This window comes from Rhipicephalus microplus, chromosome X, assembly GCF_043290135.1.
Source record: "Rhipicephalus microplus isolate Deutch F79 chromosome X, USDA_Rmic, whole genome shotgun sequence".
Classification (NCBI taxonomy): domain Eukaryota; kingdom Metazoa; phylum Arthropoda; class Arachnida; order Ixodida; family Ixodidae; genus Rhipicephalus; species Rhipicephalus microplus.
The window spans coordinates 325,697,941-326,274,656 of record NC_134710.1 but is presented as its reverse complement, the minus strand read 5'-3'; the positions used below and the strand labels follow the sequence as shown (position 1 = coordinate 326,274,656).

Genomic DNA, 576,716 nt, shown 5'->3' with positions numbered 1-576,716 from the left:
CCTACGCTAGCCGCCTTCTGTCGAAAGCGGAAAACAATTATTCCATTACTGAGCGGGAATGCTTAGCCCTCGTTTGGGTCATTGCGAAATTCTGTTCATACTTATAAGGACGTCCATTCGCAGTCATCACGGACCATCAAGCGCTTTGCTGGCTGTCGACGCCTAAGGACCCTCGGCCTTAAGAAGACTCGGCCGATGAGCACTTTGATTACAAGAGTACACGTTCTCGGTTGTGTACAAATCTATAAAGCTGCACAGCGATGCTGGCTGCTTATCCCGGAATCCCGTTGATCCACCTAACTCCACTGATTTGGAATCCTATGCCTACGTTTTAGCCATCACTAACTTTCTGAACGTGGCCGACGAACAGCGCTGAGATCCATCGCGGCTCATCATCAATGACCGCCTTCAATAGCGTCGTACTGACTCTTCTCTTAGCAGACTCCTGCTTCAAGACAACGTTTTGTTAAGCCGCAACTTACCCCGACGGTGCGGAACCTTTACTTGTCATACCACATCACCTGCGAAAGGATGTTCTGTGGCAATTCCACGACGCTCCATCTTCAGGACATCTAGGAGTCTCCAGAGCTTACGACCGTGTTCCACGACGAGTATTCTGTAAGGGTCTCTGCCGCTCCGTTCATCGTTACGTCGCATCTTGCGACCTGTGATGGCGCCGAAAGAAGCCTACGACTCCCAATGTCAGTCTTCTTCAACCTATTGAAGTACCAGCCGAGCCGTTTTATCGAGTGGGGTTGGACTTGCTAGGCCCTTTCCTACTTCTACAACTGAAAATAAATGAATTTGCAGTGGCCACAGATTCACTCGGTATGCAATCACTCGAGCGCTACCAACCAGCTGCGCAACAGACGTTGCCGAATTCCTGTTCTGCGGCATTATTCTGCAGCATGGCGCTCCGTCTCACCTGCTCGCAGACCGTCGTCGCTACTTTCTATGTCGTGTGGTTGACGATCTACTCCGATCTTGTGCTACCCTTCACAACTTCACCACATCTTACCTCTCTCAGACTAACGGCCATACAGAGCACCTAAACCGCACATTGACAGACATGCTTTCCATGTACGTATCTACCGATCACACTGATTGGGACATAGCTAAGCCATTCGTCACCTTCACCTATAACTCGTCACGTCATGAAACAGCAGGCTACTCCCCATTTTATTTACTCTTTAGATGTCATCCCTTACTGCCCTTCGACACACTGTTTTCGTCATACCAACTATTCTCCGCTTCGTACGGTCAGGATGCAGTCACCCGTGCCCTCACGGCGCGCGCGGTAGCCCGCGCTTCGTTATCGTCGTCGCAGACAGCACAAAAGTCCCTTTACGACCATCGATATAGGGATGCCGTTTTTCCTGCGGGATCTCTTGTTCTACTGTGGCTCCCATCTCGACGTGTCGGCCTCTGCGAGAAACAGCTATCGCGATACGCTAGGCCCTACCGAGTCCTTCATCGGGTCACACGTGTGACCTATGAGGTGGCCGCTACCACAAATTCATCGGCTGCTGCACCCAGAATGGAAATAGTCCACGTTTTCCGTCTCAAGCCCTACAACGCGGACTCGCTCATTTAACAGGCACTGATACGGTGCCTTACCGGCCGGGGTAATGGTACGTGTATGGAACTGTCGCTTCGGCACAGCTAAAATGGCACCCGAAAGGAGGAAGACGACACCGTGGTTGTTTTGGGTTGGTCTTTCGAACTTCCCCCGTTGGCCTGCATGACTGTGTGCTCTTTAAGCCGTTAGTAAGACCTGCTGTCGGTGAATAAATCTTCCCCTATTAATATGTTTATGAAAACTTTTTCATCATCTTAATTAAGAAATATAGCTTCAGAAATTGTGACTACAAGGTATTCTATCGTGCCTTGCCCCTGGTGTTTATTGAGTCTTACTTGAAAGACAGATTTCAGCGCGTAGGCTGCAGCACAGTAGTTGCATTTCTTGAAGAAGCTCTGAGGTTCCTTGAGAAAGCCATTTGGGTCCTTCATTGGTTATCCTGTGTTAAAGTATCATTAACACATTCGGTAATGTTGTGATCGCGTTCACCACCACGTTCAAAATGCTCTGTGTGTAAGTTTTGAGTAAACGATTGCCAATTATCTACAGTAAGAAATGTAACATGAGAATTATGAAAGATCCTGTACGTCTTATAATAGGTACGAGGAGAAGATGACTTCTATGAAAAACGCGGCAATTCACACCGGTCGCTGCTGTGGTGGCTAGCCAACCCTGGGTAAGGAGAATAAAAGTTTGTAAAAAGGAGCGAATTTTCGAATTCATCATTTCACTGATCTAAGACGTAACGCAACTCGCAACTAGACAATAATCCTCCTGAGAATCAACAAGAAAAAATGTCCAATATATGACGACGACCCTGGCTACCAGTTAGCGAAAATTGTCGAAGTCCTTTTTGTTTCACTCGTTTCGAGGAGTTTAGAGATGGCACGGTTGAGAACAAGCGACTTTAGGTGCAGCCACCTAAAAAGGAGGTCAATTTTATACAAATTCTTGCATATGTCAATGGGTAAAAAGCATTAGTGTACTTTGGTAATAACTCGAAGAACAGGAAAACATTCATAGTTCCATGGCCTGTAATTCTGGGTTCCCAGAAAAGCGTTCCCAGAATCTCCATGTTCAATATATCAGAGAGGGTGCGGAAGCCAAGTCAAATTAGATGCAGAAAAACAATAGACGTGGCACTTTCTCACGTTGGCACTTAAAACAAACACTTCTACAACATTAACGGATTTTCATGACGTTAACTTCACTGTTAGTCTCTGGAGGATAATAGAAAGTTTTCGAATAGGGGCCCCAAAGCTCTCTGTGTTTAGACGCTTTGAGTCAAGCAGGAACGATGAGTTTTCGAATATGGTTTGTGGTGCTTTGGACACTCCCCTTATTTTATGTCACTCTAGAGCCGTCGCTTTGGTGGGTGCTGAACCGTATGTATGACCCAAAGCTTTTGGATCAGGCCTTGGGGCTCCCGATAATATTGATCAATAGCGTCCCCAACGGTATACCCAAACGCGGTTTGGGTTTCGCGCATGCGCCATGGCCTTGATGCTATTTCTTTGGGGCATAAAAATTTTGGGGACCCTATTCGAAAACTCCCTAATACCTGTGGTTTTGCGTCACAAAACCGCCATATCATAAAGTGCGACGCCGTAGCAGAGGGCTGAGAAAATTTCGACAATCTGGTGCTGTTTAACGTGCACTGAAGCTTGTTACAATACAGGCACAACACTAGCGATTGCTTCGTTTCTTTGTTACCTTTTCTGGTTTGCGCAGAAATGTTCACATTAGTGGTTCTCATGGTTTGTTCCGTAATTTCGGCTTCTGTATTACGAGCTTTCTCAGATTTACATATGAACAACGGCTCATTGTTACGAAGCAGGTTGCCTGACTTGTCGGCTACATTGTGATATAGTGGTATAACTCCCCAAACACCAAATTTATGAGATACTAAAATAAATATTTGCAACATCTATCTTTTGAATAAAAGCTTTCACTCAGGCAATAATTAAAGATATAATTCCAACCCATCGTAACGGTTTCTCTAAAGAAAACAAGAACTCAAGTAATTCCAGCTGTGCGGTTTGCCCAGCCCTTTCACATATTAGAAATAACTTTATGAATTCGAACTAGCCGCAGCTATTATGCGCCTATAAAAAAGAAAAAATGTACCGCTGTAGCCTAGTAACCATATCTTGCGTGTTTGGCAACGGCCGTAGAAACTGTCAAATTAAATTGTGGTGCTTTACTCTTTATTCCAAGCACAGAATGTGCTTGTAAGCTTCAGTTGTATGGCTTTTACTGCATGTGTACTTTAGCTTTCGTCGAACGCATCCTTTTGCTTTTTGCCCAAACTTCACTTCGTCTATGCATTATGCGAGTAAACTTGTTCGTATCTCGAGCAGCGTCTATTTTAACGAAGTGGACTTGAGCAATCAACAGAAATTTTGACCAGCAGGCCGGAAAGAATGATAGAGGGATGTTAAGGAAGAATAAGGTGAGTGGTGCAAATCTTGGAGAAAGGAAAGGCTGAATGGAAAAGAGACTGAGAGGAATATGGCAAACGTGCGCTTGCGGGCTGACCGCACCATGCACTTCAAAGCGCTCACATAGACTTGTGGTCTTCGAAAAGAACAGATGCACTTTTCTTGCCTTCAGGCCCGATGGCCACTACAAACATTCATGTCTTTTCGCTCGGTGCTGGATGAACTGGTGACCTGTGACAACTGGTTTCTCATTGTCTTTGCGTGTGCAATCGGACAGCATACAGTGGCCCTCCGGGCCGTCTATGGTCTCACCTAAGCCGCAGATATCATAAGCAAGGCTGTGCGGCTGCCGGAATTAGAGCGGAACAATATCTCGCTAAAGCGGCTCTTAACTACAAACGACGCAGGAGATATCAACCGAAAGGAAAGGACAGGTGGCCGCTCGATCCAGCCGAACGAGAAGTAGATGATGCGATGAGGCGTGGTCTTTCGAGCAGCTGCCATCGCCTTGAGTACCACCTCCTGCATATTTACCATGCACGTGCACACGACACATTCTTGATTGCCAATGTCTCGTGATGAATATTTTGGAGAAAAATTGTCAGATACCACGTATAGAGGGAATCGTTGACATGCGACGCACGAATGAGGAAGGTTGATATGTCACTTTAAAAACAGCACACCGTTACGAGGCGAACATAAATTATACCGCGCATGCTTCCATAGCATAATTATTATGTTTGGTTGTGCCTTTTACCTTCGTCGTCGTCTTTATAGTATATGTGGCGCTAGTAAAGCAGGTGCGAATACGCTGTGAGCGTGGAATGCAGTCTTGTTTTACAAAACACGCATGTCATCATTATCATGTTTGAACGTGTCGTTCATCTTCGTCGTCTGTTCACGTCACGTAACACCAATTTACTATATATGATACGAGCGAAACATACGCGAGCGTATCATAAGCGTAGCGTATAGTCATGACTTACATGACATGCATACATGACTTCCATGTTAGGGTTTGTCACTTATGATCGCCGTTCTCTCATGTCATACATTGCCAGTTTTGCAATGTGTCAGGTGAACGAAACTACCCCAAGAGCAGAAATAACACGAAATCTAAATTATTAAACTCATGACCTACACGTCACAATGCATGATTTTCATGTTATACTAATCAATTATGCTGGTCATACATTCATGTTATCCCATGCAAATTTTGGTATCGATACTAATATCTAAACGACCAGGAAGGTTCAAGTGTAAATGGATAGACCGAATGATAGATAGATAGATAGATAGATAGATAGACAAATAGATAGATAGATAGTTAGATAGATAGATAGATAGATAGATAGATAGATAGATAGATAGATAGATAGATAGATAGATAGATAGATACGCTAAATGTCACCGAAGTTTGCCAAGAAATGCTTCGCATTTTTAACAACATTTGTTAGAGAGGTGTAGCTATTTCAAGCGAAATGGGATATGTGACATTACACATATCCCATTACACATATCCCAGATGAAGAGGATACTTCATCTCCAGGGGCCTTTTTTATACGTAACGTTTTTGAGCAATCCAAATCCCTATTGAAAGTTTCTATCTATCTATCAATCTATCTATCTATCTATCTATCTATCTATCTATCTATCTATCTATCTATCTATCTATCTATCTATCTATCTATCTATCTATATATATATATATATATATATATATCATTCTATCTTCCTGCGCACGGCTATCAGACTCCTGATTCGGGAGAGCACGAAGGTCGCTTCGCTTGCTGCCATGGCCGCATTTACGAAATGAGCACGCTGCGCGCACACGAAGAACTAAAAATGACGACAGTTGTTCGCGCTTGTCCTGTGTATATTTGTGCATACGTTTTGAGAGTCTTGCTTTCTGCTTGCGCAGTGCGCTTTGGCTGTCAAACTGTGACAATTGTCAGCCCTCGCATGTCCTGTTAATGCCCATTGCGTGAGTGCTTTCTGCTTGAAGTACGAGTTGCGAGTTTTGAATGGGTTGTTGTTCTTCGCGAGACTGTTTTAGTACTTGCCGTATTTATTATTTTGCTATTGTGGGTAAACAGTGCAAAATAAACGCTCAACTACCTCTGTGAAGACAAGATTCACTTTTATGTTACACCTATTCGTAAAAGGAGGAATCAGCCACGTTTTTGTTGTAAGGCTGGACTTGAATATTGTCGCGTGACGCTCCCTACTAGTTTTTTTTCTTGTTACAATGTTGAGCACGATTCTCGCCGATAGCACCTTGGTGTGCATTGTACGAGACATAAATATTCCTCGCCTTCTGAACACAACTTCTTAATACAAAGGCTACGTTTCACAACACTAGTTTATGAGGACAATAGAGGGCTCATTTGATTCAAACTATGTGAACTGCGTAAAGACAGCTGTATAAGAAAGTTAGGATACTTGTGCACATTGAACACGCGAGTTCTCTTGTGGTGGATGCCATTACGATGAGGCGCCCTGATGAGAAATTGGAGCTGAGGGAGGAATTACATTAAAAATATTGCTTTCATCTAATAAGGAAGGTACTGAATCGGGTGTGTTCTGATTTTCATTTTGCTTGCGTTTCAGACCCTAGTCTTTTATCACGAAAGTGAAATCTGCCAGGCTCCAGCACGGCTCCGCTGACATACTTCCGTCATGATAGTGACGTTGAAAAATATATACTCAGCAATTGCCAAGAAAAAAATATAGAAGGAGATCATCAGTCACGCGTAATTGAACCACCAGCTTGCCAATTCTCAGCGCCCAGCGCTTTTCCCTATGCACAGAGCGTACGTTGGCTCGAATGGTTTTGGCAAGTCATTTATATACACCATACACTATTTGACCATTCTCAGAGCTTATAAACATTAGCATGTTTTCGTAATCAGTGGCGAGATGGTGCGACAGGCTCGCGTTGACTGTGCTTCAAAGTTTGTCGATTCCACGAAGCGCTGCCTCCACGGAGCATGGTGTCTCTTGCGCGCGCCCTTATTAGACTCGTCATGCACTCTAAACAAAAATAAGCCCATAAGGGCGTTTTAAACAAGTTATGTGCACATGCAAGAGAAGGCGAAGGCTGCTTCGCACGCGGCCACGATTGCGCTTAGGAAGGGAGCGAACTGCTGAAACACGAAACATGAAGAATTGTGAGAGATTTTCGTGCTTGTCCTGTGTATACTTGTGCGCTCGTTTCGTGCGTCTTTCTTTCTGTTGATTGATATGTCCCAAAACCATCATTTGATTATGAGAGACGCCGTAGTGTAGGGTTCCGGAAATTTCGAGCACTTGGAGTTCTTTAACGTGCACCCAAATATGAGCACACGGGCCTACAACATTTCTGCCTCCATCGGAGATGCAGTCGCCACAGTCGGGATAGTCTTTCTTTCTGTTTGGAAAGCGCGCTTTAGGTGTCGAACTATGACAGTTGTTAGTCGGCACTCGTCCCATGTATGCTAATTTCGCGCGTTCTTTCTGCTGGAGGTATGCGCTGCAAGTTTGGAGCTGCTTGCCTTTTCTAACGTGACTTTGAAATGTGCTGCTGCTGCTAAAAAAATGAACAATAAACGCTCAATTACCTGTTTTATCTCCCGTTTCACTTGCGTGTTATACCGATTCTATATAGGGCGATCAGCTACGTTTATTGAACGCAATAGCGTTAAAGAGCTCAATTCACAGAAACTCCGGCGTTGGCGTTGGCGTCAGAGTCTTTGGTTAAGAGCGAAAAAATCATCTTATGCATACGCAAAAAGTTCAAAACAATGAAAATAAAGTAAATTATGAAAAAATTCTCGTCAAGAGCGGGAACCGAACCAGGGTCGTTCGGCTGCGAATGGGGATAAAACCTGCGTTGTTAGCGCGCCACGTGGATTTCCTACCACACGGGCACGTCTCTGCTTGTATATACAGTGAAAAGAACTTCATCTGCATGGAAATGCAGTGCAAGTATATTTCATGGTTTCCAGACACACGCCTCCAGTGTACATCCTTAACAATGCAACACAAAATATCGCAGTATTAATGCATGGTACAAGCGCTTATTCGGAACGGCCATCACAGCATGTGATTATCCTTATGGCTTGGTGTTTTAAACCCGTCAGCCACCACTAAAGAGATACACGCTTTTGCGTCCATTCCCTCAAGATCACGTAGTTGGTGCATAGCAAGTTCGCACCGGTTTCATCGACTACAAGTAGACGCTAAGAATAAAACAATGCTGGTCCCGAGTGAAGATAGAAGCCAGGCCGCACGCGTATCACGCAAATTTTCTACTACTCGCCCACATTTCTGCTTGAAAACCCAAATAAAATACCTTCCTCGGCTCGCAAAATTCATCTTTTATGCGTGCAACCTAATACAGAAAACGCAGGCACAAGCGCATTTAGGAACGTGACATCGCTATCGCGTTCAACTCTTCATCTTTTCAGACGCCACCCAATAAGAACTGTACGTAAATGTGTCAAATCACTACTGCGTTACTTCAAGGCACTCAATAATCTAGTGCAACGAGAATGAGATAATTCTTGAATTTATTAGTCTTATAGCAACTAATCCTAATTAAGTAGTACTTAAATATCTCTTCACCCTGAATTCAGAGAAGCTCACTTTTGACATAAATAGAATAAAATCTCAGCCTAGGAATATAGTGCAAATATAATTTCGGTGAAGTGCATGTTCAGCAAAGAAAAATTCTTCTTTTCACACTGCTGGCAGGGAGCAGCACTTCGCACCACTCGTCGAACGTGATAGTGCCTTCAGAAAAGTGACCATATGTATCAGTGCACCGCAAAATGAGGTTAAATGAAGACAACTGTATTATGTAGGAGGTTCAAATGTTCTAAAGTACGATATACCTTCCTCTTCAAAGCCTCTACTTGATGCAAATAGCAAAAAGGCTGATGTACACAATTGTGTACTTAGCTTCACAAAGGGTTCAAGGCCAAGCTTACGTCCCCCAATTTTTTTATGGCCAATACATTGGTCATGGCGTCGGCAAGAGATTTGTCATTCAGAGGAACCTGCACAATTGATAAGGTGTGCCTAAATTACTACCACGGGTACTATATTGAATGATTTCGCAAGAAGGCAGCGGTATTCTGCTGGCGGGCACAAAATGCTACGGACCTTAGAGCTAGTCAATACAATTGTTTGAATCATGTCACGTCCGTCTAAATCTTCCATGGCCGAAAAAACATTTTACTGTCATAGACGGTTGTTTACACCATCGTCAATAATCGAGCAGCTGCGGGTATCCAGCGATGAAAGCGTGAAACGCTTCCGCCTTGTAGCGCACTAAATCAGATTTCGCTGTTGGCGCTATTTATTAAAGTAGGCATGAAAATGAAACTACGTTAAAATACAGGTCGCGTTTCGTATATAGCTTTCGCGTTCTGATGAACACAGAGAATGAAGGGAAGGCAACAGAACGCAGTGACGCTTATAAGTTACACGTGGGACATAATCCTTACGAACAGTATAAAGGCGCACTGGGTGTGGTGTTGCTCGAACACGGAATTCAATACCCCTCTTTTCTTGCCTCCCCTTCCCCGCACACAAAAGAAGCGTGTCATTCGTTCTTCGTGACTTTCCCCTTGTCGCGGGGTGTCGCAAGAGCTGAAGCATCAATCAAGGAATTTCGCCGCCGATTTCAGCTCTTCGTTTGAAGCGCGACACGCCGGGCGGCGTACAATAAACCCCAAAGATAAGAGAGTTACATTTCACAGTAGAACAGAGCCGCCCGGTCTATAGGGTGGTTCTTTCATTCCTGGAATGCGATCCGGTGATAAATGTGATCTGCCGCCAAAAAAAGCTCTCCCAGTGGCTGTTCATTTCCCTGAAGGAAAGGAGACACACGGCTTTATAGTAGTTTGAAAAGTGTTACCGATAACGAAAGAGAGAGAGATAGAAAATAAGTGCAGTAAGATGACATGAAGAAAAGGACGAATGAGCAGTGAAGCACAAAGCGTGAACGACGAACTCTGGGGATTTGCCGGACCTATGGTGCTGAGCGAGAAAATTGTCTGATATAACAGCTTGCACCCTGCACCCATCACGTGTCTGACCTGACTTCGGGCAGTGACAGGAAAGGAAAGATGTGGAAGAGGCCGTACGGCTAAGACTATGTGTGCATGCGCATGCCGGGCGAGTGAGGAAAGAGCGTGGCCCTGTAAGGCCGCCGCGATAACTCGGGGTCACTGCTAATCCGGGCTAGTGGATACACGTACTAGTGCACAGCAAAATATAACAGCAATAGAATGGTCAATGACGGAGCAGAGAAGCGGTAGAGAAGCGAGGCAGCACAGATATAGGGACGAATAAGGCTCTCCTACCAATCGTGTCGCTTCGGGCACTCAAGAGAGCACAATCTCAGGAGGGACTCGAAAAAGAATAAAACAATAAGAAACGAAAGAAGGATTAACGCCAGTGACGTCGAGATTAGGATTAGGCGTGGAGTGCTTACGGCGTAGAGAATGGCTTCCGGTCATTGCGTAAAGCGTGACTGTCTAATGATGGCACGCTTTGTGTATTGCCCTCAAGTGCTATGTGGCCTATAGCGCTGCACGTAAGACGCGTCGTTAACTCCTCGGTGACTTCATCTGCGTCATATCTTTTGTGATAAAGTTCCAGTTTCTCAATTTCACTTAGTGCGATGATGATACCATTCTAACGAGTAAAATTTCTTGTTTATGCATGACGGCAGGTGCCAGGCTTTTAAACACCTTTTAGATTCCAACCATTTAGATGTAAACCAGCTAAGCGGTGGAGGGTGGGCGAGTTCTCAAAGCGCGATAGAGAACATGGGGACCCATGTTAATAATTCACGGAGTTTCCTATTCCAACACCAATAAATGAGTATGATATACGCCATCGTGAACGGCTCTGGAAATTTCGACCACCTGGGGTTCTTTAACTTCCTTTTATTTCTAAGCACACGGCCCTGCAGCGATTACATCTCTATTGAAAATGCACCACTATGACCGGTATTTGATCCCACATCATACGGGTTAGCAGTCGAACACCATAACCACCAGACAACAACAGCGCGGTTAGAGGAAGTATGTTAACGATTGACCTATAAACCCTCGAAAGATAGAGTCATAAAGTAATTCAAATATCTGCCAGTATTCGCCGTCAGCTGAACTAAATATGCATGGCACACTCCGGACGTATGTCATTAAAAAACGAACGTTGTTTTAAAGTGCACTTCGCCAATATCGGCCGCAAATCGTATTATATCGTTTTTCCTGCTATGCTATCACCACGACCTAATTCGTTCTTTCGCGTTCACAGCGCTGTACCAGTCAACGGCCCGCAAGTGCTTTACATGTGGGAACTGTGGGCAATCAGTTGCGTTACGGTGATTGCATCGCACAACACACGCAGTTGCCGTCATCTGACGCACGCACCGACGCACGTATCCTAAAACGCAACGACCACACGAATTACCTACAACATCGCAGTGAACAGTTGGTAAAGTGTGGTGGAGTGCGTGGGCGTCGGCCACCTTGTTTACGTGGGTCGTCGCGAGTTAGAACTTTGTTGTGGAACGTTTTTTGTTGATTGATTGAATAATATGAGGGATTGAACGTCCCAAAACCACCATATGATTATGAGAGACGCCGTAGTGGAGGGCTCCGGAAATTTTGACCACCCGGGGTTCGTTAACGTGCACCCAAATCTGAGCACCGTTTTTTGTTGATTACTTTGATATATACAAATATATTGCCTTACCGTAGCCAAAACATCAGTTTACGCAGTACGTAGACTCATTTGGACCCGCAGTACGACGTGCAAAAAACAAACTTTGAGTTCATTTGTGCTGATGCAAAGAACACATAACACGTAGGCCTAATTGTTTATAAAAAGCCACGCACGCTTAAGGCATCGTGATGTTTTGATCGAATACAGAACTGCAGACCCCCCCCCCCCCCTTACGCTCTTTTTTTTTTAGTCTGTGGAAGGAAGGAAGTGTTCTGCACAGATCTGGCAAGCTGGTTCCTGTAAAGTAGAGAGCTTTATTTCACACCTGCTATTCTTCATACATTTTCCGTTTAGTGGGGCGGCTAAGGCCAGCTGGCTGTCTTTCAAGAAATCAGTGGACGTACACGTTACAAACCGGAGAATGTGTCAGGAATCGCAGTAATCTCCAGAAAATGAGGAGGGTCGTTTCACAGCCGTTGTCAGGAGTGGTCATCAAAACTGAACGGCAATATTTACGATTAAATCTTAGAAGCTACGATTGTTACAGTTATTAAAACCAACAATTTAGAGCGAGTGACTGTCTGTAGTACTGAAGACTGTTGCCTGTGTTGTCAGCAGTGAGGAATTTATTTTCCTGTGCGGCCCCTGGCACGTTTTAGCAGGAATTGGATAAGGGCTAGAAAACCGCGATCGCCAGGATGAAAGCATTCACTATAAAGAAGCGCATTGCGAGCTTTCCGCTAGGAAAGCGAGCATGCACTGCCGCACCGAGAAGGGGCAGATTGGACCCACCAATGTCTATGTCTCAGTTTTTTATGACGTCAATATGATCCTAATGGCGTTACGAGCAGTTGTGAATACATTTTGCCATGACTAGCACGCACATTGTTAGTACTGAAAAATAAGATGCAAGGAAAGAGCGTCGGCATGAAACACAACATGTGACCGGGCGCTATAACAACACCGACTAAATTTCAAGGCCGCCGGGTTGCCACAGTAACGTCAGAGAGTAGGGGCCCAGTTACGCCGCGAATACGGCGGACAGCCAGTGTTTCGTTCACGTTTTTCGTCGTTCAAGTTACTGCGTGAGAGGTGCTGGTTGAAATTTCTTCCCTGAAACTGGTCGCCTCTCCGCCCGCGGCAACCCAGCGACAGGAATGGGTTGCATGGCCGCTCAACGTCGCTCAACGTCGGATCTAGTCCCTGAAGATGACTCATCTGATTTGGATGGCTGTGATGCTGGACACACGAAGGAGATTGCCCTTAAGTTTATTTACAACATTTAAAACTGCGCTAGAGCCATAAATCTATAAATGACGATTTCCGAGATGTCCCTTGTCACTGTATTTTCGACCACTGAGTTACCCCACACCGGCCTTTTCTGTATTAGTTGCTGCGCCATCCAGTATACCAAGGGTTGGTCATCTAGTTCTCCTAACATATTGGGCGCGAGGCCCACCACTGGAGGAGCGAGCGCAGCATTTGCTGTGACGTGCAGGGTTGTATCACGTGATCTTGCCTCGCTCTGGCGAAGGGAAGCTACAATACACGCATTGTTTTTGCCGTGACTTTGTGGTATTTTCATTTTCGAACAGCGTTGTTTTGCTCTGGCTTCTTCAGACAACACAATCCGGAAAGTTGAGCAAAAGTTACCCGCGACGTGCCACAGTCCGCTGCGTACGTGAGGGCCCTCTCACAGCCGCTGGCTGTGCTACTGTTCCCTCTCTATTCTTGTGTTGTGGTTGTTATTTCGAGCCTATAAGCTTAAAATTAAAACTGACCATGAATACGCACATAAAAGCCAAGTGTTTCAGTTTTCGCACTGGAGCCGCGTTCCTAACAAAAAAGAATGGGAAAACATTGAATTGTGAAATACTATATTTTAAAATAGTATGTAGGTGTGTACATTTGGGAGGAGTTGCTGTTATTACATTCAAGAACGTGTGTCGTTGACTCAGTTGTCAGAGAGTGTAGATACATGGCCCGGAAGTCCAATACTTTTCCGCTTATTTTCGTTAACTTTACCCTAATCCGGCCTATTTTGTGGCCAGTTGCTTCTGCGTGTGCGGCCAGCACGTTGGACGAAACCTTCATTCTTACATCATACATGTGCTGCTCCAGAAGGCTAAAACTACTTCTCTCGCCAAGGTAACCTAACCTCAGTCAGCGCCAATCCCACCTTCCTCACCGGCTCTCCTTTCCCTTGTGTGTATCCAACCACACAGGTTTCCATCCACCAGTAGCGAAGCTTGGGGGTGGCACACAAAGCTCGTGCCCTCCCTTCTCCACCAATTTTTTTCCTATGGTATATAGCGTAGAAATGTCTATCACATCTGCTTGCCCGGGCCCCACTCTGATCAAGGTGATGCCCCTTCGGAAAAACATTTCTGCCAATGCCCCTGCCATCTGCATGCGGCTTCAGCTCACAGGGTTCTTAGCTTATACACAGCCACTGTCACTTCCTCTCAATGCTGTTTTGATCTACAGGCAAAAACATGGTCAGATTCGAAAACTGATTCATCTTGTAAGAACTGCCGCGAATTGTCACACAGCTTGTGAATGAAGCTTTTAAAAAGACTGGACGTGGGCTATTGCACCGTTTTTATTTATTGAAGTTGCGTTGTCCCGGCCACGATCGTGGCGATAGACATCCAGTACCGTCACCAGGACAACGGGTGCGTGCCATTGCTGCTTTACCTGCCCGAACGCGCCTTGTAGTGGAGAGACGAACCAGTACCTAATACCTCGGTTACAGAAAAAAAACAAGATGGGAAGTCAGGGGGGGGGGGGGGGGGCGGGAGGGGGGAAGGTGTAGTGGTTAGAAAGTTTCTTAGCTTGGGATTCCAACCCTTGCAGAGAATTCTGCGTAGGCCACTTTCGTCATATCACACTACTGTTTTGCAAAAAAGCATGCTTACATTTTGAAGGGGCTGTTATTGCTAGTCACGGGACAATGCACATTTCATTTTATTATCTTAAAGACCCCACTAGGGGGCGTTACATAAGAGGTGGATGTAGAGAAATTATACAAAAAAGAAAATGCTGACCGTGTATGTTAATTGCGAGACAGACAATGTGTTACATTTTGTAAAAATAAACTCGGGCAGGTAATGGCGGCAGTGCTGTGGGAAAGGTCGTTCCATTCAGATGATGCCCGTGGATTTCATTCAGTTACTTATGCGTTTGTTCGCCACCTAATTCTCAGTACCAGTATAATCACTGATGTCTAAATATGCTACTCGCAATAATTTGAAGCAGTGTATAACATTTATGCTTCCCTAAAAAGTTTATTGTGCGCCAGTTTTTTTTTTCAGCTCCCGTACTCTTCGGTTTCAGGAATCTCCCAAATTTTATGGTCGCATATCCATATTTAAAGTCGCAGAGCCTGTCAATGATTTGCCAAGTGCCACAAATGCTAATATGGACTTTCACATTGTTGGCTCAGTGGTGTGGTTAAAAATACCACTTTCATTAAAATAGCAGTGCTCACGTTTACACTGCACGATCGAGATAATGTGGAATGGTTAATACATATTTTTGTTTTTACATATAAGCCTTTTTTACACTGCTCCAAATTTGGCATCTAGTGAAAAAAATGCACAATTTTTTCTATGTAAACTGCTAAAAGTTTACATTTTATGCTTCAAAAGTAGTATTATCCTGCTCTAAAAATTGCTTCAAATTGTATTTTGGCTGCTGCGCCCCTGATCTTGTTAAACAGTAGCTTATATTGACGCTCTGGCTGATGAGCAAACAAGTTTGATTGTCGCAAATTCTTTTTGAATTTCTTCTGGTGCCCCCGCAATCAAACATTTATGCATGACAGAGGAATCTTGTACACTACTCCTGTAACACAAGGAATGGAGGAGTTTTAGTGTTTCTGACCACATTCACCTTTTTTTTTGTTTTGCCTTTGGCCCTAAGCTTAACAGTGTGCAAATGCTGCCCAGCTTTTCAAAAGCCGTACACACTACTGTGGCATCATACCTGGATGTGACACTCTTAATTGTGCGCCATGTTGTGAACATGGGGCAGGAGGCTGAAGCTTTTTTTTATTTTCTTTCTCACAGACTTCGCAATCGCTGAAATTTTTTATGAATCTCACCACCTTCTCGCAGGATCTAGTGATTACATAATCTGGAAACCCTGCTGTTTGCAACCTCTGGATCTGAGCATGACCACTGCTTTGTACCGTGCGCACACATGACTTGTGCACAGCCTCCTGTACCGAAGATGAAGCCAATACATCTTTGATCACTTTGTAATAAGCTGATGTGTAAGGCAAAAGACGCTTTAGCTACCTAGGCCTGCACTGCCAACACACATTCTTTTAGCGAAATGTTTCAGCATGAAATCTATCATTAAAACTTCGAGCTTCATTTTTATCCGCTAATAATGAACTTATGACAGTGAAACTTGCAGCATTAGAGGTCTCAGACTACAGTTTGTCAATATAAATCAAGTTATTGTTTCTCTCTATTGTCCCAAGTATATCTACCTGTGGCCGGTATAGACGTGCCCGCTCGCTTCCTTTACAGCTTGCGTACAGGAGGCTATATTTCTACCTATCGCCGCGATCTCGCTCCAAGCCAACCCTCCACCGTCCCTTGCAAAGGAAGGCTAGCGTGCTCAAATATTGTTCATGTTAATTTCTGCTGTTGCACTTCCTGGCGGTACCTATGCAATAAAAACATGGTAGGAAGCATATATGACAACTCTTTCTGTAACTTCAAGAAACGAGTAAATTGATAAATGTTCCATTCTGCACGCATGTACCATCGTGTTTTGCGTTCAGAAGGTTCGGCCAAATGATTTATCACCAACTGGCAGAAGAAATGACAGAAAACGTAATCTCTCGCTCTCTTTTTGAGAAAAATAGATTTGGAAGCGTTTGCTTCGAATTCATATGCCAACATCCACTTCTCTTAAAAATAATAAATTTTTCAAATTTTTTTTCATAGTATCACAATTCCGTCTTATTGAAATAATTATTTCAAAAAGGTGAAAGTCAAAACCTAATAGGGATGGCTACTATTTTTCACAAGTTGGTGCGATGAGCAATCGCAATAGCAGGAGTAGTTACAATAGTCGTAAGAATGTCAATAAATATAATCTTTGTTCGAAATGAAAGCACAAAAGATAAATACATGAAACAGCATGTACTTACACTGTTTCAGAAAGTTGTTATAGGGCAGAAAAAAAAAACACCAAGCCAAACCACATCACGCTGAGTCCTTGCATTGGAAACATACAAAGTCCGAAATCCACAAACCCAGATGCAATCTTCAGTGCAGATGAAAATATGTGAAACATTTTCTAAAAAATTAAGGCACGCCAGAGACGCAGGGGAACAATAAAATTTTGGAAATTTGGAAAATCACAAAACGTTCTCATTAGTACTGATACATTTTCATTGCACCCCAAGAAAACAAAAACATTGTTGACAAAACTCTTTTGTGATACTTTCAGCTGAAGTAGCCACATTTTTCTCAACCAGAAATGCTTTCATGTCGGCTTGTGCACAAAGCCAGACGGTATGTTATTATCTCCGTTAACATATTTATGTAATTATCTAGAAGAATCTGCAGAGTTTTTTAATAAGTAATATGCACCGACCCTAGTGCGGAACTTTTGTCCACACCTTCCGGACAGTCCAGTGGCAGTGAATCTTCAATGTATGGCTCAAGAATCATTTGCGAATTGTCAAGAATTTTCGTTCGAGAAAGTTATTTCACTGATATGTTTATGAAGGACGCCATAGTGAAATGCTTAGGGAATTTTACCCATGTGCAGTTCTTTATCGAGCATGTAAAGAATAAATATAAATACACGAGCTTCAAGCATTTTATGATTCAGCGAGTATAATGTGTTCGAGCCATAAAATAGATTTTTGTACAGCTTCGCGTGCATATGCGTTACCCAATGCATGAGTGCCGAGAAATCCAGGCTGCGCCCACACGCACCTCTACTACACTCACCACTTTCTTCAAGTGGAAAAAGTAATTAGAACGAGAAAGTGGCCAGGGACAGCTGATTTACCATGCAAATCGTATGCGGGCAAAGGCGCTTTGAAGAGTTGGCTCTCGACGCCTTCACGAGGTGTGTGCTGACACTGTATAGAAAGAGCTATACTGTACTCGCGGCGGCTGCTTTGGCCATAAAAGGAGGAAGTTAGTGAGCGCGTCTAGACCGGCCTTGTACACCATTCATTCGTTTATATTGCTCTCTTCACAACTGATCAGGTAATCGTGTATGTAGTACCGAAATACATACTGCCAAACTACCTAATATAACTGTTCTTATTCATCTTGTTGGCATAAATTTGAGGAGTACTGAGACGAATTTTAAGTATTTAGAGATTGTTGCTCTTAACAAGATAATTGGTTTCGAGAAGAGAGTGCTGTGTTGCCTGAAAAAGCATCGCATATATTTTTATTACCACTACCTTTAAAAGACATTTGGTTTTGATATCAAGTGGGTGGCTTCTCCGTGACATGACAAAGCAGTGTGACATTGCGAAAACTCGGCAACTCACTACTTACTAATGACAAATATGTGATACGCTTCTGGTACATATAAGCGATGAGTAGATTGTCCGTATTGACCATAACAGTTATTTGTGTAATTTATGCTGCATGGTAGACTCCATGTGCAAACTCGGAGGAACCTTGTCGACTTGTTGCGATAATGTCCACTTCATTGCTTGCCAATACTCTGCAACAAAAACTTTAAAATGAAAGTAACTATCTCATGCATGCTGACTAATTATTGTTTGGTAAGTGGTAATAGTACTTGCATACTGAGGAAACGAAAAATGTCCTCTTTCGATGTCTCGAAATCGTCTCGGTACACCTTTAAAATACACTAAAGCGGAAAACAATTTTCACGTATTAGTAAAGCAGAATTTCGAAACCCCGGAAATATTACTTGTACCGCGACACGACCCTTGGTAACTGAAAAAACGTGCGAAAAGGAAATGTAGGGGGAGATGCCGTCTTGAGCTTCTCGCACGAAATCGCGCGACATCCTAAAATTTAAACGCGTGCACTGGGTCTTATGAAGTTAATAATTCATAAAAGTTAAGTACACTGTCATCTGTCAGTGTGGTGCACCTAAGATTAGAAGTTTAAAAAATATTCATCAAGCCAATGTTACCAAAATACAATACATTTTCAAATATTGAAGATCACAAAGTTTGAAACTAAACTTCTACCCTAATTTTCACGTCTAATAATGAACTTGTGGCATGAGAGGTATTCGTGTGCAGCGTGTCAGTCTAAACTGAGACATTAGTTCTCTTAAGTGTACCTTTCAGAAATTATTGCCAACTGCTCGTGCAACACGAGAGTCACTGCAAACACTGCTTTGAAGCAATATTTGATTGTAAACGCGTACAAAGATTCATTTCAAATAAAACATCACAGGTTCTATGAATACGTTCACTGACATTTTAGTCGTAACACTTCAATGAACTTGGCCTCGTCATTGATCTGTGTTATACACCACTTGACAGCGGCCATCAGCTCTTTATAGGGTATGGCGTAGCGTTATTCGGATCCGTTTCTTATGCCCAATTCAGAGGATATTGTGATATTTTTGCTGCAGAATGATCCAAAGACATGCCATGGATTTAGCTTAGATGTCGAAGACCTCTATCACACTAAACTGGGGTTACTTTGTGATTGATTTTGCCCGTTTTCTTCCCTTGCTAGAAAATTATCAACGTAAAGACAAATAAATAATGGCACAACGTCTAAAAACTTCCCTCACATGACGGAGTGTTCTGCTAATCCGCATTTTCAATACAAATGGCTTTATTGAGGAATAAAGCTGTCACAACATGGCCCCATCGTGTGGAGCAGCTTTGTGGCAACGTTGTTTTTTGCTGAATATGATTGGCAAAAAAAGGCTAGCACAAAGCTACACCATCAAAAGTTCATTTGAGTTGTCTACAACTGGTTTCTGCTCTAGCAACGTCATAATTGTGTAAAAAATTATTCATACGTGTACCTCCTCAATAAAAACGTTTTACCTCAGAGATACCCTGTTTGTATACTGGCCTATAGACTCTTTTCATATATGCGCCATCTGATGGTGAGCTTTTCGTCAGTTTCGCCTGACAAAGGAGCACGGGATGGCTAGCGTCATCATGAGGGCAGGGAAAGCGAGCGATCAAATGGGTGAGTGATGTGATGTTTGTGTTGGTAGCTAGTCCTCGGTATCATTCACGACAATCGCACTGCTTTCTAGCTTGAACGAGCTCCTAGTACTCTTCGATAGGCTTTCTGACCTGCTTCCGCTGCGCAATCAGCAATATTTCGTACCCTTCAACGGGTTGGACGAGCATTAGCTTGTTATGACGGGCAATGCATGAATCCTGCCTGCAAGAGACTCTCATTGGTGTGCCCTACCAACGCGGTCCGCGTCCTGCAGAAACGCAAGATGTGTCTGTGTGCGCTGCAAGAAATGCGCATCAGCATCATTGGGACACAGAGCCTGCGTAGTCTGCTGCGGTGCTTTCATAATGGCGGCAGACCGTAGTTCTCGTCCGTTCTGCTAGAGGCGCCCTTTTTAAAAAGGGGTCTATAGTGAATTCAATTGAGTGCAGAATCACTTCTTTTGAGTACAAGATTGCGTCTTCGCAGTCCGGCAATCTCGTTTCTTTTTGGGGCGGGGGGTCCTCCCAATAGTGCTGACGATGTGCCTGTCAGGTTTGACTGCTGTCACTCTTAGCGCGTAAAGTGGTCGTTAAACGTTTACTACGCCGAAGTTAACTTTCTCGGAGGTTTTTCCTCCGGAACCCGCACTATGAAATCCGAAACGTTGCTGGTATAGAGAACCAACATTATAGTTTCCACGGCCACCCTCGCGGTAAGATCACGCACTTCTCAGCTGCTCCCGCAGGCGAGAGTGGCAGCTGGTAGAGGCGGTGCGTGCGCGCATTGCCATGACACAACCAAAGGGTGCTGGCGATACTGCTGCGTACTCGACTTGAACAATATATACAACGAGGAGGCCGTATACAAGAAAGGGAGTACGTAGAAAGAGGAAAGGGCATTGCATCCAAGCGGTCAGACAAGCAAAATTTTGCTCTCGATCTTCTGTTTAGTCCTGTCGGGCTTGTTTCTAAACCGGATTGCACGTGTCTGCTATATTTCGTCGATAGTGAAGATAGCCACCAGTGGCAAGCAGGACCAAACAGTTGAGTTTAAACAGTGTTTTGCCGGAAATAAAACGAATATATTATGCGACATACGGCATAAGTAAACTTGGTTTTGTCTGGCCCGCTGAGCACTAAGGTGTGCACTTCCGGACTAACAAAGTTTCCATGCGTCCACCCATTACACCTCCACCCCTAAGCTCCATCTGATGCCACTGCGTGAAGTGAACGATACGATTGGCAGGTAGTCTTTCTTTTGGTTAACAGTGGCGTGTAAAAGAAAGCTGCCTTGTCCACGAGAGTTGTGCGGGGCCACGTTCTTACGTCTCTGAGCTGTTATAAAAGATACTCTCACGGTGAAGACTCCACGCCGAGGTACCTCTGTTTAACTCGATTTGTAAAAACGACAGGGTTCTTGTTACGAACAAAGCGGTGGTCTACTCGAACCTTAGCTTTATGGAGCCAGCCCATGCGGTAAGCATTTTTCTCACTGGCTGCCGTGGCAAGTAGCATTAGAATATATGCGTTGCTAGAGAAGGCTTGCTGTACTATGGGTATCATTGTTAATTGTGACTGCATGGAGCTCTTCAATGTGCTCATATATCTTCTTTCACTGGTGTTCTTTGTATTTCACACACATCTCAATGCAGCCACCGTGGTCGGAGATTGATCCCGCAGTATGAAGCATAGTAGCGCGACACCAAACATGATATGCTGTCCCGGTGGTTTCCTTGATCAACTTCCACGTACATACATACCGCAGACAGGGCGTACATATTGTGCCAGAAAAAAAGTGATGCCGCTGCTACTACTTCCTCTGTTGTTGTTTTCTTTACTACGGAAGTGTGCAGTGTGGTATCATCGCCACACGGGCATATCGGCCGGTACTACCTTAGCACAAAATTTAGCACGCAACCAGAAATGATGGCGAGGGAGTCGCCATCACAACACAGCACTGTCCCTTTGATACTATATGCATAGACGCAGTCAGTTTTGCAGAGCTTCTCTCTGTTTATGAGTGCCATTATTGTGAAATTAGCCTTTGCACAATGTTTCTTAAACGACAATGCAGTATTACTGGCGCCATGGTTTTTAGAGCTGTTCAATCCAAAATGAAGCACGGCAGCGGCACACGTGCGTGCTCTCCCTGTGGCTGGTCGTCTGGGCGCGAGCAGCTGAGTTTTGTCGCGACTCTCAGCCAGGTGCTATTTTTCAGTGAGACATGTATCCAGTCGTGGTCATCTATGAAACCAAGTCTTGCAGGTCCCAAAAAGCGCGTGAAATATCGCAGGTTTATTTAATGCTCGAAGAACAACATAGGAAACCACATAAGCACATCTTTCATAACATTTGGAGATACCATGTTAAAAGCTAAAGAGGAGCCTTGCAATAATCTACAAATGTCGGTGGTGAAATTGGATTTGCATAGATTCTTTCATCGTGCGTTGCATATCTGGTGATCAGTGATCCGCTTGTGTAGTATTAGTTGACGTGTGCGCAAGGTTAATCCACAGATGAAAGTTCGTGCGCTCGTCTGTCTTGTTGTCTTTTTATAAATTTTACAGCCATTGCCCATAGCTGCGGAGTAGTTCACCAGCTTACAAGCCTGTAAGTTATGTTTGGAAATCATGAAAGACCTTGTGTTTATATGTAAATTATTCGAGCAAGTCTCTTTTATTTACCGTTCCTTGAAAGCTATTCCCAAAAATTTTGTTCTGTGTCAGATTTTCTTTGCGCAATGACTGTTTAAGTATTTCATAATTTACTATCATAATGACCATATAAGATTTGATCTCAATAATACAACATAATGTCTGCAGTCATTGCTTTTCATTGTTTTAGTTTGCATATATGTTATACTGCAGTGCTTAAACTTACTTTGTGGTGTTTATTTATATTCACATATGCAGGTGCCTGAAAAAGCTGAGCATTTCATCAAGGCGTGGCTGTTGAACTTACTTACCCTCAATGGAGGTGAGAAAAGACACTTCAAAGATGTGTTCATAGTTTTGCAGCCCGATTGCTGCGGCTCCTTAGAGCAGGGATCTGCGGCAGCCTGTGATAACTATCTTGCTGCCCAATTACTGCTTTCAGGACCCTGGGCAGCCCACCAATATTGCCTCAACTCCTGCTGCAGCCTCTGAATCATCACCCCAGCCCTGCTGCCCTGGCTAGCCCTATGCCCATAGAGCCTTGCTGAGTTCGCGTCCTAGTTTGGGCTGTATTACTGAACAGCAGTAACGTGAAAAACTGAACTGAAAAATAGATGGTTTGACTTGGTATATTAAAAAATAAACTCAAAAAATTGTGTTCTAGTAGTCTAAGATTTTTTGTGTGCAGGATATTTGCTCCAAGCAGCTATTTTGTGTTAATATTTTTTAGCTGATACTTGATGGAACAGCCTAGGTTACCATTTCTCGCAACACTGAGAAGGAATGTGTGGAGAAAAATAAATAGTATCTAGACTTGTGCAGTCTTATGCCCTACATGTGGGGAGGGTAATAGGCAACGCAAGAAAAAAGGCATAAATGGGCGATTTAGTAGAATTGTGCAGTGTTTCGACACAAAGTCATCCAGTGGTCAGTCGCCTTGAAGTATACTACACCGCGAAGCTCATTCGGGGCTGCAATAAGTTGCTAGGCGAAGTTCTGAGGGCGTATTGTAAAGTGTACCCGCTAAGGAATGCCAGAAGTAAAAAACTCATATCAATAACAGTGGAATATTGGCAAGCCAGTGGTAGCCGATATTCGTCCTAAAGCGAATGTCGTCAAAATAATGGTATTTTAATGGCAACAACGTGGCCCCAGAATGGTCCTATGCTAGATGCATGTCGGCAACTACGTCGGTGAAAGGATGGGCCTTCATTAAAATGTGTAGAATGGGCCAGCGGCGGCTGAATATTGAAAAATGCAACGCCAGAAAGTTAAGCCCAGGTTGAATTAAACATTAGTCTGACATCGGAAGAAATTGCTCTTGAGCGAAAATTCGACCTCGGGCCGATATCGGAGCCGACGTTAGCCGACATGGGTTCAAGATTGGGCCAACGCCGGTGTGCCACCTGTGATGAAGCTGAAAGTGAGCTTCGTTCGTGTTGACATTTTTCAGTGAACACCTCTTAATGGTCAAATCTCTCATGCCTAGAACTTCCAACGTAAACTTGTTCCACTCACCTTCGAGAGCCTTTGGAAGTGGCACGTCCCAATTTATTCCTTGCTTCCAAATATCTTGAAACAAGATCGTGGCTCTGATGGTGAATGGAGGCGAAAATCCCAATGGGTCAAAATTTCTGGATGTCGCTTGAAGCACAGTCTGCTTTGTGGATTTTCCGTTCTTGAGAATCTTCAGATGTGGCTCAATGCTCACGCGAAGTGTGTCTTCTTTTTTATGCCAGTATGGGCCAAAAACCTTCGTTGGTGTATCAGAATCAGAAATGCTTTTATTTTCCAACGAAATTGTTGGGGGTCCTTCAGGCGAAAATCTGTACATTACAGCTTGAATGTGCCTGAAGGCCCTCACATGGCAGCAGTAACACTAAAACCAGCACTATGCTGTGCCGTTGCTCCCTCTTTGTCTTGCAGTGTTTTTCGCAGCTGGTCCTCGGTGGTCTACCACTTCTGCTTGTTCATTCTTGCTAATTTAATGATGTCAGTTGTTTGAACATACAAGTGGCCAATCTCTTCGGGTGTTGGAGCGCCGATTACCGAACTATACACAAAGAAGCTTTCCTTGAGCTGAACAGCTGTTTCTCAAAATTTGGAACCAATGTGGTGGAAGTGGCACCGAAGTATTTTCGAATCCGCTTCTTCTGCTGCCCCAGTGAGGTAGGGCCTCGTCAAGAGGTTTGGGTCCTCCTTGTGCCTTACCCTGCGGGCGAACCGTGTATACGTGTTACATTGAAAAAAACGTGGTCAATGAAAAGCGTAGTCGATAAGACAAACGGACTCGACGTTGTCCCGAAAGGCACACGAGTCATCCTAATCTCCTCGAGTCATAGAAGCGGGTAGTTCTCAGTTGGTGTTTCCTCAAACCACAAGAAGCAGAGCACATCTTCGTCTTCTTCCCGGATGGATATCTGCAGGAACGCCTTCTGAACACCCGCTGTAAGTCCAAATGCATGCAAACTAAACCTGATTAGCATCTTTAGAGTTAGGGTTTGGTTCTTTTTCAAGCGTCTCATTTAGACTGTATGACACTGTTCCGTGTGACGACGCGTCGAAAACAACGCGCAGCCATGTAATAGAGGACGTCTCGCTAATCACTTCATGATGGGGCATGTAATAAATATTTTCTAGCGATGTTTGTAGTTACTGGACCTGCTCTTCATGTCCATTCTTCTCATAGTACCTAATAGCTTTGTCACAGTTTTTCAAAGCTTCATCATTTGAGTAAAGTCTTCCAACCAAGGAGTATAGTCGTGAGAGCACAACTTTGCGATTGTATATACCTGGTCTATCTGGTTTCCATGCTAATGACACTTCATAGTGGTCGCCTTGAAATTTTATCATTTCATGAAACTTCGCGAGAATCACTTCTTGCTTGGATGATGGTGTATCCACAATTCCAAGGGCTTCCGTTTCCTAGAATCTTTCTAATGGGAAGGAAAGTGCTGGCTTGTCGTATGTGCCTACTCTCAAAACTGATATATGACTGCTTGTCTTCCGATCAAATTTCTCTGACAACACGAGTGGTCCTTGAAGACTCCATCCAACGTGTGTTGATCACTACCAGAGATCGGTTTTTGGTGTCCCATTTCACCTCACTTGCATTCGGCATAAATTTCCATATCTGGTTGGAACCGATCAGCAGGCTTACTTCAGGTTCACATGTGATCCCAAGGAAGATCACTGCGTTTGCTAGTGGCTTGCCTTCTGCAACGATGCAACAAAACTAGTGGTTGTCTTGGGTCACTTTGATCATATTTTTGCAGATGAATGGCACGACAATCGCTTCTATCTGCACTGAGAAACTCTCGTGCCGGCTTTGAAGTGCAAAGCTCACTATCTTAGCATAATGAGCATACTGTGGTCGAGGGTGTCCTAACGAGCTAACCACAAGATGTATATCTCACATGTGAGATAAATTAAGCTTCTTGCAAACATCTTACCGCAAAAATGTTCTTTGACTGTCAATATACAAGACACCGCAGACGTAATAGATATGAGTAGGAGGCGTCAGCCAGGCACAGAACGTCAGGAAGAAAACCTCCGTGGCGAGTCGATGTTGAGTACTGTTCGTTTGCTACGCGCATGGCGACATTCGGGGTCTTTCTCGGTCTTGCATCAGCTGATCTCTTGATACTGTCAGCGTTGCACATGGTGGAAGCATAGCGACACTTGCAGGCTGTAAACTGGGTCCTGCGACGGCAGTTTCGAATAGGATGTCCCTTCAAAGTACACCTAAGGCGGCGACTATTCCGCCTGAGCATACTGCACTCGTGTGAATTCGGCGTTGAAGAGACAATAAAGTGAAAAAAATTTTACGTCAGAGTGAAAGCTCAATGTAGGACAACATATAAAACGACAACATTATCAACAACAGTGCCCTACTTACTGAGAAATCAAAGTAAATTCACAAGAACACAAGCGCCACGGAAAGACATTTTCAAAATGATCCCGATGACATCATACAGACCACTTACAATTATTCACTAGTTATCGATATAACTGCACTAAATAAAGCACGTTCCGTGCATTGGGGGACGCAATGAAATGCTGCTTGTTCGTTTCTGCTTGATTCATGGAAAAAGACTCGCCGGACGTGACTATGGGGAATGGCGCGAGTGGTTCGAAAATTCAATTTTTGCGTGGTTACACGGGACAGGTGGTGTCACTTAGTGGGGCGCAGTTCAAACATAAGCATCTGAAATCTCGAAATCAATGGCGCAAAATTGATCAATGACCGTTGTTGCTGCTGTGGCTCTCGCTGCTTACAGTCTGCTACTACTAGCGCAGTCAAGCCGGGTAGCGTTGTGCATGGCAACAGCGACGGGAAACGGCCCGGTCGGTCCGCTTCTTGAGGCGAGTAGCTTCAAGTGCGCTAACCAAATACGGAGCACTAAAACGTGATTTTATTTCAAAAAGGGCCCTTCCTTGGCACAAAAGTAACACTACGAGTTTTATGGACCCTCACTCCGACAATCAACGTCGACTTGATAGTTGACTTTAGTGTCCCTTTAAGTACGTTCAATTCCGACTTCGACTCCTTTAGCCGGCTTTGCAAGACACGAAGCGCGGAAAGCTCAAACTGTCCGGACTGAAAGACCTCGCTTACTTCGTTAACGATCTTCGTGGTTTGCTCTCAGCGAGCAGCCCGCTTGTTCTTGATTCATTCCTTGATGGCTTGATGTAGAGGTCTCTCCCAAAACAAGCCGGAAGATGGAAAAGCACTTGCTGGCTTCCCGGGTCGTTTGGCACCAAAACGATATCGGTAAAAGATGCTTCTGCTGGATTTATTGGCGCAGAGCGCTAAGCCATTTCAAACGTAGCAATCGAATCATTCACAAGCAAACCGTCAGCTGTCCTGCAGGTTAACTTCTTCCTTCGTCGTCATCTACCATCCACCGTGTGAACACAATTTTTATCACACCCCTTTACGCTCTTCTCCTAAGCTCCTCTTTCTTTCATCGAGGGATCCCTCCCTGGGAAGTTTACACCTCCATTGCGCATACGCGCCCCCATTTCTTCTCCTCGGCTACACTACCAGCTCTCTCGCCTAGCAATGCAGACGAAGGCATCATCTGGTGTGCACTCACTCGACCTCTCCATCCACTAGTCATCCCTCGCCACGGCATTTACACACCCATTAGTAATCCGCGCCCACTTCCTCTTCTCCTACGCTGCCCCCCCCCCCTTTCGCCTCGCAACGCCGACGAAGGCAGCGTCTGCTACCGAGTTTTTTATTGAAAAAAACTAACTGCTTGCCCTGCACAACCATTCACTGGCCATCCAGTAAGTATAGACACTAGATATTGACCTCCAACGTAGTGTCGGTAGGAATTTTCTCCTGAGCGTCATTAAACAACAACAAAAAAAGTCACAGCGTGCGCGTGAACTAAAAGCAGACTTCAGGTCTCTGTGTTCAGTAGAAGTCTTCTGTTTTTCATTGCCGATTAGGAGCGATTGCTATGTTCTAGTAAGAAACACCGGCTTATCACTGCGTGCTTTGCGCCTGTTTCTCTCCTGTGCAATGCCGCAATGATCACCAGCGTAAACGCCGCCACCAGCGTAAGCATTAGCGCCCATTCCTTCGCATCAATACATAGTTTCCTTTAGCCGGAGTTAGTGTAGTTTTCTCTCGGGTTTTTCTCTTTTTTCTGCCTTCTCTTTTATTTTCTTTCTTCCTTTTCGTTTTCTTTTATTATTTTTCAATTTGTTTCTTACTATCTTTTTTATTTATTTATTTCTCTTTCTTGCTGCTTCTATTCCTGTTCCAACTTTTTTCTCTCTCTTTCTATTCTATTTCAAACCTCCCACTGTTTTTCCTGTTTTTCTAATATGCAGTTTCGCCTGCATTACGTCCCACACGCTAGTCGTTTCTTGCTAATGATAACATGTTATCATTATCAAGGTGCTCAAAGAACAGGACGAAGAAAGCTGCTCGGCACGAGCGCTTGCTCTATATTCTACTTATAAAATGCTATGGCAAGCGCTGATGGCAACATACTATAGAATACTACAGCACACGACAGCCCGGCCACCTAATGGGCTCCACCCTTAAAATGCAGCTGATTTCGCGTCATGGCCTGCTACGTGCAAAATGCAGGTGTGCCAAGGTAACGCGTCTTCTGTTTGTTTATATACCAGTGCAAATGCACGCTTCTCAACGGGAGCCGTCGCTCCGCTTTAGTCAGGAAGTGGTCATGGTGAGACGCTACATGGTGGGTAACGCTTCTTAATTCACACGTGCGTCCGAGCACTTTCCCCCGGAGTTACGATAGACGTGTTTCCCGTTGCAATATCAAACATCCGTCAAATTCGTTCCTTCGTTCTCCAACTTCATTGTTTGAAGCAAAGCCGCCACCACATCACCCCACTCCTGAAGTCAGCTCATGATGTAGCGATACAGTGACACTTCCTTATTGGCAGTCCACATAGCGCCACGTGCAGTGACATGCCTTCTCAAAGCACCGTATCTCCAACAAAGCCAGCGCGGCTACCAACATTGTGAACCCGAGTAATGCAAGGCGCCGTCCCGCGTATCTGCACACAACTGAACATAAAAGTTTTTTATATGATTTCCGTCATGAGGCACTACTGGACGGGTTTTCTCCCCCAGGACTGCAAAGCACACGCAAAACCTAGGGGATGCACGAGAGCAGGAAAAGACTAGCGGAGAGGGTGGTGAACGGCTAGATCGGCACATCTCGCTGGCATTAAAAAATCGAGGCAGCGCTCATCAAGAAGAAAGAGGTAGTCCGCCATTCAATTAGCTTGCATGTGTGCGTGTGGCTCATAAGGACAAGACACAGCAAAGTATCAATAAAAAATAACTTTGTTGCTCAGTACTTCCCGGATGCGCAAGAACAGGCTCGGCAGTAAAAGCTGTTATTTGCGTGATACACACCCTTAAGAAATGTTGCTTGATCCCTCAGTCGTGCGAATCAGGAAAACACGTAAGTGAAACTTGTGCTTACAGTTTAATGTTTACTGTACAATGATTTAAGAAAGCTTGCGCAATGCCTATTACTGTTTGACAGATATAGCACCACTTAACGTGTATACATCCCCGTTGAAGCTTAATCGTGCATTTCTATTCCATGGACTAACACCCATCATTAATAATTGGACAAATCCTTGTGGTCACAGATGTTTGTGGTAGCTGTAGTAGGTAACGGTGGGAGTTAGGTCAGAGAAAGTGATGTGACAGCCAGGAAAGCGTGACTGACTGGACGTCGAACATGCGCTAAAGTCGCCTACTCGCGGCTTGTTGGAGTTATTAAAGACCACTACCCTACCAGAGGGAAACGCAACATGCGTCAATTCTCTTTGGCCGACGGCGATTATTCGTGGGACGAGCGTAAGTGGAGTATGCGAAGTCAAAGCATGGCGAAACCCAGAGCTACTTTTAGTATGTCTGGTCTTCGCAATTTTCTGAAAGCGTAGAAAGAAATTGCACTTCTATTAGTACAGGCTGAATGTGATGAACATTTAGACACGACGGGCAGAAAGAATCAATCACAGATGCCACGGTCATGATGAAATACTGCGCTTTACCGAAATTGCTCTGAAAGGCCAGTGGTAGACATAAAAGGCGATTGTTTTTAAGTAAGCACAGCATGTGGCGTGGTGCAATGAATTGCGTGTCCGATATCTGTTTTCGCGAACCGAGAGGTCATGAGTTCGTCTCCAGCTGACCGAACTTCTTTCTATTTGCTGAACATGCGCACTTTGTCAACGCCCTTTCCGTGACCGAATACGCCACTGAAGTCTTCGTCTACCATGGCATGAGGCACGTTTGTGCGGTTTGACGTCTGTAATCCACCATATGACTATGACATACGCCGTTCTGCAGAGCTCCGGAATCACGTATGTGTTGAAAAAAGGTTTCAGTACTTACTAAGCTTGGTTTACTAGCTACTTCTGACATGATACTACCTTGTTAGTAAGGGCGGTTAGTAATAGACAGGTAAGTAACTCTCGCAAATGAATATAGTAACAGGTACTGGTCTTTTCATTGGTAACTAGTAAGATAGACACAATAATTCATACTAACAAAAAAAGTGTTGTAACCATTGTCGGCACACGAATCACCTGCCTTTTTAACGACCATATCCGCGAGCATCAATATTATCATATAACATGGCGTGTTGATGTAGGCAACATCATAAATGAGAACAGCACACGTACACAAGGACAATAATTCGCGACCCGCGCAGTTCATAAGTAGTTCCAGGAGTATTAAAAGACTTACTATGAGGAATGCAGCTGGTGCCAGTGACTGGCTACGCTTAAGGATAAATAGGTTTAGTTATGCGCATCTATTTATATAGCGTTCAGTTTTATTAGGCACACTTGGTCATGTTGCGTAGGAGTTAAGTGAGGCATAAGACAAACAACATCTAATGTCTATTTTGCATAATGCCGCCTCATCATGGCATATACAAGGCCCAAGATAGGGTACTAGGCTCATTTATATCACCTCAACGAACTTGAATGAATCCCTGTGCTAGGTGACAGACAGACAGACAGACAGACAGACAGACAGACAGACAGACAGACAGACAGACAGACAGGCAGGCAGGCAGGCAGGCAGGCAGGCAGGCAGGCAGGCAGGCAGGCTGGCAGGCAGACAGAGAACTTTATTGAGGTCCTGAGGAACATCACCTCGATAATTGAACTCAACGACAACATTGATGCGCTGGCGAACACGCTTGCCAAGTTTATGGAAGCCTTCAAGACTTACACTGACAAAGCTGACCAGAGGTTCATGAGCCTCGAGGAGAAGGTAGCCAACCGATCTGTGGCGGCTGCTTCTCAGAACCTAAGCGCGGACAAACCAGTGGTTACGGCAAGCGTGCCGAACATCACTTCTAGAGCTAAAGTCCGACCAGTCAAAGCACGCAATCTCGCGGAGGCAACGAGCCGCGACGCACACACGCTACCAAGCGAAAATGGCCACTTACCGTAACAATATTAAGATCTGGCAGTGGAACTCTAGCTCACTTCCGAAACGCAAAGCACCATTACCAAAACTGTTGCTAGCCTATCAGAAAAAATTCACAACTTTGCCGCAAAGGCGAAGCAGTGAACGCAAAAGCAACAAATTGGAAGGTCATGCGCAGAATGGCAAGAAGGTCAAAACGTGCTCCACGTTTCGCATGGCAAAGGACGCACGAAACGTACTCACAGGTACAAATGAACGCTAATAAGTGCCTCAGTTGTTACTTCGCTGTATCTAAATAGCGTGCCCTTTTCGCAAACGGAGGCTGTGGAACGATTGCAGTGACCTTTCTGCGCCCGGTAACTACGACAGAATTGTTCCGGCGAAACTTAAAGGCTAGCCAAGACATACGATTCTTCCCACTGCAAGATAAGCGCACGCGATCGAGCGTACACCCCCTTAATCTCTACGCGGGCTAAAGTACGAGTGAGAGATGAGAGCCGCCCCGCGCTAACTGCGCAATCTTGCTGATAATGCTGAAAACGTGATAACCCCCCCCCCCCCAAGATGCCCGCCAACAGTGGTAAGTGGTAGATAGCAATAGCTTGCCGTTTGAACGTTGAAGGAAGTACCTGTCGGTGGCTGAGTGGTTAACGCGTATCGCATTCACTACGCGGAGGTCCCACGTTCGATTCCGCGACCGAAATCTTTTTCTGGCAGTTTTTCTTTCTCGCGTTTTCACATATATGGATACGTACACATATACAGTGCGTCACATCGTCGCCGACGTCCACGTCGACGCCAACGCCGGCGGCAAAATCTAGCCGAGAGTGTCCATATATTTGCTATTGCAATAAAAGCCGCAAATAATATGCGACAGGAATGTGGAGAAAGCAAAACAGCTGAATGCATTTGCATACAGGTGTACAGGGTAGCCAATCCGACCCTGCACCCCGAGCAGAACAAGACGCGATGAGTGGCTACCTTTATCCGGAAGGACATATTGTTCGCCGAAAGGGACGTCGCCGCATACAAAAAAGGCCTGTAAACAGTCCCGGTGGAAATTATACCTCACAGCGCTGTTAAAAAAGCATCTTTGTGCTCAGCGTTTACAAAGCTCCGTTACATAGGAGCCCTATTGCAAAAAATAGCGACAATAATTACAAACGTCCAGTTCCATGCCTGATTTTGAGTCCATTATCGCGCTGCTATCAGTGCTGGAAGACGCTGGCTGTTCTGCGCAAAATGGCTTTGCAGGGTTAAAGCGGATGGTGCCCATTCACCTTAATAAATAAATATAAAAAGAAAGGAATTGATATTGCGCACGTTAACATATATAAAATACCCAACGTTACGATTTGAGCTAGACACTTTCAAGTTCCGATCCGGGTACGCTACCAACTACGCCACGCCAGAACATGGCGAGGCGTAGTGGGTAGTGTACTCGTAGCGGGGTGTAAAATGACTGATTGTCCTAAGAACACGCCGTTACACTTCATGTTTACAGGTAAAACAGTCAAGATTAACGCAATATTTCTTTCTAAATAACAATTGCGTCTTGATTCGACAGTCACGGACGGCTTCTGGGCACCGAATGGCATGCGGATATTGGTGAGAGCTCAAAGTTGTTTGAAGAATTCACATCTTATCTCTAAAAAATCACGAATTGACTGAACGAGCAGCCAGAGATTGCCGGCTATTATTGCCAAAATTTTGTTCTTTGATAGACGCTTCTCGCACTTGCTACTGGCAAACATGTACAGATGATTTATAATGATTAGTTTGGTACATATGCGCGCACCCAAATTAGTATTGAGTACTTTTTTCGCGCAAGCGACGGTAAAGCAGTATACAGCAGGCGTGGCAGGGTCCAGTTTTGCAGTTATATTGATACCTGAAACTAAGCAACCACCAAAGAAAATACTAATGCGATCCGCTGAAAAAGTATGCCAGTGTATTGGTTCACTAAGGCGTACCGAATTACCGATAGAAAATTGCGTCTTTTTGCATATCAGTCATAGAAGTACCGGCTAAGTGCGGCCGGCATCTTCCGGTGACAGCCTGCGTAGCAGAAAGCGCAACGCATCGATAGCCAGTGCAGCTTGTGTCGACATCGACACAAGGCAAAATAGTTGATTTATGCTCATGGATGTGTAAACTATACTTTAAAGTTATTCTCAGACTTCAAAATTGCGTGTACACAATTCAAGAAGCGCCGGTAACATAAACATCGACACGACCAGCAAGATAAGCTTAATAATCGCTGGGCCGGGCCCTGGGTAAGACCGCTCTCAAAGCGGTGAGTTGGGATGATTGAAGTTTCTGCATTTGAGCTTTGGAACATTTCTAACTGCGGCCTGAAGTACCTAGAAGAATATGCAAGGCCAGACATTAATTTATGGTGTGGCGAAATCGAGTGACAGCTGTTTTTCTCGCCTCCGCTGGGAAGCTTTGCGAAGCGATCGAGAGAGCTCATTTACGTTTCGTCAACTGGGGGATATAAATGATTTCCTGTTTCTGCTAGGAGTGGCGTCAAGCTCCGGGCTTATAATCACTGTAACATGGAATTGTTAGAGTAATATGCACGGCTGATGCGGATATGACCGGCATACGCGGTGGCATGCGAAAAACGCGCATTAATTGCTGTGATACGTACGTGAACCAGGACAATAACGTTTGCTCGGGATCTGTTAGGGTAGCATTTATCCGTGCCGCCGAATCAAACATTTTATATTCAACGACACCAAAACATACCATAGCACACGCTACACAAATATCCACGCCGCGATGGTAGAAACAGTATTCACCGGCGCTTGCCAGTGAAAATTCCAGTGCTTCCAGCGCTTCCCAGTGTGCACCAGCATCTCAGCGGTTAAGCCACCGCTTCTACCAAAGCGACAAAGCTATTTCCTTGTGCGCCCAGCAAAGTACCAGTAAATACGAGCATGTACCAGTGTCTCCAGCTTGTACCAGTGCCAAATAACGTACTGGCATCACGCTGGGGATGATGGATCTTGCTATAGGGAAAACAGACTTCAACAGACTGCTTACCTCCGCGATGAAAATGGCGGGTGACAGTGCGCTCATAGTAGCGAGCGTTTTGAACGGTATGAGTACGGAGTGTGGATAATTAAAAAGTGAAAGCACAGGTACCAATTTACCATAGAATGCAAATGCGCTGGACCTACAGCTTAAAAACAACCTTGCCCTCCCTTCAATAAGAGGTAATTTGGTACAAAGGGACACTATTCCCAACTTAACGTTCACTAAGAACGTCAGAGCTACCTTGGATAACCTCGCCGAGGACATAGGTAGTGACCACTGCATCCAGGAAATTACCATTGAGAACGAGGTCTAAGCACCAATAAAATTGCAAATCACAGAGTGGGACCAGTTCCGTAAAATAAAGGAGCAGAAGAGAAATAGAAAAATATCGCAAAAACCGACCTAAATGGCTTAAAAATGACGGAAAATGAGGCCAACAAAGAAGCCGAGAATAATAATTCTTCCAGGTCATGAACTCTCATATGGCTGCAGAAAAAGCATGACCTAAAAAAAGCGTGGTGTAAAAACAAGCTCCATGGCCGCTTACGCACAAAAATCACTTGCCTTGGCCGAGAGATCAAATCTCACGCAAAAACGCTCTGCGGGCAGAAGTGGAACAACACGTGTGATGAAAGAGATAGCAAAATGCGTAGAGAAGCAAATGGGGCTGCTCAAACACCTTGTGACCGACAGCGCTAACACCACCAGAGGCGGCACCCAGCTGCAAATCAAACGATTGGTGCACAAACATGCCCAAAAAAGTGGTAAATCCCAAGCTCTCCTCAAAACGTCTGGCGAAAAATATCTCTCACTGAAAAGCAGAGCAGTAGCCTGGGAAAACTAAAATCTCTCATATGGAGGTCGAACGCAAGAAAATCAACACGAACTATTTAGTGAAGCTGAAATACGGCCCGCTCTGGAGATACTCAACAGCAGACAAGTACCAGGGCTAGATGGCATCGACAATAAATTTCTACAAAATTTAGACGAAAAGGGAATCGTAATCATTAATAAGAAGAGAAATGAGGCATGGAAAACGTGTACCGTGCCACAATAATGGCGTAGTGCCAAGGTTTCGCTCATACCGAAACCTGGTTCGCCGCTTAGCATCGATGACGTAAGGCCCATATCAATGACATCATGCGTTGGAAGAGTTGTTCAGCATGCAAACCGTATCACGGACTACATTGAAAACAATGGGCTCGTTCGACACAACTTTATTTGATTCCGCAGGGCACTGTCCACAAAGGACGCCATGTTGATGTTAAGAGAGCACATAAGTTACGGACTCCTCCAAACGCCCAAAGCCAAATTAGCCCCATGGACCTTTCCAAGGCTTTTGACACCGTGAAACATTAACACATACTGAGAGAAGTGTCCCAGATTAACTTAGGCAAAAGCTTCTACAACTACATTAAAGCCTCTCTGGAGAATATTACCGCCACCATACGCATATGAGAGCAATGCGGTGAACCCGAATGACTCGGAAATATCGGCACCCCTCAAGGGTCAGTGCTCTCGCCACTGATCTTTAATGTGGCGATGCACAGGTTGTCAGAGAAGCTCACTCAAATCACCAATCGTGCACCACGCCCTATATGCGAATGATAATACCATAAGGGTCCCATGTGGCCACTTATACGTCACCAAGGAATGAATCATTCAACAAGCACTGACTACAACAGAAGAATTTCTTAAGCGAACTGGACTTGCTCTCCCCTACAAAATCTACTCTAATGCTCTTCCACCCTTCACAAAATTTGGACAAAGAGGAGCAGCAAGTATTGCTCAAAGCTGAGAACAACCAAACGATACCGCAAGTATATACGATTAAGGTACTAGGACTAACGTTAAGCGCCGAGGAGGGCAACAACACGGAGCCACTCAAGTGCCGTGAAAAAAGCATGAACAGTTTCGCAAGGGGCATTGCTAGAATCGCCAACAACGGAGCAGGCCTCCTAGAAGACAACATCATGAAGGCGTTGATTGATATCTGGGGTTTAACGTTCCAAATACCACGACATGATTACAGACGTCGTCGTCGAGTGCTCCGGAAAGTTCGATCAACTGGGGTTCTTTAACGTGAACCGAAATCTGAGCATACGGGCCTACAGCATTTCCGGCTCCGTCGGAAATGCAGCCGGCGCAGCCGGGATTCAATCCCGTGACCTGCGGGCCAGCAGCCATGTATCTTAGCCATAGAGCACCACGGAAGGGCAATCAAAAATGCGTATTACACATTTCTCGTAAGTCACGTAGCATACGCTTTACAGTTTCTGAAACTTACGAAGGTTGAAATCAAAAAGGTCGACCCCATGCTCCGCAAAAGAGCAAAAACGGCACTCGGCTTGCCAAATAGCACGAGCGACGAGAAACTCGAGCAACTCGGTCTGCACAACACGACCGAAGAAATTTTTGATGCTTAGAGAGAGGCACAGATCTTACGCCTGTCGTTGACGCAGACAGGTCAACTCACCTTCCTAGACGCGGACACTTGCCGAATTTTTCAGCCAGAGAAAAGAACCAAACATATATCAATGACGTGAGAAAGCACATTATGGCTCAGCCAATGCCCTGCAATGTTCACCCAACGTTCAACAAAGGCCAAAGGAAGAACAGAGCGAGGGCGCTCATAAACAAGGCAAAAACACAACACGCACACACCATTCGTAGATGCCGCCCGCTGCTATGGTAGGGAGGCGTTTGTCATAGCGGTCAATTATATGGACTGAAATCTCATAAACGCGGAAACCGTCCAAAGAAGCCATGTCCACTAAGCAGAGGAAATGGCTATCACGCTAGCCTTGCAGAGCTGCGAAGCGAATTTCGCAATATACACAGACTCCAAGACGGTGGCACAAACGTTCGGGCTGGCCTAGTATAGACAGAAGCACTGTAAAACTCACCGTAAATGCGACAAGAGAGAGAAAACGAGAGCAAAGAAACCCTTATTGAAGAAGAGACAGCGTAAATCCATGTATACTGGTTCCCAGCCCACATGGGACAGATACCAGGACTCGACCACTGCAATCCCGTCAAAGAGGTCAATCGCCAGACACGCGAAACGCTGGCACGTTGATACGGGTAGGCCGAACATCACCGCCACGTCGTGGGCCCTCCGGACAGCCCAGAGTTGATGTATGATGCAGAAAGTTTGTAATAACTGCTATGGTTCATTTAACAAGGTAGTTTACCAGGTGCATGGCTAAAAGTTAGTTGCGGCAGGCAAGACCAGTAACCGTTGCAACTCCTATGTGTCTGCTAACGTAGGCAGCAAAAAAATCACCAAGGAATCACTAACGGTGAAACAAAGGCAGTAAAAACCGCTGCTACTATTTTTTCGTGGTTTCAAGGTTATTCCAAAGTTTTTTTTTCTTCCAGAACGTATTTCACGCACCGTAAGAACAGACACGTGATGGTAGTGAGAACTGCTCTCGGAAAAGTGTCAGCTTCTCAACTTTATTTTTGACAGCACATTCCGATTATTAGTTGAATAGAGTTAGAGGCTGTTCTCCGCGTGCTTGGTTGTTCATTTTCCCAGTTCTCACTATATAAGTAATTGTGGCTGCATCTAATTTCCATACTCTAAGGCAAAATGGTGTTAAAAGGGTGCATGGTTCGTCCTTTTGGGGACTAATGGGGCTGCCACAACCATTCTTCTCTTTAAGGACTAACGGCACCGGGTCTAACGTTAGTCCCCATAGATGAGCTCAAGGCACTACCATTTAGTCCTCACATTTACACCTTAGTGAGTAACAGTTACTCTAACAATTCACCCCGAAGGACTAACATTTAGTCCTCTCAATTACACCTTTGTGAGTAACCGTTATTCTCACAATTCTCCCCAAAGGACTGACATTTACTCCTCACATTTGCACCTTATAGGGCAACCGACAATTCCCACATTCACACCTTACCGGGCAACCGTTAGTCCTTACAGTTGCACCTCGCCGGACGAACGGTTGATCCACTCAAATACTCTGATCAGATGAATTTTTTATCCCCAATTCAAACATTTTTTAATTTTATTTTCTGCCAGGCCTAATACTTTTCTCGCCTGTTTTTCTGCGCAGTGAGCAATAAATAGCGCAGAAAATAACATGAAAAAGTGGTTAGCCACCTATGTGTAAATGCTTTCGCAGTCACGGCAACAACGAAAGACAAAAGTGAGACATCGGAATCTTTTATTTTCCTACATACACATTAACTTTCTCCATTCTTTTAAGCGAATTCACGGTGGAGCGTACAAGTCCAGTCTCATTGTCACATCTTGTTCATTCCTTGTGGAGCTCCTCTGACGGAAGCGATAGATGGCAGCCATTGCAGAAGCCAGCGCACGCAGCCTAGCCTTCTGTCTGTTGTGTTCCCAGGGCTGTACGTACAATGAGATTGTAAAAATAGATAGACACACGTGACAGAAGATGAAGATGCACGCATATGACAAGTACGTGCAAGTTAATATAAAACATGCGTGTAAAATATCACACACAAATAACTTTACCTTCACATCTCGTACAATCCTTCTGAAGCTGCTCTGACGAAATAGATACATGACAGGTATCGCAGACGCCAGCGCACACAGCCTTCACCACGGTGTGTGCGCACGGCTACACAATAAGGGTGTAAAATAGTGAGTCACACGTGACAGAGGATGAATACGAAAGCATATGAGAATACGTGCAAGGTGAAATGATACTTGGGTAAGATATCAAATGCTAAAAGTTTCACCATGATGTCACACATCGTCAAAAACTCATTTCGATACCCGTAGTGCAACAGCTTAGGAGTGGCGGCCGCAGCCACAACTTCGCGAACCACCGCGCCGCCTACAAGTCGGCGCATTCTGAGCGAGCGACGTCGTTCAGCTCGAGCAAGCAACGCGAGATCAAACACGGCACTGGACCGGCAGTGTCTGCCGCCAGCGAACTTCGAACACGAGAGCGAGCGTACGCTTGGCTGCCGCCACGAACAGCGCCGAGCTGGTTTGGAGCTAGCGCTGAAGAAATCGACGGTAATGCGGTCCTTTTCCACAAACTCGAGCGAGTGCAGCGTGAAAACGCGAGTCCACCGCCGTGGCCAATAGACGGTGCCGAGCTGCTTGTGACCGACTGAAGGGGAAGCCAACTGTAATGGCGACCAATTTTCACTGAGTTCCGACGCTAGCGAAAGCCCCACCAGCCCGTGTTGGTGCACTTACAGCGTGTGACATATTACAACCAAGCTTGTTACGAGAACCCGCAACGTGTTTTCGATGACTCCTAACACGGTGACGAGGTCTTAGCCCAATATCATCAGCCCTGAGCTCACCGCAGCGGCGAAGACAGGCCAGCCCTCGTTGAGCGAGCGTATGGGAGGCCAAAGGCAATGGCGGCCGATTTCCAGGCGGTCGCAAAGCACAGGCGAACTGCAGACGGCCAAGCTGACCTTCACGGTGAATTTTGCGCGTGCGATATACTACATGACCGAGCCCGTTGCCGCCAAGCGCAATCCGTATCGCACACGCGACAAGTAGAGTAAAATAAAGAATGATCACCTACTTGCGAAAGAATCCAGCGCTGATTTCTGCCCTGAGTCGGACTGAAGTATATATCCGATAGGCCTGTTGTCTTCTCGGCCGCCATGTTGGCCTTATCAACTGTTTCTTTCGTGTGTTTGTCGTGACTATCTTGAAGAAGAGATATACAGCGTGGCGTGGTGACGTGTCGAGACCTGCTCCAGACTTCATGGGTGCAGTGAAACGTAAAAACAGCAGCGCACGCTCATCCAAGCGTACACAAAAGCACCACGTCGTAATCCTAGATCGTCGAATCCAGGCGTCCTCGGTCGAGCACTCCGAGCGCGACGCAACGCGAACCGTCGTCAGCGAAATATGGTGAAAGACTGAGCCAGGAGAGGAGGAGGATGACTGGTGTTCTTGGCAACACTTGTGGCACTGCCTGCAATTCCCGGGTGGTTCATCCTTTTGGCGCGTGTTTGGAGACTGAGTGGTTTGCACGCGGCACGCTTCCCTCGTGATTGCTCCTCAATGGTCTATTCGTTCATCGCGCGCGCCTATTATGCTCCGTTACTCCTTTTTCGTGTAATGTTGCCTTCGAGTGTACTTTCTGTTTACCACTTTTGACGCTGTTTTTTAATGAAAACGAATCGAGAGTGTTAGTGCTGGGGCCCTGAAACTGTTGGCACCGCAAGCTCTTCAGTTCTTTAGCAGTCCTGCAATAGAGCAACGCAAGAAGAGTACGAAAATTCAAGAACGTGGCGTCCCGACCACCTAAAGACTCCAGCGTCATAAAACACTCCACACTGTTGCTGAAACATTTGGCATGTCGATTTGTATTTCACAAGCACCTGTTCTTGTCGTTATGGTGTGCCTTTATAATAATGTCATCATTACTTTGCTATTACTAAACTTCCTGTTTACTTCGTGGATGCCTTATACAAAAAAGTATTCTTCCTGAGGCTCCTTTTAGCAGCGCGTACTTCAGTACTTCTGCATCATGCATTCAATGCAATAAAAAACTATAGCATATTCACAAATTTATTGACGATGAGTGGGTGAAGCGCAGAGATCAGTTACCCTCTTCGAACCAAATAGATAAAACACTTTAAACGTTTCAACACGCTTGCTCTATATACGTGGTTTAAAGCAGATACGTTACCAAGTTTTGGTGGTTAGAGGTAGCCGTACATAGTGCGTTTGGCGTTAATCAGCTGCTTCCATCGTTTTAGACTCCTTTTAACCTGCTTTAGGGCGTCGACATGCCGCTGCGGCTTTGCGAGTCCTGCAGCCTCCGGGACCGCTTTTCTGCGCTGCTGTGCCGCTGCTGTGCCGCTGAAGCTTCGCGAGCCCTCAAATAAAGGTCAGCTTGCCCGCACGGCCGCAACGCTGGATCCTTCGCGAGCCCACTACTCTGGCTACGCTTGTTTGCGTTGTCGTGCTGCAGCCGGTCTGCGAGCTCTCATCTACCTACGAAAGCAGTTTTGCCACCTTCTCTTTGTTTTCTTCGCTGTCCAAGAGAAAGATCGCACTCTGGTAGCGAGCGACACAACAGCGCCCCTACTGGTCTCCACTCAAACCAACAGAGTGCGGTTATGGCCTCCGAGATGGCGGGCGTGCGGTGTGTTTATTTCTGGCCGTCCAAATCGGCGCGCTCTCAGAAAAACTTAAAAAGAGTACCACCTTGCGCGCCCGACTACCATATTAGGAGGCAATGAATGAGGGTACCGGCGGTGGTGGAGAGCATGACATACCGCAGGACACACGGGATACCAGCATGCGCATGGATTTTTTTTGCCTACGAGCCAGAATCACCACCCGGAACTTCTGGCTGAAGTGAAGGATTTTTTTTATGTTACTGCGTTTATTTTGGTCCAGTTTGCGAAGAAAAGCATGGCACCTGATGCATTTTCCTGATAGGTAAATTTACGAAGGTATCAATTTGACTGTAGCAGTATTATTTTTTTCACTACTGAGCGTTTTGTCTCGGAGCTAAATACGTCGATTTCAAAAGTATAGAAGCATTCTAGCATTTCTCTTTTTTCGAGACTTGTATGGGTGAAAAGGATTCTTTTCGTCGTGAAATCGTACTGCTCTCCTATCCTCACTTGTAATTTTACTACTATATCACATGGTGGTATTTATTTCTGAGGTGGACAATCGAAGTGCGTTTACGCTTTAGATAACTGAGTGCTCTGGTCATGTCATTGAAATAAGGTACGTGAGAAATCATTTCGCCGGAATAACGACTTTGATTAGCTGACCTGCATTCATTCTCCACGTATTTAACAGTGCAAGTGCCTGTATCATCACCATCTTCATTTTCGTCATCTGAATTTTGAGTGCTTTGGCAGCACAACGAAAATGTCAGTGTCATGTTCATTTACTGTACCCTCGACGGCATCAAAGGGTCGCACATGTAGCATAACGGCGTCTTTTAATGAAAACTAAGCATTCCTTGAGGTAGGCTACTAAATAAATAAAAAGTGCAAATTACCACTGCCATGTAATACGAGAGTGTCTTACAGAATGTGAAGGGTCAATTTCTTTGAGAAGAAACACCGAAACGCGTGCCCTGCGCGCTCCGGTGGCTGCTAGCAGCGCATCCAAGTGGAAGCGAGAGCAACCACAGTAGACTGCCTCGATGCGGGCGCTCCCATTCAGAGTGCGGACATTTTTTGAAAGGGTCGACACCGCCTCGCCGCGTGCGTCCGCCATGTTTTGGTCCCCGCCACGCTAGTTTAAACGTGTACTCGGCGCCTGCTGCTTTGCCGGCCATCTCATTCGTCGCAAGTTCCGCAACATGACTGCATGCTGCGTGCCACACAGGGCCGAATTATTTTAAAAATGAATGAAAGGTTTTTACTATCTCAAGCGATTGAAAAATATTGTTTATTGAGAGTGAGATTAAAGATTGACAAGTGGCAGCCGACAAGTGCTTCTTGTGCATGCAGAGTGAATTTCGAAAGCTTTGTTCCTGTTTCCTATCACCTTTGAATTGCTACGTCGGGTACTTGGGGGGACAATTTTCGAAACGGCGTGTGCATTACTAGTAGCACAGTCACAGATTAAACTTTACAAGTTATGAGCATGGTTTAGACTGTGTTTGTGCGCGTACTTGTTGCACCTTGACACAATCGAGTGTTCAGATAGCTGGTAACTCTAATTGTTTTTTGGGATTTGAATTATTCTCATAAATTTGGTGTTCTTTTTGGGGTGTGCTTGGAAATAGTACCTTCACTGTTGTGGACACCTCTTTTTGTTTTGTTTCATCCACAAGGGTGTGACTATGAAATTTTCGTGTCTGTAATAAAATGCAACAATTCTCTCTGGGCTATGTTTTCTTGCTGAGCAAAAACTGAAACTAGAAAATTCGGTATTCATGCTCACATTGCTCTTGATATTACGTTTAGCCTGCGTGTATCAGCCCGCGATAATTCGCATACCGCTTAACTGCTACGTGACGTATACATCTGCTCACTGATATATATATATACACTGACTCAACAATATGCACTAATATACACTGATTACTTTCGCATGATCTGCGTAGAGATACATACAAATTTGTTCAGACATGTGTAGTGTTTGCATATTGTTGTAGTACAAATCAGCGACATTTTTTCTTGGATGCTTTTTTTCAGCTGTATCAAACCTAATTTGCATATGCATAGTTATATCTAAGCTGACCTAAAACGGGTTTGAATGACATTGGACGATGTGCACCTGTAAGCTGATAGTGGAGGTAGCAAGTATAAAACCGGAACCTGCCTGAGCGAGCTTGCAATTAGGAATGGGAAGGAATTGTCATGCTTCAACTATATCATTTTAGTTGATAAAAGTTTCATATATAATCTAACCGTTCAATAAGCGGGCACTGTCTTCACATTTTAAGAGCAAAGCTTTTATGGTCTAAGGCAGTCCCGCATCTTTTCGGTATAGCCAACACAACATATAGACAGACGGACATGTGGACGGACGAAAGCACGCATGTATGGATGGACGCATGGACGGATGTATACACGGACAGACGAACACACGGACGGATGGACGTAAGGCCGGATGAACGGATGCTTCACCCCAATTATCATCTCTCGGTAGATATGCTGTGATATTTTGTGATGTTTTACTAATTTATTAGCTTCACTGGCTGCGTTGTCCACTCATATTAGGACAAACGGGACCTTTATAGTGCACGTCTAAATACTGTGTGCCAAACTTTGAGAATTCAAGCTGTAGTAACGTCAGACGTACATAAATGTGTAAGTTCTGTGCAGTAATGGCAGGTGCATTATTGCACCGCTTTTATTTTCGACAGTCTAGAGAAACACATCTTTTACTGCTTTCTATTACACAGTGTTCCGCAATAAAAACAACTCGTCGTGCCTCGAAAAAAAAAACGCCAACATATCCACCCGCAAAGTATAAAAGTGAATAATGATGTCGGCAGCCCAACCCTAAGCGCAAGCCTGAAGCCGAGTCACCGCACTGCCAGTCAGGATCTATGCGTTCTGCCACGCATTCAGATGCGAAACGTTCGTTTGCTTGTTGAGATTCGTGCCTACGAACTCGTAACTAGTCACATTCGTTAACAACTTTGCGTTTGTGTCAGGCCATTTCCGCACAACCTTCCTTTACTAGAGAGCAAAAGGCTTCGAAGCCCTACGCTTGCAGTGCGTGCGTGCAGGAGTGGGCTAAATAATGCCGACTGCTGTAGCAGACGACGCAATTGTCTCTACTCTGAATGGAGCAGAGGCGAACGAGCGCATCGAGGCACTCTAATCCAGAGCCTCTTTTTGCGGCATCTCGCGGCAAGCAAAGCTACCATTCGTTGCGGATATGGAACCAGCGGCAAAATACCCCCCCCCCTTTCAACACGATTACCGGCCTCTTGCGCTGTTCACCTTGATAGGAAGGAGAGGGTGGTATCTTGCCGCTGGTTCCATATCAGCAAATAATAGTTGCTTTGCTCATTGCGAGAGACACGAAAATAGGCTGTGGATGCGCTTGCTTCCACTTGAACGCGCTTCCAGCAGCCACTGGAGCACGCAGGCCACGTATTCTCGAGTTCCCTTTAAAAAAATTTACACTACATGAAACTCTCACGCGTGTTGCGTACTTCTTCAGCAAGCAAAACATATAGATGTTATTTCTTACATTGCCCAACGTATTCACTGAACAGCGTAAAGTTCACAGTGCGAATGGGTACCCGAATAGACCAAAACATACCTGTAACTAGCCCGGGGTCGTCTCTGAACCGGCGAAGTTCAGCCTGCACATAGTCCACACGAATGGCAAGCTCCTGCACACTCCTCCCTGTATCCTGCTTCTGCGGTTCGACAAAAGTTTCTTGAAGTGGCGTTACAATAAAAATCAGTGCGAGATCTGTGAAAGGAAAGAAAACGCGACCATCTTAATTGATTTTAACCCGTGAGCGTAGAATGCAGCACTGCTGACTTCGCTTGTTATTCGGGCTGTCATTTTTTTTTCTTCGCCAGTCCCTTCTTTATTATGCAGCCTGCAAACTTAGAAGTAAAGTCAGTTTCTAGCACATGCGGACCTCTTGCAGAGGTATCGCAATTTGAAGTGCTCTAATCTGGGCGGCGCAAATCTGCAGAACAAAAGCCCCTTAGAGAATATATACGCCCAAGAACTGACTTTGCATCTCGCACACCTTGGTCCAACAAACGAGTGCGAAGTTATACAAAAAGGCAAAACAAACTTTGCCAACAGAGCGGCAGCCTTTTCGACCATACGAGGGAGTTCCGCGGTGTGAAGAAAAGAGCGCGACACTCCCACCTCACGAAACACGCTCTCTTTATGCGATTAGGACGGCCGAAAAGAAACCCGCCACGCGCACACCATCTGGAGTGGTTCTAAGAGGCAAAAGAAGAAAAAAGTGAGCCCCGTAACTGTCTGCATCAGGGTGCGGCACCTCAACAGTAGCTCACAAGGGATGGGGTTGAGGAGGGATTAAAATGATAGAATTAAAGGTATATATAGAGAGAGTTGCGCTGAGCCAGCGAGCGAGGACATATCGAAGAATAGGGGAAATGGGAAAGATGGAAACTCGGTCACAGGAGTCCGAGGACGGGGCACCACTTGCGAGAGCTCTTGTCGGCGTACGGAGATGGCGTAGGACAAGTCCAGTTGGTCAGAGCTACGCTGTCGTCGGCTGTCGGCGTCAGGAGATGACGTAGAGCCAGCCCAGTCAGCCAGAGCTACGCTGACGCCGGAGATCGCGAGGGCACAACCGGTCGGCACATCTCGAAGGCCATGGTGCGGTGGGAGCGATCAGCTGTCTTCGCTGTCGAAGAGAGAGATCGCGCGCTGGGAGGCAGCACGTGCTGCAGCGCTTGTCACGCCGATGAGAGTACTAAGCTAGACCCTAAGAATCATGGATGGAAGTCATGTGGTGTTTTGCAAAAGCACGTTCAAGAGTTGTGATGTCCGATGCAATGGGCTGTTGCAGTACTGCATAGGTCGGTTCAGTCATCAAATCAGACAGTTTGTTGTTGAGCCAAGCTGATTCTCACCGGATCCCAGCTCGACTATAATAATAATAATAATAATAATAATAATAATAATAATAATAATAATAATAATAATAATAATAATAATAATAATAATATTACAACCCTATTTCCTCACAACAAAACGGGGAAAGTAAATACGAATCTTCCACTCTATCCCACATTACTTAACGAAAAAATGCTGCGGTGGTTGGTCGTTCAGATCAAATTAATGCGTGACAGATGTGTAGCGGGTACCCCGCGTATCCTCAGAAAGACAAATAGTGGCGTAGTGGGTGCTGTAATTCATAAACGTTTAGATCTATGGCGTAGTCGATGCCTTGCAGAAAGCTAAAAATTTGGAGTTGGCATTGTCCCAACACGAAGCTAGGGTCAGAATTCGCATTAGGAAATTTTGTAATAGTCGGTATTTTTTTTAGTTTACGTTTTCTGCTGTTACTGAAGTTGTCGTTTGTTTGTTCGTTCGTTTCAAAGCTATCAGCACTGACAAAGCAAAACACTTAGTTAGGACTAACGCACAAATATCGCGTGTGAGTAGATTACGACATTGTCCACACCGTGAAAAAATCTTCCTGCTGCGCAGCCGAATCATTATTTTGGCTTTGCAGCTCATTCGACAATCTGTACGCGTGATAGCAAATTGGGTGTTACGCCACTTTTATGTTCGTCGAAAACATTTGGGAACCAACATGAGTACTTCTTGCCAATTTTTTCCCGTTAGGTGTGCTCATTTGAGAAACGTTTTGGTCTGTTTTTCACAGAAGTGAGCGTGGCGACTAAGTAATTTAGCCTGCAAAGATTCAGTGTACTATATAGACAAAACCTAGTGCCCCACGTTCCACTCTATCATTAGAAACACTTTACACAGCATGTATAAATATGGAAGTGACTGCAATATTTATCGTGCAACTTTCTCCAACTATTTTAAATGAAACTTCCTGAGAAATATTAAACATTACTAATGTGAACTCATCAGGATAAAGATGTTGTATTTGCCCCGCTGCGGTGGTCTAGTGGCTAAGGTTTTCGGCTACTGACCCGCAGGTCGCGGGATGGTGTTCCGACGGCTGTGGCGGCTGCATTTTCGAAAGAGGTGAAAATGCTATAGGTTCATGTGCCCAGATTTGGGTGCACGTTAGATAACCTCAGATGGTCGAAATTACCGTAGCTCTCCACTACGGTGTCTCTTGTAATCATATGGTGGTTTATAAATAATCGCCAAACGCGTGGCTGCTGCTATTAGAAATCTTTTGCCATCTGGAAGGTGACACATTGCGTCTTGAGGCAGGAAATGTTTGCGTGGCCCAAGTATCATTTATTTCCAGGGAGTAAAGAGGCTGGCACAAAACGGTCGATAAATGGCTCAATGCCTGCTATGGTTTTGATTGTTTCAGAGGAATATTTCTAGCCACCTTCTGGCAGTGATGATCTAATAAATAGTTTATAGGCGACAATTTATAATTGTGGAGAAAGTGTAAGGTTTCTACAAAATCTTGCAAGCATACCATTTACTTTACGTAACAAGTGAACTGTCCGATATTATGGTATAAAAAAAGAAATAAAAACACTGTTACGCCAACGATAATGGAAAGCGTTGTGTGCATCGTTCTCGAAAAATAGGTACAAGGGATTGTCAAGAACCGCGACAAGTATAAAAACACAAAAAAAAAACAAATTGGCATTCGTATTTCTCTATACACATAGCTTTCTCTGTCTTTATCTTGCACATTTAAAGCAACTGTAATATTAACGATTGCACTGTCACGTCTTAAAACAATGATATGAATATTGGAGACGCGTCAGTGGAGGTTCTGGAAATTAAGACCACCTGGAGTTCATCATGACTAGGGTCTGGGGACACATGCTCGCAGTGCCTTCCCACTTCGGCGATAGCGGTGGCCTGCCGTAACTCAATGGGAAATAGAAAAAAGTCATATGTGAAAAAAGATGGATATCAAAAATGACTCTTATTTCTGCACAGCGGATACATAAACATATTTTTTTAATTAGACTGTCACAGTAAAAACTTCATGGCTTCCCAGAGTGTTTAATCCCTTACAACGGGTTGCCATGTGTTTCCAACGGGCGATGTTGAATTATCTTCGGAAGCCATACCTTTTGTAAGGCCATCCTGAAATTTCACCAGAAATTCTCGAGTAGGCCTCTGTTGTAAGGATCGTGGAGTCATTTTTGATAACTACCTCATTTCAAAAATAATTTGTTTCACCTATTTTCATTCATTTAGGGCATGTTACTGTTGCTGCGACCGAGAATGTGGGAAGTACAGATATTCGAATTGTAGGAAGGATACAAAGCGCAAAGTTACATGTGAAAGGTAACAGCTGAGTCGTTTAAAAATATCTTCAACGGCATTTCTCCGATGTGTAAAGTTATGACGGAGAGCGCAACCTTGGAAGAGCTAGTACTTGACAATTTCAAATGGAAAAAGACTGAGGGAAAAATTGCAAAGCGTACTGCGCCGGGCTGAGATAATGTTTCTGCCAACGTCATTAACGAACCGGAACATAACACTAAGGAAGTACTTTTGACAGCCGTGTCTTATGTTTATAAGACAGGCTAATAAGAGAGACTTGGTGAAGAATTTGAAAAACCTAACCTATAAAGGATAGGAATAAAAGAAGAAATTTCGCTGCTGTGGACAACTAATCATTGCATTGATACAATACAGATTGGAGATTCAGGCAGTAGAGTTAATAATAGCAACGAGATAAAAGTATCTAGAGAGAACTTGAGAGTGAAGTTTTAGCCGACAGATGGGAGGACGATAGCCTGTTTGTTCTCACTCAGTGTATAGAAAAATATCTGTAAGAGAAAATGGGCCCTTTTAGGTCGATTTCATAAACATCACTGTGGCGTACGACAATATTAGTCCCGAAATTTCATAGGATAGATTGAAAGGAATGGGCATCGCCGACGACTTAGTACTGCATTTGTGGGAGATAGACCGAGATAACGTGAAGTGCATGCTTTGGTGTTGCATCATTTGGTCACGAGGGGGGCGAACGCGTGCTGAATCACAGCGCTGGAGGTGGAGGGAAGCTTTGGTGGGGCTTCAGGCATAGATTGCCAGTGCTGGTATAGATTTTAGGGGGCAAGTTCTCCCTTTGAACCCCTCTTCTTGACGCCCATGTGTGCATAGAATGAGAAATATTAGGTAGCAAAGAGAACGATGATATTAGCAAGAGACTATCTCCTTTATCCCGGCTGTTCTTCTTGATTTACATGGAGACGATGGAAAAAAACGGTAGAAGGTAGCAAGATTGGTTTCAATCTGTCACACAAAAAAGGTGGCGTGAAAATTGAGCAGAAGATTCTAGATTTATTTTATGCGAACGATATTGTCTTATTTGAGGACAGTCGAGATGATAAACAGTGGTAGGCGGATATAGACGAAAGGGAAGCTCAAGCTTTATTAGACTAAAATTTAGTGTAACAAAATGTGGATTGTTGGCATTAAATAATTCCAATAATCAAGTGTTGTCAAAACAGGGCCAGATGGTGAATAAATACAATTACCTCACTGTCGGAATAAATTAGGGTGATAGTTATTTGGAAGTACAGGAAAAAGCCTCGGCAGCAAAGGGATAGATTCATGCATTCATTGTTGGGGTTAACGTCCCAAAAGTACCACATGAATATGAGAGACGCCGTAGACAAGGCTTCGGAAATTTGCACCACTTGGAGTTCATTACCGTGCACCTATATCTAAGCATACGGGCCTATAGCATTTTCGCCTCAATCAGAAATACGGCGACCGCAGCTGGGATTTGATTCGGCGACTTTCGGGCCAGCAGACGAATGCCTGAGCCACTAGATTACCATGGCGGGTGCAAAGAGAAAGAAGAATGCTGCAATAATGAAGCTCAAAGCGTTGTGGTGGTACAGTAGGTACGAGGTGCTTCGAGGTTTGTGAAAATGTGTTGTTTCCAGGTCATACTTTTGGAAACTCACTTATGTGCATGAGGTTTAAGTTGAAATCACGAATGGCGGGTGCCTCGCATTAGTTGCTCACGATAAGACGAGACAAATGAGGTAGTAAATGGCGATTTAGGGTGGACACGTTATTGGGCGAAGAAAGCTCAAAGTGATACAAGGTTTGAAAAAAGGCTCCACTATTTGTATAGGAAGAACGTTGACAAACAGGGGTGCAAAAAACTAGAAGGCTCACTAGTAATTATACCGCTGGTAGTGTAGGCGACAAAGAGCGTTAAATTAAAAGTCAGAGAGGTGGAGAGGATTTACGGGTTGCCAGCCACTGAGAAAAAAACATCTCTGAGTAATTAGCAAACGGACGCAAATGAAATGACAAAGAAGGCATTTTGTTATTTCCTGGGGAAGCACTTTACTGTATGAAGCACGAGGGAGTATTCAGAACGCGTACTCATAAGGCGAGATTTAGTATAGAAGAACATTGCATATGCTTTCGCCAAGTTAAACAAATGGCGGAGAATTTTCTGATTGACTGTCGAGATGTGCAAATACTGGGAGTGTTAAAGTGCACCTAAATCCAAGGACACGGGCCTAGGCCCATTCGCCTCCACCAAAACGCCGTTAAGACAATTGTGGCAAGAATGATGCGCGAGACGCGAACAATGTACTCGATGTTGAAGCACCATGTTCTCATTGATTCTCTTTAAAGCCTACTTCTTCAGCGACCATTTCTGGATTGAGCGTCGTCCTCATTGGCGTCACGCCGTAAAAAGCTGTCACAAAGAAACGTGAAGAAGAGTGAACAGAGAGCGTGGCAGAGACCGAATGATGGTGATGACCAAAAGAGCGCGAGGAGGAAAGTGCGCCCGTCTCCCCGCAGCAGCTGTCATTGCAGACGTTTCTCGTCGTTTTCTTCAGTGCACGGAGAATCATTCCCCACTTTAAATGCAGTGCATGCACGCTCGCCCGAACTTATCATCCTCGATTTTACTCACTTTGCCGCACGGCAAGAGATAATCTTTCTTTTCCTCGCTAACGCCTCCACTGTTCACCACACATAAACCACGTACTCATTAAAGGGGTCGTGAAACAATCACTCCAAAGCGAATATGCGAACCCACCAGCGTCCAGACGCACCAACTAGGTGACGTCATCATAAGTAATGCTTTGCCTATCGAGGAACGCGGAACTCTTCGGTACTTGCGAGTGCGTGCAACTGGGACACTCATCAGCGTCTTTCTCATACGCAATCGGCGCTAACTTGAACTCTGACGTCATATTAAGCAGCGTGTTGTGGGACGCGCATCACGTATGGCAGACGCCGATGAGCGCCTCTTGCGCGTGCTTCATATCCCATGGAGTTCCACGTTCCTCGCTAAGCAAAGCGTCTATGAAGGTCCACTCGGGCTCATGACCGAGTTAACACATTTGGGTGCTGATGGTGCCACATTGTCGTTGTAAAGTGGCCGTTTCACGACCCCTTTAAGTGCCAGGTGACAACTTTTCTCGCAGTATTACCCTACGCTGCTGTATCAGGCATCACCGCCGGGCTACGTGAGAAAAGGCTTATCTTTTCTGTTTGCAACTAGTACAGTGTAAAACATTTAGGCGCGAGGTTAATAAATCAAACAATGCGTGCGCGGATATATTAGCGCCCCGGTAAATGAAAAGAGCTAGGCGACGCCACAAACACCAACTGTTCCCCACGGGTTTGCACAGCGAACTCTGCGCAAAGATTCACCCTTTTCCCTCTCTCTTTCCCCCTGCGGGAAGTCCCGCGTCGCTTCCGCGTGAAACCCGGGAACCCAGTCGTTGCACGCTCGAAATTTATGACTTTGTGCAGCCCACGTGTGGGTTCAAGGCTATCTGTGTGTGCGCCGTCATTTCGTTTTTCTTAAGCCCGTGTAGTAGAACAAAACAATCGCGATAGTGCGCACCGGACGCTCGCGTGAATCATCTCTCTTTGGCGACAAAAATCTCTGCGCTGCTATGCGCACTCACGACAGAGACATCGAGAGAAGGTGAGGGGGAGTGATACGAGTAACAGAGAGCGGGGGAAAAGAAAAACACGGCTGGGGAAAGAACCACATTCAAGCGTCCTTTTGGGGATGTCGGAAATTCATCGCGCGTGCTGCTTTAAGGGCTGCACGGAGAAAAGAAGCGAGAAATGCGCTGTGCTAGAGAAAAGAAAAAACATAAAAAACAGAATGGAGAATCGGAAAGTAACGTGCGATGATACTTTGCGAGCAGCGCGCGTAGGTCGTACGTCTTATTTCGTTCTCAGTCAGCGCGCTACTCTAGCCTCCAAGCCTCGGGTGTGGTTTTGAACCATGAACGAATGGCCCACTGCTGTATCTTAGCTCAGAGTGTGCGTGTTCTCGTATGTATATATATATATATATATATATATATATATATATATATATATATATATATATATATATATATATATATATATATATCGTGTTTGCATGGAGCGTTTCTGTCATAGTTTCTGTACTTTACTCAAAAGAAGAAGAAAAAGAGAAAAAGGGCAAGTGCCAGTGTAGTCAAACAACGAACGAACAGACGAGCCCATCGATGGTACTCAGGGCCTCTGCCGTTGTATACAGGCGACGCAAAGTTGCGGAACCGTATGCGCGCCGATCCAAGCAGGAAATGGTATTTCAAGAAAGATGACAGCCATGCAAGCAGCGGAACCGAAAGAATCAGTTTTATACTTCGCAGAGTTCTTCTATAGCGTTACAGGCGATAGAAGCGTAAATCCCGTCGATGCAGTACATAAAGGCCATATGGCAACTCCGAAATATTCTTTGTCTTCGGGAAAAGCTCAAGCATGCAGAGCTGGCCTCTCAGCCGTGCTATACGCGCTCAATATGCGACGTGGAGCGGCTTGCACATATTTTCGTTTTTTTTTTTTTTTGAAGGACGAGTACACATTTCATGTCGTAAGGCTCGGTATATATTGCCGAAGACCAGGAAGCGAATCGTAAGTGGTCCGAAAGCGGTCGTCTCGCATGCAGCCTCCTAGAAATGAAGTGCGTCGCCATTGCTTCGTGTCAGAACTGCGCATCTTTTGGGAGAAACTTGAGCGATGTTTAGGTGTTCCTCACGTTTCTGGCCCTGCTGCAGTGCTCACGCCGGAAACGTCAGCTGAAGCTTTGTTATAGATACTTATATGCTGACCAACTAGCTTTGTGAGAAATCGGGGAATCCTTAAGCGTCGCATTTAGGAGTTGAAAGCGATAGCTATATCCAGTACCTATAGTGCGCACTTGAAACATTTGGCGCATACTTTATATTGCACGATGTTACTAGACAACTTTGAATTTTTCAACGCTACAATCAAATTGAGAAAGTTTAACGTGGCTTTGTCAGTGAAGCTTTCACACATGGCTGAATTTTGTGCAATGGGTAGCATGCTTTAAACCACGAGCAATCATGCGCGTGAAATGACTTCGAATTTGCTATACACCCACTACGTGGTATTCAGGAAATGGGTGCACTAACGTGTATGCCTTTTGTAATGGGTGGTTGGCTTTAAACCACGAAGTCGTAATGATAATCCCATCTTCTGATGTCTTACGGCAATTAACGATAAATTACTGCTCTATTACGAGCTGTATTGAGAATACCATACACAGCACGCTTGTGTTTGTAAAACTTGAAAGTTTCTTTCACTGCATTTTCAAGCAGACGCGTAGTTGTGCGGTAGAACACTTGCTTGCCCGACAAACGACCTGCTTCTACTCTCAGTTGGACTCTGAAATTTTTTATTATTTATTTTTCAAGTATTGATACGGGGTAAAGGCGTTTAAGAAATATATTCACTGGAATAAGCAGGCGTGCATACAAGATGGAGCCCAGTCTGCACGAGATCGCACTATAGATCGTCTTCTTTCCAACCATGTTTGTAGAAGCGAAAAGTCGTCGTATCACTCCGCAATTTTCGCGCCTTTCCAACACGGCTGCAACATTTACCTGCGAGGACGCCCGTTTACCGCCAGCCCCTGCTGCTTCCGACAATATTGTGCGCATCGTGCGCCGCGATATCGAGGCAGCATCTCCACTTTCTGACCAAGTCCGGGTCCCCGACGACTCTCGCGAAACTATTTCTTTGATGGAGACTGCTGTGCGCCAGGAACTTGCCAACGCTGGACTTAAGACACTATGCTTCATTAACCAGCCTGACTACTGACTGCCCAGTACACCTGATATGTCCCGCGGACCGGACAACCGTCCACGTTACCGGAACTCGGCGAAATAGCGAACCTCCGATGGCAGGTCGGTCTGCTTGAACTGTGAACGTGTCGACCATATTTCACGTCGTTTCCACACTTCCTGAAATTTGCAGCCATGATTGCAATATTCCAACATCTGACGCCCACCTGCTGGTTCCGGATATCGATAAACGTCATCCAAGACCACCCAATCGAACCGCTTCTCGTCGCTTTCCGGACGCATGACCCACTCAACTAATCCACGTTGCTCTTCCTCACCCTCCTAGCGCCCGTCCTCAAAAAACTGACAGGCACAGCTCCTGAAGGTGAGCGTGCCTTGACGACTTGACCCGAAATTCTACTACACACGATATCCAGCACCTAAACCAAAATGTTACGGGGAAAAGGCGTCTAAAACTTTATGTACTAAGGATGGACAGGCAGGAATACAAGATGGAGCCCAGTGTGCAAGAGATCGTACTAAACATTGTCTTCTTTCCTACCATATTCTTCTCTGGGGTCTTGTTGCAGTATGTTTCTCAATTTTTAGGTTACGGACAAGATGATTTTTTGCTCACAACCAATGACGCCGACGCCGACGATTTATCCATCTCTTTCTTACTCCTCTACTTTTCTATCTCTTTTCTTCCTATTACTCTCTCTTCCCCCCAAATGTAGGGTAGCCAATCAAGCCAAGGTTGGCTACGCCCCTGCCTTTCCTCTATATTTACCTCTCTCTCTCAGCGAAACAAGCTTTTTAACTCTATCACGGTAATAATATTGATTGCAGAAAATTTATATACCAAATACGCAATGTGATCGTGAAAGACGCTGCAGTGAATGGCTCCGGAAATTTCATTCACACATTTAACGTGCACCTAAATATATAAATACAAAGGGCTCTGGCATTTCACCTCATGGCTGTTGCGGCAATCACTCGAGCACGTAACTTTGGGGTCAGCAGTCCGTGTAACTCCAATCGTTCTTGATGGCTTCGAGAGATGTTTGGGCAATCAATTTGTGAGGCAGTGAAGACCAATAATGGGGCCACTCTATGAATACTTTAAAAGGTGGTTCAGGACCCTATCAACAGCCTGGTTTGCACATCTGACACCTATGAAAGCAATAGAGGCACGATGGTCGGGTTCTCAACGATATTGCCATCGTAAAGTTTTCACCCAGCTCAGCGTCAGCCTGCCATTGCTGCATAGTTCTTTCTAGCACGCTAATGTGAAAATACGGGTTGTGGGCATACGTTGACAAAAATTGTGAAGCTAGCTCAGACTCACTCATGAAGTATATGTTCCGCCTTTGACTAACTCGGACTCGCACTTGCCAAAATAAACTCTCCTTAGGCGAACTTATTCGGACTCACACTAACCAAAATAATATCCAACCGGACTCACGCGGTCTCGACCACTGATCTGGGTCTGAGTGAGTCCGAGTGAGTTTACTCATGAGTGAGTTCGCCGACCTATATATGGTTAGTAGGCGACCTCCGTTCCAGAAATAACGCCTGTCGTTTTTTATCTACCAGACCTTTACCGCAACGTTATTAGTATTTGAAAAAGCGTCGCTATTAGCCATGTGTACAGCACCAAAAAATTCGCAAGTGTGGCTTGCGTGGGACAACAGTTGTACAGAAAGTTTGTTAGTGAAAATATATTGCTACCAACGCCCAAGCAGCTATCTTAAAACAGGCTAATACAATGAACTTTAAACGAAAAACGTAGGCTGATGAACGTTCGAAGATAGTCAGTTCAGTTGCCATAGGTGAGTACTACTTAACCGTGCTATTCTTGATGTACCCTTCCAGTGCTCTACCAATTGAAAGACGGTGACTGATTCGAAAGTTGTTGGTTGGTTACCAACCAAGAACCTTTATGCGTTCAGTTTGATTCATTTTCATTACGCTAACATAATTATTGCACAACAACTGAAACTACTGTAATGAGGAAGAAGTGCACTCCGCAGAGTTTTGCAGCCACATCGTCACCGCTACCGGAGTGGTTCTTGCTGGACGTTGTTGCTGTACACGCTCGCTAGGCCTACGATCGTATCCTGTATGGTATTATAATATCTGCAAACGAGAATGTGTCTCAGCTCTTTATTGTAAAGCCAGTATTGTCCCGCATGCTTTCCATGGCTTTATTTCCTATTGGCTTCATTAACTCTTGTACGTGTGCCCTGCTGCGGTGGTTTAATGGCTAAGGTACTCGGCTGCTGACCCGCAGGTCATGGGTTCGCATCCCGGCTGTGGCGGCTGCATTTCCGATGGAGGCGGAAATGTTGTAGGCCCGTGTGCTCAGATTTGGGTGCACGTTAAAAAATCCCAGGTGGTCCAAATTTCCGGAGCCCTCCACTACGGCGTCTCTCATAATCATATGGTGGTTTTACGACGTTAAACCCCACATGTCAACTCTTGTACATGCAATTAGTAAAGACCGTCGACCGAGAATTATTAGGTTACCCCAATTAAAACTGTCATGATGAAATACTTGAGTCAGTGTAAGCTGACAATGACTCGAAGACACATAGAACAAAATATCAAACATTTGGCACAGTTAAAGAAGTAGCTATATAGGCGAATATACATCAGCGTGAATCCAACTGACGCAGAGTGAAGACAAATTATTACGGCGTCCGATTACCGAGTGCCATATCTTTTTCGTAATGTGTCTTTATTGCTTCCTTTTTAAAAATAAGGCAAGATATTCAGCACACAACATCCAGCACAAAAATATCCAGCAAAAGATATTCAGCACAAAAACATTTCACCACTGTGTCATGAACACGGTGGCAAAAGGCTTTCGTTTTTTTTTTGTGGGGGGGACACGTATTAACTGGCGACTTTACTAATTTACTACTAAAACGGTGCAACCATCGCCACCTCGACCACGCACGAATACATCAGAGCATAGTAACCGTTTGAAACACGCGCTGCACAAGGAACTAATATAAATGAAATACACAGTTCACACATAGCTTCGTATGCATTGGGTGCCTGTGTACGAGCCTTCTCTGTCAGTTTTGACACATTCAAGTACAGTGTTCTCGCGTAAGTATCAAGGGTAGAAGGAGAGAAATAAACGGTCATTTCGAAAAAGTGTTCCGAGCGATGCCCGGTATCACCCTAAGGTGGGAGGGTTCCCTACTCCAGGAACCCTCTACCTTCGACTGTGCTCTTGGCCCTGGCGACGAGTTGTCACAAGTCTTCCAGATCCTGATAATAATATGTGGAGTTTAAACACCCCAAAACCACCGTATATTTATGAGATACGCCGTAGTAGAGGGCTGCGGACATTTTGACCACCTGAAATTCTTTAAAATGCAGCCAAATCTGAGCACACGGGCTTACAGCATTTTGCCTCCATCCAAAATGCAGCTGCTGCAGCCGGGATTCGCTCCCGCGGCCGGTGGGTTAGTCACAAGTCACTAGACCTTAGTCACTAGACCACCGCTGCGAGGCTCTTCCAGATATTCGAGGACGAGCTTTGCTTCCCATGTTTGCTTATTGTTTGTCCTTGGTGCTTTGCCCTGCTCCGATTGCATGTCGTGGTTTGCATGATACTGGAATTCCAGGAGCAAGTGTGCCAGGGTGTGTGGAACGCTGCAGAGCGGGCACATGCAGCCATGCGTCGTTGGGTGGAGGTGGTGCATTAGTGTTTTATGTATGTACTTGTTGCTTTGCAGGCGTCTGAAGATCACGCTCTCTTTTTTGGTTTGTTTTGAATGGGGTGAAGGGGGGACCCGTGGCTTCAGTTTGTAATTTTGAAGTAGCGACGAATAGGAGTTGTCTACAACTTCCATCTGTGCAGCCACAGATCAGGTATCTTTTGGTCCCAGGACAGCCAGGCTGACGTGCTCGCGGTCACCGGTATGGGCCACTTCATTTTCCTGTAGACCCTCATGTTGAAGAACATAGATTACATATATAAAAGTGAACACCTTATTATGAAAAAAGGTGCAGCCGTTTCCACCTTGACCACGTATGAATACACTAGAGTATAGTAACCGTCTGAAAAACGCACTGCACAAGGAACTAGTATAAATAATAATAATGTTTTATTTTTCATCATCAGTTCTATGAAAGACAGCTAGGTAAAAGCTGCTCTCCGAAAGAGGCAGCTTGACAAAGGCCCACAGCCACCTTTTAGGACGACAGCAGTGGCAAACAGTCAGCAATGTGAACTCAACAGCAACAACAACAGAAACAATTTAATAAATAAATCAAAATAAATTGAGTATATAAAAAATAAGTCTGAATTCTAAAAATAAAAATAGCAACCTTGATAATACAACAACTGCAAAGAAATCTTAAAAACTAACCATGTGTATATCGCGCAATTGATTCTGTGTACAGTGTAAGAAATCTATGCCAGCTTTCACGTATTTATCAAGTAACGTAGGAACTATGTAGGATAACTTATCTGTGGAGCAGTTTGTTCTCGAAGTTTTTATTTTCCATGTTTCTTTATTTCGTGTTTCAAACAATGTAATATTTGGCTGCAGGTTTGGGAGGTCATACAGAAAATGTCGACTTTCTTTCCATTCACGCCTGATCGGCTTCGGTAGAGACGGTGTACGGGCAGTATTCCAAGCTTTTGAAATATTTCGCTTGTGTGAGCATCATAGGACAAGTTAAAAATGATTCTAATATACTTCTTTTTTTTCAGCTACAGTTTTTGCAAGTTCGTGTAAGTTGTAGTCCCCGATACCGTAGAACAATAGGGAAGATGTAAATAGAAAAGTGATTTCCCAAGTAAAAGTTTTACCTTGTATGGTAGAACAGTTTTCCCACTCTACACCATACCCACTACACGAGATAATTGACCCAGAAGACTATCATTGTGTTCATTGTAAAGCATATTACTCGAAAATGTAACTTCAACAATTTTTATACAATTTACTAGCTCATTATAAGGATCGCCATACTTTAGATGTACGTTTTCATTAAAAGGCTTATTCTTAGGTCAGAATAGTACCGCCTTTGTTTTACTTATGTTTCTTTTCAAATTAATACAGCATGACCAAAGCTTTAGTTTCAACAGAAACTAGTTCTTTTTTTCCTCGAACGCGATACTATTTTAGGCTGAAACAAACATGCTGACATCATCGGCATAAAGGACGTATTTAGCATTTGGACAAATACGAGTTAAATCATTTATGTAGGCTATAAGAAGAAGGGGTCTAAGGATGCTTGCATGAGGTACACCCTTAGTAATAGGCTTCAGCTCTGAGAATTTTTCATCTAGTTCAGCCGCCTGTTTGCGATATTCAAGGTAACTTTGTATTAGGTCTGTGCATGGCCACGAAATCTATAGCATTGTAACTTTTCAAACAACGTGGAATGCTGATTATTGTCGAAGGCTTTACTAAATCAACAATTATACCGAGATCAGTACGTTTGTTATCAAATTCAGACAATATGAACTCCTTTTGATCTAATATTGCCATTTCCGGAGATCGATGTTTCCTGAAACCAAACTGAGTTGGGGAAATGAAATTGTGTTTTTCTAAGAATTGGTACAGTTGACGGTGCATAAGCTTTTCTAACCCTTTCGAAAACACTGGCAGAATAGATATGGGTCTGTAGTTTTGAATATCATTTTTGTCACCTTTTTAAATAAAACAATGAGTTTTTCTATCTGCATTTTTTCGGGAAACGTTGCATTTGAAAAACAGACATTCAATATGTGAGTGATATAAGGAACAAGGATATCTAGCGCATAATTTATGAGTCTAATCTGCATACCATCAGCATCATGAAATGAAGTATTTCTAAGTTCCGAGAAAACGGAATAAACATTTTGGTCCCCTAAAGGCTAAAAAATATGGTTGATTGATTGATTGATTGATTGATATGTGGGGTTTAACGTCCCAAAACCACTATATGATTATGAGAGACGCCGTAGTGGAGGGCTCCGGAAATTTAGACCACCTGCATGGGGTTCTTTAACGTGCACCCAAATCTGAGCACACGGGCCTACAACATTTCCGCCTCCATCGGAAATGCAGCCGCCGCAGCCGGGATTCGAACCCGCGCCCTGCGGGTCAGCAGCTGTGTACCTCAGCCACTAGACCACCACGGCGGGGCAAAAAGATGTGGTGGATGAATTGGGATCCGGTAGAAATTGAACAAAATCACTAGACATTTCAATATGTGTATTATTGACTAAGTGGCCATTTAATACATTTGCAAGTTAAGCAGCTGATACGCTGCGCAAATTTATAGTCAGATTCTCCACACTTGCCCGTGTTGTACCACACGCAGTCTTGTCTGCGCTGATTTCTATGTCGGTATGTATGTAGTGCATTCTGCGCTTGCTAATTTCTTTATTTAATCGATTTCTGTATACTTTATATTGTTTTGAAATGTATCAATTTTTATTTACAAGAAATTTGTGATAAAATGTATTTTTATATTTAGTTTTGTTGGCAAGTCCGGGGTCATCCATGGCTTACGCGTTCTCTTGTTCAAACGAACTTGTTTTTCGGGGAAGTGATGTTTATAAACATCTAAGATTTTGTCTAAGAATGTATTACAGGCTTGTTCTACGTTTTTCATTGAAAGGATCTCAATATGGCTACCACCAAGCAGTTCGTTTCTAAAAGCTTTTAGGCTAGATTCAGAGATATCTTGAATGGTTACCATCCGCTTCTCACGTTCTCGTAAGGTGCTTTTTTTCATAAAAAGGATGAAAGGAAGATGTCGCTAATATCCTCAGATAAAACTCCTGCAATTGTGTTATTATCGTTGGCATTTGTAAAGAACATATCTGGTAAAGTTGCACTGTTTTTTGTAATTCTGGTCGGTCAACTAACAGCATCTTTAAAGCCGTTTGGTGCAATACTTGCGTAGAAGTTGAAGTCCCGTGCCGATACCGAAAAAAATACGCACTATGTAACAAAAAACGTAAAAGCGTCTCATAGAAACAAAAGAAGCCATCAAGGTTTCTGTCTGGTGGCCTATAACACACACAAAAAAGATAATTACGGTATGAAATACTCAATTTACACACACCTTCGTATGCATTGGGCACCTGCGAACGAGTCTTCTTCGCCAGTTTTGACACAATCAAGGACATTCTTCTCGCGCAAGTATCAACGGTGACATTAAAAATTTGTATGAAAGCCCAATTTTGCACTGAGACGCTTGAACACGCACCCAAGAACTGTTTCATCCTCAATCATATCTGTACTTGTATACGTTTTTTATATGTAAGTAACCTGATGTGGTGAAACGCATACTGAAGTGCACAATTTCCCAGCAGTTACATTCCATCAGATGTATATTGCGTGTGAACAAGATGCTTATGGCCCTGAATTGATTGTTTGCGGGAAGAACTGACCTTTGACTGTCTAGCTCTCCACCTGTGCACGTGTCCTGCTATTTGTACCTTAAAGCTGCGACACAGTGTGGTTGGTGGGGCTATACCGCAGTTTTGTTACGCAGCACATTGTTATTGCTTTGATTGACGACTGTTTTCATACGAAATGTGCGTATGCACTTACAACAAGAGTGCGAGAAGGAATCCGCCACTTAGTGGACTTATACGAGATTGCTTGTGAGCTAACAGTCGATGAAATCACACTGCAGTTTATTGTTGAACAAACACGTAAGTCCTTTTTTGACGCGAGGGCAGTCAGCCACATTACATAAAATGGACTGCAGCAATCAAGCTATACATGTTGATCCTTCTCGCCTCAGGGCACGTATACTAATGGTTCCTTGCCTTTATTGTTTTCGTCTTTTTCAACATAGAGATACAACATTAGGGTAAGATTTCTCAGTGTCTTCTAAATCTGAAATCGGGCATTTTGTAAGTATGTGACCGAGGCCAAGCCTAGCGCGAAGGTGACATACATTATGTGTTTCCTCTTCTGTTAGGGTACACTATATATTACGCACCCCTTCCCTTTATGTGGGATAATTTGGCATAAGTAGCCATAAGTCGTAAACGAGGCTTTGGCCAGAAAAAAAGTTGTACCCAATTATGAAGATAAAAAACGAAAAGAGCCTTCCGGCTTTCCAGAGAAGAACACTCATGTTATGTCGAAAACTGGAAGTTGCTATATGGAAAGCCGCCCACTGTTTTTACGCGTTGGTAAGTTAAGTGCCTTTTACTTGCCGTGGACTCCAGCAGAGGACGAATTTATCCACAATCGAAAGTCGTTCGCTAAAAAAGAGGGCTCTTCTCATTTGCATCGCAAAGACTTGGCTAAGGGTCTGCCCTGCTACGAGGTACGAAGGTGAGCGAGCGCGCACATTAGGGACGTATTTCTTGATGCCGAGCTTCTGCTACTTTTCATACCGCAGTGGCCTCTGCCCCATCGAGGCTTCTCTCTGTACAGCCGCTCCTTACTGACCTCAGAAAGCTTGCGTAATTGGGTGGTGGCAGCGAGCTAGAGACGAGAAAGGTGCGCTCGTAAGTGGACGGGCAGCACAATTAGCAGCAGCCGAACTGAGCTGGTGATATACGTCGACGCGTGGCGAACGTACAGCCTTTGCAAAAGGACAGAAATCAAATAAGCTAACGAGCCGGAGGTAGCTCATAATTAGAAAGGTGGACATAACGCGCCCCTTGTGCTACCTTGCAGGGGAGCGCGGTGTCCGGTGGCTCTGTCGTCCCAGTTTGTCCTGTGCACACGCGCATGCGGGGCATACAGTGAAATGGCTCTCGGGCAATGCGCTTAGTTTGTTATGGCATGAAAAAAAGGTAGAGATGACGCATAAAGTTTTGGAGTAGCGTCCCCATTAGCCCGATTAGTGCAATTAGGCAGAAACAATTGGTGTGCGTGTGCGCGGGCTCTACAAAGCCTCGCGTGTTTGATGTATGATATGTGTAGTTTAATGGCGCTAGGGCCATTTCATGACCAAAAAGCGCCAGGACCTGATAATGAAGTTGAAATATGGTTATGTGGTGTGGTTGCATGAAGGCGAAAAGTTTCACGCACTAAAGGCACGTAAAACTTACACGTACTGAAATCATGACAGGTGCGTCGTAGGAATGAATTACATGCGCTCACGGTAATAAAACTTTGGAGTATGAACAGCGAAAATGCTTTGTCAACGCCCCTGTGTCCAAGAGCGGCGACGCTGATGCTTTCTCTAAAGTACCTACCATAGTTGGAACTTCTGATGAGAGGTCATGCTACGGGTTTTTTTGAAATATGATATAAAATCACGTAGGTTCTTTACAAACGGGATAATGAGTGCTGTTTAAAAAGCGGTTCAGTGTATAAAAATATCTCAAGATGCAGTGAAAAGTGTTCTCTGTCAGGCTAATGAGAAGTGCTTTTTTCTAATACCTTGTAATTCATTGCATTGTATGAGAACGTGAAGCACGGTAAGTTGCGCGCCACACTAGTCGCATATAGGTGGTTCACCGGCCAACAGTGCGTGTACTGTATGTGTGACCTATCTTAAGTCTGCAGAGTGAGGCTCCTCTGTGGCATGACATTGGTGCCGGTGGCCAATTACCGAGGTGCGGCTTGAGAACATGTAATTGATTTTGAGATTGCGTTCCCATAGAGCACTGCCAGTAAGCTCTAAGCATTCTCGCCTGAAAGGGCTTGCGGTCCATAACTGGAACTGCCATGTATGTGTTGTCAGCGTCTGCATGAACAGCGTCTGCAGAACAGAACAGAAAGCAGGCCGGTCAGCCAGTACATTGCCTTCTATATCGTGGTGGTCTGGCACCCAGCACACTACGATGCCCTGCCGCGGTGGTCTAGTGGCTAAGGTACTCGGCTGCTGACCCGCACGTCGTGGGATCAAATCCCGGCTGCGGTGGCTGCATTTTCACTGGAGGTGAATATTCTGTAGGCCCGTGTGCTCAGATTTGAGTGCACGACAAAGAAACCCAGGTGTTCAAAATTTCCGGATTCCTCCACTACGGTGTCTACCATTATCATAAGGTGGTTTCTGGATGTTAGACCCCGCATATCAATCAATCAATGAAGCACACCACGACGTTCTGCAGAGATGTGTAAATTTCATACAAGATAGCGTATAGCTTAACAAGCACAAAGTTTCGGCGAATTGCAAATGTTTTTAAAGCGTTAACAACACCTAAATAATCTGTGTATATAACAGTTTTGCATATTCCTGATTCCTTTGTGTGCTTAGCGGCTGACAATATTACATGAGACTCCGCCGTAAATATGCTTTTTCGGGCAAGCTAGCATCTAAAAAAGATGGACCAATCGCTGCGTATAAGACGCGATAATCAGACTTCGATGCATTCGTGCAAAATTTGGAGGATGAACATTTCATCTGTAGTTATAAAAAGCGCATGCGAATGTGTGCAACAGGGGCGTGCTTTGTGACTTCTACGAAAGATAAGTCACAGTCAATGAGCTGCCACCGCCATGGTGAGAGCTGTATAGCAGGGGCCATCAGTACGTTTTCGAGAAGCAGGACGTCAATTTCCGTCGCCAAACATCTCACACGCAATAAGTAAGGCTCTCGCACTGTACGATGTTTTTCACAAAAAATACTGCTGGATAAGTAATTGATGGTACATTATCCGGGGTATTCCTCATTTGCATGCACTTTGAGAAATACACGAAAGATAAGTATGGTCTCTGTAAGTGGAGTGACCACTCGTCTGATCCAGCATAGATGATTTCTACAGCGGTTGTTTTGAAGGCACCTATAGATAAACGAATTCCTAGATTATGAACGGGGTTAAGCATCTTCAGGGCGCTTGGTGTGGCAGACTGATGCACTATGCCCCGTAGTCTAGACGTGTGCGTGTAAGGCTTCTGTATAAATAAATGAAACACTTTTTATCTCTACCCCATGTTCTGTGTGATAGCACCTTTAAATACTTGTTGTTCGTCATGTACTTTTTAGGATATTTAGTTTGTGGCACGTAAGTGACCTTAAAATCTAGGATTCGACCTAGGAATTCGTATTGCGTTTTCACCGGTAGTCGGTGTCTGTGCAGATCGACTACGGGATCAGGGTACAGGGGCCTCTGTTTCTAGAAAATACGATACAGGTGTTCTGTTTGCGGATTGAGGCAGAACCAATTTTCCTCTGCCTACTTGGCCACTTTGTTCAAACTAAGACGTACCTGTCACTCACATATTGCAAGAGGGCATGATTTGAAACCTATCAGTAAGCCATCGACATATGTACAATAAAATGCGCTGCTTGGGAGGCAAGAGCGCAAGGCATTCATTTAACCATAAAAAGCATACAACTAAGGACACCACCCTAAGGCACTCCAGTTTCCTGAAGAAATGATTTTGATAAGACGTTCCCCACCCGGACAAGAAATGTACGATAGGACAAGTAACTTTCTATAATGGTCCACATCCTGCCTCGTACACCCAGGTGCGACAGGTCTCTCAGTATCCCAAGTCGCCATGTGTCGTATGCCTTTTCTATGTCGAGAAATACCGAAAAAAATGTTTAAAGACAAATGCTTCGCGTATTTTCGCCTCGATGCGTAATAAATGGCGTGTTGTGGACCGACCTTTTTGAAACCCACCCGCGTAGGGTTCAAGCAGTCTGTTCGATTCTAACACGAGTGCATTATGCCGCAATTCTTACTTTTATTTCAAATACATTACTAAAGAAACTTGTTGATGCTGTCGGCCTAACACTTGAAACGCACGATGAATCCTTTCCTTGTTTTAGGAAAGGAATTTTAATAGTCCCCTTCTGAACTGGGAGGAGATCTCACCATATGACCATTTAGCGTTGTAAAGTGATAGGAGGGTTTTTTGTGTTTCATCTAGAACGTGTTTCAATGTCTGGTATATTATGCAATTAGAGCTAGGGGCAGATTTATTGCAGCAGTTTAGTGCCACCTGCAGTTCTGCTGAACGGTAAGGTTGGTTTTTTGAACGTTTGCGTTCAAACTTCTATTTTTCTTTCCCGGATTAGTATCTTTGGAAGGTTTCATTATAGTGTAAGGAGCTTGGTATGTATTCAAAATTCGCGCGTAGGTAGTTAGCTTGATCTTCCAAGTATTCACTTTGGGTATATACTAGTGGTAGTGAGCACGTTTTCTGACCTTTCACCTTCTTCAGTCTATTCGAAGTTTTTGCCTCATCTGTGTTCAAGTTTTACTTGATATAAACTTCACCCAACTCTCTCGTCTGGCTTGTCGTCGCGTTCTCCGTGCCTTGGAATCTATGTGCTTGAAGTTTTTGTTTTAAGTTTTCAGCTGTGGGGTGATCCCGAAGCTGTCTACACGTTTTATTGTGTGCCCTGCGCGCACTCCTACATGTATCGTTTCATCAGTGAACCCGTTGCTTACAACTATTGGCGATAGTTTAAGAAATAAATTTTGATGCAGCATCATGTAGGAAAGCTGTAGAATACTTTACGTCATCATCAATAATTAGGGTGGACATATTTCAGCCCCCGTCACGTAAAAAAAGATTTCATTATCGCTCCCAATCAGCTAAGTCTACCTTTCAGTGAGGGGCCTGTGGTGGAAGGTCACTTTGCTTTTCAGTGCTCAGAATTACGTGGAAATGATCGCTTCCTTATGGGTTTTTAAAAAGGTTCCACTTGAAATACTTTCAAAGGGACGGTGACAAAATGCTAAGATCAGACGTGGAGTATGTTTTCTTTGTGAGGCTAAAATATGTGGGTTCTTTCATATTCAATAGAAATAACGTAGACGAAAAAAGAAGCTGTTTGATAAGCCGTTCTCAATCGTCACAGCGAGATTCCCCCTATAGCACATTGCGTGTATTAAAATTACCCAAAATTAAAAACAAAGGGCTCAGGGCACTCATCTAATAAGGAATCGATATCTCATTGGTAGAGCTGATAAAGGGGCAATATATACATATTCAGCATATTGTAATGAGTTTATCTGAAAGTACTGCTCGAATAGCCACTGCTTGAAAGGCTGTTAGGATTGGAAAATGCTGTACTGCTATGTTTTTGTCAATAATAGAGGCTACACGCCCAGATAATGTAGCTTCATCCTCTCGATCTTTGCGGTAAATAATGTGTTGTCTAAGAAAGTTTGTGTGCCTTGGACATGTGTGCATTCTTAAAGGTGTAAGACGTTTGCTTGAAAGTTTTCGAGAAGTTCTTGGACGTCATCGAGGTGGTGCAATAAGCCTCCGATGTTTCATTCAATTATAGTATTCATGTTGAAGTTAACCTTGGCTTTGTGTGTGCGTGCGTCGAAAAACAGGTTCACTCTTTTAGGGAGCCTTTAGACTCTGTATTTAGAGTTTTATCCTTCTGAGAGCAGTCGAGGAGGGCTCGCCGCTCTTTGCGCGCTACCTTCGCTATCTGACTAAGTGTAGCTGTCTCCATAGCTTCACATGAAACAATGGACACTTTGGTGTACGTTGTTTAGCCTTCACCTCAAGAGACGACGGGTTCGACCCCACCGTGACGGGTGTCAACAGGACATCCTTGGTCTCAAGAGAGCTTTGGCTACTACCATAAGGTGCAGACGCATCTGGTGCGGCTGATTTCAGAGAAGGCAGGGCAGCCTCGGCTGCTCCCACTATGGAGGCAGGTGGCGTTTGCCCAAATACGCTACGCATGGTGTGGGCAACTGCAAAACGCCGCTGTGGTGCCACCCCCTCGTGCACCGCTACGGTGAAAGTTGGTGTGTTTCGAGATGAGTATAGGATACGTTGTCGTGCCTCCTCGAATGTTGAATTTTCTACTACATTTACAGTTATCTCTTCCTTTTCCTTCTTCCAGGGTGGGTATCCTTAGAAGTACGCTGGGTGAGGACCATCGCAGTTTGCACAATATACATAATCCCTGCAGTCATCTGCAAGGTGACAAGATTTAGCCGCACCTGGCACACGTTAGCTGCCCTCGGCATCTCTGGGACGCGTGTCCAAACCTTTGACATTCAAAACAGAGTAATGGGTTTGGAACGAACGGTCTGACAGGGACCCTGACAAGAATGAGGGGCTTGGTTGGAATTGCTGCGTTTTCTCGCCTGATTTGTAGCGCTGCACCTAGAACACATCTTGGTCCACATACACGAAGAATTTGCAATTCAGTGAGTGTTTTAGACCATCATTTGAGAGCACGCCTTTAAAAGTGTTCATGATTCAAAGGGCGCTAACCGGGACTGGGCTGTCACCAAATGCCAAGAGGTGCGCATGTTGTCATGTCGATATTTATCTTTAACTCCAAGGAGCAGGTCGTCACTAGACAGCTTTGTTGCTTTATAGTGATGTCCAATGGTTTCTATTAGGCTCTTTGCCGAAAGGAATAGATAGATTGCTGGATCTCTTGTGGTTGGTTGTTCACAGTCGATAAAATGATATTTCGGAAGTGTTTCTCTATTTTTCGGTGAACCAAGAAGGTAGCAATGGTGCGTACACTTTTGAGGGTAAAATCACTTGGGAAAAATTGGTCCCGTATCTGCATGTTAATCAGCAAATTTGGTTGAAAGACGATAGTTTTCCGTGTAGAGAGAGCGAACAAAACTTTTGTTTGATGTTCTGTGCAAAAAAATCTGTGAATGGTGTTTTGGAGACGCTGCGTTAGAGTGCCTCGATCGTGCAGCGGAGGCGATTGAATACATCAATTCACGCCACACGTGAGACATCAGCGCTATTTGGCATTTTTCTTAGAAAACGGAGCGCGTGGCTCTGAAACTGGTGTGCGCGCCCGTCTCAGAGTTGTGCGCGCCCGTCTTGCGTGTAGAACGCAAGGTGACGGGTAGGTGGCACCGCCGTCTCGTCTTAGCAAAGCGTTGGATACGCTCGCCTTTTAGTGCAAGCGTTGCATGGTCAGTGCAGCGTGATAAGCGCTACGGTCATTAAAATTACTTATGTATACCTGTTCTAGTAAAATACGCACATGCAGAATGTATACGTGTTGTTATTGTGCCCCAGACATGCGCAATAATTGCTTTTTAATGGACAATTGATGCCCCGCCACGGTGGTCTAGTGGCTAAGGTACTCGGTTGCTGACCCGCAGGTCGCGGGATCAAATCCCGGCTGTGGCGGCTGCATTTTCGATGGAGGCGGAAATGTTGTAGGCCCGTGTACTCATATTTGGGTGCACGTTAAACAACCCCAGGTGGTCAAAATTTCCGGAGCCCTCCACTGCGGCGTCTCTCATAATCAAATGGTGGTTTTGGGACGTTAAACCCCACAAATCAAATCAATCCTCAATTGACAATTGCACAAGTATAAGCGCTAAATCTTGAGCAACATTGGCTGGCGCTGTGCATAGGGTCAGCCGTTTCTAGTACCCGGTGCCGTTAAAAGGGGACAAACAGACAAACGTACAGACAGAAAGACAAACCAAACTTTTTGCGCCGAAGGACCCCAAGAAAGACTATCGTCTTTAAAAGTTCGACGATCCTATGAAAGAAATGCATTTATGGCAACCCTGCCAACAGCCCACCACGGAGCTCTGCACGGGCAGGATACGAGACGCGAAGGTAACGCATACGCCAGCTGTACTTGTCTACTATAACAAAATATGGTTTAGGCAAGGTTGGGTACCCGTACAATGTAACTCCTGCCGCCTAGAAAGCGGAAGTAAATTGAGGAAAGAAGTAGGCAGCAAAAGACAAAAAGGGGAGAGAAAGGTGAATGTATGGGGACACAGATAAACAGGAAAAGGCGGCTACCGATTTCCCATTGGTAAATTAGCTCATGGGTGCCGTATACGTGAAACCGGGGCCAAAGGATTGTTTTGCCTCTGCCGCGCGGCCTTAAAGATTCGAACATCCGGCCTTGGCTCTACCCGCCCCCCCCCCTCTCCTTCCCGTTCACTTGGGTCCATGGTGTCGCCACACAACAAACGCCTGCTTGCGCAGACGCCCATGCGAGGGCGTGTTGGATGTAGTTCCCAAATTTAGCCCGCTTATGTCCGTATCTATCCTATTTTTATGGTCTTGCAACGACAAATGGGTTCTCGCAAATTGCTCAGAAATAACCAGCGGACTGCTCTCTGAAAAGGCTGCCTTGCACGATGTGTCAACGAACCTAATCTCAAAGCGACAAGAATATGCAAATCAGTGCACTGTATTCAGCACGTAGCTATTGAAAGCAAGAGAGAGAAAGAGAGAGAGTGAGAGAGACCATTTCGCATGTGAATGCGAGAAACAAAGAGATCGTTGTGGCCTGAAGTAGGGTGCTCGTGTTCATGGTGACTTAAATGCCTGCAGCACGTGTTTTAAGGCTGTAGTTCTGTATAGCAAAAGGGTGCGAGGGCGTTGTACGCTTGCTCGTACCCGTGCATCAATTAATAACAAAACGTGTCCTCTGGGTCACTGGTCTAAACCAAGAGTGATGGAAGAAGCAGTAATCGCAAAGCCCTCTGCTTACAGGGGGTGAAGTAATCTCACCACAGCTACGCTGTGTGAATGTTTGCATGTATTTTTTGAATAAATGACCCAGCGCTGATTTTACTCTATTTATGCTACGATGATTTAGAGCAGAGTTCTCGGAACGAACCTTCAGAAAAAATGTTCATACTTCGCAACTCGCAGCGCTCGTTTGGCAATGATGAAGACAACTAGATCAAAGACATTCGTAGCGATCTTCTTTCCTTCTTTATCGTCTAAATAGTGTCGTACATTGCTAAAGATCAATTACCATGAAGTTGCCAACATCTCTGTTCTGGTGCAGCATAAATATGCCTATTGAATGTTTTTATTTGTCGCGATATATTACATATATATTCCGACAGTTGAAACTTCCAATGGGTTCACTCTCATCTGGCTTTTTTGTCATTTTTAAATGGTTTGACACATACGAGACGGCACTTTAAATTAAAACCGACCATCTGAACACGCAGTTTTAAATTGCGAAAACGAGGGTGGGTAATTTATCTTCGCGATATGCTAGCTGCAGGTTTGACAGCATGTGCCATTATTGTTGCAATACTTTCTTTGTCTCAGAAACCAAAACGAGTGTGCAAACAAACGTAGTGAATGATAAGAAGGACTACTATTCTATGATGAGAACAAAGCAGACTCAAAAGAACACTCGTACATCTATTATCACCCATTAAGTTAAAAACGGTTCTACACGTGCAGCGCACATCTGCAAGTACATTTCATTTTCAATACAAGAGTATCGAACTTGATCACAAATAAACGAGACGTTTGTCGAATGCCTTAGGAGATAGAAGCACATAGCAGAAAGGTCGTGTAATCAGAAAGAGTTTCAGGTTAAACCTTATCGACTAGCATTTTAGAATTTATTTTACTATAGCATATTGTGAGCTCTCTAGCCTATAAGCATTAAACATTTAGATTGAACCACTTTTTTTATTATTTACATCGATGTAAGAAGGGGAATATTAAACCTGAACACATTTTTTGCTGGAGTTAATAGATCTGCAACCATGTATCTTGCTTTTTCTTTGTGTCGAAGTTATTTTCAAGTTTGACGTCAGTTTAGACATTCCTTGCTAAGTGCGAGGCAACGTGATGAAAGACTGCTCCAGTCATCACCATGAGGACAGAAATTATCGTTTCTCAAGAAAAATTTCGGTTATATCCTTGTCATTTTCTTGTAAAATACTGGTGCACGTTAGAGCCAAGTGCAGTGAATCTTCTGAAGGTGAAGTCGGCACCAACTAGCTGATAGCATATAGTAAGAAAATACTTCCTGTAAGAGAATCAGTTAGAGCAGTTGATTCTTACGCAACATCTGATGATAATAATGGACAAACTGACAGTATATTTTTATACTTCAGCAATACCTTAGACGGAGGTATTCACGGAAACTTACATTGTGTGTTCGTAACTGTTGAACCTCCTGTTATTTTCATTCTTTGTAATTTTCAATCACAACCACGATGCCCACGCCGAGACTGGCACTGAAACTTCTGCTAAATGAACTTTATAACACCATTGTGTTAAAATTACCTTGTTCGTCTCCAGAAAGTTGGGGAATATGCAAATAAAGTAAATAATAAAATCTTCTGGGTGAGGATGAGTACCGAACCCAGGCCGCTTACGTGGCAAAGAAAGGTTCCACCACACAGCCACACGTCTGCTTGGAAATGCAGTTGAACTAACTTCCTCAGCTTGGAAATGTCGTGAAAAGAACTTCTGCTACACCAACACACATATCCTTTACACTGGCTTCAAAATAAAACTTGCAATTTTGCAGTAATATTGCGTGCTGGAAACTTACATTGCAATCAGATGCCTGAATATGTGATTTGTAATAACGACCTTGTGGCATGAAGGCAGCCACCCATTACAATATGTACGCACGTTAGTGCACGCAAAACACTGGCATATTCGCCCAGAATAACGTACGGAGTGCATATGAAGTTCGAGAGCATTTCACGCGCATAATTGCCCGTGGTTGAAAGCATGCTACCCATTATACAGAATGTAGCCATGCGCGATAGCTTCGCTGACACCAGCCATTCTCAACTTCGTCGATTACTTTGTAGTAACACACAATGTAAACTTCTCGAGTATCATTATAAAATAAGAATTATGCATTAAGTACTAAGTGGTTGAAGTACGCACTAGGAACAGGATGCAGCTATCACGTTTAACTATTAAATGGAAAGCGCAAGGAACCCCAGTTTTTTCAGCACGAGTTAAACTGTCAGACTATTGTGATGATCGCGAAAATACTGTATCTGAAGCCTTTCACATTACAATAGTAGTGAAGCCTGCGTAAGCTTCCCTTTCATATAGGTCCTTCTGAAGGAGGTATTATTCCGATCTGTTTAACGTCACATTGCTTCTATGTGTGCGGATTTTCTATTTTTGTTTCTTCTTCTCGCAAACTTTGTGTTGCTGCCTGAAAAAAATTAACACTTGATTTTTGGGCAACGTCTGTTTTATTTCTTGCTCTCGTACTGTAGTAGTTTTTTGTTTGTATTCAACTGAAATTGCTAAAACAACCCACGTATACACGTTTATTTGGATCGGTATTACTTTAGCTCAAACAGCTCAGTATGAATAATTTACGTTTCTGCATCCTTCTCTCTATTAGTCTTTCAGTGTTGAAAAAAATTCCCGCTAGCGCTAAAATCACCAACTCGTCACAAGACGACACGAAAGCGCGAGAACACATGGCCTCAAACTGCCATAGGCACTGCGATAGGCGCCGTCAACATACTGATGCGCTTGTAGTGACGTCGTGGCGCGTAGGCTCCGCTCAGCCCAAAGCTTCCCACGGCCTTTTATGATCACGTGACAACTGGCACAGCAGCTGCAAAGTTGCCTCCTAGCACAGCGCGTAGGGAAGCTTCCCGCTTGAGCCTGGGAGGCTTCTCGGCTCACGTGGCAGCTTTTGCGGTCTTTAACGTTACTGTACAGGCTACCTTTATTACAATAACTCTACCGACTCTCAGTGGCGAGTGCCGCGGCGTGAAGGAGGAGATGGCCATGCCTATCTTTGATATTACCCTCCCTCCGTGAGACTGGGACGGCCAGAGAGAAGCTGACACGCAAACTCGGATGCCGTGTTGCGGGCTGTATAGTTACCGCGGCCGCCTTGAGAGGCCATCCCGTGGACACGCGCAGGCTTGCTATCACGCTGACAGTAAGCCGCGGATTCGAAGAAAAAAAGGGGCCCCGTATCTGCATGTTTTACTGCAAATGTCGTCGAAAGACTATAGTCTTGCGTGTGTAGAAAGTGAACAAAACGTTTGTTTTATGTACTGTGCGAGAAAATCGGTGAATTGTATTCTGGAGGCGCTGCGTTAGAGAGTCTAGGTCCGTGCAGCGAAGGCATCGAGGCACGTAAGACACGAGCGTCATCTGGCAGTTATCTTCGAAAACGAAGGAAGGTGTGGGCGCCCGCGTGATAAGTGATAAGGAGTAGAACGCAAAGCCACGGACAGGTGCCACCACCGTGTTGTCTTAGCAAAGCAGTGCAAACACGCCTTTTTGAGCATCGCGTTGCACTGTCAGCGCAGCGTGATAAACGCTGCGGTCCTTAGAATTGCTTGTGTGTTGTAGCGTTGTGGGGTACAATGGGTGGAATGACCAAAATGAGGTCGGTGATGAAAACAGGACTCCCATTCAGGAAACTTGAACAAGTGATTTATAACATTTAGAAAAAACGTTTACTGGTCCTCGTTGATCCAGCGCCCGCCATCACGGCTTTCTCGGGCCCCCGGTCCCTCGTCCCCCTTCGTCCTTCTTACCTTGGTCTCCTGTCGTTCCTCCTGTCGTTCCCGCCTTTCTCCTTTTCCCTCGGTACCTCGGTCTATTTCACAAAAGGCAGGGCAGCTCACAGTAAGAGGAGGAATAGAGGGATGTGAACCATCAGCACGGAGCCCGACTCCCCCTCAGCTGCAAGGGCACGATTGCTCGGTACTGTTATGTCGACCCATCCGCTTCCAAAAACAGCATTGACCCTTCGGCTTCCCGAAACAGCCGCCGCAATCCGCGGGGTTTAGTTGTGGCGCCAGCCCACCCGTCTCGCGACACCATGCTCAGCTTCTAGTAACAGTCGCCGCATTTGCGGAACCGAGTTATGGCGACAGCACACCCGTCTCGAACACGTCACTGGCAGCCGGACGCAACAGACTCCTCCGCCGCCGAAAGACTCGAATCGAGGGTGGCCAACTGTCAGGTCACCCGAAGCGTCGAGACGATAGGTGAAAACACTCAGCCTCTCTGGGCCTCGGCACTCGCGTCACCAGTGACCCTGTCCCTGGGATACACAACACGAGCAAACACACTCAGGTCGGCGTACCCGAGCGACATGCCCACCGGACGCTATAGCTCTCCTGATTCTACCCTCAATGTTTTTGTGGGGGTCAGTTCTTGAAAATAAATGTAAGTGCCGTGACCTCAACCGCGATTGGAACACGTTAGTAACAAAAAAACAGCAAAAAGGAGCATGTTAGTCACAAAAAACAGCAACAAGAAAATCAGTGTTCCAATTTTCAGTCCACCATTCAGTTCCCGGCATCTTTATTCCACGATTCAGTTCCACGATTCAGTTCCCGGCGATTTTCCACGATTCAGTTCCACGATTCAGTTCATCCACGATTCAGTTCACCGGCATCTTTATTCTGGTTCCCCTTTTTATACTTGACCTCAATGTTATATTCCTGTAGTATGAGGCTTCATCTCAACCGCCCCCTGTTTTTATTGGACATTTGCTTCAGCCATGAAAGCGGGCAGTGGTCAGTCTCGACCGTCAATTTCGTGCCTTGAATATAGCATCTTAGCTTTTGAATTGCCGACACAATGGACAAGCATTCTTTCTCCGAGGTACTAGCTTCATCTCATGGGGTCAGCTTCCTACTGATGGCGAATTCCACTCGTCGAGTGGGAGCAAGTTTTATTGCTCCAAAGCTGACAATCCGTGTTTCGCTGTTAGATTCCGAGCAAGTTCGCATTTTCCACTGGTAGATTCAGGGCGATCCACTCCGCGACGGAGCGTTCCGCGTGCTCCGTCTTGTAGAGACGGATTTTGCCCGAACTCTGAGAATGCATTGCCGTCACTTCCGGTACAGTCGGGCAGCTGGGTTGCCCTCAGCGTTTTTTTAGGCGGTCTAGTAACCCTCTGCTCTTGTTTGCATTCCTAAAATAAAAAGCGGTAGCCCTGCTTTCCGCGAGACTGCGTGGTCGAAATGCGAGCTTTGAAGTGGCGACACAGTTGTCACTGAAACGTCAAGAGCAGGAAACAAGCAGTTTCTGGTACCAGTTTAGTGGCGTATGCGTAAAGTACTTCCGGGGAGACCTCAGGCGGGGAATTCACGTGCTCCACTCGCAGATCTCGTTCGGCACACGCGGTGTGCTCATTCCAAGATTTCGGCGACCACTCCAGATCTACCAGTGGAATTCGCCATGAGATAGAGCACAGGATGATCTTCACCACGCTCGTTAAGTTGGGCCAGGACGACACCTAGACCTCGGCTGCTGACGTCTCATTAGAGAATGAATTCTCGGCTTAAGTCTAGCGCGACAAGAACAGGCCCAGAAGACAAAGTTTTCTTAAAGTTTTGGAAAGCCTCCTCCCTCTCGATGCCCCAAGTTAACACTTCCAATTAACTAATGCACTTAGCGGTTGAAGGGCGCACTAGGGGCCCTTCAACCGCTAACGCGTTCCTCTAACGCGTTTAGGGTGCACAAGAGCCCTTTAACCACTAACGCATTCAACCGCTAACGGATCTTGCTATCGTGTTCCACTCTTAAGGGCGAGTTCCCCAATTTTTTATTGCGCCTGCCATCCCTCCCTGCTAAGCTTCTAGCGCTTTCGTCGGGATGAGAAAAGAGAGGAATGCAATCCCAGCATGCGACGAATCTTTGTAACTCCTCTCGCACTGGACGGATTTTTAAATTTCTGCGCCATTTAATTCATGAGTCAATAAGTTCTTCCAGAGAGTTCATTGCCTGGACACTTGAAAATGTGTTTCAGGGCCCCTTCAGGTCCCATTCCAATTTTCACGTAGCCGGCAAAATAAACAGCTTCGAGAAGTTCGCAGACTTCATTCGACGACAAAAAAGCACAAGATCACGCAGGATAAAATCTTTCCTGCCTGTTTGTCCATAGTTCCCCGCAAAGCATCCAAAACACCAGGTTTGTCACCGATTTTTCATCTCGTCCACTCACTGGTTGAAAAACAGCTGTTCTGGCAAAGGGACATGGCATTAACGTATCAACGACACACCGTCAACTGAAACTTGTCGTGGATGTAAACGAAGCCGTCCAGAGCATGAGGCCAAGCTCCGGAGAAAAAAAAATGGGCTGTAATCAATTGGGATCTTTTTGAAATTACCATCACAAAAGAAAAAGAACTTGACCGCAGAGGAGAACCAGGCACTTTGAGAACTTCGACATGATCAGAGCATTGTCATCTTGCCCGCCGGTAAGGGCAATTTCAAGGTGGTCTTGGACAGGCGGGACTATGATTGGAACATTTCAGCTCTTTTAGAAGGGGATGCATACACGCAGCTAGAAAGAAACCCAACGAAGCAAACCCAGACACAGCTAAACAAGCTACTCGCGGAAACTTTCATGCATTACCCAGAACAAAGAACACTTTACCTGCGACTAATCTACCGTGACGGATCTGCACTTGGTTTCCGTGGACTACCGAAAATTCACAAATCTGACGTCCCTCTCCGACACATTGTAGATTTCATTTCTTCTCCATGTCAAGCCCTTTCGAATTTTTTACACGGAATCATCGCCCCTCTAACCCGGAAGACACCAACTTGTGTGCGTGATTCCAGCCACTTGGTACCGCTACCTTCAGAGAGGAGCATCGACGATGAGGATTGCGTGGTCTCACACGACGTCGTTTCATTGTTCACCAATGTGCCAGCGCCCTTAGCTTTGTGCTCTGCCCACGCTGTGCTTGAGCCTGACGCAAGCCTACTTGGGTGAAAGAACTGCCTCGGCGATTCATGAGCACTGCCGTCTACTGCAGTTCTGTCTGTCTAGTACATACTTCTCCTACAAACGAAGAATTTTCAGGCAGAACAGTGGAACCGCGACGGGAGCTTCCATATCAGTCACGATGGCAAACTTGACCATGGAGCACATAAAAGAAAAAGCACTCAGCTCCTTCTCGCTGTGACCCAAGCACTTACTTCGTTATATGGACAATTCCTTTTTCTTTATGAAGACGCCTGAAGCTTCTGTGCAGCCAGCCATACAATTCTGTGCACCCAGCCATACAATTCAAGGCCAAGTGTGAAAGCCACCGCAGGCTTTCCTTTCTCCACGTCTATGTGGCAAGCAAGCGCAGCAGCTTGGAGTTCTCTGTTCACAGGATGCCAACGCACACCGGCCGCTACCTTCAATATAATACATCTCATCCCACCTGCCACAAGGACTCGGTTGTCACCATGTTACTCCAGAGAGCTAAGAACATATGCTCTAATGACACGGAGCGAAAGAAAGAAGAGGCCGGCGTAATAGCGACCATCAGGAAAAACAAATACACAACAAACTTCATACGACCGTCACCGACCTGGCGAGCCAGAAGGTCCTGGTCGACCAAGTGCTAGTCGAATTGGACGCCAATGGACTTCTGCGATGAAGAGCACTTTTAGTGTTTGTGAGGAGCCGCTCGCAGCGGACCACCTCCCACATACTCTCTGTAATTAGATATAAAATGTTTTCTCTCTCTATCTGTGACCCGCTGTGCAGAGCAACAGAGAATACGGAAACCACAATCAGCAATAATTGGAAGCCCTCCAAAACGCGTACCGGTGCCATATGTCCAAGAAACCAGAGAGATGTTGGCCCAAGTCTTCCACAAAGAAGGGGTTCGCATCGCACACGTGCCTTCATGTACGCTGGGCTGCCTCCTCCTACGCTCGAAAGACCTGCCAACCGTGAACTGCACCTCCAGTGTGATGTACAATATCCCGTGTGCCGAGTGCCCGTCTTCGTATATCGGCGAGACAAGAAACCTACCCGAACAACTCAAACAACACGCCAACGACGTCCGGAAGCTCTACAAAGAGCGCAGCACTGTCGCCGAGCATTCTGAGACAATTCACCACCGGATAAATTTCGACGCAACGATCATCCTTAAAAGAAAGAGTAATTACAGGAGAAAATTACTACTCGAATCGTGGCATATACAGCGAACGGACCAAAACATCAACCGTCTTCTCGGACCCCTCCTCCCCCTTGTGTATGCACGTGGGCTATGATCTGCCCCGCGGCCAAACGAGATAGAGGGGGGTGGGCTCATTAATCGCCCAGCGCGTGCCTTGAGACGCCATTGTAACGTAGCCTCAGCCCTCCTGAGGAAGGAACCATGCTGGTTCCGAAACGTCAGGTTTATGAAATTTTACTTACTTTTTGGTTCGAGTTAGAATCGTGTCCCAACTTTTATTGTAGTTTCCTACAGCATATTTACGCAAGCCTACCTTTTCAGAATCGAATATTTGAGGAGGAAACAGCCGGAAACAGGCACACAGTTTCCCCGCTGCGATGGTCTTGTGACTAAGGTACTCGGCTGCTGACCCGCACGCCACAGGGTCGAATCCCAGCTGCAGCGGCTGCATTTTTAAGGGAGGCAGAAAATGATGTAGGTCCGTGTGCTCAGATTTGGGTGCACGTTAAAAAACCTCAGGTGGTCGAAATTTCTGGAGCTCTCCGCTACGACGTCTCTCATAATAATATGGTGATTTTGGGACGTTCATCCACACATATCAATCATCAGGTAGAAAAACTGTGCCTGCAGACCGCACAGCATATTGACAATCTGTTGCGACTGAATTGATGTGGCAGTTTAGTTTGACTATTCCTTTCTAGGGGGAAATAAGAAGCACGTGCTACACGCTCTGCATTTTGCATCAATTTATACTCCCTCTCCTCTAATTGCAAAAGGTCTTTTATCACTTCCACTGGTCCAAAAAGGATTCCCGAAAAATTTCTTGAGAACCACTAGCATAAATAATTCGAGACATGAACCACTCCTTTATAATCCACGGCCATTTCTAAATTATTAAAGTCAGCTGGTGCACCCAACTCTGCTAAATGACATTGAAAGCGCTAGCGTTTACTGTGCGAATTACATTTACATTATTCACGTTGTCAAGCTCAGCAAGTGCTTGGCACATAGCTACACTCTCATTCACTATCGAACTTTTGGGCAAGGTGGGTTTCTTCGAGTTTCTTTTTTTTCTCTCTCTCTCTTTTTTTATTGAGTTGCATTCAACGCCGAACGCCCGTTTGAAAGAAAAATAACAGAATTTGACAGCTGTTGAAAAGGAACTTTCGACTCAAAGGAAAGACAGAGTTATGAATTACTAATTTATATAACCAAGGTGTAATCGAGTCGTAAGTTCACTCTATATACGTATGGGCAACTTCGGTGCTATTATTGCTGCTCACTGCAGTCGTTCGACGATAGTAATATTCAGGCGATGGCTGCGACAAAGTAGAAAGTGCCCGCCAAAAGTTCCCTCCCTCCGAGTAGGTCCTATTAGGAGCGGCGGCAGTGCTCGCTCGCGACGTCATCTCAAGTCGTTTTCACTTCGGCGTAGGGCACAAAGCCGCCTGGTAGGGAGTTAATGGGTGTGGAACGTAACTGACGGCTCATTCACGCAACTGCTATCGAGAAACGACTGGAAATGGATCAATGAACACTCTCAGCCTCGAAGTGGTACTCAAGTCTAATGGCGACTGGAACAGAGGGAGACGTGCGGGAGGCATAAGCTGCTTTGCTCTCTTGATTTGTCGTATGATCTTGGGCTTACATTGAATGCTCTTAGCACCTTGGAGTGTACGACATGATGTATAAGAACGTGGGCTGTATTACGTGTACTGTGGGATAAAAAAGTAATGCATGTCAGTGATGTTGGACTTCTGTCGCTTCAGGAGTCGTTTTTTTCTCACGAAACTGGGATCCGAAATGGTCTTAAATATGTCGTCAGGTACACATTTCTAAGTGGCATAATTTTTCTCATAGTTTTAGTGAGTAGCCAAATAGAAGGACGGATGGCCGTTGTCAATGCTGCCATTAGTCATGGAGGCAATCGTCGGGCTAATTCCGAGGGCAGACGTGTCGGCCCCTCAGGAATGCACTATGATAGCACGGACAATTTACAATTTGTCCTTTTTGGCGCGCCAGCGAACGCCAGATGTGGTCTAAAGAACGACGCAGAGCCGAAAGTTGATAACTAAAGAAAAATATATTCTCAAATACCACAGAACATACAAAACACGAATATGCACAATTGACAATAAAATAATAAAATGCGTCACCCATCACAAGATACTCAAAACAACGGGCTACACTGCACAAATAGATACACTCAAAACAACAGACAGAAACGACAACACGCGCTACAATGCACTCTGAGTCATTAACTAACCAAGACACTTATCAAGTAAAATGTTCGTGAAACAAATTCAGTCCAATGTTCTTTGAACAAAGCTTGAATGCTTCACTCCAAGGAAACACTCACTCAAAATCTAGTGCCGGTTGTCGCCCCGCTGCTCCCGAAGTTTCCCTTCCAGGAAACCTCGCACCGTCAAATGCCCGCTCTTCAATAACAAAACTTATTCGACGGTAACACGCCGGACACTCACGTGCTGCGACTGCAGAACACGTCTTCGCCCACGTGTGGTAAACACACACTCAACTCCTGCTTGTAAGGCAAGCTTTTGCACGCTGGTGTAAAAACACTCCCTCTCCTGATGACCAGCTTCCGCTGCTCGCTGATATACGTTCACCCTGGGTTCTGGAAGTTTCGCTGGCGCACAGCACAGCCAAAGCTGGGGAAGGGGTGCGATTTTTCTCAAACTCTCCGCCACCTGTGACACAACGAAGGAGTGACTCACGCCTTCTTTCTCGATGTTTCTGGAGTTCGATCAGTGATAGGTGCGAGAGGGTTGGTCAGCGTAGCGGCGGTGCGATTGAGGGAGAGAGGAGGCGCGCGCGAGTCGTCTTTATGATACTTGTTTCTTCTTTACGCCGATTTCTGTTAAGTCTGCTCGGCGCCTCTATTTACGATTTCATCTAGCGGTTAGAATTTGGAGGTGCGCGCTTTGTTGAGCGCTAGTTTCTAACAGCCGGACGGATTGATGGAACAAAGAACAGGCAGGCAGTCAGGCGGGCGAGCAGGCGAGCAAGCAGGCAGGCAGGTTCCGAGAAGCGCTGCCCTTAGATCCGCAACCTGAATCGCTTCCATGTGTGTACGAATACTTTTGTGTTAACGAGTAGAAAGAAACATACGCTACATTGTAAGATTGTTTTCTCTCTCTTTTTATTTTGGTTAGTTTTACGAACAGAATAATATTTCATTTTGCACAGGCTGAGAGACCGCATAACATACCTATACATCTATCCACAAGCAAGTTATTCACGCTACTTTGATGTATTGTTTTTTCTCTATGACAGCTTGCCTCGAGCATGATCCGTCCATATAAAGTCACTAAGGCTTCGCGGTAACGCGGGCCCTCCATAATGCGACCTTGGTTACCTCCCAAAGTGGGTTTATCAGCGTCTGGGTGGTGCTATCAAATTTCGAAGCTTTAACAAACCTGTTCTGCATTTCGGTTGTATGCAAGGACATTCCATACAAACGGTCGGACACAGCAAACGTTTAGAATATATCTCAATTCACTTCCAAGGTGTAGCTAAATGCTCCTTCTCTCGATGGAAGCTCACCGCTAGCGCTTTCAAAACTGACGCAGAATGGCAGCGAAAGTTTTAATGACTTCACACCAGATTTGTAGTGAGCATGGACGTACACTGGGTTCCCCTTGATGGCGGACGAAGGTTCATCGCAGTGCCTCCCCCTTCCTAATATGTCATTGTATGTGGCTGACTTTGTGACCTCTGTGGCTGACTTTAGTGACCTCTGGAGCTCCGCCACATACGTGCCGGCAAAGCATCACGACTGCTGTCAGTGCGTTTTTGTTTTGCGGGCGCTTGTGTGGCACGTGTGCGCGAGGGCAGACCATACTCAGCACGACATACGTCACAGCCTTGTGTGGGCACCTAACCAAGCCACCTTCACTTTTACGCCAATTCCTAACTCATGCGCCCACAAACCAAACGCGAAAATGTTGCACGTAAAGAATGAGATAATAAATAAATTGGCGAGAATTTTGCTACGTGTATCTTGCTTCCTGGAGCCATAAGAAACGTTTGGAGCAAATAATGCTCAAGGCAGAGTAATGGAGGCACTACCGGACACTTTCATCATTAGCAGAAATGGCTAGTTTGTTAAGCAGTACCTTCTGATTTTATTTCGGCACGCATGATTGACTAAACAGTCGTGCTATATTTTTTTCAGGATGGGTGTTGCTCGGAACACTGTTTGGAAATAAACGTTTGTTTCTCTTTCATACAACTCATGAATATTTTCATGCTTAGAGCACCAGTGAACCGTTATTGAAAACCATTGGTTTAGTGATCCCGAAACTGAGCCATACACTATAGATGCAATAAATTAATTAGTCTCTAGTTAAACAAAAAACGAACACTACATGCGAAATAAAAAGACTACACTAGCACCGATGGAAACAGAACCCGCTCTCTGCGCATCATGCATGCGTTTAAACGCATGAAACTGATTAAACTTAGACCACGATCTCATCTGTAGCTGACGCGAAAAGCTGTTCGAACAATACCATACCGTATTTGAAGCACAGCAGATCCCAAGTTTGCTCATTGTGCATCGTGCTGCATGCAAACCGCGTTCACTGAAACCCTTAGTTTTTCAGGGGGGAAGCACTTTGGGTCTCGACGTGTGGGCGTGTATTGTCCGTTGTTGTGATTGTCCATTTGCTTGGCGAAGGTGGCTCTCGCCTCCGCCTCAGCGCTCGTCGTGCAACGACAAAAAGTGAACATCGCGCTTTGATTGCGGAATCGCTCTCTATGCTGTGAACGCTGAAATAAGAGCTCGCAAGGAACGAGGACGTGTCCTTGCCTGCTAGAAACAACGCCAACGCAGGCAGCGTCTGTTCGCCCGTTTCTTGATTGAAAAACCGATTGCTCGTGCGGCACAATACTTCACCTGCAACCTCGTATACCGGCAAGCTTTAAATATATATATATATATATATATATATATATCGTCACCTTATGCACTTGAAGGCACGTGAGAAGCTATTGTGCAAATGGGTTAGCGGCCAGGAGAACGGAAAGTGAGATGATATCGTGGTCAGCAGCCCAACTAGCTGAAATTTATTAATGAATATTTTACTTGCTGCGGTGAGTTGGCATGTTTCTATTGAAAAAAAAATAATCTAGGCAGTGGTGCTTGTACATGGTTTCAGTTAAAGATTTTTTTCCAGCAAGCCTATGCTCCGAGATATCAGACTCCAAAGTACAATCGTCTTTCGCATAATTACGAATGCCTCGGGTGAGGTTCAGCGCAAAGCTCTTCCCTTAAGTGACGCGTCTGTTGTGGGCGCTGTTTTTTTTTGTGTGTGTGAAGAGGGTGAAAGCGTAGACATATAAGTGATAACCGCTACCCTTGCCCTCTCGGCCGTTGATATAAAATATTGAAGAACCCTTGCCACCATTATCGTAACACGAAACTGCAGAGCTTAAAATAGTGGCATATACCATGCCGAAATAAAGGTGCGAGCGGGAAATCTGGATGCCAATGTGCATGCGTTATAATGACTAGAGAAGCGTCTGGGGTTGTAACCGGGGCTACGCCAATAGCGTGACTGCTGATGTCTGAATACTGTAACTTTTATTGAAATCAAGAGCAACAACTCCACCAATAATAACTGAAACAGTGTTATCCTTACTAATGCATATTTTCTGCTGCTACATAAGCTTATTTAAATCATGCACAAATCTCATCGAAACTCTTAGCCTCTTGAGACGTCAATGCCCTAAAAAGTGTTCGAAATGCCTCCCTCCGGGCATTTGCAGGAACAACAAACCACGAAAGCATAAACAACTATCGCGTCGACTCGATGACTCGCGCACTACTTGCGCAGAAATACTCGCACAGGGAGATGTTATACTGTCTCTCATGTCATTAACATCACTGGCTCTGTTACGCGAACTGAATCTTTAACGTAGCCCCAAAAGAAAAAAAGTCGAGCGGAGAAAGGTAAAGAGATCTATGTGGCCAAAACATCACTACTGCGCGCTCAATCCACTGTTGTGGAAAGCGTCTGTCCAACCAGTTCTCCGCTCTGGAAGAAAAATATGGTGGTGCTCCATCATGCTGAAACCATAATTGGCACAGGTCATTCGAGGAAAGACTATAGACAAGGTCATCAATGACAACACCTAATATTTATTTTGTGTACACCTTTCTGTTCAAGTGTCCTAAAAAAGTGAGGTCCGATGATCCTGTCCCCGAGTATGCCGCACCACACATTCACACTCCAGCTAACTTGATGCTTGTGCTGCCAGAGCCAGTGTCGGTTACCTTGTGCCCAATAGTGGGCGTTGTGAAGAATAAAACTTCCAGTTCGGCAAAACTGAGCTCATTCAGTCCAAATTATTCTGTGCAAAAAGTCATTTACTTGATCAGTTTTAATGAGACCACAATTGCAGAAATCAACTCGCCTTTCAAAGTCCACCTCATTCAGGCCCTAATGAAGGTAAATGTGATAAATATGGAATTTGTGCTTTCATTGAACATTTGTGACTCTTCTGACTCTATGACCGCAGTGATCTGCAATCTGTTAAATGCTGAGCTCTGGCATTGAGGTTACGCATGCGAACACGTCGATTTCAAATTCTTCATCGACGACTGCCTTTGTGGTCCGAATTGAAAGGGTGGAGAGACGCTGTGCTACCAAGGGCACCCTAACGCATTCTCAAGGAGATGTCTCCGTGTGATGAAAAGTCACGAAAAAACGTCGCGAAAAATGGTCTTCTCTTATCGCGTTCATCAGGATCATGCGTAAGGCTAATGGCGCACCGCGCTGTCACATTTTGGTTTCGCCGGCTGAGAGGGCAAGGGTAATTGTTATGCAAGCTTACGCTTCCACCCTCTTCACACACTAAACGCAACAGGGAACAGATGCGTCACTTTAGGGAGGAGCTTTGCGCGGACCCTCACCTTCTTGCATGCGTAATTATGCGGTAGACAATTAAACTTTGCAGCCACATATATCGGAGCACAGGTGTGCTATAATAAATCTTACAACTGATACTCTGTACATATGCCACTGTCTATATTTTTTTCAATATAGACATGTCGACTTATAGCAGCCAGAAAAGTTAATTAAAGGTTTTAGTTATTTGGGCGGCTGACAGTGATAATTATCATCTAAATTTCCGCCTACCCCCCTGGTTGCCTAACTTATTTGAACAAGTGTTTTTGACGTGCCTTCAAGCGCCTAATATTTAAAAAAATTATAAAGCTTATTGGAACCCCCGGTGTATAGGCACTGGATTTTGACCTGCAATGTAGTGCCGGTGGGAGGTTTTCCTAGTACGTAGCTTATCTATGAAGAAACGGAGCGCACGCGTTAACTAGAAGTAGTGGCATCAATCGCCCTTTCTCAGGCTTCACGATAGTGAAGCTGAAATGCCCATCCCTATATGCTTTATCAATTTCCCTTGACCAGTATCGGGCTGCGGAAATGGCGCTTGCCTGCCTATAAATAACTGTTTTCCTTTGTTTTTTTACAATGTCTGGCGGAAAAGAATCGCAGGATTAAAGTATTCTTATTGAATGGGGGAAAAGAAGCAGGATGTCATAGATGCAGAGGAGCACGAAGATCAGTAGCTCAGCGAGTGCGAAACCAAAACTTTTGAGCCCAGGCTATCTTTGCACAGTCTTTTCTGGGGATCTAAGTAAACTTGTTTACATTACTGAAGTCGTCGTTTTCTCTCTTCTCCATGTCGAATAATTTTTTTCTTCCCCATTAAATATACTTCTATTCTGTGGCATTGGTTGAACACCTCCTAGCTGTGGCGTGTTGCTGTCTGGTGTCCAGCTCACACCGGAGTTAAAGGCAACAATAGGGTAGACCGCCTAGATCGAGGTAGAACTCATCGAGCCGTTATACGTACCGCTCAAACGAACGACCTTCAGACACCAGCGGCACACTTCAAGACATACTGAAGACACACATACTGGGAAGGCAAAGCAAAATCCGACTTCATCTGAAGCTAATCGGGTGACAGGCGAAGGACTGGCCCCAAATGCAAACACCTACTTTTAACTCGCAAGATGTTGCCCGAAAAACAAAGTGACACAGTGTCTGGGTAGGATTCGACTTAGACACTCTAATACATGATCTACTAGTGCACGTAGCGTCTGACAGACGCCGTATCGCAGATAATTAAGGGAAGGTTTGTTTTCGCGTTGGGGGCGCGACTTATTAAAGTGCACTAGGGAAGCCCATCGGTGACCCTTGACCACGCATGGTGAGCCTCAACAACAAATGGTGACTTGGACGCCCACAGTAAACAATCTCCCTTATTTTAATGAACTTATTTATTTTTCTCTGGAAATGATAAGAGAATAATACAGAGACCTAGTGTATGCTTAAAATTTTGATGGGTTGAATGCGTAAGATTCTTAGAGGCCTAAACACTCTGCTGCTAACGCTACTCTGCAGCTAACTAAGGTTGTTAAAATGCAATAATTGCAGCAAGCCAGTGAAGGAAAAGAAGAAGATCGTGTTCGATCATGGCGATCACGGCTTCTGGCTTAGTTATTCCACGCCAGTTAACGTTTGGGCGTCCATAAATTTTGGTGCCAAAAGCCCACGTGCGGACAAGCCTTCTCTCTACGCACGGAGCACAGGGCTTCTGCTCTTGCTTCACGTCGCGGGTGGCGAGTACTCGGCTGATGGATGCGAGGATCGGCGTCAGACGAAGTCAGCCAGCAGCAGGGGTCTGAGAATGAATTGACTCAAAGGCAAGCGATTTGCACGACGCGCGCAGAACACAAAGATGATTCAGGAAGCGTGGATCTTGCTTGACATCGCCAGTGTCACTAATTGCGAACCTCACAGCTGTAAAAACAACGACTCTCTACTAGCTAGGACGAGCTGTTGCAGATTAACGAGCAGTTTGATCAGTATATCCCCACATAACGTATAAAAAAGGAGTACACCACTATCGTGGAATACCAAGACGAAGCTGTCAGCATGCTCGCCTAGCTACGTTGCCATATCACGCAGTTGTAACGAGAGCAGAACAGCCTTGCCCAAGCTTGCAGTACTGAAAACACAGAATCAATGGTTTTCGGAAACGAAGCTCCCGCAAGACTCATGGCACCCCGGTTGCCGCAGCTGCAGATTCCAACGTTCACAGGTGACATCTTGTGGAAGCAATTTTAACAGCCCAATCACCCAAATAACAACCTGAAGCCATCCACAAAGTTTTACTACCTCAAAAGTTTTATGTCTGGGGACACAGCAGTAGCAATAGCGGGTTTCCCCATGGCCGCATTTTGCTATGCCAGTGCCATAGGCATGTTGGAAAGATTCGGCAAAAAAACGATTATACACCCCCATCCGACAGCACTGAGAAATCTACAAGGTGTGACAACCACCAATGACATCCGTGGGTTACGAACATTGTACGATGCCACGCAACTGAATGTTCGCTGCCTTGGAACGCTGAACGTGCCGAAACTGACGTATTTAGCTATGTTTGTAAACATCTTGCTACAAGCTCTTCCCAGAGACATCGGTCTTTCTTTCAAGCGAGAAAAATGGCGCCGCGCCTTGACACAGTATTTTGACGCAGGTGCTGCTCCAACCTCCTCTTCAAATGTACCAGTAGATGTGACAGCTCTCGACGCGGAGCTGACCGACCTTTTACTCTTCATGCGGGTGGAGCTCAAAATCAGAGAACAGCATGCAGCCCCAAGTCCAAGTACGGCAAAAGACGATCGCCCTGACGAAGTGAATGGTGATGCCCCTATGGCGTCAGTGATGCCCATCGCATCTATCGCAATATTGCAGGGTTTCTTCTGACGTAATGATCAGCATGGAACGCGCAGCTGCAACGCCACTATTCCGCTTGAGATCAAGAAAGAGCAGCTGAAAAGACAGCCGGTGCTTCCGCTGCACGTCAAAAGGCTATCGAGCAAAGAATTGCAGGGTTAAGCTCACCTGCAATTCGTGCCGCGGAAGCCACGCTTCAAGCGTATGTGATTTCAATTACCGCAGGGTTTTGACTGCAACAACAACCTCAGCAAGTGTCACATTAAACGTTTCTCATAGCTTCTTTCTTTTTGTGATAAATCATTGTGTACTGGCAGACCAGCTAAGAACAACGTCATCTACCTTCAGACATATTGCACCGACGTGATCAAAAAGGCAAAGGCAAGTGCATTCGAGGAATTCTGGATGGAGGTAGCCAAAAGACTTTTATTCAAGAAGTTATAGCTCGCAAGCTCAACTTGAGTGTGGTCCACAAGACACGTCCAGCTCTGAACATTTTTGGAAGCACGTGTTCTTCTTATACAGGAAGCCATGACGCCGTTGAAGTAGGGCTTCGAGACAGATTCAACAAGGCTGAGTTTCGCTTAGAAGCTGTAGTAGTCCCAACCATTTGCCAATATATAACTGTGCCGTCAGCTGAGAACGAATTTATTCAAGCACTGAGAAAACAAGGCAAGTGGCTAGCACACTATCACTCAGCAAAGGACACACCAAACGCTGTGATCGACTTGCTTATTGGATCTGATTATCTGTGACAAGTAATTACCGACGAAGTCATCTGATGCCCGACGTCCCAGGTTTGGTGGCAATCGACACCATATTCGGCTAGACTCTACATGGACCAGTCGGCAAACAGTAATCTTTAGGCTGTTTACCTCATGTTATCAGCGTCCTGAGAGTAGATACCGCACAGGTGGAATCTACAATAGAGATCCCACAGTCTTTCTCAAAGCATCACTTCATGACTACAACTGACTCCAACAAAACTTTCTTAGACCGAAACCTTCGACAGTGTAAGCAGACAAACAAGCAATCTGCCGGTCGACACTCCGTAGTACTACCATGAAAAGACGACCGCAATCGGAGTGATGACCTCATCGAATGGCGAGTGACATGCCTGCGGTTTGCATCAACGACAAGGCTTTCTTTCCCTCAAGGGTTAATGCACCACAATGTCAACAGCGTAAGCACAGAAGATGCAGTAACTGCCCGAAGTTGAAGCAAAGTTTCTCTATCAACGCCTTGCGGCCAAGAGGCAACCCTATGACGCAAGACTTAAAGCGTATAACTCAAGGTCAAACGAGCGCCAGAAGGAACCTCAAGAACAGGAAGACAAGCTCCTCGATGACTCTACGTTTCGTTACGCTACACCGTGCATGCCTACTTGGCGGAAATTCAGTCATGTCTTCTCTGGAACGCCGCTCATATGAAAGGTCAACTTTGCCACAGGCTACCAGGAAGCTGTGCTAACGATAGAGGCTACTGTATCGTCTTCGCGTGAGATGGAAAAGGTAGTATTAAAGTATAGTGACGTCCGCATGGGTATCGTCAAACTTCCAACCGAAGTCGATTGGTAGATTGTGATGTCACCCTGCAACATGACCGAAAAACCCGATGCTTTTCGTCGCTGCCTCACGTAAAGCAGGCATGTACTGTTAATGGTGTACTAGTGTGGTCTCGCTCCACCAAAACAAAAGTCGGCATTGTAGTGAACAGTCCCGTACAAGCTGTATGGACTTGACTTGCTTCGTACTTCTTCTGGGGCGGGGCGGGATGTTTAAAATATAATAAACACAGCCAGCCAATGAAGGCAACGGAGAAGAAGGAGATCGCGTTTGATCATGGTTCCGATGGCTTCTCACTGAGTTATTTTGCGCCTGTTAACGTTTTACTGTCCACAAAGGTTTCCAAGCTTTTGATCGTGGTTCTTCAGTAAGCCAATATGGTTTGAAGAACGCATGCGTCCGTCGCTTGTAGTGGAAATTGATGTTCTTGGTCTACCTAATCGTCTGTCGAATTTCAGCCAATTGGTTTTAAATACCACTTTCCAGTTACCGTTGATTGATATGTGGTGCTTAAAGTGCCGAACCCCCCTGTGTTTATGAGAGACGCCGTAGTGGAGGGCTCCAGAAATTTCGACCACTTGGAGTTCTTTAACGTGCACCCAAGTCTGAGCACAAAGGCGTAAGCATGCTCGCCTCCATCTAAAATGCAGCCGCTGCATCCGGGATACGATCCGGCGACCTGCAGCTCAGCAGACGAGTACCTCAGCCACAAGACCACCATGACGGGGCTTCACTTACCGTTATCTGGGAGCCTAATCTGGATTCTACATTTCGAATATATCTGGGTATATCCAGAATTAATCTCGTAATGAACAACCTACGAGCAAAGTTTTGGTTTGTATACGCCGTGATTTGGCGTACTTGAGACTGGACGTCGCGTCGCATACTAGCAATGCTTGCGTCAGCATGACTAACAGATAAAAAGCGGACATTCTCAGTAATAGGAGGGTAATACGCTCAAGCGCACTAATTGATTGCGGCCACCTGAAAACCATTCTGCAAGCCGTAAAAAGCCTAAACATTATAATTGGCGACTTCGATGAACATAAACTGCTCTGGGGTAGCATTTTAATCATTTATTTGATGATATGGCGATCTTTCTTCAAGACTTTGGCAGTATAGTACATAATAGGTGGACACGACAAAAATTAACAATGGAAAATGAACAGAAAAATTTCTTTACACACGTGCTTTCAAAAAATATATAAAAAGGCCAGCGGCGTCATTTTAACAATTTTCAAATTGAACAAAGAATCCGTTAGCACAAGCCAAAACAAAAAACAAAAGCACATGAAACATCTCAGCTAGACAACAATACTGCTGGCTATTGAAGGAAGACTTGACTTGCGGTAGTGTGGTCTTTGTACCAGTTTTATCGGGCAGTTTGTTCCAATTGACAATCGTTCTAGGAAAGAAAGAGTACTTTAAATAGTTTGCACGTGTAGTGAAGGAGTATCCGTTAATGAGTATGTGTACCTGGTAACGTAACCTGTCGTATATGCAATATGGGACGTGCGTATCTTGTACTGGCATTTCATCAATTAAAAGAATTTAGACGACATACAGGATCTCAGCTACCTATAGCAAGTAGGCCACTTTCAGATACGAGGTTAGTGACTGAAGCGCCACCATACATATTGAAGATGAATCTGACAGATTTTTTTATAAGTTTTCTAATTTTGCTGGGTCGGTTTTAGTGAACGGGTCTCATATAAGGACGGCGTATCCTTAAGCAGGACGGACGAGTGTTTTGTGCCAACAAACGTACTTCTGGTGTGAGCAATTTCAATACACACCTTAAGAAGAACAACTTACGCCTGCAATTTTCTAGCACTTTGTCAAGATGTTTTCACCACGAGAGACCACTTGCTATGTAAATGTCTAAGTATTAATATTGTGTAACTTCTGATAAGAGAAGGTGTTTTGTGCCTTAGCATATAGTAGTGGCTTCTTTTTTATTTTTACCTGCATTTCTACAGTCAGCTCAAAATTGATGCACATTTGCCATTGATTACACCAATCAACTACCTAGTTTAAAATTTTCTTTAGGCTAACCTGGTCTTTCTGAGTTTTTATTTCTTTATATATCACGCAGTCGTAGGCATAAGACTTGACTTTTATGAATGAGTTAGTGATAATATCATTGGCATGCAACAAAAAAGTGGTCCAAAAATGAATCCCCGTAGGACGGCAGACTTTGCAAGAACTGTATCTGACACTGTTTCATCCGCATCTAAAAACTGACGGCGGCCGGTTAGGTAGACTGTAATCCATTCTATCATTTTGTCGTTCTTTAAGACAGCACAGAGCTTATGAACATGTTTAACAAGAGAGACAATATCGAATGCTTTACTAAAATTCTTAAATATGGAATCTGTTTTTTTTAACTTTGTTCATAGAGTAAGCGAAGTCATGTTCGACCTCAACGAGCTGCGGGATTGTAGAATGGCCATTTCTAAAACAATGTGACAAATTTGTTAACACTTGTTGTTCATCGAGAACAATAATAATATATTTGTAAATGATATGCTCCAACATAGTACAGAAAGTTGAAGGTAATGAAATTGGCCTGTAAAGTTTTTTTACAAGTTTTGTCCCTTGACCTATGTCAAGGCTTCACCCTAGCAAGTTTCCAGTATTCCTGTATTGTTCCTTCGTTAACAGATCTTGTAAACAGAACATGAAAGTATTTCGCTCACCATTCTGCGTAACGCATTAAAGTAGTTAGGATATATACTACTAGGCCCTTGGATTTCTTTATATTGAGCTTTAACAGTAAATTTGTAATGCCATGTTCCGAAACAGCAAGGTCAATAAGGGAATGCAGTTTTGTAGGGCAGCATTGTAGACAATCGTCATCACTTATAGATACACATTTGAAATGTAAATTAAATTTAGCACACACTATTTTCTTATCCTGCATGCTTTTAACACTCAGAAGAAAGGAGCCAGAAGATGAAGTCGGCGTCACAACCCTTCAGAACCTTTTGGAAGATGATCCAATAAAATCTAGCAATATTGTGCTTATCTTCGAGAACTTTTTTCGCCTGTCGCAGACAGCTTAATACTTGCTTCTTGCAGCTGCTTATTATTACGTTATACACATATCAAGAGCCACAGTGACTCTCGTCTCAATTGTTAACACTGTGAGGTGCCAGAAACACTGGAGCACACATTTTGTGGCTGCCCAGCATACGCACGTGAGCGGGAAACACTGCTTTTTTTATTGAATGATTCCGCAATAGATCATCAGCAAATGAGACTGTGTTGGGCCCTTGGCCTTACTCCAACAGTGCAACTGTGGTCGTAAGAGCAGTCGTAGCCTTCTTAAGAGCAACTACACTATAAGGAAGACAATTGACGCGATCAATGCCAGGCTTGTAGGAATGCGGCGTTTCACGCTACTTGGAATGCCTCTTCCTGATCGTCTGCAAACACCTTTCAACAAGAGAGACGAACTTCCAGAACAAAACTGTTTATTAAAATTTGAAATCAAAGGAAAAATCTGATCAGGTGCACAAAAATTATTACCCAGCAGTGGCCAATTCTCAGCTTGCGTTCTCTACATTCACACATACACCTCGTTTAAAAACAATCGTGATATAAGGTAGAACCATTCTTCAAATATCTCACCCTATTCCGACCAACGAGTGCATCAGATCGTAATACCGAAAAAAGGAGGCAGGGATATTCCAGTCTAAATTGTAGCCGCCCCCTTTAGAGCCTGCCCTCTACAGTACATCTTCGGAGCAACACTGTGCGACAACCACAGCAGTGTCCTAGAGCCCTTTTGTTTACAACTTTTTTCTGTGTCAGTGTAGTCAGCCTGGCCCGGTGTCATCACTCGTGAGTCCCTCTGCTGGCTAGTATGTTGCCGACCCCGAGCAAGTAAGCTTGCCCTCCGCCCCACGCAAGTCGAAGCGAGGTCTCTCCGCACTGTTCTCCTTCTGAAGCCATAAATACGCGCCAGCGAGGAGTTCTCCATTGTCGGCAGTCAGGCTTCTCTAGCTCTTTAAACGATGCCGCCCGCCACCTCGACTCCTCTCCACCCCCAGCGAAACAAGTATTCTCTTCTCGTTCACCACTTTGCATGAAACTTGGCCGGCGCGCCCACATTCCTCTCAAAACCGCAAATTGCTTCCGAGGGTCACTCCCAGTACGTAGCCAACTTCGCCTTCCGTGCCGCGCCAGCTGTGGCCCACGTCTCTACTTGGCGGATTTCGCAAATGACGAGCATGTTTGTGGAGGCTCTTCCTGCAAAAACGGGCCCCTCCCGATGTACACAAATGGCGACTCGACCATCGTATTTCAAAGGCATGGTTCTTCTGCCGCAACGCAGTGGAACGAATGCAGTGGCGTCGAAACGGGTGCGACGAAACCATTAAACAATTCGAACACGTGTTCTATGCGCTGATCGTTGACCCAATCACGTGAGGGTTTGGCTCGGTGAAGGTAACTAAGGCTGTAACATTTTATTTTGCTTAAAAATGATTCTATACGCTCACCTCTCTATCTAACCATCGTCATCCATTACTTTTATTCATACCCTGTCCCCTCCCCCGGTATAGAACAGCCTGCCATAGCACGATATCGCACAGGCCGACCACTCAGCCTTTCTGTAAATATACATCTGCCTCTTTCACTAGTTTCAGGATTGAGTGCTCATTTCTTGATTTCGTTAGTGTGGTTACTTTAACGTAAGTGCTCCCTTACACGTTTAATAAACAGGTTTGTTAGCTATGAAACAAAACGCACCATGAAACGAAGCTCAGGTGAATCTGTCTCGGATCTTCATGAGATCAGCGCAAAGAAGATTTTGGGGGAACCTGCTTGTGGAGGTTTAAAAAAATAAAGTTGGCAGAACACTATTCCATGAGTGGTTAGTGTGTGACATATGTCAGCACAGGAGCGAAACCCGACGTGAGTGCGTACGCTAAGTTCCGGGTGCCCCATCTTAGAACTGCCTAATACGCTTTACTGGGAAACCTGTGCCTAAAAATAGTGACACTCAAAACACAACGGTGACTACGAGCACGATCATTGGTTGTCGAAATCTGACATAAGAGTGGGACTCGACAACTATTTCTGCATGATTCATTTTATTCATCTTGTTCGCGCATGTCGTAAAATGTATACGTACTACGCTACTATTACACTTTTGCGCACGCGCAAGCTGAAAAGAAAGAAGGTATTTTCGCTACAGAATAGGTTACACCATTCGGAAAAGTTTGGATACGGGCAGGTGCACATTGCACAGACCGATAAGTGCAACAATTGTAAGGCACTGAAATACTGTCACCGAAAGGAACATGTAAGCCATCTGTGCCCGCCAATATCTTCTAAAAACTAAAGAATGCAAGCAAAAAGGGCTGCTATTAATCAGCGTTTTGGCTATCTTCCTATTACCTTCTACGTTTTCATACCTTCGTATTTTTTCTCTATATGTTTGTCCTGGTTCTCCTGCAGCGACGTGCCGTTCATGAATTGGTAACGCGACCGGCGCTTCGGCCATGCATCTGGCTCAAGCGGGACAGGCCCTCTCCGCGCGGCTGCGTATCGCACAGGCTTTCACCCTGGTTCTCTCCCATTAGGCCTAAAGCCCGGAGAACGTGGTCCGCCTTTCTTTGTCCAAGGTGTCTACGTGCGCTCAGCGCCGAGAACCATTAAGGAGCTCTCCGCATGGGCTGGCTCGGAACGAGCCGCGCCCAGGCCACATATCGCGTGGCCGAGCAGCTTGCGTGGAAATACCTGACGAGCCGCACGTGCGGTGACTTGCACTGCGCGTACGCTATCTGCCTAGTGTAGCCTCACGCAGGACCCATGGTGTTCGGAACAGATGTTTAGTTGAACTGGACACAGTCACCTCTCACACTCGCTGTGGCTGCCTTAACTGGAAAGCGTGACTCCATCGTAATGAAGCTATCACAAGGCCGCGGAGCACAATTGAGACAGCATGGCACATCATCATTGAAATCATCATGCACGTGGAAGCACAAACGACGCGTGGAAGCACTGAACACTGGTCGTGCGGATGTCCTTGCACACGAGTTAACCGCTATGTCATACCTAAATAGAACTGTACAACAAAAAAAGATATGAACAACAGTGATAAAGGCACACCCAGCGTCTTCTTTGGTGTGCAGTCGTACTGAAATATTGCAATAACAATTTACCCAAAGTGTCACTCTCGTTATAACATATTTTAAAGAATTAAAGGCTCACTACGATTGAAGCAGCAGAAGAAATAGCTTTGAGGTATGGACACCTTGCGTCAAGTTGCCAAGACCTTGAGAAAAAAATGTGATTGCTGGAGTATGGAAACGTGACCAATCGTATATTGACTAAAAGCGCTTGTTTTATTTGGAGACTCAGTCTACTTTCGAAGTGGTCATACAATAATAATCGTTGGGGTTTAACGCCCCAAAAGCACGATATGATTATGGAAGACACCATAGTGCAAGGCTCCGGAAATTTAAATCACCCAGGATTCTTTAACGTTCGTCTAGATATAAGTATACATGGGCCTCAAGCACTTTTGCCCCCATAGCAAATGCTGCTGCGCTGCCGGGATTCGATTGCGCGACCTGCGGGTCATTAGTCGAGCACGATGGCCACTATAGATGCACCATGGTGGATATACTATTGAAGTGGTGTCTTAGTCAAATGACTGAAGCGCTAGAGTAGTGCAATCACTGCTAGAAGCGGTGAAGTGTTCATTTTTAGCAAGCCTAGTAATACTTTATTTTAGCATTATGTTAAAGAAAGCTCATTAACATAACATGGTTCTTTAGCTGAATAATACTTGAAGCGCCCAAAAATGGTCTGTGATTTCCATTTTGTGATTTCTAGTTCACATGATTGTGTGAGTATTGCCAACAAAATATGTGAATGTGATGTGCAGAGGGAGGAGCACATGCGGCAAAGTACACTGCTCAAATCGACATTATGTTTGCATATTTATTCTTTTTGATAATGGGAAATCAAAAAGCAGAGACGGCCCGGAGTATCAGACTTATGGCTTGCTACGTTGTCGCTACCTTTCAGCGTGGGAGGCCATGAAGAACGGTATCCAAAAACAGAACGTCATGTCGAAGCGACACGTGAATAAAAAAATGCGTGCAACGTCTCATCTTTGATGATGAAGTTGATGCCACTGATGATGATCAATTATGGCTGGGTGCTTTGGAATAGATTGGTCTTTAGACCCCCCATTCGTTGCGCAATTTACAAGGTGACATGCCTGGTGCGATTTTAGAATTCTGCCACACGATGTTACGTGCATTAACGGGACTCCTCGCACCACATGGCACCTGCATAGGTTATCTTTCAATTTTTAAAGCAATTTCTGCGAAGCATTGACGTGGCTCTGCGAAGAACATTTGCCTGCTACACAGAATGTCTATTTTTAGGTAAAATCTGAAAATGATTTTTATTTGCATCTAACTGCATTTCTCGTTCAAAACCAGTGACACCAGCGTTACAATTTTTGGGAAAATAGCTGCTTAACTCTATTTCGGCAATAACACGCTGGCGGTGCTAATTTTGCATTCTGTGATGGTTTGGTCGTTGTAGATAAAAGTAAATATTTCGTAAAGTTTGTAGTGAGATGTATTTGCAACAAAAAGAGCAGTGAGTATGGTAATAAATAAAATTTACTTTTTTTTCATACACGAAAAAGAACCACATAACAAAGCGCACGTGACCCAGTACGTGGATGAAGGAATGAGTAGAGAGTGTGCAATGAATATAGCTTACATTGTCATATTTTAAATAGCCTCACTGGGTGCCAACACGGTTTGACGCGGACTTAGTGATGTCAGGTAAGTGTTATAAGTACATTACCTGCTGGTTCTTTCAATGCTCATGTAGAAAGGCCCAATAAGGTTTCAGTAATGACATTATCTCACCGAATCAGATTAGTCACAAGATTATGCTTTTTTGATGTCATCTGAGCCGTTCGTGACGTAACATGCAAGCTATCAATACAACTGACTAGCAAGGACGAAGTGTTCCTAAACATATAAACCTTACAATGAGTGCTGCTGGGCAACCAAACTTGTGTAGTGAATTGAAAGGAACCAACTGGCCACGTTTGCGTAATAAAAAAATTGACGAACGCCATGAAAGCCTGAAGAGTAATGTTCGGTGCACTGAGCGTAAGTGGATATACCTGGAAGAGTATGTTATCTTGACTTGTCAGAAAAGAAGCACTACGGCTCGATAGAATAACGTATTGGCTTGTTAATAAAAAAACTTTTTCCCGTCCGTTCACTTCTTCCTTTTCTCGTGAATGTGTTTATGTGCGCAGTAGTATACCATTAACTGTGCACGTATCCAATCTTCCTCTACGTCTCGAGTGTTCCTACGCTGGCACAAAATAAATCCTTCGTCTCTTGTGCATCTCCATATAGGATGTTCCTTATTTAGACGTACCTAGGTTTCACGCACAAGACATGTATAGTGTCCGTTTCATTGCTCTATTTTTTTTCTTCCAGCCTCACTCGGATTTTCGTGCTTTCCGTCTCAAGGAGCACGTCCGGTACAGCGTCCTTGATTTGCTATTTCGCCAGTGCTTCGTGCATAACTGCTCGGCAGGTTCTCAGTGATTTGGGCAGATACGTACCTTGGTTTCCTGCTGCGTTTCTTTTTTTTCTTTTTCTTTTCCTGCACTCGTGCCGTGTTCCTCATTGAATTACTGGTAGTAGTTGTAGGCAGCACTGTCTAGGGCGCTCTTCGTTGCTGGCAGACTTTTGTTTTTAGGGTATTGACGAGATGGCAGTGGAATAGGTTGCGCTGTTTTTTTTTTCTCAACTGCATTTTTACGCGCTCGTCATATTTTCTGACATGCCACGTGTCTAGTGAGTTATCGAGCGCGTAACTTTATTTTTTGACACCTTTGCTTTTGCAGTCAAAGCCACCAAGCTCCAGTGATTCCTCTGAATCTGTGGTTCTCTAATTGGTTCTCGCTGCCCCAATACACATTGAGAATATCTGTAAATATTTACGCTCCTGTGGCGGTGAAACAGTGCATCTGTCTGGCAATGTAATAGACACAAGGAAAAAGGTGTGCTTTCGTGCACACGCGGAAGCAACATGAAAGCGATGGCTTCTCTCATTGTGCTGTGTTTGTGCTATAAACGCAGTATCAAGATGCTTTCCGTGCTGACAGCACTCACACTAACACCAACAGCTCAAGAAGTTACGACATGATTGAGCACTAAAGAAATTGTACGTAGGTTTGACTGCACGAATCCTAAGTGGCAAAGTTCGAAGCAGCACTGTTGAAGCTTCTCTGAAAAATCAACGAGTATAGAAACTGCTATGAAAAAATAAACAAAACCAAAGCACGCTGTGATTTGCTTGTTTTGTGCTTTTTATTTGGATGGATGTAAAAAGTAGCCACGAGTGAAAGATACTGCTGTCACTACGTTCAACCAGAACGGATTTTAAGAGGAACCAAATATTAGGGAGTTTTAACTTGTACGTATACTTCTTTACGTTACCGTGTTACCGGATACCAGATAGAATCTGGGCATGCGCGAGTCTTTACGGAACGTTAACCTTTACGTAACGTAAACTACTCACCGGATAGGCTTTACGCTCACGGCCCGGAGCAAGCCACCGAGTCAAGACAAGCCGAATTAGAAGCGCCAACGGCGAACACGTTGTTTACATTCGCTCTGTCATCAGCGGAATCGATGTCTGGGCGCAAGCGATTTACCCTCAGAGATGACATCACTCTAGTAAGGGAGGTAATATATGTAAACCCTTTTCTTGACCCTTCGAGGTGGCTGAAGATAGCCGATCAGCCCTTCGAGGTGTTCGGCAGGCGCTTCAGCATTCGCAGTGTCAGACAAAGGCTTAACTTAATCCTCCTGCGTTTTCTGCGAGATCAGAAGAAGAAAATTAAGAGGTAAGTGCGTCTCGTATTGAACTTTGTTATGTACTGTTCTTTCCCATTGACAAAAATTGTGATTACTGGCTCCGCAATAGCTCCGGTACAGAAGAGGAGCAGTCCGAACTGGAGGACCTCCTGCAGCAAGCGGCTGACATAGCGTGCGAGTGCGGCTACGCGCCACCGCCGTCAACCGCACGACAGCTCGCTGAACGCGACGACATCAAAAAAAGAGCCACAAGAAACTCGGTCGCCCGACCACCAGCGAAACGTCGCGTCGACAACAGGGAAGAAGATGCCCTGGCGGCCTACGCGGAGTTAACAGCGGCGGACGGTGTTGAGCCTGGTAAGAAATGTGCTGATTTCGCAATTCTTACTCGTACTTAACTGATAGTGAGCCGTACACTTGGCCTGCGTTGAATTTACAGGTGGGGTCATTTGATCAATTGCATGATACTACAGTGCTTCACCGGTTGAGTAAGTTAAGAAGAGAGTAACAAGCTTGACAAATATTTGTAAACGTTTGCTTTCTCCATGATCATAGCAGGCACAACCTCTGGAAGTTTTCTGTGTGAAATCTGAAGGCAGCAGCCATGCTTGCAGCACACTTTGCGGCCTGTTGTACGACTTAGTTAGGTGCTACCTGTGTGGCACTGTGGTATATTTACCAGATAGGTGGAGACAGAGATATAGCAATGTTTAATAAGATTCCCGGAAATGTTTGCTTGGTTGCCTAGCTTGCTACTTCCGGTGTCAGTTGAATACCGTGATGTAAAAAAGGATCACATGTGCAAAAAGATATGTCTACTCACAAACACACACACGCTCAGAAAAGAGTCACGCAGAGAACCTTGAACATGAGTTATATCAAGTGGCAAAATTGTCAATGCTATTAACATGGCATGCAGTCTGCTTGCACAACATGGGCGAATTGGAATATCTTCATGCAAGCCTTCATCTTGCAGTAGAAATTAAATTCTTGTGAATATGCAATTGTTTTCTATGTTGCATAATCATTTCACCAGTTACATAACATTTTACTAGGTCAGAGCTTGAACTATTCTGCCAAAGGTTGAGGAATAGCTGTCTCACCAAAGAAGGCTGTGATACGCCATTTAGTGTCTAGCATATTTAGAACAACTTCACTCTTCTGAACCAAACAGTGGGATTCAATGTCGGACAGATTGTTGGGCTGAGGTACTGGCTAGATTTAAGGATCAAGCAACATGTGAATGTGATGAATTTTTTTTCAAGGAATTAGGTGACACTTTTGCCTTCAACAACTTTGCACAAGGCTGAAATAGACTATTTATAGGTGTACCTGAAATAATTGTCTAGCTGGAGTTTGTAGATGTTTTTTAGCATGGTTCTCCATTTTTCTATAATTATTCTTGTTTATGTGTAACCTAATCATTATCTATAAGTACTTGTATTCCCTCTCTTTTGTTTCTTGTTCCTTGGTTTAGAGCCCTTATGTTATAACAAATCAAATTTCTGCTGGCTATATTAAGTAGAGCTCAATAAAAATTTGTTTTCTTCCTGACCAGCAGATGGTGCAAGCACGTCACAGGCTTGCTCAGGCACTTCTTAATTCAATGTATGAGCCGGAGAACATAGAGATTCACATGGATCTGCCTAACTGTGGTGAGTGAAAATACAGTGAGAAACACTAAATTTTTTTCATTACACACGTGGTGAATACACTGTTGCATAAACTAGTGGATGCTGTAGCATGCAAAATTGGGATAGTTGGTGTTAATTCATTTTAAGACTGGAAAATGCACGTACACGAACACACGGAAGAAATGGCAACACCATGGACCCCTTAATATAGTCCTAAATAGTCATTTCCAGTCAGGTGGGCCTCTCAGCATGGCCTGAAATTACTTTTCATTATTTTTCTCTTTTCTCCTACCTGTCATTTTTAGCCTTGCAGTGGGTTTTTGAAGCTACTAAGGCGGCAATAGGGGCTAGTTGATAGCTTGTGCATTACCTTGTGTTCTTTGTCATTTTTTGGGTTCATGTTATACCTGGGAGATCATAGAAAATAAGGTTTTTCAAGTAATTGCACCGGCACTATTGAGCCCTAGCCTCCAGCATGTAAATAAGGCACTAGGAAGAGCCTGTATTTCTCATCAAAAGAGCTGCTGCATGAGAGGAGTTATTGCCGATGTGTATTGGAAATGAAAGCTGGGTTCAAGCTCAAAGCACACAACACAGCTCTTAAGTTGGTTCACTTGTGATGTACAGAACTCGAAGACAACCGGACGGCCTCATGCCCAGCACCTGACCGCATCACAACTGCTGCACCCAGTCGAGCTCAAACTCCAACATCAAGTCCTTCAGATGTTGCTGCTGCAGGTTTGTAATCCCTAGTTTTGTTGGTGCATGCCTACAGACTCAAATGATTTTCGTCATTAGTGCTTTCAACATCAACAAAAGCGACTTTAGGTGCAGCTATTGAGTCTATGAAATCATTCAAGATGGCCTGAAAAATTCTATTTTGTGCTATGAAAGAAATACAGGGTCAGATTTTAGCTGTTGCTAACATTTGCACCAAGTCCTTAATTAAATTAATATGAGCTCAGCGAAGGACATTGTTTTGTTTTTCAGTACAATATTTTAGTCCTATGCAATAATGAATTAATAAGAGAATAAGTACCTAATAAGTGTAAGTAGTTTCAGTGTGTTCAAAAACTAGTTGCATAGTTTCATCATGGATCCACTTCTTTTAGTTGCCCTTGCTGCTTTTCTATCGTTTCTTTGTCTCCCTGAGAATAAGTCTGCTTTATGTGCATTAGACTCAAGTAGCAGCCTCCTTCTGAACTTGTTTACTTGTGACCTCTTGGACTACCAGGCAATGCAACTGTGCATGGGAGCCCCCCTGATTCCCACACTGGTGACACCAGACGGGTGGCCAACACTCGTGTGCCTCTGCAAGGTGTGTAACAAAAAAAAGAAAGCTTGGTATCAGTGTATCTTGTATTTTGCCTAGTAGAAAACAAGAGTATCATTCAAAATGTAGGTACACAATTGTAAATGAAGGTGCTTGCTATTGAAGGTAAGAGTAAAAAAAAACACTTTAATTGTGTAGTAAATCTTTCTTTGAGAAAGCTTATTTCTCTGTCCCCTAAAATCTCCGAGTATATGGCTTTATCGCATCTTTAGTCTTGGCCAGGAAAGGAGACATGAGCAAACTGGTGTCTCGTGTGTCCTTTTATGTTAGGCAAATTTATGACGTGGCATGTGCTTAGGTGTGCCATTGTCTGGGTGCTATTGTGGCCTTCAATAGATCCACACTCTCAGGGACATGTGGCCACTCTCACTGTGAGAAATGTTTGAGCACACGTAATCATCTTCCAGTCGGTTGCAATGATGTGAACTTGCAGTGAAGTCAAGGTGGCAAAAAAAGGCTACTTTTTAGTGCAGTGAAGTGTTGCATATTACGATTGATATGAAGCATTTGCTGCACTAGGAGACTATGGAACTATTCCAGTAAGTATTCCAGAACTAAATTGTTAATAACAATGTCATCACCTTTGCTCCGCTGCCAGAAAATATATAATGTGTGTAGCCAGAGAGCCTTTGCACTAACTTTAAAGAGCCATAGACATAGAGTAGGTCATCTTTGTTTTAAGATTAATTTTTGGAAATTTGTGCATGATTTTTTAGCACAAGTCCATGCAGCTTTCTGAGTAATACAGAACAAGCTCGTTAATTTGACCTCAATGAATTATTAAGAAAATTGGATGACTATTGGATGACTCGGGAGTTTTTCCTGGCTCCGGCCAGTATTTATATAGTTTATTGCCAGCAAACCTGTTGATTCGGTTACATTTGGTTTCAACGTGGGTAATATGAATGATCCGCGAAGCCCACCAAGCATGAGGTGCCGCATCCCACAGCGGATGTGGCCGCAAATTGCCTGAGGGAGAGAGTAGCGAGAGTTGTTATTTTATTACTTGTTTTAGTATATATCAAAATTCCTTATAATGAAAACAATAGTTCAAAAATAGTATGAGGACCGCTTTAGCCAACAGCGTATTTCTGGGAAAGCCACTGGGACCGAGGCTACAAACTTGGTCAAAGCGAAGTGAGGTTAGGAAACGCGCTTGCCAGCAAGTGTACTTTGCGGCGAGTGACACTAAACTTGCTCGTGTGTCAACGCGCAAATGACACTCGCAGCTAAGTGTACTCGCTCAAAGTGCACTTATATTGCCAGGTGTGATAGGGGTATAACAGGCATTTCTTCATTTTCTCGATACTATTGATAATTCAAGATTAAATAACTAAAACATTTTTTGGTCCTGTGTTGTTTGACTTAACGAGCTTTTACTGTATCAGAAATCGGACAGAATCAGCCAGTTAAAAAAAAAGGGGGGGGGGTTGAAATGTATTGCATAAATTCGCATGACTCAGTTACTGATTGCCCTTTCAGAGTTGCCAGCTGATTCACAGCAGCGCAGGGCTCAAAGTAGCCCATGCTCACCGTTGACTGCTGCGACTCGCACTTTAACTCCAGCGCGCCCCCGAGCCACTCCAATCAGAGGTATGCATGTAGGCAGTTGTAATTGCACCAACACCGATTTTCAAAGCTGGGTTTACTCTCTTATACAAATCTCCTGTGTACAGACACGTCTCTGAGCGAATATAAAGGTCCGGAAGTGCTGCAAAGACTTGAATGGTACATGCATGACGTCAGGCTACAGTATCAATTCTGGTGACTTCACACACCCAAATGAACACATGCGATGTCACATACCAAAGCATACGAAATTGCTGCTTACATGTTGCTTTTCCTGTCACTTCTCCTCGCTGTTCGATTGCAGTAGTCCATCATACCTTTCAATCGAGCAAAGTAAAACATGGCTTCTGTCATTGTGTGTGCATTCCAACATCGTCTAAATTGATCACAACGCAAGGAAATAGTTTTATTGTGATTTGTTGTCATGACAGCAACATTTTGCCCTGTATAAACTTTCAGTAGCAAAACAGGCCGCAATAGATACAAGTTCCATAGATTCGTTCACTATTGGGTGCGACAACAAGTGTGCAGCAACTGGATGCCAGCCAGAACAATACTTGGTCCTTCTTTGACCCATAAGTGTATAGAAATATATGATGGAACGCCCGCGTAATGTCACCATATCACCATATCTAGCGTGAGCATGTCGCCAACTCATGTGGCTACAGTGTGTCTTGACGTCAGTGTATGGTGTATGAAACAGAATCAGCTTTTTAAAAACGTGTTGCCTTTGCTTTTTAAAGTGTAGTCAAGTGTATAAGTGAACTTTCTTGGTTTTGAGGGCTTGACCTTTCATTTGATGCATAGAAACAACTTATAAAATTTCTCCTAATACTTTTTTAAGTAATCGGAACATTTTGTTTCAAGCAATTTTGTGTGTACAGAGGCAGCCTGACTATTATTACAGTATTTACCTGCCTGTGTTTACCAAGTCTAGTGTTTTGGAATAGTACTGTACAGTAGACTCTCGTTAAATGGAATGTGAAGAGACTAGAAAATGTTTTCCATTTAACAGTAGCTCCGAGATAAAAAAAAAGTGGAGAATCTAAGTACGAAAGCAACCGTGTTGAATGAAGTTGTTTCATTTAAGCAACCATTCTCTTTGATAGATTTCAGTTTACTGAGAGTCTACTGTGTTAAAAAGAACCATGTGTGCTCAGTATAATATCATGGTGCTTTGTAAACTGTTGCACTTGCTCATCCATTTGAACCTAAGGCAGTTAACTGTTCTTTGTAAATTTGTGCAGGTCCACAGCGGTACGCTGAGGCAACATATGCCCTCATTGAGGCCCGCTGTGATCGGGACACTGCTATCGAGAACCGCCGCCTCCAACTTGAAGAAGACCGGCTCCAGTTCGAGATAAAGCGCCATGGGGAGAAAATGAAGCTGAAAGAAATGGAGCTTCAACAGAGGCAGGCGGAGCAGGAGGCAAAATTCAAGCTAAAGGAGCTTGAGCTAGAGGCGCTAGCGGAGGCGCACAGGCACAACAGGAGCTATCAAGAAGCGCAGCTTGAAATCATAAAGTCATTCATAAATAAGTAGATGTATCCGTTTAAACCTCCATGTAACTAAGTCCGCCATAACTAAGTACTTATTCGGGGCCATGACAAGGTCACCCTCCGTACTGCTGTTCTCAGCTAAATATTGTAGAGCATCTATTGTGCCTGTAAATGTATGAAAAACAGACAATAAAAAATAATATCTAATTGCTAAGTCAGCTATAGAAGTCTCCAGCTATAAACTCCGCCCACTGCCAGCTACCGCTATGTTGCCATGGGGTGTGGGACGTCATGTGTTTCATGCAGGAGATCTGTCTTCTCCCGAACTTCAGCCAGTGCAAATTCTTCAATTTTTCAATTCCAAGGCATACAAAAGTTGAAGTAGCTCCATTTTACCGCAACTGACCATGAAACAGTTGTTGGGCGGAATAGATCCGCTCACAAAGCAAGTGTCTTATTATGTCATGGTTCACATGTACTGTTGTAAGGCTACCGGGCCATATGCGTGTTTATAACGATCCTCATTATAAATTAAGCGTTCAGTCAAATGTGCTGAAATTTCACCAGCTCATTTGTCAACAGCAAAGGACCAACTTTTATAATACAGATTATGAAAATTGCTTGTCATGGCTCCTTGGAATGAACATTAAAGAGATACAATGACTTGGTTTTAGGTTGAAAAAACTGCACTCTGAGAACTCTAACCCCATGTTTCACAGTCGGAAATTAATTATTCGTGGAGAAAATTGAGGGTGAAGTTTCATTTTTATTTAGCACCTGAATGTCCATGCGCTTTATAAAAAAAATCGATAAAGGAAGGCAATACACTAAAACATCTGCTAGTGCCAGTGGTCAAAACATGTAGTTTTAGCGTTTGTCAAGTCATCTTCCGTGCAACAGAGACCAGCCACTACAGTTGAAGGGGAATACATTTTTCTAAATTTTGAAAAGAGTTGAAGTAGAAAAAAATGCAGTGTGGTAATCTAATACAGAATTCATAAAATCACTTGAATAGCACTGCAGAGGGTTTCGCCATAGAAGTACCAACTCTTATGCGAAGAACCTTCAATGCGATGATTTGTATCGGTGATGTTTTGTACTTTGTTACATGGAGGTTTATGCATATTTTATGAACAATTTTATGGTTGTACAAAACTGCAACAGCTGCTCTTGATGATGCTTTGCTGTTCAACAAGCTATGCAGATTGCGCCTCCCGTTTTCCACTTGCTGTTGCCAATACATTGCCCCTCTGTCTCACATAAGGCGAGTAAAAAATGTACAAGGTGTCTGTTAGAAAAGTATCCGACCCCTTTTTTTTGCAAGCACTTCATGAATTTCGAACAAGCGCGCTTGCATTAGCTGATTTTGAACCTTCGTGTGCACGTGTGAATTTTTTCCCGCCTGGCAATTTCGTCAGTCGCTGGGATGCAGTGTTTGAGTGAGGTATGCCCAGTGCTCTCATTGGTTTTTCATAGCAAGGAAAATGAGGAAGTGACTGGAGCAGTGCTAGAATGCTTCCAGCAATGGCAGCACCTCTAAGAGCAGTCTCTAGAGTCCCAAGGGGACTACTTTGAGGGTGTTTAGGTTTACGATGCTCCAATAATGCCCGTTTTTGCTGTTCCACCAAAGTTTGGATACTTTTCTAACCGACCTCATATGATGCTTGCAGGTGCATATATGCTTTCATTGAGTTACAGCCTCCTCTTCACTGTTGAATTTGTTGTTTCCCTAATTTTATTTCAGGCTGAGACATTTTAGCTATGGGACACAAGCTCGAGATTCATATGTTTCCTCTTTCTCTCACTTTATGGTTCAAAGGATACAACTTTCAGAAGGGTTGACAGGCGGGCTAGTTGCTACAAATTCATAATGAAAAAATTGGAAGCGCAAACCAACGGGACAACGGGCTTGTTTGTCTCTTCTCTTTTGTCTCGTTGGTTTGCGCTTCCATTTTTTTCATTATGGATACAACGTTATCGAATGTCTATCAAGGTTTAATGCAATATCGGCTTGGTCTCGCACGGGGAAACGTCAAAGCTTTGCCTCAAAGCCGCCTCGTGAGCTTGCTGGACTGCTCACATTTAGACGCCAAAGTTTGAGATGTGCAGAGCGCCAACCTCAATGATAGGGTCTCCAGAGTAACTGTAAGCATTCTGGCAACATAACTACAACCCTATAACATGTGTTAGAGTGCTGCACGTTCTTTCTGGTACGAATTTTACGTGTCGTCCTGATGGTTGTTCGAATATATCCATCTTAGACGGACTAGATTAGGGAAGTTGTTCATCTAGAGCTACCCCCCAGAAAATGGCATGTCTGCTGTTTTGTTTGGGACTAAGCGGTGGGAAGCTTCTGGCTGGGCTAAAATAGTTTTCATTTTGTGGTCTCATGTGATACATTCTGTGATGCTTGTTGTACCTGAAATTTTACAGAGATGCTTTGAAAAGCTTGAGTGCCCCAGCGGAGTAGTGACTTTAGTAATGAAATATGTGAAACAAAATAAAACCAAATATTTTTTTCACCAGGTTTCTGTCACAATTTCATGCACATTTTACGACTTTGAGTGAGCAATGAGTCTCTACCCTAGGCCATGATTTTTCTACTCCAGACTACTGTATGCCATTTCAAAACATCGACACTGGTTGAAATACTGAACAATCCTTCATTTTCACACAGCTGCAGAAACCTGCATAAAGTATACACATCTTTCAGCGCCAAACAGATATACATCTATGCAACTGCAAACATCCCATCAAATTATACATCATTGTAACCACAAATCCTAAAAATGCATAACCTAAAAGGCACCAAGTATTTTAAGGGCCTTTTTATGTGTGTTGGGTATGCGTGAACAAGATATGCTGAAACAGACACAACAGAAGTCTTCAATGTCGTGTACGAAGTCCCATCAGAAGCACTCAACAAGCATAATTAAGCGTGCCATCGGTGTGGAACTCTGCATGGTGCGTAATTTTGATTGGGTGTCTCATTTTTGGCACTCGCTGCTTTGCAGACTTAGCACAAGCAACCTTTGCAAAATATTTGACCATTATTGCCCAGCTATGTGCATCAAAATGGATATATATATCTGCATATTTTGCAAAATGGGCATAAAAGTTTGCTCTAAATACATTTAAGGTGTGTTGCAAATAAATAAAAATGGGTTTAGAGCACGAGCATTGGCAGAGGGTGCTGCTACAGGTAGTTGCGTTCACTCCTTCCACATATTAAGGTGTCTGGCTCTCATCCCCGTATTTTAATTACATCGTGGTTCATAAAAAAAGTTAGAGATTTTTAGGTGTGGAGCGACCCGATAACACCACCATGATTACCTTGTCATGTGCATACACACAAACACGTAGTTCACCAAACTTAATCGCGGCCTTCAACAGACCATCTTACAATAGACTAATGGGAAAATGCAGACATAAGTAGCTGTTAGGTTCGGTTGGCACAACGAGCAAGTTTTGTTATTTTTGGAATGTCAGAGGCGTCTTCTAAACACTCCTAGAAGAACTGACACCACTAGAGAACAACTGCACTTAAACCAGAACACATAACACCTAAAAAAACAGAAGATAACAGTGTAGAAATAATCACCACTTCATCTGAAGATAAGTCATGAAGAAAGGCATAAGCTACATGCCTAGTGTCAGACAGTTGTGCACTACTTTGTTTTTAACATACTGTTATGTGCAGAGAGAAGGGATGACACAGGAGCTGATCTCATCAAGGTAAATTATGAAGAAGATGCCTAAAGCGAAGCACAGCAGCCAATAAAGGGTACCTTAGCCATTGGTGTCTAGCGGCTCAAGAATTTGTCATATCGGGAAACCTCCCAAAGATCGGGCTATAGGTGCCAGCACCGCACCCGCGCAAGCGTGGATAGGCGGTCGACGGCGCATATACAAATACTCGCCGCCGCGCTTCGTTCAGTGGCTCAGGGGCTGACACTATACTGCATTTAGCACATGTACGCACATGTTCTCGCACCAGTAATAGCATAAAAATCTTTTATAAGAGTTCAGCAGAAAGCTTTCACCGATTGATTACGTGCATGACAGTGCTACAAAAAAAGCCTGATTAATGAGACAAGCATGTTTTTTTTAGAAAAATTATTACTGCCTTCAGTCAGTCACTAACAATGCCACATAAACGCTGAAGACAATGTAACAAAGATGAAATTTTCAGTTAAGTAACACGACATTACATATAAGGCATGCCGTCTGAATTATTTCCAATGTCTGGCTTCTTTAAAGCATTCTTAAATCTAAGCACACGGTTGCACGCGGTAACTCTGTTTTCAGTACAGTTTAAGTACCGACGTGTCACTGTTTATGTGGTAGTAATATTCTTATGTAGCGATACCACGGCCAGATAAACATAACTAAGGCTCCTAGCACGATCAATAAACTACAGTGCTGTAATTGTACACCTACCAACAGCACCCGAGCCTGGTTTTTTTTTTTTGCTACCGAGTCTCTATAGTAACACGCTGCATTTATACACTATTTAATAGTCGTCATGTTTGGGAGGATGCCCAGAGCATTTTGTGATATGCTTGAAAGAGAAAGCGGCACCCACTCTGAAATTATTCTGGTGAATGGAGGGTACAACGACAATAAACGGCACTTTGGAAAGTTGCACTCGCTGATCTTATTACAACGCATAAGCATCCGAAAGATAAAATGCTCTCGTACGTCGTTATAGGCATAGGTAAAACAGTTACAATCGCACTGACATGACTGGACAAACCACACTGAAAATTTCGAAGACGTACGCGCACATAGAAGCATGACGTGGCTAGCAGACGACGCACGGAGCAATCCACCGTCGATATCCAACACGCCGTTCTCGTGAAGGTTCCTCCGCGGCTGCGGCTGTAGCAGATCCATAATCAGTAGATCGTCGATGTACTTCCACGGTAGATTTTGAACCAGGAATGGATCTTGGAGCACACTCTTTGCCATATCGACGACCACTTCTTCGCGAATGCGGCTAGCCGCTGACCGTTCAACCAGAGAGGCTTAGCCAGAGAGGCTTAAAGAATTATGTGGTGGCTCCTTATAGCCTTCTGCACGCAGCCAACTTTAATGGGTTAGGTGATTATATAGCACCAAAACACTTGATAATTTTACATGTTAAAAGTTATTATATTTGAGCCGCAGCGCTGGTTAAGTTTTATTTAAAAGAAAGCAAATATGTGTGCATCCATGATCATCATCATCGGCGAACGTAAACTTTTACGTACGAACGTAAAGGTTCCCGTATGTGTAGCAAAACGCCGCTAAAACTCGGGCGCCAGTAACACGGTAAATGTAAACCGGTAACACGGTAACGTAAAGAAGTATACGTACAAGCTAAAACTCCCTATTGTCAATTTGATCACTCGATGGGTTCACGTAGCTAATTATATGTTACCTGATTGAACTTGTATTTTGTGAATCTGTGGCCTTGCACTGTAGAGTGCTTGCTTCCTGGTTAGCTAAGTTCATAGAGTGACCACCTTAAAAAGGATTTCGTCCCCAGTTTGATGCCCACACTAGGACGATGTTTCTGCAATTAAGAAACTTAATTTGTTAGAAATTCGTACAGGTGTCACTATGGCTTCATGCTACAAGTGCGGCACTGTAATTTCATTTTTTTACTCTTCAGCCACCTTGAGAGATTCAGCAGAACTCATTCACATTACGTAGTTAACATTTTTCAAAAGGACTGAAGTGACAAGGCTAGGAGATTACGTGGAACGCCAATGTACATGTATTTAGTAGGGTGTTAGATATCTAGAGTATGTTCCGCCTCTCTTTTTTTCCCACGTTTACAAGTACACGCTTGCATACATTGGATACTAATATTCAACCAAGTACTCTTTCCAACCTTTAACACGTGGCTCTACTCGGCTTGTACGTCGATGGCTTCGAGTGGCCTTCCCAAATGCTTATTCACCGAGTGTTGCAAAAGCTGGTTGCCTATAATATGACCTCTGATGGCCCAGCGAAATATTCTCACATTTTCTGAGCGATTGCCCCCCTTTTAACTCCGAGAATGGAGCCAACTCCACCTTACTAGGCCAGCTAGAGAATCACGACCTCATAGATTTTAAAATTCACGAGACTTTACCGCGAGCCATTGCGAGGGCGGAGCCGCAATTGCTTTGATATAAACTTGACTGAACGACCCTCTGTGAGTGTTCAATGATAATGTTGGAGTCTAGTTCTAGAAGTGTGCCATTGTCGCGAATTCGTGGTGCCATAAAGACTTCTCCTCTTTCAAACCACTTTTTCCGTTCTCCAGTAAAGGGCCGCCAACCAAATATCTATGACCTATCAGCGTTTCTTTTGCCTCTTTATTTGTCTCTCTCTGCTGCGCTGTCCTAACTTCACTATACATAGAGTTGAATATTACCAGCATAATCAGTATCAGAGAGCCCGAGGGACATGAAAAAAAAACCGAGACCAACGCAAGATATCACCCACGCGCAGTGGAGGGTTCATTCCTTCATTAGCACTGACAAACATCTGGTTTGATATCGCTTCATGTTATTCCGGAACCTCTACAGCAACGATACCTCCTTTCCTGATTGCATAACACATGACACACCGACACATTATGCACCAATTTTTTCATCTCAAAAGTTTCTATCATTTCTGCAGTCAGCCGATCAGGCGTTCTGCATAAAACGCTTGTGTCTGCTAACAAACATTAGCAACTGTAATGGGTGCTGTGCGAGTCTGGATGTCCAGTGATTGGCATAGTTGTACCAATGCTGATATCAATCCGTCGTTGAGACATTTGGCGAATTCGCTCGCACACGTCGCACTGCACGATAAAGCATTTGAAGATAGCTCATTTATTTCTTTTTAGTGCACAGACTTGTTGAGATGTTTCATGGGGCAGCGATTATTATTTGTTTTCTCATTTATTTTCTCTCCCGAACAATCTGGAACACTATTTGAGACAAAAAATCATAGCATATTCACGAAGTGAGACGAAGCTTTGAAGGGTTTTATCGGCAAACTGTGAATCATTCGATGGCCGCGTATGTATGTATGTATGTATGTATGTATGTATGTATGTATGTATGTATGTATGTATGTATGTATGTATGTATGTATGTATGTATGTATGTATGTATGTATGTATGTATGTATGTATGTATGTGTGTGTGTGTGTATGTATGTATGTATGTATGTATTTCAATCCTGTGAACACTCCAAGTGCCGCCATGTGCATCTTTTCATCATATATTAATTTTATGAAAGTTCTGCCATCCAGCAGACATTCCAAGGACTGAAACGAGAGGTGGCTGCTACATACAGGTGACGCATGACCCACGCTTTCAGGAGCCTCGCCCCTAAAAGACCTCCTTAACTTCTGTCCTTTGCCACCCACTTCATCCTGGTAATGTGGGACAAGTGCGCGTGCATTAACAAATCTCCCCCAAAAGAAAGAAAGAAAGAAAGAAAGAAGGAAGGAAAGAAAGAAAGAAAGAAAAAAAAGGAAGAAAGAAAGAAAGAAACGCACGCAGCACTTATCACTTCGCATTTGGCGACAACGTGGACATAACCGTTCGCGGGTATTTAAGTGCAAATGCGCAAATGTTGTTTCGACGATTGTCGCGATTTGCTGCCAAAAAAAGGCAGTATGTCCTTGCTCCTTTTCATTCGAACAAATGCTGACGTGGGCACATGCAATCAGTCGATGTCCAGTCGAGATAACGTGGGCAGGACTAAGATGAGGGCTCTCCTTGAGTGCATTTTCATTACCCTTACGCGTAAGTGTGCTAACGATACGCGGATTGTCTTTATTGTAGTGGTCGCGGCGTGGCATGACGATCCTGCTTGTTATTTGGCACTCGCCTTGCTCTTCAGTACACTTCGTTGGACGACCCGCACAAGTAACCACGCTTCAAAGAATGAACAACGCCACGCGCCACTCCCCTTCCACTCCGCCTTCCACTCCACGCTGAGCGGTAGCAGGCATTCGCTTTCCCATTTCCTGGATTTCTTACTTCCGACCTCCACGTCGCCCCCGAGTCTGGGCGCCGGAGTCAGCCTCGTGCATGGCCGGACTCCTGTCTCTGCCGCGTAGCAGCTCGGGGCGTCGAGTAAATGAGCCTCGCCAGGCTGATGATGGACGCACCGACCTTTCGGTGTGTCATCATCCGATACGCGTTCCTTCTATTTTTAGGGCATCGCCTTTGCCCATACCCCGACCCACAGCTGCAAAAGTAAGATCGTGACTCGCCTCCGAGAAAATCCAAAATTCTGTATGATTCTGTGTGGGTTGGTCATGCATACATGTCTCTAGGTACAGGTGCAAAGAAATGAAGTACCCGCTAGCTACGAGCAAAAACTAGACCTTTACAAATGAATGGTTGGTCGCAGATGGAAAGGTGATTATTTGGGGTGTACGCCTTGTGGAAGCAGACTCCATAGGGGGCGGAAGGGCCAGTGTTTTCGCAGATACAAGACTCCTTCGTGCTAGGTTAGCGGAGCATCTGTGCGTGCTGCTCGAACTTTGGGGAATCTTGATGCACCAACTGCGCAGAACCTAAATACAGAAGTACACACGCATGAGCACTCTGTGTGCTCCTCCACAAGCTCAATGTACATCTATATGGACATGCATCGACACGGGCACTTGATTTATGGGACCTGTCAATGATACTTGAGGATACATGATTAATGGTCCAAGTGCACCCGCCTATAATTAAAATAAAAGCATGAAATACTATCGAGGCCAGTGGTCTGGCGGAGAGCACCAGCCGTTTGTTTGCACCATACGGCGGATGGCACAGCCATGTACTGCAGAGGACTGTAACTGTTTCTGCTTTACGTATTATAACCACTCATTAGGAATACGAACGAACTCGCATTCTCGTTTTAGGCCTTTCAATCATTATCCGCTTTTGCACACGCGAGAAGGCGTGAGCCAAATTCATTCAAGAAGCTTAGAGGCAGCGATCACGCGAATGTACACAGGCTGCTAATGGCATAATCCACATTGAAGCACACCTCGAGGACAGTATTCTTTCCTAGTGCTGCGAAAACAATGAAGGTTCCTGGTGAGCCTTTTTACGTGTCTTGCAAAAATAAAAGGCATGATGTGCTGCCACCAGTGCACAGAATAGAGCTGATGTCTTTTTGTTTAATACTTAACGTACAAGCCAAAGCATGGCGAACCGAAGTCACCCATCCTCAAAAACATCAAGTAAAGAAACGTGCGTAGTACTTATTCTATTCCTATTTTTATTGAAATAAGCAGTCTTCGGCTAATCTACGCGTTTCAGAACGCGTGTGTATACAGATTATTCCTTTTTTTCGAGAACACACGTATTAAAAGTAATTATATGGTAATGACCCACTTCTCGTTTTCGGGCACAAACTCTTCGCCACGGCGAAAGTGCTGTGTCGATCATGCTTTTGACTAACAATTGTCTGGCGAAAGAACAGACCTGTGCAATAAACATACGCTCGTGAAGGCAAAAATAAAAACAAACAAACATTGATGAACAAGGGACTAATATGGGATCCAAAACATTAATGCTTGTTCCATTTTATTATCACCTTTGCGAGTGCATATTTATTTCACAACAACTGCACTGCAACTAAAATGACAATGTGGAAATGATTTTACAAAACTCGTTAGTTAACTTTTTATTCATAGACATGAGGGCAGTTGTTGGCATTATAAAGTTGTCATACATGCCAATGTATGGCATACCAATCTATAAGAACTCACGGAACTTACACGTACTTTAACCCAATAAAAAATACTCGTTGAAACTCATTGAAAAAATATTGAAACTGGCCACGCCCGGAATGGGAAAACGCAGCCTCTCAGCTACTTGAAATTATGTGAGTAATAGAGTGTCGGAAGCGATACATGGCGAAACTTGTAGCACACAAAAAAGACAAAGAATGTGACACCAGGAGGATTCACTCACTTCCAATTGAATGTTTATACAAAAGTGGTAAAGTATATATCTTCACCAATTTCGATTTTTTGTTATGTCAAAAGACGCTGCGCTGATGCAAGAAGCCCCCGCAATCGTAATTTCCCGTGCCTAAATAATTTCACGGGCTGTTTTATTGTTGTTAGTGTCAATGAAGATGCAATTATAAAGTGAATGAGCACAACCACAGCTCCTGCAATATTGACGAAGATGACTGGCTACTGCATTCCCAGAACTGCTACGTTACGAGGACTCGTGGGGTCTGTTATTTGGGCTCCTGTAGGTTTGTACAATATATATATATATATATATATATATATATATATATATATATATATATCCGCAGTGAAGTAGATGCACGTACGAATAAATTTTTTGGCGTTTCGACAACGGGTAAACCCGCGGCCCTAAATATCAATAAAATTACTTTGTACGTGCGTCTACTTCCCCGCGGAAAATTTTATCCGGAGCCAGCATCACTTTTTTCGGTATATATATGTTTCCCGGTAAGGCAGTGAAAAAGAGTAGACGGCATCTTTCTAACACGGAACGAAAAAGCTTTACGTTTCATGGTACATTAAAAATGGATCACCTTACGAAGCTTCAAAATCGGTCCGAAAAAAGCGCCCGTATGTTCACCTTGCTGGCTATATTCTTGAAACCATGTGATAAGTCATGTATGTAGAAGATAACACAGAGACCGCGCTGGCTGATGCTGTTCTCGCTGGTATGGTATGGAAAAACTACTTAGGTTCATTGGGGCCTGAAGTAATACGTAGCGGGCCATTCCAACGTCGGGACAGATAGGCCTATAGACTGTTCACGACGTCGAAGGCGTGTTGGACTGCTCATAGTTGTGTCATGAAATCCGGACTGCGCAGCACAGTGTCTCCCTTGGACAATGTAACGTCTTCGCAAAGACGTAATTCAGAGAACCCTCAGAGCATGTGAACTAAGCTGGCAGAGACTGAGCAAAGCGCGCACGTGTTTGACGCCCAAATTTCTGAATATACCTTTTGCAAGACTGTGGAACTGGAATACACCCCGGCCTATAGATAAAAGGTCTCAGTGAGTCAATCATTGACGCCACTTAAAAGGTTTATGCATGTTCTATTCGATTGTCCTTAAATCTCGCTTTGCTACTTAAGTGATGAGATGCTGTGGGTCAACTGCTTTGATCAAACTATTTGTTTGTGCGAGAAAACTCACTATATGTGCGCGTGAACAGAACTTGCTCAAAGCAATTTTAAAAAAGAATTTGGTGATCTCTTGTTTAACAAGCTTAGATTAACTTGATGAGAAAGCTACTCAAAGCTTACTGCCGTGTGCTTCGTACTGTGCGCAGATGTGTTCGATCGCGAGCGCGAGCCATACATCTCTGTTACGTCATACTTAAACTACACGTGGCAATGAAATGACGAATTCTTTTTTTTATCAAGGGGTGTAGAAGCAGTATGCGGCCATAAAATCAGTGAGCATTATGAAATGCACAGATAGACAGCTTATTTATTGGCGACAACATGTGGTGCTTATATAATTCTTTCTTAAACTATGCGAATAGAGAGAAACAATTTCGCCTGTGTTGAAACAGCTTCGCAGTGGCTGCCACTCTCTTTCGCGCTTCCAAGTGATGCTAAAGATTGAGATTGCGGTTTTCTCTAGCAGACCTCGCAATAGAAAAGCACCAAACACCGCACGCAAAGGAATGGTGATCCGCTTGTGTAGGTTAGATGGCTTGTCGCTTTCCACAAAAGGTAATGGCCACGAAGCACCTTCATTCAAAATGCGTCTCTTACTTGTCACGGGGAGTTGCTGTCTGACGTAATAGAGAGGTCGCGTATTGCGTTTGCCACGTGGGATCAGCTTTCACTTCTTCATGAATAACTCGAATTACGTGCCACGTTCAATATTCCTCGAAATTGAGCAGGGCCCAAACTGGTATGCTCTACAACCTTACAATCTCGTGTCTACACAATAGTTATTATTTTTTTTTAGTTTTTTTTCTCTTGCGCTAGCATGCACGCATAAATGTGCATGTTGGATCTTTCTTCAATAAATTTATCAGTTGAGAGTCAGCGCTCCTCTTGAGTTCATCTTTTACTCTGACTTCGTTTTCTGCGCTGTGCACCTCGACCAGCTACGAATGCAATACATGCCAGCACAGATAAACAGCGACGTATTGCCTTAATTAAAGCGGTGAAGTTAGTCACTCTTTATAGTTTTTTTTTCAAATAAATATATTTAGGAAAATTGGCGCCTCTGAATGGCTCCCGCAGCCCCACTTAGATGATCATTTTCATCGTGAAGTTGTCTATAAACAAATTAATGAACATTCAGGCACCTTATTCCAGTACTACAAAGTTTAGTTGGGAGGTCCATTGCCTTCTACTCATAGGGCTATCACACGAGTAGACAATGGTCGTTCTCGTGCAGGTATGCGTACAACAGTGTGCTGCTCGCTATCAGTCAAGTGCGTCAACGCATTAGCGCTACCTTGGCGCTGCGTCACATTTGTGACATTTTGCACGAGCCGACTATCTTCGGCGAATGACGATATATGGTGGGAAGGGTACGGGCCTCTGACAAGCACGAAAAACGGCGTTACACACACTGCCTATTTGCAACTTTATTATATATAAAGCGGATTGGCCGCTTCACGTAATATATGTATATTGACCCCCTTGTCGATAAGGGGTGCGTTCCGTTGTGATAACCGGCCAGAAAATGTGTCAAGGGGAGCATCCTGTGCCATTGACGCAGGATGCGTGCGTGGAATTCAAGGAATTTAATTACTTGTTGACGTTACCGTAAAAAGGGTGGCGGAGTAGAGAGAGCGCGGGAAGGAGAGGGGTGGGGTGTAGGAAAATACACTTCAGGAGTTTCGGTCACACTATACAGAGCGATGCTTTGTTTACAAGACGACCTTACAAGCCGTGTCTCAGTAAGTAGACAAAAAATGAATGCCTGAAAGCAGGCCGTGCAGAGCCTTTATGCATGTATTTATTTTTTATTTTGCTTTATTTCTGGTACTCTCAAGGCCAGGGGCACTGGCGCTTTGAAGCTATAGTTTAACGCGTGGCAAATGGGAAGTAACGTATGTGCAAGTACCGCAACTTTCTCTTTCCCAATCAGATTACTGCGATGATGAAAGAAATTACAGGAGGTTAATATGCAAAAGGAGGTACCGAAGTCACATGCAATATTAGACCTCTTTTTTTTTTGTCTGCAAACAAAGTTTACGTCAGAGTTATTTAAAAGCACTGAGTTGGACGAGCAATAGCTAGTTTAAAATTTTATTGTATTTGAGGAATAGGAAGTGTTGTAGGAGAGTAAAGTTAAAGATCATAATCAGTGTAAACACCAAGGAATACAAAGCATTGGTTGAAGAGTTTTATTCATGATAACGTTAACTGCATAATTGATGTAATGAACTCAGAATGATTGGATAAATAACAAAACGATCAACACTTGCATGATATGGACACAAAACAAAATCCGTGGTGCTACAAATGAAGCAGAATAAATACGATCAAAATGAATGATAGAGCACCTAAATATATGGTGATTAATATGAACTACACATTATTATTGGGGGGGATGTCACTGTTGTTCTGTGAGGGGGAAGCGATGAATGCGATAACAACTAATTAGCCCAAGAACGGCCAACAGTTTTAAACTTGTCACGCGCTGCTCAAACACGAAGGAAGAAGTACGCAAAGAATGCTGAGGTGTACAAAAGACGAGTGAGCTGAAGACTTTCAAAGCTGTTACTTCTTTGTGTTTGAGCAGGGTGCTGCCAGTACCCACTATATGCGCAGCTGAGTGGACCTTTCTTCGACTCTTCTAGCAAGCAGCTCACTTCTTTGATTAACTTTGGCGTTACAGTGAGCGAAATGAGTACCTTATCACAGTGTACAGACTCAGCACAAAGCTTGCGGTGCAAGCACAAGGCGTACAGCCTTTATCGCTCTTACAAGATAAGCACACGAGCACAGGGCAACCCACGCTATAGGCCAAAGTACACGTAGGAGGCATGCTCATTTCAACTCTGGTGAAACACGAGCTGGGCGATGGCTTGTTAAAGCGCCTAATTCACGCCATCTCGCTGGTGGTAGTTTACGCGCTGAAGTGCCTTCGAGCTCTGCTGCGCATCGCCATCAATAAATCAAGTAGATCCTCCCTGAGCAGTCACAACGTGGCATCGTCGAAGCTTGGGTATTGGGTTCTTGCCTTGTCTCGCTCGCTTCGCGCTGCGCTGATCGTCGCCGGCATCTGCCTGAACGCTGCTCAGTTCTGATCGCGTTTTGTTTGTAGAACCGCCGTCGCAGCACACGTCAATAAACTTCTTTTGAATTGTTTAAGGGTGCATCCATTTCCTGTCACCAGAACCTGGAGCTGCGCAGCTGAACACTACCTCCTAATATGGCCACTAATAGCTATCAACCTGGCCCTTCCACTTCCTCTTATAGCACCCCCAGCGCTTCCAAAGCCCAAGGTCTTTGGCGGTGCTGATGAGACTGACGTCGAAGACCGGTTCCCCCCCTACGAACTGGTGAGCGCTAACAACAACTGGGAAGACGCGGACAAGTTGACTCACGTCATATTTTATCTCACTGACGTTGCCGATAAGTGGTTCTATAAGTGGTTCTAAGAGAGAAAGGAAGAAAAAAGTGAGCCCCGTAACTGTCTGTTTCAGGGAGCGACATCTCAACAGTAGCTCACAAGAGATGGGGGTGAGGAAGGATTAAAAAGTGGGATTAAAGGTATATATAGAGACAAAGATGCGCTAGGCCAGAGAGCGAGGACATATTGAGGAGATAGGAGAGATAGAAAGATGGAAACACGGTCACAGGAGTCCGAGGATGGGGTACCACTTGCGAGAGCTCTTGTCGGCGTCAGGAGATGGCGTAGGGCAAGACCAGTAAGTCAGAGCTGCGCTGTCGTCAAAGATTGGCGTCAGGAGATCACGTAGGGCCAACTCAGTAGGCCAGAGCTACGCTGACGTCGGAGATCGCGAGGGCACAACCGGTCGGCACGGAATCCAGCGAACGAGTCCCGAAATGTGGTACGAGAACCATAAAAACGGCATTCAGACATGGTCCCTCGTTTATTGTTTTCTTAAGACTTTCATGAACTTGTTAATCGATTAATCCACACATCTTTTTATACTCCCGTGAAACTTGAAATAACTAGCTTTTACTGTAGTACACGGTATCTGAGCCCGATAACTTCGGCGGTTGAACGTTGCTGCGCTCTTTAACTATTCATTGCTATGTCCTGTCTATTAACGTGAATAGCCTAAATAGGTCATTAGGCGCCATACTTGACCATCGGAGGCGGCGTCAACACAAGTAATGCAAAATTATATCATCACGGGGTGACGTCCCTATATCATGTATCGCGTGATTATGAAGTCATAGGTCATCGCGTGATGTGACATCAGTTGTGTTACGTCACATAATTATCTCCACATGACATTGCCATCGCATGAGATCATCCAATGGTGAAAGGTGGGCCGATACTGGAGGTAATGAAAAACCAGGTGAAGTGCAAACAGCTTGTCATAGGAACGATGACGGAAACACTGCAAACCCACGTTAGTTGCACAAAGTTTCAGAGCGATGGGCGAGTGAAGGAGGAATACTGCATTGACTTAAATGACAAGGTGGATGAATTTCGCCTTCGAGTCGTTTTAGGCGAATGTTAGTGCTATTCTTTTTCAGTCTGGAACCGTTATGGAGGAATTTGTTATAAACTAGTGAGTCTTGCTAGAATTCCCTCAATGAAAGGTTTGCCGTAGGAGTGACGCCGTTGGCGAGCGAACTGTCAAAATAAATTTGTGGTTACAGGGCCCTAAGAAGCTTCGTATGCGAGAATAACGAGAAACAATCTTCGATTGACCCTGCAGGCATACGATAAAGAGTGCTCTTCAAACTTATTGGTCCAAGCTCAAATAAACAAAAATGATACAATTCTGACAACAAGAAATGGCTTGTAGAAACTCGCGAATGATGTCAGTGTAAGGAAAAAACAGAGCCGAAACAAATGCAGAGAAATAGACCCCCCTGCCTTCCTGTCTAGCTCTCTATAGCTCCATTTTTGAAGCCGGAAAGTTGAGAAAAAAGATGAAACCAAGAAAGAGCGAGAATGAAATGGCAATTGAATAAGAAGACGCTCCGAGAACGAGGAAGAAAGACCGGCGAAGGCTATTTGGCATATTCCAAAGCAAGCTTACGAAGCAAGATACGTCAACCGTTTGTTTGCCGCTCGAACTGGCGCAATTCATTTTAGCAACATATTACAAAGGAACAACGCAAAAAACTTGGCAGGAAAGCGGCGAACACTTCCATCGTTGCACATGTGTGTGTTTGCTTCAGTCGTGTCCTTGGCACTGTTACCAACTCTAAAATGCTTGCCAGTGGCGATAGCTTGGAATTTTATTTTATTGTAGCTCAGCATTGAAAGGGTGATAGTGTATGGTCAAGGAGGTAAGCTCAGCGTGGATTTTCATGTAATTAGTGGTACATTGGTATACAGAGGGTCCCTCGTATCTTTCGCCATGAGTGCGAAAAAATTCGACAGAACCCACATACCTTGTGAATTGGTGTTATGCAAAGCAGGCGGATTTATGGTGACTTTGTTGTAACATTTTCATTGCGCGATACGTTACAAAGTTGCGCTAACATATGTACAAATGCACGCACAGACACACGTTACATAGCCTTCTATACTTTATATAGGAAGTTGTTTACAGTTGCGTGACCATGCCGATAGCAACGTTAATATCAGCAACACCTGTAAGCGGTAAGCTCATATGAAGCGCTTGTACTCCCGAGGATGATAGCCCTAGACACTGCTACATAAATCAACTTCAGCGGATGGCACCAACTACAATTCAAATGAATTAAACGTGCCGTTTTATTATATTTTGGATAGACAGCACTGCCACTACAATGGACGTTTCACTAACATTAGGTGCGTTTGAAAACTAGTTCCGAGACCTGGCATGTTCTGCTGGGGTTTGATTAAACGTAGGGTTCAATTAATACTGGGACTCTCACATTTATTCTTTGCATAACCAAGTCAATGCTACCGATCTCAGCTGTTTTTAACGCTCGTGCATAAAAATTACCCATTTCTGTTTTCGCCGTTCCCGGGTATACTGTCAATCATGCATAGCACATATCGCCCGCTTGCATGTGGCACAAGTCTGGCGCATAGGGTTAGACGTCGTATGCGACGGGACTGACACTTTATACATGTCATGACCAGCGAGTCACAATCTTCGAACTATCTTACCCTCCCATAACAATTTTGGCTTACCCAAATTAAGGGGGTGTTCAGAAGAGCATCAGACGTATAGGCGTGCGGGTGGGCGGGCGGACGGACGGATGGACGGACGGACAGACAGACAGACAGACAGACAGACAGACAGACAGACAGACAGACAGACAGACAGACAGACAGACAGACAGACAGACAGACAGACAGATAGATAGATAGATAGATAGATAGATAGATAGATAGATAGATAGATAGATAGATAGATAGATAGATAGATAGATAGATAGATAGATAGATAGATAGATAGATAGATAGATACTAGAAGTGCCTGCAGTACGCAAATAAATCATTCACATTTAAAATAGTATTCCACAAAAAAGTTGGAGCGCATACTCGCATACCACTGCCCTTGGTATGCTGGTAGGTGCCACACGTCATTCACATGTTTATACAACCCAGGACAGCGATAGGAGATAGTGAATACTTCAAGACACTAGAATTGGAAGTTTGGCTAGTCGGTGGTTCAAGCTTGGAGTGTAAAAACAGCGCGAAAAGAGATAAAAAGACGTAAGAAAACACGACAAAGTACTGAACCAAAACTAATAAAATGAAGCAATATAAAAAAATCTGCACTCAGTCGTTCTTTCTTCAGTCCTCGTCTCTATTTTCGCGCTGCTTTTACATTTCAAATATTCCAAGACACTTTAGCGTGAATTAGAAAAAAGAAAGACATAGTTGTTGTTACGGTAGGGGATTGCACTGTAACGTACAATACTTTCCGTATGTTTTTCACTGACTCCCCACGCTCGAGTTAGGGTGTGCCCATCTCCGCTGGAGTACGCCAAACAACACTGCCTACACTTCATTTAGAGAAAATTGGTGTCTTTGCTGGAACCGAAGTGCCAGTGATGCAGCAGGCAATGAGCTTCACTCCAGACGCCTGTGTTTTCAACGTACCTAGTAAGCCCACGATATGCGCACAGCTACCCGAACTACGAAGACGTCGTCGATCAACCTTGTGTAAGACATAGCTTAAAGCGCTGCATAAACAGCTCTTCGCTGACTACTTCACATGAAATTAATTTGTACAATACATGAGACGTCATAGGCTGTTTCGACTATTCATTGAATTACTTATTTACGTAATTATTTTGCGGAGTGTGAACACTGACTACTTTACGATGAACATGCGCACAGGAAAGTAGTTAAAACAGAGTGAGCAGCCATTTATTCCTTTTTCTTTTAACACAAAGGCGTTTCAAAGCAGGGGTGCAGCAAGAGTGCAGGGATGTATTTACGTCATGAATATTACATTTATAAAGTAAGCGTTAACAGATGAGAAAGCAAGAACTCTCCGAAAAAGTTCCGCCTTCATTAATTGAACTTAGTACCTCTCGATGCGAGCCATGGTATGTGCCCGGTGCTCTACTGACAGCCGAGACTCATACAAGGAACAAGATAAATTTGCTTTATATTTCCCACATATTCTTTTTCGCACGTGGTGCCCTCTGTTGACAGGGCTAAGATGGGCGTGGGAAGTTTGGTAGCGCCATCTGTCATAGGTTAAGTGAACTGGTGCGTCAGGAGACACTTACTAGTGCCCGCAGAAAATGATTCGGCGACTACTCAGTCAAATCGTGGCCTCCGACATTGCAATGTCGGATTTCATGATCAAAGCGGCTCGAAAATATGGAGGAATGCTGGCCGCGCTGACCTCGAGAATTTGCCCTATAGATGCAGTTGCGTTCTTGTTGTCGGAGTAGTGGAGATTCAACATGCACAACATGCCACCAACAGCATTGAGTGCTATAGCGATGACAAAAGACAAATAACACTGCTACAATGAACGCTGCAGAGAGACATTGATATCAACTTGTGAATGTCGTGGCTCGGTGGAGTAAGATAGAGGCCAGTGGGACATGAAACGCCTGCCATCGTTCGCAAAGATTCCCTGCTTCGCATGTTGCTGAAGCGCAGCGAGGTAGTGCACGAATGATTACAGGCGTAGGTTACCCTTATACTCGAGAGCGCATACCGTGCATTCCTCTCCTTAAACGATGGCACCTTGAGGAAGTTCTTATCGAGCACCAGTGTGTATTACGTTCTTGTTGCTGTAATCTTCACGTGGGGTCCACGATACGGTGTGTACTTGAAGGCATTTGTTAACAACTTGAGCTACCACAATTGTTAGATCATCATCATGGACGTTAGTAGCCGTGAATGTGTGACAGCGTGGGTGCACCCACGTCAATTGGTGCTATAGGGCTGTAAACACCAACAAACATTTCACAGACTCTGAAATATATCTACACACTAAACCCTACTTTTGCGAAGACACATTTCACCTTTGTGTTATTAGCGATTCTCTTGACAGTTGGACAAGGCATACTCTATTATTTAAATAATGAATGCCGCACGGACTGCACTGGAGTCTTGATAGTAAGCACATATGTTCTGTTATTGCCTCATCACCGTCATATGTCAAGCTCTTGCCGTTCTTATTTATGTCGTGCTCATGCTCTGTACCACGTAAACGTGGAGATGAGCAAGTGAGAGCGAAAGGCACGTTCCTCTGTGGCACTAGTACCGATTTCTGCCGTAGTCAGTATTTCCGCTGCCGTTCAGCATTTTTACGCCAACGCTCATCAACCGCGAGTGACATCGCAGAACTGAAGTTACCCGACCTAGCAGACTGAGTAATCATCGCCGTCAGGCGACAAGGCGGGACTTTAACGTCGACACCGGACATTTAGGCATGGCATTAATAGATTTGATACTCACCAACGGTAATGTTTTCCTTGATTTATTTACATCCTAATGCAGCGCATCATGTTGTACTCTACGCACGTATACGAGCAGATTTTTCGGGGTCAGTTGATTAAGAATGCTTACGCATTAAATATTCATAGCCGAATACTACTCCACAAAATTGTAGTAGTATTTCGCCTGGAACAAACTTTTACGATGTCGTTTCTTATTTCTTGTGAGTTTGTTCTCTTTGCACATCAGAAGTGGCAGCTTTATTACGTTAAAATTACGTTTCCACGCAGTCCTGTAGCATCGCTTAGATTTTGCACAAAAACACAAAAATATTCATTGCAGTTACCATTATGTATAGCGGTTTTGGGACGTTAAACCCCACATATCAGATTTGGGTGCACGTTAAAGAACCCCAGGTGGTCTAAATTTCCGGAGCCCTCCACTACGGCGTCTCTCATAATCATATAGTGGTTTTGGGACGTTAAACCCCACATATCAATCAAACCCCACATATCAATCAATCAATTATGTAATGCAATATTCGCAAGATTGCACCACAGGTTCATTGTTTATCAATGACCTGGACAGCAATTTGAACGAAGTTCCAGATCAGCATGCTTGTTTTGACAAAGTTAGCATACAAAACCTGAGACCAGAATGAACCTTATCCACTTTAACTTATCATCAGCGTATCACTAACCTTTCAACAAAATCATTGTTATTTGCATTCTAATCAGCCGCTACACTTATCAACGTCAAGCCGACCACCACTGCAGTCACTAAGGCTATATGCTTGATAAAGCATAATCGCACCCCAGCGCGCAACAGCACACAATTTCTGCCGTACACTTATAAAAACTAGAGTTTTCTTGTGAAATCAAGTAGCTCTCATCAGCCATCTGCCATATATTGTAAAGCGCGGCTATTTGAAATTCAGTTGAAAACTTTGGTAACACCTTTTTTTGTAATGCAGTAATCTTATCCCTCATATAACATAGTCTTCAAAGATATAAGTACTGAGGCAACAGCGCAACAACAGGACAGGACGACTATCATACAAACCATAGCACTGTGGTTTGTCTTATCCATCTTTTACACTGCTCGTCCACTGTTTTCTCATCAAGCACGAACCAACCAACTCGAAAACACACGATTTTTCAAGCAACATAATGTGCGGATGCATTGGAGTAAAGAAAAAATCAAAGAGAAACCTGTAGTCATTACTAATTTGGGGTTCGGAACAACCTAGAAGAAACAAAGAAACAAAGATATCAGCGGCTGTTTTGCATCTTGTCCGAAACAACAGGAAAGCGTAGAAGCAAAGGTAATTGGATGCAAATAAACAATAAAAAAAGAATGAAGACTGAAGGCAGATGAAACAAAAGTAATTGAAATGAGACAAAAATTGCGCCTATTGAACAGCGTAAACTATAAAAATAATTGTGAAAATTGGAAGAAAAGCTTTCCAGAAATTCGGCATCGTGTCCAATTTTGAAGAAAACATGTGTTTTGTATTGAAGGAGACAAACGGTCTACCTGGCGGTATGTTTCTAGTTCATTCATCTTATCAAAAACGAGTGCGACATCTGTCCTTTCTTTAGCAGCGGTGAAGCTGTGGACGAGTAAGATAATGTGTTCGTGCGTGCATTGCTGAATTAATATATAATCCTACCAATTCGACAGTGAGAGATTTATTTCATTCAGCTTTGACATTGCTTACATTGGCATGATCTACCACGTCTAGGCATGTTTTGTTGCTTTCGTTTTTCTTTTATCTGTTGGCAATCATCTTTTTTCTTCTTTGTCGCAGTGATTTTTCTTAGTAACTTTCTTGTTTGTGATGTTCAAGTTTTATGTTATTGTGATGTTCGTTCGAGTACCCTTTCAATTTTTGTTTATATTTATTTTAGATGCGAAGCAGCTTCGGGTTGAGCTATATCCGTGTGTGCGGTGTGACCACCCTTACTGTGCATGCGCGTCCGCTCTCCGTCTCACGCCTCAGAATTACCGACGCAGGGAGCGTCTGCTAATCTACGTGCGTCTCCCTCTCCCTTTTTTCAAAGCATACTACTCTCCGCAATGTTTAGTCCTATTGCGCATGCGCGTCCCCCGCACCCCTCTCTCCTCCTGTACTCCTCCCCTCACTGAGACAGGCAGCATCTTGTAGAGAGTTTCTTGATTGAAAAAAATACACCAACTCACGCAGCACAACCGTTCACTGGCCACCCCTTATATATAGGCAATAGATCTCGACCTCGACGGTAGCGTTGGAGAGAGATATCTCCTGTGCGTTGTTGAGCAATCAAAATTCGCAATGTGCATGTCAACTCAAAGAAGACTACGGATCTGTGTCCAATCAGAGTCTTCTGTCTCTCATTGCCCTTCAGCAGTGATGGATATGTCCCAGTAAAGAAACAACGGTCAATCACTGCGTGCGTTGTGCTTCCTCAGGTTTCTCTCCTGTGCAACGCCGCGACGAAAGCCAGCGTCAACGTCACCACCGGTGGAAGCTTTAGCGCCCGCTGCTTCGCATCTTCACTTGGTTCCCTTTAGCGGGAGATTGTGTATTTTTCTACCAGGCTCAGGACATGCGTAGGTCCTATGGCTACCCGGACTGCCCGCCTATTGCTGCCCACTTTGAGCAAAGTACTTCACTTCCTTTGCAACAAAAGTTTGCTCTGATTTTTTTGAATGTGCTTGTTTATTCTGATGAAAGTGGGCTTGATTGATTGATATATGGCGTTAGACGTCGCAAAACCACCATTTGATAATGAGAGACGCCGTATTAGGGACACCGTAGTGGCACCAGAAATTTCGGCCGCCTGGGGCTCTTCAACCTGCACCCGAATCTGCGCACACAGGCCTGCAGCATTTTCCCCTCTATCGAAAATGCACCCGCCGCAGCCGGGATTTGATGCTGTGACTTGCAGGTCAGCAGGCGAGTACCTTAGCCACTACACCAACTTGGTGGGACCTGATGAATCTTCAACCATTGCTCGCACCGATGGAATGAGGATCAGTTATTTCAAGTCCGACAAACGTCAAAAGGTGTAACAGATGACGCAGTAATTCATACGCTTTTAGGTAAACATCATGAATATATTTTGATAAGAGTTTTGATGCATTCGTAAATATTATTACATTCAAATCTTCTATGATTTTTTTTCACTATACAGTTTCTGTCATTAAGTAGTTCGTGGGCCTCGTGGCTGCACCCCTGATCTAGAGATCTGTAAATCGTGTGCAGGTCGTCATAGAGGATGCCATACGAGTGTGTAAATTTTCGAGACTTTCTGATAAAACGACAATATCGTTGACGAAGCCACACTGTGTTGCCTTTTTGCTTGTTGTGGAGGTGACTGAAATACGATATCTTTCGCGATGTGGAGAGTGACCTTTGTCTGGTTGTCGCTGTGGTACTAGTCTAATTGCGAAAATTATTCACGCACTGAGCCACGTTATTGTCAACTGCCTAATGCCATAAAAGCCTGTTATACCAACAACAGACCGTAACAAACCCGACTAAACAACATATTACAGCCGTGGGAAATCATTGCCAGACTTTCTTTCAATCTAGAGACAGTCACTGACAGTACAAGCAGTGATACAGCGCGCAATATGCTAGCATGTAAAGCCCTTTTCACTGATGCCGAGGATCGTTTATTAAGAGAGAACAATACATTTTGCAGTTATGCATAGCCCAGCGAAATCATTCACTAATAATTATTCGACTGTTTCAGTCGCAGTCCTTTGATCTTAACACAAAACGTATACGAAATAGATCAACTGCATCTTTTTGTCAACAAAAGTGGCAACCGATGTCGGCATGATGTAGTGAACATTGCTTTGGATAAAATTAACGCCCAACGGCTGCTGTTTTATGGCTGCAGACTTTTTGGCGCCAAAGACAGGGACAACTACATGCATATTAGCTTTTGTCTAATCTGCCGATCCAAGAGGAAGTTCAACAAAGTGGTTGAAAGCTGCATCGGAACTTGAGTGCAAGCGCAGTGACGCACCGTTTGCAGCATCACTGTCTGCGCAGATTGCGTGTTACTGTAACTGTAATTGCAACTGTTGATAGATATGTGGGGTTTAACGTCCCACAGCCACCATATGATTATGAGAGACGCCGTAGTGGAGGGCTGCGGAAATTACGATCACCTGGGGTTCTTTAACGTGCACCCAAATCTGAGCACACCGGCCTGCAGCATTTTCGCCTTCATAGAAAATGCAGCTGCCACAGCTGGGATTCGATCCCGCGACCTGCGGGTGAACAACCTAGTACCTTAGCCACTAGTCCACCACGGCGGGGCGTAATCACAACTGTAACTGCAACTGTAAGGACTGCGGCAATCACGTCGATATAGATCACAACGATTCTTTTGCAAGTGCTATAGATGATGATTAGTTTGAACTTTATGTCCTAAAAACCACAATACAACTATGAAGGACGACGTTGTCGAGGCCTCCGGAAATTTCGACCATTTGGTGTTAATAACATCTTCTTAAATTTAATGTACACGGGCTTCTAGCACTTCATCCTCACCAAAGTGTGACCGCTATGGCCGGAGTTCATTTCTGCTACCTTCGAGCGCTATATAGACGATGTTACCTAAGACATATGGAAACAGCTACCTGGGCCTGTAAAGTGTGTTTTATTGTTATTGTATGTCAACGGGAAATAATGATGTCTTGAAAAGTCAAATGTTATAAACCCCACCACTTTTATGCGTCTGCGCCTCTTCTGACGCTGTCCGTATAGTTGTTAAAGCTACAAAACGGCAAATTTTTTTAGCCTAACATGACGGCTCCGAAACCCTACCGGAAAAAGTCTGTGAGCAGCATATCACGCTGCTGATTCACTTTCATTTGGCAAAAGCAGCAGCAAAAAGAGCGTGTATTTTATTTGTCGTCTGTTCTGTAGGTTGGGAATTATTTTAAATGCGAAGCATTTCTTAGCGAACTTCGACGACTTTCAAGCGTATCTATCTATCTATCTATCTATCTATCTCTCTATCTATCTATCTATCTATCTATCTATCTATCTATCTATCTATCTATCTATCTATCTATCTATCTATCTATCTATCTATCTATCTACCGCCACCTATTACTTTTAGCACTCCTGGCCATTTCGATAACCATATAAATTCCAGAATTGGTATGGTATAACATGATGGTACAGCTAGCAAAACTTACTAGTCATAACATAAAAATGATGAGTTGTATGTAATGAAAGGCGTGAGTTACAATTTATGGTCTTGTTGCTCTTGTGGTGGTTTTGTTTTCATGATATATTTCAAAACTGCTTTGGTATGACATGACTGCATGGTAAACATAAGTGACAGATCCGACCGTGGAAATCATGGCATGCATGTCATGTAAGAACATGACAACATATCACGCTCATAATGTGCTCGCTAGCTTTACATATAGCGAATTTCGTATCCGGTGACGTCAATGGGCGATGAAGGTAAATGACACTTCCAAACATAATAATCATGATATTCATGTCGTGTAAAACATAACCACACGCTACGCCCATAGCGCGCTCGCGGCCGTTTTGCTTGTTCCACATATACCAACTTCGGTATTACGTGACTTACATGGACGACGAATGGAAATGACCCGTCTGAACATGATAATCTTGATATCCGTGTCATGTAAAACATGACTCATATGCCAAGCTCACAGCGCGCTGGTGGCCATTTTGCTAGCTCAACATATACCAAGTTTTGTATTACGTAACGGAAATAGACAACGAAGCTAATGCCTCTAAACATAATAATCATGACATGCGTTTCATGTGAATCTTGACTACATGCAACACTCATAGCACGTTCACGGCCGTTTCGCTAACTTCACTTATACCAAATTTAGTATCAGGTGACGTGAATATAATACAAAAGTAATTGACACGTCCAGACATAATAATCATGTTATGCAAGTCATGTACAGCATAATTTACCTCCACCTCGTAACGTTGTGCTGATTTTAAATTCACATATCAACCTTCCTCATTCGTGCTTCGCATATCATTGATTTCCATTGTACGTGGGATCTGCCAATTTTTTGGGACGTTTAACACCGAAAACCATAAATAATAATTACTTCCAAAACTCAAAAAAGGTGGAATTTACCAGTGAATAATAAATAAAAACTGCATAAACACAGGACGAAAGTTAGATGAGGATGTAGTCTTCGTGTCACCTGCATTTATCCTGCGTTCTTTGAAGTTTTTTTCACCTTTAAAAGCATGTTTTTTATCAAGAGAGCGAAAGACAAAGTTATCGGAAAAACAACGTAAGCAAGGAAGACCTCCGGTTGGCTACCCTACACTGAGGGAGAGAAAAGTGTTTGCAAAATAATAAAATAGTAGGAGAGAGTCTGTTACGAGACTACAATGTCACTGTCTCGAAGCATTGTACAAGACGATAAGTTTTTTAGTGCGGCAAAGGAACCACGGAAAAGCCTTTACAGCCACTCGCGCTGAAGGCCGGGTAGACTAGTGCTCTATGATTTCGTCTGCAGTGAGAGGTCGATTGTATCGCTAGCCCAATGTGGCTGAAAGGTCTGATATTTAGGTTTCTAAACTTGTGCTTTCTCAAATACGGTTCATGATAGTTTCGCTGCACCCGCAAAGCTCACAAAATCAGCCATTCAAATTTTGAATGAATGTACATCTGATGATGCAACTCCAGGCCGGACACGGATGAGCAAGGTAGAATGACGTCGTGATAGGTTGGACAGTACCTGTAATAACACCTGATTTTAAGTCATGTGGGTGTAGGCTTGTAAATGTCGGGTAATTCGACCGGTTCAACGTTAAATGACGTGCTTGCAAATGAAGGTATTTTGCTGTGTCATATTTTGATAGCGAGATAGCCATAGGCACGCGCAGATTTCCCCTTCAGAGGGGGAGGTGCGAAGGTTCTTTGCCATGCTCCCTCTCCTAATACGCCAATGTGTGGGCCCGCCCTATACGTATATTTTGAGTACATATATTTTGCTTATAGAGGATATATTGCCATAAAGCAGGACATGCTTTCACAGTTAAGCCCCAAGCTGTTCCTTCCTTTCTTTCTCGCTAATGGATTCCAATAGTTCAGTTTGACATAGCGACAAAGCAGTATGATTTAGGCCAATTAATGGAGCCATGAAAAGCCAGCTCTGCGAAATTTATTCGCAGAAACAGTAATATCACCTACAAAAGGTAGCACAATGTTAATTCGCATGTTTACGGCTTGTTTTGTGCTTTACGACGCCCGGGTGGTCTATTTGCTTCCTAAGTGCTACAATTTTTGTCCTAATCAAAGAAAGAAAGAAATAAAAGGTGGATTCGGCAAGACTCCTGCCACGTAAAACTATATTGCAAAGAGATAACGAGAATCATTGCGGGTTCATGATTGCCAAACTAATGCAGCAGTGTATGCGATGTTAGTTGACAGAGTGGTAGTGGTTCTTTGACGTACTGCGTGACACGTCGTTCACCCCTATTCAATTACTTCGGGGGAACCTGGGGCAGTGTCGAACTCAGAAGAACGTATATATGACGCAGTATTGGCGTACTGAGTTCGTTCATTTCCGGATATAGTGGAGCGACGGCTGAGTGCCAGACAAGTCAGAGTCTGCGATCCACGAGGTTTATTTATGCCGAACAGAAGCGGCTGTTCAAGTTGGTGGCAGCGTAAATGAGCAAGTTATAGATCGCCTCAGGGAATTCCCGAATTATGAATACGCTCGCTGTCATCTGATGAATTTTTGCATACACACCCTTTATCATACCTCGCATATCCCCACCTCCCCTGCTCCGTTTAACACGTGTCGCCTATGTGTCGTCGGTGTACACTTGTCCTATTTTATGTAGTGCGTCGTGTAGCGATAAGTAGCCATGCTCACGTCATTTCATCATCCCGTCTGTGTTATGTTCCACCGAAATGCGTTTCTCTGTCCCTCCAACGAATGAAGGGTCGCATGCATACCCGCCGTGCTTGATTAGCGGAAGTGTTGGTGCAGCTGCACCAAAAGGACGAGCATGCTAGAATATACAGTGACCGCATATAGATGGAGGAGTAATGCACGAGCATACGTGGACGTATAGATGCATGTTAGACAGACCCTTAAACGGTTTTGGCAAATTTGTACACAGTGGGCCGATAGGCAATGTTCTAGGGTCATTTACAAACAAATTTGAGCTTTCTGCGTGAACTGCGTAATTGATTGCGACGCTTTGAAGCTGCGAGTCACTGGTCACTGCAGATCGCTGCGACTCAGAGAAACGCGCTTTACACCACCAATTCACAGAATGACAAGCTCTGGTAACGTGACGTCACCAAAGCTGCTGATCTGATTGGCTTTAAGATCGGCTGGTAGGGTGGTGGCACCTGTCGAAGCAAACAACAACCCTTCCGCAAACGTTGTTTCAGTAGCCAGACCACCTGCTAGCTGCCAGGCGCACTGTGTGGTTGCCTCCAAGATTGCACGCAACCTGTCGGCGTGAAGCTCAATTTGCCGAGTGCGCTCGTGAGAGCTCTGCGATCGCTTAGGAAGAAGCGTGTCTCGTGATTTTAGGAGGCCTGGCAGGGGTGAGAAAGATAGTATGATGTAATTGTCCATAGTTGGCTTGGTACACGACGTGTCGCTAAGTTTGCCATGCAAATGATTTGATGATGTTCTAGCCCAAATGGTGACCAAATTTCAAACTGCCAATTTAGGGTCTCTTTGAAAAACCTCAGTCAAAGTTGATTCCGGTTTCACCGCTAGGGCTTAGCTTATAATCGCATCGCGGCTCTTATTCGTTAAACCAAAGAAATTCAATTTCAGAGTTGCAGTAGAAGGTTTCGCACTTTCGTCATTTTCCTGGGACGGCAGAGAAATGATGAGCGCCTATGGTGCGCGTGTGTTACATTAGTCATGTAGTGTTTTCATGTGCGCTGCAAGTATTCTGAAACAGAAATAAAAGACACCTCCGGTATTTAGAAATTCCTGCTCTCTTAGTTTAGGCGACACAATCGAAAGTGTGAAAGTCGGCTAAATCACAGAATTTTCGCTATGAAAACGAAACAAAAAAATGTAGATAAAATGGTGCAACAAAATAGAAACAAATTTAGACGTATACAATAAAAAAACTGCTGCTCCAAACTTTTCAGACGTAAGCGGTAAACAAATTTACAATAACAGCTAAAAAATTGCTTTAGGGGCACGATTACTAGAACTACAAAAATGTTTTGCGTACTATATCTGTAATCTCAATTTAAACAATCAATGAGCATATTTTAGTGCCTAAATTAAGAGCGGCTAGATAATACGGGCGGATGAAACTGGGTGGAAATAATAAACACAGCAAAAACTTGGCTGATCCCCCTATACAGGAATCGATGTAACACGAAAGTGAAACCCCTGTGTCTCTACAGAAGTAGTTGAGCGTTTATTGTGCATTGTTTCAGCAACACCAACAAACTTCAAAATTACGTTAGGAAGGAGACGTAGCTCGAAGCTTGCAGCACACACCTCTAGCAGAAAGCACTCACGAAAGTAGCGCACAAAGGACGAGCGCGGACTAACAATTGTCAAAGCTTCGTGCGTTGTGTGTCAGCAGCGCGCTCCTTTTATAAACGCGGCTGCAACAGCGTGCGAAGCGACCTCCGTCTTATCCCGAAATGCGAGTCTGATCAGCGCGCGCGAAGGAGACACCACGCTCCGTGAACACAGGGCTTCGTGGAAGCGACGAACTTTAGAGCACGCCAAAAGCGAGCCCGTCGCGCCATTTTGCCACTGATATCAAAAACACGCTAATGTATAGACTATCAGTACTGCTGAACGGTGTATGGTGAATATAAATGGCTTTCCACTAGCACTCCGAACAACGTACGCTCTGTGGCGTAGTGGTTAGCGCGGCGTGCTGAGAATTGAGAGGTTGCTGGCTCGATTCCGCAAATTTTTTTCTTTCCAATTTCTTAGTATATGTTTTTCATTGTCCCTTCTGTGACGAAAGTACGTCAGCGGAACCATGGTGGACCCGGGCATAGAACACTTTCGTGTTAAAAAAAGGGAAAGCAGGTAACTACTTGCAACCAGGTAACCCGGCTAAGCAGGTATCGCGGTTTCCTACCCTATGCAGAGAGTAAGTGGGTTCATAGCTAAAAGGAAGAAAAAAGACGAGCTAACACGAAGCGCTGCTTCATATACGAATACGCAAGTTGACAATAGTTCTCAGTGACGTTTGCAGAAATGTCAGTTTTGGATTTTGTGGTGTTGATTTTCAATAACATTCTAACTACTTTGGTTCACGTGCTGCGGATCCAGGAAAAATGTAATAGTTTTTTTAACTAACCTAACGGGGTGCGACGCTATACGAACTGGAACCACATTCCTGCTTAAATAGGAAGCGAGCCAATTTGCATGTAATTTCGGCTTACTTGTTTTCAACAGTGTCCACTATTGAAACACAACTTCTACCTAGTATATTCGCGAGGTAAATGGCAACATTACTGACAAGCCTCCACTGTGTGTTCTTAATCTAGTTCCACATATATCTCACAAGTTAATAAGCAGTGTACGCTTACAAAACTCAGAACACTATAAACGTTAAATGAGGTTGAGTGTATGCCACTTCTGGTAAATATATATACCAATGGCACGGTATCTTGATTTTTGTTTGAAGAGAACAGATATCTATGATGCTATAGAGTCGAATTCTGCCAAGTGTGAATGCTCAACTCTATGCTACTGATTTATTCGTGGTGTTGGAAGGCCTATAGCTGCGATTCGGCCACAGAAGTGATTCCCACAGCAAGCATCTGCCTTGTGGAAAACTAGCTCGAAAAAAAGAAAAAAAAGAACAAGGAGAGGAGAAGAACCGATCCAAAGGCCTCTTTCATGAACCTTCGCTTTGTGTAACCTCTATCTATTGCTTTCCTTTGCTGCTTTCTACGCGGGTTGTATTTATGCGGGAGTGCCAACTCGCCCGAGGAATGAAACGCTGCTGCAGGAGGCTGACGTTTTCTTTCCGCTTATTGATTTTTTTTCGTCTTCAGGATGAATTTTTCAAGCACTCGATGTCTTCCATTCGTTTGTTTTGTGCATTTTCCGTTCACACCACATTTATTTACTCTTCAAGTTGGCGCCGAGTCGGATGCTTACAGCTTGCCGCGCGTGTCGAGCGGGTCCTCCACACGTGAAAGAGCAAACATCTCGAAAAAGCTGAAAAACCCCGTATCTGAAAGAAGGTGGCGCATTTTCTTGGAACATTCCCAAAACAGCATTGCCGACCTCAATGCAAACCATAGTGCCACGCGCGGACCGATTCTCACGGGTAAAAATGACTTAGCCCTGCAGTTATGTAATTATATTTTCTTCCGATCGATGACAAGATAAGCGACCCAGCGGACATGGAAGCGAGCTGGTCTGATGACCCGTCATCGCTTCATCATGTAAGAGGGTGAAAGTATAGTTTAAAAGACGAATGTTGCGTACTGTATATTCAAGCAAATTAATCAGATCCCACCTAAAGTTCTAGATATAGCTAGGAAGCGAGTAATTTTTTACCTGCATATAACAAGGGCTTAAAAGTGTATAACGAATCACTTGAATGGATTTTTCCGACCTCGGATCGTCTATTATATCCCCATCAATAACATAAAAAGAGAGAAAGAGGCACATGATGGGAAAATTAAAACAATAGAAAGATATGGAAGAGCGCTGACTTTCTGGTGTCTTTACAGGTATCCTCTCATTTTATTAATATTTTTGTGCTGTTCACGCCTTGAAGCAATACTACCAAGCTCGAGTTCACAGGCTTTTTTATAGGGCGGAAGCATTAAATATCAATAGACAGATATACTTGGGTGTCATCAGCAGCTCCATGTACGCCGGTTGCCATTGGAAACAGCTGGAAGCCCGCGTCCACACAGCTGACAACCAACTAAAACTTATGTTTCCAGGCCCACAAAACTATGGTAACCACTTGACCGTACAATAACAAAAAAAAATAAAAGATCGAGCAGCCCAGCTGCCGTGTACTACGTCCGCTTCGTCTTTACAGCGTTCGCGTAAGTGAACAAAGAAAAAAGGCCGCCGGCATGTTTCCATGGAGGGGTACTCGAGTAAATGCATCGCAAAGTGGTGAGGGCATCGCGTGAATGTTGCGCAATTGGGTACGGTTTGTGAATGCTTAATTGTTATTTTGTCTTTATTTTTCTCATCCATTGAATGAAATAGAAGCGTTTCCTTGAACGAGTGATGGAACGCTGATGTGCGATTCAGTGCGCATACATATACGGTGTGGCCAGTGAACGGTTTGCAGCTCGAGCAGTCGGTTTTTACTATATAGCAGACGCTGCCTGCGTCGGCCTTGCGCGACAATATAGAGAGTTGGGGGGTAGACAGTTCACACGAGACGCAAGCATACGACACGATACGCACGGCGCGAGCATGCGCAGTGCAGTAGTGGCCATCGCCACCGACGCACGACGCCTGACATCGTGCGACTAAAAAATGCTCTGCATTTGAAAATAATACACGCGAGTGCGCGATACGCACCTCTTTCTTCCTGGCACCGTTCGTGTGAGCAGCAGTGCAGTTATTTTTAAGAAGAGTGAGACGCGTGCTTTACACCTTGTCCTGTGCCATATCGATTGATTTGTTGGGTTTAACATCCCAAAACCATCATATGATTGTGAGAGACGCCGTAGTTGCGGGCTCCGGAAATTTCGACCACCTGGGGTTTTTTAACGTGCACCCAAATCTGAGCACACGGGCCTACAGCATTTTCGCCTTCATCAGAAATGCAGGCGCTGCAGCCGGGATTCAATCCCGCGACCTGCGGGTCAGCAGCCGAGTACCTTAGCCACTAGACCACCACGGTGGCGCTTGTCCTGTGCCAAAAGCCTGCTAAGCATGCACGGGGGATCGGGTGGCTGACTGTTGTCCCTTCCCCGCGATGTCCTCTTTTCAACGACCGCAGGTTGATCAGGGCCCCACCACAGACTTCCTTAAGCGTCTTCTAATCGTTTACTTTTGTCTCAATCTTTACTATTTTCTCTATTTATTTTAAATCCTCCTTATTCGTTCCTTTGTGAGCTACTGATGACTGATGAGGTATCGCATTCTGATGACTGATGACATTTCTTATCATTTTCCTACTTAAAAATCACTACTCTTCCTCTCCCCTGGCTCAGTTTGGCTGCTTCTGCATGCTCGCTAGGCTGCGTGTTCTTGCGCTGCTTTCGATTTTATTAATATCGGCAGTTTTTCATCCCAAACCAGTATATAATTATTAGAGACGCCGGAGTGGAGGGCTCCGGAAATTTCGACCATCTGGTGTTCTTTAACGTGCAGTGACATCGCACACTACACGGGCCTCTACCATTCCTCCTCCCCCGAAGTTCAATCGCCGCGGCCGGGATGAAGCCAGCAACCGCCGGGTCAACAAAATAGCACCGCAGCAACTGATCCGGAGTGGCGGACGGCTTTCGCACATTGAAAACCCATTTCACAGGTGGCTAGACGTCGCAACGTGTGTTCAGAGCATCTCGTATCAGTTAGGGTCAAACCATTTTGGCCTTCACATTATTAGAATGTTATAAGCATCCCTGGTAACATTGAACATTTTTTTCGGGGTTGTTATGCCCATTGCAAAAAAAAAAACAATATCGTGTAATGAAAAACGTTTTACTTTCATTTTTATCTACCATTGCATTATTTTTCGCTTCCGTTATTCATTATGTTTCGCGTGAATAAGAGACGAAAAATTAAAGCCAGCCGCTTACGGAGTTGTGCAATTATTCACTGAACTCATAGAAGCGTTACTTCATTGTAATAAAAAATTTAATTCAAATTTCTCTTTTTTTTGACCTCGCAACATCAGTCAATTTATCCGCTGCATATCTCGCGACAAGTGGAGCTAAGATACACCGTCCAGATTCTAATATACCAATACAGGCCTGCGGTAGAGGACTATTCTAACATAGGATATTACGCGAAACGTTACTTCATGCGTGTACGGTAGCAAGAATACCAACTCGAACGATATATCTCGAGCGAGATTCTTTGTGAAAGAGAGCGTGGGATGAAAATTGATGACGGCTAGATGGCTGGCCAAAGAAAGCACCACAAAGACAAACTCCGGAAGTGAAAACCGCCGTCAGACTGATTTCCTTTTTTCCCCTCGTACTTTCATTCCACTCAAATATATCTATAGAGTTTTTTTTTTCTGGTGCCACTACACGGGTGATATGCGTCGCACATTACCGCTGCATAATGAAATTTACCTCCGCGCTGGCGCCGGTTGGGTTGTAACAAAATTGCCGTCGGCGCGGTTGGCGGCGGAGGAATATTACATGCGTACGCCACTGCTATTCTGCATAGTTATCGATGCGCAGTTCAGCGCCTGGCCACCTCTATAACGTCGAGAGAGCTGTCTGCACTTTTCTGAAAACGGTAAAAAGGAGAACGACGATACCTCACCAGAGACAGCTATGTCGTTGCCCCGACGGAGACAGTATATATCACGGCCCAGCAAAGCCCCAGCTATTCACTATAATCACTATTCTTACGATGCACTTTCCTCCTACGGCGCTGAGGAAAGGGCTGGAGCGTGAGGGAGCTGCTTGTTTTTCAAGCCGCTTAAAAGGTTGTTTCTTGTAGTGAATCGATAGAATGAAGTTATTTACTAGACTCAAGTTAGTCTAGCCTACCCCGCAGTATGCTAGTAAAGTTTCTACGAGTGAACATTACACAAATATAGTAAGAGAGTGTTGTATGCAAGCACGTACTTTCTACTGCAGAGTTGCCATATGTAGCGCTGATAATTGACGAGAGATGCTTGATCGGTTTATAGCATGTTGGTCTGTATACTAATGAAGTGAACACCTATTTCCATGAGAACGTGGTTAAGAAAACAACGTATACGTTACAATAAAAACGTAGTAAGCACACTGTATCAGGATTCAGGTAGTATAAGATTAAAGACGCCATACAAGAGGGGCTCTGGGTAGTTCTCTACTTTCTTCAGCGCATATATCTTGCAGACTCACACGTTCACATTCATTTAGAATGTACGGAGGGACAGTCAGCACTTTATGGATATACATGGACACTTGGACCGACCGACCAACCGGATGGGTATTTAAGCAACAACTCCGACATATAACATAAGGAGTGCTTGTTCCAAGGGTCACCTTACCACCGCAACTCAATTCATAAAATAGAATTAAAGCACATCAGAAACATCCTATCAATGCTCGTCGAAATCAGAGCTTATAAAACTGCCGTTAATGAAATGGTGTGGCCCCGCTACGGTGGTCTAGTGGTTAAGGTACTCGGCTGCTGACCCGCAGGTCACGGGATCGAATCCCGGCTGTTGCGGCTGCATTTCCGTTGAAGGCGGGAATGTTGTCGGCTCGTGTGCTCAGATTTGATCACACATTAATAAACCCCAGGGGGTCGAAATTTCCGGAGCCCTTCACTACGGCGTCTCTCATAATCATATGATGGTTTTGGGACGTTGAACCCCACATATAAAAGGCTTACCGCAAACGGCACCTAGTTACAAAAGGTTTACGATTATTGCAGATTGTTTTGTTAAGAGAAGGGCTACTTTGCGGAAATTACAGATTATTCTAGAACCTACGCGGCCACTAGCGATAACGCTAGAATGCCCTACGCCACGTGTATAATTGCGGAAGCGCTTCATCGCTTGTCCGTTGATTGACGGCCGACGCTCTGCTCGCCGCTACCAGTGCCAGTGTCTTTCTGTAAACTGACTTTCTTTTTACGTGGCCACACTTTCGGCCCAAATAAACATTTCATTATTCAACCTGGTGTCTGCTCCCTTCGTCCACGTCACGACCCCGTGACAATATATGCCAAATTTGGTATTACGTCGCGTGAATAAAGAACGAAGGTATGTGACTGGTACAAACATTAAAATCATGACATGCGTGTAAAGTAAGAACATGACTACATTTCATACTCATGATGCGCTCACCGCCATTTTACTGGCTTTACATATACCAAATTTGGTATTAGGGACGCGAACGGACGGCGAAGGTGTAATACACATCCAGACATCATAATTATAACATGCGTGTAATGTAAAACATGACTACATGCTACGGTCATAGTGCACTCGCGGTCATTTCGCTAGCTTCACATGTACAAAACTTGGCGTTACGTGACGTGAGTGCCTGACGAAGATATGTGACTGATGGAAACATAATAAGTGGGAGCGGCAGCAGTTCTGCAGCCATGTCACCTAAACTAGCATGGATTGTTTTACAGATCCTGCCGCTAACCGTCCCATTCCATGCGTCAACCAGACAAAGCAGCGTGCCCTTCAGAAACTCTTCAGCGTCGCGATTTCTAGCGGATCACGTCACATGGACAAGAGAGTGGGCGTTGTCGGGCGGAGCCACATCACCAGACCTTCCGGACCCTATAAAGCAGCTACCGTGACGTTTCATCTTCAGTGGGAGTGGCAGCAGCTCTGCAGTCAGGTCGCCTGAACTCGCATGGATTGTTTTACAGGTTGTTTATTACTCCCCTGTTTCATTTAAATCCAACTCTATGTGTTTAACTATGCTGCTGCTCCCAAAGAACTGTGCTGATATAAGCCTGCTGTGGTCTTGCTTGACACTCTTAGTTTACTGAGATATTGAGACTAATCCCAGCCGTTCCACAATATAACTGCTACAGCAAATTCTTCAATCACAGAAAGAAATGAATTCTAAGCTTTCGTTACTTGAACAAACACTTGACGAAGTTTCCGTGACGTGTGCGAGATTGGAGGGCCTCAAAACCACAGTACGTAACATGGAAGAGACAAACAGCAAAATAAGAGGATTGTTGAATTAGAGGTCAGGGAGAGGAGAAAGAACGTTATCGTTTATGTAGTGCCGGAAAGTCCCAATGAAAAAAAAAGAAACAATTGAAGACTCAGTAGTGAATGGTATTTTTTTAGATCACCTTAGTGTTAACGTAGCCTCAGTTGAACGAATTCACAAACTGGCACAAAAGTGAAAGGATCGAAGCCCCGCCGCGGTGGTCTACTGGCTAAGGTACTCGGCTGCTGACCGGCAGGTCGCGGGATCCAATCCCGGCTGCGGCGCCTGCATTTCTGATGAAGGCGGAAATATTGTAGGCCAGTGTACTCAGATTTGGGTGCATGTTAAAGAACCCCAGGTGGTCGAAATTTCCGGAGCCCTCTACTACGGCATCTCTCATAATCATATGGTGGTTTCGGGACGTTAAACCCCACATATCAATCAATAAATGAAAGGATCAAACTAGACCACTTATTTCGAAGCTTTATACCTACAAGAAAAAAGAAGTAATTTTTCAGAACTGCAAAAAACTCAAAGGAACCGGCATAAGTATTTCACATGACTATTCATATTAAACGAAAGGTAAAAGAAAAGAACTGTGGCGCTCTGCTCAATCAGATAAACAGGCAGCGCGAAACTCAAGCCTGTTAATGACAGGCTATATATCAATGAAACGGCCTACACATGCGTTGTGCACGCACAAGCACGTGTCCGATTACCTAAAGATTCCGTTTCATTGTCTTGCGGCAGTGCATGCCATAATAAGCTACAGGAAATAAGACTCATGAATGTTAACGCCAGAAGCATTGTTCATAAATAGAACCAACTAAAATACTTATCCTTACTACATGACCCTCATTTAATAGGAATAACAAACTTTGCAGCACGCTGACATTAGCATCGAGAAAGCATTTCCCATAGGCTACAACGTTATTCGCATTGACAGGACGAGCGCAGGTGGTGGTGTTGCCCTGCTGATGAAAAAGCACATTATATTAAAAATTGCTACCGGACATCGATGGACATGGAAGTACTTGGTGTAGGTTATTCCTTAGCGAGGCTACAATACTTCTAGGTGTTGTATACAGAGAAATAACAAGTTCATTGGACTTTTTTGATAAAGTAAATGCCTATTTAAATGTAAACTCGAATTGAAGAAGCAGAATATTAGCTATGGGCGATTTTAATTTACCGGGTGTTGATTGGCGTAATAGAATTCCAGGTTCTTAAAATCACTCGCACATGGAACTAATGTTAGAATCAATGGGTAATTATAACCTTATCCAAGTAATTGATAGTCCAACACGAATACACAACCATTGTCAGTCAACTCTAGACCTAATATTCTTGTCAGATAAAACTTTCAGGCATGACTTCACTGTTGAACTCGGAATATCAGACCACGAACCAGTAGTAGCTGTTCTCAGTGTGATGATTCGATTGATTGATTTGTGTGGTTTAACGTCCCAAAAACACCATATGATTATGAGAGACGCCGTAGTGGAGGGCTCCGGAAATTTTGACGACCTGGGGTTTTTAACGTGCACCCAAATCTGAGCACACGGGCCTACAACATTTCCGCCTCCATCGGAAATGCAGCCGCCACAGCCGGGATTCGAACCCGCAACCTTCGGCTTAGCAGCCGAGTACCTTAGCCACTAGACCACCGCGGCAAGGCGCAGTATGATGAATAAACCGCTAAACAAAGGTCGGACTGCCTCCGTGTATGATTTTAAACGTGCTGATGACACGTCAATTTGGGATGCCCTGGAAGTCGGTTTCGACATGCTTCCACGTGATGAAGACGTAAACATAATGTCGCAGCACTTTAAATCTCTGGTATCAGACTGATTATCGCGCTTCGTTCCTTGAAAAGTAAAAAGAGTTGAGCGGCAGAATGTGTGGGTAACCCGCAATATTATTCATTTAAAGCGCCAACTGCGACGTGCACGCAAAAAGATTTCTCGCATAGCATTAACGATTTCGTTCCTCAGCGCTCAAATACAGAAAGAATTGAAAGATGCACGAACTCATTTCTTTTCAGCTACAGTGTCTAAATACATGGCTCATAATCCTAAAAAGTTTTGGAGCTACTTGTCTTCTTCGAAATCAAAGATAGAACGTGTAATAGTCAACGGGGCAGTTTAGTGAACCAGTGAGAATGGCTGAGGCATTTAACAACTACTATGTCACTGTGTTTTTGTCACAAGCGAGCGCTCAGAAAGGGAGTGCTTCGCCGAGTTCTGGCGGCGGTGACGGTGCCGGGCGCCAGAGGGGCGCCTCAGGGTTGGCGCTAGAAAAGAAAAAAAACAAGCATCCAAAGACTCCCCAGGCGCGCCGTCTCTCTCCGCTCGGAAGCGTAGTTTCGCCAACCAGCCTCCTCACATCGGCCGCCGAGCAAGCCCTGGAAATATGTTGAAGGAACGGGGCGTGGTGATGCAGAGTTGCGTCACGTGTCGCAGACGGCTCTCGAAACGTCTCACCCTTTCCCCAGCCTTGGCTGTGCATCGCGCCAACGAAGCAATTACAATTTTCCGGAATCTAGCGCGGAAAGGTATTCAAGTGAGCAGTGGAGAAGGGAGATCAGGAAAAGAAGAAAGTTTGCGGCAGTGTGCGTAGGCTGTTTCCGCCGTGTCGGCGAAGGTTTTGTCTTCAGTGACAAAGCAGGAGACGAAGACAGTTTACGCCAGCGTGCGTAGGCAGGAGATAAATGAAGTTTTGCGCAAGTATGCGTAGGGTCATTCCGCCATGTCGGCGAAGGCTTTTGTGGTCAATGACAATGCAGGTGATGAAGAGGGTTTCCGCCTGAAGGGTGAAGGCTGGTGCTACCAGCAAAAGAATCGTGTAAGTCTACCGCCAGACAGTGAAGACAGGTCCTGCAATTGCAACGCGTGGCAAGCCGACGTGTTACCGGCGAAGAAGTTTGGTGCTTGGAGAGCGGCCAATTGAAGACGCGAGGTTTCCTGGAAGAGAAACTTCGGGGGCAGCGGATCGACAACAGCGCTGGACTTTGTGTGAGTGATTCTCGGAAGAGTATCATTCAGACTTTGTTTCAAGGACTTTTGACTGAATAAGTTTTCAAACTCTTTAATCTTTAAGCGTCTTGGTTGTTCGATGCATGTGATTGCAGTGTAGCCCGCATTGTTGTTTGTGTCTGTTGTTCGAGTGTGACTGATTGTACTGTGTAGTATATTGTTTGATTGGTGGCATATCGTATTCAACTATTGTCGAGTGCACATATTTGTGTATAGTTTTATCTGCCATACTTAAGAATACAATTTTGTTTTGGTTATTAACTCTCGGCTCTGGCTAGTTCTTTGGGCTACAAACAGCGTCCGCTGGCGCGCCAAGTGGGACCACTTCTAAAGTGTCGGCGCTTTCGTGGTGCAGTTCGGGGGGCCGATACTTTGGCCCTCGGAATCAGCCAGGCGATCGCTTCCTTGATTAACGGGACCTGTGACAGTTTTCCGCCAAGCGTGAATGTCCTGTTGAAAACACTCTAGTAAACGATGAACGTACAGATGATGTAATAATTTATAAAGAAAGTATTGTAGCGCTCCTGGTTATTCTACATGTGAGGAAAAGTTCTGGTCGGGAAAAATACCGAATGCATTTCTAAAATGCTCCTGTGAATGGGTCTCAGGTTTTGTAGTTGAAACATACATCTCTTGAAAGAGGCACCTTACCGGATGCCTGGTTGATAGGCTGCATCGTTCTGATATTTCAAGCTCGAGACAAACTACAAGTAAATAATTACTGTCCTATCTCTATAACGTGCACTGCTTGTAATCTACTTGAACATATCACTAGCAAATGTTTGGTCCACTTCGCAGAAAAAAATGTTTTTTCATTCCAAGCAACATGATTTTTGCAAACGCTTTTCAAAAGTTACACAACTCTTTGAGACAATACAGTATTGCGCAAATGCTATAAACCAGAAATAACAAGTTGATGTTATTGCCTTAGACTGCTCTAATGCGTTTGATAAAGTCTGCCACATGAAACTAATACGGAAACTGAAAACGTATGGTATATGCCCCATTGTCATAAATTGGATAGAGCCGTATTTGTATAATGGGTGCCAATTTGTGGAAATTACTGACGAATACTCGGCTTGCTTGCCTGTCACCTCTGGAGTGCCCCAAGGTTCTGTGACAGGACCCCTGTTATATTTGCTTTATGTCAATGATATATCTGCTAATGTGGATCCACAGATGACTGTTTGCAGACGACTGTTTGTTATTTTGTCGCGTTAAGAGTGCCAATGAACAAGTATTGTTACATGAATTATTAAACAACATTTACGATTGGTGTGTGGCATATGACATGCAAATTAACTTTGAAAAATCAGTCTGCATGAATGTCACAACAAAGCTGTCACCGTCACAATTTACTTACGAAATCGGGAGTACGGAAATGCAGCAAGCGTTGAAGTTGAAGTACTTAGGTGTTACTATGACACGTAACTTAAGTTGGAGTGAGCATGTTGCCAACATTTGTGAATCAGCTCAGTGAAAGCTGGAAATGCTACGACGCAAACTAAAACAGGCATCTCCTCATGCAAAGATGAAGGCTTACACTACGGTTGTTCGACCAACCAAGGAGTACAAGTGTGTAGTATGGGATTCGTACCGCCTAACTCAAATAAATCAGATCACTTGAGTGTAGCGTCTTCTAGCACGCTTTAGTTTTTCAAATACAGAAGGGCTTAATCCGTCACTGCAATGATAAATAGGGCAAACCTTCCAAGTTTAGCTTCACGCAGAAAAATAGCAAGACTAAGATTTTTTTATAAACTGTATCATGGTATGAAAATAACTGTATCATGGTGAAGACAATTGAAGACTCGAATAAACTAAGCCCGGAAATAATTGATGGTGTGATTTCACTCAAGAGTTTTGACGAAAAACTGCAGCCACTGGGTGTATAATATTGAAATTCTAATGTATAACTGCAGTACTGTTGTTTTGTATAAATGTTTTTCGCGTTGTGTACAAATGAGTTTTTAGTTTGCACTGAGCTGTTTGTGCTACGCCGTTTGTACATTCTTACGCTGTTTTTGTTTACTTTTTCTGTATTTTAAACTGTTCCACCCTGTAACAGCCCGATAGGGCGAACAGTATTGAAAAGAAGGAGAAAGAAAATCATTGCATGCGTGTCATGTATGGCATAAATTACGTCCGCCTTGTAACGTTGTGCTCATTTTATTCTCACAATTGAACTTACCAGAATCGTATTTCGCATAACATCCAATCCCACTGTACTTGGGATCTATCAACTTTTTCCCTCCTTGTTTTAAGGCCCAGACAAACGCGACAGTCAAACGCTCACATAGAGGCTGAGGAGCTATGGTGACAGGTTTTTGTATGCTCAGAGAATCTGGCCCAGGCATACATGCTTCATAGATCTAAACTACTATACTAAATAATCACTAAGTTTGAGTTAAAGGCTCGACAAATCTTTATTGAAGGCTTACGTTGTTTTCAATCACAGGAACAATAACTTTTTGGGCTTAACGTTCCAAAACCACCATACAATTATGAGAGACGCCGTAGGGGAGGGCGCCGGAAATTTCAACCACCTGGGGTTCTGTAACGTGCACACTCACACGGGCGTCAAGCATTTTTGCCTCCATCGCAGATGCGGCCACTGCGGCTGGAATTCAATCTTGTGACCTGTGGGTCAGCAGCCGAGTACCTTAGCCACTACTCCACCATGGTGGGTCTTGAGTAGCCTTTTCTATTTATTCTCAATATGCATCATTGGTGGCTAAAGCTCACATGAAAAATTTGGATAAAGTTTTGGCTGCTGCAAGTCTTTATTTACTGTTATTCGGAAGCTTCTGAAGCAAATTATTACATACGTGAACACCAGTGACTAAAGCCTTTTTGTAGACGCCGACCTCTCCTGAAACACATATCAAGTTTAAAATGTGACGATAGCCCGTCTGGACAAGATGATACAAGGTTGAAGGTAAAAAATCTAGAGACGCTGCGCCTACCAAAGTAAAAGTAAAAAAAAACACATACAAAAGAGGTTTCCACTCCCACAAAGGAACCTTGTTCGCAAGTTAAATGAAAACACGTGTAAAGCAGCTCGTCTTATGTAAGTACGTTTCAATATATCACGCAGCCAGCACGCATATTTGTCGAACGACAATAGGCATGTCCACGATTGCACTGTATTGCATCTGGTAAAACTCGTGTGGGAATACCGTATATTCTCTCCATAAGCAAAGCCCTCACTCATGGTATGCGTTTCAAAAACGTACATGTGGCACATCTCCCGGACCAGAAACTGCGAGAATCACTCGTAAATGTGAAGAACAGATTAGCGAAAGGGAAGTTCCCCTGTGGAGTGTACGCTGTTCCGTGCGCGGATTGTGACGATGTCTATATTGGTGAAAGTGGAGGCATTGAACGGTGTTTCAAGCAGCACCGTTAGACGTGAAGAACAAAAATGTTCTCTCCAGTGCCTTGGCTGAGCACTCGTCAGGTGGTCACACAATCGACTGGGGGAAGGCACGTGTTCTCGCTCGAGAAAAAGCACGTTAACGGCGTCTTTATCGCCAGTCGATCGTGATACAAGCCACTCCACGCACTCTAAACGGCAGTGATGGTAAACTGCATCAGTATATGCGCGCTGTCGGGAGGATATATCAAAACGTAGATAAGGTGAACGGCTTTACATAAGTTTGGGATTTCTCTTGTGAACAAGGCTCCCGCGTGGCAGCCGAAACGACTTTTTCCCGTGTGTAATTTTTTACTTTTACTTTGGTCGGCACAGTTTCTCCAGGTTTACTTTCAACCAATAATAATAATAATAATAATAATAATAATAATAATAATAATAATAATAATAATAATAATAATAATAAGTGTTCGCAAGGACAGGCATGAACCACCAAAACAACTAAGGAGAAATATAGTTAACTCAGCCTAGAAATCAAGATTTAGCTGCTAAAACACCGTGATGTTCTCAAGTGCAGCCGTTCTATATTGAACAACATTGGTGAACAACAATATTCACATTTGTTTTGTTCCGTCATTTAAACTACCGCTTTTCGCGACATTTTCAGGTACTGGAAAGAAATAAATACTTCTGGCAGCTTTGTTACTTGAATAATGAGCGCCTAACCCTCTGTCAGCTAAAAAAATGATTAAATAAAGAGGTTTTAGACTGTTCCAAGTGATTTCACTTGACATATCATTTTTGATCGATAACTTTATTGAAACAATGTACAGGGGTGCGCTATCAATTTCTAGAAGTGGAAAAGAGTAACCATTAGGGCACGGATTAATCAGCATAAAAAGTAATTTCTTGAAGTGTCCAGAATGTTCCCCTTGCATTCTGTTCAATATACTGCCATCACACATACTTGGAAGTTTTGATTGTTGATATTGTTGGGCTCCCTTTCTCTCTTTCGTAATCTGTCAACGAGCGTGCTGTTTGAAACATCCACCGAAAAAGTTATTTTTAATCTGAGCTAATTATGCGATCATAACCGCAAAGCGTGTTAGGATCCCCTTCCCATTAATTTTTGTGAGCGTGAGCTAGCAGCGTTAGAGGAGTGCACTGTGTCATTTTTTTGAAATCATTCGACCGTTGGCTGTATGACATAACATCGAGCGCGTCGTGGCTCCACATTGTTCGCCGATCCTTAGAACGCTGTTATTTTGTGTCAGAGAGAAGCAGTCTTTTAATTGTTTTTGTCCCGGTTACAAAAAGTTATTTTGGAGAAAAACACTGACTTTCAAAGGGTGGTCTTGTTAGCGCATGCTACCTACATCTACGAATTAAGTATAGCTAAAACATTTGCTTGCGCGAGTTGGTTCATAATTAGGATGAATTCACTAACGCGAAAAAGACAGAACATTTAGGAAAGACACACACACACCCTGCGCTGAACTCACAACTGATTATTTCGACCGCAAGGCCCTTTCGTAGGCATGCTTTGAAACAACAGAAAGATAACACGAATAAAGGTGAACCAAACCACGTAGAAACTGCTTGCCAAACCGACAATCAACTGAAGGTAAAAGCGTAGCCTAAAATTTCTACGCCAGAAAGTATACGCCCCTGATAAAAAAGTAGTGAAAAATATAATTGATCCAACCAACTCAGGCAAACACGTTAAAGCCAGAGACGCCAAGGCAGCATAATCACAAAACATAGAAATGTCTAAAATGTATAAAACTGAAATGAAATTCAAGAACAGTGTGAATCATGGATTAAAACTATTGAAAACGCATGCGCCGTAGGTAGCTAATTGCCTTGATTGAGAGGGAAACAGAAGCCTGCTTACACATTTTTTCCCTAGCCTCTGAATTTCGGCTGCTCCTAAAATCTAACAATTTATTCTACATGCCTGTTTGAGACAGTGCTACCCTCAAAATGCGGGAGCCGCCAGTCTCGGCAGTGAATCGCGAAATTATTGCAGGTGACCGCTAACAGGTTGTGCTGGTGCTATTTGAGACGAACATTAGGGCACTTTCCCGTTTGCTCAACATATTTGCCTCATGTGATTGACGTTGAGCACACTACTTCTTGCTCGCACTACACAAAAGGATGGCGGTGCTTTGTTTCGCACATCCTCTTGTTCCCAAGGGGAGCATTCACCGCTCGGCACAACCTGAAAAAATTTGAAGGGATGAAAATGCCACCCTGATGTCGCAACGCTGGGCTATTTTTTGCCGGTTGTGTCGACAACCCAGGAGAGCCCAGTGTTGCGACATCAGGCTGGTATTTTCACGCCTGAAAAGCTCTCCAGGTTGCGCAGAGCGGTGAATGCCCCCCTGGAAGGAAGGACATGTGGTAAACAAAGCACAGCCATTCCTTTGTGCCGTACACATATGACGAAAAGGGTGCTGTGTCGTATTTTATATACGACACACCACGCATAAATCACGCTCACAATACATACAGACACACACACACACACACACACACACATATATATATATATACATATATATATATATATATATATATATATATATATATATATATATATATATATATATATATATATATATATATATATATATATATATATATATATATATATATATATATATTACGTGGCCACAAAGCTTAGTGTCTCAATTGCCGGTTGACAATGGCGACGGAAACAGTGTTGTCATTGAGAGCGTTGTCGAAGTGCATGGTAGATGCGCTGTTTAAGGCGTCGGTGTCGCTTTCATCAACTAATTTGGCCACAACTCATCACTTCGCGGTGATTATCAGTGGCTGTCATTCCAAAATTTCAAAATGGCTGTGGAATTCGTAGGAAGTACTTCAATTCGCACATTGGACTTGATCATATATTTCTACTGGTTACAAAGTTATTTGTAATAATTTCTGTTTTACTGCCGTAACTAATGTTTGTACACACCTGAAGATGCCTTCCGTAAATTTGAAGGCAACCCCGCATGTGCCTCCTTTCTGTCTTTTTTTCAAATAACACTAGAGACATTTGTTGAAACACTCTATGAATATATATATATATATATATATATATATATATATATATATATATATATATATATATTTAAGGGAAAGAAGTGTGTACCCAAGGGCTCGTTTTTCCGTGTTTTGACACAATAATAATGACATCTAACGGACAATATTGCCAAGGATTGTATAGAGGAAGTTATTTGAACCAATGTAATGTAAATACGATGAAAGAAAAGTGGCTGAAAAATTAGCTTGCCGTGAACAGGAATCAAACCTACGACCTTCGAATAACGCGTTCGATGCTCTAACCACTGAGCTATCACGGCGGATATCCTCCCACCATTTTATTGGGTTTATATGTGAATTTAAACGTGGGAGTGTCAGTCAGCGCCATCGGTAGCCATAGCTGCGAGTGTGGAACACCCTTTTATGAGCCTGTGTGGCATCACGTAGCACGTGAACTTATTAAGAATGGGCAGTTGACCAATAGTCCCTCGTATACAACCTAACGGCACCAAGTCTGCCAGTACGAACGAGACCCTCGTTAATAAATAAGAGAAAGAGATCTATACCTAAGGGCTCGTTTTTCCGTGTTTTGACACAATATTAATGAGATTAAACAGACAATAATGCCAAGGAATGTAGAGGAAAATTTATTAGAACCAATGTAATTAAATAAGAAGAATAATTAAATAAGAGCAGGCTTGTTGGAGTGCTCCTCCAATTCAACAAGCCTGCTCAACAGCGACCATCTACAAACCTCATAGTAACGCATTCCGCATCAGCACCAAACGTTAACCACATCCTACGAAGGCACCACAACATTCTTATGCAGAGCGACTGCCTCAAAAACATATTTTCAGAATTGCCACTTGTAGTCTATCGCCAGTCGAGAAACTTGCACAATATGCTGACTTTCTCTGTACTAACTCATCCTGCCTATTCAGGTTTCCACCCTTGTGGCAAACCACGTTAACAAGGTTTGCGTACACATGACCACCTCTTTTTCAGCCCACAGTTCGGCGTCAAAGTTCGGCGTCAATGAAAATTAATGGTGACTACGATTGCAATACAAGTAACTGTGTGTACCTACTTGAGTGCTCAGTCTGTAAGCTTCAGTACTTAGGCCAGACAGCGACATCATTCAGACTGCATGCGGTTTAATAACCACAAGGCACATGTCAAAACATTTCCTAACCTACCCCTATCTAAGCACCTGAATGAGACAGGACATTCACTCGATAACCTAACAGCAACCATATTAAAATCTGGTTTTAAATCTCACCACGAACGGGAAGCACGCGAATCATTTCTCATCTACAAATTTAAAGCACTGCTATTCCGCATTACCGAAAGCGCAGGAAGGCTCACGTTCCTGGGCGCACGTTCAGCAACGGGATCACTATGTCACGGACAAGGCTAAATTCTCTATCACATGTCTGCCGCTTTCATCAGTTTTCAGCCTGTTACATACAATTCTGTTATATTTCATTCTCATGAATGCCATGTATCTCACTTTTACCTAATTTTTTTTTTCAAATCACCATTGCCACATAATTCACCTATGTTTTCTTTATATTGCTGTTCTCGTTGTTCTACACCTGTTTTTTGTTAATTCTTTTAGCGCATTGTTGCTGGTTGTTTACCTATGTTTCTTCTTAGTTAATCGAGTTGTTTTCACGCAATATTGTTAAATGCATTCACGACCATAATCACCCTTGTTATGTTGATCCTTTCCGTGACTGTGAAAAACGCCCTTTTTTGCTGCGCAGACTTCACTGTATATTATCATTTCGTAATATAGTCCTGTCATTATCACATCGTGCTGTTTCGCATGTTGATTTGTGTGCCACTGTCATATATGTGACATTTGATGTTAAATAGACACGTGTTGGGGGCCCCCAATGTATATGAGCAGCACGTTGACGTTTGCAATGTATTCCCTGACAAAGGCCGGACTCTGGCAGAAACGAAGGAGTAATAGAAGTTTTCGTACGTTTGTCCGCTCAAGCCGATTTCTATTTATCACTGGATTCACAGAAGACACTCGCTTGATATATATATATATATATATATATATATATATATATATATATATATATATATATATATATATATATATATATATATATATATATATATATATATATATATATATATATATATATATATATATATATATATATATATATGTGTGTGTGTGTGTGTGTGTGTGTGTGTGTGTGTGTGTGTGTGTGTGTGTGGGACGCTACAAAATGGCGGCACGTCGTGGTCCAGATGCCATGCGTTTATTCTAATGCACGCGCACTTCCTCTTCGTCAGGTTCTCCTAGAATCACCTTGTTAATGCGTCACACTTCCCCCTCCCCTCGTGAAAGTCTCAGTTCAGAAGGTACAAAATATCGCCGCAGTTTGCTAACATGCACAACGTCAGAGTTTCTACCTAAGGGTAGCACGGAGCAGTTGATGTCATAGTTCACTGTTGAGACCTTGCGTAGAATCTTGTAAGGTCCTTCCATCACGGAACTCAGTTTGCCGTTGTTGGGATGCCATGGTGTCTCGTAAAGGACAAAATCACCAACTTGGAACTCAATCGGAAGAAATTTTCTATGATAAATGACTTTGTTCTTATTGTGGTAGGCGATAGAATTGGCAACTGCAGTTTTTCGCGCTTCTTTGACAGTTTCTTTTCGTTGTTCCAGTACAGTAGGATATAATGGAATTCCATACATCAGGAAGGAATGTGCGTAGCCGGTCACTTCGTGGGGTGTTCTGTTGTATTCGTCAACTACCTCCCGAAGCAGTTTAGTCCAAGACTTCTGGGGTTCGTCGTTGATCTTACATTTAAGTCTCGTTACGATAATCTGGTTTGTCCGCTCGTTCATGCCGTTGCATTGTGGATGATGAGATGAGGTGAATAGTTGGTGTATACGATTATGGTTTAGAAACTGCTTGAATTTTCCAGCAGTAAATTCTGTTCCACGATCTGAAAGGAGCTTCCGTGGTTTTTCAGAAGAAAAAATTGTTTTAAGCATGAAATGTAGGCGTCGCTGTTCTCACTTTTGTGAGCAAACGCCCATACGTAGCAAGTCGCAAGATCAATAACCAAGTGTACCAACTGTTTTGACGAGCCATATCCAGAAAATCCTCTAATGGTGTCTATTGCAAAGAGGTCGAAGGGCTCTTCAGCTGGAGGCTGTGATTCAAGCGTCCCAAACTTTTTTGTTTTCGTCTTCTTGCATCTCTGTCATGTATCAAAATGCCGAATGTAAGTGGAAACGTTGGTTACCATATGCGGCTAATAATATTGCGGAGACAGGAGTGATAGCGTCTTCTTCACTCCGACATGCCCGAAATGTTGATGTGCATTTTTCAGATTGGTTGGGCGTAGTTTATGGGGCACGTATAGTTCCGTAGTCCTTTTATTTTGACAATGATGATGTTATTTTCCAATGAATGCGTTCCTTTTGATGTTTGATGTTCACATCATATAATGACAGTTTCAAAGACCACCGGAAGAGATGACCTTGAGGATTTTTAACATTCTTCAGCCAATGGAGTGCAGAGTGATCTGTTACAAAAGTGAATGACTTTCCATGAAGGTAGCAATGCCATTTATCAATGGCATCTACAATGGCAAGACATTCTCTTTCTGTAATAGCATAGTTCACCTCGTGCTTAAGTAGTTTGCGGGAATAGTAGGCAACAAGATGTTCTTTGCCTTTGTCATCAGGTTGTTTCAGCACTGCACAGATGCTTTCGCCAGATGCGTCACAGTACACAGTACATGGTCTCGAAGGGTCGTATATGCGAAACACCGGTTCTTCAGTTATCCGCTCCTTCAGTTCACGAAAGGCTTGCTCGCATGCTTCTGCCAACAACCACTTGCTGCCTTTGTGGGATAGTTTTGTGAGTGGAATAGCGATATTGCTGAAGTGGGGAATGTACTGACGGTAGGTGTTTACAGTGCCCAGAAAATGCTGGAGATCTTTTTCTCGTTTTGGTGTCGTCGAAAATTTGAGTATGACAGCCACATTATTTTTCTTAGGTGTCACTATTCCTTGTGAAACTTTGTGGCCCAGGTATTCAAAGCTGCAGCGTGCAAATCGGCACTTTTTTCGTTCGAGTTTTACGTTCTCGGTTTTGAGATCTTTCAATAGCGCCTCAAGGTGTCGTATATGATCAGTAAATGTTTCTGAGTATACGACCACATCGTCAAAGTAATTACTAACGTTGGTGAGCTGATGTTTCGCTATTATTGATTTCATGGCTCTTTCAAATGTAGCTGCAGCGTTCTTCAACCCAAACGGCATTACCAACCACTCAAAATGACCATCAGGCTTGACAAATTCAGTTTTCTGAACATCGTCAGGATGCATTTGGACATGCCAGTATTCCGACGTTACGTCCAACGTAGTGAAAAACTCCGCCTTCCCCAAGTGGTCAAGAATATAATCTATACGTGGAAATTGTTGAAAGTCGGGTATCGTTATGGCATTGAGTTTCCGGTAGTCAATACATAGACGAGTGCGTCCTTCACATTTCTTTTCTGCTAAAATGACAGGTGCGGCGTAGGACGATAATGAAGGCCTCACAATACCTTGCTTGAGGAGAGCGTCAACTTGTTTGTTGATCTCCACTTTGTCTGCCTGTGAACATCGGTATGGTGCTCGACGAATAGAGACAGCATTTGTAAGTGCGATCCTATGTTTCTCAGTAGTGATGCACCCAATATCTGTCTGAGATTTCAAAAATATCTCGTCATACTTTCTTAAAAGAGAGTCAAGCTCCGCAGACTCATGCTCTGATAAGTTTTCTGAAGTCAGGGTTCGCATCAGTGGGGCTTGAATGGTTTTCTTTTCATTGTGATGCGGAAGGTTCATATTCTCACGTGCTTGTGTCACTGACTTGCTTTCCAGATTTACAGAAAGATTGAAGTACGAAGCGCTGTCTTAGCTAATGATTAATTGCGTTCTCATTCCTCGCAGCACATGTGCATAAACTTTCTTTATGACGTTCCTAATTTGTAACTGAATGTTTACGCGACCCAAAGTTCTAATGCTTGATGCAACTTTCTGGACCATGATGCTGGAGTCTCTCATCAACTGAAGTTTTAGCTGCTTGTACACATCCTCGCTGATACAACTAATTGTTGCTCCTGTATCGAGAATTGCATTTACTGGCTTTCCGTTTATGAGAGCACTGAAGTGTATTAATGAAACGCTGGGTCGCCCTCCTCGTTTCCCCGTTCAGTATCAATAGCGGACACATTGCCGTGGCGCGGAAATTCGTTGTGCCAGTGAAACTGTCGTGGGAAACCAGCAGTTGAGCAGTATCTACATTCGTTTTGCGGGGCACGCGGTTGGGGAGTTATTGTTGGCTGCTGCGGTCTGCAGAAGAGACGTGGAGCTCTTGATGCGATACTAGCGTTACGAGTAAAGGAAACTCCTCTCACCCGTTTTAAAGATGTCTTGGCCCGTTGAGCAGCGGTGAGCCACTCTAATGACGAGTTGAAAGTCTGGCGGGCACCAGTTCCACATCAAGAGGAACACCATCAGTCAGTCCAGAAATGATGTGGCACTCTTTCAGGCAGCCAAGGAACCCAGTCGCTTTTTCTCGTCGTAGTAGTCTTTGATGGTCTGCCCTCCTTTCAGTCGGTAGTGAATGAAGAGACGGAAGGCTTCTCCGTCAGTCGTAGCAAAGCGGGCTTGCATGTCGCGCTTTATATCGTTCCAAGTTGCCTCGCCGTTGCCGAAATTCTCCGTCAGGTACCACTTGAACGCTTCCCCTTCAATGTATTCGCTGAAGTGACTGACCCGATCGCGGTGAGTCCATGACGCCTCGGCTGCCTTCATGTCGAAGAGAAGAAGCCACTTCTCGATGGGTACGTCTTCTGGTGTTCCCTTGAACTTCTGTTTGTTGAGCGGAGGCTTTGGCCTAGCCATGGCACGTTGATGAGGTCGATCCTGTCGACTTGTGTGACGCTACAAAATGGAGACACGTCGTGGTCCAGATGCCATGCGTTAATTCTAATGCACGCGCACTTCCTCTTCGTCGGCTTCTCCTAGAATCACCTTGTTAATGCGTCACACACACACACACCTACACACACACACACACACACACACATATATATATATATATATATATATATATATATATATATATATATATATATATATATATATATATATATATATATATATATATATATATATATATATATATATATATATATATATATATATATATATATATAGCGAACTGGTAACTGGTGGCCCTGATTCGACGATTGCACACTACATGTTCCGCCCGTTTCCAGGTTTGACTTTAGTAGAGCTCAAGCACCCTGCCTTACGCGCTTATGTGGCCACAATTGTTTTATTAAGAGAACCACTACTAAATGATGATAAATATATGTGAAACTGTTGCACACCACACGCACGTTGAATAGCCGCAAATATTTTATATAAGCAGTTCTTTACATTTGCCTAATGATGATAACAGTAAATGGGTGTTGCAATAACAGACGAGGTAAGCTGATATGTAGCACTTGTGCTTTCGAAAATGGTAGAGCTGGCTAGGACTACATAGACCAATTTCAGTGCATTTCTCCTAAATACATAAATGATATTAACCCGACGCAACGCTATTATCAAGGAGGTACATATGCAATGTTTATAGGATTAGATAGCCAGCACTGGAACCACAAAGTTACTCCTGCATACGGTACTTTTCTGAAGACGTCTCGATACATGGCGCGGCTCTCTCGTGGATTACGTGGTGGCCACGCAAGAAGCTTGGGTTTGAATCATGCTGTGACTTTGATATTTATTCTTTGATTTTTTTATTAGGCGAAACACAATTTGAGCAAAAGACCCAATTAAGATCACCCTTCTATTGATCCATCTGTGTATTTGTAGACTGAACGCTGCTGATGTGGGTTTTTGTTAATGCTCTCACAATTTACATTACCAATGTCTGTCCTCACCGTTCCTTTGCAGACATAAACTGTAAACCACCTGTGGCTCATACCCATATTCCGTGGCCTGTGGTGTACGGGTATGTGCCCCAAGAGTCCAGAGGAAAGAATTTGACGATGTACGCGGTGGGATGTTCAAGTTATTTCAAGTAAGAATAATTCAACATACTTGTCAAGTCCTTTTACCTTCCTGTACTAATTTTAGTCAGCAGCAGAAGTAGCGGTAGCAGCGGAAGCAGCAGCAAATTGTGGAAAGCTTAAATTTCTTCTTTAGAGTTGTAACGTTCCCTGAAGGTAAATAACTTTTACATTGAGCGACAGAGAGACAGATGTTGTCCGCATTTTATTCTCCCTGTCTCAACCTCATCTTCCTATTCATTACCAGGAGGTGTGAGAAACTAAGTCCGGAAGGACTTAGTTTTTCACACCTCCTGGTGGAATATCTAAAAGTGTTACTAATTGACGTGCATTCTGCCTGCCCAGAGAGTCCCTGGTACCACATAGTCCTCAAGGTGTCATGTTGCTAGGCCGTTTTGACAACTTGAAAGGGTCGGTAAAACTTATCATTGGGATTCCCTACTCCTGTTTGTACTAGAACGTAGTGGCGGGGTTGCATGTCTGGTATGGTATGTCAGTACTACGTTAGCTGTCGAAGTTCTTTACTTTTCTTTGGTAGGCTCCTTGCTGTTTCGCAATATTGTTTTTCTTGAAAAGTACCAGGTTCTCAAAAAAAAGCGCAGTTCGTGGTCTGCTGGTAGATTTAGTACAGTTGCTGAAGCTGCAAACAACGGACTGCATCCGAGACCACTTGTGCAGGAACGCTTGTGGTGTCTTACAGCAGCTTCAAGACAGCATTTCCAACCTCCTAGAAAGTTTGGGTACTTCTTCATGCACTGCTTCATGTCTCGTATAGCACGCTCAGCGAGTTCATGGCAGCTGTATGGTAAAGGGAGCAAAACATGATTTTCATGCCATGATCGTTCACGCATTCTGAAAGCTTGGTGCTTTTTAAAGCCGGACCGTTGTCACACACCAATTTTTTCGTATTTCGGAAACATTCTTCCTTTACTAGACTAATGACGCTGTTAGCGTCTTCCTTTCTAGATCTGGCTGGAACCATTCTCGTGCACTGATCGATAGCGAGCAGGAAAGCTTGTGTCTTCTTGACCCCTTCCCCTATATTTTGAGCTCTGCGAAGTCCAAATGATTATTGTCGAATGTGACACTGGAGTGCTTTGTTATAGTTATGTCCGGGGGCTGCTTGTACTTGGCTTTGTTTGACACTCGCGACATGTGCGGATGTAGTTTCTGATGTCTTGTGTCATACCTGGCCATGTGAATTGTTTAGAAAATTTGCCGTACATGCGCCAAAAAGCATCATGTCCACCTGATTCTGGATAGTCGTGGTGAATATGCAGAATTTATGGAATTACCGTTGCTGGGGCGTGGTCTCTTCTATTGATGAATTTCAGTTCTTCGGTTCTTTTCCAGACTTTCGAGTGATTGATTTATACGGGGACGTCAACTGCATCGGGTTTCAAAAGCCTGGACAGCACGTCTGCATCTGCTAGTAGAAGACTTGGACGATGCGAATTGATTAAATTGAATTGTTGCAGGTAATTTGCTCATCTGGCGATGTGGCTTCTTGGTTGTGACGTGATGATTCAGGTCTATCAGCTTTTGATGAACGACGGCTCCCGTCACATAATGTTACGCATCTGTATTTAGCACGAACGGTAAGAAGAAGTCTGGGATCCATTAGATAGGCTGTGACGATATTATTTTCACAAGCTCAGTGTAAGCCCTTTCACAGTGGCAATCACACTGAAGAAAAAATATACATTTTTTGGTCACGCATGTGAGACATCTCGTTTTAGTTGCATCGTCCCTAAGGAATGACCGAAAGTGTCTAGCCAGTCGCAGGGAAAACACGCAATGAATGAATGTAACAGGTCTTTACTAATTTTCAGATTCTCTTCGCGGATTCCTGTTTTGAGCTTTTTGGGGAACCGTTAAAGACTCTTCCCAGGAACACAACCTTTTCTTATAGGAAAGCACTTTTCTTGAAGTTCACTTTGAGACTTCCAACAGTTAGCGCCTTCAAAACTAGTGACAAGTGTCTCCGACGTTGTTCTTTTGTTTTTCAGTAAACTATTATGTCGTCTATGTAAACATTGCTGAATGTACCCAGATACGGCTTCAGGGTTTCATTCGTGATCTTTTGACATCAGGCTGTAAAATTCTTCCACGCCAACGGTAGGTGGTTGTATTCATGTAGGTCAATTGGCGTTATAAACGCAGTGTACTTCTTTTAGTCTTCTGTCAGTAAACTTCACCAGAAGCCTTTGCAAAGGTCCAATCTTGAAAAGCAACGGTAGCCGCCAGTCTCATCAATAACGTCATAAATTACTGGATTTAAGAATGGTATCAACTCAGTTTGTTGGTTAAGGGCCCTGTATTCTCTGCACAGATGAAAACTGCCATTTTTTTAGGAGCGACAGCTATTGGATATGCAAATGACGACACGGAAGTTTCAATTATGCCAGCATCAAGCATTGGTTATTTTTCTGCTTTTAATCATGTCTTTTTTTTCTGGACATAATTTACCGAGTTCATCGAACAAACGTTTTGTTTGTGAGATCAAAAGGAACCTCATGGGATATATTTGCTGCAGGGTAGTACACTGTGCACTGGGTTTTTGTTGGTATATCTTTTCCGCAGTAAATGTCTGCAGGCGACTCGATTGTTATTCATTCCTGCTACGTGGCCTTCAATTAGAACTTTGTTGTCCCAGTAAATGTTCATCTTTAACCTCTTCATATCAAGACGAGATAGCAGAAACTTGTGAGATCTGGCAGCATCAACAGTTCGGTTGTAATTCTCTGACCTTGATAATTGAGAATTACAAGTGCCCACTCATTGAGTGAACTCATAATTCCATCGTATCCTTGAACACGCACGGTTCTCCCAGCATACAGGCAGCTTACATCCTCGAGCATCTTATTCATTATCGACAGAAATAATCGACTGTCAATGAGAGCTTTCATTTCAACGTCATTTACTATAATTGTAACGTGAAGGGAGAAAGTGGACACGATGTACACATCATACACGCCCGTCATTTGGTAGTTTTCCTCACCCTCAGGTACTCTGGGCGGTAACACTTCAGGAACCGACCATACGTCATGTTAATCATTGCTCTTATTACGACTAGAATATTTGTGTGGGCTTTCCTTTAAACACAAGGCTGAGAAAGGCAACCGACCTATCTGTTCATTAGCCTTCAGTTCATGTGGCGTGCTCAGCTCAGTTGAGTCAGAAAGCTGTTCTGTTTCACAGAGTGATAGTGTTCGTGGTGATTCAACTGTTGGCAAGACAAACTCTAGGCATGGTTGAAGATCTTCAAATGTATTTGGGTTTCTTATCTGAACTTGGCTGCGCACGTCAGCTCGTAGACCTTGCATAATTAAAACTACATCTGCCAATGGTGCAAGTTTAGGCTCAGCTTCGTACAACAGGCGCCGTTTTCCGAAAAAGTATTCTAGGAAGGAGTAAAAGTAGTAGGTAAAGCGCGGAGCAGCACCCCGACATTCAACAGTGTTGCGAAGGAAAATTGACAAAAAAATCATTTTCGCGTCATGCGAACATGCTTGTGGTTCAAGTAGAAGCTGCATGTCGTACCACTTTCTGGCTACAACACGAGATAGCGGCGCATATTCTCAATCTTTGGTCATCAGAGATCTAACCGTTTTTTTTTTTCACGTGCACATTCGTAAAACAAAAGCCAGTAGTTAGGGCCTCTGACGCTTTCCTCGAAAATATCTGGTTCCACCACTTTCGTTTAGTGGTCATGCAGTCTCAGTACGTCTGTCATAAATTCAGTCTGCTGCATAATCTGTCGTTGCTGTCGTTCGATGAGAGTCATGATAAAGCTCACCTCGGCCGAACTTTTCTCTTGAATGGTGCGTCGGCGCGAAGGCTCCAAGACCCAGTCCGCGAGATCTTCCAGCTGCAAATCCAGACTGGCGGATTCTGTCTTGAGAAGTTTCTCATGGCTGTATTTAGGCTCCTTCCAGCACGAATTCGACGAGGTCAGCTGTTTTAATATTATGGGCAAGGTTTTTCGCTGGCTCACATTGCACTTTGTAGCTGGAGAAGCTTATTCCAGTTGACAACGTCCGGTCAACAAAAATTGTCCCCCACATATGTGTTCGCTTGACGACTGCACCACCGCCATTTATAATGTTGATGATGATCCTTCTAATACTGTATCGGCCGAGAACTGGGCGGCAGGATCTTTAAGCTAAACGCTTACGGTTTTATGGTTTTACAAACACAAAGTAACTTTGAACTGAGTATACATATATATATATATATATATATATATATAAATATATATAGATATATATATATATATATATATATATATATATATATATATATATATATATATATATATATGTGTGTGTGTGTGTGTGTGTGTGTGTGTATACAGCATTATATAACTATCAGTACAGCAACATTATATTGAATAATATTGATATCGGTTGCAAAAGACTGTCAGCATGACAATTATAACAGTTACATAAATATACGAATTTGAAATTATCATTGCGTATCAACACGGGGTGTACAGTGAGGACGGCATGCCATGTGAAAACTCTGAAGTTTCAAATATAAATGAATGAATAAAAGACACAGCAAAACAAAACGCCCACACGAATGAATAAATTAATGATAGGAAAAGGCATGCTATTTTATTGCGAGACAGGTGACCTTTCCTACGTTTTCAATGATACCTGAACGAATAGTATTAAACTTGTGGATCAAGAAGTACTCCTTTACTTCCCTGTCATGGTTTGTTTTGAAGGCGGGCTGAAAAATGATGCCCCTATTTTATCTAAACTATGGCCGGGAATACTGACATGCTTGGACACTGGTAGATCGGGGAAGCTTAAGGCATGTGCACGATGATTATTGAAACAAATTCGGAAGCTAGTCTCTGTATGACCAATGTGTTGAGCTTCACAAGTTGTACACTCTTGGAGATAGACGACGTTGGCAGTGTCACATGTGTAGTCAGCAATGATTAATATTGAAAAGGTAGATGAGCTACTTGAAACTGTTTTAAATATGATCATGTACGCGCACACTTTGCAACGTCGTTTTTTACAGGGATGACAACCTTCATGACCTCAACGCGTCGTTTTCGATGAAGTTAGTGAATCGCGGAGGTTCCGCGATCGTCGGTAGACCACGCGTGGTTCTTCCGTGAAGATTTCTTTGAGCGGCTCACTCTGCATTAAAATGTTGAAATGTTTTCTTAAAATATGAGTGACATTCGAAGCCGAGGATGCATGTGTCGAAATTAGGTTTGTACGTGAGATTTCTTCGGATCTTTTGTTAGTACTGTTACGACCGGCCCTAGGGAACCAAGCAAGAGGAGTTTGGGGGAGAACCGGTTCTTGACCGACTGGGTCGTCCACCCCCACCTCCCCATTCAGGCTTCTCCTCTCGCCGGGAGAACTCCGGAATCTGCTGTGCGTTCGCGACCATGTTTGGGCATATTTTAGGGCGCCGTGACCATATATGGACATCGTGTTAGGTTGTTCCACTCCATGTGTTGTGAGGCGTGTTTCCCCTCTCCGAGGTGCCGGAGAGGGGAAACCGAGGTGCGGGAGCCACCGTATTGGCTGACGATGCGGACAGTGCGCCCAGTGTCGACCACGCGGCGCTATAAAATGCCGAAGACGTTTTGTATCTCTCTCTTCTCTCTTTGGATCAGTTGATCACTTCTGCACATGTAAATAAATATCTGTCGTTTGTTCGGGCGCTTCTTTCTCGCTGAATTGTTGGACGATGGATCCTGCGACGGGGCCAGCTACCGAAAACAAGACCGGCAGGACCCGGAGTCCCAACAACTGGATGGCAGTGGCGGGATGCCGATAACCCCGAAAGCGACCACTGGACGGAGTGAGCCCGAAGTCCAACAACGGGACGACAGGAGAAGGATGACACGAGCTCATCGACTTCCAGAGAGAATCGAACGGCACTTCTGAGAGGCACGACGCCGGAGACATGACTGCGAACTGGGTGGGTGCCGGCTTTCTCTGTTAAATTTTACCAGGCATTTACTCTATGTGTTAAGTAAAAGCTGGTAGAGAGGCGCTGTCTTGGTCATTGGGTTAACAGGTAACTTGCGTCAGGCAGAAATTGTGTGATAGCTTGGTTAAGCTCTTTCTGTCAGTGGCGTCAAGGTTAACAGTGACAGGGCAGGATTCCGTGTAAGAGCTTTTGAAGCTTTATTTGTAGACTAAGTTAACAGAAAACTTGAGGCAAGGCAGGTATCTAGAGCTGTCATTGCCGTCAAGGTTAATTAGTTGCAGGACAGGAATGTTTGTGGAACAGAGACAGCGGTACTGGAAGCAGCCATGAATCTGAAATACCTGCGAAAGTCCATGTTGTTGCTACTTGCAAGGGAGTTGAATCTGGAGGTGTCGGACTCTCAAAGAAAGCCAGAGCTGATAGAGGCGATTCTCGCATTGGGGGCGGAGGATGACGAGCTGTCAGAATGTGTCGAGGAGATTCAGGAGAGGCAAGCGGCAGAGGCCGAAAGAAAGGCGGCCGCGGCCGAGGCCGAAGGAAAGGCGGCGGAGGCCGAAAGGAAAGCGGCAGAAGCTGAGGCAGATAAGATGCGAAAGCACGAGCTTGAAATGAAGCGCCTCGAGCTAGAGATTAGCCATAATAGTAGAGCAGGAGGCAGTGAGGTATCCGGTACCGCAGAGCGGGTCAGGTTCAAAATGACGGACCTAATGAGATCGTACAAGCTAGGGGAGGACATTGGGCTGTTCCTCGTCAACTTTGAGAGAACTTGTGAAAGGCAAGGTTTCAGCCAGGATACACGGCCTCAACGCTTGTTGTCCCTACTTCCGGGGGAGGCCTCAGAAGTAATCGCGCGCCTCACGAAAGAGGAGGCTGACGAGTACAGTGAGGTAAAGTCGAGCCTTCTCAAGAAATACAGGTTGTCAGCGGAAGGTTTCAGACAAAAATTTCGCAACGCCGTAAAAGAGAACAATGATTCATACCCGGAGTTTGCTTACAAGTTAATGGCCAACATGAGGGAGTGGCTCAAAGAGGCAAAGGCGTATGGGAATCATGACAAGGTGCTCGAGTGTATCGGTCTGGAACAATTCTATCAAAGGTTACCAGAAAAGGTGAGGTTCTGGGTGCAGGATAGACCGGACGTGAACACCGTAACGAAAGCCGCAGAGCTCGCTGAAGAATTCGTTACGCGCCGCGCCCTCGGGGCAAACAGCGAGCCTAATAGGAAAAAATTCCTACTACCGAATAAGGCGCCGTTTAGAAAACAACCGACAAGTCTCGCACAAAAGGGTGAGGAAAACAAGGCATCTAACCATGGGGCGTCGGCAGAGGCAAGCAAAAGGAAATTTGAGGCGAAAAAACCGGCGGCTTGTTTCAATTGCCACGAAACAGGGCACTTCGCGAAACATTGCCCGAAAGAAAAGGTGGCCTTTCTGTCTATAAATGAAGCCGACGAGAACATGAAGTTGTTAGAGCCCTATATGTACGACCTTACCGTGAACGGCAAGCAGTGTCGGGTTCTTAGAGACTCCGCAGCCACTATGGACGTAGTTCATCCGTCCTTTGTTCAGTCTGGACAGTATTCAGGAGACTGTGCCTGGATTAGACAAGCTGTAGAAGCAAACAGTCAGTGCCTTCCCGTAGCTAAAGTTGTCCTTAAAGGCGCATTTGGTACGTTGGAAACGGAAGCCGCGGTATCGCCATATCTACCCCCTCAGTATCCTTACTTATTTTCAAATAAGTCAGATCAAATGCTGAAGGAGAAAGGTCTAACGTTGGGAGAAGGCATAGTGCAGGCACTGACTAGATCGAAGGCACGTGCGCTGGCTGCGAGAGCAACATTCACTGAGGCAAACAAGCCTCAAATCGACAACGGGCCTGGTTGCGAGTTGGACACCACGGTAACAAATCGACTTGTGCGAGAACAGGCTGCAGAAGCCGTAGTCGCGCAGGCAACCATTCCTAAAGGCGACGATGAACCTCCTCCCGAATTGGAAGGGGTCAATTACGCCTCGTTGACCGAGCAAATAGAAAATGCCGTTGCTCCCAAGCCGATTCCTGGTAGTACAGAGGATAGCACAGAGGGTGACACATTCCAGGTACTAGGAAATACAAAAGAGTTGTGTGTCATGCCAACTTCGGATGATTTCAGTCGGCTGCTGCAGGTGAGCCCCGCTTCATTAATAACCGAACAAAAGGGGGACCCGACGCTTAAGCAATTCCAGGACAGCTCGAAAGAGGGAATCGCCAAACGAAATGTGAGATTCCAAGAGAGGAGCGGCATACTCTATCGAAAATATCTAGATAGGCGAGGAGTAGAGTTTGACCAGGTAGTCGTACCTCAGGCGTATCGTCAGGATTTGCTTAGTTTGGTGCATGGAGGACCATGGTCAGGCCACTTAGGCGTAAAGAAGACGAAAAAGCGTCTTTTAAAGGAATACTACTGGCCTGGATGCTTTAAAGATGTAGAGAGGTTTGTAAAATCTTGCGATGTGTGTCAGCGAGTGGGTAAGCCGGGAGATAAGGCGAAATTTCCAATGAAGCTGGTACCCGTAATCACGGAGCCCTTTCGTCGGTTGGTAATTGACCCAGTAGGTCCTTTGCCCAAGACAACTTCAGGCTACCGTCACATCCTGACCTTAATCTGCCCAGCTACTAAATTTCCAGAGGCGGTCCCGCTAAAAGAGCTAAGTTCCGTGGAAGTAGTGAACGCACTTCTGTCCGTGTTTGCCCGGGTAGGCTTTCCTGCCGAGATACAATCAGACCAGGGCACCATTTTCACGACTGCCTTAACGACAACCTTTCTAGAGTGGTGTGGCGTGAAATTATTGCATAGTTCAGTCTAGCATCCGCAATCGAACTCGATAGAAAAGCTTCACTCCGTGATGAAGCGAGTGTTAAGATCCTTATGTTTTGAACGAAAAACTGACTGGGAAATGTGCTTACCTGCAACGATGTTTGCACTAAGAACTGCACCACATGAGACAACAGGGTTTACGCCAGCGGAGCTTGTTTACGGCCGCAGGCTGCGGTCTCCTCTTCGTATGCTGAGAGAGTCGTGGGAAGGTCAGGGTGATGATCCTGTAGTAGTGGAATATGTCCTCACCTTATTGGATCGTCTAACAAAAGCCCAAGAACTTACCGAGAGGGCGATGACCAAAGCACAGCAGAAGGCTAAGCTTTACTACGATCGGACAGCTAAAGCGCGACACTTTGCTGTAGGAGAGAGGGTCATGTTGTTGAGGCCCTCCCAAAAGAATAAGCTTGAAGTGCAATGGGTCGGCCCGGCCGAGGTTACTCGAAAATTGTCTGACACCAACTATGTGGTAAAATTACCAGGAAGTCGTAAGGTACACCAGGTGTATCATAGCAACTTACTCAAACCCTATAAAGAGAGGGAAGCCATCGTGAACATGACTTTAAATGTTCCGGAAGAGGTTCCGGCAGAAATTCCTGAATTAGCTCCCGAATCGGACGAAGTCCCGATCGAGAAAAGAGTTGAGGATTTAGTATCAAAATCACAGCTGACAATGAAGCAGAAGCAGGAATTGCGTGGTCTTTTGACTGAGTTTCAGGACAGATTTGTAAGCGAGCCAGGCCGGACATCCGTCCTCACTCATGACATAGAGCTTACCTCGTCGGAACCGGTAAGATCTAAGACGTATCGGGTGTCACCTCGCCGGCTGGAGCTAATAAAAGCAGAGGTTAACAGGATGCTGAAATTGGGCGTGATTGAGCCGTGTGAAAGTGATTACACTTCCCCGTTAATTCTTGTGGAGGTACCCGGCAAAGATCCGCGTCCTTGCGTAGACTATCGTAAGTTAAACCTCATCACCAAGGATCAGACATACCCAATTCCCCACATTGAGGAACGCGTCGAGAGGGTAAGCAGCGCGGAATTTATCTCAACGCTAGACTTAGTGAGAGGTTACTGGCAGGTGCCGCTCACCGAGAGGGCGAGCCGGTATGCTGCATTTATTTCACCATTGGGGACATTCCGCCCTAAAGTGTTGAGTTTCGGCCTAAAGAACGCGCCTTACTGTTTTTCAAACTTAATGGACAAGGTTTTGCGGGGTCAAGAGGACTTCGCATTGCCTTACTTGGACGACGTCGCCGTGTTTTCCTCGTCCTGGCCAGAACACTTGGCGCATTTGAGAGCAGTACTGACACGCCTACGCGAAGCAGGTTTAACGGTAAAGGTGCCCAAGTGTCAGCTAGCACAAGCAGAGGTACTCTATCTCGGGCATGTTATCGGTCGAGGGCATCGCCGTCCCTCTGAAATGAAAGTGGCAGCTATCCGAGACTTTCCCCAGCCCCGAACGAAAACCGATATTCGGGCTTTTCTTGGAATAGCTGGTTACTATCGTAAGTACATCCCTAGATATCCCGACATTGCCAGCACTCTTACTGACGCGTTGCGCAAGACTGAGCCCCAAATGGTCGACTGGGATGAGGAGAAAGAAAAGGCTTTCCGCGTTTTGAAAGCGGCCTTGTCGAGCCAACCTTTGCTTAGTTCACCGGACTACTCGAGGCCTTTCATAGTCCAATGCGACGCTAGTGATAGAGGCATGGGGGCAGTTCTTAGTCAAAGGGATGAGGGGGATGAAGAGCATCCCGTCCTCTATGTTAGCCGAAAACTCACCCTTCGCGAGCAGGTTTACAGCGCTAGCGAAAAGGAATGTGCGTGCTTGGTTTGGGCAGTCCAGAAACTGGCTTGTTATATTGCCGGAAGCAAGTTCATTGTGGAAGTGGACCACTATCCTCTCACCTGGCTACAGACCATGTCCTCTAAGAACGGCCGCCTGCTGCGTTGGAGCCTCGTTTTGCAACAAAATACATTTGAAATACGCTACAAAAAGGGTGTACTCCATGGCAACGCTGATGGCTTAAGTCGATGCCCCTGACGCGAGAGGATGTCTCAAAAACTCTGGCATTTTTTTCCTGACCTAGACAAGGGCTAGTGTTTGTTTTTTTTTACTCTTTTAGGTGTACTTGTTTGCAAACGTTGAAGACACAGCTATCCAGGGTTTCGGGTTCGGTGTGCTTCCAGTGTTGTTTTGTGTCACCTTAACGTATGAGTAACATTTTGAATAAATTGTGTATTTCCTTTAATATCAGTTAAAGGGGAAAATTGCCTGGTGGAGTTTGGCGGAATTGTCCGGCGCTCACCGGCTGAGTAGTTGTGTTTTCATGTGCGTATGTGATGTCTGTTCAGCCCACAATGAAGCAGGTGGTGCCCTCTACTTCATCAAAGACGGTCGTCACCAAACCGACTGCCGGCGCTGATCTCTCCGGACAGTGGCTGCAAACCTCAGCCCATCGAGATCTTTACCCCCCCGCGCGAGAGACTGTTAGGACCGGCCCTAGGGAACCAAGCAAGAGGAGTTTGGGGGAGAACCGGTTCTTGACCGACTGGGTCATCCACCCCTACCTCCCCATTCAGGCTCCTCCTCTCGCCGGGAGAACTCCGGAATCTGCTGTGCGTTCGCGGCCATGTTTGGGCATATTTTAGGGCGCCGTGACCATATATGGACATCGTGTTAGGTTGTACCACTCCATGTGTTGTGAGGCGTGTTTCCCCTCTCTCGTGGCCGAGGTGCCGGAGCCACCGTATTGGCTGACGATGCGGACAGTGCGCCCAGTGTCGACCACGCGGCGCTATAAAATGCCGAAGACGTTTTGTATCTCTCTCTTCTCTCTTTGGATCAGTTGATCCCTTCTGCACATGTAAATAAATATCTGTCGTTTGTTCGGGCGCTTCTTTCTCGCTGAATTGTTGGACGATGGATCCTGCGACGGGGCCAGCTACCGAAAACGAGACCGGCAGGACCCGGAGTCCCAACAGTACCCAGAAGATTTGAACGATCAAGCTCTTATGCACGTTTGAAAGCGCCTGTAATTATGCTGGATGGATAACTTTGTTTTTCAAGCGCGCTACGAAGTTGTTCACAGTCACGAGAGAATTCGCGTCTATCAGAAAAAGGTACTGCTTGGGAATACTAGTTTTATTGTGCTTAACGAGACTACTGCTAAAATTAAGATAATGCTGCCGATCTGTGGGTTTCCTGTAAACATTAGATATCAGCTTCCTTTTACGTAGAGTGACCATGACATCAAGGAAGTTTATCTTGACAGGTGAATACGAATACGAAAAAGATATTGTTGGATGAGCATCGTTAAATTCTGCTATAAAAGAAAGAAATCGCGATTCACTAAGATGCCAAATTAGAAACATTTGGTCAATAAATCGCTTGCAGTAAAATGGCTTATATTCGTTGTCCGCAAGAAACTGGTTTTTAAGGAGCCCCATAAATATATTCGCATAGTTTGGTTCAAATATAGTGCCCATGGATGTACCGCTAACTTGAACGTAATGTGTACCATCATTCTCAAAATTATTATCTTCTAAAATGAGCTTAAGCATCACAGCTAACTTGGATGCAGAAACTGGTTTGTCGGCGTCGCAATTGTTGTACGCGCAAAGGATTGCCTCTATGCCATCTGAGTGAGGGATATTAGTATATAGTGACGTAACATCTAGCGTAACGAGAAATGAATTTTGAGGAACCTGTAGGTGAAGAATATCTGCAAAGAAGTGATTCCTATCCTTGATGTAAGACGCGAATGTGGACGGAATGGTGCAGATGAGGCTGTCTACATAGCGGGAAATGTTCTCAGTCACCGTTCCAATTCCATAAATGATTCGCCTGCCGGGATTATCTTTTTTAGGAATTTTGGGAAAGAGGTAAAACCTGCTAGGCGCTGATCTCAACGTTATCATTGATTTCAGTGTGACATAGCAGATTTTTTGTCACTGATGAGGGCAGTCAGAGTTTTCTGGACAATAGTTTTAAACTTGTTTGTTAGGTCATGATCTAGTCGCTTGTAATATGATGCATCACTGAGCTGCCTCTGGCCTTCCCTGACATAGATGCTTCTATCCATGACTACAATGGCACCTCTTTTATCAGCAGGTTTTATTATTATGTCGTTTCGATTAGCCAAAGATTCAATTGATTTTCGCTCTCTGCTAGTGAAGTTGCGATGTAAGGGTGCACGTTCTTCATATGCCTGAAATATATTGCGTTGCACAGCTCTGATATGTAAGTCCAGACATTTGTCTCGTTGGGAGGGAGGTGTTCAATTCCTATAAGATGGCAACAATTAGCATCTAGTATTGCCAGCTGAAGGACGACCATAAAAATATTAACGGAGGCGCATGCTACGCTCAGTATTGTGAAGACCTTTAATTAGCTGATAATCACTATAACCACCAGTAGCAGGGCAAACATTTATTCCACGGGCCAAGACAATAGGTTCTTCACTTGATATGTCGTAACTACACAAATTGGCGCTATTATTCAATTACGGAGATTTTTGCCCGCTCGGGCCGGCAAATTCTAGCTCCAGTGGTAATGCTTCCTCGACTGGAGCATTCCTTTTCCGTTATGTTGTCATGGGCGAGCTTCTTCGATTTTTTAGCAAGGTCAACCAACTTTTGTGACCTGTATGAATTGAGCGTTTGCAATTCATTAGCCGTAAGTTTAGAGGATAACTGTATTTTCTGATTCCGCAGATCGTTTCGATGAATCATAATGGCTTATTATTATGCTGGTTAGTTCAACAGATTCCCAGTTTAAAGTATTATTCCATCTTGGCCGGTTCTCCTTTGACATCTCCGATGTGGCCGGCTGCAGTCTTGGCTGTAAGCCTTTAGGCGCACTCGATGCCGCGACACAGTTTCTAAGCATCAAAATGTTGGATTCACAACGAGTCTGTTTTTCTATTACCTTCCTTGTCCTTAAAATGTTCACAAGATTATCAGACAAAGTAGTCTCACCAGGCTTGCGTTGTGGTAGTCAGTTCGTTTCTCTCGTGGTAGTCGGTTTCGCAGTCCGTACCGTGGTTCAAACGGCGCAAGTGACGTCACGACTGCAGGCAGCTGTAGGCTAGAGGTCTGTTGTGCTGATTGAGACTTGTTGATCAGGGAGCGTGGTGCATTCGACGAGGCGCTCTCTGTTGCGAAAGGCTTGTTCGTCAGGGTGCAGGACGCTGTCGATGCGGTGCTCTTTCTTGAGTTAGGCTGTGCTGTTGGCTGGCTTTTTGATAAAGGCTGCCCAGTTCGACCTGCTTGATGGCGAGCGTCGTCAATTGAGGAATTGCGCCAAGCAGCGGATGTCCCATCCATCGGTCTCCTGAAGCATAGACGCGGATGTGGCTTGCAAGCAACGACACACCCTCGAAGCTCTGAAGTCCGTCTTATACGAGGACGCGTGAGGACGGCAGGCGCTCACACACACACACACACACACACACACACACACACACACACACATATATATATATATATATATATATATATATATATATAGGCAGGCATGGTGGTTGAGTGACCGTAGCGTTGCATATAGTCCAGTAGATCCTCCGTGTGCGGTCACAACGTGGTTTGTTTCGACGTTTCGGCCTAGAGTCTGGCCTTCATCATGATTAAAGATACAGTTTGTTGGTGCTCAGCTTTATACAATCTCAAATCAGAGGGCAAGGAAAGAGGAAAAAAGACAGAAAAAAAATACAAAAAGGAAAAAAGAAAAAGAAGAAAAAAGAGAAGAAGAGAAAAATAATATACGGTGTACTCCCCTCGGGCGCCCCCCTTCCACTCTTCCCTCCACTTCCCCCCTCCACTTCCTCCTTCATCTCTCTCCCCCCTCTTCCCTTCACCTTTCTGATGTCAGCGGTCTGTGTATGTTTCCTTTCGCTAACGCATTCCTCCCGGCCAGACGGCGCTTCCTGGCACTGGCGGTTCGGTGTGGGGCAAAAAAGAGCTTTTTTAGGAAGTGCTAAGCCTTTAACTACTCGGAGTCTCGTAAACAATTCGTCGTAGAAGGACGGGTGCCGCGTATTGTGGCAGAGGCTCGTAAGCGGGCATTTTAGGAAGTTCTAAGCGTTTAACTACTCGGCGCCCTGTCAACATTTCGTCGTAAAAAGAGGGGTGCCCCGTATTGCGGTAGAGGCTGGTAAGCGGGCGCAATGCGAATTCCTTGCCCGCTTCTGGATTACGCGTGTAGTGGGGGCCTCCCGGCTGTGCACAGGGTTGCTGTTGGGCATGTCATGCATGGCACAATTGATTGGATAGTAAAATACAACAGAATATATATATATATATATATATATGTCCATTCTGTCCCTACCTCATCTTCCTCTTCATCTTCGCCCTCATCTAGCCTTTTCGATGCTCTTCATGCAGGGACCACTTCAAGAGTTTAACGCGATAGCGATGTCACGTTCCTAAATGCGCGTGTGCTTGCATTCTGTGAACTGAATTGCACGCATAAAAGGCGGCTTTTGTGAGCAAAGGAGTGATTATCTCTGTGTTTTCCAGTAGAGATGTGGGCGAGTGGTTGATTGATTGATATGTGGGCTTTAACGTCCCAAAACAACCATATGATTATGAGAGCCGCCATAGCGGAGGGCTCCGGAAATTTTGACCACCTGGGTTTCTTTAACGTGCACCCAAATCTGAGCATACAGGCCTACAGCATTTCCGCTTCAATCGGAAATGCAGCCGCCGCAGCCGGGATTCAATCCCGCAACAAGTGTGTCAGCAGCCGAGTACCTTAGCCACTTCACCACCGCGGCGGGGCATGTGGGCGAGGGGTAAAAACATTCACATGCCACGCATTCACCCTGGGTTCTATTCTCGCTCGGACCCAGAATATTTTATTCTTAGTGCGTACTTTTAGTGGCTGAAACTGGTGCTAACTCGTTATGCACCAGCTAAGGCAATAGGCGCAACAGCGTGTGACCCTTTTGTAATGCGTGGCCGGCTTTACTTCCGAAGTCATGAAGATAATCATATTTGGGACGGCCACGGGTAAGGGACGCTTGTACATTGCATTATTACTGCCATATTTCCTGTTGTAATGTTCAGCATGTATACAGGAGGTGTTTGTGTGTAAAAGATGAGATACTTGCTCTGCATTTTCAAGCAGAAGTTTTTTTTTTTTTTACTGTATTCACAAGCAGATACGTAGCCATGTGGTAGAACATTCGCGTTGCACGCGAACAAACAGGGTTCGATTCTTACTCACACCCGAATGACCCCTGTTCGGTTGCCACTCTAACCAACAATATTTTTATCAGTTACTTTTAATTGCATCTTTCTCAATTTTTTGTCATGCATAAGATGATTTATCGCTTACAATCATGACGCCGACGCCGGAATTTCTGCGAAACGAGTTATTTAACGAAATCATGTTAAAACAGTGACAACGTGCCAAACTGCATGTCACAACAATGAGTCTTCTAATAATAACAAGTAGGACATCTTACCACACACTTAACAGAAGCGCCGTCCTTCGCGATTATCCGTGCGACTAAAATGAACTGACGTGTAAAATATAAAAAACGTCATTAACTCGTCCAGCCATCACTCGAGCATGTAATAATACACACTCTTTGTTTGTATTAGGTTCCTACGTACCTCTTTTAAAAAGTTATGCCGCAGTTCGAATACGCATTTCATGAAAACTGCAGACTTTCGCTGAAAAGAAACGATGTGCCTGCAAAGCCATAAGGGAAGTGGCTTTACATTAGTCTATGACACTTTCATTTACATAAAGCATAGCCATCCCCAGAGCGCATAACGTATGTATGCAGCAGCTCCTTTTAAAATGCACTCAGAAAATCAATATGCGCCATCGTGTGCCCACAAAACGACGGCCACTTGCATGGTGCCTGATCAGCTTAATTGCACTTGCAGATCTCGTTTTGCCACGAGGGAAACTTGAATTATCTGGTCCAATTTGAGTCCAGCTACATTCTGGAGGCAATGCTGTCAGCGTTTCTGAATACAGCTCATTGATTGGCCACACCACGTGACCATATACGCCACTTGTTGCGTCAGTGTCTGACAGAATAACTTGACTAAAATACAAAAAGCTTACATTGGTGTGTTTCTGCATATCCTGCTATTGAAACATCTCATACTTCAGCATATAATGTGCCGAAAAAGTCGTAATATGGTGATTAAGGAATGGCAGCTGACGACGTAACTTGCGCAGTGCGTAATGCTTACACGGAGAAATGCATTCTGAGTTCATTTAATGATCTACCATATTGATCCCGAAGACAGGGCGAGGAAGAACTTACTGTAACTGCAAACTCTTTAACAAAGAATCGGCAAATCCCAAGTACAATTGGGAATCGATGATATGTCAAGCACGAGTGAGGAAGGTTGATAAGACACTTTAAGATCACGACAACGTTACAAGGCGCATGAATGTGATACACAGTAAACACAAGTGGAATGGTTATGCGCACACAGGTATCTGGATAAGATGCAAGTATGTTCTCCACAGACACGTAACGACGGCACCACTAACGTTTGCAATACCAGCCCGAAGAAGGGTAGGCATGTATATTATGCCGTACATGACTTCCGCATGATGACGATCATATTTGCACCTGGCATTTGTGTTCGTAGTCAATTGACGTCACGTATACCAAATTTGGTATTTGCGAAGCTAGCGAAATTGCCGTGAGCGCGCTAGGAGCGTAGCGTGTGGTCAGGTCATGTTTTACGTGACACGCATTTCATGATTATCAAGTTTGGATGTTTCGCTTATATTTGTCGTCCATTCACGTCACTTATTACAAAATTTGGTTTACGTGAAGCTAGCGAAATGGCTGCGGGTGCATCATGTGCATGGTATATTTTACACGACACGAATATCATGATTATCATATTTGCTGCTGCAAATTATCATATGATAATTATGACTAGTGTCATGATTATCATATTTGCACCTTTGCCACCCATTCACGTCATGTAACACCACAATTGGTACATGTGAAGCTAGCGAAACAGCCGCGAGCGCATCAAAAGCGTGGCATTTAGTCATGTTCTTACAGTACACGTATTTCATGATTATCGTGTTTGCACCAGTCATAACTTCGTCATCCATTCACGTCGCGTAATGCCAAATTTTGTATATATGAAACTAGCCAAATGACCGCTAGCGCACCATCAGCTTACGGCATGTAGTCATGACCCAAGTGACATACATGTCATGATTTCTACGTTAGAGCCTACCCCTTATGTTCCCCATGCAGTCATGTTATGCCATAGCAGTTTTGAAATATGTCGAGAGAAAGAAACCACCGCAAGAGCAGGAAGCCCATGATATGTAAATCATGACATTCCTGACATACATATCATATTTTTCATGTTATGGCGGGTCACGAACGCCCTTATTAGTCAGTTTATGCCATAAGAATTTTGGTTTAGATCTGATCAACGAAATGGCGAGGACAGATGGACAGACAAACAGACAGACAGACAGACCATTAGACAGGCAGACAGACAGACAGACAGTCAGACAGACAGACACATAGATAGATAGATAGATAGATAGATAGATAGATAGATAGATAGATAGATAGATAGATAGATAGATAGATAGATAGATAGATAGATAGATAGATAGATAGATAGATAGATAGATACGCTCAGTCACCGGAGCTCGCTAAGAAATGCTTCGCATTTTATACATAAGTCGTTTCTGATACATAAGTCGTTTCTGACGAACTGTGAGAGAGGACGTCGAGCAAAAAATTGATCCAAGGATCCTTGCGCTGTTCGGATGGCATGTCAGTGATGCTCAACGATGACGAATCGCAAATGGCAGTTGATAAGCAGGCAAGGTCAGGAGGCAGTGGAGAACGGGATAGTGCATCGGCGTCTGAATGTCTGCGTCCTGAGTGATAAACAACACGGATATCGTAATCCTGAAGGCATAAAGCCCAACGAGCGAGGCGGCAAGTAGGATCTTTCATGGACGCTAACCAGCATAAGGCATGGTGATCTGTGACAACATCAAACTGGCGTCCGTAAAGGTAAGTGCGAAATTTTCCTATAGCCCAAATGATAGCCAAGCACTCCTTTTCCGTGACGGAATAGTTGGACTCTGCCTTCGTGAGGGTACGGCTGGCATAGGCGACAACGTACTCGTCGCAGCCATCCTTGCGTTGAGCGAGAATGGCACCGAGGCCGACACCGCTTGCATCCGTGTGAATTTCAGTGGGTGCATTGGGATCGAAGTGGCCGAAAACTGGCGGAGACGTGAGTAGCCGGTGCAGCGTCATGAATGTGTCATAACAATGGGAATTCTAGCCCGAGAGGTCCACACTACTCGACATAATCTGAGTCAGGGGGGCAATTATAGAGACGAAATTGCGTAAGGCACTGGAGAACTTGTTCCAGACGGGAAAGATGAGTTTCGAAATTTGCCGAGAATACAATACAACTATGTCGTCTAAATAGCAAAGACAGATGTGCCATTTAAGTCCCCTGAGGACACTGTCCATCATTTTTTCAAAAGTCGCAGGCGCATTGCAAAGACCGAAGGGCATTACATTAAATTCATATAAGCCGTTAGGGGTCACAAACGCAGTTTTTGGACGGTCTGGTTCAGCCATTGGCACTTGCCAATATCCAGAGCGCAGATTCAGTGAAGAGAAAAACTCCGCACCTTGAAGGCAATCCAAGGCGTCATCAATACGTGGCACGGGATAAACATCCTTGCGTGTGATGTTGTTTAGTCGACAATAATCCACGCAAAACCTGATGGAGGCATCCTTTTTTCGCACGAGGACCACTCGCGAAGCCCAAAGACTGTGTGAGTGCTGAATAACACCACGTTGCAGCATCTCGTCGACGTGTTGAGTGATGACGTCACGCTCAGCCTGCGAGACGCGGTAGGGGCGCTGACGAAGTGGAGTATGATGACCGGTGTCGATATGGTGAGCGACAACTGACGTGCGTCCCAAGGGAGGTGGTCCGTGGTAGAAGGAGGTGCGGAAACGGTCAAGTAGTTGAATGAGCTGATTGCGCTGGTCTTGCGTGAGGCCGGTGTCTACACTGCGCAACAGAACGTCTTCGTCATGTAGTGAGGGCGCGGTGGCAGCTGTGACAGCATCCACGGACATCGGTGTCGTATCAGAACGGGCATCGAAAGGAAAGATGTCATCATAAGTGTCAAGACTCCCAATACATTCACCATGCAATAAGGTAGCGGGACAAGGGAACGGATTGCACACGTACACGGCACTGGAGCCATCGGCAAGTGTTATGATGGCAAACGGGCCGACAAGGTTCCGGCGACGAGCACATTCTTGTGACGGCATAAAGAGAGAAGTTGAATCGGAAACAGAGTTGCACAAAAGAGATACCGCGGCGACCGAAAAAGTAGAAATGACGACGTCAGCGGCGATGATCACCTTTTTGGGTGAGCGAGGGAGATCTATGAATGTCGTGCTGAATGGAAACAAAACGAGTTGAGCACGAGCGCAGTCGACAACCGCATGGTTAGCGAAAAGAAAGTTTCATCCCAGGATGGTTTCATGAGACGCATGCGGAAGGACGACAAATTCAACGATGTAAAGCACTCCTTGAATCACAACACGAGCAGTGCATGTGGCCAGAAGGTTGGACGTGTTGCGAACTCGCTGTGCGTAAAGAAATTTCAACCAGTGGAGTCGTCACTTTGTTCAGTTTGCGGCATAACACTTCAATGATTATACAAATAGCGGCACCTGTGTCGACAAGAGCAGTTGTGGCGAAACCGTCCACAAACACGGCAATCTCGTTAGGGGGCGAAAGATGAGGCCTTGGAAATTTCGTCGGTGGCGCAGCTCTTGCCTCAGGATCTGCGACTGTTAGTTTTCCTCCTGGGCGTGGTTGGAACGGCGAAGCATGGGGGAAGGAGACCGAAGACGGGGTGAAGGAGATCGACGTCGGCTGAAGTCTGGTCGACGTGAGCGGGGGTCTTGTGAATCAGGTGTCACATGCGATTCTGATTGCCGAGGTATGTTGCCGGAATGCTGAACGTCATTAAAATAGAATCCACGGCGACGACAATAGAGCGCGACATGTCCTGGAATACCACGGTTGTAGCAGACGGGCCAGTTATCCGGAGTACGCCAAGAGTTTACAGGTGCTCGAGGTGGTGGAAAGGGCCGATTTACCGAATAAACTGAAACTGGTGACCTGTAGTAGTTGGTGGCTGGACTGTATGAAGAGAGCGGCAGTTGGGCAGGAGGTCAGCGGACGGCTTCTGCATAAGTCAGCGGTGCAGCCACTGATATTGGGGACGCGGGCGAAGGGCGAGCCTCGGCAACTTGCGTCTGGATAGCATGGCGAAGTCAGTGGTCCAGTGTTGTGGGGGTCTCTTTGATGGTGGTGACAAGAGAGATCTGTCGAGCAACTTTCTTCCGGATGTACTGTTGAATTTGAGGCATTAACACGGTGTAGTCGGGGCCACTGCTTTTGCACTCCAAAGCCGAAATATCAGCTGTTTGCCAATTAGCGCGACGTGTAGAAATTCGTTGCTTGCGCAGCTCATCAAAACTTTTACATAGCTGAATCACGGCCGTGACGGTCTGTGGGTCTTTGGCCACAAGCACATGAAAAGCATCGTCATCAATGCCTTTCAATATATTCTTTATTCTGTCAGCCTCCGTCATCCTCGCATCAACTCGCCTACAGAGGCTGATCACATCCTCAATGTAGCTCCTGAAGCTCTCACCATTTCGCTGAAATCGTCCCCGCAGGCCCAGTTCAGCACGAAGCTTATGCATGGCTGGACGACCCAAAAACGAAGTACCGGCCTCTTTGAAAACCGACCACGTGGGGATGTCGGCTTGGTGGTTGGTGAACCATAGGTGTGCCAAATCCGTCAAGTAGAAGATGACGTGAGTCAGCTTCGCAGGGTCATCCCACTTGTTAATCGCGCTGGCATGCCCGTACTCTGCCAGCCAGTCCTCGACATCTTGATCTTCAGTGCCGTTGTATACTGGTGGGTCACGCAGACGAAGTACACCAGAACACATGACAGGTGGCAGCGTGAAAGAGCCTCGTGGGGGATCGACGCGTTCGGTCATCGCGGACTGAGATGATAGCTTACGGCTGCGGAGCTCCAGGATATTACCCAGCACGTTTCCACCAAATGCAACGAGCATGGTCAGGTTATTATTCGAGAAACGTTCGCCGCAACAAGCTGGTTTAGGCAGGAACCCGGCAAGCACGAGCCACACACGGACGTCAACGTCTTCTTTCACGCTGGCACAGAGCTGGCGCCACTATGCTTCGGTACAATATATATATATATATATATATATATTTACGGTAGAAAAAGAGGTCGACAAACGTGCGAAAAAACACTAGTTTTACTAATATATATATATATATATATATATATATATATATATATATATATATATATATATATATATATATATATATATATATATATATATATATATATATATATATATATATATATATATATATAAGGAGAGAGAGAGGAAGGACGCAACGAATGATTTAGCACAGTTGAGTCTGTCGTTCCGGCCGTGGTGGGACCGGTCTTCGTCTATATATTCAGCCTAATCGAGAACGATTCCCTTCTATTGTGTTTTCCTCATGATTTCCTTAGCGTAGACCTTTCTACATTTTAACTAACAGTGGCGCAGCCAGGGGGTGTCAAATTGGGCTGAGCCCCCCAAGGTGCTTCCCCCCCCCCTTAAAACACTTTCTGGCTACGCGCCTCTGTTCAATAATTATTCTTCGGGTCAAAATGCAGCAAAAAATTATTTGAGCAGGCTGTGCCTGCGCGGCAATGCATGATATATTGAAGCGGAAGAGGATCCGCAGTCAGTCTGTCGTATTTGGTACGGTAGTTAATGCAACATGACGTATAGCGTGCTTTATAAGAAAAGTGACATCAATATTGTGGAGTGGTTCAGCGGTACATTAGTGTGGTTTGTTAGTGAAGCCTTGTAATAGCGATTGAAAATTAACCAACCAATACACCTACATAAATACGTTTTCTATTCATGCCAGTTCCGCATTATTTTATCGCACCCCGTTTGGACTTTTTACCCTTTTTTCATTGCGTCGCGTCATTTATCAAATATCCATATAAATATTAATCTGAAGGAGCCACTTGTTGTTTTTGTGACGAATACGAGTGTAGGGAACGTTTAGCTTGGTTAAGCTGATGAAGAGAGAAGATAAAATCTTCGCTCGTGCGCATGCCCAACTGCTTGTCAGTAATTACGTAATTAGCCCACTATATGCTTTCTCTAGCATTGCGTCTGTGATGGGCGCCTGAGAAAGGTTTAGTGCCCCGCTGTGATGTGTGCGCTAGAAGACGACGAAGGCGCTTGGGCACGTGCGGAAATGTGCAACAGTTCACGTGGTTCACAATTGTGAGGTAGGAGCTTCACGTGACCTCAGACGTCCTCCGCCTCCAGCGCTTCCCTTCAGCATGGCTACAGGTACCTCGTCGAGCCGTACCATGCGTCGCCGACCTATTTGGAGCCACTGCACCTCACTCATCACTTCACATCGCCCCTCGCTTTCAACTCTCTTATGGGTGAGCCTGAATGAGCCAAGATAGACAATCGCAAGGATGCTTCGCTCTTCAGAAACTTTTGTAGTTATAAGCTCTCTTTGTTTATTGTGTGTGCTTTGTTTGTTTTGTACGGATGTGTGCTCGTTCATTCAGTTGGGACTAGTCATCCTCCCAAACCATTCTTACATAAAGAATCACGCGTATAATATCAGAGATCCTAATGTAAAATGCCAACAGGATGTTACAGTGGCCACTTTAGTTCAGATCGATTCATGCACTCAGTGGTTCAAAGGCATATATATTTAGCATTGTAGGAGCTTCGAAAATATACTTCAGTAGCCCATAGGCGTAGCGTTGCGGCTTTTCACTCATTAGTGTCTGCTTCAATAATTAATTCCTAGATATTTGGGGTTTAACATCCAAAAATGACCATATAATTATGAGAGATGCCTTAGTACAGAGCTCCGAAAATTTCGACCACTTGGGGTTCTTTAACGCGCACCAAAACCTGAGCACACGGGCATACAGCATTTTCGCCTCCATTGAAAATGCAGCCGCCGCAGCCGAGATTTGATCACGCGACTGGCATCAGCTTCACTAATATACTGAATGAATCGCACTTCTGGGTGATTCCTGACGGCCACTGACTAGTTATTTTGGCTTTCTACGAGAGTCCATGAAACAAACTAGATATGGACAGAGCAGACTCATTCTGGCGGATTTATATAGTGACCACAGCTTACCCTCTGAACCTGATCGCTAGCGTATACTAGTATGATGCGACAAAGTAACGCCTACTGGGCAAAGTTGCGGCGCATAACTGCCAGCTTTAGTGAACGCTAATGCTTTTCCATGCGGCGTTAGCCCCGAACGTTCCTGTTTTTTGAAATGGGTTCCAAATCGAACAATAATGTTTTAGATTATTAACTCGCAAGAAGCGCTTAGCTTCGTTCAGGTATGAATCTGACTATCGCATATAACTCTCCTATGACTGGGCTGTACTTTGTTCTCATATACTGCATCGCTTATTCGACATCCTCACAAAACTCTTCTAAAGTTTAGCGCTGTGATGACCGAGTGAATGCCCCATCGTACTACACCAAGTTTACTTTTTTTATATTATGGCGATAGCAATTATACAGACCCTCACGACACATTTCAGCCATCCATGCACCAATCACCAACATGTTCCGTGTAAAGTCCAAATAGATATCAGTTGCTGGAGCGAGTAACTCTCGAGTGAAAGAATGTGTGAAGGAACGTGAGCGCTGGTGATGAACGCTGCTAGAAAAGTGATCAAGTGAATTAATAATAATGAGAAAAGTTACAGCTTTGCCGCAAAGGCGAAGCAATAATTGCGATAACAACAAATTAAAAGGTTACGCGAAGAATCGCAAGCTGATTAAAAATGTACCCGCATTTCTAACGCACAAATGACGCATGAAACGTACTCAAAGGTACAGATGAACGTGAATAAGCCTCTTAGTTGTTACTTTGTTGTGTCTGAAAAGTGCCCCTTTTTCCAAACGGAGACTGTGCAGCGAGTGCAGTGACCTTTGTGTGCCCAGTAACTACTACAAAATTGTTAGCTCGAGAATACACAGACTACCGTGCTGCGTAGTTTCCAGCTGACTATTTATCCATCTTTTTCTTACTCCACTTCTTTTCTATCTCTTTCCTACCTATTAATCCCCTTTCCTCCACCCCAAGAGTAGGGTAGCCAACCGAACCAAGCTTGGTTAACCTCCCTGCTTTTCGTCTCTATTTCTCTCAACAGGTGAAAATCTATGGCGCACAATTCTCACCACCACGAGTTGAGCGCGAATACGCATGAGCGTCCACCCCCGCGCCCCCTTCGTGGGGCAAAATACGCATGTAAGATAAAAGCGCATGCCGCCGCGTCACAACGATCTGTCGACGTGCACTCAATACGCTACCTCGCTGGTAATCCTGAAAACACAGTAGTTCCACCGAGATGGCCATCCCAAGCGATAAGTGGTAGATATAAATAACTTACCGTTTCAATATTGAAGGAGATGCTCCTTCGTGGCTCAGTGGCTAATCACAGGAAAGAGGTTGGACGTTCTGATTTCACGCGCCGGAGTTTTTTTATGGGTTATTTTTTTTCGTTTTCGTATATATACATACGTATACACGTACGGTGAATGACGCCGGTGGAAAAACTTCAGCCGAGAGTGTCCGTATATTTGCTATCGCAATGATAATTGTTGTAGTAAACGTCTTAAAACAACCGCATGATTAAGATAGATGCGGTAGTGGAGGGCTCCGAAACTTTCGACCAGCTGGGGCCATTAACGTGCACCTAAATCTAAGCTCACGGGCCTGGAGCATTTTCACCTCCAACGAAATGGCGCTGCCGCAGCCGGAATTCGATCACGTGGATCAAGTTAACTGCCCGTCTGTGTCACGCCGAGGGCGCATACGATAACATCAGGTCACGTACATGGCCTAGCTGGCTTAGAAAGATTCTAAAGCAGGCAGGAAGGCGCCTTGTCCATCTTTTGTGAGCTGCGGGGCGTAGGAGTATGCAGAGACGTTATGGGGGGGGGGGGGGTAGAGTGAAAGCTACGTTTGTTGAGGGGAGATGTCGTGAGTACTAGTGCGTGCGCTATCTCGGCAGACAGCAAACAGCTTATATACATACTGTGCTTTCACCGCTTACGTCGTTTTCAGATGCCAGACAGCACGAAAACCGCATCGGTTCCTGCAACGTACGTATTCCTCTGCACCAGCCTTTCGTGGAGTTACGCAAGTGGTAGAATTTAAGAGTTAGCCTCTATAGCATGAACACCTATATCATTACAACTTGCTCCTATCGAATTCATTGCCTCACTGTTACGGTGAAACTGTATTTATTTGTTTGTTTATATATTCACGACACCTCACTGGGCCCGGTCGGGCAATGAGTATGGGCCAAAATAATTAGGCTAATGTAACAGAAAAGTATATAAACTAATACTGAGAAATTACTGGAGGGATACTTAGTTTTATTATGACTTTTGCGATCCCTTCATTGTTGATGTTAAGTCATCAATGTTTTCTTCTCAGTCTTTGGGGATTAGAAACATCATACCATAAGCTCTTTTCTCAGGCATTCCTTCATAAAAGAAAGTGTACCCATCAGTCAGTAGTACTGCATATGCTTTCCCATTTCTTGTATTCTCGCTGACGCTAGAGAGAGAGGAAAAGGCAAAGAAAATGCAAGAAGGTTAACCAGTTTTTACCCAGTTTCCTACTCATCACTGGAAAACTCGAAAGGGGAGGGAAAAAAAACGTGGAAAAAGAGAAAGCAAAAAGGGAAGGTGTAACGAGTGATACGCGTACCCATATGTCCGCGTTCACCACGCACACTTCGACAGTCACAATTGGGACGTGTTTGAGACCAGTCTTTTTAGAGTTGCCTAAAAGTAGGCTAAGGCTGATTATATCCTAGTAAAAAGCCTTGCCTTATTCCTGAGTATGTCCGCTAGTCTAGCTTCCTTTGTTTGTCTTTGTGTTCTGAAGGTTTTCACGATTGGAGTTCAGCGATGGCCTGTCGTGATGTTATACTGATTAAGCGTCTCCCGCTGCGATACAATTCGGAATGCGACTGCATTTGGGTTTCCGTATTTGGTGGAGACGGAGAGGGGGGAGCGGGGGCGTTAAAATACAAGCGTCATGCTTGGTGATGGTGGCCAAATACTACACCAGTTAAGGAAGTACCTCATCTGGTGAGGAAGTGAGCTGTTCAGGGGTTGTAGAAGTGCCAGTTCTTGGGTGTATGGCATGTCCGAAATTCAGCCTTCGGAGTTACGTTCTGACCACCGTATTGAAGAACCCAGCTTTACAATTATACATGTCTGTTCTGACTGAGTGGCTCACAACTCCATCCATGAAAAAGCTTAAACACTTAAACAAACAGTTAAAATCCGTCTTTTCTCGGCACTAGAGTACAAGTTAAGTGACCATAAATGTAGTATAGCGGCCACCTCAATTTGCACTTATCGCGAGCAAAATGGCCGGCTATCACGACAGCAGTCTCACAATTCACAGATTCGTTTGCTCCCATTGACCTAATGAAAGCTTCACGTACACGTATATGATGTTGTCGTGGCCTTTACACATGTAGGGATTGACAGAACTCAAAAATAGGTTACAATATTCTGTTCGCCTGCAAATAACCGCATTTCTATGCACGCTGTGCTGAACTTGCTTCGGACGAAACTTCTGTTCTACAACGATAACGACAAATTGTAAACCCCTGCGACACTTGCGAAATATTTGTGACAGGTGAGCTGTTTTCTTCCGATTCATGAAATAGTTCTAGTTGAGCGCCCAGAGCAATACCGCGGGTACAGACATTCATTGTAAATGGCGGCCACCTTGAATCTGCACAGCTCTCTGGAAGAAATGCCTATTCGTAGCTTTCGTTCGAAGAACGAATGTTAACGCACACAAAAAGAACTGTGTAACAGCAAATGAATGAAACTCTTGTGTCAGAAATTTCTTGTTGTTTCTTTAACGTAGTAACAGGCCCCTTACAAGAAACTATAGAAAATGCACAAACACTCAAAAAATTATAAGCCATGAGGGAAACGCAGAAATACATAAAAAGAATGCAAGGAGCAAAACGCAAGTTAGGTGATAAACAAACAGTTTGCGAGGCACGCGATATCTCATCACAGTAACAAACACACCTGCAGATGTCATAACTACGCTTCGGGATAACCACAATATAACGGCCGTGATCGAGCGATGATCGCTAGTTGTGGGCAAGCGAAAGTTGATAAAACTACAACTGCGTGCAATACAATTAAATGCGAAGCATTTGATAGTATTGCACAATGTAATCAATCTTCACAGCCCACACGGCAGTGAAAGCCTTTTTATGTTTTTTGAAGACGACAGGTTTCTGTGAAATCCTTTGACTCGTGACAGAGTTCTGCACGCTGCAGTGAGTTTACTGTCTCTCTCTCTCCCTTTTTCTTTCCTTCTCTATCCTCCCCCTTCTTTCTTGTCTCCTTCCCTAATCCCCCAGTGTAGGGTAGCCAACCGACTGTGTTTCTGGTTAACCTCCCTGCTTTCTCACTGTGTTTGCTTCCTTCCATCCTCCGTAGTCAATTCACCCACCTACGTCCCAGTGCTTTCGTGTTCGCCTTCTTAATTAACGTAGTCCAAAACTGATAGAAGGGGTAAGGGGGTTGTATAAGTGTTACTACCAGGTCATGACATGAATACCGTAAAAATCCCGTGGTGTACGTCATCGAAGCCCTTTTTGTAACCAGACAGGTGTAGCAAATACGCGTACACCACGGCTCGTGGTATGCGGGTATGCGCCACTTGTGATTGGCAGCTCATGTCTGCTAATCAATGACGACAACGGAGATTGATAATTTCAAGGCGAGAGCATTAAAGGAAAGCTGAAGAAATTTTAGAATTCAATAAAACTTTTTGCTTAGGAAGGACCGACATTATTGTTGACGATGTCATAATTGTTTTTGCGGTTGTAGCAGCAGGAGCTTTAGAACAGGCGAAATAAAAGCTTATCTCGCTCTGCTCCAGCAAGCTTGCTGAAAGTGTGGGCGTGCAAACATTCGTCATCTTCGTTTCCTCTGCCCCGGAGCAAGTGTTCTTTCTTATCTTCAACCATGGCCTCTGTGACTAACCCATGACGTGCCATTGCCGGAGCTAATTGAAGAGAAGACACTTCAGCAGTGCTGCTGTTGCAGATGACGCGGCATACCGAGAATGGCGTCCCCATAATTGCTCGGCGTCTCAAGAAGCCCGGCAGCCACAGCCACTGCTTTTTTCACAAAAAAAAGGCCATTGGCGTTCACTATAGAAAACTCCCCCATCGCTTTTCTAATTCATCAGGGATCAAACTATCCTTACACGCTCTTAAATCATTTTTTAGAAAAGTGCTTTAGCTTCCCTTTACGAAAAAGCGACATTGATAGCGTTCACCCGGCTAACGTAAAAAGCATAATTCAAAATACGAGCAGGAACCAAACCCATTTATGCGGCGTGAGAGGTATTCAACTAAAGTTTCACGCCTGGCCTTGAAACTACCTTGGAAAGGACCCTATACTGACCTGATGTAAGGGCAATGTCAAATGAGGTTGTGGTGCTGGCTATTTCATGGTATACTGACAAAATAAGCAATAGGAGTTTACATCTAACATACAGGAGACATGCCGGGTAAACGTCGATTGCTAAAAGAGCAGAGTCAACACTAGAACAGCAGTCTAGTGAACATTACATTTGTATTCCTGCAATTCGGCAAGCTTTTTATTGAAGCGTTACTTGATCTCAAACAAATACGCTAACGAAAGTTACCACTGATATTCACATCCTACTGTAAGGGGGAGCCTCGGTTCGATTATTCTGACGCTTGGGCTGTTACGTAAGTACTGACGCGACATCACACAACTTCCTCTCTAAACGCCAGCGTAGTGCACGTTCCTGGTAAGCGCATGATGTGCACACCACCACACTAACGAAAACACGTCGATTCACCCCCTAACGACTGAATAAAATGCAAAAATGCAGTCTATAGACAGCCACTGGCCGGCTGCTTCGCATGAAACCCATCGCCACAAGGCGTGTGATATGCCTATTTTTGTCGCATACTGCCCAGTATACTACTTTTCTAAATGCTATTTATTTATGTCATCTGATGAGCGAAAGTTAGCTATCGTTTTTTCTTTATTTAAAGAAACGAGCATGAAAATTTTTCTAGCCTCGTTTCAAGAAACATTACGCGGCCGTAAAGAGGTGCTTTTCCCAACAAGCCTTAAATGTGACTGAAACTTGGCGTAAGCATATCTCCAACATTAGGTTTTCTCGCCGCGGATATGGTGGTTATAGGATAATGTGTGGCGAGTGTGGTATAAAATAACTGGAGATTCGAACCTGTGATTCAAAGCTGAACTTTCAAACTGGGCAGGGTTAGCTTTGAGACTAAGCCTCGGATACGTTAAAGGACTGCCTCCCGACCACCTGAAAGATTTTGTGGCATTTTTGTTCGCAAAATGTCACTGATGAAGAAGGGTAGAAATGTTTTCCTGCTTGTGTAATCCAGGGGCAAGGTATATGAGCGTATTTCTGCGAAATACGCTGCAGGGTTCTGAAAGGCATTCGCGAAAACCGAGCCAACCAACGAGACCACTGGCAACTCGCTGTTAGGTCAAGTCAAGTTAGGGTCAGCCAGAGGAACACGACTGGCAAAAGTTTCAAGAAACAAAAACAAGTCTATGCAAGGAGATCTACAGTTAGCATAAAAACTGCACGTGGACATAGTGGAGTTCTAAAACAGAGAAAAAAAAACAAATTTCAATGCGTGCAGAGCATAGCACAGGAAGTTGAAGTGATTCATCGAGGCAAAGAGAAGTGCCCACAAGTTAGTGAGTGCGAGGATATGTTTCAACCTAAAAATAATAAAAAAAATTAGGTACTTAAAAAACACAGGTCGACACAGAAGATGAGAGCTTAAAATCTGATGAATTCAGGATTGCTCTTACGAACAAAAACGAAGTTTTAGTACATTATGACGAGAATGACAGAAAAAGATTGAACTAAACGTAACTAGATTGATTTTGATAGCAGCGATGAAATTTGGCGTAAAAGTGCCATGTCAAAAAATGAACAATGACAAAAAATGCACAAACTCCATCATCTTACAAAACATTCAAGATAAAATAAAATGCTAATGGAAGTGACTGCCTCCTCAGAAAAAAAAACAAAATTCACTAGATTGTCCGAGGTGATCAACAAGAAAAACGTCAGCTCCATACGAAACTATTACAGAAAGAGACAGCATTTAAAAAAAAAACACTGTCTATAAGTGGCTAAAACTCTACGTAGAAAGGAGTGAACAGCACGCGGCAAAATATAAGGACAACATTTTTAGCGACTTCAGTGACGTAGTGCAGACGGACGACAACGTCCATTGAAAAACATTGAAGTTCCCAGACAGGTAATTCAATCTGGAAAGAAATCAGTTGAACAGGACCCTAATTTCAGTCAAGGTTGAAGTATTTACTTATACTATTGATGTCGTAAGCAATGCCATACGTGAAATTTTTCAGGGTAAAGTGGCACGGAAAGTCGGCACGTACAGTAGCTGATTTGATAAAAGATTGAGAGGATTTAATATTTAGGAAGATTGCAAAACCATACATTGAGTGCAAAAAACTCCAAATGAACCAGTGAGCTCGAAAAGCACCAATATTACACTAATACGTGGGATGGATTATGTAGAAAACTTGAACAATTATATGCCGATTAGCTTCAGAAGCGCCTTTTTTTTTCAGCACAAATAAAATTCCCTTAAGAAACATAGAAGAAGACCACGTGCGCGGCAATATGTTTTTCTCTCATTCTTAAAATATATATATTTCCTTTACTGTGCTAATCAATGGCGCATGTGATTCGCCAAGAAGGCCTAGAACAGCAGCAAGTCTTACTGATTGTTGTCAATAAGAATTTCATTCTACTTTGTCAAATAGAATAATATATACTCTCGATATGAATCAACCACGGGAGCAAACTAGCCTCAGGAAGGGGGCGTTCATAATTAACTTTAGCCAGATGATTACTCAGTTAAATGAGAGTTCTGAGGAGTGCAAGAAATCAACTCGTGAGGCTTTGATTTATACTCGAAACGCCATTCGACTAAGTACAATACACGAGCAGCCTTGCAGGAATTGAGTCATCAAGGAGTATACTTGAAGGCTACGTGAACACATTGGCGAACGTCTACAAAGACTCGACCGGTGCACTTCTCGACAGGTATTGCTATCGAATTACTATGTAGAAGGAAAATGAAGATGGGAGCCGAGAGATGGACACAACGTAGTGTGATACTCTGGGTGAACAGAGAAAGTGCCTCAAACAGGTTGGCCGACGTTTCAATAGGAGGACCTATAATGTTGCTCAAAGGCACCGTGTTTTCAAACGGTTAGTAATGACGTCATGAGAAAGCAGTCAAAGGAGCAAGGCAAAGAGACATGAACTAGCCAGTGATATATATATATATATATATATATATATATATATATATATATATATATATATATATATATATATATATATATATATTGTGGCGAAACCTTCAAACAGTGGGTCGTCCTCTTGAGCGCCTTCTAGAGGGTTGCCCTTTTTTAGCAAAAAAAGAAGAGCAGCTCGTGCAGAGAGTCGGTACCCGCATTGACTGTCGCTGTCAAGCATCGTCGACAAGTGTCCGCCAATAAACGTCTCAACAATTTGGTGGAGAGTGCTGTGCCCTTCTAACACCTTCGGTTAGCATTCGATGCCCCTGGAGCTTCGATCCCGCACCGTGCCTTCTACCATGCACCAAGACGCCGCACAGCAAACGCTTCCTCCTGCGCTGACGCCATGTTCCGGTGTCCCCCGCATCCGCGACCCTCCTGTCTTCACCGGCGCGGATGGCACCGACGTCGAGGACTGGCTCGCTATGTACGAACGCGTCAGCGTCCCCAATCATTGGGACGAGGCAGGTAAACTCGGCAAGCTGGTTTTCTACCTTGCGGGTGTGGCCGGCATGTGGTACAACCACGACGCATCCGATTTCCCCACTTGGTCCGCTTTCAGAACCGCCGTCGTCGACGTGTTCGGCCGTCCTGCCGTTCGTAAGCTGCAAGACGAACAGCGGTTACGTGAACGAGCACAGCAGACCGGTGAGTCATTCACAAGTTACATAGAGGACATTCTTGACTTGTGCAAGAAAGTGGACGCGAGCATGTCAGAGGCCGACAGAATTACCCATGTTCTAAAAGGCATCGCCGACGATGCCTTCACCATGCTCCTGGCCAAGAACCCTCGCACTGTGGCAGAGATCATTACACTATGCCAATGTTACGAGGAGCTGCGACGGCAGCGCTCGATGACCCGTCGGCCACCTTCACGTGACGCTGATCTCTCGGCCTTGTCAACACTTCCTGACCACACCGCCTTGCTCGCTGAAATCAAGTCATTCGTGCGTGAGGAAGTTGCCCACCTGGTCTCTTTACTGGCCTTTGCTTCCCCGCAACGTGCTGAACAGTCGTCAAGCACACTTCTGCCTCCCCTACGCCGAGCCATTCAGCAGGAAATCGCGGAGGTCGTTCCAGAATAGCACCAGCCGCCTCCAGTATCTACACCACTCAGTTACGCCCAAGTTGTCGCCAGGCCACCCCCACCGATTCCTGTGACTGGCCCCCTTGGTTACACCAAAACCATCGCCAGACCCCAGGCCTTCGGAGAAACTGTGCCACCTACATATACCGACGTCATCCACGTGCCCCGTGTGCCGCCCACTATGCAGTTATATCAGCAGCCGGCTCGCCCATCGCGTTCTTCGACATGGATGTGACCCGCGAACCGATGGCGCACTGCGGACAATCGCCCCATCTGCTTTGCTTGTGGTTGCGTCGGTCACGTAGCACGCTACTGCAATCGTGTGCAGCGACCGCCGGTCGCCTCCAATTATCCCAGCCAATCGAGCCGCTTTTATGACCAATCGCCGCCTACGTCACCGTCGTCCCGCCCCGCTCCATCTACCCGCCGTTCACATTCCCCGCGACGTCGCTCACTGTCGCCGATGCGGCCACGTCCACTAGAGGGTGACCAGGAAAACTAGTCGTCGCAGTCCACGAGGCAAGGGCTGTGACGCTGTCGAACTGCGGAAGCCCTCAGGAAAGCCCATCGAACGTGATAGACGTGCTTGTGGATGGTGTTCGTGCATCTGCCCTTGTAGATACTGGAGCCGCCGTATCCGTAATGGACGCAAAGCTTAGCCGATTACTCCGCAAAGTGACCACGCCACTTTCCGGGCTCTCCCTCCGTACAGCCAGCGCCCAAAGTATTCACCCTACAGCGATGTGTACAGCCCGCCTCATGATTCAGGACGTGATGTATGCCGTCGAATTCATCATAATTCCTTCATGCTCTCACGACGTCATCCTAGGATGGGATTTTCTCTCCCGCCACGACGCCGTCATTCATTGCGCACCAGCAGAAATAGAGCTGACACCATTCTCTTCTTTGACGCCGGCCAACAGTCCATCTGCTGCAAGCCAGTTACTCGTCAGGGACGACACGCAAGTGCCTGCAAACTCGTCCGCGGCGGTGTCGGTCTACTGCGCATGTCTTTCCGACACCGCTGCACTCCTCTCACCAACTCATCATGTTTTCACCAGAAAAGGTTTGCTGGTTCCTTTCGCGACCGTGCAAGCCACTCGCGGCAGCACCACTATTTTTGTTCTGAACTCATCCCCGTACAGTGTTACGTTGGTGCGAGGGGAATGTCTCGGCAGCGTGGAACCGATCGAAGACGCACAAGTGATGGATCGACCTGATGACACGCACTGCCGAAGTTCCAATACGGTTAGTGCTGTTTCTACATCTGTTTCATCATCCGCTGATGTATTCGGTCCTTCCATTGCCGACAACCTTACGCCGGTCCAGCGCTCCCAGCTTCTGGCCCTGTTGGAAGAATTCCGCTCTTCTTTCGATGTCGCTCAACCTTCTCTCGGCCGCACATCTACTGTTACGCATCGCATTAACACAGGCGCACAACCAGCACTACGGCAACGTCCATATCGCGTATCTCCCACAGAACGACGTGTAATCAACGAGCAAGTGGACGACATGCTACGCCGCGATGTTATTCGACCCTCTAACAGCCCCTGGGCGTCTCCTGTCGTTCTTGTCGCGAAGAAGGACGGTTCTGTGCGGTTCTGTGTGGACTACCGACGCCTCAACAAGATCACTCGTAAGGACGTGTACCCACTTTGCGTGTGGATGACGCGATTGACAGCCTGCAAGGAGCCGAATTCTTTTCATCTCTAGATTTGCGCCCAGGGTACTGGCAAGTACCTATGGCTGAGGACGCTCGACCGAAGACCGCTTTCGCCACTCTCGACGGCTTGTACGAATTCAACGTCATGCCGTTTGGGCTGTGCAATGCGCCCGCCACCTTTGAGCGCATGATGGATACCGTTCTGCGTGACCTGAAATGGCACACGTGCCTGTGCTACCTCGATGACGTCGTCGTTTTCGCTCCGGACTTCTCCACGCATCTTCAACGCCTGCGGCATGTTTTAACGCGTCTGAGTGACGCCAGTCTGCAACTGAACCTAAAGAAGTGCCGATTTGCCGCTCGGCAGTTGACAATACTCGGCTACGTCGTGTCGAAGGACGGAATTCTCCCCGATCCAGCCAAGCTTCGGGCAGTGACCGAGTTCCCCAAGCTGACATCCGTCAAGGAACTGCGCAGTTTCATAGGACTGTGTTCCTACTTTCGGCGCATCATCCGAAACTTCGCGTCCATCGTATCGCCGCTGACAAAGCTCCTCTGTAGTAACGGGCCTCTCCATTCGTGGTCATCACAGTGTGACGACGCATTCACAACGCTCCGTCGTTTGTTGACGTCGCCTCCCATGCTCCGCCACTACGACCCTACTGCCCCTACAGAGGTACACACGGACGCCAGTGGTGTCGGTCTCGGCGCTGTCCTTGCGCAGCGCAAACCAGGGTTCCCGGAATATGTCGTGGCGTATGCAAGCCGTACGCTTACAAAAGCCGAGACTAATTACACCGTCACTGAGAAAGAATGTCTGGCAATCGTCTGGCCCCTTACCAAGTTCCGACCTTATTTGTATGGCCGCCCATTTGATGTAGTCACCGACCATCACGCACTATGCTGGTTGTCATCATTGAAAGATCCCTCAGGCCGTCTCGCCCGGTGGGCACTTCGCCTTCAAGACTACGACATCCGCGTGCTGTACCGCAACGGAAGGCAACATGCTGACGCCGACGCCCTGTCACGCTCTCCCTTGCCTAACGACAATGCCCATGACTCAGCGTCTCCCCTTGCCGTTTCTTCCATTAGCATTCATGCCGTTGCTACTGAACAGCGCAAGTATCAATGGATTGCCTCACTGATAGACTTGCTGACTGATCCATCCACTCCATCCACTCGCGCGTTGCGTCGTCAAGCCCACCATTTCGCCGTTCGCGACGACCTTCTCCACCAACGCAATTACAATGGTGACGGCCGCCAGTGGCTACTAGTCATACCCCGCAGTCTGCGCTCTGACATATGCGAATTCTTTCATTCTGATCCGCAAGTGCGCACTCTGGGGTATCGAAGACTTACCAGCGCATTTGCCAACGGTACTTTTGGCGCGGCATGTACCGCTATGTGCAGAAATTCGTTCGCTCCTGCATAGAATGTCAGCGCCGCAAAACTTCAACGCACCCGTCGCCGGTAGGTCTGCAACCTCTACCTTGCCCTGCCAGGCCGTTTGGGCGCGTTGGCATCGATTTGTATGGGCCACTTCCACTAACGTCGGCTGGTAACCGCTGGGCCATTGTTGCTGTGGACCACCTCACGCGATACGCCGAAACTGCCGCTCTCCCCGCGGCTACAGCGAGCGATGTGGCCTCGTTCCTGCTCCAACGATTCATGCTGCGACACGGTCCACCTCAGGAACTGCTCAGTGATCGAGGCCGCGTCTTCCTGTCTGAAGTCGTCGAAGCCATTCTCAAAGAGTGCAACGTTGTTCACCGCAAAACTGCTGCTTACCACCCGCAGACGAATGGTCTCACTGAACGCTTCAACCGTACGCTCGGCGACATGCTCTCCAAGTACGTCGCCGCCGATCACACAAATTGGGATTCCATTCTACCCTTCGTCACCTACGCATATAACACCGCCCCTCAGAGCACTACTGGATTTCACCTTTCTTTTAGGGGCGAAGCTCCTTAGGGCGTGGGCTGTGCGTCCCCTGTATCCTGTATGTAGCCACCTCTAGTTTAGTTCTTGCAGTGTTCACTAGATGGCGGTACCGTCTCCTGTATGTAGCCACCTCTAGTTTAGTTCTTGCAGTGTTCACTAGATGGCGGTACCGTCTCCTGTATGTAGCCACCTCTCGTTTTGTTCTTGCAGTGTTTACTAGATGGTGGTACTTGTAGCTGATGATGAAAAAATGCAAGATGTTATAAACTAGAAAGCGGTACTTGTAGTTGATGAAAGACGCAAGATCTTATAAAATAGAAATGATGTCACATATGGCGCGTGTCATTGGTTGAAGGCAATCGTTCGATTTAGTGCGGCGACGTACGCTAGGGGGAGCGTTGTAATAACATCCGTTCGCTGTTGGCGCGCGCTCGGAGTCGCCGGATGGATAAGGCTGCACAGCGGAGAGAGCGCAAGGCGGCAGCAGCGCGCGCTCGCAGACAGAATCCCGATGTGCGAGCGCGCGAGGCAAGGGACATCGCAAGCCATCCATCGTCTAAGAACAAATAAAAGTTGATTTGTGTATATACACACACAGCGTTTCTCACGTCTTTACATGATGATCGACTGGGCGAATTACACGGAATATTCACAGTTTACCGATGAATCCCTCCGGAGCTTCGCCCATTCATCATCATTCACCCCGTGAATATGCCGTAATTTTTTTATTATATGGAAGGCACCCGTCGCACACCATCGACACTATACTTCCGTACAAGCCAGATCCGTCAGAGTGGGCGCCTATTTCTGCTACAGCCAAGCTTGCTGAAGAGTGTCGAGAGCTTGCAAGGACCTTTACAGCTTATGATCAAGAGCGGCAAAAAGGCATTCGCGCTAACACCAGCACTACTGCGCCCACGTTCCTCCCTGGAGCGCTCGTCTGGCACTCGATCCATACCACTTCAACTGGCCTATCTTCAAAACCATTGCCCAAATACGAAGGCCCCTACCGTGTCGTCGAACGCACTTCCGCTGTTAATTACTTGATCGAACCCGTCGAACCATCTTCGGACATGCGCCGTCGAGGGCGCGACATTGTCAACGTGGAGCGCCTCAAAGCCTACCACGACCCGCTCATAGTCACCAGCTGTTAGGTCGCCAGGCGGCTCCCTCTTCGTACCCGGGGTAGTTGTGGCAAAGCCTTCGAAAAGTGAGTCGTCCTCTTGAGCGCCTTCTAGAGGGTTGCCCTTTTTTAGCAAAAGAAGAAGAGCAGCTCGTGCAGAGAGTCGGTACCCGCATTGACTGTCGCTGTCAAGCATCGTCGACAAGTGTCCGCCAATAAACGTCTCAACAATATATATATATATATATATATATATATACACATATATATATATATATATAAGGGAAAGAGGTGTATACCTAGGCTCGTTTTCCGTGTTTTAGCACAATTTTAATGAGATCTAACAGACAGTAATACCAAAGAATGTACAGGGGAAGTTATTAGAACCAATGGAATTTAAATAAGAAGAAAGAAAAGTGGATGAAAAGATAACCAGCCGTGAGCAGAAATCGAACCTACGACCTTCGAATAACGCGTTCGATGCTCTAACCACTGAGCTACCACAGCGGCCTTCCCTCCATCCACTTTTTTGGGTCTATATGTGAATTTAGAAGTAGGAGTGACAGTCAGCGCCATCTATAAGCCAAACCACGAGTGTGAAAACACTCTTATGCGCATGTTTGGCGTCACGTAGCACGTGAACTTATTATGAGCGGGCAGCTGATTAATTGTCCCTCTTATACAACCTAAACATACCAAGTCTGCCAGTACGAGACCCTCGTTCAATGAAATAAGGCAAAGAAGTGTATACCTAAGGGCTCGTTTTTCCGTGTTTTAACACAATATTAATGAGATCTAACAGACAGTAATGCCAAGGAATGTACAAGGGAAGTTATTAGAACCAATGGATTGTAAATAAGAAGAAAGAAAAGTGGATGAAAAAATAACCAGCCATGAGCAGGAATTGAACCTACGACCTTGGAATAAGGCGTTCGATGCTCTAACCACTGAGCTACCACATCTGCCTTCCCTCCATCCACTTTTTTTGGTTCTATATGTGAATTTAGAAGTAGGAGTGACAGTCAGCGCCATCTATAAGCCAAACCACGAGTGTGAAAACACTCTTATGCGCATGTTTGGCGTCACGTAGCAAGTGAACTTATTATGAGCGGGCAGCTGATTAATTGTCCCTCTTATACAACCTAAACATACCAAGTCTGCCAGTACGAGACCCTCGTTCAATAACATAAGGGAAAGAAGTGTATACCTAAGGGCTCGTTTTTCCGTGCTCTAACACAATATTAATGAGATCTAACAGACAGTAATGCCAAGGAATGTACAAGGGAAGTTATTAGAACCAATGAAATGTAAATAAGAAGAAAGAAAAGTGGATGAAGAAATAACCAGCCGTGAGCAGGAATCGAACCTACGACCTTCGAATAACGCGTTCGATGCTCTAACCGCTGAGCTACAACAGTGGACTTCCCTCCATTCACTTTTTTGGGTCTATATGTGAATTTAGAAGTAGGAGTGACAGTCAGCGCCATCTATAAGCCAAACCACGAGTCTGAAAACACTCTTATGCGCATGTTTGGCGTCACGTAGCACGTGAACTTATTAATAGCGGGCAGCTGATTAATTGTCCCTCTTATACAACCTAAACATACCAAGTCTGCCAGTACGAGACCCTCGTTCAGTGAAATAAGAGAAATAAGACTATACCTAAGGGCTCGTTGTTCCGTGTTTTAACACAATAATAATGAGATCTAACAGACAGTAATGCAAATGGAATGTACAGGGGAAGTTATTAGAACCAATGGAATGTAAATAAGAAGAAAGAAAAGTGGATTAAAAAATAACCAGCCGTGAGCAGGAATTAAATATATATATATACATATATATATATATATATATATATATATATATATATATATATATATATATATATATATGAATGATACCTTGAAACAGGAAAGTATTAAAGTAGGCTCAAAATATATATGCAGAATGCACGCAATGTTCAATAGCCTACGAAATAAAATGAGCAGAAAGTTGAGTATATGTGCCTAGATCGATTACGAACAGGCAAGACTATTCATGAAAAGAATATTTACCGGAGAATCGTGCTGCGTTAGAGCGTGTACAGCAGACATTCCCAAATCATGACGAAATCTAACAGTTGTTTTTCTTAGTTTATAAGCGAAAATTATTTGGCGTCAATGTAGTAACGCTTGATTTTTGATGATCTGAAGTATCATAATCATCTTGTTGCATTAGCACTCAATATGTCCTATGATGTTGTTACGACTATACCATAAGCATTGCACAAATGATACTCGACTTATCACTTCGTCGGCTCAATAGTCGAGATATCGCTGTCTTATGATTGTTTCATGGATGCATCTATAACACAGCGCCATTATTTGTGCGGTTTTTAACTTTTCTTTAGAGGTGACAATACTTACACAATCAGTGTACTTTTATACGCGTTTACGGGAGGGCTAATTCAATTAACTATGCTGCTCTTCAAGAGCCGTCCTGCTGTAGAACGACCTTCCTACGGCTTCTGAGAGTGTACCAAGAAATCTTGAGGCATCTACTCATAACACATTTATTATGACAATGCTTATACCACCCGTTATTTCGCTGTTTTAATTATTGTGTTTTCACTGTTTTTATTATTGTGCAACTTTCTGCTAAATACTTATTCGTAATAGCCAAGTTATCTCGCGTTCATTATGCAAGTACATTTTTAGTATTTTAATATGTTGGGTTCTGTTGTGTAGTAAGCTGTCGGGTTTTGAAGTGCATTTCTCTTGTATCTTTTTGTTGTACATCATCTAACGTAATGCTCTCAACATAATAGTAATGGATGTAATGCTCCCCCATATAGGTGACTTTACTTTAAATATTATTGACATGACGAATATTTTATGTATTTATACGCACTCCTTCTGTTTTCAAGTTATTGTAGATTTCTTGAACATATTCTTGCAATACCCCCTAACGCAATGACTCTTGATAAAGTACTTTTACATTAACAAATGAATAAATATATTGTATCAAAAGCATAATGCGACTACAAAGATGCGTCAGCCACTAACAAAACTAGCCCTAAGTGCGGGCTTAAGGTAAGCGACTGCCCTCTAGTAAGCTTCTTGTCCGTGAGAGGAAACTATTAGAAACGGCCTCATATACCCCGGTCACTTGAGGATGAGACTCATGAACCCAGACTACGAAGGTGTTTTTGTGTGTGACGAGTGCGGCGGGATCGTTGACTCGTGGCACATGCTACGTTGCCATGCAACATACGGCACCTTCGCAAAGATGTAGGATCAATGGGACAAGATGCTCAAGAAAGGATGTGCTCAAAGATCAGGTACGAGCAGTTCAGCAGGCCCGCGAGGTAGCGGACAACTTAGTGCTCAGCTTAGGCACACGTGGCGTGTGCCTTCGACACCTAGCTTCTAGTCGGGTGTCCTTCGGAATCCTTCGCCCCCCCGCCCTTTTTTTTTTTGGTGGGGCGGAGATAAAGCTTCATCACCACGACGCGGAAACACCTTGCCGTAGGAGGAGTAGGTAACGTTCGAGCATGCTGGTGGGCCATGCATTGCGCAAGCTGCTGCCGTTGTTCTATCCAAGCACCATTTATATTAAGTGCAGTATACGGTCTGAAGTTCGGCACCTGCAACACGTGTGTTGCGAACACAAACAACGAAGGTGCCACGTTCTGCGCTTTTTTTTCTTGGGGACAATAATTGTATAGAAGTGGTCTTTCATGGCGATTAAGAGTCCAGTTATACGGCGGGATAGCACGGTGAGGTGAGACTTATGGTGAACAATACGTTCAAACCACCAGGTATATATTTTAAAACAAATGCGTTTATTTGAATGCACGGCCATGGGTATGCAGTTTGATTCGACAAACAGTCGCAAACCGCTGTAAAACATTAGAGTTCCATGGCATTTTTGTTTGCTTGGAAAGGGAAAGATTTGTCCGTTCTATATAGGCGTCAGCATGATGTTGTGTGGTACAGTAAGCGCACCAGGCCAACCGTTAGACGAGAAGTTTCGCTTCGTGCAAGCAAACGTAGAAATTGGCCAATGACCATGAGAAGTATATAACGTGATCTTCCTCTATAGAAAGGGCATCAGTTCCACGCATAGAGAGCGCTGAAATATCAGTTATGGCTATTAAAATAGCGCAGTTCGAAGTTAGCGTGCAGCCAGTGCGACCAGCTGCGTAATAATATAGCGTGCGTTTTCATCATCCGCCATTCGGACATCGATAAGCCGAAGAAATAACGGAGGTCATAAGAAGGCGCACAACCGCTCGGCTCTGGTGCTTAATTACTCAGTGCTATGGATGATCCATATCGCCATCTATAAACAGAATAAGAGACCACGTAATGAACAGAACCACTGAAAGAATATTTTCGCTGACGGACTGAAGAAAATTAAGGGGCCTCTTGAAAGACAATGACACAAGTTTCCATATCTGCTCTTGCAAGGTCATTTCGAGAGACCGCAGTTGTATCATGAGCACACTGGTAAGCTTTGCCAATGTATAGACGTATTACAGTGAGTAATACCACTGACATTATTTATAGCAATCCATTTGCGTCGTTGGCTATTTCGTTCATTGCACGCTTCCTACAGCATAAACACACGTGCTTCGCAAGAGTAATGCGTTCTATTCCAGTTCCGTTAACAACCAGATGAGACGCACTGAAGACGCAGGTAAACTGAACGACCATTACAACCTCACAGGTGGTGACGTACCTACATACTTTAAAGTCAATATCAGGATCTGTATCGTAGGTCTGGCAGCTTTGTATTCCTGCGGTAGGCTAAGCCATGTATCTTTGTCTCAATGAGATGGATTTCATCAAGATGATAAGTGTAAGTAGATTACGCTGATGGTATATGAGCACGGGGCAGTCATGTAGTCGTTTATTCAGAACTACGGGCACTGCAGTCGGCGATGTCAGCCATCCTTAATAACGACCGATTAACTAATGAACAGGTGCACATGAATCTTGAGAGACTGATAGCACTTTCTCTTCTTTTATTTCCTTAATTTTTTTTCCCTTAATCTCTTTTCCTTACTGCAGAGCTCAACGTGGCCTAACAAGTTTTTCGTTGCGGCCAGTTCAGTGAAGTACAGATCACAGTTCAGTCCACTGTGTTGTACGTGTAACGTTCCAGCCTCCCAAAAGATCCCGATTAGTTTCGTATGAATGCAGCAACTTAGAGTCGCGGCACTTTTTCACTACGTGGATAAGTAACAGCAGCGTGTTCCGTGCGGCGAAATCACTTCGCACAGTCTACAGTTTTGAATGAAAACTTGAGTAGCTTTGGTGAAAAAAATGCCAGCTTGGCAGTTTTTACCGTCGGTGTAAATATTTTTCTTTTTTTTTTCATGAATATACCTTGTCAGTTTATCAGCCTAGCCAACATTTACAGCTTCTGAGTGAAGTATACATCTGTTTCTTCTTATTTGTTTTGCAAAACTTCTTTGAATAAGACATTGAGCACCTTGGCTGACATAAAGACTTTCAATACCAAAACATTTGGAAATAACAGGCAATTTCCTCGCGGAACCTATTTATTATTCACGCAGGAAGCAACCTTTTCCCCAAAATTTATAAGGATACGGACAAAGAATATAGGTACCAAAGGTTTTCTATTGTGAAACAGTGATCAACCCGTTCGTGGGTCACGATGAAACACATTTTCACGGCAATATCAAAGTTAACACTAAAAATGATCGTGAAAACGTTTGCCGTTATGCAAAGAAGCACATAAAAAGTAGTGCAAGCTCAGCTGGGCTTGAAATGCTGTTACGGTCTGTTTTTAGTCATAAAATATCTGAAAATTGTTGTCCAAGTATTCTGGGTCCTGTTTTTTTTTGTGTGGCAAACTATGATAATTAGCATCACGTTGGCAGATAGCTCTCACTCCATAATTTTTAATGCGAATGCGTAAACAGTACGTTTTGCATAAATAGCAGTGTCAGCTTCGGTGTCGTTGCTCGCAAGCAAAAAATTGGTGTTGTGCGAGAAAAAAGAATTGAAGTAGATGAAAATAAAGAAGCAATGAAACGCTCGGGTCGAGTGGCTATTGAATACAGGACTTCTAAATGGCATGCAGGCATTCTACCACAGAGCTACGCCAGTGCTTCAAACTACTTCGGGAAAAAGCCCTATGCGAATGTGATGTAGTCCGAGAGGTCTCCTAAACGCATGTATTATTACATTTCAGGAGCGAAGAATACGTGAAAATGTCTAAATTACGCAACAAGCGGGTGCTTTAAAGGCCCGCCATTTTACAAAGCGCAGGAGCATATATAGTTAATCATTACTATCAACAACCGCGTCGACCGAACGTGCTGCTGCACCGGTTCCTTTACGGACTCATGGCGGTAATTTTATTCATGAAATAATTCAAAACGGCCTTGGAGTACGGTGCCCTCCGAAAACAGAAGTGAGGGTAGCGATCTATAGTAGGTGATGTGGATGAGGCCTGATAACGCTATCATGTTCTATTCAAAGGCGAAACTCAAGCGTGCTCCACGTTTTTTTTTTGCTTATCTCTAGGCTTGAAGTTTCTCTTTGCAAAAAGAAGCAATCCCCACTTGATAATGAAGGGCTGCTCAGAAGTATTCTTTAAATTTTGAACTCCAAGTAGACTCTTTCAATATTAATAATTGATGAGGTTTAACGTCCCAAAATGACGATATGATTACGAGAGACGTTGAAGTGAGGGACTCCGGAAATTACGACTACCTGAAATTTTCAAAGTGCACCTAAATGTAAGTGCATGGGCATAAAGCATTGTCACTTCCATCAAAAATGCAGCTGCCTCGACCAGGATTCGATCCCGTGACTTGCGAGTCAGCAGTCGAGCACCATCACCACTACACCTCTATGGCGGGTGTTGCGCTCTTTTTCAAGCCATACAAATGACAACAACAGTTGTCCCTGTCTTCAACATAAATGATACTTGCGTAGTGAAAAAGCATTTTCTTCCAGGGTTTTTCTACTTTCAGGGAAAATTTTTCGAAACGGCAGTAAGCAGAGGATTGCACTCGCATATCGAAAGCGGAATTCCTCCCCCTCCCCGCATGGGCTTATGCGAGACAGGTCATTAGAGAAACAAATATAGGCGTCTTTCTTGGTTGCAGCGAATCCGTTGTGTTTCACAGCTGTCAAGTGGGCACAGTTTATTTTGGTCTGACAAGAGCTTTTTTCAAGGTGTGTCATTACCTATTGCTTTTAGAAGTGCGAAATATGGCTTGTGAAATCGAAACCTACTTCTGTGATCCAGTAAACTTAAAACGTTTACTAAGACAAAGTTTACTAAAAAGTACAGTAAAAGTTTTCTCAGAAAATGTTTGAGCTATATTTACACTCACCCCGATTGGTTCCTACAAACCACAGTTCTCGTTGAAGTTTTAGGTTACGTTACCGAAAACCAGCAGATGTTTTACCAAGATGTATTTTGAATGTCTTTAGCAATGCTGCATAGATGGTGAAAAATTCCATATTACCTGTTAGTGCTGGGTTCAATTTTGTGTATACGAGTAAAGCTGGCGCAGAACATGTTTGCGGCGAATGGGTAATAGCTACCATCACTTGGTCGATTTTGTTATAAAAACCTGCTTTTATATCAGAATTTGAATACCATTTCCACATTTTACTTGATTTAAAGCCGGTGAAAGCGCCGGCTACTGGCCGATGCCGCGGTCGCAGTTACCTTTATGTTGAAGTAAGGGAAGGAGAAGGAAGACGACGTTGGCTGGTCATCTAACAACCGCCATTCACAGCTAACAATGTTTTGTATCAAGAAGCTCGTATACCCACCCTAGCTTGCAGATTTCGTATTTCAACAGTAAACACCTATTTAAAATTTTCTGAATCCACTTTAAGACGGCGACAATTTGTATTCTTTGCCGAGCCTGGTGTCTTTTTCAATGAGCATTGTTCCCGTGTATATAAACCCCAAGTGCTATTTGTTCAAACACTTCTAGATGCTTTAAATGTTAATATATTCGAGATCACACCATCTGTCAAACCAATCGGCCAAGTGCAAATAGAATTTGACGATATCTTCCCCATGAACGCTTAACACTTGCCCTATAAATATTTGATTGGTTTATTAGAACAACACCTGTCTCAATTAGGTACTAATACAGTAATTGCAACGGATGCATCTATGAGTGGCGAGAAGGCAGGTGTGGGTATTTTTTCTCTCTCATTATTCTGGTCATTTTCATTACGCCTCCCAGATTATACACCTGGAACGCGGTTTATTGGCGGTAGTAGTTGTTGCACAGCAGGTCTATTGATGCGGAAACCGGGCGGCAGGAACCGACGCAGGAAACACAACGCTCGGGCAACAGCTCGCGCTCGGCTCCTCTTGCTAAAGGCGTGACCCACTGCGGCACATATTCTTCTTCCTCTCTACAATACCCCGGCGACGAAGACGAGCCATCCTGGCAAGTCAAGGTGATGAGATTAGGAGTGGGTCGTGATATGGCTTGAGACGACTCACGTGGACAGTCTCACGGCCAAGGCATCGCCTGTCTTTAGATGGCGTGACCGGCTCGATCACGTATGTGACAGGAGATCGACGTTCGACGACGCGATAAGGACCGTGAAACTTGGGGGCAAACTTAGCGGACAGACCTGGGGAGTGGAAGGGCAGTCGAAGCCAGACAAGCGAGCCCACGGCAAAAGTCTCGACTTGCTGGTCGCGGTCGTGGCGGTCTTTTTCGAATGCTTGCTTGTCCGAGGTGAATGATTGGGCCAACTGACGACACTCTTCAGCGTGGTGCAAAATTTCAGAAAGAGGGCTGAACTCTGAGACGTCGGGACGATACGGCAAAATGGTGTCAAGGGTGGAGCATGGCTCACGCCCATATAGAAGAAAGAAAGGCGAGAAGCCTGTGGTTGACTGCGTCGCGGTGTTGTACGCATAGGTCACAAATGGGAGAATGACATCCCAGTTTGATTGGTCGGAATCGACATACATGGCGAGCATGTCTCCTAGCGTTCGGTTGAAGCGCTCAGTTAGACCGTTGGTCTGCGGGTGGTAGGCTGTAGAGGTGCGGTGCACCGTGCGGCATGCCTGAAGTAGTTGTTGTACAACTTCGGATAAAAAGACACGCCCTCGATCACTTAGTAGTTCACGTGGTGCCCCGTGACGCAGTACGAAGCGTCGCAAAATGAAATTGGCTACGTCACGTGCACCAGCCGTAGGTAGTGTAGCTGTTTCAGCATACCTCGTCAGATGGTCGACGGCGACAATGATCCATCGATTTCCAGTGGCAGTGTAAGAAAGGGGACCATATAGATCGATACCAACGCGGTCGAAAGGGTGCGCCGGACACGGTAGAGGCTGTAATAATCCGGGTGAATGGGCAGCTGTCTTTCGTCGTTGGCATAATGAACAAGACCGAATGTATTTTCGTACAAAAGTGTACATACCACGCCAGTAGTAACACTGGCAGATCCGCTGATATGTTTTTAACACACCAGCGTGAGCATGTTGTGGGTCAGCATGAAAATACGCACAGACATCAGATCGCATGTGGCGTGGTATAACCAAGAGCCATTTACGACCATCCGCGTGGTAGTTTCTGCGGTATAGTTGCGCGTCCCGTATCGCGAAATGTGTGGCTTGGCGGCGAAGAGCGCGTGCGTACGCAGACGTTGAAGAGTCGGAAAGAATGTTAAGGAGAGATGTTATCCATGGGTCTTTCCACTGTTCAGACGACATGCTTGTGACGGAAATGGGAGCGATGGAGAAGTTGGTGTCCGAATGCAGGTCTGCGGTGGATCTCACTGGTGATCGTGAGAGGGCGTCCGCATCAGAGTGTTTTCGTCCTGAGCGGTAGACGACACGAATGTCGTATTCTTGTAGTCGAAGAGCCCAACGTCCAAGGCGACCTGAAGGATCTTTTAGCGACGCCAACCAACAAAGTGCGTGGTGATCGGTCACAACGTCGAAACTCTGTCCGTACAAGTAAGGACGAAACTTGCTTAACGCCCAAACGATTGCGAGGCATTCTTTTTCAATTACGGAGTAGTTCATCTCCGCTTTCGTGAGTGCGCGGCTTGCGTATGCGACGACGTACTCTGGAATACCGGGCTTTCGTTGCGCGAGTACTGCTCCCAGACCAACGCCACTGGCATCTGTGTGCACTTCAGTGGGGGCACTTGGGTCGTAATGGCGTAGAATCGGTGGGGACGTAAGTAGGCGGCGCAGTGTAAGGAAAGCTTCGTCACATGCCGGGGTCCAGTTAGAAAGATTAGCTGGACCGTTCAATAGTTGCGTAAGTGGGGCTATTATTGTTCCAAAGTTGTGGACGAAACGACGAAAATACGAGCACAAGCCGATGAAGCTCCTAAGTTCTTTGAGTGAAGTCGGCTTCGGAAAGTCTGCTACGGCTCGAAGTTTTTCTGGGTCGGGGCAAATTTCATCCTTTGTCACAACGTGACCAAGTATCGTAAGTTGGCGAGCCCCAAAGCGGCACTTCTTTAGGTTAAGCTGGAGGTTTGCCTTGGTAAGACACTGAAGAATGGTGCGCAGACGGTCGACGTGGGTAGGGAAATCAGGAGAAAATACAATAACATCATCGAGGTAACATAAGCATATCTGCCATTTAAGGCCGCGTAAAATGCTGTCCATCATTCGCTCAAACGTTGCAGGTGCATTGCACAGACCGAATGGCATAACCATGAATTCGTATAGGCCATCCGGCGTAACGAATGCTGTTTTGGGACGGTCACACTCTGCCATCGGAACCTGCCAGTAACCTGAACGTAAGTCCAGCGAAGAAAAGAATTTGGCACCTTGTAGGCAATTGATAGCGTCGTCGATGCGGGGAAGAGGGTATACATCTTTCCGGGTAATTTTGTTCAGTCGCCGGTAGTCGACACAAAATCTAATCGAACCGTCTTTTTTCTTCACTAGCACCACAGGTGAAGACCAGGGGCTAGAAGATGGTTTGATGACACCGCGCTGAAGCATGTTATCCACCTGTTCTGCAATTACACTTCGTTCCTTGGGTGATACGCGGTAGGGGCGTTGCCGCAAAGGAGGGTGCGTTCCAGTGTAGATTGTGTGAGCGACGGTGTTAGTTTGACTCAGTGCCTTTTGAGGAAGGTCAAATGAATCTCGGAATTCATGGAGAAGGGTCATTAGCTGGTCCCGTTGATCCGGAGGAAGCTTGCTGTCGATGGAACGATTGAACATATCCGAGGAGCAGTCATCCCGCGTGAAAAGAGGAGTAACGACGTTCAGTTGAAGTTGCTGGCCAGGGTCGTGGGACTCAATAGGCACAATAACGTTGTCATCAACAGGGTGAACATAGCCCAGTGTTTCGTTAGCTCTTAAGGTGAGACGGCATGAGCTAGGATTGCAAACGACAATTCCGGAAGTATCCTGGTGAGGTGGCAGAACGGCGTATGACAGAGACGTACCATGGCGGCGACTGAAAACGTCAGATGGCGAGAACACAACGCTAGAGCCGGATAATTCAGTGCGATTGACGGGGACAATGATGGCACTAAGAGGAGGAACATCGACGTTGGAAGCAACAAGAAGCTTGCCCAAGTGAGTGTGCTCATTGTCGGTAGATGGCGCATCTGAAAACACAGATAATTCCACCTGCGCGCGAGCGCAGTCAATTACGGCGTGGTGGCGTGACAAAAAATCCCATCCAAGTATCACGTCGTGGGCACAAGTGGTCAACACGAGAAACTCGATGTGGTACAGGATGTCCTGAATGTTTACTCTCGCCGTACATGCTCCGACTGGTCGAAGTGGTTGCGCACTCGCGGTATTCAGCAAAACGTCAAAAGGCGGCGTCGTTACTTTTCGTATCGAACGGCAGAGTTTCTGACTCATCACAGATACGGCGGCACCCGTATCAACAAGCGCAAGAGTTCGTAGACCTTCAACAAACACTTCCAGAACGTTTGTGGGGGACGGGCGAGGACTTGTACAATGCGACGATTTCGCAGCTCGTGCCTCCGGAGCTGCGGCAGTCAGTTTTCCGTCTCTACAGGCTTCGGTCGGCGACGTAGAGGGGACGGAGAACGGTAGCGGCGTGGTGAGGATGAGCGACGGGGGCCGAATGATCGGTAGTCGGCAGCAGGGCGGTGGTCTAGTTCGGTTGGTGACGGGTCGCGTTCCACTGATTCTCGGTCGCATTGACGTGGCAGTTCTCGTTGCGCGTTGTACGGGGCCGGTAAAGAGTAGTCAGGGTACCTCGGAGGTGCAGCCGGACCCGTTGCGAAGCGCCGGCGACAGAAGCGCGTCACGTGACCTTGATATCCGCATGCGTAACAGATCGGGCGATTGTCAACTGTGCGCCAAGGGTTTCCGTTATAGCGCTGTTGTGTTGCTGGAAATGGCGTCGTTGATACTCGTACAGGCTGGGGAGTCGGCCCAAGCGGAGGTCGTGGTGGAGTAGCAGCAACAGCAGCATAAGTCAATGGCGCGGTGACGGGTGCTGTCTGAGAGACGGACGGCAATGCCTCAGAGACCTGCGCCTGTATTACCTGCCTGATGGCGGGCGCGAGACGCTCAGAAGAGGGTTCCGTTGCCGGTAGATACGACAGGCACGAAAGTTGTCGGGCCACCTGCTCGCGCACATATCGTTTGATTTCGGACATTATTGCGCTGTGGTCTCCACCCAGGCTCAATGCCGCGAGAGTTTCATCGGTAGCCGCTGGACGCCGTGTCATGACTCGTTGTTTGCGCAACTCCTCGAAGCTCTGGCAAAGAGTGGCGAGTTCGGACACGGTACGTGGGCCCTTGGCCAGCAGCATCTGGAAGGCGTCGTTGTCTATCCCCTTCAAAATATGTTTGATCTTGTCTGCCTCAATCATTGAAGGCTCAAGGCGCTTGCACAAGTCGAGCACATCCTCGATGTAGCTTGTGAAGCCTTCTCCTTGAAGCTGTGCGCGTCCCCGTAGGCGCTGTTCGGCACGGAGCTTGCGTACCTCGGGGCGACCGAACACATCGGTAATGCGTAGCTTAAAGGCACCCCAAGTGGCAAATTCCGACTGGTGGTTGTTAAACCAGAGACTCGCCACCTCTTTCAGATAGAAGGGTACATATTGCAGCTTCGAAGGGTCGTCCCACTTGTTGCTTGCGCCTACCTTTTCAAATGTCGACAGCCAATCTTTTACGTCTTGCTCATCAGTACCGTCGAAAAAAGGTGGATCGCGCACGCGTAGCGCAGTAGGAACGATGACCATCGGAGGCTGGGTCGTACCTTGCTGGATGGTGTCTTCAGCCATGTCTGAGATGGCAGGTAGTTTCCTGTTGCGGAGTTCCAGGTTGAGTTACCCAGCACCTCCACCACTCTGGAACGGGGTTTATTGGCGGTAGTAGTTGTTGCACAGCAGGTCTATTGATGCGGAAACCGGGCGGCAGGAACCGACGCAGGAAACACAACGCTCGGGCAACAGCTCGCGCTCGGCTCCTCTTGCTAAAGGCGTGACCCACTGCGGCACATATTCTTCTTCCTCTCTACACATCAATATTTGAAGCGGAATTAATGGCCGTTATACTAGCTATTCGTAAACTTCCTGCGACTGATTCGACAGCTGTGATAATGACTGACTCGTATTCCGTGTGTTCATTCTTATCATCGTCATCGACAGCAGTACTAGAGACTTTTAAATCATTAATCCCAGCAAACATTCGTCTAGTGCGAATGATATGGGTGCCAGGCCATCGTAGTATATTAATAAACGAGATGGCTGACAAACTTGCGCGAACATCTCTTGATCTTCCGATTGTGCCAATCATGCCTCCTACAGCCTATGTAACAGCAGCGAGGTTTAGAAAACTTTCCCTTCTTGAAGACTCATCAAAAACCATGATACCGAATCCAGATTTCTCGCACCTGCACTTCACATGGAATAATAAATGGTGTCCCACGCGTAAATTGGAAGTCTTGGTAACAAAATTACGTTGCCGTGTACCACCCCTTAATTTCTACTTAAACAGGTCTGGTCTGGTGCCATTCCCTCTGTGCTCAAGCTGTAACGAACCTGAACATATCGACCATTTTCTTATCACATGTCACCGATTCAAAAATCAAAGAAAAAAACTGCTTTGAAATTTTATTCAGAAAATTAGGAATATCACTTAATACTCCCAATATTTTGTCTTTTTGGGGCCACTTCATTGGGACACAGCGACAGGAACATCTGCGGGGCTCTCTGCGAATTCATATATAACACAAGAAGATTACCTTGCTCAGTCAGCGATCAGCTCTCGAATTTTACTAGTCACACTACCACTTAATATTTAGCTGATACACTGCAATGATTCAACTTTCAGGAGAATTTCATATAACGATTCCACCACAGATATTCAACAATTCTATTATTTCTCCCCCCCCTTGTTTTCTTTTTTTTTCTGACATTGCGCAAAATTAAATTCACAGTCAAAACACAGTAATCATATTCCCCTAATCTAGAAAATCTATAGGTATTTACTTGCATTAACTACCGGCTTCTTGGCCAATCCCCCTTAGTGGGTGAGAGCCACAAAAGAAAGGAACAAGCAAGCAAGCAAACCGCCATATCATTTTCCCTGATGAAATACTTCTCACTTTAAATGCCCGTGAAATATATTCGCAACGATACATGTCATGTTTGTGCTGTCGTATATGCTATAAGGAAACGTCACCAAGGCGCTTATGCTGTTGACAGGCGCGAAGAAGAATGAAATGCGGGGACCAATTTACATCATCCGTGTAATGTTCATAATTAACAATTATATAATAAAATGTGTAGCAGCAGTGTGGGTCGCCTCATGCTCAGAAAACACCATGAAATATTGTAGACTGACGACGTCTAACTACTTGACGAATATTACACCAAATAACAAGCTCCTTTTTTTCTTGGAAGTGACTGAACATCGGGCACGTGTGTAGGCCATAGAATATGAACTTTTATGCCCCCCCCCATCTTTCGATCTAAAAATCGTGTGTGGAACTATCACAGTCACCATAACATACGCCGCGAATCAGAACATACACCAAGACAATAAGACAATGAGAGGACGAGCCACTGGCTCTGTCTTCGTGTTCTGTTTTTGTGTGTTTTGAAATTTGTGGCAATATAATGTCTAACTAAATACGAACTAGGCCATCAAAGAGTCTTGTTAAAGCATAATCTGTAGCGGGTGTTTAATTATTACTTATCGCCTATAATTACTTATAATAGTATTTGCGTTTCAACGTAGCTCGTAATATGTCCTGTATAAAAAGAGTCCCATGCTGACTAATTTCTTGATCTTTGCGATACTCCCCAAGGCAGCCATGTTTTGTGTCATTGAGCATACCGTATCTGTAACTTTCCCTAACTATAGGGGACGCCACCACGATTTCAATATGGATGGCGATCTGTGATCGCTTGCACAGTCGCAATCTTTTTTTAGAGTGAACACGAGAGCACGTGGCCTTTGGAGTTCCCAGCGCTGTTATTCTGCGGCAGCGAGAAGCATCGCTCATGCACAGTGAAACTGTGCTTCAGAAACTCTACCATCGCACGCATCACATCAGGTGAGCTAGCGCGTTTAGTCTGCTGCACGCGCACGGCTGTAGAAAAGACGCGTACTTCAACATGGCAAGATTGTTGAACTTCCAATTATGCTCTACCCGATTGACGAATAAACTTTGAAGTACGTTACGTTTTCAAGATCATAGTTGATTTGTCACTGGGTGCCAAGCTGGGCGCTTTTTCCAACGCAAATTTTGTGTTCCAGCATGACCTGGTGCTGGTGCACACTGCGAAAGTTATTATGAATGAGTATTCATAAAATTGCCAGATCGTGGTACTTTCCTGGCAACCATGAGTATTTGTGAAATTATGGGGAATATACATTAAGAACTATAGACCCTCTCCCCGCAGGGAACCCTGATGGGATGCGAAGCAGCAGCGGTGCGCACGGCGTTGACCCCGTTGAAACAGGCGTCCACGCGGGTGCTGCAGAAACTGTTTGAAGCGAAACTCGATGTAGCCTTTACTCGAGTAAACGTTTGTTTGAAACGCAAAGACACGGCAGGTGGGATGCGTTGAAGACGCTTGCTCTCGGCCTCCTTGGCTCGCGTCTCGTCGGTGTTGCTGTCGCCATTCGCAAACGCGGTTACCTTCGCTAACCATCGCAACGCCGGCGACAGCCGGGAAAGGTATGCGCACACTAGCGGGAAGCATGCCGCGATGGCGTCCCGGCCGTCGGCGTGACTGCGCCGCAAGCAGCGGCGCGCTCTCCACGTTGTCGGTGCCGCGTGATTCTCGAGGCTCACGCTGCGCGCGCACTCGCCGGCTCGCGGATTCTTTAGATAGAGAAAGGTGGCGTGGGTTAGGTGATGGCCACGTGAGAAGTGGGTTCGAGCGTTGAGAGCGGTGGAGAGGTTGAAGCAAGTGAGAGCTGACACGTGGCGAGCACACGGCAGGCGGAGGAGGAAGACGTCACCGCGCACTGCAAGGATGGCGTGAGCTACTTGGCACCGCCCCAACACCTGCGTCGAGGCGAGCGCTGCTGACGGAGGAACAGCGTTACAAAGACTAGTCAAAAAGCTGCTTCGCATCTAAAAGAACGTATGGTGCGACACCCTGCTCACGCGATGGCTGTGGACGAACTCTAGGTTCGCCATGTGTGGCAGATTCTTCGAGGGCGTCATTACTTTGTGCCAGCCCTCTACCGCTCACTCATGGGGATGTGGTTATAAGAGAGAAAAGAAGAGAAAAGTGAGACCCGTAACTGTCTGCATCAGGGTGCGACACCTCAACAGTACCTCAGAAGGGATGGGGGTGAGGAGGGATTAAAAGGATAGGACTAAAGGTGTAGAGAGAGAGAGAGAGGGTTGCGCAAGGACAGCGAGCGACGAAATATGAGGAATAGGAGATATAGGAAAGATAGAAACTTGGTCACAGGAGTCCGAGGACAGGGCACCACTTGCGAGAGCTTTTGTCAGCGTCAGGAGATGACGTATGGCCAGCCTGGTCGGCCAGGACTACGCTGGCGTCGGAGATCGCGGGGGCACAACTGGTCGGCAAGAAATCCGTTTGCTACATTCCATAATGGCAGCAGTGTTCTTGTTGTTCAAAGAAGTACATAAAAAATACCAATGTATCATCAAGCAACACAACTCCACATAACTAATACAAATTCCGTAAAAGTACCAGTCTTTCGCGGAACGTGTACCAGCTAAGAGTTTAGGTATTTCAGCTCATTTGCCTGCTTATTGTACGACGAGAATGCAGAAAAAAGGCCCCGCTGTGGTAGGTCTAGCGGCTAAGGTACTCGGCTGCTAAGCCGCTGGATGCGGGATCAAATCCCAGCTGCGGCGGCTGCATTTTTGATGGAGGAGAAACTGTTGTAGGCCCGTGTGCTGAGATGTCGGTGCACGTTAGGTGGTCGACATTTCCGGATTCTTTCACTACGGCATCTCTCGTTATCATATGGTGGTTTTGGGATGTTAAACCCCACATATCAATGAACGCAGGAAAATGATTTGATTGATTTGTGGGGTTTAACGTCCCAAAACCACTATACGATTATGAGAGACGCCATAGTGGAGGACTCCGAAAATTTTGACCACCTGGGGTTCTTTAACGTGCACCCGAATCTGAGCACACGGGCCTACGACATTTCCGCCTCCATCGGAAATGCAGCCGCCGCAGCCGGGATTTGAACCCGCGACCTGCGGGTCAGCAGCCGAGTACCTTAGCCACTAGACCACCGCGGCGGGGCCACCGCAGGAAAAAAAAGAAAAGGATGAAAACCAAGTGGCATGGCAGGCATAGGAAACACGCCGTGTGAAAATAAAGACACCAAATTTAAGTTTCCATCATGACACAATAACCAAGGATGCCGAAAATAAGCCACCAGATGACACATGAGCACGGCGATGACGTGATGCGTGCTAAGGGAGGCGGTCCTCCTCACACATTTGCGCAAATACTGTGACGTATTGCCTAGCGGTGCGATTATTACCGAAGGCAACACGCTTCCTGTGTTCACTCTCAAAAAGATTGCGACTGTAAACACATAGATATCGCCACCTGCGTTGTTGTCACTGGTTGTTGCCATTCGCCTGCTTGCATCATTTTCGGTAAAAATAAACGTCCTCACCAGGAAGAAGCCTATGCTTGAAGGCATAAAGGCAAACTTAGATGCTACGACGGCATGCTCTGCCACATAGAATGCGAAGAAGTGCTCAATGGTGAGTAGCTTTGATGCTGAGCTCTAAAAGGTATTATAGCGACCTCAAGCTTTATTCAAGGCGCGTGTATTGAGACAGAAAAAACATGTAAGAAGCGATGTCCAGGAAGCACGATTTGAATTTCATGTCTAGGAAACGATAAAGAGAAGTGTGTGTGATTTTCTGTTCACCAGTTCTGTTGGCCATGGCAATAAACTTGGACGCAAAGCACAAGGCAGGCAGTTTTTTGGCGCCGCGCATGCTTATACGTAGCCTGTCTCAAAATTCAGATGTCGCTCGTGCTGTTCCGAGCACGATGCTTTGTCATTTTACACGTGTGTGTTGACCACTGCATTTTCTACTGTTTACTGAAAGACAAAGGTACAACAATGTATGTTCTGGCAGGCAAAAAATTCTTCCAAATACACTTGGCCAATTCGCGAGAAACCACGACAGATAATGGTGATGAAACACAGCTCGCATGTTTTCGCCAAGAAAGTACTCATTCTTACACCATACCTGTTTCTGGCGGTTGTCGTGGGACGGCGTCACTGTAGCGAATTGTTGCGGATAGGCCATGGGCCTGGCTAATGCGTAGCCAAAAGATGATAAGAACGTAAACTCGCATGTTGTCGTATTTGAGAAGTGCAATGTTCTCGGTACCTTTTGGAAACATTGTGGCAGATTTTCACCATGCGTATATCTATACTAAACTGAAATATTGCGGTGAATAAACTTAGCTGGTAAAAATTTCTGGAGCAGTCCACTATAGCATCTATCATAAGAATATGAAGGTTTTGGGACGACAAACACAAGAAATTATTAATAAACTGAAAAATAAACTTTATGCTCTAGAAAATCTCTTCAGTTTACTCAGAAACAAAAGGTGGCAGTTTGGACTAGATGTCACTCCACACTAAGCGACGGGTTCAGGTCATTGTCCCTGTCGGCTGAAGAACTTGTAGGCTATTTTTCCAGCGTGATCTTGACGGTACTTCTGCGGGCCAGAAGCCTGCTCTTTTTGTTACGAGTTGAAGTGAACCCACGCATGAAAAAAGGACAATCGGACAGCTTCACTCTAGTGGTGCTAAGCCTGAGAAAAGTGCGGAGCTGGGCAGCCTCATTTGTTTCTTGTCGGTTTCCCCCGTCTCCCCTTCTCTCTTTTTCTTTTTTTCATTTTTCTGTTTTTTCTCCCTACGTCTATTTTTCTCCACTCTTTATCTTTTCTTTCTTTTGCTCTTTTTATTTTTCTTAATATTTATTTCCTTTCTTTCTCTTTCTATTTATACTTCTCGCTTGCTGAGCAGTGCTGGCCTGTGAGGCCGGGTGGCAAACAGTCCCTACAGGAGGTCAATTCACGCGCGAACTGCAAGATATCTTAAGTCCTCGTGTGTACTTGTGGGTGTGTAGTCCCACTGTATCCTACCCCGTGCTCCCTGTCCTCTACTACTCTTTCATACACTGAAAAGCGCCGTTCTGCTGTCAGAGCTATAGAGAGTATTCACCAGTAGTCAAGTTCCTTTTACTCCCCTCATTTTTAACATATTTCCTCAAATAATGAAGCATTTGCCGCTACTTCTGTGTCTTTGTTTAGGGTGTTCTGTCTGGTTTTTCGCGTATGAGTCTACCCTTCTGTGGAAGCCTTGAAGTGTTCGAAGCTGGAACTGTTAGAAGCTGGACAACTCCTGAATGTTACCGTTGTGCCTTAGCAGGAAGCTAACGACAGTGTTCCCGTTCCCTAAGGCCCATCGATTCCACACTGTATATGGCGGATCCTTGAATTCAGCCAGAAGTTTGCGGCGGACTCCAAAAAGCCAAATACGGAACTTCTTTATGTTGTACACCGGGTTTCAGAGTGGGTTTCCGAAGATGAGACAACAAGGCTGAATTCTGAAGGATTGGACATCCGGCCTCAAAGTAAGCCTCTCTTCAGTGGTCCTACATTGAAGCGTGCTTTGTCCTATTTGCGTGATCATTATCTTGGTGTTCCTCACGCACATATAGGAACGTGGCTTTGCTCGGTGTTTACACGATATACTTTTTGGAAAACGCTGAGAAAGCTGTAGCAGCTGCTTTAGGGGCGAAGCTCCTTAGCGCGTGGATGGGTCCATCTCCCGTCGTTGTCGTACGTAGCCACCGGGATGCGAGATGGGAGATGGCGGTACTTAGAGTGTTCACGAGATGGATCCACGGACGGACACATGGACGGATGGACAGACAGACTAGCAGACGGACGAATGGATGGATGGACGCGCGGAGTGGGTATGTGCCAAGGGGGATGGGAGATGTGAGATGGCCAAACTTAAAGTGTTCACTATATGGACGCACGCATGGACGGATGGATGGACAGACTAGAAGACGAACGAATGGACGCGTGGATGTACGGACGGAATGACGCACGGACAGACGTACAGACGCATGGATGGACGCACGGATGGTTGCGCGGACGGACGGAAGCAAGAACGAATGGACGGACGGAAGTACGGACAGGCTGATGGACGATTCGCCCCACTGATCATCATTCACTCCGTAAATATGCTGGATTTATTTTATGAGAGTAGGGCTGTGCCCTTGCCGAAGGTTAAAGCCCGTTTACTAAAACTTTGTAAGAACATCGGTCTTGAAGCTTTGCAGTAAAGTATTCAAAAATGTTTCTGCAATTCATGAAACGTGTTACTTAGTGCCAAAACACAGAAGGTATTCTTTTCAGGGCCATCATTTCTGAAAGGCGCACGTGGCTAAACCAAGCTGCGTCCTATCTAAATGACGTGCTCAGACGGCTGAATATAAAAAATATTCTTTTTCGCAAGAAATACCAGCAAAAAATTACACTTTATAATGATTCATAAAAAGGTGGCCTGCAAAGCTTTTTCAGTTGATGTGACAGATTTATATTATTCCTCACCGTATGATGGCCTGTTACGATGCGTATGAAAATGCATTGATGAGATGATGCCGGTGTTCTTTTCATGCCTTGTCTTTTTTCTGGAAGTGCTTCAGTTTTACCTTAGTTTCACCCTTCATTGAATACAATAATCATCCTCATTTATAAAAGAAAGCAGTTGCCATTGATCCTGCCTGGCTCCTGTTATAAGGGAAATGCGCAATTTCTTGCAAATTTCGCAAGGCAATCCGCCTGTAACCTACAACAACCTCCTTCTGTGTAATATTACGATGTAGTTGTTTTTTTTTGTCGATAAATAAATGATCATGATCCTACTTCTAATCCTGTTTTAAATTACCTGTCTTTAGGGAAGTTTGATCATGCCTTGTCCCTACGTCTAGCGTCACTATATAAAACCCACATGCAAATATTCAGATATCCGGATAATTTTATTGTGTTCGTAGATGGCCTTTTAGAGATTTTCTAATATTAGGGCAATGACATCGTATTGAATATACGTAATTATTTTACACTGCTTGTTTTAACTGTCGATACGCCTGTTGACAGCACCGTAACGTTTTTCTTTCTTTGCAGGCCTGGGAACCTGTTGGTGTTACACACCCAAAGCTAATAAGGCGCTTTTACCATTTCATTCCTGCCGTTCTAAAGTGAGAAAACCTGATATCACAAAGCAGTGTTTTAATAATACACTCTACAAGACATGTTACCACCTGATGCAAAACAGTTTTAATGAACAAGTACTCTGACTGTTGAATTCCGGTGATTGTACTGATGCGTTAGCATAACTGGCTGAATGTGTGCTGCGGCGCCTAAAAGCTAGTTTTGACGTGCCTAGAGCACCTCATAATTCCTCATTTTGAGAAACGTATTATAACCATAATTCAGTATATCGACTGAACTTTGTGCAACCGGAAGAATATAACGACTCGGGATAACGTACGAGTTGTGTTTTTAACGAAACTGTTAAGTGTATCTAAAAAAAAGTAAAGTAACGGAGATGAATACTGACTGCGATAAGAATCACAAAAGGAAGTTTGTTGTGGGCAAATAAGGCGTTGCCTATTGTATTCTTTTATTCTGCCAGCGTTCTTAAATCGAAAAAAACTGAAGGTGCATGTACGATCATCTGCTCGAGCACCCTTATAAATGTATTAAGATGCCTGCACATAGTTTTCTGGCCAATAATTTCCAATATTGCGCGTGTGGTGTGTTGGTTGACAGAACTGTCATAGTTTGAAATAACAACAGTGAAGTCGCCGGATCGATAACGGAAAGTGAAAAAATTGACCACTGGTGTAGACTTTCCTCACGCTGCCCGACAAAGAAATCAGTTTTTGAGCAAACCATAAAACTTGTTCCACTTCTCCTATTTCGTTGAAGTGTTTTATTTTTGCGCTGATTCGCCCAGTTTTTCACGGCGAAAGCTGTTATGAGATCAAAACTCGGGTCACGCGCTGCCGTAGTTGTCCGCGGCCGCCACCACTTGTCTGTAGCTGTATACATCGCACAAAATTATCTGGCCACCAGCCCAGTATTCTACCAGTGAGCCACGCTGATTGACACTTGTTTGCGAACTTGCCTTATGCAGTCTTGATGTCGGAAAAAAAATCGCGTTATTATGACTTTTAAAGCGTTTTAAAACAGCGAACCACCAGTCTTCACACATTGCTAATGACGGGACGAACAACCAGTCGTCACAGAATGTGAATTGCGTAACGAGTGGCTCGTCCAATGCTCCAACCCATTACAAAAGCTTGTTATTGTTAGCCTCTTAACTATGGCGCATACTCGCTTCAGCCATAACTCCTCATTGTCGTCAGCCACTGCATGAACTATTGGTACAAAATTCCTTGCAAGTGTTTAGCGGACACTACGCTTCTCAGAAGAATGACAAAAAATAGCATAGTGAATGCCGGCCTACCACACCAAAACGTGTATATAAGTGCCATGGAGGCTATCAAGCAACTGTGCTTGCAGCAGTTACCCAATGAGTGTTTAGAAAAGGCTTTGAAAGGCCGCTCTTCTAGCTTTCGCTGTGACTGTGCTGCGCCTTCCACGCAGGTCTGGCGTTTTATTTTCGGTTCTTTGATGTTTCAATATCGCATGATCTTGTGACGTGTATGGGAAACACTTTTGCTTGATGCGATTAAGTATACACACCATTGTTGTGAGTAGTATTCATGCGTCGCAGTGTCTTTTATTTGTGGCCGTCGTCTTCACCAGCGTTAAGACACAGCGTTTTCAAAGGGCCTTAACGGGTCTATATTCGCTATACGCTTGAACACGCCATCTCCGAGCGATGATTGAGCTGTAGCACCATATATGGCAGCTGCCTTCTTTGCTTCGATCGAAAATCACCACCCACTGAAGAGGTCACGAGTTCTAGGCTCGTCCGGACGCTCAAAAATGATGACGAAACATTTCCATTATGTTTCCCTTACTTTATTTACTTTTGTCAATATGCGTGTTAGTAAAAAGTCCTGAATGTCGATATCGAATGCTTCTCCTATTTATTCTTGGTGGCCTAAACACCACGTACCTATACACAAGGTCGTAACAACAAGTACCGTATTTACAATGAATTATTTTCATGTTATTCTACTCTTTCTTCATCCCCACTTGCGATTACGTAAACATAGCATCCTCTCATGCAATAACCTGTGACGGAAGGCACAAGATGCAACAAAACAAATGAAATGCTCTTACATATTACGGCTCTAATACTCCGCCTTACTGGTGTTTGCATTCTGGGTCTGACAAACATAAACGGCAATTGCAGCTGTTAGACACCGGAAAAATTCCGTCGGATCGAAGACATCATGAGAGAATATTCCGTGGGACACAGTCAGTGAGTACCTCCTTATTGCCTCACTTTGAACGTAGTTTTATCATAGGTGCTTCGGCGTCTTTGTGTAATTCGAATAGTTCGCTTATCGTGCGCTCTCCAGGCGAGCTGAGTACACTGCCGTCTAAAGCTCATTGTCCGACGTAACACCGTCATTCACGTTGTAGCACAGATGACACTTTTATGGAAACGAACTTCGAAGCAGCGTTCTTTGGCGTATCCGCGCGGAAACAAGTGATACTATATATAGCTTACTGTGTCATATGTGTGCATATTTAAGCCTCTGTAGGCTATATTATAATTCTAAACCTATAAGAAACAATATTTCTTATAAATTGTGTCATAAAGTTTACAATGTGCGTGCTATGTAAAGAAGACGACCCCAAAACACGAAAGCGCCCAGGCTCTGATAGATAGATAGATAGATAGATAGATAGATAGATAGATAGATAGATAGATAGATAGATAGATAGATAGATAGATAGATAGATAGATAGATAGATAGATAGATAGATAGATAGATAGATAGATAGATAGATAGATAGATAGATAGATAGATAGGCAGGCACGCAGGCAGGCAGGCAGCCACTCGTAGAAAGCAGCCAGGCACTAATGTACTGAGCAGTAGGATACTAGACGAAACCAAGCGCATTTAATCTCGGCTCTCTGAGTAATTTTTTACCAAAGAAAACGCTGGTTCATTAGAAGCGAGGCTTCGGTGTTCTGGCATTCTTCGGAATTTGAAATTCAACAAGGCTCTTTTTCGCTTGCGCAGCTGTGACTTGCACATTGTTATTGGGCAGGTGTTATTGTACATCCGAAGTCGCTCTTGTATTTGATGTCTCGTTCTGTTTCTGAAGTGCAGTCCCTTGAATATAGGTATTTAAGCTCAGTGAAGGGGACGAAAATGCACAATTTTTGGTAGCGCCTGTCCAGTGTCTGCTATTTTCAGTATTCATGAATAGATAACTAGCCCAATATAATGGTATATAAATATATATATATATATATATATATATATATATATATATATATATATATATATATATATATATATATATATAATATTGGGATCTAACAGAAAGTAATGCCAAGGAATGTATAGGGGAAGTTATTAGAACAAATAGAATGTAAATAAGAAAGAAAAGTGGTTGAAAAATAAACAGCCGTGAGCAGAAATCTAACCTACGACCTTCGAGTAACGTGTTCGATTCTCTAACCACTGATCTATCACAGCTGCTTTCCCTCCATCTACTTTTTTGGGTTTATAAGTACATTTAGAAGTAGGAGTGCCAGTGAGCGCCATCTATAAGCCAAGCGGCGAGTGTGAAACATCCTTTTATGCGCATGTGTGGCGTCACGTAGCGCGTGAACTTAATACGAGCGGGCAGCTGACCAATGGTAGCTCGTATACAACCTAATGGCACCAAGTCTGCTAGTACGAGACCCTCGTTAATGAATAAGGGAAAGAAGCTGCCCACTCGTAATAAGTTCACGTGCTACATGACGCCACACATGCGCATAAAAGGATGTTTCACACTCGCCACTTAACTTATAGATGGCACTGACTGACAAACCTACTTCTTAATTTACATATAAACCCAAAAAAGTGGATGGAGGGGTGCCGCTGTGATAGCTCAGTGGTTACAGCATCGACGCTTTATTCGAAGGTCGTAGGTTGAATTCCTGCTCACAGCTGGTTATTTTTTCAATCACTTTTTTCTTATTTACATTCCATTTATTCTAATAGCTTCCCCTATACATTCCTTGGCATTACCGTCTGTTAGATCTCATTAATAAAACTTGTTGTTGGGCTAGTTGGTTATACATCATATACTTAGAAATTTGGCGCAACCTCGACTCACGCAAACACTCACACAAGCACACACACTTACACACAGAGCGCTGCGTGTCGTGTGTGTTGCTCTGGTGTAAGTGTGTGTGCTTGTGTGAGTGTTTGCGTGAGTCGAGGTTGCGCCAAATTTCTAAGTATAGATCTCATTAATATTCAGTCAAAACACGAAAACACAAGCCCTTAGGTATACACCTCTTTCCCTTATATATATATATATATACAAGAAAGTGGAGGACGGGCAAAACGAAAACTTTTTATTTTTCCTACGTTTCAGCCAGTGACCGGCCTTCATCAGGCCGGTCCCTGGCCTAATGAAGGCAGAGATGATAAAGATATATATATATATATATATATATATATATATATATATATATATATTATATATATATATTATATATATATATATTATATATATATATATTTATTTATTTATTTATTTAGGATGAAAGTCACCGTAATGAAAGGCTGCTGAAATTTCGACCACGAGGGGTACTTCAATGGGAACTGACATCGCGTAGTACCCGAACCTCTACCGCTTCGCCTCCTCAGAAATTTGACACCACATCAGGGAGCAAACTGGCGACCTACGGGCCAGCAGTCGAGCACTGTATGCACTAGACCACCGTGGTGGGTTGTCAACTGCTCCAATAAATATACTGTAGGAAGGAGCTTTGGGCACATCTAATTCGGAAATAATTGTTGTGTTCATATTAGCATCTGTCCACGTTCCTAGGGATGGAGTGCTAAAGCATCATACTATTTTGATCGGGGATTATTGCATCACTTTCAAAATTTTGCCTAACAAGTTACCTGCAAATGATTACTCGCAATCAGTTACATTTCATTTAATTTAGTATGTTGAGAAGAGTAGTACACATCAGGAAAGCTTCAATTACTCTATGTAATAGTAATTAGATGTAGGTGGTGAGAATTGCGCAATGTAAATTTTACTAGGTGACGCATATTTGAGCACTAGAGTGGTAAAGGTAGGAGGAAAATGTTGCATTCAAAAATAGTGAATTCTAGCCTGAACACAACTTACTGACAAAAATGTGTTGTTCAACGTTGCGAATGTCATTGCATAATTCTAAGCTACGTAACTTAGAAGTGTGGCAGCTTGGGCTAGTTGGTATGGCATGACGATAGTTATAGCGCGAGAACAAAACGACAATCGTGTCTTTCGTGTCCTTCTTGTCTCTGTGTCGTCGTTTTGTTCTCGCGCTATAACTATCGTCTAAGCTACGCCTCAGTAGGCGACTCTGGAATTTAGTTCTGTCAGCTCTTTTAGCGTGTGCCCATGTTTAGGTGGAAGACCGTTTTTGCCTATCGTTAACATCGAAAAGCGGGTGCAGTGCTTCGAGAGTGCTTGGAACAAGATGACAATGACGGAGTATTATAATGTTAAAATGGAAGTCTTCAGTCATCGAATATCGCACATCAAGAGTGCAATTTCGTGGGCTGGTTTTTCGCTTTATAATTTGTTTGCACATACTGCAGGCTCTGCTTATAGGACCTGAAACACGGCTACAAATTCATGATTAAGGTCATTTTGTTGTCTTGATGAGAAAACAAAAACAAAACGGTGGTATGAGGAATCACCACGGCAGTCCGGCTAAGCTGTTAAGGCGTTCCAGATATATTGTGTTACAATAGAGTGACCGATCGTTCGTAATACTTCTGTTCTCGGAAGGTTAGACTAACAACAGCAATTTTTCACCACAGAAACACGCGTGAAAAGAGACCCCTTTGAAGGGCTTCGCATGGCTATAGGCATTGGTCCTTGCGTGGACAACACACCGTCTTGTTGTCAAAAAAATAAAGTGGCTCGCAATGAAGCTGCGTAGGTTGTCCTGAACCATGTGCATGTTTTGTTTTACGACGACATGTTATTTAGATGGCAATTATATGGACAATCTCAGCTGGATTTTGCCGCCGATGTCACCGTCGACGTCACGCACCGTATGTGTATGCGTATCTATCTATCTATATATATATATATATATATATATATATATATATATATATATATAAGGGAAAGAAGTGTATACCTAAGGGCTCGTTTTTCCGTGTTTTTAACACAATAATAATGAGAATAACAGACAGTAATGCCAAGGAATGTACAGGGGAAGTTATTAACTATAATGGAATGTAAATAAGAAGAAAGAAAAGTGGATGAAAAAATTACCAACTGTAAGCAGTTGCCAACTGCTTACAGTTGGTAATTTTTTCATCCACTTTTCTTTCTTCTTATTTACATTCCATTAATGTTAATAACTTCCCCTGTACATTCCTTGGCATTACTGTCTGTTATTCTCATTATATATATATATATATATATATATATATATATATATGTATATATATATATATATATATATATATATATATATATATATATATATATATATATATATATATATATATATATATATATATATATATATATATATATATATGTATATATATATATATATATATGAAAATGCAAGAACAGACAGACAGACAAAAAACTTTATTGGCTCCTGAGAAACACGGCTCCTTTAGAGCAACGTCGCGGGCCGCTCCCACGTAGGAACGAGGAGGCCTAGGCTCACCGCCGCATCGTGGGCTCTCTGGACAGCCTGCAGTTGTGGTAGCAACTCTGAACTTCATAAGGCTGAGTCCCAGTCTACTTCTGTGAGCCGAGTTGGGCCCCGTAACGAGGGGCACTGCCAGAGCATATGTGCTAAGTCACTAACCTCACCATAATCAAGACAATTAGAGTCAAAAGCCCCTGAGGAGTCTGTGCTAAGGAAAAATAGGCTTGGATAGGACCTTGTCTGGAGCATTCTAAACGTGATGGCCTGAGGTCTAGACAACTTGTTGTGTGGAGGAGCAAATGACCGCCTACTCAACTGGTAGTGTTTAGCTACTTCACTGAATGTAAGTAAAGCGTCCCTGAACACCTCACTGCCAACCTGCAGACCTACGCCCTCCCCAGCGCGGAGGGTTAGTGCGCGCGCCCGGGAGTGTCATTCAGGTTTACTTAAGAGTCTAGTAGGGGTTCGGGATGTGAAGGAAATCAGGTAATTGTATGTAGAGAAAGTGTCCTATTTTCGAGTAGTATAAATACTTCAGAAGAGACGGAACCAGGATCAAAGCCTTGAACGCTGACCTTGAGTCGGTGAAGATTTGCGATCTACTGTCATCCAAAAGGGAAAGGGCTACAGCCAACTGTTCAGCTCTTGAGGGAGTTGAGCCCCTAAGTGACGCAGCATTGATAATAAAGCCCATATGATTGACGGAAATAACAGAAAACCTATGTGAGCGACCGTACTGAGCGGTATCGACAAAATACACTGAATGAGGATCGTTCCTGATGTTCTTCAGAACTGTGATGGCCCTAGCCCGGCGCCTTCCTACGTTGTGCTGAAGATGGACGTTTCGCGGAAACGGAGAGACCTAGATGGCAGTACGCTATTCATCCGGTAGTTGAAGACGGTGATCCTCTACGAGCGCCGGACTGAGGCCTAGGACGGAGAGAATCTTCCTACCAGCCGGCGTAGACGACAGGCGCATTAGCTGTGTAGTCTCGTGGGCTTCAATGATCTCATCTAGGGTGTTATTAACTCTTAGCTACATAAGCCGTTCAGTGCTTGTTCGAATGGGGATGCCCAACACCCTTTTTACGCTTTTTCTGATCAGAGTTTTTAGCTTTAACATCGCTATATGCAAGTTGTCAACACTGCTATCTAACGTGAAGGGCATCAGCCATACGCTTTACGCTGATTATATTACCATCTGGTGTCCTGGAGGTAGCAAAGGGGAAGTCGAGACTGCACTCCTGGAAGCCATCGATCAGAGGAGCTCTTCCTTGCTGGCACAGGGCTGAGGTGCTTCTCGAGTAAATTGGAGCTGCTTTTATACAGGCCCAATAGAAAAGGAGCCAGACCAAAAAACTGGAAGCCATTATCGAAGGTAGACATTGTACTTCACACCGGAAGTGGCGCCCCCATTCCGAAAGTGGACGCTTTCAGAGTGCTGTGCATGATTATAGAGTCGCATGGGTACAACGGACAAACCATCGCTAAGATTTCGACCAAGACCAAGAACATGATCAGGTTGATTAATAGGGTTTCGAACAGAAGGGGGGGGGGGGGCTCAAAGAGGACAATCTGCGGAGGCTCTTTCATGCATTCCTCATGAGTCACATAACGTACTTTGCTGCCATGCACTCTTGTATGGATTCGAAAAGAAGAAGATGAAAATGCAAGAAAGAAAAAAATCACAGCACATCCACGTAATTAATTATGATGAGTGGGGCGAAGCACGGGAGGGTTTCGTCGCTAAACCGTGAACCCTCCGCGAATATCGCCTACTACATCATCACAGATGTGACAAACGCTGTATATATTTATACAAGAAATTTTATTATTCGTAAGTGGTAGCTGTACGTCATTTCCATTCCGTTTTCATTATAACGGCTTTATGGTCGGTGAAGTGGTGGATCGGTAATGAGGAGTAGTGGGCAGTTTGCAAAGGTGGTACTATGAGCGGTCATGTATAAACAAGGAATGAACACAGTGGGACAATCTATGGTTCCTTAACACGCACCTGGATACAAGTACATGACCATATTGCATTTTATATGGGCTACTTCTTGACAGTACTTCTTTATTGTCGTTGAATTGGTGTATCAGTTATTTGGCGTAATGGAACGTTTGCAATGATAAAGTTGTGGGCAGTTGGCAAAGGTGGAACTATAGGCAGTCAGATACATACATACATGCATACATACATACATACATACATACATACATACATACATACATACATACATACATACATACATACATACATACATACATACATACATACATACATACATGCAACAGATGGACAGACCCACTCCTTAAGGAGCTTTGCCCCTAAAAATCCAGACAAAATACTCCAGCATGCGGAATCGAACGTTAGAACTACACGTCGTGAATGCGAGGTGTAACCACTGAAGCACCGAGGGGTACCTCTTTCAACGTTTAAACGGCAAGCTATTTATACCTACCAGATACCGCTGTTGGCGGGCATCTCGGGAGGGGGTAACAAACGTGTTTTCAGCATTATCAGGAAGATGGCGCAATGAGCGCGCGCCAGCTTCCAGCTCTCTCGCGCGTACTTTGGCCCACAGAGAAGAGGGTAGTGAATGATCTCTTGCGCGCCCTTATCTCGCGCGGGGAAGGAGGGGAGAATCGTGCCTCTTGGCTGGCTTGGGCTTTACCTGGAACGATTATGTTGTAGTTACCGGGTGCGCCAAGGTCACTTCAATCATTGCAGTCTCCGTTTGCAAAAAGCGCGCGCTTTTCAGACACAGCGAAGTAACAACTGAGACGCTTATTCGCGTTCATCAGTACCTGTGAGGACATTTTGTGCGTCATTTGTGCGTGAGAAACGCTGGGCAAGTTTTGATCTACTTGCCATTCTGCGCGTGACTTTGCAACTTGTTGCTAACGCGTTCATTGTTCCGCCTTTGCGGCAAAGCTGGGACATTTTTTATTTAGCTGTGCTGTTTTCTTGAGTTCTTGCAAAGGCTCCACACTTTTGTCTCTTGAGTTATAGATACTATGTTTTAGCTGCTTGTGTTTATCTCGTAGTCCTTGCTATAAAGTATTGCACTTTCTGCACGTCTTGGTTGTATAAGGATGGGTATATACGTCCCAAGGCATTTGAACTTTCATTTGATAAACAGCCCTAGATGAAAAGGCGTCGCGCACGTCTTGCCCCTCATCTTTAACTTCATATTTATTGTCATGCATTTGCCCGGGCGTCAAATGAAAGTTATAACTCCACATTTAGTTCAAATAAATCACTCAAAACCTTGAATATGGGTGCCGACGAAGCTTAATAGCTTCCTGCGAATGTAGGCCGACTTCAACAATGCACGCCGGTGACCCACTTATCCACGCTCAAACGATCGAAGTTCACTTTTCGGAAGCTGTTTCGCATAGCCTTGTTCCAGAATATTATATTTATTCACGTATCCACGTGTTTTTGTGAGCGCGGAATCTTACGCTCCTACCCAGCTGACTTCCTGGCACATCACGTGTCGCCTACTTAGATTAAGGTACACGTCTAGGAATCCAGCTTACCGACATTTCCGGAGACCGCCACTGTAGCGTCTCTCATAATCATATCGTAGTTTCGGGAGATTAACTACCAAAAATTGTCACAAATATAATTCGCGATACATCAGCTAATTATGCTCAGCGTCAGTGTACTTCAATTTTTATTTGCTTTTTTTTCTCTCCGGGCACGACGCAAAGATGACGGTGGGTTGGGCAATACGTTATTGCCGAGGAATTGGGACGCGGGCGGTTGAGTTGAAAGGGAATGAAATTCCTTGCCACCCTAACTGTAACTGTCTCGCTATCAGCGGTCTATTATGTTATTCCATGTGAGAAGAGGAAATATCAGCGCTCGACGTATGTGCATCAATGAACTAGGTATCTTTGTTTTAAATGAACAGGGAACACTAGAACGATTTAAATTTACGAAGTACCATTTAAAACGTTCTTGTTTTTTCTTGTACTACACGCCAAGAGGCTCGCTCCTAGAACACCAGGCTAAACGGAAACTGCCCCTTCAGTTTTTTTTTCTTTTGCAATAATCCGGAACTGCCGATTCATCACTGTAAATTCAGTACTGTTCAAAGTATTTGCTGGCATTTGGGCGAGCTGCGACGCAATAAACGTAATTCAAGCTTCCTATATTCAGTCTTCATTTTTTTCTTATTTTATATGCGCGGTGGTTTTTGTAATAACGTCTTCAGCGGACGGTTCTACAATCACGGCAGTTTGAAGCCTGGCCCCAAAACTCGCGTTGTATTCTTTCGTTCAACGACAAATATTTTTAGGAGACTCTTACGTTGATTCTCTTGGAGTGGCACACACATAAAAAAACATTTGGCGGCCACGTGGCAGCTCTTATCGATGATGTAAATTACTTATTTCATTTTGTATCCTTCTGCTTTTTCTGCACAACCATTTATTGGTCGAATAATTTACATGCACTTTATCTGCAGCTTTACTAGTATCTTGAGTTTGCCCCTCCCACTATGGTTTTAAAGTAACTAACTAACTAACCAACTAACACTTTGGATGGAGGCGAAAATGCTGTAGGCCCATGTGCTCACATTTGGGTGCACGTTAATGAACCCCGGGTGGTCGAAATTTCCAGAGTCCTCCACTACGGCTTCTCTCATAATCATATGGTGAATTTGGGACGTTAAATCCCACATATCAATCAACTAGCTAACTTAAAAAAATATATAATTAAATAATTACTGATATATATACAAGAGTATGCGTTTTCGGTAAAGAACCAAAATACTTCCTGCTCAGCACATCCCCTTTCTGCAGACGATTTTGCTGTATAATGGGTCTGTAGGTTTTTGACACACATACTGTGGCTTTCCTTTACAGTTTTTGAGGGGTGAGGGTACAAACACTCTGTTCAATTTGAATGCATACACTCGACAGCTGACTGCCTGGTTGGGTATATCAGCTCGAAAATGATTTTTCCTCCAACAAAATAGGACGTGCAACTGTGTAAACCTCACGTTTCGGAACCGACTGGGTTCCTTCCTCAGAGGGGACTGGGGATACGTTGCAGCAGCGTTTAAGGACCCCCCCCCCCTTCTCCTGTTTTGCCGTGGAGCGTAGCCCGTCTGCATTCACCGGGGGGAGGAGGCCGAGAGAACGGATGGTGTTTTGGGGCGCGTTCGCTGTACATGCCACGATTCGACCTTATCCTCCAGTTCGTCTCGCTTTCAAAGATGGCCATTGCGTCAAAATTTATCCTCCTGTCAACCGTTTCAGAATGCTCGGCGACGGCACTGCATGCGCTCTTTGTAGCACTTCCGGACGTCGCTGGCGCGTTGTTTGCGTCATTCCAGTAGGGTTTTTTTTCTCGCCGATATGCGAAGAAGGGCACTCGGTGCACGGGATTATGTAAACGACACCGGGTGTCCTGTCCATGGTTGACCGGTCTTTCAGGCAGTGAAGAAGGCGGCCTAGCGTACATGAAAGCTCGTGCGTGACACGAACCCCTTCTTTTTTTGAAGAAGGAAGGCAACTTCAAAACAAGTTTAAGCAACCAAGACCTAGACAGAGACAGAAAGAGAAAAGAGGAAGACTAGGATCAAGGTTAACTACAGGCAGTTATACGCTGCACTGGGGTACGTAGGCAAATATGGGTTCCGCTGATATATATAGAAATGATGCTGATAAATGTCTTGCGGGTATAATTGAATTTTAGGATTTATTGCAGTGTCATTATTTGCAAAACCCTTTTGTGTTGCCTAGAGGGTGCTTCGAAATTTTGGCACCCAAGTGAAACTGAGTCGCCCTAAATTGTTTATAAAATATCGTTAGTTTGAACTATTACTACTAAACAATGTTTTCCCTAATCTCAAGGGGTTCGTCTTTCATGACTAAGATAGTTTAGTTATTACTGTTACGATTTTCTTTCTTTTTCGCTGTGGCAAAATTTCATTGAAATATTCCAGATAAGTTCATCTCCTGGCTTACGCGCTTATCCTATCATCATCCTTTTATTCTCATATTTACCCAAAGTAGCGAGAAAAAAACATAAAGACAGGTGGTGTTCATTTTGCGTCATCAATCATGAGAGCTTCCAAAACTTAATGGAACTTAGTAGCAGTGATAACCGTCCAAAATAGTTTCTCCCGAACTTTTTAGCGCTGATTTTGTATCCATCCGCGCGGCTGCTTCTGGTTCTGCAATGATAGTGGAGCTCGTCGATTTAGCACGTGCTGTTACACGTATCAGTCATGTCCTCTTATGCTTTATTTTGTGCTTGTGCCGTGTTTTAAAGACTATGGACGAAGCTGTGAAAAAGCTATACATTGTTGCATGTATACAACTGACGGGCATAGGCGTGCACACGGTAGGGAGTCAGCCGCCCCCTCTATTTGCCTAAGAAGGGCGGGGTGCAAAGTCTGCCCCATAAAATTACCTAATGGGGATGGGGCGCTCCAATAAACTTTTCCCCCGCTTCCTTCCTCCCTGAAGGGAAACCTTGCACACGCTTATGCGTATGGACCCAAACGCAAGTATGTTTCTGGGGAGTGGCTGTTACGCTGACAGATGAATAGGCCTAGTCCCATAAGATCCCCTGCGGAGAAATTCACACCTCGTCGTGTGCATGGACGGATGTCGTACCTGCCTTTCTTCTATACTGGAAAGAGAAACACAGACACCTGATGTGCGATTACTTTATTAGGATTTGTGGATTCTTTATTGAACAAAGAAGTAAACAAAGATCAAAAAACAAAATGAAATTAGTTGCGTTGCATCACGAGTCACATGTGTGACATATTTCAGCATGCGCGTGTTCATCCAATAAAACTTGCTGGTGGGTCAGTTGGTTTGCTGGGAAATTTGGTTGCGCAATTCAAACACATCCTTGTATTCTGTAATGTCCTTGTGTTCAAAGTGCACAACCTGCTACACAGGGCAGCGTAATTCATGCATAATAAATAGTTAAACTTTTCAAACATAAATTAGACTGCCGTTTTCGTTCATGTTCAAACGCTCTGAACGAAACGGCTTTTATTACCCAACTTGACTTCAGTAAACTTACCGTATATAATTTATTGGCCGCTTGATGAAGCTATTTTGAAGTTAGCTTAAGCTGCGTTTGCCACATTAGAAATACGGAGAAGTTACAGATATCTGTCAGGGGCTTTCTCGCGTTACAGCCCCAAAGTTGTGGGGAAAAAAATTTCATAACGGCAATAGTCTAGTTTGCCGTTTATTGCACTGATGTGCATGGGATGAAAACCTGGGTGTGCTTTTCTATAAGTGTAGAAATTCTGATGGCATGATAGTCAAATGTGTGTTTGAGGGAAATTATAGTTCGGCATTTTTTCTCAGTCCTGCGAGAAAGGTTTAGCTTGGCTGTCTCAACGCACGCGTGGGACCTTGTGGTTTATATTTCCTCTGTCTGTTAACCACATCGTTTCCCTTTAAAACCGGCAACTCTTTAGATAATTGAAAAGTTCATTAGCACGCCGCTTACACCTGGTTAATTATAACATGCTCACTCTCTGTCGACATAAGATGTTATCGTGTTTTCGCCTTTTCCACCGTCCCCTATAATAATAATTCATGTAATAAGCTTCTATTTTCTCCTATTTTTTGCAGGTAGTAATTACCAAAGATATTTAGAAGTAAGGGCTAAAACAACTAAATCTTGACCTTTATTGATTGGACTATTCTGTTCTGTTCTAACTGTTTTGCTGTGGAGAGGTTGAGGTCCAAAATGCATCGGCTACTCCATATGATTATGTTCTATAGTAATATATACAGCATAGTTATATTATTATTATTATTATTATTATTATTATTATTATTATTATTATTATTATTATTATTATTATTATTATTATTATTATTATTTCGGGTTTTGTTGTACAGTTGCCACTGCACGCATGATTGAAAATGTGTGTGCAGCGCCGAGTTAAAGCAACGATGAGGTGAAACATGCCCAGTGCACTGGCGCAACTGTGATACATTTTACCAGGGGGCCCGAAAACTTAAGTAACTCTAATTCCTGCAAATGCCTGCAGCGATGGTCTGTTTTAGGCCAGTGCGTTGCTGCGCAATCTTGCATGCGTGACCTCAAGGAAGAGATTACGTTAGTCTGCAGTTAGAGTATTATTTTTGGGTTCCGCGATATATATTAGACAAACGCAGAAAAGGTGCCGTTCCAAAGGAGAGTAGAGCAGAGTAGACCCTTGAAACTGTGGCTCATACCCACACAGGCGAATTCGCCAAGAACCGGTTAGTTTCTAAAGAAAAGTACGAAAGTTTGAACTTTGATTAATTAAGACGGAAGAAGTATCACTGAATGAAAATTAAGAATAGAGTATATTACAGAATACATTTGAAACAGTGAATCCGAGAATCTGAAAAAAAAAACTAGTTTTGAAAAGCCGGCCTTTTAACATTAGTATTTTTGAACCTATAAAAATTACCGTAATGCATCAAGAATCTGCCCGTCACTGCGGCCAAGAGACGAATCCGTGAAAGACAGAATATTTTGTTGATTCAGATATAACCTAAAGAAAGGAAAAATCGCAGCAAAAAACTTTTGCTTAAGTTACGATACCTCTTACAGAAAATGAGACAGTGCTGTGTTGTGTCATGTAATCTGCAAGCAGAACAAATAGGGGAAGCGGCCAGACCAGCTTTTTGTAGGTGAAAATTTAGATGAACATATACATAAAAAGAAAGTCTGACAGCGTATAGTCTTGCTATTGCGACTTCAGTTGCTCGTGACGGACATATATTAGTATTCCACTCTTGGCTCGAATGCTGGAACTCTAATATGGTCGTTAATGATGGTGCGGTAAACTCATCTAACATCAGTTTTCCTTTAAATCCGACAAATATTGGATGCCGGCAAAGCTTCTATCACCCAGCCATTCAAATATTACGTAGCTAGAGCATCTGTAATTTCATTTATAATTTATTCCCTGTGTTCTTGAACCCGAAGTAACTTGATCAAATATATATGCATTGGAACTAATGATTCCGAAGCATTAAAACTGTCCGAATTCTCAATTGCAGTGAAGGATGAACATACTGAGAGCAAATCCGTCAAAATTATTGCTGAGCCTATATGCATTTTTACAGTTTACTCAGAGCTCGACTGGTGCTTAAATACTGCTATAAAGATGGGCACAATGTTTGGAAAGCGAAGAGAAAAACGACTAATACAGAGTAGGAGAGATGATCTCAATTTCCCATTTTTCTGAACCTTTTTAAGCATCCGTCGCTATGACTCTTTGTTGGCGTGCATTGCGCGTAATTGTTAATTAAGTGTTGAAAAGCATTAGTTTTTTATTGTTTGAGAAAATACCACCAAATTCATTTTAATAGAGTTCTTGCTATTACTGATCATACAGAGGTCAATCATTTTAATGTTTAATTTGTTCAGACGGCTTTGTATAACTAAAATTTGAGGCGTATGAAATGTTGGCCAATATGCTCCAAACAGAATCAGGTTGGACCATAAAAACTGTTTCCGAACGCCTGACAGTGGATTTCACAGCCTTAGAAATGACTGCTGCTAACAACTTAAACGGGGTCGCAAGTGAAGGGAGCCTAGCTTCTATATGTGAGACCTTGGTTACCACAAATTGCGGAATATCTAAGCATAATCTCGAACCTTCTCTCTCGAGGACTACAGGAAGGCGAAACTTATAAGCAGGGACTCCAGCGTATAAGATGCACCAAAATTCAAGCACTGGGATAAGATGCATGCCGTGTCACCATCCTATTCACTTTTTCCTCCTCCCAGTCTGTCCTTTGCCTTTCGTGGGGATTACTTACCCTCGCCGAGCTGCATGTTTGCGGTGCGTCATCTCTCCCTCTTTCTCCTTCTGTCCTTGTATATTGTTGTCTCCAATACTACTACTACTACTACTACTACTACTACTACTACTACTAATAATAATAATAATAATAATAATAATAATAATAATAATTCCACCGTGGTGGTCTAGAAGCTAAGGTATTCGTATGCTGATCCGCAGGTTGTGGTATCAAATCCCGGCGGCGGCAGCTGCAATTTTGATAAAGGCGAAAATGCTGTAGGCCCGTGTGCTCACATTTAGGTACATGTTAATGAGCCCCAGGTGGTCTAAATTTCCGGAGCCTTCCACTACGGCGTTTTGAATAATGATATGGTGGTTTTCGGACGTTAAACTCCACATATCAATCAATCAATCAACTGATAAGGCCTTCGATTTCCGTACGCTTGACTAGGCAGGCTTCAAGGAAACGCGACCATGCTGCCGAATTTTTCAAAGATTATGGCCACAGATTATTCTGTTACATCACCCATAGACGACGGTTCACCTGTGTTCAATGAGCGATAGTGCGAATTTTACAGCGAAAGCTGTTATGAGATCAAAACTCGGGTCATGCGCGGTTCCGTAGTTTTCCACCACCACCACCGCTGCCGCCGGTGTCCGTAAGCACTATCCGAAATAACAAAAAAAAACGTAGTACCAAGGACACAGAAGGGCTTGAACACAAGTCCGCTGCGTGCCAACCCAGTATTCCACCACTAAGCAACGCCTGTGTTTGGGACTTGTTCGTAAACTTGCCTTAGGCAGGCTTGAAGTTGGGAAAGGAAGTGTGTTAAATGAGCGATAAAACATTTTAAAACAGCAAAAGAACAACGAGGCGTCACACAATGCGAATAGCGTAACGAATGGTCGTCCAATGCTCCAACCCATTCAAAAGCTTGTTATTGATCACGGATTAAATGTGGCACATACCGACTTCAGGCATAGTTCCTGATCGTAGGGTGCCACTGCACGAACAATTGGCACAAAATTCCTTTCAAGTGTTTAGTGGATACAAGGCTTCTCAGAAAATTGACGAAAAATACCATAGCGAATGCTGGTCTAATACCCCGAAATTATAATTATTGATGCTTTAGTGAGTAGCAAGCAAGTGTGATTGCGGCAGTTACCCAATGAGTGTTTAGAAAAGGCTATGAAACGCCGCTCTTCTAGCATTCCCTGTGACTGTGCTGCGCCTTCCGCGCAGGCCTGGCGTTTTTTATCTAAGTGCATATGTGCACATGTGAACTCTATAGTGGTTCTCACAAAAAGACATCGGTTGAAATCCAACAGATAATGTGTCCATCTTTGTTGACAGCGCACACGAGACGACGAAGAATAATATGAAGTGCAGGACAAAGTGTGACAGGTGTTACAGTGCGCGTTTTGTGCTGAACTGATAACAATATATCATTTATTTCTAATCTGCAGGCGATTTACTACAGCGCAAAAAAACATTTTGACAATGTCTCTACGTGCATTGTATTGGAATAGATTTATCTATGGCTGTCATTTTGTGTTCTGTAGCCTCTATTTTTGGGTTTCCCAATACGAAGATATGCGTGGCTGTCAGGAACCATAATATTGAAACTAATAAATTGGCTAACTATCAGTATTATTATCCTAACACGTCTACAACACTATATACGTATAAAAATAGGTATATTTTGTTATTTTAATAGCTCAACTTTAAAAATAAAATTTCTTATTAGATATATGCAATAGATCAAGCACCATAACTTCCTATGTAACCTGTAATATTTTATTATATAACCTCTATTATTCTGAAACTTCATACTCTTTTACGAAATCATTGAATTCTTGGTCAATATCCCTCGAGTGGGTATGCACTGCAATAAATAGGTAAACAAAAAGAAGCAAAAGGTGCACTAGAGTAAGTAGACTTTGAGATCAGTACGTTTCTTTATCTTTGGTCCTGCTCTCGTGTGCTGCTGTATCAACCAATATGAATGTTTATCAACTCGTTGAAGCTTACAATGTTACGCAAAACAATGCTTCTCAAGCAACATGTTATCCTTGTTAAAGCAGCCGTACAAATGTTGAATAATTCATCAAATGAATAAAACGGCACATCACAAAGCGATCAATCGAGTAATTGCTAAATCAAATGATGAGGAACAATTATTCGGTTGAATCTTTTTACCAGCCTTAGTTAGAACCCGCATTTTGCTAAATATCCATTTCAGTTTTCCTTCGAACTTTTACTCCCGCGCGTTGCGCCCATTATGTTTATACAGCATGTGTTACTGGCCGTGTGGCGGCCGGCTGAGTCATTTTTGAGACAGCGACACACATGGAAAATAATCAAAATTGGAAGAAATCGTGAGGGGAGGGGGGAACCAGCATCGAATATATCTCACTAAAGCTGGCTTCTAGTTATTGCTTCCAAATTACCTCATGTTAAACACAGTCGTGCACATCAGCGCCCAACATCGACGCCTCGTCGAGTGTGAAGAACCGATTACATTCATTGAGATTACAAAATATCTTCACAGAATCTCCTACTAACTTTTCGATACGCGTCGTAAAATATACATTCATCCTATTAGCGGCAATTGTCGACTTAATCATTTAACACCTCCTGCACCGGCACGCAGGTGTAAGGCTTCTTCTACATCCCAAACACTGAGAGATACAGCTGTTGGTGTTCCGGCCCAACCAAAACGAAGAGTGAGAACTCGCGCTTTCGTTTTTTTTTCAGCTATATCAGTGATGCGAACTTTTCTCACTTTGTGTGCACACTGCTTCCCTATGACATGCCAGCCACCGGCCATAGGGTCGGCGTTATTTGGGGGGAAAAAAAGGCGAGCCGATGAAAAGGCGGGGGAGCTCGTTGAACAGAGAGTTTGCGTCGGTGGCTACGTCACGGGCGGCGCGCAGCGTCGATGTGCGGGGCGCGCGCGAACGCTCGGGGCCCCGCAATCGACGTCGCGGGCCGCACACACGCGGTTGTGCCTCCGCCAACTCCGGGCGCTCGCTCCTCCCGCCTCTGGTTTCCCTCCCGCTACTGCCGCTGCTGCTGCCGCGAGCATGGACCACGAGTCCGCCAACGGGACGGTTGCTGGTAACGGCACTCTGGGTTTGGCGCCACCTCTCAATACCACGTCCGACGAGGACGAGCTGTACCAGGTGCCCGTCGAGATTATTGTGCTGCTGTCCTTTTGCTACGGGCTCATCTCACTGGTTGCCGTTGCTGGCAACTCCATGGTGCTCTGGATCGTGGCCACGTCACGGCGCATGCAGACTGTCACCAACTTCTTCATCGCAAACTTGGCCGTGGCCGACATCATCATCGGGCTGTTCTCCATTCCGTTCCAGTTCCAGGCGGCCCTTCTTCAGCGCTGGGTGCTGCCCGAGTTCATGTGCGCCTTCTGCCCCTTCGTACAGGTGCTCTCGGTTAACGTGTCCATATTCACGCTGACTGCCATCGCATTGGACCGCTACCGCGCCGTGACAGCCCCGCTACGCGCCCGCTGCTGCTCAAAGTTCAACGCGAAAGTGCTCATCGGCGTTGTGTGGGCCGTGTCGACGGCGGCTGCTTTGCCGTACGCCCTCGCACTACGCGTCATTCTCGTCTACGACTCGGTGTCCGGCGAAATATCGCGGCCCTTCTGCATCAACGTGGTACTGCCGCCGTTCGCCTGGAAAGTTTACAACCACGTGCTCGTCGGTCTGCAGTACTTTCTGCCACTTTGCGTCATCTGCTACACGTACGGACGCATTGGTGGCGCGGTGCGCAATTCGCGCACGCCGGGCAACGCAGAGACTGTGCGTGACACCAACATCATACGCAACAAGCGAAAGGTGAGCAACCTATTTTTTGGCGCTCCTAAGCTACATTTTTCAATTACCTTGATCCGCACAAGTATCATATTGCCTGTTCTAAAAAATACATTTAGTTAGCTTAGGCCGTACACCAAAAAGTAAAAAAAAACTTTCTTTCAAGTACTTACTATCAAGGTTTAGCAATAGGCCCTTCATGTAGCCAAAGTTGCTTGATTGGTTGCCCATGGCATATAGCCCCATTCATATCGAATATACCCCGTCTTAGCATTCAAGACGATCACTTGCTTTATAAGCGTTGCTGCATTTTTTTGTCAACGTGGCTTTTTGGGCTAGTTCATTATATGCAATAAAAAGTGGCATTGTGCTGATAAACCAGGACGAGTTCTGTCTTCCTCGTCCATGTGTGTTAGCACTATGCCGCTTTTCGAGGCATTTTTTCGGTCTGTTTTATCTGGCGCTGTGTTTTTAGACTGGCTAATTCAATCTGGCAGACTGAATTCAAACCTTCCACTTCAGGGTGCATACTTCAAGTTAACTAAATATATATCTCTACAAAAGGCAGCAAGTTTGCGCAGAGTGCTATGACTACCTTGACGTGCCGGCTTACCACCACGAGAACGGCAAGTTGTATAAGATGTACTAACCGAAAGAAAGTAAAAAAATGGAGGTAACAATATCAACGTTTTGGTTTGAAAAACATGTCACAATTGAAAACAGAAAAAAAGAAAGGAAAAAGATGGGGGTCTTTCAGTACACTCTTATTTTTCGAGAGCCCGAAAGTGGGTTGTGAAAGTGTTCCTGCTTTGCACGAACCCTTCCACGTTTTGACATAGATTCCTTTTTCTCCTTAGACTTACCTTACAAAACTGCATGGCCAAAATAGAGAAACAAAATGTTGCATCATGTTTTATTTGCTACGCACCCTCCCCATTCGCCTTCTCTATGAAGTCTTCACGAAAAAGCAAGTCTACGCAACGAAGACTTCTGAGAAGCTATTTTCGCAACTTCTGTGCGCTAAGTTTTTATTTCGTGGTGTGGGCCGCGCAAACCGGCCGAAGGATGATAACACAAGCCGATTTTGTTCTTCGTCCGGGTCGTGCAGGTCATTTCACAAAAATTTCAATGACCAACTGGCTCAGCTTCCTGTTTCATTTAAATATTCCTAATTTTTAGTTCGAAATCTTCCACGAACAGTTGCTGATCTTGTTTGTCAACATTCTCAAGCTGAACATTCTGTAGATGTGTGTGTTCGTAAGCTTCGACAAATCATCGGCAGTGTGCAAATAAAAAAAAGTCTTGCTTACCTCGCGACACCGTAATGGAACGCACTGAATGTTTCACGCAGAATATTCTCTTTCGGTGGTATAGTCTATACGTAACCTGGAGGAACATGGCGCACAAAACGGATCAAGTCGCAGCTCTGTCACCCGTTTTACGTGCTGAAGACTGCGCCATGCTGGCGGGCGAAACCTATTTGCTGCGTGCGTGTTAGTTTTCGCTCTCGAAAGACCAATGGCATGACAAAGAATAGATGCTGCTTCCTGCCAGCTGAATAGAAGTGATTATGAAGGTTGAAGACGGAGACGGGCGTTGTGGGCACCTAAAAGAAAACTATGAAGTGATTTGGCAAAGAATATAGAAAAGGAGTTTAAGCGTAACATTGCCGTTGAATGATACGAACTTTTTTAATTCTCATCATGATGTTTAGAGGGCCAGTATTACATAAGGATTCCTTTCGCCCTATTCTATTTGTTTCCTGTAGGTAATGTATACTGCACTTCGTACCTAAAGTGCAACGCTATGGGAGCTATCGGGAGTGCTTGCACCAAATGTGTTTGCACCGAACAATTGTAGATTTGTCCCGATGTAGTTTGAATTTTTGTTCGTTCTTATGCTGAGTAATATGTTATTATGCTAAATGAACCCCCTTATCGTTGTCATTGAGTTGTTCTGGATCAATTAGCGTCTCATTGTTTTCGTACAGAAGCCGGGGCCAATTGTTGAAGCCAAATCAATAGTGACGAAGCGCAACCGGACGACGAGCGGACTTACACATTTTGCTAACCGAACTTCTTGCATAGCTTCCACAGCTTTGCACCTGGTTTATGTAGCGGAGTATAGGTGATTACAGACGTTGCCAATAAGAGATATGACCACTCAATCAGTGAGGATGGAACAATAAAAGGAAGAACGCGAACAATAGATACATAATGCGGGCCTGTGGTGGTCTTTTTTTCTCGTATACGTAGAAAACTGAATATCAGCGTATTCTATATAATGATCGGCAAGTGTGAAAACATTTTCCATTGTGTCCTATACCACTTTTCTCCTGTTGGATGCTGATGTAATGCTTAAATTTCCTTTTCGCGTGGCGCTTTATGATCGACCACATGGTGACCCTTGAATCACATTACCTGCTTACCATTATTTTTATCATTTACAGTTCCTGACAACTATTCGCAAGTGATCAATATCAGTGTTTCCCCTTTGTTTTCACACCCTCAACCCCGCTTTGTTCCGTCCTCACTGCTCAACTCGGGTTTTCTCTTTGCCACACGGATCTCTTAGAACGAAAAAAATTACAACTAGGCCACCCTGCATACCTCCGCCAACAGTAACCTTGCCAAGAGAGAAATCCTAGCAGGTTTCTGCCACAGAAATTGGGCTAACTCACTACTCGCCACTCGTAAACAAAAAAAAAAAGGCAGCATATCCACGGAGTGAATGATGGGGAGTGGGGCGAAGCATTCGTCCGTCTATTTGTTCTTGCTTCCATCCGTTCCTGCGTACATCTGTGTAACCGTCTATGCGTCCATCCACCCGTCCGTGCATGCGTCTGTTCGTGCGTCCGTCCCTGCGTTCGTCCATGCATCCACGCCTGCGTCCGTTCATGCGTCCATACATGCATCTGCCTGTGTGTCCATTCGTCCATCCATTCAGCACTCCAAGTACCACCATCTCGCATCTTTTCATCATATATTCTCCATATAGAAGCACCGCCATCCAGCGGACATTTCAAGGACTAAACGGGAGGTGGCACATGCACACTTTCTTACGGCTTGCGCTTCGGGTTTACTTCCCACCTTTAACCACCTCGAGTTCATGGTATATACTAGTTCACTGTATTCATGGCTATGCGGCCCAACGCTCGCTAAACCTTTCTAAAACCAAGGAGGTTACACTCAGCGAGTATAACGTAGCAACCCTTTCTTGTCAGATTGTGCTCAATGTACATGCCAATAGCTGCTAATGGGGATCGCAGCGTGCGCGTTACCTAAAGGCCGAATGCTCCTGTCTCTTATTCCCCCTTAGCAGCCATTAATATGTGCATTGAGCACTATCTTTTATTGTTCAACAACGCACCGGAGAAATCTCTCACCGGAACCACCTTGGAGGTCAAAATCGTAAAGACCGCTATTTCGGGTATGTGCCACTGGTGGTTACGTGCTACGAGGGACGCACAAGCCACGCCATAAGGAGCTTCGCCCCTAAAAATACTACTACAGTTGAAACTCGATGTGACAAAATGTTGATGATGTTTGCATTATTTAATTATATTGATAAATTCCTATCCTTACCACGCCGCGGTGGTGTAGTGGCTAAGGTACTCGGCTGCTGACCTGCAGGTCATGGGATCGAATCCCGGCTGCGGCGGCTGCATTCTCGATGGAGGTGAAAATGTTGTAGGCCCAGGTAATCAGATTTGGGTGCACGTTAAACAACTCCTAGTGGTCAAAATTTTTGTAGCCCTCCACTACGACGTCTCTCATAATCATATGGTAGTTTTGGGGCGTTAAACCCTACGTATCAGTCGATCAATCGTTCTCTGTTCAACAATCCCTCTTCACCCTTCAGCCTCTACTTGCCCCAGAATTTTTGTCTTGTTTGGCTGGTTACGCTAATTCTATGCTGGTTATATAAACTTCCACGTTTTCTTGATTGCTATAGACCCCGTGGTGAAGCTCTGCTCTAAGTAAATGCTTTTTTTTTGTCATCTCGACTTTCAACACTCGTAGTCATCGAGGACAATTTTCTTTTTCACACAGTATTAATACCTAAACTCAATCTTAATTTTTTTGACAATCTGCAATATGCCGAAGCAAAGTGAAATCTTTTCAGAAGAGAAAAAAAATTGACCCGTTTTTCGCTCGTCATGGTGGCAAACATCGTCACGGGCTGTTCAGTTTGGCGCAAGTTTAGGAGTTCCTTTCGAGCAGGTTTAAACGTTATTATTGTTGGTGCCTCTCGTGCGACTTCAAATGCAGTCGTGGTGTGTCCGGTGCTCGAAGACTTTCACTCTGGCCAATCACACTTGCACAACATAGTTACAAACAGTGATTATTGAAACATGTACAAAGAAGACCCATCGCTGACAAAAGTAAGAATATAAGCGAACTGGCTGCTCATGCTTCATTATCATTAAGCTCCTGTTTGGGAGCCGAAACGTCGTTTTAAGAATTCCTTTTTTTTTATTTTGGTCGGCACTATGTTTTTAACGTCAATATTATTCCCTCGCCAGGCGGAATTCCGCAAAAATCTCGACTTCGGTGTTAAACAATGCCGCGAAATATTATTGCCTGCAATATTTTCCTAAAGGAATGTAACTCATTCGAATAGAAGAATACATGGGCCTTTTGCTCGAAAACCACAATATGATTTTCAGGCACGCCACAGTGAAAGGCTCCGAAAACTTCAACCATATAACATTGCTTGTGCACGGGCACCTAGGTCTTCGCCTCTATTGAACTGAGAAAGCCGCGACCAGGATCGAACACGCGACGTTCGGCTCACCAGCCGGGACCCGCCACCACTGTCCCACTTAGGTGGGTCAACTTGACCGAGTAAAACACCTTTTTCTAGGATAAAATGAAAAATGTAATGGTGAACAGCGATTTGTTTCTACTTCGTCACGCGAGCAAGAAGTGCATGCACGCAAGGAGTGCAGAAACATCATCGGTGCCGAAGTTAACGTCCCTGTTGCCGTGCCTGTTGCCGTCCCTGTTGCCTACACCGTAGTCGTGTGTACCCTCCATTGACGATGGCGCACAGCACATGCGTGAAGAATAAACTTTTTTCAGAGACGCGAAGTCCGCTAGAATCAGGGGTGTGGCCAGAAATGTTTTTCTGTGGTTGGGGGGGGGGGGTCATTTTTGATTTCGCGGTTAGCACCACTTCATTTTTTTCTATGCCATGGCAAAAAAAAAAAACTCGGACGGGGGTGGGGGGAGGGGCTTGGTGGGCCACCCCTTGAGTACGCCTCTGTTTGGAAGGCAACAACGATCAATCATAGCAGTTTTCATTGATATATTATCAAAATATTGAACACAATTGGTTTGTTAGTGAAAAATGACGAGTACAAGCAAAACAAAAACACAATTTGTCATCCTACTCGTCTTTGTCGTGATTACATGCTGGAGAGGTGCAAGACTATGTTTCAATAGACTAAAGGGCACCGCAGGGGCAATGTTCTCCCGTCTAACGCCGAAATATTAACGTATAGATAAATAATCTCGGCAGAGGTATTCTCGGGAAATCGTCGCTGTCATCTCGTTTGTGCGAAGCAAGTGGAAATCAAAAGTTTTATTACATGTGTTAAACATTCCGTATCAATGCATGGTGCTACGAACAAAAAATGGAAGCATACAGAATAATTCCGACTGATTGGTGTTTATTTATTTCTTTATTCATTTTAAAGAGGCGGACTAACGTTTTGTATCCTTCTTCGTCCCCGACTGCTTTATTGAAATTTTGCGTATGAAATGCATAAATGCCCTTAATGGACGTTCCCGAAGAATTGGTGTTAATAATTTTTTTCCGTTCTGTACAAAAGCTTAAATTTTGTGTTTTAAAACAACTCATCTAATCATATCCCAAGCACTGCCCTGGCTGACGTTACATAATGCTATTTCGATGTCGCCACGAATTAGGACAGGAGATTTAAAGAGCTAGCTTCTGGAGTTGGCATATGTATACTTTTGTACCCTTCAGGATAGGTTCCACAGCAGTTGGCAATGGAATCCTCGGCCTCGCTAAAATAGATGTTTGTTGTTTTGCGTGTCGAATGACATCATTATATGGTACTCCGCTGTGCAGAACTTGGATTTATAGTGCAGTTTATCAGAATGGAGTCCTTGAATTTTTCCTTTGTCGAAATAGGGTCACCGTGGCCCTGAATCCAACGTTATTCTTCGAGCTGGCAGCACAAATGGTAACCGCCAAGCTAAACGGGAGAGACCACTTGAACTTCGCGATGGCCATCATTCTGTGAATCGCGGTGGCTTTTAGTGGTTCCGCAAGTGCACCTACGCAAGGATGCACTCGTAAGGGCGCCACGATTCTCCGTATATTTACGTTTCGTCATCGAAAGCTGCTCTGTGTCACCCATCAACGCGTAATCAGGGTAGCAAATCACTCATGTCAAGAATAGTATTCATACCGGTGTCACACGAGCTGTTTTCATTGCAATAAGGACGAATCTATTTCAGAAGTTTTGATCACGATTAGCCAACTAGTCGCTGCTACACGGCGCACATTAATCTAGATTGAGTTTGGCGTAAACGTGAGTCAGTTCGCGATCACGGTGCCTAATCGTCTTGATTCCGATCAAATATTATCGTAGCTGACTGTGACTGTGTGGTGGCTTCTGACCCGATTCAGGCCTAAACGCGATGAGCCCTGATTGCGAAAAAAAGTTCTCGTGTGACGCCTGTGTTAATGTGACCAATGCCAATTCGTGTTGGGCTCAACTACCAAACACTCTGGGTTTTCGGCATGGGCGCAAAAGCCTGAATGAACCACCACTGGGACTTAATGTGCAAATGTAGATAGATCTACGTGCGCACAGTCAGTGTGTGTCGCCACCGTTTTGCTGGCGCTTCTAAATATATGCGCACCTGCTGCGACCACAAAACAAGCACGCGGAGAAGCGCTCGTTCGCACTAGCAAGATGAAATAAAGGACGGCGGATCCTGTTCCGGTTTACACATACATAAAAGACCATGAGCGAGCTTCAGCCACCTGCTGTGCCGACAAACCGCGTGTGGTGTCGGTTCTTCGGTGTATACCGCCATTGCACCGTCGACATGATAAATTAAAGCCTCCTCACGTGAGATAGACACTTAATACTTCGAGTGGTAGGTGCACATGTCGTTGCACCTAGAACAAGCCAGCACAACACAAGCGCGTGTGTCGTACGAAGCGACGAATGTCTATTCTTGAAGGCGCTTCGACAGTTCGACTAAACTCCCTCAATGGCAAAGTATTGAAAGACAATAGAATACACTATAGAAACGAACGAGCAAACATACAAACATACAAGAAATGCGACTTAGAATCACCGATCTATTTGGCCTGACTGTGCGTAGCCTTGCTGCTTGAATCGTAGTTCGGCCAGGAATGCGCATTCAATTCGAATGCGTTGCTATTGTATATGCGCCGTATTCGGCGATTCCAGGATCAAACTGCGGCAACTTACCGCGTCGTACTTTGGCCAAGATATGTGCCTCTTTTTCGCCTTTTCGCTCTACGTCATACACCCTTAGGATGCTCCGGCACTACAGTAACAGATCGTGCAGGTCCTAATGGCAACGGTGCAGCTGTCGCTGCTAGGTGCGTGCTCTCGCCACACCAGACATGTGCCTCCAGTTCTCTTTTTGTTTAACCATCCTGCACCTTGTTTGCGATACCTCGCCACACACCGTGCATTCCGTTTTTTTCGGCGATTCGGCCTCCATGGCACTTCCACATCATTTTATTTCTTTCGTTCTATTGACTATATAGAACGTGCGCCGCCTCTAGTGCATTAGTCACGTCACGAAGCAGGCTAAAGAAACCAGAGTGAAAGAAAGACCTTCCGGGCGAAACTGAATGCGGCCCGGTACGGCACAGCGCCATGACGCAATACTTGCTGAGTTAGTGTATTGTGAGAGAAGTGAGAGGGAGAAAAACATCCCGGCTCTCTTTACCTCTATTATTTTGATGGAATGTTGCAAGAAGGCGATACGAGCAAGAAGGACGTCACTTTGCTGTAGAAGACACATTTCTGTGTATTTAATATGCTACGCAAAGGAAAGTCGCTGTTGTGCCAGAAATGAGACGCGCTGGCAGCGATGGCTCACTAGAATACCATTACTTACACTACACGTACTTTAAAGGTTTACTGAATGTATATTGCAGTACACACTGGCTCACAAATCAAATTAACAAGTATAGTGTTACGTACGCATAGACAAACATGGACAGATCACAAGTATGGCTGACGTGACGAGCACCACAGGCAGTGGCGAGTACCGTGAATGCGTTGCCCCTAGCTCTTCCAAAACTACGAGCGAGCGAGCGCGCCCTTCAACGGTAGACGCGCGAGCCGTTGGGGTTCGCTCAGCCTTTACAAACAGACTGCGCAGAGATGACCTGCAAGATAGGGGGCGTGGACGGCCTACGCGCTCAGCCATGCAGACAGCTACAGTTTTAGCACACGTGCGCTCAAGTGCTTACAATGACCCCCCTCCTTTACCCTCACTGCCGACCCTTGATCATTGCCAACCTATGCTTCTATCCACTCACCTATCAGCGCTTCTGTCAGCCCTGCATCGGCTTAAGTTTACAAACGAACCCGCACAAATCTATTCACACAAACGTCTACTCGCTAGCGTTCATGCGCCACATCAATATTTATCGATCAGAGGCATGAGTTAGGAAGGGGGAATGCTCTTAATAAAAATGCCTCAGGTGAACCACATCCTTCATAAAAACGTTCCAAAAAGCACTGGTTCATAAAAAGCACCGATTAAGTGATATATTGGCATCGAGAGCAGTTACACCATTACCAGAAAAGCTATCAATAACACGCAATACTCCTGAGTCGACTCACACAGCTCAGGTCAAGCTGTGAGTTGGAGTTTGAATGAGGCCAGCTGAGGGAAATGTTGATGTGTTTGAGTCCGAGTGAGTCCGGTTGAGGAAAAAAAAATACGCTATCTTGTGCTCAAGGCAACCACATGTAAATGCAAAGCAGTGCGCGCTAACGCTTACACCGCCGGCGGCGTTGATGCTAGCGCTCATCGCGGCAGTGTAGGCGATGCCAATCACTGCTAATGGGCAATGAGATAACGAAGACTAAAAACAGACTGCTTTTATTGCGATAGCAATTATATGGACACTCTCGGCTGGATTTCTCTGCCGGCGTCAACGTAGACGTGGACGGCGGCGTCTATATCACGCGCCGTATTAATACGTATTAATATATATGAAAACGCAAGAAAAAAAATCTCAGAAAAAACAAACTCCCGTGCGCGGAATCGAACGTGGGACCTCCGCGCCGTGAATGCGAAGCGTTAATCAACATTCAAACGGCAAACTATTCATGCGTCTCTCATAATCATATAGTGGTTTTGGGACGTTAAACCCCACATATCAATCAATCAATCAAACTATTCATATTTACCCCTTACCGCTGTTGGCGGGCATCTCGGAGGGAGGGGGAGGACTATTTTGTTTTATGCATTATCAGCAAGATGGCTCAGTGAGCGCGTGGTGGCTCTCATTTCTCACGCGTACTTTGGTCCGCGTAGAGAATAAGGGGGTGTACACTCGATCGCACGCCCTTTTCTTGCAGTGGGGAGAATCGTACGTCTTGGTTAGCCTTTGAATTTCATCGGAACGATTACATTGTAGTTACCGGGCGTACAAAGGTCACTGCAAATGTTGCACAGCCTCCGTTTGCAAAAAGGGTGCGCTTTTGAGCCTCAGCGAAGTAACAACTGATACGCTTATTCGCATTAATCTGTACCTGTGAGTACGTTTTGTGCGTCCTTTGTGCGTGAGAAACGCGGGGCACGTTTTGATCTGCTTGCCTTTCTGCGCGTGACTTTCCAATTTGTTGCTATCACGTTCATTGGTTGACCTTTGCGGCAAAGATGTGACTTTTTTTATAAACGCGTATTCTGTGAATTTTAATTGTTCCGCAACGCACAAAGGAAGTCTCCCACCTGCACTATCGGAGGTGGTGGTGGTGATAGTAGTTAGAAAAGGGAGAAGGCGCCTAATTTCTGCAGGCCGGTAGGGAGCATGGCGCAGCGCCTAATAGATCCAGTGCATATATGTACGGGGCAGCCAGGGAACTATGGTGCAGCGAGAGCAGTAAATTTTTTTGAAAAAAAAACTTGCTAGCACACGCTGTCTCAGTCGGAGTTGCGAGGCGAGAAATGGGGGGAACTTTGGAGAGAAGAAAAAGGCAAAGAGAATGCGCATGCGCGATGGGAAACCAATGCTAGGTAGGTCGCGCACCGAAAAAGAGCGCCTGGTGGAGAGTCGCGACACAACTCACCTGCTTGCACACTGAGGACCAGCCGCAGTGTACAACCATGAGAGCATGCACGTGCACCGATGCTGTGCTTCGTTTTGGACCGAACAGCTCGAAAAGTCATTGCGCCTATAATACTTTTCTGGGGTTTAGAAAAATAGATTTCTCCAAAGGCTAGTTTCACTTAAAAAGCACTAAACAGCGGAGAGAAGCCCTGGAAAGCGGAAGGCGTCTATACATATGGTATCGAAGGGACATTGCTGTGCCGTGATGGCAACTCCCTCGTCCTCATCTGCTGGTTGCGTGTTCTCTTTTGGGATAATGCTAGTGCTGACTAATATATCCCCATTGATAAGTCCGTGCGGCGACGATACCACGCTGCCAGTATCTGCAGAAAAACAAAACGAAAACAAATGCAGGGTAAGTGCAAGTGTTGTCAATTTTTTTCTTGCATAATTTGTACGCCCTGTCCGCGGTATGTATGCACGGGGACGTTGATCAAGGAAACCATCGTGGCAGCATAGCACGCATGGTGCCGAATTGCTATTCTTGAGGGTTCAGGATAGATTAGCGACCACGGCAGCAGCACTTTCATTGAGGTGTAATATAAAAAAGCACCTGGGTACCAAGATATATATGCGCATTGGAAAACCCCAAGTGGTCACTATCTTGATACGCACACCACAGCGTATCTCAAAATGATATCTTGTTTGGCAGATAAAGCTAAGCAATTATAGATGTTGAACAGGCACCTTCATTTTAAGCCGAAACAAGCAAGCGGAAAAAATCAAACTGTGTGTTAGCCGAGCAAAACAACGAGTAAACATTTAAAACATCTGATACTTCTCTAGCCAGCCATAAATTTCGTTGTTACTTAGCCACGGCAGCCAGTGAGAAAAGCACTTCTCGCATCGGCTGACTCCACAAAGCTAAGCGAAGAGAAGCCCACTGCTTTGTTCGTAACAAGAACCTTGTCTTTTGCATAAATTATGTTAAAAAGAGGCATCTCGGCATTGAGTGTTCACCACGAGAGTATATTTTATAACAGTTCAGAGGCGTAGGAAAACGTGGCCCCCAACAAGTCTTCTGGACAAGGCAGCTTTCCTTGCACGCAAATACTTTACAAAAAATGACTACCTGACTATCGTACCATTCACCTCACGCGGTGGCATCAGATGAAGTTCGGTAGCGGTGGTGAGATGAATGGATGCATGGAATTTTCGTTAGCCCTGAAGTGCCTGACTCAACGCTCAGCGGGCAAGATAAAAGAAATGTTTACATGTGCCGTATGTTGTATAGTATGCTCGTTTTATTTCCGGCAACACGCCGTTTAAACTCGACTGTTTGGCGCTGGTTTTTCTCTGGTAAAGGTCTTCAATATCGAATAAATCTACGCCATTTGGTTAAGAAACGAGCCTTACCGCCCTAGACAGGAGAGCGAGAGCAGAATTCTGCTCGCCTGACCACTTGTATGCAACGCTGCCCCCTCTTTGTACGTCCTTCCTTTCCCGTATATGTCCTCCATCTTTTTATTTATTGTTGCACTCAGATACGCAGTAATACCTACAGCGTCCTTTGGTTTTGTTACGGCGATGCGCGCACGCACCGCCACTACCAGCCGCCACTCTCGTCTGTGGGAGCAGCTGAGACGTGCGCGCTGTCACCGCCAGAGTAGTCGTGGAAACTCCAGCGCTGTTTCCCAAGAGGGTGCTAACCCCGCGGGAAGGGATCTCTAGAAAAAAAAAGAAAGGGGGAGCGAGAATAGGCTAGCATAGCGTCAGCGTTGCGACGCGAAAGAAGGGGGAGAGCCTAGGAGAGGAGGGAAAGGGAGAGGTAATGCGCATGCTTAGTACGGGTAGTCCGCTGCACACCGAATTGAACTCAACCACAAGATGTTTAGCATCTGAAAAGGAAAGAAAATCCTCGAGGTCATGATGCACGCTGACGACGAGCGTAGCTTGTTGGCCCCTTGTCATGGAATCTGATTAGCTTTCTGCGTGCTCGCTGGTACGAACGGAGAGGAAGCGCTTAAAGCGTGTGATAACTTCTTTTTACTGCACTCGTAATGGACGTACTCCAAAATTTTGCTGCAGTCTACTTGTGGGGCAACAAACTTTGCTTTGTTAACAAAGCCATCCGATGATAAATACTGCTGCACGTGCCCTAGTGCAGCCTCGTGTGTATGGGGGAGATGGGGGGGGGGGGCATGACGCGTTTCTACAGCGTAAGCTGTTAGCAGCTCTTAACAGGTGATTTTCGTGGTATAGTTGTCCGCCGCCAGTGTCCGTCGAAGCCATCGCGCGCTGTAAGAAGAATATTAGCGAGCCTTGCACGAAATCACACAATGTTGAAATAGCGGAGCTGATGAGCTTCTAGTTGGCCGTGTCTTGGCTAGGATATTACATTGTCTCTACGTTCTCGACCCCTTTTTATCCTATACTATGCATACCTATGCTCATAACGAACTCTTTTTTCTCTTCTTGTTGTGTCTCTGGTGGTCAGGCTGCACACCGAATTGAACCCCTTTCTGAGACGTGTTGAATCTAAAAGTTTACAGAGCCTGAGTCATGAGCACGGTTGAGGAAAATTTCGGTGAGTCTGAACCTGAATGAACTCTCACAGAAAACTAGATTTATTCAGAGAGTATGAGTGATTTCCAATATTTTTGGTCACCTATGCGTACAGGTATATGTGAGACCTTGTTTCAAAACGCAGCGTGAAAGCAAGTCGCATCTAGCGATTGGACGAATGCACCCTTCAAACAGGGCTGAGCTGTGTAGCGAATACACATATTGCGTCTATATAGTGGATAATGAATTAATTATTTAATTAGGTGTAACGTCCACAAACTACCATAGGAATATAAGAGGCGCCGCAGTGGATTCAGAAAATTTTGACAACCTGGGGTCCATCAACGTGCGCATAAATCTAAGTGCACGTGACTCTGGCGCTTTCGCCTCCACAAAATGCAGCTTCCGCGGCCGGGACTCAATCCCGTGATGTGCGGGTTAACAGTTGAGCACCATGACCGTTAGACGACCACGCTAGGTATGCATGCATACACAGTGTTTTAATGAATGTGTCCAAAAGGCCTCAAAAATATGGAAGATAAACGAGCACAAATTATTTGTGATGAAAATGTTGCGACAAAATTCACAAGAAAACTCGAAAAAGTGATTGCAACTGAGAGAATAGTTTCAACCCCTCCGCTATTGCTTCTGTCCTGATGTCAGCTCCTTCCGTTATGAGTACCTGATTGAGGTGTCAAAAAACTGAACACCGCGTAGACACAGCATACAGCTTTCAAACGCTACGGGTTCCTTTACAACCTGACTGGATGTTAGCGAATCATTCTCTTAAGGCACCTGCCTCAAACTCCACAAATCACACTGACTTTAGTGGATCTGAATGGGTCGCTTCGCTAATTGGCACCCAGCATGCTTCGTGTTTTGAGTTCCCGCCGCACGTATAGAAAGCGCTGAAAAGAAGTTGCTGGCTCAGTTTACCTGTGCTCCCCTTTTGCATCAACAAAGTGCACTACAAGAAATTTCGAGAGAAAAAAAGACAGCTAACATGTATTCAATTTTCAATTCTTTCTCTTTTAGGTTTCATTGCACATCGCAATTCAACTTCAAGCTGTGCCGGGACCTTTTCGCTGACAGCTTCAGGGAAATACGATCACGCGGAAATAAAGGTGCTTCGTTAGATGCAAATTACAACTCTAAGCACAGTGCAGAAAGTAGATGGTGACAGGATGCCCAGAAAAGGCCATCACACGTGCGAGACTCTATATAAACCACCGCGTGCGTGAAATTTCATATAAAAGAAGACCAGATATGAAAGACACGACGCGTTATCGACGTGAGTGGGGTGTGGTTGCCTGCTACAATTCATCTGTCGCATTCACGTCACCCAAGGCGTCGCGTCCTCCAAATGCGTACTTGCCACTTTTAACGAGCTTCGTTTTCGTCGACCGGAGTGAGGAGGAGGAGGAGGAGGATGGAAAGAAATGAAAGGCAGGGAGGTCAACCAGACGCACGTCCAGTTTGCTACCCTGCACTGGGGGAAGGGGTGAGGGGATTAAAGGAGAAGAGAGAGAGAAGTGAACGGCAACGTGTGTTTAGATGTGACCTTGTTCATTGCATGCTTATAAGCGGTCGCGTAGTCTGGTCGTCTTTAGAAAACTTAGCAATGCCCGCGTCGCTTTGCTGGCCAGCGACGCATAGAGCCATGAGCCAAGGATCTTCTCTTCGGAAAAAAGGTCTACTATCTAGTGTCTCTAACGTTTCGCGTAGCAAGTTGCGTTCGCTCGCAAAACGTTCACATGAACACAGTAGATGTTCTATTGTCTCGTCAGTGTCGAACGATTCACATCGGGAGCTTTCCGACATTCCTATGCGAAAGGAGTATGCCTTTGTAAAAGCTACTACCGGAGTGAGTGGCTCAAGAAAACCGTGAATAGAAAACGGTGAAATATCCGAAGAGCATTTTTACGTCTGGCAAAATAAATAAAAGGTGTAGGCACCCGCCAAATGGAGAATTCTAATGCGCAGATGTGTTCGTGGAACTCGCCACGACGCTCTCTTGAAACACCCGTTGCCGACCCCACAAACCAACTTGATCTTGACGTCGTGATGTTAGTGCGTGCTCAACTGGTGCGGTGTCTCCTGGTAGAGTGGCGCATTGTGAAAGGGAATGCATGAGGACCTCTGAAAATGCGCGGTAGAGTTACAGGTAAGTCAGTAGTTTCGCATTGTCAATATAGCCATAGCATTTGGGAGTGGCACCAACCATATGGGTAGCCGCAGTATACAGCTTTTCCACAAAGCAAGATTTGGCTGGTGTTTTTCACGCGTGCGACGTCGCAGTGCTGGCAAACGTACCGTAACCCTCTTTGTGCGTGGATCTTTTTTTCGCGAGAGTTTGTAATGATCCTTCTTACGCTAGAGATTCAACAAAGTGAAATTTTGTGAAATCAAAATGGCTGCTCCTGAAAATGCAAAGCGCATACTGTCATCCATCTGCTGGCCTTCGTTATTTCCAGTGCTCCACTGGGCTGACTCCTGCTCTTATGATATTACATTCCCTATTCTTTTCTTATACAGACCCCGATGTGGTAAGCACAACATGCGATAAGCAGATCTTGATAAAACGAATACTTTTCATTACATGCCAGTAAACTGGAAGCGATGCGAGTGTATACATAGTGTGCCGTTTTTTCAGAAAATACAGGATGTTAAACATTGTCTGTGAAAGACAGCTTTTGTGTCATCGTAGTTCTTGAGCTCAAATATGTAAGCGGATAATTAAACGAAATTGCAAAATAAGTCATCTAAATATTCAATTACTGCACATACTTTAATCAACTAACCAAAACCAGTGTGTTCCCAGGACCCGTCCTGTCTGAATAAGTTTTCACAGTGACGCCAGTTTTGACATACCGATTCCCAAAAAGTTAAAATGAATTACATGGCCACCATAGTGCACAAGGATGCAGTTCCTTAAAGAAGTAACCGAAACAACTGCGCGCTTTTGCCTCATGTTTGATGGTGCACACCTTTGTTTGCACAGCCTTCTTTGTGTTTTTATTCTCTTTTCCTTTCCTACTCTCCCTTTATATGTGATAGCAAATATATGGACACTCTCAGGTGGATTTAGCCGCCGGCGTCGGTGTCGCCGTCACTCGCCGTATATGTATGCGTATCTACAAATATTAAAATGCAAAGAGCAAAAAAATAATCTAGAAAAAGACTCCAGCGCACGGAATCGAACGTGGGGCCTCTGCACAATAAGTGTGAGGTGTTAACCACTGAGCCATTCAGCAGCACGTCTTTGAGTGTTCAAACGGCAAGATTTTTTATACCTACCATTTACCGCTAGGGACAGGAATCACGCGTGGGGGGGGGGGGGGGGAGACTATTGTGTTTTCAGCATTACCAGCTAGATGGCGCAATGAGTGCGCGTCGCCACATTGTCACGACGTGGTGGCGCGCGTTCTCATCTCCCAGGAAAACTTTGCCCCGCGGACAGGAGAAAAGTGGGCCCTCTAGCGCGCGCCCGTATCTCGTAGTGGGGAGGATCGTACGTCTTGGCCGGCTTTGGAATTTCACCAGAAAGATTATGTTGCAGTTACTAGGCGCATAAAAGTCGCTTCAATCCTCGGACAGTCTCCGTTTACGAAAAAGGCATGCTTTTCAGGCACAGCGAAATAAGAAACTGAGACGCTTATTCGTGTAAGTACAATTACGGTAAGTACAATTCATGCGTCATTTGTGCGTGAGAAACGCGGGGCAGGTTTCGATCTGCCTGCATTCCTGCGCGTGCCCTCCCAATTTATTGCTATCACATTCATTGCTTCATCTTTACGACAAATCTGTGACTTTTTTCTCTCTCTCGGTATTATTGTATTTCTCTGTATTTCTCTTTATCTTCCTATTTTTTCGCATACTTTTTATTTCGCTCTTGCTTATTTCCCTTTATATCTATACGTGGTTATGCCTGGGTTACGCCAAGTGACAACAGCATACAATAGCACACGACAGCCCGGTCTCCTAAAGTGCTCCGCGCTTAAAAACAAACAGCACAATAGCAAATGGCATCAATGGCAGGAATAGAGCGTAGACACTCAGAGAACGCATCAACAAGCCTGGCACACACGTCAACGTGGGCAAGCGCGCACGCATGTGCCGCGTGGTAACAAGAGCAGTCCGCCTATTTCTATGTGTCCTCAAGCCGAGCCCTTTACGAGCCACTACGAGTGACGTTTTAAACAGTGGAAATGAGCTAATGTATATAATTACTTTATTAAGGTTATGGCTTACAAAGCGAATAGTCTACAATGCCCATGTCTGGTAGAAGTCGCAAACCAGTCTGACTCAAGCCCACATGTTTGCTTCTCGGAAAACAGAAACGAGATTAATGAGAGACAAACGCGCCTGGCACGGCAGTGAAAGCAAAAGAAAATTTACGCACGCGAAGTGAATATTTATGTGCATTGGATCCTCCACGCCGCGTTGCCGGTCGCAATGACGACCCACCTAAATCACCGCTGGATGTGCCATGGCCTTTCAGGTTGACCCCGGTTCGTTTCCCATACATAACGCCTAGCTCCCTCAGAGAACAGTGACAGAACACGGTTCCCCGAAATGTGGCCACCCCGCATTGTCGTAAAAATCAATTCTCAGTTTAGCACCTGCGACATCCGGGTGCGAGCCGCAAATTCGGCCTCGTATACGGGACGGCTGCAGGTTATAGCTTTACCGCGCGCAGACTGAAGGGCTCGTTTTTACTAATGGGAAATGGTGCCCCCCCCCCCCGCTCACTCCTTCACTCACAGACACACACACTCTCTCTTCCCTCTCAATGTTTTGGCGTGGTCTGTTTCTCACTTCTCACAGTGAAGTTGTCCTCGTCTAATCTGTTCCGTCGTCGTCGTCATAGCAATAGCAGAATAAACGCATAGTATTTACAATAAAGAAAGACGGAAATCCATCATGTTGGTGTCGTGATTCTGATGCTCAACGGCTGAATCAGTTGTCGCGGGATCGAACCCTAGCTGCCGTAGCAGTTGAAATTGTTGATTGGCAGCGGGAGAAAAAGTTCTTTGGGATAGAAATTTGTCCCTTGAATGTTGAAAAAAATTTTGTTTCCCAAAAAGGCCGAAGCAGTTAACGTGATAACACCATTACTTAGTGTTGGTTATTTACTAATACTGCCGTGTTAGTTTTTGAGACTTAGCAAAAGTAAATACAGTTGTTCAGTACCTCAAAAAATACAATTGAACAAAATACATATCGGCACATTTTTTCCAATTGTTCAGCACCGAGTCTACGACAAAATCCACCAAGATCGTTTCATAAACCTACGTTCTGCGGAGTATGAAAAAAAACGCAAAGAATTCCGAAGAGATCTAACGGGCGCAATATTTTTCCTATCTTTTTTTTGCGTCTATTTGCCATTTCTTCTACCTCTTTCTCTCTCTGTCTATGTCTTCCTTTGTCTTTCTGCGACTTCCTTTATTTTTTCTTTAATTTTATTTCTCGCTCTTGTTTTCATTCTCTTTCACGTGTTAGCGTTCTCTACTTCGGTAAGCATAATTTTAATTTATTGCTCATAACTACAGTAGTCAGTTGTGGGACTTGTCTAATTTTCGTGCGGCATACCCGGCTGAGGATACTTGTTCGCGTTGGACAGATTAGAGCGAGCTTACGAACAACTTCATTCTTGAGAATGCACTTTTGTCCATAGAAGGAAACAGTAACGCTATAAACTTTGCAATATTTGCACGAAAGAATTATCACTTTGTATTTGTGTGTGTGAGTGTGTGTGTGTGTGTGTGTGTGTGTGTGTGTGTGTGTGTGTGTGTGTGCATGCGTGCATGTGTTTCGTATAGACAGGAGCAAATATTTGCCCACTCGCGAGTAGTTTTTTTATTTTTTAAGAAGAGAGGATCAGAAAATTATAGTGACGACTCTATCAACTTAGTTGTCACCCTCGCATTCCTCCATAAAAATGCTCCCAGTCTCTTGCTTCGCGGTGATGGTACTCTGCACTGCTGGAGAACAAAACCATGTTCTTCTTTTCCTGCACTTTATCAATATTTTTGTTTCCTACTCTAATCCATTCTTTGGATTCGGCGTTGGCTGGCGGAAAAGTAGCCAGATTGGGACATCAATGTAATCATTTAACCATTTTGCCAAGAGATAAAGTAAAGGCATCGGTAGAGCGTATTGAGCTGCGGCCTTCATAGTGTGAATGTCTCTGGTGATGATCATAATTATGTTAGAACACATTGATTTCATTCTCCTTCATGGACACGCTGTTTATCACTGAAGCTTTTTAATTATAAAGGATGTTTACGCAATTCATAAATTCCAGTAATGCATTCTGTAGTGCATGAGTAATTAGCCCAAGCAGTTCAGTCTAATTGTATAGGTTATGGGTGTTTTGACATCCATACAACGGGCTGGTATTTAATGACCTTGTGTGTCACATAAATATGTTGTTGTTCCACTGCACGCCCACAAGTAGAGCTTTTCCCGATAAAGTGAGAGTGTGAATTTTAGCTTTTCGGCGCCACTCCACACACACACAAAGCTCATCTGTAGCGTATTCCGTTGTTCTGCCTTAAGTTGCGGCAACCAAAAATTTCTCGCTTTTGCGTTTCCTACTGCACGATCTTTTACATGGAACACTTTTGACAAGTTTACCTTTTTCGTGTTTACGCTGCGTTCTATTTCTGAGCCTATCAAATGCGATAAATGTAATAATATGTATTTGTGAGTTAGGACTGCGAACATTGGTTTGATGCACTTTTAATAATGACACACTTATGTCTGTTCCTTTTCGGTATTTGCGCATCCGTTATTGTGGCCTTCTTTGCCCGTTAACGTCTACGAGCTTGTCCAACGGTTTTCTTGGTACAGGTTTTTTGTTGAGAACTCAAGGGTGAAGTTTTAGTTTCCAGTTGCTCTCTTATACTGCCCATTTTCTAAACATCTAAACATAAAATCTGCCTGGAGCAAAAAACGTCACTCAAAAAGTTTCCGCCTCATATTGCTTCTGCTTGTTCAGCCCTTTTACTATACATCTATTTTGAACAACAAGATGACAAAAGTAAACATGTAATTGTGGTACAATAGGCCTTGCCACTCAGGCTTTTTTAAATAGACAGCTCTAGAATCTATAATTATTGTTCGCATTTTTCTACAGTTATCACAGAGCATTGACGTATTATGCGTTTTCATCAGCAACATCAGCCAATGACTAAAATTGTCTGAACGTTTCAATTATAGTTTTGGCAATTGGGTGGCGCCCCGCTGTTCATTATGCCTTCATCATGAGTGGCAAATGAACTTGGCCGTTTCCCGTGGCTCTTAATTGCACCTTTCACTTCGTATGCACAACCATGAGCCCTCGATGCCAGTAAGAGCAAGTACCACGCGTGATCTGCATCGCGGTTGCGCAGTGCAACTGTATGCAGATCGAGAAAACATCACCGCGTGGGGTGATGTTTTCTCGATCTGAACAGAAAAACCCAGACCATGGTCAAAGAGAGGTTGTTATAATGTGGACTCCCCGTAATACTATATATTCAAATCTCCACTTATTGTCCATACCAAGGACCAAACTCATCTCGCTATCCTATACACATACGACAAGGTGTGATTTATTTTGTTGCTGGCATCTTTCTGAACGTGTTCTTGTTGCAATAACCGAGGTGAAAAGTTATGCAGAAACATTGAACCGAACAAGTCCTCGTATACCCGTTGTTATTTGCTGTGGAAACACCAATACGTAAAAGAACACCTTAATAAGACAGGATACTCAAAATAAAAGAAAGGTTTTGCCGGATCATATTTAGTAGTTGTTTCTTCGGTAACATAAAAAAAATTCGGCAGATCCCACGTGCCTTGGAAACTGATGTTATGCGAAGCATGCGGAGGGAAATTGACCATGTGGTAATTTTTTATGTGACACGTGTGATAAAACGACGCGCTCTCTCTCTCTTTCTCTCTCTCTCTCTCTCTCTCTCTCTCTATATATATATATATATATATGTGTGTGTGTGTGTGTGTGTGTGTGTGTGTGTGTGTCTGTGTGTGTGTGCGTGTGTTAAAGAATTGTGGATATTTATATAACCAGCTATTTGCACTTTCGCAACAATGTCAACAGGAACATGCGTATTAGGAACACCAGATGCGATAGGCTGATATGAAGCGCCAGTGCTCACGAGGGTGGTAGCCTTTGACACTGCTACAAAAATAACTTCAGCGCATGGTACCTAACTACAATTGACGTTAGCCAGACGTGATGGCTGTATCATAGGAGTTCATATGTAATGTTCATAAATTTGGATGGCTAGCATTGCAACCGCAATTGACAGTTCGCGAGCATTAGGTTCTATTTAAAAAGTGGTTCCGAGACCTGGCGTGGCTCTATGGTAGAATGCTTGATTTCCACGCAGAATGCTTGGGTTCAATTCCTGCTGAGACACTGACATTCATTTGTTGCATTCCTCGGGTCAACGATGCCGATATCATGTTTTCTAAACGTTAACGCGTTGAAATTCTCCATGTGTGTTCTCGTCGTTCTTGGGTAGATAATAAGTGCATGTCAATCACTTGAGGCCCATAGCCGCATACCCGCTTCCGGGTATGTGCCACTGTTTCGCGAGAAGTGTTGAACGACGTACGCGACAGGATTGTGACATTAATCTTGTCCTGACCAGCGCGTCATATTAGTCAAACCAGCTTTCCCTGTCATACTAATTTTGGTTCACGCCAAGTTAAGGGGGTGATCACGAGAGCACCCAGACGTAAGCGGCTCTAAAGATAGATACATTGATAAATAGGTAAATACGCAGATAGACGCCAAAGGTTATTGCAGGTTGCCAAGAAATGCTTCGCCTCTGGGTTTCCTGACATCACCAATAGAAGGTGGTGAGATCGTGTGCTACACTTCATGAGATGACCAATTCGCTATCTGCTGCACCTCAGTGTTTCTGGAGCTCGCGTTCAGTTACACGCCCGTTTCTTCATCCTTCTGTCATTCTTGCCCCCCCCCCCCCCCTCTCTCTGCACTTTACGTAAAAGCACGTGGTTCACGTTTGTTAGTTTTAGCTCCACGTAGCCTACACGATGACATGACGCTCAGAAAACACCTAAGCGCACGGCTGAAAGCGGCCTTTGTTGCTCAGTCAATTTTAGAAACATGGATGGGTTGCTCCGCAACGTCGCACCACTACCACAATAGAACATTCGCTCCCCCTACTAGCTTATAGTGGCAGAGCGGCACAACTGAGCACGCAAACAACAGCAACAACCACGCTATCGGATGACACGCGCAGTGGAGCATGTCCACGAAGGTGCCAATATACACGTCGCGAACACGCGGCCGCCTAATGAGAACAGGGAGATGAAGCCTTGCGTGAGTGAAAGTGTGACACAGTGTGTCTGCATGCTGCTTCTCGCATTGTTGCGGGGAGTGCTTTGTCGCTGTGGCCTCCTTAGAAAGCCTGCTGCCGCTATTAGCACGCGCTGTATACCAGTAAGAAATCCACTATCATTAAGTAACTTCTTGGACAAGAAGGTATTCAAGCGGTGATTGCCGATTTTTCTTTATTTGGCAACAGCCACGAGTTCTTGTAGAGAGCTTTTCTTCAGGCGTGATCTTGCGTGGTGTTTTTCATTTTATTACGCATGCTTCATTTTTTTCTCTGCCTCAACAGCTTGAGCTAGAAGGAGCAAGAAGACGCAAATCAGTCGAAGAAAGGGGGGATTCGCAACGGCCAAATAGTGCGACGAAAAATATATGAACCAGCCAGTAGAGTTTGTTTTTGTTCCCATTTCATCCTCCTTGTATTCGCAAAACTTGGTGGTTTGAATGTTTCGAGTAGGTTCTGCACTGCCTGCGCAGCACTCTCTAGATATGCATTTCAAAGGCTTTCGCTTTGGGAGAAATTCGGGCGAGCTGCATGTAGCTCGTGGTCGCTTCCTGCTTCGAACATGAGGGCTTTTCGCACGTCGGCATTGATATGTAGTATTCACGGGCAAACTGAGAGCTAGTAGGCTTCCGGGAACACAAGAAGACCAAAGTTTCCAACTGTCTCCTTCGTTATTATTATAGATTCGGGGATGAATTTTTGGAGTTTAGTGATAGAAAATGTATACTTAGCAGAAAGCTTAAATACAAATTGGGTGGTGAACGAAAGGAGTGAAAGTCGTTTTGTCTGGTGATCAGTACGTATACCCAACCATGCTCTCACAGTAACATAGCTCTTATACAAGCATGCTTATGGGTGTTGCATCCATATCTCTTATACAAGCATGCTTATGGGTGTTGCATCCCCCCCTCTCACCGTGGAAAGCTGGGCCTTCCCGTGAACAATAGAAGACATCTAACAGTCGCATAGAGGCACCCCGAAAGAATGTTTACCATCGGTGTATAAATGCGGAACCACATACTGATGTCGAAAACCATTAACACGCTGTTTTCTACTCATAAGCTATCGCACTGCTTCAATATGCCTTCAAAGTGAACCATATCCCCCAAAATAAAGTTCTCCCTACTAAAGGCACAATTTGGAATATCCAGACGCTACAACCACTGCATGGTCTTTGAATAAAATACGATCATTTCGAAGAGCACAATTGATTTTGCCGAAACAAAATTCATCTAATTAAATAAAGGCCCTGCGCAAGTAAGATTTACCACACATGGCAGAAATTGTTACGGTGATCGTTTCTATCGATTTACCTGCCCGCTGTAGATTGCACAGGGGTCAAGAAGCACTGCGCCCCGTATAATATAGCCGCACGGTTGATTAGGGGCATTCAACTCCACGTATTTCTTATACCTCTGCGATGAAGAAAATAATGCAATCGGCTGATATTTGTGTTGTTGCTGCAAGAGTAAATAATCCAAGTGATTTTGCAGACGCCAGATGGTTTTAGTGTTTAGAAGCCCACAGCTTTAGATATAGAAGTATGAAAAAGGAAAAAAAAGTTTACTATTGAATCGACTGATTGATATGTGGGGTTTAATGTCCCAAAACCATCATATGAAGAATGAGAGACGCCGTAGTGGTGCGGTCCAGAAATTTTGACCACCTGGAGTTCTTTAACATGCATTGAAATATGAGCACACGGGCCTACAACATTTCCGCCTTCATTGGAAATGCAGCTGCCGCAGCCGGGATTGAATCCCATGACCTGCGGGTCAGCAGCCGAGTGCCTTAGCCATAAGACCGTGGTGGGGCAAAAACTATTAGATCTTGATTATTTCCATGCCGGTAAGCAATAGCGCTATTCATAAAAACGAGAAAATACATGATTGATCCCTCCAATATAAGAATCGGTATAACAGGAAACTAAAATGTGTGCTTGCAGAAGTGGCTGAATGTTTACAGTACCTGGATATAAGAGCGCTTGCACAATGTATATAAGTGCGTTTTGGCGCTCGGTGATACATCTTTACCCCAGCAACCAGCTTCTAATATCAACGACAATTCCTTCTGGTAGCTGTTGTAGTGATCGGTGAGAGCCTACTCAGAGAAATCGCTGTGACAACTAGAAGAGTGTCGCCGAATGGACGCAAGAGTTGAGCCATGGTCACCATCCCGCGACATGATATGGAACACCACGGCCAGACTACAGGAAAGCGCAATGCGCATCATGACTCCTCTGTAACCCGACTTCTCCTTTCCTGCGAGCAAGCGTCAGCGGGGAACGCGATGCTACAGCCAGGTGGGACAGCGGCACGTCGAACAGCTATTTCTGGCATGAATGGATGCTATGAGCGAGACTGACGCTTGGGCTCAAGTCGCCACCGTTAAGGCTTTCAGAAAATAGTATTCCTACCGGAAACATCTCGAAGGCGACCTACGGCATGAGCTAGTCGTGGAGCCTACATTCGTGACACATTACCACTTCCAAAGTGCAGCACCACCCCGCCAGCGTAGAGCACTATGAGAGGAAAGTATGAGATATAAAAGACGCGATTGTAAAGCCTCCACTGTGTGCGTGAACCTGGCACAGTTGATTTCGCTCCCGTCATCTGTTCTCGTGGATCGGTAGGTCGTGCTTTCGACTCCCGTTGACGTATTTCTCGCGCATAACATCAAATGAACGTTTTGTTCACTCTCTCCACACGCAAGACTATCGTCTTTCGACGACATTTCCAGCGAAACAAGCAAATACGGGGGCATATTTTTTGCCGTCTGATCGTATGCATTTATTCAACGTAATTTCTGTGACAAAAATACTTCACGTGAGTGTTAGTGGACTGCGGCGTAAAACAATTGCATCATTAAAAAAACTTCAGAGTTGTTTACTAAAACCTAATAATATTGCGCCATATATATTCCTTTTGCAAATGTATTACGCGCAGTAAAAGAAGCCCAGACGTAAGCAGCTTTTAGTAAAAACCGAAAAACAAGAAATTTACTAGCTTGTGAACAAAACGATAATCCTATATTTATTGTACTGCGCATTTCGAGGTATCCTAAATGCAAAAATGATATCTCACAACTGGAAGCATGCAAAATGTGTGCGCAACAAATCGCATTAATTTTCCACAAGTTTTATGTTACCAAACTTTTGTTGCATAGGAGTACTGCGTCATGAATAGAAATCGATGCATGAACACATGGTTGCCATTGTAGATACTTTATGCTCGGATGGATGGAAAATCATGGACATAAAGAAATACTATTTAAAAATTGTTGTATTGATCGCTGCTTAAACGCGTGGAGGTACGAAAAATACAGGCCTCTTTGAATGGGCCGTGATTATGCATTCCGTTGAAAGAAACAACAAATAGGCCATGTTTGGCGTAGACAGCACTATCTGGGCTTCTTATTTTGCTTGGATGGAGGCGGAAATGTTGTAGGCCCGTGTGCTCAGATTTGGGTGCACGTTAAAGAACCGCAGGTGGTCAAAATTTCCGGGGTCCTCCACTACGGCGTGTCTCATAATCATATGGTGGTTTTGGGACGTTAAACCCCACATATCAATCAATCAATTATTTTGCTTGAGCAGCTGGAGTGAAAAAGCAGGCGTGCCTCAGTTTGATTTCTCCTAAAAAGGTAGTCCCACTAACTACCGCTTCCACAAAATGTACTCAACCATAGACAGACAGCGGTAAAGATTCCCTTTGTGAACGAATACAAATGGCGAATCAGGGCATCCTGCTTTGTTGGTTGTTTTGTCCCAGATGTCCTCCTCAAATTGACATTGCGAGCGGCTTGAGTGTTTCTTTGTTGGTAGATTCTTTTTTTTTCTTGTTTCTTTTTTACTTTTGCGTTGCACCTTTAGTTTCGGAAGCCTAACTGTGAGAAAAACATGCTTGGCCAGACATCTCTCAATAATGGACGCCTGCCTGAAAACCGAGGCGAAAGAAATATAGAACAGGCTAATGAGGCGCTATATTTGCGGCAGAATTTTTGCCCTGTGAAGAGCTTCGGTGAAAGTCACCAAACGCAGCGGAAAAGTATAGAGTTGATGGTGCTGGCTAAATCTAGTCCATGTAATTTGCAATTTCATAAGTGGCGCATAATCAGATAACCTGAATTGGTGATAGCATTTGGAACAATAGAAAAATTGTATATAGCAATGAAAATGATCGTTTTCGCATATTGATTTCATTTAAATGTGTGTGTGTGTGTGTGTGTGTGTGTGTGTGTGTGTGTGTGTGTGTGTGTGTGTGTGTGTGTGTGTGTGTGTGTGTGTGAACACACGTGTCTGGTTCACTTTTAAAAAGAAATAAGAATGGAAAGTATGCCACGGCGACTTGTAGGTCACGAATCTTACCGTAAGGCGCAACTCCAAGCTGCATGCATACCACGACTTTGTGGATGATTAATGTGTGAGTAGTGTTGACGTAGGTGTATAGAGGAGAAGACAGAAGAGTGTGTGCGACCATTTTGGGGAATCACGGCCCAGCAATAACCTGCTTCCGATAATCCATTTCACTTTTCCACAGTATGACCATGACTTTGGGGCCCCCGATAATCTTCTTTAAATGCTGACAATCCCACTGCAAACAGGCAGCGCTGGTGGAGACCCTGTCATGGTAGACTGATCAGTTCGTCCACTCCAACCTTGTTATAAAAGCGTTCTCAGATTTTATTTACAACTCGGTTTTGGGGCAAAGCTTCCACAGGTAATGTGTGCGTACAGCTGTTTCCTGCTGTGTATACATGTGGCTGCGACGGACTTCCCGTCCCAGCAACCGTTGGTAGCCCCTGTTCAACCGGACTGCCTGTGGTCGTTGAACGTACAACTGAAAATGGGACGAAACAAGCTTGTTTTGTAATATGGGTCGTCTCCTGTAATTGCTTTTTTTGCGCGCATCTGTTTTCTAAGAAATAAATACACAGATTGTGACGAGCGTTCATCTACTGCCCTCGCTACCTTTCGGTTATTGCTTCAAGTTTTTTACGCTCACGGAGATTTTAAGAAATACTGTTAAATTGTTACAAAATTTTCGCTTACAAAGAGCGATAATTTTCATGCATATGGGTGCACCTGCATGAACATGTCGGGGCACACAGACGAAAAAAAGCACGAATGATGCAACGTAATGCCATGGAATTGCGTCACTACCAACTCCTTGGACTTCCTTAGGGTACAAACGACTCCACAGCCAGTACGCTCCTGTGAATTACGGTATCGTCTATGCTGACGCTCCCTCATTTCTGAATATGTCCTATGAAAATAGTCACAGCATGTCCAAACGGTATTTATTTATTTATTTGATTTGCAAACAAGGATATACAAGGCCACAGAGAAAAGAGGGAAAGAGCAAGCTGACAACTGCCACCTGGAGGGGCACAACGCCTGCTCATTCTTTATGGAGGAGGGAAGAAACATAGAAAAGGAAGTAAAGAGGAGAGAAAGAGAAAAGAAGTGAGGGAAGTAAAAAATTAATAAAGACCTACACAAGTATAACTACAAAAATTAATGCACATTCTAGACAACCGCGTCTGCTCCTCAGTACTTTTTTTTTGCGTGCGCCGCCCCATTAGGTTCGGGCGTTGGTGATTGTTCATATTGAACGACATTATAACGAGGTTGATGGCCATTGGCACACTACATGAAACTCCCATTACGAACGATCTCGAGACATTGGTGAGCCGGGTTCTTCACTATAGTAATTAATTCCAGAACGTTCCGCGGAGTCAGTTGAAGTAGTAATTCAATGTCGAGATCATGACAGCTGGCACGGCATTTTTGCGCGCGCCGTCAAAATCGACCCGATGGGCACACATCCGATCGACGTCGCAGCGATCCGGAGGCTTCCACACAAAGCCTTTTCTTTGGTATGGGGATCATCGGATTAGGCTCCCGTGACAAGATTGATCTGAGGGAACGCATACACTGCCTCGTCCAGCGGTTTACATGCGTAATCCTTAGCACCGTGCTTCAATGGTGCTCACTCCCACTGCTGGAGACTATGAAAGGAGAAACATAGTCAGACACGGTTGAACACTGTAACGGAACACCTCAGGCGAATGAGCGGAAGTCAAAGTGACAGATAGGAAAAAGAAGAGAAAAATCATACCACTCATAACAGCGAATCAAGATGAAGGGTCCATTACACGACTCCGTTCACCTTAACTGCTGTTCGGTACGTGACTTGTTGGAAAAGATGATACCAAGAACTAGACGAGGAGAGAAAGATGCGGAAGCAACGAAGCGCCTTTTCTTCGTCTGCCTTTTGTCCTGCACGTGTCGCGCCTCGCTTCCGTTTCTTTCCCTAACGACCCATGAAGAGTCGTCTCTTTGATTAGCGTTCGGTTAAATAACTGCACAGAAAACCAGCTGTGTTCTTTTGCTTCTCAAGTGTACATTCGGAAGAATTCTCTCCACTTGTAAATAATTGGATTCGTACCTTCTTCTTGAGTGGTGTACGAAGGTAGTGTTTCGTTTTGCTCGTTGTAGCAGAAGGACTCTGCTTTTACTTTCTATTTTTTTTTTCTTACAAGTTGCAATGACACAAGAAAACCAAGCGATATATATATATATATATATATATATATATATATATATATATATATATATATATATATATATATATATATGTGTGTGTGTGTGTGTGTGTGTGTGTGCGTGCATGTGTATTTAGCTTGAGATCGCCTCTACTTAGGCTGTACTTAGAAAAATGAGCGAACATTCCATATTACTTAAAATGACAAGAACGTTAGGTATGACCTTACTCTCACCAATAGCAAGTTGTTAATCCTTCGGTTTTCACGTTAATATATGCAAAAGCAAAACAGAAAAAAAAACATTGGACATTTCACGATCAGTTTCTGCGAACGTCCTGATATTTATATTAGGCTAATAAATAGACTATGCAATATTTGCTAATTAAGCTAACACACTTCTACACTACAATTTGCAACTGATTAAAGGTGTTCGGCTAAAGTTTGCAGGGCATATCATATCCACTTATAATGAAATCTGACGATGGCCCGAACTTTGAGCTATGCCCTTGATATTGTGGCAAACATGCTCTATTGATCCAGTTAATCTTATAAGAAAACATTGTTTTATGCATTAAAGCACAAAACAAAGTAAAACGCCCTTGAATTTTGTAACCTACACTTCGGGAAATAATGACTGTAAGCCGGTGTCGCCCTAAAGATTTGTTCAAAATGGATAACGCCCTACTAACTCAATGCCCATATTGCAGTAGGCCAAATGTAGCCGGTAAGTCGGTGAAAGCCAATGGGCGAGTCTTAGTTAAATATTACTAATTAACATGATTTTAACATTTATGGGTGCCCGCCGAACAAGACACTTTTTTTAGTCGGAAACATAGTTTTGAAAGAGCGCTTGAGACCAAAATTGAAACCTCAAGATGTTTTCGTTGTTTCATGCTTTGGTGTAAATGGGTACTTCTGGCCGAATATCGTTGGTGGCCGTCACCTTCGAGGTATTTTAGTTTGGTTTGAAAGTAACCGTGAGTGCTTATTTCAGTTTTTAGCACCTCGTGACATTGCCATAGACACCTCCCCCTGCGTTGTTTCACTAAAAGAGCAAGTAATGTCTACACCGCAGAAATTACGTGGGACGTAATTTCTATGATGTAGATATTACTACGTAACACTACGTAACACATTACTACGTAATACTACTTGTGCGTATAGTGAGCTATACGCACGAGTAGTACACTCGATGACGGCTGTTGTTTTTTGCATCTCTTACTCTGTTGTCGGGTTGCTCTCTGGCTGGTGGTGGCTGCTTACGCCAGGAATATCGTTATATCCTTCTTTTTTTCAAGACATGTTCTTAACAGCACTAACTTCTACCGAAGCACCCACATCGTTTCAAGGCTTCACCATGCGCGGGATCCCGACTTGAAGAGTGTGCTCTCAACTTTGCCAAAGCTTGAGTACACGTGGTCGTAGGCGCTCCGCCGCTGTTGAGCGCTAGTTTTTTGACAAGTTTTGAAGTTTCTTTTGAATTGACGCTACATTAGTCTCAATTAGCCACGCTATCCTAATTATACAATACATCAGAGCATTTACGAATGATTTTTGGCATTACCAGACACAAGGTCACAAATTACAGTGAAAAAAGTAACAAGTAAAATTTTCACTGTCAAGGATTCAAGCATATTTAACAGCGGAGCTGGTCAAGCAAGACGTAATCTGTCTAATACGAACTAACAAAAAATCACCAGGCCTGCATGGAGCGCGCAGCACAGTCACAGCGAAAGCGTGAAGAACGGCCTTTCAGAGCCATTTCTAAACAATATTTGGGTAAATGCTAGAAGCACACTTGCTGGGTACTCACTGCACCATAAATAATTATATTTTCTGTGTATAGCCCGACACTCACTATGCTATCTTTCATCATTCTTAGAAGAAGCGTGGTATCCGCTAAACACTTGCAACAAATTTTGAAAAGTCCTCCGCTCTTGAGTGCGAGTCAAGCACAATTCCTGTAAACGCCAGCCTCAGCTCTGACGTCGCGCACGCTTGCGTGGAAATGGGCTGCCATGTAAGCAAGCAAGTCTGTTTTAAAGACTCAGTCACACCTTACGTGCGCTGACGCTGCTTTCTGAACGTGTCTGTCTCCTTGAGTGTTTCGTAATTTCGCATCAATTTCGAACTATTTACGCGAATTCCTAAGTGCCATCTGCAAAATAATTTTGCCGCCTCTCTCCTGTTTCCGTTCGCTCGGCGGAGGGCGAGAACCACATTCGCACGTTCTCAATTAGTGAAACACATCGTTCCAGACTAAGACTTTCCCTTGTCGAAGCGTGTCCAAAACAACTGCGCACCACATATTACCATGGTGCTTTTGATATCCCCCCTTTATCAAAATGTCACCCTCCTCCCCACCATCATGTTTATTGTTGGCCCTAATAGAAAAAAACAGTCTGCGCTGCACCGAATGCTGCCTGCGTTCTCGTATTGCATATTACATCGCAGCCACTTTTTCGTAAAAGCGTATTGTCTTCGTTTCCTTCTTTCACCCCCCCCCCTCTTTTTTTATGGTACCATCCAACCATCGTTGAATGTTCATCATAGTCACCGATAGCCTGTTCAAGCGAATTCCGTGCGTGAGAACCTGTCGCTAACTCGTTCAACTTACATAGGAGGGCACACAAAGCACCGCGTGTTAGGCGGCAATCACGTGGTATTTTTTTTTGTTTCGCGCACTTTAAACAAACACTAAAAAAAGTTACCAGCCTTGTTATTTTACTGTAACTTGAATTTTTTGTTTCTGAATAACAGCTACAAGGTTTGTATTAAAACTTTTTTTCTAGAGTCTGTATAAAAAGTTTATTAAGCAATCTTGATTAATTTTCGTGCTTGGCGGATCAAAAAATATTCTGACGCGCTACATACAGCCAAGAACAATAAGGCGCTAGCTGGAGACGCGTAGACTTAATTGTAATTTTTTATTGATTGGAGATTTTTAGCTAAAACACCCTGTAGATACACACAATACGTGAATGGACATGTACCTAGTGCTCTCTTGTACATCAACATCGTAATCATCAACACGACTACGCCCACTGCAGGGCAAATGCATCGCTCCTGTTTATTTTATCATGTCCTTTGCTCGCTGTGGTCAAGTTATAACCGCAAACTTCTTGATCTCATGTGCGCACCTCACTTTCTTTTTCCTCCTCGCACATTTACCTCTTCTTGAAGTTAAGTCATACCCTCACGATGACCAGTGTTTATCTTGCCTACGCGTTATATGCACGTCCTTTGCAGACGTATACATAATAGCCCGTCATTGGCACCTCCCCCCACTCCCCGGTCATTGCTCCTTTTGTTCTGTGTGAGTACATCTAATTAGAGCTGGCCTCGCACCCTGCAGTGTGGCTGGTTAGAGAACGAAGCAGACGTTGCTCACTGTTCCGTGAGATGGCACGTGCTACTACGTAACTTGTGTTGGACTCTCTTTGTCAAGCCATTGTGGCTGCTTCTGCGACGACGATAACACCTATGTAATGAAAAAGGCCCCACTGCCTACGCAGATAGGACGAGAAACAGAACACCATCGAGCTCGCCAGTCAGGACAACGGCACAGCGGGATTATTTGTCGCCAAGCAATAGCTGTGCATTCTACCATCTTTGTAAATGGACAGGCATCAACAACTGGCGTGGTAGCGTTACTGGGCAGTAGATGTATTCTGAGGCACCGAAGTAAACAAACAGAGGCGAACACATCCGTTTTGTTATATACACATCCATTACGTTGCAAGTGTGCGCGCAAATGTCTTCGTACGCAGTGCCATGAGAAAAGTTTAGCCCACATTATAGCAAAACTGGCGCTTAAAAAAAACAAAGAACAGACACCCGACTGCATTCCTTGTAATCTTTTTTCATTTATGGTTCACAGAATATGGGAAAGTAAGCCACGCTACAGTCGGCTATCCTAGCATCATGACAGTAATATACAGGATAAACACACAGACAAGACAAATTAGGAAAATAGGAAAAAAACTCATCAAAGGCACTATGTGCATACTTTATACATTATAGGGCTTGTAATGTATGAATGAGCACTGTATGTATGGTCATATATTGGGATAACAATGCAGATAGGGTACGTACCAATGGTGGAAAGTATAATAGGAATTAAAGACAGTTACTCAGATTTGTGTTTAATAAAAAAATCACGGAGGGTGCTCACTGCGCGCCTTTGATTGTCAGAATGTGCTCATGGTCCAAGAATTTCGCTAATAGTAAATGGTCGTCTGTGGAGTCGGTCCAAGCGATCCCTCAGTTCAGCGCGTTGTTGATCATATTGTGGGTATTCGGTAAGGATTTACTCCTCTGATGCATCGACATGATCGCAGTGACCACAGTGCGGGGACGCTCTTCTTTTTCTGTTTTTTGTACGACACTTTGTAATGAAGTTTTCATCTTCAATAAAGTTCATGCCATAAAAGCTGTACATCAAATAAAGAAAGTAAATCCGTTGCCTATGTTTCTTCTTTGGTTTCATTACTCATACGCTTGTCGCTCTTTTCACGCTCTCTGAATACAGGGGGCCCGGACAACTTCAGCTGGAGTTTAAAAATATACCGAATAATAATAATATTAATAATAATAATAATAATAATAATAATAATAATAATAATAATAATAATAATAATAATAATAATGGTGGTGGTGGTGGTGGTGATGATGATGATGATGATGATGATGAAACCGGGAACCCGGGCTAGCATATAAATTAAAAAGACGTAATCGTAAAAGCATTGACTTATAGGTAGGACTCACCGATAATTGACAACTAAACAGCGACAAAAGGTAGAAGAAAGTGGAAAATGCTCGATGCGTCTTTAAAACCCCAATTTTATTTTTCTATGTGCATGTAAACGTAGAAAATACTGTCTTTACCACGTGTGACGGACACTGTGACTTCAAACAGCCGACATGTGAATATTGCTAGTGTCAATACGCTGATACCGTGACGTGAAACGTTAACAACGGCAATAGTTGCCTCAACAGCATGGTCATGTGCAAATGAGGATGATTCATGTAGCTAGACGCACAAGTACCTCCTGCACGCAGTGAGTGGTCAATACAATATTTATCCCAAAGATAACGCGATGGCAATATCATCTTCGCACTTAAATGTGTTAGGGTCGGCCCCTTTAAACCACAACATGTCTAGCGCGCATTCTGTGGAGGCTACCTTAGGAGTAATGCCATCTACTGCACAAAGACCGGCACGTACTCGTCCATCGAAATCGAATATAAGAAAATAAATGGCCAAGTGGCCAGCTTGTGAAAAACATTATGAGTAGTGTGCAAATAGATTATTGCTGTGGAGCGTCGCACAGTATAGTGCATATGTAATATAGAATATTTTATTACATTTAAAAAATAACAAAGATCAGCGATTAGTAGTCGTCACTAGCCCGCTAGCATTTATTATCTGGTGCTAATAATATGTATTCATGGACATTTCACCAAATTAGGTCAACAGTCGCTTCCTAACAAGCTTTTCAGACTAATTCATCAAATTGTTTGTGTTGCATCTGGATTGCATATAATATCAATACCATATTTTATTCGTGTCTTATATTAGTTATAGCAGTGAGAATGATGTTTCCTGGTTGAAGAGAAGTAAGTTCTCTTGAAGCCCAGTTTACGTCTCGTTTAATGCCGCGTAACAAACATGCGAGAATCTGCATTTTTTTCCCTCGTAGGCACCAGATCCTCAAGAAACACTTGTAACAGATTAGCGATTTGGCTCAGTTGAGAGATTAATCAAATTACGCGGAGAAGCGTGCACTAAGGCTTCGTTCACACTTGAGAAGCGGGGCAGAAAAAAAGCCACAGTTTCACTGCAATGGCGATGCGATAAATGTGAAACCAACAATTTGGAAGGCTGCACGAAGTAATCCTAGCAGAAACTCTATTATGGTCCTCTCAGGCGCATCTCTACAAAACACTGGCATAAGGTGATACGGCCACTCAAGGCAGAGTAGCGGTTTTCGCGCTGTCTGTGGCTTCAACGTGTATAGTGCAGACAACACACCTTGTACAAGGGTATACTTTGATAAACGTCCACAGTTGCTGTGCGAGCAACGCGGCATATGACCCCTTCTTTGATTATAGGTTGTGCCGCTGTAATCACCCTTTCGTGCTTCTTCGATCTGCCTGGGAGATCGTTGAGGCAAAAGCTGCAATCAAATGGGCCACATTTGTCAGCTCCTCCTCAGATGCTTTGTCACAAAATGAATTGTTTTTCCTTAACTCGATGGTGCAATAGCGCACGTCACATGGTTGAGGTTGTCGTGGACGAACGCTGGCAGGATGCTCCAATGAACTCCAGTTGTTAGATGACTTTCATTTGTGGTTTTCAGTGTGCCTCACTGCGTCCATCAATTAACGAAGGTAATTTTGAGGGATCCTTTCTTCCTTTGAGACAACCTTACTAAAAACGAGCAGATAATGAACTGAAGGAAGACGTAGTGAATGACAATTCACTATTTGTAAGTATATTGTTTAGTTGAGTGATTGTGATATGAAGGTCAAGAAAGTTAAGTAGGCGAAAAGACAATTTGCCGCCAGCGGTAACCGAAACTGCAATCATAGACATCTAACGGTTTGCGCTTCAATATTGGAGAGAAGAGAGGAAGGCGAAGGTTTGTCACGGTGCCATGTACACTTCCCATTAAGTCAATGTATGGGACATATTTTGCATCGCTACCCCACTTAGGTGATGGGAGGGGGGACACCACCCCCGTGTCAACAAAGACCTGATATCGCTATCGTGTTCAGATCCTGAAGGTGAAGCTTAATCGTTCCCCATTTTAGCTGTGAAGCACGGCATAATTTGTGATTACTTTGGTGAGAGTGACCAGCGTCTTTTTAGCAAACATTTCGAGTGTCTGGCGTTGCGTTCACACAGATAGTGCAGACAAAGTGGAGCGTTCACGTAAGGTGGAAACATGTTTTGCGTTTATCGTGACAAAAATACAATTAAATAATAATAATAATAATAATAATAATATCATTTATTTATGGTGTCTTGGAAAAACCATGAGGTCATAGTGCGAGTGCACGCACTACTAAAATATTAGAAATAAATTATACAATACAGACACTCTTCAGAAAAATAAAATAAAGCAATGTCAGAAAAAAAAGAAAGCGCAAAGTGAGAATAATAAAAATAGACGATCACAATCCGATTCTTGTCTTGTATTTTGAAAAAGAAATGGAAAAGAATTTAAAAATAAAGGGGACTATACACAATATGGAGAACCTTTTTGAAAAAATACGGAAAAGGGAAGAATCTGTACATTTTGAAAATTTATGTTAAGACGGTACAGAAGTGAGAGAAAAACATTGACAGTGGACTGTGAAAAACATCAAGATCATGAAGAGTGAGAGACTCTTTATTAGGAAAAAAAAAACAGATTTATGCCGGCGTCTATATATCGCTGGCATGCTACTCTGTATGGTAATGAGGAAGGGGACAAAAAGATTTCACCAGAGAGAGAAGAACAATATGAAAAAAGAAAGAGGTTGTGGTCTAGTGAACTTGATAAAACTTTCCATTGGGGTGTTAGGTAAATCAAGACTTCGCTCTGTGAAATATCAAATAATTAGAGCCTTCCGGCAAGGCATATATTGAATAGGTAATCAATCAATGACAGTATGACCCGACGATGTTTGGAAGGTCCACGCACAGGACCTGGTATGTTGCGCAACATCAATTGTTCGTGGCCTATCATATTCATTTCTCTTTCGAAGAGCTGCCTCTCATCGCGGTAAGTGGGTCATTCTAGTATTATGTGCTTCACTGTCTCTATGCTGCCCCGCCACGGTGGTCTAGTGGCTAAGGTACTCGTCTGCTGACCCGCAGGACGCGGGATTGAATCCCGACTGTGGCGGCTGCATTTCCGATGGAGGCGGAAATGTTGTAGGCCCGTGAGCTCTGATTTGAGTGCACGTTAAAGAACCCCAGGTGGTCGAAATTTCCGGAGTCCTCCACTACGGCGTCTCTCATATTCATATGGTGGCTTTGTGACGTTAAACCCAACATATCAATCAATAAATCAATCAATCAATCAATCAATCAGTCAATCAATGTTACTATGCTGTCACAGTTACCAGAAAATGGACTTGTGGTACGCCCCAATTTGTAAATGTAACCGTTCGTGTATGCAACGTTCAGTCGAAGACGGTGATATAAAGTCTCTAGGTGGCGAGAGAATGAGTGGGAGAGTTCCGCGCTCAGTTTTGAGTCAATACAATAGAGAAAGCTGTTGTTGTGAAGTGGCGAATTTCAAAGGTAGTCTTTTTCTTTGTAGGCATATCTTTTAACGACGTTCCAAGCACCGGCTTTTGTAAAAAATATTCTTCTGAAATTCTTGAATTGTAGTCTATTTCGGGTAGCTTCATGAGCTTTTTCGTTTCACGAAATACCAACATGGCCAGATATCCATTGAAACATAATGCAGTGTCCAGCAGCCTGAGCCTTGTGATGGAGATAGGCGATATCAGATGTTACAGGTTGTTGATTACAACTCTTAAGCCTATTCCATATACTTTGAAGAGCTGCTTCAGAATCTGTAAATACAGCCCATCTTTCAGGCAGCTGGTGTCGTATACAATAACCAATAGAGCCTCCCTGTTTCCAAAGGCCCCCCATGGCGGTCTAGTGTATGAGGTACTCGGCTGCTGACCCTCAGGTTGCGGGTTCGAATCCCGGTTGCGGCGGCGGAATTTCCGATGGAGGCGGAAATGTTGTAGGCCTGTGCGGTCAGATTTGGGTGCACGTTAAAGTACCCCAAGTTGTCGAAATTTCAGGAGCCCTCGACTACGGCGTCTCTCATATTCATATGGTGGCTTTGGGACGGTAAACCCCACATATCAATCAATCAATCATCAATCCCTGTTTTCATATAACTCTGCAGTTGTCGAAGATGTCGCTCTCTCTATGCGAAACGCAAGGGATTTTCCTGTAGAGGGCACGTAGAATCCATACGACGATGAAGATTGTGTTGTAGAGCAGTCTGTGAATATACTCATTACTTCAGCATATTCTGTGTACATACACTCCAACACTGTGTGATGGGTTGCTGCTTGGTGCATTTTCCTTTTTGCGCTGATGCCGGGGATATAGGGAAGAATGTTTAGTGGTGACAGTGTCCAGGGTGAGATGTTCCTTGGCATAATAGGTGACGCTTGGGCAGGTATCAATACACGTACGCATATTCTTCCGACGGCTTTCCCGAAGCTAGATGTAGGATTGGCTTGAGAAATGTTTTTCAAGAAGTTTGTCTTGAAATTAGTAACATGTCTGAGGTGAATCCAAAGTATCTCCTGCAAAGAGATCACTTCTAAAACAGGTATGTGGCTTCTGTTGCAGTGTCCACTCGAGACGACCCCCTAGAAAGACCAATACAATTTCGAAAACTGTTGTTGCGTGCTGGCTCGAGTTTCTTTCCACTTATATGTGATATATTATGTTGGACGGGTAGGTATTACCGCAGTGTCCCATCGGCGTAGCCTTTATGGAGGAGCACTATCGATCGGCATTTGCTGCCCCACTGGGATCCAGCTACAAATCGGAGTATCTGCGACGACGACAAAATCTTCTCCCTCAGTTTCTCCACTTCAGGAGAGCATGTAAGTTCCTATCAGTTGTCACTCCAAGGAACCTTTTTGTCTTGACGTATGGAAAGGTGCTACCACCCAGCACTAATGGGTATTTTTTTTGCATTCTCCTTCTCGAGAAAGCCATGGCAACGCTTTTCTTGGAGGGCAGCTTGAGTTCTCTTGAATTCATATATACCAAATTTTTTCGAGTGCTCTCTGAAGACGCTGTTGGGTGTTCTTTCGAGAACTTGTCGCACTCCAAATGCAGATATCGTCCGCGTACAGTGTGATGTTGACGCCTCAGGGCAGGTTTTTTTTTTCATGTGAATAAGCACGTGATTAAAAAACACCGGGCTTAGCACAGCTACTTGCGGCATTCCTTTCTCGACGGCAAAGATAGCTGTAGGGCTTTCGAGAGTACACAAGAAAAGCTGCCGTCCTCGATGATAGTCTGCAATCCATGGGTAAAGTCGTCCTCCAAGACCAAGGGTTTCCAAGGCGTCGAGTATAGCTTTGTGATAAAAGGAGTCATACGCTGCCTTAATGTCCAGAAATAACGAAGTAGGTGTGTTTCCACAGGCGAACTCTTCTTCAATTGACGAGATCAAGGCTATTATTATTATATTATCGATCGCAGACTTATTTTGACGGCAGCCGTTAATTTCCTCAGGGTGAATTTTGTTAGTTTCTAGAAAGCAAGTGAGTCGCTTCAGAATCAGTTTTTTTTTTCCAATAGCTTCCCTATGCAACTCAGTAGAGAAATGGGTCTGATGGAGGCGTAATCTGTTGGCTGTTTTCCTGGATTCAATATTGGGATAACTTTCACAAGTTTTCACTCCATGGGAATCTCCACATTTGTCCATGGGGCGTTAGAATACTCAAAAAGACGTATACGATGTGTGGCTTAAATGTGTGAGCGCTGCATAGCTCACTCCGTCATGGCCAGGTGCCGATAGTTTGTTCTTGTGGCTAATTGCTGCTGTCAGCTCCTCAAAAGTAAAAGGCACCTCTAAGTTAGGAAAGGTTACTTGAGGTGTACAAGGCCATTGATTTGCCGTGTTTAGAAAAGAATTTGCTCCATTGAAAAAGAGCACACAGTACTTTTCTGCCACCTCTTTCAACAATGCGTGCTCATGTAGTGACAGCGTAATAAAAGGGTACAGCTGTTATGGTTCTTTGAGGATGCCTCTGATGACTCTCGAGATTTCGCTCAGTGGTTTTCGTATATTTAGCGTTCCGCAAAGTCTTTCCACCTTTTTCGGTTCAGTTTGGTTAGGTAATGCCTTATGTATCTTGGTGCCCGTCGGTGAGCTCTGAGATCTTCACTAATTTTCGCACGGTGAGCCTTCCTTTCGGCACGTCTTCTAATGGCACAATATCTCATTTTTCATCGTTGGCTGGAATAGTGCAATGTTTAACGACAAAGCGTGTGCTTTTTGGAGGCATTGAGCTATTGTTGGTTATTATTCGGCATTAGTTGTTGAGGCTGTGATTCATCTGTCGACCGTTGTTGCATAAAGCCCAGTCTACCGACTGTAGTGTCACCTTCATGGGTGACGTCCGAAGGTATCGGGTGGAGATGAGGATCGGGTAGTGGTCGCTGCCTCGAGTCTAGAAGTCTGTACACCAGCCAAACATAGGGGCCACTTGACTGGATATGAATGTGACATCAAGCCCCGCCGCGGTGGTCTAGTGGCTAAGGTACTCGGCTGCTGACCCGCAGGGCGCGGGTTCGAATCCCGGCTGCGGCGGCTGCATTTCCGATGGAGGCGGAAATGTTGTAGGCCCGTGTGCTCAGATTTGGGTGCACGTTAAAGAACCCCAGGTGGTCTAAATTTCCGGAGCCCTCCACTACGGCATCTCTCATAATCATATAGTGGTTTTGGGACGTTAAACCCCACATATCAATCAATCAATGTGACATCAATACGGCTGACCGTGTGCAGATTTTTCAGGTAAGTTATGCTGGCATCATTAAGGGCTCCACACTGTATTTTGCACGAAGTTTTGCCAGCTTAGCGCCACGAGAACATGTATGTGAGCAGACCCGAATCTCATTATCTGCGTTGTCACCACAACTAATATGAGGAGGCTGAGTGCTCGTCAACAAGTTTTCGAGTTTTGATGCTTCGAATGGTGTGCCTGGTTCCAAATAGACACTGGTTAAGGTGAACACTTTAGGTGTTATTACTTCAGTTGCACAAACGTATTCATTTTGGTCATGTGGTCGTGCGTCAATCAAAGCTGCATGGACATCGGTTTTAAATCCAACGAGGAGCCGCCTTATTCCAGTTTTCCGCGTGGAGTTGTGAAAATAGTATCCTTTTAGCCTGAACTGCTCGACCACACGAGACTCTGAAATGACCAGAAAAGGGAAACGGTACACTCGAGTTAGATATTTGAAGTCTTTTAACTTTGATCGCAAACTGCGAGCATTCCGCTAGAATATGAAACATGTACGCAAGTGCTTATAATGAACACTGCCGATGACGGCATTGGTAGTAAATTCATAGTTGTTACTCAGAAAAATCACGGCGTTGAACCGTGAAAGAAGTCGGGATTAGTGGTTCAAAGCCAGCACCGCATATACCTTTGTAGCGCTGTTCAACGATGGGTTGGCACAGCGAGAGTCTCAATGGCCGCGAATATCAGGGGAATCAGCATATTTGATAGGTCATTGATGGAGCTACCATTTAACACCTTTTTTTAGCTCTTCCTGTTCAGCTGTAACCTCGAGGACAGTTGTTGATTTACCTCTCGATCGTTCGAGGGTGCTTCTTGGCTCGTTGCAGATGTCGGCTTTTTATTGTTCCCTTTCACTACTGATGCGAAGGACTTTTTCTAGTTATCTAGAAGGTCTTTCTAGTTATCTTTCTATTTTTCCACTTTCTTTCTCTCCCCATTACTCACTTGCTTTCTTTGTTTTCGATTTTTAGGCGTGGGTTTGCCTGCATTACGCAAAGTGGCGACAGAATACGACAGCACACACCCGAGCATCCTATGAATGTTGCGTACTTAGAAGTCAGTCAGCGTAAGATCGGGCTTGCTACCGGGGTTTCCGGCCGCTTGCATCTGACAATGCGGGCAGATTTCAAAATGAGCTTCGCCGTTAATTACTGATGAGAAATTGTAGAGGAGAAAATGTCACTGGAACCGACGTTTCGCAAAGTGAGCTTGCCTTCATAGCAATACCCGGCGTTTTCATCCCAAAGCCACAATAATATTATGATGGACGCCGTAAAGGAAGGCCGGAAAATTTTGACAATACAGTGTTCTTAACGTGCACTCTAATCGCACTGTAGAAGTGGATCTTTACCGCTTCGCCTCCACCGAAATGCGACCGCCGGAGCCGGGATAGAGCATATAGTCGTGGCAGGCGTAGCGGCCGCAGTTGGGCACTGTGGCCACTTAACTACAGTAGCAGTTTATGCATTTGTCTTCGTGAAGGCGGCAGCTGGTTTGACGAAGTTAAATACGCTCGTCGAAATGTTCCCTCCAGTGACTTTTCCTGCTCAACAGTTCCTTATCACTTCATGTCATCATCTTCCCCTGAGCTTCAGTGATTGTTTGGCTGCTAAGAGTTGTTTCTCGAAGTGAACTGGACTCTTCTGGAAGACACTTCAAAGCATATGTAAAAAAGAGTAAAGAATAAAAAAGTCTCCTGCAAAGCTTTAGCTTATATTAGTTGTAGCAAACAAGAAAAAGATAGAGGTAAAGGAAAGGTCGTGATGTCGGATCAAATCCCCTTGTTTCAAAACATTACCTTCATAGACATGTCTTGCTCTATGACTGTTGCTTCATACAAGCGCGCTTGATAAAAGAAAAGCAACATTCACTCAATTTCTTGATGTGTGCGTATATTGTTGAGCGAAGGTTCTAGGTTCTGAACCTGCTCTTACTTCCAGGCTGAGATGGAATTCTCATAGCGCGTCTTCATAGAAATCATTTGGAGAGAAACCGTGAATGGGAAGTCATGGTATGCTGTTCAAGTCAGCAATAAAAAAATCAAAACTACTATGTAGTGCTGGTGACATCACTTCATTTTTCGGATGATTGTGGGGGGAGAGTAGATGAGGGACTGCACGAAGGTATATATTTATTTATATATATATATATATATATATATATATATATATATATATATATATATATATATATATATATATATATATATATATATATATATATATATATATATATATATATATATATATATATATATATGTGTGTGTGTTGCTCTTGTCATCTTCTACATTCCGTTTCGGGACTACCAGGCAGCACTTCTTTCCTTCTCTGTGGTTCTGCCAACGCAAAGTGTTATGCATTTGTGAGTTTTTTCGGTGTCTACTCACGTCTCGCGCAGCAATAAAATATCATAGTAACTGTCGTGTTCTCGCAGGTAACACAAAACGCTTTCAATTACACAAATAAGCAGGCTGGTGCTAACATTCATGTGCACCGTCGTACGTATGTACGTACATACATACATACATACATACATACATACACACATACGTACGTACATACATACATACATACATACATACATACATACATACATACATACATACATACATACATACATACATACATACATACATACATACATACATACATACATACATACATACATACATACATACATACATACATACATAGTGTCCCATGTATCAAGTACCCAAGTTTTAATAGAAGAACAGTGTGACGCGAACCATACGTATATTCATAAAACAATTCAGCAACCACCAGTAAACTTTTCGGTATAAAAATTGTGATAACTTATATTATTTATGGTAAATTTTGCTCGGCAGTTCAAAACATTGTAAATCTTAAGCGACACGCTGCTTTCAAAATTACATGCAATACATTGAAACATATTTGCTTGCCTTATCATTTCATCCTTTAAATATTACGTGTTCAAGCGTGGTGTTCAATTGACCCATAAGAAATTGTATCAAAATAGGTCATATAATGTGATATTCCTTAATTTTGGAATGAGCAATCAATACATATATAATAGAAATGAAAACATCCAGAGTTAGGCGTATTTTTTACAATGCTGCCTAACACAATAGGCCTGATTGATTTCACAAGTGTACCCATGCAGACATGGTTGGCAGTGCTAGTTTCTACGTGCAGGATGGTATGTCACGTATATTACTTACTTTCTTACAACACCAGGAAGCTTGGGGTTTGGAAATCCTACCTAAATACCCTAAAAGAAAGAAACAGTCTTTTTCAGCAGCCGCTGTCATAAAATTTGCTGTATTCAGTACAAAATTGTGTAGGGTCTGTAGTAGAGTATTTTTTTTTACTCATACTGTTAACATATTATAAAACCATGTGTAATAAAAAGACTTGCTAAAATTGAAAACAGAACTATGAAGTTTACTACTGAAAAATGCATCTAATATTTACCATGTAATGCAGCAAAAAATGTTTGTTTTATACACATTTTAAATATACCGACAGTTTTAAAAGAAAACGTATGTCCATCCTCCTATACAGCATAAAAATGCTGTGTTCGCTGCAACGTCACGTACCAAACTTGTTCTTTTCCGATAGTTTAACAGTGACAGAACAGTGATATCTGTTTTTAGTGAAGCTGTAAATTCGTGAGCTTAGGGATTTGTTAGTTTCAGAATACCATATTTCAGGCAAATTGAAAAACTCTTAGGCCATGAACAACAGTTGTGCTTCCTAAAATCACTAGGTGCCATAAACGTAATCTAAAATAGTTCCGTGGGTGGAGCAAACAAAAAGGGGCATTTCTGCGTATTACATGTGACATTACATTTGAAAGAAAAAAAATATATGAAAGTGTTGTCGCCATTTATTCGCGGTGTCATCCACTTATTTTTACTTAGTCATTAAGATATGCATCTTAATAAGCAGCATTGGGTGTCGGCTGTCTGATGTGGTCAAAACTTTCATGTACAGTACTCACGGATGGAAATAGGAGACTCGGAACGCGTGGCGGCCAGTACAGATGGCGCAGCTGCTGGGTGCTCAGGGAACTAAAGTGCTGCATTATGCTATAAAACAAGGAGGAGAACATCTGTGGAGCAGGATTGCTGCTTTCGGTCGCCAGCGAGTCAGCGTGTAGTTAACCGTGTGCACACTGCCAGCATGGTGCTGCTAAGCCCGTGGCTGCTTTTTTTTCATTTGTCGTGACAGATAACACAAAATGAACTCACTATGTTTTTGTGCGGATTTTTATGTTAATTATGCCCGCAAACGCATGTAAGGCGCAATATCTTTGTGAAATCATGTTTCCTACTTACAGAAAATGCGTGCCGCATCACCGAAAAACGCAGAACGAGAGCGTAGTCTGCTTGCGCCGCAATACATGTAGCCTACACAGGTAATAGGGTGGCTACCGGCCAGCCATTTCTGCCGACATGCGAAATCGCGCCAGCTTAGCAGCGACACGCTAGCAGTGTGCACATGGTTGACTACAGGCCGTCTCGTTGGCGACTTGAAGCAGCAACCTTGCTCCACAGGTGTGAAAACCCTCGCTCTATACCACAATGCAACAGCTTGGTTCCCCGAGCACCCTCGAGCTGCGATATCTGTGCCGGCGACCACGCGTTCCAAGCGTCTCATTTCAATCCGTGAATACTGTACACAGACTTAGCTACGAGTAAATTACCAGAAGTAAATTATTCGTGTGACCCCACTAAGACAAATCTCGTGTATATTCTTAGTCTAGGTTAAGAAAAATTATTTAACATCAAAGATAATCCAATTAATCAATAAAATATACAATCAAATGATCAGATTTGTTACTCCAAAATATTGATTGAAGCTGCCTAGCATCCTATGATAACTCGTTCTTGCCCACTTGGCGGAAATCTTCCACTTGCGCGTAACGGTTCGAGTTTAGAAAGCTTGGCACCCGTGAACCAGCATCTCATGTCACGTGAAATAGGATCTCACGCTCTCTGTTTCTGGCTTTCCCGCGTTGTTACGCAGTGCGCATACGAAAACGTGAGCGCCAAGACGCAAATTTCCTCTCGCAGGCGCTCGATGCGACGAGCAAACTGTTTATATAAAAAGTGTCGGTAGCCGCTAACTATTCCATCTTCCTTGCCTAAGTAATTCATGGCACACTCGTCAGTGGCGTGGTGTCCCCTCTTTCGAGAATGCGCTACACCCTAATTATCGCGATACACGCCAGAGCACAACGCTTTACTTAGAGCGCGGTTTCCACGCCCGTCAACGAGAAGGTTTTGCATGCTAAACTTCGTCGTGTTCCACAATTTATATGAAGATATAAAAAGACAAGATTCATAAAGGACAGTAATTGTGCCGCCGTTCTCGTGTCCCGCCAAGGCCTGCATTCTACTCAACCTGCAGGCTGTTAAGAGAAGAGCTAGAAAAGCTGTTTCTTGGCAAAACGCTGTTGTCGCCCCCACCCTCTACTGGTTGGGCCAGGAGGAGCCACGTTCATTGAGCAGAAGCCCAGACTAAGTATGTCAAGGCACACAAAGCCAAGAAAGAATAGCATAGCGGAACAAGCGGGTTGGTAAAGCGAGTTAGGATGAGGAGTGATGCGAAGGTGAGGTGGAAGGAAGAAATCAGGGTAAAACGGTAAAGCACAGCATAGTCATGTATAACACAGTACAGGAAGGGGCGGGAAAATACCTTGAGGTTGAGGAGAACGGATGTGTGCTTGAGGAATATGGAAAGGAGGAGGGCAGAGGGTATAGAAGAGGAGCATTTCATAGTAGAAAGGTTTGCGCAATAGAATTGATGGTGAGGAGAAGTGATGTGTGGATGAGGAGGGCTGAGGGCACAGCATAGCATAGCCTTGTATTGTATGGCAAGTGGGGACAAAGGAAGAGTGAGGAGGAGTGATGTGTGGATCAGGAGTATCAAAATAAGGAGGAAAGGCGTAAAGCATAGCACAGTCTTGTATAGTATAGCAAGGAGTGAGAAAGGAAAAGGAAGTCGAGGAGGAGTGATGTGTGGGTGAGCAATATGAAAAGGACGAGGACAGAGAGTAAAACATAGTATATTCTTGCATGGTATAGCGAAAGGTGGGCATAGAAATTGAGGGTGAGGAGGAATTATGTGTGGATGAGGAGCATCAAAAGAAGGAGGAGAGAGGGTAAAACATAGCATACTTGTATAGTATAGCAAGGGGTGGGAAAAAAGGAAGTTTGAAGAGGAGTGATGTGTAGATAAGGAGTTTAAAATAAGGAGTACAGAAGGTAAAACATAGTCTAGTCTGGTATAGTAGTAAGGGGGGGTCAATGGAAGTGACAGTGAGGACGATTGATGTGTAGATGAGGAGTATCGAAATAAGGATGGCCGAGGGTACAGCATAGCAGTCTTGCATAGGTAGAAAGGGGTGAGGAGGAGTGATGTGTGGATGACGAGCATCAAAATGAGGAGGTCAGAGAGTAAAGCATAGCATAATATTGTACAGTATATCAAGGGGTTCGAAAGCAAAGGGAGATTAACGAGCAGTGGTGTGTTGGTGAGCAGTATTAAAAGGAGGGGGACAGAAGGTAAAACACAGCACACCATTGGATAGTAAATCAAGGGGTGAGAAAGAGAAGTGGGGTAGAAGAGGAGTCATGTGTGACTGAGCAGCATAAAAAGAAAGAGGACAAAGGGTAAAAGATAGTATATTCTTGTATAGTATAGTAAGGGGTGGGCAATGAAAGTGAGGGTGAGGAGGATATGTGTGTAGATTCGGAGTATCAAAATTACGAGGACTGAGGGTACAGAATGGCAGTCTTGCATAATTAGCAAGGGGGGAGGAAGAGTTATGTGTGGATGAGGGGTAACGAAATAAGGAGGGCAGAAGGTACAGAATAGCATTGACTTGCATAGTATAGCAAGGGGTGGGAGAGGATTGGGAGATTGAGGAGGAGTGATGTCGGAGTAAACAGTATCAAAAGGAGGAAGATAGAGGGTACAACATAGCATAGATTTGCATAGCATTGCTAGTGGTGAGAAACGAAATGGAGGTCAAGGAGGAGTGATGTTTGGGTTCAGATCATCAAAAAAAAAAAAGAGGCCAGAGGGCAAAACACAGCACAGTCTTGTACGGTATAGCTAAGGGTGAGCAATGATAATGAGGGTGAGGAGGAGTTATGCGTGGGCCAATAGTCGCAAAAATAGAAAGAGAGAGGGTAAAACAAAGCATGGTATTGTATAATATTTTTATAACTATATGTTGCTTTCATGAGGCAGCTGACTCACGACTCCAGTGCAGCTCGTATACCTGTTCCATTGCGCCATCAGATAGAATATATGGCTGTAACGCTAACCAGAATATCCCTCCAGTGGCGCAATGTTTACTTGATGTAATGAAACTTTCGTCTCTGTGTCATGAGATGCGTATACAACTACGGCGCACTGAAAAGAATAGGAGCAAGAGGGGTGTGATGTAGTACTTTTATATTCGCGGGCACGCGCAGTAGGTCGAAAAGCCAGAATTTTTACTGGAGAGAAAGTCGAGAGTGCTTGATTGAGACTTTTTGCGATTGGTTTGCAAACCGACCTACAACTTCTAATTGAAGTTTTCAGACCGCTATTGTTGCTACAGAATTCAGTTTATTCATCTTGCCAAAGTATAACCATGGGTGCGATGCAGGATGAACCGAGCCTCTCAGGCAGACAAGTTTGCTGCCAGATTGCTCAGCGGTAGCCATGGCATGAAGACAGTGCGGAGCGCGTGATAGCAGCGTTGATAAAAATGGCTGCCGAAACGTGCGAGGCATTGGAAACGCAAGTGCGACATTTGCGACGCTTATCAAAGAAATACCTCGTGCGAACACATCAGCGCCGCCACTCAGTAAACATTTTAACAATGCAGCGAGCAGCGCGATTGTCGCACTATCTATTTGCCACCTGAAAAAGTGCCTCCCACAGGCGTTTTTGGCGTATGTCCTCTTTCAGGCAGGTTATTTCTTTCCACCTGCAGCATGGAAATTTCCACATTCGAATGCTGCAAGGGTGCACACGCAGCACTCTCGTGCTCCTCATTTCGCTTCTATCAAATATTGAAGATATATATAACAACAGGTGGTCACCAGGGGCGTTCTAATCAATGTGGCAATGCGGCTATAATTGGATACGTCATGAGCGCGGTGAAGTTTATAGCGAGACATCATAGTCGCTTGTTCATGTCACTTTTACTTCTGCGTGCGTGTGTGCATAGTCTGGCAATAAAGCTGATAGATTATTCATGCCGCTAGACGTAAGTACTGCTCCTCGACTCGAGCAAACGTGTTAGGGGTGCCCGATCTTCACCGCAGGCGTCTGTCAATGAAACTGATTGACGCGTGAACTCAAATGGAAACTCGTTGATTCTTCGAAGGCCCGAGTTCAACTGTGACTGTGATGTTGCTGTTGTGACTGTCAAGTGTTTGATGCAGTGAACACCAAGTGGCAGCTTCTTTGCATATAAAATAATTTGTTGGGCTTACACTACTTGTGCAAGGCTGGATCCATAGAGGAGCTTGTGATAACTTAGCTTTTTGCAGCTTTTTTAAGTTGGCCGTCTACTCATGTGCGTGCTCACCTTCGAAGGGAAGACCGCATCAGCTCTGTCTTAATTTTGATTGTATAATGGACTGCGGCTTAACGACCTTTACACTCAGCTGTCATCTCTTTATGAGTAAGGCTTCATATAAAAGGCATATATGATAATTATATGTGGGCTTTCACGTCCGAAAACCACCATAATAACATGAAAGACGCCGTAGTGAAGGACTCTGGAAATTTCGCCCACATGGGGTTCTTTTACGTGCACCTAAATCTGAGCGCACGGCCCTCAAAAGGCAATTATCTCGGGCGCAATTAGCATTTATCGCAATTATCTTGGGCGCAATCAATATGGAGCTAATAAACGTAATCATAATTAGCAGGATACGAATTTTTTTATATTAGTTCGGGCTAATTAGCATGGTCTTTCTTTATGTACTTATAGTTAACGTCACGATAATTAGTATAAATTAGTTCACTCATCACCTATCATTCTTTAGTTAACCTGGTTCTAGCTTTACATGACTTCATCAGAGCGGTCTTCTTAAGATGGGGCGTAATTACCTCGACCCTACCATCACATGGCGTAATTGTCTTGGTCTAGCACGTCATCGCCTAACTAGTGAAGTATACCATCCAGCCAAACAACTAATTAGTCAGCCGCACGTGCTCGAATGCTAGCGGCTGATGACAGCAAAGACTACGCGCACCGGCCCAGCAGCGTGCTACAATGTACAGCCTGACCATGATGATGAACACGTGGCCTCGGGTTTAGCTACGATCGTGATATTGTAATACGCTCTGCCAGTACTGATCTCAGAGGCCACCTTGTTGATTATTCTAAGACAGACTTAGTGCAGGCATTAGAAGCTTCAAAATATTTTAAACACCCCGTGCCTCTAAAAATATTATCAGGAAAAGTTTCTAAGTCTTTCATTGCATCAGCGCCCTTCACCACTCAGAGGAACGACAAAGAAATGAAAGAAAATGCCTCTGGTTTGATACACTGCCCAGAGTAGTCGACTGTGCTTGCGCGATGACTGGTTTCATCGTAACCAATAAAACGTAGTGCGATGAGAGGTGAATTTGACTTTTTCGTACTGTTGGACCGTTCATAACGGGGTTTCGCCAGAGCTCGGGAATATCCTGAGTTTCGCAATACTCGGTTGATGCTGCATAGCGCCCCATTTAAGCAGAGCACCGAAAATGGTGTGACGTAGTACTCCATGCAATTGTGAGCATGCATTGCCCGCCATGGTATATTGGCTAAAGCACTTGGCTGTTGACCCGCAGTTTGTGGAATCGTATACCTGGCGCGGCAGCCGAACTTTCGATGCAGGGTGAAAATGCTTGAGGCTCGAGTGCTTCGATTAAGGTGCCCGTTAAAAAATCCCACAGGGTTGAACTTTCCGGAGCCCTCTACTAAGGCATCTCTCATAATCATGTGTTGGTTTTGGGACGTTTAACCTCAACAAATTATAACTAGGTATGAGCATGTAATATTCATTTGGTCACGTCATCCTACAGCGTGTCGTGTTAGCTGACGCACCCCCCCCCCCTCCTCTGTATACGAAATAAAGAAAGCTTTCGCGAAACAGCTATGCTATTCGTAGCAATATCGTCTGCACCAGTCTTGCACCAGTTCGACGTCCAGATCATCACGCTTCGGGAACTCCAAGTCTTGGGTTTTCCTTGTGTCAAATATACAGATGATGCGTAGCATCCTGAACAGCATTCATAGATGCAATCGAGCTACAAAACTTGTCACACTACCGTACTTTTTGTTAAAAAGGGAAGAGGTTCTATAGGTAATCATGTCGGAGGAAAAGTAAAAATAAGTGAACTACCGGGCCTTTTCTCACCTGGGGTAGGTCGCCTACACTCGACTTTTTGAACGAGAATTGGCGAGCCTTAGGAATCAAGTTGGGTGCATGCGCTGGGCAAGCTTAATGAAGAAGAATTATCTAGAATATGCGTAATATAATACCCGCTAGCCTTGTTTCGCCATTATATTGGTTGTTTAGTTCATAGTTTGAGGGAAGAATTACGTTGAACAACACCAGGCGATCGAAATTTTCGGGTGTTCCTCATAATAAAATCTCTGGTTTGAAACGTGAATAATGATAATTCATCGGGTTCTACATCAGGAAACCACCATATATGTATATAAGAGAAGCCATTGTGCAGGGCTCCGGAAATTTCGATCATCTGGGGTCTTTTAACGCGCACCTGAAACGAAATACTCAAGCCTCGAGCAATTTCGCCTCCTTTCAGAATGCAGCCACCGCGGGGGGTGGTTCTGGTACATAAGGAAAGCAAATCTTGATCCTATCACGTGGAGATGCCCTATGGCACACCCTCTCCCTTTCTCTGAAAAGTATTAAAAAGTATTACGTAATGAGGGTCAGTGGGAGGCTACCTTGCACAGCCTGACACCCGACGTCCAGGACGCAATCCTGAGTTGGGCAGAAAGGGTTGCGTAGGACTACCGTATCAACCTCCATACATGTCTATCCATTTGCCCCTTTCTTTTGAAAAAGAAAAATAAAGTTCTTGAGTACCTAAATGCCGATAATTCATATGAGCGAAGAACAATTTTTACATATGTGTGCGTGGGACGTCTTGTATGCATACATAACCACTTAGTTTCGCAATTCACGTTCCACTTTCTGCCTACACACAGTCTTCTAGGCTTGTGCATTATGCTGACTATTGTATTGGTTTGGTCTTATCATAGTGAGCGGGGGTCTGTGTGTGCTATGACGTGGTGCGTTTATTTTTTCATTTATTTTTTATAATCTATTTGTTTATTTAATAAAACTGCAATACAGAGCGAGGCATTAAAGCAGGGTAAAAAATACAGTCATGAATATATCAAGGCAAACATCATTCTATCCAAACATGAACATAACTACGGAAGTAAGGCACTGTTCTCCGAATATTTCAGTACAAAAAAAGTCAAACAAGAAAACTTTTATACAATCATAGTAAAGATGGTAACAACCATAAAGACAGCATACAGTTCATTATATATATATATATATATATATATATATATATATATATATATATATATATATATATATATATATATATATATATATATATATATATATATATATATATATATATATATATATACTGCACAAATAAACACGACACAATTATTTGAAGGGATAGGTGTAGAACAATGTCATTTAGGTTGTTCGAATCAGCGCATCTCCTCGGAAAAAAGTGATTACTTGAAAAAAGTTATTTGGAGTCTGAAAGGGTAGGATACAAAGGTTATGGCCCTGCCTTGTCAATTACCCGGAAGAGAAAGATAAATAGCAGGTCAATGTGGATCTTGTGGTGCTTGTTTATTAACTCATGAATATATTTTAGACAATAGATTTGTTTTTTTTGTTATTGGTGGGAGATTATCTCTCTTCAGTAGTGCACTTAGAGTTGTAGGACCATGACAGTTGTATATAAAACAGGCTGCCTTTTTTGTGTGTTTTTAATGTTGCCTATGTTCGTCATAGTAAAAGGATCCCGTATTGTAACTGCATAGTCCAGTAGTGGCAGAACTGTGGATTTTTAGGCCAGGAAGTGACCAGAAGGAATGGATTTTTAGAGAGCTCTCGAAGGATTAAAACTCTCTTCTCGGCACATTCCAAAACAATCGATATGATTATTCTAGCCCAGATTGTTGTTAATGTGAATTCCCAAATACTTGTAGCATTGTACTTAAGCAAGGACTATGTTCTTGCAGCCCCGCCTTGGAGGGAGCCCTCCGACAGCTGCGGCGTCTCTCATATTCATATGGTGGTTTTGGGACGTTAAACTACACATATCATCAACCCCGCCGCTGTGGTCTAGTGGCCTAAGTACTCAGCTGCTAACCCGCAGGTCCTGGGATCGAAACCCGGCAGCGGTGGCTCCATTTTCGATAGAGGCGAAATTGCTGTAGGCCCGTGTTCCCATTTTTGGGTGCGCGTCAAAGAACCCCAGGTGGTCGCAATTTCCGGAGCCCTCTACTACGGCGTCTCTCATCATCATATAGTGGTTTTGGGACGTTAAATTTCCTATTATAATTGACTAAGTTGTTGCGATGATACTGGGGAAAAACGGGCTTTTTTGTGAAATACGAATAAGTAGTGCCTTTTCATCGTTTATGGGCATCTGCCTAGTGTCGCACCAGGTCAGATCTTTTTTGAAATTTGACGTTTAACGTTTTTTGGTCGCTAGGGTTTTCTAACTCAGAGCAAATATCGCTGTCATCGGCATATAGTTTCAGGTTAATGGGAATGTTTTTCAAAATATCATTGATAAACAAAAAAAACAGGGTTGGTTCAACCGCTGATCCCTGAGTACACCAGATTATAGAGAAACTCTTCCAGAACATATTTTTTTATAAACAACGATTTGTTGACAGTTCCGGAGGTAAGACGCAATCAATTTCGTTACTTACTTGTTTTTATTTGTGGTTTCTGGTTTGTTAATCACCTCAATAAGTGCGAATGCACAAATTCTTGAATGGTCTGAACTAATTGGGTGCAAGTCGAAAAGTCTTTTCTGAATCCATGTTGAGACTCAGAGAAGGCATTATGCGGAGCTAAACTTTCGGAAATATGATTATGAACAATATGTTTGAGCAACCTACAAACAGTTTACGTTAATGATTTTGGCCTATAATTACCAATTACATCTTTCTTTTCTCTTTTTGTGCAGTGGTTTCACTTTCACTGTTTTGCAGTCTATTGGTACCTGTTCTATATTTATTTTTCTGCAAAAAGAACAAAAATATTTCAGAACCCATTCGACGTATCTTTTTAGTAAAGCATTCGGTATTTTGTCGGCCCGAAAGATTTTTATTGTGATAGCAATGATGTGGACTCTCAACTAGATTTTACCACTGGCGTTGGCGTCGATGGCGCTGTCACTCACCGTATATGTGTACGTATCTATACATATGAAAACGAAAGAAAGAAAAAAAATTATTGAGAGAAAGACTCCAGCGCGCGCAATCGAACATGGTATCTCTGAATTGTGAGTGCGAGCTGTTAACCACTGAGCCACGAGGAAGCACCTCCTCAAATTTAAAACAGCAACATATTTATATCTTCAACTTACGGCTGGGGACGGGCATCTCGGGAAGAACTATTGTGTTTTCGGCCTTACCAGGGCGATGGTGCAATGAGCGCGCTTCGCCACAGCGTCAAGACGAGGCGGCACGTGCTCTCATCTCCCACGCGTACTTCGCACCATTGAGAGGGGGCAGGATGGACATTACGCGTGCGCTATCTTGTGTTGGTGACAATCGTACGTCTTGGCTGGTCTTGAGCTTTCACTGAAACGATTCTGTGGTAGTTACTGGGTGCACAAAGGTCACTGTAATTGTTGCGCAGTCTTCGTTTGCAAAAAAAAAGGCGTGCTTTTCAGACACAGCTAAGTAACAACTGAAACGCTTATTCCCGTTCATCTGTACCTGTGAGTATGTTTCGTGCGTCATTTGTGCGTCAGAAACGCGGAGCGCGTTTTGATCTGTTTCCAGATCGGCACGTGACCTTCCAATTTGGTACTATCGCGTTCAACTTTATCGTTGCGGCAAAACTGTGACTTTTTATATCAAGTTTGAAGAGCATGTTTAAATACTCTGTTCGCTTACGAGAACATCTGTAATCGGTGACAAAAAGAAAATTTTCCATCATCAGCAATACAAAAGGACGGAAACTGCCTATTGAATGCTTCGGCAATTTCCGTAGCATGAATAGTTTGAACACCGTGTATGGTAAAGGCATCCACATCGGCTGCGGATGGAAAAATTGTTTGTCAAAACTTCTGTCACGAGCTGGTAAATATACTGGGCAAAGAAACTGTAAAATATTTGCCCTTGTCAGCTAGCACTTGAGTTGTAAGTTCACGTGGTAAATCTGATATTTTTTGTTTAAAGATGAAGCGGTCCCTTGCAGAACGTCGCTTTTTTAAGCGCTTTAATTTTCTCCGCAGTGGTGAAGTTGAATGACTTATACAAGCATTCACACGTTTGTTTTCCTACGTATCAAAGGTTCAAATCGATCAATGCATTCATGAACAAGTTTTGTAAAAGAAGCCCAAAGATCTTGAACATCCGCATGAGTGCAGGAAAAACTATCTCGAGGAAATGAAAGCGCACCCAATATAGCTTCGTCATCAGCTCCAGAAAAGTTTTGAGAAAGCAAAAACTAGTTACCCTTGTTCACAATAATGTTTATGAGTCTAAGAAAGATTGCTAGAAGATCGGAAATTCCTGGAATAATTCGAGATGAGGCATCATCAAAAGTGCTACTATTCACGAAGAAAAGATCGAGTAAGGGCCTACTGTTATCCTGAATTCTTGTGAACCCTTCACTAGTTTGATGAAGGTCAAATTTGAAAGCAATATCAAGTAGTGCTTCTTCCATCATCTCATTACAACTTTTGGTAGACATTAATAGCCAGTCAACATTGGCAGAATAAAATCTCCTGAAAGAATCATCAGATCATCAGGTTTCACAAGGTCACATAAATACTTCTTCAACACATTCATAGTAGAAGCATCAGAGTTAGGTGGTCTGTACACGGCACCCACAATATAACTAAGGCCGCAATTGTAGGCTTTACAGAATATGTACTCAATTTTAGGACCATCAGGCATCAGGAATACCTTAAGTGCACTTTTGAATATTATACAAACTCCATCACCCCTGCAATCACGGTCCTTTCTGTAAACGCTATATCCCAATGGAACTAGTTACTATCGAAGACAATAACATTCAACCAAGTTTCAGACAATATCATAGTGTCAAGATTCTTTACAATAATTTTCATAATCAGAGTAAACTTGTTATACATAGCGTAACTCAGGAGATAAAGGATAGATAATTAAAATACACTGCGTTGATTGAGAGAGAGGAAAAATATTTTAGTGAAGAGCTGGATATGTTTGGCTTTTCACTTGACATGCTACTACAGGTGCTGGGTGATGACTATGGTATGTACAGTGATAAACGCATAGAGCTACACACGTAGACTGCACTATTTACAAAGTTGCTGCAATGGTCCCTCAAATTCGTACTCATCTTCTATAGGTTAGCACATAAAAACGAAGCAGCTCTTAGGCCTGACATGTGTGATTACATCTCTCAAGGCACGCGACCTTTCGTTACGACGGGAAACATTTTCATCTGAAGTAGTTGTTTGGGATATAGGGAAGCCCCGCCATGGGGGTCTACTGGCTAAGGTACTTGTCTGCTGACCCGCAGGTCGCGGGATCAAATCCAGGTTGTGGCGGCTGCATTTTCAATGTAGGCCAGTGTGCTCAGATTTGGGTGCACGTTAAAAACGCCAGGTGGTCAAAACTTCCAGAGCCCTCCACTGCGGCGTCTCTCATGATATTATGATGGTTTTGAGGCGTTGATCCCACCGTATCAATAAGTCAATAATTTAATATCAGGAATTTGTTCTGCGCCCGAGCGTACGCAAGGAAACCTAGATATGTCGAAGCACGGTTAAAGTGGAAGGTATGCGAATGATCACTGAGACGTTTCATGAACGGTGAAGCCGAAACATTCACTGCACGAAACCTAAAGGAGCACTGCTGTTTTTGTGCGCTTGGCAGCTGTAAGACAAACTGTGTAACATATACTTACCAGAGCTTAGTGTGAAAACAAACCGTGCAAAGAAGAGCAGCGCAAAGTAAACTCCGAATACTGAACATGATATTTGTAGCGTATAATGCGCAGGAAGCAGTGGACGCGCTAGATTGATTTCAAGAACAGAAGAGGAGGAAAAATCACTGTGTACGAATGAAGCAAAACAAAAACTGGCAGAATTTCAGCTACTTTCCTTCCCGGTGACTGTGGAGAATGTGCTATGTATCGGAGAAAACTGTTTTGTTTAAACTTGTACTTTATTAAGTGCAGCGCGGTCAACTATAGGCTGTTCTGCCCACGAGTATTTCGAGAATCAGCAATAAAAAATTTTTCTCCTTGAATTAGAGATAGAGACTACGAATAAAGCCTCAATGCTTCAGATGCCAGCTTAGTTGACCATTGCATGTCATGCCATTCTCGAGGATAAACGCGTAGGTGCGCGTAGAAAGAAGCTTCCGCAGCGCTATATACCAAGGCTTTTTCCACCGAAGAATAACCAATGCGTTTTTCAATGAAGCGCTGTTCAAGTTCAGTCATATCGAGCGCTTTTTATGTTTTTTTATCATCTTCTTTGAATTGTTCGTTTAAGTGAATCATTAGGCTAACCGTCAAACGACGGGGGGTGGATCGATTGGAAAGTGAAGAAATCTTGTTATAACGTAGGGTTAAGTGGCACACTTTTTTACAGAGAACAGAAAAGACAAGGACGGACAAAAAAGGCACAACACTAGTCGCTACGTGAATTCCTATGAAGTATTTATTCTTAAATTAATTTAATAACGAACGCAGTGAGTGAAGGGTCCTTCTTGTTTCGGTTGTTCTTTTAAAAAAGTGCACTGCTTAACTTTACGGTATAACTATCAGTCACTAACTAGCGCAGCTCTCAACGTCATTGTAGAGATCTCCCTAGGTATTGGTTGGAGGTGTGCGTAAGTGAAGCGAGTTTGTTTCAGTTTGCCTATTTGCGGCATAAAAGTGTTAAACCAAGTAGTTTCCAAGTTAGCTGCACATGCATCAGCGCTTTATGGCTGATCTTTTTGTCGAAAGAGTGGAGTTCGTGCTTGTTTGAGAATCAAAAGAGTACAACTGGTGGATATAGCGGTCGTTGATTTCTGACAGATTGCACATGGGCCGTTTAATAAAGACGTTGTAAATGAATTCAGGGTAACATTTACTAAGTGCTGTTGTTCTAAGGGAATTCCGCGCTTGAGAACAGAAGCGCTAAGCCAGAATAGGCTGTTCCTGACAAAATGCCTATCCAACAAACACTCCTACAAATAAAACTAATTAAACATGACTAATTTTTAAAACTTGCAGACATTCGCGAAAAGCACCGAAAGATTCCTGCTGCCGCTAATCTAACTTTTTTTTGCAACCTTACGCCATTCTACTTTTTGCGACATCCTAATCAAATTGCATTATATTTTTAGCTAGTATATCAAAAACAAAGTTTAGTACATTCCGAAGCTTTGCAGAAAAAACACTGTATGTTAAGGATGTCCTACATAAGAGGTGTGTTTAGTCAGTTAACAAATACAAGTTTGTGGACCCTATATATACAGCGGAGTTTAACCATAATTCTTTCGAGTATCTGTCTATTCGCGAAGAAAAAATAATAAGAACAAGAACTATGACTGCGCTGTAGTATTATCTGAATGCCCAACGGTATACACCAAGTAAACAAAGTAGTATAGACAAATCAGAATGGTCAAAAACAAGAAAGACACACTCATGTGCAGCGACGTGCCAGGCTATTCTTCCTCGATGCGCGTAGCAGTAGCGGATCAATAAAGATTCGGCCGAGAAGGGCCATACGTTATACCGAACACAAACACACGCGCACAAACCTGCAGCGATGGCCGATGGTCGGGCGATTGACGAACCGCGTGCCCATTTCCCGATGAGGACAGGTCGAACACCCACGCATGCCATGCGCGCCATTTTGATCTCAGCCGTATCGGTGTGTGACGCCTGTGCCGACCCCCTCACGATTGGGCTACCCGATGCGGCGCGTGGTAAGCACTGCCTCGCGTGTCAGGCTTTGGTGTGGCAAACAGCTCGGCGATGACTGCTGCTGCTGCGGTCACGATTCCGATATCTGAGGGAGCGGAGGTCAGAGGAAATCAAATCCGGCAGCAAAGCGTACACGAACCCCTTTCCTGCACGCGGTGTTGACATTCGCGCACAGCGAAGTTTGCGCGCATGCTCCGAAAACCACGACACTCAGTCCGACGTGCGTAGCCGGGGCGCCGCTTGGCGGGTGAGGGGGAGGGTATCTTCATCTCTTTGTCTCACTCTGTCTTGATTTGTTAGCCCGCGTTTATATGCACGTATTATGAAACGTGAAAAGGAAAATGATGGGTGTAATACTAAGGGACAAGAAGAGAGCGGAGTGTATCAGGGAACAAATGGGTTGTTTAGGAATCAAGAAGAAATGGTCATGGGCAGGGCACGTAGCATGAAGGCAAGATAACCACTGGTCATTGAGAACAACAAACTGGATTCCAAGAGAAGGCAAGCGGGTGAGAGGGGCACAGAAAGTTATGCGGGTAGAGGAGATTAAGAAGTTTGCGGGTATAAAGTTGTAGCCCCAAGCACAGGGCCGAGTTGACTGGCGAGACATGAGAGAGGCCTTTGTCGTGCAGCAGGCGCACTCACGCTAATGAGGATTATGAATATCAAGATTCTGAAACGTCGTCAAAACGGCGTATTCTGCGCATGATGACTGTTAATGAACTTGCGCGTCTGATCTCTTCATTAAAACTGAATTTTTGGTGAAGGATGTTGTTCATTGCTTGAAGAATAACACTGCGCATACACTAATCGCAGAAACGCAAGGGCGAGCTCGTTTGCTGCGCTACTTTTTATACTAATCAATATGTAATCTGAAAAGCACAGAGGAGATTTAGTTTTTGTACTCGTGTCATGTTCTTTACATTTTTGCCAGAAACTAAAGCTTCGGCAGGTGTTGTGCTGTTGAACTCCAGAAGGTGAAGGTCTGATTGCACTCATGTAACAAAAATGAGTGACCACAAGCAACACTGTATATTTTGCCTTAAATCAACTCTTAAAGTGCCTCATGTGAGTCTTTTTGTCTTTCTATGCCTTTTTCGAAGGTGGAGAGAGTTTCTAAAGAATAAGTGCACGTACCGAGCTGCGCACTGCATGGTTTCTACGGCGGATTATGATGACGATAAATAATTATAGCTGATCCCCATGTTATTACCATGACAGTGTTGAAGAGCTCATTTTGTAAGAATGCCAGGGTCAAGGTCAGTATCGGCGTCGTTCGCTGTGAGTGAAACATCATGATCTTGTGAATGACAGAAAAATTAAGGTAGACGCAAATAAAAAAAATAAAAGAAATAGTGCAAACTTTCGGGTCCCAGTGAGGATCGAACACAGGCCGTTGGCATGCTCAGCAGGTGCTCTACTGCACAGCCACGTGTCTACTTGGAAATATGATTAAAATACTTCGCCTGCTTTGAAATGCAGTGAAAATAACGTTCATGCTGCGCAACGACACGCGTCCTGTATGCTGGCTTCACAATACAACTTGTAATATCACCGTAATACTGCATGCATTGCCATCGGTCGTTAGAACACATGGTTATCATAATAACTCCGTGGTTGAAAGCAGCTGACCAACTACAAAAGGCGCTCACGTTACTGCGCATGTTCTCTCAAGACCACCTAATGGATGCATAGCAATTTTGAAAACATTTCACGTGCATAATTGCTTCTGAATCAAAGCATGCTATCCATTTCACAGATTGCAGGCATATGCGACAACTTCACTGACACAAGTCCTTTAAAACTTTATTGACCACATTGTAGTGATCCACATTATAAACTACTCGAGTGACATCATTCACACAATAAAAAGTATGCACCAAGTGCATGAAGTACGCTTTAGAGACACCATACCGCTATCGCGTTCAACTCTTCAAGGAGAAGCTTATGAATTACTTATTCTCTTTTGTTTGCCCTCTTTAATAGATGTGTTTCGCGCCATAATGACGAGTTCCGCTGCCCCTTCCGCTCGCCTGCTCGCTCGTAAACCCGCCCAGCTAAAACTCTCTTATCAGGCACACCTAAAATATCTAAGCACCATTACAAACAAAAAGTTATTGTGCCGAATTGATGTTTGCCACATGTGTTTGCGTCAGGGGTGACGTGAGTTTGACTCATGCAAATGAAATAGAAAAAAAGATAGCGGATTAGGCTTTCGTCATAGAACCCTTTGATTATATTATTAAAAACGAGGCAAATGATATTCCAAAATCAGGAAACACAAAATGCATGCCAAGCCGGCTCCTATTCGTAAAGGCCGTTTATGCTGGCCATTGGTCCGCCAGGTTCTGCTAATGTTTTCATCACACAGATTTGGGTGCATAGGAGTTTGTTTTCAGGAAAAAAACGAAAGCTTTTGCGCCAGAATCGGTGGGAATCAATTTTCAGCCGATATTAGTGCATCGGAAGTGGCCGCTAATACTTCTCATCCACATGAGCCGATACGATTGAAAAGCTTTGGGAATTCGAGCGCATTCGTTTAAAGCTAATATGCTATAGCACTGTTCAGTAGTGAGAAAATTTATCCCATCCTGACGCATGGAACGTAATAAGCAAAAGCGGTGGACCAACAGAAAATGACACTCATGAATAGAAAGTTCTCCGAAATCAACCGCTCCAGTCTGAATTCTCAAAAATAGTAGGCTGAAATTGTTCGTAATGGAAAGTTTCACAATTAATTCTAACTCCCGATAATTTTTTTTTAGAATTCAGCTGAGTAACGGCCAAGAGAACTTACAATTGAAAGCTTTTGTGAAATTGTGAGCTCTTCTTTCGAGCACCTTGGTAAATTTTTGTAAAGAAATCACTGTAGGCCCTGTTTTTGTTGTATTTTTCTTGATCATTTACTTGCACGTACAATAATCAGAAACTGCATTTATTTATTTATTTATGCCCCGCCACGGTGGTCAAGTGGCTAAGGTACTCGGCTGCTGACACGCAGTTTGCGGGATCAAATCCCGGCTGCGGCGGCTGCATTTCCGATGGAGGCGGACGTGTTGTAGGCCCGTGTGCTCAGATTTAGGTGCACGTTAAGGAACCCCAGGTGGCCAAAATTTTCGGAGCCCTCCACTACGGCGTCTCTCATAATCATATGGTGGTTTTGGGACGTTAAACCCCACATATCATTCAATAAATGTATTTAGTTATTTTTTATATATTTATTTGTTAACGTTTCATCTTTGAAGACGTCACAAGAGTGACTGACGACAAATAATGGCTGAAGTGCGTCTGTTACGGCTTAAAGCATGTTTGTTAACGGCAGAAACTTCGTGCAGCTCGCGAATACAGCGGTGTCCTTTGCAATGCCATTTCAGTCTTGAGTGGCGCGTGCAACAAATAATGACTGAAACGTTGAATTGCGCACAATCGAGGCATACAACAGACATGTGTAGTGAGGGGGCTGCTTGGTTGTAAATAATGAAATAAAAAGTCCTCGCCGAGCGCTTTATATGATGCGTATATATGTAAAGACCTCATAAATAAAATTAATTTTCGTGTAGAGAAACTGTAATCATGATTAAGTGGATGTGAATAAACAGTAGCAGGAATCGCCCTTCTTTTGACGCATACGATATTGTCACGAAAATCAAGTCTGTCTCCAGAGATTTTCTGTTTTTGCACTGACCCCGTGGCCAGTGCTGTGTTCTGTGTCGGCTATATGTGTTCCAAATTTCGGGTGGAATGCCGGCCAAGATAGTGCTTCGTCGCGAGGTAGGCATGACGGGATCGATCAGAAGGATATATGTCCAGATTCTTATCTTAAGATGTTATGACGGCATGGTTTTTTGTCAGGGCAGTACCCAGGAATTTTATTTTTTTCTGGAAGGGGGGGGGGGGCGGTTGTACAACAGCTAACATTGGCAACTGATCGTCGCTGTAAGGGCGTGTAAACATCTTTTCACCATCGAAGAAGTTAAACAGGGAGAATTTGAATTTTTGAAAAAGGCCGGAACACCCTCGGACCCCCCCCCCCTTCCCCCCTCAGTGCAGTCCTGGTTTTTTTACAGGACATTAGCACGAGTAATTGAGGGATGCAAGGCAGGCAATAGTGGAGCTCACGCACCCCTTCTTCCCCTTCCTCATTCACGCAAGCATGTGCGGTAACAGTACGAATAAGATGCAACTGAACGGCGCTTAATCTTTTAGAACCTATCAGATTACGTTCATTGGCATCACAGACGTCTGTTTTTCCCACAATTATCTCGGGTACGCTCTGTTACGCTAAATTATAGAGCAGATATTTTTTTCGCCATGGAAGTACATTGGTGATATTATTCGTATAAGCTCTTTCTTTAAAACTGCGTTGGCATGGGCTGGCTGATAATTCACATTCCAGACATGTGATTAGCGAAGCCAACGGGTCATTGAGAAAAAGCGCCATGATTAGAACGAGATGAGCAATACGAACCCATGTTCCTTTGAAGGCAGAAGTGCACGCGTGTGTGTGTGCAGGGGGAGGGGGGGTGCGAGTGGTTGACATTACAGACCAATGGTCCTAACGGCCATTGATCTTCCACAGTCAATGTCGTCGGCAATCTTGAGCGAATGAAGGCGCCGCGGCTTGGTCCATTTACGCCATCACGAGCGGAATTTGTTTCCAACAGGGTAGAACGCGTCAATCAGCCCCAAAGGGGATCATTGAGCTGAAGAAAGGAGACAGCCGCGAAAAAGTCCAATCGTCGCTCCTATTGAACTATCAAGCTGGATGTTGACTTCTCTCACTCTGTGCTGAGATAGATGAACGGCCGTACACTCCGGGCAGTGGCACACAGTATACTAGCTTAACGGCTCTGATAACCACGTCACTTTTTCTACTGTTGTCTTAGTAACGCGCTACTGCGAATAGGTTTAGTGGTCAGCGGTAGTCAAGCAGCTCATATCCGCCTAGTTCTTAATGATCTCTTTTCATCACTAAAAAACTGCATTACTTTTTCGCTTATTTTTTCTTCGTTACAAGCAGGGTGCTACATTGGTGAAATGAATGTCTCAAGCAATTGAGAAAAACGGAGTTGTCATCATACCTGCCATCGTCTTGGCAACGTGTACTTCTGTCTCAGGAAAGACGAATACGTTCTATTAGTGGCACCGCCAATGGGTCATCGAAACCAAATTACGGGACTGTACGCTGCAGTCAAATGTATCGGGGCGGTTACAGTGAATGTCTGAGGATGGGAAATGTCTGTAGGACGTAAAAAGTGAATAAAAACCACTTCCCCCCGTAATTACGTGCCCCCGGGAGAGAACCTGGCATATATTTAGTCAGGTTCAAATAATGCTTTGACCATCAGTATATATTGGAAGTGTATTACTGAACTGTTGCGCAAAATGGATGCGGCGTGAGTGGAGCGGTATAGCAAGATGAGGTTATATATATACGAGAACTTGTAATAAGGCTGCACCATGCCGCAAAAAAAATACAGCATCAGCTGCAGGCTACGGGTGCAACAAATATCAAAGGAACCTCAAACAGGATCAGAAAAAAACAACAAAGCGTTTTCCAGTGACTACGAAGCACTAAAACTTGTTATGCCACACATTTCCCGCGTTTTCACGAAGAAAATAGCGCTGAATCCCGACAACGCTGAAGGAACTAAGAATTAAAAGCGGGCGACTCTCCATTGAAGGCGTAAAACAGGCCGTGAAATCTTCAAATGAATTCCTGGCGCGGAATCTTGATAAATAAATTTTATGAGCACGCATCTCGCGAGTATGTTTTTAAATTTTTTTTTCACTCTTGTCATAACGTATGTTCATTTCCCATCAGTGCATTCCCATCAGTACGAGCGCGCTGTCTTCTTTTCCTTGATTGTGATAGACATCAGTCTGGCCAACCCTGCGTTCATTGATATGTGGGGTTTAACGTCCCAAAACCACCATATGATTATGAGAGACGCCGTAGTGGAGGGCCCCGGAAATTTCGACCACCTGGGGTTCTTTAACGTGCACCCAAATCTGGGCCAACCCTGCGTTGTAATGATATATATATATATATATATATATATATATATATATATACCGGGTGTTCAAAATTAAGCTTTATGATTTTTTTAAAATTAGGCGCTCGAAGGCACGTGAGAACCACTTGTGCAAATAAGTTAAGCGGCCAGGGGGACAGAAAGTTAGATGATAATTATCGCTGTCAGCAGCCCAATTAACTAAAATTTAATAATTACCTTTTTACTGGCTGCGGTAAGTTGGCATGTTTATATTGAAAAAATGTAGGCAGTGGTGTTTGTACACAGTTTCAGTTGGAAGATTTTTTCTAGCACGCCTGTGTTCCGAGATATCCGGCTCCAAAGTTTAATTGTCTTTCGCACGATTACGCATGCAAGAGGGTGAGGGTCCGCGCAAAGCTCCTCCCTAAAGTGACGCATCTGTTGCGTGTGGTGTTTAGTGTGTGAAGAGGGTGGAAGCGTAGGCATAGGTGATAGCAATTACCCTTGCCCTCTTCGGCCGGCGAAATCAAAATGTGACAGCGCGGTGCGCCATGAGCCTTACGCATGATCCTGATGAACGCGATAACAGGAGACCATTTTTCGCGACGTTTTTTCGTGACTTTAGATCACACTGAGACATCTTCTTGTGAACGCGTTAGCAGGACCGTCCTGCACTAGGGTGCCTCCGGTTAGAGCACAGCGTCTCTGCATTGAAGGTCTACCAAGGAAATCCACGTGGAGTCCTTTCGAGCTAATATGGCTGCTTCTGGCGTGAGGTATTCTACCAAAGTAAAAGTAGACGTGGTGCTTGCAATGGCTGAAATGAATGGCAACGCTTCGTTAGCAATGGAGCTTTACGCGTCTCGCCACCCACACCGTCCCCTTCCAACAAGGCCCACTTTCACAAACCTGTTTCGACGCTTCTGCACAACAGGCTCTGTCCACCTTCCGAGACGGACCAGGAAGGCAATCGTCGATGAAGACTTTGAAATCGACGTTGTCGCGTGCGTAACCTCGATGCCAGAGCTCAGCATCCGACAGATTGCCGATCAGTGCGGTCGCAGCATCGGAACAGTCACAAATGTTTTAAGAAAGCACAAGTTCCATCCATATCACGTTTACCTTCATCAGGACCTAAATGAGGCGGACTTTGAAAGGCGAGTTGACTTCTGCAATTGGGGCCTCATCAAAACTGATCAAGAAAATGACTTTTTGCACAGAATAATTTGGACTGATGAAGCTCGGTTTTGCCGAAATGGAAGTGTTAATCTTCACAACGCCCATTATTGGGCACAAGAAAACCCACACTGGCTGAGGCAGCACAAGCATCAAGTTCGCTGGAGTGTGAATGTGTGGTGCGGCATACTCGGGGACAGGATCATCGGACCTCACTTTTTTGAGGACAACTTGAACGGAAAGATGTACACAGAAGAAATATTAGGTGTTGTCATTGATGATCTTGTCTGCAGTCTTTCCCTGAATGACCTGCGCCAAGTATGGTTTCAGCACGATGGAGCACCACCACATTTTTCTACCAGGGCGAAGAACTGGTTGGACAGACGTTTTCCACAACAGTGGATTGGGCGCGCAGGAGCGATGTTTTGGCCACCAAGATCACCTGACCTTTCTCCGCTCGACTTTTTCCTTTGGGGCTACGTTAAAGATCGAGTTTACGTAACAGAGCCCAGCGATGTTAATGACATGAAGGACAGGATAACATCTGCCTGTGCGAGTATTCCTGCAGAAGTACTGCGCCGAGTCATCGAGTCGACGCGACAGCGGTTCATGCTTTGCGTTGCTGCCGAAGGCAGGCATTTTGAACACTTTTTGGGGCATTGACGTCTTGAGAGGTGAAGAGTTTCGATGAGATTTGTGCATGACCGAAATATGCTTATGTAGCAGCAGGAAATATGCGTTAGCAAGGATAAAACTGTTTCAGTTATTATTGGTGGAGTTGTTGCTCTTGTTTCAATAAAAGTTACAGTACTCGGACATCAGCAGTCACGCTATTCGCGTAGCCCAGGCAACGACCACGCATGCTTCTCTAGTGATTATTACGCACGCGCACTGGCATCCAGATTCTCCGCTCGCACCATTATCTCGGCATGGTATCTGCCACTATCGTTAGAGGCTCTGCAGTTGCGTGTTACGACACTGGTTGCAAGCGTTCTTCGATTTTTGATTTCGACGGCCGAAGAGGGCAAGGGTAATTGCTATCACCTATGCCTACGCTTCCACCCTCTTCACACACTAAACACCACACGCAACAGATGCGTCACTTTAGGGAGGAGCTTTGCGCGGACCCTCACCCTCTTGCATGCGTAATCGTGCGAAAGACAATTAAACTTTGGAGCCGGATATCTCGGAACACAGGCGTGCTAGAAAAAATCTTCCAACTGAAACTGTGTACAAACACCACTGCCTACATTTTTTCAATATAAACATGCCAACTTACCGCAGCCAGTAAAAAGTTAATTATTAAATTTTAGTTAATTGGGCTGCTGACAGCGATAATTATCATCTAACTTTCTGTCCCCCTGGCCGCTTAACTTATTTGCACAAGTGGTTCTCACGTGCCTTCGAGCGCCTAATTTTAAAAAAATCATAAAGCTTAATTTTGAACACCCGGTATATATATATATATATATATATATATATATATATATATATGGAAACGTGGTGGAAGCGTGCTGGGTAATGTCCTGGAGCTCCGCAACCGTAAGCTACCATCTCAGTCCGCGATGACCGAGCGCGTCGATCCCCCCCGACGAGGCTCTTCCACGCTGCCACCTGTCATGTGTTCTGGTGTACTTCGTCTGCGTGACCCACCAGTATACAACGGCACTGAAGATCAAGATGTTGAGGACTGGCTGGCAGAGTACGGGCATGCCAGCGCGATTAACAAGTGGGATGACCCTGCGAAGCTGACTCACGTCATCTTCTACTTGACGGATTTGGCCAACCTATGGTTCACCAACCACCAAGCCGACATCCCCACGTGGTCGGTTTTCATAGAGGCCGTCACCTCGTTTTTCGGTCGTCCAGCCATGCGTAAGTTTCGTGCTGAACTGGGCCTGCGGGGACGATTTCAGCGAAATGGTGAGAGCTTCAGGAGCTACATTGAGGATGTGATCAGCCTCTGTAGGCGAGTTGATGCAAGGATGACGGAGGCTCACAGAATAAAGAATATATTGAAAGGCATTGATGACGATGCTTTTCATATGCTTGTGGCCAAAGACCCACAGACCGTCACAGCCGTGATTCAGCTATGTAAAAGTTTCGATGATCTGCGCAAGCAACGAATTTCTACACGTCGCGCTAATACGCAAACAGCTGATATTTTGGCTTTGGAGTGGAAAAGCAGTGGCCCCGACTACAGCGTGTTAATGCCTCAAATTCAACAGTACATCCGGGAGGAAGTTGCTCGACAGCTTTCTCTTGTCGCCACCATCAACGAGACCCCCACAACACTAGACCACTCACTTCGCCGTGCTATTCAGACGCAAGTTGCCGAGGATCTCCCTTCGCCCGCGTCTCAATATCAGTTGCTGCACCGCTGACTTATGCTGAAGCCGTCCGCCGACCTCCTGCCCAACTGCCGCTCTCTTCATACAGTCCAGCCACCAACTACTACAGGTCACCAGTTTCAGTTTATCCGGTAAATTGGCCCTTTCCACCACCTCGAGCACCTGTAAACTCTTGGCGTACTCCGGATAACTCGCCCGTCTGCTACAACCGTGGTATTCCAGGACATGTCGCGCTCTATTGTCGTCGCCGTGGATTCTATTTTAATGACGTTCAGCATTCCGGCAACATACCTCGGCAATCAGAATCGCATGTGACACCTGATGCACGTGACCCCCGCTCACGTCGACCAGGCTTCAGCCGACGTCGATGTCCTTCACCCCGTCTTCGGTCTCTCTCCCCCATGCTTCACCGTTCCAACCACGCCCAGGAGGAAAACTAACAGTCGCAGTTCCTGAGGCAAGAGCTGCGCCACCGACGAAATTTCCAAGGCCTCATCTTTCGCCCCCAAACGAGATTGCCGTGTTTGTGGACGGTTTCGCCACAACTGCTCTTGTCGACACAGGTGCCGCTATTTGTATAATCAGTGAAGTGTTATGCCACAAACTGAACAAAGTGACGACTCCACTGGTTGAAATTTCTCTGCGCACAGCGAGTTCGCAACACGCCCAACCTTCTGCCACATGCACTGCTCGTGTTGTGATTTAAGGAGTGCTTTACATCGTTCATTTTGTCGTCCTTCCGCATGCGTCTCATGAAATCATCCTGGGATGAAACTTTCTTTCCGCTAATCATGCGTTTGTCGACTGCGCTCGTGCTCAACTCGTTTTATTTCCATTCAGCACGACATTCATAGATCTCCCTCGCTCACCCAAAAAGGTGATCATCGCCGCTGACGTCGTCATTTCTACTTTTTCGGTCGCCGCGGCTTCTCTTTTGTGTCAACTCCGTTTCCGATTCAACTGCCCTCTTTATGCCGTCACAAGAATGTGCTCGTCTCCGGAACCTTGTCGTCCCGTTTGCCGTCATAACACTTGCCGATGGTTCCAGTGCCGTGTACGTGTGCAATCCGTTCCCTTGTCCTCCTACCTTATTGCATGGCGAATGTATTGGGAGTCTTGACACTTATGCTGACATCTTTCCTTTCGATGCCCGTTCTGATACGACGCTGATGTCCGTGGATGCTGTCCCAGCTGCCACCGCACCCTCGCTACCTGACGAAGACGTTCTGTTGCGCAGCGTAGACACCGGCCTTACGCAAGATTCGCGCAATCAGCTCATTCAACTACTTGACCGTTTCCGCGCCTCCTTCGACCACGGACAACCTCCCTTGGGACGCACGTCAGTTGGGACGCACACGCAAGGATGTTTATCCCGTGCCACGTATTGATGACGCCTTGGATTGCCTTCAAGGTGCGGAGTTTTTCTCTTCACTGAATCTGCGCTCTGGATATTGGGAAGTGCCAATGGCGGAACCAGACCGTCGAAAAACGGCGTTTGTGACCCCTGACGGCTTATATGAATTTAATGTAATGCCCTTTGGTCTTTGCAATGCGCCTGCGACTTTTGAAAGAATGATGGACAATGTCCTCAGGGGACTTAAATGGCACATCTGTCTTTGCTGTTTAGACGACATAGTTGTATTCTCGGCGAATTTCGAAACTCATCTTTCCCGTCTGGAACAAGTTTTCCAGTGACTTACGGCTGCCGGGTTGCCACTAAACTTGAAGAAATGTCGTTTTGGCGCCCGCAAACTCGCAATTCTCGGTCATGTCGTTTCAAAAGAAGGAATATCACCAGACCCTGCCAAACTGCGTGCCGTTGCCGAGTACCCCAAGCCTACTACCCTAAAGAAGCTTCCTAGTTTCGTAGGCTTGTGTTCCTATTTTCGGCGTTTCATCCGCAATTTCGTCTCTATAATTGCCCCCCTGACTCAGATTATGTCGAGTAGTGTGGACCTCTCGGGCTAGAATTCCCATTGTTATGACACATTCATGACGCTGCACCGGCTACTCACGTCTCCACCAGTTCTCCGCCACTTCGATCCCAATGCACCTACTGTAATTCACACGGATGCTTGCGGCGTCCGCCTTGGTGCCATTCTCGCTCAATGCAAGGATGGCGGTGACGAGTACGTTGTCGCCTATGCCAGCCGTACCCTAACGAAGGCAGAGTCCAACTATTCCGTCACGGAAAAGGAGTGCTTGGCTATCATTTGGGCTATAGGAAAATTTCGCACTTACCTTTACGGACGCCAGTTTGATGTTGTCAAAGATCACCATGCCTTATGCTGGCTAGCGTCCATGAAAGATCCTACTGGCCGCCTCGCTCGTTGGGCTTTACGCCTTCAGGAATATGATATCCGTGTTGTTTATCGCTCAGGACGCAGACATTCAGACGCCGATGCACTACCCCGCACCTCCACCAAATGCAACGAGCAAGGTTGCGTAAAAACACAGGTTATTATTCGAGAAACGTTAGCCGCAACAAGCTGGTATAAACAGGAACCCGGCAAGCACGAGCCACACACGGACGTCAACGCCTTCTTTCACGCTGGCACAGAGCTGGCGCCACTATGCTTTGGTACAATATATATATATATATATATATATATATATATATATATATATATATATATATATATATATATATATATATATATATATATATATATATATATATACATTTAACCCATGCTGTCGACAACATAACCATTAAGAGTATACACACGGAGGCTGCGGTTGCGGTACCGGCGTTTAAAAGCGGCTATTTATTGCCAGATTTACGGTCGTTTCTCGCTGTAGCTTCATGAAGAACAAATGATTTCTCTCCCCTATTGTATTTTCATTCTTTAGCATATACGTGTTCAGCCGACTGCAAATCAGTTGTTCCTAGCCATTTTCATGCATTGGGCACCCTTAACTGTGTTTCCTTTTTACCTTTGTTTTTTGACCTGTTTATTGCCATTTTTATTTCTTTTTTTAGTGCTACGGTGAAAGCACCGACAGCTGAGATGACCACATGCACTGGCCGACACGGGGAGAAACCTCATATGTTCTGCAAAAATTAGAAAAATGATTACTCGTGTTGTAGGGTGAACCTACTGAGAGCGAGATAATGAGAAGAATGCAGTGACAAATATTCAATGAATAACACGGACGGCGTACTTTTTATAACAGAAGCAGGAGATGGAGTGTTTGGAAGCAACTGCGCGCACAGTGTTCTTTAATTTTTTTTTCAAGTTTCTTTGCGAACGTGTCATATAAATTTTGTTTTAACTGCCAGACACGGGGTGAGAATAGAAACAGATTTTTTTTTTACCACAGATTTAGCAAGCTTTAAACGACTTTCGTGAATGAAATTATCTTTTATTTGTTCATTTTTGTGTACTGATTTATACTCATGGAAAAACTGCAGAACGCATTGCCCTGCTGTGATCGTAAGTATACGTACATATGCCTTTACGCAGCATAAACTGCTCCTGCGGGCACGTATTGCCCATGAAACGCGGGTGAACATAAAGTCAATGGATATATGGCTTTCACCTTCAGCTTTGAGGAGCAGCTCACAAAAAAGAGCGAGGTAGAAAAAAAAAACATCTCCCTAACGACACACAACATATATAAGAACGTGTATCTGCCTCACGTTAAGTAAAAAAAAAAAACGTTAAACATGAGGCAACTTTGTACCAGTGCACGTGGCCTATTTAATGTCCTTTGAAGTACGAGCCTACCTCCTTCAAGCTGAAAGAGTCGTTGGAAAAAGCAGTTTTGCCGCTGAACTCGGTATACGGTCAGCCAGCAAAGCACTCGTCTTAGATTTTTTTATCATTCAATGGCCTATTTTAATGTGAAAGTGTTTGTTGACTTTTCTAGCGAAAGCACCATCCCAGCTGTCGTCTGCAAAAGCTGTTCCTCAATAATTGTCGCCGGACTGCACGTCACCTTTGTTGCCAGAAATCAGGATGCGCCAACCAATGCCGCAGCAAACACTGACTTTACTACACTATTTATGAGAGGGAAGTGTGGCGTTGCGATCTTTCAGCCACCACAGTACATGCATTTGTCTGCTCTTTCCGATGCCTGCTCCTTCTAAAGCAATTGCGTGTTTATTGTTGTGTTAAAGCTTTTCCTTAGAATAAAAGAATGGCTCGTTTTGAACCTTGTAGGTTGACATGAGTTGACCGGTCGTTTAGGCGTCAAAGTGGTGTAGTGGGACAGCATTACATTTCGCTGAATTTCGCTTAGCGACAACATGGCTGCAAGCAGGATTTGATTGATTTGTGGGATTTAACGTCCCAAAACCACCATATTATTATGAGAGACACCATAGTGGAGGGCTCCGGAAATTTCGACCACCTTGGGTTCTTTAACGTGCACCCAAATCTGAGTACACGGGCCTACAACACTTCCGCCTCCATCGGAAATGCAGCCACCACATCCGGGATTTGATCCCACGACCTGCGGGTCAGCAGCCGAGTACCTTAACCACTACACCACCGTGGCGGGGCGGCTGCAAGCAAGATGAAACCGAAAGAAGGGAGCCTAGGAAGATCCATGTGCCACTCATCCTTTCCATGCTGGCTGAAGCGCCTTGCGTCCCGGCTCCTATAGGGACCAGCGCCAGAGTTTCCTCCATGTAGGATTATGAAACTGTGGCAGCAACCACCTGCATCTGCTACTGCGTAGGAGAAGTGATTTCACACAACTGAAGCGTAAATAGCGACATAAGACGAAAAGGAACTAGGAATAGTCGGCGCATCGCTTAAGCACACAGACAATGGGAACACGTGGCCACAGGCGTATAACCTACTAAGAGAGCGAGCACTTGTCCGACGTGTCAGTTGGCCTAGCGAAGCTTGGCAACAACAACTTGCCGCGATCCTCAGTGAAAACGACCAAGCCAACACAAACGCCTTCTCATCTCCAAAGAATATGCTTATGGATGATGTGGAACATCTATATTTGAGGCAAATCTTATCAGTTACAGATTTCAACGACGGCGTAGACGCACGTGAGAAACCTGGCTCCGGCAAGCATACAGACACATGGTTCTCGAAGGGGCGCTGGGCACAATCGTTTGCGTTAAATTCCTATAACTGGTGCTCTCTAAGTCGTGGACGTTTGAGCATTCAGCCATGACTCATATGGCAATCTCAAAATTTATCGGGGTTGCGGAGGCGACTTGTCATTTCACACGAGAAAAATTTATGAACTATCTCCCCGCAAGGACCCTTGATGGGATGCGAAGCAGCAGTGATTAGCACGGCGTTGACCCGGTTGAAACGGACGTCGACGGGGGTTCTGTAAGAATGGTTTGAAGCAAAACTCGGTGTAGCATTTACCCAAGTAAGCGTTTGTTTGAAACGCAAAGACATGGCAGGCATGGTGAGTTTCGTGTAAGTTGCATCGCAGACGAACGGACCGAAAGAGTAGACTTATTTAGTCACGCGTCCGCAGCAGCCGTATGATCGCAGCCTGCTAGTCATTTGCAATGGCAGGTCGCGTTCGCGCGGACGCGCAACAAATTTTTTCTAGTGATTCTACTCGACGTGTGATTAGCGTTGTGGGCGGTGGAGAGGGTGAAGCGAAAGAGTGGTGTGCTGCGAGCGGGCGGAGGAGCTGGGAGCGCTTGCGGGTGAGGGAGAGAGGGACGTCAACGAACAGCTGCGACTTGATCTACTTGGCACCGCTCGAACTTCTGCTGCAAAGGGGTTGAGCGGATACACAGGACAGCGTTCCACAGTTCAGTAAAAGAGGTGCTTCACATCTAATAAATGTTAATACCTCAAGTATTTTACATCCCGAAACTACAATATTATTATGAGAGACAACGTATTGAAGGGCTCTGGAAATATAAACCATCCGGGGTTCTCTATCTAAGCGCGGACTCTGCACTGTACAGGGGCCTCTACCGTTTCGCCTCCACCGAAAGGCGACTGCGGCGGCTAGGATTGAATCCGAAATCATCGTGTTAGCAGCTGAGCATCTTAGCTACTATAAGCTTTGGCGGACGTCATTTCACGTCCTCCTATGTTTAATTGCTGCCTGTACGTCAATGTGCGACCGTCGTTATTGCCTGTAGCAAGCTCTTCTATGAAGGTCTATCATCGAGGAAGGAAAACGTGAGAAAAAAGCATTGCTCAATGAGAAAAAAAGAAAGAAAAAAAGAAAGAAATGTACTACGCCAGACACACATGCATGCTTCGCTTCTCTCCAGTGTTACCAACGGGTAAGAGCTGTTGAATTTTTAAAAGTACACTATCTGCTTCATGCAATGTACAAAGAGAACACATGCATAGTTGACGTACTGCCTTATCACTATTTGATTGAACATTCACTTGTGTTACTCACTGTTCTCGTTTTACTTGTTGCAGAAGTGCGTCGCTCAGACGTGACTGGCGCGTGATTACCTCGGCTTTAAAGGGTCAGTCGGCTCGGCAGCGGTTTGTGTGCTGCGATTTCTCCGCTGGCTCTGCCGCCCGGTGCCGCATATAGCACTGTGCGAGCGGCTCTTTAGTGCTTCGGCTACGTAGCTGCGTGCAAGTTTTAGAAGCGAAGCACCTTAGGGCCGATGTTTGTCCGTCTGGTGTCTGTCACGGTACGACACGGCACCATGTAACAGAACCTTGTAAATGGTAACAAGAACAAAAGAAAAGGCTGTTAACCAGCAAACAATAAAAGGTCACAACCTCGTAAAAACACCGACATTTAAGCACCAATAAATCAAAGCATATGACAGAATAAAAGGTTAACAAGAAGAAAATGTAAGACTATAATTCCTAATAAAAGAGTAGGCCACAACGCCATGGAAACCGACATTTAGGCACTCAATGTTCAAAGCATAGGGCAAGAAGAAACGTTAAATCATAGACTAATATCAATCATAACTTTACGAAGCAATGTAAAAAACACCTAAACTCACGATCCCTTTACGCTAGTCGGCCAATTCAATGTAGACGTCATGGACCTTAGGACCTAGCTTCGTCATGGACTCCTTATGTCCCTTTGTCACTTCATAGCACTTTTTGGCACTCACTCTGCATTATATGAAGCAATGCTTGGTTAACGTACGGCTACTATAACCTACACAATACCCAGAGCTTCGCCCATTTGTCATTATTCGCTTTGTGCAGATGCGTAGATTCTCTTTAGATTTCGCGGTGCAGTGCAAACAACGTGCCCGCACGCACGCACACATGCACGGACACACACACACATGCGCACACACACACCCACGCACACGTATCCTCATACACACACACACACAAACACACACACACACACACACACACACAGACGCAAACACACTCATACACAATGGCATGGTCGCATGCTTGCGCAGAAACCACCGAAAATAATTGTCGGGAATAGCGAATAGCCACAGTCTTCCACAAATTAATATTTGCGGAGGTTTTACGCGCCAGAGCAATTTTATGATTACGAGGCGCGCCGTAGTGAAAGAATCCAGAAACTTCAGCGAACTGTGTGCTATTAGGGGTCACTAAAAAGAAAAAAAGTTTCTTTCGTATTAGTAAATTGTTCATTCATACTTCTAACTTTGCCACGCTTGTGCCGAGAACGTTTAGTAAAAAAAAAACGCGCAAAAATGTGGATGTGGACGCCTTTCTGAAATTCCCGCTCCAAACGCCGTGATGCAATAGATACTAATTGCAACTACAAGACCCTACGTATTCCTAATCGGTGAAAGTAGAAAACACTGTGCTTTGAGGAAGCCATAAAAATGCTTTGTGGGATGTTCGTTCAGCTTAATTTAAAAATTATACTTTGATTCGAACTTTCTCTTTTGTTAATACACTTACGATGGTGATGCTAAAAGCATTAGAGTTATTCTCCAAATATTTTAGATGTAGGGTTTAACGCCCCAAAACTCCCCTATGATTATGAGTTACGCCATATTGGAGGACAGAAAATTTCGACCACCTGAGTTCTGCTCTAATGAATGCGAATGAGAGCCAGTTTGATGAACCACTGAACAAATGTCCTGTCATATAGAGTAGGTTGTCATGCGACTTACTTCACTATTGGCATATTGAACACAATCAAACAATCCTGGACGTTATAGTGCAATGCACAACAGACAATTCACTAGTAAGGCTAAAGTAAATAGTGTAGAGGGCATGCGCACCGACGCTTACCAATATAGAAGACCCATAACCCGAAATTCTGGAAAGTAAGGCAATTAGAAGTTTGCCTTGCCATGAAAAATCTCCTCTATGGGACACTTACTTCTTACACTCGGATTATTCTTGTATCATTCTCTTGTTTTATGCTATAGATGTGCGTAGAAAAGAATCAGCAAATAATACGTTTCAGCATGACTATATACTTCCTCACCAATCACTTAAAGCAGGCTCAGACGTCAATAACGCTAGACCGCCGGACTTGTGAAAGTAAGGTATACAAGAATCAGCTCATCTCTAAAAACACATGGACTTTTCTTGGTGCACACTGCTTTTCCGCCGTAAAACAATGCAGCTGGGTCACCGACCAAAACAAAAAAAAAACTTTCTCAAGTGTTGAAGACTGGGCGAGTCGGTTCGTCGTATACTTGACCTGTATTGCGTATTACGGGAAAGATGAAATGGTTGAGCAGACCATTTTGTATGCTTGCGCAAGTCTTCATGTTTGATGCAATATGCCTATAAAGCTTCAGTTGGAAGTTAGCACTCAGTTCTCTTGTATTGTTCTGCTGGGCCGTTTCTTCTTTGCCATAATGCGCTATACGAGTTCAATCAACATCGTTCGCGGTTAGCAATCAGCCGCAAACAACTCAACAGTTCGTTCCATGACGTTACAGAGCTAAGAAGTTAAAAAGTCCACGTGCATTTTCACTGTAGCTGCCGCAACATTCACGACATATATCTTTGTTTCGCTCGAAGATGCCTCGACGGTAGCGCACTCCTCAAGTGGCGGCGGGTGCATAGAGGCATTCTATTTCACGCGTTGCAGCCTCGCCACCGCTACTGTACCCCATCTTATCACAGTGTAAATAAATAAACGCGAAAGAGTACGAGAGTGACAGAGCCCGCCTGAGGCAGTGATGGTTTGATAGTCAGCTGCTGTTGTTATATCCTTGATAACTTGGCCTATAAAAGAAAGCTAAAGTGCCTATGCGCTAAGCTAAATCTGTCGGCGCTTATGCTTGGCGCTCGCAACAGCGCTAGTGTTAAGAAGATTACAAAGGCTTATCCTCTGCGCGTCCTCACTCTGTACGCGCCCTGTGAGCGACGACTTTCTGAGCGCTGGCCCTGCTCGAGGGTTCTGGTGCTGTACACGCGCGCCGCCTTGCTAACGCTCCGGAGGATTTGTTGTGTATTGAAGCACGCCGAGTTACGCTACAGCTAAGACCAGATCAGTTAACTAAACTTGAGGAAATAGAACACAGAGTGCTGAAGGCACACTTTGCGCTTGCACTATTAATTCTTTAGCGCCCAATTGTCACACCAGAAAGAGTATGATGAGGCCGAAAAAAAAAGTACAGTCCCGTAAACACTTCATAATCATAAAGTTGTGTATTTAAAAATTGGCTGGCTCTGACTGATAGCTGCTTCATGGTTTACGAAGGCACTCTTCCCATTGGTATTATTTTTTTTACTGTCGTGAGCACCCCACAACCGTGTCGCGAGCACTTATCTACGGTTTAACAAGTATTCAGATGTCCTTTAAAAATAAAACTGGCACGTAATCACTGAGTCTGATTCAAGTTAATAGTTTTTGAATACCTCTGATATGGTGCATAAGGCAAAGTTCAATTAGCTGTCTGGATAAGTGATGAAACTTACTTGAAGGAATTTACTGAGCAGATGGTTTTCTAGAAAGCAGCTTGGATCGTTGCGTCCGCTAGCGCCGGAGGACTCGACCACGCGCCTCTTTCTGCATGGCCTCGGAGATGCGCTTCCACAGCCAGGCGCAACAGAGCTTCAAGGCGCTTATTACATTAGGACACATGAACGCCCTTGTGCGAGTGCCAGTATCAGACACATAAGTCAAGGTCTAATGTACTAGATTCACCTATTTTTGGGTTTCCTTGCAATTATAATCACAGAACATTGCATTCATGGGTATAAGAACATTTGAAGCTCGGGATATCAGAAATTATTCGTACTTTGGTTGGAGAATGACACCATGTGAAATAATAACCGGGCTTATTACTAGCGGTAGCTTCTACGGGCAAATAACAGATGACCCTTCATGTAAGATAAAATTATAGAGTGATCGACTGATAGTGGCAAAAACTGAATTTCGTAACCATGGCAAGTTGAAGGTGGTTCGGAAAAAGATGAAACAAACGAGAAAAATACATGGCAGGTGGTGGTGGTAGTGGTTAGAAGATGAGAAAAGGCACCTAATTTCTGCAACCCGGTCCGGAGCACGGCGCAATGCCTGCGGGGAAGGGAAAAGGAAGAAAAGTGGAAAGAAGTTAGCAGTGGCACGGTCGTCATCAGCACGAACAGCAGTCCGGAAGCAAGGGTAAACATGGCAGGGAGAGTTAGCACACGGTCACTTCGTCACCCTATATAGAAAGGGAGGGTTGAAATGATAAAAAAAATTGAGCGGCTAGACGCATATCTGCGAAGATATGCTGCTGTAACGAAAGCACTGCTTGGAGCCCAGCTTAGCTAAAGTCAGCAATAATGGCACCAGAAGCGTTCTTGTGATGAAGCCAATTACTCATATAGAAAACAAACAGAAATGCGCCTTCATGTCTATAATGAACTTTAAGAAAAGAAATAATTCCACAAGCAGCTTTTGAATGAACGTCAACCGCAGCCGCATTTTCAAGGTATAAATAAAGAAGTTTTTCTCATTTGGCACGAAAGGGGAAACTCGGTACGAAATGAATTCCCGTGCATGTTTGCCAGAAAGGTTCCTCAACACTACACGAAGATTCAGCCACTGAAATAATTCAGTCAGAACGGCAAAACATGAAAAAACAATTTTACATGGCCCGTGACATTTTTTAAAATGCACTGATATTTAAGTTAATACTGTAATATGTGGGTTTTACTCCCCAAAACCAGTATATCATTATGAGCTACGTCGTAGTGGAAGGCTTTAGAAATTGCGACCACCTGGTGTTCTTTCACGTGCACGGGCATCGCACAATACACGGGCCTCTACCATCTCGTCTCAATCAAAATGCCACCGTCGCGGCCGGAATAAAACCAGTGAAATTTGAGTTAAGCTGATATTCTAACCCATACTCACTATATATTGAAAAAAAGAAGAAACGTAAACAATAAAAATGATTATACACTTTTTGTTAATCGAAATTATGTATATTATTTAGGTATATGTAATATAACATGGGGAGTATAAGCACGAATTTATGCACTCGTAATAAGTATAGTTCGAGGATGGTTTGTGTAAGGCCGAGTTCTTTCTCGCAAATGCCTGAGTGTACCACCGTAGAATGTCCTTGTTTATTAGACGACAATAAAATAAGCAAAACAACCTGACTTTGTAGCCATCAACGAGTTCGTTTGAGCTGGTTTGCACATCTGCTTAAATATTGGACTGTTGAACCGCACGAACGCACGTAAGACAAAGGAAAGAACTACCGAAAACAGGGCTTCCTCGTACGCTCAATTCCTTTATCTTCTGCTGACACCTTTCAGCCTTGTCCTGCTTGTTGATTAGGAGCTTCACTAAAAGAAGCCCTTGTTCTTAGATATTCGCATTCTATGCTATGTGAGCCACATGAGTAGCCACATGAGTAGCACTCTCTTTGGAGAGGGATGTTGACTCCTTTGAGAGAAGGTGTAGGTCACATGACTTTCATAAGAGAGTCAATGCGCCACTTACCCCAATATTCTCAATGTGCGTCTCTAAAGCGAGTGTTACACACGTGGCTCTTACATCTAGAAACTGAGAGTCCAAAAACATTTTTTGTTTCTCATGGAGGGTGTCATACATAACATGAGCTGAGGACTTTCTTCATGAAAGAATGGGTGGGGGAGGGGGGTATACAGTTTCGGGATTCCTTCCAAACTACCACTCTCTTTTCTGTCAAATTCCCGCGCACCTGAAAAAAAATATCGCATCAGCTGCCCGTAGCGTGGTTTGTAATGGATTTTGCGAAACAAGATTCAGGTTCATAACAGCCTCTGTGTAAACTGTGCTTTAGGTCGTTACACATTACACGTCTCTGAACACCGAGGTGGTTTGTTTAATTGAACTACTTAAAAAAACGCGCAGCTTGTACTAGTGACGCAGGGCAGGAACCATGAGCGTCACTAGTAATCAACCTAGCAAAGTTTTGCTAGTATTGCCGAGCTTTCACTATAAATGCTGAGTATTTGCCAGTGTATTAAGTATGGCTACACTTAGACATATCCCTAGGCTATGTTGCGTGATGCTGTGACTTTTGTCACGTGACTATAGCTGTTACGTGGCTTATGGCGGGATCATGCGACGTGTCCAGCTGTTGCAATGTTTCAGTCGTGTGAATAAGGGATACGTTATATTAGCCACGTGACTATATGTCGAGCGACGTGACGTAAATTTTAGTCGCTCTAGTAGTTACGTGTTGTCCTATGATTGTAGTCGCGTAACTAGTTCCATGATGTTTCTCATCTAGTTTCGTGAGTGATACGCATTCTTTCGTGACGTAACTAGCCGTTACGAAATGTTATGTAATTTTAGTCATGTGACTAGTTTTTACGTTTTGTTACGTGATATATCACCGCAGCATGATTAGTTAGGCCCGTTGGTTGACGTTCATATTGAATTTTTTGTTGTTGTTATTAAGCGCACCAAAACTTGGGCAAGGTAACGTAGACAGGACCACTGGAACACTCACAACTGATATTTTATTAAACAGAAAAAGTAAATAAAATTGGTCGGTAAAGGAAATGTTTATAAAATTTTTGAAATGAATGTTTCGTGTTTTTTATTCACGTAAGAAACTCAAGAATCATATCTACTGTTTTCGCCCCCGTCCCATTCGCCGCACCTGTGGTGGTAGCGAAGAAGCTGAAAAGGATAAAGCGAACGCGTGCCGATTCATGAAGAGGATGATTTCTATTTGAACTATCCGACTCAACGAAAAGCTCAAATAGCTCCGCACTTACGAAGAGAAAAAAAAACGTTTCCCATCGCTTGCGATGCTATGAACTTTCGTGAACTTCAGTGTATGCTATGTCAAAAAACAATGTGAATTGTTAAATAAAGCCAGCAACAGCGTGGTCGCATAGTGTATAGTACTAACTTTTACGCTCGCCGTTTATAGCCACGAAGCCACCGCGAAAGGCTTTGATAAGCGAAGCAATAAGTAATTGCCCCGGCAACAGAAAACAGATGCCTTGCTGCGTGCGAATAACGAATCAATTAAGCCCCTATTGTGGTCCCACCAAGGGACAAGAATTTCCCTAACGAACCCTGCCGCCAATGAGATGAAAACCATGCGCAGAAATTGAAGGCCCATGGACAAGAAAGTGCAGCTTGACGGCCACAGGCGCACCGTCGGGCTGTTGTGACTGCCCTACACACACGCGACACGTGTCAAGCAGTACGCCCGGAGCTGCAGTAAGGGACATGGCGTGTGGCATTACCCAACGCGCGGGCATGCATCGATCCTCTTACGGGCCACCATGACGTGTGCGAGATTGCCTTAACTAGAATACTTGCGCTTTTGTTGCGATGACAATTATATGGACACTCTCGCCTGGATTTTGCCACCGGCTACGGCCTCACTTGGGCGTGGGCGTCAATCACCGTATTTGTACACGGATCTATATATGTCAAAACGCAAGAAAGAAAAATAATCAAGAAAAATACTCTGCCGAGTGGAATCGAACGGGGGACATTTGAAACGTAAGTGCGAGGCGTTAACCAATCAGCCACGGAGAGGCACGACGTTGAACGTTCAAACGACAAGCTATTTGCACTTACCGCTAGTGGCGGGTATCTCGGGGGTGGGGGGAACTATTGTGTTTTCAGCATTAGCAGCAAGATTGTCCAATAAGCGCGCTTCGCCACATCATTGCGACGCGGCGGCGCCCGCCTTCATCTCCCACGCGTACTTTGTCCCGCGGAGAGGAGGGGGTGAACGCTCGCTTGCTCGCGCGCTTTATCTCGCGGTAGGGAGGATCGTACGTCTTGGCTGGCCTTAGGTTTTTACCTAAACAATTCTGTTGCAGTTGCCGGGCGCACAAAAGCCACTGAATTGTTGCACTGTCTCGGTTTACGAAAAGGGCACGTTTTTCAGACAGATGGCTGTAACAACTGAGACGCTTATTCGCGTTCGTCTGTACTTGTGACTACGTTTTGTGCGTCATTTGTGTGTGAGAAACGCGGGGCACTTTCGATCTGCTTTCCATTCTGCGCGTGACCTACCAATTGGTTGCTATCGCGTTCATTGCTTCACTTTTGCGCCAAAGTTGTGACTTTTACCTAGTGCAGACTTCTGATAAATAGGAACCTGTTATCCCCTTTTGAGACGGACAAGAAAGGAAGCGTTGCTTTACCAACTCCCCAATTTGGAGGGACGTGAAGGTTTTATTAATTTATTTCACAATACTGCAGGCCAATGTGCTGGCCCAAGAAGGAGTGGATACATCAAAACGTAATTGTAGAAAACAACAGACAACAATGCAAAAGAAACAAAAGGTTAAGAAAGAAGGTGACGCTCAAGGTCACCAAGAAACTTATTAGAATGAAAGATGTCACACGGCAAACAATTCCAGTCATCGACAGTTCTAGGAAAAAAACTATATTTAAAAGCATTTGATCGGGCAAAAATTGGGGTTAGAGCATGTTCATGACCATGACGAGTACGTCGTACTGAGAGCGGTTTAACACAGTCAGGGAGATCAATTTTTACAATACCACACAACAATTGTAAAGAAAGGAAAGACGACTGAACTTTCTCCGAGCTTCTAAAGTAGAAATGTCGTTTAATTGCATTAAGGTGGTCGGGGAATCAAACCTACGATATTTGCCAAAAATAAACCTTACAGCCTTTCTGTTAATACGTTCCAGATTCATAATATCTTTCTTGGTATGTGGATCCCAGATAATAGAAGCATACTCAAGCTTAGAACGAACACAGGCATTATAGGCTAGAATTTTAGTACGCGAGGGTGCAGATGCTAGTTTTCTTTTTAGAAACCATAGCTTACGTAATGCAGAAGTGGTAATGTCAGTTATGTGGGTCGACCAAGTTCATTTGCTTGAGAGTGTGACGCCCAAGTACTTATATTTGTCTACATTATTTATGTTAGTACCTCTTAGAGTATAGTGGAATTGACTAGGACGTAGCTTCCTGGTGATGCGCAGAAGCACAGTTTTGTTAGTGTTTAACTGCATGCCCCCGTTCTGACACCAGTTATCGATAGCGATAAGTGCATCTTGTAAAGCCACATGATCACACGGTGAGGAAATTTGCTTAAAAATGACGCAATCATCCTTTCTCGATCGTTTTACATACTATTCTCGATCGTTTTTGTTCCGCATCGTTAGCAGGCCTATTTCATTGCATGCAGCACTGTTTCGTCTACGTTTAGGTAGCTCAATATTAAAAAAAAACATTGCATTTCAACGTCCTAAAACTTGTATGATAGACGCTGTAGTGGAAGGCTCTGATAATTTCAACCATCTGCGCTTTATTAAAGTACACCTAAATCCAAGTACTGTACAAGGGCTTCACGGCATGAAATACCCGCTACGGTGGTCTAGTGGCTAAGGTACTCGGCTGCTGACCCGGAGGTCGCGGAATCGAATCGCGGCTGCGGCAGCTGCATTTTTTCATGAAGGCGAAAATGCTGTGTGCCCGTGTGCTCAAATTTTGATGCACGTTAAAGAACCCCAGATGGTCTAATTCTCCGGAGCCCTCTACTTCGGTGCCTCTCATAAGCTAATGGTGGTTTTGGGCTGTTAAACCTCACATACCAATCAATCATATCATGTCATGAAAGATCAATGCCCTGATAATTAGGTGAAAATCGTTTGGTTGTGATTGCCTAATTTTATGTCAATTCTTTAGCACAACAATGTTTCGCTTCAGTGCCTAAGTTTGAAGAACATTCCAGGCTAAACAAAGGAAGGAACAGGAAGGAAAGAAAAGGCAGGAAGCAATACAAATCTTTTTCGTAAAATATAGCGCCTCAATTGTTTACATTCACATGTAGACCGACTCTATGTTTGCAAACACAGGTAGGCCGATGTCGACATTATCGATAAAATTATGGCGACGTCCGCACGTAACTTCCGCCATAAGCGCTGAGGGCTGCAATGTGCACCATTAAAACGACGTTGTCAGACGCCATAAGCGTTGTGAATACCATAAGCGCTGAGGCCAACAAACAAAACTAAGATGTGAGACGCGACTCACATCCAACCGTGACGCCATTCGTCGGCATACCGTTTTTTTTTTCGTTGCTTGACTGAGAACAACACTTGCAACATTGAAAACCCAGCAGAAAATGTGGTAGGCAGAGCCTCATTTGCCTACTAAGACAGCACCACCGCTTTTTTGTGACGTAAGGCCGGTGGAATTTGTCTCGCATGATTGCTTTCAGCGCACCTACGCGGTGGTTTACTGGTTATGGCGCTCCACTGCTGACTCCCAGCCTCGGCGGCTGCACTTCTCATAAAAAGTATGTGTTAGTCTTTCAGCAGGCCATATATATATATATATATATATATATATATATATATATATATATATATATTGAAGGGGCGAAGTCTAGGCTTACAGGATAGCGTCCACCGAGAATCGGCAGCCGAACAACATGTCTGAGTTGCCTCTCGCGCAAGAGCCTAACGCACAGGCGTCTTCTTCATCTTCGCTAAGTGCCACGTTGCTCCTGTCGATGATGCATCATAACATCACTCCCCTGCGGCGGAAACGCCGTCACGGCGCTTAGTATGGCGGCGACGAACAAGGATGGTGATACGGTTTGTGTCTGGAAACATGTACAACGTGTGTCTGGAGTGAGGGGGTCGAAGAGGCATTGTTTAGGGGTGCGATCTTGTAGCTCACGTCACTAAGTTGTCGTAACACTTTGTAGGGGCCATGGTAGTGTGATAGTAGCTTCTCTGATAAGCCGACTTGGTGGTTTGGTGTCTAGAGTAGTACCAGAGACCCCGGCGAGAGGTGCACGCTTTGGTGGTGACTCTCATAGCGGTCTTTTTGGTGCGCTTGCAACAAGTGCAGCCGATCACGGGCAAGCTGACGAGCTGCATGGGCTCGAGAAACGACATCGCTGGCGTACTCAGTAGACAAGGGGGCAGCCGAAGGAAGGAGCGTGTCAAATTGTAATGCTGGCTGTCGGCCAAACAGCAAATAAAACGGCGAATAACTAGCTGTGTCGTGCCGTGAACAATTGTACGCGAACGTGACAAAGGGGAGTGCTTTGTCCCAGTCACGGTGATCTGGCGAAACGTACATTGACAGCATCTGCGTCAGCGTTTGGTTCAGATGCTCGGTCAATCCATTTGTTTGTGGATGATAAGCGGTGGTAAGCTTGTGCCTAGTGGAGCAGGCGCGGAGAATTTCATTCACAACACACGAAAAAAGTACCTTCCTCGATCAGTAAGCAGCTGCCGCGAAGCGCCATGATGAAGAATGACTTCATACAAGAGGAAGTCAGCGACGCTAGTAGAACAGCTTGTTGGCAGTGCTTTGGTGATGGCAAAGCGTGGGGCGTAGTCTGTGGTGACTGCAACCCATTTATTTCCGGAAGTGGACCTAGGAAACGGGACCAACAGGCCAAGGCCAACACGGAAGAATGGTTCCGTCGGTATGTCAATGGGCTGTAGGAGGCCAAATGGTAGCACAGAGGGGCGCTTGCGGCGTTGGCAGCGGTCGCAAGCAGTGACGTAGCGAACCACATAACGATACAGTCTGGGCCAGAAAAAGCGACGTCGCACATGATCGTAGGTACAAAAGACGCCTGGGTGACCGGCTGTAGGTACGTCATGTAGTTGCTCGAGAACGCTGGTGCGCAGGTGATGGGGAAGCACGAGTAGTAATTCCGGGCCATCAGCGTTGAAGCTGCGATGGTACAGAATGTTGTCGTGCAGTTCGAACAGGCGAACGGAACGGTCTGTTGGAGCAGAGGTCCGACACTCAATGATGCAGAGTAACGACGGGTCCCGTCGTTGTTCGGTGGAGATATCACCCAAAGCGTGGATGGAGAGAACGCAGGGGTCTGAATCAATGTCTGTCAAGTCGGGCGTTTCAACCGGATAACGTGACAAACAGTCTGCGTCTGTGTGGAGGCGTTCCGACTTGTAGTGGACCACGAATGAGTATTCTTGCAGACGGAGCGCCCAGCGACCAAGACGTCCAGATGGGCCCTTTAGCGATGACAGCCAGGAAAGAGCGTGTTGGTCCGTAACAACGGAAAAAGTTCGGCCATACAGGTAAGGCCTGAATTTTGCCATGGCCCACACTAAAGCTAGGCATTCACGCTCAGTGATGGAGAACTTCCGCTCGGTAGGTGAAAGAAGACGACTGGCGTAAGCAATCACGCGGTCCTGCTGAACGGAAGTTCTCCATCACTGAGCGTGAATGCCTAGCTTTAGTGTGGGCCGTGGCGAAATTCAGGCCTTACCTGTATGGCCGAACTTTTTCCGTTGTTACGGACCATCACGCTCTTTGCTGGCTGTTATTGCTAAAGGACCCATCTGGACAGGTGAAAGAAGACGACTGGCGTAAGCAATGACATGGTCCTTCCCGTGTGGTCGTTGGCCAAGGACCGCTCCAATTCCATGGCCACTGGCATCGGTCCGAAGCTCTGTAGGTGATGCAGGGTCGAAATGGGCCAGTATTGGTGGCGTAGTCAGCAGATGGATAAGAGCCGAAAAGCCGTCCGCTTGCTCTATTCCCCATGCGTAGGGAACGTCCTTCTTTAACAGATCAGTAAGCGGTTGAGCGATGTTTGCGAAGCTGCGGACAAATCGAAGAAAATAGGAACATAGCCCTACAAAACTTCAGACGTCATTGGTTGAGCGTGGTTCAGTAAATTTTTGTACTGCTCGCACCTTTTCGGGATCTGGTTTAACACCATCGGCACTGACAAGGTGGCCGATTATGGTGATTTGGCGACGTCTGAATTGGCATTTTGCAGAATTGAGCTGGAGAGCAGCTCTTCGAAAAACATCTAGAACGGCTGACATACGTGTTATATGGCTGTCAAAGGTAGGTGAAAAGACGATGACATCGTCCAAGTACCACAAGCAGATGGACCACTTATATCCTAGGAGAAGGGAGTCCATCATGCGCTCGAAAGTTGCCGGCGCATTACAAAGTTCAAACAGCATGACTTTAAACTGGTAGAGACCGTCGGGCGTAACGAAAGCGGTTTTTTCACGATTCATGGGGTCGACGAAAGTTTGCCAATACCCGGACCGAAGGTCGATAGACGAAAAGTATTGGGCACCATGGAGGCAATCGAGAGCGTCATCAATCCGAGGCAAATGGTAGACATCTTTGTGGGTCACTTTGTTTAAATGGCGATAGTCCACGCAAAAGCGCCAGCTGCGATCCTTCTTCTCAACGAGCACGACTGGGGAGGCCCAGGGGCTAGATGAGGGTTCTATCACGTCTTTAGTAATCATTTTGTCCACTTCATTCTGAATTACTTAGTGTTCCTTGTGAGATATGCGATATGGATGCCGCCGTATAGGACTGACATCACCAGTGTTGATCCAGTGAGTCACTGCAGTTGTTTGGCTGAGAGGGCGGTGGTCAAAGTCGAAAACGTCTCTATATGATGTTAGCAGACTACGGAGGCTGGCAGCTTGCACTGCAGTGAGGTCGGGAGCAATCATCTTGTTAATGTCATCTGCAGGCAGAGTGTAATTGCAGCCAAGACAGGGGGATGTAGTATCGGTGTCCAAACCAGTAACGTTGCAGCCGTCAAGTGGAGATAGGTTGGCCAAAGACATGTCTTGCGGAATAACTTGAGTCAAGAAACTCACGTTGAGTAGTGTTATAACCACTGTATTATTAGCGATGGCGACAACAGTGTGAGCAAGGGCGACGTCTCGGGCCATCAGTACGTCGACTATAGGAGTGACGAGGTAGTTACCATCGGGCACATGACGTGAATACGACAAAGTGACATATGTAGCAGCTTGCGGAGGCAAGCGAACGTGGTGACGAGAGCATAGACGGGGAGAATAGTCAGCTGAAAAATCGGCAAACTGTGGCAGTTCAAGCTGAAGAGCACCAGTGGCACAATCAATGAGCGCAGAAAGACGTGACAGGAAGTCCAAACCAAGTATTAGGTCATGAGGACACATTTCAATGAAGGCAAACTGAACTAATGTAGGATGACCGGCAATGGACACACGGACCGTGCACATCCGGTGAACATCAGGGGTCCTCCCATCAGCGACACGAAGTTTGTGGGAAGCGGCAGGCGTGAGAACTTTATGTAGGCGTCGGTGAAGGTTCACGCTCATTACAGAAATGTGCGCTCCAATATCTATAAGGGCAGAAATAGCCACACCGTCAACGTCAACGTCTAACAAATGTTGTCCCGTTGGAAGCGTCAAGAGAGGATTTGTGGAGGGAGTCGAAAATGCAGCGTCACCTCCGGGCGCTGCACCGTTTATTTTTCCGGGTAGGCAGGAGCGGGGTTGAATGGGGACGACGGCCTGCGAGTCTGCGGTGAGCGAGACGACTGGCGACGTCCTGGAGGCGAACGCGACTGACGACCATGCGGCGACGGAGATCGGCTGTTGAACCTTCTGTAGTTGTTTGGCGAAGCGGGTGCTGTCCTGTCGATATTGAGGTTGAGATGAAGTCCTCGGTGGCGAGTACCGGCGGTAATTGCAGTAACGGACGACATGACCGATACGGTGGCAATGAAAACAAATTGGTCAATTGTCGACGGTTCTCCACGCAGCAGGGTCGCGAGATCGGGCCGTAAACTGCTGCTCGTGACAGGACGAGGGTGGACTCCATGAAGCTCGCTGCGGGTTGGGCAAAGCAAACACCGAGGGAATACCTATGCTGGCGAGTTCTTGGCGGACGATGGCTTGAACCATGTTAGCAGTGAGTGGGGTAGTGTCACTTGCAGCGGTGTGAGCCGGAGCAGAGGCAATGGCTTCAAGTTTGCACCGTACAAGTCGGGTCACCTGATCCGATGAATCTAGAGGTGGTGGCTGGGTTCTTGCACGGTCTTCGCAAGATGATGTTGCGGCCGTATTCGAAAGGCGGGTAAACACGCTGTTAATCCACCGGCTCTTCGCTTGCTCAAAGCGCCGTCTTTCTTTTATAATGGCGTCCACTGTAGAAAAATTTTCGCAATTGAGGAGGTTGAATGCGTCATCCACAATCCCCTTAAAAATATGTTCGACCTTGTCATCCTCCGGCATCTCGGCATTGGCTTTGCGACACAACGATAGCACATCTTCTATATAGGAGACGTAAGACTCGGTCGAGGTCTGCGCCCGAGACGCGAGCATTTTGTGCGCGGCCATTTTTCTTCAAATCGGCTTTCCGAACAGGTCCAACATTTTCTCTCTGCACACTGCCCAACTCCCAAGTTCTGTTTCATGGTTCTCAAACCACGATTTGGCTGTTCCACCAAGATAGAATAACAGGTTTGCCAGCATAAAGAGTCGGGCCCCATCAGTATCGAGTACTCACACGTTCGTACTCTGCCAGCCAATCTTCAATGTCAACTTCATTTGGATCGCCGAAACCACTGAACGTGCCAGGATCCCGCGGGGGTTCTAGCACGAAGGTTGTAGTCGCAGAAGGAGATGTAGTTACCGCATCATCTCCGGCCGCTGGAACACCAGGAGCAGATGCAGACGCCGTATTCTCCGTCATCGTTGTGGAATGACTCTTCAAACGTCGGCCGCTGCGAAGTTTCGTTGCGAGGCGGTTGCCCAGCACTTCCACCAAATGTGACGGGGCGAGGTCTGAGCTTACAGGATAGCGTCCACCGAGAATCGGCAGCCGAACAAGGTGTGTCTGAGTTGCCTCTCGCGCAAGCGCTAACGCACAGGCGTCTTCATCTTCGCTAAGTGCCACGCTTGCTCTTGTCGATGATTTACCGTAACAATATATATATATATATATATATATATATATATATATGTATATATATATATATATATATATATATATATATATATATATATATATATATTCCGGGGAAACATGTATAGATATGTTTTCATGATTGATATGTGGGGTGTAACGTCCCACAATCACCATATGATTATGAGTGACGCCGCAGTGGAGGGTTCCGGAAATTTCGACCACCGGGGGTTCTTTAACGTGCACCCAAATCTGAGCACACGGGCCTACTACATTTCCGTCTCCATCGGAAATGTAGCCGCCGCAGCGGCCGGATGTCAACCCACGACCTGCGGGTCAGTAGCCGAGTACTTTAGCCACTAGACCACCGCGGCTGGGCATAAATATGTTTTGACGCGGTGTGAACCTGGTCTTAGTGCAAAATTTCTAATTGTTTTCGATTGTTTTGGAGCTTGCTCCTTATGATCTGGGCTTAACCATCGCCGTAACCACTAGTTCTCATTGTTCTCGCTGGAGGCGAAGCTGTAGCCACCATTGATTGTGAGAGCTCTCACTAGAGGGCGCACAGCCACTGAGGCGGGGGTCCACTTACAGTGTGTGCTCTAGTTTGATAGGAGACCGCTAGAGGGCCACTTCTTTACAAAGCGGACGCTCATGACGCGTGACGAGTGGCTAGTCTAACACGTGATGTCACGTCATAATCTTCGTTTCATATGCAATTCATATGAATACAAGGGTCCTACTACCATCAGGAGAAATTGTATAGAGATCACGGTCTCAAACTTTCTACTACTTTGAATATTTCAACATAGCTTGGATTTCTACTTCACAGACCACACGATCATTATACTCAAAGGGAAACGTTCTCCTGAGCTTCAGGTAATACAGATAACAACGATCAGGGGAACCCGTGTGGTCCGTAAAATCATATCGAAATAATTACATATCACTATGTAAATTGTGTACATACTGCATCAATGTGTAAATCATAAACATTGTGTATATAATGCGTTCATACAATCTTTCCATGTCACGTCTTTGCATGCTGATCGAGCGGATGTACGAAAAATTCATGGTTTACCGGATTTAAGCTCTGGAGTAAGCTCCTTCATCATCATTAACATCGTGAATAGTTTAATCAGAATGAGGGATATGTTTTATTATCAACGCAAAATAATGAAGGCGATGCGAAGGCGTTGGGTTCCACTGGCTGCGAGTCGTCTCCTTGGCACATATTAATTTATCTTTAATAGTAACAGTAAGAGTAACTCATTCACAATAAGCACATTACAGAGCTCACTGCAGGGGCAAGGGCTAAAGGCAATCAGCCTAACAAAGGCCCTTGTCCATCTGCAGCTCGTGCTAAGCTTCGATATGAGCACAGACAGAAAGAGACAAAAATCAGTACATTGGTTACATAAAAATTGGATCCAAGTTGCTCGCAAGTTTCCGTTCAAAATTCAGCCAAAAACAAAGATGAAATGTTTACATGGCGCATTTGCAAAATATATGTCACTTACATAGAGACACATAGCCAAGTGAAATTGATAAAAAATTTAAATGCCATGAAACACAAAGTACAAACGGATGCAGAGGTATTAATATGTACAATACCACCATACAAATACAAGTTCATTATGATGTCATAATTTCCTAAATTTAAGTAAAAAGTGCGAAATAAAAGGCTCGAAATTGAAGGTTTGCTGGGTTTGTTGACTGAATTTGGCTATGTCTAATGGTATGGAGGCTCCTACGTCAGTTGCCCTGCTATCGCAAAAGGAAAAAAAAGGCTTGAAGCAACAAAATTATTTTTGTAAGTCACAAGGCTTAAGTGGAAAATTTCATGTACTTTTTAAAATAACTATCAGCCCAGCGCTTCGTCAAGGGTGTGATGGAGACGTAAACAATTGGTATCAGCAATGCGTACTCTGCTAGCTTCGATTGCGAAGGAGGCAAAGGATAGGAGTTTATATCGTCCACGTAAGTTCGCGTGCATGCAGCCTAAATATCATATACTACATGTGAGCCAACTTATATCGCTTTCGCTTATTTTCAGGAAGTCTGCAGCGATTTTCAGTAGCTGAATATATATATGGTTGTGGAGAAAACAAGGTTCCTGACTGCGTTTGTGGCTGCCAATCGCTCTCATGGAAGCTTGCACTGCAGATTGCGAAGTCGGTAAACACGGCTACTTGGTGTTGAGCTTCGTTCATTGCTTGCTGCACTTTTACATTATAAACAGAACTACTTTGTATGTGCTGTTTTTAAAAGCTACTGTACGTTGAACAGTTCCCCCTTATAACACCAAGGTTTTCTTGGTTGTACGTATACGAGTGAGCCTTCTTCACTTTCTTGCCGAGGCTCTTACGGATCGCAGCAGGATTTGATGCCGCCAGCAAACGTGGGCTGCGCCGACTCTCCCCCGCAAGCCCCACAACTTTGCCTTGTGCCGCAGATCCTCGCAAACCTTAAGCCAGGTACAGGGCCGAAGCAGAGGGCCTGGAAATGGGGGGGGGGGGGGGGGGTGCGTGAGTGAGATCGGGATTTTGGTGTTTGATATTTTCTTTGAGGAGGCTGGCTAACGAAGAAACATCTACGTGTATTCATTTCTAGCTATTATTTTGCTTACGATAGGATTAAGTTAGACTTTATATGTCACAAAAAAAAGAAAATCCACACTGTTGATTCTGGAGCAGTGTTCGCGAGATTCGATCTTCAGACGAGTGCTCTGCTGGCCCAGCCTGCTCGTAGAAGGGCATACGACCCGCTTTATAGTGCTGCTGGGATCGCGGGCCTACGATGCCGAGCACTTAATTAAATTCCGTAACGAAGTTCAACAAAACAAGATAAAATATTGGCCTCGCACTATAGGAACGACAAGAGCCATTGAGTATCATCGAAAAGGACCAAGGTCACAATCACATAAGGAATAAATCTAATCTTACCTTTGTTCCTTTGTTTTACTTAGAGGGTGAGGGGGGTAGCGGATTTACGCCAACGTTACTAGAATAAACTCAGTTTGAAAGCTCCGCTGGCCAGGCGACCCGGGTGGCGGTCGTGATAACTAGTGGCGCTGCAGTGCGCTTTTGCTCCGTGGCTCAGGGCGCGCGCATTGTGATCGGCGGCGGTGATGGCAAGCGGTTACCGCGAATGGCGCGCTGTATTGACACGTCACATATCGAGCTGTCCTTCACACGGCGTAGTTTCTTGTTTGAAAAGGCGCTGGTAATGTATGAAGCGTACAGAGGTGGAGCAGATTTATATACAAGAATTTCACCGTACACTCGTCACGAAAATTTGATGGCGCAGTTGTCGGTCGTTTGGTTTTGCTTTCTAGAAAAATGCAAATGAGCCACGGGTGCGTGCGCTGTTTGTGGCGGTGCAAAGAAGAAAAAAATGTGTACCGACGAGCCTTCGCGGTTATTTGCGTGATAAGACACCAGAAAGATGGGCGAGCTTTTTTTTTAACAGTATTCTGTTGACGAAAATAGTCACATGTTAGCCGCAGCTATGAAACGTGAAAACTTGCCTTATACGCCGCTTGATTAGTTATGTTTTAAAGTGGCTTACCCAGAAAAAACAATCAGCGCTCTCTGGCGTTGAGATAAACCGTAGAATTAGGCATTTTTATTAGGTCGTGGAGGCGTATTGAGCAGGTTTACCTCAAATGCATTAAGGTTTTTGATAGCATTGCCAAATGCGAAGCATTTTTCACGGTTGCCATTATTGATATAACTGCAAAAGTCTTCAACAGGTCAAAATGATACCGCTCTACATGTGTGAACTAAAAGTGGCTCTCGGTCATCGAGCGAATGATTGAGCATGTTTTTTTTTCTGCGTAGTTACTGTTCATTAAAGTAGCAGCGAAAGAAAAGTTGACTTACACTATGCTTTTTTTTCTGATTATATGCGGCTGCGAAAACACACCTGCACTAGTGTATTGGGCAGGGCTGATCTGGCTGTGATGCACTTCAAGATATTTTCTCGTTTCTGTGAATTCACAGAAAAAACATCACTAGGGAAAATACCGAGTCTGCCTACGGTCAGTACGCATTTTGTGGTGTCGGCTTGGGCGTACGAATTTAGCCGCGGACTTTACAGGCACGTAACCATATTTTCAACAAAATGTTTTTGATGCATTATCGCAAACGTATTGCAGATAAAAGTGCCGCAGCGGTCACCCTTGTCGTTTGCATGAATAACGTTTCCGGAACATTTCTTATGTGTGAGGAATCACCGCAACAATTCTTGTCCAAGTATTCGAAGAGAACTTGTTGTTGGGCTAGTTGGTAGAGCATTTCTAAAAGTTAATTCGAGCGCGAAAACTTGACACGATCACTCACACACGCACACACCCCTGCATCAAACTGTGTGTTTGATGCATGGGTGTGTGTTTGATGCATGGGTGTGTGCGTGTGTGAGTGATCGTGTCAAGTTTTCGCGCTCGAATTAACTTTTCGAAATGTTTTCTTGTCATGAGGCATTCTTATTTAGCTTGTAAAATGGGCTGTCAGTTTTTATCGAATGTGGGGCATTTTATAGTCGCACATACTCGCAAACTCAGCATTGGAGGCGCCGTTGACACTGCCACTGCGCATGCTGACGTCTCGTGCCCAGGTTTTTTTTTTTTTCTTATCTGACGTGCAGAAGGGACGCAGCAGTATGACATATTTCTGAAATAAATGCAAGAAACAAGGCCTGACGTCACTTTTTCTAACAGGAAAAAAACTACAGCATTGACATAGCATCAATTGTATCAACCGTCACCAGTCGGCAACTTAATGAATAAATAGATACTATTGAATCAAGCATTCGTTTCGACTTACACTCCAAATTTTTTTCTCATCTGTGCAAAATGCCAGCGACGCATGCCCGCAAGATAACCACGCGAACGCCGCAGCATAAGCGTGTTACAAAGAAATAACCCCCGCTGGAGAGCAACGGTCGCTGGGCCGACCAAACTCGCTCAGCTTCAGCAATTGTCTTGCTATCTCCTTGAAACGTGCTGACGCCGTCAAGTCTGGCGCGAAAGCCGCGCTCTGAAAACGTACAACACTTCACACTTGCCCGCGAGGCCTCCCCAGTTTCTCTTTCCAACTACCTCCCGTCGCGCCACAGAAGCAGGAGACAAGGAGGAGGTCTAGACTGCGGCTAGACTGAACGTCACTGGCTCTGCGACGTATACAGGCTGGTTACAGGTGCACTTTGGTCACTTATGACCGCCCATTCGTACTGTGAGCTCTACGGTGTTTAGTGGATATGTTGGGAAATGTAAGAACGAGCATCGAGATCTTTCGCTTGTTGAAGAACGCCGCACGCGTTCAGAGTTCTGTGTATCTGGTATGAAACACTGCGCGTTATATAGCAGTGACAACTCACACTTTTAATACTCCAGTAGTGTATACCTCAACGAATACTTTGTTTTCTGAAAGACGCCGTTAGGCCGCAGGTGCGACCCTTTTATTTGGATGCAGTAGAGATAACTCTAAGTGAACATGATTTTGATATTGCCATTGTGCTACCAAAACATAATCAAAATACAGATGACAAAAAAAGAGACGACGATAACTCAAGCACTTTCATTGCGAAGGACGTAGGGAGTAAAGTTAATCGTAGCCTTTCACAATATTCCGGCCAAATTACTTATCACATTAATGAGTGGATTGATCAGTGCCCTTAGTTATCTAGAGTGTAAGTGGCATTCGGTTGACCACCAGATAAATGTTGGTACATGATGAAATAGTAAAACGATCTCTAACGACAGGAGGGCAATATAATTTAACGACAATAACTAGCCTAGTTTTCACCCACATACGCGTCTACAAAAAGTGGGAATGCTAGAATTCTCTGCTTTCTTCCGTGGTCTCCACCGCTCGAGGAACCCACATCAAACGCGTCCCTTCGCGCTAGCCGGGCGCGTAAGGTGACACTCGTTGGTTTTGCTGGGGAGCGCGGCGATCTGGACGGCCGGAGAGAACCACGCCAAGCGCCCGCAATCTCAGAGGCCATGGTACGGCTTTAGTTGTGATGGCGCCTGCTGCCAAGACATACTAAAAGGCCGTTTTGTGCATCGCTAACAGAGCCACGGAGCACAGCGGCTGTTGAAACGGTGCGATATTACGCGCGAGAGCTCGTACCGTGCCGTGACGTGAGAGTACAGTATACGAGCCAAAAGAAGCTCTTAAGAACATGTAAATAATTTTCTAGACGCACTGGCGCTGACGAGTACATTTTCTAGGTGTATGAGGCTTAGATTTTTATATTTGACGCAAAAAAAAGACAATTGAAAATTTTTATCAACATTCTTGCGTGGAGCTTTGAAAGCTAAAACGCATGCAAACGAATGAAGCCTCGCCTTGTTTATTTCCTTGTGTAATGAAAATATTTAGGAACAGCTGCAGTAAAAATAAAAAATAAAAATATATGTGGTTTTAGTGAGCCAGACAGCAAAATTATACTTGTCGTCTTTAGCTCTAGGCCGCCAGTGTTCACTGTCCATACGTAGCAACAATTAATTGGGACAATTCGTTAAGTTATTTTACCATGCTGGAAGTTCAGCCACAGGAAACAAAATCCTCAAAGCAGAGCGGGCAGCCACAGCCTCTCGGTTTACGTTATTACGCTGCTGTGCACTACATAGAAAACAAAGGGATAAAACGAAATAGAAAAAGAAAGTAGTAGTGGAAGAAGAAAAAAAACAGGCCAGTGAAAAACGATGTACTGCTCTTGGGTGACATAATATACGCAAGAACAAAACAAGGAGACAAATCAGGTAGCGTTACACTTGCGAACGCGAAAAGCGGCAAGCAAAAAAAAAGGGTATTTCAGGAAATGAGAATGTCATTAGGAGTTCACTTTATGAACCCAATTTCACTGAACTACCACATTTGCATTCGTATATCCCCAACTATGTGGACTGTCTTGCTACCAGGCACGCAATAAAGACGGCGACCAATGCTGGTGCTACGATTTCAGTGAAGCTGAACGGCAGCGACGTTTCTAATTTTTCGTATCAGCAGAGATGAATGGAAGGACTAACAGATGATTCTCGGTTTACGGATAAAACTCTGTTAAGCTTAACTCCACTCATCATCATTCACTCCGTAGATATGCTGTGATTTTTCCATCGGCAGATATATCGTATTTAATTTAGTTTAATTCATCTTTGCATTTGCGGAGACAGGCAGTTTGGTGAAATGGGCAACCGGGGCCCTTCGAGCGAAGAGTGACTTCCTAAAGAGTCACCGCCGGTGTCATGTAGTGTGTGCGCCTCTGGCTGAAGGTGACTTCACAGTAAAGACTTGAGAGCTACACCTGGAGGCACCAGAGCTACCGGAGATGAGGCACTCGCAATGAACATAAAACGAAAAACCAGTGCGTTCACTTTTTTAAATATTCACAATCTAAATACCTGTCATTAAGCAATTAAAGACCAACAATAAAGTTCCCATACGAGAAACACATTACTGCGGCATAAACTTCCTTCCGTTGTAGGGGTTCCAGAAAACAAAATTGCACGCGGGCTATGAATAACTAGCACGTGACATCTCGGGCACAGCTTCTAAACAAGCTGGCACTCTCCGATGATAGCTTTGATGACAGCCACAATGTTGTAATCACAGTCAATCTGATAACGAATTGGCAAGAACACCTCTGAGCATGAATGACTAATGAACTTCCATGAGATGTTTTGATAACATTTATGTGACATCGAAAATTTCACGGGCCTGAACGCGATCACTTTAACACGGTGCTTTCAGTTACGCTGATGCAAGCTGTCAATACCGGGTGCTCAAAGCGAAGTTTTATGCTTTTACTACAATTCAATACCGGAAAAGAAAAGGAAAACAACTTAGGCAGATGACTTACGTATCCAGGGCAAGAGAGAGTATGAAGATTGATTGATACATGGGGTTTAACGTTTCAAAATCACCATATGATAATGAGAGGTGCCGTTGTAGAGGGCTCCGGAAATTTCGACCACCTGGGGTTCTTCAACGTGCTCCTGAATCTGAGAACACGGGCCTGCAATATTTTCGCCTCCACCGACAATGCAGCAGCCATAGCCAGGATTAGATCTCGCAACCTGCGGGCCAGAAGCCCAGCGCCTCGGCCACTAGACCACCGCGACGGGGTAAAGTGTGAGGATTAATATAATTAGGTTTTAGTAACAGCAGCAAACAAGCATATTCGTATAGAAAAGTGGGAGTCAGTCACACTAACACACAGTTTTACTTGGAATAACGTTTCTGACCTTTCTAGTAAGTCTTTGCTTCGATATGTCCCGCTGAAAAATTCAAGTGTGGTTTTCACGATTACGCATGCCGTAAGGTGTCCATTGGCGCAATGTTCCAACCAGTTGTGACAAGGAGTCATAGCTTGCCATCACAAGACATTAGTAAAATGGAAATCCTTGTCCTTTGTTTTGCGCCTTCAACCCGTCGTGAGATCGAACCACACACGCAACTTCCACGCCACACTGGGGTGGAGCTTGCGCCAGGATTGACCGTCATACATGTGTCATGACGCTAATTCAATTAAACTTGACAGTTGGGTATATAAGATCACAGATATGCTGGAATAGTTTTTCAAAGGGGAACATTGATTGAACGTGACTGCCTCCAACGTTTCAATACAAACATGCTTACTCCCTGCAGACGCTAAAAAATTGATTTCAGCTTTGTGTTGATTAGGCAGCTGAGAGCGATAATTATTGTTTCGCTTTGTGTCCCACTGGAAATATAGGTCATCTGCAAAGGTAGCTTTTATGTTGTTCCCCGAGCTCAATTTTAGGAAGAATAGGAGGATTGATTTTTAACACCATGTATATCAAGCGTGGTGTACTGATTTATATGTTAGCGGCATTAACTTTAAAAGTAGAAGTCTTACGTCAGCCGTTTACAATTATTTATTTTTGTTTTGTTATTGTAATAAATAGCACGTTTTATGAGGTTAAGAGCTCTTCAATAGTGGCTTCTTAACAAACCCCTCGTTTATCATTCTCGAGATGTGTCATCTCTAACATCAGCAAACTCCTGTTTTTAAGAAAGTGTTCCCTGATGAATGTCTGAATGTCATCATGCAGGAAACTCTTGATTTATATGTGGGGTTTAACGTCCCAAAACCACCATATGATTATGAGAGACGGCGTAGTGGAGGGCTTTGGATATTTCTACCACCTGGTGTTCTTTAACCTGCACCCAAATCTGAGTACACGTGCCTAAACATTTCCGCCACCATCGGAAATGCAGCCGCAGCAGCATGGATCCGATCCCGCGACCTGAGGGTCAGCAGCTGAATACCTTAGCATAGACCACCGTGGCGGGGCCATCATGCAGAAAACCAAGCGGCGTAGATTCCCATTATGCGTTGCCCACGCAATGAGCAACAGTACATGCTATTTGTTCGTGGACGATGTCCAGCAGCTGTGAACGACAGGTTCGACGTGCTGTATCTTGGAGAAGTACTTCGTAGTCCCCTTCGCTGAGGCACCGGAGAACTCTATATGGATCAAAGTAGAGGTAGAATAACTTCTCTGTACGGCTTTGTTGGCGAATGGTGGTCCACAACGAGAACTGATCGCCCTGTTGGTAAAAAACCTGGCAATTATGGTAATTGTACCGCAGGACGTTGACGCATTGATGGTTATAAAATATTTCGAGTGTGAACTTGCAAGCTGCGTCCGCGAGTCGGTTGAATTACTTCGTGTTGACATTAACGTCGCACCTGTCAGGTAGGAGCAAAACATCCAGCATAGTGGCTACCTGAATATATTGTTCTCCGATCGAAACGTCGGCCAAGAAACAGTTTTGGAAAAGCTTACATATTTTTCATATATATTGTTACGCTTGATATATGCTAGTAGAGGTTAAAAGGGGCCGTTTATTAGGTCGCGAGAGGCAGCTCAGAAGCGGCCGACTGGTTAGAAATCCTCCTGATTCTCTTCCTCCTTTTTAACTTGGGGCAACAAGTGCATTCATTGTATATTCTTCGTTGTCTTCGTTCATGTGCAACACATTCCTCTCCACGCAGACGAAGGCCATCGGACGAGTCATTTGAGTTGTCATGGCGTGTATAGTTTCAGGCGGGCAACATGAACCACTTGAGTTTTGGCGGCTCGTCGACCACTCGCCGTGAGGCGAGCTATTCCATAGGAGACCTCCGTCAGTCTGTCGACAATGACAAAAGGTCCATCGTAATTGGCCAAAAACTGTTGGCATAACCCGCGCTTGTGCATCGGAGTCCACAACCACACCAAATCACCACGGCGACGAGGCACAAGTCGATGGCGATTGTCATAGCATGCTTTCGCTTGGTCTTGCGATGCCAATGTGTGTAGGCAAGCTATGTGACGCTCCTCTTCGGCGAGGCAGAGGGTTTCGGCGACGGTGACGTTGTCGTAATCACAGAAAAGTTAGATTTTGTATATTGTGTGCCGTAGCGATCGTGCTTATAGCAAAAAGAAAGAGCTATATATAACCTGTACTCTCATGCTTCGCGGTGGTGAACGCGTACATAATGAACAGGAAAGACAGAGAGAATTATTTCAACGGGAAGCTGGAGAGGTTGAACGGGAGTACGTCATCCCAGTTCTTGTGGCAGCATGAGACATACATAGACACCATGTTGATAATCGTGCGGTTGTTACGCTGCGTCAGCCCATTCGTTTGGGAGTACCATGATGTCGAATGACGCAGGCGGGCTTCACACAAACGAAGTAGCTCCTCTACGACATCCGCGGTGAATTGTCGTCCATGATCGCCGATAATCAGGTGAGGTGGGCCGTGTCGGAGGATGACGTACTGTAGCAAGAACGACGAGACGTCACTGGCAGTTGAGGAGAGGACGGCTGCCGTATCGCAGTAGCGTGTGTGGTAGTCGACGCAAACAATTATCCATTGGTTGCCCTTAGCCAATTTCGGACAATTTCGAAAAGGGGCCCAGAAAGTCAATCCCCACTTGTTCGAAAGGTGCACTTGGAGGAGACATCGGCTGCAGTAGACTAGCTGGAGCAGTAGATGGATGTTTATCACGCTGACATTGCATGCAGCTGGCCACTTAAGTCTCAACGAACTTTTGTGTACCAGGCCAATAAAAGCGGTCTTTAGTGTGGTGAAGCGTCCGCACTGAACGTAAACGTCTAGATATAGGGTCGTCGTGCATGACACTCATAATAACTATTCGGTGGCTCTCCAGGACCACTAGAAAGAAACATGCGCCACTGCTGGAGTGTTTACTTTTGAACAACAGTCCATCATGCACACAGAAATGGCGTTCAGTAGTGGACGCGGATGCAGTGGCTAAGAGTGGTCCTAGTTTAGCATCATTCCAAGGTTTTGCTTTAAAACTGGGGTAGTCCGGGAATGTAGGTGACACAGACGCTACAAGGTGGTCAAGGTCATCGGCTTCACAGTCAATTGTGATAAGTGGATACAGAAAGACAGTCCGCATCTACATGTCGACGACCACTCTTCTAAGTGACGGTGAAACTGTATTCTTGCAGCCGGAGTACCCAGTGCGCAAGGTGGCCGCAAGGGTCACGAAGGTTGACAAGCCAACACAACGAGTGCTGGTCGGTGACGACTGTGAATGGGCGTTCTTATAGGTAAGACCGAAACCTCCGAATTGCGTATATTACCACCAGACATTTTTGTTCCGTGACAGGGTTTTTTCGCACTGGCCTGCTTAGCGAGCGACTTGCGTATGCGATGACGTGTTCGCGGTCACCGTAACGTCGTACAAGGATGGCTCCAATATCTATGCCGCTAGCATCTGTATGAAGTTCTGTTGGAGCAGAAGTACTGAAGTGCTCAAGGACGGGTCATGGCGTCAGCAGAAACTTCAATTGACGGAATGAAGAATCACATGCCGGAGTCCACTCAAAGCAATTATCCTTTCATAAGAGGCATGTGAAAGGATACGCAACGTCGGCAAACTTCGGAATAAAGCGGCGGAAGTACGAACAAACCCCCAGGCAACTACGAAGTTTCTTGACGGAACGCGACGCATTGAATGCCTGAACAGCTGCTGTCTTCTGGGGGTCCGGGAGGATGCCATCCATGTCAACGAGATGCCCGAGCACAAGCGTCTGTCAGTCTTCGAAGTGGCATTTCTTTGAGTTTAACACCAGGCCAGCTTTTTGGATGCAGTTCAAATCAATATTCAGACGCGAGTTCTGTTCACTGAACGCGCGGCCAAAGTTGACGACGTCGTCGAGGTAGCACGTGCAAATGTTTCATTTCAAGCCACGCAGGATGGTGTCCATAAACCTCTCGAACGTTGCCGGTGCATTGCATTAGAGCTCATCAGGGGTTACAAAATCAGTCTTTTCCTTGTCCTCTGGGTGCATCAGGTTTCACCAATAGCCGGATCGTAAGTCTGCGTAGGAAAAACAAGCGGCCGAAAGTGAGCAGTTCATTGCATCCTCTATAAGTGGCAGCATGCATACGTCCTTTTTAGTCACGGCATTCAGTCGGCGATAGTCGAAGCAAAATCTTTAGGATCCATCTTTCTCCTTAACTTGGATTACCGGTGTTGCCCACGGACTGGCCGAATCTTATATCAATCCTTCTGCATCATTTCCTGCACTTGGTCGTTCATAATTTGTCTTTCTAACAGAAAACACGATATGTTTTTTGCTGAATCTGACTTGTCGCGCCAGTGTTGATAGTATGGCACATTTGAGACATGGGGATAGGGATTAATTTGTTTTTTTAGCGAAGTCAAATACGCAAACGTGCTTCGACCACACATTCATTAAAGTTCGGTGCTCACTTCTTGAGCTAAGCGACTTATTTATCATTGCCATAAGCGCCCCGTCTAAACTGTGACAATTAGTTCCGGCACGTTCTTCCGGTATGTCTTTGAGCTCCACCACTAATAAGGTCACGTGTTCTCTGCTGACCGAAGCTAATTTAAAACCATGCGGTAATGTCACGGGCTCTCAGGAACAGTTTACAGTCCATAGGCCAGTTCGTCCGACATCCATCGACGCCACACAATGGGGACCAAAACATTCTTCTTCACGCAGTTTATGTGCATTGGTTCTACGCTCACATCGAAGCTGTCAGAATCCATGCTGCGACAAACAACAAGAACACGTACGGTAGACAACGCAGGTATGAACGTATCACCGCAGACACACAACGTAGTTTGGTTGTTCGCAGAGGTTTTCAAAAGTTCTGACGGCATCTGGCCACTCACAGACTGCCCCCGTCCGACTGTTTACAGTGGCATCACATTCTCGCAAAAAGTTCATGCCGAGAAGGACGTCATGTGTAAACCGAGAAATAATCGCTAGCTGTATCGTTTTGATAAGGCCTCCCAAAAATACTTCAGCACTACACACACCAATAGGGTGCAACGGCTCTCCACTCACTCCACAGAATGTCAAAGTTCATTGATGTGTGGGATTTACCGTGCTAAAACCAACGTATGATTATGAGAGACGCCGTAGTGGAGGGCTCCGGAAATTTAGACCACCTGGGGTTCTTTTATATGCACCCAAATCTGAGCACACGGGCATACAATTCAGCTTCCATCGGAAATGCAGCCGCCGCAGCCGGGATTTCATGCCGCGACCTGCGGGTCAGCAGTCGAGTACCTTAGTCACTTGACCACCACGGCTGCTAAGGCGTTTAACATCCCAAGACCACTATTTGATTATCAGAGACGCCGTAGTAGACGGCTCCGGAAATTTCCACCACCTGGGGTTCTTTAACGTACACCAATATCTGAGCACATGGGCCTACAGCATTTCTGCCTCCATCAAAGATGCAGCCACCGCAGCCAGAATTTGATCCCGCGACATGCGCGTCAGCAGCCGAGTACCTTAGCCACTAGACCACCGCAGCGGGGCCAGAACGTCGAAGTTTCATTCCAGGTAAAAACAACTTTCTGCCCTAACACATTTTTAAAGGAAGCACTCATCACAGAAACCGTTGCGCCCGTGTACACGAAAGTCACCAGAGGCATGTGATCCACAAAAACACGAATTCTGTTTTAAACATACACACAGGAGGTATTTCTGTCAGTAGCACATTTCCAGCGACCTCACTCCCATTAGCCGCGCTGGCTAGCTTTCCGGTGACGAAGAGGGCACTTTGCGAAGCAGCAGCGAAGAAGAACAATTAGCACGAGGTTGCGGTGGAGGCGTTAACTTCTGTCAGATGACAGGAAGTGTTTGCGGAAGTTGCTGGGCCAATAGTTGTCATCAGTGGTAAGTGGGCCAGCCGCCAGACACCATGAGGCTGTTCGAAGGGCCGTGAAAAGTCAGATGGCTGGCGATACCGAGGAGTCACCCAATGGTTGCAAAAGCGCGACATGTGGCCTGGAAAACCACAGGAATGGCACACTGGCCGAAGCCGAAACGTCGGTTGCTCGTGCTCGTCGATGAATTGAGCGTCCCCATTTGCTCTTGTATAACGGGTATACTGGTCGGGTACGTCGTAACAAGACGTCGGGTGTCGAGGAGGCATGCGCTGAAGGCGTCGGTCACACCACGAAGCAAGAAATTGGGTTGTCATCCTTACCTGTGGGGCTGGGCTGTACTCTACAGTTGCCGCGGTTATCGTCGGTCGCTATGGCATAAAAAGAGACACATTCATAGCCTCGTGGCCGACAAAACTCGAGATGGTCAGCTGCTGAACACGACTTTTCTCGGTGGGACAGTTCCTCTCGAACAATATCAAATGGTAAAAAAAAAGTTCGGTGCCAGGATTTGTGTCCACAGTAGCAACAGTTGTAACTTTAGCCAGCCGACAAAACTTGGGCATGATTCAAAGCATCTTCAGCGTTTCAAAAGTTCGGCAATGCTGAATGAGGTCGGACACACAACTGAGGCTTTCTTTTTGAATTAGAAAAATTACACGTTCTTAGGAATCCCTTTGAGCAGATGACCAACTTTGTCCTCTTCTGACGAGGTAGCACAGACCACTTTGCACAGTCTTAACACTTCTTCTAAGTAAGTGGTGCACGTCTCACCTGGTAGTTGTGCCTGTTGCAACAGTGTGTTCTCAGCCCGCTTCTTTTATTATTCGAGTCACAGAAACCCGCCCTGAGCTCTTCAACAAAAATGTCCCATATCGTGAGTGTGTCCTCGTGGTTCTCGTACCGCACCAGTGCGGTGTCGGTCAGAGAAAACACCTCGTTGGTTAGCTGAGTGGCTGTATCGCAACCGTTGGAGTTGCTCACTCGCTTGTACTTGGTGAGCGAGCCGTCGACATCTTCTCCGGATTTTTCTCCGAAGGGTGGAGGAACTCGGTAGTACGGAAGCGGACTAGATGGTGCTGTCCTGAGAGTGTCTGCTTCTTCGGGCATGTCGAAGGCACTCATGGCACATGGTGGGAGGCCGGCAAGTCGATGCCTTCGTCGAAGCTGTAGCGGGGATCGTTCCACAGTTGAATCGCTTACCCAGCTTCTCCACCACTCTGTTACGCTTGAAATTGACTGGTAGAGCTTGAAGGCGGACGTTTGTTAGGTCGTGAGGGGCAGCTCAGAATCGGCCGACTGGTTAAAGATCCTCCTGATCCTCTCCCTTCTTTTTAATTCGGGGCGACAAGTGCGTTCTGTCTTCGTCTATGTACGCAAATATATATATATATATATATATATATATATATATATATATATATATATATACTAATTGCTATAAAAGAAAATGTCACAGCGTGTACACGGAGTGAATGATGATTGGTGGGGCGAAGCGTCCGTCAGTTCGTCCGCACATTCGTTCTTGTTTCCGTCCGTCCTTGTGTCCGTCCATGTGTTCATCCATCCTTGTGACCGTCGGTGAATACGTCCTTCTGTGCTTCCATCCATGCATCCGTCCATACGTACGTTGTTCCCTCTGTCTATCCGTTCCTGCGTCTGTTCTTGCGGCCGTCCCTTTGTCTGTCTGTTCATCCTCGCGTCCGCCATTTTGTCTGCCTGTGCATTCGTCAGTCTTTTCGTCTATCTGTTATATCCGTCCGTCCGTCCATCTATCTACTGAACACTCAAAGTACAGCCACCTCACAACTTTTCATCTATTATTCATCATATACATGTGCCACCGTCCAGCAGACATTCTAACGACCACTCTTTCGGTATGTACCACCGGCGGCTACATACACCATCGGAGGATGAACAGAACCACACCGCAAGAAGCTTAGCCTCTAAAATACAGCCTCTTTAATAAAATCGGGAGATTACTATCCCGCAACATACTGCATGCATGATACGACAGTTATAGGTGGGTTCATAGTACATCATAGTACAACATTGGCACGTACAGAATGCACAGGCTAGACTAAAAGCGTGCAAAAAAATTAAGAGCTACTTAGAGGGTTCATTTTGGGATAGATGTCAAAAAGTGGGCTGATAATTCACTAATCACGCGTGAGTTTAGCCGTAACTGAACTACCGCAGAAAGTTTACCTAAAAAAGGTCGGAATTTCAACCAGAAGAATCTAGTAGCTAGCCTTAGCAGGATGAAGAAGCAATATGAAACAATTAAAAGCAGGAAAGTAAAAACAACTGAGGAAATGCATGCATGCGGCCAGGCGGCACCAAGAACAGTAAAAAAATAGAAAAAAATTGTAGGCGTATAATTGTTCTTACTTTGCACACGTCTGGCGCCCCTAGGGAGGAGTAGTAACACTGAAATAGAAAGGCAGCTACTACCGAGGTGGCTAGTGGAGCAATAGTCTTTGTTTGAGCTTTGTGAGTGGGATATAAAAATACCCTTCTTGGCAAGTCATACATCCTTGACGCGTTTTACGTAACGCATACACTTTAGTGAACGAACGAGTTATCTTTCCTTCACCGGAAATACGCAAGTGTGAGGTTTTTCGAACCGAAACAGCCGCCATCTATACTACTCCGTCTATACTATACTTGATGAGCTGTACGCATTTTAGACTGAGCATAACTTCTATATTCCAGATTCAGGAAAATCTTACACATACGTCGAGCGAATACTACCAGCATGACGGAATTTAGGCTATGACGTATTTATGCCAATTTCCTAAATCGGGAACGTAAAAGTTATGTTCAGACTAAATGTGAAAGGATTTCTTTATCCTTCTTCGAACTCAATCCAAAGATTCCAGTAGAGCAAGCATCGTGATTTCGAAGTGTCTGAGCTCTTCTCAGTATCGATCGTAAGTTCAGAGACAGACACTGCCCTACGCGGCTTTGTTAGCGCTACGTGGCGACATTACGAAACCACGGTCGGATATGCATATCAAAAGGCTCTCGCAAAACGCTGGGAGTGAAGGTTCGTTGCGTAAAACCCGGCGCAGGTACCTTTGTGAGCGAGGACATGACGCGTAGTCGCTTTCTTACGCGGTTGTAGTACAGTGCTCGTTCTAGCGTGACGGAAACTTGAGCGACGGTCTCAGACACCTCGTCGAAGCCACGCCAGAGTAGGTGCGTAACTATATTGTTAAATTTTTGATGTAAAGACGGGGAGAAGGAAGCAAAGAAAAAAGAAAGAAAAACTCCTTTGTTCAGGAAAGGGGTGATCGATGGTCTCTGTTGAGGAGATGAAGAAAGAGAGAAAAAAATCATGTTTTCGCACTCAACGTGAAAGATGCAGGAAGTGCGGCGCAGTGCACGATTTGCCTGCCCTTCGGTCACGGTGGCGCTGACGGGCCAGTATACACCGGCGTGCCAAAGGTGCAACGCTCTTGGCGTCTGTGGCGGGAAAGGAAACTTTTAGTGAGGATGCAGTGGCGCCATCTTCCCTCCTCATGTGCGTTCTCCTCACCCTCGCATCTATCCTGCTCACCCTCCTTTCGCTTTTGCACGCCATTGCTATACGTTTTACACGGTCTCGCCTATGAGACGACAAGTGAAGACATAAGATGACATGAGATGACACGAGAAGACAGGTCAGGCGCCTCAAGTGCTCAGGACCTAAAGAAGTTACAGTAATATCAGGGAGCGGCTTGGCAACTGCCGGCGCTAGCTTTTCGGGCACATGGAGACCTTTATTTGAACTATGGTTCATATCCACCTACGAGCACTCGGGGAGTAATGGACTATTTTCTTTCAGTCACAATGGACTGAGGCTAGAAGTTGTCTAGACCCCATACTGGAATACGTCATACAAACTTTATGGCAAGCCCTCTCACGCGTTCTATGTCGACATAGCCTCTCACCGGAAAACAGGATGCCCCGCCGTGGTGGTCTAGTGGCTAAGGTACTCGGCTGCTGACCCGCAGGTCGCGGGTTCGATTCCCGGCTGTGGCGGCTGCATTTCCGATGGAGGCGGAAATGTTGTAGGCCCGTGTACTCAGATTTGGGTGCACGTTAAAGAACCCCAGGTGGTCCGAATTTCCGGAGCCCTCCACTACGGCGTCTCTCATAATCAAATGGTGGTTTTGGGACGTTAAACCCCACAAATCAATCAAATCAAAACAGGATGGATATCGATAAGCGATGTGTTCTATGGACGAAATGGTCCGTCTGCTTCTATTCTAAAGCTGCATTCTCAAGCTCCATTTTGCGGCTCTATGGCTTCCTAACACAAAGGATACATCGTCACTCCTTAGGAAAGTAATTGCGATCCTCCCAGAACACACGCTTATATTCGACGGAAGTATACCCACGCTTCTTTGCTGCGATAGATGGTGCGAGGCACACAGTTTGAGCGAGGGTTGGAGCACTCGGCATGCTCTTCTCGTTGGGCTCTTCCCGGCAGTCGCTGGAGACGTCGTTCCAGAAATCCGACGAAATGCAGGAGGTCACTTTGTTGCAGTCCTTGATTTCGTTGTGTATGTATATATACTATATATATCGACTTGTGATCCACGTGGTGCCTATTTAAGCTTGTCCCATATATATATATATATATATATATATATATATATATATATATATATATATATATACATATATATATATAGTCTTGTGATCCCCTCAGTGCCTATTTAGGCTTGTTCGCCCTGAAGGGAACCATTTTTCGTTCTTTTTTGCGGAATATTTCAAATTAAACCGGTCGCGCAAAGCTTCCCGAAGGATTCCCGTCGTATAAGGCCGTCTTCCTTTGAGAAATGGTTTCCAGGATCGGACCGAACTCTTCAGCAACCGTTACTTCAGGGCCGCTCACACGCGTCAGTGGATCTCCTGGATGTTTATCATCCTATGAACGCGGGCATGGAAGTTAAATAAAAAAAAAGTGGAAGAGATTGTCGCGTCCGCGTGAAAAGTTAGAGAAACGGGAATCGTGTAGCCTGAGCAACATTTTGCTTGACCTGCCCTTGTTTCACCCTGTTTGCTTTATTCCTCTGAGAGGCGGTATAGACTCCGCTGTAGGGCTCACTCGAGTGAGAAACTAAAGGTGCACGTCGCGTACGCCAGGCGTAAGTCTGACATTCAGTGAGTCGGCGATGCGAGCGTTTTTGATGATCAGGTGCCATGGCGCTCAGCCGGAAGGTCTCTTTTACATGCTGTGCAGCTCCATTAACCATTTCTCGACGATCGAGCATTCCCACCGACAGGCGACACTCCGCTAACACGTCGCCGATGGTGGAGCCCGCGAAGCATCGCTGCTCACTCAGATCACCTCGAGAAGTTTGTGTAGGTTGGAACCCGGCCGCAGCGCAGCGCAACCATCGCGGCGGTATATACGTAGATTCTGCGGGAAGTTTATAGACAATAGCTGTGGTTGGAATGGAGTCGTAATTCACTGGAACATAGAAAGATTGCGCTGATATGAACTCTAGCGCAGAATAAGACGGCGGGTCCATGGCTCGAAGATTGATTGATGAGAGGAAAGCACCTAGCAGGCAAGCAGTGCTTTAGACTCCATGAATCTTTCCCACTCATATATGTGTTTTGGATGGCTGATACGAGCATCGTCATCTTGTGCGATATTGCAATTGACCCCTGGCCGATCTCAATATTTACATCTTAGTTACACACTCGGGTGGCGAACGCTTTTCTCTATCCACACCCGCAAGGACGAAACATCGTTGATTTGCTGCTTCCAAAACCAGCATATGATCGGTGTTTGAACATGTTCGATCTCAGTTCCCGATGCAATTATAGAGCCCCTCTGATAAGTTCCGGCGACATGCTCGAACTTCCACACATTTTGGAACCCATTTATTGTGGCTGGGAAAAGATACTTCAAATTTTATCGCGATACCATACAAGACATTTATTCAACAAGTATTAAAAGTACAAGTACAAGATACATCCGCAATTATTCCATTCAGTATGATACTTTCGAATTGTATAATAAATTACTCCGACACAATACAAAATGTGGTAATATTATTTTATACAGCGTGTGTCGCGTAACAAGGACCATCGACAACAACATAAAAGTCGTTAACCACGTTATTGAAAAAAAAAACGCCGTAATAAATGATTTGCTATCATGTGGCGCTTCGTACATTACTTTAAGAACGCGATCAATTGGGTAAATAACTAAGATCAAATATACAATTTTCGTAATATACACTTTAAGGCCAAGTACGTTTCGTTACCTTACAGGGTGTATTCTTATACGACCGATACATGTACTCATGACATCGTAAGAGATTCGCGCTGTTTTTTTTTTCAGCGTTTACAGACAGCCTATGAAATGTGAAATAAAAACTGCGTGATGGCGCTCGTGCACTGCCGTAATGCAGCGCTCTCAATTACCTCCTTTACTCAACAGTGTCGAGTAGATGAGACGGTACATATTTTCTGTATATAGCAACCTCCCTCTCTCGCTCCGGTTCGGCTTCATACGATCCGCGACAGCGCCGTGTCACGCCCAACCTATATACCACTCGTCTGTGTGACGTTCATTACCCAGTACGTTCGCGCACGCGAACCATCAAGTCAAGGAGACAGTGTTTCTGAGTATCTATGCCGCTTTCCCCACTTTCTACACCACTCGGCATACAGTTAGTGGTACTAAGCCAAGTTCAGCCGAGCTTTAACCTTTCACTCTCTTGATGGCGCGTACATGAATCGCTGTGAGAGAAGTGGTGACATTGGCTCAGCGTGGAGCTTTGACTCTTAGCTCTGCCAAGACGTGCTATTAATTCGGTCCCATGCTTGACGCGTCGGAAAGCCCTTGAAGCCCTTGGGAATCCTGCTCTCTCTCTCTCTCTTTCCGCTTGCTCAATCTGCTTACGCCCCGACCAGCAGATTACAGAACTCTCGATAGGGAAAGCCTAAGTATTTCGTCGTTTAGCACGCCGGAAGTCGTGGCTACGTGCATAAAGGACAGTATTTCGTGTTTATGCATATGTCTTCTGAGCTCTTCCTCAATTAAGCTTTCTAATCATATCTTTCCATTCATTCAGCTTCCTTTTTCCACTCTTGTAAATCTGGATTAAGATCGCAGCTGTAGTATGGCTGTAGAAAAGGGTGAGGTGGATTGTTGACGGGGGTGTTTTTTTCTTTGTTCGTATAATTTAAGTGCACGTCAGACAAAATCTTCAGCGTTTAAGCCACTAGAATAAAAGGTGTCTTTAATCAGCGCTTGCGATTAAAAAAACAAGAGGGGGGTGGCAGTTGACACTTTTGCCTTCAACTTTCAATCTATTGTGTGCTAGAGGAAAGAGAAAATGAAGGTTAAGCAGGTAGGCCAGCCACGTGCGCGTCCACTTCGCTTTGTTATTCTGCGTAAAATAAATAAGGAATGGAAAGCCGAAAAGTATTACTTGTGACAATATTGCTGTGCATTCTCTGTGCAATCGACATTTGAATGCTGAATTGAGAAGCCCCCCTCCCCCATTAGGGCATTGAATCGATTAGTTATAATAGCGCAGGTGCGCTTCCACTGTGAACCAAACCTCTGATTGCTGTCGATTTCACAAGCGAAGTCATACGCCTCAAATGTTGATTTTGATGTCTGGCGCCAACAAGAGGGCCCATTCGCGCTGCTTTTCTAATGATTCTGTCACGCATAGGAATCGATTTCAGCGCAAGAGGAACTATAGATTACATTGCATCCTTCACGACTCACTATTCCGAGATGCAAATTATTATTTCGGCTTGTTGCACTTCGCATCATACAAACGCTACATTAGCAGCCGATCTATGGCCCCGCCATGATGGTCTAGTGGCTAAGGTACTCGGTTGCTGACCCGCAGGTTGCGGGATTAAATTCCGGCTGCGGTGGCTGCATTCCCGATAGAGGCGGTCATGTTTTAGGCCCGTGTTCTCAGATTTGGGTACACGTTAAAGAACCCCAGGTGGTCGAAATTTCTGGAGCCCTCCACTACGGCGTCTCTCATAAACATATAGAGGTTTTGAGACGTTAAACCACCACATATCAATTACTCAATCAATCAATCAACCAATCAATCAATCGATCAAATCAGGATACTTTATGTTTACACTCTTGCGCTTATCGTGTCGACAGCTTTTTATCAATGGTTACTTTTGCGGTGGGAATTTTTAGAGGCTGATGGTATTGCAGTTTACTTCAACACTGACCGTTACATTCACGAACATGATAATTTTTTCAGGAAAAAGTTCAGTGACTACATTTCTACTGGTCTTCTTCTCTCTCAGTCACTCTGGGTCTGGTACAACCATTCTTGTACTTCTCTCTGACATCAGGTTGCACCAGCTGTAATACTCCTGCATATTCAGGTTACTGGGTGATCGGCCTTGCACTGAACGAAAGATCTTGGGAGCCCGGCCTTACAGATCATCAGCTCGGAATTCCACAGAAGAACGCGATGAAATTCAACGACTGCCTATGAAACGCTGTACTGTGAGTGTTTAGGTCGAATGGTGGCACCAATGATTTTCTCTTTCTTTCTCTTTGTCTCTCTTTGACCCCTTTATTCCTGTCGCCGTGTATAAAGTAGCAAATAAACATAGTCTAGTTACCCTCTCTCTCCTTTTCTGTGTCTCTCGATGAACATGTCAGTGCTTGCAGGAGATGCCGGCTCTTTTTACAGAGTTGTGACAGGTGCGCGAAACGATATGATTATAAAAAGCGCGCGTAACAGAGAAACGTGTTCATGTGGGTGAAATACAAATGCAAAAATTAGGAGCTTTTCACAGTGACGGGATTCTGCCGAAATGGCAGCACATAGTAGTGAACCGGTCACAACCATGTACGTTTTTAACTCGTTTTAGTTTGCTTTGTGTTTTTTCTCCTTCAGCCTTTATAATTTTAGCTAACCAGGTTTTTTGCACTAGGAGAACCTATATAAACAGAGCAGCCAAGTTGATATTGACCTCGAGGTACGATCAATTGATAAGATCAAATAAGAAGCATTTTTTATCGTCAACACTCCTGCTAACATGGTTCGAACACACCGCAGTAGTGCTTGTCGAGACCCACAAAACATCTCAATGTTTTCACTCGGGGCTCGAGAATCATGCAAATGTAGCAGTTACAGGAGCCCTACAACTTGTTTTTAGCACGGTCACAAAATGCTGCCAATCGGTAGTTGAGACTCCTGAGGACAAGCAAGAGCTTAACGTTACAGTGCAGCACACAGCCTGGAATTTGCAATTAGCCAATTGGTCGTTGGCTGGTTTGCGCATCGTGAGCTGCATTGTTACCACTACCGCCACGAGATGGCACCACGCGCCCCGACGGGTGCTCGCGATTACACTGAGGATAAGCTGTGCGTTTGGAGAGAAAGAAAGAGAGAAAAGAAAGTGTTCGAGGTAATAAGGCGAGTTAACGAGGGGACGCATGTCCTTGGCCCCTTGTCATCCTCTGCCCTTCTGAGCCGTCAACGCGCGAGAGAGAAAACGCCTGAAGCGTACGGCGAATTTCTGTAACTCCACTCGTTCTTGACGGATCCTAAAAATTTTCGCGGCAGTCAATTCATGAGGCAATAAGCCTTTTTGTAGAAGCCATTTAACCACTTATTGCAAAAGTGTTGCAGGGCCCTTTTAAAAATTCTTACACACAAAGGCTCAAAGGAACCCCGATATACGTACCTAGGTCACCGTGTTTTGCATTGCAGTGCGTTTTATGTGTTCTATGCCCAGACTAATTTAACTAAACCAGCTTACACAACTTTCGTATCGAACACATAATTGGAATGTTGAGTGTATTGGTGTCCTTGTGGTGAGTTCATTTTTTGATCACTCTATTCAGTTTCTCATTTATCTCAGATTTAATACAATAATATTAAAATTACACAATGGTTTTGTTGTCTGTTGGATTATTATATGTTGGCTCATTTGAAACAATGTCTTTACTTGGGTTCATCCCTGAGAGTCAGGAGTTAAGGTTGGTCGATGATTAGCCGCTGATAACCAGAGTTCTATTGACCAATGTGCATAGCTTCAACCTAATTCAGGCTTAGGATGGCTGGCAAAGAAGTACTTTACAATTTATAAACGGCGAAGCTGTTTTAGCCCAGCCTGTTTTCCTAATGTGTGAATAAAAACGATCATCAGCAACCAGTCGATGCTCTCTTCATCCTCTCGATTTTCTGCTTCACTCTCAGAACGCCAGTGACGATTTGTCTGGCACTCGATTCTAATGACCCCATTCGGTGGGTGAGAGAACAAATACAGAAGAAGACAAATAAGAAAAAAAACAGAGAAATAGGAAGAGAAATTCTTCGTGAACAAAAAGTTTGTGGCGAGGTGGGATTCAAACCCGTGATCGCATGATGCTAAGGCGAGCATCGTAACTACCGGGTTATCTAGACACTTTTTAATTATCTAATTTATTAGAATGCGTAATAAAATAGCAGTATCGTAGAGAGTTGCAAGGTAGCAGTCCCACATCGACAATAAGCGTACAAGCACTGCTGAGAAAGAAATGGGAAGGCTATAGTCCTCGAGTCTATTGGGAGAGTTCTTCATAATGTGGTGTACATTCATGAAGAAATTGCTAGCAGAGGCTAACATGGCCTTCAATAATATAGTTCCTCAGTTCCTTCTCTTACCAAGGCGGTAAGAGAAGGAACTGAGGGTGAGTAGCACGGAAAGAATGAGGGGAGAGACCAAAGCGTATCACAGAAAGAGACAGAATAAAAATAGAGAACAAATAAATGAACAAAAAGAGCGAGACAGGATCTAATAGAGAGAAAATAAGACAAAAATCAAACAGAAATAGAATGAAAGGGAGGAGGAGAGAAAGAGGAAAATTAGCGAAAGAATAAAGTCAGCCCATATTCGCTGCTTCTTCGTGCATGGTAGCCTTAGCGCGAAGCTGTCTCTAGGTTTTTTTTTTCTTTTTTGAATCGTGAAGCCCTTCATGGCCAATTCTCAGAAGCTCCTTAAAATTGTTCTTCAGACTCATACGGTTTTTCATATCTTCGGCAGCGTCTGCGAGTTCACCTCTTCTCCTAAAGGTTCTCATCTTGACATACTAAACCGAGTTTTATATGGCACCAAAGCTTGATCTGTATTGCTTAAACGTGCGAACTCGTTCTTGATTGCTCAATGTTCACAGCAATTACAACAATATCCCACAAAACCCTATAGAACTGGTGATTGTCCGGCGTGTTTTGTCAAGGCCGTTGTCCTTCAGATGGAACAGACACGAGTTTTAAGCAGCTGGAGGTTTGAGTGAAGGTTTGAGTGAAGGTAAAAAAAAAAAGCTTCCCAGGCGCTGCGTTTTTAAATGTGCCACTCTCTTTAGCGGTGTTGCGGAAAACGAGTGAATGCACGCCTCGTTGATCTTTGTTAGTATACAGAGTACTTAGAGGGGCCCCCGAAGGACCATTGTATACACACGCCACTTGGGTCGATGAGATTGCCTGTCTCAGGACCGTGCGTCGTGTGCAGTCATGTCATACCGTCGTTCCATGCGCGCCTCTCCTGCAGGCACAGGCGCCGCTCGAATCCGCGGACCAGCAGTTCATCTCGACGCCCGCTTGCCCGCACGCGTTCGCAGCGCCAGCAGTGTCCGGGCAAACAGCGAGATTTGCCATTAAGGCATACATGCTCTATTGTTTGCCCCAGCCACTGGTGCCAAAATCATTCATCGTTGTCTATTGTAACGATCAGACAAGAGGAAGCAGGAAACGGCGTGCTCTGCACGTAGGCGAGATTCGCAAAGCCGGAAGGGCACCGCTTGCGCCAAGGAGCCCACGTGGAGGAGCGAAGTTTTACGTCGAGTGCGCACTTTCACTCGGATGCGCTAGGGCGTGTTCCGACAGACGCTATGGTGTCGGCTGCATCCCTTTCGTTCGACAGCCAGTAAATGCGAAGCGCAGTAGCATTTAATGAATATTCGCATAGTGTACCAGTGCAGAGCTAGAGAGCTTCCACGAAATTATCAGAGGATTGTCTCGATTTCGATTGACGTCACTGCCTGTATAATCAGCCGTACCCACAAGCCGGAGCTCACCCAGGCCCGCGCTTCACAGCCATCCACTTTCGACCCATCTCCTTCCTCATCTCTGCCTCTCACCTCAGCGCCCTTATATTGCCGATGAGCTGCACTCCCGCAAGGGCTGCTGAAAGTAACACTATGAGCATCTTGCCAAGTTATAGTATTTTTTTTTGTTTTGAAGACATTTACAATTGCACATATATATATATATATATATATATATATATATATATATATATATATAGCGTGCGTGTGTGTGATGTGCGCGTTTGTTATTTACGTCGTCCTGTCATCCTAATGCCTGCAAAATTATTATCACCGTCAACCGCTTGTCTCTTTGACCTCATTGCGCCTGTGTCATAATCATCGGCATCAGCTGGGTGCAGTCTCGACCCGTTCGTTTTCCGAGGTCTTGCCTCAAATAAACACCGTCGAAACCGAGACTTCATACGTGTTGGAGGTGCGTTTGTTCTTTACTTCATACTTCATCCTCGATATATATATATATATATATATATATATATATGGGAAAGAAGTGTACACTTAAGGGCTTGTTTTTCCGTGTTTTCACACAATATTATTGAGATCTCAACGACAATAATACCAAGGAATGTACAGGGGAAGTTATTAGACCGAATTGTAATGTAATTGTCAAGAAAGAAAAGTGGGTGAAAAGATAACTTGCCGTGGCAGGCAACGAACCTGCGACCTTCGAATAATAATAATAATAACTTTTCTTTCTTGACGTTTACATTATAATTCGGTCTAATAACTTCTCTTATACTTTTTTGGCATAATTTTTTGTGAGATCTCAATAATATTGTGTCAAAACACGGGAAAACGAGCCATTAACTATACACTTATTTCTCCCATTCATTAACGAGGGTCTCGTACTGGCAGACTTGGTGTCGTTAGGTTGTATACGAGGGACTATTGGTCAGCTACCAGCTAGTAATAAGTTGCTACGTGCCGCCAAACAGGCTCATAAAGAGCGTGCCACGCTTACCACCATGGCCACTGGTGGCGCTGACTGACACTCCCATGTTTAAAATCCACATATGTACCCAATAAAGTGGCTGGTGGGATAGCTCCGTGGTAGCTCAGTGGTAGAGCATCGAACGCGTTATTCGGAGGTCGCAGGTTCGTTTCGTGCCCACGGCAAGTGATCTTTTCACCCGAATTTCTTTCTTCACGTTTGCATTACAATTCGGTCTAATACCTTCCCTATACTTTCCTTGCAACTATTGTATATATATATATATATATATTGTGTAGTAGCATGGCACGACATATTTTCCAATGTCCAAAGCTACAGCCAGCTAAGGACTGATTGATACATTTAAACTTTTTTAAATAATAACCCAAGCAAGGAACATTCAACGCAAAAGTTGTGACGTGTATTGAAAGACGTTGCATTTTTGATGCATGCAAAGAGAACAGCCATGCTGAATTTTCGTTCACCCTTTGAGTAAATCACCCAATAATAAAGAAAGGCCTCACTACATGCCGGCACGCTCTACATTTAGCGCCTTTTTATAACAGAAAGTTCGATTCGGCAAGGCCATACATAGACAACAACAAAGACAAGAACGACAACCGATAACAAAAATAATAATAATAATAATAATAATAATAATAATAATAATAATAATAATAATAATAATAATAATAATAATAATGTGTGGAGTTTTACGTCCCGAAACTACATCGTGATTGCGAGGGAATTCTTAATGGAGGGTTTCAGAAATTTTGCGAATCTGGTATTCTCTAACATGCACCGATGGCTCTGACGTGCATCGCGACCTTCGGATCAGCAGCCGAGTGCCCACCTATCAATCGTAGTGGACAAGATGTTACGTTAAATTTCGTTAGCTAGAAAGGTATTAAGTAGCAAGGCTTTAATTGGCAATAACTTTCTGTTCATGCCTGCCGACCGGCCATATTGGTCTAGGGCCTAGGGCACTCGGCTACTGACCCGCAGCTCGCTGGATCGAATCCCGGCTGTGGCGGCCACATTTTTGATGAAAGCGATAGTGCGTGAGGCCCGCCTGTTTACATTTCGATGCATGTTAAAGAACCCCGTGTGGTCGATATTTGAAGAGTCCTCCTCTACGGCGTCTGCCATAATCATATGATGGTTTGGGGACGGGAAACCCCAACAATGCGTATATTATCATGCACGGCAAGTTATTGCATTGTACGCGCTATAGACGCCGCTGCGCTAGGTGTTAGGCGACGCGAGATGCCATAAAAGTCATTCATTGTGGTGGTTCCTAAATGACTCGAACCGGTCGAAAGAAGTGCTTAAGCAGCTCAGCTGCTTAGAAAAGCGACGTCGTCTGGTACAACTGTCGCCTGCTGCACTGCTACGTCACACCCACGTATGTGCACCGGCCAAGCAGCACGACAGTTTTGATGCTGCTGAAAAATCGTTTATCAGCGCTGCACCTCTCCTACACCTTTTGTTACAAATTAGAAAATGCACTACTTTGTGAAGGCGCGTCGAATGCACCCCGCGCAGCAGCTACCTGCAGCCGCTTTCTCGTAGAACGAAGTTCACAAGTTAGGCGAAAATTCAGGTGTCTCATTCGACCGCCTTGACCCTGCTAGGCTGACCAATCCTAGTTCAATCGCGTGGTCAACAACGAGATATTTTTTATGCAAAACTACAGCCAAAACCTAAATATAAACAAAAAACGCAATCATGTTCGAAGCTGTAAACACGATGATAAGGCGAATACATGGGATACACATCAAGTTCCCACAGTGGCTGAAAGGATAGTTTCTTACAATAATAAATACATAAAACTCTGGCGCTGCGACTGTTCAAGCACCATAGGAATGATGAATGTACCTAATCTTTGTGCATGTGGCATCGAACGCACTTGGGGCTTTGTTTATTGTTGTGTATTGTCTTTTGTATCGGATACTGAAATTGATCGTTGCGAATATCGTGAGCCGATTTCAATTGCTAAGTCTAAAGCACTGAAAATCCTCGTGTGGGTCCGCCGAACGCTTGCCGAATTTTGTCAAGCGAATTTTGTCTCGCGGCAAAGCGACTGCAACTGTATCGCTTAAAGAATATAGCACTACAGTTCGCTCCAAGAAATATTGTGGGAACTGTATAGTCGGTGACCCACAATGAACGCGAAGTAACTCTATGAGGATGTATCGTCTTAAAAAGATAAATTTGCCGACGAGCAAGTGGCTGTCACGTGTCCCTGTGATACAAGACAAGCAGCAGCATTCAAAGCACCGCAGTGTTTTCTATTTCTTTCTTTCTTTCTTTTTCCTTTCTTTTTCTTGTTTCGCCGGTGAAGGAACACGATTGGCTGGGTGAGGGTGATAGTGTGCAATTTTGGTGCAAGTCTTTTTAGTCGTATTTTTTTCCTTTTTCTTGATTTTTATTGCGTTATTTTACACTTTTGCATATCAACTACTTAATTTGATTTGACTGGCTCTAAGTACTCACGTCATATTAGGTCAAATCACGCCTCTTTCCAGAAATTAACTACTCGTTGCACCCAGGCCTCCCAACACTCGTTCTGGAAACATCAGTCACATCGCTTACGTTACACATATGCGTGGGGCGAGGGGCAGTCTGTCATAAAAGTAGAAGTTTCCGGAGAGATTCATTAAAGCCGTTCATGTGCCGACGCCTCATATTAATGCAACTGTCTCCTTGAGAGCTTAATGATATCGACCGATTGCCGAACCACGCTTACAACATCCGGGAGCGAACTGTAGAACAACCTTGAGGAAGGAAGGAATCACTAAACTTCTATTCAGAACCGAGAAAAAAATGGTGTTCTGGGCGGCGGGAGGCGACGAGGACTCTTCGTCTATCTCTATTGGTGTGGCTTATGGCCAGAACCGTAGTCGCACGTTCTCCGTTCGCGAATTGCAAATTTTCATGCCTTTATTTCACCTGCTCAAAGCATGTTCGCTAAACACGCAGAAATGTCCACCGCGGAGGTGTATATAGAAGTTATGGTGCCGAGCTGATGACCCGACGGTCACGGGTTCGATCTTGGTCCCGGTGGTCGCATTTCGATGCAGGCGAAATGACTGAGGCCCGTGTACTGATACAATTCCACTGCACGTTAAAGAACACTGGATGGCCAAAACATTCAGCACACTTTACTGCAGCATTCTTTATAATTAAATCCTAAGCACAAATATTAGTATATAACCACGTCAAAATAAATGAAAACTGCTCACCACAAAATTGATCGTGCTCATAATTGATTTGTTTATTCTTTCATCCTCACACTGTCACGCTCTGCCCTTTCCCACTCCACCCCTTCTACGTGTTTCATTAGTGGGAAGAAAAAAAAAGAAAAATCAAGACACCTGGGTTCATTGCAATGCGGGCCCCGGTCATGGACCGTGTGTGCACGTGGCAACCAGTTTTTCGTCGACGAACTTAGTGTCTAGGTTAAAACAGGGCGCCCCTTCTTCGCCTCTACCGCATTAACCCACAGCTTGTTCATTCTATGCCTACACGTGGAACAGCCTTCACTAGTTTATTCAGCTCACGTTTGCGAGCACCAAAAGCACGGCGCGTTGGTGTATAGTCGCGTCATATTTTTCAAATTCTGCCACGTTTTAAGTAAAGCGGAAAAAATAACGAGGCAGTTATCATCATACGCAATAAAAAAAATGCGATGTTTCTCAATCGGAGCATATAAGGTTGAATCTCTCTCGCTTGAATTATTATGGTAATAATTAAGAATTTTGTTTTGTTCAATGGTTTGCCGAGTGCGCTGGAAAAATTACCGCGACCAGCTCCAGAGGAGTCCGAACAGTACTGCGCATATAGGTAATTCATGAAAGGCTTTGGCCTGCGTTAACTGAAACAGCTTGTGGCTTACCGCAAGTTCTTTGCTTACGCGCATAACTTTGTGCATTGGCATAAGCAAAACTTTTTTTACGGGTTGGATGGTTTCAGCATACTTTGTGTATGCTTGTGGGTGGGTTTGTAAGTGCACTTCTACATACGCCAGCAAAATTGAAAAATTCCGGAAAAAAGACTCCCTCCCCCCCCCCCCTTTCTCCCTTGGTTACGCCTATGCCTCTGTGGTACAATTGAAAAGAGGGCCAGTTCTCCCAACTTTTCTGTTACCAGCACTACATGCTACCATTCAAATGTGATTTAGAATTAAGCACTAATAAATTATCGTTAACCAAGTCACAAGAAAACTGACCATGCATCGTATTTCGTTTATTTCATTTTTTTCATTTGCTTCACGTGTTCATTTCACGGTTAACATGACTTCTACTCTTCTATATTACGCAACTTACCCTAGCCGTGCACAAGCAGTTTGTTCAAACTCAAACTCCCACACACACAAAAAAAGTAAGTAATGAGAGAAAGCGAGAGTGACTGAAGTGTGCGCTTTTAACATTTTTGCGTTTTTAACGCAAAGCACAAGACGTGCTGTCGAATAATGACTTCGTCGTTGTCATATTACACTGTTTTCAGTTTTCCTGAAGGACACGCAAGGTTTTGTCAGTTGTTCGACTTCACTTCATTAGCCCTGAAGGTACTTACGGCTAAACTGTGTCCGAAAGCAACATCGCAGCTCAGACCACTTCTTGTGCGAGGCGTTTTTTTCTGTATAGCGCTAACGGACCCCGGGCCGTTGGATGAGCGAACGGGTGTCGCGACAAATCGTTAAACTAAGCAGCCTGTATCCCTGAACACAGTCTACCACTCTTTGTTTCTCTTTATTTTGCCAATCATGTGGTTAAACATGTTGGCAGTCTCTATGTGCGGGGGATCACATCACAATGGAAAAGGAGAAGTAGTAGCGAGAACTGTAGTCTCGTTAGGTAAGGCACATGTAGACACGGAAACAAGAGAATGGAATTGGAGTGTTTGATGCTTGGTTCCATTCTTTTGTGCCCTTTGATGCCCACTCCCCTTGACAAATTCTCACGCCAAGTAGCTCGACTTTCGGTCACATTGTTCTTCTCAGACGGGGTCCTCTTTGAATGCGCACTGATTGCTTACTCAAGATATTCACTTTTGATTGTATGCGCTTCTTCACTAAGACTCTTTCGACAGAGCGGTGTGTAAAAAAAACAACGCAACAGTAACGGATAGTAAAACAGAAAATAAGGCATTAGGTGATGTGATGGGTGGCGGAAAAAAATATTTCATCGTCAGCGAAGCAAAAGGCATCCTACATGCACAAAGAGTGTTTCGTTCGAACGATTCTTGTGGAGGTTTTCTTACACAGAGCAGTACACGACGCAGATATTCGCCAGCGACGAGAGGTGCGCGAATTAGTTGGAGATGCCGAATGCTTTTAATGTAATCGAGTTGATGTGCACATTATTTACTTGAAAGATTGCAGTTTTTTTTGTGTATGAGCGTGTGTGTGTTCGCGTGCGCCTTTTCGTTTTCTTAGAATATTGTGGCTAACATTTAGAGCGTATATTATGTGATCGCCAAGACTATGATCGCCTAACAAGTACGTTCTATTTATTTATTTATTTATTTATCAAATTCATTTGTAACAAAGTGGGCACAGGCGCCCATCTCTGTAGCAGCCATTCCACATGCACATAACATCTCCCGTCCCTGGTCTAAAGAAGACTGCCAACAAGAACAGTGTTAGGCAGATTTTAAATGCATGTACTTTAGGGGCTTGGCTTGTCATCCGTCATTAGATCTCGTTTGGCAAGCTCGCGATCAAACTCAAGTGGCCAACATGGGCATACAGCATGGCTAGCGATTCTCAAAACCACTTTAAAGTAAACAAAAAGGTCTAAAATAGTAAAAGTAAGAAATAACATTGAAGTAAATAGAATAATTACTTTAAAAAGCCAATGAAACATGCGTACTAATCCCGCACTACGCAAAGAAAAAAGACGGCTTCACTGGGTTTCCTCAGACCGAGTTTTAACTGAACTGTAAGCCGTGAAGCGTCGTACTGGAGTGAGCACACACAGACTAGATGAAAGCTGAGACGAAGTAGGGTGGTATTGTGTACAGTATAAACACGCTACCTACGCGATGTTCGCTTAGTTCTGTAGACAAGATATCCCATACTAATCATATTATACTACACTTGCTTGAACTTGTGACGTTTCGATGTTTACTACCACCTTAATAATATTACCGTCCCGAAAACACCCTATGGGTATGACAGAGGCCGTAGTCGAGGGGTACTAATGTTTCCGCCACATGAGGCTCTTTGTAGTGCACCTAAATTTAAACGCGTAGGCCCCAAGCATTTCCGCCTCCATCGAAAATGTGGCCGCCGGTGCCGGGATTCGATACCACGACCTGTGGGTCGGCAGCCGAGTGACTTAGCCACTATAACACCGTGACGGGTGTTTACCACCTGCTTAAAGCTGTATAAGTAAATTACCAATGAATTTAATACTGACCCATGTAGTCTCTTTTGCGCTGCCACACGATCGTTTATTCAACACAAAAAGGTTTCAGCAGCACTTCTTTTACTCCTGGCAGCAACAACATACCGTGACTACGTACTTGTAAAATGTTTGCCAACAGCGATTTCTCGTGAACTTCCCCTAAATAATCACTGTAACCGCAATGCGAGCCAAACTTTTTAATGACGCGTGTTTGCAATCTAATGGTCAGATTTATTTATTATAAAATAAAGAAGGAGCTACACAACTGGAGTAGCAGAGCCACAGATTTAAAAAAAAACGAAGACCATAGCCCATTTATTCAAGCACTTGGCAGGATTAATAGAATTTTGAATGCTTTATAGGTAGTGTATGAAAGCCAAGGATGCAAGAGGGTTATTCTAGAGGATACGCACATGAACTGCGTGCGACATGAAAAAAAATACGGGCAAATATCTCGTGAAGTTACTTAAGGCAATACATAGGAAGCATAGTAGCAGCGAAAACTGGAAGAGAGACCTTTCAGAGCCTTTTTAAACACTTTCTCGGTAACAAGTGCAAACATATTTGCACGGTACCGACTACGCGATATAAATCGCCTTGTTTGTTGTGTATTAGGGAGGCATTCACCGTGCCACCATTTGTCATTATTCCTAGGAGCGTCGTACCTGCTACACGTTTGCAAGGAAGTTTGTGCATTTTTTATGCTGCAGCTGACGATGATGAAGACCTATGCCTGAAGCTTTTGTAATGTGTTGGAGCATTCGACACCCCACTCACTACGGGATTCACTTGGTGTGAAGCCTGGTTGTACTTTTCTCTTTATAAAACGCTTTATTATTCATATATTAACGAGATTTCTTTCCCGAAATCCAGACCAGTTTCGCAACAGAGTTGGAAGCACCGGTGTGGCTCTGCGGTAGAATACCGGGCTAGCACGCAGTGGACCGGAGTTCTGATCCCATTGTGCTCTGGTGAATTTTAAATGTGAAGCATTTGTTAGCGAACTTCGATGACTTTGAGCGATCTATCCATTTATAGCTGCCAACGACTTTTAGATCTCCAGGCCGTTTCGATTATGGTATCGATACCAAAACTTCTATGGCCTAACATGACTGTATTACTAGCATAAAAGACAACTCAACACATAAAAATACCTATATTTAAGTCATGAATGTCATGAATTACATTTCATGGTCTTGCTGCTCTCGCGGTGGTTTCATTCACAAGACATTTTTAAAAACAGGTATGGTATGACCCGATTGCATGGCGCACATAAGTGACGGCACCTAACATGAAAATCATGACATGCATCTCATGTAACTCATGACTACACGCAATGCTCATGGTGCGCTCGCGGTCGTTTTGCTAGCATCACATATACCAAATTTGGTGTTATGGGACGTGAATGAATAGCGAAGGTATATGACTGGTGCAAACATGATAATCAAGACATGTGTGTCACGTAAGAACATGAATACATGCCACACTCATGATGCGCTCGTGGCCGTTTCACTATCTTCATATATAGCAAATTTGGTATTACGTGACGCGAACGGATGATGATAGTAAATGACACGCCCAAACATGATAACCATGACATCCGTGTCATGTAAAACATTACTACATGCTACAATCTTTGCGTGCTTGCAGTCATTTCGCTAGCTCCACATATACCAAATTTAGTATCACGTGATACGAATAGATGACTAAAGTTAATTACACGTCCAAACATGAGAATCATGACATGCTTTCATGTAAAACATGACTACACGCGATGTTCATAGCGCGCTCGCAGCTGTCTCCCTAGCTCCACGTATCGCTTTCCGTCCCAGTGACCAGCGTACTGGGCATACAAAAAAAAATATGGTGCAGAAAAGCATGCAGAGCCACAATCGGGGCTGAAACCATTTTTGCAGCTTCTGTAAAAGGTGAGCAATATATTTGTCAATGTTTTTCCTGCGGCAGCCCCCCTTCCTTACGAGGGCGCCTTAGAATATGAGCGTCATCCACGAGGAAAAGCATGCGCATTGTGTGGTTATGTATACAAAATCATTTTGTGGGGCTGTCTTTATGCAATTCAAATTATTAAAACCATGAGAGCTGAATGATGTCCTCTTGAAACAATGAGGAAAAAAGGTAGCTTTTTTATACAGTAGTACGCTCGCAATGTTAAAATGTTTTTATGTTCAGTACACTGGACGCCTGGATTCAAGTGTATCGCATGGTCCCTAACATGCAGAAAAAAAGAAGAAGCTTGGAGTGAGCTTCCGGTGACAAACTTGAAGCCTGCTTTCACTAAAAATTAAACAGAAGCATCCTCGGAATTCAGCCAAGAGCATGGTGCACGACGACAAAGCCCAGGAAGTGGGCTTGTGGATGCTTAGCGTGTTTCCTTCTAGGTTTCTTGCCTTCATGGCGCCATGTGTAACTGTTAACCATGAAAGATTTCGTTTTCTTTCTCCCGGATAAAAAAACGGATTTTTGTTTTCTAAGACAATCAACTTTCGAACAGCACTAAAAGCAACACTATTTTAAGGAAGTTCGCAGAACGTGCGCACCAATCAGTGCAACAAAAAATCCAAGTGTCCAGTAAACAGAACATTGTTCGACCATGAATAACATTGTACTTGCTGTCTCCGAAATTTCGCTGAATACTATTGTATGAATACGATTGTACTTGCTGTCTCTATACCGACTATGTGAAGTGGGTGTCAAGGAAGCCTGATAACTTTTCCCAATAAAATTTTGTTACGAAAAAAGAAAGATTCGCTTCGGGAAAGAAGATATATTTAGCGGGTGTTTGATAGAGGAACAGGTTCCGGAGTTGTTTTATTTTTGTGAGAGCTTCTCACAAATATAAAACAATTGCAAATGATTTTGTAGAGCATTTGAACCATAAATTACTACTAATTTCTCATCCCTGTTATACGTTTTTGTCACGAACTGAGAACTGATCGAAGACGCGCTCTAATTCGGCTCTTGTTCCCGTCTCTCACCCGTATGTAAATGAAGTATTATAAAAAAAAGAAACAAGTGGCACACAAGTACACATAGCACCAACGGTAACAACAGCCTAAGTAACTCAAGTGCAAGAAAATCATTTTCGGCCCATATGACGGGGCATGAAAACATCGATTCCGGTTATTTATCCGACGCACTTAGACAGCCAAAACCTCGGTCAATTTTTTTCCTTCCCTTTACTAGACGAACCTTCTAATGCGGCTGTCAGTGTCTTAATAAATCGCCACTTGCACCGCAGCCAAGGCACTCGAATGGTGCTGAATTGGTTGCCGGGTTGCCAGAGTTAACGACCTCGATTCAAAAGTTGCACCGAGCAAGAGACGTAGTACACGTGGCGCCTCTTTTTCTGTGACCACGCAGCCTGACGGCACTCACGCACGCCATATACTTGCATCGAACAAAAACGAGGCTATCAAAAAAAGAGAGAGAGAGAGAGTGTTCGATACGTAGTGTAATCACCTATACCTGAACGCACATCGCAAGCGTGTCGAACGAACATTTCGCGCCCTCTTTCACGCGCGTCCGTGGTGGCAAGTTACTCTTGCAAGTCCCGTTCCCGCCAGAAAGTTGCATCGTGATCGCTCGTTGGCGCATGCTACCGACCCTACGGTTCACCTTCAAAAGGCTGAAGCCAAAACGTGTGCCCCCTGAAAACGAGGCGTATGTCAACGCAAACGAACTGTTCGGCTCGATCACGCGACGCGCGCTTTGGGAGCGACGAACTCGCACAGCCGGGAAAGAAGAGAGAGATTTGAAATTCAAAGCATGTACCACATGGCTGCCACGTAACAAGCGACTTTCTCCACACGCTCTCCACTAATAGGGCTAAATTTGTCGGACAGTTCAGCCCATGTGGCTCGCGGCGTGTTGCAGCAGTGTGTAGCTCACAAGGCGGAGACGAGTTGTCAGCTATATTTATTTGACCGGGCGAGGCGGTGGCGCGGTGGTCAGAGCTGACGGTGACCACTTCGTTATAGAGTTCGTGCGACTCACGCTTGGTTGCAGCAGCACTCATTAGCCAGAACGAGGCAGACGCAGAGGGAGAACCACCAGCGCAGCGCACATTTAGCCAGCGTTCACTGGATTGTGCATTTGGGCAATCCGTGGCAGCGAATCAGCATCTGCAGGCATGCAACACTCTTGACGCAGTCACCCGAAGATTTGTGACGTTAGTGCCAGCCGCAAAGCCTTTAACGCCTGTGTTTACGCTGCATATTTATGTTTTTTTTTTTACTTCACTCTCTTTAGTAATGAGTGTAGGCCCAGTAAGACTCTGGCGACATGCAAGCTGTCACCCATACACTATGGTCTTTCTATCTTACGCTCGGATTGAGTCACTTAGGCTGAGAGCCCCCTTATTGTATACGTAGCCAGACATTGATCTCTTTCCCTAGTTGGCTTCTTATAGTGTCCTCGCACGGCGTGTGCAGGAGGAACAAGGATGGCGGGAGAGCAGGAGGGGTAATGGGATGCTGCATGCGCTATCATTAAACAGTCAGCAAATGCAACCGAGAAGTTTTCGGAATGTGAAAACCATGAAAGAAACGCCAACTTTGTCCAGACCACTGCCCAGCAATCTGGGACAGGCTCGTGTGGCAAAGCCGACCCAGAGGGGAAGGGCTGGGCGCAACGCTATGGGGAGCGTTTTTCAAAAAATGATTACTGAGCAATTCCTGATTTTTTCGCTATTTGAAGTTCAGGCACTCAATGCTGACAACATCCTCATGCTGTACAACGCAATTATTTTACTTTCCCGGCTAGCTTTTTTTCCCGAGACACTTTTGTGTATCTCTTGAAAAGGCAAGGGGTGATTTTTGAAAAGCTAATTGTAGCGCAACAATAAGATATTCGTTAATTGCACTCCAGTGGCCTGTACGGTAGGACAACTTGTTTCCGTATTCGCAATTTTGTGGGATTAGGCTGAGCTGATTTTTTTTTCCTGGAGAGCTTTTCCGAACCCAGAGCACAGGAAATCAGCATTGCAGGGGTAAAAGAATCGCCTGTCGGTAAGTCGATGAGAAAGTGGACGTTGATCGTGGTAAAACCTCAACAAAAGGCTGCAGATGTGATGTACATTATGTAAATGAAGCATCAGAATTTTCGTTACTGTAATACATATGAACTCTATAGTAACCATTTAATATACACTTATGGGGGAAGCTCTCAATGTAGGAGCACATATGTAGTACAGCACAGATAGTGTCTCAATGTGAAAAGTTACGATAAGGTGGTAGATAGCGATTTCATACCATTGATTTGTACTGTTTATTGTTCTAATTAGGAAGGAGCTCTGCTTAATTGCATTCAACAATTATATGTTATCTATGAGTTGAGGCATGTCATACTAAAAGTGTCCGAAATGGCTTACAGATCTGAAAGTATCAATATCCGAAATTGCTGTGTCATGATATGACTGCATGAAGAATATAAACGACAGGTCATAACATGAAACTCAAAACACGTGTATCATGAACAGTATGATCTACATGCTACATTATTAGCGTTCTCGCGGCCGTTTCTTAGTTTAAGGTAAGCAAAAAATACTGAGGCTTGTCAAGAGTGCATGACCAGCATAAAGAGCAGGTATTAGCAATTATGGTATGTATGCCATTTATGACATGGTTTATATGCCATCTCATGGTGCGCTAGTGGCTGTTTCATTCACTGGATATATACTGAAATTGGCACCATGTAATGTTACTGTGTGACAAATATAGATGAAAGGTACCAACATATTAACCATCACATGCACGTCATACATGACATGACTTACGTTCCATGCTCACGGCGTGCTCAAAGTGGTTTCGTTTCCTGGATATACACCAAATTTTTTATGGCAAGGAATGACTGCATGACGAACGCAAACAATGAATACCATGAAGGTTCGCTAAAATATGAAGGTTCGCTATACAGTCATGTCACGTCATATTAAATTTATTATATATCCAGCAAACAAAACGGCTGCAAGCACGCCCCATGCAAATAATGCCATACATGGCATCCGTGCCGTAATTTGCATGTGCAAATTCATTATTTGCGTTCTTCATACAGTTATGTCTTGGCATAACAAATTAAGTGTATATCTACGAAACGAAACCGCTGCGAGCGTGCTGTCAGCATAGAACGTAAGTCATGTCATATATGGCATGCATGTGATGGTTATTATGTTGGTACTCTTCATCTATATTTCTCACAAAGTAACATTACATGGTGTCAATTTCTGTATATATCCAGTGAATGAAACGGCCGCTAGCGCACCATGAAGATGGCATGTAAAGCAGCCCCACCACGGTGGTCTAGTGGCTAAAGTACTCAGCTGCTGACTCGCAGGACGCGTGATTCAATACCAGTTGCTGCGGCTGCATTTTCGATGGAGGCGAAAATGCTGTAGGCCCGTGTGCTCAGATTTGGGTGCACGTTAAATAACCTCAGGGGGTCGAAATTTTCGGAGCACTCCACTACAGCGTCTCTTACAATCATATGGTGGTTTTGGGACGTTAAACCACACGTATAAATTAATATAAATCATGTCATAAGTGGCATACATGCCATAATTGCTAATACCTGTTTTTTATGTTGATCATACACCCTTGACAAACCTCTCTACTTTTGCCTCACCTCATACTAAGAAGCGGCCGCGAGAGCACTATTAATGTAGGATGTAGATCATATCGTTCATGATATACGTGTCATGAATTTCATTTTACGACCTTTTTGTTTATATTCTTCATGCAGTCATGTCATGCCACAGCGATTTCTGAACTTCATACTTTCAAATCTTTAAGCCATTTTGGACACTATTCATATGACATCACTCAATACATAGATATCAGATAGTTATTGAATGTAATTAACCCGAACTCCTTCTTAATGAGAAAAATAAACAGTACAAACCAATGGTATGAGATTGTTAACTACCACTTTATCGTGACTGTTCACATTGAAACACTGTCGATGCTGTACTACATTGTGCTTCTACATTGAGAGCTTCCCCCCATGACTTTAAATGAAACAGTTACTTTAGTGATAATTATTTATTACAGTTATGAAATTCCTCATGCTTCATCGACATAATTTACATCACATCTGCAGATATTCCTGAGGTTTTATTCATGATCAACGTCCACTTTCTCATCGATTTACCGACAGGAGATGCTTTTACTTCTGTCATGCTGCTTTCCAGCACTATTGATTTGGCAAAGCTGTTCAGAAAAAAAGTCCACCCCACGTAATCCCATGAAATTGCAAACACAAATACAGGTTGTTTTACTGTACTGGCCACTGGAGTGAAATTATCGAATATTGTATTGTTGGGCTACCATTTGCTTTTTAGAAATAACTCCATACATTTTAATGGATACACAAAAATGTCTCGGAGAAAAATCGATCCGGCCAAGTAAAGTTATTCATGCTGTATAGCATAAAGACATCGTCAATATGAAGCGTCTGAAGTGCAATTAGCGAAAAACCAGGCATTGCTAAGAAATGATTTCTCCAAGGACGCTCCCCATAGTATTATGCACTGCTCTTCCCCTTGGGGTCGGCTTTGCCGCACTAAAACTGTCCCGGGTTTCTGGGAATGGGTAGTAACCACCCTGAAAGTGATGAACCACAAGAAGCTTCATCTAGTTACCAACACACATCTCTAACCAGCTTCTATTCAAAAATAATGGAACACGTAATTCATCCACAAATTGCTAACTACCTTGTCTCTGTGTGTTTTTTCACCCTAACCAATAATAAGTGTAAAAAAAACTCTCATGCAATAATCAGCTAGCACTATTCATCCATGACTTCCGCGCTAGTGTAGACCTTCACATACCTGTTTACGCACTTTTTATAGATTTTGAGAAAGCTTTTGACAAAGTTCTCCACAGGAACCTACTACTCAAGCTCTCTCAGCTAAACCTTAGCCGACTTGTATACAATTTGATTCAGGACTTTCTAACTAAGCGTCAGCAATTCGTGGAAGCTAATGACACGTCCTCATCCTCTTCTAACGCAAATCTCGTGCGTGCCACAAGATACAAATCTAAACCCCCTACTCTTCTCAATTTACATCAATGACTTACTCGATAATATTTAATTTAGCATTCATCTCTTTACTTATGACTGTGTAATATAGCGACTAGTTATTGACGTTTCAGAGAGAGTTACTCTTCAACGTGGCCTACTAAAGTATTTGAGTAGTGTCGCAAATGGCTCATGGTTTTGAATACTAATAATTCTGCATTTGTTTCATTCCACAGAAGTGAGAATGTTTTCACTTTTAACTATATTACAAATGGCTTCACAGTTTCTTCCCGCAGCTGTATTAAATTAATCGGTGTTAGCATCTCACAAAATCTAAACTGGTACGTAGTATAGCTAACAATCCTAACAGAGCTCTTGGCTATTTTCGTCGTATCATACATCTTGCCCCTCCATCAATCAAACTACCAGTCTAAAAACCCTAATTCGTCCAAAGCTAGAATATGCATCCGTCGATTGCGACCCACCACAAAGGAACCTAGGTAAGTCCATCAAATTTATTCAAAACCGTGCAGTTAGATTCATGTATTCAGATTCCTCTTATCACCCCAGTATTACTACCCTTAAAAGTAAGGCAGGTCTATGTAAGCTAGACGCACGCCGTGAAAATCCTAGTTTGTCTTTGTATCATAAAATGTATTATGCGTTTAATTAAAACTCTCTCGTTCAACCAGCCCATCGTACTTCAGCCCACACAAGTCTCCACAAGGCGGACTACCCCACTCGTGCTCGCACCGCAGCTCACCATCATTCCTTTTTTGTTCAGGCAGCCAGAGACTGGAACGATCTTCCCTCAAATGCCATCGATCATTCCAACAAAGATAAATTTATAAATGCCATTGAATCATTGTTTTATTTACTCTATATTGTTTGCCCACACCCTCATGTAAAGCCCTCTGAAAAGAGCCTTTGAGGTATAATAAATAAATAAATAAATAAAAATTGAAAAAAAGATGAAGCGAGAAATTCGTTCCGCTGTTCGAACTATCGTTCTAGGCCCATGGACTAACGTCTTCGCTATATAGGCGCTTGTGCGAAGATTGGTAGTGGAAGCAGGCTTGAATAGAGCAAGACGCAAACAGTCACCTGAAGCACTCTGCTATAAGTTAACGAAATCTGTACTTCAAGCGCATCTGGCGCGAACATTACACGTAAAAACACTTATGATAACGTAAACAGCTCCCGTTCATTGAAAGAATCCTTGAGGTAAAGCAGGAGCAAGGAGAACAACCAACTTTGATCATGCATCTTTCAAGACTGCTTTTGAAACTTGTACCCCGACTTCTCTCTGCAATGCCGCAAATTACATTGAGAGCGTTTAAATAAACAATGAAACAAACGAAAAATAATGAATAAAAAATAAATAAAAAGTCACAGCTTTGCCGCAAAGGCAAAGCAATGAACGCGATAGCAACAAAATGGAAGGTCACGCGCAGAATAGCTAACAGATCGATACGTGCCCCGCGTTTCTCACGCACAAAGGACGCACGAAGCGTACTCACAGGTACAGATTAACGCGAATAAGCGTATCAGTTCTTATTTCGCTGTGACAGAAAAGCGCACCCTTTTCGCAAACAAAGGCTGTGCAACATTTTCAGTGACCTTTGTGCACCCGGTAACTACAACAGAATCGTTCCGATGAAACTCAAAGGCTAGCCAAGACGTACGATTCTCCCCACTGCAACATAAGGACGCGCGACTTAGCGTACATCCCCTTATTCTCTATGCAGGCCAAAGTATGCGTGAGAGATGAGAGCCGCCGGGTGCTTACTGCGCCATCTTGCTGACAATGCTAAAAACACGATAGCCCCCCCCCCCCCCCCTGCAAAGCCCGTCAACAGCAGTGAGTGGTAGATATGAATAGCTTGCCGTTTGAACGTTGAAGGAGGTACCTCTCGGTGGCTCAGTTGTTAACGCCTCGCATTCACGTCGCGGAGGTCCAACGTTCGATTCCGCACGCCGGTGTCTTTTTTCTGAGGTTCTTCCTTTCTTGCGTTTTTATATACATATATACGTATACATATACGGTGCATGATATCGACACCGACGACAACGCCGGCGGAGAAAATCCCGCTGAAAGTGTTCATATAATTGCTACCGCAATAACAAATAAATAAAACATTCGGCTTTCGGCTTCATGTGATCCTTTTTTATGATCGAAAAAAAACGAGGCGCCAGTCTGATTCAGGGACAGCGTTAACGTCATGAGTTTCATGGACCCTTTCTGGTGATGGAAGTTCCAGTGCACGCATAATTACTCGCATTTCATTAAAGGAGGCAGCCATCAACTTCTTGAGGTTGTGCACCTTCGCTCAAGCTAAAAGTTTCTCGTAGGTACTACCTTGAAACGAGCACCCTATAGAATAGCAACTTATTAAATGCTAAACATTCCTTTGCATACTGCAAGCACTTTTGGCGTCTATCTATCTATCTATCTATCTATCTATCTATCTATCTATCTATCTATCTATCTATCTATCTATCTATCTATCTATCTATCTATCTATCTATCTATCTATCTATCTATCTATCTATCTATCTATCTATCTATCTATCTATCTATCTATCTATTTATCTATCTATCTATCTATCTATCTATCTATCTATCTATCTATCTATCTATCTAGCTATCCGCTTATGCCTGGGTGCTCTCGTTATTACCCCCCTTAGCTTGGCGTGAACCAAAATTAGAATAGGAGGATAACGCGGTTTGACGAATATGACGTGCTGGTCAATACATGAATATTGTTACAATCCTGTCGCGTACGTCATCAGACACTTTCCACCAGACAGTGGCACGTACCCGCGGGTGGGCATGGGCCACAGGTACGCGGGTATGTGCCAAAGTTGTTCGGCACTTAGTATCTACACAGGAATGGCGAAAACACTCAAGAATAGTTTTATGCGTGAGCGTTAAAAAAGCTTACTATAGCAGCGTTGACCCAATGAAGGCAAATAATACATGCCAGGGTCCCAGGAGTTATCGAAGCGCAGCATTCTGCGCGGCAAACAAGTATTCTACCACAGATGTACGACAGGTCTCGGAACTACTTTTCGAAACGATACTAATGTTCGTGAAATGTCATCTGGGGTTGCAGTGCTGGTTATCGAATTTTTTAAACATTACAGATGTACTCCTTTGATACAGCAGTCTGCTGACGATTTTCTATGTAGCAGTGTCCAGGGCAACCATCCTCGCGAGCACCAGCGCTTCATACGAGCTTATTAGATCTGGTGTTGCTAATACCCATGTTGCTCTTAGCATCGTTACACTACTGTAAACAACTGGTTATATAAAGATCTGCAACTGTTCAACATATGTATGTGCGTGCAACATTGGTAAGCGCATATATATTTGGCGTCATTTTAGAACGTGTCACTCCAATAAAAAATTACCACATGGTCACCTTCCCTCCACATGCTTCGATAACGTCACTTTCGAAGGTAAGTTGTATCTCCAAAATTATTAATTTATTAATTTATTTGTTTATTGTTTTATTTAGACATACTGCAGTCTGGAAGGTCTATTCCAGGAGTGGAGGCACATTACAAATGTTGCAATACGACACAAAATGCAAAGTACGGGTGGATCAATGTTTAGTAACGTACAAACGAATTATCCGATGTAAAGATTTAACATGACCAAGTAAAGTATTCCATGTTTCAATAGCACAGACAAAAAGAACTGTATTGACACGCATTTGTCCAGTGATGAAAACAAGACATGTTCGGCTCATGGTGGTGTCTGGTGGATGTTTATTTAGTGGGTGTAATGTAGTTGCTGCAGTAAAGGAAACTGTAGAGAATGTATGAGAACCTAAAAAAACCTAAAATATTGAACGTCATATTCAGAAAAAAGGCTAGTAAGGTATATGCAGTTGAGAACCAGGTGAAAATACCGGCTGAATTTCGTTTGGAGTCACTCAGCATTAAAATGTAGATCTTGTAAACTTGGCAATGAAATTACCTCTGCGCCCAAATCTCACGGACACTAATATCAAAGTATGCAAACAGGGTTATCAATATTTTTTGTTCATACGCACTGGTTCAGCCACGCAAGACATTGTTTTCTCGGCTTGTACAGCAGCTGTACGCCTGGCCACGTCGTACATTCAATTTCCCCGGTGCGGGAGTTAGGAACCTTGGAAAAATGGAGCTGCGCTGACTGGAGCCTCGTTTTCAAAGGAAGGGTTGACCGCAATTTCAAGCACGTGGTCGTTGCATTGATCTCTCACCCAATTTTCTTCACCATGTGTGGAAGTTGTCGGTAGAAGACACGGCAGCGATTAAAAAAAATCTACAGCTGGCGAGTTAAAAAAACAAGGTAGAGAAAATAACTTAATGTTAGACGCATTTGTGAGCAGTTATCTCGCGCTGAGATTATAATATAGTGTATTCAAATACAAATGATTCCTTGGTCAAGGTAAAAGGTCACAAAGGTCAATCTTGTTTTGTCACCTCAATAATTTTTTCCTCGCGCTTTTTTCCGAAACAACTGGCTGAGCCCATTCGTTATATTCCGATCAATGAAGGACCAGTTTGTTTTCTTCGATACTCACTGCCTGATCTGCTTGAAACTGATCATTTGTATTTTCTGTGCAACCAACAGCCACCCCCCCCCCCCCCCACCTTCTCATTCCAGCTTAGCTCTTATAGAGCATGAAGACCATCACGTTCAACATTCGTTTGTTTTGTTTACCGTGTATACGTGCTTATTATAAAAAAAAACAGCATTCTTGCGTATGTGCCCTTTTTAAAAGTTAATATTACTTGTGTTCTACATCCCGGAACCATAGTAGATTATGAGAGACGCGGCAGAGGATGGCTCGGAAAATTTAGACTATCTGGTATTCTTTAACGTGTATCGGCATTGCATATAGTACACAGGCCTAACCATATCATTTCCATGTAAATGCGACCGCCACGGCCGTGATCGAGCCCGCAACCTTTGCGTCAGCAGCCTGGAGCCATAACCTATATTTCACCACGGCGGACCTCTTTGAGAAGTTATTCAGTGCTGTACAAGCGTTCCTGGCTATGACATCGATTTATCTTCTCTTTTTTCTTATATTCTAAGGGTGAAACTCCTTGTGGTCTGAACCAGTCCATCCCTCTGGCGTAGCGAGCACAGCATATCCACACAGACAGACAGACAGACAGACAGACAGACAGACAGACAGACAGACAGACAGACAGACAGAGAGACGGATGCCCGAATGGATAGACTATTTGGCCCACTCATCATCATTCACTCTGTGTATATGCTGTGATTTGTAGATGTGAACCACCTCTTTGAATAGCCTGTTTAACGCTGTCACTCTATACACACCACGCTCCCCTGGCCACAGGTGTCGGGGTGGTGTCAAATAGGTCACGCCTTCCCTTGCAGTGCGCTTGCGTTGACGTCAGTCTATCCCCAGCCTGTCGCCGCTCGCCATGCATCATCTCTTTCTTGCTTCGCCCTCTCTATCACTCTCTATGACATGCATGTTACTTATGTTTCTTATGCAGTCACTTCAAAAACAAGTACCAGTTCGAGTTATGTCAGAAAGATCATATATCAACAAAGTGGAATTTTTCGGCCACAGGACATGGCAAGAACTCTTGTGACGGCGTTGGTGGCCTACTAAAGCATCAGGCTACGGTCAACCTCGCAGCGGCAAGCTCAGCTGTGATTATGTCAGCATCCCAAATGGTGGCGCAAATGAGTGCGAAGCTCAAGAATGTCAAGCTGCTGTGTGCAAATGCAAACGAGCTAGAAACATTCCGTCAGTTTAAGAAGACCCAGTTGAAATCGTTGCCACGTGTTCCAGGCATACTTTCTTGGCATGTTTGGCTAAGCAAAGCACATCTGAGGGCACTGATCGTGGTCGTGTTTTGTTAGCGTCACGTACTGCTAAATGTGATCTGCAAAAAATGCAGCCATTTTGAGCGTATCTCTTGTTTCACGCAGTCACCACCAAAATACTAGTGAGGGTACCTCAAGCGCATATGCTTTTTTTAGCGAGACGAAACACTTGCGTTGGAACATTTTCATGTTTGAGTTTATCTGCAAATATAGAAAGTTGTGTTGCAACTGAGTTACAGTGTCGAAGATTTCCTCCATTAGAGCTGCGTTATCAGGAGCATAAATGCGCCTTCATGGGTACGTATTTGTCACAGTGCTAAAACAGCCTTTCTTCACCAATTGCGGTCACGTTTACTCGCGTTTGAAGCTTATTGCCGCTTTTCCGTTCCGATTTCTAGATTTGTCAACTTATCAGCACATTCTTGAAAAGCTCTGATTTGTACCACGAATATTGTCGCTAAAAACGAAATAATGCAACATGTTTTTCTTTATTACTGTATGATGGCTTTCGGTTGTCTATTTACGAGTTTTAAAGAAAAATTGAAGAAGGGGTTTTTTTTTATTATTCAAATTTCAGTGGAGTACACTTTTGCCAATATGAGAATTTTGAGGCAATATATAAAATTTACGTTTGCAATACGGCAGCAATAATTTATGTACCTAATGAACACACTATATCCTTAAAACGTGTCAAGTTTGAAAACGCTGCTTGCATTACTTTCGGAGAAAAAAATGGAGAATACGTAACTTATTTTTAACTGTCCCAAAATTATACATTTTTAAAAGCTATTTTCTTAAGGTCTACAAACTTGAAACCGTATGAATTATATCTTCATTAGACATGCTATTCAGGTAAAAAATATCTTCCTTGAAACAAAAATATTTGTCTTTTTATAGCATCTACAATTTTCAAAAATGACAAGTGACGAAATCGGTGCCTCCGTGTTGGTGAAGTTTGATATTTTTTTTCTCGTAAGTTATGCCGTTAATCATAAAACGAAGTTGACTTTCGGGCTACCTGGTGAGAGGTGCACGAAATATAAAGTACTCAGTGAAATCTGAAATATCAACTTTTGGACCCGTGTCAATCTCTCGTGGGCTCTTTGTAAAGTGAACAAGGTTCGTTGGCCCGCTGCGACTACGCAACCACAGTGCTCCCTTTTCATTAGCTGGCTGATGGTGTAGAGAGAGTTACTCACCAAGGTACAATAATATACGAGAAGCTGAAAGCAACGATCTTTTAACGAACAGTCCTCAAACAGCTTTTATACAATATGCAATCTCGTGGGCAGCTTATATGTCAGGTGCGACAAGCGAACTTTGCACTCAGGTCTGCGGCACTCGGTTGTATGCCGTGTGAGAACATTTAAGTTGGTGTGAAAAAAAAGCGAGATAAGGAGAAACACGTGGTCGAGAAAAAAAAGCAAAGTGTTCGTGGCCGGATTTCCTCGGCAAGGGGGGCACTTTTTTTCAGCAGACTGGTGGACACGGGATGAACTCTGACGTGCTAATGCCACCATTCGGCTCTCACTCCACGCAAAAATCCGTTTAACATCTAAATGGTTTTCTGATGGAGTGGAACTTAGTGCTGCACGAACAGCTTGGCGCTCCTGCGATTGTTAACTGAATTCAAGAGGAAATTGTTAACTGGATTCAAGAGGAAAAGTTTATGTTCCAGGAGTACTTTGTTTAACTTTCCAAAAGCGCTCTCCATACCGGAATCGTAATGCAGTGAGAAGAGACAGTGACTACACTTTCTGAAGTGTACACAAAAGTCCGCAACAAGCTTCGAAACGTAGCCGCGAGTCCTGTGCAAAATAAAAAAGTTAGAGACAGCATTGCGATACGTCATTTGCAAGTAGAACGACTTTGCAGCAGCCCGAAGGCGTTACCACAATTAGTTAGATTTCACTGATATGCAGAAAACGTAGACTGACTTGCACCAACTGTGAGTAATAGAGCGGTTCGATAAACCACTCAGTTAAGCCATATAAAAGGTAGAGGAAAACTAGGATGACGGTTGCGAGTTGGCAATGCAAGTTCTCAGGTGATATAGTGACATTTTCTAGGATGGCTCAGTGTAAGGTGAACAAACCTTTTTTTTTATTCTCCTCAGTAACCTACACTCCGACTCACTTTAATGCTTTCTAATGACCCGCGTTTTAATGGTGATTCAAATAACAGACTTTGATGTGCGACGCGGCAACTCCTTTCGTATTGAGAAGCTTCCAAAGCCGCAATTGAAACACAAGAAATGCCGCCATGCTGAAGTCGTGTACCGGTTCCCGAGTTACTCAGAAAAAATACTGCGTAAGTAGCATATCTATATCATGTCCTCTTATCCTACGCATTATTTAAGAGACAAACACGACACCCGCCAAACGTTCAAGATCTGTACTAAAAAAGATTATGAGAAAGACAGAAAAAGGAAACAGAGTTGCTATGCGTTCAACGTGCTCGTTAAAGAGAACTTTATACAATTCCGTCACTGTGCATGTTAAAAGGGAAAGCATCCAAGTAGAGGGGGGTCATTCCACGCCAAACGTCCCAGCCATTTTGGCAACCATCCCAAGTGTGTACGAAAAAACTCCTGCTGAGTTACTGCATTGAAAACAGTGTATGCTGGTAGAGTAATTCTGAGAGAAAAATTTTTTTTTTTGTTCAAAGCGATGCCTTCTGAACTTCCTGGAATGTCGTTTGGGTGTTGTTGTGGAAAAAATTTATTTTAAAAGTACCGCTCCTTCTTTCTGTTCCAACTTTGGTCTACCTGTTGAGTAAATGTTCTTGTGTAAGGTATTTGAAGCTCAGTAACATTAGTGCAATTTTACTGGCACAGACCCCTAAAAAAATTCAACCAAAATGTATGTTTGCAATTTTTATATTGCGATGCTGCACTTTGTATGAATATATGAGTAGTAAATACTTACTCCACGTAAGGTATATCTTAAGGGAAAATAATTATAGACCTCTTATGCTGCTTAACTCAAAATCACAAATTTGGAAAAATCGACACACGATTTGCACTATGTGGCGGTCCAAATAATAATCACCTTTATACCTAAATCAAAAGCAAAGAAACAGTTAATTTTCTATGGCAAGTTTAATCATTAAATGCTTTGTTTTATGGAAGAAAATAAAACTTTCTTTTCACGGCAATGAGAAATTCCCAGGCGGCAGGTGTTGTATGACCAAATGGGACGATAGGCGCCAATGGGAAAGTTCAAAAATGATTTTGTTTCTTAAAAAAAGATGTAATGATAACAATTTTCATACAAAAATAACTGCTTATTTCTTTTTATTTGGGTATAAAAGTGAGTTTTATTGGACCAATAAATGGCGCAAACTGCGTCTCAATACAGATAAAATTGGCAATTTTTCGAAATTTGTGATTTTGAGATTAGCAGCTTGAGAGGTCTACAAATATTTTTTCTAAAAATATACCTTTTGTGAAATAAGTATTTGCTACTCAGATATTCATACAAGTGCAGTATTGCAATAGAAAAAATGCAAACATAACACATTTTTGCTAATTGTTTAGAGGCGTGTGAGCCAGTAAAATTTCACCAATGTTACTGAACTTTAAACACCTTACACATAAACCTTTATTTAACAGGTAGACCAAATTTGGAACAAAAAAAAAAGAGCGATACTTTTAAAATAAAATTTTTTCAAAAAAAAAAAACACCCAAACGACACTCCAGGAAGTTCAGAAGGCACCCATGTGGCCAAAAAAATGTTTCCTTCAGAAGTATTCTACCCTTTCACTGCTTTTAATGCAGTATATCAGCACATTTTTTTTCGAATGCATTTTAGATGGTCGCAAAATTGCTGGGACGTCTGGCATGGAATGCCCCAGGGAAATTTTAAGTACGGAAATATTCGTAAATTCACGATGACCAGCGAAAACAGAGTTTGGTACGAGCAAAAGACAGGGTGACTCAGGTGGCCTGAATTCTGAACCCCGGTTTCACATAAACATACCAAGAGATCAAAATAATGTTTTACAATTTTGTTTAATATTAGTACTAGTAGGTGCGAGAATACCACCCTTGTAGCTGTGTTATGCAAGCAGGAGACACAATGTGAGACGGGAAACTATTGCTGCAAGCCACCCACCTAACTAGGATTGAATGATGAACTTTCTAGGGAGTGCAGTATGTTGGTATTGAAAATATTGAAGTAGTCGTCTTTCTACAGTCCAACTTGGCGGAGTTCTTCTAGCATCTACATGTACGTGCGCCAAGATATCTGATTGCAAGTTTTAATCACGGCAATAGAAGCACTCAGGCAATGCTCCTCCCTGATGCTGTGCGATAGTTGCGTGCTGCGTTTAATCGGACAGCGAGTCGAAGTCATGCGAAAATATGATTGCTTCTTACTACCAGCTGGCGATAACAAGGAATGAATGTTCGTGGCTCTTTGCTGATGATTGCGTAGTCTACAGAAAAATTCAGAAAGAACATGATGTCCTTGAATTGCAGGCTGATCTTGCACGTATTCATCAATGGTGCCTTAAGTGGCAAATGAAGTTAAACACAAATAAGTGCGTTCATGTGTGTTTTACAAAGAAGAAAAAAATATTTGATGCAAATTTTTGTCTAGGAGGAAATAAATTAGATAAAAAATACTCGTACAAATATTTGGGTGTATTGCTGTCGCATGATTGTTCCTGGAATGCACATGTGGATTATGTGGTTTCCAAAGCCGCGATAGCGTTGAATTATATTCAAAGGAATTTGAGATGTGCAGATCCTAACCTTAGAAGCACGGCCTACCTCACTTGTATTCGTCCAATCTTGGAGTATGCCTGTACTCTTTGGGACCCAACACAAACAGGTTTGATAAATAAATTAGAAAAAATACAAAACAGAGCAGCCAGGTTTGTTTTGGGTCGGTACGGACAAAAGCAGAGTTGTACCGAAATGAAAAAGGAGTTAAACTGGGAGTTACTGTCGTCCCGTCGCAAAAAATTGCGTTTGAAGCTTTTATACCAGATATTTCATAAAAAAACGGGACTAGACAGCGACACTTACTTAAAAAGACCAGATTACATATCTCAACGTACAGACCACATACACAAAATAAAGCCGTGCCGGGCCAGGACGAACCTGTATTCAAACTCGTTTTTTGTTAAAACTATTAACGAATGGAATTGTTTGACATCTAAGCAAGTGTGCAGTGTTAATGAAGATGTATTTTTTTCAACTTTGTAACCCCCCTGCTGTAACGCCTCTGGCAAAGCGGGGATATGTATGAATAAAGAAAAAAAAAATATACGTAAGTAACAGTGCACTGATACTGATTTATTTCCATGCGTAATCACGCAAACCACCATTAATCTTTGCAGCGGGATATCTCGGAGTGCAGGCCAGATAAAAGAATCCGTCCAAATGAAGCTGCAAAGTGCGGCTGCATCAAGCTTTTCAACACAATTGTGCCCTGTTACTGCAGTAAAACAAAACAAACATGAATAACTAAAATAAACGAAGAATAATAAAGTAAAATGGTAATCATTCAAGACTAGTTATTTTGTAGCTACTTGAGCTGGTTGGTATTTGCTTCTTAAAGAACGCTCCCCCCATTTTTTTCCTTAATCGTTTTGCGCACACACAAAAAAGGGGGTGTTTATTCAAGTCTCTTACTTGACTGTGTGGCTAAAATTGAATATTATTATGTCATTTGTTGTCGCCCAGGGTATATAACTTATCTACATAGGTGATTGAAGTGCTCTTGCAGGGTTGAAATCTTAAAAACTTGAAAAATCTCACATAGCTTGGTATTTATTCACCATGTAGGCACCCCAAGTGAAGGCGCCAAATGTATTATTCCCAATACAAGCACCTTTCCGGGGAAACGAATGATCGGTTTGAATCTGAGAGGATGTCTCAGATTCAAACCGATCATTCCGGTTTGAATCTGAGACAAACCGGTTTTTCTTGAAGGATGTCTTCTTATAATAAACATACATAGAAATACATGATTGTTGCCGGAACACATAAACTACTCCAAATTTCATCACGGATCTTGGATGATGCTACGTTCAGCGGCCCTCAGCTTTCTTTATGGCGCCTGAACATTTTCACATCCGCGTTACAAATTTAACAGCGGTCACGAAAGGAATGTCGCTCGAGGCACTGTTTCGTCAAGGGGTCTGGTCTCCGTTATAGTTGTCTCCGTTATAGTTTCGTCAAGGGGTCTGGTCTCCGTCAAGTGTTGTCTCCGTTATATCATTCCTTGTTCTATGCGTGGACCAGAAGGAGCTGTGCTGCTGGCACTAGCTCGCCCATTTTGGCCGTTAGGGACACGCAGAAAAAAAAGACGCGCGCACGCATCTCCGTGTATCCCTCCCTGCTGCAATCCGCCCACTCACGTGGGCAGGGAGACGCGGGCATCGCGTTTAATTTTGACAGAACCCAACCTATTACTGCGTTTTTTTCTCCGCTAGGTATTGCGTTCTCACGCTGCTGTCTCACGAGAAAACTCGACTGCACGGTGCCTATAGCGTCAAATTGAACAAACAGACCTTATCTTCAATATGGTCGTTGTACAACAACGAGGTAATCAAAAGTAACAACATGCAGACGTAGGATAAGCTGAACGAAATGAGGCTTGAACTGGTCATTTCAGAGGCATGATTGCGCCATTTACATTATTGTTCACAGCATCTTGGAACGAAGCGTGGAGGAGAGTGACGTGTGACCGCAAATCCGGTCTTCAGGCTTGTAACAGTAATCGCCCTTCCAAATGAAACATAAAACGACCGTTACAAAATAGAGTGGTGGTCGTATAGGTTCAGCTTTTCCGCGCCAGATGAAAGCTTTTCGTTACTGTCCACGGCCGGTCGTGAAACAGTGATGACATACGCATTGCCCCCAGTACGAGCGTGTACAGAACATTCACGAAGGCTCTTCCAAGAAACTCATGTTGATTGTGAAAGTTTAGGTAAGGGCTTGTCTTCACGGATCGTGAACCCTCCATCAAATTGCCGTACTTCTCTTTAGCTTCTTTGACATAGTCGCTCTCAGTGAGGGGTAGCATTTGCTGTAAATAAAGGGCATGGTGTGATCCTCGACCTGGCGCTCATAAACAGCGGCAATAAAACGTGGCACATTACAGCCACGAGGACGATTCACCACGTTTAGACGGGGGCTACTTTAGGAATAGGTTACCAAGGTGATCCCATTCTGTTTCATTGCTTGCCTAACTGACTACGTCTGGTCGTTCAGAAACGAAAGAGGCATTAAGCATCACATTTACGATTTCTTTTGATCTCACCATGAGCATAAAGTTCCTCGCCAGATCAACGACCCATGAAAAAACTGAGGACTGGAATTGACGCACGGGAAGAACAGGAAACAAAGAAAAAAATCAACCAACAGAGCAACAAAAAACACAAGCAAATAAAAAGACCACGTACTGTGTGTTCAGCGAAAATAACGAACATTAAATTTTGGAAGGACGCGGATAAGTTGATGGTGCCTATCCGTAGAGGCTACTTGCACGTACATTTCCCGCGCAGTCCCAGAGCAGACCTAGCTCAGACGGCAACTGCCACGTTTGCAAAAAAGCTGGCATGTATATTTTCTTGTTTCGCTATTCAAATGCGCGCGCTTTTCAGAGCTTAATATACTCGTCTCGTGAAAAATTTGACAACTGATTGATTGATATCTGGGGTTTACCGTCCCAAAACCACCATATGATTATGATAGACGCCTAAGTGAAGGGTTCAGGAAGTTTATACCACCTGGTGTTTTTTTAACGAGCTCCCAAATCTGAGCACATGGGCTGCAGCATTTTCGCCTCTATCGGAAATGAAGCCTCCGCAGCCTCATAGAAAATTTGTCGTCAGCAATGCTGTGAGTGAACACCGAAACAAGGCACGCCAAATGAAAAAGTCTTATCTTGCTAGTGCCACGTGCGAAAAAAAATAATGAGGGACAAGCTTTGTCATCTGTTTCTCGCAATGATGCAATTTATCATTCACCATTTCCACCACTCAGGAGATGTTTGAGACGTTGCAGTAGATGTGCTTTTAGTCTGCGTGTCGAGTTCACGTACAACTGCGCTGTAACGTTCCAAGAAAAAACCATATAGGAAGAATATGAGCCAGAAAGAGTGGCGCGCGTGAATGACCATTTTTTTAGAAATCTGATGTACTTTCGTGAAGTTCTTTTCGGTAACAGTGAACGACGCTTTCATTTCACTGCAATTCCCCTGTAAATTCGTGAAGTTGACTTGCAAACGGCGAATCCGGTACATCCTGATTGCATTTGCTGTCAAATGATGTAGCGTCAAGATTCTGTATTACTAAATGCACTCGAACAAAGAAGCTCCGGATAAAGTCGACCAGTGGAGCGTGCTGGAGCAAAATTCACAAAGCTTCTCATTCGTAAGTCCTATCTGTTTGTCACCGGCCTGCCACCTATCCTAATATTACGCTCAGTTTCATGATTGGGCGGACTCGTGTACTAACGTACATCTCCGGCGTAAGACGGGCCCTGGTTTCCAGTGCGCATGCTAAACTCGCGGCTGCACACGCACGTATGCACGCGCAGACGGATCATTTACCCCTTTGGCGCGTTGATCTCGTTATTCTTAACAATACAATTCTCAAATTTGCATATACGCACCCTATGAACTTTTCCTCTGTCTATGCAGGGTGTCTTACGTAACTTGAGCCAGAGTTTAAAAATATGCCGGAACACGTAATTACGACGTGACCAAACGCATGTTTCTCACCATTGCCTGGAGCTAAACTATTTTTTTTTGTGTTCTCCAATATTTTCAATTAGATATGTTTTTTAACTATTTTTTAAAAAGAACGAAGATAGATTAAATTTCCACTGAGAAAGTTGCAGATCGGTTTGCAAAACATCTGATTAGACAATTTTGAACTTTATACTTGTCAAGTAATAATGTTTTTCTGCTAAATACTAATTCCCACGAAATGCAAAAAATAGCACGCGACAAAGCCGCTCGCGCGCCAGTGCGCGCAATGATTCTAGTTCTCCCTAACTTTCAGTGTACGAACGGTCATAGCATTTGCCCCATTGTGCTGTCTCAGCAGGGCCGCAACGATGGTGGTGGCTTTAAGATGAACACGTTTTGCTATCGGCCACAAAAACGATAACCGCTGCGAGTGCTTATTGCTCTCATGAACCGGTGTGAGGGAAACGTGTCGTTCGTACGCGGAACGTTAGGGTGCACTAGAATCATCATTCACACTGACGCGCAAGCTGGTTTGTCTCGTGATATTTTTTTGTATTTTGCAGGCATTTGCAATTAGCAGAAATCACTAATACCTAACAGATATAAAGTTCAAAATTGTCTAATTGGACGTTTTGCAAACCCGTCTACAACTTTCTCATTGAAATTTTTTGTCTCTCTTAGTTTTTTGAAAAGCTTGCAAACAAACATATCTTAATAAACAATATTTGAGAACACAAAAAATAGCCTGACTACCTCTAGGCAGCGGTGAGTAACATGCATTTGGTCGCGTCATAATTACGTGTTCCGGCATATTTTTAATATCTGGCTCAAGATACGTGGGACACCTTGTATATGCGTATGAACCTCATATTTAACACGTCTGGAATGGTTCTTGAGTTCGCGGAATCCATCCCCGAGCGTCAGCTTGACATGCAACAATTAACGGAATTCAAGTGAAAGACTTGAGCACCTCATATGAAGATAGATTTTCCCGATGGCGGGAAATACTTACAGGGTTGAAGTCGGACTCGAACCCAGTGACCCCATGTGGCATTAAAGCACTCTACTAGCCAGACGCGCAAGTGCTTCAAACTATAGAGTTTCCTAAAATTAACTAGAGGGGACTTGGTCACTGCGATCATTTGGTGACCGTGGGAATGATGGGTAGTACACAGATTTGCCTAGTCTTCGTACTTGCAGGCGGCGAATCGTACTTGAGGCTTTGTTTATTACTGTATTTCGGTTTCGTTTTGAAATAAAGATTCAACCCTTTTCAACTTCATGACCAGATTTGTAAAGGTAAGTCTAAAAGAATAAGGTGGTGAAGCGCAACCACTGAACATTTACTGATTTTTGTTCGGTTGAGCCACACGAACGCACACGGAGCCAAAAGCAGGCCAGAAGTACGAAGATTAGACAAATGCTTGTGCTACACATCATTCCCATGCTCGCTTAAGCGCCGTGCTTTGCAGCTCCCATAGGTACTAGCGCCAGAGTGCCCTCTAGTGTATATTAGGAAACTGTATATATGTGCCTAAAACTGCTGCGGAAAGAGCCCTACTCTTCATGTTCAGCAAGAGAGACGTCAGCAGGCATCAGGTTGCGTGGCAAAAGCGTAAAATGTGAATTGCGTCATGACTGGGTGGGTTAAAGCTGCCCACTAGTTGCAAAGGGCTTAGCCGCAATTCATCATCATCATCCCCAGACACATCATTAACACCGTGTTCAGTTTAAGTAAGGGCGCACATTGCTTCGCAGACACTTAAGGGGTACTTCGATAGTTCGCATGATGAATTAAATCTGGCGCACTGGCTGGCTCTTGCCTTTCCTTGTCTTATAGGTGAATGCATAAATAACCATGTTAGTTTTTATTGTTATACCTGCCAGCAACGGCACTGTACCTGTGTTCCCCACCTCAGAGACGTTGTAAAGCACCACTGCGAATTTTTTCTTTAGCTAACAACATAAAATATATATAGTCCACAAAACATAGCTCATTCAATTCTGTATGTTGTTGATCGTTCGCACTTGCTATAATAGCTTCTCTGATGTTACGATCGGCCGACATCCACGATTACAATAGTTCCTATATAGGAAGCCTTTTTTCTTGTTTTGCGTATACACAGGTCGAAGAAACGAAGCGCTTGCTTCGTATACATAAAGTGTTGCTATTATACATATGTTGCTTCGTATAGATGTAGCACTGTATACCAAGAGGATAGGAAAGAGAAGTATGGTAATGAAGAGGGATGCATGCTAGGGTAAGGTGTCAAAAGAGGGGGGGGGGAGAGCACAGCACGCATAGAAAAAGTTCAAGAAAAATAGAGATAGTTGCAGGAATACAAAGAGAGAGAATAAAAAAGAAGAGGAAATGAGATAGAGAGAGAGAGACTGAGAAATAATAAAAAGGAAGGAAGTTTTAAATAGCGAGAGAGTGATACAAGGACAAGAAAGACAGATATAAAGAGAGAGAAACAGAAAGAAAAAGGGGAAGTGAAAGAAGTATCAATAAACAGGAGCAAAAAAGATGTAAAAAAAACTAAAGAGCAGCAAATAAGGCCACTCAGCTTCACGGAGAAATTCCGCATTTACTTGATCTTAACGCCAGCACAATTTTAACACGAAGAGAAGCTCTAACTTGTGTCCAGAATAAAAAAAAAGGTATTTTAGTATTCTACTTTAACACGAGGGTTGACTTTAAGCAGCAAGATTCTGAAGAAAAAAAACCTTTTGTTACATTCGAGCAAATACTGTAAAGAGAAACAGGTTGCCCAGTCAGTCTCAACGGGCCCGTCCTTCGCAGTGCCAAGCTTGAATTGCACGACGTAGTGCAAACTTGACGCATTTTTTTTTCTGCGGCTATCATTTATCCTGTTGAATATATGTAACGGTAGTGCTCTACGTGAATATATGTAACGGTAGTGCTCACAAGCAACGCAAAATGCGTTGCTTGTGAGACGAGGTGCGACTACGCAAAACTGAGCGTCTTACGTCACTCTTTCTTAATGGTCGGTCAAACAATGGCGTACTGTGCCGAAATCTTCAATTCGACTGTGTCCGTATTTCCCTTTAAATGTCTGTTCTATGTCGGTTTCAGTCTTTCTTTGATTTAGGCACATGAAGACCTTAATGTTATTAGTTATGTATCTATTGCCCAAGTTCGACCTCAGTGGCCATTTCCTCTCTCGTTCTATTCTCTTTCGTCTCAGACCTTCGAGGTGTCTCGTAAGCTGCCAGTGAGCGCCACGCATTCATCTCTCGTTCGCAGCGGCAGTGTTTGGATTCGACTGCACAGACTACGTGCCCGCAGTTCGAATTCTACCTCACCCGTTACCGCAAGCCGCTCGGATCATTACGGTCGTGCTGCGTTTGAGCAGCCAGCAGCGCGTGGTCGGTTGAGATGATCATCGTAGGGCGATGCACCGTCTATACGGCGTTCTCAGGATGAACGAGAGGCGAGTGACAAAACAATGTCTACGAAGAGATACAAGTGGCCGAAGGCCAGCTCCGGCTGACGATGCGTCAAGCCGTCGCCGAGGGCGTTCAGTCCTTGCTCGTACGTCGGTTGCTTCTCTTTGTCGCCGACCAGCCCTGTCGGTTGATCCATACCCTATTTGTCCCTTGTTTTATTTGAGGAGAGAATAGAGGATAGGAAAAGGAGCGTGAGGGGCATGCGTGTGGAGGTGGCGTTGCGGCGAGTCTACGGCTTCTTGTGCTGCCTCCAACACCAACAAGCGTCGTCGGTTCAACTTTGGCGGGCAGGATCATTCCTTTGACATCCCTATAGCGCAAAAAACTAAACTAGGCTATAATTGAACCCGTGCTGACAAGTGCCACAACTGAGAATTAAAAAAATGTGGCAGAAAAGAAAACAAAGGAGAGATGAGAAATGCATTGAGGTCAGTGAGCTTATAATGACTGGTGTGCTACTCTATACCGGGAGATGGAACAACTCGAAAGTTAGAGGTGTAAAAAAAAAGAGAGTGATAGAGATTGTCACGGAACAAAACATCCCGTAACTCTAACTTCTCCCAGATGTGCGACATCACTGACCATATAGGAATACTTTTATCACCTATCGGTTGCAATACTTGAAGTATTTTACAATACTTCTTCGCTGATAAAAAAAAATTGATTGATATGTGAGTAACAAATTCTGATTTAAAACATCTAGAAGCGACTTTTTAAGGTCGTTGGCATCCGATATGTGTTTGAAGTTTTCATGCCATTTTTTATTATGCAATGAAAAATACATTATATGTGAAATACCAGTTCAAGTTTGGGTGTTTTCATAAGAATAAATTGCATTCACAAATCGTATAACGTAAAAACACTCAACGTGCAACTCGCGACGTCAGCGTTACGCGCACACTTTTTGATCTAACGAAAGTAGATAATGGATGTGTTTATCAGCAAGGAAGAGGCCATTGTAGCTTTTGTAACATAGTAAATTCATTGAGTGCAATAATATCGATTATATATAATGTTATCTTATGCTCTCTCACAAAATATGAATAATTGTAAGCATCTAATATAATGTGTATTGAATTGTACGATATGCACCACTCGTCCTATGCGTTTTCGTGAGTCCGTGATGCATTCGTGATTTTAAAAAGTAAAAGAAGAAAATAAGACAGAAGGACGTTCAAAGTCCGGATTAGAAAAACAAGGGGAAAACACGAAAAATAAACTAACCAAGGAAACTCAGGTAGCATTACGTTGCTAGCACTGCCTGCTATTTTTCTGAAAGACAGAAAAAATATTTCACCCTAAATGATGTGCCTGAGCCCTAAAGACTTGAAAAAGTTCCACAATAAAAGTTTGGTGGTGGTACCCTACATAGATATGAAAGCGCAAATCTGCTGGCGTTGATTTGGAGCCACAAAGGACCGTATACTATTGAGGTTGCCGAAGAGGCGTCCAAACTTGCATTCAGCTGAAGCCCGCAACACATTCTTTTTTCGAAAAAGCCTACCATAGCTGTAATAACCTGCGGCACAGTCAGTTTCAATAAAAGCGACTGGTTTGAATACGCCTGTGCACGCCAAAACTCCTCTTTACAATGAAAGAAGTTGTTTAATAAAGCAAAAATGGACGAAAATAGGTAGAGACGGACAATAGGTTTAACCGAATAAAAAGCAAATAAGGAGAGAAGAAAAAGGAATGCGAAAAGAAACAGCAAAAAAAAACGGAATGTCTTGAGGAAGGTTGTCACTGAGGCGTCAATTTCGCTTATGTTGTCCGAAAGTTGTCCAGCCATTCTGCATTCATGTAAAGAACAGAGCCGTTTTTGTACGTCCTGAATTGGAACTTGTACAAAAGGACACACTTGAACACTCCAATGCGTTTGTCTGAATAGGACACTTAAATTTGATTGGGGCTTGACAAGTGTGATTTCGTACGTCCACGTACTTCCTCACCCCATTATACTCGTAGGTCAGCGGTTCGATCACTGCTGCAGCAGTCGTATTTCAATAAAGGTAAAATACGAGGCGCCTGTCTACTGTGTGGTGTAAGCGCACGTCGGAGAACACCAGATGGTTGAGATTTTCGAAGCCCTGCGTCTTTAACAGTTATATCCTGTTATTTGGGAAGTTAAACCCCAAGTACTATTACTCCTCTCCCTAGCCTCCTCGTGGGCAACTTCCGGTCCTCAGTTTTCTGAATAACAGATTTTTTTTGTCCAATTTGTCGGTCAGTCCCTTGGAATAGAACAAGAAGATTCTCAATCCTACAGTTATGTTAGGAAAGAGTCGTTAGAATAGTGATTAGATTCACCTAACTTGACTAAATTCTAGATTTATATACTATTTTCAAGCACCTTCGGGTACTCAGTAGCGGCAAAAGAACGTTTCTGCGCCAGCTTCCGCGGGTAAGCGCGAGAGGAAAAATGCTGGGGAGCTGATAGTATAATCTAATATTGCCTGCAGGTTACAGCAGCGAAAAGCTTTTGCGTGCAATGTAGCTCTCACAGCGAGGCGAACACTTGAACTTCTGCGCACCACGACGTCAGAACGGTGTCATGTAAGCCGCAACGCAACGCTGCTTTTGGACGAGTTCGCTATTTGTGTACCATGTTTTTTTATCACTTGTGTTCACACCACGCCAAAAAAAATCTACACTGCCATACAAAAGCACTAATTTTCTGCGGTGTATGAAAACACGAGATATTGATAAACATTTATTTACACTTTCCGTCCTCTAATGAACGTAGTTTGAACAAGAAGAGAAAATCTCTTTGTACCAGCTGTGTACTATACGAATGACATCTTACTGTAAAATTACAAAATAAAGGATGCATAGCTGCTTGAACTCGCTTTTCGACTCCACTGAGGGCTGACGAACGTTTGTGGGACACTGCACGGTGCTGATCTCTCTAGAACAAGTGCATAAAGCCCGTTAAAAAATTGGTTGATCCCACGTAGCCTGGGAGTCGAAGATATGCACAGCGGAATTAGGAATGATGAATTCTCGCGTTAAAATCAGCACAATATCACGAGGCAGACTTCTATGTCACGACTACCATGTTCGCTCCTAGAATTCACCTCATCATCATCATCAGCAGCAGCAGCAGCCTGACTACGTCCACTGCAGAACAAAGGCCTCTCCCATTTTCCGCCAGTTAACCCGGTCCTGTGCTTGCTGCTGCCAATTTATACCCGCAAACTTCTTAATCTCATCTGCCCACCTAATCTTCTGTCTCCCCCTAACCCACTTCCCTTCTCTGGGAATCCAGTCAGTTACCCTTAATGACCAGCGGTTATCCTGTCCACGCGCTACATGCCCTGCCCATGTCCATTTCTTCTTCTTGATTTCAGCTATGATATCCTTAACCCCCGTTTGTTCCCTAATCTACTCGGTTCTCTTCTTGGAATTCACCTCACATAATACCAAATTTAGTATATGTGAAGCTAGTGAAACAGCAGTGAGTGCGCTATGAGCGTAACATGTAGTCACGTTTTACGCGAGACGCATGTAAATATTATCAAGTTTGCACGTGTCATTTATCTTCGTCGTCTATCCACGTCTCGTAATAACGAATTTCATATATTTTAACCTAGCGAAACGGCCGCGAGCGCATCATGAGTGTGGTATGCAGTCATGTTCTTACAAGACACGCATATCATGATTATCATGTTTGCACCTGTCATATGCCTTCGCCATCAACTCGCGTCACGTAATGCCAAATTTGGTACATGTGAACCTAGAGAAATGGCTGCGAGCGCACTATGAGTGTAGCATGTAGTCATGTTTTACATGGCACGCATGTCATTATTATCATGCTTGGACGTGTCATTTACTTTCGCCGCCCATTCGTGTGATTTATTGCCAAATTCAGTGTATGTGAAGCTAGCGAAACGGCCACGAGTACATCACGAGTGTGGCATGTGGTCTTGCTTTTACATGACACACATGTCATGATTATTATGTTTGGACGCGTTAGTTATCTTCGTCGTCTATTCACGTCATGTAATACCAAATTTGGTATATGTGAAACTAGTGAAACAGCCACGTGAACATCGTAAGCATGGAGTGTATTCATTTTCTCACATGACACGCATATCCTGATAATCATGTTTACACCAGTCATATACCTCTATCATCATTTCACGTCACGTAATACATAATTTGGTATATGTGAAACTAGCGAAACGACCGCGAGCGCATCATGAGCATGGCTTGTAGTCATGTTCTTACAAGACATGCATGTGATGATTTCCACGTGAGGGCCTGTCACTTATGTTAGCCATGCAGTCATGTCATACGATATCAGTTTTGCGATATGTCATGTGAACGACACAACCGCAGCTGCAGCAAGACACTGACATGTAAGTAATTACATTCATGACATACATTTTATGAATTTCTTTTTTCGACTAATCACGTATGCTCATCGTACAGTCATGGTATGCCATACCAACTTTGCTGCCTGTTTAGTAGTAGCTGCACCGATTGTTACGAAAAACTTCTCTGATTCTATAAAAATAGCTACGAACACAAAATTTCGTGAATATAGCAGAACTCAAACTAGCAAACCTTTTTTTCGTTAGTTTTGACGCCGAGATGAAATCACAAAGCTATTCGTCCCTAAGAGATGTCTGTCACTGAATTGCCAATATTGCTATTCATAGCACGGCATAGCAATTCACTGGAATGTTTACTCTAACTGCCTCATAACGTAACAACAGTCCACGTTAGAAACAGTAATAACATTAATTATAATTGGTGCGGTTATAAACACCGAAACTACGATACGATTACGAAGGACGCCGTAGTCGAGGCCCGATAACCATAACCACTGTTCCACCAAGACGGCCCTCACTGAGAATACAGGCTTATGATCAGAACCTTTTATGTCCGTAAGAGCTATATACAATTGGTGGCTCATCTGCTATCATTAAAAAGTCAGACACGCAACTGGCTCATATTTACTGTGACAAGAAGTTCAAGGACAAACGCTCCTTATGAATACACCGGATGTTTCAAGAATTATGTCCAAAAACTCAGAAAATTATCACAATGCGATAGCTATTGACTGCTTTCAGAATGGCTTTTAACAGAAAAGTGTCTCACAATGGAATGCACCAAGGCTTTAGTGACCGCGAAATGACGCCGAAAAAATATGTAGGACGACAAAGCAAAAAAAAGTTTCATCCACAGGTTGGAAGTTTTCTAACCCACGAAGTGTCGTAGGTTGGAACCCACGACACTTCAATTGACCACACAACAATCGGCCATCAATCGACACGCCCCCATTCTCTTGAAGTATCACAAACACGCCTTTCATATCTGTCACTGTCCTTTCGCAGTGATAATGGTAAAGTGAAGAAACACATCATAACCATAACATCCGCGATTAGTTCAGAGTCGTTTCTGCGCGCCCATCCGATTCAGTGCGTTTCAATAAAAGAAGTGTATTTTATTTATTCATTAATGGAACGCCAGGTGGTGCCATTACCCCTAGACTCGACCTCACTCATAACATCCATCCATACCGAAAATAACTGCGTCACTGCTGTGTAACTCCGCGTTCTCAACTTAAATACTAGCTCACACTGAAGGCGGTGCGGGAAAGCGGGCAAGCGGGCTCTTCGAAGCGTCCAGGCAACGAGAGCATGCTTCTGTTCAGACTACCCGCCTTTTTTTTTGATCGCAGTGCGGCAGAGGAGGCGGGAATTGCGCGCTTTTGCGAGCGTGTCATTATGACGTGGCAATTCGTCTCCTAAATGTAAACCCGCGCCACCACCCCGCCCACAATGCGTGGCGTCCTGATTGGCTGCAGCAAAGCAGCGAGCGCCGGCAGGCAGCAAAAAACTGCTACGAAAGCGATCGACCTTGAAGTCTGGTTTTTCTCCTGCTTTTGCCGCCTGGAGAAGAGGTTTGTTCCGCTTTCCACATTACCGCCTCGCTGCTTTCGCCACCACGCCTTCGGTGTGAACGAGCCGTTGCACTCGCCCTGCGAAAAATTGCGGCCGGCCGACAGCGTAGACACGACGTGCATTGCGTTTCTCTCTATCGAGCAGCGGCGTTCAATACTCGAACATTCCGCGAGTAGGTGACCTTAACCCAATTTCGGCACGTTCATTCAGTGATGGCTGTCGATAATGTCACAACGCTTTCTCTGATTTCGTGGTCACCGTTAACTACTACAGCTCTCACAAGGGTTTGTTTAATTGTTATTGAACGTTACTCATCGGAATGGAGATTTCTCACTAAGCGTAAACGTGGGTGCGCGTCCATGCTAAACGATGCTATAGCTGTCAAACATTAAGAGACATTACTTTGTGCAAGAGAGAGAATGAAAAAGAGTGAAAGGAAAGGCAGGGAATCTGTCCTCTTTCAAAGTACAGTAAACATTCAACCACTTCCATAAGGTCAAGTTTCACTTTCGTGTTATACCGTTTTCTACGACGGAGGGATCAATCATGTTTTTCTGTAGCGGCAGGCATCTTAAAATGGTTACAGACATCATTTATGACATTAGTTATTTGAGTTGCATTATTCAGCTTTTAATTACTAAAGCTTGGTGGTTTCGTAAAATAGCAAAATTGAAGTTCCTCATTTGAAGAACCAGCTGAAGTTTTGAGACTACGGTAAACCAGTAATAACAGCAAAGTAGCAACATTTAACTAAATTAAAAAAATTGAACAAAAATTAACGCGAGAAGGTGTGACTGCTAAATTCTTCTGAGACGTCCAGAATGATTAAGTGACTTTTTTGTACCAGCAGGCGTCTTGAAATGATTAAATACGTCACGTAGGACAGTAATTAGGAAGAAATAATTCACTTTTTAATATGCCGAGTGAGGCGGTTGTGTCGAACGGGAGAATTGGAGTTGGTGCGGTAAAGCAATCTCAGCTTGAGATATAGAAAAAAAAACAGCGTTTACTACTTATTTTGGCCTAAAAAATTAGCTAAACTGAGCATCTTTCACCATTAAACTTTGTTATATTGATTTAGCCAGCATACAATAATTATTAGATGCTGCCGCCTGTTCTGTATATCAAATGTGTGATATGTTCTTCACATGAAGAACTTTAATTTTCCCGTTTGACATAAGTGTCTAAGCACTAATAAAAAAGCTACTTCACATAAGGGCCTAAGCACTAATAAAAAAAGCTAGTAATACAAAAGCTAGCTAGATTAACGACATCTCTATTATTGTCTTTTACGACCTAAAAATATCTCCTACAACAGGAAAAATATTCGTGAAGGCAGTGAGCCAATATCGCCTTTTCTTCCTTGCTTTCTTAGTTTCTTTTTTTTCGGTATTTCGGACACAGTTCTTGAAACACCCGGTTTATGAGCCCTCTATAATCTGCCTTTAGCAAGACAGTTAAATCGTCTGTGAAAGAAGGATGCCACCGTATAATCGCATTAGTATGAATAATGATTTATTATCGCAACGTATAAAGCTGCTACGATGGTCTTCACATATGTCCGAGTCATTTCACCATGTGTGCCAGCGGAAAGTGGAACCACCCATCTCACTTGTTCTTGCTCTTGTTGCTTACATGGAGCAAAGCGAGTTTAGTCGTAAAAGTATTAGAGTGCTTATTTGGGCCGGTTAGAACATGTTCGTAGAAAGCAAATACAGCGCGAACCACAGTTCCGCCCCTGTCCTCTGGTTCGCGCTGTTTCTTTATCTCCTTGAACCATGAAAGCTGTTTAAATCTTTCAAAATGGTGCCCCTCCGTGAACAAGACTAATTTTAACACCATGTTATGTTTGATTTCAACGGGATAAATAAGTCGTGGAATTTTTCTCTGACACTGCTGCTCTTTCTACAGAGCGAGGACCCGATGAAGCAGGCTTTTAGCAGAAAGTGAAGCATACGCTTTCCGACCTTGCATTACTCATTTGGAGCACACCGTGCCAGCGAAAAAAAAAAAGAACGTCTGCGTACAGTTATCAGTCAGTGTAATCAGAAAAAAAAAGTGACAAGCCTGGCCCTCTTCGCCACATAATGCGACATTGTCGCACTTAATGGGTTGCATTATTCTCCACACCTTCTAGCTTCCCAGGACAACGCGTGCTAATAAATTGTGATGAAAAAGAAGAGAAAAGGTTTAAAGGCCCCCTTTGTGTTAGTTACACAGGAATTCTAAACAATATAACCGACTCAAACTAAGAAACGTTACAGCTGGGAGAAACCCAGGCAACCTGTCGGATTTTTTAGGTAATTTCACATTACGGGCCTTTATAGCAGCCATTTTTTTCATTTTTTGTTTACTTTTCCACATAGCATTAGTGCCTTATCGATGAAGTTTTCTTGCATAAGTATAAGTAATGAGTGATTATTACCTAGTTGTGTTATCGACACGAGGGGTTCGGAAAACTTTGCACTTCGCAGAAGCACAACTATCGGTTTGATACAAACAACCGGGTATGTCACTTGCTTGCATGAGCTGCACTGGAGCAGGGCTGATTGTGTTACGGCGATGTGGCAGGATCGAGTGTCCCTCTATCCTGGCACATCATCGTATGTTCTGGCCAACACACTAAGTCCTACACCAGTGCACCAAATAAAACGCCAATTAAAACCAAACGGAACACCTCAAAACACACACACACACACACACACACGTACGAACTGGGTTTCGCAGATCTAACTTGCTACCAAGGAATGCGCCCCTTGCGAAATGTTTGATGCGCACTTCAGAAAAAAACAAAAGTCTTGCGCTACTTTTCCCCCATGCATTACTCTTTCACCGCACAGAAGCGCTCGCCAATGACATCTCGGTCCGCGACGATTGGCTCCCGATGCTCTACCGTCTATGTCACCGCCTTACCATGGCGTATAAAATTTTTAATCGAAATACAAATGTACCGTTATTACGAAACCCGAACTTTACACGACAGTAGCGTTACGTAGGCAGAATTTATAGACAGGAAATAATGAAGTGACAAAAACAATAAACGAGTTAATGGCGTCTAATACATCAGCGCTTTATTTTTAATTGCACGAGACTGCGCGACTACTGTGCACAGCACACCTACCTTCTCAGCTGTTTACGGATAGGTGAGCCGTACATGAAAGCCCATGGCGTTAGCATTCGCGACTTATATTAGCGTTTGATGGTCGGTATATAGAACCGTTAGGCGACAGCGTGATCGCGGTGATTGCTTCGCGACTGCTGTGACGTCACCTTCCTTTCGCTGCACTACACGGCATCGCAGGAGGAAAAAGAAAAGCTCGAAAACGGCCTGCAGCCAGAGCAATGAAGGGCGCACGAGAAATGAGGCCTATAAATCGACGGTCCATTGCTTTTCCGCAACGGCTCCAGTAAATACCACGCGCAGGGTGTCGATGTGGTGAGCTCGCGCACGCGAACGTATTTACTGTGGTAAGATATAAAGTAGCGCGAGGGATAAATAAAAGCCATGACGTCTAATGCTCTTTGTCGCCTGAAATAACTAAGCTTTGCGGGTAGAATTCTTGGCCTCGGCTTGACAGCGCAACGAAGCTTGCTCTAGCGTTACGTGGTGCCATTTCATTCACATTTGTATGCGCCGTCAGTAATTTAGCGCAAACAAGGGTGCCTTTTCTCATCTGAAAGAAAGGAGTGCCGATAGAGAGCTTGATTTTGCAACGATTATTTCAAGAATGCAACAATAGGCTTGTTCATGGCGAAACTTGTAGAGCACTATAAAAGAGACAGGCGAGGTGAAGGCAGGACGATGCGTGTATAGTCGTGTCTTCACGTTCTTCGTCTGGGACCACCGTGTTGGTGTAGTCATTACGGTGCACGGCTGCTCAGCCGAATGTCTGGTTCTGTGCCGGACGTGGTCGCATGTAGATGGAGGCGAAAGGCTAGAATCCCGCGTATTGTGCGATGTCAGTGCATGTTAAAGAAAGTCTATATAATGAAAAGTTTCGTGATTCATCCATGTCGACACCGCATATAATCATAACGTGGTTCTTAGACGTAAAAACCTGGATATTATTTTTATTGAATACTTTTTTTCTCTTCCGTGGCCTACCTAGCGCACTACATGATTTGTCATGAATATTTTTCGTTTTAAATTCCGTTCGAGTTATGGTTACTGTGCTCGGACAAGATTCGGAACCAACTTAGAAAGCATGCGACATCTTCATTATCTCGAAACGAAGATTTTAACAAATCATTATGACAACACAGTGTGGAACGGCACTACTGGAAGTCGACGTTGTATAAATACCAAGGACTGATTATCAACGCTACAAAATTATTTTTATAGGTATAATTTCCCCTCGCGCATAAATAATAGTCAAATGAAAACGCAACGATAAACTTCCACCAGGGTTCTATAGGCAAGTGTAAGTAAAGATACGTTCATTATGGTGCGACAACATAGCGGAAGAGACGCACGCCGGAAAGTGCAGTTATATGTCTGTTCTGTTTCATACGTCGCATTGTGTGTGTTTTTGAGTAATGGTGAACAAAACTACAACGTTTTGAAGTGTCATTCTTCGGATAATGAAGTGCTACGCCACCTCACCCTATGTTTCGAAAAACACGGCACTGAATATTGGAATGAAGGAGAGGTGAAGAAAACAACTTTTATTAGACAAGAACAATCAGGGTAAAAAGCTACTGATCATAAAAAAACGTCCTTAAAAAGAAAGAAAAGAAAAGAACAAAATGAAACCCGGTCGCAATGGGTATCGAGTGAACTACATCTCAGGTTTCTATCGCGTTGGTCAAACCTTAGTGGACTGCGTTAAAACAAGAGTGTTTCAACTAATACACACACACAAATACACACGATATATATATATATATATATATATATATATATATATATATATATATATATATATATATATATATATATATATATATATAAGGGAAATAGGTGTAAACTTGAGAGCTCGTTTTTCCATGTTATGACACAACAATAATGAGTGAGAATAATGCCATGGAAAGTATAGAGGAAGTTATTAGACCGAATTGAAATGTAAATGTGAAGAAAGAAAAGTCGCCCCGGCGCGGTAGTCTAGTGGCTAAGGTACTCGGCTGCTGACCCACCGGGCGCGGGTTCAAATCACGGCTGCGGCGGCTGCATTTCCGATGGAAGCGGAAATGTTGTAGGCCCATTTGCTCTTGGGTGCACGTTAAAGAACCCCATGTGGTCGAAATTTCCGGAGCCCTCCACTACGGCGTCTCTCATAATCATATAGTGGTTTTGGGACGTTAAACCCCACATATCAATCAATCAAGAAAGAAAAGTCGCTGGAAAGATAACTTGGCGTGGGCAGGAACTGAACCTGCGACCTTCCAATAACGCGTTCGATTCTCTAGCACTTAGCTACCACGGTGGCTATCCCCCCAGCCACTTTATTGGGTATATATGTGACTTTAAACGTCGGAGTGGCAGTCAGCGCCACCTGTAGCCAAGGCGGCGAGTGTGACACACTCTTTATAAGCCTGTTTGGCGTCACGCAGCACGTGAACTTATTATCACCTCGAAGCAGACCAATAGTTCCTCGTATACAACCTAAGGGCATCCAGTCTGCCAGTACAAGACCCTCGCAATGAACAAGGGAAAGAAGTGTATACTTAAGGGCTCGTTTTTCTGTGTTTTGACACAACATCATTGAGATCTAACAGACAATAACGCCAAGAAATTTATAGAAGTTATTAGACCGAATTTAAATGTAAAAGTGAAGAAAAAAAAGTGAATAAAAAGATAACTTGCCGTGGACAGGAAGCGCTTTATATATATGTATATATATATATATATATATATATATATATATATCTATATATATATATATATATATATATATATATATATATATATATATATATATATATATATATATATATATATATATATATATATATATATATATATATATATATATATATATATATATATATATATTCGAAGAAGCGACGCGAATAAACATTTACTTTGGGTGTCACCCCATCCTTTTGCCATCGCGAAAACAAATTGTCCTTGTTATCAGAACGTAGGAATTCTGTATACTTGCTGCGGTTAGCCGTTTCCTGAAACAGTTAATGCTATTGTTTTATCTTTTAATGTATTTACTGTGCCGTTGCATTTTTCGTCCACACATTATACGTACCAGTTCAGTCGATTCGGATCGCAAATATTGAGTGCTTCGACTACAGTGAAGTTTCGGTTATTTCATGGCCACTTCGAACATTTAAGCTTTCGTTTTCTTTGCTGTGCAGAAAAATTTAGTAGACGTTCGTGCGATCATTCCTTGAATAAGTTTGAATGCAATCCACTATTTTGTTCTTGAAATACATAATTAGCCTCCAGAAAACTGCGTGCAAAACTGTGTTCCAAAGCAAGAAATAAAATATGATGCAATAATTTGATTTGTACTTTATGCATGTGTTACGATTTACCAAGCTTCCGAGAAGCATTAGTGTTTATTTATTTTTTTAAACGGAACTGTTCAAACTTCATGTAAATCCCTGCCCCCATTTAATGTCTGTTGTTGCTGTGGGCGCTAAGTGAAGGAATGAATGAATAGATTATTGAATGAAGGACTTCCTGCTTCAAGGGCTCAAAACGTAAGGGTTGCCACCAAGACATACACATGTCCCATACATCATGTATACTTCATACGTTTGAAATGATTTGTAGAAGCCCATAACAGTAACACAAAGTCTTGCATAAACCATAAATTTTGATTATCTAAGTTATGCGAGAGCGCCACAGAACAACCACTTCGCTTCACTCATATTGACAGAGACATTCAATTCACTTCGTTTCTTCAGTAGAGAAGCACCCTGTGCGATTGCATGAAGACACTGTATCTATTCACGCGTGAACTGCGCATATCGTCACACTCGATGTAGCGAAGTGCAACGACGTGTTCGTTCAGCTTCGTCGCCTTTGTAGCAACTGAATCCACTTAGCTTCCCTGGAGACCTTCCACGAGTGAGCCCTCCTCGCGCTGCTTTATCGCGACGGAATGACAGCGCACAGCAATGCTCTTCCTCTATACTATACTGTATATCGCCTATATTATGAGCTCAATATCCACCGTAGGCGTACACCACTGCAGGAGTACAGTTCGATTTATCACAGGTCTTATCGTTTCTTTTCTATGCTGCCATCTTCTTGAGGCCATGTGCAGAGGCAGCGAATGAGGTCCTCTCGCGTTTGTTATACATCGTGGTGCATTCTATTACCCTCCTCTAGTGACCCTAGAAGCGTTATACTCTCGAGAATTCAGTGTGCTCTAAAGACAAACACTGTATGAAATGTTTGAACGCGGTAATAACTGTATTGGCGGCCGGCCTAGTTCGTATATCCTGCATACGGGGGAAAAGAATAGTGTAAAAATATTGTAATTAGACAGCAAAGATTGGTAGCAATGTGCGAGCAACTTCAGATGAGTATGCACTCTTGTACGTAATAGTTGAAACACTTCTTTCGCTCGACTGCCTTTAAGTTGATGATTAGCGCCTATTTTTTAGCAACGTGTAGTGAACTTTGCTTTCGAAAGCGTTCGGTTGTCTAAGCCACCTAAACACTGATTGAGCTGAGCTGTATCAACGGGAGTCAAATGATAGGTTGTACAGTGTTCACACTCACGCATGTGGCTGCCCTCGGCCCCAAAAAAAATCCCAAAAGTTCCCACGTTAACTTTTTGTCATCATTTAATTACGAACTTGCGAAACTGTACACAAGGCTGGTCGGCTCGGGCTTGCGTAATGCAAAAAAAAAAGTCGTGGACGATTAAATTGCAAGCTCTACAGAGTTGAGGTCAACCAAAGAGGTTCATAATGGCGTCACCACGTGGGGCTCATTGCTGTCTCTTTCGGCTCCCCTCGAGGAGCACTCTCGGCCGGCTGCGTAGCTCACACACTGCTGGGCCGCAGCACTCGAGTCCCATGCCGAACTTGTCTCCTCTGATTTATGGTGCTGGTTTCTAAGAGCTCGAATGTGCCCGCTATTTCTTTGTTTTTACTTGGACTAATGCAGCTGGGTTAAAAATGTGTGTGCGTTTGTGTTAAGTGTCTGGAGGAGTGTTCAAAGGCACTGGAGTACTCCGGTCTCGACAATCAATTTACAGGGCCAGTGTATACAACAACAGAGGACTCCCCCACGCGACGTGGAGATATGACTGTGCGTTCAAGACGACGTCCAGGAAGTTCGTTGAAAAGAGCTGGTTTCTCTTGCACTTAGCTGTAGTGATGCACGTACGGATGAAAGTGGTTGTGGAGGAGGAAAGAGTACTAAACTGTTTATTTATATTTTGAAAAATTGTTCACGCAGTAGAGTTTGCTTCGTCTTGAGAAGCTGCACATTTTATGATGCCAGCTTATAGCCTGCTCTCGTAGACCTGCGATTCCTGTATGTTTGGTAAGCGTTGTCGATTTTGTTTTCAACACGTGTGTTACGACACTGGCTAGTGCTCTTTACTTCATCGGGTACGTTGGTTATGTAAGTACCACGTAATCAAATAGTAGATGGTCAGGAAAGAAATTTAAGAAGCTGGACATATTCGCTGGAATATCGAATAGATTGCTTTTGAATTCATGGTATACGTCGATGTATTTGGATGAAGATATTCGTGATGGTCTTCTCGAGGAACCGCATTATCTTCCTCTCCTATATATTAATAAGGGCAAGGAACAAATACATCAATAAGTGCATTCATTCAAAAAACAAAAGTTCCAAATGCTTCCTCTGAAATATCTGTATTTACCAATTGTATCATATTGCAGCCTTTCAGTTGTATTTGGCTCAAGGTCATTTATGCGTTTATTTACTAATTTATTTATTTACTTACACCCTGCAGGCCTCATTGAACCATTGTGTAAGGGGAGGCAGGAACAAAGGGGAAAACAATGTACGGTAATAGAAAAACGACGAGTACACAAAATTTTAAAAATAAATGGTTGGTTAACTCTGTCCAGCAGAAGGGTTACCCCAGGTGGCCACCTCGTCTTCATTTTTTCCCGTTTTGAGACACATGAGCCCGGCGTGTCGTATTTAAAATGGCGCATATTTTAAAGTTTTTGGAAATCTTACAGAGATGACACTACTTCGTTTGGGCATCAATGTAACATATTACGCTTGCTTTCTTCCGGCTGCCGTCGTCCTTAAGTCGCGCCAGACAGTGGACTCGAGATATTTTTATGAATATCTAAGTATGCGCTGTTCCTTCAGTGTTGATAGCACAAGGGAGCATGCTGTATGAGTAGCAAATGTGAGGACTATAGGAATGAAGAACTGTGCTTTCACCAAAAGTTACTAGTACACCCTTACTGCATGATGGTCGCCTCAGGTGACCACTTCATGTTTTTTAAACTAAAATTGCCAAGTTTATGTTTCTTGGGAGAAAATTGTTTTCTGAAAAAGATTTCGCCATGTTTTTAACAAAATTTTACTGCCAAAAATAAAATTCTGTGCACGAAAGAATAAAGCTATGATTCAGCAAGTGATTCAGCAAGTGTGACAAGCAGAAAGAAAAATGCACGCTGTATGACATACGCGAATTGCGCAGACTGCTGGTGTTACCTACGACAACGGTGCAGAATACAAAACAATCTTTATAGAACAGCATAAAATAGCGGATAAAGAAGTAAGAAATTGAAGGAGAGAGTGATGCATGAATCATTACATCAAATGGGCCATCCAAGCGTTATCAATCGATTTCGCATTCGTAGTCGTTTGGTCTCTGGCACCGCTTCTTGTGGCAGCACTCCATTTACTCGAGCACCACTCCCATTCGAAAAAGCACTGGGTTATCAATTAGAGTTAAATTGAATGAACAAGTGTACGGTTTAAATACTGCCTATAGATTGTGACCATTGTAAACGAGAAATACATTCCAGCGTATAGGAGAAGGTAAAGCTTTGGTGATTGTGTGATTATACGCTGAAAGCTAGCAAAAATATATTTTGTAATGAGCTTAGACCACTACCATGCTATGTAAAGCGTTCCCATAAGAAAAAGTCACTGCGGAAAACAACACTTATTTTAAACTATCGGAAAGATTTGCCGAATGACTCATTGACGGTGCCCAAGCGATCTCGTTGTAGTCCTCGAACGTCTTGTTTGATGTGGCCGACAACAGCATGGACATTTGGCGCGCAGTCAATCGAAGGCTGCCAACAGCAACAATCAAATGTTACTCCAGCTAACAAGACCGTTTCCAGTCAGAAGCGTTTGTCTACACAATTCATGACTATAGGCTCAGAATAATTTCTAAGACGGTATTAAGCAAAACTCCGGTGCCCATACTTACCAGAGAGAACCTCAAAAAAAGCTGCTTACTGACGAGTGACCGTCGCTGTAGCGAGCGTATGATGAACACATATAACTCATAAGGCTGACATTGGCCCACCTTCCAGCGTTGTATCATTCACTGCTAATTGATGTCTGCATCACTGCCTGCGCATTACCAACATAAGCAATCAGGCCGACCCATATTCGGACACCACTCAAATCACGATACCTACGTACCGTCATCGGTGGCAGTGCTGCGCATGCACTCGAAAGTCCCATAGTAGCAATTGCTTGTCGACGGTACGTTTTCATGAGTTCACTGCACCACTTCACATTGTTTGGCGCACAAAGTCGGCACCAGCCTTTGCGGACTCGCTCTCATCTCTACCTGCAGACACTTCTGCAAAAAACGATCATTCGCAACACCCGGTGCGCTCCCGACTGCCCCATCAAGTCAACGCGACCCTCACCTCGGTATGACCACAGCGCACTTTCACAGAGGTAATCGTCCCTCTCCCCAAAGCTCTTCCCATGCCACGCGCCAAAATATATCAATAAGAACCCTTGCCTCTCCACGTTGACGACTTAGACGGTCGACGGACCTCTCTCGGACCACTCTGTCTCGTGTCATGAACACTGCTATACATAAGCCCTCATACTTTTCATACCAGGTTCATTTCTCTCTGTGTGTGTGTGTGGGGGGGGGGGGGTTAATCTGTGGCACTCAAGTATGTTTAAAAATTGTTGGAGCGGAAATAATTTTCCAGGAGTGAAGCCATACCCACTGTAATATGGTGGCTGCGTGTTCCATCTTACTAGTGGTATGATGTGGTGTTGGCGTTCGGCGAAAGTGAAGGAGCGTTTTCTTCACACGCCCTACGAGTTTAACGTGGCAATTTTTTCTGATCAGACGGTGCGCAGTGTGTCTTTATTTACTACTTTTCTTTAGTGGGCCTTGAATCTAAGGCAAATTTTATTGAACAATAGGTCGCCAACACTCGTCGTTATGTGTTACTTCATTGGAAACAACTATATTTATTTCATATTTAACGTAGTTTTTAAACCACCTGATCAAAACCTCTTATTTCTAAGTGAACACCACAAGAAAAGAGCATGTTTCCGAGATCTTTGGAGGGCATAATCTGGCTTCACTCTGGCTGGCAAAGCATTGTGGGAGCTTCCACTCCTGTAATCTTTTTAAACCTTCTTGGTTGCGCCATAATCATCGATCCGCGTCTCCATAATCACTTTTAGTCAAAGATCCACACTTCTCGCGCAACTTGTGCTTACAACTTGAGGTGCCTACTAGAAATAATTATTTCTCACACCTGGTGGTTCGGACACTGCCAGCCGGCGCCACTCTGGTTTTGGCTTGTAAAATAAAGTGACGAGACCCTTCACGTCACGCTGCTTTTTTCTACACCACATTAAATTGTACTTTTTCCCATGAGCGCTTTGATTTCGCCGTCGCAGCTAAATGCGGCATATTATTCTTATAGCTATAGGGACGATGACCATTATGCGACAGTGATGAGGCACGTTATTCAGTATATATTGCCTATCTGGAATACTACGACCGGAAGACCGGACAACGCGTTTATTTGCCAACACATAGCTACAAGGCTTTCTTGGTGCTGAGGGAAGTGTTGCTTCCAATCATCGGACCATGGACACATAAGATGTTGTGCTGTCTGGCAGACGAATAGCGGATCATTTCGAAGTGAAAAAACTTCCACTCTACAGGGCAGGTTTCAGCAGAGATAATAACTATTTTATCGGAAAGGTCTTACGCGAAACGAGTATGAATCAATTTCGTTTCATAAGGGGATGAGAACAATAAGTAGGTGGATTCGTGGCATGAAGGTTCTCATGGGTTATTTATGACAAAAGGAAAATATACAGTGCACGTCGCTTAGAATAAGGTACAACTCAGAGCAATGCAATGGTAGCATGGCGCACTTTATCATTTGCAGTTAACACACCCGTTCAAACTTTTATTACAAGTAACTGGTACAGCAACAAAAACACAGAAAAAGTAATGTATATTTTTGAAGAAGACACGAACGAGCAAGAATCAATTAGGTTTCGTAAGGAGATGATAACAATAAGTAGGTGGATTCATGGAATGAAAATAATGAGCTGCTATTTATAACAAAAGCGAAAATATGCATTGCACGTCGCTTAGAATAAGGTATAAGTCAGAGCAATTTAAGGATGGCGCGTTTCATCATGTGCAGTTGAAACGTGAATTCAAACTTTCCTTGCAAGTAACTGATACAACAACAAAATCACAGGAAAGATAAGTCATCAAAGAAAGATTTTACATAAAAATAAAATGCGAAAATAATTTTATTATGCCAAGTAACGAACGATGCTTGTTACGTGCGTATGTTGTTTTTCTATCTAGAATAGGTACAAACGCGCTTCCGGCCCGGTGCTCGGTAGAAGAAAGTTTCAAGTCGCTTGGGTGGACACCTACATGTGGAGATTATGAGGCATGTCATTTTTTATCTGCAATAGACAAAAAAAATCACGTCCCGTATCGTAAAGAGCAGCTTTTATGGGTTGGTTTCGCATGTTCTTCATGGTTTTGCAGAGTATGTGGTGAAAGATAGCGAACTCATAGAGTAATGGAGGTTAAATGAAACTGATAGCGATGATAGCGCAGAGAGTGCGAGAAGGCAAGCTCTGTATAAGATGCAGTGAAAGTCCAGAAAAGAAAGTGGAGGAGAAGATTTGCGAAAGAGGAACCACAGTGCAGCTGGTAATTAAAGACGGTGATAGCGAAGAGAGTGCAATAAAGCGCTGCAGCGGTGCTAAAATGGGCAAACCATACCATCGCAGCAGTTCTAAAGTTATCAAGGCGTCCACCTGTAATGTGGCAAGTAACAGGTTCAATTACCAAAGCCGCTGGGCGTCCACAAGCGTTTCAAGCAGAAAAAGAGATTCCTTCGTTAGCGCGCTGTACTGTGGGTACTCATTTCGGGAGAAGTTGACCTCTCCTTTCCGTTCTCTTTTCGCGCTTCCCGCGCCCTTCCCCAACGACGCTTTTCCATGCTCCACAATACGCTTTTTTTTTTCAAAGTCATATTATGACTATTACCAGTCTCTGATACAAGAAGCACTGGGTTCGTTGGTGCTCATCGGTGCTGTATCTCAAAAAGGGAGCATCTCCCTTAGACTCCATTCTTTCACTTTCCTATCGGTTCAAAGTCGGTGTGCCGTGCTCTAACATGAATTGTAAAAAGAAGTGCCTTTCCTAAACCCGAACTCTGATCTCTCTCGTGAGGAGAGAGCGCCGTCACTATGAAATTCGTCCAACGAGACCTAGGCATTGCCGTATTCACCCGTCTTTCGTGAGAATATTGATGCAACCGCGGTCGTTTCTGCTATACGCGCTGCCCGAGCAGAGGCGTAGTTACGCAAACAGCAGAACCCGCAGGAGCGAGCTGGGGAAGGAGAAGCCGTCTGTGGCAAGGCCTCTCCTGATGTTGCGCTCTTGTTTCGCTACAAAATATCAGTATGTTTGTAAATGATAGCGTGCCACGTTCTATGGTATCATAGACGCCCTTGGTCGAGAGACTCGGAATATTTTTGTCATTTATCGATGCACTGGCAGGCTTGTGTGTGTACCAGTATGATTTAGGAAGGTGCCACTGGCGAGAGAACTTGAAATTACGTACACCTCACAGGCCAGCGCGGTGGCCGCAGAGCATGAAAGTGTGGCTCAGGTTATCGTTAGAGCACTCAAGCAAAAAATATAGAAAGGCAGGAGGCTAGCTGTTCTGGCGCTGTTCATATACTTCACATACGTTCTACATATACATCAACTATGCACCTCTACTTGCCGCCTATGGCACGAAGCCATACTGGCGAACACGAACGTTATCAAGCACATACGGTGCCACGATCTCATGCCGTGTGCGCTAACTTCTACTGGTAATGCGCAGCGAACCATGTCAGGGACTCGGAGAAGTTATGCCTGAAGCTCGCCTAATCGTGTCGGTTGTTGACAAAGCCAAACATACGACCCAAAACGAGAAAGAGAGACAGAGAAAGTTTTGCCTACGAGTTGAAGCTTCGGCCCCACTCTCTCGACGAGCAGTACGAGAAGTTAGATTGACCGAGAAGGTTCTTCTGTATAGTAAGCAGCCCGTGCTCTCTAATGCGGTGCAGTCACCCCTAGGGACACAAATCACTGAACCATGCGCCGTAGTACGCAAGCATCACCCCACTCAACAGTCTCATGTGCCTAAGTATAATGCAGGTTTGCTTTCCTTTCCATTTTTGTTTCCTGACGGCAATACTCAATTCGCATCTGTTTTTTAAGGGTTCCTCATAAGAAGAGGGAGTAATAAACAGACTATGGCGCTGTTTGAACTGCTGACGATTGCATTCTAAAAGTTCTTCTGTAATGACCCGCACCATCTTAACAATATAATTGCGTTCTGTATGCTCGGTTGTGTATGCAAAGTGTCATAGATCATATGTTCGTTATTTTATCTAACACCGTACTTCGCTGGATGCATGTCATCCAGCTTGATTGAAGAGCATCTAACTTTTGTAACATGTTTTAACAACGAGAAGGTTCTGTCTAGTCGCTACCTCATAGTGAACAATACTCGCCCCAAAACATTTTCTGATTGTCCAATAGGCAATAAACATTGATGAGCGCTAATCGCTTCCAACAGACTTTTAGGGAAAAGGAATAGCTTATTCCCAAACAACACATGATAAATTTCGGACACGAGCTTGTACGGTACGTCCATGCGCATCTGTATCAACGCCACGATTACAAACGCGCCCTCCCAAGAAGGCCGTCTCTTTTGCTATCCGACTTGGCGTGTTACACGAGGCGCCCCGGACAACTTGAGTAATCCTCATTCGGAAGACAGTTACTTATCGAACCTAAACTGTATCCTTTCACTATCAAGCATCACCGTGTCTCTTACTTGAAACAATGTTATTTTTAATTGCTAGCAAATTAAATTTCGCTATCATGGCAGCCATCAGCGGGCAGTCCGTATATCCTCCTACATGCTGTGGTCTAAACGGAAAGAGTCTTGTGCGAAAAAGAGTGCCTGGAGTGACCATATTCTTTTACACGAGCGCTCGATCGTATCCAAAAGAGTTAGCTACCAGCCTCACTTTGTATAACATTACAATTTGTTGCTATTGAATTCATTGTTTCACCCTTGCGGTGAAAGTTTGACTTTTTTTTAAGCACAAGTTTTTTCACCTAAGTGCGACCGAAAAGCTGGATAGCTACTGTCTTCAGGCTGGGCATATTTAACGTTACGTACATATTGCTACATGCATTTTGCCAGCCTTTTGAGCCATGCGCATGTGCGCCGAACGAAGAAAAAATGAGACCCCTCTCTACTCGAGCTCGGAGCTTAACTGTCTAGCGCTGCAACCGCTATTTTGAATGTCAATAAATAGTCTATGAACTACCGTATATCGACTCGTCACTCACGTAAAAACATGTGCTTGGTATGCCCGTCTTTCTGTCTGTCTGTCTTTCTCTCTGTACATTTGTCTGTTCGTCCGCCATAATGATACTCCAAACGGCACCAAACAATACCCCTAAGGGCCGACCCCTTCCGCAGCGCCCACCAATATTGCTCAAGCTTTAGCGTTCATACTTGTCTGATTATCAATTAAAAACCAATTATTGCGCATATTTCAGGCACCATAACAACACTTCTATATTTTGTATGTGTGTGTTTATACTAGTCAAGGCATAGAAAAGTAATTCTAAGGACCGTAGTGTTTGTCACGCTGCGCTGACTATATATGCAACGCGATGCTCAAAAAGGCAAGTGTTTCTAACGCTTTGCTAAGGCGACACGGTGGTGGCACCTAACCGTCGCTTTGCGTTCTACACCTTATCGCCTCCAATACGGGTGCGTACGACTTCCTTCGTTTTTGAAGATAACTATCAGATAGCGCTCGTGTCTAACATGCTTCGATGCGCTCGTTCACCTTCAGTGCACGGATCTAGACTCTCTAACGCAGTGCCGCCAGAATGCAATTCGCCACATTTCTCGCACAAAACATCAAATAAACGTTTTGTTGACTCTCTCCAGAGGCAAAATTATCGTCTTTTGACGGCATTTACAGTGAAACATGCAGACACGGGGCCAATTTTTTTCTATGCTTTCTATAGGCTGTACCTTCAAATACTTGAAACACGCAAGCTAGAAAGTAGAGACGTCAATGACAATCACCTCATACTGATGGGAAGCTCCGTCATGGAAGCTTTGGAGTAGCGTCGCTGGTTGTGAGCGAAAAATAAAAAAACATGCGAATAGAGCAAATAGAAATAGGCAAATACTACTTACCTCGGGAATCGGCGTTATGTAATTCATGTGGATTGGAGGACGTTAGATACACCTCTCTAACTTGGGCGAAATCACTGTGAAATGTCTGCACCATCAAAAAAAAAAGCATAGTTATTCCTACAATCGACCGTAAAGTGATGATGAGTGGCCTATGTACACTGAAGTATGACGGATAGTTCAGTTGCTTGAAATTGTTGATGTGTGTTATAAATAAGTGGTCCATGACACTGCCATTTCTTGTCGTGGGCACGATATCTTGGGAGGCTCTGTCTACATAGAAAACGTTTTTCATGTATTGTATAAACCAGGTCTGGTTGTGGTTTGAAAAATCCACATTAAGGTCGCCAGCAAAGATGCAACGCGGTAAGCTGATATTTAGCGCTTAAGTAAGGGAAAAGACCCTGGACTTGGCTAGACAATTGAGCTTGAGTGGATGGCACTGAACTACAATGACCCTTATCTCGACGTGATGGATGTATGATAGAAGTACATACGAACTTATTGTAGGATTGAATAGCCCCAGAACTGCAACCACTATCGACATTTCCCGAAAAACTGTTCCGAGACCTAGCGTGTCTATGTAAAAATATTTGATTGCTGCACTGAATGTGGTGTTCCATTCCTGCTAGGATCACAATTGTAACGTGGTTCAAAAGAATAACAAAAATATAAAAACAAGTTGTGTTGGTTGCAGCAACGTTTAAAGTAACTGGCAAGGCTGTCTTCTATTTATTTTTACTTTATGAGGACACATACAAAAATGACACACAATAATGGTATCTGAATACACAACGCATTATAACACGGAAACAAAACTTCAAAAGCCCAAAAGCAACACACCAGCCTAAGCTGAGTCTCAACAGGCAAACGTCTCACCGGCGAGAACTTCGAACGTTTGCGGGGCATGTCTGCGTAGGTATGATGTAACTCTAAGAGGCCGGCACCGTAGGAGTTCGGCCAAGAGCAGGACAACGCAGAAGTAGATGCACTGACAGAGCAGGGGGTCGACGAGACCGTGGTCGCCGAAGCTACGCAGACTACTCTTCGAACGCGTGGACCAGGGACCGTCGACGCTTGAGGCCAAGCGGAGCGAGCTACTCTGACCCTTGAAGCTTGCCGGGCACTTGGGACAAATCCACGACTGCGATCTTGGCGAACCATCTTCGCTGCCGCCCCAACCGGCGTCCTTGCTAACCGCGTGTCACCCTACTCCACCCGCACTTCTTATTGTCTTTTTCTTCGCGTCCGTTTTTCCACCGCGCTTCTGACTGACGAATTCGTCTGCTGTGTTCATGTCGGCTTTTCTGCTACACCACACGACATACGCGCGAATCTCTAATCACATAAGTCCCCTTTCCAAAAGTTCGTTTCTCGAAACAAAACTTCAGTCAGACGCATGGGAACTCTCGCCAGTCAATGCACAATTCTAGATGGCATCACAAACGACAACTACGCACACTTGCCAGCTTCTATTTTCTTTTTTTCCTTTATAGAAGTACTCCTTTGTGTTTGACAAAACAAATCTATTGCTCACATCTAATTCGTTCTTGCCTTTCGCCGATTTATGTCTAGGCGAGGCGTCCCACCTACCGTTTATTCGGTTAACGCCTAAACCTTTCAACTTGGTAGCGTTAGAGAGCTCGTGTGGCGAAAATTCCGCCGTCGGCGTCGGCACCGTTGATTGTGAGCGAAAAATCGTCTATGAGCGAAAAATGGAGAAAGAAGCAAATAAAATAACGAATAAAATTATCAGTCCCAGTGAGGATCGCACTCGAGCCGTCCGTGTGGCAAGCCGATGTCCTACCTCAAAACCACGATGATACTTGCAGCTGAATCGAGAAGAAGCACTACATAAATGGCACGTAGTGCAAGAAGTCTTCTTAACGCATTTCGTCCGACATGTGCCACGACGCAAACGAGCCTATTCGGCCATTTGTAGGCGCATTTGGGAGGCCATCAAACTACGTCACTAGAGGCCGGGATAGTGCAGCCATCGCCGCTAAAAACACTTTCAAAGAACTTTCAAACTTTCAAAGAGCTCTAAAACTTTCAAAGAGCTCTGAAAATGGAACTTTGTCCATCGAGCAGAAACATATCATGAATTTCCAGAGGCGTAGAGGAGGCCTTTCGTTGATCAAGCAAACAGCAAACGCTAGATAGTGTGCTGCCATCTGTGAGGCATTGGGAGACTCTTTATGGCAGGGAGAAGTGGCCACACTGCACAGTCACTACATTACTATAGTACGCCACGCTTGCGCAGGCACGCGTTTCTCTCTCTCTCTCTCTCTCTCTGTGTTGTGTGTGTGTGTGTGTGTGTGTGTGTTTAACAAAACATATTGATAAGTATGCCATTAGTGGTTGAAGGGCGCACTAGGGGCTGGATTTCGCTATTGCGTTCAACTCTTAAAGGAGAAGCTTAAGGGTCCCCCAATTTTTCGCGGCTCTTTCAAGCATGTGCGATCCCTGCTCAGTGAGACCGACCAAAACCACGCAAGTACCCACCGAATCAATTGGAAGTTCATCGTTGAACGAGCGCCGTGGTGGGGAGGTTTCTGGGAGTGAGTCATACGGACATTTAAAGATGCACTCAAGCGCTGCGTTGGACGAAGCAGCCTCAGTTACGAAGAGTTGCTTACTGTGCTAGCGGAGGTTGAAGCGATCGTCAACTGCCGCCACCTGACCCAACTCTGCGAGGACGCCGAGGATGCAGAGGCACTGAGGCCATCGCATTTTTAACCAGCAATCGCGTTGTGGTATTACCAGCAAGCAGAAGCGGAAGTTTGCCTAGTTTCACAGCACATGACTTGCGAAGGAGGGTGAGATACAAAGACGAGCTTCAGCATAAATTGTGGACATGGTGGAAGAAGGAATATTTACTTCTCCTGCACTCCCCCCATCACTACCAGCCGTCTTCTTCGTCCCATCTGCACGTCGGTGACTTGGCGGTTGTTTGGAAGGACGACCTGCCAGCGCTCCAATGGAAGCTCAGAAGAGTAGTCGAGGCGTTTCCAGACAAGGACGGCGTCTAGAGGTACTTCAAGATTGCCTTCACAAACGGCCAGCAAGTTCATCGCGCCGCTCAATGGTTGTACCCTTTGGAGGCAAGTGACCACGCCGTGCCCTCGGGAGGATGCTGTATTTACAGCGAGAAAACGTTGGCGGCAAACTCTATTCAGCACACCAGACATGTGAAGAAGTGAGTGCAGGGCTGCACGTGAGCACACCACAAAAGAAGAAGAAAAGAAAGGATTTTATCAGGGCAACAGGGGTGTCGGTCTCTTCTTTGTCTTAACAAACCACAGGCGGTCCAAATTTGCTGAGTTCTCCACTGCGGCGTCCTTCATAATCATTAGGTGGCGTCTTTAATATTAACCCCACATAATAATCAGTTATCGATTCGGGCTCTCTTTAGGTATCCTCGGCGACTCAATCATATTGCCACGTTCCATTTCCCAAGTTTTTGTTATCGTCCCAAAACACCACACGATTCTCAGCGCAAACCACGCCTGCAGTTTTCTAGAAGGTTCCAGACTGTAGTAGATCATTTTGATAAGATCACGCCCACTGTGCGAACGGTACAGATTGTTCTGGAAGCTACGCCACCGCCAGCGATAACGCTAGAACAATCGACGGCAAGAGTATAAATGCCGACGCACTTCGCCGCTTGTGAGTTGTTGATCGAAGGCCGACGCTCGGTTCGCCGCTATCAGTCCGAGACTGCTATCTGTGCGAGACTGCTGCTGTAATTGGACTTTCCGTTTACCGGGCACAGGTTCGCCCAAATAAACAGTTAAATCCCAACACGAAGTCTCCTGTCTTCGGCCACGTCACGACTCCGTGACATCTGGTGGAGGTGCTGCTTCGTTCATGTACCGGACGCCCCCGTCAAGCCGTGAACCCAGCCCACGTCGCGGAGAAGACACCGACGCCAACTAGGAGCAGCGAACAAGCCGCCAACAGCAAGGGCTACCACCGAAGTACGGGCTTCTAGAAGACAAGGCGCGGAAGACCAAGGCCATGACTGCGACTGCAGCGACAATGACAACCGCCGCATCCCAGCCCACGATGGTCATGCATCAACCCAGAGAACCACCAACTTTCCATGGGTCATCGTTCGAAGACCCGGAGTCCTGGCTAGATACATACGACCGTGTGGCCGCCCTCAACCACTGGGACAACGAAGAAAAGCTCCGTCGTGTGTACTTCTACCTGGAAGACACCGCAAGGACCTGGCTAGAGAATCGTGAGTCCACGCTCCGAACGTGGGATGTCTTCTGCGGCGCATTTCTGCAGACGTTCGCGAGTGTCGCTCGCAAAGAAAGGGCCGCTGCTCAACTACAGACCCGGGTTCAGCTTCCAAATGAGAAGGTTGGAATTTTCACAGAGGAGATGACCCGCCTAGTTCGTCACGCTGACCCAGACATGCCTGAGGAGAAGAAAGTTCGTTTCCTCATGCGAGGGGTCAAACAGGAGCTCTTCGCGGGACTAATGAGGAATCCACCGAACACTGTCCAAGAATTTGTATCCGAGGCGACCACCATCGAAAAAACCCTTGACATGCGCACCAGACAGTATAATCGTCGCCTGACTCCAGAATGCGCTGATGCTCAAACCAGTGACTCCGAAAACCTGCGTGAAACGATCCGAGCGATCGTGCGGGAAGAGCTGCGCAAACTGTTGCCTTCGGCGCACCCTCAAGTGGATTCGATCGCCGACATTGTGCGAGAAGAAGTTCGGCAATCACTTCGAATTCCCCAAACACCGCTGCCCGAGCCAGAAACTATGAGCTACGCCGCTGCAGTGCGCCACAACGCTCCTCCCCGTCCGCGCCAAAACGCCGCCCTGTCGCACTTCCGTCGCCGGACACCACCGCCGCCACCACCCCCACCGACGACCTACCGTTCACCAGCGGGCCAGCGCAGTGCGCCGAGGAAAACCGACGTTTGGCGCACCCCTGACCACCGCCCGCTGTGCTACCACTGCGGCGAGGCCGGGCACACTTACCGCCGTTGCCAGTACCGACAGATGGGACTGCGTGGCTTCGCCGTCGATGCACCACGTCCGCAGCCAGGGGAGCGGCCACGTGACATCGCCGACTACCTGACAGGAACTCGGTGGACACCACGAAGCCCTTCGCGTTCGCCGTCGCCCAGCCGCCGCACGTCACTGCACCACCGGCAGTACTCTGGCCCAACGCGGGGCCGGTCTCCTAGCCCGTATCCGGGAAACTAAGGACAGCAACCGGTGGAGGTGCGGTTGCTGTGCGACGAACTACCGAAGATCCTCCTCCGACGACGACGCCGCGACGGAGCTTTCCGAACACAATGCCAACCAGGCAAAGCCCTGACGGCGAAAACTCACTTACCGGAGGTGGCCTGACGACGCAACATGGAAGCGGCGGATCAAGCCGACGCAGCCGTGACCCGACGCCACGCCCTAACTGTAATGCGAGACGGCGAACTAGCGACATCGACGTTCTCATCGACGGCCACAGTGTGACCGCTCTCGTCGATACTGGAGCCGACTAGTCTGTCATCAGTGGGTCGTTCGCCGCGAAGTTAAAGAAAGTTAGAACAGCTTGGAAAGGCCCCGAAATCCGCACAGCCGGAGGTCATCTTGTAACGCCCGCAGGAATCTGCACAGCGAGAGTCACCATTAACGGCCGTATTTATCCTACAGACTTCGTAGTCCTACAGCGTTGCTCGAGAGATGTCATCCTTGGCATGGACTTCTTATGCCTTCATGGTGCTGTCATCAACCTAAAAACAAAGTCGATAACGTTATCCACAGAAGAAGCACTACCGCCGCGCACGCCATCAGGACACCATGCCTTGAATGTGCTGGAAGAACAAGTCACCATTCCGCCTCGCTCAAGCGTCATTATTTCAGTCGGCGCTCCTAAATCACCTGACTTGGAAGGCGTCGTTGAAGGCCGTCAGCATCTGTTGGTCACCCGAAATATTTGCATCGCAAGAGGAATTGCAGAGCTGCGGGGAGGCAAAGCAACGGTTATGCTCACGAATTTCAGCAATGAGTACAAACATGTGAACAAAGGAACAACGGTCGCATACATCAAAGAAACTGATTGATTTGTGGGGTTTAACGTCCCAAAACCACAATTTGATTATGAGAGACGCCATAGTGGAGGGCTCCGGAAATTTTGACCACCTGGGGTTCTTTAACGTGCACCCAAATCTGAGCACACGGGCCTACAACATTTCCGCCTCCATCGGAAATGCAGCCGCCACAGCCGGGATTCAAACCCGCGCCCTGCGGGTCAGCAGCCGAGTACCTTAGCCACTAGACCACCGCGGCGGGGCTACATCGAAGAAACTGTCAAAGCCACCAGTGCTTTCGCCCTCGCCGATTCTGCGGAACCTGCTCAGAGGAACCAAGCCTCTCCCATAGCTTTCGACTTCAATCCCAGACTTCCGAACGATAAGCAAGAACAGCTCAAGGCCCTGCTCCTGCAATACGAAGATTGCTTTTCGTCGTCATCGAAAATTCGGCAGACCCCAATCACGAAACATCGCATCATAACCGAAGAAAATGCCAGACCACTCCGTCAGAGTCCGTACAGGGTTTTGACGCGAGAACGTGAGGTCATAAAGAGACAAGTTGATGAAATGCTGCGGGATGACATTATCCAGCCGTCCAAGAGTCCATGGGCATCCCCCGTGGTGTTGGTGAAGGAAAAGGATGGGACCCTACGTTTCTGCGTCGATTATCGCCGCCTGAACAAAATCACAAGAAAGGACGTGTATCCTCACCCACGAATAGACGACGCACTTGATCGGCTCCATAACGCCAAGTACTTTTCGTCAATGGACCTCAAGACTGGCTATTGGCAAATCGAAGTCGACGAAAGAGACCGAGAGAAGACGGCGTTTATAACACCGGACGGCCTCTTCGAGTTTAAGGTGATGCCCTTCGGCCTTTGCTCAGCGCCTGCAACTTTTCAACGCGTTATGGATACAGTACTGGCAGGATTGAAGTGGCAGACTTGCCTTGTGTACATAGACGACGTCGTCGTGTTTTCCTCGAGTTTCGAGGAGCATCTTCGGCGCCTTGAAGCTGTACTTCAAGCCATCAAGACTTCCGGACTCACACTGAAGCCAGAAAAGTGCAGATTTGCGTATGAGGAGCTCTTGTTTCTGGGGCACGTTATCAGCAAGTCTGGAGTTTGTCCCGATCCACGGAAAACAGCCGCCATCGCCGACTTCCCGCCGCCCACTGACAAGAAAGCCGTGCGCCGATTTCTGGGCCTGTGTGCCTATTATAGGCGGTTCGTGAAAAACTTCGCCCGCATCGCCGATCCTCTCACTAACCTTACCAAGGCCGACGTGGAGTTTAAGTGGGAAACGCCGCAGGAACACGCTTTCCAGGAGCTTAAACATCGCCTCCAGACGCCTCCATTACTTGCCCATTTCGACGAATTCGCCGAGACAGAAATACATACTGACGCAAGCAGCGTAGGTCTTGGCGCCGTTCTTGTGCAGAGGGCTGACGGACTTGAAAGGGTTATTAGTTACGCCAGCCGATCGCTATCCAAAGCAGAAGCAAATCATTCCACAACAGAAAAGGAGTCCCTCGCCATCATCTGGGCTACGTCAGAATTTCGCCCCTACCTCTACGCCCTTCAAAGTTGTGAGCGATCACAACGCATTGTGTTGGCTAGCCACCTTGAAGGACCCTTCAGGTCGCCTCGCACGATGGAGCCTGAGACTTCAAGAATATGATATTACTGTCATTTACAAGTCCGGCAAAAAACACTCCGACGCCGACTGTCCCTCTCGTGCGCCTGTAGACCAACCGCTACCCGACGACCCGGATGACGACTACTTCTTAGGAACGATAACTACCGACGACTTCGCTGAACGACAGAGGGCCGACCCGGAACTTAAGGCCCTAATAGAATACCTCGAAGGCCGGACCGCCGAAGTCCCAAGGTATTCAAGCGCGCACTTGCGTCATTTTTTCTACGAAACGGCCTTCTACAAAAGAAAAACTTTTCACCGCTTCGAGCTAAGTACCTCCTTGTGGTGCCTTCAGCTCTGCGACCAGAACTCCTGCAGGCCCTGCACGACGATCCAACGGCAGGGCACCTCGGTGTTTCTCGCACGCTCGCAAGGATACAAGAAAGGTACTACTGGCCACGTCTTACCACCGACGTCACTCGTTATGTGAGAACATGGCGGGACTGTCAGCGACGCAAGACACCGCCGACAAGGTCAGCGGGACTTCTGCAGCCAATTGATCCACCTTGCCGACCTTTCCAGCAGATTGGTATGGACCTACTGGGGCCATTCCCGACGTCGGCTTTCGGAAACAAGTGGATCGTGGTAGCTACCGACTACCTCACCCGCTACGCCGAAACAAAAGCCCTGCCAAAAGGCAGTGCATCCGAGGTAGCTAAGTTCTTCGTTGAAAATATCGTCCTACGTCACGGCGCCCCGGAGGTCCTTATCACCGACAGAGGAACGGCATTCACTGCTGACTTAACTCAAGCGATCTTGGCATACAGCCAAACAAACCACCGCCGGACGACAGCGTACCACCCACAGACCAACGGTCTCACCGAGCGGCTTAACAAGACGATCGCCGACATGCTGTCAATGTACGTCGATGTCGAACACAAGACGTGGGACGCCATTCTTCCGTATGAGACCTTCGCATACAACACGGCGGTGCAGGAGACGACGCAGATATCTCCATACAAATTGGTCTACGGAAGGAGCCCGGCAACGACGCTCGATGCCATGTTACCCAACGTCACCGACGAAGAAAACCTCAATGTGAGCGAGTACCTTCAACGCGCCGAAGAAGCCCGACAACTTGCGCGTCTCCGTATCAAGAATCAACAGACGACCGACAGCCACCGTTACAACCTTCGACGACGCTTCGTGGAATACCAGCCCGCTGAACGTGTTTGGGTGTGGACGCCGATACGCCGACGTGGACTAAGTGAAAAGCTTCTGCGACGGTACTTCGGACCATACAGGGTGGTTCGACGTCTCGGCCCACTTGATTACGAGGTTGTCCCCGACGGCATCACGAACTCTCAACGACGCCGATCGTGACCTGAAGTCGTCCATGTCGCGCGCCTCAAGCCGTTTCATGCGCGTTAACAAACTGAACCAGTGTTTTTTTTGTATTATTGTTGTATCGGAGTTTGTTTATTGTACTTTCTTGCATTATTATTGTACTTTCATCTTTAGTTAAAGCATCGAGACGATGCCTTTTTTTCAGAGGGGGGCAATGCCACGTTCCATTTCCCAAGTTTTTGTTATCGTCCCAAAACACCACACGATTCTCAGCGCAAACCGCGCTTGCAGTTTTCTAGAAGGTTCCGGACTGTAGTAGATCATTTTGATAAGATCACGCCCACTGTGCGAACGGTACAGATTGTTCTGGAAGCTACGCCACCGCCAGCGATAACGCTAAAACATTCGACGGCAAGAGTATAAATGCCGACGCGCTTCGCCGCTTGTGAGTTGTTGATCGAAGGCCGACGCTCCGTTCGCCGCTATCAGTCCGAGACTGCTATCTGTGCGAGACTGTTGCTGTAATTGGACTTTCCGTTTACCGGGCACAGGTTCGCCCAAATAAACAGTTAAATCCCAACACGAAGTCTCCTGTCTTCGGCCACGTCACGACTCCGTGACAATATAAACAACAAAAACAATAACGAGTGCTGTCGTTGTCATCCGTGCTAGACGTCGTTCCCAGTGCTTCGGCTTACCGAGAGTATACAAATCACAATACAAGAGCAGATAAAAGTGGGTTAGCTGGAGGAATAGACGTATAAGCGTAGCTTATGCATGCGTCGAGTCTTAGAGTGAAGAGAGAAATGTCAATAGTATTCCGATGTCACCCTATCACAAGTAACTTTATTCCCAGGTGGTCTAAATTTCCGGAGCCCTCCACTACGGCGTCTCTCATAATCATATGGTGGTTTTGGGACGTTAAACCCAACATATCAAGCAATCAACAAGTAACTTTATGTATAGGTAGTAAATACTTTTTCTTGAGAACCAGCATTATTGGTCAACAGGCAGCTTGTAAATGCCGCAGATGAGATCCCTTGCACAATGAAGCCTACAGGAAAAGGCGTGTTCCACACTCGCAGCAACGGCAACAGGCAGCGCTGACTGACACTCTCCCGTTTAGATGCACGCACGAACCCTATAAAATGTACGGGGGGTGGGGGGTGGGGGTGACTGCCACTATAGCTCAGTAGTTGAGAATTAAACTCGTTATTCCAAGGTCGCAGCTTCTGATCCTGCCGGCAGCTTATACTTTACTTTTTTGAAATTTACGTTACAATTAGTTCTAGTAACTTACTCTATAGTTCTCTTAGCGTCATAACCAGTTAGTACTCAATACTTTTTTAGTGGTGTCACGGCCTGTTATAGCTCAATACTTAATACATTTTGTTTGTTTATTATTACTTATGTCACGTGATATAACACTGCGATGTTAAATTCTTCACTTGGTATGTCTGGTTTATTTTTAACGCAACGGCAAATGAGCCCTTCCTGGAAATCCATTCAGATATGTGTATACGTATGATTATGTAACGAGAGAGCTCCGCTGCGGCGGTCTAGTGGCTAAGGTTCTCGGCTGCTCACCCGCAGGTCGCGGGATCAAATTCTGGCTGCGGCGGCTGCATTTCCGATGAAGGCAGAAATGTTGTAGGCCCGTGTGCGAAGCTTTCGGCGCACGCTAACGAACCCAAGGTGGTCAAAATTTCCGGAGCCTTCCACTACGGCTTCTCTCATAATCTCATAATCATATGCTGGTTTTGGGACGTTAAACCCCACATATCAATCAATTATGTCACGAGAAAAACAAAGCACTTTAACTAGAACAGTTTCTCTCCTATTATATTTGTAACCAATTGGGACGTCATTTGAAGATTGTGCATTTGGGTCTCATCAACGAAAAATGTGTTTTTTTTCGACCGCTTTAATTCGTTTTCATTCGTCACAATTACTACACCATGGTTTACAACAACAAATATAGTTCCCTATGCTTGTCCGATGGCCTTCATTATTCTTATCTCATTCAGTTTTGTATAAGAAGCTAACGAGTCCTTCAAAGCATACCATTGCTTTTTTTGGGGGGGGGGATGACAGTACATGTAGCCCTAAGATCACCACGGGTGATACATGTATTCACAGGCTTATATGACCCGTATTGGAGCACAGCAAGCGTATATCAGTCTCTTGTATGCAAATGGCGACTGCTTTTCTCGGTAAGTGAGCTATCTGTTATAGAGTAATAAGTTTTGGTGACGCTATGTTTCGCGTTTCTTCTTTGGTTCGGTGTTTGTTTTTCGTGTGTTGAAGTGATTTGAATCCACCCCAAACATAGCTCCACTCAATGGAGAGCCAGCCCTCCACAGCGCTGCTGTAGCAGTAGGTTTACTAAAAATGTTGCAATGAATAATAATACATGTAGATGCAGAGACAGGAAACTCACGTGCCAGGCATAAAAGAGACAGGTCGAGCTTTTAGGGGATGCTCATAATTGCATCAATTTACTCTTTAAGAGTGGAGACCGTCACTGCACAAACAACTGCTTCCATTGCGTCGTGAAGGCGTGAAGGGCTTCAGAATGGACTCGCAAAAACCAGGAAAGGCTTGGGCCTGTTCTCTCAAACGACTTTATCTGCTCTTTGGACTGTAGTTTCGTGGTTGGTACGAACGCGTGTTGCTCTCGTGCTCGGATCAGTAATCAGGACGAGTTGAAGACAAAAAAAAAACACCCCGAATTTTCCCACTGAGAGAACGAGAGTAAATGCGTCGCATAGTGGTGGGGGTATCGAGTGAATGTTGCGTAATTGGTTATGGATCGAAAATGCTCAATTGTTGTTTGTCTGTATAATTCTTAATTATTCAATGAAGGAGAAGCATGGCCTGCTACGCCAAGTGAAATCCAAATAAAGACGCCCCTGGCTGAATTATGACTTTTTCAGTGCATACATATTTGGCGTGGCCAGTGAGCGGTTGTGCAGCGCGAGTACAAATTTTTTTGATAGTAAACGCTGCCTGCATTGGCCTTGTGAGGCGAGAGAGGAGGAGGGAAGCGACAGTTTTGCAGCTGTCTACCTGGACCAGCACGAGACGCAAGCATGCGCGTCCCGACACGAGACGCGAGACGCGAGCATGCGCAGTAGGAGTGAGGACGGCGCCACTTCCGACGCCGAAGCGCGACACGTCCGACTAAAAATTTCTCCGCATTTAAAAATACTTTATACAGAGTTTTTACATGTTAACGGTCTCAACTCTCAAAGAACAGGCTTGGTGTTCTTCGGTGCGCCCTATTAAATGGGAACGGTGGGGTCCAACCCCACTTTCTCCTCTCCACGTGGTGGCAAAAACCTACCAATCTTGTGTCACTTGCTGGTACATGATGATGGCCACTCCCGGGCTTCCAAGTGACAATACATGGCGTCGACGCTGTACCCCGTGGTGGTTCATTGACCGCTCTGGGGATCTTGTTTCGGAGTCGACACCTCGTTGTCCATTCCTGCGCAACAGGACGGGGAAAGTCTGGTCTGATGAGGTGACCATGATGTCAAAAAGGCAGCACCCCACGCGCGCGGGCCTTTATTGTTCACACCACACAGAGATGTTGCTTTGCGGTCGTCACACCCAGCTTAGAAATGTCGCTTTGCGTAGTTCAGCGACTGCCGTTCATGGCCGCCAAGGTAGCGGGAAAACAGTACTCATTCACACGTGCCCCTAGGGTGTTCCTGTCCCCCTGCCCTCACCGCCAAAAATAGGATAGAGGAGAGAGAGAGAACTATGAGGAATAAATAAATGCTGTCAGAGTTCAATGGCTCACATTCCTGTCTTCTCATTGGTGGCGCTCGCTGCGCTCCGCCTAGTAGGTACTCTTTGTCGATTATTCCTTCACCTCTTTTAGATGAGAAGCTGCTTTTTGACTCACGTGTTTAACGCCATACGTACGTGCGTCCATACGAATGCGCCGCAACGTGTTCCCCTCGCCGCAGCTGTTGGAGCAGTGCCAAATAGGTCACGCCGCCGCTGCGCGTTGACGACACGCTCCCCTCGCAGTGTGCGCGGACGTCACTCTCTATCTCGCCTGCCGTGTGCTGGCCGCAGTGCCCGCAGGTGACGCCTCGTCCGTTCACCCGCAACACTTGTCGCTGCTACCGCTAAACCACCCACCAAAGTAAGGGCAACGTGCACCAATCTGATCTTTGCTAGCTTCGACGTCGAATGTCTCCAGGAACCTCTCAGGGTGTACTTCACTGATCACAAGGTCGTGGTAGTCAATGTGAAACGAGCGCCAGCTCCTGTCCAGTGCCCGAGTCCACTCTGGGGAAACGACGACTACGAAATCTTGCCAAGCGCTTTACTAACACTTACACAAAACCCAACCAACCTCCCATGTCTTTGCGTTTCAAACAAACGTTCATTCGAGTAAACGCTACACCGAGTTCCACTTCAAACTGTTTTTTCAGCAGCAGCGTCGACGCCTGTTTCAACCGGGTCAATGCCGTGCGCACCGCTGCTGCTTCGCATCCTATCAGGGTTCCCTTCGCGAAGATGTTCCAATTATGTTGCGCCAACTGGCGGGTTTTTTAAAAATTATAGTCTTTATTTGGGACCTTCGACGAAAAAAATTTGGTCTGTCTGTATGTCTATCTGTCTGCCTGTACATTTTCTTATTTGTTCGCCCTTAACAGCACTCTAAACAGCACCAAAGTGGCCAAACGATACTCCAAACGGCCCACCCATCCGCAGCACCTACCAATATTGCTCAAGATTCAGCGTTCATACTTGTGTGATTGTCAATTAAAAATCAAATATCGCGCAAATTTTTGGCGACATAACAACACGTCAATAGTCTGTATGTGTGTCTTTTTACTAGAAAAGGCATAGATACGTAATTATAAGTACCGTAGCATTTATCACGTTGCGCTGACCATGCAACGCTTGCACGAAAAGGCAAGTGTTTCCAACGCTAAGATGACACGGTGGTGGCACCTACCCGTCGCCTTTGGTTCTAACCTTATCACGTCAGAGACGGGCGCGCACGCCACGCGCTTCGTTGTCTAGGATAATAGCCAGACAGCGCTCATGTCTCATGCGTGACGTGACTTCATGCGCTCGTTCGCCTCCGCTGCACGCACGAGGCACTCTCATGCAGCGCCTCCAGAATACCATTCACCGATTTTCTTGCGCAGAACATCAAATAAACGTTTTGTTCGCTCTCTGCAGACGCATGACTAACGTATTTCGACGACATTTGCAGTGTAACATGCACATACAAGGGGGGGGGGGGCAATGTTTTTTTCTTTCTTTTTTACGTTTTCCTCTTTCTTTTTATCTTTCCCTCCTTCTTTCTTTCTTTCTTGCTTTTAGAGCAGAGAGTGTGCAGTAGACTAAACCTGTTTCCGTGTCTTCGTTCAGGACCAAGTACCTCTCCTTCAGTTGAACTTAAAATTTTATTCGCAAGCCAGATCAATATAAAAAGTCTCCTCGTATACCAAGTAAGATAAATGTGAAACTGGATGGCAATTTTGATTAGGTGCGTTTTTTTTATATCTTCAGAAACTGGCGTGACACACTCGTCTCGTCACAGAAGACAATGAAATCGAATTTCTTGATTCTCTTTGCGGATATATTGGGCTGGCACAGAAATGTATTCAAAAAATGCATTCAGGCTAATATAAGCAGCTTTTCCGACAAGAGCCATGACTGTTATTCATACGCCTATATGCATCTTCCAAGAATGTCTGAACTAACAAACGGAAAATTGCATTTCTCAATCTAATGACTTTCTCTTCGGAAATAATAAGCAAACTGAAAAGCTGTTACGTACATGAGTTGTGGTTGGCACTTTTTAGGTTGCATTCAACCAAAATAGATACCTCGCACATAATTTCTCTGTTTCACCATATTTGCTGTGTGAGAAGTCACTATTCATGAAACGTTGTTATTCATGAAAGAGCACCAAGGCGTAGAAATACACCACCCAGACGCGTCATGCATCATCACTGCACTTGTTAGCGTTACTCTGGACGCAACTTCGTTTCGCGTTCCATAACGAAGACGGCGCCCACTACAGCAGGGTGCCGCCGTGGTGTAGAAGCACAAAAAAGGATGAACCGTTTGCCGCATCTTTCGATGGACGAGCACGTTTATCGCTCGGTGTGCGAACGTTCGAAATTACTATATGCGCACTGAAGCGTGCACGCGATGCGCCCAAAAGGCATCGTGTCACCACTCCCGGAGCTGCGGAGGCTGCAATATAGTCATACATCACAGACAGGCACTGCGAATGCTTGAAGCTACAGGAGCAGTGAGAGCTCCTTTGGCCCAATACACTGCCGAAAACAAAAAGCCAATATCACCTTTATATACGTACATGCAACGTGCGAGATTGTTGTTATCGCGTGCCAAGCATACAGTCGTTTATCACTTTCATTACCACGTGAAACATGCCCATATCTTGCGTCAATGCGACGGGATGATGCATGGATTCGCTTAGAAGGGACATATAGAGAAAAAAAAAAGATACGCGGAACCAGTTTTTCAGGGTGTAATGAAGTACCCGACGGATCGAGCGCTGCCTAATTTGTGCCTTTAGATCCATATAGCTCCTGCTTCTCCAAGTACAAGAAAAATAAGGAGAACGAAAATACGAATATATGACTCGCCCTTTGCGAAACTGCTTGAACGAGACCCATTTAGAAAAACAGCATACCCTGACTTTTCGATAGCTTTGAGCGCGAAATTTCGCGTCACATTTTCTCACGCCCCAGTACCCTGCGTAAATGACTTAACAGCGATGTCAAAGGCATACACGACATTGTAGGCTACTCTTTATTTTTTATTACTACTTTTTGTATATTGTCGCTATTCACAACAGCGCAGTACACGCCACGCTCCTGATGCGCTCGTGGCCGTTTCGCTGGCTTGACATATACCAAATTTGGCATTACATGACGTGAATGAACGACGGAGAAAGTTACACGTCCAAACATGATAATCATGACATACATGTAAAGTAAAACGTCATACATGCTACACTCATAGCACGCTCACAGCCGTTTCGCTGTTTTAATACATACCAAACCTGGTATCATGCGACGTTAATACATGACGAACGTTAATGACACGACCAAACATGATAATCATCCCATGAAATTCATGTAAATCATGACTACTTGCTACGCTCATAGCACACTCCAGACCGTTTCGCCAGCTCCACATATATCAAGTTTGGTGTTACGTCACGTGAATAGACGACGATGGTAAATGGCACGTTCGAACATGATAAACATGATATGCAAGTCATGTAAAACATGACTACATGCTACGTTTATAGGCTGTTCGTGACCATTTCACTAGCTCCCCATGAACCAAATTTAGTATCACGTGACGTGAATAGACAACGAAAGTTAATGACAAGACCAAATATGATGATCATGATTTGCGAGTCATGTAAAAAATGACTGCATGCCATGCTCACTGGGTGCTCGTGGACGTTTCGCTAGCTCCACATATATCAAATTTGGTGTTACGTGGCGTGAATAGACGACGATGGTAAATGACACGTTTAAGTATGATAATCAGAATATGCAAGTCATGTAAAACATGCCTACATGCTACGCTCATATCGTGCTCACAGCCATTTTACTTATTCCACATATATCAAATTTTCTGTTACGTGACATGAACAGACGACGATGGTAAATGACACGATCAAACATAATCATCATAATATGCAAGTCATGTAAAGCATGACTCCATGCTACGTTTATAGGGTGCTTGCAGCCGTTTCGCTAGCTACTCATATACCAAGTTTGTTATCACGTGACGTCAAAACACGAATAAGGTAAATGACGCATCCCAACATCATAATCATGACATGGAAGCTATGTACGGCATAATTTACGTCCGCCTCGTAACGTTGTGCTTATTTTAAAGTAACATATCAACATTTCTTGTTCGGGCTTCACATATCATCGATTCTCAATGTGCGAGGGATCTGCCTTGCTTTTTCTTCGCGCTGCAAAAAAAGCTTGTGTAGCGTGAAAATATTCTGTTGGCTAAGCATTCTCTGTGTTGTAAAAAAACAGAGACATGAAAGCGAGATTGAAAAGAAATGCGCCTGGGTGTCTACACTTTACACTCCACGAAGGAACTAGAGAAATATCACAAAAATTCGAGGTGCCAAGCGAGAATAATTGTACGCAAGCATGCAAGCGGGCCACACCATGCAGTCAAGCGCCATTCGACCAAAGAGTTATCATGTCATTATCAAATAGTCAAACGGTACATTGAAATCCCAGCTGATGGCTTTACAACGCGACTTTTATGAGCTAATGAAGGATGTCAGCATGCCAAATTGTCATTTTATTTTATAGCCCTTGTACTTTCGATTAAACAAGCAATCAGACCACTGCTAAAATGTTCACTGGCTGAAAATTGAAACAAAACAAGCCCAACATAGAACCGAAAAGTATTGGACTGGCAATGTTGTTTTCAAAACGTTTCGGGCGTTTCTTGCACTAAGCATGACGCAAACATCAAGATGAAAACGTAAGAAGAGAGCAATTACGGCCACTAATTAGTCGAGTCTTATTTTTATTTGTTCTTGCTTTTATATTTTATGTTTATTAAACCAAAATTGACTTCAGAGGGTTTCGCGCAATTTTCATTCAGCTGCAGAGCGCTAGCAATTGGCCAATCTGCGTGCTTATCTTCGGAAAAGCTCCCTGTATTGGCTTACAGCGGATAAGCAAGGTGATCTTACCATAAAATACCGACAATTCTTTTATTGGAGAAAGTAACTGAGGCTATAGATACCATTTTTAAAAATAATGAAAATGTATTCATACCAAAAATAAAGATGAAAGCATAAAATTAGTCTCAAAGATTAAACCGTAACGGGCAACCAAAAGACACCGGGAAGAGTATTACAGACACTTTGAACATTTTTATACCAAAAAGATGTGTAAAAGTGGTGAGCCCCGATGTGCCTCTCTCTTTCTTGCCTAGAGCTTGAATCCACGTGCTAAGTGTTGTTGCCCACTGAAAATAAACATGTGCCACGCGTATCTTCAAAGCCTATCCAGCACATTGGCTGAGACGCGTGAAAAAGACTAGAATAAAGACGACCATGCGATAATACGTGGATCCCAAATCTCCACCCTGCACACTCGGCAAACAGTTCTCGGCGTAAGTAGCAAAAGAGCTCAAGTAGAACAGAGATAGCGCTACGCCTGCAAGCAGCGAAGCATTAAATAATCCCTAAAATAATCCCCAGCTTATTCTAGTTTTAGTCAGTTATCGATATATATATATATATATATATATATATATATATATATATATATATATATATATATATATATATATATATATATATATATATATATATAAGAAAAGAAGTGTATACCTAACCTAAGGGCTCGTTTTTCTGTGTTTTTACACAATAATAATGAGATCTAACAGACAATAATGCAAAGGAAAGTATAGGGGAAGTTATTAGACCGAATTGTAATGTAAAGATGAAGACAAGTGGCTGAAAAGATAACTTGCCGTTGGCAGGATCCGAACCTGCGACCTTCGAATGACGCGTTCGAACCTCTACCGCTGAGCTACCACGACAGCTATCCCCCCAGCCACATTATAGGGTTTATATGTGAATTAAACGTGAGAGTGCCTTTAGGTTGTATACGAGAGACTATTGGTCAGCTGCCCACTCGTAACAAGTTCACGTGCTACGTGAGGCCAAACAGGCTCAAAAGATTGTGCTACACTCGCCGCCATGGCTACTGGTGGCGCTGACTGGCAGACTTGGTGTCGGCAGACTTGGTGTCGTTAGGTTGTATACGAGGGACTATTGGTCAGCTACCAGCTAGTAATAAGTTCACGTGCTACGTGCCGCCAAACAGGCTCATAAAGAGCATGCCACGCTTACCACCATGGCTACTTGTGGCGCTGACTGACACTCCCACGTTTAAAATCCACATATGTACCCTATAAAGTGGCTGGGCGGATAGCTGTGGTGGTAGATCAGCGGTAGAGCATCGAATGCGTCATTCGAAGGTCGCAGGTTCGGATCCTGCCCACGGCAAGTTATCTTTTCACCCACTGTTCTTCATCTTTACATTACAATTTGGTCTAATAACTTCCCCTATACTTTCCATGACATTATTGTCTGTTAGATCTCACTATCATTGTGTAAAACACGGAAAAACGAGCCTTTAGGTATACACTTCTTTCCTTATTCATTAACGAGGGCCTCATACTGGCAGACTTAGTGCATTTGGGTTGTATTCGAGGGACTATTGGTTAGCGGCCCACTCGTAAAAGTTCACGTGCTACGTGATGCCAAACAGGCTCAAAAGAGTGTGCTAAACTTGCCGCCATGGCTACTGGTGGCGCTGACTGACACTCCCACGTTTAATTCACATATAAACCCTATAAAGTGTCTGGGGGGATAGCTGTCGTGGTAGCTCAGCGGTAGAGCATCGAACGCGTCATCCGAAGGTCGCAGGTTCGAATCCTGCCCACGGCAAGTTATCTTTTCACCCACTTTTCTTCATCTTTACATTACAATTTGGTCTAAAAACTTCCCCTATACTTTCCTTGGCATCATTGTCTGTTAGATCTCATTATTATTGTGTAAAAACACGGAAAAACGAGCCCTTAGGTATACACTTCTTTCCTTATTCATTAACGAGGGCCTCGTACTGGCAGACTTTAGTGCCTTTAGGTTGAATACGAGGGATTATTGGTCAGCTAACCGCTCGTAACAAGTTCACGTGCTACATGACGCCAAACAGGCTCAAAAGAGCGTGCTACACTCGCCGCCATGGCCACTGGTGGCGCTGACTGACACTCCCACGTTTAATGCAGATATAAACTCTATAAAGTGGCTGGGGGGATAGCTGTCGTGGTAGCTCAGCGGTAGAGCATCGAACGCGTGATTCGAAGGTCGCAGGTTTGGATCCTGCTCACGGCAAGTTATCTGTTCGACCACATTTCTTCATCTTTACATTACAATTTGGTCTAATAACTTCCCCTATACTTTCCTTGGTATTATTGTCTGTTAGATCTCAATAAATATATATATATATATATATATATATATATATATATACGTGTGTGTGTGTGGTGTCTGTTTGTTGTGTAAAAGCTTTCTTTTCTCATTGCAGAGAATATATATCTTTTGTGTGCTCAGTAAATTACGTAAACGATTTTTTTGTTTTCATTAAAGGCGGTAAGCAACAAAACTTGCAGCACACAAGAGCTAAGGAAGAGCCAGGAGTGTCTGTCCGAAGCTGAAATTGAAATTACTATATAAATAAATGCATAATTTACAGACCCAAGTACAATTTACATAAACTTTGAAATCCCAGAAATACGAGTACATAATATAATGCCAGCCTTTGAATTTGACTCCCACGTCTTTTTGCTGAACTGAAAAGAAAAAAACAGGAAAAAAGAAAGAAACACCAGAAGTTACGTAAAGTTAGCAAAATAAGAAAACACACAAAGGTATTCATCGGTGAAGTTACGTTTAGGACATATGGGATGCTTTTTAAGTAAACAAGTATTTACATATCGATGGTGATTTCTCACGTACGCTAAATAATGTTGCAACGATGGCGAGTTATACTTAGGCTGTTCGGAAATGCACCGAGGTTGAGTGCTTTGCCTTTCGTCAACCAAACGTTCAAAGAACCTACAGTGGACGCGCGAGTTATTGGAATTTAGGAGAACGAAAGAAGAAAAATCATGTTAATTCGTGGGCGTTTCAATATGCTGAAGCGCACTGTGGCTTCATCGGCAATGAACTTTCTGTTAATCATTCAATGTAGGCGCATGAAAACGACACGCTTGCACCAATACTACTGCCAGGACGTAATTTAGTGTATGTGCGTGTGCTTGCGTGTTTTAGCAGAGCCCCTTCTCTCAGCTCTATCTAGATATTGTTTTGTTTTCGACATTTGTGTCCACCTTTGTTTGTGTAAGGCAGCAAACTTTTCATTCATTTCTCAGTGAACATCAGTGCTTTTCACCTACCATTCATCTCGCTCTTTCACATGGAGCTTCTCGTTAAGAAGTCATGCGCATTCGGATACGATAAGACCCATGCAACACAAATAAAAATCGCCTTTTATTCGAAGTTTCGCCTGAACTTTGTTACAACAAGCACCTAAGAATACATGCCAGTTAAACCAACATGAATATTCACGTTCAGCGCACATTTTTCACGTTGACTTAATAAAAAAATTTTAATGTTTATTACGCATCTTAAGACAAGGTATTTCCAAACGCTTTTAATCTAATGCAACAATTATAATTTTTAGCATGTCTACGCACAATGGCGAGTCTTTTTTAAATCGGTTTCTCTAACCGCGCCTGCACAGAATGCGTGTTAATGCGTGTTAATGCTTGCGTTCCGTGTATGTATACCTGACAAGTCTTTATACCTAAAGAGTTGTTTCATTTATTTCACGTTTTCGTTGTGTACTTTCGACGGAAGGCTAATTTGCTGAGCGCCTATAGACGAGGCCTAGGAGACGACACTGTCCATCTTACATAGCTGTCAACGTTGCGTGCAGACGTTGAATTGGCTGTGATTAAATAACGTAGACAGGGTGAAGCTGCCAGTGACGCGAGTGGAAAAGGACGGCAGGTGGGGGTCGATTGGTGAAGAGTGCGCCGCCTCTTCCTTGTCACCCCAATCTGGCGCACCGCTCGGCGTGCTCAAGCAGCCATCGCAGGGATCGCCCTTTTCTCATCACACGCTGTCTGCCAACATGACAGTGCACGAAAGCTTTTTCGACGTTTCGCTTCAAGCACATGCACCCACGCTGTAGGCTCTGACCGGGCAATCGGGACCGTAGCCGGCCGCGGAGCTTTGACCCTAATTTGAAGGCAAGAACTTACGTAGGTGGTGTGAGCTATGGGCGCAATAGAGCACATTGTCTGATACATTTTTGTTTTTTTTCATATAGCTTGTCTTATTTCCTTCCTACACTAGCAGTGCATTGGATCGTAGACGATGGCTTTCAACACCCGCCTTCTCTTGTTTGTGCTTCCCAACGTGAAACCATGGTCCACGCTTTGGAAAGGAAAGCAAACAGGGTCAAAAAAAAAAAAGGCGTACTGGAAGTGCGTGGGGTGGCTAAAGCTGTCAAGCAACTATATATGGTGCATTTCGGGACACATTTGTATTACAGGGAATAAAGTATCCTGAGCATAATGAAAAAAAATCAAACCCAGAAAAGCAGCCAGCTTCACTACAGCACATAAGTTGTCCTGAACTTGTCCACATTGGTGTTTCATTTTTTTACATGACATCTTTTTTTCCAGTAAAGCTGTGGCTCATAGGCTATCAGTGAAAGCCCTAAATGAATTCTCTTTGCGGCGCCCTAATGGTTCAATCAATTTACATGGGCGATTGTGTGCATACAAAGCTGTGTTAAGAGTGTTAGTTGAGAATGTTTCATTTCACCAATGCAACCGTTTTTTTTTTAAGATTAGCCGCTCACCCTATGTCTGCTTTTTTTATTTAAGCGCTTTCGTTTTCAAAATGCAGCAATGATTTAAAAAAAATATGGCCCTGGCCGTCTTATTTTTCACGCTGAACGACGTTCTTTCGGAACACACGCGTTTACAATCGCCACCACCTCAACTTTGCCTTGTGGTATTTGCTTTTTGCTTTTAGACGCTAAAGAATCTTACTCTAGGGGCCGTGTATGTTCTGCTACAGTGTCTAGAAATAAACCGTCTATTGTGCTGAGCGCGCGCATTCCGTACGAGAGAGGGTGGCCCCTCATGTGATGACTGCGCTCAGATGTCCCAAGTGGCGCTGCGTGTCGAGAGGGTGACAAACGCGCGAAATTCTTCTCGTCCTGTTGCGGCCGCGGTCTCGCCACGTTTAAAACCAGCGTGTGACAGCTGCCATATGACTTATTGTGAAGTTAGACGGCGCCATATGTACACTGCAACATCCTGAGATGTTAAAAGCTAAGCGGCAATGCAAAAAAAAAAGACGTGTATTGTGCCGCTGTGTCAAAGAAGTTATCGGTCGAACAAGGAAAAGGTGTCTTGTTCCCCGCACTAACGGATCCAGCATGGTTTGCTGAATCAAACAGTAGGATCAAGAGGGCAGACAGAAGGCAGAAGCCGACGGCTGTCGTGTGAGAAAAGCATTCTGACAGTGAATTCATCGAACTATCTTTTCGGATTAGGGTGAACGGTGTCGGGAACGAAATCGCCGTTTGGGCCTAATTTCAAATATCAATATTTGTCTAAGAAATGAAAAGGCCCTTTCACATTTCATTCACCCAGTTTTTCCCCGATTTCAACGTCGGACTCCCTTTCCAACCACATATTGAGTATCATATGCAGCGAGTGTGAGATTGTTCATTGGCATGTTATCATTCTTTGTTTTCACTCGAATCCCATTGGAATTCAGGCTAAGACGTAAAGGTTTTTGGGTCTTCTGTAATAATTCTTGCTCTCAAGAACAAAGCACATTTTTAAAAACAACTCTGGTGGTTATACTGTCAATGGTCCATCCTTCCTTCCATCCATCCATCCATCCATCCATCCATCCATCCATCCATCCATCCATCCATCCATCCATCCATCCATCCATCCATCCATCCATCCATCCATCTATCTATCTATCTATCTATCTATCTATCTATCTATCTATCTATCTATCTATCTATCTATCTATCTATCTATCTATCTATCTATCTATCTATCTATCTATCTATCTATCTATCTATCTATCTATCTATCTATCTATCTATCTATCTGTCTATCTATCTCTTTACCTATCTATCTATCTACCTATCTATCTATCTATCTATCTATTTATCTATCTATCAAATCGCCTACGTCTGGGTGCCCTCACGATCACCCACTTAACTTAGGGTAAACCAAATTGAGCATGGGCGGGTAAGTTGGTTTGATGAATATGACTCGCTAGTCCTAACATGAATAATTTCACAGTCCCGTCACGTACGCCATCAAACCCTTCTCGCCACATCTCATTTTTTAACGCGTGAGCATTAAGCTGGCATTGGCAACGTTGACCCTACGAATGCAAATGATGAATGTTTGTGTCCTAGCAGAGGAATCGCAGCCAGGCAATCTGCGTGGAAACCAAGTATTCTACTACAGAGCCACGCCAGGTCTTCGAAATACTTTGCAAGAAGAGCCAAATCTTCGTGAAACGCCAATGCTGATTCCAGTGTTGACTATCCAATTTCTCGCATATATTTAGCGCCACTTCGTAATGTTTCGCCTAATAAAAAATTACAACAGAGTCACCTTCCACCAGCATGCTTTGCATAGCATTGATTTTCAAGTTACGTGGGATCTGCCTGTTTTTTTTTTTTTTTTTTTTTGCGGACAGAAGCGGATGGCAAAATGTATGGCATGAAATGATCTTTATTTGGTATTGCAAAGCGCCAATACCGTGAAAGCAATCGACTAGTTCTTATACAATAAAGCATTATGTATGAGACACTCCGAAAATGCAGGAAAATAATAGTTGGCCTCGCGCGGCTCATTATCCTGCAAGTTTCGGAGTGCTTGCGGAGCGCAGGGATTAAACGCAAATGCACCCACTCGCACAGCAGCGCACCATGCGGGTGCCACCGGCAGTCTTCAGCTGCGGGGCCATCTCTTAGCCCGCGCTCAGCAGACTAGGCAGTATATTTCTAGACACTGTAGTTCTGCGGCAGTCGCACAAATACTGCGCATGTGCCATCTACCCCCCTCTCCTCGTGTGAGTGTGAAAAGTTGGAAGGAGGGGGCCTGAATGCTGCCTCCACTTCGTTTCTCCTCTCCTGTTTCTCTTTCTGCGCCACAGCTGTGCGCTCGCATATAATGCGGCGCGCGCTCGATCATGCTCCATGATGCCAGCCCTAAGGATTTATCTCTATAGATCTAGGAGTTTTTCACCTCCTTCATTGATTTAGCGTCTTACTTGTTATTCCAGAGATTTTCGTCGAGCTCAGAAATTCTGTCATACGGAACCTGATTAAAGGCCGCGTAGTAAGTGATCTCGCAATTTCAACTAGAAAGGCTGTAAATAATGCTTATTCAGGCTATTTCGTGTTTTTTCATTTAATGCAATCATCCTGTTCTTATGGACCATGTGAAGAAGATAGCAGTTTTCTAACACAAGATTATCACAGTTGGAATACTCGGGTAAACTAAACTCTGTAGTCAGTGAAGCACGCGCATATCATGAGCTCCCTGTGTGATTGTAGCGATGTGGCACAAAGCAAAATGTTGTCTTGTAATGCAGATAAAAACGAGTCAAGGTTACGCTCACTGCCAACCATCACCGAGCCATGTGTTGATGGATGTCTCTATGAGTAACGACCATAAATATGACAGATGAACAGAGCGAAAGTAGGAGTAAAAAGTTTGTAAGGTGGTGCGGCTTCAATATTGCGGAAATGGTGTGGTGCAAAGAGAGAAGAAGACTGTTCCGGCGTTTCTGTCTTTCAGTCATGACCTTCACACGAGAGTGAAAAAGTAACTAGTAGGTTTGGCCAAAAGGGGAGCTGATCGAAAATACAGAGGAAAGGCGTAGCTATCAGCCAGTAATATAGCGCCCACTTACCTCTACTGAAAATATTACAGCAGTGATTACAAATGTGGAAAATTCAGAATACACCAACAGCTGTCAAGCTGCAAGTACAAGAGAGGCGCTACAGGCTTGCGCTTTAACCAAACGGTCACAGCTTTTTTTTTCAACGCGTGTGCAAATTGAATTTGACATGTGTGTCTGTCTCAGTTGCAAGAGCCACCATTTGTAAGCACTTTATATGCAACTCGCCATAATGTGTAGAAAAAAGACCTTAAAAGATGGTTAACGGTAATTTTTACATTGAACAAGATTTGCAGAAAAAACTTGGCCACAGAGTGCTCTATATTAATACTCTGTTAATAGTCAACTAGCCTCAATAAGATATTAAAAATATATTCTAGAAGTTTTCCAAGGTTATATCCAGGAATAAAACGTTTGCTTGGAATGACGTCACTGCTCCTGGCGGACTCTCCTCAGCAACGGCGATATGTACGCTAGCGATCCTAAACGTAAACGAAAGAGCCGGCAAGCAAATCGAGAAGCTGCGAAGCTGCGAAAGCGCGCGTTCGCTGTGCTTCTATCATTCTATCTCTGTACAAGAGTGCACGAAACGCCATGAAGAACGCCAACGTCAGCGCTACTTCCAGTGGCAGCGCCACTACCACAGACCAGAGGAAGGCTCGGGAAGCTGAACGCGTCGGCAACCAGTAATTCAAATGTCTTCACAACCACCGTCTCAGAAGCCACTTAAGAGCAAGGGGAACTCTATGCACACCCCCTAGCGATGCTTCCGCATACCAGCACGGTTGTCCGTAAGGGAGATAATGTGCGATTTTCACCCGCTTTTAATCGACGCAACATAGAGATATCACTTGGTAATAAAAGCAAGGGCACCAAAGGAACCCATTGATAAATAAACAAAAAGAAGAAAGCTAAGTAACACGAAGAAAAATAGAAGTTTATTCAAGAGATGGCGTCGTAACATGACGTCATTATGACAGTACGTGATGACACGTCACTTTTTTAGGAATGTTGATGTCGTACGCTTTTGTACCACTTCTATCGCCTGCCGTGTTTCACTCAGGGGACAAGATGTAACAAGACACTAAAGGATTTCACCTAACACAGAAAAAAACAAGATAGAGAAGGAGGGAGGAGGTTCTCACCCAAATATCACACGCGGACTATGCGAACTGCACAGAAGAATGACCGTATTCACAACAAGAATGATCTCGCGTGTGGTGGCGAGAATGGCTAGCTGCCAACCAAGCAATCTGGCAGACATACTATAAGCGAAAGCTGCCGACCATAAAAAACAAACAAAAAACATTCACGAACACTAAGAATCATGAGTTTAACCCGGCATTAAAATTGCGTGGTCAGAAAACAATTAAGCTGCATACTTGTGAGCGTCGTTTTGGTATGAAGCAACATCGTTTGGATATTTAAAAAAATCAACGCAGCTCGAAAGGGGTCGGGTTCCTTGAATTCTCCAAATAGAATGAAGCACGAACTAGCGGGCATCATATTCCCAACAATATGCTTACCACCAAAATGCGTACTTATAAATGCAGTGGCTAAATCTTCACAGTTCTAAGCGCAAGTGCACAAATGTTTTTAAAGCGAGACACTAAAAGAATGGTGCACGTTCTTTCTGCTGGATATGATACACGCAAGGTTGTTCATTGTTCTTTGGGAAGAGTAACGTAAGCAGACTTGACAAGCGACCAATTTTGGAAGAGAAGGTAATCAGATCAAAGCCCTATACACGTCACAGGCCATCAAAGCGACTCAAGCAATGATGTTGTTCCTGAAATCAACAGGGGTAACAGATAGCTTGTAGGCCTGTAATGATCGGGCGCATATGTAGCCTGACAGTGCATTCTTCTTTCTTCTTTCTTTCTTTTAATTCCTTGATCTCTACACCTCAGTACAGTGTAGAAAACCGGAAAAGCGTCTCGTTGACCTTACTGCCCTTCATTCTTTTCTTCATCCTTGCCGCGATAACACACTAGAGAAATAGTCAAAGATGGAAGCCTTACTTAGAAATGACGCGGAGGTCTGCTGAAAGAGTTGATGGCAATCTGCCGGAAGCGACTATTGAAGAATCATTGCAGGACCTCCGCTCGTTTAGGTCATCAATTTTCACCATGACATGCCGTTATACTGCTGATACGACTATTAGGGCTCGGCGATATAAAAAAAAAACGGGAAAAAAGCGAGCCTTGAAATCATCAGCGAAGTCAAATAATTGTGTGGCAGCTAAGAACGCGTTTTGTGTCTTCTCTAGAGTGGCTTTTCCGGCTTCTTCTGCGAAGGTTCGAGATAATGAAAAATCGTAGTTTGTAAAAAAGACCATAAAAATGATGAGGCGGTGGAAAAGAAGATGTAAAAAAGAAGGCAGTAAGGTTGGCTGGACGCTAGTGTCCGGTATAGATAAGAGTTGTGCCACAGTGGTGGTCTAGTAGTTATGGCACTCGACTGCTAATCCGAAAGTAGAGGAATGAAATCCCGGCAGCGGCGGCTACGCTTTCAATGGAGGCAAAAATGTTTCGGGCCCGTGTACTTGGATTTAGGCGCATGGTAAAGAACACGCTGCAGGTGGTTGAAGTTTTCGGAGCGCTCCAACGGCGTTTTTCACAATCATGTTATGGTTACGGGACGTTAATAAAGAAGAGCTAACTACCCGTGGTACTTCTCGCACGTCCTTAGTGATTTTCTGTCTTTGCTCGCAATTACTCCCGTTAGTTGGTGATTTTCTGCCGTGAATATTTCTTTCTTCTGCAGAGAATGCCAGTGTCCTTCAATGAAAATTATGGTTAATATTGAAATTTTCTAACTATTTGAAGGCAATTAGGACATTTTGTTGATCTGCTGTTGCGGCCGCAGCCTCTCTCTACACTATTTAAGCATTCTCCTAACATTTGTGTCGCATTAACGCGGCATTTTCCTCTCATCAGGCCGCTGCCAGAGCTCCATTAATCGCTTGTTCTGTTACGGCGTATTCTTTTGTTCTTCGCGGCTTTGACTAAGGCCTGGTCACGCAACATTTACGCTTTTTGAAGACACGTTCTGGAGGCAGCGAGGCGTACAGTATAGGCCAATTATACGCAGATGAGACACTATGTTGTCACCGAAGCAGGCACTCTGCGCCACAACGCAGCTTCTCTCACTCCCGTCTTCACTGAAGAGCATGGCCTCGTCAAGTGTCATCTGCCATTTTTAATCCTTTTCTTACTCATGCTAATGCCGGAAACGCGAAGTGGATGCATAGCTCGCATGCTAGCATGGTATTTTTAACAACAACAACAAGACTCCTTGTTATTGAAATACGAAAAAAGAGAGAACAAAACATTAAGCTATAAAGTGTTCACCGTACCAGCTGGGTGAATGTGAAAGAAAGAAGTTTACTTATTTTTGTTATAGCACCAATAAATACAAGGCCCGTGAACACATACATGGATTTTAATACATAATAACCACGTATTTCACATCTCAGGTGTATCCAGCTCTACCTATATTCTTTTTCTATCAGCTTGATAGCGGTGTATTTTTATACACATAACAGAGGCACTGTAAACACTTATCTCATACGCCACTGGCTATTCGATACACGTTTGGAATTGGGCCAATATAAGATCACAGCTACCCGCATAGTATACATGCTTAGTGAACAGTTGTGTACTACACAGCACGTTGTTTACCTCGCAATATTTCGCGTCACATCAGCTTGCTCTTAGTCGTCACTGGTGCGTATTGTGCGCATCTTCAGAGAGCCACCCATTGATTTATGAACAGAATAGGGCTACACCGACCTTCTGAGTGTTTTTGCCTTTGCAAGGAATGGGAAGCCATTTATTTCTCTTCCCTTGAGACAGCACATCAATCACAGGGAATTGCAGACGGTTGAGCTTAATCCCCGAGCGTATGGCGTGGAAGCTATAGGCCAACGGCTAAATCACTCTGCCATGTGACTGAGTGATTCGGAAGCGAAAATGCCGGATTGTATAGGCAGCTTCCTGCACGCTTACCATAGGTCCTTTTCGATTCTGATGCGCTGCTTCGGCGAGCCGCTATACTGCTGAAAACACGAGCGACCTTATTCGCAAGTTCCATACAAAATCACTCTTAGTGCATTCAGCTATATCACAGAAATTTCTGTCACTCTGCTACGGCAGAGCACAATAACTTCACGAGCACGAGGGCAAACTTTATCGGCTGCCAACAGGTCACTTTTTAGTCCTTTCAAATCACAGGGCTATTGTTCGTCAATACCTGGACTCGTGAATACACGTACCCTCTGTGTTTGTGCAAGCCTATGTCTGAATGACTAAACTTGAAATTTTATGTTAACTCATGCCTTGAAAGGTAAGGTCTCAAGTCTGCTAGCAAATAAGTGATTATATATATATATATATATGTATATATATTAAATTAGATCTTCCGTGAGAACAGTAACAGGAAGTGTTTATTTCGATGGTTTCTGCCAGAGTCTCACCTTAATCAGAAAAGAGGGTACATGTTGTACGCTCTTGCATTCATAATATTTTGCGCAAAAAATGAGAGAGGAACAATGACAGAAAGAGAAAAGAACAAGAGAAAAAAGGAAAAAAAGAAAAGTGAGAAAAAAACCTCGGCAGAGAAATGCCCTAGAGTCACTGCTCTATGTGCGTGGCGTTGTCAGTGCTTATTTCCATGGAAGCATTGCATTTGCTACGTTTCGATGGCGGCGCCTTCAATATAAATGGTGGCCGGCTGAAAGGTTGGCTTGCATGTTGCTGGATGAGCACGTGGCGATACAAATCCCGCGCAGTGCAAAAATGAAGTTTCTCATGCCATCTGCAAGACGCTGCTAAAGAACACATACCCCCAGTGTCACGTTGCCAAAGGGATGATTGCCAGGAACACACACACACACACACACACACACACACACACATATATATATATATATATATATATATATATATATATATATATATATATATATATATATATATTGTTTTCCGGGGCTAGTTTTTACAGGTACGGCAGCTATCAAATCATCACTCTTCTTTCTGTTTCTGAGCGCCGATCGTCCGATGGCGGTGTGTCAACAGTGCTGCAAACGTGCTTCTGTTGCTCACGGTTGCCCTTCTCAAATTGTGCACGCGCCTGCAGCATATCACGTTACGTTGCTGCCGTCTCTTTTGCTAGAATGCCTGCCCTATAGAAAAGACTATAGGCGGCTACAATGGATTCCCAAAACAACGCAGAGAGGGGATAAACACAGATCGGCACTCGCATCGACAGAAAGATAGCCTACACCAATGCTTTTTTGTAGTATTCATCATGTTGTAATTTCTACCACCGCTTTCAGCATTGCGAAGACAATGTACTTGCTGCCTTTGGCAGCAGCAAACAAAACATGATGGACTAAGGGCGGCTCGTACAACGGCCAACGATGGACGTCACATTGTAGGAGCCTTTGGGTGGCGTCTGCTTACAAGGAGTCGTCATGTTTCTCTCTTTCTGTCTGCCCCCTCCCCCTTACACACAAACACAAAACAAGCCTATTCTGGGAAAAACATGTCCAAGCCTCACGTTTATAGCCTTGTGTCAAGCCAAGAAAATCGAAACCAAAAAATCATCGTGGATATTAGATGTCGCGCTTTAAGAATGATTTTGGCAATAACGATAAAGAGAACGACGCTATATGACATGAAATGCAATTGAGCATCTGCAACGCTCTTTTGATGAACAGCATACTTCGTCTCATATATCGAAAGCATTGAAAGCACATTCAAGACAGTTCCTTACAGCGTGTGGTATATCACTGTCAAAGTTTAGTTTTCTCTAGCGGGTGCGACTGCTGTTCGCGCGTCTGCTAAAAGGCGAAACTGAAAGCATGTTTTCTTTTTTTTTTCACACGTAAGCGTTCTATGTCGAGATCCACCACAACTTCACTGACGTGTTTCCAACACGGTTAATAAGCTAGTGAACCGCGAACTAGCAGATGAGACATTGATTGATATGCGGGGTTTAACGTCCCAAAACCTCCATATGATCATGAGAGACGCCGTAGTGGAGGGCTCCGGAAATTTCGACCACCTGGGGTTCTTCAACGTGCACCCAAATCTGAGCACAAAGGCCTACGAAATTTCCGCCTCCATCGGAAATACAGTCGCCGCAGCTGGGATTCGATGCCGCGACCTGCGGGTCAGAAGCCGAGTACCTTAGCCACTAGACCGCAGCGGCGGGGCGATAACACAAACTATAATTAAAAGTTCATAAGCGCTAATTACGAGGAAGTCACACCCATGACCTCACAATCGATGGCGGTAGGTGCTGGTGGCTCTATCGACTGTGTTAGCGAAGCACTTGTACGACGCTTCCCTTGTGCGTAATATATCTGTCACGCATTTCTCCACGCACGGTGCTCTTGTTTGACGGGGTGTTACCGCTGTCTGGGAGCGGTAGAGTGAAGTATACTGCGTCATGACACAAACGAGTGGCGATAGGAAGCGAGTCAGTAACGATGCAGTGAGGACCCCTTGGCGCGAGTGATAAGAAACACTGCTAGCGCTGGCAACTAGGAGGCGCCGTAGACAATAATACGTATTTTGCCTTTCACGTCGTGTTTGCTTGCGATGGCTGGCAGTCAGAGTAAAGCATTTTCTACATGCACTAGTTGTGTTTCTCCTCTGCCTAGTCCTTCGATCGTGATTATACCGACGAAAAAACTGGCCGATCTGACGTACAGTGGCAATCGATGATATGCGAACCACGAATTACGAAGCTTGAAAAGTCACATTAAAATGAGCACTATGTTCTAACGTAGACGTGAATTAAGTCGTACATCATTTCCTTGTTATGATTATCATGTTTGTGCCTGACATTTGTGTTCGCCGTCCATTCACGTCACGTAATACCAAATTTAGTAAATGTTAATCTAGCGAAACGGCCGCAAGCTCGCTATGAGCGTAGTGATTTGTCTTATTTACCGTGGCACACATGTCATGACTATCATGTTTGGACGTGTCATTTACTTTCGTCGTTTATTCACGTCACGTGATACCAAATTCGGTTTACGTGGAGCTGCGAAACGGATGCGAGTGTGCTATGTGCGTAGCATGTAGTCAAGTTTCAGAAGACGCGCATACCAAGTATAACATGTTTGGACGTCCCATTTACTTTCTTCGGCCATGCACGTTCCAGTATACAAAATTGGGTATACGTGGAGCTAGCGAAACAGTCGCGAGCGCGCTATCAGCGTAGCATGTAGTCATGTTTTACGTGACACGCATGTCAAGATAATCATGTTTGGGCCTGGCACTTACCACTGCATGTTCACCATGCAGTCACCACGCAATGTTACCATGCAATGTTACCATTGCATGTTCACCATGCAGTCATGTCATACCATACTAGTTTTACAATATATGTTATGTCAACAAAACCACCGCAAAAGAAGCAAGATTATGAAATGCAAATTATAACATTCATGACATACACATCATACTCTTCAGGTTATGACTTGTCAATTATGCTCGCCATGCAGTCATGTTATGCCGTACCCATTTTGGTAGAGATAGCGTTATCGAAACGGTCAGGAGAACTAAATGTCGTAGGCGGCTATATATATATATATATATATATATATATATATATATATATATATATATATAGAAAGATAGATAGATAGATAGATAGATAGTTAGATAGATAGATGTGGCCAAATTCGCCGAAGTTCGCTAAGAATCGCTTTACATTCATAACGGCTGCAGTAAGCGGCGCAGAAAGGCAATGACGTCGACGAGCAAACGTGAAATGTCGCGCCAAGGTTCAGCGAAACACGCCAATGGCAAGCGGAATGCCGTCGCGCGTTTTAAGCTCAAGTTACGAACCTTTGCCTACCGCGTTCTTGAAGCGTAGTGTGGTAGTACTACGAAACGGCAAGGTCCACACTACGCACTCAAAAAATGGTATGAGCACAGACCTAGGTTATCCTATTACTGAATAGCGCACGCCTATATCAATTTCTATCCTCACTTATGGACGCTGTGAAGAATTGCACATCGGGTATTCACCCCTAAACTTTTTTGTACGAAAGCAACCTTCCCTGAAAAACAATATTATTAAGGCTTATTAGAGAGAGTTTCAGCTAGCATAGAAAAAATAGCAAACTTCAAATATTTTTGTGGTTTTCGAAAAAAAATTCTAACTGCTAGGTGAATGCGAAAATTTCTCAATGCTTCAGTAGCACAACTAATCAAAACATTTTAGTAGCTCAAGCACCGTTTCGAAGTTCCGAATGCAAATATCAATTTTATGTACATTTTTCTATTGTGCCACTTTGACAAAAACACGCTTACTTGGAGGAGCGCCACGGTAAACAATTTTACGAGCAAAAATGTTTGGCCACAACAGTCCGTGCGGTATACGAAAAGGGTGTAAACTTTATCGGCAGAATCTGCAACGGTCGAGTGCCATGTCTGGAACACTCGGCATGGAATAATTCATAATAAATATATAAGTTTATAGTTACCTTATTATTGCTGAGTTTTAAATTGTTAATGGTTAATAAATAATTGAAATATTTCGATCAAAGGTGCACGAAGGATAGGAGTTGGTGGTAAAATCAGTGTGATGAACAGATATTTCATCAAAAGACTAGGCTAATTAAGAGAACTAGATTTTGCCATTTGTGCTAGAACAGTAGACCCAGTATCATCTAATCTATTGGAAAAATTGCTTTGAGAACACCATATATATATGGTGTTCTCAAAGCAATATATATATATATATATATATATATATATATATATATATATATATATATATATATATATATATATATATATATATATATATATATTTATATAAATATATATGGCGTACCTCAGTACCACCACACATTGGCTTTTATAGACTTCGCTTGATCTGAATGTACGGTATGCACTGGTACTTCAGCGTGCGTCTCTCCTATAGCGGTCCCTCTTTTTGTAGAAGCGTAAACCACGTGTCAACAATCTGTCCCGAAGTTCGCGCCGTTAAACAATAACATTGCCTAATATAGAGGTCCATTACTCACGCTGTTAATGGCCGCGTTTCCACAGCTGTCAGCAGTATACGTTTTCTTCTCTTATTTCGCCCCCATTTTATTGATCGAATCACAGCTTCGATTCTCTTTAGAATTATTTTCGACGTATTCGTTGCGCGGTGAACAAACCACAATGAGTCCCAAGGGCTTTCGTGTTGCTCTTTTTTCTAGCTTTTGAAACAGCGTTATTTTCTCGGTTTTCTTACTTGTTTTCTTTCTCTTTTTGGTTCATGTAATGGACTTGCTTCCGGCGCCCTTCCCTATACAGCGTCGCTTTCCCTACTGTTCAAGCACGATAGAACCTTGGTGGTCGAAGAAAGAGCAATTTTTGCGTTTCCGCGGCCTGCCATGGCAAAGCGTTTTGGTCACCCTCGCGCGCCCCTTTCTCTTTCCTCGCCTTCCGCTTTCTATTCTCGTTGGGCGCGGCGAGATTGCGTGGTGCTGCTCACGTTCTTCATTTTCTCCTCCAGCGGCGCTTCGCAATTTTCTTATACCCGCGTACTCGGAAGCAATAGCGTTACTCCACCTCATTCAGTCGACCCGAGTTTATATGGGAGAACACTATAGTACAGTTTTGCTGCAGTGTACGGAGCCCAACAAAAGCCCGGCAAGTCAGTGCACAATGTAAACAAAGCTCGTTGAGCGAAGCGACGGGGTACCGTGGCTATACATGGAAGCCTTAAATGTGGAAAACCTCGAACAAACAAAAAAAAAATAAAGAGGGGAGGGGGGGGGGGACGTAGGTTGGGTTGATAGCAAGATACACCAAAAAAATGGAAGAGCATGAACCACGCAATCCAATGCGAGGAAAATAAGACCGTACTGCCAATTGTACTGCACTCCGATGGTGTATAGTGAAATCAGACACAATGCGGCACTCTCGTGCGTGTAGTTTCCTCGCCATTTTATTCGTTCAGCCCGCCGAGGCAACCCAGTCCTCCAGTTGTCATTCTATTCGTTGTGGCCGTTTGTTCAGGGTGTCCGATGCTCTCGGGGATGTTTTTAGGGGCAAAGTGCTTCGTGGCCCGCCGACGGCCCTCGTACACCGTGCTAGGGTCGTCCCAGGGTAAAGTTCCAAGGTCACGCAAAAAAGGCTGAACATGTAAGACGGAATAGAAGCCCTGATCCATACACAATAAGAGCAAAGAATAGGAGTTGAAAGCTGGTGCAGTGCCTGCAACCCAGAATTCACTGTTTACGTGTTAGATCGGTGTTCGCTTCTTTCACTTATCATCGCAAAATTTTTCTCTTTTCTTTCCTTTCTTTTTTTGTTCCACACGCGCTTGTGTTTTTTCTTTTTTAATTTCATGCTTTGTTCGGCGCAGCGAAAACAACGGATTTAAACGCGCAAGGTACACTGTCGATTCCCAGCCAGCAGAACCTGTTTTATATGCCATTCGGTCTGAGAAGTGCCAGTTAATTATAGGCAATGTATCAAAAAGGGAATATTTTAGATAAGTAGCTTAATTTATAACTACTCCGTATCACGTTACTTGTGTGAAAATAATTTGTATTCAGCCTTGCCGATTAGCCGAAGTGGTAGCCTATATCTTAGTCTAAGGTACTGCGCTGCAAGCTCGAGAGCACGGGTTTGAATCTGTGCCTCGGCGGCCACATTTTGCTCGTAGCAACATGCAAGAAAAATTGGCAGATCCTACGTGCAGTTGGAATCGATTATATGCGAAGCACGAATGAGGAAGGTTGATATATCACTTTAAAATCAGCACACCATTACGAGGCTAACGTAAATCATGCCGTACATGCATTCCACGCCATGATTATCATGTTTTGGCTTGTCATATACCTTCTTCGTCTCATAAAGTCACGTGACACCAAGATTGGTATAGTGTAGCTAGCAAAATGGCCATGAACACTCCATGAGTGTAGCATCTTGTCATGTTTTACATGCACGAATGTCATGATAATCATGTTTGGACGTGCCATTTACCTTTATCGTCTATTCAAGTCAAGTGATACCAAATTTGGTATATGTGGAGCTAGCGAAACGCCCGTGAGTACGCTATGAGCGTAGCACGTAGTCATATTTTACATGACACGCATACGACAATTGTCAATTTGGGTGCACGGTAAAGAACCCCAGGTGATCGATATTTCCGGAGTCCTCTGCTACGGCATCTTTTATATTCATTTGGTGGTTTCTGGACATTAAACCCAACATACCAATCAATAAATATCACGATTGACTTGTTTGGACGTTTCAATTACCTTTGTCGTCTATTCACGTCACGTCATAGGAAATTTGGTATATGGGGAGCTAGAGAAACGGCCGCGAGCACGCTATAAGCTAGCATGTAGTCATGTTTTGCACGACACGCATATCATGATTAGCATGTTTGGAGATTCCATTTACTTTCGTCATCTATTCATGTTACGTGATACTAGATTTGGTATATGTGAAGTAAACGAAACGGCCGCGGGCGCATCATGAAGGTGGTATGCTGTCATGTTCCTACATGACACCTATATAAAGATTATCATGTTTGCACCAGTCATAGACCTTCGTCACCCAATCGCGTCACGTAATACCAAATTTGGTATATGTGAAGCTAGCGAAATGGCTGAGAGCGCATCATGAGCGTGGCATGCAGTCATGTTCTTATATGACACGCATGTCATAAGTATCATGTTTGCATGAGTCATACACATTCGTCGTCTGTTGGATTCGCGTAATACCAAATTTGGTACATGTGAAGCTAACGAAATGACCGCGAGCGGACAATGAGCGTGGCGTGTAGTCATGACTTACATGACATGCAAGTCATGACTTCCACATTAGGGTTTGTCATATATGTTCACCATGTAGTCATGTCATACCATACCAGTTTCGCAATATGTCATGTGAACGAAAGCACCGCAAGAGCAGCAAGACCATGAAAGATAAATTATGACATTCATGAAATACATGCCATGATTTTCATGTTATGACTAGTCATTTATGGTCGTCATAAAGTCATGTTATGTCATACCTATTCGGGTATCGATGCCCTTATCGAATGTCAGGAGGGTGTTGAAGTCGTAGGTAGATAGATAGATAGATAGATAGATAGATAGATAGATAGATAGATAGATAGATAGATAGATAGATAGATAGATAGATAGATACGCTTAATGTCTCTTAAGTTCGCTAAGAAATGCTTCGCATTTAATACTGGTGTACTTATATTCAGGTGCAAGTTAAAAAACTCCTGGTGATCGAAATTAACGCGCAATCAACCGCTACTGTGTGCCCCACGTGTTGTTTCTCCCACGTAAAACTTCAGCAACTATCAGTACGAGTCTTAAGAACGCTGTATTTGTGTGGCACTTCCTCTTATGGTCAAGCTGGCTCGTTCCAGTCACTGCTAGGGTTATTACAACCTGTTACTATTATCCATTACGATTACTAATATCTATCACTATCATTACTATTCGCGGTTACACCGCAAAGGTATGACAGTTGAATGTGATAGCTACAAATTTCGATGTGGTAAGACTTGCAAACAACTCTTTTGGATCAGAGTGTTTTCAGATCAGATAGGATGGGATCTTTTGTCTCTACAAATTATATGCTTTGCTTTTTGGCTCAATGTCGTCAATGCTAATAAAGGGACAGCGCAGCTTAGGGGAGCCTCAGCGATTAAATGTGAAGTGACGCAAGGGTATACGCGAACATGGGCATGGTAAACCTCCTATTCGTTTCACTGCTTGCAAGTCTCAACTTCCAAGTGGAATATCTTCTCATTTATACTATTCTGCCCTGAACTTTCCCTTCTTTCTTCAGCCTTTTTTCTATTTTCCACCAATTGCTTTACTATAACAAACATAGGTATGCTATTCTCTACCCTCTACTCTCTTGATTTATCTATTTCTTACCACCGCATCTATTTTCGACGCCTTGTTATAGTATACAATACTGGACCATGTTGTGCTCTCTCCCCTTCCGCTTTCTCCTCACCAACCCTACTCTTTTTCACCGCTTGTTATATTATATTATACATGGGTGCGCTTTGCTTCTCTCTTTTCTCTCCTCCTCACCCTTTTTCGTGGCTATAAGTGATACCTCAGTATGGCATGTTGTTGGGCTAGTTGGCTCACAGAATCAGCAGACAGGTTTAAAGTGCGCGGAGGCAGAAGATAATAATATAAGATGTGGTGTTTCACATACGAAAACCACGATATGATTATGAAAGATGCCGTTGTGGAGTGTTCCAGCAATTTCGACCATCTGGTGTTCTTTAACGTGCAGTGACATTGCATAGTAGGCTGGCCTCGACCATTCAAGGCAGCAACTAAAAACAACAAAAGACGCACACACGCGAAGCGCAGTGCGGGCGGGCGGGTTTGTATGTTTTAACGTGTTAAACATACACGTGTTAACGTGTATGTTTAACGTGTAAAATTTGTCAGATGAAACTATGAACCAAGAGAGAGAGAAACAACAATTATATACGCATCTGGCGTGCAGGAAGTCACCGGCCACGCAGGGCGCGAGTATTCCCTATCTGAAGACTATGGCTAATAGAGTCCTATAGTCCCAGGGCCTAGACCTTGAGGACGTTGTGCTCCGTCTAAGCGTCTATCCTAACAACATGCTTGCCTTACTTGTGTGCTTCATGTGTGTGCCTGTTAATTAGTTCTTCGTTATTGTCTTCTTTGCGTATGGTTTAAACTTGTCTGTTGGAAGATATTTCACCCATTTGAGTTCAGCTTGAGAAGAGCCTCGTTGTTAATCTTTGGGGTAAGGGAATACGGCCTCTCCAAGGATGCGAAATTTCCAGAGCCCTCACTGCGGCGTCTCTCATATACATACGATAATTTTAAGACGTTAAACATTACATACCGATCAATCAATCATCAACTTCAAGGACAGAATTGCTTTTCATCCGTTCTGTTAGCTCAGTGCAAAGTGTTGAGGGCGCAACACGTAGACGGGCATACGAGCCATTCAGGGATGTCTGCCGAGATGGCCTGCGTGCCAGTGCTCGGGACGCGTCCTGACGACCAAGTTCAAACTTTTTGTTGAAGCGACGCAGCCCCCCAGCTTTCCCTGCATCCATGCTCCTTTGGCCGAGGAAAGACTGGTGGCTCGTTTCCTCTCTGCTTGGAAAGCAATTCAGGCATGCTCTCTCACATGTGGGATGGTTGCATCGCATGCTGCTTCCGCATGATAGGAATGGTCAGCTCGTTTATTCTCTGCTTCACCCGCGTTCAATGTCTCCGCGCACGTGCTTTGACTTGCAGGTAGAATATATGAAGTGCGGGACGATGCTGTCACCTTCGACTTTACGCAGACTATGGTGGTGACGGTGACGCCGACGCCGAAAGCATCAGTCAAAACCCATAGAAACTGCTCATATAATGTCTACTGATTGTTATGTGTTGTTTAACGTCCAAAAATCAACATATGATTATGAGAAACGTCGTAGTGTAGGGCTCCGGAAATTTTGACTACCTGGGGTTCTTTAACGTGCATCCAAATCTGAGCGCCTGGGCCTACAACATTTCGGCCTCCATCGGAAATGCAGCCGCCGCAGCCGGGATTTGATCCCACGACCTGCTGGTCCGCAGCCGAGTACCTTAGCCACTAGACCATCACGGCAGGGCTTAATGTCTACTGCAATAAAATAAAAATACATGAAAACCAGAGTACCTCAGAAATATTTTGAACCGCACTGGCGTATGCAGCAGGCGCATTATACCATTTCATCTCGTTCCGTTGCCAACGACAGTGTAATCATCCGTGCATCGTTCGAAGCTTAGTGACGCCACTTGCAAAACGAAACAAAAAAAAGGAGAGAGTCGCGCCTGATGAGCCACGGGCGTTGTTTTTGCCTTGGCTGTCTTGCTTGCTGCGCCCTGATTGTTTCACCCGCACGACCCAGTTCATACGGCGCGTGCACGCTCGCATACATTGGTCACAGCGGCGTTCACATCAGCCAGCTTACGGCCTAGGCGAACATTGCGTTTGATTTGTTTGAAGTTCAGTTTCACGTGATTTTGCTTTTCGGACCATTAGGCACTAAGTGGAAAGAGCTGGCGCCCCTTTACTTTCCAGCCTTCGAGTGCTACTCGCTGGCAGCTGCTCAAAGAAATACATCATTCGGCCACGTGGACAGGAACGATTCTCAGCGCAAAAAGTCTTCTCTTGGACGTCACATTTGAATTTGTTGTAAGGATTACTTGTCGTGTTTTCTTTGTGCAACGGCGAAGCGTATGTCACGTTCATACATGCGCGAATAGAAAATATACGCTTCCGATGTGATTGAAAACTCCTTGAAAACTAGAGTTACATCAAAATGGCGGTCCGAGCTGTTATGCTACCCGCGAAAGGTGCGTGAAAAAATTGATAAATGCGTGAGATAGCCGAGTACTTAGCGAAAAGTTACATTGTTTTCGCTAACCTTGATATGAATTGTGGTATTGTCAAAGCGTGGACTGTCTTTGCATTGTCTGCCATTCAGAAGCTAAGAATCGTTTGACAGCACCTTTTTGACTCTCCTGCTGTGTTCACGCAAGCTGCCGTTTATGCACATGCCTGTTTGTCCTACGTGACTTTGAGTTCTGAAATTTTCTTGGTTTTTCTCTGATATTGCTTACAATTCTGCATAATCAGTGGTTCAAATTTTTTTGCATACTACTGATTACACACTAAACAAAAATCACCTGAAATAACCTCAAAAACTGGTTAAACCATTTGTCCTCTGGCGTACTACATTTGCTGTTTTTTTTACCACCTGCTATCGAGGTAAAAATTTACTCTCGTGCTAACTGAGTTTTTGAACGTAGGGAGAGTAGTAAATATTTACCCAAGTGAGGTTTTGAGCGAGTATAGAGAGAGTAAATTTTTACTGCCTTCACAAGGTTTTTGAGGCTGGGGGTTACTTCCGGTGGTAAAAAAGAATAAAAATTGACAAGTGCATTGCTTATAAATTCGACAAATTTATTAAATAGGAGAATTGATCGAATTAATTAAACGGCCGAATTGGTGACACATAGGTTCACATAGAGACAAACACGCACACACAACAAATGCAGAATAATACACCACTCGAACAGACTACACGCGTTGCTCGACTACACTTCGACAATCCGGTATATAGGCACGACTTTTTGACCGGCCGTGTAGTGCCGGGAGGAGAGCTCATTTTTGCATCGATTACCAACAACGGTTGAAGGTGCAAGCGTAAACTTAAGGTGGGCTGCAGGGCAGGGAATGTCACACCGACCTTTTATTTTAAATCTACCCGATCTCACTTTTTTGATTATCCAATTATTACTTGACACACTGGGCTCATGGCCCCACGCATGTTAGCACTGCTGATGCACAAGTCCATAATATATACCTAAGTACGCACAAACCATGGTAGCTCAATGATTTTCATTGAGCGACGGTGCACAAACACAGTAGCAGCACATATTCATCACAACGGGGGTAGAAGAGCGGTCCACGCCTGCGTATACAAGCTGCTTACCGACGGCGTGCTAGGCCTTTTCGAGGAGCACAGCTATCCGATGAAACACAGCTGGCGATCACAGAACACATATCCTGTGCAAATTTCGTGGTCATTTCAGACACAAATGAACACGTGACCGCTATCTTACGGGGACGGGGCGGTGTATGCATACTTCTAACAAAAGACTATCGTCCGGGTTTTCTCCATGCTCACCAGCAGCCGCTTGTTGGTTCCGTCTGCCTCTTATCGGTTTCGTGCTACATGTTTGAGGACAGTTGGTGCATGAGGCGGGCAATTCGGGCAGCACTTTACTCATGCAGACATCGCCTACTGTGGAACAAAATATATGCGATGCTTCTTTCACCTGCCCCGGCGACACACTCCCACTGGTCACTGGCGGCTGCGGCTCAGTACCGACGACAGAGTGAAGCATTTCGCTTATTGCTTCTCCAGTAGGTAAGCACGGACGATGACACCAGATTGATTTTGTTACCACTGGCAGATCTTCGCGATTCGGCTCGGAAGCGAGATATTCACGACGTGCAGGTTCGGAGGCGCTCGGAAGCGCGCAGTCGCTCGATGATGTAGAAAACACGTGGCATCCATCAGCCCAACCAGACACACAGATACCGAGTTTCTTGCACCGTCTGTCTCCAAGGCCACCACCGAGCAAAAGCCAACAATTTGCGAAAATATGCAGGACAACTTTCCACAGCAGGTTTTCTTTCTTGTTTTTTTTTCTTTTTGAGAGCCCCCCCCCCCCCCTCCCGTCTTGTTTTTTTAGTTCACAGAATGCTGTTCTCGCTTGTTGTGCTTATGCTGCCCCCAGTTCCAGTAAAACTGCGTTGACTCTAAGTCTGTCCTGAGGCACGGCGATCTCCCCCCCCCCCCCCCCAAAAAAAAAAACAAAAACCCATCTGTGGTCCTCGCGTACCTTCCGGATTCACTGAGAGCGTCACAAGGGGGGTATGGTGCAAAAGCCGCCGAAGCAGCTGCACTTTGTAGTCACGTGGTAATAAACTCTGAAACGCAGGTTAAAAATCACGTGATAGAAAACTCCCTACGTGGTAAAACTAGATTTTGACATCATTTTACTACTTGCCTGATAGGTGATGGTAAAACTATGTCATGTACCATCTTTTACTCCTACACAGGGTAGTAATTTTAAACCGAGAGAGCTTTCAGAGGTCATGAGCCGCGAAAACACCAAACTCGGATAGTTTTCGCTTAGAGTGTACGTTGAATTACGCGCTGCTTGCAGCACAATGAGAAATTGCATACAAGTGTGATGCAGTAGTCGATAATATTGCTACGGCGAATAAAGTATACACAATGGATATACTGGCGAGCAAAATGCGTGCAACGCTGCTGCAGTCCGAGAACGTTCCCCAGAGCACTTCGTCGTCGTCAACCTCAGGCATCTACTTAGCCCGTGACATTACCCGCTGGTGGCAGAAGCACCGTTCCAGTGTGATCGATTCTCGGGGCGTGAGTAATATGGTTTAGGCCATGAGACGTGCACTATATCGGTCGAGACTGAAGCTGGTACTGACGTGGTATGCAGTGGAGCTATCTCATAGGTCACGCTGGTGACCTTGCGTACGACGCGATATGGGCCAACGTAACGGGACATCAGTTTTTCGCAGAGACCAACACAACGCGATGGTAACCACAGCAAGACGAGCGACCCCGGAGAGTACTGTACGTCGCGGTGCCGGCGATCGTAAGCACTCTTTTGGTTAAGCTGCGAGGCACATAAACGATCCCGGGCGACTTGGCGGGCGATGTCATCTCGGGCCAGGGCATCACGAGCATAAGCAGTCGATGAGGGGGCGTCAGATTGGAGCATGGTGTCCATGGGCAAAGGCGGGTCATAGCCAAACAGTAGGTAAAAAGGTGAAAATCCAGCTGTATCGTGACGTGAACTGTTGTATGCGAAGGTAACGAAAGGTAAGTGGACGCTACCGACTACGTATGCTAGTATGCGACTACGTATGCTAGTATGCTACCGACTACGCAACGCGGTACGTATGGTAGTATGCTACCGACTACGTATGCGACTACGTATGTTAGTATGCTACCGGCTACGCAACGCGGTATACCGTGTAACGGCATACCGCGTTGCGTAGTCGGTAGCAATAGCAATCCACTTATTACCGGTGGCCGACACGGGAAAAGGTCCTAGAAGATCGAGGCCGACTCGGAAAAATGGCTCATCTGGTACTTCAATGGGCTGGAGGGTACCAGCAGGTCTCAGAGCAGGTGTCTTGCGGCGATGGCAGAGGTCGCATGCCGCAACGTACTGTCGCACAGAACGGTAGAGGCCAAGCCAAAAGAATCGGTGGCGAACGCGGTCATACGTGCGTGACACCCCTAGGTGTCCAGCGGAGGGGGCATCATGCAGCTGGGCCAAAACATCTGAGCGAAGATGCGCAGGAAGAACGAGTAAAAGCTCAGCACCATCTGGGCGGGCGTTGTAGCGGTGCAAGATGTCGTTGTGAAGAACGAACAGTTGTAAGGAGTGGTCAGGGTGGGGGGAGTGCAGACCATTGATAATAGCACGCAAAGAGGGGTCGCGGCGTTGTTGAGCAGCTATGTCGGTGAACTCGGTAATTGAAAGAACGAGTACCTCTTGTCCATCTTCCATCGTGTCAGAGGGATCGACTGGGTAACGGGACAAGCAGTCGGCATCCTTATGAAGTTGTCCGGATCTATAGGATACGGAAAAAGTGTACTCTTGTAAGCGCAGCGCCCAGTGACCAAGGCGTCCCGTAGGGTCCTTGAGTGAGGAGAGCCAGCAAAGCGCATGGTGGTCCGTAATAACTGAGAATGGTCGGCCATAGAGGTACGGTCGGAATTTCGCAATTGCCCAGACGAGAGCTAAGCACTCGCGTTCTGTGGTCGAATAATTTTGTTCCGAACGCGACAACAGTCGGCTTGCGTACGCGACGACGCGGTGCATGCCTTGTTGCCGCTGCGCGAGCACTGCGACTATGCCGTGGCCACTGGCGTCAGTACGAAGCTCCGTGGCGGCAGATGGGTCGAAGTGTGCTAGGACTGGTGGATTGGTGAGAATCTCAACGAGCGACGAGAAGGCGTTTGCTTGCTGTTGGCCCCAGGTGAATGCGACATCGGTTTTGAGGAGGCCGGTTAGAGGACGGGCTACTTCAGCAAACTTCTCGACAAAACGACGGAAATAGGAGCACAGTCCCAGAAAACTTCGGACGTCCTTGGCTGAGCGGGGTATGGGGAAGTCGCGAACTGCTCGGACTTTCACAGGGTCTGGTTGAACGCCCGCAGCGTCAACAAGATGGCCGAGTACGCAGATTTGGCGTTGCCCATAGCGACATTTAGACGAGTTAAGTTGCAAGTTGGCACGTCGGAAAACATTAAGCACTGTAGACAGACGGGTAAGATGGTCGTCGAAAGTAGTCGAAAAAGCAATAATGTCGTCAAGATAGCAGAGGCAGATGGTCCACTTCATGCCTCGAAGGAGATAGTCCATCATGCGCTCAAAAGTCGCGGGGGCATTGCATAATCCAAAAGGCATCATCTTGAACTGATAAAGTCCATCAGGAGTCACGAAGGCCGTCTTCTCTCTGTCTTTGTCGTCCACAGCAATCTGCCAGTAGCCTGACCGAAGGTGTATTGAAGAGAAATATTTGGCACCGTGTAAGCAATCGAGTGCATCATCTATGGGCGGTAGGGTATAGACATCTTTCTTGGTAATATGGTTGAGATGGCGGTAATCAACACAAAATCTCCAGCTATTGTTTTTTTTTAACAAGTACAACGGGTGAAGACCAGGGACTAGATGATGGTTCGATTATGCCCTTATGAAGCATTTTATCGACTTCTTGCTGTATAATAGCACGCTCCGGGGCTGACACACGATAGGGCCGTCGGCGAATGGGCCGAGCGTCACCGGTGTCGATGCGATGAGTTACCACGGATGTCTGGCTCAAATTACGGTCGCTGAAGTCAAATATCTCCCGATAAGAAGCAAGCACACGGCAGAGAGCAGAGACTTGTTCAGAGGTGAGCTTTTCAGATAGCATTGGCTTGAAAAGGTCGGAACAGGAACGTGACGAGAGCGACGTTGATGGAAAATCGGGTGGCGGATCGGTGGTTAGGGTGGAAACTGTGTGGTCGACCAGTGGTGTCAGATGCGCAAGTGACATGCCGCGAGGAATAACTTGCACTGAGAAGCCAAAATTGAGGACGGGAAATGAAGTTCGGTTGTCCTTGATGGTAACCACCGTGTTGGGGAGTGCAACATTACGTGTCATGGCCACGTCAGAAATTAGGGCAGCGACATAATCACTTTCGGGTACTGGAGGATATGGCGAGAGTTGGACTTGATTGCGGCTTGCGGCGGAAGTCTGAGGAAATCGACAGAGCGTAGACGAGGTGGGCTGGTAGAGACGGTCTCTGAGACGGATGGTAGTTCGAGCCGAAGAAGACCTTTGGAACAGTAAATGAGCGCAGCGTTAGAAGTCAGAAAGTCGAGTCCAAGGATGAGGTCATGAGGGCAATTTTTCAGTACAGCAAACAGAACTGAAGTTTGATGCTCAGAAATCGTTATTCGCGCAGTGCACATTCCAAGGACAGCAGGAGTACTCCCATCCACTGTACGAACGCTAGGTGAAATCGCAGGCGTCAGAACTTTTTGGAGGCGGCGGCGGAGGTCTGAGCTCATCACAGATATTTGCGCACCGGTATCAGTAAGAGCAGTTACACGTAAACCATCAACGAGAATTGTGAGAAGGTTGCACCGCTGGTCGGGAGTAATCAGAGGATTTGCAGTCCGAGTCGTGTATGCAGCGTCACCTCCGGGGGCTGCACCGGCTAGTTTTCCGAGCGACGGTCGTAGGGAGACCGAGAACGGCGGGGTTGGGGCGAGCGGGACTTACGACGCACGGGTGATGGCGAGCGGCTGGTCCGACGTTCTGAATTATGCTCTGCACCTGTCTCTGTACGGTAGGATGGGGCATAAGGTGCACGTTCGGAGCGAGGTCCCCAATCGTAGAATCTCGGTCGAGGTGATGAGGTCCAACGGCTACGGCAACGGCGAGCAATGTGTCCTATCCGATGGCACGTGAAACATATGGGCCGATCATCATGAGTGCGCCATTCAGCTGTGTTTCGTCTTGGCGCGAACGTGCGGTTCGGAGTGGCAGCCGCAACGACTGGAGCCGAGCTGGAAGTAACAGGGGCATTTTGATGAGGTGGCGAAATGCCCATATTCGCGATCTCTTGGCGAACCACGGCCTGTATCATTGAAACAGCATCGAGGTTGTGTCCTGGCGCGCTGACGCTAGACATAGCGGGTGCCATAGCCTCGAGTTCCCGACGGATTATTCTGGTGACGTTTTTCGGTGCTGGTGGTTGATGTAGGGTGGGCAAATCTTCGCAAGAGGACGCAGCAGTCGTGTTGGGAAGGCGTTCAAATTGGTGAACTATGCGCCTACTTTTCGCCTGTTCGAAGCGACGACATGCTTCGATGACCGACTCCACCGTCGAGCAGTCCTTGCACAGCAGAAAATTGAAAGCGTCATCGGCGATTCCTTTCAGGATGTGTCCAGCTTTGTCCTCGTCGAGCATGTCCTTGTCGACCTTGCGGCACAAAGCCAACACGTCCTGGATGTACGCGATGTACGGCTCTGTGGATGTCTGGGCACGAGTCGCAAGCTCTTTCTTTGCGGCCACTTGACGTCCGATGGGTTTCCCAAACAGATAGCGCAATTTCTGCTTACAGACGTCCCAACTGGTCAACTCTTCTTGCTGTGTCTCGTACAGAGTTTTGCCGTGCCATGCAAGTAGAAGATGATGTTCGCCAACATAATCGTCGGATCCCAATGGTTGCTGCTGCTGACGCGCTCATATAGGACCAGCCAGTCTTCGACGTCTATGCCACTTGTGCCGTTGAATGGGCCTGGGTCACGAGGTTGCACCACAACGATCGGTTGCGGGGCTGACGGCTCTTGTTGCCATTGAGTAGCCTGGTCACTCATCGTGGTAGCTACAATGCGCCGTCCGCTGCGAAGATAGAGCTCGTGGGGCTGTATAGCGAGTTGTACCCCGCACCTTCCACCAATGATGTTACGGGGAATTAAGTATACACAATGGATATACTGGCGAGCAAAATGCGTACAACGCTGCTGCAGTCCGAGCACGTTCCCCAGAGCACTTCGTCGTCGTCAACCTCACGCATCTACTTAGCCCGCAACAATATCATGAAATAAAAAAGGTGAAACCTGCGCTAAGCCGTGCAAGGCCTCAAACAGTGAAACAGGACAATTCCGAAAACTAATATGGTTGCTGCTAGGTCGTTGCTTGGCTTTAGTCAGGTGATGCTATATGTTGTTTTCACGTTATTTTTCTGCATCAGCTCACAGACGTTCGAGTTCAACCTCAGACAATTAAAGGCTTGACACGGATGTCCAAACTGTAGAGAAAGAAACTATCACTGAAACCAAGCCTTCGCCCATATCATATATCTACGGCACGTCGACGTTGGCTTAGGCATTCCGTCGCTTCGAGGTGTTCTTGCATTCGCCACTGCCTTTCTTGTTTTGTTTCCTAAATTAATTGCTAATTGTTGGTCGACATTTAGTTGCTGGCTTGTTGCCCAACAATTAGCCCAACAACCAATTTCTTAGGCTAGCTGTCGTCTTCTCCATCTTTGGTGAGCAGCGATGACAAGTCCGATTTCCCAATTTCTGTGGCACGCACCTGATTATGATGATGATATTATTCTGATAGGTCGCACAAATTACCAATTACGGCTAGCTTAAGCAGCTTTGCTGCTAAAACGTATCTTGAACTGCTGACGTGAAGATAGCGGGTTCGATCCCGACGGTGGCGGTCGTGTTTTGATGGAGGCAATGGTAGAGGCCCATGTACCATGCGATGTTAGCGGCGGTGAAGAATACCAGAAAGTCGAAGTTTCTGGAGCCTTCCACTAAGGAGTCTTTCATAATCATATCGAGGTTTTGGGGACGTTAAGTACTGCATATTTTATTATTAAAGGCAAAGAACTTTTTAGTGAACTTTGACGGCATTGAGCGTATCTTCCTATCTATCTATGTATATATCTATCTAGCCGCATAAATCTTTTAGCTCTCTTAGCAGTTTAGATAATGTTATCGATACGAAAATTAGTATGCCATAACACGATTGTATACCGAGCCCAAGTGACTAGTCGTTTTATGAAAATCATGATATGTATGTCATGAATGTCATAATTTACAATTCAAGGTCTTGCTGTTCTTGCGGTGGTTGCGTTCACATGACTTGTTGCAAAACTGGTATGGTACGACATGACTGCAAGGCTAACACAAGTAAAGACCCTAACGTGCGATAATCGACATGCACGTCATGTAACAACATGATACATGCCACGCTAATAATACGATCACGGCCGTTTTGTTAGCTTCACCTATACAAAATTTAGTATTACGGAACGTCAAGTGATGTCAAAGGTATGTGACTGTTGCAAACATTATAATCCTGCGATGCGTGTCATGTAACTACATGACTACTTTCCACGCCCACGAAGCACCGGTGGCCGTTTCGCTAGCTTACTATTTACGAAATTTGCTATTACCTAACGCAAACGGACGACGAAGGTAAATGACACGTTGAAACAATATAATGATGGCATGCGTGTCATGTAACAACATAACTACATGCCACAATCATCATGCACACACGGCCGTTTCACTAGCTATATATAACAAATTTGTTATTACGCGACGCAAACGAACGACGAAGGTAAATGACACGTCCAATTATGATAATCATGATATGCGCGTCACGTAACAACATGACTACAAGTCACGCTCATGTTGGGGTCAACATCGTTTTGCTCACTTCGCCTAAACCAATTTTAGTGTTAAGGGACATCAATGAATGACGAAGGTATATGACTGATGGAGTGTCATGTAAGAACATAACAACATAACACACTCATGATGCACTCGCCACCATTTTGCAAGCTTCGCATATATCAAATTTAATGTTACGTGACGTGAATAGACGACGAAGGTGAATGACACGTCCAAACATGATAATCATGATATGCGTGTTATGTAAAACACGAATACTTACTGCGCTCATATCGTGCTCACGGTCGTTTCGTTAGCTTCACAAGTACCGACTTAGGCATAAGGTTACGTGAATAGACGACGAGGATAAATGACACATCTAAACATAATAATCATGGCATTCAACTCATGTATTGCATAATTGACGTCCGCCTAGAAACGGTGTGCTGATTTTAAAACGGAATTTTAATGAGGAAGGTTGACATATCAACCTTCCTCATTCGTGCTTCCCATATCATTGATTTCCATTTTACGTGGGATCTGCCCATATTTCAAAGCGCTAATGCAAAGCACTTCTTAGCGAACTTAGCGAACATAAATGCAAAGCACTTCTTAGCCAACTTAGTGACTTTGACCATATCTATCTATCTATCTATCTATCTATCTATCTATCTATCTATCTATCTATCTATCTATCTATCTATCTATCTATCTATCTATCTATCTATCTATCTATCTATCTATCTATCTATCTATCTATCTATCTATCTATCTATCTATCTATCTATCTATCTACGACTTCAAATTCTTCTGGCCGTTTCGATTAAGGGATCTATACCGAAGTTTTATGGCGAAACATGACTCTATGACGATCATAAGGGACTAGTGATAACACAAAAATTCTGACATGTATGTCATGATTGCCATGATTTACATGTCATGGTCCAGCTGCTTTTGCGGTGGATTCGTTCTCATGACATTTTGCAAAACTGGTATTGTATGACATGGCTGCATGGCGAACATAAGTGGCGAACCCTAATGTAGAATTCATGACATGCATGCCATGTAAGTCTTGCCTACACGTCATATGCTGCAGGTGCACTCGCGGTCGTTTCGCTAGCTTCACATGTACCAAATTTGTTATTACGTGACGTGAATGGATGACGAAGGTAAATGACACGTCCAAACAAGCTAATCATGACATGCGTGTTATGTAAAACATGACTACATGCTACGCTCATAGCGCACTCACGGCCGTTTCACAAGCGTCACGTATACAAAGTTTAGTACTTTGTGACTTGAATGAATGAAGAAGGTACATGACTGATCCAAACATGAAATCATAATATGCGTGTTATGTAAGAACATGACTACGTGCCACGCCCATGACGCGCTCACGGGTGTTTTGATAGCTTCACATATCCAAAATTTGGCATGACGTGACGTGAACGAAGGACGAACGAAATTACATGCCTTATATTGTAATCATGACATGCATGTCATGTGAAACATGACTACATGCTACGCTCATATCACACTCGTGCCATTTCGCTAGCTTCACAGATACTAAACTTGGTGTTACGTGACGTGAATTGGCGACTAGGTAAGTGACACATTCAAACAATATAATCATGATATGCGGGTCATGTAAAACATGACCACACTCTATGCTCCCAGTGCGCTCGCGTCAGTTTTGCTAGCTTCCCATATACCAAATTCGGTTTACATTGCGCGAATGGACGACGAACACACCTACGAAATCCAAAAGTTCTAATCATGACATGGAAGTCATGTACAGCATAATTTACATGCCTACCACATCTGGGGCTTGTATTGCAAACGTTAGTGGTGCTGTCGTTACGCGACTATTCAGAACATACTTCCATCTTATCCAGGTACCTGAGTGCGCATAACAGTTCTACTTATGTTTGCTGTGTACTACTTTCGTGGGCCTCGTAACGCTGTGGTGATATTAAAGAGGTATATTACCCTTCCTCATTCGTGCTTCGTATATTATCAATTCTCACTGTACGTGGGATCTGCATTTTTAATCTCTCTTTCTCCGAATTCATCGTGTTGTTCCTACGCTCTTTCGTACTCCACACGCCTCTCATTCTTTGATTGCTCGCCTATAGAGTTTTTCACAGTAATTACTTTTTGGTAATTACTGTGAGTTACATCAACCTGCCGAATTGTTATTTTTTCCTGGGAGTGATAGATAGTACATGAATTTCTCTCGTTTTTCATCCTTAAGACTATGCATCTTGTAGAAAAAATGTGGTTAGTCCGCCTTTTGGGAACCAGTATCACACGAAAGTGAAACGTGCCTTTACACTTGTAGTTTAGCGTTATTTGAGCATTGTTTCGCCACAAGGGCGAAGGAATGAATACTAGAATAGCATTTTGCGAATTCGCGTGAAGAACGACAACCAGTTCATAACTTGCTGCGCACACCTCAAGCAAAAGGCACGCACGAAATGAGCATAGACAAGACATGCGCGTACTAGCAACAGTCACAGTTCGACACCTCAAGCGCGCTATTAAAATAGAAAGACTCACGAAACTAACACCCAAGTATGCACAAGACAAACGCGAGAAACTGTCGCATTCCTTACTTCTTCGTGAGTGAGCAGCCCACGTGCTCCTTTTATAGACGTGGCGAAGGCCGCCGCATGGAGGAAAGACCACGCTCTGTGAACGCTGCATTGATCTAAACGCTAGAGGTGACGACTTTAAGAGCGCCCTTCACGCTATGCCTTCGCGGGATCCGGCTACTGATGACAAAAATGCGCTGAAGTTACGAAGCTTTGAGGGTCGCCAAACGGTATATGTTGTAAATAAATAACTTGCCGTTAGCACCCGTCACAACGTATGCTTCGTGGCGGTGTGGTTAGTGCCGCGTGCTGTGGTTGAACAGGTCCCTGGTTTCACGCCCAGGAACACATACTTTCCTGCTCGTTTGTTCTTCGCTAACTGTTTCATTAAATTTATAACGTCAAATCCGTGGCGGAAGTACGTCAGCGGAGCCGTGGTAGATCCCAGTGCAAAACAATTTCGTGTTAAAATACATTGGTGTGCATGTCTCACACTACGAAGTAAGCAAGCCATTACCAATTCACGAGTAAAAAGACACATCTACTCTTTTGCGTTCCTGAGAACGCTAACTTATCACCAATAACAAAAAGTACTTGTTCGAAGGTTAAACAAGATTATTATCTGACACTTATAGAATTATATGCGATGCTAAATCTAGGCACCACCAGAGCAGACACCACAGGAACCCCATAATCTACGAAATATACTGCACAATCTCATTTTTCTAAATTGAATTATTGATATATAGAGTTTAACGTCCTAAAACCACCATATGATTATTGGGGACGCCGTAGTAAAGGGTTGTGAAAATCTTTATGAACTGAGCTTCTTCAACGTGCTCCCAAATCTGACCACACAGGCCTACAGCATTTTCACCTCCATCAAAAATGCGGCCACCACAGCCGGGATTCGATCCCGTGACCTGCCATTTTTACAAACGTGTGAAGGCCTTCATTATCGGTACATTGGCTTGAAAAAATATATATAATTTTCAACTTAATATTTATTTTGTAATTGACTGGTGTCTAAAGTCTGAAATCCGCATAAAGCGAGATAAGCGATGTTTTGACAAATCCACGTATTTCCCATCATTTCCATGGTGGCTGAATTTTCTTATTTTCTTGCTGGCAACTCTTATACATATTAGCCCCAAAGTCGACTGTAGTAACTGTTGTACGAAACTTTATGATTACACATTTGTTCTTGCTATAGATGCATTTTTCTCATTTTTTTCGTCCACGCAGGCATTATCGAATCTCAGCTAGCTACAATTAGTGATCTCTTTTTCCTCTTTTCCCCTTCTTTGCATCGCTTTTGTTCATGCTCAAGGGCACTCTTAATGATTAGTAAATTTCTGAGTGGTCGTATGAACATTGCTGTGCATTCCTGGGATGCAACCTGTCATAGTAGCTCACGATGAGGGTAAGTATTGTGCTGCTGAGCAACTCTATGCGGATTTTGATTGTGGCCATAATAGTCGCCTTTCGATTGGGACGAAATGCAGGAACACCTGTGTGCTTAAATTTACATGTAGGTGCGCGTCTAAAAAATTCATGTGGTCAAAATGAATTTCAACTCACCCAAAGCAATGTGCCTCATATTCATATTGTGCTTTTGTCACTTAAAGCCACAGAAATCACCATCAAAAAGTACCTACTGCGCGCGCGCGTGCGTGTGTGTGTGCGTGTGTGTGTTTGTGTATGTGCGTGTGCGTGTGTGTGAGTGTGTGTGAGTGTGTGTGCGTGTGTGTGTGTGTGTGCATGTGTGTGCGTGTGTGTGTGTGTGTGCATGTGTGTGCGTGTGTGTGTGTTTCCATTGCAGACTTACATTCATCACACCGTTATGAGGAAAGTTCACGCAGTATTTATGTTTTTTTGTTGTCGGTAAAGAAAAGATCAATTGCGAGAGAAAACATTGACATAACTATGAAAAATGTCGTAGTGAACGAACACAGAATAATTTTTACTGCCAGCGATTCATTAAATGTGCCTTGCTTACACCCCCCCACCGACGCATGCCCGCACACACTAATTTTATATGAAAGAATACGCTCCTAAACTTCCTAACGAACAGTCACCTGTCGGGAACGAAGAAAAAAGATTTTTGTTTCACAACGTAAGTTTCCTCAGGCAACTTCCACTTGCTTACGAAACCAATACTACGTAATTTAAAGAAGAATTAAAACGAAGTACTGCAGGCCACGCTAAAAAAATTGTTACAACAACGAAGATGTTACAGCAATACTTAAGCATAAGAAATAACAGCCCCGGAAGGCTCCCAAGTCTCAATTCCTGTTCCTCAATCTTGTGCCTAACCGAGCACAGATTTTCTTGTTCACATGAAGCTTCTTACATTTTTAGAGCCGGGAGCTAACATTTTCAGAAAAAGAAAGAAATATTACCTGACATACGCAGGGTCGGTACAAGTTGTAAGTAGCCATTACACTTTATATCTTTACTACTTGTCCTGTCCAGCCCCTATCTTTAGTTACCTTGAGTTCGAGTTCGCGAGAATTCGTATTATTCGTACCGCCCCCGGTGATGTGCCGTAGGTCGGCCATGAAAGTGTAACTCGGCGTCTCACTTCGCACCTGAAAGGTTCGAGGGTATTAACGATAATGGCCCCAGGCACGTACGTTTGGCTCGACTTCCACCGTGCCCACTTGATTACCCTCTGACGGTGGTCAGTGCAACCGTGATCAACCTGCCATTTTTCCTACACCCGAGGTTATATTCTCCTAACCTGATGAACACTTCTACTTATGGCTCGTATACTGTAATTACCGCGGAGACATTGGTCCAGCACACGTCTTACATTGTACGAAAAATTCGCACATCGAAGATTGCTGTTTATGATATATATATAGATATATATATATATGTATATATATATATATATATATATATATATATATATATACTTTATGTTTCAACGTTCAATCTTTAAGGTACAACATTCGTAAGTTCATGTCTGTAAAGAGGTTGTTTTATGTCTTGCGTTTCACTTTACTTGAAAGGGTGGCATTGAGCTGGCACGGGTTATGCGTGTCTCTTAGTGAAGTATTCATAAGCGCTGAAGTACTTCTTGCACGAGAGCCTGCTTGCTACAGATAAAAAAATACTGTTTCGTGGCTTTCAATCGAGCGGCGTTGAATAGATATGTCCATACGTAAAGCCCGCAGACGGGGTTTGTAAAGTGCGCTCATCGCAATGCTTCTAAGTTTTGTACTCCTGCCCACCTGCTTTAGTAAGAGAAATTGTCCTTACAGGAATCGACTACTTTCTTCACGAATATATGTAGAACTATTCTATTTTTTCGTCATGTAACTTAGTCCGTTTTTCTTAAAAAGCAAGAAAACACAAATAATCTTTACACACGCAAAAAAAAAATTGAAAGAAGCCAGTTTGCTAGAAACGGTATAGAGAAAGCTAAGGAGAAGCTTCTCACGGAAAGTATAAATTGTTTGGTTTTCAGCAAAGCCATTCGGCCAAATCGACGCTTTTTCGTCGAATGAGCATGCTTGTCGTCGTATATGTCACTCACAAAACAGCTTTTGCCGATCCCTATTCCTGATCCTAAAATGGCGCTCGTGTGTAATTCTGCTCGTGTGTAACCATTTGATCTCCGTTTTCGCCTAGGAATACTGACAGTTTTATTCGAAAATATTTCATGAAGATAATGCGTTAAACGAACGAAATAGCATTGACAATGTGATATAGGAACATGAAAAAAGTACAGATGATAGAAGACAAAAAAAAACCACTACGACATAAATTTAAGAAACGGTACCACAGACTTTCTTACTCATTTTACTTTTTTGTCTCTTTTGCTCCCGTTACGGTGCGGAAGAGAGTTTATTTTTATACCGTTTTTCGAGAAGAAATACGAAATTTCTTCTTTGAATGGACTTCCCCACACACATTCGGACTAAGCCATAAGACTTAGACAGCCCCCCCCCCCCTCCACCAATCAAGTTTTAACGACTGCTGCTCAGTGAAATTCCACCAAGTCCCTCTTATCACCTGGTCAACTTGCATGTGCTAATACCAAAGTGAATGGTAGCCATTGAAGTGGACATGAATAAAAATGGGAATGACCGTCGCTCAGAGAACGATGACTATAGTGGCCGTTACCGAAAGGAGGTGAGCAGGAACAAATTTCCGGTTGCTTTACGGACATCCAGACTTTGGTCATGTCACTTTCCTTGTCATTAGATCAAATTATTCTGAGTGAATGCAGTCATAAGTTTCGGTCCTGGCGTACGATTATATTTGTAAACTATTTCTCTTGAAAATTTGTATTCGAATGTGCTTAACGTCTTGCACGCTCAGAAATAGACATTGAATATATAAGAACTTGAGACGTGAGATTGACAGCTCATCGCACGTTGAATGTTGAAGCAAAAAATTTACTGCGTGGCGGATGGCAGTTGTCAGGAAAATCTTCGAAGACAATAACCGCACACATCTCTGAGTCAAGAATGTGCTCATGAATAGTTTTCTACTGATATTTCTGGCAGCTATTTGACTGAAAGACTCCAAAATAAACATGTTTCACTCAGAATCAATGGAAAGACATTTATGCTAACATCTCAGTCTGACTTATGTTCAACATAATTTTATTTGTGTGGGTTTACTCAGACTTCACTAGGACTCTTCTTAAGCCAGCGACCTATAGGACCGGTACTCGCAAGCAGAACTCACTTGTGTTCATGTTGAACAAAAGCACATTCTGCAGCACTTACCAAAATTTTACTCAGCCGGACTCACTCAAGCTTTGACACAGTCATCGGTCTGTGTGCGATATAGTCCGCGTGAGTCGACACAGTGAGTTCGCCTACTGATTTTTGGAAGTTCTGCAATTCATTTAATAGTTGTACGTTGGGGAAAAGTCTACCACAGATGTTCTTTAGGTACGTTAAATCAAGCTAAGATTCATTGATGAACGGGTAGGAGGTGGCCATGCACAGTGCGCGTCTGCTCGACCAGCTTTGAGCTATACAGCAGGCACACAAAGCGACCGACAGGCTTGGTTCGACGTGGGAGTCACCTACTCTGCACTGGGGCATGCACCGCAGGACTTAATTCAAGTTATTTCAATCAATTATTCCTTCGAGAGTTCCACAAAGCGTGGGTAATGCGCGGGCTCCCATCGAAGGAAACAAACAGGCCCCTAAGAAGCGGTTTTATATCACTACACTTGGCCGGAACAGCCATTACAGTGCTATTTCGGCTACTGTTTTCTCCAAACATTGCTGCTGTTTGTTGTCTGTATTGCTCAAAAAGGCATCATCCTAATTCTCCCGTTTACCTGGAGGCAAAACTGTCACTACCATTCTTTTGTATGCACGAGTGTACACCGAGTATGGAAAGCTTCTTCGGCGAGAAAAAAAATGCAATAAAAGCCCCCCTTTTGCTAGGAACGTCACAGATATATTTCGTAAAAAAACAGGGCAAAACTAATATTTTTCTCTCTAGTGTTATAGAAAACAACTTAGTGAACGTCAGTACTCAAAAAGAAAGTGTCGGAGCAGGGTAGTTGGTATTTCATACAAATAAAGCTTGAGCGCAAAAGAGTTACAGACCGGAAATAAAAACGACGAGAACCAGGGGAAAATTGTAACTATGTTTTTAATAAAGGAACAAACGAATAAATACTTGACCTACGCAATCACAAGCAAATCTCTCTCCGCACGGAGGGAGACAAAACATACTCAAGAAGCGTACTTGGAAGTCAGCGCTTGTCCTCATGCATCGTTTCTCGGTCTGGCATGTGACTTTTTTGTGCTCAAGCTTTAACATCAAAGACTTGGAACTCACACTGTTTTGTGAAATAGCATATAAAACGTAAAGTTTACCAGCGCCTCAGAAAAACTGTGACATCTACGCGCCCTGCGCGTCTGCCTCAGCCACTCAGTTTCGTTTGTTTGTTTGCTTGCTTATTTCTTGTACTAAACGGGAGCAAACAACGCAATGTGCATAACGCATCACGACTGTCCTGATATGATGGCTTTAGCCTTGCGGAAATAACTTCCATGCAAAACCACTTAGGACACCGATTAAGCAGACTCGTACACCGGCTTCCTTATATGGCAGTCGACACAAAAATAAAATCGAAACCCGAACTAACAACCAGGAATTCTTTGCTAGCTTGCTCTTACAGCAAGTGCCTTCTGCACATTTCATGTTACTTGCCGATGTTCGAAACCAAAACGTTGATGCACCTTAGTGGAATGCAAGCGCGTGTTTTTAACTGTTTTGTGTACCATGACAGCTTACGCCCGCTTCTTCCCAAGTAACATGCAAAGTGAAAGAGCATGTGTTAGGCCATTCTCATGTTCTAGGTGCATGAGTCTCGCGGGTATTGTGTAACACTAGTGCTAGATATACGCCCTTGTGTCCACTTGACAGAGTGTGAGACATTGCCCATATGATCTTTTTTGTCCCTTTATTTTTCTCTATTCTCCCCCTGACCCCCTTTTTTCCTTCACCCAGAGCAATGTAAATAACAGAAGACTGGCCTCCGCCGCTATTCTTGTCTTCCTGTCTCTTGTTCAATTAATTTTCCGTTCCCTCGTGCTTTGCTCTCATCTTCGCAGGTGACTAAGATGATACTGGTGGTCGTGGCCATTTTCGCCATCTGCTGGCTGCCTTACCAGACGTACAACATTCTTCAGGAGCTCTATCCCATCATCAACCAGTGAGCGGGATTATCTCAGCGCGTATCTAGTCGCAAATGCCGCGGTTTCTTGAGGTCACTGTATAAACCACCCACAAATCGTGGTCTTGGGTACTTAGGTGGCGCAGTGGTTGAAGACTTGTGAGCCTGGCTTTCGGGTTCTTCTAACTTGCGTGTATATAATATCTGTATATAACAAAACACCTGGGAGATGCGAAAAGCCACAGAAGCCTCTGCCGACGAGGTAGTGTAAAAAACGAAAATCAGGAAAGTGGAAGGAAACGTGGAAAAAAAGCCACACTTCACCTTATGGTCTTGGTTAAATAATATCTCGCCCTGTAATCCTCCTATTCTGCTATGTGGTGGGTCGGTGCAACGACCCCGTTGAGACCAAAAATTAAAAAAGCTGAAAAATAAACCAGCAATGATTTCTGTGTCGCGGGGTATTTTCAGGGCTTCTCCGGAATGCTCTGAGAGCTCAATTTCTCAGGGGCCCTAAACTGCAAGTGGGCGGCGCAATTATAAGGCTGACACGACGAAGAGGAGAAATACCGTTTGTTGTGAACCAGGCTACGCCTTCTTTTTTATTACTCAGTGTTGCAGCTTTTCTAGATTTGGGGTGTGCTCGAAAGAAGCATTCGAGAGCGGGCCCGTTTACCTTCGACTTGCCTGGTTGTTGGGATTATGTTTAACGCACGTAACGCAGAAATATTATGGACGGCGCCCGACCAATTATGTTATCTGTTGTTATTGGGTGTGTTGGTGGTCTATTTCCTCCTCACAAGGTACCGTATATTCACAATTGATGCATAATAAAATGGGCTCGCATTACCTTTTCAAGACTACGGCGTCCCCAGGTAACTCTATACCAGAGTTTAAACATCTGCAAACGCGCACTGTCACAACGCGACGAAGTGCGTGTTGCTTACTACTGCATTGAGTAAATCACACTACTTTTCGTGTTCCACTGAAGCGTTTAGTTAGGCAAGTTTGATTTACCAGCTTTTGAAGCAACAAAGGTGGACAAAAAGTATCAATGAGAAAGTCGTTGGTGAGTTTTTGAAACATCTGATTCTACAGTTTCTAACTCTCTATTTATGAAGTGTCAGTATTGTTCTGCTAACTACAGATACCCGCCAGCATGGCCTAGTGGTTATGGCGCTCCACTGCTAACTGGCAAGTCATGAGATCGAATCCAGGCTGCAACGGCAACATTTTCAATAGAGGTGACCGCGTGAGTCGCCCATGCACATATATTTAGGTGTAGGTTAACGAATTCTATGAGTGGTGAAAATTTCCGCAGACCTCCGCTACGGAGTGTTTCATTATCATATCGTGGCTTTGGTGTGGTAAACCCCATTAATTACTATCATGCTTTCTACACAGATGCCCGCGAATGACAGGAATATACCATGCACTATATTAACTTGTGAATCATGACTGCTGATTGATTTATTGATTGATAAGTGAGGTTTAACGTCCCAAAAACTATCATATGTATATGAAAAACGACATAGGGGAGGGCTGCACTATGATGGCAGTGCTTCCAAAACTTCCGCGTAGAAACGATACTCTTCCCTTGTCATGGTTTATGACAGCGATGAGCAGATGTTCTCGTTATCACTCGTGCTTCTTCAAGCAGCATGTTCTTCATCGCTGAGCCACCACTGTCGTCATGACCATGTCGCCTTGTAAGTGGCAAAACACTGAGCCAAATGGGAAGCTTACATGTCTAAAGTTCAGAAAATGCGGAATTCAGGGCAAGTGAGGGCTGGCAAGCGGAACTTCCATGTGGTAGTTTTTTCTCATACATGAGCCCATTTGTAGAAGGCCGAATAACATTATTAAATTATAAAATAGAACGTTTGAAACTTCAAGCGGACGTTTCCAAAGCCAGTCTACAACTTTCTCATTGATGTTTTTGCCTAGCTTTGTTGCTTCGAATTCTGATAAATTAAACTTGCCTGATTAAGCACAGTCTCGAGCCAATTAAACAATTGAGTGGAAATAAAAACAATAGTGTGACTTTTTTGATGTAGTCAGCAACATGCACTTGGTCGCGTTGTCATGGAGTGCATCAGCATGCTTTAAAAACTCTGGTTATAATTAGCTAGCGCACTTTTTATATGGCAGCGCTAACTTATTTTTATCATCATAGTTGTGATAAAAAGCATGTCGGCCTTGTTCAGCCGTACCCTAAACGCCATCCATGGAATACGCATGTTATAAACATTTCTAAAAAAGCTGAACTCGCGCGAAGTGTTCAAGGATGTCATTGGACGCGATGCCACGAAATATGCGAATCACTATACACTAACTCCTCTCTTTACTCCTGATGAACAAAAGTATTTTCTGTGAACTCGCAATCGACTAAAATAAGTTCGTACTTGAAGCAAATCAATAAAAGAGACGAATTACCTTCCATTAAACTTTAAACACGTGCACAAAGTACTGGAGCTTGTCTCCCAGTTTACTGAACGTTATAACTAGCACTTAGTAGTCTGTGAATTATTTGTTACTGTTTCGATTTGTTCACTGACAGTTACATTTGCGTTGATTTTGTATAAGCATACTTAGGCTTGCCTGAAAATGATGAGCAAAAGAGGAAACTAACTGATCACAGACGCTGAAAACGTAGGTAATGAGTGCTGCAGATAGCTCAAGTGGAGGTTTTTCTCGAAAGTGCCGGTGCAGTCAAACGTTACGCGAGCAAATGTGCTGCACGTTCACTCTTCGAAGAAATATATAGCTGCAATAAAATCATACTACACTTCGTAATCAGTGCTATTGGTGAGTCTTTGTGAGATATATTTTGATGTAAAAATTCAGTGTTCTCGCATAGCTACCGTAGGTGCAGTCAGACAATAAGAGCTGCCGAGTTCAATACTCGTGTAATAGTTGCCACACTGTACTCAGCACGCGAACAATCAAGATTTGGTAGAGAACGTGCCGTTATCAAATACATCGTTTCGACATAAGTGGACGCTTGTTTTTGTACAATTGAAACCGAACACTGGTCATGGTAAAACTTTTTCAATATCCGGTGTCAGCTGTCTAATCGGTTCTCTTCATCTGCAGGGTATTGTTGTGGTAACCATGAAGAAAAATTTACTGTATGTGTTGGGTAATAACTAAAACTGACAAGTTTCGCCTTGTAAGAAAGCTTGACACCAAACTATATCTATAGATCCCCACTCGAGTTTTTATGCCACGTGGGGTGCGACGCCAGCAGAAAGTACGTTTAAAGGTTCTCTCTGTAGCAGTAATGCAACTAGTACTCACGCTGACACAAGAATGAAATGGCTTTTCTGTGTTCTACCACTTTTCTGCATCAACGACGTATGGCTATTTGTTGAGATCGAAAAAATGTTCCGAAGGTATATATTGCTGTGATCCTCGAAAACTTTGATCTGACACGTCTCACTTTTATTTTACTTCCAGATACCGCTACATCAACGTCATTTGGTTCTGCTCCCACTGGCTCGCCATGAGCAATTCCTGCTACAACCCTTTCATTTACGCTATTTACAGCGTAAGTGTCTAAGATTTTCTTTTCTGCAATCGTGTTGCGGGCCAATCTTACCATTTTGAACACGCACGGAGGAAAAAAATTAATCGAGGGCTCGTTCCTTTGTTGGCACAACCCCACGAAGACAACACATTCTTTGGAAGCAAGAAATTATGGAAAGCATCATTTGTTGTTTTTTTTTACCAGTAGTGTATTCTAGTAATGACATAAACGGAAAATGGTTAAAGTGGACGAAAAGGCAAACATCGAACCGAAGAGCGACAACTCATTAGCTTTGAGCTCCATTCGTGATAAATTCCGCCGGACATGCGTCACTAAAATGTGGTGGCGCTGTCGTAGGGCGTTGGATTTGGCTAAGTAGGCAGAAGCCGCTGCGCCTACCATAGTTGCTGCTGTGTTTTCGTTGTGCGTTTTCTAATTGTCGCCATGCAAAGAGAGGAAAAACGGTTCACCAACGAGCCTTCACGGTGATTTGCGCGAGAAAGTCCAAGAAAGATGAGCCAGTTCTTTCGAAGACGATAGTCTTTCTTGGGGACCTTCGACGCTAAAACTTTGGTCAGTCTGTCTGTACGTTTGTCTGTTTGTCCACCCTTACCACGAATTGGGTACTCTAAACAGCACCAGTTGATACTCCGAACGGCCGACCCCATCCGCAGCGCCCACCAATGTCCCTCGATGTTCAGCGTTCATACGTGTGTGATTGTCAATTAAAAAGCAATTATTTCGCATATCTGAGGAACCATAACAACACGTATATATTGTGCATGTGCGTCTTTTACTATAAAATGCATACATAAGTAATTCTAAGGACCGTAGCATTTGTCACGCTGCGCTGACCATGCAACGCTTGCACGAAGAAGCGAGTGTTTCCAACGCTTTGCTAAGACGACACGGTGGTGGCACCTACCACGCGGTTTGTTTTCCATAAAAGTGCGTGGCTCAGAGACGGGTGTGCGCGCCCGTCTCAGAGGTGATAAGGTGATGAACGCAAGCCGACGGGTATGTGCCACCACCATGGCGTCTTAGCAAAGCGTTGGAAACACTCGCCTTTTTGTGCAAGCGTTTGATGGTCAGCGCAGCGTGATAAGCGCTACAGTCCTTAAAATCACTTAAGTATGCGTTTTATAGTAAACGATGCACATGAAGAATATATACGTGTTGTCATGGTGCCCCAGGATTGTAAATAATTACTTATTAATTGAAAATTGCACATCTATGAACTGTATGAACGCTAAATCTTGAGCAACATTGGTGGATGCTGCGGATGGGGTCGGCCATTTTAAGATCCCGGTGCCGTTAAGAATGAACAAACAGACAAATGTCCAGACAGACAGGCAGACCAAAATTTTTGCGTCGAAGGTCCCCAAGAAAGACTATCGTCTTTAAAAAAACCTGCCAAATGGCATTCACGCGTGAAGTGATGGGATGCGCCAGTTCACCTCAGCTTCACGCTCGAGGCACTAACTCAGCGCCTCTGAAATACAATTCACCAATTTTCTTGCGCAGAAAACCAAATAAATGTTTTGTTCACTCCCTCCACATGCAAGACTGTCGTCTTGAGACGGCATTTGCTGATTACAAGCACATACTGGGCCAATTATTTTTTCAGTTTTTTTTTGTGTGTACTAAAACCACCGCAAGAAGATCAGGCGCAGAAGAGGATGCTTTCGACGCCAGTTCATCGGGACGTTTCGGAGCGGCTTACCCAGCAAAAAAAAAATAGCTTCTTCAATCGCGTGTCATTGTAATATGATGCGCCGCATTTTTTCTTTAATTTACCTTCTGTGGAGGCATAGCATGCGTGTCTCAAAGCACATGAACGTTGTGGATGGCATGGCTATATGTTTGGAAATGCAAATATTTTTCGCGGTTGCCCTTGTTGATATAAATACGGAAGTAGTAGACGCGTCTAAACGATTTCATTATACTCGCGTGAACAAAAGATGTTACTCAGTCATGAAGAATGTGTTTCTTTCTGCATGGACACCGTTGATAAAATACGCAGTGAACTAAAGGATGCTTAGACTATGCTTTTCCTGTGTATACGCGGCTGCGACGACACACCTGACACAAGTGTACTGGGCAGGGCTGTTGTGGCTGCGGTACGTTTTACTAGATTTTCAAGTCTGTGAGAATTAACAGAAAAACAGTATTCGGAAAACTTACCGAATCTCTCTCTGTACGCATTTGATGGCCTTAACTCAAGCGTAAAAATTGAGCCACTGACCTTAAAAGTACAAAAGTACGTACCACATTGTCCTCAGTATGTAGTTGAAGCGTTATCGCAAGCGCACTGACAATGAGTGTCACCGAGATCGTCCCTGGCTGTTTTCATGAATAACGTCTTCGGCACAACTGTTATACTTGAGGATTCACCGAAATAATCTGTGGCTTTGCATTTTTACACCGTGCATTAGCATATCGTAACCTAGAGCTTTCTGCTGAACAAGGTATGTGTTTCTTGCATTAGTTAACAAATTAAAATGTACACTTTTCGCGTAGAAAGCCGTAACGGCGAGAACATATTTCGCAAAGTTAACGACGTAACATGTACACATGTGATGTATATAGACTGCCGCAACAGCGATGATATTTCTGAAAGAGCCACATTCCCACCTTTAAGATAGCCTGCCTCATGTTTTGATGAGGTTCTTAATGCTAGAGCTACACATCAAGAAGGTTTAAGTGTTCCTTTAGGAGCCCCTCTTACAACCGCGCGTCAACTACCTCTGTTGTGGCTACCACTTGTAAGCGCTCAGAAGGCGTCCCAAAACACCATGCTCGGAGGCAGTTTTTGCCGCTCCTGCGCCAGTTGTCACGTGATCATAGAGGGTGGTTGTGCGGTTTCGGCTGGGGCAGTTGGGCAGAGCCTACGGGCCTCGACGTCACTACAACAAACCTACATATATTGACAACACCTACCTTTGTTTACAAATATGAAATAGGTCTGTACTCAACCCCGCTCATTCATTTTTGCAGGAAATATAACGCATTTACCGACTTAGCTGTTTACTTTGTTTTATATTTTTGTTCCATACTGCACAAGTCTAACTATCGGAACGACCAACCCGCCGACATAGTTTCTGTTTCTTATCCCTCTATTCTTGCTGATTACTAACGTACTCTCGACACCAGAGCGTAAGTGCCCTTAGAAATCAAGCAGCATTGCCTGCCATTGCGTGTCGGCGTGTTGTGGCTGCAATGAAGTTTTCTTTTTACGCTCTATCACGACCACATAGACATAAACAAACAAGACTACGTGCAGACACCACACCGCCACTCCATCAGAACCTGTCACAATAAACACATCAGGCCTTATCAGGCCAAATGTGACACGTTCAAATTTGTTTCAAGGGACTATTGAAACGAAATGCATTACCAAGTCAAATTCTTCAATATTTATCTATGGTTGAATTTCTTGCAAAACTGGAATTCTTACTTGATTTTACATAGACATGTACTCCATGACATAAATGTTTGCAGAAGATTGTGCATGGTGCTTCTTGATACGTGATGTCACTTTTACAATTTTTTTTGGTAAAATTTGATTTTTTGATCTATTAATGAAGCATTGTCTCTTGAAGCCTTCTTATTTTGCTTTCGTTTTTGTTTCGTTATTCCCATACTCATGTGTACTTTTCTAGCCACTTTACAAAATCCTACAGTACTGTTCAATAAATATGAAAATAAATAAAATGCGAAGCCTTTATCAGCGAACTTCAGCAACTTTTACCATATCTATCTATCTATCTATCTATCTATCTATCTATCTATCTATCTATCTATCTATCTATCTATCTATCTATCTATCTATCTATCTATCTATCTATCTATCTATCTATCTATCTATCTATCTATCTATCTATGACGTTTAGCTCTCCTAAAGTGTAATTCTGGACACTGTCGAACTCCGCCACGTTGTCACATTCCGCCATTGGTCAATGCTGATTGACCCATTGGGCTACTACGACGTCGCTAATTGGCTTGAAATGCCACCATCACGAAATTTGGCAATATGGCGGAATTATAGTGTCTAGAGTAGCACCCCTGGCCATTTCAATAATCGTATCTATACCAAAATTGGTATGCCATAACATGAGTGTATGACGAGCTTAACCGACTAGTCATAACATCAGAATCATGAGTTGTATGTCATGACTGTCATGGTATACATTTCATGGCCTAGCTGCTCTTGCCATAGTTTCGTTCACATGAAATATTGGAAACCTGGTGTGGTATAACATGACTGCATGGCAAATATAAGTGACATACCCTAACGTGGAAATCATGACATGCATGTCATGAAAGTCATGACTATACGCCACGGTCATGGTCCACTCGCGGTCGTTTTGCTATGGCTTCACATATACAAAATTTTGTATTATGGGACGTGAATGGAGGACGAAGGTAAATGACACGTCGAAACAAGATAATCATGACATGCTTGTCATGTACAACATTATTAAATGCAACTCTCATAGCGCTCTCGCGGCCGTTTTTCTAACTTCACATATACCAAATTTAGAATCACGTGACGTTAGTAGACGACGAAGGCAAATGACACGTCTAAACATTAAAATCAATACATGCATATAATGTAAGAATATTACAGCATACCACGCTCAGGATGCGCTCGCAGTCATTTAGCTAGCTCTACATATACAAAATTTAGTATCACGTGACGTGAATAGATGACTAAGGTAATTGACACGTCCAAACATGATAATCATATATGAGTGTCATGTTACTACATGCTACGCTCATAGCGTGCTTGCGGCCGTTTGTCTAGCTTCAAATATACCAAATTCGTTATCCCGTTACGGGAGCAGACGACAAAATTAAATGTTAAGTCCAAACATGGTAATTATGACATGTGTGTCATGTAAAACGTGACTACAAGCCACGCTCATAGGGTGCTCTCCGCCGTTTCGCTAGCTTCACATATGTCAAATTACGTCTTATATGGTGAACTATATGTCCGAACATGATAATCATGACATGCATCTGGTGAAAAACATGGCTATATGCTCTGCTCATAGCGTGTTCGTCACCGTTTCACTAGCTGCACATACACCTGATTTGGTATTCCGTGACGTGATTAGGTGAAGAAGATAAATTACAAGTCCAAACATGATGGCGACATGCGTGTCATGTAAAATATGACTAGATGCTACGCTGAAGGCGTGCTCGCGGCGTGTTGCTAGCTCAACGTACGTCAAACTTGGTGTCACGTGACGTGAATAGACGACGAAAGTGACACACCCAACATGATAATTAGTGGTGCGATTATATACAAATTCCAAATCTGGACGGAGGCGGTCTGTTTTATTGAGTCGCACGTAATTGGCCCATTCGAGCGTTGACGAAAGCTGTGACGTTCTACGTGACGTAGAACGAGGTGTCACGTGACTGCTTTTCTCCGGTTTTCGGAGGAAGGTGAAGGAAAGGTCGGAGAGACCATCTGAAAGGAACCGGATGGATTAAAATGGCTGCAAAGTGGCATGGATTGGATTTAAATTAAAGGGCTTCGCGACTTTTCGCTTTTCGGCATCCCAGCACTTGGACAACATGCGGTTTTCCACTGTCACGGTTCTTCGTCTCACCTGTGCGGCAGCGGTTCAGCGCGTCGCTGAGCACTTGCCACAGCCGCCGCCGGTCGGCGACCATGACGCCGTGCGGCAGCTCGATGGCTTTTGCCGCGAGCTGTGGATGTTCGGTCATAAAGGCGAGCACCTGTGCGCACTGACCCTCGGAAACGTGGATCAACCGCTGCTGCTGGTGGCTAGCGGTGCCGTTGCCCTCCACCGTGACTGCGCTCGACTGAGCCAACGGCTTCGAAGCTTGCGCCACAGAACACCTACCAGTTTGGTTGCGCCGTTTGGTGGTGGAGATACGAGAACACTAACTGCTTGAAACTGGGTTGAATCTAGCGCCACCACTAACCCTACCGCTAAATTTAGCGTTGTTTCAAAACAATAACAGTAAATATACGTTTGAATTGTGCCGTATTGCTTCTTGAACGTTTAAAAACTAGTGCCAACACATTTTAATAGTGAACAATAATAGTTAAATACTTCTCAACATGTTACTAGCACTTTTTACTTTGCTTTACGGTCCCCAAGTCGACGTCAAAATGATGACGCAGGCCTTCTTTTCCCTCATTGGCTGTTTGCTTCTCCTTGTCCTCGCGACCACTGTGGACCGCCCACTTTTTGACGTCACCGACAAAACGCCTCCGTCCGGATTTGGAATTTGTATATAATTGCACCACAGGACATCAAAGTGCTGTACGGCATAATTTACGTCCGCCTCGTAACGTTGTGCTAATTTTAACGTGACAAATCAGCCTTTCCTTTTTGTGCTTCACATATCAACGATTCCCACTGTACGTTAGATCTGCCAGTTTTTACCCGCGTACTTTCTGTGTGATAACTCTGCCTATCATCTTACGTATTTCTATTCGTATCCCACTTCCTAAATGCGAAGAATTTTTTCGTGAACTTCAGAAACTTTGAGCGTATCTATCTATCTATCTATCTATCTATCTATCTATCTATCTATCTATCTATCTATCTATCTATCTATCTATCTATCTATCTATCTATCTATCTATCTTTCAGCCTATGACTTTTAGCTCTCCTGAACGTTTTCATATAGGTATGGCATAACATGACTGACGAGCGTAACTGACTAGTCACAGAAAATCATGACATATATGTCTTGAATGTCATAATTTACCTTTCATGGTCTTGATGCTCATGCAGTGGTTTCGTTCACATGGCATATTGAAAACTGGTATTCTATGACAATACTGCAGCATGGCGAACGTAACTACAGATCCTTACGTAGAAATCGTGATATGCATGTCATATAAGTCATGACTATGCTGCGCTTATGAAGTGCTCGCGGGTGTTTCGCTAGCTTCACATATAGAAAATTTCGTATTACAGGAAAATAACGGATGACGAAGGTATATGACTGGTGCAAATATGAGAATCATGAAATGAGTGTCATTTAGAAGCTTGACTACATAGCACGCTCTTGATGCACTTGCGGGTATTTTGCTAGCTTCACATATACCAAATTTTGTGTTACGGGAAGATAATGAATGACGAGGGTGTACGACTGGTGCAAGCAAGATAATCATGACATGAGTGTCATGTAAGAACATGACAACAAACCACGCTCATGATGCGCTTGTCGCCATTTTGGTAGCTCCATATATACCAAATTTGGTATCACGTGACGTGAATAAACTGCGAAGGTTATTGACGCGTGTTAACCTGATAATCATGATATGCATGTCATGTAAAACGTGGCTATGCTACGTTCACAGCGTGCTCAGAGCCATTTCGCGAGCTCCACGTATACAAAATTTGGTATACCTTGACCTTGTTAGAGAACGAATGTATATGGCACGTCCATAGATGCTAATTATGGCATGGAAGTCGTGTACGGCATGTTTTACATCCACCTCGTAACGTTGTGCTGATTTTAGAGTGATATATCAACCTTTCTAATTCATGCTTCGCATATCAGAGATTCCACTGTACGAGGGACCTGCCAATTGTTTTTACACAAGTAACGGCGCCTGAATTTTTTGTTTTGTTTTCGTTTTTGAATATTGGTTCTGTTTGTGTATTTGCCGACATTATTTTAAAACACTGCACACTTCACTGTGTTATTTTTTTTAATAATGTAACGTGCTGGTTGACATGACTACGTCTTTCACTTAGCTCTACCATGCTTCGGTGATTGAGGGTAGGTAAACTTAGTTAATAAAGCATGAACTGTTCGATTAGTGGCAGCTGTATGAGAAAGATATATGTCTGATAGAAGGTAGTGAACGTATGAAAGGGCTGATGATGTTGCGAAAAAATTGTGAAGAAGGTATTTAATTAACTAATACAAAGAAGTTCAGTAAAGTGGACAACTTTGCGAGTAGGTGAGAGATCATCATTGCATACTGTTGAGGCGGCAAACAGGACCATGGACAAGGAAAGACACACAACACACGACACTCTGTGCACTCGGAACTAGCTTATTTCGTAAAAGATGCTTCATATCTACGCATTCGCGAAGCCTCAGACGTCTTGGGTAATCAACTTCATTGTAAAAGACGTGCACGGAGCATACATCGTGCGTACTCGAGAATTTAGATACAGGCACATGTACCATCGGACTTGTAACAAAGAAAAAAAAACAATTCTTTCGATCAAAAAACAAGCACAAAACAGGCGTCAAAAATATTACATATCTAATACTTAGCGACCCTGACACAATTGCTCTAATAATGGCATATGTATTTTATTCAAAACGTTCTCGCATCGATCTAAAAATTTTACTTCCCATTAGTTTATTGTAATAAACTTTTGTATTGTGCATCTTTTTGTTCATGTAAAAGATGTCCACTGCTTTCCTTCTCAGCTGATCCTTCCGGTGAAAAATAACTGTGGCGTCGGTGGAAGTAGGATAGCATGCACACGACCGCGATGCCCTTTTATGTGGATATGTATATCTACCGCGTAGAACTCTCGTATTCCAACAGACTTCTGTTTATACGCTAACTCATATCGGCTACGCATACTTTTCCACACGTTAGTGGTAATCCGCATGCAACAGATGCTAATGCTAATGCTAACGCTAACAAAAAGTTTGAAAACGTAGTACAAGAAAATCCCGACAGACACGTGGGAATGCATTCTTTAGCACATGTTAGTGTTATTATTTAACACGAACAAATGCTAACCAATGTTCTACCACGTGTCTATCGTCATTTTCTTGTACTGTGTTTTCAAACTTTACTAAAGCTTGTTGGATGATGGAAAAAATCAATAAATTCTGGATAAAATCTGTGCTGTAGAATGAAGCAGCACACCAGGCTTCATGCAGGAGCGCGAACTACATTTCCGGGTTTCATCAGGCGAGTTGTGCCTCCCACTACTCCATACATTAAAGGTATACCGAGAAAATTGGCTTGGTCGCTTTATTTACGATTGCACCAACAGCAGCGGCTGACCTTCAACCAAGTGAGTAAGAAATCTATTCCTCACTATAGGCTGTCCATGGTGCGCTGGTAGGACGACTCTCTTGTGAGGTGTAGAATCACCGTACTCACTGAGTTGGAAGTTAGACACTGCAAAATATTGACTCGATACAGTGTTATTGATATATGCATCGAAATTATCTATCGGCTAAAACACTAAAAAGTTAGCAAACGCACAAAGCTTCATTCTCTATCCAATATAGACGTGAATTATGAATTTCTATGTGAAATGAAGTTTTCATGCCATGCCAGCTGCACGCTATTATATGCATGCAACGCGAATTTCTAACGGCTGGAAATTCTCAGGTTTTAATTACACACACCGGGTGTTATTAAAAATATTCATTTGAGTTGATGATTTCACAGTGTTGTTCCTTCGAAGACCTCATTGCAGCCTCAGCTTCCTGCGTCGACTGCGCAGAATATATTAATTCCCGGGAATTTATTTGTCCAATAACGACCAACATTGTACAAATTTTCTACCAATATATACAGGGCGTCCCAGTAATCACGCAGCACGATTAAAAAAAAGAAGTGGCGTTACGCGAAACAAACCTTGTGCATATTGTTTCCAGTATGCTGAAGTAGCGACTACTAATTTTTGTTAATGACGAATAAATAATAGTCAAATTAAACTCGTAACATACAAAGTACTCCCCTAATTATCAAAATGCCTATAAGGTAGATGTGCGCATGTAGAAATGGCATCTGTCAGTACTACTTCCAACTACGTGTCAATTGCGTGCTAATTGTAATTAGCATTTCACGGGATTGCGTGTCATTTACACATTACACGGGATTTCTTTATTCACATTCTGTGAATAAAGAAATCTCGTGAAATGTAAAAATTAGCACGTGATTTCGCTCGAACCCGCAAAAAAAAAGCAGCGCCCTCAAATAGTTTCACTGAACGCAACCACGTTGCATCTTTTCCGTTACCAGAGACAGCGTTCTGCCCACTGGCAAGGTACAGTCCAGAGCATAATTTTAGAGACCACGGGAGTGCGTGCCGAGGTGCGTCGCTGCGCCTTCTGGCGGCTGCGCTGCTCCGTCCGGGAGCGCGTACTGCGCACGCTCGTCCCATATCACCCGGCAGCTGCATGCCTTTTCGCTCGTTCCAACGGCGCGCATCTCGAAACGATGACGCAAGGTGCCACTTATGCAGTCGCTGTGCAAGCACCGGTCCTTCCGAGCGATAATATAGCGGCGAAAAGGCCTCTAATGTAATAGTATGGCTCGAGTGCACCATGCAATATGCTTTCTTCCTCGATGCAGCGCGAAAACATGCAGTTTCTCAGCTTTTCTCAAACGAAGTTGCGTGATATGCTCATCTTGCAGTGATGAATTTTGTGCTCTGTCTCGGCGACGTTATGGCAGCTCCATTTCTGGTGCGAATATTGCGCGTTCAGTGGTATGCAGTAAACCACTGAATATCGCGCGTCCAGAATGAATAGCCAACAAACGCGCTAAATTAACAGTTTATTCTTATAAGTCAGAAAAAAGAAAACGATAGCTATAACTGCTATCCAGGAAAAATCACAACTTTCACTATTTAATCAAACGCCCATCGGCAGCAATCACTTGCGCCACACGAGATGGCATTGAATTGTAAAGCGCGGCCATGATCTCGGGGTGTGAACGAAGTGCTTCCCACTCCTCCTGTATGGCCGCGAATAGGGTCTCCTTCGTTGAACTTCCAAGATTCCGCGCCGCAAGTCAACGTTTCACGAGACCCCAGACGTTTTCGATGGGGTTCTGGTCCGCTCCTACAGGTGGCCATTCCAATGTGCGAACAGCAAGGCCCTCAAGCAAAGATTTCACACTGCGAGCAGTGTGAATCGGGCTCCTGTCATGCTGGTACACGAAAGAACCATCCTTGAACGGGCCATACAAGACATAAGTCCATTCAAGACATAATTCACGCTTACTTGTCTTAATCTACTATAAAGCATCCAAATAATGGGTTGACTTCAGTCGGGGTTTATAGTTAGAGAAGAAGACGACACATGAATATCTGAAATTCGAATCCTTGAAACTTTTGGGTCGAGGCTCGACTCCTACTAATAATAAGTGCGGGCTCTCGACGTGACAGAACCACGATATAGAGAGAGAAATAAATTTTGTTATATAGATATGACATAGAGCTCCACGAAAGTAACGTCTTGGGAATGTTTGCTCATTCAGGGTTCTTTAACGTCCACTCAGTATACTGGTTTCAAGTATATCTCCTCTATAAAAATACGGCATGCGCGACTGGACTTGAAGATGCGTCTTTCGGGTCAGCAGCCGAGCATCGAAGCCACTGCACCACCGCAGCGGCCGTAATAAAGGATTTCTCCTTAATAATCTGAGTTTGTTTTCACCTTTCTTCCTCGGCTCTTTTCTGCAGCTGTTGGACGTTTGGTGGTTTCATGCATGTTCATAGACACATGATATATGGACTGAGTACTACTACGTGCGTTAGTTCGGCAAATGAGAGCACAAAAGGCAACACTGCTGGCTGAGATTATTGATTGCCTAACCCGACATTCAAAATGTGATCACGCCGCGGATCGCCTAGGAGTAACGTGCACTATGTGCAGCGCGCCGAAACCCGCAAATGATGTGCTGTCGTCACATTAGCACCCGGCTTTTTTCATATTTTTCACAGTGACTACAGAAGTGACACCTTGCACTGCCGCATCGTTTCCAGATGCGTGCCGTTGAAACGAGCGAAAGGGCAGGCTGCCGGGTGATATGGGACGAGCGTGCGCAGTACCCGCTCCCGGACAGAGCCGTGCAGCCGCCAGAAGGCGCAGTGACGTGCCTCGGCATGCGCTCCCGTGGTCTCTAAAATTATGCACTCGACTGTACATGTGGGGTGCCAACAACTTGTAGCGGTTTTCCAGTAATTCATTCTGCTTTATTGCACGTCGCTATCACCATTCATATCTCACGGACAACTGTTTTGAATGATAACGCGACCGGTTCACTCTTCTGAGCGATTACAGCCTGACTGTGTGAGATCAAGGCAACGCGTTTCTTCGGACTGGAAATGGCGGTTAGCGCGATCCGTATTTTTTTCTTTCTACATTTACTTCATTGCTACTGGCTATCTCAAAGTGAGCTTGTTTGAGGGCGCTTCTTTCTGATGCATGCAACCATCTAGTCACATGTTATTTTTTGTATTTAGCGGGCTTTTTTATTAGCCAAAAAAAAAGACGCATGCAATTAGCACGTTGTTGAAAGTAGCATGAACAGAGGCTGTTTCAACATGCGCACATCTGCCTTATTGACGTTTTGATATTTCGGCGAGTACTTTTTGAGTCACAAATATGAATATGACTAGTTATTTATTTGTGATTACAGAAAAATTTGTAGTGGATAGTACAGAATCGTGGGAATAATATGCACTAATTTTGCTTCGCGTAGGCCATTCATCTTTTTCGGATTGCGCTGCGTGATGACTGGGATGCCCTGTATATTGGCTGAAATGTGTTGATCAACCTGGTCTCGCCATCTCAAGCATTCGTAATTATTTTAACTTATTGCCTGTGATTTGTTAATCTGCAAATCTAGATTATCTTTTCTTTAATGTCGTCAGTTGAGCACATTCGTAGACAGAAGTGTTGTAAACAATTTCTTCACTGAAAAGGTCCTTGAACCACTTCTGAAAATACTGCGAACTAGCGTGTTATTCTCCACCGACGTTTGCCGTCTTTGCGGTTCAATTTGTGGCGCCACTTTTTTGTTCACGCGACATGAGGATGTAGTAAGCTCTCGGTTGGTCAGCATGCGAAATATATCAGTTGTGAATTGTTGCCTACCCTGTTTAGCATGATGATTGTGCCAAATAAACGGATACCACTTTGCCTTCTGCATTTTTGACTGCGCAAATGGAGATAGCGGCGTGTAGTCTAAGAGCACCAAATTCTGATTGGCTCAGCTGACATTGCGCGCCTTTTACAAACAAAAATAAGTAAGCAGTAGGAGATACCTCTTGTAGGAACGTCAGTGAAGGCGAGAAAGAAAGTATTGTGTCGTCTTAGATTATAATGTGGTTTAGGGGTCCTTTAATAATTCGGAGCCGATGGTCAGACCACGCACCCCTTTTTCTTCGCTGTTAACAGGTAGATACAACCGGGCATTCACCAAGTGAAAGATTATGACTGAAAACATACTTACATCATCCGCTTTAAATGTAATAACAGCCTGAGAGCTTTCACAGCGTATAGCGCTCAGCGGTCCGATAAATGCGCATGTGTTGATTGTATTTCACTGTTTCCCACCCCTATTTTCGACTCACCACGCAGGAGAAGTTCAGTGCCGAGTTCCGGGCTCGGATGCGTTGCTGTTCGTCAAAGAGTAAGCAAGAGGAGGCACGCTGCTACCGGCAGACGCCCACATCGATGTCTACACGCTACTCTATGCGCTCGTACTCCTGAGTGGAGGCCCCGCGCCGCGAAAACACGCTGCACCCGGAGGAAGCAGCAACCGACAAAGTGTAGACTCGTTTAATGTGACCAGTTGGCCACGGCTGACATCGGCCAGGCTGCACGCACGACATCTCGCAAGACTAATCCGTCAGTATCCAAGGACGGCACATCGCTGCGAGGGCAGCGCACAAGACGCCATCGAAGCCCGGACAGTACCTAATCTGGCTTCGTAGATGGGCGTCGATGTGATGCTTGATCGAATGTAGTCGGGCGGAGCCCACCACACCTTCGAAGCACAGTGAACTTTTCAGTAAAGTTACATAAAGGAACACGTGACGCCACGGCTGCTTGGCTTAGACAATTTTAAACGGGTACGCTGAAGGCGAGAGCTGGTGTGCTGAGCAATTCGTTCTACGCACTACCAGCAAAGTGGCCGATAATGAAAACGCATACATGTATACATCTGTCAGCAAGCTTAATACTTTGGTATGCTTGGATAGTATGTCGGCATGCATGGGGAACGTCTCGGCCACATAACGTAGAGCTATACGTGGCGATAGCGTCAATCAAATTGTTTTGAGGACACGGTCGTGTGAAGCTTGTTGACCACTGCACATACATACATACATACTAGCATACATACATACATACATACATACATACATACATACATACATACATACATACATACATACATACATACATACATACATACATACATACATACATACAGAATGAGCTATATTATCATGTTCTGTTTACGTTATGTTGTATAATATGGTGATTTTTATATTTTGTGAAGATGTAAGCTATGTGTCTCACTTTCTTAAGTAGGCTCAATAAAACACAAAGTATCGTTTGGGTGATACGGTCTCAGCTCCTCGGCACATGAGCATCTTCAAAATCGAGCTTATTCAGGTGACACAGTGAGCAACTTGTTTCTTAGTCTTGCGACCATTCCGTGAAGACAAAGAACCGGCGCCAGAAGACAAACACCCTTGCGTTACTTCAACCCTATTCTTGGTAATAATTGCACTTGCAGAATTTTTTATTTGTACATTCAGGTCTGTTTGGTATCTTTTTCGTTTGCTCTACAAATGCCGATTTGAATTAAAGCTTAATAAAAGTTACATAATAAAAAATATCCGAAGACTAACGCCCAAATAGGAAGGTCCTTCGTTCAGAGTACAACAGGTCCCATAACAACAATCAGGCTTATAGTGGCAACCATCTAGTCCAGTCAAATAATAGTGTGCATAGCGAGCATGAACCACACGTTTATGAACTCTAAACGGCTTCAAATACCTGCGTTTTCTGGCTTTCTTGGTCGCCGGTCACCCATGCTATCATACGCAAAAAAAAAATCACAGCATATCCATGGAGTGAATGATGATGATTGGGGCGAAGCATTCGTCCGTCCATCCGCGTGTATATCCGTTGATGAGTGAGTCAGTTCACCCATTCATCCATCTGTCCGTGCTTCCGCCCGTCCATGTGTCCTGACGGACAGATGCCCGGACGCGCGGTTGGAAGAACAGAAGCATGAACGAACGCACGGACAAACAGACGTATGGATGGACGGATGGACAGAAGCACTGACGGATGAATGAACGCTTCGCCCCACTCATCATTCACTACTTGGATATGCTGGGAAAACCTCTAACAACAAGTAGTTATATTATTCTCAAGGACATATACACACAGCGCCATCTATTTAGCAACTCATAAATTACAGGTGGCTACATACTACTACTACTACAGAAGAGTACATGGCCCATGACCTAAGGAGCTTCACCTCTAAAACATACAAAATAGCATACCTAAAAACATATACATTTCCTGTAAACAGTGGCGAGCGGCAGCAAACCATGGCATCAGTTCAAGCGGCCTCCTATTCACCGGAGGCACGTTGCGACGTGCTTGAGAGATGGGCAGGGCTCATTGCCGAGTGTGGTTATCCTATATGTTAGTGTTTATATATTTCTCGCGCTTTTACAGGACGCCTTGAGCTATACTTGTTCTGTTGTGTCAGTGTTACTGGATAAGTCTACAAAGAATGTCTTGTAATCAAGTCTCTCAGGTGGCTCTTAAAGATTCTACACTGTTTCTTGCATAGACAAACACACGGGTAAGTCCGGCATAGACGTGTGGATGTAAATCTTCGAGAGTCGTGTTCAACGCACGCACCAGCTTTCCTATTTTCTGTATTGCAACTTTTCGGCTGTTCTGACATTCTTCGTCAACTATACTTTGAAGCACAGACCTGTTTGTACCTTCTGAATAAGTCATTACAAAATTAAACGCGGCTGTTGAAATTTACTTCTTTATGGCTCACTTACGTGTGTCGCTTCATGTGCTGAAACACTCGTTGCGTGCTCCCAACTTACTTTAATACAATCGTAGGGGAACAGTTAAGTAGAAATTCTTTTGCCTAACTTATCCGAAGCGAAGCCGCACTACTTAAAAGTAGTGGGTGGTTTTCTTGAGGCTTCGTTTGTAAGAATAAACTAAGCCTTAAGGGACGAGGTGGACCAAGTGCTACCGAACATATGAGTGACTGAGAGGTCTTACCGTTGAGATGTATGTACGCCAGTATCAGTATCTTGTAAATTATTCAATAATTCAAAAGGGATAATTAGGCACGCTCACCTAAGAGATTGCATGCTCCAAGTAAAATGCATCTACCAGGGTCTTTCCGGTGAACTCTATAGCAGTTTCTTAACTAGCCCGAGACACTAGCTCATTAGGGTCTCGGGCTAGTGAAATGTGACAAAAAATTGTGAGAACGGCTTTGTTAAGCTCTGAGTAGAAGTGTAGGCCAAAATGTCTAATGCACGTTTTAAATTACCCACTTTCTGCAGTGTAATAATTTTTTCTTCACCGAAAATGACAAAAACTAGCACAATAAAAATCGCTACGATGGCAATAACTTGAACATACACTATCATGTGCACGGTGGTTTGGGTCAGTAGGGTAACAAAAACAGTACCGTAACCCACCACAGCCTTGGTGAAATATATTTGAGCATCCGCCGCTGCTGTGGGAGGTAGAAAATTGCTGCCACCAGGTATACGTACATGCTTAATAGGTACAAGCGCACTTCTGGACTAGTTTTCGGCAGAACCAAGTTTATAGTCACTTTGGAGGTCACCTACCCCGCCCGAAATTGGTGGCATGAGACCACCAAACCTAAAATAAGGTCAACCTCTTTTTTTTTTAACCAGACAGTTGAAATATGTCTTGCACAACTATTTTTGGCAAAGGCGCACACAGATTTATACCGCCTTCAGCTGGGTTGTATGAGGTATTGATAATAAATATTCAATTTAGAGCGAAATAGTGCAGTTCACAGATGCAGTATCAGTGTATCGGTGCTTGTGAGATTATTGAATTGTGCACACTTTAATATCCGGGCATATATAGTATCCGCGAAATACACGAAGAACCTTCTTCCTGTACGCGGTTGAGGCAAACGATGCGATAATTTCACGGCCAGAATTTTTTACCTCTACAACGAACGAGTACAGGCCCTCATTTCCATCTTGTGCAATCTTATGCGCCTCTACCTTGGGATAAAAACTTATATATTGTATAGCTGATTCAATGCATGCCTGAGATGAGTGTAGTAATAAACGTGAGCATTGACGTGATTACAAAACATAGAGAAAGACATGGGTACTAGAGCTTGATTACTTCTATCATGAACTGTACTAGTGAAAAATAACTGAAGTGTGCTTCAAGTAAATGTGCTTTAAGTATTCGTATTCACGCTAAACACACGGCGTTCCTGTTTGTCGCCCTTCCAGAGTGCACACATTTAAAGATACTTTCTGATCATCCATAATAAAAGGCTTCCCCCAGTGCGACATACAGACAAAAATAAAAACATATTGACCTCACTGTCCATGGACTAGATGGCTAACCGGATGTAAGCTAAAGGAAGTGAAAAGTAACCGAGTAGTGGAATAGTCTGCATGGTGAGGTAGCCTATACTTGCAAGCGTAGCACAATAGCTATAGTCAAAGAATTTTCAAAGAATTGCCAAAGAATTTTTTTTCAGTGAAAGTAAAATGTTTTTATTTTTTGACTGACTGTACCTATAGATGTAAAACATACTTTATCTTTAACTGTGGTACCTCTTTCTGACCACCTATGCTTTCTTCTTATGAATGCGTGTTGTTAAGCGCCCGCGATGAACAAATTGTGCCAACATCCAGATACCGTTAATTGTTTTGATCACCCATGAAAATTAGAGACTGGTTGCCAGGCACAATTTTCGTTTCACTGTCGGCGTGCTGCAGCAAGTGTACGGAGTAAACACCGCTTTTGTTTGTTTTCATAATTAAAAGATTAGATAGTTGTTGCCACATGTAGGTGTCTTGCGCTACACTTTGTCACAGACTGAACAAATAAATAAACGTCCCTAAAGGCACTCGATACTGAAAACAGTGAATTAACACAAGCCGTGAATTATTTCATGACGAGGAGCCTAAATTTCCACAGAAAGCAGAGTGCCTGAGAGGAATCTCTGTTTCAGCTCAATATCTCGATGTTAACGGAATTAGTGCCACCCACCCTGTAAACTATTTTATTTGACCACGCCATCTATTTTCATGCATAAACAAATGCATTCAACGATACCACAGACTTATTCGTCATGACTCATCACTCATCTATCATGTGTGTATTTACTCTGAATGCATTGACCGTTCGTGTTCACACTAAACACACATCGTTCCTATTTGTCGTCCTTCCAGAGTGCACACATCTAACGTTACTTTCTGATTATCCATAATAAAAGGCTTCACCCAGTGCGAGAAGACTGTTTAAAGTGTGGTGTGTAAATTTGTGCGTATATGTGTGTGTCAGTTCCTGCGCCTGCGGGCGCATTTGTTTGTACGGATGTGTATGGCATGTTCACTTTAACGCTCTATTTCATGTTGTACAGTTTACATTGTCATTTTTACAGCCTAATTTTGAGTGAAAATACAGAACTTTATTTCAACATAAGATTTCATTGAAACGTCTGCACTAATAAATCCACAATATACGTAAGCATTCCATTCTTCCTACAGGGTCGCGAGCACGTCTATTTTGTTGGGTGCTAATATTTCTTGTAATCTAGAAATTATTTTTATTTTCGAGTGTAAGAAACTTGTTCATGAAGGTGATCACGCTGGTACGCGTGGTCACCTTCAATTTGTTTATCATGTCTGCAAAGAGAGTTTCTGTCAATAAAGTACTGTGCTCACCAGCGTCTGCTCACGCTGAATATTTCTAACGTGAATAATGGCACCGCTTTCTTGCCTGTTATCACCACCACACCAACGACATGCGAGTACAGTGTGCAACTTAATGTGCAAAAATGTGTGATGCACAGCCCGTAACTTGATTCCTGATCGATACTCATTCCCAAAGCGAATGATGAAGAAAGATGCAATCACTGCAAGTCAACACACATATTTCACTTGCGAAAGTGATGCGCCAAGTGTGAGTGCAGAAAAACTGTCCATGGCAATATTTGATGCATTTTAATAATACTGAAAAAGATCATGAAATTGATAGATTCTTTTTGGTTCTGTATTTACTGACATTGATTTTTTCGAAACGTGTGTATTAATTTAGTTCTATTCGAGAACCCACATTCGCTTTGTAAGCGCAAGTGTAAGAAATTTAGTTCAGTGTTTATACGAAAAAACATGGCCCTGCAACAACAAAAATGCGGCAACAAAAGACATACAAAAAATTGGCATGACAAACTTTCCCAAACACAAATGTAAAAGGCGATATAACAAGCACACAATTCCACCTAATACAAAATCGAACGAGTGCGATAACTACGACTTGAACATAATTACGCAGGGCTATGAGAACTTCATCGTAGCCGGCAGCGTTAATAATAACTTCTAGGGCACGATGTTCAAAAACCAGGTATATGATTATGAGGTACTCGTCATGGAGGGTTTTAGATATCTCGACCATCTGGTGTTATTTAACGAACATTGACATCACACAGTACACGGGCGTCTAGCATATCACCTCTATCGAAACGCCCCCAGTGGGGTCGGGATCAAACACACTACCATCGAGTTAGCAGCCAAACACCGTACCCGCTACACCATCACAGCAGTCTGCAACCAACTTTAATGAAGTCCTAATAAAACATGAGAATGGGCTCGTTGGCTCACACTGGCCATTACTAAGTAGAGGAGAAGAAAGAAACTTCATTCAGAAAAAACAAACAAATGCAGACAGTTTCGATCAATCCCCCAGTTCAATCACCCGCCTAAGCGGTCTGGTCAAGGAAAGCTATTCGTGTCTGTTTGCCCTCGTCCGCGAGCCATGCCTCCCACTGCCTGTGAAACATGCGCCGTTGGTTAATAATATATGGCCTGACTATGTGTGTGGTCCTCCCAGTGCACTCCCATCTTATGGGGCTGAGTGTTGGTATATCTGAACACCACAAAAAAGCTTCTCTAAATGTTGTGGAATAGATTTTCGTGATGTGGTACTGATTAGGAAAACTATTGGTTTGTCTCCAATACCTGCTTTGTTAGCTATGCGAATCTTCATGTGAAAGGCCAAGTTCTCTTCGTTGCTCCCTTTGTTGGAGAAGAATGTCATGGGATTTGAAAATGGTTCAATATGTGGGCCTGTTGTCACTCTGTTGGTGAAGCCTCAAGCTACACTGTCTGCCATGACGTTCCCATGCAAACCTTCGTGAGCAGGATCACATTTTATGAGATGAAAGCCCGTTATAGGTCTACCTAAATTTTATACATTATTGTAATAAGCTTGCCTTGGAGAAACACTCCGCTTGACACTTGTGAATCAGGAAGCACAAATATAAAAAAAACTCAACTCAACTCAAGTGTTTTTACCCAGCCTTCTGCACTAGAATATGAATAGCTATGGCGATTACCACTGCTTCAGTCACACGAGCAAAAGTATTTTACCGACGCAGTCCTGGTGTGAATGTGTGTAACGATTGTCACTACGTGTGTCTTTCTGCTCACTTTACTTACATCAGTAAAAACGGCTCCTCGGCTATCCCATTATGCTTTGCTGCTCGTGCCTTCCTCCTTCTTGCACGATGCGTCAGATGCATATTTCTTGGGATAGGAGCCACAGGTAAATGTGTGTTCTCTTGCTTTTCTTAGCCCGTTTCCTCCTCACAATATAGCCGCCACAATCGGAATTCCATCTTTTCTGTAACTTTTCTCTCATGATAGCTTGAATAGAGCCTTTTTCTTTTTGAGATTAAAGCACTGCATTCTCACACTCCTCAAATCTATTGTATATACACAATTTGTCTAACTTCTCTGTTTTGGCGTTTTTTTAAAATCCATATTGCGGCATTGGGTGCTTTCCTTATTAATTTTTTTATTTGTTCTGTCTCGTGATTTGTCAATAACTAAACAGATTTAGCACAGGAATCACGAGAAAGGAAGGAAGCAAGGTATGAAGGAAATGAGAGAGAGGGTAAAAGCTGGGGAGTGAACCAGTTCAGAGTCACCGGTATGAGAGGCTATAGTATACGTGGTGGAAAGGTAGCATTACAGGTTACAAAGAAAGCACACGCAAAAGATAAAATACATTCTGTCTTGTGCAGCGCATGACAACACTCAGTGGCTTTCAAGTCACTGCGGCGTGATGGGCAACGAAGACTTTGATAATATTCCTCGGTCAGCTGTTCACGGCAACAAGGAATACACTGTTGTGCAGAACGCGAGCACAGCTGGAATTCAGCACAGATAATCGAGTACACCCCAGTTAATTTCCTACTCCTCAGCCTGGCTGTACACTAGCTAAGGAGGGAAGGTGTTGAGGTTCGCAATGGGTGCCATTCAATGACTCAACTGCGGGGTGGCAGCGCAAAGAAGAGCCGTAGTCCATTCAAAAGACGCTTTATTGCAGCACTCAGAGGTCTGCCCGGGTCCAAGCCTGAACCTCCGCTCTCTCATTTCACATTAAAAGACACTTTTTTGAACCCTCGATCAAAATAGATGTCCAAGCAAGCCATTATCACGAACCACGACCAATCGCATTAACACTTACAGGATGAACGCGGCATTGGAAACAAGCACGTCAGCATATCTATAACACGCGAAGGTATAGGTGCTCAGAGTGTCCCACTCTCTCCCATGTAAGGCCGTGTATCGGCTGACATCTGTCAATAGCTGTTGCCAGGATCGAGCTCTATCAGCTCACGCACTAAAAGTCTCTTCGTAGAAGCCGCCATAAACGCGGTGAGCACTTGGTAATGACGTATCGCGGGGAAGGGGGAGGGACAAGCTCGCCCGCATGCCGCAACTATATATATGTCTCGGTCAGCCAAGTCGTCGCGTCTGCGCGGCATTGTCAAACGGCACACGTGCATGCCAAACAATAAACCTAAACATTGAAGACTGAGCGCTGCCGCGTAGTTCTAGTGGCTAAGGTACTCTGCTGCTGACCGGCAGGTCGCGGGTTCAAATCCCGGCTGCGGCGGCTGCATTTTAGATGGAGGCGAAAATGTATACGCCCGTGTGCCCAGATTTGGGTGCACGTTAAAGAACCCTAGGTGGTCGGAATTTCCGGAGACCTCCACTATGCTGTCTCTCATAATCATATGGGGGTTTTGAGGCGTTAAATGCCACATATTAAAACCTTGAAGACCGCACTTGGCCTGGATTCTGCAAGACGCGCTTCCGGGCAATCTTTCCCCTTCTTGTACAAAACTGGGGTGACTTTGACGGCTCTGTTCATGCGCGTGTGAACGACTAAGTCTCCTTTGTTCCCATGCGTTGGTCTTCCGCATTCCTTGTCGCAGAACCGATCGGCCTCTTTAGTTGGCGGGTTAAGAAAGCGCTCTGCAGCACGCACATAACTAGCGCCATACAACAACACGCCGATCTGAATACCTCTTACCAACTGTCCCTGTAGGACAAACAATATAACTATTTTTGTGATTGTGCAGCCAGTACGGCTCGATCATTCACCCTCGCACCACTTCCCTTCACCGCAAATATAGAAAATGTGTGTGCAGCTGCTGTCCGTTCATGAGGCCACCACATATCACTTCCCTTCCTAGTGAGTTCACAAACGTTCATGGGACGAGTCACAATTTTCACAAATTCATACGGGGGGGGGCGCCTTGGAGACCCGTTCACTGTGTGTCTTTGTGACTTGGCGTGATTTACCAAGCACTGCGTTCGAGGGTGGGGTCATAGATGAAGGCCCTAGTCAAAGAGTGTCTGCATCTTCAATGTGCGCTGGTTTCAATTCATCGAGTGAGACCACTTCATGACGAACACGCACGTCACTAGTGAACTACTTTTCACCTCGACCTAGCACTCTGGATGATCCATTGTAGGGTGGTTTGAGTGTTGACCAGCGTCATGGTGCCCTAACACGTGAGTGCGCGAAGCAAGTTCTGATGGCGCGTGCGCCATGCGTTGCTCTGCCCGTCGCAATGGCGTAATTTAAAGCTTTCTCATTATCTCTTGGAGCCTAAGTGCGTAGGCTGTGATGGCTGTGCAACTATCTTGCGGACTGCCTGTGGAAAAATCTCCGAGAAGGCGTAGTATCGTTCCGTAGACCAGTTCGGCCAAGCTGCAGCCGATGTAGGCCTTGACATCTTCCCAGATTCTCAAGAGCATGAGTGGCAGTGCCTCCATCTATCTTTGCTCTTCTGTAGCGGCGAGAGCAGACTTGAAGCGGCTGTGGAAACGCTCCACGATGACGTTGCTGATAGTATGTTACGTGGCTGTTCCAATGGGAGGAGCGTCAACAAAACGCGTAATATTGGAGAGTAATGATGATTTGAACTGCCTTCCAATATCCGTTGTTATTGTGGATGGTGCACCAAAACTAGCAACCTAATGATGCAGAGAGGCGTGGGCAACCATGTCAGCAGTGATATACACTATAGGTATGCCTTCATTCCAGCGCGTGAATCTGTCAATGCACGTCAGCAAACAAACATGCTCATGGCAAGGTGGCGGAAGTCCGACAATGCGGAAGTGTGCGTGGTCGAAGCGCGTGTCTGGAGGCGCGAAATTTGCAGAAAGAATCACAGGACGTCGATTAACTTTGGTCCGCTGGCATGTTATGCAAGCTCTTGCCCAGCAACGTACATCTCGGTTGATACCTGACCAGATGAGCCTTGCTGTGAGTAACTTTCGTGTGGCTTTGATTCCAGGATGCGACAACCTGGGAACGGAAAGAAAATGGCAGTGACGTAAATTGGCAGGTACAAATGGCCGTAGCTTGCCTGTGAAAATGTCGCAACAAATTTATTTAGTTGAACCCGGAATCTGCATCCACTGTACCTTTAAGTCTGTTTTTTTTTGCTAGCAGACATTTAGTTACTCTTCGTCTCTGGGCTGTCGCCAGCGCTTCGATGTTAACTCCTCCTGGATCGTTGATGGAATTTACAGCACTCCGCGACAGGGCGTCAGCAACGACGTTGTCACTCTTTTTTTACGTGGCGGATGTCTGTCGTGAACGAAGAGATGTATGCCTGTTGGCAGAGTTCTCGGGCCGTGTGTGTGCCACTATGTGACCGCATCAATCGAGGAGCATAGGTCTAAGTCTTATGACCACTTAAGATGAAGAACTCGACGCCTTCCAAGAAATGCCGCAAGTTGCGTTTACTTCAATAGACTGCTAGCAGTTCACGTCCGAAGGTGTTGTAGCAGCGCTCAGTAGGTGTCAGCTTCCTCGAAAAGAATGCAGTTGGTATCAAGTACCGATACTCAGCTTCTGCAACACGGCCCTGATAGCTATGTTTGAGCCATCCACCAATAAACACTAGGGAATTCCCGGTCGTGAGTATGCCAGAAACCCCGTATTCACTGAAGCCTGTTTACTTTGATAGAAAAACTTTTTTGCTTCTTCCCACCAAGGCAGGTTGTTTACGGTACTTGCCTTGTATTCAGCAGTTCGTGAAGTGGTTGTATTGTATGTGCACATTTAGGTACGAGTTGAGCAATCAGAGAAATTCACGTAGTTGGCGCTTCGTGGCTTGCAGTGGAAAGTCTTGTATGACCTGCACTTTAGATGGGTGTTTTTGTACTCTTGAGTTCCAAACTTGGCCCAGAATTGATCATTCAGGCGTGCCGAGTTCACTCACGGCTGTGTTGACGATAAATCTGTGCTCAGATAGGCACCGAAAAACAATCCACAGGTGCTCTTTATGTTCATCTGCGCCGGTGCTTGCAATAAGCAAGTCGTCCGGGCAATTGTAGCAACAACGATGGCCTCGTAGGAAACCGTCGATAGACCTTTGCAATATCTTATTGATTGATAAGTACAGTTTAAAATCCTAATACCACCACATCAGTATGAGAGTCGGCGTAGTGGAGAGCTCCGGAAATTTCAAGCACCTGGAATACTTTGACGTGCACGCAAATTTGAGTACACAAGACTACAGCATTTTCGCCTCCACCGAAAATTTAGAATGTCTGACCTGCGGGGCGAAGGCCGAATGGCATGCGTAAGAATTCATGTAAACTAAAAGGGGTTTTGTAGCAGTCTTGCAGACATCTTCCAGAGACGTAACTATTTGGTGGTATGCCCACACAAGATCATTTTTCAAAAAGAAAAAAAAATGTGGCCCTAAGCAGGCCAGCCAGTAAGTCGTGAATTTGTGGCTCGGGGTACCCCTCGGACGTTGCCACGCTGTTCAGGGATCAATAGTCTCCGCAAAGGTGCCAGTCACCGGTGACCGTTTCGAAAATATGTGGAGGGGAGATGCCCAAAGACTGGCAAAAGGTTGAATGATGCCCAGTTTCAACCTGTGGTCAAACTCCTGCTGTGCCGCTGCTAGTTTTTCAGAAGACAATGGAAGTGGTCGAGCGTGAATCGGTGGTCCAGTAGTGGTGATGTGGTGGAACACGTTGTGCTTTACTAGGGATTCCACTTGACGCTGGTGTGTTAAGCAGTATGGAGGTCTGTATGGAGGTGAAATTCACTCAGTATGGAGGTGAAACGAAGTGGGCCGGCTGGCTTGATCATCGTAGGGCTGAATAGCGCATGTCTTGAAGGCTGGCTTTTACATCACTTTGTGACACCGGCGTCTGTAGCGTCCGGTTACGCACGTCGACTGACCACCCAAAGTGGTGCAGAAAATCCGCCTCAAGTATGGGAAATTTCACGTTGCCCACGATGAAGATCCATCGTAGTGTTCTCTGCAGGTCCAAGCTGACGGTTAGGGAGTGGTTGCGGTACATATGTGGCAGTGGTCGTGTTGTTGACTGTTTGCCAGGGCGACGTCTTCGGGCGCTTGAGGTCCGCGGGCGATGCTGGGAGTACACTAACTTTGGCACCCGCGTCGACGAAGAAACGGAAGTAACTGATCTAAAATAGGGTCAGTGTCTAAAGTGCCGCTCGAATACATGGGAGGAGTTATAGCCATTCACGGTGAATTCCGCCGCGGAGCTGCTGTGCTCGACCCATGGGCTTTCTGCGTGGTGAAAGCCGCGTCAAAGCGGTGGGCGTCTGCTACGCGCGCAATACTTCGGCCGCAATTAGCCAACGTTGCCGTATTATGGACAAAGTGTATTACTGCACCATTGCAACACTATACTATAGGGACTCACGACACAGATAACACGTTTGATTGCTTTGGAACGGTGATATTGTATATTTGATTTAGCTGTTTTGTCACGGCTACCATCCACACTATTACGCACCCGTTTAAAGAACGACTTCGGCGAGCACCCATCGTGAGCAAATGTACTATATTTAGTTTCATGTAATAAGACGAATGTAAGTGCTCTGCAGAAGAGATGAAGCTGCAGATTGCAAAGATAGCCAGGAGAAAGTATAATGCGGTATGATGAGCGTTCGGTAGCCCTCCGGCCCGATTTAACCGTGTTCCAGATTGTCTCACCTGTGTGAGTACCTCCGCTCCCACGTCCCCTCCTTTTTTCTGTCTCTCAATAATGAGCTCTTTCTTCTTCTTCGTGATGCAGAGATCAGCCGCTTCTTCTAATGCTCTCGCTGCTTGCCTTAACGCACATCTTCACACACTTATACGCACGTAATAAATGAATGTCTCATCGTAACGTGATTGCAAACTTCATCTCTTTCAATTTGCTACATGCGATCAATTTGCTTAAGTGGCAGCGTTCTGCACTCTGCTGTTTCATGCATTTTCGTGGGAAGCAGAATTTCTTCGTTGGCATGGCAATGGTAGCAACAATAAAAATTAACTCGCGTAACTCTTGCGTCTTGTTCACTTGGTAAGCTTATGGCGTTTTTAAATTGACATGCTTGTGATTCGCATAACAAGTAATAGCATAATATGGTGTTTGGCGCGCACACTCACACACGTAGGCCAGGGATAATTCTAACGATGCGTGGTCTGATGATTTGTCTCAACCAGGGATTGAAAACACAGTGATCAGCAACACCAACCTCAATATTTAGGACTCTTATACATTTTGGAGAAATCTCCGCGTACGTAAACACATAAAAACTGACAAGGTCTTTAATGCATTCGCCTAAAAGGACTTGACGGCGAAAGCTTGTTTGTCCTCCTTGACCCTCTCCACCGCTTTCTGAAAGCTTTCTACACCTAATGTGGTTTCGCACGACCCCCACGATCGAAGGCATTGTAAGGTTTCTGCATGTCTCGGAGTGCAACACTACCTGCGTAACTGGGTCACGGAGGTCACGCAAAGAGACCGTCAGGTGATGACGTCATCATATGACACACGCTGAAGGACGAAATGATGCCGTCACAAATTGTATCAATCTGAGACGTCATGAAGTAATATTTTTTTGCATCATTTGTGTTGATAACTCAGGTTGCCGGTGGTTAAATTCCCCGTTTGATGAGGCAGCTAAAGATTTTGCCTTGAAAAAACAGGACTAACCGAAGTAAATAGACAGATATATACATGGGGTTTAACGTCCCGAAACCACCAAATGATTATGAGAGATGCTGTAGTGGAAGGCTTCAGAAATTTCGTCCACCTGGGGTTCTTTAACGTGCACCCAAATCTGAGCACCCAGGCCATCAGCATTTCAGCCTCCATCGAAAATGCAGCCGCCACAGCCGGGATTCAATCCCGCGACCTGCAGGTCAACAGCTGAGTATTTTAGTCACTAGACCACTGCAGCGGGGCGACCGAAGTAAATTAATCGATAACAGTGCACCAGCATGTAAATGCCTCAGTTCATGTTACGAGCAATCACCCGGAAACAAGCGTCATAATCAGCTATGTGACCGTTGTACACAAGAGGATTGATTTACCTACCAGGCCCACTAATTATATCTATTAAAGAGATGACAATCTGCATCAATTTATGGGGAAAAGTTTAGTTGTGTCACCGTACTACGAAGCCTCACGAAGAAAAAAAAAACGTTTTGTATGCAACATTGGGCTGATCAGAAATAAAGTAGATTTAGGCCAGGCACCCTGTTCAAGCGAACTCAATTATCACGAGATAAAGAGCATGGCATGTAACTTGCGTAAACGCCTTTTTGTAAAATTTCTGAGTCGGGTCAACGCTAACTGCCAAGCACACACACAATATATGACGTTAAAAATTAGTTCTTTGAAACTACTTTCATTACCTATGGTGAAAACTTCAAGCAGGGCACGAATTTCTCCGAAACGTTCAGCGAATTTTTCCTGCACAATGCATCGCGTTTGTTTTTGTCTACAATATTCGCTGAATGTGTCTAAAAATGCCTTTACAAAAATTCTATATATGGACCTATCTAAAACTCGCCATATATGGCTACATCAGGAATTGGGCATCTCAGACTTTATACAGAATCCCCATATATGGGTCCTATATAACTTGATATGTCCAATACTGATGTAACGATATATGGGCCTTATATACATATGTATGGGTGTTGCTGTATATAGCCATATACGGCAATCTTCTAGATATGGCTATATATAGAAGCTTCCATATAAGGTCTCATATGGATGCTTTCATATATGACCTTATATGGATACCTTTATATATAGTTATTCAGATGATTCATCTATATGAGTTCAGCTTGTGTCGCCAGCAAAAATTATAGCCGCACAAATAATTCTTCAGCTAGAAATATAGCTGTTTGTTCAAAGGGGAGCTGTTTGTTCAAAGGGGAGTTGTGGGGAAGCGTTTACAAAAAGTAGAATACAAAAATACATAGCCAAACAAATTAGAAAATCACCTCAATGACAATCTGCAACGCAAATACGTATATAAGTAAAAAATATAACACACCCCAAAAAGTGCAACACACAGATTCTAACAAGAAATGAAACAAATCATTTGAGATAGTAGAGGCAGTGCTTGAAGGCAGTTGGTTCCATCCTCCGATTTTTTTGGTAAAGAAACACATTGAAATACGTCAGTCTTGCAAGCGATTTTTCTTATCTAGGACCAATGATCAACACGGTCTGAGACATAGTACGGTGCAAGTAAATATTCCGCTTTATCGATTCCGACTTGACAATCATAAATAGCATGAAAGAACCCAATTTGAGTTTCGTAAAGAGATTTTTCACAGTGTGTTTATTTAAAACTTTTCTGGCGTGTCGATGGAGCATTCATAGTGAGTTAAAACGAAATACTGACTTGCTGTTAACCGTATGAACTGCGTGTGCATTGAATAACTTAAATGAGTGGATAAGCAACTTTTAAACAGTTCGGTCAAAAGCGCTTGGTATGCAAGCTTGTCATGTACAAGTATTGTGACTAGGAATGACCTATAGCGTGACTGCTGAAACTGGTGTATATAGGTCTCTGTGCGCGTGGAAACGGAGGCTTTTAGCAATATTTCTTGCCAACGCGACACTAAAAAATGTCTTTTGTAAACGTAACCCACTTTCCGTTCTACCAATAATGCATCATTAACGTAACAGCGGTAAAGGACTCGTTCCGCAGAAATTCCGGCGTAGGCATCGCTGGCTCGCAGTGAAAAATCGTCTTGTCCATGACCGAAAATCGACAGAATGCAAATAAAACATATATTACAAATTTTTGGGTTTGAGTGATGATCGAAATAATGTAGGCCATTTGCATGGCAAGCAAGTGCTCTACCACACAGCTATATGCATCTGCTTGAAAATAAAGCATGAATAACTTCCTCTGGTTGGAAATACAAGGAAAATAACTGTTATGCTTAACAAGTACACGCATCCTGTATACAGGTTTCACAGCACAACATTTATTATAGCAGCAATATTGCATGATACAAGCGTGCATTGTCATCGGGCATCACAACACGTTAATACCAACGTGACTTCGCGGTCTAAAGACAGCCAATCATTACAAAAGGCACACACGTTACGGCGCGTATTTCCTGACGACTGCGTAGTGGGTGCATAAAGTTTTAAAACATTTTACACACTTAATATTGAGAAGCAAGGTCTGCTGGGCGAGTTGGTAATTTATCTTAACTGAGTTGCACGAAAAATTTGAAGTGCAAAATGAAGACACCTGGACACAGCGCACGCTAACAACTAGAACTTTATTGGAGAAAACAGACATATGTGCGTGGTTACAAGAACACGTGAGGTGGAAAAAATTATTAGATGAGCAGACATCTAATCATTTTCTTTCACTGTGTGGACATCGTGTGGTGTACGGCACTGCGCTGTCGTGCGGGAAGTAATATTTAGGATTCAATAATATAATTGTGGATAACAAAGCTTCTCTAAAGCGACAATCATTCTCTAACCAATCATCACATTGTAGAGAGTGCGGCTTCGCGGCCTTGTTTGATGATACGGTAGTTAAAGCTAGATTCAGGGACACGGTAGCGCGGGAAATCGAAGAGGCGTTATTCATGAACAAAGCTGGTGATTCATGTGTCACGTAGCACTCGGTTATGTTGCTGCTACTGAGATAGCTTTTCTGGAAGCGCATCATTTATACAATCTGTCTGCTCATCTAATCATGTTCTATCACCGCACGTGTTCTCGTAACCGCATATATATAGGTTTGTTTTCTCCAGCAAAGTTTCAGTTGTCAGTGTGCGCTGTGTCTAGGTGTCTTCCTTTTGTATTTTGATTTTTTCGCACCACTCAGTAATTACATAATATTTCTCGTTCTTTAAAATATGCTGCGCCTTTTTACACAAAATGCAGCCATGTGCGAAACCTTCATTGAGACACTTTCAAAATTCTCAATTACACAGTACTGTTCCACAATTAAAATTGTTCAAGTAGCATCATGCAATAAAAAGTACACACTGAGTGATTGAAGTACGCACAAGAAACAGGGTCTTGTTCAACTCTGAAAAACGGATTTTAATGGTCCCCCAGTTTTTTCCCACAGTAGCAAGCCCTGATTCATCAGACCAGTTTACTTGTCGGCTTGCGTAAAACTGTCTACAGTGTTCACGGATTAAAACGTGACATCACATTATTTTGTGTAACTATGTATGCGGGTATATGCAGTTCCTCAAGATAACCACGCGAAGTTGCGATATGTTGCGACATCATTAACAATAAAGTTGCCTGTGATGTACGCATTTCAGTCAAATCGTAGATGGTGGAAACAAAATTATGGGCTATTCTTAAGTCATTACACTTCAATCTGTGAGCATTGCACCTTGATTTGAAAAATCAGCAAAGAGATTGCAGCACTCAGAGAGGAAGTGAGGGAAATGAGAACCCTAAACAGAAAATTAAAAACAGAGAATAAAGGACTGTCACAACGAATTGACAGATTGGAACAGTATAAACGCATGAACAATCTAGAAATTAAGGGAATAACAGAACAGGCTGATCCCATAAAAGTTGTGGAACGGATAGGGCAGTGCATTGGTGCCACGATTAGTCCGACTGATATTGACACTTGCCACTGGGTGCAGACTTCAAAGGCAGGAACTAAGAATATAATTGTTCGTTTTGTTCAAAGAAATAAGCGAGATGAGGTTTTCACACTGGCAAGGAAAAAGAGGTTAAATGCAGCAACACTGGGATATCAGACTACAAATAATGTGTTCGTCAATGAGCACCTGACACAGGCAAACAATAAGTTGCTTGCAGCCGCAAAACAAAGAAAGAGAGAAGTAACGTGGAAGTACGTTTGGACGTCAAGAGGCAAAGTATGCGCAAGAAGGGACGATAACACTCCTGTTCTGCGCATAACTAGTCTAGACGATTTTTGACGATCTGTGCAAAATGAAACCATTAGAATAGACGGGCAGTGTCTGAGAGGCATTTCCAAATGGCAATCAAAAACAAAAAAGATGGATACTAACCTTGGGTAGACTTGCGAAAGAGCCTAATGAAGAGAATGCTTTGAGAGCCGTACATATTGATGCGAGAAGCATGAAAAATAAAGTAGAAGATATAAGCATCTATTTCGAATCGACAGCAGTAAAATTCGATATTATTTGTATAACCGAGACCTGGATAACGGTACATGATCAAACTTCATTTTTTCCTGGCTATCATTCTGAACACCTGGTGAGCAACAAAAAGAAAGGGGGCGGAGTGGCAATATATGTCAGACACTCTTTCTTACTCTGTTGCTGAAGAACTCTCAGAAATTAGTGAGGATGTCGAGTTTTTAATGCTGCGAATAGAAAAACAACAGTATATGTAATTTACAGGCCCCCGAATGGACAAAAAATTAACTTCAATAATTTTTTAGAGTGGTTACTTCAACAACAATACCAAACAAGTAAACTCTCCATTATCATGGGTGATATTAACATAAACATGATCTCAGAAGACACATGGTCACATGAGATAAGTAATCTTGTTCATTGTCATGCTTTCAAAAACTTGATTGATTTTGCCACAAGAATAACGGCAACTTCTGGTACTTTAATAGGCGTATGCCTATCAAACATATGCAGTAGTGACATCAAAGCAGAAGTTCTAGTTTCTTATGTAAGCGATCATCTCCCGATTTTTCGCATTATCGAAATCAGCTACAGTATCGGAATGCACGTCGCCCAGCTCAATTTCATCGCAGGATTAATGATCGAACATTGGAAAACTTTAGGCGCTGTTCCTGTCAAAAGAATGATCGCAAGGTGTTCATCGTGAATCCGAGGCTGCGAAGGCTTACAGTATCTTCTTGCAGCGTATGCGTGAATACTATGACATTGCTTTTCCATTGCAACAAGCTTATCGCAGAAACAAGAAAGCAAGAAAGCCATGGGTAGATAAAAACTTGTATAAACGTATAAAACATGAGAATTCAATATTTCACAAGTTTCTTAAAAATCGCGATCCAGAAGTGCTAAAGGAGTATAAGAAATATAGAAATAAAATAAACAGCGATATAAAAAGGGCGAAAGACGCGTACTTTAAGGAACTTTTCTATCGGCTGCGAAATCAACCAAAAAAATTGTGGGAAGCACTTAACAATCTAGCAGGAAGAACAAAAAGTGACCAATCGCACACAGCCCTGACAACAGCAGAAAACACAAAACTAGTTGACAATATGAATAGACAGTTTATAAAAGCGGGGGCTTATTCACCTGGTGCAGAAAGTAGTAGAAATAATAATGAAGTTATAACCGAGGTCAATGAAACTTTTTTCTTGAGACCAACAGATCCCAACGAAGCAGTAGCAGTAATAAAAAAGCTAAAACGAAATGTAGCTGTGGGTATAGACGGAATTACTTTGAATGCAGTAATACAGGTTGCGCATGAGATCAGCGAAGTGCTAGCATATTTACTAAATTTAACATTAACTGGTGGAATTTTCCCGGAAGAATTGAAAATAGCCCAAGTTACGCCGATACACAAAGAGGGGAGGATAATGGACAATTTAGTAATTACAGGCAAATATCTATCCTAAGTGTGTTTTCAAAGATTTTGTAAGATATAATTTTCTTCCGATTAGTTACATTTTTAACGCACGCAAGGTAATTTCAACGAGTCAGTATGGCTTCCAAAAGAATAAATCTACTGAACAAGCACTCTTGTATATAAAAGATAAAATAATAACTAATATTGAAGACAAAAACTATACGCTTGGTCTATTTTTAGATCTAAAAAAGGCATTTAATTTTATAGATCACAAAATTTTGTTACAGAAGTTAGAGAAGTACGGAATTAGGGGTGTTGCAAGTCGGTTGCTGAAAAGCTATTTAAATAATCGTCAACAGTTCGTACGTAAGCAGGATGTTTCGTCTAGATATCTAACACTTGAACGAGGCGTCCCTCAAGGCTCTAAGCTAGGTCCATTATTATTCATAATTTTTGTAAATGATATAGTTAATATACCTGATTCCCCAGAATTCATAATATACGCAGACGACATCAATCTATTTTTTTAAATTACGGGACCTGAATGAATTAGAATACAGTGTGAATCACTACCTTGTATCACTAGCTTGCTGGATGAATCGAAATAAATTGCAATTAAACGCTGAAAAAACAAAATACATTACATTCAGGTCGCGCAATACACACATCGATAAGGAAATAACCATTACTTATGCAGGAATGAAACTGCAGCAAGTGACATACCAGAGGTTTCTTGGAGTGACGTTTAATGAAGAGTTAAGCTGGAACGCGCATAATAGCCAACTATGTGTAGACCTATCAAAAAACATTGGTATTATGTACAGAATTTCTAAACTGATTCCCCTATGACTGAAACAACAGCTATACAATTGCCTTTTTTATTCTAAGCTGTGCTATGGAGCTCTGGTGTGGGGAACAACTACCAAAACTAGCTGCAAGAAACTTGTGCTTCTACAAAAAAGGGTTCTCCGCATATACTGCAAACACCAAGGAAACTACGCAAACTTGAGGACAGCACCTTTATTTCAAAGATATTATATGCTTCGTGCCGATCAAGTCAAATATATGAAAATATTGCAAATCATATACAGCAGAAAACTGTATGAGCCCAACGAAGGAGCTAGACAACACACTTATCCGATCCGCTAAATCTTACGGCGTCCACAACGAACAAGAACAATTTATGGTAAATAAACTTTTACCCATCAAACAACTTGCATATGAAACAAATTAGAACATAAGCTTAATTTTGTCTGTACAGAAAAAGCATTTAAGGTACAAGTTAAAGAAGTGCTAATGCACGAAAACATACTTTTTGATGGATCCTGAAAATACTGATGTTAGCAATGGTAGTAGTCGGGCGATGGAAATATTTACTGCATGTGTTTTATTAACCATAAAATATAATGGTATGTATCACGTCATTCTAATGTTCTAGTCTGATTACTTTCTGAGTGATTGTTATTTAAGTATGTTATGTAGTAAGTATGTTACAAGATTTGTATAATCAGTCAGATTCAATGTAACATGATATTTTTGTCAGCTATTCTTTGCTCTGTTGCTTCTTTTGTTCATGAAGGTCTGCATTCCGCGAACGCTGTTTTTATTTTTATTTTTTTGATGTACGAACTGTGTACAAGGGTGTTGGGTTCTCTGTCAGGCTATATGCCTTTAGCCCCAACATCCTTTTGTTTCTTGTGTCTTGTACAAGAAAACAATAAAACAAATTTTGAAAATTGAAAATTGAATTGAACCTAGCAACAAAATTTTCACTACGTGTCCTTATCAAAACACACGTAAATATCAAAACAAGGGGAACGTAGACAAAGAGAGACAAACTCAAACGCAAGACAAATTGAAACGTGGGCTCATAGATATCATGACACCCTTGGAGCTGGAGATATGCAACTGTTTTTTATTTGTAATTGCACAAGTTGTAATTTATTCTTGGTAATTTTTCAAGCGTTAATGAGAAAAATACAAGACAAGTATATTTACATCAATATATTTATAAAAAGTACAATAGCACTAAACCCATACTTTCCTGGTGTAGAGTTTCCGATTAAATGGAGCACTGTCTGGAGGAAGTGAAAAAAACGGAAAGTGTTCTTGTATCGCTTAAACAAAACAGCCTAATGACGTAACCACGATTAGTATGAAGTTATTTACTCAGCACGCATGCACTGCGCTCTGTTTTCTGAGTCATCATAATATTTATGAACAACGTGCGAAGGTAATGAAAATGATGAACTTACCTTAACATTTGACCTAGACTTGTCTTTCAAAGAGACTGTTAATCCTGATGACCTATACACACTTTGAAGCCACCACGTCCATTATTACTGCTTTAGGAAGAAATTTTGAAGGAACGCTTGCCCGCAAGCATAGTTGCCAATTTTTTTCGCACGAAAAGTTGACGATTGCCAATCTAGCGGCGTACGCACACACACACACACACACACACACACACACACACAAACACTTCCACGTCCATCCATAAATTCCCCACGTACAGCGAAGTAGATTCCTGAGAGCTGTGTGATTATCTTGTGTAAATTTGAGCAGTAGTTGAACATGGAATAAGAGCAAGAGGAACGAAAATTGGCAAACTCGATCAGCACTGCACCCATGACTCCGGCGAGCAAAAAGAGGAACAACGGTGCAGATGAATACAGTGCATGCAAGCTTGACAATGAAACATACGTTACTCCTTGAGATGAATGATTTACGCGCTTTTCACTGGAACCAAATTTTCTTGAGCTTATTGACGAGCGACGTTTCATTTTTTTAACAATTATTGACGCAACATTATTATTGCCATACGGCTGAATGTTTGCGCAAACTATTTTCTTCGTCATTACTTGAAATGGGCCGCGGCACTCTCCTGCTGTGTCGACAGACTTGTGTAGGCAACGCAGGGCTGCACGGCAACTACGCGCGCTTCTTCGAACAACGTTCTCTGAAATTTCCACCCCTCCGACGGGCGCCCTTTTTTGTATTTTTTTACTGTGCGCACTCCTTGCAACATTGCCAACAACTGCAGTGCAGTAGGGCGAGTTTTTTCAGACAATGGACCTCAACTTCCTCCCATGGGCCCAGAAAGCTGCAGCTGCAGGACCTTTGAGACAGGCATTCCATGGAGCTGAAATCACTGCTTCGTGTACGCTGGCTACCAAGACGCGTTTCAGCCAGATTTTCATCTTATTTCACAAGCATTTATATTATTATTAATAATATTCTATAAAGCAATAATCAATCAATCATTTTTAACGTATCTAGGAACAACCATGGAATCTTTTGTGCTGGCGCGCGCAAAAATAAAACAAAAAAAGAAACAACTTATTACACACTGTTCAAAGAAAATCAAATCAATAAAAAGCGCAAAAACAAGCAGTCGAAAAGAAATCAACGCACAATGAAAACAGCAAATGAAAGAGTAGATATTGATGGAATGGGACTGAAAAATAATGCGGAATATACACAACCGTGCGGAAGGCTTCCTGAAAGACGGAAAAGAAGAATCTGTGCATGTGCAAATCTACGTTAGGACAGGGCAGCCCTCACTGACAAAAAAATGAATGTAGACTATGAAAAACATAATCAATAAAAAAAGTTGACGTTAGAGAGACTCGGTATTCTGTAAACCATAGAGTGTTGGAAGAAGCTGGCAGGTACATGCAGCGGTCGATTCTCTCAGGAAAACTTACACGTAGTTTGAAAAATACTACAACCGAGAAGGGCAGAATATCTCACCCTGAACTAGCTTGTAAAAAAATAACAGCTCAGCGTGATTTGGTCGGCCGTTAAGTGATGGCAAAGATTATATTCTAGCAGTGTTGAAAGAATTCTAGTGAAATGATAGGGGTAAATTCTCAAGATTTTTTTTGGACTCATTCAGTGGCGTTACTGCTGGATTTAGCAAGGCCATTCCAGATCGAATATGCATATGTACTCAAATTGAGCAAGACATATCGTGGTGTACAATTTGTAGAAGGCTGTAGGAGAACCGTATTCTCGAGAGATATTCTGCCAACAGGGAGAGAACGAAGGCCTCCCATGGTAGCACATTTAATGCTATAAAAAAGAACTCCAAGATCTCAGATCTCAAAAACCTTACATAACGACACAGTATTGACAGCGTATGGAATCAAAACGTTGGTTGTTTTGCGAGATATAACAACAACAACATCAATAATAATAATAATAATAACAACAACAACAACAACAACAACAACAACAACAATAATAATAATAATAATAATAATAATAATAATAATAATATAATAATAATAATAATAATTTTACACTCATATCATTTTCACATCGCCGGAAATATCTTGCCACATTGAAGCAAATGCCAGTGTTCGGGTGCCCATCAATCTCTTACGCGAGGGTGTAATTGCGCAGTTTGGTGGGTATGTACCGGCATACATATTTTATAGATAAATGCACCACAGTGTTGTTGTTGAAAGGATATGTTCGCAAGCAGTTTTAATTATTACGCGCCTGCACAGCGAGGGGCTGTTTACATTATGTATTGTATGGCTTAGGCATTACGCCAGCCGACAAAAATGTGTCATGCTAATTGTATTCGCAAGGCAATGTTTAAGAAAATCGTAATGATGGCACCTGCGAATTAGTGACCTCGACCAAGTAATGACACACCCACACAAAATGAAAGTTTTGTGAATTCGGCGGCCTTCGTTAAATGTTGCTATAAAGCTTCAGTATTACAGTACATGGTTCATTAAATGTGTATCACGTGTGAGTCAGTTGCACCTTTCTTAACGTATTTTTGTATGACGTGAGATTTATATGACGCTTGCAAACATTACACGAAATTATTTATTTACTAGTGCAATCATAAAATTTTCGGTAAACTTGCTATGTGCACAGCCAAGAACATTATACGTAGCCAAAAAAACGCAAGATGTATTTTTCGCAATAAACTAGTACAACTTCAATCTTGAATTTAATAATAATAGTGCCTGCAAGTTGCATTCAAGTAAGTTCTTTGTTTTCGAAGATACTCCCTTAAGGATTGCACTGCGCATGCAACTATGGTAAATGGCTGCTGAAAGCAATCGCAGATGAGGGGTCTACAGGATTAATTGAAATCTTGTTATATGAAGGGAGCATATAGCCATCAAAACCTTCAAATAATCAGCAAATATGTCCACCGATGTGGAAGCTAAAAATGCATTGAATTTACTATTTGTTGCTGTCACTGCAAACATTGCACTAATGTGCACAATATAAGTTGCATGCATTTCGCTTTTACATACTACTTTATAGGATTGCTCTATAATAATAGCGAGGTTCGAGAGCTTCAATACGTTTTGTGACCTGACACGATTCGTTTTTTGTAAATTATGTCTGTTCTCGTATACAATATTTATGTTGTATTTTTTGCAACCTATTGTTTTAAACCTAAATGCCATAGAAAATTTACAAGGTAAACTACACGAATGCATGCATAGTTGAAACTATCACGTACACAAAGCTGACATGACATTTTGTTTGTTTTTGCATGGCAGAAACAACATATATAATTAATACTCTTGTAGCTGTAGAAAATAAGCAGGTCACCTTTGTGTACAATTTGTTAGATATTACAATCCACATAAAAGTGTGTGATCTTGGTACTAAATATATACTTGGTTCATCCCATATAAAGGAGCACTTTCACATATAAGGGTCCACTTGATATGTTATATATGGTGTGGCCGTACCTTTTAAGGCCGGATTTCACACATTATACGGGCCCACAGCGTCATATATGCATATATGTGGCCACATATGACCTATATATTTGCCTGATATGACATTTACGTAAGGATATATATATATGTATGTATATATATATTTATATATATATATATATATATATATATATATATATATATATATATATATATATATATATATATATATATATATATATATGATAGAGAGAGCAGACAGACATGGATGTTTAGGATATATATAAACATGTTGTATATTACAGCAAAACCTGTTATGAGATCACAACGTGGGTCACGCGCAGTTGTCCGCTGCCGCCGGTGTCCGTAACCACATCGCGTGAAATCAGAAAAACAAATTAGTACCAATGACACAGGAGGGATCAAACCATGGTCCGCTGGATTCCAGCCCAGTATTCTACCACAGAGCCACACCGGTGCTTTGGAATTGTTGGTAAACTTGCCTAAGGCAGGCTTGATGTCGGCAAAGCAATCGCGTTAATACGACTCATAAAGTGTTTTAAAACTGCGAAAGAACAACTAGTCACCGCACAATGCGAAAAGCGTAACGAGTGGGTCGTCCAATGCTCCAAACCATTACAAACGTTTCTTCTTGTTACCTATTAAGTGTGGCGCATACCCATTTCAGCCATTATTCCTCATCGTCGTCAGCCACTGCATGAACAATTGGCACAATATTTCTTGCAAGTGTTTAGCAGATACCATGCTGCTCAGAAAACTGAAGAAAAATAGCATAGTGAATACTGGCCTACTACCCTAAAAATTAATACGAATGTCCTAGTTGGTATCAAGCAAGTTTGCTTGCAGTATATACCCAATGAGCTTTTTTAAAGGCTCTGAAAGGCCACTCTTCTAGCTTTCGCTGTGACTGTGCTCCACCTTCTGCGCACGCCTGCCGTTTTTTTAGGTCTAAGAATATTGGTGATCTCAATAATTTAGCCATTTTATAAACTGGTTAAACTATTACACTTTCACATTATTAATCTTCCCGGATTTTTGTTCACGCAGCTATTGAACTTGTACAGCAATAAAAGGGTATTTGTAACTTTGATGGTATCCGGAATTAGGTAGAGTGATAATACGTCTTTCAAGCACAAACTTCTGAAGTAATATAACTTTACTTGGCATTACTTTTCTTTCAAATGTCAGAATTTACCTAAGGCTTTGCGCTTAGTGGGCTTCGCACGCTACCTTTTAGCTGAAATAACACAACAGTATTCCTTTCGTACGGCTGTTTCAACTCGTCATTTTGTCTCTCTTACGTATTCTCGATCCACTGAGTTCATAAAAAGTAGCGCTAGTTGAGGCTAACAAATTATCCAGTAAATTGGCTTGCAAAAAGCTAGTAAACCAGTGCTAACCATATGGTGCGGAGTGAAGCGTTCACTGCACGTGTAATTTACCCTGTTTTATTGCTCTTGATTGCAGTGGCGTACCGACGTTTTTACGAGTGGGGAGGAAAACCTACCTACCTAAATATATATATATATATATATATATATATATATATATATATATATTTAATGTGACGAGGTTTATTAGTCGATAACGACAACGGCAAGACAGCGTGAAGAACTGTCCAGCAGAGAGCATCACAGCAGCGAGCCGAAGCACGAACCGAGAGAGCCGGGCGTTGGCGATGCTGCTCGCCGCAGGCACATCTTTTTCTTCACAATCGCCCCCGCTGAAAAAGGAGCCATCCTGGCGACTTAAGAAGTTTCAGGCAGAGGCTCATGGTATGGTTTCAGTCGGGAAACATGGACGATGTAACGTGCGCGCCGGCGCACTTCGTCCGATCTGGAAACTGGCTCAATTAAGAAATTAACCGGAGAGGTTTTCTCCAAAACGGTGTAAGGCCCCTCGTACCGAGGGATAAGTTTAGAGGAGAGTCCCGGTGTTTGGTGTGGAATCGCGAGCCACACAAGAGACCCTGGGGCATAGCTGGGATCTGAAAGGGCGGTGCTACAGTGTTCTTTCTGGCGTTGCTGCTCTTTTGAGGTGAACCCACAGGCGAGCTGGCGGCACTCTTCAGCTTGTCGAGAAGCATCGGAGACAGGTGGGCACTCGAAAGCATCAGGACGGTAGGGTAGTAGGGTGTCGATTGTATGGGAAGGCTCACGTCCATAAAGAAGAAAGAAAGGCGAGAATCCCGTGGTGGTTTGAACTGCGGTCTTATATGCGAATGTGACGTATGGGAGAACACGGTCCCAGTTGCTATGATCAGATGCCACGTACATTGAGAGCATATCACCCAGCGTGCGGTTAAACCGTTCCTTTAGCCCGTTAGTCTGTGGGTGATATGCTGTCGTCTTCCGGTAAATGACGTGGCATTCCGAAAGCAGACTTTCGACGACTTCGGAGAGGAAAGCGTGGCCTCTGTCACTAAGGAGCTCTCGAGGTGGACCATGTCGAAGGATAAAGCGACGTAAAATGAAAGAGGCGACATTCTGAGCTGTAGCGCTCGGCAAAGCGGCTGTTTCGGCGTAGCGTGTCGGGTGGTCAACTGCCACTATAATCCACCGATTACCATTTGATGTCAATGAAAGGGGGCCGTAGAGGTCAACGCCGACGCAATCAAATGGCTTGGCAGGGCATGGAAATGGCTGCAATGAGCCAGTTGCTCGTGGCGCTGTTGATTTGCGTCGCTGGCAGTCAGGACAGCACTGCACAAATTTGCGTACAAAATTGTACATGCCGCGCAAGTAATAACGATGGCGAAGGCGTTCATATGTTTTGAACACCCCGGCGTGGCCACATTGCGGATCGTCGTGAAGAGGGGCACATACTTGTGATCGTTAAGTGCGTGGAATGACCAGTAGCCACCGGCGGTCATCGGGAGCGTAGTTGGGTCGATGAAGGAGTTCACCGCGGATGGCGAAATGGAAAGCTTGACGTCGGAGGGATCGAGATGCTGGAAGGTTGGGCGTGCCAAACCGATATTCAATAAGAGATGCTATCCACGGGTCACGACGCTGTTTGATGGCAATCGAGTCGAGATTTAGCGATGACAAGGTCTCGAGGCGAATGTTTCCGCACGTCGGATCTGGTGATAAAGGTGAGCGGGACAGGGCATCAGCGTCAGAGTGTTTGCGTCCGCAGCGGTATACTACGCGAATGTCGTACTCCTGTATGCGGAGTGCCCATCGCGCAAGGTGGCCAGAAGGGTCTTTCAAAGTGGAGAGCCAGCAAAGCGCGTCGTGATCAGTTACTAGATCGAACGGGCAGCCGTATAAATATGGCCGGAATTTTCCAAGCGCCCACACCAGAGCCAAACACTCTTTTTCTGTCACGCTGTAATTAGTTTCGGCTTTCGTCAGAGTGCGGCTAGCGTAGTCTACAACGTATTCTGAATAGCCAGGCTTTCGTTGAGCGAGGACAGCGCCTAGCCCGACGCCGCTGGCGTCGGTGTGCACTTTGGTAGGAGCCGTCGGGTTGAAGTGGCGAAGAATAGGTGGGGAGGTGAGCAGACGGCGTAGAGTAGTGAAGGCAACGTCACATCCAAGGGACCAGGAGGAGAGGTTCACGTCACCGCGAAGAAGCTGGGTTAATGGGGACATGATAGATGCAAAATTGCGAACAAAGCGCCGGAAATACGAGCACAGGCCTACAAAACTGCGAAGTTCTTTCATGGTCGTCGGCTTGGGAAATTCTGCGACTGCTCGAAGTTTTGCCGGGTCAGGTAATGCCGTGTTTGGACACGATGTGGCCTAGTATGACAAGCTCGCGTGCAGCGAAGCGGCATTTTTCAGGTTAAGCTGCAGGCCAGCGTTGGTCAGGCAAGTCAAAACGTGCCTGAGGTGAAGGACGTGCGTAGGAAAATCATGGGAGAAAACCACGACATCGTCGAGGTAATAGAGGCACATATTCCACTTGAGGCCACGTAGCGTATTATCCATAAGACGTTCGAACGTGGCAGGCGCGTTACAAAGCCCAAAGGGCATGACGTTAAACTTGTATAGTCCGTCTGCTGTAATAAATGCCGTTTTTTGGCTATCGGCTTCAGCCATTGGGACTTGCCAATAGCCAGACCGCAAATCTAGCGACGAGAGAAATTCCGCTCCGTGAAGGGTGTCGATGGCGTCATCAATGAGAGGCCAAAAATAGACGTCCTTGTGGGTTATCTTGTTCAAACGACGATAGTCTACGCAAAATCGGATAGATCCGTCTTTCTTACGCACGAGGACGACAGGAGACGCCCAGGGACGGTGAGATGGTCGAATGACGTCTCTACGAAATATATCTTCGACTTGATCGTTGATGACGCGGCGCTCTTCAGCGGAGACATGGTATGGTCTTTGACGCAGTGGCTGGTGTAGGCCGGTGTCAACATGATTTTCGACTTGTGACGTGTGGCCCAGTTGAGGCTGAGACACATCGAAAGAACTCCTGAACTCTTGCAGAAGATCCAGCAGGTCGGCATGTTCGGTGGGAGTGAGAGTGTCGGCAATGGCGCTAGAAAACGTTTCTTTGGACGACTCCTCGAGTGCCGACAGTGATTTTGGGTGGTCGCAGTAGTCATACGGGACATCAACCAAAGCCGAAGGGTCGAGATCCTGCACGCGGCCGAGACATTCCCCCGAAAGCAAAGTGACAGGTGTGGAAAGCGGATTGCTTACGAACATATTGCTTCTTCCAGCGGTAAGGTCAATTGTTGCGACAGGCAGTGGCAGAGCTCGACGACTCTTGAAGATATCGGAAGGCATAAAAAAGCATGTAGCGTCAGTGTAGGCGTTGCATGAAACGGGAACAAGGGCCGAATTTCCAGGTGGAATATCAGTATCTTCATGAACAAGCAACTTCGCCGGCTGATGAAGAGCGTCATGTAATAAGACATCACACAAGGGTGAAAACTCAACTTCGGCGCGAGCGCAGTCGATGACGGCATTATGGCGGGATAGGAAGTCCCACCCGAGGATGACGTCATGCGAACAGACAGCGAGAACAATAAATTCCACGGTGTAAAGATTGCCTTCAATGGACACTCTTGCAGTGCAGGCTGCAAGAGGCGTTACTTGCTGTGCGCTTGTGGTGTGGAGCAACAGTTCCGAAAGCGACGTCGTGACTTTGCGCAATAAACGTCAGAGATTAGCGGCAATAACAGACACAGATGCGCCGGTGTCCACAAGGGCGAAAGTACAATAACCTTCAACAGTTACTGCGACCACGTTAGCAGGAGAGGGGCGAGGGCTTAGACAGTTCGAAAACGGCGCAGTTCTTGCCTCTTGAACTTCGGTGCTTAGTTTTCCTGTTCGGAAGGTCCGGGCCGGCGACGCGAGCCGCCTCTATCGGGAAGGCGATCGGGATTATGCGGGAGGGCGATCGCCGACGAGGAGACGGTGCGCGCTGCGGCTGGAAGTCAAGGTGGTCAGTAGGGGCATAGCGAAGTGACGAGACCGGCCCGTATTGGTCGAAGGGTTGGCTGCCGGGTTGCGATGCGACGACCGGGCATAGTTGCCGAACGTCTGAGGTCGACGGCGGCAGTAGCGGGCAACGTGTCCGGGAGTAAAGCAGGCGTAGCAAATCGGTCGGTTATCGGGCGTCCTCCATGGATTGGTGACTGGTAGTGCCGCCCAAGGTGTAGTGTAAGCAGCCGGGTGTGCGTGCTGTGAGCGCGTGGTGTAGGGTGGTTGCGGAAGCCTACGCACAGCGTCTGCATATGTGAGCGGGGCGGCTATGGGCTGCATCTCTTGCGAACAGGCGACAGGAGGAGCCACAGGCAGCGCTGCATGCGTTAGGGGCGCGGCCACAGGCTGAATCGCTGGCGGATAGGCGACAGGGGCACCTACCGGCTGTGCGACACGCGGGCAATGGACACGGCTAGATAGAGGCGGCTCGTAGTGCGCAAGGGGAACAGCTTGTGCAACCTCTTCCGATATAGCAGTGCGAAGCGGTGCGGGTAGACGGGCGGTGGTCTCGTGAGCAAAAGGCACTAGAGAAAGTTGGCGGGCGACTTCCTCACGGACGAAGGCTCGGACTTGCTGAAACAATGGCGAATTGTCAGGCATAGTGTCGAAACTCTACAGCCACTCACTGCCACGCTGAGGTTGTCGAGTCAGAGAGCGTTGCTTCTTCAACTCGTCGTAGCTCTGACATAAGTTGACGACTTCAGAAACTGTGCTCGGATTTCTAGCCAAGAGCATTTGAAATGCGCCATCGTCGATGCCCGCCATCGCCATCGTCGATGTTTGACTTTGTCCGACACGGGCATGGTGTCATTCGCGCGTCGACAAAGGTCGACGACATCCTAAATATACCTGGTGAAATTTTCGCCAGTCTGCTGAGAGCGGACGCGCAAGCGCTGTTTTGCCCGCTGCTTGCGGACAGCTGGCCGACGAACCACTTTAGCACATGACGTCTTGAAGACGCTCCATGTGGGGATGTTGTGTTTGTGGTTGTCAAACCACAATTCTGCAACGCCGGTGAGATAAAATATGACATGGCCGAGCTTGTTGGCTTCATCCCACTTCTTATTGGCGCTCACCAGCTCATAGTGCTCAAGCCAGTCTTCCACGTCGGTCCCATCCGCACCGCTGAAGACCTTCGGGTCCCGTAGCCTAGGATGGCCGGGGCAGTTGAACTGGGGCGACGATGCCGATAGGTTGGCGTTCTCAGTCATGACGGGCGGTAGCGTGCGGCTTCGCAGTTTCAGGGTGTAGCGACGGGGATGAACAGCACTCTCCACCAAATGTGACGAGGTTTATTAGTCGATAACGACAACGGCAAGACAGCGTGAAGAACTGTCCAGCAGAGATCAGCACAGCAGCGAGCCGAACCACGAGCCGAGAGAGCCGGGCGTTGGCGATTCTGCTCGCCGCAGGCACATCTTCTTCACAATATATATATATATATATATATATATATATATATATATATATATATATATATATATATATATATATGTGTGTGTGTGTGTGTGTGTGTGTGTGTGTGTGTGTGTGTGTGTGAAGAGAGAGAACTTTATCGACGCGCTCGCGCACTGATATGAATTTGCATACACAGAGCTGACACGACGCACTTTCTTAGATACCACGAAGTTCAGTCAAACTTTAACAGGCCAAGGAATGGCACCCTTAGCCCGATTTTCGTGTCCAATATGCGACGCTCATTTTGTTATCACGTCCCTTTAGCTGATTATGCTTTGGCAGTTAACATCTACATATCCCACAACAGTTTGTTTCATAAATTTTTCATAGATGTTAGTCGTAGGGATGGGGTTGTACCAAGCGTCGACAAGAATATAGTCACGTTGAACGGGCCTATAACTGCCAAACACCAAAAGATACATTCGGCGAACCCTCATTTATCAATGCATAGTAAACATTTATTTACCCCTCTAAAGGAGCGTTTTACTGTCATGTTACATGCCGATTCCTATGACGGAGCGATCAACAAAATTTTTTCAATGAATGATTGCTGTTATTTTTTTTTCATAATAAGTATTACACTTTCTTGCGCATATTCAAACTTTTGTATATAATAATTTGCCTTGTTTTTTATTACACTAAATACTGTTTCTAGGGCATTTAATTAATACCAAATTGGTTTTGTTAAATTGCTGGTAATTAATTACTATCAGTTTATCAACCGTTCCTTTAAAAATGTATGGGTTCTGGTTTCAGGGGCGTAATACATCGTTTACACTCATTGTATTTGTATTACCATCTCTTAAGGTGCTCCCAGACACCAGCATAAATACGCCAATACAAACGGTGTAAAAGAAACTTTCCTTTGAAATAACGAAATTCGGGTTATTATAACGTTAAACTATCCCTAGTTGCTGCCTTTCTAAATGTTTGTTAGCTGTATATGATTGATGTAAACAGTCTTTGTTATGCACACAGCACCAGCTTGTTACCCGAGGCAACAAATGACAAGAAAATGATCTATTGCGTGATGACCTTTTATGCACGACCACGTAAAAAATAAGGGAATGAACTATTTTCAATACCACATAGTGTTTGCCATTGGTTCGTTGTCATTTGAAACTTTCTGTGTGATACAAGCTTGCCTGCTTGTCACATGACGTCACAAAGCCGGAGTGATCACCTTTAATTATAATTGAAGTAGGCTAGCTTCCAATCACATAAGCCGTGGCTACTTGTAGCAGTTGGAGAGATAGATTGCGAGAATAATAAGATATTTCCATCAGCAGCATAACGGTGTTAGGTAGTTTGTGCGCGTATACATCTCTCTAAGTTCATACTTTCTGAGAGAGAGAGAAATAGAGAGAAATGAGCAGTACTGGACGTGTGTGCATATTAGAGATGTATTTTTAGCTGTAAAAGAACATTCTAGTTGTGTCAAACCAATTATCCCGACTCTTAACTAAGCCTATAGTGCTGAAACCACAGTCTTTCACTTTCTACCTGGTCCGGTGGGTCAAATCATAAGGAAAGCTTAAAAACTGGGCTTCTCACTGAGCTCGAGCCCACTGCATTATTCGTGGTCATTTTGCAAGCTGCCGCTATGGCTCCAAGGTACCATAAGCAAGGCTGCTCAGGTTTATCCGAGACTAAAGCGGAAACATTTTTTGGCGCTTCAGTACGGAAAAACTTAAATATGAAAAACGCTTCGTCACACTCAACCATACGCAACGGATTCGACATTGCAGGGGTGATTATATATCCTTTTTGAATAAAATTATCTTCTAGTTGCACCGAATGCTTTGGCAAATCCATAAAGAATATTGCTCGTTCCCCTCTGTAACTTCATCAAGAAATCACACGAGAATAGAAAAATGAACAATATATGTATTATTATGGGGCCCCTGCCTAGCGCTTGCCCGCTCTGCAATACTACAGCAGAAGACGCGAAAGTGTCGCATAGGCGACCCGCACCGCAAAGAAAAATCATCACAGCGGAAATATTGGCAAAATTTCAATATGTTGCAACATTGCCTCGTAACATTTTCATTCTTCCGTAAGAACAAAATTAACGGATTACTGCTGTGATGAAAAACTTCGCCCTAATGGTTTCTCCAGCGTGCAGCCTGAAGTAACCACTGTCGAAAATGGGGGCAAGGGGGGGGGGCTCAGTCCCTTTAACTTTTATCAGTGGTCACTTTAGTCTGCACGCTAAAATAGTAGCCCCCCTGGCCCCCCCACTCCCCCGGCTAATATGCCTACAATTGATCGTTGTAAGCGGAACGCCATTGCTCGATTAGCTGTGCGAACAAGTTTCTTTTCGTTCCTTTCATATGCCTGTTCATTTTGCGCGTTTGGGCGCATGCACCAACGTTTTCAAGCTCTATCACTAGAGCCATGAACCTCGCTGAGGTCGCTTGACACTTGAGTTTTTGCATTCTCTTGTTGCCCCAGGAATTAACATAACGCTTAAAGGTCGGTAAGCATCATCCCACACCGCAATAATAACAGGAAGTAGACTTCCAGTGGTATTGGGGAAAACCCAGTGAACAAACCTACAATGCGTAGCAGGCGGCCATCGCTTTCAGCGTACACGAGCGCATAAAGTCCACGGGTCCGGCGCAGCAGCGGCATGGCGCTGCCATTCATCGCAGAAGGCCCACGTGGGAGCCGGCGCTTTGGACGCTCCCCTATTTTAAGTGGCTTTAACGGAAGCCGCTGTTTAGGTCGTTTAGGAAGAAGAATGACGAGTGACGTTCTTCTAAGGCAGCAGCACTGGTCACTCTCAGAGCCTTCCCATGGTGTTTCCCAAGAACTCGCAGGGTGGTAGGCATTTGCACACAGCGTTGCCGAACTCGCGATGGTACTGAAATAGTTTTTCACATTTCATAGGCGATGGCGAAGAACTTTGAGAGGTTGAGCGCGACGCTGTGTGGAGAGCGGCCACGGAGTCTGTCAGACGCGAGGAGTTTCTCTACATCTTGTGGAACTGCTCTTGCAGAGACGCTTCACTCGTGACACCCATGACTGATGTGGGGGCTACCGCCATAAGCTTGTCGGCTAACTCTGTCAGCTTAGATTGTTCTCGTTTGAGGCACGTTCTGAGGACCATTCTGACGTTCGGGAGAATTTTCTATGTAAATATTTCTCGGAGTAGTGTATAAGCTGTCAAGACCATTCACTTTGTTGCCAAATAATTGCTGCATATGACGAAACAGCCAACTTGGCGTTCTCTCGCCAAGGTTCGCTTCATACAGAAGCTGTTGCAGCCGTTGGTTTTGGAGGGCATGACACTGTGAATGAGTGTTGCCTTCAACGACTTGTATACCTCGTCTGCCGGTGGTAAAAGCAACAAGTTTCGAATTTCAGTCACGCTTGATGGCGGCAGACTGCTCACCACGTAATGGTATTTAGTCGAATCTGCCATGATGCGACATGCAGCAGACAGTGATTCTACCCTAATAAACCACACCGCAGGATCCTCAGCCTAAAATTGAGGCAGTTTGACGTTGACGCTGGAGAGTGTCGAGATGTCGGTGCGTTGAGTGGTGTTATAACTTTTTTTTGCTTGTCCGGGTCAATAACGTTGTGCCGTACGCGAGCGTTGCTGGAAATCAGCATAGAGAAGCGAGTACGCCTCTCAACGTTAGAGAACCCCCAGGGGGTCAAAATTTCTGAAGCCTCTACAGCAACTTTTATATTTAATGGTGGTTTTAGGACGTTAAATCCTACATATCAATCATCATCGAGTACACTCCTGAAGGACAAACAACAAACCTAACTTCTGTGATTGTGCAAGTACTGCTTTGTCGCTCACTTTCGCAACACTTTCTTTTCCCGCATACAGTGCGATAGGTTTTCGCTGCAAATATAGAAAAGGGTGTCTAGCTGCTACTGTGCGACCATGAGGCCACTACAACACTATAAACCCCCCTAAGAATGTCTGATTGAGCTATAGACAACTTCGAGGGATCATGCTGGATATTGCGCCCTCCACATAGACTACAGCAAGTGTACCTAAAGAAATCGGCAACATCCCCTGAACACTTTCCTAGATTTCCACATGCCAACAGAACACGAGAACGTGGCGACTAGTGAGCGCCTTCCTTCTTTATTTCGTGTTTCGTTCAGCATAGCACACTATGTGCAACAGCGTCACGCCGAATTTGATTCCAAGAGCTGTTGGCACGAGCTATAAAACTAATAAAATACGGAGAAAAAAACCTCAAGCTCGGGGTAAACTCGATGAAATATACGCATCCTCACAATTCAGGGTATACGGCGTGTCTATTTAGTGAAGTTCGATTAAGTGTATATATCTTCGAAGGGAGAAAGGTAAAAAAAAGAAAACTAAAAAAGTCCACCGTGACGAAAGCTTCGACCAGCCTTCTCTTGTGAGACAGAGGTTTTTTCACGCTGAGTTATTGTTCCTCTTGTTGTTGCTAAGCCACAAGCACTTAGGTTGCCACTGTGGCGGGCGTCCATTAGTCTCAGCTAAGAGGCCTGTATACTGTTCCTGCCGGAGATTATTTCACCTCCGCCGTTTTCCGTCGATGTAGAGATGGAATGCTAGCCTTCGCTAACCCTTTCACACCAACTAACGCCCAGGTGTGTCGACAGTTAGACACAAAATTGAAGAGCCAACCATCAAGAAAAATATACAAGTCTCGGTTAGGGCTAGCTTTCTGAAGCTTATTGCTCTGATTTGTAGGAGACAAGGTAGAAAGAGTGAGAGAGCAACATATATTTTGAAGCTGTTTATTATAATATACCTGGGACTTTACGTACCAACAACATGATGTTGTTATGAGACATGCCATAGTGGAGTGAACTGTAATTGTCGACCATTTAGCGTTCTTTAAAGTGCCCGACATCATACAGTATACAGACCTCTAGAATTTTGTCTCCCTCAGAATTTGACCACCACGGTCGAGGTCGAACCGTAACCACTGTACCTCCGAGGTGGACGCAGCAACTCTTTTCAAGCGAAATGATTGTCCGGTTATTTTTATAATAACCAAGCTTTGCTACTATTGACTGGCCCACACATTGTCGACTTCATGGTCCATTGGGTTTGAGGTGGTGGGACGTGAGTTTATAGCAACGAATTTGCGTAGTCTTCCTGCGCTCTCACGTCATGCACTATGCGCATAATGCGTAAAAGCTTGAGTCTGTTCGACTGCACCTCAGACGTGTTAATACATTCCAATCAATCTTTTTTAATTAATATAGTCACGTCCTCCCCTAAGGGAGGCGCGACTGTTCAGATTAAACTTGTGAAGCCATGTTGTAACGCTAGACCAGGCCCGGCTCCTGGGCTTAATCGAAAGTTGTCACTTGGCTTTCTGTCAGTGGGGCATTGAACGAGGGGTTACACCTATGGCAGATTAAATAGAGAGATTTATGTTGATTAGAATTTTTCTCCATCAGTTTCTATTGTATAATGATTCTACTTATTATTTGTTACTGTGTACCTGTGCAGGTTGAGTTTCTTCGGACACTCCTGTCATACAACAGGTTTAGAGAGATTATATATGCAACAGCATTTAGCATATGATAGCAAATCTTACATGTCATACACCATATCCAAAATGGATCGCCAGTTAAAAAAGCTGTTCGCTCATGCCAGTTCAGAAGTTCTTGGATGGCGCCCAATAATTGTTTATTGCACGGACTTGCGAGTATGTTTGAGTGTCATACATTTCACATAGCTTTATTAAAGTAGTGCAAATACACAATACTGTTGATACCACCTGGGGTTCTTTAATGTGCGCCCAAATCTGAGCACGCACAGTTAAGGTAACCAAGTTTACAAAGCACCATGAAACACAGCACAATGAATTGACGTGACAGGACCACGTTAAAATTAAGCTAGGAGTGAAGACGACTCCAAGCTACACCAAGTGAAAATCAGCAGATAATCAAGCCAAAAAAAGAAGCCGGAAACATTAACTGTACTGTCTTGAGCATAATCTAATAATTCTGATATAAATATATAAAAAAATTGAAGTGCACAAAACGACAGCTTGCCGCCGGCCGAGACTGAACCAGTGACCTTCCGATGACAGGTTTGGTTCCCTTTTGTCCACTTTGCTGATTTCACACCTAAATGACAGTTTTACAATACACTTGACCCTACAGCAGGCGTTCTTTCTAGCTTCCCTGCTATTTTGTACTGAAATATAAAATAACTGAAAATGCTCTCACCTTTGTCTTTTTTTCACGTTCCTTACTTCATTCTCTGCTGGTTATCTTTATGCTTGTGTCAAAGAAACAAGCACTCGACAATTACGTTACTTCATTCATTGGAGGTTTACTTGAACTACATAACAGGCATAAGGATGGATTGCTAATTAGCAGAAGTGAAATGAAAAGGGACTTTTTTGTGAGTTAAATTTGTATAAGGACTGTTCTCTGAAAACCAATCGACACCTGCAAAGATTCATTTGATTCAAAAACATGGAAAAATCCCGTCACCTCATTTTGGGCCGGACGACCCGCGATTTTTGAATAAAAGGCACAGTTGTTAGTATAAAGCGTCTATAATATAAAAAGTAAATACGTGGGGTGCAAAAGCTACGCCAACTCCTGGGCGCATTTTTTCATCAGGCGGAACAATCTTTTTTCTCTCGAAATAGCCAGAAACGGTATATTAAAAACTATGTGGACGGGAGGAAATCGAAAGAAGGGTAAGCAGGAAAGACAGCGAAGCTGCATAAAGGAATGTCGAAGTCCTTTAGAATTACTGAAGTTCTCCCTTGCGATTGCACGTAAGCAATCAAAAACTTTGGAAATGCTTCATTAATGGGTATCTGTATGATATCGAAGACGGGGGAAATTCTTAGATGTGTGTAGCTGGAAAAAACAAGAATATAATTAATTCCACGTAGACTGTCAGTTGCGTCGAACGTTCATGAAAGCACAAATCGTGATCACCAAATGATTTAAGAAGCACTAACTCACCTTTTATTACTAGCCCCGCCATGGTGGTCTAGTGGCTAAGGTACTCGGCTGCTGACCCGCAGTTTGCGGGATCGAATCCCGGCTGCGGCGGCTGCATTTCCGATGGAGGCGGAAATGTCGTAGGCTCGTGTGCTCAGATTTGGGTGCACGTTGAAGAACCCCAGGTGGTCGAAATTTCCGGAGCCCTCCACTACGGCGTCTCTCATATTCATATGGTGGTTTTGGGACGTTAAACCCCACATATCAATCAATCACCTTTTATTACTCAAGCGAATGTAGTGGCTAGGTGAGTTGACAATGCGTATATACTATGAAGAAATTTCTAGGGAGGTACCAGTTACGAGTTCACTCTGTATATGTGCTAAAAAATGCATGGGTGTTCAGGATAGATTTGTGCATTCTGTCACACAATGGCGTTTTCTTTCGAAAGCCATTAGATAGCAGCGCATTGTTGCTGCTCGTTCAATGGCGCATATGGCAAAACCTGAGAAGCTTTCATTTGACAACAAAAGTGAAAAACCCTCTAAAATCCACGGCCTGCACCTTCAACTAATAGTGCGCACACAAAAAATAAACGACTGGAGAAAGAACGCCACGCTTGCGCGGAACCCGCAGCACAGTCACAACGAAATGAAAGAGCAATCTTTCAGAGCCTTTTTGGACACTCTTCGAGTATCTGCTACCAGCACGCTTCCAGGTATAATCCCCATAAGTAATCATAGTTATAGTGTAGTAAGGAGGCTTTTACTATGCCATTCTTCTTCGTTCTTTGCAGAAGCGTGATACCCGCTACACACTTGCAAGTAACTGTGTGAAATTTTTCAATACTGTGGTGGCTGACGTCCATTAAAAACTACACCTGAAGATTTTTAAAGGGTTGAAGGAATCGACAACCCATTCGTTACGCAAATCACATTGTGTCACAACCGGTAGTTTCTTTGCTATTCTTCTTTAATACTTACACTAACACAATTCCTTTCCCTACAACAAGCCTGCCTAGGAGCAGTTTTCAACGAAGCTTCACGCACTGACGTGGCTCTGTGGCACAATACATAGCTTTTCCACACTGGACCAGGTTCGAATCTCATTGTGCGCTTGGCATATTTCGTTTTTTTATATTTTGCGCAATAGTGGTTACGGATATCGGCGGTAGTGGACTACTACGGCGTATGTGACCCCTGTAGTGAGCACATAATGGATTTCGCTGTAAAAAGTGCCGCACAGTGCGAACGTTGCCTACGATTCATAAATTGCAATATCTGCTGCAGTGTTATCAGTGCGGGGTGTCATTACTTCATCAGTAACAGGGTTTGGAAGTATCGTGTTTTTTTTTTCTCATTTATAAACATACAGCATGACTAAGAGTTCCGTTTCGAGAAAATGTTCGTTGCCTTTTTCCGAAAGCAAAATTTGAAGGTTTTCTCGCAGTTTTAGAGAAAACCGCATAGTATATAAAGGCTTGATACTGTTATTTTTTTCAGAAACCCGTCTCGGTGGTACCGTGGTTGTAGTGATCGGCTGCTGTCCTGAAGGTCACGGGTTCGACTCCGGCCGTGGCGGGTGCACATCGGTGCCGGTGGAATGCTATAGGGGCCCGTGTACTGTTCGATGTCAGTGCGCAATAAAGAACATCAGATGACCGAAATTTCCGAAACCCTCCTTTACGACATGCATAATTTTTTTATTCAGTCTGTTTGAGAACACGTTGCCCCAGATATGACTCCAGCTACTGGTATTTTTTTGCACAATTATTTATGTCATGAAGTTATCAATAGCAATAAAGTGATGCAATATTCACGCACAAGAAATGTCTAGTCACGAAAGCGATGTCCACACTTTATGAACAATTTCCACGCGAGAACAACAATGTTCTAGCACGAAAAACATTCGCACTGTGCGAAGGAGTTTACCTCATACTTTTCTTTATAATCTAAATATAGTTTTGCACAGTAAAAGCCTAAATGTGATTGATGCCTGCCGCAAAAGATGACACCACTTCTAGCAAAGTCCGTCATACATAAAAAGTCTATGAAGTTTAGTTTCTGGCAGTCGTTATTGTGAAGGCTCAACATCGAACACGAGCATTAAAAACCAATTAGGAGCCACTTAATGAATTACGCCACACTAAGGATTGCCACTATGCGTTGTCAACGTAATGTCGCCATAGATTAAACTTAGCGTCAAATAATTTCTGTGGCCAAGCTGTTACGACATCCCGTGTACGCAGAGTTTCGCGTGACACAAATATATTTTGCACTTGTAACTCTCGGTCCCTAACGCTTGAAATCAGTAGTGAAACAAGCCCCGCCTTTGGCGTGAGCTTCAATCTGTTGGCAATGTAACTTAGGGTTCTCAAACTCAATTAAGGCGAACTTTTATCTATTGTTTTCGCTAAATACAACAGATCTGACGAAATGTTCCAATTTATTCGACAATAATATTACGCGTAAACGTTTTTAGTTTTCAATGTGACCAGGATTCCCCGAATGAGCCTGTTCACACAGCCGTCCAATGACCCATCCTGTCACCATCACGGCACCAGTTTTGTCAGAAGAGGGGCGGTCCAGGCCGCCTTTATTCAAAAACGGGTTGACGGTGACGTAGAGTGATGGAGCTATACTCTACGTTTCCGTTGCCGGCGCGGGGATGGAGCCCCACCCCTCATTACACAAAAATAGTATACCGAGCATTCCGGGATGCTGGGCGTACCGTGATAGCGAGATCAAAGTGGGAATGCGCAGATACGTACGTTAGCCTTACCGCTTACCACACGCGCGCTAATTTTTATATTTGATATTACCATGTTAGCTTAGGTGTAGGTGGTGTACGTAAAGCTTTGCGGCGCTCTCGGACGCCCGCTTCGAAGTGATATTGGCGCAGTTGTTGAAAAATTCCCTTTCTTCGCATCAAACGACTATTTAAAGTGTCTTTGCTTGCCTTCATTGAGCTTCTACGACCGAATATAACGGATACGTTCGCGTAGTTTTTGAAATAGCTTCCCATTTCGAACGTGTCTAGGCCTAACTACAAGATCGATGTAACCAAATCGGCAACATATTTGTTTTGGCGTTTGTTTCATGGTTCTTAATGATTTACTTTTAATATTACAAAAATAAACTTTTCCGTTTTATTTTCCCGTTTTATTTTCCTTTTCAGTCTTCTTCTCAACCCTTCGATAGGTGGCACTACCATCCCAGCAGGGGGCTGGGGCACGCAAACCCCGTAAACGCTATCGCGTTAAGCTATAAGGCGCTGTCTGCAACAAACGTTTGCTGCGCGGTAGTCCATTCTCTTAACCTCCGCTGTCACTCTAACATTTAATTATAACTGTGCATTGTACCGAGGCCTGTTATCCCTCGAGCACCTGACGAACGTGGAGGGCACAAAAGAACGCGGGTGTAGAACGACAGGTCGACTTCATGGAGGAAGGGATCACTGACACACGATGGCAGTGTCGCCAGTTGTGATCAATGCCGTTCCATTTCTTGCTGTACAATAGCATTTATATTGTGCTCATAATGGAGTATAATGATACTTTATTTCTTGTTTACATCAACATTTCACTTAGGAGCTGATTTACCCTTTTGCTGAAAAATATTGATTCGATTTTTTCACGTTTAAGCGAACATGAGAGTGGTTGGTTAACACGGTACAAAAATGTGCTGTTGTCGGTCTTGCAACCACCGTCGTCTGTTCGTACACAGCTCAATCGCGTCTTCTCTACGTTTTTTCGACGCAACCGTTATGCGACGGGTCCTTTGACGGCTATGTGAACTAGCCCTTATGCGTGTTTTCACTCACTCTGAACAGCTACCGAGTGTACGGAAATCCTCACTAGTGTGAATTACTAATCTTCTCTGTGACTGTTTCCACTTCAGTGCTTGAAAAAACGAACCTTCAAAAGGTATGGATAGGCCAGACAAGCGTCCTTGTTAGAGGAACGGGTTGTAGGCCATCGGCTGAGGCTATCCTCGGCGCGCTGGCCCTGAGAGCATTGTTACGTTTCTCGCGGGCATCTTGTCTCACTGAAAGACTCTATGCAGTGTAATTTTGTAGTATTATTGCTCACCTTTCTTCTTCTTTGTCTCCGTTTTGTAGCATCTTTTCTTTATGATATTTTACTGTCCGATGACTGGACAACCTGCCTGTGTTTCGGCATTTTTTGTCCTCCTCGTCCTTTTCATAACGGGTGCGTCTGAATGTTCTAATAATGTTGCGAACACGCTGCGCACAATACAGTACACGGTGGAACGTACGAGCGAGCCAATGATTGAGCTCTGATGTAACGCGACTCAGATATAAATGGGAAACGCATTAGGTCTCCTGATCACATTTGCCACGGCCGACAAACGTGCTCACCGAGAGTGCCTGACGGCTCTACTGACAGAGAGACCTGCTTCGCCTCTAATAATAATAATAATAATAATAGTAATAATAATAATAATAATAATAATAATAATAATAATAATAATAATAATAATAATAATAATAATAATAATAATAATAATAATAATAATAATAATAATAATAATAATAATACTAATAATAATAATAATAATAATAAAATAATCATATCTGGCGTTTAACATCATAATGCTACGACATCATTAGGAAAGATGCCGCAGTGGAGGGCTCCAGAAAATTTGACCCCTGGTGTTTTTTAACGTGCGCTAACAAAGCACACTAGACGGGCCTCCAGCATTTCGGCTGGCCGGAATAAAGCCGGTGACCTACAGACTTGATGCGTCCAAGCACACCCCAAAAAAAAAGGAGCCCAATCCTTACTTAACACACTCGCTTCGGAAAATTTTGTCCTACCGTTCACTCCCCCACCTCCGCCCCGGCCTTCGGCTACGTTACAATATACAACATTCAGAGTGATACGAGGCCCTAAGTGCTTAACCATCAACTTGAAAATAACCTCTGGCACTACAAACGCTAATCGTACAATGTCTTCGCGATAGCTATGGGATTCATTGACAGGTGTAAGGCAATAAATGCTAACGGATGCGTTCTCCTGCAATCTACATGCATTGAGTTTCGCCCTACGACGCCCTATTATACGCCGTATGACACTGTGCTTCTCAAACATGTGATATTTGTAACATGAGCGCACAGAAACACCTTCCACAATGATTCGTCTCGACACTCTCGAAGGTGCGTTTCCTCTGTCCGTACAGGAACACGCACCCAAGTCACGGAATAAGCCTTAAGACAATTTCCGTTGGCTCAGTTCTAAGCTGGCCGGAAAATTATTCCAAGTCCAGCCTTTTCTCTACAATCAGCACATCACTCATTGCTCTCGCAAGGGCGGCGCTTCCAACCTCCAGCTATTATTTGAGGAAAGTTGCTAAAGTGATCCTTAATATATCCCTGGGAAGCGCCAATCGGCTTAAATTTTTTTTTCTAAAACGACCGACCCTTTGAGAACGAAAAGAGCGGCGCTACATACCGACGGTCATTCTTCTGTTCGCTCGTTCTTTCCCAGCGCAAACGTCCTAGTTATTCTCCGCGCCTTTTTCCAACCGCTTTGTCTTCATTTTGTTCACTACGTTGACATTGGCTCGGCGGAAAATACGCCCCCGCTTCGCAGTCCACATTTCGCACGAGCGAGATGAGGAGCATTAATAAAAGGAGAAAAAAAAACGCAACAAAAAAGACGGCACACCTGTTTTTCTGTTTGTTCTGAACACGGAAACACTCTTACAGCACGAGAGGGCCGTAATTGTCACGGGAGCTCCGGCATTGGCGATAACGCCTGTGGGTGTTTTCACGAAGAGTGTATACGCCTATAGCAGTGCGAGGTTCTTCTGATCTTACTAATGAGATTCCGCGGAGCACTAACGGGGAGGCCTTGTAGCTTACACACTCCCCGCCACTTCTCTCTGTGTCGGTGTTACTGCCGTTGTTTCCTTTACTCTTGGTTTTAACGCATATATCGACGTAGGAGCTTCTTCGTATTCGAGAACCCAGATGGACTGGAGCCTAACCGCACTCTTCATTTGTTGCCAACGACCGAGTGGCGCGTGAAAGCCATGAGTCATCTGGGGCCATTCTTTCTGCTGTTCTTGTGGTTGCTCGCTTCCTTATATTCATTCATTTATATATAGAGGCACGTCGACGGGACATTGCGCCAAGCGTCTGATTAATGCAGTGACGTTCCTAGGAGGTTGAATGAAATGGTTCGTGTTAACGTGCGGAATTTAGGTTGAACAACAGCCCTGGGACGGGAAACACAATAGAAGCGATTAGAATGGATATCAAATGAAGAATACTTTATTTTTACCCGTAGAGAAATATGTACTTCATAGAAAAAATTATTATAAAATAGAAGACAAGAGCTTATGATTAGATGACATGGAATATGTGTGATTACAGTAACTGATAAAACATATTTGTGCTACTTTGAAGAGCGAAGCTCGTAAAGCTCTTGTGTCAGAAAAAAAATAGAAAACCCCCCTGCATGTTCTTGTTTATCAGCCATACCAACGACGAAGACACTTTGCACAGCAGCTGCATCGAGTTTCCCGACGTCACGCGAGCCGATTGCGAGCGACAGAAGGCCCGTGTACTTACTGGGAGTGCCACAGCCAGCTGTGCACGTCAGTTCTGGCAGAGTTTGTACATTCTTGCAGGAACTGTGACAACCTGTCATTCGACGTTGTCTACACTGAGCAAAGACCCAGCATTAGCTAAGATGGCCACATTAAGTGCGAGACATCAAGCAGCTTCGCCGTTTTTTAAGCTTTACGCGGTTAGTCTAAACTACTCCCCCCACCCCTTCTTTTCTTTTTTTTTGAGCAAATCTACGGAAGCATTGCTTACGTATTTCACTTCTCCGTATTTCCATTCGCGTTAATTTTTACAGCGAAAGCTGCTATTAGATCAAAACTCTTTTCACGCGTGGCGCCTCTGGTGTTCATAACCACTTAAAACGCGACTTGCGGCGCAAGCTGAAGGAAATTGAGAAGGAAGACAGGAAAGAGCGCTGACTACCAACTATTTTTTGTTATTTCATGAAACCATCATTTAGGCATGCCACACTGCGCTACCACGACGCGCACGAAAGAGGTTTATGTTGCAGAGGAGCCGCCAACAAAGCCGTGACAAAGCACTTCAAAAGTAACAAACGCCAAAATCTACCTGCGTGATCACAAGGTGTACGCTTCTATTTTCTCGAATTTACTTTTTATCTTTTCATTGCACCAAGCTTCGTCAATGACGCGGGCACATGAAAAGGAACTATAAAACTTTTTTAATGGTTTAAAAAGTGCTTGACCTCAAGTGAAACGATAAAACAACATTTCCAAAACGCCCTAGGCCACCCCCAAATGAGCAAATTGATAAAGCACTACACCGAGAAAGTCAAAAACATGAAACCCTATGAAAACCTACCAAGCTTCACATGGGAGATAAGGCAAGAAAAACGAGTGCACACTCATGAAAAGGTCAACAAAAAATGAGAAGAAAACTTGGTATTGTGTTACCCACAAAGTTAAACATAGTCATGTAGGAAGACTATTTGCCTGTCCGAAAGTGAGACTTATGGCATGCTTATGCCTTTGTTATTGAATTTCCGATAAAATACGCTTCAATTATCTCCCTCTCAGTCTTGTTACGGGCTTCAGTCATGAATGTCACATTCTCAAGTTGGGCAGTGCAACCACACGTCCTGTAATACAAATCTAAGTGACAACCAATATTTTTTCCTTTTACGGACAGACAATACTTAAACATGCGTTTGTTCAGACATCGCCCCGTCTGCCCTATATACGCTTTCCCGCATTACAAAGGAAACAAATAAAGAACAGCTAAAGCCCATTTAGTGAGCACGTTTGCATGCTTTTATGAGCATTCTTCCATCTTCTTTTTGGTCATTAAGAAGCATATTTGACCTAACTTTGTAGGCAAGGAAAGTGAAACATCAATACCGTACCTCTAAGCCACCTTCTCTACATTGAGTGAAACATTATGCAGGTATGGCATAACATACGCAAAACTCTTCTTTTCTTTGACATTTTGACCACCACTCTTGCATGTTTTAGGAAGGCTTTGGCATGCACCAGATAAAATCTGTCTTGCACAGTTCATGTGCATGTCTCGTTATTGGTCCTACTGCATCAAGAAGAAATATATGCCTATCAAAGTGGGAGCCCATTTAGGCGCTCTTGAGCTATTGTGCGGCCACGCCAAGAGAGTTTGTAAGCTGATGAGGTCTGAGTCGTAGAGACAAGTGCGATGCTATCTTCACTGGCTCAGGGTAGTACTACAAGAGGATTGCGGTCGTGACACAGGCTAGAAACAGTTCACAAAGCCCAAAAGAAAGGCGAAACAGTTGGCAGAGTTTCTATGGCAGAACGTCAGGTCTACCTTTCCTGAAAGACCACGACAGGCTGCAGCAGGCAATGCTGATGCTTACCTGAATAATGCAAGGATTTCTGCAGAATTGGAGGATGTCATTAAAAAGATTCCCGAATGCAGTATCCCACCCTGTTCAAGGCGCCCTAAAATTTTGTCTTATGTGCATAAATTTGGCCAACGTGTACAATAACAGGACCATCAGATGGCCATCAAAGATAGAATAGACTGCCTAATCAAAACTGTGAGTGATCAGCAAGTGCCTAGGCCTCTGAGGTTCGTCTTTGACGCACCTAAAGAAAGAAACTTGATGGTTCTCACCTTGAACAATAAGGGAGGGTTCGTGGTTCGACCTGAAAGGATGTACAAGAACAAGGCACTGAAAGCAGTGTGCAAAAACATCAAGGAGGGGCATTTCTGTCCAAAAAAAAACAACAACAGAAGACTGCGGCTCAAAAACTGTTTCAAGAAATGAACCTTGAAGCGTTCAGCAGAGAAGTAGTAAAAGCAGGAAATGTGACACTCTAGTCATTTTTTACTTGCAAGACGCACAAGTGTGACTATCTGCTACTCCTCATTGTTTCCGAGAACGGCAGGTGGCAAAGGTTAGTGTGACGCCACTAGCAAGGTATACTTGGCTCTCTTAGCAGTGGCGACCCTCTCTTAATGCGAAGTTTTTTGGAAATCATATCTACCCTGAAAAAAAGGCTCACCAGTGGCGCCTGCGGCCTTTTCAATTGACGTGGAAGATTTATTTTACTCAATTCCACATTCAGCGCTTTTTGATGATGTCAGGAATGCAATAAAAGAGTTCGGAATAACAAATTTCCCGAACAAGCATTTATTGTCACGATTAACTTTTAGGAATTTCTAAAATTTTACTTTTGAGTCTAATGCAATCAGCCACAAGGAGAGCACCAATGTCCAAAAAGCAGAATTTGAATCGTTTCTGTGGTGCAACAAGTCGGTCACAACGAGTGGGTCGTGAAATGATCCAACACACTACAAAAGTTGTTAGTTGTTCCTAATAACCTATTAACTGTGGCACATACCCACTTCACGTATAATTCGTGATTGTCGTCAGCCACAGCATGCATAATTGGCACGAAATATCTTGCAAGTGTTTAGTGGATACCACGCTTCTCAGAAGAATGACGAAGTATTACATAGCGAATGCCGGCCTACTACCCAGAAATTCATATTATTATTGCCGTAGCTGGTACCCAGCAAGTGTGCTTGCAGTTGTTACACAATGAGTGTTTAGTAAAGGCTCTGAAAGGCCGCTAGCTTTCGCTGGGATGGGGCTGCGCCTTCCGCGCGGGCCTGCCATTATATTTAGAACGTACAAGGAACAAATGCAGCATCATGCAGCCTGAGAAGTTCGAAGCTAATGACGGTAACAATATGCAGAGCATACCCTTGTCGTCATTTGTTGTATGTTCCTTCTTGCCGTGCTTCAGTATAGGGACCCGCTTTCAAGTCCTCACAGTGCATCAGATATGGTTATGGAACTATTACAAAAAATGTTTTCCGCTTTTTAATTACAAAGGCCTCACATGTTTCGTTATTCGGGTTAAACGACCATGGGCGTTGGTTGTGTCGGCGTCGTCGTAATTGTTAAAAATATTATCACCATATGATGACGTTGCAATAAAAAAAGATAATGACGTGACGGCTCACTTAAAACTGTGACGTCGTCGTGACGTAACTATGACGCCGTATGACATTACACTACACGATTACGCCATCACATGACACTGTCTATTGCTCAACGAAGGGCTGATCCCGGAGGCAGTGCACAACCACAATTGGTGCAGAAAGCTTCCAAGCGAATAAAATCAGCCATATACCGACTGAGAAGAAAAACGAGTTAGCGTTCACCTTCAAGTCGTGCTAGCCAAATGCGTCAGGGGCGGTGAGACATTTTCCTCGCACTTTCGCTATTACACATGTACACGTAAATCTGATTCCTATGTAAGCTTCTTTATCATTACTATCAGCTTTATTTGAATTAGCATTTATACTCACGTCTATTCACCAATAATACACCACACTACCATTCATACTTCATTTCAATACTTATTGATCACAGGCGTAAATTACACAGGGGGTGCTTTTGCCTCCCTCCCCCTCAACACCAAGTCTTTTATAGAGGTTATTGATAAATATATCTCATGATGACATCTCTTTCAAGAAAAATGCCCTCACAAGTTCGCAACCACTCTTAACGCGTATTCGAAAGTACCGTATCAAAAGGCATCAAAGTAGCGCCAACTACGTGAGAGATAGCTGCTTAAGAGCATTGACACTATGGTCGAGAAAGGTAATTTTAGGCTAATGAAATCACGAGTCAACTCACTTAGACTAAGATCAAGTCATGAGTCTGAGTGAGTCCAACTGGAGGAACGTTTTGTGGGTGTTAGTCCGAGTCAGTTTGACTCAGCAAAATTTTGGTGAGTCTGAGTCTGAGTGAGTCGAAAGCGCAATATATATTTATAGAGTAAAACGGAGTGTGCTCCGCAAGTTTAGCCGTCCTAAAAAATACCGTCGTTTCCACCAATGGCTGCGCACTATGTGTAGATTCCACGCGTACATTTTTTCTCTACAACATCTATGAAGCCCACAGCCAATTCTAGAGAGAGCGGTATTCGAATGCGAGGTCTCAGATGCACTGACACAAAGTGCAATCAAACCCATCTTTCTTTCCGAATATTTGCACTGTACGAAGGTTGGTATATAAGAAGATATATATATATATTATAAATTGAGGCGTTTTACAGGGTCACTCTTTTATAGAACAGCAGAGAGGTCACGACACGTCAAGTGGTAATGGCGGAACCAGCCTGAGTACCCAGCCAACCAAACGTCGTCTTCTTCACCAACTGAGTCATACCCCCTGCCTTTCTGAGTACCACTCATCATCTGCACTACATTTTCCTCACCTCCGGAAAAGAGCCATCCTGGCGACTCATGGGTAGGAGACAATAGAGGGATCGCAATACGGTTTTAAGCGGTCTATGTGGACGGTGTCACGTCTACGGCCTCGTTGATCATGGGGTTGCTCAAGCGGCTCCACGGTGTAATTGACAGGTGAAGTTTGTTTAACCACACGGTATGGGCCGTCATACTTGTACGTCAGTTTCATTGAGAGACCAGGGCTGGTTGAAGGGATGCGAAGCCAGAGAAGGTCATCCGATGCATAAGAAGCCGGAGGCGTCGGGCTATCGCGGTGGTGTTTCTGGCGTTGCTGTTCAGCACTTGTGAAGGTGCGGGCAAGCTGACGACACTCTTCCGCGTATTTAGCAGTTTGTGACATTGTCGTCGACTCAGCAACATCCGGGTGGTAAGGAAGGATGGTGTCTAGCGTGCAAGAGGGCTCGCAACCATAAAGGAGGAAGTATGGAGAGACACCAGTGGTTGTCTGGAGAGCAGTATTATGCGCGTATGTTACAAAAGGGAAAATACTGTCCCAGTTGGTGTGATTGGTTGCGACGTACATTGACAGCATATCTCCTAATGTACGGTTGAATCGTTCTGTAATGCCATTAGTTTGAGGATGATACGCGGTGGTGGTGCGATGAATGACTTGGCAATCCTTGAGAAGCGATTCGACGGCGTCCGACAAAAACACACGCCCTCGGTCACTCATGAGTTCACGTGGTGCACCGTGACGTAAAATTATCTGATGCAATATGAACGACCAACGTCACTGGCTGACGCAGAAGAGAGTGGTGAAGTTTCTGCGTAGCGCGTAAGGTGATTGAAAGCGACGATTACCCAGCGATTTCCAGTCGGTGTAATTGGAAGAGGTCCATACAGATCGATACCAACACGGTAAAACGGTCGGGCAGGACTAGGTAAGGGTTGTAGTGAAGCTGGAGAACTTGGAGTGGGATTCTTCCGACGTTGGCAAGCGAGACAGGAACGTACGTAGCGACGAACGAAACGATACATTCCACGCCAGTAGTAGCGGTGGGACAGGCGGGTGTAGGTTTTTAACACTCCAACATGGGCGCATTGCGGGTCGATGTGAAAGGAGGCGCATATGTCTGAGCGGAGACGTCTGGGAATGATTAGGAGCCATTGGCGTCCTTCGGAGAGATAATTCCGTCTGTATAGCAAACCATCTCTGATAACGAAGTGCTGTATTTGACGGCGCATACCTCTAGGGATATTTTGCGAGGGAGTTCGACTCAACAAGTTGATAAGTGAAGCGATCCAAGAATCTTTTCGTTGCTCCTGTAGCATGTCGCTGACACTAAGTGCAGATACGTCGGGGGCAGGCGAAGACGGCGACTTGTCACCACATCACAGAGGTGATCGCGACAAAGCGTCTGCGTCGGAATGCTTTCGGCCAGATTGGTAAACCACGTGAATGTTGTACTCTAGTAGCCGAAGCGCCCAACGGGCGAGCCGGCTGGTGGGATCTTTTAACGAGGAGAGCCCACATAATGCAATATGATCTGTAACCACGCTGAATGGGCGCCCATAAAGATAGGGTCGAAACTTGCCTATGGCCCATATGATGGCTAGACACTCTTTTTCGGTGACTGAATAGTTGGCTTCTGCGTTTGTGAGTGAGTGCACGGCTGGCGTAAGAGACGACGTACTCATCAAATCCAGGTTTACGCTGGGCGAGCACTGCACCGAGGCCAACTCCGCTAGCATTCGTGTGTATTTCCGTCGGGGCAAGAGGATCAAAATGTCGCAGTATAGAAGGTGACGCAATAAGGTGGTGGAGTGTGGCAAATGCATCATCACAAGCTGACGACCAACTAGAAAGGTCATTGTTGCCGGCAAGAAGGTCAGTCAAGGGCGATATGATGGACATGAAGTTGCGAATAGAACGACGAAAATATGAACATAAAACGAGGAAGCTGCGAAGTTCTTTTAAGGTCTTCGGATTAGGAAATTCAGCAACGCCACGGAGTTTCATCGGATCCGGAAGAATGCCATCTTTAGATACAACATTGCCCAAAATTAGGAGTTTTCGAGCGCCGAAGCAGTACTTCTTCAAGTTGAGCTGTAGACCGGCGGAGGTAAGGCAAGTAAGCACTGTCTCGAGCCGCTGAAGATGCGTTGAAAAGTCGCTTGAAAATATCACGACATCGTCTAAATAACACAGACATGTCTGCCATTTCAGGCCACGGAGGATGTTGTCGATCATGCGCTCGAAAGTGAAGGCGCATTGCAGAGCCCGAATGGCATGACGTTAAATTCGTATAAGCCATCAGGGGTAAGAAAAGCCGTCTTGGGGCGATCAGCCTCAGCCATGGGAACCTGCCAATAACCTGAACGCAGATCTAGTGACGAGAAGAACTCCGCGCCTTGTAAGCAGTCAAGGGCATCGTCTATGCGAGGTAGCGGGTAAACATCTTTGCGCGTGATCTTATTCAACCGGCGGTAGTCGACGCAGAATCTTATTGAGCCATCTTTTTTCTTGACTAGAACAACTGGGTAGGCCCACAGGCTGTTAGAGAGCTCAATAACACCTCGCTTCAACATGCCGTCAACTTGTTCCGCGATTATGCGATGCTCAGATGCCGATACCCGATACGGACGCTGTCGAAAAGGAGCGTGAAGGCCAGTGCCGATTTCATGAGATACTGTGGAAGCACGGCCCAAAGTCAGTTGCTGGTGGTCGAAGCTGGCGCGGAATTGCTCGAGGAGGGCGATGATGTCGGTGCGCTGCTGAGCCGTAAGGTTGGTGTCGATGCAGTGCGAAATTGCGTCGGTGAATGATGGGGAAGAGGATGACGCGCAGCAATTAACAACTTCAATAAGTAGCATAGTCGAGTGGTCAGGAACTACACGTGCATTCTAGGGATCAATGTCATCGGCAAAGCCCAGGCACTCTCCGCGCAGTAACTTGGAAGGCGAGGGAAACTGATTTGAAACATAAATTGCACTTGATCCATCGTGAACATTCCGAACGGCGAAAGGAATCAGGAAGCACTTGCGGCGAACAGCGGTTTCAGTAGGCGTAAAAAGAACAGTTGAGCCACCAGTGACGTCACAGGAAAGCGGAACTAGGGCGGATAAGAACGGGGGTATCGAAGTGTCGGCGGCAACGAAACCTTTTGCAGGTGAAAGGGACGAGTCGAGTGAAGCAGCGTCGCATAACGGCGCGAACTCCACTTCGGCGTGAGCACAGCCGATGATGGCATGATGAGTGCAGAGAAAGTCACAGCATAATATAATGTCGATAGGAATACTAGGGGAGCACTACAATCTCGACGACATAAATATTGTCAGCAATACCGACACGTGCTGTGCATGCAGCAAAAGGGCGAATTTGTTGCTCGCTCGTAGTGCTCAAAACAAAGTTGTGAAGAGGCATTGTGACTTTTTTAGTGGACGGCAAAGTTTTTCAGTCATTACAGACCCTGCGGCGCCAGTATCGACCAATGCAAAAACAGGTATACCTTCAATGGAGACAGCAACGACGTTGGACGGCGAAAAACAAGGTCTTGTGGAGTTCGAAAGATCCGCAGTTCTTGCCCCCGAAACTGCGGCTCCCAGTTTTCCTCAGGGAGAGGGCGAGGTCGACATAGCATAGGGGAAAGGGAATGGCGTTGAGGTGAAGGCGACTGGTGTCTGTTGAAGTTCCGGCGAGGTGAAAATGTGTCCATGATGGCAGTCTCGCCAGATACAGCAGGCTCCGGTAGTGGTGGAAAATCATAACTGTTGGGCCTGACGTCGTCACGCAGGAAAAACTTACGCCGTCGACAAAATCGTGCCACGTGACCCACAATTTCACAGGCGAAGCATATGGGGTGGTTGTCTTGAGTGCGCAAAGGGTTCTGAAAGCGTGGAGGTGGTGGTCAGGAGATAGGACGGGCAGCCTGGTACATAGGCTCAGTTGGTACGACAAAGGGGCGCGTGGACGTAGGCGTTCGCGATAAAGAAACGTGGCTGTTCGCGACAGCGGGACGTCGGGTTCCGTTCAGTGCTTTGGCATAGGTCAATGGAGCAGCCACAGGTGGTGCGTGAGCTGTTGGTAGCGCCTCGGACACTTGCGTCTAGACTACTCGCTGTATTGATGACGCTAAAGTAGGTGGGGCACCTTCGGAGGTATAAGGCATGAGGGACAACTGGCGCGCGACCTCCTCTCATACAAATTGCTTGATCTCGAGAAGCAAAGTGGTGTGGTCTATAGCAGTGCCAGCCGACGTTAAAGCGGAGATTGTTTCACATGGCGCGCTGGCACGACGAGTGGTGTCACGCTGTTTCCAGAGCTCATCATAGCTCTGACAAAGTTGGATCACTTCCGCTACCGTTTGCGGGCTTTTGGCGACAAGCATCTGAAAGGCGTCGTCAGTCACGCCTTTCAAGATGTGTTTGATCTTCTCGGCTTCTGTCATGGCCGAGTTGACACGCCGGTAAAGGTCGACCACATCTTCAATATAACTGGTGTAATTCTCACCATTCTGCTGAGCCCTAGTACGCAAGCGCTGTTTGGCCCGTAGTTTGCGAAGCGCTGGACGGCCAAACAAGTCCGCAAACGCCGTTCGGAAGGCCGACCAGGTGGGGAGGTCTCTCTTTTGATTACGGTACCACAGAGTGGCGACATCGGTCAAATAAAATTTGACGGCAGTAAGCTTGTGCGCATCGTCCACTTGTTGTGCTTGCTCACCCGGTCGTATTCGTCGAGCCAGTGTTCCACGTCTTTGTCATTGGTTCCACTGAAGGTAGGCGGATCGCGTTGCCGAAAGGAGCCGAGACAGACAGGAGCTGCAGTAGTTGGAGCCGAGGCGGCCGCCTGCTGATCGTCGTCCGTGGACATTGTAGCAACTGGGGGCAACGTACGGTTTCGCAATTCAAGGATTAGGCGTTACCCAGCACTCTTCACCAATTAAAGTGAGGCGTTTTAGAGTGGCACTCTTTTATAAAACAGGAGAGCGGTCACGACACGTCAAATGGTAATGGCGGAACCAGCCTGAGTACCCAGCCAACCAAACGTCATCTTGTTCACTAACTAAGTCATACCCCCTGCCTTTCTGAGTAGCACTCATCTTCTCCACTACAATATATATATATATATATATATATATATATATATATATATATATATATATATATATATATATATATATATATCAAGGATAAATATATTTATTTCCCAACAGTTTCGGGAGGGGTCCTCCCTTCATCAGGGGATGAGTTATACTGACATGAGCTTCCAAACTTCGTTGCTGCCGCGTCCCTCTCGCCTTGAAAAATGTTTGCGAGAGTGAGAGGGAACTAGAAAAAGGAAACAAAAGGGGGGGAGAAAAGAAGAAAAAGAAAAAGAAAGAAATCAAAGAAAGTAAAAAAAGTAAAAAAGAGGAAGAACCACTGTCAACACTGAGAACAAAGCCAACTGTCCGTCTACATCCACATACGGTTCATATCACGTGCTGTTCAGTTCTTGACGTGTGTCGGGTCACCCAAGATTGTCGCCGCGGTGCCGGAAGGGTCCGTGACGGCGTGCATAAAGAAAGGGGTTTCCCCGTTCAATAATCACCGGTACCACGCCACTTCACTGCCGAAGCTACCTTTATCTAGACATCTGCGCCTGCCAAACCACAGTTTTGAAAATATCAGCGTAACTCTTTTGCAGTCCGGTTTCTCAAACAGACGCGAGCGCGAACAGCGTGAGGCATATTTTAATTTCAAACTTCGTACAGTAGTAGCCGGCATCAACGAGGACCCCAGAAAACTCAACTGCCTCCGAGAAGTAAGCCAGGAGAAAATTGGTGACAAAGATTGATAGCTAGAGACCATGCTTTTTTCTGACTGACTCGCACGTGTACACTGTCCTTTTTTTTTCACATGCACATACAAAGTGCTTACCTTCGCCTACCACTTGATGACCATTGAAGCGAAACGGACGAAGATTAAAGGTAAATAGCCGACCAACCCATTAACGGGAATTCCTTCATATACGCACGCCGCCCGCCGACCGACCCATTACGGGGAAACCCCTTTCTTTATGCACGCCGTCACGGACCCTCCCGGCACCGCGGCGACAATCTTGGGTGGCCCGACACACGTCAAGAACTGAACAGCACGTGATATGAACCGTATGTGGATGTAGACGGACAGTTGGCTTTGTTCTCAGTGTTGACAGTGGTTCTTCCTCTTTTTTACTTTTTTTACTTTCTTTCTTTTCTTTCTTTTTCTTTTTCTTCTTTTCTCCCCCCCTTTTTTTTCCTTTTTCTAGTTCCCTCTCACTCTCGCAAACATTTTTCAAGGCGAGAGGGACGCGGCAGCAACGAAGTTTGGAAGCTCATGTCAGTATAACTCATCCCCTGATGAAGGGAGGACCCCTCCCGAAACTGTTGGGAAATAAATATATATATCCTTGTTGACAACGTTCCCGTTGCGCCATATCTCATACCTATATATATATATATATATATATATATATATATATATATATATATATATATATATATATATATATATATATATATATATATATATATATATATATATATATATATACGAGTATTGTGGCCACGGTAAGAGTGTTGAGTAGCTTTTCCAAATGCAACTTTCTACATTTTCCTTAAGATGATCATTACACATAGATAGAAATATCGGGCTTAACGTCCCAAAACCACCAATGATTATGAGAGACGCCGTAGTGGGGGACTCCAGAAATTTTTACCACCTGGGGTTCTCCTTAACTTGCACCGAAAACTGAGCCTACGGGCCTACAGCATTTTTGCGTCTTACAAAAATACAAAATGAAACGCACAAGGTACCACTAGGGGATTGCATTTAAATACTTCGGGAACTATTATTGCTTTCGAAAATGAATGTAGTATGAATCACCATAAATACTTGTTTCAAGAGTTCCAACCAAATTGCTACGCAGTGTACTGTAACAAACATTCTCGCAGGCCACTTTCCATAAGAATGCCAGTTTTTCAAAAATGGCCACCATAAACGCATAATCAAGAAGCAGTGCATACGTCCCATAATGGCAGGTGCATAATTGGGTATAGTCTCAAAATTTACTTCCAAGTTCAGCGTAATGACACATTCATAAGTTGATACCTAATGTCCCTTTTATTGTGAGCTCGCATGTTTTTTTATGTCATCACAACTCAGCGTCTTACTGTTATAATACTGTTCATTCTTATACCAAAAACGTTAGCATAATTGTGGTAGTAACGCGCACTTATTCCGCAGTCCCAAATGAAGGGTTTAAAAATGACCATCACCACACATATGGCATTGTTTTCTTTGAGATGCGGGTTGCGTTAAAACACGGTCACATCGTACGTGAATATGAAGGGAAAGCTCAAGTTAAAGACGCTCATGCTAAAGTGAAGGAAGTCGAACGTCAGAATCCGAGTCCGGAATGAAAGCCCAATGCGGAGGCCATGACGTTAGAGGAGGGGAGACAAGAACGCGCCAAGATTTTCAAGTAGATGGCTGAGCGTAGGGAGAAGAAACACAAGGCTTTCGAACTACTGATAAAGATCCTTCACGAAGAGGACGCTGCTCACCATTGAGAGCTGGAACGACAGGCCAGCCTAGTTAGGGCTTAGGGGGCTTTCTTGTGTACTCAATATACCATCTACCAGCCCACTGTTGGCATTCAGGCTGCTGCGGCATGTACGCAGTTTCCTGTGAATCAGCCCGCGGTCAGCGCTGTGTGTCAATTAAACCACCTACAGCCATTGTATACCGAGTGGGACGAGCCCATGCCGTACGGCATGACAAACGCTCAGTCTAGCACTGTCGTGAGTAACGATCCCAGTTTTCTGATTCAGCCTTACTCATCGTCGCCAGCACAGCCACCGCACTCTCAGGCTGGATATTGAAATTACCAATGCGCGTACGGTCAGTACCTCAGTAGATATGGTCCTATGTATTTACATTATCCACCTGGTGTACCTTCTGAAACACCAGTGCTGCTTGCAATCATTGCGGCAGCGATGAAATGATAGAGCACGTTCTCTGTCACCACCCTCGCTACAGCGTGCGAAAACAGCCATTACCTCTTGCGTTATCCCGCCTTGACGACAGACTGTAGTCAGAACAGTCAGTGCTCGAAAGCCGACATGTTCTGTGTTTGCACAGAAAATCAGTGAAGACCTTATCGAACTTTTTGCGTAGTAGTGGCCTAATGAATAGGCTATAGCACCCCGCTCTTTTTTAGGTGTTTTTCGCTTTCTTTTTACTCTTTCTTTCCCATTCTCCCTTCCCTTAGTGCAGGGTAGCTAACCGGATGCCCAAATTTTTGGTTTACCTTCCTACCTTTCCCCCATTGTATTATCTCTTTCTTCTGGAACACAGCACTCGGCTTATTACTACGCTGCTCAAGACATCACTTGGGGAAGTGGCTCGCCCTCTGGGTTGGCGAACAACAATGCTGTCCTGGTTGCTACACCATTCAACGCTCAGCCCTCCAGGAGCCGTCATTAAAACAAAGAAAGCGTTTCAAAAGCTGATTCTTCATTTTTACATGTTTTACACTACAAGTAAGGCTGCATCGCCAGATCAGTCATTTCTTCTATTGTACTGAGACTTCCAATGTTTGATCGAGCTACGGTGGTCGAAGAACGGAAAATGCCGCTTGTTGGGGTCGAGGAATACTGTAAATAATGTTACAATCCTGTTCCATGGGGATCAGGGTGATTTTGCTTTTCTATATAATACAGGGTATAAATATTTCATTTATTTATATCTGTTTATACCGTTTGTTACGCTCATCAGATCACAAAAAGAGGAATAATGCTAACACACCAATAAATACAAACGGCAGTTTTTATTTTAATATATAGTTTTTACCGTGTAACAAGAATGAAATCTTCAAATACATGGTTAACTGCAGGCAATAAAGTGATGACACATAGTTTGCTTTCACGCAGCACTCATTAGGTGCTTTTGAAATTGCGAATCATTGTTTAAGTAGGTAAATAGGCAAAATTTATAATCACCACTTTACGTTAAAGTGTGTTTTGTGAATTCATAGAGGGCATTTTAGACATACCAGTGCCATTTGAGCGTTAAAGAGGTAATTTCGCGAACCTTCCACGGGCAGCGTTGACGGTTGTGAACCAAAAACTGGCGTCGTTCGGAGCGAAGACTCCAGACATATACAAATTAAAAAATAATAAAATCTTTCGCTGTAGTACACCTGTTAAGCGGGACAGTTGTGTTATCGCAGATCCATTCCAGTGTTTGAAACTGTTTTAAAACAAACAAACAAAGAACTATTTGTGTGCATGTCATGTAGTCGGAGTGTCAAGCAGCCTCCTTAACTTGTACAGTAATTAGTGTATCACAGGAGCGTAAACTATCCCAGGCATCAAAACAATAACGGCTTATAGCGCCAATCATTGAATAGAGCGCAAGAATCAATAGTCATCATGATTGGCAACACCAGCGTCAAATAAAACACTTTTACCTAAGCATCACTTACGCTAAGCCTCAAACAGATGTGTAGCGTCTTGAGACATTGCAATGAACAACATAAATGTCGCATTTTTAACGAGGGCGTCTTGCCGAAATGCAGTCGGCTTGGCTGCGAAACTATGCCGAAACCAAGTGGACTCACCTTAACTAGGGGGCAGAAACTCCCTGTATACCTTCCATGTATTCGCTCTCGGCAGCGCCGCTTTTACCACTGGTGGTTGGCGGGCATCCTAATAAAAATAAATCACGAACAGAAACTTTATTTATTGACGTCACTGGTGACGTCCCCAAATAGAGGTAAAATTGAGAGGAGGTGGGTTACCGCGGATGCCCTTCTTTCCAACTCTGCATGCAAGCTTAGAGTAACATAAACATTACAAGACTGGTAATTCGCGACAAAAGCGAAGGAGCTACGCACCTTCACGTCAGTCATAGCATGGCAACACATCACTCACTGCTTCAATGAAACACGCGTACTAGTAATTTACCACAGTATGTTTTCTAGTGCATTATACGTCTACGGTATACGTGTTTTAGCGACTGTGATAGTGGCAGTAGCCTGAATTCGTCTTTATCGCCTGCGATTGTACGGTGCGATATCGTCAGGCTGAGATCAGGCATGAATCGGTGTGAGAGAAGCGCACATGGTGTCGACGCGACAACAACATTGTCACAATCCGTGTTCACGAGCATTTAGGGCAATGAAGAAGTACGGACAGCAGCAGGGAGACGCCTTAAAATATGTGCAATAACGTGTCCAGCGTGCATCGTGGGCTTCGCTTGTTTTTTTCTGCCTCTCAGCTTGGGTGCTAATAGGCATGAACACAATCGACAATTTGTTAGGTGCGTATTGCGTTCGTAATTGAAGCCTTAGACTAACAATTCTGGCCTTTTGCAGTTTGGCGAAGAGTACTTTTTGTTCTTTTCACTTCGCGTACTTTTTTTAGATTGCTTCACACGAAATAAAACTCTTTAGAATGCATCGCAGCACGTATGAAAAAAAATGCTTATTGGCTCAAGAAATTGAGTCACTGCTCGCGTTATTGGGTTGAATTCACTGCATGAGAGATATTTTGTGAAAAGTGCAGCTTTGCTCAGAATCTTTATCTGTGCCCTTCGTCAATCGCTTAAAGTTCTGACAAGCGCAATAAGAGAGAAGTAATGAATCTAGAAAATTGTTTGTTAGCTAAAGCTAGGACGTACTCTTTGAGGAAACACTTCAGCCTCCTTATCGGCTTGCATGACACCTCGAACTTTTTTGTTTTTGCTGCGGCAACTGCTTGCGAGTGTGTTTCGCAAAAAAGCGCTGTAAAGTGTGTGGGATAAAATTAGTGCGGAGGTGGCAAGGAAAATGTAGCCGACATTTTTCTTTTCTTTTTTTTTGTTTAATGCCGTAGTCAAAGGTTGAGGCAAATAATGCCGTGTCACGTTTGTCAGTTTATGTGTAGAGTGCATTTATTGCAGTTTTACTCTTATGCGGGTTTTCTTATATTGTTGCCTATATGTTTATTTCTTCTTTGTGATTTATGATTACGATGTGGCAGCTGTAATTTAGCGTCAGTGCAATTAACTTCTCATTGTGCTTGCGTTTATCAAACATTAACAAAGTGGGCATGTGCTCACGAAGAATATCACTTAAAAATAAAGGTTTTTATTCCTCCTATGATCGTCAAGTTTTAAATAAAATGTGTGCATAGACACACATAGGCATCGTGTGCTTGCCACTCTAGCGGTGCAGCTTTCATGATGCTCATAGTTGGATGCAAATGATGTGTTAAAAAATGGAAGTATAGCCTCACGCATGAGGACTCATGTAGAAGTGGTCTGGGAGTCTGTATAGTATTTCTAGACACTACAAAGTGGCCTTCGAAACATCATTTTTTGTCGTCCTCAATCAGTGAGGCTGCGAAGGTTCCCAATGACCGTTTGGAACGCTGCGAACCTAAATCAGCCGTAAAGGCCTCTGCGAGTGTCCTCTTAACTTTATATGTTACTCTATGATGCAAGTGAAAAGCTCTGGTGCCTTCTTTTAGGTCTACTGGCCACTTTAGCGAAGCGGTCATTTGTGAAATTTTGTTAATCGTTTGCTTAACTTTTTTCGTGTTTTTTTTAAAGAGGAGAGCTAAGCTCTCTGATTTCTCAGTAAGGCGAACTCGATCGGAACAAATAAATCGAAACAACAACTTTCTCATTGCACGTTTCGTATAAAAATACAGACATACACGTAGTGTAACACTGTCAATCTATAAAAGCAACTTTAACTTACAACTGACACACGGACATAATGAGAAAACGTTGAACCCAGAATATTTGAACCAGTGCGAAAATTATCAACAATCGCGATAGCTAGGTCACGTCGTACTTGACTCAATCACGTTTGTTATGACGGCGCGCATAGTATTCATACAGAACTTTAGTACCATACGAGACTGAAGTTCAGGGACACGGAGAGCCTTGAAGCGATCTGAACTTTTTCGAGAAAGAACGTCGCTGGACAAAGTGTTTCGGCAAGTTGACTTGTGTTTTCCAGGGCAACAGCGTTGCTTTGACGAAGAAAAGTTCACATGTCAAAAAGCTACAGGAATTTTATCAGCAGGAAGCATCCTATAATTGCTTGACAACATTTGCACTACCCGCTGAAAGTAAAATAATCTAACGCTATGCACCCGAGCCAACTTCCATTCCAGCCTTTCAATTAACGCATTCTTCCAACGGGAGCTTGGCTGCCGTCTTTACTTATTAGTCAAGCGACACTGGACTTCTGTCAGTCCAGTCAGGCTTGTAGAGAACTGGGTTTGGTCATATATAATCTTGTAATATCACACCTGCTAAAATAATGGGCCTGAATCTTGTGCTTCCCCGTTGCCTTGAGGAAACGCTGGAAAACCCTCGCGGAACAAGAAATCCCCAGGTTAGCACACCGTACAGCCATGGAAAATATGTGTTTCCTGATTAAGACATCTTGGACGAATACATGGTTGACCTGTTCGGCGTAGCTCTCTGTGGCTTCCTTTCTCTGCCCGCCACAACTTGCTGTCTTTATCTTGCCAGTAGTCGACACGCCAACCGAGCGAGATAACTGAGCGTGATTCTAATTCCAATATCGCTGGGCGAGGGGTGAGAAGGAGCGCAGGCAAATGTTACGAACGGAAGACAATCACCTCCCGCGCTTTGCCTCATTTAATATTCACAAAATAAGGAATGAAAAGGCATATTAGCAAAAAAAGTTTTTTACAGGGTATCAATTTTGTATTCGTAAAAAAACTTGTGAAAGCCAATAAATGCGAACATTCACATCAACATCACTCCGTTCAACCGGATCTTAGGATGGCCGTCAACTGCTACGAGCGTGCATGTTGTTTTAAACTGAAATGCTGAATTTCCAGGCCCTGCAGCCTTAATGCTCTGTTCATTTGAATTCACGAGCGCCACTGAGCGAGGGATGCGTACTATACGTATCGCTGCTTGAATTATGTTTCTGCGCACGTGTGCTGCAGTTACTTCTACGCATTTGCGTGTAAATAGCTGCAATAATCTAAGTTTGACAGGAGTGGATCGCAAACGCTCAGTCTGCTACGCAGCAGTTCAGGTTCGCATATTTCCTTAAGCTCTTACCGCATGCACGCAATTTTCTAGCGACCGCGACAAGTGGCAGCGACAAACTTGCGCCGTCGGGACGGTTGCAACCACATGTTGGCGACAAAGTGTGATTGTTGCTTGAATGAAAACTATCACGTGCATACCCAAAAACTGCGAAAAGAAGTTTATTAGGTGGTTGATGACAACATGCCGAATTTATTAGTGTCTTCTGTGACGTAAGTAGGCCACAAAATCATTTCATGACCTTCTTTTTCCGCAATAACTGATTTAACCATGACAGGCTGCTCAGCAGCGTACACTCTAAGCCGAAATTCGGCAAAGTTGGACTAACTGCAGTCGTTAAACCAATGGACGAACGGTTCGTCCAACAGGAACTAAATGTGTGACAATGCGTGTCTTGCGCAAACGCCCGGCAATGAAGGGACCAACGGGGAGGGCAACTGCGCCGCGATCGCCTCCTGTCGATGCTGCACTGCAATGCTCGGCGTGGTCGGCGATCATGAAAACAAGTTAAATAGGCTATACGCCACTGTGAAAGTGAAGCACTATGAAACGAATAGAAGATGTTATTAGAGGAAAGTAGTACAACACGCTGTCAGTGCACACAGCAAGTGCCCTCGCGTTTCCACCTTCCCGGCACGGGCGAGCCGAAGCCAAGTGAGTCTCCACAAACACGGGCAATGCCGAGAACTCGCTTTAATGTGCTGAATAAGTTCGAACTACGGTGAACACTGACAATGCTAACAAAGGTAAGCTGTTCATCAGCGGCCGTGTACCCACACAGTGACCACAAGTTCAAAGCGATATATAGGAAAAGTAGGCTTCGTACGTCATCGGTATCAAGCGGGCTGCCGGTGTGAGTGCATTGCCGGCACAAGCGAAGGAAACGTCGCGTACAAGTTCACAAAAATAGTAGCTCAGGCAAACTTATGTCTTTTTATCCATGCGACAATCGTTATCAAAAATCCAACGTGTAGGTGATCGCGGATACGACTAATCGTGCGGCCAGCGGTACACAGGTTGTGCCTTACCAGCACGATGAAAGAACCGTGCCTGCGAACGGTCTCGTCGCTGTAAGTATACAGATATTTACATCACTAAGACACAGCGAACATGGGGCACTTACCTATTGTTAATTTGTGACTATAAAATAACGACGACGAAAATTTCACGCGAGCCGCATGTTGCGATCGCCGGCGGTCGTTTAGCCGTACTCGGCGTAAGCCTAGCGACGCCGTCGGCAAGCCGACACGGTATGGCATCGGCGGGGCGCCTGCGGCTGCTTCGCCGGCTTTCCCGCACAAGCGCCGCTGCTATGTTTGTGCTTGCGGACTCGTGCGCCAGCACTGCGAACGCTGGTTCGGCCGACATGATCGAACACCAGCTGATAATTCGTATTCTCGGGCTGGAGGCATGTTGAAGATTAGATGGATCCTTATTAAAAGATCGATGCGCATCGGCGCTACGAATAAGCCCATGTAAATTTTCGCGTTACGGTGTCAATATTTATTGTTTTCTTAAGACGAGTAAAAGTCGCCCTCTGGCACTAGATGGGAGGTCAAAATACTGTGCTATATATACCCGAGAGTCTGTTCTCTGTAGTACAGCGCGGGCAGTCAGTGTTTGCGGTGTTTTACTTTGAAATAATAGTGCGTATGTATGTGTGTGTGTGTGTGTGTTGCATGAATAACATACTATGATCTTCAGTGCTGATTAAATTGAAATAAACATAAAATATACTGCACAAACGCAGTGTCGCCATTTTTTTTGCCATTGGTCCCGACGGTTCAACTGTTAGTCCCGCTGGAGCATTCTACTGGGGCCAACATTTAAACCAAGTGGAGTAAGTGCTTGGGGTAACAGTTGAGCCCTTGCAGTTACTCCCGCAGTTAGTCCAAAATTGATTCAAAATCTGTGGCAGCGCATTTAGACCCCTAAAGGACCAATGGCATACCCCACTTTAGTCTTTTTCGTCTTAGAGTGTACGCTACGACGGCTACGATGCACTTCGTACGAACATTTCACGTTGTAGCAAGTGACGAAGTTGTCACAAATTACCGTTAGACATCAAAATAAACGTTGGCTAACAAGATTTACGACAAAATATGGCCACTCTCTCACTCTCTGCGTAAGATTAGAATAAAAAAAAAGGTTGTCCTTGCATTCCTTGACGTACGCACGTATAACAAGCATCGAGAGCAAAGTGCAACCGAAGCGAGGACCAGGGGCGTAGCCATGTTGGCAGAAACCGCCACGCTAGCTTCTTGCTGACAATCGATATTTTCTGGTTTCCCAGAAACGCGTGACGCGACAAGCGGCGGCGACGCACGGGCCTGCGTGACAGAAAATTTTGTCGCTCGTCACTGTCGTTCTCCGCTGTCACGAAGAGATTGCCTGCATGTGGTTAGGGCTTCACGGACATGCAGTAGGTATACATACTTCCAAATCGCAATTGCGGTAGGCGTTCTAGGATAGTTTGAAACAGCCAATGTTACCTTCCTTTCCTGGAGGCGTGGTTGAGGTGTTCATCGAGAAGCGAAGCTGGGCTAGCGATTGAAAAGGCAATGCCAACCGGTCCCGATAGCCCCTTCGCTCCCCCCCCCCTCTCTCTCCTCACCACGCCGACGCAGGAAGTGTGTGCTAGCGAGTTTCTTGGTTGCAAAAACGGGCTGCTCGCGCTGCACAACCATTCACTGGCCACCCTGTATATATAGACACTGGATGTTCGCCTCCAAACGTAGTGCGGGTGAAACATGTCTCATATGTGTTGTTCAACAATAAACATTTCGAGCATGTGCCTTACTAAGGATGGACTGCACATGTCCGTGTCCGGTTGCAGCTTTCTGTCTTTCATTACGCATTAGCCGCTATTGGCATGTTCCAGTCGGAAACACCAGTCCATCACTGTGTGATTTGAGCCACCACTGGTTTCTCCCTGCGCAGCCCTGCGATGAGCGCCAGCGTCAACGTCACCGCCAGTATAAGCGTTAGCGCCCACTGCTTCGCATCTATAGACCGGGTTCCCTCTAGCGAGAGCTCGGGTCATATTTTTTTATTTTTGCGTACAGCCATGCTCTAAACCATGCATCGAGCGAAACAACTGGTGCGATGGCCGAGTACCTGTCACTTATCAGGGACGACAGTGCTTCGTTGCCGTGCACGGCAGCCTAAATGCTGACGTGCCGAGACGGGATGTTATAAAATATGTGGTGGGAAAATTGAGATTGCCGTGGTGCAGACAAGTCATGATTCGTTAAGATGGGTTGAAGGAAGGGACCAGAAGACAACAACAGCAAAAAGGTTATGGGGAGAGTATCACACATGCGTGCGGCAATTTGTTAAAGTTTAACGAAGCGGGGCCAGTACCCACAAACAAATAATCTACGAATAACAAATGAAAAGAGCCACAGAGACGGGGATGTGCGTGTGATTTGGCAGAAAAGAAAAAGAAGACGATGCAACAGTACAAAAACTAACATGAGGCAATAGTTAAGGACGCAATTACCGTGCTAAAGGTGGATATCTATTTGCTTTTGGAATAAAAGGCCGGATGTCAACAAACGCCGAATGTCAAGGCACAGTGCGTTTTTCTTTGTTCAGCTTGTTATCTTCTGGAAGCGTGTCAAAAATTGTTATGCGAGTGCCTACCCATGCATCTGATTAGATTAGGTTCGGTGAGGGTCTGGGTATGGCTAGTGAAGTCGACCGCTCTTCTCGGCGGCTTTGCAGATTGTAGCGATAATCATGAGATTACTCACAGACTGCCCGCCTAAGGAAGCGGCTCGCCGGTGTAAAATATTAACAAATGTACGACTGGTGGCATGCGTAAGGACATATTATATTTCTTTCAGCAAATTAGACTCCATGTATATATTACATATGTACACATTCCTACACACAACACATCCGTGACATACAAAAGAACCGCTGAAACGGAATGGCAATCACCTACAAGGAGATACCATCCCAAAGCAATGAGAATATAATGAAGAAAATGATATTAAAGAAGACACGTACACACATGTATATGTACACACATGTATGGTTAGTGTAACTTATATATATATATATATATATATATATATATATATATATATATATATATATATATATATATATATATATATATATATATATATATATATTGTATATATATATATATATATATATATATATATATATATATTGTATTTATATATGTATATATATATATATATATATATATATATATATATATATATATATATATATATATATATATATATATATATTGTCACGCGCTAGTGGCAGTCAAGGCTGAGGAGGAAGAAGCAGTGGGCTGCTGAGATTGAAAGTAAACAACCGTTTGCTATGTCTCGACGCCTTTCGCCGTTTGGTTGCTTGCATTTCTGGGTCTTGGCGTTGCTGTTGGACCACATTAGAAGATGCTAGAGTGGAAAGAAAACCGCAGTCTTCGTCAGAATTCTTTGGAGCTGCCTCAATGGGGGCACGGGAAAGGCAGTCAGCGACACCGTGTTTTTGGCCTGACCGGTACACGATTGTCAAGTCAAATTCCTGCAGCCGAAGGCTCCATCTCGCAAGGTGACCCGAAAGATCATTGAGATTCGCCAACCAGCAGAGGAAGTGATGATCACTAACCATTCGGAAGGGCCGTCCGTGCAAGTATGGTTGGAATTTTGTAATAGCCCATACTACGGCCAGGCATTCCTTTTCAGTTGTTGGATAGTTTTTCTCGGCAGAAGACAACGCGTGGTTAGCATAGGCGATGACACGTTCGACGCCATCTTGAAACTGCACAAGAATGGCTCCGAGACCAAGGTTGCAGGCATCAGTGTGCATTATGTATTCTGTGTGAAAGCGACGAAAGATCGGTGGGTTCTGAAGGAGTTGCTGAAGCTCCCGGAAAGCTTCAAAATGTGCGGAGCCCCAGGTAAAGGTGACCTCGTTTTTGACAGGTTGTTGCAAAGGTTCTGCGATTTTAGAAAAAAATGGCACAAAACGGCGGTAACGCGCACAAAAGCCTAAGAATCGGCCCACATTTTGCTTCGTCTTTGGCATCGGGAGCAGAGCAACTACCGTGGCTTTTTCGGGGTCATGACGCACACCTCTTCTGTTCACAGTATGACCCAAGCAGTTTAGCTACTCGTATCCAAAGTGACACTTTGCCGGATTCAGGGAAAGACCGGCAGTTCGAATGGCCTGAAGTACATTCTGAAGCCGCTTAATGTGTTCCTCAAACGCCGTGGAAAAAACAACTACGTCATCTGAGTACTATAAACACGAATGCCACTTCAGGTCAGCAAACACTGTGTCTATCATGCGTTGGAACGAAGCTGGAGCGGAACATAACCCAAAAGGGAGGACTTTAAATTTGTAAAGGCCGTCAGGGGTTATAAACGTCGTTTTTACCCGTCTCGTTCGTCAACTTCAATCTGCCAGTACTCGCTACGTAGATCGATCAACGAAAAGTAGCGCGCATGTCGCAGGCGATCTAAAGAGTTGTTGATACGGGGAAGGAGATAAACATCTTTCTTCGTAAACATTGTAATAGTTCAAGTTGCGGTAATCCACACAGAATCGGAGCGAGCCATCTTTCTTCTTAACTATAGTACAACAGGTGACGCCCACGGACTCGTCGAAGGTTGAATGACGTGGTAATTGAGCGTTTGTCTGAATTGATTACGAATAGCATCCTGTTCTTTATGTGATACGCAGTAAGCGTGTTGACGCACTGGTTGGATGGTTGGCTCAGCGATAACTCTGTGTTTGGTTAGTGGAGTCTGCCGGACCTTCGATGAAGAGGAGAAACAGTCGCTATAAGATGATAGCAAGCTGAGTACTCTTTGCCGCTTGTGTTGCCCGAACTGTTGACTAACGGCGATGTCGTTCGTAAAGGCTACATCACAGCTTTGATCTGTAGAGTGCGTCGTAATCAAAGCGCAGCTGCTCAAATCGTCAAGGGTTTCCCAGTAGGCTATGGTGGTGTGCCTTTCCAAATGCTTGTGTTCACCACTGAAGTTGGTCACTAATACCGCAGTCCGCCCATTTCAGAGCTCTACGATACCACGAGCTATGGCGACCTCTCGATCCAAAAGTAAGGCGACGTTACCTGCGGCGATGCTTGTGCCCGCTTGTTCCTACGGGCACTCAACCAGGACAAAGACGCTGCTACGAGGCGGCAACGTTACACACTTGTCGACAACGCGTAACGCCACACGCCGATGTTCGTCCGTGTCATCCGAATCAGTATGAACACAGTTAGCGAACGTTACGAACAAATCTCGCAGATTATTGACTGCTCCATGCTCCTGAAGAAAATCCATACCCAATATAACTGGTCGGGAACTATTGGGCAGTAGAAGAAAAGATACTACGAAGGCCGACGCACAGATTTCAAGTACTGCGGTGCACCGGCCGATAGATGACACGAGGTGTCCTCCAGCGGTGATCATTTGTAGGCCGTCCCACGTTACCAGCACCTTGTGTAGCTCGGTGGCTAAGGCAGCACTCATTACCGAGTAATAAGCTCCTATATCGACAAGAGTAGTTACTGGATGACAGTCAACGGAAACGGTTATAGCAGCAGACGTTCTTTTAGCGGTTACAGAAGAAGGTGTCAGCGGTACGTCATTGGCGGTGGCATCGGAGTACATTTGCTAATTCGCGTGACAGCGGCCTCATCCCCGCATGTCGCCGTTCTCAGTTTCTCCGGCGTGGACTTGAGCTACTGACACCAGTGGGCTCAGAGGCTGCTCGGACGTGGTTTGGCGATGCGCGCCGACGGGGTGATGGTGATCATGACTGCTATAGCTGAGAGCCAGAAGGAAGATGACTATTTCCTACGTACTGTTCGGTATTTTACGGGCGCTCACCTAAGCGTGGACAACGGGAATCCGGGTGTAATCCGCGCAGGCCTATTCTTCGGTAGTAGCAGTCGCGGCACATGTGTCCGGCTTCACCACCGTGATAGAACAAATGTCGATTGTCAGGTGCACACAATACGGTGGGATTCCGCGGTTCAGTGTGATATTCGGTCTGCAAAGCTTGGCGGTAGATTGGGCTTGGGAGGTTTCGAGAAGTCTCAGCAGGTGGATGCAAGAAACGTGCCGTCGACGCTGTAGAGACTCGCAGGGTATGCACGTAGGATAGCGTTGGAGGTTCGGCTCGGGATCGGAGTGACGGAGGAATGATTTGTCTGATTTCATCCCGAATGAGGTCGGTGACAGCTGTGACACTCGTAGGTGCCGCTGTATGACACTTCTAAAGTTCCCCTCAGACAACCTGCCGTATATGCTCTGTAAGCGTCTCCCTATCGTAAGGCTCCAGCGAATGCGCGCACGTAGCAGAGAGGGCAATCGATCGATCGTACTGGGATAACCGCTGCCGAACCATGCGCTCCATAATTGTCGCCTCATGGACGAACTCAGACACCGTTGTTGGCAGGTTGCGCACGAGGCCCGCAAAAAGCTGTTCCTCTACGCTGCCCATTAACAGTCGTACTTTCTTGGCCTCTGGCATATTTTGTAACAAATATAAAAGTATAGGGGAAGAGATTAGACCAAATTGCACTGTAAATATGAAGAAAAGTGGGTAAAAAGATAACTTGCTGTGGATTGGATCCTGCCCACGGCAAGTTATCTTTTCATCCACTTTTCTTAATATTTACATTGTAATTTGGTCTAATATCTTTCTCTATACTTTCCTTGGCATTATTGTCTGTTAGATCTCATTAATATTGTATAAAACACAGAAAAACGAGCCCTTAAGTATACACTTCTTTTAATATATATATATATATATATATATATATATATATATATATATATATATATATATATGTATATATATATATATATATATATATCCCGTTTAAGGGGCACCTCATGGGCCAGAAAAAAATGATTGACATCGTTGCTTCATTTGAAAAAGTGTAAACCTCCTGCTGGAACCGTCAGTGTGACGAAGGCTGGCCCACCAGCCGAAACGTATATGATTAGTAGAATCGTGCTGTCTCGCTTCCGTTTTGACTACGGAGCCAGTGCGCTTCCTTTTCCACTACATTCATAATATATATATATATATATATATATATATATATATATATATATATGTATATATATATAGATATTGTCAGAAAGACAAATAACACAACGCCTGTTCAGTAGGCCTGCTGTTCTCATTCTACCATTGTCTTCCTGTGCTTTGCCCTGGCCGAGCGCGAGAGCCAAAGCTCCGTTTCCGCTTTCCATCACTACACTCGGCAATGACTACGAGAGTGCGGAGCTGCCTAAATTTTTTTGGAGGGCGCCACTGGGAATTTAAGGTGGTTGGTCACATGTACGTCGCGAGCTGTCCTGTTAATGTGTCGCCTACTAAGGTGGTTGATATTGGCTGTATAGTTCTGGTCGAAATCCCCAGCGACGCTGTGGTTTGTTCCCGTCATCTGCCAGAAGTGCATCCAGCGGATGAGACTGGCTGAATTGCGGATGTCGGTCTCATCCACTAAGCGACGTTCGGCGGATAGCTGCCAAAAATATATCTTACCATCACCTTCTGCTGCCTCGCGGAATAAGCAGTAGACATGGTATGCTCGTAGAAGGTTGCCGGAAAAGGTTCCGAGGAGACACACCGTGGGGCGTAGCTTCTCGACTCTTTATTTGGCTTGTTTTAAGTAGTGGGCCACGTTCCCAATGTGGTCCACTCCAGGTGGACGGTGAGGTCCTTCATCAGCCAAATGATCTTCCGGGTAGCTTTTGAAGACCAGAGGAACCAGACTGGAGGAACCTTCACATTAGTACGAAAGGGCTAATAAGTGTCGTGGTTCCTCGGTGCTTTTTCTCGCTGTCATCCACTCCCGATATAATTCGTGCCTGGGGAGCAGAGGTTAACATCTTGGTCAATGACTGCCTTGAGGTATCGGACAAGGAAGTCCGGGAAGTGGGTGCCGATGCGCAATCAGGCAGCTGCACCAAGGAACCCACCTTACAGCCTGCTTCGGTAGTTTGCCGCATAGCGTTCCTTTGTAATGTCTTTAGGAGCGTTACGAGGTGCAGGTGTAGAGTCGGGATGAGTCCCTGGAGATGCGTACGTGGAGGAGCACCCCTAACAAGAGTTGTCTTCGGTTTTGGCCTATACCTACAAAGTGTCCGCCAGCTCAAATGCTTAACTGCTGCTGAAAGCTACAGTCTTTAGTTAAAAGGTCTCTTGATATTAATCCTCGGTAGTGGTCAGGTTGGCCTGAGTGTTGACAAAAAGGTGAGAGGGAGTTCGGCCAAAAGCAGCAGTCAGCTTGCAACTCTATTCTACTCTCTATTGCTGCTGCACACCTTCGTACTTATGCCACGCCATGGTCAGATTTTAAAGGTGGTATATGGCTATGCACCACTTCTGTTGTTCTGTCCATAACTTGCGAGCTCTGATAGCGTTGCGGGTAGCCACCCAGTCATCGGCGTCATCCTGGATGCCGCGGAACGGTGGTAGTTAGCAGGCTGCTGGCGATGATGAGACAGCCGCCGACACTCTAGAGCATGTCGACGCCAAGCAGGACCGGATTATTAGAGCTGAATAGGTTCAAATGAAGCACGCCCTCCCGTTTAAGGGGCCCCTCATGGGCCAGAAAAAAATGATTGACATCGTTGTTTTGTTTGAAAAAGTGTAAACCTCCTGCTGGAACCGCAGAAAAGATGTCTGCAATGAATGTGTTCTCTTTTTATTATAGCCCTATTAGAATGAATATTGCCTGCAAAAATTCAACCCTATTACATGCATAAAGCGATTGGTTTACGCATAAATAAAAATATGGGTGGTCGTTTCTCGAGTGTTATTAAAAACATTTTTGTGAAGGTTATACATTGATCTCCATTTTTATAAGCGCCACCCATTCCGGAAAAGTTGGCCCACGCCCCTCGACATTGAAATTTTTTAAAATTTTAAACCATATGTTTTACTTTTTGTGAACAGTAGGCATGTACTATATGTATTAGAGCACTATACCGAGAAGAGATTAATTGTGTGTTGTTGTATGAAGTCAAAAGAAGCTAGACGATTGGTAGCGTGTTTACTGTAAGGACGTGCGAACAGTTTCTGAAAAAGGCCCACCTGTCTACTTCAGCACTCGCACGCAGGCAACCAAAGTGTGCACTACCCAATCAGTGAAGGTAAAGCAGGTAGACAACGCTATTTTTCACAAAGGCACTTCCTGTTTTTTGAGGGAAGATCTTATCTCTTAAAATAAGGCTAAACAACATATAGGTCAAGGCGAATGGAAGAAACGCTCACGGTGCTTCGACTGCACTCCTAAGTGTCACGATCTTTTTTAGTCTTAAGTTGTCGCACAGTTTGGTGTTCTTTCAGTGTGATTTAACGAACCTCAAAAATCTCAATGCTGTCCATGTGTGTACCTATCCTGATATTGTTAATTATTACGAGGAGAATATCTCCACGTGCTCCGCAAGAAATAGAGCGCCCAGGTGACAATAATCACTCCGCAGAGGCTTAGAATAAATATTGCTTGTGTTCCTTGCTGCTAAATCTTAAAAGCGTCAAGTCTGAAGCATGGCCAGATGACAAAGCGGGAAAGAAAAGAGGAGGGTGAGGGGGAGAGGCCCCAGTTATTTTTTCTAACCTAGGCTCTACACTGTTAATCCGGCCCTGTTCGAGAGCTCCGTGAGAGAACACCTCCGCCTGTGAAGGGTTTTGGGCAGGCTTGCCTCAAGCTTTTGCGACGCGGCCACAACGAACATGGCCTTGAGTGCACACAAAGCTGGAAATGCGGCCGGTGACAGCTTAGCACTGGACGCCAGCAAGGTATCTGTCGTTACGCGGAAACGGGCGATGATGTGCTGTAACTAGAGGGCCGGCATCCGCGGCGGGTACAGCGACTCCAGTGCTAGTGATGGTAGAATGCAGGCCCAAGGACGTGTAGACGGCGTTCTTTGGAGATCCGTTATTGGTCAAAATCATGGCAACAAGATCCATACCAATGGAAGCGCCAACGACGTTTCCAGGCAAGGGGACACCGTGTGATGTCGTGTCGGGACCTGGTACTGTAGTGTTAACTAAGCGATGTTGAGCCGCTGAGGATGTCTGGACGCCGTCCGCGAACAATGCTTGAAGTTCCGACAGGTTGCGAGGTATAAGGGAAGCATTATCGCCGTCCCTAGGCCAGGGCAGTCTGTGCGCAAAGTTGGCACGATGGATTGCGTCACCGGATAGGTTTCCCAGAACCACAATGAAGGCCTGAACGCCGTCCACTGGTGGTGGAATCGACACTTGCCGTGACGGTTGCCTTGCGGGTACCATGAGCGAGGAAGCGTGACGGTGTGCCTCGGGAAGACGCGGCACCACAGGTTGGCAACTGAGGATTGCAAAAGCTTTTAAACGACTGCGCCATTGTCTGGGAGAATTAAAAAACAGCATCGTCTTCGTCCGCGACCGAACACGAGAGCCAAATCTTCGTTGCACGACTTGTCATCATCACAATATATATAAATATATATATAAATATATATATATATATATATATATATATATATATATATATATATATATAAATAACCAGCCGTGAGCAGGAACCGGCTGGTAATTTTTTCACCCACTTTTCTTTCTTCTTATTTGCATTCCATTGGTTCTAATAACTTCCCCTGTACATTCTTTGGCATTACTCTCTGTTCGATCTCATTAATACTGTGTCAAAACACGGAAAAACAAGCCCTGAGGTATACGCTTCTTTCCCTTATATATATATATATATATATATATATATATATATATATATATATATATATATATATATATATATATATATATATAGTGGCAATAATAATTCAATGGGCCAGTTAGTCTTCGTGAAGATATGAGATATGGCACAACGGGAGCGTTGTCAACAAGGATAAATATATTTATTTCCCAACAGTTTCGGGAGGGGTCCTCCCTTCATCAGGGGATGAGTTATACTGACATTTTTTTTCTAGTTCCCTCTCACTCTCGCAAACATTTTTCAAGGCGAGAGGGACGCGGCAGCAACGAAGTTTGGAAGCTCATGTCAGTATAACTCATCCCCTGATGAAGGGAGGACCCCTCCCGAAACTGTTGGGAAATAAATATATTTATCCATGTTGACAACGCTCCTGTTGTGCCATATCTTATATATATATATATATATATATATATATATATATATATATATATATATATATATATATATATATATATATATATATATATATTTATATATATACGAGACATTTTATTTTCGGTCATCTCCATTCCTTGCGAGCAGTCTCAAGTATATGTTAAATTGAGAAGCAGTTATTGAGGCGTTAGGATTAGTTGACAGAAAAGAACTACAGGTGTGGGGTTTCCTATGATTTCGCGCATCAGTGAAAAAGTGGCAGGTATCATAAATAAGTTTAAGAAAAGATATAATATGAAGGCCCCACCAAGTTGGTCTAGTGGTTAAGGTATGCGGCCGCTGACCCGTAGGTCGTGGGATTGAATCCCGGCAGTGGCGGCTGCATTTTCGATGGAGGCGGAAATGTTGTAGGCCCTTGTGGTCAGATTCGGGTGCACGTTAAAGAACCCCAGGTGGTCGAAATTTCCGGAGCCCTCAACTACGGCGTCTCTCAATTGGTGGTTTTGGGACGTTAAACCCCACATATCAATCAATTGATTGATTTGTGGGGTTTAACGTCCCAAAACCACCAGTTGATTATGAGAGACGCCGTAGTGGAGAGCTCCGGAACACATATCAATCAAATCAATCAAATCAATATAAAATATGAAGGTGGTACAGGACTACGTGCCTACATCGAGTCATCAAGATCATTCAGTGAACGCTTTTATGGAGACGTAGAGTTAGCCATCAATAAAGTAAAGACTATTGAAACCCGGGGTTTGACACTATTCCTCAGCGGTTATCCGTTGTTGAGTGTTTGGGACTTTGCCGTTATTGGCCCCAGGGAGTCGGGAGGAAGAAGCCAAGCATGAATAGACTGATAAAAAAACTGTACAGAGGTTTATTTCACCTTATTTACAGGCGAGCAATTCTGGCCACAAGACGAAAATCTCAAAGAAGATGTCGTCCTATACCTTGACGGTCTCGTTGGAGGCTCTCACTGGAGTCCACTGCGGCTGGTTATCAAGAGTCCCTTTTCCCCTCACCCTTAGAGGAGGGAATGGATTTAAACTTCTCTGTCCAACTACCGGACACACATCAGTGGCATCACTTTCGACCGTGCCGACCACACACGCCCTGGTCAACGTCTTTGACCAGGACGTGGCCAACACACTCCTCTCCAGAGCCAAGTTGTCCCTTCCTTGGGGTGAGAATGCCACTGCGTGCTGGGTCCCACGCTCGTACTACCGCCTCACAACCGAGAGCGTCAAAGAAGCCCCGCTCGTCACGCTCATTTTGCGGAGCTGATAGTCATGTACATACTGATGCCGCATCAAGGAGGCTGGAGCGACCAAAACAATTTCCGTCATCTCGTAGTACACTTTGTGGCGTCGCGACTGCATGCACTTCGCCTCCAGGTTGGGAGAACATTACCCATATTTGGATGGCTGTCAGCACGCCCGCATTCTTTCGGCAACTTGTTCCAACATCCGCGAACATTCCTTTCTGCTTAGCTCAAGCGCTGATCTTAACAAGATACAGTATACTATTTTGATGGGTGACTTTAATGTCAAATTAGGCAAGAAACAGGCAGGAGACCATGTAGTGAGGAATATAGAATTGGCTCAAGAAATGTCATAGGGGACTTATTATTAGATGTCGCAAAACATAATTTACAGATCTTCAATACCTACTTCAGAAAACGGGCTAATTGTAAGTGGACGTAACGGAGTTGTAATGGCGAAACTAAAAAAATGAAATGGACTTCATTCTGTGTGCACAGTCAGGCAATGCACAGGATGTAGAAGTAGTTAAGAAGATTTGATGCGTGGTTCATATAATTGTAAGAGCTCGTATTTCTCAAGATTTAAAAAAGCAAATACAAAAACTCATACGCAAGAAACCAATAAGGAACTAGTGGTGAGGTCGAAAGTACATCAATTCAGAGTTTCGCTTCTGTATAGATTCGATGCTCTAAATAAGTTAATTGACGTTAGCATTGGCACAGTGAACGTTAATCTTACTAGTTTCATTAAAGACTATGCAAGGGAAATCGAAGGTACAGTCACTAGACAGGACACCGGCAAACTATATCTGGATACGAAAAATCTCAATAAGGGACGACAAACCATAAAATCCTCAAATGCAACTGACCAAAATAGAGTTAGTAGGGCCTTCAAAGTTAATAAATAGACATAAGGTAGCCTACATCATAACATGGAGAGAACTGAGCAGGCTGTAAAAAGCGGCACAAGCCTCAAAGCCGCGAAGGTAACGCAATGCCATAGCCATAATGAATAGGATATGTGAGCTGCAGAGGAGTTCTACGGTGACCCGTACAGAAGCCTAAACAACCAGTATGATATCATAAGAAGCATTAATAACCCAGAAAAGTTTGGCATCATATACCAGTAACGACTGGGAAAGTAAGGAAAGCCCTAGAAGGAATGCAAGGAAGCAAAGCCGATGGTGAACATAAGGTAAAAATAAACCTGCTGAAAGATGGTGTAAACGTTGAGCTGGAAAAAAATGGTCTCCTGATGTATGAAGTACCTCTTCACGGGAAGGGTACCAGACTCTTGGAGAACGCCAACATCGTCTTAATCTATAAGAAAGGAGACGTCAAGGACTTGAAAAGTACAGGCTGATCAGCTTACTGCCCGTTCTCTACAAACTATTTACAAAAGTTATAACTGAAAATTTAAGGCGACAATAGAGCTCCATGATCTAAAAGACCAAGCAGGATTTTGTACAGGCTACTCCACAATAGACCATACTCGTACTATCAATCAGGTAATAGAGAAATTGTAATAGAGAATACAACCGTCTGCCATACATAGCTTTCATAGATAACGAGAGCGTGTTTGCCTCAGTCAAGACACCAGCAGTAATGCAAGCACTACGTAATCAGGGCATCCACGAACCCTACATAAACATACTGGAAAAAATATACAGTGGATCCACAGCCACTGTAGCTCTCCTTAAAGAAGTGTCAGAGTTCCAATAAAGAAGGACGTTAGGCAGGGAGACACGATGTGTCCAATGCTGCTAACCGCGTGTTTACTGGCAGTTCCGTGCCTTAGATTGAGAAAAGTTAGGGATTTATTTCATTATTTAGAATCACCCTCAGTGTTAAAGGCAATATAAAGAGGAGTGCTGCATTTAAAAACACACCAATACAAACGTTCTGTCAATACAATGTTAGCTAAAATAACAGTACAGGTTTCAACTATTAAAGCTATATTCACACTGTTTTAGAAATAGCATACGTACATGTTTAAAGAATTAACAACAGCAGTTTTAACTAAACAAACAAGAATCAGACAGTTTGCCAAAAAACGATTCAATACTTGGCTAGTTGCATAAGAGTGAACTTGAGTTAAAAACGTCATGAAAATGAGAATGATGGGCAATAGACGTTAGTGATTCTGAAATATTGTTTCAATCTTGTGAAGTTCGAGGAATCAATGACTGATAAAATGTGTGAGGTAAATGTCGCTAGATTATATCTTTTGAGGATGGTCAGAACGAGAAATGTATGATGGAGGGAGAATGAGGTCATCATGTAAGGTGTGATTCTAGTATATTGTGTTAACCAGACATATGTGGGAGAATTTACGGCAGCAGGCGAATGATTGAAGCTATGAGAGTCTTTCATTGAAGTGATACTCGCAGTGCGACTGTAGTTTTCAAGGATAAAGCCGACAGAATTATTTTGGACTAGCTCAAGAGCAGATGTTAGTAGACTAGTAGATGGGTCACAAATGATTGCTACAAGTTTTACTGTACTTCGTATTAAAGTTTTGTAAACAAAGAGTTTTAAAGGGACGGGGGCAGAAGAAAAGTTGCATTGGAAATAACGTAACGAACGGTCAGCCGTATTAATGATTTTGTTTATGAGAAAAGACAAAATCAGAAATTTAGTTATAAGAACACCTAGGAAGCAATAGAATGTTATGTGTTCAAGAGTGGTGTTTTTAAGCATGTAAGAAGTGGAACAAGAAGATGTACTGGAAACGCTAATGACTACATTTTGTAGTGTTTAGTTTCTTTGGCCAGGCTTTACATCAGTTAGATATAAAGTTAAGGTCATGCTGAAGAATTGTTGCGTCGTTTGGGTGAGATATTTCTAGATATAATACACAATCGTCCGAAGCGTCCGCAAATAAACGTGTGTTAGATGTATTACATTGAGACAAGGCATTATTATAAATAAGAAAAAAGGAGGTCACCATGTGCAGAACCTTTGGGTACGCCAGATAGGACTGGACTTAGTTCAGAATCAAAGGTGTTAGCAAACCCATACTGTGTGCGACCGTTTAGAAAATGTTCAATCCAAGGAAGTAGCCTATGCTCAATATTTAACCTGCTAAATTTTATGAGTAGTAAATTGTGACAAACGTTCTCAAAGGCTTTCACAAAGTCAAGAAAAATTAAACGATCAGTGAAACGATGATAAAGATTGGTGAGTAATTTATGGTTAAGTAGAGCCAGCTGTGTTTCACAGGACAAAGAATTGCACAAGCAATGTTGAGCATTTGAAAATAATAAGCTCGGATCTAGGAACTGTACAATGTTAGTGAATGGCACATGTTCGTGAACCAGTTAACACGGGATACAGGTAAGTGAAATGGGCCGGTAGTTGAAGGGAGAATTCTCACTTCTAGATCTGTGCACCAAAACCACCTTTCCAGTTTTGCAACCATGTGACAAAGTGGATTCCGCAATGAATTGTTGGAATATTTTTGATAGACTGATAGTCGAATATACCTTGATACTTTTTAAAAACTTGGCACTGATGAGGTCGATTCCTGGGCTTGAACACACTTTGAGAGACTTAATATTTTTTATACAAAACAGTTGAATAAGAATGGGGTCCACAGTTACAAGGTTAAAGCACTGCAAACAGGGAAAGCTCTCAGGCGATGACATAACAAAGTTACGAAAAAATACTGTAGGACAGTTTGCGAGCGAAATCATTTCACCAGAAGGACCTAATAACACAATTTTTCTATATCGATCGGGGTCGATGGTCCAGCAGAACTTTTTGCGACTTTAGTGCGCATAGGAGGCAAAGTGATTTGTAGAAAATATTTCGCGCTCTCTTAAAAGTTGAAACGCATGCATTTTGTTTGTCTTGTTTTATACGTCCCACTGCGTTTAAGAGGGAGCGTGTTTGGCCGAACTGAAAGATCGTTGTTTTGAAGATGATAGTCTTTATTGGGGTACTTCGACGCAAAAAATATTGGTCTGTCTCTCTGTCTGTCTTTCTGTCTGTACATTTGCCTGTTTGTCCGCCGTAACGATACCCCAAACGGCCCCAAACGATACACCAAACGACCACCCCATCCGCAGCGCCCACCAATATTGATCAAGTTTCAGCGTTAATACTTGTGCGATTGTCAATTAAAAACAATTGTGGCGCGTATCTGAGGCATCATAACAACACGTCAATATTTTGTTTGTGTGTCTTTGTACTAGAGAAGGCATGCATAAGTAATTCAAAGGACCGTAGCGTTTAACACGCTGCGCTGACAATGCAACGCGATGCTCAAAAAGGCAAGTGTTTGCAACGCTTTGCTGAGACGACATGGTAGTGGCACCTGCCCATCGCTTTGCGTTCTACATCTTATCGCCTCCGAGACTGGCACGCACGCCTTTCTTCGTTTTCGAAGATAACTGCCAGATAGCGCTCATGTCTAACGTGCCTCAATGCGCTCGTTTGCCTTCACTCTACAGATCGAGACTCTCTAACGCAGCGCCTCCAAAATACAATTCCCCAATTTTCTCGCACAGAATATCAAATAAATGTTTTGTTCCTTTTGACCAGACGCAAGACTATCGTCTTTCGGCGACATTTGCCATGAAACATGCAGATATGGGGCCAATATTTTTTCTGTTACTTAGTCGTTTTATGTACGAGGTGTACCAAGGTGCTTTTAAATTGGAGCAAATAGTACACATAGGAATATATCTCTCAAATAATTCATTGACTTTTGATTCAAAAATATTTCTTTCTGTACTTCGATTTCATACTCTGATTTTCAAAACCTTAGGAGAAAAAGTCTGCGAAGCTAGACAGCTCATTATTTATAGCCTTAAAGTGGCCTTTGTTGAAATTACGCACGCTCCTTTTTTACTTTGCGCTTTGGAGGGTGGGAATACTTTAACTCAAAAGATAGAACTAAATCGTCACTCAGATCAGGTAGGAATGATAAATTCGAGACCATACCGGAAACTTTGTTATCGCAAGGTCCAGTGTGTTTCTAGCGTTGCTCGCCAACCTAGTAGGCTATGAAGCAATCTGATGGCGATAAAATGCAGAGCAGAGGTTAATGACTCTAAAGCTTTTCGAAGAAAATGCTTTTCGTACCGTAGAGTCAGATGACCAAGAGATGTTGCGAAAGTCAAATCAGGCAGCAGAAAAATGAAACAGTTGGTATGACGAGAATGAATAGTATTGATAGCTTCTTGTAAGTCGGCAACAAAGCTCACCGAGTAGTTGGGAGGATGATATGGGACCCCAAATACAAAGCTTTTGTGGCATATGTAAGCATACGCCTTTGCCACCTGAAGCATTGTTTCAACTGGGAGATAAGATGAGACATTTTGTGAGATAGACAACCTCACATCACCTCCAACACGTGATTCTCGATCACAGCGATAAATGGAGAAGCCGTAAGCATCTTGACATATCTTGTTGTCTGCGATGCCTGGGTGAAGCCACGTTTCAACTAAAGCAATTATGCCTGAATTGCTGGAATGAATCACTATATTGATGAATTACGCTTGTTAGCTACGCTTTTGACTTTTGCCTGAAGTATAGATACACCAGATGGTGATAAAAAACCACCACATCACCTATAGAGTGTACCTAAGTTAGTGCTTCATCACTCCAATGTGATGTGGCAGGTGAAAGTGATATTACAGATGGCTCGATACAAGTAGACGAGTTGAGCTCGATAATTCGGGTACCAACATACTTGTGGTGCTTATTGTTAACAATGAGTTTGTTGCACCACAACTGGAAGTTTAGTGAACGCGGTAAGCCTTTGGCGACTTCAGCAAGTCTTCTTCTAGCCAGGCGTATGGCGGCAGAGAAGAATGCAACAGAAGACATCTTCATCTCTTGTAATTTTGAACGTCATGCCAGCGCGTTTCCTCTGATTTTAAAACAAGAAAATTTTATAATGACAGGTAGGCACTTTGCCGGTGTGAAACTCCTTAAACGGTGTACACGTTCAATTACGAATTGCGAGACTTTTCTACCAAGCGCACAGAATAACACGTCAAACGCTTTCTGCCCAGTTTGTTGCCTAGTTTCACGTGCATCGGAAATACCATGATAATCACGTTGTCACGCCTGCACCTATTCTCTAGGTCTTCCAAGAAATTTTGGATTAAAGCTCAGAAGTCAACCGCACTAAGGCCTCTTGCACAACAGCGAAGTTACCGCTTAAGGAACTAGGCTTGTTACTCTTACGCTCGAGAGTCTTAAGACGGGTAAGCATGTCAACAAGCCGAGTTTTTACTTTTTTCTTGATTACATTTTGATGTCTTTATTTCGGCTACAGCGGCTACTTGACCAGCAGTAAACTGATTTGAGAATTCCTTGATGCTGTCGTTTGTGTTTTTTAGCAACTGAATCATTGTCACTATCTCAGCCTGCTGGGAATCACTTTCTGTTTGTGTAGATTAAGTGCTGGGTGGACCCAGGGTTCGATTCAATATTACCACAGCATAGAAGTCATTGTTATTCATTCTTTATTCTGCCGTACTTGTGGCGTGTGCCATACGGATCGCGCTTACTGGCAACGCGCTCGGTCGTGTTTTATACCGCACGCATAGCCAAGGTTAGCTTGCGCATGTGTAGTTAGTCCGTGCTTTGCAACAACGTGGAAATGGCCGCCGTTGTCGTTGGCCGCCTGTACGCTCGTTCTTCGAGTGCTCGACTGTGTTCGCCGCCGTCATGAGCTCCGGGCTCACGACATCGGGTGGAGATTTCGTCGCTGTGTTTGGAGTTGTCCGAAACACGTTGCGTTTGCTCGTAACAGGCTTGGTTGTAGTATGTCGCACGCTGTAAGTGCACCGGCACGGGCTGGCGGGGCTTTCGCTAGCATAGGAACTCAGGAAAAATTGGTCGCCATTACAGTTGGCTTCCCCGTCAATCGGTCGCGAGCAGTTCGGCGCCGGCCGTTGGAAGCGGCCACGGCGGTGGACTCACGTTTGTGCGCTGCACTCGCAGTCGCTCGATTTTGTAGAGAAGGGCTGCATTACCATCGGTTTCTTCGGCGCTCGCTCCAAACCAGCTCGGCGCTGTTCGTGGCGGCGGCCTAGGTACGCTGGCGGCAGACGCTCCACGTGCAATGCCGTGCTTGGTTTGGCGTTCACTTGCCCGAGCTAAACAACGTCGCTCGCCTAGAACTCGTTGACTTGGCGGCACGGTGTTTCGCGGCGCCTTAGAGTAATGGCTACGGCCACCACACTTGACCTGTTGCGATACGGGGATCGAGATGCTGCTTTGACAATGTGTGACATCATGGTGAAATGATTTGCATGTCGTTTATTACACGTATGTTTTTATTTTACTTTGGACGTATTTCTCATATGCATGGGTATTCATCGTCTGTCACGTGTGACTAACTATTTTTACAATCGTATTGTGCAGCCGTGGGAACACACTGTGCAGACTGCTGTGGGTTTGTGCGACGCTTATAATTTATCTCTTACATCGAAAAATGTACCAGATGTGATGGTAAAGTTATTTGGGGGTCAAGTTTTACTCGTATGTTTTTATAATAACTTTCACGTACTTGTCATATGCGTGCATCTTTATCTTCTGTCACTTGTTAATAACAATTTTTACAACGTTACAGTACAGCCATGGGCACACAACATGCAGAAGGGTGTGTGCGCTGGCGTCTGCAATGCCTGTCATCTATCGATTCCATCGGAGGAACTCCACAAGAACTGTACAAGAAGTGGCAACAAGGCTGGACTTGTACGTTTCACCATGAATTCACTCAAAACAATGGAGAAACTGCATGTGTATATACAAAAAAATATTTTATGTCTCACTTTTGTCTTTCGCTGTTGCAGTGACTGCGAAACCAGTGACGCATAGATAGCTAAATAATTTCTCGCGTGATTTCAGCTGCGCCATTTGTTGCTCACTGCGCATAAACAAACAGGCGAAGAAAGTAATAAGCTTGGCGGATAGTAAAAAAACAATGCTTGAACTGGGGATAAAAAGTTCATGTGATTGGAGTATCTGAGTAATCCAACCATTCGTCCGGCGAGGTGCCAATGTGAGAATAAACCGTTGCCAGGTAAGGTGTAAATGTGCGGACTAACGGTTGCCCAATAAAGTGTAAATGTGAGGGTTGAATGTTAGTTTGTTAAGGTGAGCTTTGGAACTAACGACTAAGCGCTAAGCCGTAAAGTGAGGACTAAGTGTGGAGCCCTTGAGCTCGTCTGTGGGGTATAACTTTTAGACCGGGTGGCGCTAGTCCTTAAAGGCATTAACGGTTGTGGTAGCCCCATTGGTACCCAAAAGGACGAACCCACACCGTTTTAGCACCCTTTCGAATTAGTGTGTAGCCTGCTTTTGTCTCGCCTTCACTGCATAGCACGTCAGAGCGAGGTTCAAGCGGGGGTTTTTCGGCAGTGAATAATACAAGTCATGCAACTGCTTTTCGCTTGTTTTTGTAATACTGCCGTATTAGGAACTCCAAAAAACACTCCGTGTGCTGGCAACACTGGTCCGAAAAACAAACATGGCTGCACCTAACAGGGTCAACGCGGTACTTTCGCAATGATTTCTTTTGGCTCTGTGCTGAAGTTTCTTGATTGTGACGTCGGATCGTGTTTCTTCGTCGAAGGCAAAAGACCGGCTACGGAAGGCTACGGACCAGCTCATTCTACTTGGCGTGAAGGATTTCACTGGCGAAAAAACGAAAACAGTGGCGCTGTGCGTGCGAACATCGAATATTTTCGGCGAACAACATCATGTTAACTTCAAGTTGAAGGACCTGTCTAGCGAGCCCGAGGTTGAAAATGGCAACTGATGTTGTGTACGGGTCTCTCTAAATGTGCTAGTACTATTGCGCTGCGTTGCTATACTGCTAAAGGCAAGACCTTATCAGTTTTCGAAGCAATTACGCTGCGACTCGTACTGCCGATTGCATTATTCTCATTGAGTGCCATCAAAAGCCGAATCCGCATGTCATTCACTTAATTACATGACGGACCTGTGCCTGGGCTATTGTATCTTGAGATAAGGCATATTGTAGTTTCGATTGTAATAAGAGTCTCCTTGCTTTCCATATGCCAATGCACGTTATTAGGTTTCTAAAGAATAAGGTTGTGGGGCTCCGAAAACTCACTTTTTCGTGTTGGCAGTAGATGATATTGAAAGCAAATATATGCACGCACACTACGCACGCTACGAATGCATGAACATGCTGCACATGCGCGAGCGCTACGCACGCGCGACCTTCGCGCGTACGTTTGTGTGCACGAAGGTCGCGCACACAAATTGATTTCGCATGCACGTACGAAATCAAAGATGTTTGGGTAGAAGGATTACAGCAGCTTATTTTGTTGCACAAAAACCAGCAAATGCAATGAATGCAGTGACGCAATGAACTTCCCAGACCACTTGCCTGTATTAACGAAATTATTCTCCGCGCATAGACAATGCCTAATATTGTTAAGAATGCACACAAGCTGAATAATGGTGTACTCACCGAGGAGAATTTAGGTGTCATGAATGAATATAATAGAACAAACAACCGCAGTGTCTGTCACCTTCTTTCTAATGCGTAAGTTCCTGATTTGGGCCATTTTTGTCCCGCGTCGTCTTCATCCGTCACGAAGTGATAGAAGGATAAGTTGTCATCTTTCCACCATGATGCCACGCATTGCGGAACACTGCAATAAACCTTTGCAGAAATTAGCACGTGCCACCTACGCTGGCCGCAAAGCATTATGGGAAGCCAGAGCGCCGGCGGAGTGTCGTCTGCTCGTCGAAACGTTGGCTCACCTCGTTTCCCACGGTGCGTGGGCGTGTGAACGCATCCTAGCGGGAATATCGCGCGTGATAACCATGCTTCATTTTGCACTCATAAAAGAGGCACAACTCAGCGCAACGTAAGGTCAGAAAACTTATTAGAGATCCGGAAAAGTGCTAACGTACCCGCTAAAGAGCCCATTGAATTGAAAACATTACTCGGCATTCGCGGTGAGCCCGTTCGCTTCGTTCGTCGTATTTTCATGTAGCGGAAGCTTTTCACTTTTGGTCTATTTTCAGCATGACCGTACTGCTTTACTATTAGTACTTTATGTTAAGCACTATCACTCGTGATATGCTTCCGCGCGATGCGCGGTGCAAGTCCGTGGCACTTCGCGCTTGATAATCAATGTCAAAATCCGACCCCAATAAATAGGTTCGAGCCCCACTATGCTGGTGGATTAGAACTACGATTGCCTTTTTGTAACGTTTGCCGCATAAACTTTGCACTTAATTCGCCGAGAGTATATTAAAAACCAGCTACCAAAACGTCCATAGAGCGGACATCAAGTGAGTACTGTCGTGTGTGGAGATTACATAGTTACAGTACAGTGTCGCACTTCGTAAAGCGAGAATATTCTGCACATTTGACTTCGCAGTATTTTTAGTGAAACAGCGTAAAACATGCTCTCTCTGTGTCGTTCCTGTTAAGAGCTTAAAAATTTACGACCTGGCTGCGCAAAGGGTAACAAGGGATGCGATATATAACAGAATGGGCATTAGCGTGCACAATATACACAATATTCCACTTTACTGCTTGAGCTCCCGTGATTCCTTGTTTCATTACAGTTTATGATTATGCTAAATTAGTAAATGGTCGTTTCAATGTAGATGGCTCTCCAAACCTCAGAAAACATACAGCCGTTTCTATAACCTTTGCCAAAACGGCCATGAACAAAACATCTGAAGAACTAACCTGAGGCGTATTCATAAGCAAAAATTCCGCAGAATAGAGCATTCTCGTAGTGGTAATAAGCACTGAGTGCCTGGGCACAGTATACGCTTAAGCCAGAAAACGTTGACAA

General features: G+C 44.4%; 1 protein-coding gene across 1 annotated transcript; it reads left to right on the top strand.

Moving 5' to 3' along the window:
* The first annotated feature begins 239,327 nt into the window (after nucleotides 1-239,327).
* On the top strand, nucleotides 239,328-494,117 carry LOC119162074 (tachykinin-like peptides receptor 99D). The gene is made up of 4 exons (XM_075879611.1): nucleotides 239,328-240,171; nucleotides 471,758-471,858; nucleotides 475,279-475,369; nucleotides 488,705-494,117. Exons 1-4 carry the CDS (start codon nucleotides 239,398-239,400, stop codon nucleotides 488,834-488,836), a joined length of 1,098 nt encoding a protein of 365 aa, XP_075735726.1. The 5' UTR covers nucleotides 239,328-239,397; the 3' UTR covers nucleotides 488,837-494,117.
* Nucleotides 494,118-576,716: the final 82,599 nt, after the last annotated feature.

Excerpts from the sequence above, each read along its gene's own strand:
- LOC119162074 (XM_075879611.1), top strand. The coding sequence starts at position 239,398 with ATGGACCACGAGTCCGCCAACGGGACGGTTGCTGGTAACGGCACTCTG. Across the intron at positions 471,859-475,278 it reads CTCTATCCCATCATCAACCA|ATACCGCTACATCAACGTCA; the intron begins GTGAGCGGGATT and ends TTTTACTTCCAG. Across the intron at positions 475,370-488,704 it reads TCATTTACGCTATTTACAGC|GAGAAGTTCAGTGCCGAGTT; the intron begins GTAAGTGTCTAA and ends CTCACCACGCAG.